The following is a 576,716-nucleotide window of genomic DNA, read 5'->3' on the forward strand; positions in this document are numbered from 1 at the left end:
TTTTTTCTTCCAAAGTATCTTCAGCTTTCTGTCTGTTTGCAGGCTTTCCTGCATATGGATTTAAGTTTCAGGGTTCCTAATTTATATATCTATATCTATATATATTTATATATACATACATATATACATATCTCTGTGTAGATATAAAAGTCACTGTGGCTTCATCCCCAGACTGTAAATAACTATCTCCTCTCTTGTTCCTGGCATTGATATTTGGGTCCTACTTGTATGGGGACATTGAGAAAAGGAGCTGCAGCAAATTTGCCATGAAGTGTCTTGGGGCCTACAAACAACTACATATGTTTAAATTTGAATTATTTGTCATCTTGGGTCCAAAGAGGTAGTTCTGTCTGGAACAGAAGCAACTCTGTTTCGGGGTTGAAAAGGCACATTTGCACACCTTGTCGTTAATGTACCATGTTTAGTGAAGTTTATGTTTCATGAGGTAAATCAGGGAACAATGACATTTCATAATCTACAGAGATTGGAGAGACTCATTTGCCCCAAAGCACTTTTTCTCTCTCCCCACAACTTTATCAGATGAAATCAGTGAAGAGCAGATATTACCCTTTCCTGCAATGCTTGCAATCACTAGATTTTAAGGGCATTATGAAAGGATTTGGCTTTTAAGCAATGCTTTAAATTTCTATTACTGTTTTATCCCATTTCCTCCTAACCTTTAGATGCCATAAGAGAGAAGAAAAAGGGAAAACACCACTCTTTTAACTGTGACAATTCAAGGTGAAACAACTCTAGGAGGAATCCTACATCAGTGAATTTTTCTTTCTTTGTCACAGCAGCACAGGCAGAATACAAGTGTCTGTATTCCCAGTTTGCCTTTTGTCTTCTCAGAGTATTTTAAAAATCATCACAGATTAACAGAATGGGTCAGATTGGAAGGGACCAAAGTTGATCACCTGGTCCCGCTTCCCTGCTCAAGCAGGGTCATCCCAGAGTGCATCCAGACATTTCTGGAGTATCTCCAGTGAGGGAGACTCCATAGTCTCTCTGGTCTCTGTTCAATGTTTGGTAACTGCACAGGAAAGTTCTGCCTCCAGTTCTTCTGTCCAGGTGGAACTCACTGGGATCAGTCCCTGCCCGTTCCTCTGGTGCCATTGCTGGTCCCAGAGCAGAGCCTGGGCCCTGCTCTGACCCTCCCTGCTCACAGGGACACCCAGGGCTGAGGTCCTCTCCAGCTCCTATGGTGGTGGTTCCTCATCGTGTCCTTTTGGCATTTGGACCATTTGAGAATGGTGTGAGAGCATCGCCCAACAGCAAATGTCAGTCTTGCTGCAGCTGCTTCAGGAGCAGAATCCCCAAGCAGTTCAGAGCAGATGTTCATGTTTAGCTTGGTTCACTGGCGAGGGAGCTCCAGGCATGGGGGTGATTCACCTGCCGCTGAACCAGAGCAGTGATGGATGGAGCTGGAAGATCTTTAAGGTCTCTTCCAACACAAACCGTTCCATGATTCTATAATCCAGTGATTTTTACAGATGCTACTCGTGGTTGATGATTTGGTTTTGTTTTCTTTTTTATTTTTTTTTTTTTTGGCTGCTTAGGAGCTGATTATAAAATTAACTAATTTCATTTTCATTAACAGTTTTTTGGCTTGTTTCTTTTATGGAAATTGTACCTCCTCTGTTCTCAGCCAGCACAGGGTTTGTGCACCTGTTTCCTCAGGAAAGTTGGAGCTGTCTGGATGGATATTGAAACAAACCTTTAGTCCTTTCTGCTTGCTCACAGAGAAGCTACATTAAAATTCAGAAAGTGTCATAAGAAACCCCACAAGCTTGGGGACTTGAAGTAGGGATTTTCTTATCCATTTTCTGCCCCTGCTGCCATTCTGAGACTTTTCTCAGGGAACTTAAGGACATTTTGCCCAGAGAGGTTTGAACTTCTGGTGCTGTTGGGAGCCTCTCAGATGCCATTGCCCCAGGCTCTTTGCTGAGAGCACTGAGTCAAGACACCAGGAAAATGAAAAGCGTTTGCTGAATTTTAGGTGAAGATGGGCTGATTTTTAATCTGTGTAAAATTGAATCTGTGTAAAAAATAAATATTTTATTTTTTCAGATTAGACACTTCTAGGGAAAGATGTCCCTGCCCATAGCATGGGGGTTGGAACCAGATGATTTTGAGGTCACTTCAAATGCAAACCATTCTATGATTTTGTTATTATCTTACAAAAAAAAAAAAAACAAAAAAAAAAAAAAAAAAAAAACCCAAAACAAATCAAACCAAACCAAACTATACCAAACAAACAAAAAAACCCAAAAAACCAAAATAGTCAACAACAAATTTAAATTCAGCTTTTCCTCTAATAACTTAGGGGGGAATTTCTTCCATGCACAAACAAATCAGCAAGTCTGTCTACAAAAATATAAGGTAGGATTATGCCCAGTGTTCATAGCACTGAGCTGGGCAGAGCAGCAGAGAGGTTCTTGGAATGTGTTAACAAGGCAGATATAAACCAGATGAGGATCTGTCCTGCTTTATTCTCTTCCCCCACACAGACTTCGTTGATATGAGCTAAAATATAGTGATTGGAAAAGGCATTTGCAGGGGAAGCAGAATGAAAAAATTCAAACTGGGGCCAAGCAAGGGAGGAAAAAAAATCACCTGCCAATAAAATTAACACACAATGGGAACAATTGCAAGTCTGGAGAGAAAAAAAAAACATTCTCACTCTGTTCTCCACAGCATGGTATCTTCTCTTAGAGCAGAATGACTGAATTTATTGAGGTCATTTGGTAATTTGGCTACTGTAATATATTTCACAAGTGAGAGGGAAATGGCCTGATGAGACAGCATGTGAGAATCCAGATCACTGGGGGAGGAGGTTTACCCAAATTTATAGCCACCAGTAAGGATGTGGCTTTACAATTCACAGTTACTTCTCTCTCCCTTTAGCATTGAGAAATATCTCCTGTTAATGGCCTGTGCTTGACATTCTGGTGCAAATTCAGATCTCAGTGGTGCTGGAGTAAAAACCTTTGAGACTGATGGACTAGATATGGAATAAAATCATGATTTTCTCTATATTTGAAAGCTATTTTTGAATAAGCATGAGATCCTATAGGCTGTGATGCTTGCTTGGAAATACCTAGAATATGAATGAGTGTGGAATAATCCGATCTGGATGTGGGCAAGCTCACATTTGTATGAGTTGGTCCACTTATGACTGAAATTTGGATAATCTGTCCTGCTTCTGACTCTCCCTCTGGGATGCCCCATGGTGCACTGCCCACACCATGGACTGAATCTTTTTTGTCTTTTGCTTCTCTGTGCGTCCTCAGGTGGATTTCTCTTCTCCACTTCACATCTGAAATACGTGGATCATTGTTTTATTTTTTTTTTGGGTCCTGACTCAAGCTGTCCTGCCATTCAGCTTCCATGGATGATAGTTTATTCTGTCTATTCTTGATTCCTGTGAGGAGAACCTCTCTTACTGCCACATCAGACCTCAAGATATCAAAATATTCTTGAGATTAAGAAGTGCCACCACTTCCAAGACCCAGGCCAAGGCTAACACAAAGAAAATGGGAAGGGAGAACTATAAAAATGTCAGAGACAATGACAGAACTGATGGCACAGATATTAATTTTTGGCAGTATTTAATGTAAGTTGCAAGAGTAAGTTACCTTTTTGACATCAAAAAAGGAAAATTTTCTTCATCCCAGGTTGAGAATATTCTTTTTAAATTTGGATTCAATGCCAGAATAAAAGATTAAGAAAATTGATGCATAAGCCCTACAGAGCATACAATCTTTGGGATTTACAGAGCATTTAGAGCAGAAAGGGAAAATGAAAGCCATCAAGTACATATACACTGGATTTTTGCAAAATAAACCACTCAAATTTTGATAGTTAAAATTATTACCCAAAATTATCACAATACTAATACCTTCCTATTAATTTTTTTTTTTTTTCTGTTGAAAAGGTCTGTTTCTGGCATCAATTACACAGGAAGCCAGACAAAACTACAGTGGTGCTTTTTGGTCTTAAAATATCTATTCATTAAAGCTTTGATTTCCAGCCTGCACATCCTCCTGCATGGCAACTCTGCTTGATAAGATTATAAGTATTAATTAAGTCATGCTAATGAGGACAGCAAGAAAGGGTTTTCCCAGCTCTCACACTATATTTCAAGCATTGCCAATGTCAGCTCTCTCTCCTATCTCCCTCCAGCTCTGCTGTCTCCTGTGTTTCTTTGGAGGGGAAGGAGGGTTTAAAGCAGCATGTCATAAATCACCAGACATCCTTGTTGTAACAGGATGATCCCCTGTTAGAAGAGGATTTCCCCTTGCCCTGTGAGTGGGAGTAAATTGTTCTGTGGCTCCTGGTTTCCCTTTGAAGCACGTGGGAGAGGAGCATCCTCTTTTGAAGCCCAGCTGGATGACAGGAGCAGCAGCAGAGGAGGGAGATCCTCTGTGCTCGGTCTGTGCCAGGGAAGTTGCGTGGGAGAGCTCCAGCTGTCTGCTCTGCTGGTCCTCTCCTTGGATATCACCACTGGGAAAAAAAAAAAAAAAAGTGAAAAGACAGCCACTGTGTCCTGGAAAGGGGATTAAATGGGACAAAGAAAATGGGAATGCAAGGCAAATACCTTGCCTTAAAACATGCACCTCAACTTTCCCAAAATTTCTAGGATAATGGCATGATCTAATTGTAGACACTGATCATAGAATCGTAGAATCGTAGAATCATAGAATCATAGAATCATAGAATGGTTTGGTTTGGAATGGACTTTAAAGATTGTCTAGTTCAAACTGTCCTGCCATGGGCAGGGACACCTTCCACTATCCCAGTTTGCTCCAAGCCCCATCCAGCCTGGCTTGGACATTTCCAGGGATGGGGCAGCCACAACTTCTCTGTGCCAGGGCCCCACCACCCTCACAGTAAGGAGTTTCTTCCTAATGTCTAACCTAAAACCACACCACTTCAACTTCAAGACATCATCTCTTGTCCTGTGAAACTAAAAAACCACAACATCTGGGATAATCCATTGCCTTCCCTTCATGGTACCAGCAAAACCACGACATTTTTCTGCATTTCTGCCCTGTGTTGCTGTCCTGATCCTGTCTGTTTGGTTTAGGTTTGAGGTTCCTAGACCAGCCCTCACATCTTTACAGAAGTGTGATGTCAGTGCCAGCCCAATCAGCAGGGCACCAGGTGCTGTCTCATTACCAACACACATATGAAAAATCCCCTTTTTTTTTTTTTTTTTTTTTTTTTTTTTTTTTTTTTTTCTAGTCTCTCTGGTGGTCTGAGGTTTAATTCATTAATAAAAGACACTTGGATGGCAGCAATGGTAGAGCAGCAAGACCCAGCCCTGTGGCAGGAAGCAACACACGTTTTTCCTTTCAAAAACAAACAAGCAAAACTGCAGAGAAAATTCCCCTGGGCAGCGGTGGAACATTTGAGCAAGGTCTATGGAGATTGCTGTCTCCAGCCCCAAGGGGTGGGAATGCTCTGAGGGCTTTCTGCGCTGTTTTTCCCTGTTCTGGCCAACTTCCTATGTATAGGATAAAAATAAGCCCTGAGTCCTCCTCCTTCCGTCCACTTCATTAGAGACATCCCTCTGTGCAATAACAAAACAGGCCCAGAGGAAGCGACACAGACCGAAATACAAGAATGATAATTTTCCTAACACAAATAAGCAGGCAGAGGAACTCATCTAAGGAAACAAGTGAGGGAAGGCAAAGCCGCAGATGAGCAAGCAACGGAGCCAAGAGCTATGCTTAGGCAACGCAAGCCTGCCTCCAGCGCGTCTCCTGAGCCATCCCCAGCTGGAAAGGCTGAGCAGTCACCTGGCATGGACATCCCTGCAAGAGACTGACCTTCCCACGAGCAGCCAGACCTGGAGTGACCCTCGTATCACTTCTGGGCAACATGGCAATGCAAAGAGTCTCCTTTCTCACAGGGTGGACCCTGACTGACCCCTTAGCCACCCCTAACTGTGTCTTTCTCAGTGTTTCAGAAGCACCAAGAAAATCCATGAAACAGAGAGGCACAGGTTAACAGGAGGGATAGCAGTTCTCCAACTCCAGAAAAAAAAAAAAAATAATGTCTGGGCTCAGTTCACTCTATTATTTGCCGTTGGGAGGCACTGACACTGCCGTTCTTCAAAATAACCTCAGCCCAAGTGTTTATTTATCTAGAAATTCATCGTGGATGCTTGCCGTGTGTTGTAGTTTTGTTTGAAAAGCTTCAATCATCAAATCAAGGACAGGAAAAACAAAAGCAGATCTCTCAGCTGGCTGGTCCCCACTGCAAAAAGGAAGCAAAGAAAACAAACCAGAGGCCGAATGCTTCTTGCTGTAAATGATCAGTGAATGTCTCCGAACACAAACTCTGTCCAAGGAAGCCTTGATCAGTTTGTGAATTACTTGTTAGGTTAAAAAGAACCGTATTAATAATAAATAGTCTTTGAAACCATTACTTAATGCATTCTCCATTTTCACAAAGTCGTTTTTATAGGTAAACAGCCAAACCCTCACTACCCAGGAAGTTAATGGCAAAGATAAGGAGACCTGAGGCTGTGTCTCTTTCAGAATATTAAATGCAGCCTGGACCATTCTCTGGCCTTGAGGCCAACTGGCACAGAAAAGCTTGCATCCTTTCATTAAACTCTCCCACTTTCCAAAACAGAGCAGCTGTATCCAGGCTGCCAACTGGGAATGGTCCCTGGCTGTGCTGGCTGCCGAATGGTGCCTGGAAACTGTTTGGACGGATGCTAGAGAGCCGAGGCCAAAAGTGAGCAAGGGACCAGTCTGAGGACCAAAAGCAAATTAAAGCACCTGGGAATGTTCCTTTGCAATGTGCAAAGTGTGGACGTTACCCAAGAAATTGATGGTCATGCCTTGGAGCAGCATCACTGGACCCGTGTCATTTAGCCAGAGAACTTTGCTCCTTCATTCATATCTTGACTCCACACATCCACTTTGGGGAGGTGATGGGAAATCAGATGGAGCTTGGCAGGTCTGAGGGCTTCAGGGCTTCTTTCACATCTGTATTTTCCTTTACCAGTGGCCCCACTACCAAAAAAGGGACATCTGGGACATGAGTGTTTCCATTTAGGGGTTCAAACCTCACCTGTGCTAGAAAGCAAAATTTATAGTACTTGAAAACCACAAAAATTTAGGCACTCCTGGGATTTTAAGTCTGATGTGTCATCCTTGTTAGCCAGCATGTCAACAGGCAGCAGCACTCATACTTCACATTAAGGGTCCTCCTGGGGAACATCTCAGTGGCACAACCACCTATTAACAGGGGAAAGAATGGGAAGGGACTCAAAATGCTTAACAGCTACACAGGCATTTCCCACAGCCATCATGAAATTAAAACATTGAAAAGCCCCTCTGGGGCTGGCTGGGGCTTTGTGAGATCCCTCGTTTCCTCTGGATTAATGAATTATGCAAGTCAAGAGAGGCTGGACAGAAAGGTGTGAATAAGAAGCTTACTAACTCCCCACAGTAATCACCTGCAAAAGTGTTTAAGAACAACATCTATCAGACATTTAAAAAAGTAAGAAAAGGAGTAAAATATCTACAGCTCTTTGGGAAGAGACAAGGGGAGGCCCAAGCCAGGGAAGTGTCACCTTGATATGAATCTACTGTGGGCACGGAGCACACAGCAGTCATCAAATTGCTCCTTGTGGTCTCAGGATTTGTTCTGCTCATATGGCAGGCACCTGTACTTAGCTGGAAACTCGTTTCCATTCATGTGAGAGAGTCCCAGCTTCAAAGCAAGCCTTGTGATATTTGGTTCCTGTGTGTGAGAAGGGTATTAATAAATGCAGTATTAATAGATCATCTGCTTGCACACTTCCCGTCTTAAATAAAGAAGACGTTGGATCAAGCCCCTTTTCCCAGCACCTCCAGGCTGCTTGGATGCTTGCAGTGTGAGGCAAAGGCAAAACAGCAACAGCAGAAATGGACTTTGAAATCCAAATAAATAAAACCTCAGACCTTAATGCTAGGAGAGTTTGAAGACCAGTTCATAACTGAGTTACAGAGCATGGATGGATAATTTCTCTTGAAACTATCTGAATCCAAGCTCAAAATCTAATATTCATCCTTGCAGTTTATGGAAGCTGTGAATCAGAGCCAAGATCCATTACTCTCCTGGGGTTAACACTCCTCCTAAGGCATTTCAGTAGCAAGGAAAACCTTCCTCCCTTCTTATTTTGGTAAAAAAGGCTCTTTCCTCATCATCCTCCACAGGATTTTTCCAGAGGGCAGGAGACAAGCAGTATCCCAAAGACTGGATCCAGACATGTCTCTATGGATGATGTCCTCATCTTACTACAATCTGAAAAGCTATTGATAATCTGTTCCAATATCCTCCTTTTTTAAAAAAAAAAATCTTTGTGTAACTAAATTAATAAAGAAAATAATGGACATTTCATTTATCACCCAACTTTTATCTGCAGTGTTTAACTGCTGTTGATGCTGTCTTTGCTTTAAGAATTCATAGGACATTGCTGTGAACCATTTTTCATAAATACTAGAGTTGGTTGGAAATTTTAAAATATTTTTTATATCAAAACCACAATTCTTAGTAGCCAAAACACTACAGGAAAACATTGGTTTCAGTCAATCTCCTGACTCAACATATGTTGTAAAAAAAAAAATTACCTAAGTGCTTTGTTGTCACATTACAGAAAAATTAAGGAGGATGATTTGAGAAAAAAAAAAAAATTGCTAACATTAAAATAAAATAAGATTTATAATTAGTGACATCAAATATTTAATTTAGTGCAAATCAACCTTTAAAATTTTTGTCCACAGAAGCTGTGGCTCTCTTATTCCTGGAAGTGTCCAAGGCCAGGTTGGATGGGCTTGGAGCAATCTGGGATAGTGGAAGGTGTCCCTACCCATGGCAGGAAAGTGGGAACTGGATGATCTTTTAAGTCCATTCCAAGTGAAGCCATTCTATGTGCTATAAAAAGATGAGTTTTATTTTCTCATGGTTTAGGGTTTTTTATTAAAATCCTGGGTGTTTGTATCTTTGTAAGGGTGCCGTACTGCAGAGTGCCAAATACTGTAAGAAAACAGCAAAATTATTTTCTGCACAGCTGTAATGTGGACCTATTCTAGGGCAGTGCTACCAACTCTGCTTATAACTACACCTCAGAGGAAAGCATAGGGAAGGCTTCAAGGGCAAGAAAAAGTGGTCTCAGTGAAAATAAATCTGCTTAGCTGACATTTGGCATCGCACTCAGTGCTGTCTCACGTTGAGGGAAACTGCAGTTGTCATAGCACGCTGACTTTGGGGGTTATTGCTATGCCTTGCAGCAGGTTTAGCATCTTTTTAAGTCAGCCAGCTTTTCCTAATGCAGTAAAATTCATCACCAATCACAGATATGCGTGTCCTGCCGGTGCCTTTGATCCTCAGCTTCTCTATCCATTTTGCTCTCTCTGTTCACTGGTCACAATGAGTTATGGCAGCTGTATCCTACATATTGTCCAAAGCTCTTTAGCTGTCCAGCACATCATGGAAAGTTCCCAGGAAAGCTCCCTGGTTGAAAAGTAACAACTCTGCAACATAATTCTCAGCGCCATGTGCAGTCATTCATCAACAACACTTCTTCTGTAGAAACCAATGGGCAGATCAGTTACAGAGCAGAGCTGTAATGTGACCTGCCAGATAGATGGAGATCCCCATGGAGAATTCACTGACTGCACAAAAGAGAATAGAAACTTCTCTAGTGTTTCTGGAAAGAGGAAGAGCTCAGCACTTGGATTAGTCTGGGCTGAGGGTAAGAGAGTCCCTCTCCACTCTGTGCCACGCTGTTGCATAACCAGAGTTTCTAGAAATAAATGAGAAACAGAATTAAATAAAATTATTTTTAAAAAGGAGCTGTTTTCCTCTAGGAATTCAGTGACATATTAAAAGAAATAATTTACGAATGGCTGGTCTGTGCCTCAGCTTTAGCTGTGCAATCATTCTTAGTACTGTGCTAACAAGAGGCTGCTTTTTAACAGGAAAGCCCAGCCAGGATACAGCCTGACATACACTTTCTGAAATAACAACCAAGACCAATCTTTTGTTTTATTTGTACATTATATGCTCAGAAAATTGATCTTCTGAAAAATCAGCATATTAAAGCACTGCCTATTTTCATTACAAGTCTTCATTTTAAAAGGAATTTTTCACTTTTCTAATTTTTAATATACTGCTGATATACTGGTTTTGCTTTTTAACTTTACGCTGTCAAATCTCAAATTTTAACAGGTTTAAGCTGTGGTGCCCAAGTCTATTTGGTAAGGATGTGCTTGCACTGACCCCAAAGCCATGAGTAAGAGGGATATATTGATAAATGTAGGATTTTTTTACTTATAATTTTGTCCTGCTCATAAATTCCCAGCCATGAGGTTGAACCCAGATATTCATAAGGAAGTCATATTATATGTATGTTGGTGAGCATTTTGAAGGAATTAGTGTGATATTAAGATTGGTTAATTCTGTGTACTTATAATTACAAAAAGCTTAAAAAAGGAACTGAGGTCTCATCTTAATAACTGAGTAAAAACAGAACTAAGAGTCAGTTTATGCAATAGAGAGAGGTCACACGAAGTTCCACACAGATGAGTGTTGTTCAACATATTCATGAAATCTGGGAAACAGTGACTCATGAGGTAACAGAGGCTGGAGATTATAGGATCTCATTAGGATCTCATGACACTGAGTGATAATTGTTGTTGATGAGATACCGTGGCACTGAAAGAAATCCAGTGTTGATAGATGCAAAGTAAGACTATGGGCTAAAAATAACCCTAATTATATGCATGTCATAATATTCTTAATTAGCTATGACTGTTCACAGGGAAAATGGGGTTTGTGGCTGATACACTGAAAACATTAACCCAGCGCTCAACAATCATCAAAGAGGCTGATAAAGCACAATGGATTATTAGAAAGAGAACTGAGAACAAACCAGAAAACCTCATTATCTCATGGTATAAGTCTGTGTATATTCTTGTCTGTCCTGACTAAGCATGCCTGCCAGGCAGGCTTCCTTGGAAGAGTGCAAAGAACTGGAAATTGTGCAGAGAAAGAACTGTAGTGAATGTTCTGCCTTGCTGCCTAATTTTGTCTCTCCTGTGCTCTGGATTAACAGGACAGTGGGGCTCCCTGGGCACTGCTCTGGACCAAAACCAGAAAAAAACGGGAGTTATTAGGATGTTAATTCTGATGTCCTCCTCCCCCACACCACTTGTTCTCAGTAACATTTGCAGGACACATTCCTACGCCGTGCAACTTGTGCTAGGATTTCTCTTGTGCTGGGGCCACAACATGAACCAATCGTTCCACAGAACACAACAGAAAAAGGTGACAAAATGTGGATTTCAGAGCCAGAGGGTCAAGCTTTGTAAAGGGAAAATTTGAGATTTAAAAGAAAAATGTGAATAGGGGAAAGCTGCTGAAAAATACTTGCCAGGTGATAGAACTAGTGCAAAGCAGATAAAGACTTTCATAGAAACAAAAATCTTCACAAATTTGTTCTCTATTTTTCCTATCATCATCATAGAAACCTTTTTTCCCCACAGATAAAATCCTCCAGATTTTTCAAATTAGCACATATCTTCCAGTCTGCTCCTTGCTGTGATCCTCCTATACATTGAATACAGTAGACACTGAGGGCTTGTTGGTGTAAAAATATCTTCAGTCAAGAATTTTGCTGACATTTGGTATAGAAAAAATTTCTCTTAATCCAGTTAATCACGCTGCTCTTGCACCCAGACAAGGAAGATGGTACACATATGTAAAACTTGCTTCCAATGAGGTCCTGCTTCTAACAAGTTTTGTGCTGCATTTCCAGAGATTTATGGTAAATGCATCAGGACTGTGTCAAAATCTAGAAGAGAAAGATGCTGCAAAAAAGGTACATTCTCAAAAATCTTTAACATATGGTGAGAGAGACAGAGAGTAGGAGAGGAGGAATATATCAGAGATCTGCGTGTAATAAGGATTGACAAAAATGAAAGGGATGCTCTCTCAGGGGTGCTTTAATCTCTTCAGGGTTGAGTGCCAGGACCAGAATTAACGCTTGTGAGATCGTTCTTGGCACTCTGCACTTGATGAAGAAATCTGGTGTAAATCTGGGAATGAGAAGCCTTGTCAGGCCACAACATGCCCGACGTCAAGGAGAGCTCCCAAAGTGCAGGAGCAGCTGTCAGAGTTGTGGTCACACCCCACCAGTGGAACTGGTGCCAGCACAGGGTCCGGGTCAGTGTGACCCCTCTGGCAGAACCAGGCTGCTCCTGGACACAGTTTGTGCTCTGCTGCACCCCGTCCCACCACTGCAATCCCACAGCAGGAAGGGACACGTGCTGGGCCATCCATCATCTATCTCCATCAGGGTCCTCCTTGCAGCTGGCACAGATTTCTCCAGAGCAGATGGGACAGGTCTGTGCCTGCATCCCACAGCTCAGAGCAAGAGAGGAATATTCATATTAACAGAAGATTTTGCAGTCAACCTTTTTTCCAACACTGATTTTCCTCCAGGGAAGCATGTGGTCCAGTTCAGGGAAATGAGAAATAGAGCAATTTTTTTTCCTTTAATTTTACATTTCAAGCAATAACAGTTTTCTGGCTTTTTCTGCAGGTCACTAACAATGCTCCCCCAGTGTAAAAAGTTAGTAGTTCCCAAGTCTCTGACTCAACTGGCTGTAAAAAAAACGGAAGCAGAAAAGCTCTCAGACCTGATGTGAATTTACACTACAGCCTTTTTTCCCCCATTTTCAGTAGTATGAACTACCTTTCCTGCAGGCAAGAATGTCAAAATCTTGCATGTCATAAAGGGATGTGAGTGAAAATAAGATCCAGCTTCATCAAAGTGTATGTCACCACGTTGGGATAGGAGAGTACTGACTTTTGGTAAGAACTGCAAGAGTTTAATGAAACAGAGGCAGAGAGGAGAATTGAAATCAGGCAGAAATAAATCAGTGCCAAAGCAGAGCTAAGTTGTCTGTGATCCTGAGGGTACACGACTGAAATCCTGATTTAAGATTAGCACAATGCAATATCAGTGGAGTGTAAAGAGAGTGAGTTTGGGACTGGGTGAAAGGGGTTATTAATGGGGACCCCTCACTCTGTGGAGGTACCCACTAAGGCTCTAAGGGAGGGCTCCAAGGTTTGCTACATTCAGCATTTCTGTCCATGAGATTTGGAAATAAATTTTGCATCACTACTAAGAAAATGCGTTCGAGGATCAGTGCAAGGAAAGAGAAAACAGGAGTATGACCAACAACTCAATAAATCAGGTCAGATTCAGGGAAAATGTTCAAAATGGGCTGAATGAGAAGGCAAAGGTTCAGGAACAAAGAATAGAGACCATGTTTACAAACTAGGATTGTCTCCTGTCCCAGGTAAAATTTTCATTACGACACTGCCTACAGGAGCTGCAGGTGTTTTGCTCCTGGGCAGAGTGATGGTGAATGCCATCATGGCCCCAACTTCACATGTGACTGGGATGGAAAGAGTTTCATGTCACCATGGAGCACCTGCAGAGTCATCCAGTCTGAGAGCCTTTTTTGCCTTGGTCTACCAGTGACATCAGGAATTAAAGCATTTGTCTGCTGAAATGCCAAGTGTTTCCTTTTTTAGCATAGAGCCCCAGGAGAAATGTAAGGCAAAACTGCTCAGTTCTGCTCTGGGCAAGCAACAGCAGAGCAGTGAGAACCTGAGGCCCTTCTCAGCCCACAGCTTTTAGGAAAATAATCAGACAAAGATCCTTGTAGAGATAATGGCAGGAGGAATGGATAATGGATAAAAGAAACTTTAGTAATTATTTTTTGCTGGAAAGAGGGTAACCAATGAGTGCCATGGAGATATGTGATGGCAAAAAAATTGTAAATTATCTTGAAATTAATAGCAAAGTGTTCACATTTGCTGATGACACAGTATATTGTAACAGAAAATCTTGTCTGTGAAGAAAAGCAAAAGGAGATATTTCTACAGTTGTATAAGATAAATGTTGTTGGTAGATGGATGGCAGGATTCATTGTTCCTCATTTATTCTGATGCAAAAATTATGGAATATAATAGTTAGCACTTGGCACATACAAAAGAAAGTTGTTTTTTTTTTTTTTGTTTTGTTTTCAGAGACACAACATGTAGGACTTGTCAAGAGGATGCTGTGCATGCTGAAAATTCACATCAAGGAGAGACTGGACAAATTAATGGAAAAGGAATCCCATCTGCATTACTAAAAAGAAAAAGAGAGCAATCTCCTGAATCATAAATTGTTGCATTTTGGAAGAGCAACCTGGGGAAGTGTCAGTATATGCTTAGCACAGTCTGCTCTGCTTGCTTTCTGCCAAACCATGCTCCTCTTGTTATTCATTCAAGAGAGGAACGTTTATTCTTCAACACCTCCACAGCCCAACGCATCTCCATGACAGAGAGATGAGGTTTCATCCCCTCAGGACCAGCATCCAGGTTTTCCATTCTCATGGTATGTGCTTTACCTCTTAAAACTGCTGTGCCAGAGGTGGGCACCGAGCTCATCTTTAATGGTGCTGACCTCCTCCAGAATTCCCACTGCTGAAGCCTGGCGTGGTGCCACATTCCAGAACAGGCACTCCTGAGCATATGTGTGCCTGGAGTTCTGAAGAAACTCTAAGATAAACCCAGAGATGCCTTCAACACTGGTCACCAAACACCAATCCACTCGGAGTGAATTCCAACCCAGGAGCCCAGGCTGCTGAGCTGGTGACAAGGAGACTAAAAGAGATTATTAATGTGCTATTAATCATTAATACCTATGAGCAAAGAAATGCCAGATATTACCAGGCTTTGTAGTTGAAAATGGGTAAGCACAAGACCTGAAAGCCAGGGAAATTCTAATTAGAAATGAGGTACACATTTCTAACAGGGATTGTGGTTAACCACTGGAACAAGCTAGAAAAGGGAAGTGGTGGATTCTCTGTCTCTTAATGTCTTCAGAGACGAGGTTGTCTTTCTGCAGCACAATATACTGTGCTCAGTTCAGGGGATCTGGATGTAATTCAAAGGCTTCATATATTCCAAAACTCAGGTAAAATTATCTCATTGTCTTTTCAGAACTTTATCTTTACCAGCTTTAACTCCTGCAGAAGTCTTTTGTATGCAGTGGATCTGCAGAATGAGTTGAGGGTGATCAGATACGGACAGGACTGGGTTTATTAAAACCTTCTCCTTGAGGAAACTCCCCACAAAAATAGCTAAAAGTGAAGCTTTCAAAGACCAGCCTATCATAAAGTAAATGCAATAAAACACTAAAACATCACACTGGAAAATCAGTTTACAGAGATAAAAGAACAGTTTATATTCCTCTAGTGCCCAGAGCTCTGAAGCTGTTTGTCACCAACAATTTTACAGTGACCCAGAGATCTGCAATTTCACGTTGTGTGTTAATTTCCAATGCAAGTGGGAAAAATAGAGATGGCTTATACATGGCTGGGAAACCAAGTCCAACCTCTCACTTTCAGCCCACCAACCAACACAAGCAGCTTTCCTCAAGACAGTGATGCCACAATTTGCTTCTTCTCTGTCTTTTCATCTATTCCACAGCAGCTGGGTTTTCCCATTGTAAATGTCACCTCAAAACATGTACCCACCACCCTTCAAACCACACCAGAGCAGCACCACCTTTTGTGCTTACCTTAGAGAAGGCTTCACACTGCTCAGGCCAAAGGATTTAGTGTAATTATATCTGTAGTAAAGATCTGTGATGAATTATGCAGTTCTGGTATCTACAGATGAATCACACCAATGGAACACAAGATGTGGTGTCAGAGCCAAGTTTGGAAATGGAAAATGCCTAATCCAGCGTTTTAAAGGTTTAATGCAGCCAAGATTTCAGAATTTCAAGTATTTTTTTTTAATCTTTGTTTAAGCCTGGATTTGGGGAGGGGACTGGTAATGGTATTTAGATTATTATTTTTGCTGTAACAGGATTATCCTTTTCAGTAACTGTTAAGTCACCACAAGCTTGTTGCCTTTTCAGTGCCGGAATCAGTTCAGCATCACAGATAGAGAAATATTATTATGACCATTTTGCAGCCCATTTTGGCCAAAAATGGGACCAGGAATGCGGACTCTCAGTCACCTGCTTTCACAAGTACACTAATAAATAAGGTAGAAAGCTAATAAATGAAGGCGCTGTGTACATTAACCCTCATATAACAGTACTTATCCCATGCTTGTGTTATACACAGGAGGTCAGAGGAGATGAACAGAGAAGTCCCTGCTGGCCACAAAGCCAGTGAACCTATTTTTAAACATGAGGCAACATTCAATAACCTACATCAGCTTTGATTAACTGTTCTGCAAGACTGAAAGCAACACAAGCAGAACTAACATGCACAGTGGGCAAAAAAGACATCAAAAGCACAGTTCATGATGGCAAAGCTGTAATGCAGAAATACTGGATGGGAACCTTGGCTGTGCAGCTCATGCTGACCCTTTTGGAGTAGTTCATCATGTCCCCAGAATATTTAGGCCAAAGCTCTTACAGAAAGGTACTGACAACTGGGCTCTGTAGCTTCCTTCAGGTTTCTAGCTAATCCCAGTCTCTACCTCTTAAATACATAAATACATATATAAATATATATATATATATAAGCAAATACTATATTTGAGCTGCTATGAGGCAACTAACTTTTTTAAACATGCAAACAAGCTTAGTATAAGGTCTGTAAAACAGCTCTGCTTTTTCTGGTATTGATTTTGCTTATTTTGAAATTAAGCATATCCATAAATATGCTCTATGGTCCCTTGAGGTAAGTCTCATAAGGTATTTAAAAAGAAAAAAAAGGATGAGGAGGAATTTTTTGGCAGCAATTACCATCTCAGATAACCTGCCTGGGGTTGGGAAAGTGTGCCAGCAATCTGCTCAGAAATAGCTTTCATTTGGGCTGTTTATTTTCATATGCTTTGTCTGACACTTTGCTGCTGTGGCTGGGTACTTAACTGTCAGCTTCCATTAAATGCTTTGTCAGTTGTTTCCACTCCAGGCAAAAACCAAAATTATTATCTCCCATTATTCATTAAAGCCGACACACTGGCAGGAAGCAAGCAGGATGACAAAGGAAATCATCCTTGTGCCAAATGGTGAGATTTCCTCAGGGTCCTTTGCTCCAGTGCTCCTCTAGTTCCTTGTACCTTCCTTCTCTTGACTGCCCCAGTCACCTGCCTTGTTTCTTTCAAGTAAGTGGGGCATTTGGGGCAAGCTGTTTCACTTAAAAGCAAAGCTGGGGGACTGAACTCCTCTGCAGCAGCTCAAAATATTCAGGTATTCTGAAAAAGATTAATGTGTTTGCTTCAAATTAGTTTGGACTTTCAGAGCATAATCATATGGGTGAGTATCCCTTCCTATGGCAAGACAGAATATAAAATATGAATGGGATGTTAATAAAATAGCTTTGGGAGTATCTATTACACAGTTTTTTGTTTTGCTGTTTTAGGGTGTGGGGTATATGGTTGGTTTAATTTTTTTAATTATTTAAAGTAAGTGTTCCATATTCCTATACAAAAAGAAAGGTCCAGGGTGGAGGGGGGGTGGGGGGGAGGTGTGCTATTTAAGCAATTCCAGAAAAGGCAAAACATGTCATTTCTGGTCAAACAAAACATTTTAAGATGACCCAGACAGATCCTCCCCCTCCAAATTTGGTCCTTTCCAACGCAGTGCCATTGTCCCTCCAACACCCTTGTTCACCCTTTGAACCAGCAACTCCATTACATGCAGTTCTCTAATTACAGCCTGGTTTCTTTTAATGAGCACGTGTGGAACAATATAATCATGGCCCCAGGCCATGAAATGGTGGACTTCAGCCTGGACCTGGACCTCACATAAATGTGCTCTGTGCCCTGCCAAGGTCCCAGACATCTCATGAAGGACACCCCATGGTTCTCACCACTCCTTTTGGTGTTGTGCATCACCAAGCTGGCCCAGCTCTGGCAAAGCCAGTGCACAGCTCCCTGCTGACTATCCCCTGGTTAGAATTACCAGATCTCAATAAAATTACCCCGTGGGCCTCCATTAAAAATTAAACCCCTTTTGCTCAAGATTGCAAAGTGCTCGCCTCTTGAGCAACAAAAGTCCCACCTAACAAAAACAAATGTTCTTCAACAGAGGATCTCTATTGCTGTCCTTCTTCCCTAAGAAAAACATTCAGTCTGAATGTATTTGTTCCCACTCACGCTCCTGGGGTTTTCAATGAAAGTCTTGAAGCTGTCCAAGCAGCTCATAAACTGGAGCCCCTTTCTGATTCAAGTGTGCCCTCCTGTTCAGATTTTGGGAAACAGGATGATTAATTGATTTCCATCATCGGACTCCCCATAAGTCACAAGCCAAGCTGCTATTTCAAGTTTCCATTGACAAAGATTTCATTATAAGAAGCCATAATTTTTAACCAGCGCTGTGCAAACTTTTTTTAGTCTTCAGCCTGAATTAGGCCCATATGTTACAGAAAAACACAGTGAGGGCAAGTTGTGGGGGTGAAGTGGTGAGGGGAAGGGAGCAACTGGTCTATCTCAGTGTCTGAACAAACTTCCACCCACATCACAGCATAAAGAGGCTCTGAATTGGTCGTCTTAACCCTTATCTAAACAAAATAAATCAAAAATACAATTTTCCAATTGACGCTGAAGGATTTGCTTTCTTAGCCAAAAAGCAATTTTAAACTCCCTTGCTGAGTAAGCTCTGCCCAGATACTGAACTCCACTGAGAGCTCCTGGAGTCCAAGGTGGAATCGTTTAATTCCCCTTCTGCTGTTCTGCTGCTGGGATAGAAACATCCTCTGACAGCACCTGCCACAGGATGCAAACGAAACCACAGCTGAGTGTTGAATGTAAACCTGGTGGCTGGGAGACACTCCCTCCAAAGGACTTGACAAGGCAGTTGAAAAGACAGGAAAAATGGGAAAGAGGCAGTGCTGCAGTCCTTATTTCACAGAGTCAAACAGGCAAGGTGTATCCCAACAAAGAAAACAGTTCATTGTCAATAGAACACTGAGCTCCAAATCCTCCATCCCTGCATTGTTTGGGATGGTAACATAGTCTGTGGCCATGAGCAAGGCTCTGCGAGTAAAATTTTGCCATTGCCACCCTGTTGAACTCTCTAGCAGGACGAGGATGGACATACATGAATGCAAAGCACATTCATCCCAACCTGTTTTATTTAACTGCATAGCCAGAGCCTTCAGCAGAGCAGAGGCTTCATCTGCATTGTAGCTCCAAGTCAGGGACTTAGAGATAGAGGGATCTGGAGACTGAGCACCCCACCTTGTATGATAAATGCATCCCAAAATGACCTCTGCTCTACTGTGTGCATGAGCTCTTTGGCAATGTCAGATTGCTGTCTAATGGGATGGGAATTCTCTGCGTGACAGGGAAGAGGAACAGCAACATCACTGTAGGGATGAACCAGAGGTAGCAAGGAGCAGTTTAAGGAATTTACATCAAGCTGTGTGACTGTCTGATATGGCTAAGCCAAAAACTACTGGATATAGGGACTGGTAAGTCTCAGTCTTTCTTCTCTGATTTGCAATACAGCTTTGGCTGAGTCACTGCAATTTGGATTAATCCCCTGCAAATTGGGGATAAATGATGTGAACCTGCCTAAAACGTTCTCTGAGAGATGTAAACAGAACCTGATGAACAAGTGCTGTCTACTAATGCTCTTGTCATGAAGATTGCCGGGGCAGCTTCTTGGCACAGTACTGTCACACAGCGGGGCTGCAGCACTCAACAGCTTGGGAAAGCCAGCCAAATTTTACATTCATATGATGGCTGCTTCCAGCATGACAGAACTATGGCAACAGCACAAGCCATGTCAGGATCTGGAAGGGCCAGAGGTTGATTGGAAATTTCCCCAGATAAAGAAAAATATTTAGCAGTCATTGAAAACAAACATTGATTTTTCTTCTCTGCCCCTTGAATGATAAATTTAATCACAGCTCCAGGTATTTCCTTATTTTCTTTCTTTCTTTATAGCCTTAACCCAGCCTGGCTGGAAACCCTGGAAATAGTGCAAATTCCTGTGCTTTGAGGAATTTGTCTCAATTCAGGTTGGATTGGTCAAACCCATGATGTTGCAATAAGATTGTGGCAGACTGAGAGTAATACCCCATATCTGACCTGTTTTCTCTCCTTGCAGAAACATTGCAGTCTGCTCATGCAGTTCTTATCTTAGCAGCCAAATAATTTTTACCAAAACAAGAATTTTGTTGTGTTTCAAAAATTTTTGCCAAAAATATAGTTGTTCTCATTTTAGTTCTGTTCTGATAGCAATATATTTGATGTCACAAAAATATCATCAGCTTCAGTGACCTCAGTATTTTGGATAAAGTCAGGAAAGCTGGACAGCAGAAGAGACAGAAAGTTTTGGAGAATTTCAGAGAGTATGAAAGGTAGAGAAATGGCATCTTGCACATAGAGATTTTGATAAGAAACTTCTGGTTTATGTCTCTTGGACTTCAGAAAGAGGACTAAGTCCACACAGCCTAAGCCCAAAACAAACTATTTACCTAACACAGACCTTCAGAGATGACCCTCCCCTCCTCTTGCTGTGACTTCAATGCCTTGAGCTCAAATAAACCATTTTTTCAGGCTGATACACAGCCTGATTAAAAAGACCAGATATCAAAAATCCCCCACTCATCTCCACAGTTGTTAATTATTAGTCAACCCTACAATAAAAATGTAGCCTTTGTTACTTGTCAGGATTTGAGCTCAGGTTCTGCTTTTGCTTCCAACCCTTGTTATGTCTCTGTGTAGTTGACCAGGAGGTCTCTACTGCTGCTGTTTATGAAGATGTTTCATCTGGCATAACCAAACCACCTCACAACATTGCTTTTCACCAATACAGACCAAGCTCTTCTAAGTTTTCCACTACAGCACATTTTCTCTGGCCCTTAATTTTTTTTATTTTTTTTTTTCCCACTTTGTGCACCTTAAAATAAAAGTTGTGCCTGAAACAGGATCTCCTGCCACACAGCACAGCACAAGTCACTGGGCAGATCCATCATCTCGGGGATATTTGGCCCAAGGTGTCAATTCACGTCCCACCTCATGATTCAGATGGGGATCTGAGCTCTCCAGATCATGCTGACATCGGAATTGTGCATTTCTCCAAATTTCCATCAGGTTTCTCTTGACTTGTGGTTCACGGGTAGTTTCATCTAAAAGCACATCTGAGCCCAAGGTTCAGCATCCCGACCTCAGCAGGCTGCTGATGTCTGAGTCTTGGGAGCTGCAGTCAGTCAGTAGCAAGAGGTGAATTCAGCCAACCCTTTCAGTTCTGATGTTGGCCCTGCACGACAAATCTCCACGGAGCTGTTTTTGCATCTCCGGTGCTGGCACAAGGACACGTAATGTAGAATATGCCCTTCCCTACGGGACACTCCTCCATGAGTTCATTCCTGGCTTAGTTGGAGGAGCTGGATTTTACATTATTAGGTATTGAGTTGCAACATGAAATTACCAAAATGTAAAACATGGGAAAACATACTGTAAATCACTTATTGGCAGGTCTCTCACCTCTTTACAAGTGCACAACTGGATACATATGAGCCTTTTGGAATTTCCAAATTAGAGCCCAGAAGACTTTCCCAAAGAAAGGTATTTTCTCCTGGCACTAAAACAATTTTATCTGAGCTAAACAACAGAGTTAATGTTTTAGCATTCACATGGCCATTTGCAGGGTACAAATCCAGACTTAATTTCACCTCCTTCTTGTACTGTAGCTCTATTATTATTGCTTTTTTAAATGAATGTTACTTTTCTTGTAACTCTCCTGCTTTGGCTTTTCAAAGGAATTATACAGAGACCCAAGGGACTGACAGTGAGAATGCAGAACCTTTCACATTCAGGTGAAAACACTGATATCTTGAATGGTGTTATCAGGAAGTGAATTTACCTAAATGTATGTTCTTACTCCTGTGACCTCCAGCTCTTCTGTCCCCACCACTTGTGACAATCAGCTTGTGGTGACAAAGGATGCTCTGAGGTGAGAAAGGTGTGATTTTGTGGTTAAGGCACTAAACTGGGAATCAGATGTTTGTGACTTATTCCATGCTCTGCCATAGTCTGCCTGTATGCAAGTCACTTAATACTTCTCTGCCTCAGTATCCCAGCTGATGGAACAAATAAAAATATTTTCTTTTTTAGTTCCTTGCCATTCTTGTCTCTGGGGCAAGAAAAATACCCATCCCTGGCAGGGTTCAATGCCAGGCTGTTCAAATGAGCACCAGAGCAAGCAGTTCACATGAACACAATGAACAGTTGGGCACCCTAAAGCAAAATTCTTCCTTCTGCATGAAGTTCACCACCAGTTCACAGGGCCGGTCACAGCAGGACACACTGCAACCTTTATCTGAGATAAAGAGTGAAGGCATCACCAGGAAAGGTTCCCAAAAGCCAGAGCATGGTTTGTCCTGCAGCTCAGAACAGAGAAGACATAACAGGTTTGTCAAATGCAAGTTCTGTCATGTGTGGAGGCAGTGTTTGAAACCCACCTGGCACCCAGCACTGCAAGTCCATAGCCCATGGAAAGGAGATGAACTGGAGCCTCCCGTATCTTCATTCAGCTCGACATCTGTTTAATTTTTTCTCTACTTGTTTTACTCTTAGAATCTGGGGAGTTGGTGGCATGGAACCTGGGCCTCAGTTCTTATACTCCTGTTTTTTGCTCTCAGTGTTTCAAAGATCCCTCCTGTAGGAGGAACTGGCTCACACAACGTCTAAAGAGAGGTCGGGGTTCTGGAAAATAACAATGAACACAGCCTGATGAAAAGATATCCATTATCATAAGCTGTATCTCTCAATTCTTATCATCCTCAATTTTTAAACATAAATTAGGTTATTTAAAGTAAAAGGAGTGACCAGGAAGCTGCACAGAGCTGGTTGCTTTCTTGCTGCTGCTACAACCAGTTATTTTCTCCCTAAGTGAGAGAGACACATCTGCTGGCCTTGCAGAGAGCACATCAGATCTCCTGGATTAGCAGGTCTTTCCATGGATAACTTGACGTGAGGCTGGCGTCCCACAGGAGCTCCCAGATCACAGCACTCATTATGGAGAACACTACACTTTAGTGCTCAACTTGGATGATGTTTTGAGAGATAAAATACAAAGTTATCCATAAACCATCAAATGTTTCAGGCCTTTCAGAATATTATTTGCTGATTCCCTCAGAAATTTATTAGCTCTACCAATATTTTCTTTCTTAGTTTTGTAAAGCAAGCTCCAAGTCAGCTAGTACTGACTATGCAGAGCCCTGAAACCACATGTTTATTTTCCTAAGTTATAAAAAGTTTATAAGGGTAGCTGGTATCCTTATGGGCCACTGTACAGTGATTTGCTACTGCATTCCACACTGATACAGAAGAGCTCTGTGTTTTATACCAGAGGGAAATCCTTGTGATACAGCTGTCCAGCAGCCAACAAGAGAGCAGAGCAGACACTTTCAAAAATATAACCCTGATTGGAAAAAAAAAAAAAAGAATAGCTGAAAAGGCAGAAAACATCCCTTCTGAGAAAAATCAGTTTGAACAATGTGATTACCTTGGGCACCATAAGATCTGTTTTGTAATACCCCAGTGAACATCAACAAAGTCCATTCATCAGAGATATAGGGGTTTTGTTTGATTGTTTGTTTGTTTGTTTTTTAACTAGAGCACCATTTTTACCTGAAAATGCTGTAGGGTCACAATGATTTTCAGTGTATGATGCAGTGGCTACCTTTTCTTTCTCCAGCTAACATTTAGCCCCAGGCACTCAGTTTCCACAACTTCATGTGGCTTTACTGACATGAGGAGGCTTTGGTCAATTTACACTGGAGAATGGAGAGACTGTTATTCATTTATCTCTTAAAATAGTGAATACACAGCTGCACAACCTGAAGAATTAGGTCAGTACGTTGCTATGTCTGTCCTGGAATGAGAAATTCAAGAGCAAACAAGGTAGATTTCAGGAGAGAGCCTGGAATGTGTGAAGAGTTAGCAAAACTGACACAGATTCATAGCAAAAATAAGTAATTTTGCAAATCCCTAAACCACAATGGTTGGATTAGGGCCCTTGTCATACAATTCTTGGGCATGTGAACAATCCCTTTTTCACTTGAGTTCATTTCATTAGCTTCTCTCAGCTACATAAATACTCATACTCTCAATGGGACTACTCACATCAATAAAGTTCCTCAAGCAAGCAGGGATTGCAACCCAATTTTAGTGGAACAAACCCAACCTCTGACTTTGATTGCATCCCTCACTTTTCTAAAAAAACTTTATTTCCAGCAAGAATGAACCCACAATCCCTGTGGAGCTTTCTTTCACCACTTCCAAGCACAATCCCAGTTATTTTTCTTGTCAAATACAAAGTCAAACTGGGCCCTTCTAAACTCCCCAACTTCACCTTCCTTTGTAAAAACACTGCTGGGCATTGAGCAGGCCAACTTGGATGTCTTTTAGAGCTCCTGGGCTTAGCTGTGCTCTGATTGATAGATCCCCAATTGGGTTATCCTGCTCACATTGAATCCCCCTGTGCGTCAGCCAGCCAGCAACCTCTGAAAGTCAAAATACTGCTCACTGTAATACCACAAGCAATGACAGTAATATCAAAGCAGTAATTGCTCAGATGTAAACTGTTTTCTGATGAAGCTTGTAGTCTTTTTTAAAAGCCTTTGACACTGTTGGACAGTGTTGGCTGTGATTAATTCACTTATAGTCAATACCAATATCAAGAAAAATTGTCCTTTTACCCATCAGTTCCTATCATTATGCTGATGGAGTTTAGTTTAAGGTTTGCTGCAAGGGAGATGGGATGGGCAGTGCTGGAGTGAGAAATGCATTGCACTGCTGGAGGAAGCAGCAAAAAAGACAACTTTTGCCCCAAGCTGGCAGCAACCACCACAGGGATCCCTAAATCTAAAAACAGCACATATTGAGTTGGACATTTCCTGTATATTTTTCAAGCAGGTTTTTAGTTAGTTCCATTCTGCCAAAAGCAAAGGAGGAATTTCTCTTTTGTCTCCAGCTTTGCTTGAGCATCCAAAAATACACATGAAGGGCTGAACAGAGCAACAAGCAGGATTGAAATCAATAAATTGACTTGCTGGCTTCTTGTGTCAGTATTTATCATCTTGTCCAAAATAGACAATAAAATCAGGACATCTAAACTCAGCCATTTCCTCTCAGGACTGTGATCTTCCAAACTGCTGACAAGCTTTGTTTCCACAAATACCCACCAGATGCGGCATATTTCAGGTAAAGGCTTCAGTGGAAGGCATGAACTCTCCCATCAGCATCCCCTCTTCCCCTCAAGATGGAAAAAAAAAGAAGTGGGAGGACAATGAGGAAGAAGATGGAGTAAAATTAACTCCATCCCCTCCTTTTCCCTTATGTTCAAAGATTATAAGGTGTCTCCAAAGGGCTCTGTGAAGACTGTCATGGAGAACACAGAGAGGTGTTTCAGTCCCAGAGTTATCAGACACAAATAATAAATAAACTCTTACTCCACAAAGAGAGACACATGGAGAGACCTGTATCTAAGTGCAGGTATGCTGCACCAAGTACAGGTTGCTGGGAGTAATCTCAAGGTCAGCAAAGGGCAGGGGAAAAAAGACTTAGTGAAGTAGTATAGGCAATGAATTGTTTTGGGATTTTTTAATGTTTTGGGGTTTTTTTTAAGTTCAAAGACCAGAACATACTAAAATGTTTTTATGGAACAAAAGGACAAGGACACCTGGAGTACTGGGAACCCTGACCCACTGATTCCCCCAGCAGGACTCGAGTTCAGCATTGCAGCATTCATTCCAACAAAAAGGGCACCTTTTATCCAGAGCTAAGAGTCACAGAAACCATCTGCAGGGTTAGAAAATTCTAGTAACATCCAAGCCAGCTTGCCCTCCAAGATCTTGTATGTGTACAGGCCTGTTGTACACAAGTACGTGAATGTTAAGATGGTGATCTCCAGGGAAAGGGAGAAACCTTTTACATTGTATTATAGATGTAATGAAATGTAATTTAATATATATAAATGTGGAACTAGTCTCTGCCATGACTCTCTTGCACAGAGCAGCATCTTACCATTCATACATTCAGATACATATGCAGCATATATATACATTCACATACATAAACATGTTGTATTATTTAACTTAAAGCATAAACATGTGCTTAGGAGAGACAAGTCTGACAGCCCAGAGACCTAATCTTTCCATTAGCATCCTTCCATCTCTATTACCTTGTCTCACTGGATTTCCTTCTATGTCCCAGTGAGATTGGCTTTTGCAGCAGAACAAGCAGAAGAACACTCAGATTTACATAAAGACCTCGCTTCATGTTCCAAGATGCAGCCATGCCATCAGCCAAGGGATGGTTTTCTCATCCAGGAGGAATCTCAGCTGTAACCATCAGCCTTTCACAACAGATTCCTGGGAGTCTTTTACCTCCTTCACTTGCAATTTGTCCAGCTCAGAGATTTACATGAAAACGCTGAACTCAATGTTGAACTTCACAAGGAAATGCATGATCTGGAATATCAAAGGGTATCTCTGGAGTACAACAATTTTGGACGTGGCAAAAAATGAAATCCTTTTCTTCAGCCAAAATACCACTTACAAGAAGGTCACTTAAGCTGGTTACCACTACAATTCCTTGTTCTATATCCCATTTACCTCAAGTGCCTTCAGCACAATTAATACAAATTATGCTTTAAGAATTTTAAGTGCTATGCTAACTAATAGCACTAATAGCTAACTAATAACTAATAGGCCCATTAGTAGATTCTACTCCACTGAGTTTCACGGTCAGGACTGAAAACTGAATTGCATTGCTAGGAGTGAACTTTGATCATCAGTCTTGACTATTAGGAGTTAGAAGCTATCACAGACCAGAATGAAGTGCCAGCAGCCAGATTAATAATCCAGAAATGCAGATATAAAGTGGGAGGTGGAAGTGAGATATGGGTCTCTCCAATGATTAATACTGCAGATAATAAAAATGCTTCTCTTTAGCCACATGGATGAAGAAAGAACAATGATGGAATTGTAGAGTCATAGAATATCCTGAATTGGAAGGGACCCACAAGAATCATTGCCATCCAGCTCCAGATCCTGCATAGAACAACTCCAAAAATCCCAACATGTGCTTGAGAGCATTTTCCAAGCACTTCTTAAACTCTGGATAAATGAAATAGAGAAAATATGAGGTACAGGCAGACCAGGGAATGCCTGAAAGATTATTAGGATTAATAGGATATTTGGATTTTCCTTTTGTTTTCAGTGGTCATGGTGAAGAGCATTCTTAGACTCCATGGCAGCAGAAGTCTCCCAGGGAAAAGTACATCCATTGTGGATGACACCAAAGCCTCACTTGGGCCTTGCACCTTGCAGCATGGGCAGAGGCTGAAGACTTTAGCAAGTTTGGGGCTTCTGTGAGTTTTCCTACAGACTTTCAGTGTATGTTAATCCCTGACACAAAGGTCAGCCTGCCAGATGTCAAACCCTTCCTGCAAAGTACAGGGGGCAAAAGAACCATTCACATACAGGTTGTCAGATTTTTTTTTATGCATACATTTTCTGATTTTGGCTGACATTTTCTAAAATGAATTCAGCCTGAGGCACACACTCAGCATGAAGAATTTAAATCCAAATGGTTAAAGCTTGGCAAAGCTCTGAGCAACTGAAAACAGGGTCTGGTAATGGGAAGTGTCAGACAACCTCAACAATAGGGAACCAGGCCTGTCTGCAGCCTGCATTGTAACACACTGGTGATGGATGATATCAGACTGGAAATTTCACAGCTAAGTAGCTGCAGCACCATTAATTCCTCCCTGGCAAAGGTCGGTGTTAAAGCCCATCTGGTCTGTGTGTACAACATCAGACTATGTCCATCACAACAAAGTGAATTAAGGATGGAATTCAACTTTCCTGTTAAAGTTAGGAGTAAAATTTGGGCACTGGTGATTGACTTGACATCCATACTTAGGTTCAATGACAAATATGAGGTGTGGCAGCTCCCACATATATAAGTTGCTGAGTTTTGGATTATATATTTATTAAGTGAATATTTCTTATGATTTTTTTTCCTAAGGAACTGGGTTCAGCTGCCATCTGGACATTCCTTTGAGTGAATTTCAGAGGCCTAAACATGCAAGGATAGGACATTTCAGGGTTGAATGCAAGAGCATTGAGAGGAACAGAACCTTAAGTGTGTGCACCTGGATATTTGTACTGGAAGACACTGCAGCAATATTTCAATGATATAGGCATGAAAAGCACCATGTGACTGGCTTGACCAACACATCTCAAATTTTGTTATTTATGAATGAGCCAGAGGGCATAAAAGTTCATAATGATATTTCTCCAAGCAAGTACAGCATAAGAACCAGCACTTAGCTCAGAGCTATTCCCTCAGCAGGAAAAAAAGCTACATTTGAATAAATTATTTGTGGAGAATTATTCCATTAGCTGTAGTCATCATAATTCTGTCCTGATTTTTATGTAGTATACATAAGAAAATTCTCCTTTCCATATTGTGTCTTTACTTAATTTGCTGTGGCTGGAAACAACAATTAAACATTACTTTTAATGACTATGAATTACTGACAAATGCAGATCTTAACTAATGTTTACTCCAGAGATGCTGCAAACAAAAGCAAATCTTACAGTGAAATTGAATAATGAAAAATATCTTTAAACTTATTAATGAATAGATCTGTGGGAAAAACCAGGAAGGAATAGCACTATGCTGAATGAGGCTCATCACTGTTAGAAGAGTTTTGTGATTTGTTATCTTGTGGAATATAAGAACTTAACATAGCATCAGTCTGCAGCAGTTTTCAAGGAATCATAGAATGGTTTGGGGTGGAAAGGACCTTTAAAGATCATCTCAGTCCAACCCCCCACCATGGACAGGGACAGCTTTCAGCAGATCACGTTGTTCAAAGCCACATCCAGCTTGGCCTTGAACACCTCCAGGGATGGGGCATTTATTTTCTGAGTTCTTTAAAGCAGGTTGGTGTGAAAGTTTAGACAGAAATGCCTTTGCCATGTGCTGGCACCAGCAATGCTGAGAGAATGCAAGAGCATTTCTACAGCTCTGTCCATGTGTCAGACCAGAGTCAAGGTGTCAAGTGCTACAAAGACCATAACAGCAAAAGTGAGGAGAAACAGAGACACAGAGCAGAATGAGACTCAGAAAGATACTTCACCTCTGGAGAAACTGGTTGTATTCTTTTGTCCAAGTCAATGAAACCTCAAAGTGGGCAACACTTTGATGGCACACCCAGAAAGCCACCCCAGGGCTGGGAATGCCTGAGCTGAGGGGACGTGAGGTGCAGCAGGTTCAGCCTGAAGGCTCTCATGCAAATCACTGCATTTGCTTTGGTTGTGTGGGCTCATATCTTTATGACTTTTGATTTCCTGCAAACACTCTAACCCCCAGAAAGCCAACGCAAATGTGTCCTGCCTGGTTCCAGGTTTTACACAGTGCTCATCTGTAGCCATAAATCGGCCCAGCTGCACTCAAATTTTGGCCTACAGCTGTTAAAATATATATATATATATATATATATATATATATATAATTTTTTTCATCACAGCAGACCCAAACCAGATCCTAAGGAGAATAACTGGAAAGAGCATGTCCATTTCCTTGGCTTTAAGTAAGTCTGGCACAGCCTTCTAGAGAGAAAAGTACAGCAGGTTTGTCCCAGACACTTGGTTGGATGCAGTTGAAATTTGGGGTAATCTCCATATTATATGGTAGAATTTCCCCCAGATTCTTTTCCACAAACCTGGATGTAATGAAGGGAGGAATCAATCTGGTGATGACCCTTAGCTAATGCCAAACGTTTACTCCTCCCCCCACTCTTCATTTCTCCATTCTTTATTCTGCTTATGTCTGGGTTGATAATGCATAATGCCCTGGGATGAAAAATCCTGCAAATTATAATATGTGTGCAGATGTATTTCTATTTGTATTTCTACTTCTATTTGGTAACACACTGACTTCACAACCATCTCTATGAGTTGAGGGTCTGAGAAACATATGAGTAGGGGGATGGAGACTTATATCTTTTTCATATTTTCTTTCTTTTTTCCTAGGTTTTGACATTAATACCAATAGCACTGCAAACAAGAACAAATGATAAAAGCATGATTGAAAGCCCAGATTTCCTGGGGTGAGTGCCCAGGTAGAATCCTGACTCAATCTTTGCACATGCGAATGAATAACATGTTTATCCAACATGCAGACAGAGTTGTGGGATGCTCTGCACTATAAAAAAAAGGTCAGGGCTGGATTTAGTCTCATGTGTCATATAGGTGTACCTATCAACCACAGAATTAAATTCCAGTCATCCTGGGCTCCCTCCTGTAGTCAATAACAGTGCAGCAAAGCTGCTTCAGATATTTACCAATATGTGGGATAGATTCCATGCTAAAAGTCTGTTTATTTTCTCTGCCTATGAAGAGATTCTACATGTACAGGTTACACCTAGACATGCATCATCTGTCAGATGCATCCCATCATAAATTAGTTTAAACATGGCTTGAAGGGCAGGCAGCATTCATCTGATCAAGTGCAGACAGCTGCAATGTTGACTACTACATTTTTGTACTCTCCTTTTGTACTCAGTACAAAGAAACAGCTGTCTTTAGGGTGTAATTAACCTAATATTAGAGCAGACAATTAAAATAGGTCAGATTGATCACTCCCTGAAAGCATCTGATTTACACTGGCTGGAAGGGGAATCTGACAAGGAGCTGAGGTGTGAACGTTGGGTGGGATGAACTCCACACTAAAAGTGCATCTATTCCCTCATTTTGATTGAAATAAGGAACCAGAAGTAACAAAAAATTAGAAAGCTCATGAAGTGTCAAATCTGAGCAGTGTGGGACAACCAAACTTTCCAAGATCTATTGGAAAAACACAGGTTCATATGAACCAGCTCAGCACAAACTCCTCCACTTTTGCAATAATATCACCTTACTTGGGGATCAGTAAACAACCATTAGCTAAAGCTAATAAAACAAACTCCTCTGATATTTTGTTAGCCAGATAAGAATGTGCAGTTGTAGAAGCTGTAATGAGGATAAAACTAATAATATCTGATCCTGCATGATTTGAATCTGAGGAAATTAATCCAGCTAGAAGCGATTTAAAACATTAAAGCTCCAAACCCTCATGGGATCATAGTATTAGGCAATTCCTTAGCAGAGTGCACATTACCTAAAGCTTATGAAAATATTTTTGGAAAGAGCCACAGGAAGTGTTACATCACTGAAGAAGGCACAGACTGTGACAAGTCAGGAAACGTGACTCCGAGCCCGTCTCAGCCTGGTGCCCGTGCTCAGCCTCCTGAATCCAGCCGGTTTAGCTCCTGCTCCTCTTCCACCCTCTGCTTGCCTTGCCTGTGTAGGACTGTGAGCTCCTCTCTCGTGTGTATCTAGAGCTGACCCTGTGACAACACATCTCGTAAAAAGCAAGGGACTGAGGAGCAGCACGGATTCCAGTCTGTCCTCTCTGACAAAAAACCCTCGGCACCCTCAGCACCACTGTCTTAGGTGGTCAAAAGATACACTGGGAACACATTGAACTCCTTTCATTCTTACTCCCACAAGAACTGCAGATTGTGGCAAGCAAACAGGTAAGGAAGTGTAAATAACTGTACTGCAGCTGCCAAATCCTCGCTGGTTTCTGCAACCAGACACATTACCTGCAAAAATAATATTGCCAAATTATTTTTTACATAATTTTGTCTGAACCACAAGTTCCTTCCTGATGTGTTTGAATACAGGGAAAGGCAGTTGTGTCTCTTTGTTACAGCTTCAGAGGGAGGAGGGAGCTAGATTTAAGATTTCCAGGTCAATCTCTCAAATGTAAAAGTCACTCTAGAGAGTGACATCCCCAGTGAAGAGCCACAACCAACTTGAATTCAACTCCTCCATAGTAAACACAACCTTATAATCACAGACTCAGTTTCTATGTCAGAAAACATCATTTATGGCCAGTGGTTCACCTACACAGGTTTTTTTTTTTTTCTCTGTCTCATTCACAGTTAATGACTGGAAAATAATTTCTATTAGGTTTAAAAACCCAAAGAAACAACAACAACAAAAAATCTACAGAGATACATAACCAGGGAATCAATGTATCTGAAAATACATGACTTCCCATCTCCTTTTCTAAATTTCCCTCTTATTTCTGATTACATCTCTTTAAGCATGCACTCCCAAGTCTCCAGATGTATTGCAGATTTTGCCATGACAAAGATGTCAAACTGCTGACTCCGACTCCTGATTCAGACAAGTGTGATTACAGTGAAGATCTGGGTTCAACATTTGTCACCAAAGAAAACAGGAAAAATTACTCCAGACTTCAGTATTAAGCCTTAACATGTCAGAGCCTCATGACTCTGGGCTTGGTTTAATCACAAAATAAGTATATTTTAATACAACAATGAGAAAATTGACCATGTTTTTGTCAAAAACAATGTTTAGGTGAAAACTACATTGAGCTCTGGCAAAACTCCACCTGGAGAATTGTAACATGAAGTCCTAACATTTTACTCCTGCTCTGTCTGTCTGCAGGTAGTGGCATTACAGCCTGATAGCAATGGCTGCTTTAAGGAATAATATGTGCTTCAGCCTCAGTCTGCATTACAAGAAGAAAAGTTCTTTTCAGATGCACATTCATGGTACCCAACTAAAGAAATTGAAAACAAGTGAACAAAACAAGCCACATATTTTTTCCTATTTCTGCTCCTAGTTCTGTGGTGTGAAGTATCTCATGACCATCAGATTCAATCCTTGTCTTTAAAGTATTTTAAATAATGTGACAGCTAAATCTGTAAAATCTGCCTTGGCCTTAGAAATAAAGTATTTTATTTATTTAAAAATGGTACAGAATCAACTAAAATACAGATCATGTACACAGAATACTCATGATACTGTGGTAGGGGGGCATAAATAATTTATGCTCAAAATTGCTCACTTATCACTCAAAGTTGACAAAATACAGTGGTGGAGAAATGGGGATAAAACACAGCTAAAGGAAGGTGTAAAGTCTGTATTGCTGCTTAGCATTTAGATGATTTATCCAGGCATGAAGAAGTGCTTTCTGCAGACCTTACACCAAGATTAAGGTCTGTGAAATCCCAAAAAATATTATGGAAGGAGGAAGAATCATAGGCCTAGAGTTAAAACTAATTATATATTTGATCAGAGGAAATTCCCACAATGATGCCTATCAACCTTAAACCTAATCCACAAGAAAGCCTTCTTCCACAGGTATGTCATCTTTTTATCCATCTTCCACACCTTATTCTTTACCTTTGAACCAACAAAGGGCACCGTTCTCTTTGTCCCCTCCTATTTGGAATATTTCCTTTCATCACTTTCCTTTCAAAGCAAGTGTGATACTGCTCCAACATTAATGTTGCTTTTGGCCTGCTCTCCTTCTCCAATGGCTCTCCCTGTTATAAGAAAGTGAAACCCTTGTTACTGGATGCAGGAATGAGTCTGCCAGAGGGATCTTGTGTGTTTTCCTCTTCCCCTGAAGAGCCCACAGCTACAGGTTGGTGACAAAGATGATGCGTCAGGTCTGGAGTTTGCCACAACCCTTGGAGAAGCAGCATTAAGGACTCAGTTCTACAAAGCATTGAGCAATTTGTGTCCCCCATTAGAGGGCAAATTATCTCATGAAGAACAGGATGGAATCAATTCTTGACAGGTGACAGCTCTGCAGGAAACATGTGTAGAACCTTCACACATGACATGGGCCACCACCTCTCTGAACAGATTTTTTTATCTTCATACACTGACCATAGAACCACTTCCAAAGGGAAAATTTATCCCTTGCTCCTATCACTTATTTAACACCCAGCTGCTTCCACAGGACTCCCACATCTCCTGTCTTTTGGATAGTATCAGCATAGGTACTAAACTCAGGCAACTTTAACCATATTTAAGGAATCACTTGTCTTTCTAACTGTGATCGTGTAGGATTTGGTTTTCCCCTACTACAGCCTCTCCATGGCCACGTTAAAAATAGGCTTGGTAATACTTTTCACATTTGTAGGCTGTCACAAATGGTTAGCAAGGAAGAAGTCATTCAAACACACATGACTTTATAATTAAGGCACCTAACTCTTATAAACCCCATTTTTCACAGAAGCAGTGACTTTTAATAAAGTGCAGTGGAGCTGTGGGGGATTCTGTGGTTTCTGCGTGCAGGCCTTGTGCGAATGTTTCGACCCTCAGCCCTGACCACAGAGACCACAGTCATCAGGAGGAATATTTATTTCCACCCCAGCACTTGTCTGGTCTGGTGGACAAGCCCCTGAGCGTGGAGACAAGAATGGCAGTAATTTCCCTTTGCTGGGCCTCAGTTTCTCCATCTATCAAATTGGGATGATGATTTCTTCACCATTTGAAAGCTGCCTTGAGAGCAAGGGGTGAATCAAGCAAGATGGTAAGTTTCCAGGTGGGATCACTGAGGTGAGCAGAGGTGAATGAACACTGATGAAGTTGGAGAGAGCTGGAAAAGAAGCCCAGGAGCCATGAATCCCATTCCTGTGCATGCTATGAGGGATGGAACTCCTTTTAGTCCGTGGTCTTCTGAGGAGTAGGATGCAAGAAATTAAAACCTGGAAATAAAACTGATGAAGCTCTTTTATCTGGGTCAGGAGGAGGATCACATGATGAGAGCACTCTGCATCATGGCTCTCTCCATGAATGTAGTAACAACACACTCAAAGTTGAAAACCTGAGATGAATATTAAAAAGCCATTAGATAATCACTAGAAATTAATTTAACTTCACTGTCAGCTATATTCTTTCTAGTTCACCTGCTGGGCAAAGTCAGTGAAAATACCTGGTTATCAGCATGACACAAGCAGGTCATTCACATGTGAATCAGGAAGTCAGATGCTGCAAGTGCTGCCTGCCAGCATTCACTGACATGTCACAGGTGTGAAAATGGGCTACTGGAAAGACATGGTCCACATCTTGCAGGTCAGGGTGCCCCTCTCCATGACTCCAGCACCTCAGTGCTTCTGTTGCCCAGCTCCCCACCAGGCTGAATAATCCTCACTTTTAAGTAATCCTTTGTCTACGCTTTGACTCTACCCAAAGTGTGACTTTTGGTGGCCATTTGAACCCTTGTTTTGGGATATCTGTGACAGGTGACAAGCCTTGGGATGAAGGAAAAGGCAATAGATTCATCACTGGCACTTGCAGACTTCTGACACTGTCTCATATTCACTTTCCTAATCAGGTGAGGGAAACATGGGTCTAGATAAAGTTGCTAGAGAGTGGGGACAAGGCTGCAGATACGTGCACCCAGAGAGCAGTTTTCAATGGCTCATTGTCAAAACAGAAAGCTGTGCTGGAAAGCCAGAAAGTGCAGCCTGGGAGGACAGATTGATCGAGTTACATTTATTAGCCAAAAGAGAGCCTTGGTGGGATGTAAGTGCCTTTGAGCACAGAAAAGGCTGTTCCAGAGCACACTGGTGCAATCTGTCCTTATGGTTAGGATAAGGAAAGCCTTTACATTGCTGCAAAAGAAGGAAAAAATTCAAACCAGATAGGAAAAAGAATTTATGAGGATCTATAACATTAGTAGACTCAAGACTGTGAAATCTCCATCCTTGGGGGTCTTTAAATACAGGTTAGATAAACCTTTGCCAGAAAAAACAGATTTAAGGGACTCTGCTTAAGATAGGCAGGGCTGCTATGGGTTTTCTGTGAGTATTTGAATAATGCCCTGAGGCTTGATGTGCTTCTGGCCAGGCTTTGTGCATCAGCATCCCTTGGTTGCAGGTAGCTCAGGGCAGCACACAGAGATAACCCACTCTCAAGTTGTCTGAAAGATAGAAGCTTATTTTACATCAGGCAAGACAGGGGCTTTTCTAGGAGATACTGTAGTTGTGTGAGGCTACTGAAATGGCAGCCAAGAAAAAAGCTGCAGTTTAGCCACGGGCACGAGCCTGGATCATGTGCAGACCTGTGCCTTTTCTCTGGGATTTCCCCAAGGTTATCTAAAACCAGCTCTGGAATGAGAACTTGGATCTAAGCTGTGTGGACATGACACATGAAGGACTGGAAAACCACATAAAAACCATGTAAAATATTGTAACCCACCTTGTGTCTGATGTCACATTCCTGACCCAGCCTCTCTGCTCTCATGTTTGGCAGGTCAGCTGCTGTGGATGTTTGCAAAAGAATGATTTTGACCTTTGCTGGGCTGCGTTAGGAAGTTAAGCTGGGTCTTTGGCTTACTGGGGCTGAGTGTAATGCCCAGCTAAGCATTGGAGAGTGGAAAAGGAAAATGGAAAAATCCTCCCAAGAAATACTCAGAGTGCAGATAGCAGAGAAATGATAGAATCAGAGGATCATGGAGTAGTTTGTGTTGGAAAGGACCTCAAAGATGATCTCATTCCACACCCTGCCATGGGCAGGGACATCTTCCCCTATCCCAGGTTCCTCCAAGCCCCATCCAACCTGGCCTTGGACACTTCCAGGGATGGGGCAGCCACAGCTTCTCTGGGCACCCTCTGGCACAGCCTCACCACCCTCATGGTTTGGGGGTTTTCAGATGGGCAAACTCGGAGTTCTGGCAACCATATAGGACTGAAATCACTGCACTGCCTTCACACACACACGAAACATCACAAAACATTTAAGCCTCAGACTGAATCTCCATCTGCTCAGTCCAGTGAGTGACCAGTCTTGAGTCTTGCAGTGGCAGAGGGGAGCCCAGTGAGGAGGAACATCAGTCCATGACTGCTCATCCCAGCAGTGCTCAGGGCTGATGTTGCTTTGGGATAAGCCCACAGGGATACAGAAAACATTGTGGGCTCTGCAACATCTCTTTGGAATGGTTTGGTCCACTCAACAGTGAACTCACTACAAATAAAGTCACTGGTAGGCCACACTAAAGCCACACTGTGGCACAATTCACCCTCAATTAAAGTAATGTAAAATAGATTTAAATATAAAATAGACACAAAAAGAATAATTTCTTTGGTCTTTGCTTCAGTGACCGCTTGGTAGCAGCTGACATCTTTGGGGAAGGTGCTTTGCAGGGATTTACAGCCTGAAGGAGGTTAACAGGCCACAGCTGTACTGTGATCCCCAACTCCACCCCCAGTTAATGATCTTCTGAGGACATATCCTTAAATTAGAGGAAGTGACAGGTTTAAATCGGCATGTGCCACACACAGTGCAGTGGCAAGCCCAACAGTTAGTATAATTTTTAATACGGCCATAGAAAACACCTTTTTATACGAATGGAATAAATCATGTTCTCAACACCTGGCGTTTACACTGGCCAACCTGCAATAGCATATTAATGCAGAGCAGTTGCACATCCTGTTCCAGAGCAGCAATAAAATGGTGAGGGACCCCAGGGTACAGGTATTAGCTGAGGGCACGACTCGCTGGCGGCTGCAGATCACCCTCCCAACAGTGCAGCTGCACCTTCTGCACCACACCACAGACCTCAAACTTATTGTCCTTCCTAGATGTCCACAGGCTGCTTTTTAGTTTTTTCTTTTTCTGATTAAACAGATTTCATTTCAGGAGAACATTATTATTTCCAGCCTTCCTTTAAGAGCATGCTCTCATTACACCAAATATCAAGAGAGTTTCAGGTCAGATGGGGGGCAGCTGCTGCTGCTGGTCCTTGAAAATGCAGAGATGGTGGCAAATGTCCCATCCCTGGAAGTGTTCAAGGCCAGGCTGAATGGGGCTTGAAGCAAGCTGGGATAGAGGAAGGTGTCCCTGCCCTGGAAGGGGGTTGGAACTGGATGATCTTTAAGGTCACTTCCAATCCAAATCATTCAATGATTCTATGACTCTACATACTTAGCAATATAAGGGTTCTTCTGAGTAGGCTTCATGGAGAAGTAGGTGGAAAAACGTATCACTTTCTTCCCTCAGAGGGGCTCCTCCAAGATGACAATGGTGGAAAGCAGACCTCAGTGAATTAGTTATGTACAGGTTTAAGTGGTGCTCTGAAAGCAGCACCTTCTTTTCTTAAATTAAAGCCTGAAATTCTGATTTCAGCCATAAAGCTGCTGCTCCCAGGAGGAGGTTGTTGTACACCTACAAATATCATCAGTCAAGAAAACTCAATTATTACCTTATGTGTGGTGCCTTTACTGTTCAGCAAAAGATAACAGATCTGAAGAGATTAAACCAGAGTCTGATTTGATAATTACCATGGGTTTACATGACATCACACTTAAATTTTTTTGTTTTCTATTATGTAGAATAGAAGAATTGTGTCCAAACCACAGTGGGAACTCTAAGTCAGCAGCTGTCTTTATCAGGACTCAGTGTCTTCCTGAGGCACTAAAACGCTTGGGGTTTCCAAATCAGAAGAAACAAACACAGCACTTGATAAAGCAGCTGTGCTGGATTCATCTCTCTCTGTGCAAGAACAAAACTGATCTTGCAAAGCAGTTGTGGTCAGTTTTTCAGCCTCAGAGCTGCTGCAGCTTCCCTACCACCATTTTTAATTTGAATTTTGGGACCTATAGTCTTTCTCTTACCATTATTATCAGTACTATTTTTAAAAGACGGGGTCTACAAATTAATTTATACAGCCATAATGAACTGAGGCACTGAGAAGTCTGGACAGGAGCCCAGGTCTCCAGAAAACCTTTTCAGTGCCTTCACCTTCAGCATGTGTTGGTAAGGGGTGGGTGAGGGAAGCATCTGCTTTCCTTAAAATTAGAATGAATCAGCAAACGTGCCAAATCTTATATGATGCAAAATCAATATAATACCAAAGGGAGCAGCAGCTAGTTAGGAAAAGCAGCCAACCCCCTCATTTTTAGACTTGGAGTGGTATCACGAATGACACCTTTGACAAGGAGGTAAACAGGAAAAGCTGAGCTGGCTGAAAGTCTGTAAGGAAAAGGGAGGGAAAAGTCCATGTTTACCACATGGAAAAGGACAGACAAAGGCAGCACAGAGCTGAATGTTATTTTCAACATTCCCAAAAGAGGATGAGACAGGAGAGAGGGTAAAGACACAACAACACTTTAAAAAGACTTTAAACAAGTACTTACTAGTGTTTCTTTCTGAATGGATTTAGTCTCTGGCTCCCTTTGTCTGCACAAGGCAAGGAGAGAAAGAGCCACCAGATCATGGGTGTTGCTGCAGTGGAAAATTTTTGACCAGTTTTCTATTTTTTCTTATCCTTGGTGCAAACCTTTACTCATCCTGAGAAGGGTCTGATCTTGCTTGTGTCCCAAAGACATGTACTTATGCTTACTGTACCCACAACCTGATGGTTTTCCTCTGTAAACACAGTAGGATTCCTCTCCTGACAGTTATAGAGACAGACTGAATTTGGCCAAACAATTTGTCAGGAACTGACAGAAAGAGGGAGATTTCTTGAATATGTAGGATACAGTTCTGCAATCAAGATCAATAAAAAATCATTGAAATATTAAAATAATTCTCTTGACAGTCTGCCTGGAGAAGACTCCTGGGAGAACTTCCTTCTAATTAAGAAGAGAATTGGAAAGGGACTCCAAGAGAGTTGGAGAGGGACTTTTTACAAGTGCATGGAGTGATGGGACAATGAGGAATGCCTTTAAACTGAAAGAGGGTAGAGATAGATCAGGTATTAAGAATATCTGTGAGCGTGATGAGGCCATGGCACAGGTTGCCCAGAGAAGCTGTGGCTGCCCCCTCCCTGGAAGTGTTCAAGACCAGGTTGGACAGGGCTTGGAGCAACCTGGATGGTGGAAGGTGTCTCTGCCCATGGCAGGGGGTTGGAATGAGATAATATTTGAAGTCTCTTCCCACACAAACCATTCTGTGATTCTATGATAGTTAATGGATCACAAGCAGCAGAGTCCTGCATCGTATCCATGAAAAACAGTCAATATAAAAAAAAAAAAAATTAAATAACCAATCTAGAGCTTCTGAGTAGAACCTGTGCCTCTTTTAATCTGACTGCCTTAGTTATTTGACCAGAGATTTCTTACACTGCTTTATCTGCTGGTTGTCAGATCAAACCTGGGGCTGCAAGACAGACTTGGCTGCAGAACTGGTGCAGCACCTGCACAGTGTGCTTTGCCTCCCCCCAACAGAGCATCAAAAATTGTAACCTCAGACTGGGTTCTGTGGGTCCCACTTGGCAAGGAATCCTTTCTACCACAAGAACAACAATTTACCAACCTGAGTGAGCAGAAAACCTACACTCTGTGTTACAGACTGGAATAAACCATCCCACCAACTTCCAAAAACTCCCAAGCTCTGCACCTGCAGGCTGCCAGTTGGTGATTTGGGAAATGTTCCACTGGGGCTCACTGCCTTTCCCACCTAACCTTCAAGAGCTGTCATTTAATTCAGTGAAAGCAAGGTTTGACCCATGAGTACTTTTTTTAAGGAAAAAAGTCATACCTTCTTTTCTGATATAAGTTTGTATCATTATAGGATTCTAAACATATGAGATGATTTGAACTTTTTCTTTTTAAAATATATATATTCACTACATACAAAATGAGAGACTATCTCTGACCTTCCCAGCGAAGCGGAATAGTAATGGTTTTAGTATCCATAAATTTTTGGGTGTCACTTGCTAGTAAAATGTTGGACAGGAAAAACAAGGAGAAATAGCCTATCCATATGAAAACAATAATCATGTAATATTTATTGTCTGGGATTGAAATGTTTCAAATATTCAAAGCAATAAAACGTCAGGAAAAGCTAGACTTCCTGATGTAAAAAGGCCATAAATTTCTTCTCTCATATGACATAAGGAGAGGGGGAAAATCAATGTGACATTTAAAGCTAAACAAAGAAAGAGAAAAAGAAAGAATGAGAGAAAGAAAAGAAAAAAAACCACACCACACTTAAATCTAAATTAAAGCAGTGGAGAGCCCCCAGAGGGCACAATCCACTTACCTTTGGGAGGCTGCAGGAAGGAAATGGCAGCCAAGAGCACAACTCATGTACTGTAAAATATAAGGACATTTCAGAACAATCTAAGGGAGCAAGAGGTATCTCTGCAGTGTCTGGCTCTGGCAAGTCTGTCCCAGCTCCTTGAGATCTCTCCCTCTCAAACCACAGTGCGCTGGACTTTAAAAATCCCCCAACTAACTAATACCAAAGGAAAAAAAACCCAAAAACCCCCAACAATTTGCAGATTCAAAAATGCCTTTTTCATACAGGTCAAAGGCGCCTTTTCTAAAACTTCAGGAGGTTTCACAGTTTCTTAAAGATTCACATGAAACTTTGGGAAGAGAAAAATGACAGACAGCAAAGGAACCAAAGGTTACAATCAAATTACTTCCACAAAGTAAAAATATTTTATTTTTACAACCACTTTCATTGCAGAGAGAGGGAGATCTCAAAACAGGGTTATGTTTGCTTTAGGATTTAAAAAGCAGAGATGATTTTTGGAGCTCAGTTGTCATGAAAAATTTTACAACATATATATTCATATTTATTTAATATATATGCATATAAATGAATATATTTTCTATGCTCCTCCTTCTCACCTATGAATAAAGTTTTAATAACAGGCTCTTTAAGTGCTGCATTAATTTTGCCCTTCCTTAAAGACCACCAAAGAAACCAACTAAGATGCAAAATCCCTTCATAGCATGCACCACAACTACATACCTAAGTGCAAATAAAACAAGCCTCAACAAAATAAAAATGAATCCAGCATCATCTACAAGCCCAACTTCAACACTGTAAAAAACACACCTACAAAAACCAGTCATGGTAAAAACTAGGCAGGTTTGGACATTGGCCAAAAATTCAAAAGTTTGGCTGCTTATACCAAATTTTATCTTCACTACCATAACGTTGGGAAGACTGTGACCTGCAAGGGTGGCCAATGGAGCATGGTGGAGTAGCTTAGATGCTACACTTATGTATTTGGATACTGTGAATAAAAGCAACCAACTCAGACTCTGCCCCAAAATACATGTGCCCTTGAAATGTGAGGGTTTTAACCCACTAGTCAAAAACAACAGCTGCAGAAGGACAGAGAGCTGTTTACCACTGTATTGGTTCTGAAAGTTGAATGCACATGAGAATTAACTATTCTCAGCTATTTCCCTGACAAAGTTCTAATCACCAAAGTGTGGATATTATCACGATGTAACTGTCAAACAGGAAAAAAAAAAGATATTTTTCCTAAGCAAACTGCTGCTGAGCCCAGTCAGACCAAGGTTATTTTATTCTGCCTTACCTTGGATTATTCAGTGTTGTGGTTCTTGATCTTCCAATGGAAGAATCTGTCATGTTTTTCCTCTTGTGCTTGTGCCTGATTTACAGACTGAGGAGATGAGTGGGATGCTCATGAGTTTGAGGGAGACCTCAAGGTTGACCTCACCTGTTTGTTGTAGAAGTTCAAGCCCTACAGGAACCATACATCAGTATTGCCACCATCCCAGAGAAGATGAATAAAAGCAGCACCTTCCATGGAGAAACTGTCAAAGACCTTTTCTCAGGTGCTCAAAGCATTCCTTAATAATTATTTCCATTTCTTTGTGTTCTGTCTACAGGAAAATCTTCTGAGCAATGAAAATGTAGGACTATGCTGATACCATTGCAAAACAGAAGTGTAAATTCTTTCAATATTAAAGTAAGGGCAAGCTGACATGGAGAACACTAGACAGCTCATGTCTGGTTTGCTAAAATTGTTTAGTTGAAGCTACAAAAAAATTTGTGCACAAGCAGCAGATTTAGATACTGCTGCTGAGCAGATACACAATGATCTGAGCAAGGGAGTTCAGGGGGAAGCTCAGCTGGAGCCTCTCTCCTCTGAACACCTTCCTTCTCCTCCTGCAGTGATGTTTCAGATTTTTTTTCACCTCAGCTTGACATGCAGTTGCTGCCATTTCATTTGCAGATCTGAAGAAATCGTGTCAGTACAAGAAAGGCAATAGTTTCTTTGGAGTTTTTTTGTTTTGTAGATTAATTAAATACTTATGGAAATGAGAGCTAAACAGAACTGGTTTGAGGCAGTTATTGACTGCTGACTACCTGAATCTCACTACAGCTTCTGATATCTTACACCTTCTCTTCTTCCAGGTCTAGTTACAGGATGAGGATCAGCCACCACATTTCGGTGGCATTTTATTGGGTTCAGACCCAGTTAATCTACTAAAAATGAACATTTTACTTTACCTTTGTCAACACCCATCGCAGCTGCTGCCCCATTCAAAAGAGGGCATTTATGGTTTTATGATTGTATTTCTCCTCTCATTTCTTTGAGCTCTGATGCACTCTGCAAAGGCAGGCTGGGAGGAGATGAAGGTGAGAATGCTCTGGCACTGCCAAAGCAGGATTTTTGTAATGAGTACATCCCTCGTGGTGATTTCAAGGAGTCCAGCACAGTTTGGAGGAAGGAAGGTGTCCCACAGTCCATGCTATGGTGAAAACTTGTCTTTTGTGTTTTGGTAGGGGGTCGCCAAGTGCCAGTGACACATCTCAGCCAGAAGTTTTCACAGTCTTGAGCCCTGGATTGGATCCAGATTGAGTGGTCGCATTCTTCCATGCCCAGTTCTTCTTGCAGATCCAGTTGGATACTGCCTTTGTCCCTTTCTCCCCCAGCCTGCAGGACTGGGTTATGTGCTCTCTACACACCTACTGCCTTCACTGCAGAGGGGAGATATTTCAGAACTGAGAGTAGCATTATGGATTTGAGAAATCCAGGTTTCTGAACCATTCCAGTTTCCCAACATGTGGCCCATCACTAAGCCTTTCCCCAGAAGAAACAGAGCTGACATCACATTATTTTAAAGTTGTGCTGCAGACATAAACACATGGAAACCTGTGAGGCACTCAGATATTATAGTAATCAAAGTCATATGAAGACCAAAGATTGACAGATCATATCTTCACCAAACCAGTAAGAAAAATTTGCAAAGCATCTGGATGAAGACAAGTCCAGAAATACACTTCTGTCTGATAGGAATTAAGATGAATTGTCAATCACAAATATTGAAGAGAGCTATAAAATGTAAAATGAAATGGTATTATTATAATTTTAGTTCTTTATTTTCCTTATTTATTGTTCCATCTCTCACTACTAATCTATCTTGTTTAAGAAAAATAGTATATAAGTATAGTGGAGCTTGATTACTGAGAATGGCTATTAATGTAGGGTCTCAGAGCACTCTCTAGACAGTTGAAATGCTTTTAACAGTAAAATATGAAGGTTTCCTTCAAATTTGCAGCCATCTGCCTTCTAAAACTTTGTTTCAGTAGTTGCCAAGATTTCAGAGATTTATATAAGCCAAAGTATCTGATTTTTGTCTCCCCACAAGAGATGAGAACTAGTTTTTCTTATTATTCTATAAAGGCAACATCATTATCTCAAGCAAAAAGAAAAAAGTTGAGCGACATGAAAGATACAGATTTCAAAATAATTTTTAAGGCATCTGGCCTTATTTAAACCATCAAATTTACATTCAATTCCTTCAGGGATGGCTTTGCTGCTTTGTGCTGGCTCCGTGCCCTCTGAATAAACCTGGATTTAATGCATGCCACCATTGCATTTCCCTGGCTGCACTGCTGCCTGGGATAGATATATAGCAGAGGTATAAAAAAGTAGAGGTCTAAAAAGCCCAAATTCAGACAAGATGATTCATTCAGGCAAAAACACCCCCAACCCTGTAACTAAGTTTCAGCTAGAGTTGGACTTGTGACTAATGTCATTATCTATTAATTCTGAATTTATGATTAGAAGTGTTTATGTACCATGAAACATTCTCTGTGAGCTGGATGGGAAACTATAAACCATTTTATGAGATCCACACATGGCTGATGGCAGAACCTTAATGCAACACAAAGGTTCATCCACACCCAAGAAATGCCAAAACATATTTTTTTGTATTTCCTCTCCCTGTGAAATGGACATTGACAAAGAGAAGGGTGCCCTGAAAACCCGGGGCAGGGGTACATTTTGGAGGGTCCCAAGTGTCTCTGGAGAAACATCTGGAGCACTGTCAGCTTCTCCCAATCTCCACACAAAGACAGAAGACTTTTAAAGCATTTGATTTTCTCAGAGGAAAGACTGACAGAGAATGGACCTGGAAATGAGATGAAGCTCAGCTAGAAATTTGTGGTGCGGCTCCCTCACCTCTGATGAGTTTTAAGCTGAATTATTATCCCTCTTTTGTGGAAGAAAAACTGAAAAACCAGGTAGCATAACCACAGAGCAAGGCGGGCACTGAGCTGAGAGCAAAAGTCACACTCCCTTATATGATATACAGTCATATTCCTACTGAAGCTGAGGTTTCCCTGCTTCAGGTAACTAATGTGAAATAATCAACAGAACCTGATTCAGTACCTATAAATCCTGGCTACAAATAGAGATGATCTGCAAGCTGAAATTACAGAAGTGTAAAGCTATTCATATGCAGCCATTAACTGAAATCTCAAGCTGAATTTTATATATATAATATAAATGTGTAGTACCAGTTTAAGTATACATCTCTGTTTCTGCAGTATGGGAAGTGGTGCTAAGAAACACTCCAAGGGTAACACAGGTATTACTGGTTGCATTTTTGTTTTAAACACAGTTAAAGAAAACTCTGAAGATGAGAAAAAAAAGTGATTACTTCCCAAAATAAGAATAAACTGGATTAAACCAAGATAGGGAGACATAACATCCCTTGTTTGACTCTCTAAATTCAGCTCCCTGACTTGTGCAGAGAAGTGAAAGGTTTTTATATGGGTTTACTGGGCAAACCCAGATTTTATAAATAATTGCCTGTCAGGCTGTTCAAGATAGACAAACACACAGCAGACCAACAAAAACATGATCTGTCATATTTTTGAGAGAAATGTATGTTGAGTCTTCATTCTCTGGGACTTTAAGGAGACCAGTAAAAAATAAGTGCCAGTATTTTTCCTGCTTATGCATATTTTAAAATGTAAAATCTGGGAGAGAGACAGCAACAGAAGGAATTTTGATTCCAATACACAGTGCCTGAAATGGTTTCTTCTGTCTGTATCGAAACTAAACTTCTGAAGATCGAAACTAAATACAATAAATGCTGGTGTCCTTTTAAAAAAGTCTGGATGTTTACAGCACGCATATAATTTTCCATGATTAAGGATGCCAACAAAAATAAAGAGTGATGATAAAAAGAAAAGTTTAATCACATATTTCAAAAAGCAAAATGGAACATCAGAAAACTTCCCCCCTTCCTCATTTAATACATTTTACACACTACTTTTAGTCCTTTACATACAAAAAATTTCCAGAAAACAGAAGCGTAAGCAGATAAAAGAGAAAAGCAATTTATGAACGGCAGCAATATTGGATGTACAACGACCACTTTTACAATATTTTGGTTGCAAAGAGACATTTTATCATTTATTTAAAAATATACATATATTTAAAGTCTTTGCAAGCAGGTCCAGGAGAGCAGGACAACAAAACTATCTATAAACGACCACAAGAGCACACAGCAGGAATGAAAATTAAGACCTCACATACTAAGCAGAAAGGAGGAGGATATCTGCACTATATAAAATACTTTGCTGCTCTCCTCTTGATCCCTTGAGTGCTCTGTATTAACTTGAGGCTTAAGCTGGATTCCAAGCCTGAGCCCTGGGCAGCTGAAGAAGGCCCCTGACCTGTGGGTACCACAGGGAGCAGGATGTGCCAGCAGATCCTGGTGACAGGCTGAAGCAGGAGCCCTTTTCTCTGCTCAAGCATCATCGTGGTTAGGTCTATATTTGTACAGTTTTTATGGGAAGAAATGAATGTGTTTGTGAGGCCAGCAAAGGATGGAGGAGCAAAGAGACAGGAAAAAGCATAGAGGCAGGGACTGAGATTAGAAAAAAAAAAAAAATTGAAAACAAACAACATTAGCTAAAATATATTAAAAAAGAAAAAGGCAAAAATAGCTGGTTTCTTCTTTAACCAAATCCTACAGAAATGCTGCCTTTGTCAACAATAGGGACAACATTTGCTTCCTGCAGCAAACGCTGAGCAAGTACATAGCATTAAGCCCTTGCCTACAACCACTGAGATAGACACAGTTATTGAAACACTTTAGAATGTATTTTTCCAAATAGGGGCCCAATCCAGTGCCAAGTCACTGCAAAGGCTTTCTTTGATTTTGGACAATGATGGCTCAACCTTAGGAGATGCCAATATTGAAAATTTGGGTGTGAGCACTTAGCCTATCTTTGGGCCTGCTAAAAACCAAGCCTTTAACTGGTGAAGTTTAGTTTACCTGAACTTTTCCTGAGTATCTTTGCATCCAAACTTGGTACGCCTCACTGGATTAAACTGGGTTATACTCTGTGAACGCTTATTTTGAGAGAAATAAGTGGGAATTAGTAGAAAATAGAGACAAAAAGCTTTTCTTTTTGTTAAAATTGCAGAAAAAACTACATAAACTTTATATGGCCTAATAAACTTACACAACCCAGTCTATCTCTGGCCTCTTCCTGCCCTATCCTGTTTTACAAAGAAACATCTTTTGGAGAACATACAGACTTCCAGACACTTAAATTAAAATGACATGGCAGTCAGAAAGTCCCCTGCAAACTCCAGCATTGTCTGAGCTGCATTCTTGTCCACCTACACCCTATCCAAAACATCCTGCCATTAATTAGCTAAATGTTCCAGCTAGTAAACAAGAATAACGATTGAGGGGGCTGGAAAAAGAGACAGAGACAGCCAGCAGATAGTCACAACAAACCAGCCCACTCACTGGTACTTGGAGACACTGGAGCTTGTATTTTTTTCTTCCATAGAGGGGAAAAGAAAATCACCTTAATATAATACTGTCTTTCCTGTTGCTGCAGCCACATCCACATCAGCAGGCGAGAAAAGTCATCCCATTCCTGCGGTAGGCACTCTGTCAGGGAAAGAGAAAATCTGCAGTGAATTATCACATCAGCTTAAACAAGGGAAGGAGGCAGAGAGAAAGGCAAGGCTTTCTTCCTGTTTTGTAGGCTATTCTGGCTGCAATCTAATAGTGTGCTTAATCTGAACATTTGTGGTGGGGAGGCTGTAAGCAACCACTTTGTCTATTAAAAAATCCGTGTGGTTAACAAGTGGTTAGTGACTCTATTTCAGGAAAGCAAGAGATAGGCAAAAATGTAACATCCTCCTTTGTTAATTGCCTGCAAAATAGATGAGGCCAAAAACACACCGTTATGCTGAACCTATTTATCCTTTATAAGCACGTATTCTCTATTCACCATGTTCAAGAAACATTTCTAAACTCCCTGAATACTATATAAATTATTGAATAATTACAGTTTTCCAAATTTAATCTATAGTCCGAGTCTAAAGTTATATAAACAGACGCTGGTATAATCCCCAACACTCCAAACCAAATTAAAGACTCTCTGGTCAGTAGGAAATAATTAGATATCCCATATATTGTAAACTAGGATGATGTGTTTCCAATGGTAAAGAAGCACAAGAGTTAAGTGGCACTTGAGAAAATAATTTTAAAAAATCCTGTGACACTGTCTCCCTAAAATACCTTTCATGCATTTTTAACAGCTCTTTCCAAATCAATATAGGAAACTATACCTTTTAATGCTACTAAAAACCCTATAATGTAAGGAGATATTTTCAGTTTAATTTTTTTTTCTATTAACAATACCTTTAAAAAAGCAAAGGAATTTAAATAGTTTTGATTTATTTGGTTCACCTTCAGCAACCATCCTGTTTTAAAAGTGAAAATGTAGTCATCTATTTCATTATAGTTAGTGCTTAGTCAGATTTATTTTGTACCTCTTCAGTCAAAGTACTTAGGAAGTGCCATATATAACCACCATTTTTGTGGCTCTACCAATTTCCTAATTAATTTCAGCCAGATACATTTCTCCTCTCTTAAAGTAGAATTAGAGTAACATTAGGAGTAAAGGATAACCTCAAACAACTTTGGATATAAATAGCATTTATACTGAACTGTAAAGAAACCATTTCAAAACCAGCAAGGATGTATTCAGAGAGACATTTTACAAATACTGAATATGCAAAAGGAAATATGTACAAGATGTTCATTACAGCTTCCTCTACATTAACACCACACTTCAGTCTGGAGATCTAGCAGCATATGGCATTGAAGTCAAAGAGTAGAACATCAGCTCTGGGATATACAGCCAAGACATGACAGTATTACCACAAACAAAACACAAAATAAATACAAAGACTCTATACCCAAACATGAAATGCCCAAGACAGACTAGCCAATAATTTTGAAAGGATCCAATATATTCCCACAACCACAAGCAGAAAGTCCAAGGCAGTTTGGATGTTCAGCTTGCCCAAACCATTATGGCTGGCATTTGGAAGTCGATGCAAAAGTAATGTTTTTAGCTGCTTGACCCCAATAATTTCACAGAGCTTTATAACCCAAGTGACAACCTTTAACACATAAGGAAAATATTCAGGACTACTGTGCAATTTGCTTGGAGACAAATGATGTACAAAGCTGGATCTACATGAAAGACAAAAGGTTGAATTTTGTGAAAGGAATTTTGGTTATGAAGCAAAGTTGGGCTTGGCTAGGCTCACCTAGGAAATAATGAAGTTTAACATTTTCCAACATGGGCAGTGTTCTACACTCAGTTTTATCCCTGCAAAGGTCATTTCAGAAGCCAGTTCATGGCAGGCAGGATAACACCTCTGGAAAGTTGGGCACACCCACTGGTCTATATTTAGTGATATATTATAGGAAGTGTGGCTATAGTTAGGATTGAAAACTATTTCCTACTTCACTCCCCCTTTCACATACTTTAAACTTTCTGAAACATTTGCCCTTGGGCTGAAATTTCCTCTGCTTTAATCTCTGCCTGAAGTTCACTTTCTTTGGAAACAACCAAAAAAAATTCCTGAAGCCATGATGAAGTTCAGCAATAATGAAAACAACACATTTTTTCCTTCCCAAGCCAGACAAAGTCATTCTGATATATGTATGTTTCATTATGGAATTTGGCCATAAATTGAACCATTTTACCCAGAAACCATTCATACCTTCAACCTCAGCATAAAGGTAACTGTTTTGAAAATCAGTATTTCAGAGGAGGGAGTTTGCTTCATCCCATTCCATAACAAGATAACACTTCGTACTCATTTTGATACATTGCTAGATAATAAAGGTTAACCTCCAAAAAGCTTTTATGCAGAGAAAAAGTATTTTACAGACATCCCATCTTTCTGAGTTATACCAGATATCTTTAAGATCTATACAACTGAATTTGTGATACTGAAAGACAGATCTTTACATGCCAAGAATCATGAAGAGAAACAGCAAGATGTTTTTCATAAAACTCACATGTGCATGTGCCCTTGCAAGAGTTTAGATGTATGTGGCAGACATTTAATGTGGTTGGAGATAATTTAGAGGGTTTGGATGACACTTCTGGGTGCATTATGCCACTTTGGCAGCATCCACATTTAATTTTTTTTTTTTTAAATATGATTATTTGGCTCAGAATTACAGATAGAGGATGATGCAGGCTCTTGATGTGGGATTAAAATAGCTGTATCCATTTTGCTGGATATGTCTTGCTGTAAAGAGATAACATAAGCCCATGGTTCCTTCTGGAGCCCTTTTTAGAAAAGTGTCTACTGCATCCAAATTTTGTGTGTGTTCTCTCTTAGAATTTACTACCAGGCTGTGCTTTGACTTTTCCTGCTGTAGGCTGAGTCTCTGCTACCCTTGAAGTTCTGTAAGACTCTTGCTGTACCCAATATGTGCGGAAGTGGTCAAGAGACCAACTTTCAGACATGGGGAATCGCCTAATCCGGCACAAATTAGACAAATCTGCCTTCCCAGAATGGCTTTCATGTCCTAAAAAGTTGATCTAACCTTATTTAGCTATTCTAGCTCTCACAGGAACTCTTCCTGCTCCTTGATATCACATGACAAGATTCTTCCTCCTTGTCTCTGACCTCCTTGAAGGTAGAAGGACAGATTGCTGCCAACCAGAGCCAGAGGCTGCACAGGCTGTGTCAATGGGAAAGCAGAAACATGACCTTCATCTTGTCCAGGCCACTCCTACCACTTGCTCCCATTTAGGGGAGAGTTGTGATGATTTTGCTTCTTGGTCCTTGCTTCCCAGTCCTATCCCTGCCCATAGCACTGGGGTTGGAACCAGATCTTTAACATGTCTTTTAACCTCAACCATTCTATGACTCTACCCCATGAAGGCATCTTGTGAAGAACCTTCTCAGGCATCCTCTATACAGGAATGCTCCCTTGGAAATGTTGCTCCTTCAAGTTGTCAAAGCACCTTGGATTCAGGCACAGGATCCTCTCTGGCAACACTACCATTATTTAATCAATGAAGACAGGCATTTTTCCAGCCATCTGAAAGGAGGCACAATGAAGCAGAAAAGATAGGCAGTGTTCACTGCTGTCAGTTGCCTAAAAGCAACATCTTGCTTTGCCCTTAGTTTGATGGAAGAAGGAAAAACAAACAGCTTAAAAAGCCAGCATGGAACAAGGGAACTTGGCCAATCTAATCCTCAAATTTCATGAAAAATTATCCATTTTCTACTCTCTTCGTTTTTGGTCCCATTTCTCTCCTGTAGTGGTAGGACTGTAGTGTCATTATGAAGGACCAAAAAGATCCACTCCAAGAAAAGGGTAGCAAAATTCCTGTTCTCACAGTAGGTCCTATGAAATGGGACAGCTTAGTGAAGAGTTCATAGGACAATTTAAAGGACAGATAATTGTATTTATTAGCAATTTAGGACTAGGAAGATGGCTTTAAACTGAGAGTAAGTTTAGATTGGATATTAGAAAGACATTTTTCCCTGTGAGGATAGTGAGGCCCTGGCACAGGTTGCCCAGAGAAACTGTGGTTGCTCCAATCCTGGAAGTGTCCAAGGCCAGGTTGGATGGGGCTTGGGGCAGCCTGGGACAGTGGCAGGTGTCCCTGCCCATGGTAGAGGGTGGGAACTGGATGACCTTTAAGGTCCTTCCAATCCATACCAGTCTGTGATTCTATGATTTACAGAAACAAGTCCCAGCCAAACATGATGTACTCCTCAATGAGAGAACAGAGTAGATTACAATACCAAGACTTCTTTCTGAATAGGCACCTCAGCTAGAAATGGTTTCCAGTTAACAATTTACACTAGTGCAGGATTTCACAGCTGTAGCATGATGAGAAAGAATAATTTTGGCAGGAGAAGGAAACAGCTGTGATTTTTGAGTGGGCTGAGGCTTAATTTTTATTTGGGATAAAATTTGGAAAGTCTGGGGTAAAACATCTCCAGCGGGCACTCGAGACACCAAAGTTTACTGGGCCAAATCCGACACTGGTTTAAGTCTGCAGTTCTCCTTGCCCTAAAGTTAAGCACAATGTCACACTGCAGGCCTGTTGCATCACTTAGAGATGTTAAACCCTGAATTATAAGCCCTGTGTAAGAGAGTTACAAAACAGCATTTATAAAACTTGAAGTCTGCCTTTCTTGGTGTCCTCTTGTATGTGTGTGGGCAAGTGGTTTAATTACAGTGCATAAAATGGAATGGCAGACAGAGACATCCAAATCAAAGAGCAAGCCCTGGCTGAACTTCATTAGCAAACATAAATGCAAATAGGCACATCTTGTTTGCGACATACCATGGTCCTTTCTGCCTTGGGTAATTTTACTCTTTTCTCTGACATTTGCATAAATGTAAATCAAACCATATGACTTGAGCAGGTTTGTGATAGGGGAATCATATGCAGAACTTCTTTCTATTAAATATAATTCTCTTCATGCAGCCTTACAATGTTACTGTGAAAATTGGGGAGGGTTGGATCTAGACAGTGAGAGCCTTTATTTAAGAACAGTGGAGGGAGCCCTGCTCTTTAAATAAGAGACATTCTTGGATCAGACACTGGCTGGCAGGATGGAAAAAAAGGATGTAGCATTAACTTTCATTCCATTCCAAATAACCTGGAACCCATAAACCACCAATATTCTCTAATTTTGAATCTGCTCCTTTTCTCCCTGTCTCTTCTTTCCATTTTATTTGGGAAATGTTAACTTTGAAATCTCATTAGCTTGCCACAACATCAAACAGGTCACCCCGGACAGATTCATAATTCTTTGTACATAAAAACATTTAGATTAAGAACCCAGTGATTAAAAGGTTGCTCCTCTAATTTATCCCAGCCTGAACAGACAAACCACATGCAAAGTGTCAGCTTATTTAGAGATTAAAATAATAATTAGTTTAAGAGGCAAAGTATAAGCAACATTGTTTGAAAATGAAAATCCATGTATTGTTTAGAATAAATTGCTTCTGTTTAAGTTTAAATAAATTTGTGTGGATATAAACTTTCTTTATCAAAAGTACATCAAAGTTACAAAAGAAATATAATGGATAATTCTCCCTCCAATTTACAACAATAGCACTGAAAGCTCTAATTCCACAAACCCATCTTTAATCAGTAGCCAAAGCACAGATGACTGATGTTACTTAAAGGATGATGGAGAGCTTTATATAAGTAATGTTGTATACATAGTCAGTAATGAATAACACAACCCAAATATCTTTCTATGGACACCCAAGCTTAGCACAGATTTACTTGTATGATGCTCTGGCTGATCTGCCCTGCAGTTGCCATGAAATCTCATGGACTTCATTTATGATGAGGCCAGACCAATGTGCTGAGAGCTACAGCATCCATTTATCCTGTATTCTGTAACAGTTCCTCTGGAAGCACAGCCATGTTGCTGTTTACACTAGATCCCAGGAAAACACTTGTGAGGATTGAGTGACACGGACTCTGCTTACACTAGCAAAGCAGAGCCAGTTTTTTACACCAGTTTACCAGTATTTATAGGTCACTACATTCAAACAAAAATTTCCACTCCAATCCCTTTGTCCCAGTCCCCTTTAGAAACACAATCTTCTGATTATTCTTCTTGTGCTAGTAATGTCCTTTGTTATCTCTTTTGTCAGCAAAGTCTTTGTTGTATCTTCCTTTGTCAGAACAGTCAGAGTGACCAGACATGATGTCTTCACTTCTGTTCTTGCCTTGAGTCTATCTGTCCCTCAGCTTTCACTGTACCAGGTGTAAGAAACACCAACAGCTGCATTCCTCAGGTCTGTTCCCTGAGTCCTCAGCCTGGTGACACACCAGGGACAGCAGCAGTGTCCATTTCTAGAGTCCCTGCCATCAGAAAGGGACCGGAGATCACAAGAACGTTTCATGTAGGTGCCCACAAACATCACACATTGATAAAAAAACTACTCCAATAAACCACCCATCAACAAAATGCTTCCCAGCAAAGTCAGCTCTGGCCTTTGGTTGACCTTTTATCTGCCAGTGGCATAACATTTTTAATAATTTTGTAACACCAGGCTGTTGTGTACAGGAATGGGACATATCCAGGATATATCATCCAAGTCTGTTAAAGAACATAGTCTAGATCTCAACTATCCAACTTTTTTATTGCTGCTTTCTGCTTCTGGGATAAATGACATTCCCAAGGCTGATGGCAATGTAGGAACACTGGAAAAAAGGACCAAATGAATTTCTCAGGCACCCTGTGCAATACCACCAGTGGTTGGATAACAAAATGTAGGGCTTGTACTGCTGTCCTCCAGTGTATTTGGCCAAAACTGCAATTCTGAAGTTAACAAAAAAATGTTGCTCTCAGGGCTGGGCTGGTATTGTAAAAAAGAAAAACAAGGCAAAAGGATGATGGCTTCTGTTGCAGCAAGAACTGGGGTGTGGGAGTGGGGTACCAATGTCTGCCAACAGAAAAAAAGAAAAAAATTGGTGGGGAGAGAGGGATCATTTTAAGTCTCTCAGAGGGTACTGTAAACAGCATAGAAAGAAGGAAAAAACGGAACTATAAAACAATACTTGGCAGCTAGTTTTGCAAAACAAACATATTTTCAGAAAATCTTTCCCATCACTGCCACAGCTTTAATGGGCTTTATTTGTGAGAGAAAGAAACTCTTTTTAATTGTCAGAGGAAAGGCGGCGCTGCTTTGCACACTGACAGAAATTCCTGTTCTGAGCCCTACTTCAACCACACGTTGCTCTCCACTCACAGTCAGGGAGAGGAATCCCTTCCCCCAGGCTGCACAGCCTGTAGCAGGGCTCCATCACCCCTCTTCCCTGGACAGCATCAGCTGTCTTTCTCCTGTGGAGAAAGTTGAAATCCAGCAAGTTCCTCTTGCTGTGGGTCTAATGGCCCATAACTGTCTGCCCAAGACACACTGCTGCCAAAGCACACAGCAGGTCTCCATGGGGCACCAGACCTTGATGGATATGACCTGCTGGAATCCAGCATAATTAGGAGAGCTTAATCCGCTCACCCACTGGAAATGCAGTGGTTCCTGAGTGTCCCTGATCTCCTCATGAGCACTGCAATTAGTTCACTTATATTTTTACTGCCTCGGGTCAAACTGCTCATAATACCTAGAGCTGCTCAAGGGTCAAACTCTCCTCTCCTGATGTGCTTTAGCTGCATGGCAACAATAAGGTACACAGGGAACTTCATTATGTCTGAGAATTAAATTAAAACTGGAAGTCTTGAGACTTTAGGTATGACTGGACACCGAAACCTCTGGTTTATGACTCAGAGCACTGCACAGTCACAGCACTCCCATCTGAAAATATACCACTAACAATAAAAACTCCTTCAGCCTTAGAGAAATTCAGCACCAAACAACCTGGATGGCTCCCTGTCTCCAGGGATGACTTTATTTGACCTTTTAAGATTTTCTTCTACTGCAGTAGAAGCTCAGGGGTTCTTTCTGTAGGAAGTGACAAAAGAGGTTAAATTTCCCCTCTGTGTCACCACTGCTGATGACCTCAGCATAGGAGCTAAAGAGAAAATTTATTTGGAAACAATATGGTGTGGTACAGTCTCTGAGTACAAGGGCAGGAGCCAGGGCTGGGCTCTGCTCCCAGCTCTGACACTTACTTGCTGTGTGGCCTCAGACAAACCACTTAGTGCCTCTGTGCTTCCATTTCCCCTGCCTTTGAAACAGAAATACTATCACTCACTGAAAACCTCTTTTTGAGGATTGCTTGATTACAGAGCTAATACACGACACTTTGAATACATTGTATACTATGCCATAATTATAATTTTCATTGCATTTTATCTTCCATTTTAATGGCTAAAATACCAGATGTAGAGAAAAGGATGCTGAAATTTGCAGCTATTGCAGGGGAGGAGTGGGCATTACTTTGAAATTAAATTATTTGGACAAACAAACAGAGTTCACCTACATTTTCCACTTAAACCTGTTGAAATTGTAACAAAGAGCAGCATCTAATGACATTTTGTGACACACTTCTCCCCTACCTCCTGAAAGCATCTTGCAAATGCTCTCTGCAGAGAGCACAGCACCTCTTGCTCTCTCTGATTCAACAGAGCAGTTCAGCGGGGAAATGAGAGCCCAACCAACAACTCAGGTCTGTGAAAAGAGGAATTTTCTCCGGCTCCGAGGCCCTTTGCTGGTGGCAGCACTGGGGTGTGGCCACTTCTTGCCCCGCTCAGCCCTCACTGATGTGCTCTGTCTGCACAGGGGCGCTGGCGCACCGGAGCAGTGGGAGGTAAGAGGAATTAAGGTAATGCATCAGTGGTTGTCAGTGAAGGAGATGGGAAGGGGTGGGGGAAACAGAAAAAAAAAAAGAGGCAAAAGAAATATACTATTTCAATCAAAGTCTGAAATTTGTAGAAGTGGTTTTGGTCTCAATATAGAAAAAATATTTATCCAAGAAACTCCTACTCGGGTGCGAACATCCTACTTCTAGTGGGATTTTGCTTGGCAAAGTGCTGTGAAAGAGTGGAAGCTAATACAGAACATGTCTATAAACAAATATATTTATTTAGTACAGATTGACACATTCACTGGAGTATTTCAGTGATTACACATGTAAAACTATTTCCTATAGTGGTTTCCTTTTGTGATTCTGCTAATTTATTCAATCCACCCCATTTTCATGCATTGAATGTTATGAGCCATTTCAGCCACCCAGACTGAAATGTGTTTGGAGACTACATGCCTGTTTTTTCATTTCATCATCTACACATAATTATTTGGTGATATTAGGAATTTGAGCTCAAATGGAAGCCAACCAACATTTTAATAGCTTAAAAATCACACAAAATGAAGTCTGCCCTGAGGTTAATGAATAAGAGCCAAATCTTGAGGCTCTTGCTCAGTTTTTACTCGCTCCTTATTCAGGCAAAAGTTGAATCAATTGTAGTTAGACTGATTAAAACCAGAAGAATATATATATTTGGACCTTTCTCTCAGGTAAAACTGAATAAATTACCTAGGATTAGGCTGCAGAATGGCATCCAATCGATCTTTCACATGTATTTCTGGTATACGCTGGAGAAAAAATCCAAGTTCTGAGGCAGTTCAAACCAATATTTTAGCAGCAGAATAAATTATTACACACTACCAAGTTTTATGACATTTATATTAGAAATAACCCTGAATCAAAATAGGTTTCCTGGTCTCTCCTGAACTTCTGGAAATCAGGATCAAATCCAAACTTAAAAAATGGTTCACTAAGTATGAAAGCCAAATACCCCTATCCTTCAAAACAAAGCTCCATCCTTAATTAGAACATTATTCCAGGCATGTATTGATACAAATATTTGATTTTAGATGATGGCAAGCATTTATAATTTAGGAAATCAAAGGTTATTCTTTAATTACATGCAGGATGACCTACCCCTTATGCCAAGAATGCAATATGCCCGTAAAAAATACAAAGCAGAGCAGTTAATTGCTTTGAACAGTTAACACTTCATTAGTAATTGGTGAAAATCACAGAAGGATGCTTCTCTCTTCAGTCACAATCCATTTAAGTATTGAGTCAGTCTCAGCAAAGTAATGACACATTTATTCCATTCAAGCCAGACTTAAGCATGAGGATTTGGAAAGGAAAGGAGTATGAATGACTGATTTCTTCAATATATGCAAAGCAAACAGAAGAAAAAATGGATAACAAGAATAACGTGGTCAATGTGTAGATGTGGCACTTGGGGACTGGTTTTAGTGCTGGGCTTGGCAGTCAGTGCTGGGTTAATGGATTTAATTGGATTCAATGATCTTAGAAAGCTTTTCCCACCTAAATCATTCTATGATTTGTGAAAAACACCAGATCCCGACTGGGTCTGGGTGATAGTGGCCCTGCTCACCGTCTCCTGCAATTCAATCTCAATGCTGAAATATGCTGAGCACATGAGGAGCCTTTATTTGTAAAGGAATGAGTGGGGACATGTGCAGAGGGCAGTCCCCTCCTGGCCACCACTCCCGCTGCAGGGCCCAGTCCTGCTCTCCTCAGCATTTCCTACCTGCGGGAGAGACAAATTCTTTCCTGTGTTTAGCAGGGTCTGATGAACACAAGCCATGCCAGTGGCACACTGGGAGTGTGGGATCACTGCCCAACGCCTCGCAGGCTCCTGCACTGGGCAGCCTGCACAGAGGAGAGCCCTCACTGCACTTTCAGAGAGCTGCAGGCAAGTTATGAGCTGCAAGAATGTGCCAAGGAACTTGGGATCCCAAGGAAGGGAAGACTTTTCATTATATTATACTTTTTAAATGAAATTATATCCATAATAATATGCTGGAAAAGCTGGTTCACAAGTGGACATAGCCTTCAAGTCTCTAATGTACAGCTCAAATTATCTTTAATCTTTCTAAATGTCTTTCTGTCCATCTGTTTCTTACCTGCCTAACATCTTGGGCAATTGGGTAATCCCAGGGACACTGGATAATAGCTGAGAATAACAGGATTCCAAAATGTCCTTCCTAGAAGTGAATAAAAATTCCTTTTGGCAATTTCTGACTGATTGGTTGTGGGTGGGGGCTGGGCAAATAATATTTACTTTGTGAAGCAAATGAAATAACTCAGCAGACTCAGAACCTTCCTGCTATACCCCACCTCCACAGACCTAATTTCACATGTCACTTCCTATGGCACATGTTTCTTATAAGAAATTTATTTTGAAATGCAAGGACAGACCGATGCCATCAACAATATCTCAGTGGTCTGACCCATCGCATCAAACTCTCTTTTCTTCTTTACTGCATCTCATCTTTTTCCCTTGTATCCAGTTTAAGAGATACACATTTATATGCACATCTATAAAAGTGATACTCCTTTGAAAACAAACTGGCCAGGCCACGAGATTGTTCTGGCTGATTGCCATTGTTCAGTCACTAAATATGGGTTTAGGAATAGGGAGATGGATTACTCGCTTGTAACCCCACCGCGGGCATTTCATGATATCCCAGACCATATTTTTTTAATAACATCCAGGAATATTTAAATCCTGTATGGAAGTTTTTTTGTACCTACTTTGATGTTAGAACATTTTGATTTGTTTGCATGCTGACACCAGAACATCTCGATTACTGCATGTTCATTTATCAGTGAGTGCAGGGTCAATTCTGTTTGGATGTGCAATTATTGCATCAAGTAGATAACATGGGCTAATCATGCTGACAGCAACATCCCCATTTCCAGTGGCTGGAAATGAAAGAACACTAAATAATTACTGTAATGAAGAGGTAGTTAGGTATAATTAAATGTAATTGTTAACTAAAACAATAAAAGAATTCATATTTTAAAAAAGCAGAAAGGTGGTAGATCTGAGCCCCAAATCTAGAACACACTGCAGTTCCTGGATTTAAAGCTAATGTGACCCAGTGGATTCAGGCTTTGGCAAAGAGAGAGCTGTTGTCTCCATCACATTATTTATTGTAATGGTGTAACTCCTTTTTCCTTTGTTTCTCCTTTTCCCCCTAGCAGAATGGCTGTTGGTAAGATGGGAATGTGAAATCCAGGTTTTCGTCTCTCCAGTAGCTCTGAATTTCCTGGCTTTTGTGGACTGAAATCAGACCCTGAAGTCACTTATGTGCATTTTGTTTTGGGTAATTGACATTAATTTTTAGGTTGCATCACTGACATCAATCAGCGCTACTCTCAGAGGACTAGAGTTAAGGGGCCACAATAAAAGGGCATGATATTGTTTCTTTTGTTTTATTTCTGGAGCACTTGGACTACTCTATACTTTTCCAGTCGATGTTACATTTTTTTGGGTGAGATAGTTTAAAACATTACTGACTGTCTCATTTAAAAGAATACTTACCAGTGAATGCCTGGCTCCAGAGGCTGGGACAGTCAAGGCTGGTAAAAATTCAAGTTGATAACTTTTGTCTATGTAACACTTTGAAGAAACTATGAAATGACAACACATTTCTTTAGAGAGAGCCCTGCTGCCCATTACAGATGTTTCCCATATGGTAAGGGGAAGGTTGGTCCCTTCCCCCTCCACTCATCAGTGTTCTCACATCGTAGCAGGAATCTACAAAGACAACAGGGCTGTAAATGACACCGCACAGAAGCCTCCAGCAGCACGTACTGCCAAGGAAGGAGCTGATTTTCATTGTCAGGGCACGAACACTCTCCATTGCAGACTATTGATGGGGAGCATTTGGACTCTTCAGCTTCTGTTTCACCAGTGTATGGCACAAAAACACTGGAGTGAGTGGCCAGGAGAAACCAGACTAGATTTCAGATGCTAAAATGATGAAATGGAGAAGATAGATTAAAGAAATAGAGATTGCTGCAGATTATCATCCTGTATCAACTGGTGGGCTCAACACCTTCTCCCTCAAATCCTAATGGGTGGGAAGAAAAATTCTTTCTAGTTTAAGATCATGATTTTTAGGGAAGAATCTGAGGCACATCAGTGGGGTTAAGACCTATTTTTTGGACACTGGGACATAGTCACACACACAGGCTCATAGGCAGAGTTTGAAAACAGTCAGTCATTGGGTAGAGAATTGGCCTGTTGCTCCATATCTTGCTAAGTAGTTCATCACCCTAGCTGTACTCAAGATGTTTATAAATCCCAATACTTTTTTGGATACTGGAGCTATTCTAACAGTTAAGTCTTAAATGCAGGTGTGACTTCCTAAGAGTTTAATGTGTAACTGAGACACTTTTTTCATTTCATCCACTCATTTCCCAAACTACAAAGTTATCTTATTTCAAAATAAACTTCAAAATAAGTAAGAACCTGAACATACATGGAGTTTGTGATGAAAAAAAAAATCCTTAATGCCTATTTCCCTATATTTTTGGTTTTAGAGAAGGTATGGGACCATCTGGGCAAGTCTATATTTAATTTATAATGGACCATTGTTTTTTCATGTCAACCAAACTTAGTAATATATATACATACTAGTTGGCATATTTTGCCATTGATTATTATTATATATTATTGCACAATAGTAATATAATATCTAACTAATATACCTACTATAACATCTCTAATGTAATAGCTAATATTTCTACAAAATAAACTCTAATGCTAAGATACTTAAAACCAGCTACTGATCTTAGCTGACTATTCCACCAGTAGCTGTGTGGCTAAAACCTTACACAGACTAAGAAATAAACTTTAAATAATATCTAGTTAAATGTTTCTTCGTTGCTTTTTTACTATTACTTCCTTCTTAGCTTTCTAAAAGGTGCACTACTATTAAATAATTTCTTAGAAACTACAAGATATTCCAAAAAACCAGAAAAATTTTCATTTTTTCTCTCATATTTTCCTGTTCTTCACAACAGCATTTTTCCAAGTTCTTCATTACCAACTCTGCTTAACTTTAATTAAATCTATCCTTCTATTTATCTGTCTTTGCCCTCCAGTTCATCTTATCCACCCTTTGGTTTCCAGCCCATTCTCCCATCTTTCCATAATAATTATTTCCACTCCCTTTTGACCAGCCTATCTCTGTCTCTGCTGTTTTTCTTTCCAACCTAATTTCTGCATATCTTTGTCTCTTACTAACATAATCTCCTCTGTACAGAAGCTAAGGGGCTTCTGTGTCTTAAAATAATTCCATCCAAAATGTACTTCATCCTCTCCCAACCACATTGGGGGTCTACAAATATACCTGCAGTTGTTGCAGAAACTGTAGAAAAATAGATCTACTGCTTCTTGTAGGGCAGATGAAGAATTTTGGCATTACCAAACAGGGCATTGCCCACACAAGAGAGAAACTCAGTGCTTGTGAATAGGAGCAGGAGAATCCTAAACACCAATTTGGATCAGGCAGCAGTCATCACTCAGGGCACAACAGAGCCCTCAAAAGCTTGGGGAAACTTTCATACTTCCCACAAGCTGAAGTCCAATCCTGGATATTAAGTATAAACAAAGCATATATTTTTCTCTCTCTTTCCCTCCACCCTGCCCCAGTAATTATTCCATTTTCTTAGGGAGAAAAAAGTAAGAAAGAAAGAGGGAAAAAAAGGGCCAGTCTCCACTGTGGTGTCAGAAAGAAGCCTGTTGGTGTCCAGTCCATTGAAGAAATTGCTCAAAACCACTTCACCTTTGTGAGAACATTCTCCTGTTGAAAGGCTGGGCTGTCTATCCCAGAAGGGGTGACATGAGGTTTGCTGAGACTGGTTGAACTTGCAAGCCATCTTTACCACCAAACTTTTATTTATTCCAGATAAATTGGTGTCACTTAATTGCTCTGTATTTCTTTCGTCTCTCTTTAGCTGGCCATGATTCACCTGGGAAAGCATGACTGAGTCTCATAGAGCCCTCAGCAAATGAAGAGATATTGCAGGAGAGCAATATCTCTGCAACATATTTTGGGGTGATATTTATTCCTCCAGGTGTGCTGTTGATGGGGTGAATCATTGATCCTGACCTTCTGTGAACCAGTGATCTCTGTTGGGGGAGGAAATTCTTTCATCCTCAAGAAAACTACCCTTTTTTGCTGTGTGGTACTTTTTTTTCCCATGTGGTAGTTCCAACAGGTGTTACAGAGGAAAACAAGGGGATGACAAAATATAACAAATAAATAAATTAATAGATAAAAAGATAAATGAGCAAAACATCTTGGTCTGGATCGGGAAGAAGAGGCAGCTGCAGATTCAGCTTTGGCTTTTGAAACAACTGGGCCAGGGAACCAAATGGGGGGACATTCTTGACTTGTGGGCAAGTTTGATCAGGCACCAGGCAGAGTCAACCAACCACTTACTCACAGGCCACTTGCCCAGTCTGACAAGGGAACAATTTTCAGTCTTTGACAGACTGGCCTTGAACAGGCACCAGAAGTGAAAGCATCTATTGTCCATTATCCTTCCCACCCCTGAGACTTCCAGTTTCTCATTTACCATGTAGCCTGTTCAGAAAAGGTTTGTCAAGCAACAGCCTCTCTAAACAAATTACATTGAGATCCTTATACTGTGCCACATACTTGACTTGCTGTTCCAAAAAGAGCAACATAGTAAGTTTCTAACAAGGACATTGGTTATTAAGAACTCTCAATTTTCTAGGTCAAAGAGGTGAAAGGCAAAGTCAAAATAATGAAACAAAATAGTCTATAATGGGTGTTTACTTACAAAAAAAAGAGAAAAAAAAAAAGATATGAGGAGACCTGCTGTTACACAAACCAAAACTCAGCAAGCTACTGTGAATTACCATGTTCTTGATGAAAGTAGAATTTAAGGTGCCAGAGCTGGCTTTTGGAAATACCCAAACAGTTGAAAACCAAACAGAGCTTAGCAGCAACTGGATCCTTCTTTCTTTTCCCATTTCTTCCTCCAAAATGTGTAAGACGGATGTGGCAAAGAAATAGACTGGTAATGCATGCTGTTCTTTTTTTATCCACTTAAATGTGAAAAGTAGGTACCTTTTTAAACATATATGTTTGATGACGTAACCCAGAGATATAAACTGAGAAGTGCAAAAGTTCTTCATGCATTTTGTGAAGAGGAAATTTTTTAGAATTGCCATCTGTATCTCCTACTTTTGAGAAACATTAAGATCTGAGCTTTCTGAAAATAACCTTGCATCACCTCAGTGTATTTTGAGACATTACTTTTCACAGTATTGCATATTCATATTAGTACAAAAGTACTAATTTTGCTGCAGTTTTCTTCTTTAGGAGACACAGTGTATTTATCAACTTCTCAAATGTGTTTGAATCCATATTTACCATGAAGACTAACACAGCTTATCAATTTTTTCAAGGAACATGCTTTATCAAGAATACAGTTAGAAGCATCTCTCATTTTTTACTTTTCTAAGTTTTTATCTGTGATAAAATGATATTTTTTTCAGTGGTTGAGTAAAACTCATTGAGAATGCACATGCACTTAGATAATAAAATCATAGAATCACTGAATGGTTTGGGTTAGAAAGGACCTTAAAGATGATCTCGTTCCAACTCCTTGCCATGGGCAGGGACACCTTCCACTAGACTGGGTTGCTTGTTGATTTAACAATAAAAAGAAGAAAATGAAGGGGCTGATTGCGGGGTGAGCTGATTGAGGATCTAAAAGCAGGGTAAAGGAGCTGTAATTTGCCTTCTGATTTGGGGCATGGACCAGCCCAATACAAGTGACACAGTGAAATCAGAAGGGAGTGGCTAAGATGAGCTGTGGATGTACCCATTCCATCAAGACTCAGAGCAGTCACTGTTGGTGGGCTCCAGGGACCCCCAGATGTGATCCTGCCCCACCCCACACTTCCTGGCAAAAAAAAAAAAAAAAAAAAAAAAAAAAAAAAAAAAAGAAGAAAAAAAGAAAACAGTTGGGGTTGGCTGTGGCCCCACTTGCCTTCCTTCTGGGTGAATCCAGAGGAGGAAGGGATCAGGATAAATTATAGGTCCCTGAAGAGCTCTGTGTGTCTGTTGAGGCCATCTGGAAGCAGTGATAACGCCACTATTAGTGGGGGCGTTACAACAGAGGATCTGCCGCCTCGATTGAAACCAGCCATGCTGTGTGCTGGCTCATGATGCATGTTTGCTCTAATTTCCTCCCTGACATTTCATTCCTAAAGCTGTCAATATCCCGTTAACCTTCCTGGCACTGAAACTCTAAAACCAAGTCCTGTTTCAACTCTGATTTTGAATCTCAGTTGTGATAAGCAATACCAAAGGCTAAGTTTACAATACACCATTGGCCTAATCTAAATCATGCTATAGGTCAGGGGCAATTTTTTTCTTGCTTATACACATCATAAAGCATGATACAACAATGTGATATCCTAAAGTTAATTCCTTGCTTTGATGGCAAAATAGCAAATGTTCTTTACTGGTAACTGACAGATCCTGCAGATTTCAAAGGCCAGAAGTGTCCTGTAATCAGGGGAATTGCTCACATTCAGTTCATACTGTTTAAAGTCAGAAGGGAAAATTAGATCATCTAGTCTGACCTCCCACATACCACAGACCACAAAATTTCAGCCAGTTGCCCTTATTTTAGGCCAATAACCAGTTTAACAAAAGCATATTTTCCAGAAATTCATTTGACCTCCACTTGGAGTCATCAAGAACGAGACAATGCAGAACTTCACTTGGTACTTTGTTCCACTGTTAATAAGGCTTGTGCCTTATTTCTAAGTTGAATTTCTCTGGTATTATTTTTCTACATAAATACAAGTTGCAAGAACAGCAATTACAACTGTCTCCATAATAATGGTGACATTAATGTGAAAAGAGCCTGTCCAAGTGGGATGCTAAGAAGCATTCTTGCCACATGCACAGAAATATTTAAGTACCAGCTGATCCAGATGAGCCCAATACTGGATTTACTGAGATGTCTGAATAAAGTACAAAAGGATCCATCTGTGGGAATATTTTAGTTTGGATCATGGGTCTGCTTTTGAAACAAATCTTCCATTCATCCTCACTTACTGCACATCATTTTGTACTGTAGAATGATTTCAGAGCATGCTACCTGGTCTTTTTTTTGGGTAAAAGCAAATCAAAAGATGCAATTCAAATAGGCATGCAGTCAATGAGGCCAGATTGGACCTAGTGCTAGACTGAAACTAAACCCCACTGAAATGTTCATTGAGTGCATGGAGGGTGAGCACCAACTATTTATCTTCTACACATCTGCTCCTATTTGTACTGTTGGTAAAAGCATGGAATCATGGAATCAAAGACTGATTTGGGTTGGAAATTACCTTAAAGTTCCAACCCCTCTGCCATAGGCAAGGATACTTTCCACTAGATCAGATCACTCAGTCACAGCCTGATTCCTAAAATTCCAAAAGCAGTCACAGTCTAATTCCTCTCAATTTTAAGGAGCCTCATGTCAGTAGCAGCAGAGAATAGAAAATCAAGATTTAGCACATAATTTCAAAAGAACAGTAATTGGTGGAATTGATTTTGCTGAACAATAGCTGGGTATTAATCCATAATCTGAAGAACAATGGCAGTGATCAAAAGGTACTATAGTAAACAGAGTTTCTTTTTATTTTTCCAGTGGTATCCTTACTTCTAGAAAATAACAAATATTGAAGACAAATTCACCTGTATCATCCTGAAAATATCAAGTAAAAAACTAAGGAGTTCTAGGAGGACCACCAGGAAAAGATAATGGGAGACACTGACATAGAAAGAGAACAACAAATCTGACCTAATAAATCACAGAATTCACAATTCAGAAATGACTATTCCACAATATTTTAGATATAATTTGGCTAGTTGTTCTAACTCTTTGTTACCAGTCAATGACCTTCAATATACTCTCCACGGGAAGAACAAAGTAACATCTTCAGAATTTGCATCCATTTGCCCAGTCCAGAGACACAGGCCAATTAAGCACTTTATACTAAGGAAGATTTAAAATGAGACATGCAATTCCACACAAGACCATTTAAAGAAGTTGTTTTTTGTGGCTGCCAGACCAGCAGTCTGCTATTGTCAGCAATAAGTTTTCCTGCGTGGGGCAGAAACTACCAAGAAACGATCTAAGAGCAGCACGAAGATGGACAAATCAACAGCCTTCAAAATATTTTTTTTTGTTGATGAAACATCCTGGAGAGAGTATAAAAGCCAATGCATGATTGACCATGGCAAACCAAGATTTATTATGGAGCTCTTGAGGGAAGTGATTGGCACAGCAGAAGTAAGTCTTAGCTCACCACAGTTTTCTCCATTTTTCAAATCACAATTCCTGTAAGTATTCCTTCGCAAGAGTTGAAAGGCAGAAGAGGTATCAGATTGGCCAGTATGACTCCTTTTATATCTCAATTCCTAATTATCCCATCTTTTAAGAACACAATAATAGCATATAACTTCTATAAAGGAAATCAATAGAAATTTCAGCTTGCATTTTCAGAAGAGCACAACCTCTCATTAGCTTTATTAAAAAAACTTACATTTTCTTCTAATATTTTTAACTTTCCAAATGACTGATTTCTTTCTAATTTCTTTTATTTTTGGGATTTCTCCTTTCTGGAATGAAGAAACATGGCATTGAAATATTCCAAAAACATGAAAGTACTTGTTCCAGCTAGGTCCAAGTACCAAGATAAAACACACAAAAGCTTTGCTTTCAGACTTCCAGCAAAGGTTTGTCAATCCCCAGGTCTGAAATACACTTCAGAAAAGTGCAAATAGAGTTCATAGTGATCTAATCAACAACTTCTTGGGATATCCAGGACAGGAAATAGGTGCTAATTTAAAATGAGATTTTATATTTTGGACTGTCTGTGAAGATAATTAACATCTATAACTACTTTTCAAAATATAAACTTGGCCTTTGAATACTAATACAATTGAAAGAAAAAAGAAATTCCCAACAAAATGGGGAATAGAAATAACAAGGTGATTTTGAAATCCTTGTAAGGTTCCGAGAAGTCTCTTTGGTCTTTGACTCTTTGGCTGGTGATGCTGGATATATGCAAACAGTAATCAGTTCCAGGCCTGCAGTAGCAGCGCTCACTCATAATAGAGTAAAATTATAGCTTACATAGGAACTAAGAACTGAGAGAAATCTCTGACTATTTGGCAAAGAAAAGTATCAGGAAAGCAAGAGGGGTTGAGAATAAAGGTTGCATGGAATAAGAAAAGAAAATTATACTGTTCAGACTAATTACACAAAATAGAAGAGAGGCGGAAGGACAGCAGCAGCAGAAGGATTACAAAGAAAGCTCAGGAGTAAATGGATGTGGCACAAATCAATGAATTTGAATTTGACAACGGGGACATTGAGGGATCCTGATCCACACATCGTTACCCATGGAGAAATGTCCCTGCAACTGCAGTTACATTTTCACCAGCAGATCAACACATTGTCTGATGGACTGGCACGTGTAATGGCAGTCTTCAAAATGAAATTCAATATACTCCTGTTGCCACTGGAAACCTCACCTTCTTAACCAGGCCCTGCTAATGCAACCAGTTGGCCTGGAAGGATGCCATGTGTGATCATCTCCTGTATTACAGCTTTCTTTGTTAATGCTGGAAATAAAACCTCAGGCACGATAATACCAAGAGTTAACACACACCAGCACATCTATGCCAGCTCAAACCAGTTACATTTTTCTGACTCTGTGGTGGTTTTGAGTTTTCGTTCGCTCATTCCACCTCCTCTGAACAAGGACACACATGGATACCCAAAAGCAGCAAAGACTTTCTACCAAAATTATTCTCCTTTAGTAACGAGACCACAAAAGGCTGAAACACACAACACTGTCTGCCACCACCCTACTCTGGCTGATTGTCTTTTAATAGCTACAATAATGTTGTGCAAAGGAATAATATTCCACATCCTCCACTCACTGGGGAAGGGTCTGGAGCACAGGTCTGATGAGGAGCAGCTGAGGAAGCTGGGGGGACTCAGGCTAGAGAAAAGGAGGCTCAGGGAGGACCTGACTCTACAACTCTCTGACAGGAGAGTGGAGCCAGGTGAGGGTTGGGGTCTTCTCCCAGGTAGTAAGTGACAGGACAAAAGGAAATGGCCTCGAGTTGCACCAGGGGAGATTTAGCTTGGACATTAGGAAAAATTTCATCATGGAAAGCACAAAGCACTGGAAGAGGCTGCCCAGGGCTGTGGTGGAGTGACCATCCCTGGACATATTTAAAAAAACGTGCAGATGTGGCACTGAGGAACACGGTTTAGTGATGAACTGACAGTGTTGGGCTCCTGGTTGGTCTCAATTATTTTGGGAGTCTTTTCCAATGGAAATGATTCTATGAGTCTCCCAGGCAGTATACAGACAATTCCAAAGGAAAGTGTGCATTAGCTGAATCTGCTTCTTTATGACTAAAACAGGAAGTTCAGTACCCTTTTATTGTACCTTTTTATTTTTGAAAGGTTGCCCAAACAGTTCCAAGTTGAGTTGAAGCAATGTTATTGATGTCAAGAAGCCAAGATCTTTCGCTATGCCTTGCTGAATGAGGAAGGAAGAAACTGTTTGTGCTCAGTTGTCCTTTGCCTCTCCAGGCTAACTTCAAGTCAAAGAAGCAGGAAGAGGACAAAGATGAATAAGTGAAAAGGGATAATGTTTATCTTTTAACAAAATCACAATGTTCTGCTCCTAGCTCTAGCAGCCAAGACTCACTGTTGCATCTTTAAGACAGATAGTCTCTTCTCTGAGAGACGACAGGCTAATTATACCCCTCCTGCCAGAGGGAACTCACACATGCAAACCATTATGTAAAATATAATTTTTTTCTTTAAGAATACTCAAGATCATTAGACATGGTTTTTTCAATGCTAGAAAATCAAGCCAAAAATGAAAATAAACAGTTTCAAGTATTCGCAACATAATTCCCTCATGCATTTATGGAAATATAGTAAAAAGCGCCTTAAAAATGTGGTTTGACATTTCATGCTGCTCTGTTTTTCTGTTTTTCCAGTTCTCAACATTTGCCCTCTTGTCCTGTATCATTTCAGTTCCATGGCAGTTTGAAAGAGATGATGATGGCAGCCTTTGTCATTTCTACAGTGCTTTTCAGCCTTGTTGCAATGGGTGGGTGACAGGAAACATCCCAAGGACTTGGCACAGATGAAAAAAATGCTTTATAAATTCTACTCTGCATAAACCAAATGTGAATTCATTGTATGCAAATTTGGTAGCACCATTCACCAAGATAATTACAGGTACAGCATTTCTTCCTAACAGTGTGCTTCAATAAACTCAGGTTAAAGAGAAGATCAACTTATTTTAACAGGGAAATACCATCCCTTTTTTTTTAATTTTTTTTTTTTTCTGAGCTGCTTTTCCTCCAGAAGGTTTTCTGAGTACATAACCACCTTTGAGAGCACTTTCAGACAAACATGGAAAAAAATCCCCAGGTCTGACTATGATCATGGCTTCATCTCATTTTTATGCAAGGAGAAGTAAAACCCTGCCTATCTAAACTAGTTGGTATTTTAAAGGTTTTGTCCAGTTTATAAAGCACAGGACAATTGACAAACCAAACACCATGGTCTAATGGATTAAGCAAGCAACTTCATGCTACAAATTCCTAAGTTTTAATCCAGACTCTCTTGGTGCTCACCTTCTTGTCCATAAAATTGAGATAATATTTATCCTCTACTTCATGAGGGTGTTGTGAGAGTGAGTAAATGTTTGGACAGCTCTTCAAAAGGTCAAGTTCTAACTGAAGTAAACTGTTTCCTCAGATTCCCATGATATGATCACAGCACCTTCTCCAGAGCTTCTCAGATCACTTCAGAATAACAATCCACATTCATAACCATCCACATGCATAAATCACAGAATGGTTTGGATTGGAAAGGACCTTAAAGATCATCTCATTCCAGTCACTCTGTCATGGGCAGAGACAAAGTCATGCACTGATTTAGGGCTTAAGAGTGATCTCACCTGTAAACTCATGTATATAAATTATCCTCATACCACGCAAATAGTTCAGAAAAACTACAATAAACTTTTAATTCATTACTGAAGCAGAAGTGCCGTGTCCCAAGGTGTTGATAATGCCAGTTGATTTTAAAATTTTGATTCAATATCTGAATTGCATAAAAATATAGAGTGGAAAAATAACTTATTTTTAAGAAAATCTTTTAAGAACCATTAGATATGTCAGCAACTGATGCTCTGTAAAGGTTCAAAATAAAAGCTTTAAAAAATCCCCTGCTTTATTAGAAGGGCAATTCCAAAGACTTGACACACTGTATAATCCCATCAGTGGTTAGTTCTCAACAAATAAGTCACACATACAGAAAAAATACTCTAGACCAAGGCAGGAGGAAAAAAGAGGTTAAATCGGTCACAAGCCAGGTTTTTCCTCAGTTTTAACTCATAAGTGATGACATAAAACCTAGAAAAAACCCAGCTCCAACTTGAAAATGATTTAAATTTGCCAGTTCCAGCCATTTCTGGAAGTGAGCCAGCCTTAATTTGGATGTAGACTTCTCAAAATTTGCACAGCTCTAACTTTAACCTGCTGCAGCCTAAAAAGTAGACCTGGTGAAGAAATACACAAAAAATATTCCACATAATTCTGCACAAGTGATGGTCTGTTCTCTCCATGTACCCGAGCTCGGGATCAACTGCTTCGTTCCAGGAGCAGATGGTGCCGTGTCTTTATGAGCAAAACTGTCCACCTTCAAAATTCCTTCTGTACCAATCTAATGCTGCATGAGGATAATGCTCACAAGAGGGAATAGGACTTGTTTTCCAGGAGGGAATATTTTCAGAGTCGAGCTTGTAATTTCTATTTGCAAATCTCCAAATTCAACAATTCCTCAGCCTCTATAAACTCGCAGATGGAAAGATCCTGTATTTGGAATAAATAATGTCTGAGCTTCACCTTCATTACAGGGCATTTTCTGTTAGAAGAGTGCTATATCCTGACTCCTGGAATACACAGAAGCCCTTTGTGGTAAAGCTATCACACTGGGCTGCTCCAAGTGTGCAGCTAGGAGGCTCATATTAGTAGTACCATGGAAGGACTGGGGGGAAAAGAAAAAAGAAAATATCACGACAAGCATCGACTGGGAATCCTGACAGCTCTCTCAGGATCCTGCCTAAAAATTGAGGGTATTTTTCTATTTTAATATGTCAAAATGAACTTCTGTACTTGTTTTAAAAATCTCAACTTTGAAACATAAGTCCATTTATCTTTTTACTATTTTTCCATCCCTTTCCCCAAAATCTGCTGGTTATTAAAACACTGCTGCACAAATGAAAGTGGTTCTGCTTCATAACTTGCCTTCTCTTTTCCTTGTGTACACACACAATGAGGTCATTATTTCCCCATTATGCTCATTCTCACAGGGACAGGCTTTGATGTCAAACAGCAAGTGCTGTGACTTCACTGTAGGTACCAAGACCCCAGAAGGACTGTGTGAAAACATTACCAGTCCACACAAGAGATATCCAGTGCCTGGACCAAAAGCCAACAGGAGCTTTGGAGCAGGCCTCTGGTCATCAGGAACATATAACAAATATTGAAACTGTACTGGGGCACACAAGAACATCCCTTGCAGCCACACAGTGTTTGATCAGAGGATCTCAAAGCACGGTTTGCCATCAATCCTCCCACTCACGCAATCACAGAATGCTTTGGGTTGGGAGGGACCTTAAAGGTCATCTATTTCTATCCTCTGCCATGGACATAGACACCTTCCACTAGATCAAGTTGCTCAAGGCCCCATCAACCTGGCCTTTAATGAAATTAAAGGAGACAAAAGGTGTTCTTACAGGAAAGCAAAATGGAAAAAAAAAAAAAGTTTCATCAACATCTGCAGTTCAGACAACCCTGAGTTAAGCAGCCCTGACGTCTGCAGTGTGCAGTAATTATTATCACCACTATTATCAATAAGCATCACGTGGAAATGGACTCAAGTTGTGCCAGGAGAAGTTTAGATACTAAAAAACAACTCTTCACAGAAAGGGTTGTGGAAGAGGCTGCTCAGGGAAGTGATGCAGTTACCATCCCTGGAAGCCTTCAAAAATGTCTGGCTATGGCTTGTGAGGACATGGTTTAATGTTGAAAATGGTCATGCTGGTAGGTGGACAGTTGATTTGATGATCTTAAAGCTTTTTCCAACATCAACAATTCTGTGATTCTATGTAACAAGATGAATTAGATACTGAATGCTGTTGAAGAGGACCTGACATGTCAGTTCTTTAATACAACTGGAATTTCTGTATTTCAGTAGTTAAGAACAACTTATTTATAAAATAGAATTGACCCCATAAAGCCACTGAGGCAAAGGTACCTTTTTTCATAGCTCAAACAGCATGTGGCAACCCCATGAAACCATGTCTATGGCTTCTCTGAGGGCCAGGGTTTAAGACTTTGGCTTTAGAGCAGTCAACATATTAAGACTTGACCTCAAGTTCAAACAGTCTCAGGGAATATTCCTGGACCCTCAAAAAAGCCCTTTACACTTAAACCACTTTACTAGCCCCAGGAATGCAACTACCATTTTTCAAAGCCAGGACACAGTTCAGAGGTATTTGGAGGCCAGAAGCCATTCTCAAAAGGCAGCCTGGAGATGGACATCCTATTTTGGAGAATAAGAAAATGGAAGAATATGAACATGGGTAATGCCATGTTTCTTAGCCTGAGTATATCAGAGAACACAAACACAGTTCATCTCCTGGCAAAGCCATAGATTTATGCAATCAGCTCCTCTGAAAAACTTCAGCCCAGATAGCTGGAGAAGTGTCCTAATTGAGTAGCTAATAATCACAGTGCCAACCAGCAGACTTTCTGCCTTTAAAGCTTTATTTTCATAGCCATACTAGAAATATGTTTTGGTGCGGGAGTCGAATGTGAGGCAAAACAGGGATCTTTGTGTTGCCATTCAGGCTGTGTTTCTATGCTGATAAGGTCTTGTTTCACTAATGATGGGCAAAAAATAGCCTTCATTTCCAGAAAAGCTAAGGGCTTTATCTGCCACGGCCTCCCAGGAAAGCAGTGTCCTTGTGCCTCAGGATGGGCAGCCAGCCAGCTTGGGCTCAAGTGCCTACAAGGCAGAAGACATAATATTACAATTCATATCAGAAAACACTGTAATTTGCTTTTTGCTTACAATTTTATCTGACAAAAACAAGGCAGCTGAGGAAAAAGAAACAACAGAAGGTGTGCCCAGCTGCTGGCTACTCCTTTGGCCTGTCTAGCGGGGAATGCTCTACTTGAGTCAGAGCAAACTATCAGGGCTGATAAGGACAGCAATAACAAAAATATTGGGCTAAGAGAGCTGTTCATCAGGATGAGACAGAGAAGAGCCCAGCAGGGCAGAGTCTAGAGGGAATAGCACTAAAAGTTAAAGAGAAGGTAAACAGGGATCTATTATTTCATCTTTCATGTAAGAGAAGGCAGGGAAAAAAAATTAGAGTTGTTAGGGATGGAAGGAACCTCTGGAGATCATCCAGTCCAACACCACTGCCAAGGCAGGGTCACCTGGAGCAGGTGACACAGGAACTTGTCCAGGTGTGTTTGGAATGTTTCCAAAGGGACACTCCACAACCTCCCCGGGCAGCCATCCCAGTACTCTGCTGCCCTCAATGGAAAGAAATTCTTCCTCAGGTTGGAAGATAAACTTCTTGTGTTTCACTTCATGGCAATTGCTCCCCATCCTGTTACTGGGCACCACTGAAAATAGTCTGGCACCACCCTCTGACACCCTTCTTGGAGATATTTATATGGATTGCTGAGATCCCTCTAAGTCTTTTGTTTTCCAAACCAATCAGACCCAGCTCCTGCAGTCTCTCCTCATAAGAGATGTTCCAGACACCTTGCATCTTTGTATTAATTATTTAATCCTATCACCGAGAAAGTTTAATACATGAATATTTAGATCAGATAGAGTTCTGTTACAGGAAAACCTTTTCCTGGGAAGCATAAATTAGAAAAAAAATCACAGTGATGAAGGTAGACTTTTAGTCATTATTTATTCTTCTATTTCCTCTGTTCAGTCTTAAATGCTAAGTGACATTCTTTACACTTCACTGTAATATTCACATCCCATATTTGAGTGTTTCAAAGCATAAGAGGCACTTCTAGGATGTAACATTATGCTGAATAATCAAATCCAAAAAGAAGGGAGAAGAGAGAAAAGTCTAAGATCATGATAGTAAGATCACTAAACACAAGCAAATGACATTGCAAGCTACCAAGGACTTTTAGGAGCTATTCTGGATGAGTGGCACAGTCTCTCTCTGGATTGTGGAAGAGCATATTGAACTCCATATTTAGATTTTTTTTTTCCTTTTGAAACATGCACATCACATAACCTGGTTAAATAATCTATTTTGAGTATATGTGTAATGTACTGAATATTTTTATTTAAGCTGTAATTCACAACAGATAAGGCATTTCTGGACAATTATAACATGTCTCTGGTAGCATTTTAAGGCACGAAGCCAAAAGCCTGGATGAGTTGAAATACCTGAGATGTGCAATAATCCCTTGAAAATGATCTGGATTGTATTACAGCTATTACACAATGCCATACTTATGTGTATAAAACCCAAAAGTTGGGCTGTGTATTTAGCAAGTTTTATTCACAGTATTCAGCTGCTTTGGATATGGTCAGTTATATATGGAACAAACTTTATGAGAGCCTGTTGTGATAGGACAAGTGATAAAACAAAACAAACTTATCCATTTATTTTAAAGCAAAAGAGGGTTGATTTAGAGATAAGACAGAAGTTAGATATAGGTATATGGCAGAAGTTTTTCACAATGAAGGTAATAAAACAATGTCACAGGTTGTACAGAAAGATTGTGGATGATCCACCCCTGTAAACACCCAGGGTCAGGAGTAAAAGGGCTCAGAGCAACCTGATACAGGGGAAGGTGTCCCTGCTCATTGCAGAAGTTTGGAGTAGATAACCTTTAAAGGTTCCTTCCCCCAAAAACTATTCTATGAGTATTCATCCTTAAATGCCAGCCTCCTTTAGCAGCTGTGACTGTCTCCTCTCCCCCCCTCACCATCCACTTCTTGTCATCACTTTAGGATTTCCCTTTAAAAAACTTGCTTCTTTGATTTTTTTTTTCCCCTAGGGTCTACAATAATTCAGTCTTCTTCTACTTATCTATTTTTAGGAAGTTTCTGTGCTGGCTTTAGCAAGGGACATGTGTATCAATAGTGCTTACACCTCTCTTCAGAATGCTCACTCCTCTCTTCTGCCTGAGCCTCCCTCTCCATCACTGTCCTTGACAGCTCCAACCAAATATTTCTCCTTTTAACCCACATCACACACCTCAGATGAGAGTTGCATTCAGACTCTGATCAGCTCAGTGAGGCTTCAGGTTGTAGCTAAAGGCCTTGGGGTGTGATTTTAACAAATGTGACAACAAATGAGAGAAATCACCAAGAGTACCATGGATTTTCAAATACCACATTTTTCTATATTTGGGTAGTTGCCATGCAAGTAAATATCTGTCAATCCATAACAATTAAATTCCTATAAACATACTATCTAATTTTTATCTATTATTCTGTCTAATTCTTGATACATAACTTGTTTAAAGGCCTAGGATGTAATAACATTACATTAAAAAACTAAAAATAATCCATACAAAATACTTAGAAACAAAATATTCTGTCTGTGTAGAGTTTTCAACAACCACTACTAACATGAAATAGAAAAGCCCAACAGAAAAAAATCAGCTTTTACCTAAAATTATTTTTACTAATTTTTATAAGTGAGAGCTCCTATAACTGCAATTGAAATAAAGAAAATATATTCATATAATTAACAAAATAGGATTATAAAATTGGTAAGGAAATGCAGAGCTAGAACAGATACCAAATTCACTTTTCAAATCACTGAGCTATTAAACAAAAAATCAGAAAATAGTATTTTAAATATAAAAATAACTTGCATTATAAGTATTTTAGGCTTCATAAAAAAAAAAAATTATACTGTATCTAGCCATTCTCTCACTAACATCTTACATTGCTCTCTAACATCATCTTCTATATCAAATAAAATTAAGACATTCCAAAATATTTTTCACTTATTTAATGTGCATTGATATAAATTAACTTTTTTTCAGTTTTGACCATAGACATCTCTCAGTCCGAGCTAAATCACTCCCCTCCACTTAAAGTCAGTGCTGAAAAACATCTCGTTTAGAAAGGATATGCAGATCTGAAAGTACCCTCTCCTACATGCCTGAATTTTCCTTTTTATGGAAAATCTGAACTTCTTTATTTTAACCACATGAAACTCCCAAATTTATTTGGTTATAGATGTTATTTGAACCCTGTTAACCCCATGAAGTTGAGGTTGCTGAAAAAAAGACTGGCTAATCATGAACACTTTCCTCAAATGATACATTATTACTGTTTTCCTTTAAATTTCAAGCCAGTTGTCAGCAAATCAGACTGTTAATGGAAATGCCTGGAATTGTAGTTCCTGCTTTTTCAATGACTGACAGAGGGCAGGTTTAGTTTAGGCATGAGAGAGAATTCCTCCCCTGTGAGGATGGTGAGGCTCTGGCACAGGTTGCCCAGAGAAGTTGTGGCTGCCCCATCCCCTGGAATGTTCAAGGCCAGGTTGGATGGGGCTTGGAGCAATTTGGGATAGGGGACGGTGTCCCTGCCATGGCAGGGGTTTGGAATGAAATGGTCTTTAAAGTCCCTTCGAACCCAAACCATTACATTACTCTGTAATTCTAGATTTTAGAAACAGCCCTTCCAGCCTGCTGCACCTTAAAGACAGGAGTTCCTCATGGAAACAAGACTGCACTGATCTATTTTTACAAACAGGAGGAATTTAGGTCCCAGAGTATGAACTGTTCTGAATTTAAACTCCTTACAAACTGGAAAGCGAACAATTCAGTAAAGCAAACACCTTTCATTCATATGTAGGATGAAAAAATCATTAAATTTATAAAATCTGAGGCGATAATGAGGATTCAGAGAACCATTCTTGTGACTTGCTTAGACCCCACCACCACAGTATATTCAAGCTGAGGCACTGGACTGCATCCTCTGCAAGTGCATCCCACAATACTCACCAATCACCAAATATTGTTGTATTTATAGACATATGTAAGATTTAAATGAGTTGCAGCATGAGATACCCTCCTACACTAGGAGACATCTGGTACAGCCACAGCCACCAGGGCCCCTGCTGGGTGACAGCAGCTGGGTGGCCCTGCAGCCTGGTCCAGTCTGGAACACTCCTCTCTGCACCAGCTGGGGATGTGTCTTGTGCCTTTGCAGGATAAACAACACACCTTAAAGTCCCATTTGCAGCGTTCTCCTCTGCCAGTCCAAGCACTGGCATTAGTAGAGTGTAAAGGGACAACATTAACCTGGCTTTGCAGCAGAGAAAAACAATGTTCAGACAGAATCATTAATAATAATAATAGCAATAGTGATAGTGGCAGTAATAGTAATAAATGAGTCATTATTATAATTTAAAAAAATTTTTAAGCCATTTTTCTGGGAAGGGCAGACACAAAAGCTATGTTTCATTAATGAACACTCTGCCCAGAAAAGTGCACAGCTAAGTGTTAAAACCTTTTAGTTTGGCTTAGAAAGAAGCGACAAGCAGATAACCAAATTGGTCCTGAAATATTTAATCCCGGAAATCGTATCTCAAAAAATAACCTTGAAGCCATAAAATAGCTGTTTACCAGGGCTTGCTCCACTTTGTTATGAACACTTTGAGTCGGTGCTAAATTAAGAAAGCGCCTCAACAAGGCACAGTCCATAAGATACATTATCGGGTTTTAGGGCAAAAACAGGCCTATCTTGCCACCAGGAATAACAACTTCGTATGAAACCCTCTCAGAAAAACACATCTCCATTTTAGTTTTGTAAAGGCTTGTTTTCCTATGAAACACTCTAATAAAAACATACCTGTAGCTGTTAGTTTTGTAAAGGCTACTTTCTGACTGACCTTTTCTGAAGCACAAACTCATGCAAAAGGGCCAGCTAAACTCCTTGCTGCCCATGGATCCCTGCTATTGAAATCATGGTATATTTTGGGCTGCCTCTATAGAATCTACTTCATAAACATGAATGACATCCAGGACACTCCAGTAACTTGAAAAGTAGAATATGACAGCAAATTTAGCCTCTAGCACATTGGTTCAAATTTCAGGCTTATAAAAACCTACAGTTCTGGAGGGGGAGGACCATCTTTAGTACATTTTGAGACCAGATGATGACAGACTGGCTGAGCTTCCGGAGAAGTCCTATCAACACTTTGGTGGCTGGCAGCACAGCTACTGGAGCCAATTAGATTAATTAAAACTACATGACATGCAGGCTTCATGTGCAATTCCTAACGTGGTTAGAAGGGAGACAAATATGACACAGTACAATTTTGACTATAATGGGTACATCAATAAAGCCTTTGGAATGCAGGTCTTGAATCCAGGGAATGGTGATAAGACAGAAAACCTGAATTTGCACAATCCCTAAATAGGCACCCAACAGCACTGTGAAACTCAGACTCACTGGGGCTGGAAGGCCCTTCTAGAAATTGTCTGATCCCAGGTGAGCAGGTTGCTGTGGGATGTGCCCACTCAGACAAATGGCCAGACAATGCCACAATAATTAGAATAAAACATAAAAAAACTATGCAAAACAGTCTCCCTTATATACCAAAATAACACATAAATAGAATTCCCTATATAGAGAAATTATTCAGGGAGGGGTGTGTGTGTGTGTGAAAGAGATCTCAATTAATTCACTCCCCTCACTGCCACACATTTGGGCTACACTTTATGCACATTTTTGTGACCATTAAAGGCTTCCATCAATGGAGACATGGAGTCTGAAGTTCAGCAACATCCTTGACAAGTGGTCTATCCACATCAAATACAGGAAATTTTGCAAATCACAAAATCACAAAATCATTTAGGTTGGGAAAATCCTTCTGGTGGTACCATTTCTGGGCTCCTCAGGACAAAAGAGAAATGGAGCTCCTGGAATGGATTCAGCAGAGGGTGACAAAGATGATGGAGGCACTGGAGCATCTCCCTGGTGAGGAAAGGCTGAGGGAGCTGGGGCTGTTCAGCCTCCAGAGGAGGCACAGCTGAGAGGAGCCCTCAGCCCTGGGTGTCCCTGTGAGCAGGGAGGGTCAGAGCAGGGCCCAGGCTCTGCTCTGGGACCAGCAATGGCACCAGAGGAACGGGCAGGGACTGGTCCCAGTGAGTTCCACCTGGACAGGAGGAAGAAATTTTCTGTGCAGGGACAGAGCACTGAGCAGATTGTCCAGAGAGGGAGTGGGGTCTCGTCACTGGGGATATTCCAGAACCCTCTGGACACAATCCTGTGCCCTGTGCTCTGGGTAGTTTTGCTTGATCAGGGAGTTTGGAGTAGATGATCTACTGTGCTGCCTCCAACCAGAACAGTTCTGGGATTCTGTGATTCCCTAAAGCAGCCATGGTCACTACACTGCCTTCAAAAAGCAGGTGCTTGAATTTCTCCTCCTCCTCTGCTATTACAAATCCATTCCAGCATGATTAGCATGAAGAAAAAATGAGGTTTAAACAAAGACATAATCTTGTTACTGCTCCTTGTACAGGAATTCCTACCATTTGTGCAGAAACACAGCACACAATTGCTGATGTTGGAACTGAAAGTTTTTCATACCTGAATTTTAGATCCACCTCCTCAATTTGTGTATGTGGCTGTTGTCAGGATTTGGATTTTTTATCACAGTAAAAATGCATGTATGTGCTCAGTATATTCAGCATTTACATCTATTAATAAAATAATAGTGTATATTATAAAATAATACTGAGCCAAAATGTTAATGTAGTTTCTTCTATGTGCCAAAAACTCGTGTGGGCATGTGCATAAAGAATGTACATACTCAGAGAGACACTAACATCTTGTAATGCAATATGTTTCTGTTATACACACTCCAGACTTCCTAACAGCTGCATATTTTAATATACATAAACCCATACTTGAAAAATAATAAAATGTATTAGTTTTCCACATTAGGCATTTATGACCTAATTTAGGAGAGTATTACATCTTTATAACTTTTAAAAGACCCATTTTGATAAAACATCCCCATAAACAGACTGAGAAAATCGGGGTAACAAGCATCTGTTGCTGCATTGTTTTCTTAATGGGGTAATAAACTAATAACACATTTTTATAACTTTTCACAAAAATATAAAGTATTAAAATTGAAACTGATATTGAAAAATGTTCTCATGGTACATTTTATTTTATTTTTCCACTATGTAAAGTTACAGTACTTACCAGATTAATATTAATATATCTTAATTATGTTGACAAAATGGAAATTTGCCAAAGACATTCAAAGGATGGAAATAACTTGTTATTTCCACTAGTCCAATTAAGGTGGTGCATTTAGCCCATTTTATTCATAATATAGGAGTAATATGAATATTTATAAGAATGTATAGAGATGCCACATACAAAAATAATGACCCAAACTTTTGGAGGGTTCTAAAAAAAGTTTATTCCATTAGCTTTTAAAAGCAACTGTGCTTTTTTTCTTTCTAATCTACCTGTTTTAATAAATAATTACCAGAACGTTGTTTCTATAAACAAATGTCAAAAATTACAAAATCAATATCTACTTTCCAAAACCTCATGTTATGTTGTTGGGATGCTTATTTTTCCTTTTAGAAAAAAAATGATCCAACTGTGTTGTGTAACACAAAATTAATGAAAATATATTGAAAATTGTAATTCTGAAGTGAAACTGCTATATTTAGGAAGGCAAATTTTGACTTACTTGCTTTGAAACTACTAATGTGAACATCAGGAATTCAAACTGAATAAGCTGCTGACCTTCATTCAAAGTGGATTTTCACATTTACAGTTTACCAAAGCACCAGCAAAGGATGATTCATAGCTCTTGGGGATGAAAAGGACCATCTAACCTCACTTTGCTCATAACACAGCCCACACAATTTTCTTGAATTGGCTCTCCAGAACCAATAGCTGTGGTTGAACTTAAGCATGGCTTTTACAGAAACATCTCCTCTTGATTTTAAATTTTCCAGTCATGGATAATCTGTCACAATCATTGGCTAAGTTGTTTCAGCACTTAGTTATGTTGTTATAAATATATATGCCTTATTTCTAGTTTGAATTTGTCTTGCTTAAATGTCAAGCTGCACTAGAAGGACTCCTAACACACATCCTGTCAAGACAGAGAAAAAGGCACTTCCACAGCATGGTCCATTTGACCCCTCTTAAACAGCTACCTTAGGAAGAGATAAATTACAACCCAGAAATGCTTGTTCCTCTCAATTGACTATAAAGGAAATCAGAGAATCATAGAGTGGTTTGCATTGGAAGGGACCTTAAAACCATCTCATTCCAACCTCTGCCACTGGCAGAGACACCTTCCACTATCCCAGGCTGCTCCAAGCCCCATCCAACCTGGCCTTGAGCACTTCCAGGGATGGGGCAGCCACAGCTTCTCTGGGCACCCTGTCTAGTTGTGCTCACAGGTGTTTGTCACTGTGCTCAGATACAAATATTTGTATCTATTCAGAGGAATCCCACCCCAAATATCCATATAGGTTTGCATGCAAGGACTGAAAAACCCTAAGACATGACTTTTTCTTTTTTATGGGTCCTTAATAACTGGCTACACAATACATTCTTCAGTTTGATGCACTCCTGTCTCTGTGTTGGTATTTGCTAGTATTTCACCCAATTGTTGAGGTTCTCATTAAAACACAAGCACAGCTTGTGCTTGCCTTAGTACAGCAGACAACTCTTCTAGTTCCTGTTCTCCTTCCTGCCCACCCAAGGACTGCCCAAGGATTGCCTCAGCCCCTTCAGCTACAGCACTGGATTGACCTCATTGTGTTCAAGTGATTCCTCAAGACTCCAGGACACTCTTTCAAAATCCCTGCTTTGCAAGATACAGCCCCAGAGACTGTAAACGTTGCCCATTTGCTTAATTTGCAGATGAAATACTTAACATCTGGCTACTCTGGAATGAAAAGAACTTGCTTACACTTCATTTATCAAATGGTAACTCAGTAACTCTTTGTCACTACCTTGTCCTCTTCATTATTTTACAATCCTCAATTAACTTCACTCCGAAAATATTTGACAAGGAAACTAGACTCTGAGTAAACTACTTTTGGAGAAATGGAAAGTTGAAGAGTTTGCAATGTAAATTTTCCAAACCTTCAACGCTCACTATGAAAGCAGAGCTCCAGCCACTCTGCCTATATCATAAAATACAGCAGCATAGGGGATTTCTCAGAGCAACCAGCAAAGCCTCATTCATACAATCTTGAAATTATTCAGGCTGGAAAAGACCTGTGAGATCATCATGTTCAACCATTAACCCAGCACTCACCACTGAACCATGTCCCAGAGTGCCACATCCACACATTTATTCAACTCTTCCAGGGATGGGATTCCACCAGTGCCCTGGGCAGCCTGCTCCAATGCCTGACCACCTCTTCAGCAAAAGAATTTTTCCAGTGTTCAACCTCAATCTCCCCTGGTGCTCTCCGACGCCACTTCCTTTGTCCTGTCTCTTGTTACCTGGGAGAAGAGCCCAACCCCCACCTGGCCACAACCTCCTTTCAGGGACTTTTACAGAGGGGTAAGGTCCCCCTTTATTGCCTTTACAGTGGTGTTACAAAGGCAGCCTCAGTTATAATGGTGACAGGCAGACCTTGCCAGGGCTGTTCTTGGGATTTATGTCAGTAAGTACTAAAGCCAAACATTTGCTGCTGACTTCAGGCAGCTGAATGGTGCCACATCACTTTAACGTAAAATATTACTTTTTTTGGAAAAAGACATTATTAGAAATTTTTAACCCATAGTTTCTTGAAAATAAACTTTATGAAGCTGGGAATGAACCCTTTCCATGAAAAAATAAGAAATATAAGGGTTTGCTTCAGCAACCTAAAAGGAAATTGTTCTTTGATGAATTGGGAAGTATGTAATAAATTAGGGGAAGCAAATAATACTCTGCATTGTAACCTTTGCTCACAGACACGGCTGTAGGTGTTCCTTACCCTAAAGTAGAACTGATAAAGGTTCCAGGCCAAATAACTCAGGACTAGTTAGATTTTTATGTCCCTCTGAGAGCTCTCATGTCAAGCTGCCAGCTCAGGCTGAGCATGGATAAATTGGAACACCTCATCTCCCACCTAGTCCAAATCCTCCATTTCTGTTCATCAATAACCCCATGTACCCCACCATCATCAAGGTGTGTAACACGGGTTTTATCTCTGAGATTGGATACTTGCTCACTTCAGGATTTGCAGCCGCATTTTCTATTTTTCTTTCCTGAAAACAATCCTAGTGGCACGTAACAGCCTTTCTTGCCCTCCATCCAGATTCCAGTCTGCAGAAGTCACAGAAACACTGAGGAATCTAGATTCAAAAACCAACATCTTCTTGTTTGTACCAAGTCATAAGAATCCTGCCAAGCTCATTTCTCCCACCCATCACTTTGATTTTCCTCTCAGCCACATGCGTCAGAAGCTGTTTTCCATTTTGCCTCATGACACATCCTCCTCCTGTGCAGCAGCATATCTCCCATCAAATGTCAGATTCCAACCTGGATCACCTCACTTGCCACTCTTTGCTGTGCACACACCAAACATTCACGCCAGCACATCTCCTGCAGCTTTTTTGGTGGGAAAAATCAAACAGCAGATGAACATCATCACCCACTGTCACTTCATTCTTAAATCTCTTCTGTGCTGTGACTCGTATAGGAAAAAATCTCCTACTGACTGGATAATTTATATACTGAGACCACTTCCTCATCAGCTAAACAACACTATCTCCTTTCACTCTTCTGTTTATCTTATCAAATCTTATCACTTGTCATGTCTCTATATTGCAAAATCTACTGAGCCATCATTAACTTCTGTTCTGCGTTCGTAAGATGAATAATACAGAAATACAGAGGAATCCTGGCTCTTGACTCTTACACTGAAAAGCATTACTAATGAGATTGATCTGCCCCCTTTTTAAAGTTAAATGACAGATTACTTCTATTATGGAAGTTGAGACTCCAGAAAAAGAATTCCATTTTAAAGAAATGCTATCATGCATCTTTAAAAAGCAACAATAAAACCCAGTATTCTTTTATGTATTTCAGGTTAAGCATTCAAAATGTCTCATTACTTCTGATGATTTAGAACTGGCTATAAAATTGTCTCAGAATTAATCTTTCTTGCTCACAGGAATGGCTTTCAACATATTCTAAAGAGCCATAATTAGTAGCTTTTTATCTATTTGCTGAGCTATTTAATTTCTCTGTTTTGTACCTAGTTAACGATTTTAATCACCTGTGACTGTAATAAATTATGGACAAAGATGGGCCTCATATACCCCATGGGATATAAAATCCCAAGCTTCCTAATGTGGCAACAAGCATATACCTTCCTTCTGTACCATCTGCTCCTTTAAAAAAAACCAAAAAAACCTCCATGCACAATGGTGAGATTGTTTTAACTTTCTTGTTAACAGATGCAGAAACAGCTGAATGCTTTTTCTCAGAAGCACTTAATCCACACTCCAAACCTCCACTATATCTTCTGAGGGTAATTTAAGCATCATATCTAAACACCAATTAGAACTAGAGTTTTTTTGATGGTAAATATTAATAACCTGTCCTTCTTGCAAGGAAAAATATACCCAAACCCCAAACCCTTCACCACTGACAAAATTACCTCATGAAATTACTGTTTCTCACTTCTAGGCCGTTTGCATTGCAATAATTCTGCACGGAGACTGCTTGCTTCCAGCAATTTTAGCACCTTCTGCAGTAAAACTAACACATGTGGATCTCTGGAGAGTCTTATTTTTTTCCTGTTGTCCCAGTTCCTTGCCATCAAAAATGACAATCCTGTCAGCACATCAACACATTTTAAGACTGACCTGTGCCAGCACATAGTCTGGAACATTGCATTAGTACAATTCCTCCAGGTTGGATACCAACCTTTTCTCCACCAGCCAGTGTTGGGAACCCTGTGCAAATATTTATTATGTGATTTTTCTTCTTATTTTTATTGGGGTTTTCCCTTATTATTTCTTACTGTTACTTATTCTTATTTTTCTCCTAGCATTTTTGGAATTTAAATTATGTAAAATTAGAGGCATGCAATTCTTAAGCAGGTCCTGGCTATGGAATTCATTCCAAATTAGTAAAACAGAACTGGATGGTTTTTAATCACTCAGGTGTACTCCAGATTCCACAGTCATTCTGCAATTGAAGCCTGAAGGAAACCACTTATTTCATACATGTTCTCAAGGCTTTGCAGAAAAGCTCAGGGCCTTTATGAAAGTCCAATATCTTATATTTTCATCCATGTGCACATAAATACCCCCGGAGACAGGAAAGTGTCTTACCAAGGAAAAATCCCTTCTCATATCTCCTCTCCTGAGACTGTCATGAAGGAAAGGGTGTAACTTCTACCAATAAGCAGCTAAAGAATTTAATTGGTGTGAAGGAACTGAGATCCAGGGGAATATAACTTGGAGGAAGAGGTCTAGTTTAAAAGCAAGAAACTCATCTTGATTGTGAGATTTTGTCACTGTAGAACAGCAGAGACAAGAGATCTAGCAGAAAGCCCTGGCTGAAGCTTAATCCTACACTGGAAACCACAGTCACAAATGTAAGTACAGCAGCACACAGCACTAAAAAAATAAATGATACTTGTTTAACTGTTTTCATTTTCTGAAGTCTGATATCCCTTTCTAGAATTTTCCTTCATGTTGTTATTTTTTTTCTTAGCTCTGCTAACTCCAAAATATTGACAAGCACTGTATCTTATTAAAGTTTAAAATCTTTAAGTATTTTCCAAAACTTTCCAATGAGCAAATATTACAAGGTGAAAAATAATCTGATTTTAATTTAATTCCATTTATGTTCTACAAGTATCTCCTTTTCTCCTTTGTGCAATAAATTAAAAAAAAAAAACCCACAAAAACTCAAAACTAAAATAATAGATGAATCAAAACTTATATAACTAATAACACCAGAAGCCTTAATTTAGCCCATGCTTTTTCAGACTGTAGGTACAGTTTAAAAATTAAGCAGATGACTGCTTTGCTGAATTGAGATTTACACAACCCTGAAGGTAAAGTCAGAAAGCTGGAATAATACAAAACCTCAGGGAAGGAACACAAAAACCCCAAAATAAAATTAATAAAATGTGTTTGGTTGCCTAAAGCCTGGTGTTTTCACTTGATTTTCCTAGAGAAATATTTCCAAGCAGTACAAAGTGGGTAGTCAGGCTCCCTGAAATGGGTATGGTTTTGCAAAAAGTAAAACTTTAATGTTAAAAGAGATTTTCCAGCAACCAAATCAGTGTTGCCTTCTGATGCCTGGAGATGTATCAGAGGGATGAGGGGAGAATGAGCATCTTTGCCTCAGGGCATGCAGAGAACAGGGGACACAAATGAGAGGCAATCAAACATCATTTATACTGCTGCACATTCAGTAACTTTTTTTGCTGTTAGTGGTATCAAAGATTTAAATGAGAAGTGACACCTCACTGAGTGGGACATGATAAATGGAGTGAAACAAAGCATAAAATACCAGCTTTTATTCAGGAATCTTTTGTCTTTCCATGTGCCAAGTACTTGAGTTTGAGTATTATTATAAGGCTTAGGAAACAAGAGTAGGTAACTAAAATGGAAAATAACAGATGATAAAAGTTATAAAAAAAATCTCCACTTGGTTTTGGTGTTCCCATATTATTATCTGCCCCTTTCCAGATTTACTCTGCTATTCTAGAGGTTTTACATTCTTTATTTGCAAAGTGACAAGTCAGAGATGCTAGAGATGTCCATGGGTAAGAGCTTCTACCACGGAATCTCAGAATCCCAGAATGGTTTGGATTAGAAGGGACCTTTGAGAGCACCTGGTTTCATCTCCACAGGCAGGGCTACTAGTCACTAGACCAGTTTGCTCCAAGCCTCATCCAGCCTGTCCTTCTGTCCAAGCTCAATACAACAGGACACATCTGTCAAGGATCAGTTGTTTGAGAAGCACATAAAATGAAGATCCTGCTCACAAGAAATTACGTTTCGTGCAATTTTTCTCTGTCTGTAGGTTAATTCCAAGTCAAACAGCTTTATTACATGATCCTAAAGTTCTCATAATGTTACATCCAGACAGCTCACATCCTGTGCTACAGAGCTGGGCAGCCCTGCTGCTGAATCACAGCTGCTGCATCTCACTCTGAGCTGGCTCAGAGCAGCACTGAGAGTGAACTGACAACTATGAGCAGCTCCAGTTCACAAAGCACTTTCAAATCTTTCAAGGAAAAAATTGTGAATGACCGCTCATGTTCAGGGGAAATCTGAAAGAATGGTATAAAATACAACTGCAACTGATCTTGCATTATATAATGGTATAAGTACATGATATTGTCCATGATCTAACAAAATCACAAAAACGTGAATCCTGCAGGGAGCTGCACTGTAATTCTGTGCAAAGACAAATAAAGAAAATACACTTCAATTTTGAGATGCTTCCATTTTGTTCTTAGGATTTTTCAACAACCAAGTTTATATTTATTAACTTTTGTACCAGAATGTACCTGCTTCATGGGCAATGCCTCTGTCTTTACAAAAATTAATACAAATTATGGAAGAAGGACAACATTTATTTTTGCATAATATCTTGAAACACTAAATTAAGCTACATTTTGTCTCAATCTCTGCTCTAGAATTGTAGTTCTCACCTTACCCTTGAAATAGGTATTTATGTATTACATGTTAGATTGCCCTGAGCAAAGTACCAGAAGTCAGATTCTCATCTATACTAAGGTTTTTTAAGCCTCTCAGGAGGCACATAAGAACATACACTTTTAGAAAGTAACATATTCTTACCCTCAGATCCTTTCACATCAGTACAACTGATGCCTCTAGTATGTATTTGAATCTGGCCATACAGTTAGAAAAAAAATAATTTTATAAGGTTTACAAGACTAGCAGTTGCTTTGGTTTATATGAGAGACTCAGGTGACTGCAAACCTTATAGTTCAACTTATCTTCTCACTAACAGACCTAGCTAATTAATCTGACAAATCAGATTTTTTTAACCATTAGATGTGAAAAATGATACAATTTTGCAGTATGAGCTCCTATGTTGAGCAAGATGCAGGTTTTGTTCAGCACTTCCAGTGTAACAGGTTTGAACAGGCGGTGACACAGTGGAGCACAACCCTCTGCATGGTTGTACAAACTGCATTAGCAGAGTCACTCCATGCCAGTGTCTTCTGCCTCAACAGAACCACATCCATGCTGCCTGAAAGCCTCACGTGCTGCTTCCAACAATTCATGTACTGTGCTGTGTAGTAGGACACTGATGTATGTGCTATCCAAGAATTTTAAACATCCCCACAGGATATCAAATACTATCCAGACCATTTGTAAATACTTTCCTAGGGCTCTGCAGAAAAGAAGTCAGTTCTTTTCGAATCTACTTCAATGACATTTTTGTCTTATCTAAAAATCTATGTTCCTGTTCAATAAAATCATCTGGGCAGCTTACTGCTTCATCAGTACTGCAAGCCTGTGCCTTCATTAATAAATTCTGTTGGAGCGTTAAGACTACCCCCAGTAGGGACAGCTGGGAAACTGCAATATAAAGTCAAGCAGCACATTTAATGACCAATGAACTTCTGGAAACTTACTCCAAAATGATACATCATTGTGTCAGACACTCTTAAGCATTATGCAGCTTGGTCTCCCTCTTTAGAAACATGAAACCCCCTGAAACTGCTACCACAAATTGGGAACCTTTTAAATTATGCCAAGCCACCTGCTTTTCTCCAAGAAACTTCATAAAACTCTCCAAATTAGTAATGTCATTAAGTAAAGCTTACAGAACTGTTGTTATTCTGAAGGAGTATTAGCTGTTTAGCTTAAGGAAACCAACAGGGATTTTTATAATGGAAAGAACTGTCATATATATTATATAATCTATTCCAAATGAAATGCATTAATATATTCTTGAATATGCTATTCTTTAACATTTTAATCTTTCTGGAAGAAAATCCTATTAAACATATTATCAGGATTAAATTTATCTAATGAAGAAGTTCAGTTAAGGAGAGGAGATGTGAAAGATTCAATCAGTTTATGGGTCTTCAGATGGTATTAAGAGCCATATAAATCAAATGTCCCATTTTACATTTCTGAACAGCCCTGGAAGAAATAGTGCTGGAATCAAAGAGGGAGCCCCATTTCCCCTGTTCCTTCTCTTTTTTGAATGGCCCTACAGAGAGCAGGCGAGGATGGATTATAGGAATGCCTTCTGTTGAGGAGTCAGCCAAAACTGTGCCATCTCATCTTGGAGCAATTTATCCAATAAGATGATTTAGAGGACAGTTCAGTGGCACCATTTTTGGAGGCAAAAGCAGAAGGGAAGGAATATAAATCAAAGGTGACTGGCAGGTAAAGGATATATGCAGCAATCAGCCAAACCATGTGCACACTGGCACAAATTCAACAAGATCATTTATAAAAATTTTAAGTCAGGAGTACACAAAAGGGGGTCTGGTGCTAACTAAATCCACAGATAGATTACACGCCACTGAAATAAACACTTCCAGATGCTGGCATACAAAAACCTTTTACAGAAAGAAATGTTTTCTTTCATAAATCTGAAAGGAGGAACCTTGGAATGGGGGTTGGGAGAGAAGGGAACAAGATTTCCAAACTGAGATTGACTTCCTACTGGTTTTATAGAATAATAACTCATCTTTTTCAAACACAAAGTGCTAACATTGTAGAATTACAAATAACTGCAGACAACAGCTTGAAATATAGACAAAGACATCATAAATATATAACTGTTTAATGAAATAAAATGCCCTTTTTTCTTTCAAAATGAGAAGAAAGCATGAAAATGTCAATGTGACTCTTTCTATATCGGAAACTGAATGTGTAACAGAAGGGAAAGTTTTAAAATGCCTTTTGACATAAATACATACATTTCATTTTTGAGAAGTGATTAAGAATGAAATCCTGACTTCTTCAAAATCAGTATCAATTGATTCAGAATATCAATATGGGCAGTCTATATTTTACAGGACCCTAAGTATCAGAGATTTTTAATTTGGTTTCCATGTAACTAATTTCTTTCGGAAACAGCATTCAAAACTTTTTATCATTCAAGTGCTTTAGAAAAATTCAGCTGTACTGTATCCACATTGTGTCTATTGAAGAAATTATTGAGGATTATATTCCAGAACTTCTTCTCACTACTACTTTGATCTGAAATATGTACAAAGAAATTTCTTTCAGTTAAGAGGACTAAGTTGAGGGCCAAATCCTCTGGGTGACAATTCCAGGCTGTGGAGCCTCCTTCTCTGGAGATAATCAAAAGCTTCATGGATATGAGCCTATGCCCTGGGATCTGGGGGACCCTGCTTGAGCAGGGAGCTTGGACCAAAAGACCTCCAGTGGTCCCTTCCAACTGACTCATTCTGTGACTCGATGAATGTGAAGCTGAATTTTTCTTGAAGTTGAAGGCACTTAAACCAAACTTGCTTTCCAAAATGTCCTCTTCCACAAATATCATATTGCCACATTATCCTTTGTATTTTAAAAGCTTCCCTCTTCTTTCTACCCCCTGAATCTGCTGGTTTAGTCTCTCATAAGCTCAGCTTTGCCAGTCATCAGCTACTATTCCACAGATTTAGATTTTAGGGGAAATTAATAGAGTCAAAATCATCTTTATTATATTGAAGTTATTAAAGATCTGTGATGAACCTCAGTGGTTTTCACTCCAGAAATTGATTAAAGTATTTGCATAAAAGCTGAGCTCAATCAGGATCAATAAAAAACACTTTTAAAACATCAGAAGTAAAAGACCTTGACTAAATGTATAATTTGATTGTGAAACTATGATTATCATGTACATGTACCCTACTGAAGTCCACATGGGATACTTGCATTTATTATTTAAGAACCCCTAAGAGTATAGGCAGGGCCAAATACCCCTAAGAGTATAGTAAGGCCCAAATAATTCAAGTCTCTGCCAAATCACATTCTCTGCTGTATGCAGGGAATGTCACAAGCAATATTATAAACACAGATTTGTAAATACTCATTGTTTTATGCTGCATAGGCAATTTTATGAGACTGAAATATTTAACAAGAGAAGGTTTAGACTAGCAAGCCTTTTCATACTGGAATGCCTGGGAGGTTGAAGGAACGTTCTCCCCAGAACATAAGTACCCAAGGAAATGTTGGTTACACCCCTGTTAATTCAATACACCCCACTGACAAATGTATAAGCTGCTGAATAATGGCCACTGTCTGCCATGAGCCTGTGAAGGATTCCAATTTACATTTGTGAACTCAGTTTCTCTTAATTAAACATCTGAAGCACTTCATTTCAGAGTTGGCAGAAACTAAAGACGAAGAATCTGCTCTGGAAACATTTTCTTGTTCTTTTTGTCTGTGGTCTTCCACTATTGTAGCTGACCACTTTGATTTTCGTTTCAGAGCAAAGGATCTCAGCTGTCCTTTTTGCTAGAGCTGTTCTCTTTGCTAGAGCTGTTCTCATGGTCACAAGTACAGCACTCACAGACTGTTCATGCACCACTTACAGCTGCTCCTATCAAGACTCCAGGTAAGCACTTTGTATTGTTCACAGAATAAATACTCTTTAAATAATTATTTTTTTGCTACCCCAACTGTCTGAAATACAATCAAATCAAATAACTTAAAACAATTTCTCTAGAGTCATTATGCTTGTGTTCATGGTAAGAAATATCCACCTAATATTTTTTGTGAACACATTGGCATAATAAATATTATTATTTGGAAGACTATTAGGATTACTGCTACTGGCCCAGTCAAGACTGGACATCATTTCACTATGCACTTCCTTCACTTAAATGTGCATAGGTCCAGCACATTGAATTGCATTATTGCATATGATGGAGAGTTCCATACTTCCCATTTCTGTCTTGCAAACTTACATAGTGCTATCACTTAATATTTCTCTGATTTTTGGAAGTCTAGAGCATGCTTTAAGTAGGTAACACAGAGCACCACCCAATACTGTTTATAGAAAATATTTAGATAAAACATATCTCTAAACTATCTTAGATATGATACAATGCAGAAGAATCCAGAGTACACTTGCTGCTTTCCATTGTGGCTTACACTTGGAGACAAAACCTAAATGCTCTAATTGTGTTAGTCATTCTGACATAACTATTAAGGTCAAAATAAATGCAAACGGATCATTTTCACTGGTTTAATGTTAGTTCTCATTTACCATATGATTATAAAACTTTCAAAGTATTGTTTCCATCCAAACCAACATTCATCAAATACTGCTAAAGAATAAATTGTATAGCTTAACTTTTCTTCCAAAACCAACTCCTTAGGAACACTTATCACCAAATCAGTTGGAAGAGAGTGACAATCATGATGAAACAGCAAAACAGGGAAAGATGTGAAAAAAAAATCACTGTTTGTGTTCTACAAATACATAATTATTATCTTAAGAAAACATAAGTATATGTATACTTTTTAAAAAACAAAACATTCTCCCATATTTTCTTTTTGCAGAAATTAAATTTAAATTATATGTTTGGGGCTGAGCTATTCAGTAGCTTGAAAAGCATGAAGCTTTTTCACTCCTCAACTGTCTTTTTTAAAAAGTGGCTTTCCATAAGAGCTGCTGGGAAGCAATTGGCAGCTCTCTTTCCACATCATCCATCCTTGTGTAGGACAACACAACCATCAAATTTCATTTTTCCTGTTAGAACCCCATCCCTTGGTGGTTTGGGTACCGATAAAAACTTTCTTAATGTGGCAGCCCCTTGACAACTGCCAGTCTGATCCTGATCCATAAAAATATCTCTTCTAGTTGATTCAAAGAGTTAAAGCAGGGTTTAGATCCTTCTGATACAACTTCCCCCTCAGAAACTGCAGAGAGCAGCTCAGACTTCTATTATTGTTTTCCAATATTTTGCAGTCCCTACATGGGCTCTGTCACACAGGTCCTGCTGCTGAGATCTAAGGAAATGGCCATGCCTGATTACATAAAAATCTGCATCAGTTATATTAATTAATTTCTTCGGGTTTGGTTGCACACACACTACCAGATCTGGCCATCATTAAATTGTATTTGTTGTGTAAATCTGCATAAATGCAGACTGAAGAGGGTACTCAGTGCTCCACCCACATTTGTGCCAGATTAAGACCCAGAGTTTCTGGTTGCCACATGGACAATTGTCATTGTCAGGTCTCTCCCCAAACCTCCAGTGAGGGCACTCACAGGGGAAAGGTCCTAAATGCAGACTCTGCAGTACCTCTCAAAATACTTTTCCTGAGCCTTCTCATTAAAAGCAGAATCATGTTACAGCTCTACAACATCTGTAGGCATCCAGAAGCTGACCCAAGATTCCCTCTTATTCTTGGCTTGTTCAGAGGGAACAAGATCTGTTCCTCTCATCAACCACGTTGACTGTAGGTAATGTTAACAAATTAAATTGTTCAGTTGCACTGTTTGGGAAGTTCACGAGAGTGGAGGACATAAAAAAAACCCCAACCCAAACCAGGTTATTTTATTATACCTTGTGGTTGAAGAAAAAAATTGAACTTTGGTTAATAATTTACCAAAGCACTTTTAGTGAGGGTCAGGGAGAGAAGATTCACCTTTCTGCAGCTGTTTATGTGAGCTCTTTACTTTTTAAAAATAAAGTTAAATACATTCTCTGCTTTCAGAAGTTATTGCTATATTCTACACAACTACTACTACTTAGCAAACCTCTGCTAAAGACATTTTTCTGTTTTGGACTAGAAATTCTATCCAACACTTTACATGATATTAATCTAGCATTTTTGAGTGGCAGAAGAGAAAGTTGAAGTTACATAAAGACAATTCATTGCAATTGTGAATTGATATCATTAATAAATCAAACTTTCACTGCCATCTATAAGAGCACTGATCAGTTTTGGAACTAGGAAAATTATAACTTCACCTACTCATTTTTTCTTCTTGTCTCTTGCTCCTTGCTTCTGAAGTCCCACTTTTTCCTTTATACTTATGGCTTTCATATACTTCTGCACTGCTTTTACATTAATGAATTAATCCAAATTCAGAATAAATTTCCTTACCTAAAATCTCTCAGATATTGGACAATTTCTTCCTGATTTTTAGGAGCTGAGGTCCCGTTTGGTAGATTTAATTTGTTTTTTCCTATAATTATTTTTTTTTACATTTATTATTTTCTAAATGCATATATTCTGAGGTAAGCAGGATAAAAGCCACACAGAACAGTAGATGAGAAGAAAATTACCCCGATTTATGACACTGGAGATGGACTTGCTGTCACATTTTCATCAGCTGAGAAAATTAAACAAAGAATTCATTTGGCTGTTCTGAACAATGGATTTGCAATTTGCACAGAAAAAATGGCAAAACCTCAGAACCCATCAGTGTTTTACCACAAGATCAGTTCTATTACATTTCAGTGGAGGTTCAAAGTTGTCTAAAAAAACCCATTCTCTTCTTTCCCCAACCATAAATGTGTCACTTGAGAGTTCAACATCCAGTAGGAGCAGTATCTGACACCAAACTAATTTTAGAATATAAAGTGCTCTTCACCATATTGGAATACATATAATTTAAAATAACTGTAAACCTAAACTTTGGAAAAACAGAAAATTCAAGCACTAACAAAAAAGCATAATTTGTAATTGAAAGAAAATAATATTTGAAAGGAAAAAAAACCTTTTTTTTTGTCTTTCCAAAAAGAGACAGAAATTACTAAGTTTTATTTCCCAAGAGAATTATGCCACTTTTATAAAGAAAATTACAGTCACCACAAATTGCTCTCAACAATTCCAAAGCTTCTTCATTTGACCACTTGAAAATCAGAGTTCTTTAAGATTATAAATATAACTTTTTATAACTCTGTTATTACGTACTGTGAATGGGGAAAGGGGGCCAATCTTGTGGCCGTAGCGTCGAATGGCCTCTCTGATGTGGCTGGGCTGGATGGCATCACTTTGAGCCTCCATCCCACAGGCTGCAGTGCTCTGCAACAGAAAAACACATAAATTGTTACTAAATCAAAAACACACAACAGACCTACAGTGCATAAAGTATGAAAATAAACCTTTATAAAACGGACCAATTTTTTTTCTGAGGATACACATCATTGGTGCCACACAGTACATCAGAGAAAAAAAAAAAACTATTAACAAATTAAAGAAGACTTTTACATGAACTTAGCTTAAGAGACCCAAGGAACACCATGTTAGTGCTTTTAAATCTTTCACCTAGTGCTCCTCTATGTTGCAATTGCAAAGAGCAGAAAATGTTCAAACTAAAATGAAAGGGTCATATAAGTCATACTGCAATAACCACAGAAACTATTTCTAAAACACTTCAGGCTCTTATTATGATGTCAAGGGGTGGGCAAAATATTGAACAAGCACCCAAAGTGGAAAGCAATCTGACACCAACATCACCACTGAATACTATCAACTTGAAATTTGAAGCTGAAACATGTGACATAAGGGTGCTAGAAAGATGCAACAAATTTTGAATTACCTCAAACTGGAAAGTTTTAAAATTTCAAGTGACTTTTTTGATTATGGACCCTTAATAGGTAAAAATAAGCATTCACTGCAATTGGCATGCTGATTGTAATTATATTCTAAAATTATTGTAATGATTTTCCTGGGATTTTAAAATAAAAAGTTACTCTTTTCTCCTTGCTAGCCAACTTGAAATGTTGATTTAGGCTCCACCTAGACTTATCAGAATTCAGATGACTTATCTAGTGATGGCTGCTTGGCAATAAATGAATGAAAATTGTATTAGTGAGGGCACTGAGAATGACAAAAACTTTAATTGTACACTGAAGTTTAATGCACACACATCCATGGCCCCCTCATATATTCACATCATATGCTAATGCTCTCAAACTTGGGATGTTTTTTACAAAATGCTTAATTTTCAAGAGCGCTGAGTCCACTGGAACCGGTGAGTACACACAGAATTATTCATTATATGATGGCAGATTCTTCTCCTGCTAATTGACATCCATAAAGGGAATATGAAACTCAAATATTTTCTGCTGGACTGGGCCCTCATGGCCTAAAAATAGTATTTTTCATCAATTTAACTTGTTTGCCTCATTTATATACAGTAGATATCTAGGCAAATTGAGTAAGCCATGAGAACATTTAATTAAAACCGTGCACTTTTTGGATTATAATTATTTTCAAAGGCATTTAGTCAAACACTAAGAACTTAAACTAACTCTCAGCATCAAAAAAATATAATGCATTAAAAAACTACTCATCCAGCCATACTTCTATTCCTAGGAATTATAATGGAAATCAGCCACAGGAACAAAATACAATAAAATATAACATAAAAAAGGAAGAGAAAAAAGCAGAAGTCTTTTCAGGATTCACTAAAAGCTTTCTAACCAGTGTATAGTAAGGACAGGAGAAAGTTGAACACTTCAGGACTATCCACAGCACTGATGACACCAGAAGGAGAAAATACATTTTTCTACCTTATCACTGTAGAAATCACCAGTTTTACCCTGAAATGTGAGTATTTTTTAATAATAAAACACTTGATAAAATCCCAAGTCATTCCATTGCTTTTCAGCAAAATGAGCACTGCCATCACATTTCTTCAAAACAGCCCCAAGTGACCAGCACAGGTTTTCCTATCCAGTTTATTTAATCACATAAATTTCTCTTGTGGGTTTTAGGTACATATATCCCTCTCAGAACACCAAGACTCTGCAAAAGCAGACAAGAATTGTAACACGTATTTCATACTCTGAATATGAGACATCCCTGTTTTATGAAAAGCTAACAAATATTTAGCTTGAATGCAAACAACTAGTATAGAAATGAAGCAAGTCAGGTAAAGTTGTTAAAAGCAAGGGTGGCAGTCACCTCAGTCTGCTGTGATCAGGAAAATCACAAGCACCTTTTTGCCTATTTTGTTTGTATTTTGACGCTTAAAATCTGTGCTTGCTGCCTGTGTCAGAGAAGGGGGTGATCATTTGGAGTGGTGACAATTGCTGTGCCTGTAGAGGAGCAGGTTATCTTAGAAGTAGCAGTTTTCACCTTAACAAAATTCAGTTTTCAGACATTATTAGGAAAATTTAGCATAATTCTGATAGACAAAAAACACTATACCACACATTTGACCCTATAATATGAGGGTGGAGAAGCCCTGGCAGAGGTTGCCCAGAGAAGCTGTGGATATCCATCCCTGGAAGTGTTCAAGGCCACGTTGGATGGGGGCTTGGAGCAACCAGGTCTAGTGGAAGGTGTCCCTGACCATGGAAGGGAGTGGGAACTGGATGATCTTTAAGGTCCCTTCCAACCCAAACCATTCTGTGATTCTGAGATGATTTCCTGAGGATGTTTTGGGGTTTGGTGGTTTTTTTTTTTTTTTTTTTTTTTTTTTTTCCCCTAGGAATATACCTTTTTTCACCAAATACCTTTTTCCTTTTCCTTTGTTTGGATTTGGTGGAGTCCTGTCCAATTCCACCATTCCCCAAGGCTCCTGAGGGGGTTTTCCCAAGGTGCTGCTGCCCTGCTGATGCTGGCGGGGTGGGTGTAGGGGGTGGTGTGTTCTCAGGGGAGTCAAGACTGGTCTTCACACTCGCAGACTGCCCTAAGAGGTGTGGCTGTAAAAGCAAGATGTCAAACAGCCACAATATAATCAAATCACAAATAGACCCCACCCCAGCTATTTCCTTCTCAGATTCCCTGTTGGAAAAGATGCAAGAAGTTATTATAATATCTGTATAATATCAATGCCTGCAACGCAGTACTTAGTGCACTTGCCAATTTTGAAACCTTTAATCTCCAAATCTGCAACAGAGCCCTGAACACAGAAGAAATTTTCACCCAAGAAAAGAGGACTTATATTTAATTATAAAGGCGCTGCTAAGAATTTAACATTTAGAATTATAATTTAATATATTTCCACCTAAATCCATAACTTAATAGTTTATAAACTCCATAGCAGAAGTCTGCATCAATAGCACATTTGATAATGAAGAAAATACATTTACAAGCAAAATGTAAAATGCATTAATATGTGAAAAAGCAAGTTTTACCTCAGTAGAGTTGTGGTACTGTATGAAGGTGGCAGATATGGCATGACTGAATGGGTCACCAGCTTTGGGAGTCATGTCCTGTTTAACCAAAAGGGCCAAGTCCACCAGCTGGAGAGGCAAAACAGGTGGGATTACTGACATGGTACTAAAATGCCATTGTAACAATGGGAGAGTGAGGGCTGTGGGTTGAAGCAGAATATTCTCAATGTTTCTCAGATGAAAATAAACTTATTCAGATATTTCAGCCTAAAGAGACTTTCTCTTCTACTTCTGTAAATATATGGAGCAATCTATCTACCCAAGAGGGCTTGGCTTGGCACTAAGGTAACATTCTGTTTTCCAGGAAATCCTTCTTTCTAATCCAGTTGTGCAATGGGATTGAATGAGCCTCAGTGCACTGCCAAAGGTCACATAGCAAAGTGTGTGGTTTCAGTTTGGACTTGAAAAGTTCATGCTGGACTCCCCTCTCTCTTGCAGCCATTATAAAACATTTCTGTTTGTGTATGAGATGCATGAACACAGCACATCACACATCTGTCACACAGCAAATTGAAAGACAGCCTGGATTTTTGAGCTTGTCTCATGGAAATGGAAGTTGTCCCTGTCCATGGCTGGGGGTTGGAACTGGATGAGCCTTGAGGTCCCTTCCAACCCAAACCACCCCATAACTCCATGAATCCAGAGAGCTTGGAGAGCTGAAGAACCCTGAGGCTGAGGCTGGGTTGTAGTTAATTAATTTTCACTAGAGTTCAATCAGTCCCTTACCTGGGCCACAGTTTCATATGCTAAATATGCCAAAATCTCCATTGCAACTGCATTTGGCTTTATTTCCATACTGCTACAGTCCAGCCAGTCACGGAACTTGGATGCTTTCTTTGCTGTCAATTAAAGTCATAAGAGAAAAAATAAAAGTTAATGACAGGCCAAAATAATAATTTTTTTGATTTTGCAGAAATGCTGCAAAACGGAAGCAATTGGTGTGAGTGCGTTTTATTTGGCCAAAGAAGGAATTCTCAAAATGGAACCAGTGCGGAAAGACTGTTATTTCATACATTTTGGAGACCCATAAGCACATTGACTAAAGAGAAAAAAAACAAAATAATTGATCACACAGGAGATTTCAGAACAAGGAAGGTCCAACCTCAGAGGAGTGTGGACCAGACAAACTTGCTTTAGAATAGATTACTATAAAATAAATAAAATGATTGCACCACATCTTTGATAAATTAAAAAACATTAGAAGAAATCCACACAAATAAGAGACTAGATAAAATTGATATAATTGTATTAACAATAGCAAAGATAAATGAAGGACAGAAGAACTTGGAAGTCCTGGTGTTAGCTTTACAGAGCTGAGGCACTGATGAGTGAGCCAAAATTATTTGTATAAGTGTGTTTTTTAAGTGTGGTTTGTATATAAAGAAATAAGGATAGATGTAAAATCAACATTCAGACAAGAACTTCACACTGTTAATGGGTGAGATCGATTCAGAAATAGGGCAACAAAAAATATGGTATAGTGAAATTTAATATTTGCTTGGATAGTAAAAGAAGGGAAAAAAGAGGCTGATCTTAGGTGAGCAGTGGACAAGATGATCATAGAAATCTGTGGACATAAAGGAGCTATTGAAACCAGAGATCTTAATGAGGGTTGTTTGTGATACAGGACAACCAAAACAAAGTAAATACAAGGTGGAAAAATCATCTGAAGGAAGTGGGAACAACTCTTTGAAAAAGAGCTTTCAATCAAGACTAAAAAGCTACAGACAAATCAGGTGTTAAACAGAAAAAAGGTCAGTGGAAGGCTACATTGCATCACTAAAGAAAAAAACAAATAACAAAAAAAAGAAACATGAGAAGTGTGAAGGTGAAAAAATCATCACAAAATGTTCCCTAGAATTTAAGTTTGCAATTCTGTAGTACTTGATCCTTTGAGAGACCTTTTCTTTTGCCTGTCTTTAAAGTGCAGCTATCTGGAGCTGTGATTATTAATATATACTTTTAGAAAATTTCCTGAAGTCCCTTCCAGGTTCATTCTCTTGTGACACAGTTTTTATGGGCTTACATTACAGCAATACACTTTGTTAAACATAGTAACACAATCAATTTTTACTGAAATAAATAAGTAAAAAAAGCCCTTGGACAAATGTTCTGCATGGCCTTTAGTGCATTCTGTCTAATTGAGCTCATTTTGTGCAATTGAATTTGTGCCCAAGTCTTTCTTGTACTATTTTCTAACCACTGTAATTCTCTTTTTCCTTAATGACATTAAATGTCAGTGAAAAAGAACCATATAGACATGGACATTTAAAAACACTGTGAAAACAACACTGAGATATTTTTATAGATCACACTTATAATGTCTTAGTCAGCAACATTCTATTTTATTTTGAAAATTTAAGATTTTTATTTGTTCTGTCTCCAGATGGCAATTTTGGGGTTTTAAAAATGACTTTATCACAAACCTCTCATTTCCTGAAGTCACTCTAATCTGAAGTATCATTTATCTAATGGTTCACAGATGTGTGATGCCAAATTATAACTAAACATAAAAAACATATTGAATTAGAAAAAGAAATGCTTACAAAATGTGTTTTCCTACATTTGCTGATGTTTGCTGATGGAGAGCAGTATCTCAAATGTGTCATTTATTTGCCATAAATGAGTCACTCTTTCTCTGAATTTAAAAGGAAGAACAAGATAAGGTCTCTCCTTAACAACAGCACTGTGCTCAGTTGTGTGCTGTAGGATCATGTGCTGTTTTGTCATGATTTTTACTGGCTCCTTCACCTCCCCTTCTCTGACATTTAACCTAAAACCTTAGTCATCACTTAACCAATTCTGTAATGATGTTTTACTACATGATCAAGCCCATTAATTTACAGCTCATTATAGTCGTGGCCCACAAGTACTTCTAGTAAGTTGGTTTTCAGTGCTAGTAAAGCCCTAATTCTGTCATCATGTTATTAGTGTTGGAATGGTGTATACTGATGAACTTGGCTAATGGTGAATAAATTCCACAGCAGGAGCTTACAGCTTAAAATAGAAAAGACTCTTTAGTAAGTTCTTTGTGTCTCTGTGGATCGGGAAATAAAAGCAAAACTTGCTGCTCTTCTCTAATTTTAGAAGCATTCCAAAAAACCTGCAGCCATGAAACTTTTCTAATGTGCCGACTTTAGCACCACCATGACAGACTTTGGGCAAGTGTGGTTTTAATCCATTAACTCCTCACCAGTTCTGTCTTTGCAGTCGTCCTCACCAGCTCAGTATTTGAGCACATAGAAAGCTTGGTAAATATTCAAATAAAATACTCTGCCTGACGGCCTGAAACTGTGCTAAATTAACTGTTCCCAGGAGTTACACAGACAAAGAATTCAAAGTTTTATTACTGCGGATGAAACAAAAGCGCTTTCAAAAAACATGAGGTTCTGGTGTGCTCTCTATTAAATGAAATAATAATCAAACATCTTAATATAGTGCAGCCATTATAATACTTACAAAAACTCAATTGCCGACTTTCACAGAATTCTGCATACTGGACCGAGTCCATGGTTCGTGTTTGTCTTTCTGCTCTCTGACAAAAGAGTAAAAGTACATGATGTACCTTATTCCAACAAGACTGCATTCCACAACAGAAATTAGAGCACCAAAGCACCCTTGCCACAACCTTGAAGCAACCCTCCCAAATTAAACATGCATTGAACAAGTCAAAATGCAGAAATATAAACCACAGATGGCTTATTAGTCTTGTGAGTTAAATTTCCCAGAGGAAAGTGTCAATTCCTGTTTTCAAATCCAGCCTCCACACTACTCACCCAGCCCAGTGGTGAGGGCTGAGAGAAGAGAGGTGCTGAACACTGCTGTCCTGACCAAGATATATGTTTAAACTGAAGCACATGAGTATTCTGACTGTGTGTAAAATGCTCTCCTCAACTGGGGCCAACAAGTTCTCCACTGAGCAGAACTGAACCTGTGCACTTCTAAATTGTGAAATTAATAAATTCCATCACACTGATGTGCCAGACAGAAAGGGGCATTGAAGGGTCCCTTCCCACCCTCAATACCCAGTAATAAATAAATGGCACATGTGCCTGTTTCTTTTTTTTTTTTTTTTTTTTACTATTAATTTACGCTACAATTTTTATACATCTGAACACTTCAGGAAAAGAAAGGAAATTAGATTGAATTAGAGCTTGTGGGAGAAAAAATATCTTCAAATGTTCACTACTGCACTTAAGAATATATTTCACATGGAGTCCAGTGACAATCAAAAGAATGAATCTCAAAAGAGTCAAGTAATGAAACCACAAACACTATGCACACTCCCCCCTCCACATATACAGGATGCTGCAACTGAATCGTGGTTGAAGCAGCACTGAAGTCCATGGTTAGGTCTGAGCAGGTGCTTGAGTTCTGTTTACTTCAACAGAGCAAGGGTGAGTTTCACAAGGTAAAGATCTGGTCTCCACAAGAGATTAAACCCTTCACATATCAGAGGCAGCAAGAGGTGATTAAATTAAAAAGAAGGTTTGTCACTGTCAGAAGCAAACAGCTTAATCCAATCTCTCAACCAAGCAGATTGTTTTAAACAACCAGGAAAGGAATATAAGTGTCTTCCAAATTAATTCATTGAATAAATCATCACGCCTGAACTATCACTACTGACACAAAGTGGTGTCAGGATAGGCTGATGGCACTGAGGCTGTGCTTGTGCAGTGAGCCCCATGAAGCTCAAGAAACCACCCACAAAGAATGAAAAGTACAGGTATGCTCACACCAACGACAAAAAACAAGGGAAAAGCCATACACATAGACATGATTTTTGCTCTGATGCCCTGAAAAATTTTACATCCGTTGAAATCAAAATTGCAGAGTTCTTTAATTTGATTTAATAGAAGACAATAGAGCTATTGATAAGTATGTATATATCTATATATATATGCATGTATATATGTGTGTCCCCATGCTATACAACCTGCATTTGGCTTTATCAGCTATCAAATCAGGGGGGAAAGCAGTTAAATAAAATTAGCACTTCAAATTCACAGTTTCCTCCTCTATTCTATGCCTTTTAGGTCACTCTCCTACAACCATCCAACCCTTCATTTATGAGACTGGCTTCACAGTCAACATGTTCAATTTAGCTGTAAACTAAACCACAGGCTGACCAGGAATACACCTGGATAGTCCTTTCTTTTCATCTCTACCCAGTCAATAATTTCAACTATTATTTGGACCTTTAGTCACTATGGTATAAATTGTTTTACTCAGGCATTTTCTAGTTCTCTTATGTATGGCTCTGACAACCTGACTAGATTTTGAGGAGCTGCCATTTCATATTAGTAAAAATTTTCAGTTAACGCATTCCAACAAGATAAGTCTAAAGTGAGTTTTTATTACTTTAAAAATAATTTTCACAATTCATTATGTAACTTCAACTCATTACAGAACTCTCATTTGCCCCTGAATTAATTCAGCTATACTTTTGAAAACAGAAGGCATCAAAGAGATAATCTAATCTGAATTCCTGCACAGCACAGGACACTTCTCACATAATACATCCTAGAAACAGCAGTCCTATAATTCCTTGTGTAGTTTTATTTTATGCTTTATAAAAGCCTCTAATTTGGGGTTTAATTTTTCACATATTTAAGAGATATCTTCTTCAAATAATTTTAAAAGCTGTGTTTTTTCAATGTGATTTAAATTCTGTAATCCTTTTTTTTTTTCCTGTTGCCACCTACATGTTAAGCCATTGGCTATTACCCTTCACATATAGCCCTCCCAGGGATTTAAAACCCCTTGACACAAAAAGGAAGGCATGGAAAAACAAAATGAAATGACATGGTAATGGGAGGAATTTTTCTTCAAAGTCCTACCTGAGATGATAGAAAAACCCCAACACATCGAAATTTGACAAGGATACTTTAACTTTCAAGGCATCCCATAATGTAATATGGGAACAGCAGAAGCAGATTAATCCCAAAAGCAGTTATATTAAATTAAATGATTCAGCAATGGCTAGTCTCAGCAAACAGACCACAAAGCTCTGAAAAATCACTGTCAAAGACTACAGGTTTCATTGTAAGTATTACGAGTTTCTTTATAAGTGAAAAATCTCAAAGGTTTATTAAAAGAAAGGTGCTGCTGAGGCATTTTTCCAACAGGGACTTAATTTCTCTCTACAAGTTGTATACAGTGGTTTTTTAAACACTGGATTTAATGTTGTTACCATATGCTAAATAAATTCTTTCAATGGATTTCTCTCTGTACAAATATTTTTATTTAGCAAAATTACTTACATCTATGTGAAATAGAATTATTTTCTTCCTTCAATTCTCTCTTTAAAATAAATAATTTTTAAAAGTGGATTCCAGTGTGATGCTCTAAACCGCCACCAAATAAAATTGTGTTTGTCATAAATAACTGGACTTTACTTTTTTTCCTAATTCTTTAACTTTAACCAAAGAACCAAAGAACTTTTAACTTTAACCAAAGAACCCTGACATGATGGCATGGAACCTCACAGTTTGAAGGATAAAGACATTCCTTTAGTCCTCCCAGTTTTAGAATAGTCTATAAATAACCATCAAATGCAGCAGAAATGAACAGATGAGTGGCACAGCTGGGTCATCTTTAAGGAAACGCCAACCCAAAGACAAAATCTTTTTCCTCTTCACTCCTCAAGACCACAAGCAGTATTTTTTTCTCCTATATCATCCCTGCTTCAAAAAATGAAGCAGATACAACAAATGGCAGCAATGACACTGCTCAACTGGTTTATCAAAAGAATTAAAAATAGTTTTTACTCCCTCTCTAGTAGTCCCAGTCACTCTAAGCAGTTAAGAAGCTGAGTTATGTGCTATACAGCAGAGTTAAAATACTTTGCATGCTTTCCTTGGAACATGCTGAAGGATGCAGTAGATAGGACCTGGCACAGTAAATGTCTGCTTAGTCTTCCAAACATGTGGTGCATTATATCTCTCTTTCAGCATAAAGCACTAAAAAAGGAGAGGAAAGAAAAAGGTGAAGAGTTGCACATTGTTACCTACCATCCAGGATGAAAAATAATCTTATTTTTATTCCATTCTGAAGCTTTCACACTTGACATACAAAGCTCTTTGTGTGGTGGGGGAAGAAGGCAGGAGGCCAAACATTAACTTGCTCATGGACTGCTCTGTGTTTGGAGGAATTGTGCCCAGGAGCTGCTAAGCTGGAACATTTGAAAAACGTATGTGGCACGGCTGGACACCCTTGTGCTTGGCAACAGTGCTGGGATAAAGGTGCTGGCTTCCATCCTGTGGAGTGATTCCCTGATTCCCTCTGCTCAAGAACTCTCACTGTGGGCCTGTCACGGTTTCAAAGCTGCCGGGTTGCTATCCCAGGGAAAACCAAAGTTGCCCTGCAAGGGCTCGTATTGCCAGAATAGAATAATAGATAATTTAATTTTGATTTAGACTAGAGAATAACAGGTGTTAATAAAGGTATGCTGTGCCTGACAGCTCTGGGGTGAAAGGACAAAAACTACAGAGTGGTCAAGGCCCGAATTGCTGTAGGACAATGGAGATGCTCCAAGGGCTGGAGCACATTTCCTATGGAGCCAGGCTGGGAGAGCTGGGGTTGTTCAGCCTGGAAAAGAGAGCTCAGAGCCCCCTCCAGTGCCTAAAGGGGCTCCAAGAGAGCTGGAGAGGGACAAGGGATGGGGTCACAGGACAAGGGGGATTGGTTCACACTGACACAGGGATATTGGGAAGGAATTCCTCCCTGTGAGGGTGGCCAGGCCCTGGCACAGGGAGCCCAAAGAAGCTGTGGCTGCCCCATTCCTGGAAGTGCCCAAGACCAGACTGAGCAGCCTGGGAAGAGGTCCCTGGCCATGGCAGGGGGTTGGAATGAGATAATATTTAAGGCCTCTTTCAACCCAAACCATTCTGTGATTCTGTGAAAAATTACCTAGGTTAAAAAAAACCAGCAAAAAACCCAAGAAATAAAGCACAAGGTAGCTGAATATTAAAGAATTTACAAAATATGCTGAAAATACATTTTTAGTCTTCTGAATGTTGACATGATCTGAAGATTATCACTATCTGAAGACTACCCTTACATAAAGGAAAAAACAGTATTTACTGTTCTGAGAATCCCTTGAATTGGTAAGCAACAAAAAAAAAGGGGATGGGGTTAGGAGTAAGCATTTTTGAAGTCTAAGCTTACTCAGAGTTTTATAAAGAAAATAAAAAATGTTATTTGGAGAAAGATAAATAGCTTTTCTAATGTAATACTTAATTTGGTTATAAAGTACCAAATCCAGGGTTTTTTTACCCATCTCTTAGAGAACATACCATACATTCTGTAGCAGACATTAAGGTGAACAAATCTGCATAGCAAACTTAGGGCCTTTGATTGAATAAAGGCTCTGAGTGTTCATGTACTTAGAACAATGCTCCCAATACTAGAAGAAAAGATGAGGTCTTTTTCTGGTAGACCAAGCTGATCTCAATTTTTATGAATTTTCACAGTAAAAATAGTTTTGCTTTTTTCTCCACAGTATTATTAGTATAATTCCCTAAAATAAAAAGAGTTTTAAGACCTTAAAACCTTAAAAATCTCAAATGTTACAGAGATTTTAAGGCTCTACAACTGTAAATGACAAGAAGAAAAGAGTGAACTATTAAATATTAATTGAAATATACTTTAAAATTATAATCTTCATTGTAGAATTTCTGTTCAGAGACAAAAGATGAAATTCACTTGAAGAACTGAAGACCTAATTAGTCATCTAAAGTCCTTTTATTTCAAAAAAGACATTAGACACTTCCAGTGAGTAACTTCATCCTGAACTCAGTGTTTAAAATGTCAAATGGATGACATCTATGAATTTGTCTGAAGTCCATCAGCTGTGGCCATCAGCAGTGGAGCTCGAGGGATGCTGGACTGGGTCTACTCTGCCCAGCTCAGGCATCCTCAGAAAGCCAAATGACTCCTCCTCTGATGAGTGAGGGGTGAGGATCATCAGCACCAACAGGGCAACAACTTCCATTTCAGGGCCAAGCAAGGGCCAAGAGTAAAGAATGACTCAGTAAATTCAGTTTCTGCTCTGATCTCCAAGCAATTCAAGAATAAACAAGGACAGCTTTGTGCCCAGCTGAAAGTTACCTCCATCCCCGGAACTATGAAATAATTAATCCAGCAAAGCATGTGCAGATAAGTAGGGGAAGGGAGCCAGCAGGACTATCTAATATTATATAAAAATTTCAAGGGAATTATGAAGAAAGAAAGAAAATGAAATTGCACAGCCAATAACAAAATGAATGGATTAATTCCCAGCAGTCATGATCTCATTGCTTAAGGAATAAATAGAACTGACCTCCTCATTGGGACTCACAGCCCCTGTAATACTTTGCCCTTGAACATATGCAAAATCTACATACATTGTATTTATTTGAACCAGTTCCATATCATATCCAAATTCCTTGTTTAAATTTATTACTGATAGTATGAAATGTAGGGGAGGAACCTGAAACAAAAAAATTCCATTTCATGGAATACCTTTGATTTCTACAGGAAAATATTTTTTTCTTCTCTAATATGCATCATTATGAATTGTGTAAAACTATGCATTAAATTTATGTCAGTGCTTTCCAAAAAAACATAAAATAATTTTGGATAAACTATGCTACCAAATGAAAAAAGTTATGTGGGATATATTGATATATTAATATATCAAGACTACTGACTTCCCTCACTTTTCTGGTTGAGGACACTGTAGCACTTTCCTGTGGTTTCCATCTGGCGCTACATCAAAAACCTTACATATTATGTTAATATGAGGATACCTTTATATCTTCTGGATAGCATTCCTCTGAAACCTTACCCTGACTCTGTATCCATTCATGAAGGAGGTTCATATAAACAGTTTTAGCACCTCACCAGTAAATCCTGCAGTCACCAAAACAGGGATCACTGCAAGGCGTGGGAGACACAGACAGCAAAGCAGCCTCTTTAGCATCTTGAGCTTTAAATTCTTTCTCTTAGTGGCAGTCAAAATCAGCCATTACATTCTATTTTTTAAATATTTCTTTTAGCTGACAGTTTGGACTTGTGGCCAGAAACTCAAGGAGTGGATTTTGCCCCAAGGCTGTTTATGGGGCAAAATACAGGCACAACACACCTCACACACTTCCTCACCATTCTAGGTGTGGGAGAGAGCTTTGAGATCCAGTCTTGCTCCTACTGATCCAAATGGAATGGCAGGAGGTGAAGGGGGTTGTTTCAGCCCCAAGTTAAGCTGGCAGTCAATCCTAGACATACTCAGTTTAAATGAAACTCAATTCTCAGACATATTCTATCTATTCATCCAGCTACAACATGAATTACTCAATTTAGAGACACAAATTGTTCAGGAACACATTCAGTAAAGTAGGTAAGTTTGGGAACAGCTTGGGACCAGCCCTCTCTCATTCACTGGCTTTAACTGGCAAATGCAAATAAAAGAATAAACCTAATAAAAAATAAAATGCATGCCGAAACTTCCCTGCTAACAGCCCCCATCAACACATGGCTCTAAAAATACTTTTGATAGTTTCACTAATGTTAAATGAGAAATGAAAGGAAGTCTTCAAGAGGATTGTTCTTATACTCTTTAAGTTGAAAAGGACGTGAACCCAAGGTATATACTAGTAAGAAAGATTTGTGATGAAATTCACTGTCCTGTAAATTTAACTCTGTTAATCAGGTCTGTTGACAGTGACTGTGAAATGCCCTCCTGAAATTTCACTTTAAAAAGAGGATCATAGAAGATTAAGGAAAATTTTGACTGGCAGAAAGCAGAGTAAGTTTCAGACCATGTGAAAAATATATATTCTTTTGAATCATCTTATTTTTAATTATTACAATTCTGTCTTTTCCCTTGGTCTTAATAAAACAGTATTGTATTCATTCCCAGTTGAACAGCCAGTTCTCACAGTACTGGCCTTTCTTTTGTCATCCTGCACAAGAGTAATTACTATTCTGTGCAGAAGATTCACAAGCAATATAATGCTACAGACATATCCGTGCAGGTATGGTCTTTCAGTCAGAGAATGACAAACGTTTATAATTAATGGGGCTTTTTTTGAGTTAGGTTGCTTCTTAAATTTTTTTTTTTTAAAAGACTGATTTCCAGAATAATGGCAAAACTTACACACACAAATTAAAAAGACATACATTTTTTGTTGCATTTATAAGTAATTCGGTGTGCAGTACAGTAATCCATTTGTTAAGCCAAGACTGGGTCTTACAACTTAGAGGTGAAGTCCTGATTCTGTAGTGTCCCCTGCAAAGCTTCAATTGATACCAATATCTGTAGGGTGCCACCCAACAAACACCTCCCCTAGTTTAAGGTTGCACCTAGAATATGTGAATAAACAGTTCAACTCAGCCATTTTCCATGACAAGTCCAAATCTATCAACTTTTACGATGAAATCGTGTGTGTTCATGAATGTCTGAAAGGAAAACATAAAAATTAATTAATTAAAATACATGCTAGTAAATACTCGTAGGTGTTCTCTCCTTGGCATATGACTGGAGAATGCAAAATTACTCGGATTTATTTTGTCTGGTAGAGTCTGCTGTAACCAGAGAACAATACAGAGTGGTACTCAAAAATGTATTGCTTCCTTAACACCAGAAACATAGAGACATTTCTCAACTTGTGGTATTTACACCACTGACTCTAATTCTGTGGTTGGGGCTTTAGTCTTTTGGAAAAGCCTTTAATTTGATAATTGCAAGACATGGAACTCCAGATAAAAATCACATCATGAAATTCAGGGAATAAATGAGTCATACACTGAGCTAAAGAGGAAGTGCTTCCCTTAGAAAAACAGTGACCAGGAGGAACTGCCCGAGATACACATCTCCAACAAAAGGTGGATGTGGACTTGCTGGAACAGTTCCAGAGGAGGACATGAAGATGCTCAGAGGGCTGGAGCACCTTTCCCATGGAGCCAGGGTGGGAGAGCTGGGGATGTCCAACCTGAGAAGAGAAGGGAGACCTTAGAGCCCCTTCCAGAGCCTAAAGGGGCTCCAAGAGAGCTGGAGAGGGACCTGGGACAAGGGAGGGAAGGGCAGGACAAGGAGGAATGGCTTCCCACTACTAGAGTTAAGGATTAGATGGGATATCAGGATAGAATTCTTCCCTGTGAGAGTGGTGAGGCACTGGCACAGGCTGTCCAAAGAAGCTGTGGCTGCTCCATCCCTGGAAGTGTCCAAGGCCAGGCTGGATAGGGCTTGGAGAAACTTGGGATAATGTAAAGTGTACCTGTTATGGCAGGGGGTTGGAAATGGAAGATCTTTTTGATTCTGTGATTTCTCAAAACAATTTATAACAGAAAGATGTCTCAGCTCTACTGGCTGAAATCTGGCTGAAATTGTCTGCTCTTTGAGCAGCCTTTTGAAAAGTCCATACTTCCTGACCTTAAAGACAACCAGACTCAAAATTCAGAACTCTTACCTGGGTTCTGCTACTAATTTGACATCCAAGCATGTCTGAGTGCAAATAAAGGCTTAATTAATAATATTTAAGGCTCATTTCAAAGATGACATTTTATTTGCACTGATAATAAAGTAGCACAAAGCTTGTGTGTGGTGATGCCACGATGCACCATAGCTGTATATTCCCAGCTTGCACAGACTATGGAGAAAAAAAACACAATCAAACCTCACAATGTGCCAGGTATGAAGAGTAAGGAAAGGAGACCCAAGGAAAAAAAAAAAACAAACCCAAAAAATGCTGTCTGAAGTGATAGGCTTTGAACAAAAGCATTATGCTCTTTTGCTTTTAATTGGGACTTCCTTCACTGAGAACAGAACTTGGCCTGATGTGAATATTTCTTTTGTCAAAAGTTAATTGAAATATTTTATATTGTTATTTATTTAACTATGCTGAAAATTTTAGGCTGCTGTTCATTATTGTTTCTTAATTTCTTTAAATACAAATTTGTCTTCATAGTAGCCTTGTGAGAATTATCTCCACTATATACATGAGAAATGGAATCATAATAAGATAATTTTCCTAAAGGCAGTTTGTTTAATTGGCAAATGCTTCTTTTTTTCACACTCTTTTCTCTTTCTAATGTTAGAGAGGAAAAAGGAAAACATGAAGATTCTGGGGTTTAACAACATGATTTAACATTTGGAATTAACCTAATTTAAACCATCAGCTAATTTGACTAATTTGGAACAATCTATTTAGTTAGTCTCTTATACCATGCCCATTGATAAATATACCACAAAATTATTAAACGTTTACATAAAACCAAAGAAACATATGCTCTCATTAATTCAAAACAATCCCCACCATCCAAAGGCACTAGAGGAGTTCTTTTATTAAACATCCCCATTCCCTTCTTTGGAAAAAAAACCCAGGAAAAACTTAAAAAAAAAAAAAAAAATTAAATGCATGGAACTTTCACAGCAATACTTAAATAAGTTACATTTTATTTTGCATCAGAAGCAGAACTGAAGCTTTTCAATTAAACTTTACTGATATAAAAGCAGAAAATTCAAGATTTTAATTTATGAACACGGATTTGTTACTTTGGCTAAGATTGGAAAGTCAAACTCACTTACTCGTGAAAAACTACATAAGTGTAGGCTGACATTCTGTAACACAGATAGTAAAGTAGCAAACACAGTTTTTTAATAATGACCTCCCCATGAATTATCTCTTAAACAATCTCACCCATTCCATGGCAAAACAAACCAAGAAGTTGTTTGGGGAGCCTCACTGAGGCATCCCAGATCACCTTTGAGAGAAGAAATGGTTCTGCATATCCTGGTCCTTGCTCTGCCCCCACCAGCACCACTTCCAACTCCAGACCCTTCATGCATTTATAAAAATGAGGTATCATGACAATAGTTTTGATGTGAATTTCTTTTTTTTTAAGTGCTGAGATGAGGGGAAGGAGAGCAAAGAGCATCTACTGTATATGGGTTCATTACCATTAGCTTCACTGATAATTTATCCTGTTTCCTAATGAAAGCAAAAAACCCCCACCATGTCTCTATTAAAAAGCCATCAGATTTGGTATCCTGGTGACACTTTAAAGAGCACATTATGTGGAAAACAAAATAAACATTTACCCTGGCAAATGGAAGTGAATTTGGGTTTTGACATACTTGGCAGGAAGGTAGAATTATATTCATGTCAAGTATGCAGAAAAACTAATATAATATTTAAATATTTGCTTAAGTAATACAGAATTTAAACCAATGTTACATTAGAATTAACATTTTTGTGAAATATTTTAAAGTTTTTTAGTATTGGACATGCCATGAAAATAATACTTTCAGCTGAAATTTCAGCCTTCTGCAGTCTTTGTTACATACTCCCTTCACTTGTAAGGTGGGAAAGAGTCCTCATCTTCCACTGACAAGTTTTTATTTGTATTTCCAAGACAAAGGCAGTTCTTGTGCTGATGGTTTAAACTGATAATGAATATATGCAGCTTTCCAAAGAAACAGCCCTGGAGAATCTGAACCTTACAAATATTGATATAATGAGCTAATGTTAACACCAACTCAGCTAAACCCTACAGCAGACTTCTACTGTTCCACAGACGTGTGTGATTATTTTAAACATCCTTTACTTTGCAACAAGCCTTGATTCAGTGAGGACAGATCTTCATATCCCTCAGAAAGTACTGGATGCCAATGATCTCTGAAACTCTCAACTACACTCCATAACACAGCACTAATTAATAAATAGAGCTGGCTATGGGATGCTAGTTTTAGTTCCAAAAGTAAGGGTTTGCAAGTGCTGTCTAAATATACAACTACTGGACTTTTCTTTTACTAAATCTGAATTCATATTAGCTTGTGCCCATACTCACAAAAATAACTTTTACCAGTGCATCACAACTATAACTAAGAAATGTCAGGTATTTTATAATTCTGATTTATTAAGAATATTCTGATTTACTAAGAGTATTTAAAAATATTTATTTATGATACTACAAATTATTTTATTCCTTTCATTTATTCTACCTATGATTCTGTAAGAAAGAGTTTTGAAAAAGCTTTGCCTAATTTTACCTCTATTGGCAACACATGCATAATTAGAAAATACCTTGAAACATTTTAAAATTGCCATAATATTATAAAATTCAAAGCAAAACCACCGGTCTTCAGTGTAATTGCATACTGTAGAATTACATAAATTTAAATCACTTTAAAACAATTCATTTAAATGAAATCCGATTTGCAAATTTAATTATGAACTATTAAACTGATTGCCGGGATTTTTAGTTTTTCTAAGTCAGCTCAGCCCCTCTAAGCCCCATCATAGGAGAGAAGTCACTGCTTTATTTCTAATCATTAATTAAAAGTGTCATAAAGAGTATTCAGACTGTCAGGGAAAAAAAAGCAAATTTGGGGAATTTTAGTTTTCATCTTCCTAATTTGCAGTGTCTAACACACAATTTTTTTATGCTGTAGTAATAATGGCTCTTGAATAGAATATTTATTCAATCAGTCTCATACAGAAATAATCAGGACACAATTCCCTGCACACATTCTTAAAATTGCTTACAGTGAAAAGAATCCTTTCCAAAGGAGTTAGCACCTTTCATTCAGCATGTAAAATATTTAGTCAATTCCAGAAGGGGAAAAGAGATACCATATAGAAAGAATTCTTCTTTTTTATTTTTTGGTTCTACTTTCATGCCACAGTTTGTTTCTTAAAGATAGAAAGCTTTGAATTCAAGAACTTTGCAAGAGTTCCTCCTGAAAAAAAGCCTCAGCTTTAATTCCTGTTCAAAATCAGCTATATAAATATTAAATATATGCTATAGTTAAAACTGATATTCCTATCGCTGGTCACTGAAAACTTTTTAAATTTAATGTGAAAATGAAAATTATTTAGTTTTTGAAATGTCAAAACCTGTTCACATTTCTAGGGATTTCTCACATCTATTTAGATTTTTCCTGGAGGTTTGGGCTAACTGAAATGGAGGATTAGGGAGTTTTAGGGAGGTGGAGAGGTTCCAATGTGAATCAAAGAGCTATGAAAAAAAAATAAAAATTAAGCAGTAAATAGCCCTACTCAGAGGAATGGAAAAAAATGTTTTCAGTTTAAAATATTACAATTAAAGATTTAACACCATTAGGATGCAATGAACAGTATCTTTAATACCAAGATTCTGAGGCACAGCTTGTAAGGTTGAAGTGTATTTAGAATTAAAGGTGTAGCAACACAAACAGCCACGGTCTGGCATCAATTACTTGACTGTGCTGTTAGAAGTTGCTATAGATTCTCATGCCATCACACATCCTGAGGAAAAATTATTCTTCATTAGTGGTATCTTGAATTTCTCACTGTTTCTGAATTTTTCTGACATTTTTTGAGTCAAATTTAGCATTTCTCAAAGATGCCAACATCTCTGAAGCATTTTTGTCTCTTTTTTAAGAATACAGCTCAAGGTACCAAGGCTGGCAAGGTACACGAGCCATCTCACCAACGCATTCCTCTAAATTCTGGAAGCAGAAAACACATCTCCAGCCTTGAGGTATGTCAAGAGTTAACTCCCCTTTTAAGAAGCGTGTGATTAGAAGCTGGAAATCTGCCTGACTTTAGTACATCTGAGGATGCCATTACAATTTTCAGATATAAAATAATTGGCTGATGATACGAGCTGACAGCTAATACATCTGCAATAAACACAAAAAAAAGTTATTTTGAAGCGGATGTAGGGAACGTGTTCCGTTTCCAGACTGTTTGATATGGTCTGTGTAAGGAGTGAGGACTCAATACCAGATGCTGGATGTTCTACAAGCTTTTCCTGCAGATGTCTGCAGCCTGAGAAAATCAACAGTGCTTTGAATAACACCCCCAGTAAAAGCATCTTCTTGTCAGAGTTGCCTGTATGATATAGGATATGGATCCCACACAAGTGGATGAACTGATTTTAAATAATACCATCTGACAGTGGGAGAAAAAACTCTCAGTAGGTCTGACAAAGTCCTGGAAATAGCTGTTAGCCTTGGGAAATAAAATCCAGCCCCCTGACAGAGACTACCCGTCCTTCTTTTGTTTGATCAAATGGAAACCCAAACTTAATGATTGCTTCCGAAGCGCTGGAGGCGAAGTTTCAACAGCACTTAAACACTGCTACCAAAGAGTCCCTGTCCCTGCCCCTCACATGAGCCACTCAAAAGCAGAGGGTGGAAAATATGTTAAGGAATTATCTGAGAATAAAATACATGTATCAGTGTATTTTGTTTTGTATTACCACTTTGCATTGCTTTCTTGCCACTGCTGTGGTAGAAATGTCTTATAGTACACCCGGAGTGCAGCATACTATAAAGACACCAAAGAGGATTCTGTGTTCTTCCTTATGCCAAAGAAATTCCAAAACCCTGCCACCACCTGCAGAATAAAGTTAAAAGAGCTACCTCTGTACACATAAACCCACACTTTCAACTGTGATCCCCTACTTCACCAAGATCTTACTGAATTCACATGAAATATGATCTAAAATTTCCTCTGTATCCAAAATCAGTAGTTTTGCTAGTGACAATATATTATGGTTTTGTCCTCTGACTAGGTATCCTCAATTTTTACAAAGATGGGAGAGCAGAAAGAAAGAATAGAAAAGACAAAATTTAAAGTTTGAGGGGTTAAAGATCCAAATGGAATTATGCTGCTTTGGATCAAGTGAATAAAATATGGCAGCATATTACCATGCTGTTCTGTAAGAATGTTGTGGGTCCTTTTTCTGGTGGATTGCAAGTGGATGCATCTCCCATTTTGCAACATGCACAGCTTAATCGTATTTAACCACTTCAACAGACATTTAGGAAGCTTAAATCTTGCTGCTCCTAGTTCCTTTGCTGTAGCAGATGTGTGAAGCTCTCCCCAAGTGCAATTTTGCACAGCAGCCAGATCATATTCTTACGGAAGAATACAGCAAGCAACATTATAGATAAAATAAACCACAGCAACCGAGACAAAATGAAAGACAGAAAACTCTGTTCCTTATGTACATAAAACATCTATTCCAGGAAATACCAGCAGCTACAGATTACAGAAAGTGCAGAAGCTGGAAAGTCCAATTATATGCTACCTAGATTTTAAAACAGTTCTTAGAAATCTGAGCTGGTTTGTCATCTATTTGCTTTAAAAAGCTCTTCCAATTCCACTGCACCAGCCATTTTAATATCTGAAATGGGAAACTTCAGTGCAGGATCACAGGATGGTAGAATAATTTAATCCAGAAAAGTTTTGGGACTTCCAGCGATCTCTAGTTTGACTCTGCTCATAAAAGGTCCAATTAGATCACATGGTTCAGCACCTTGACCAGCCAAGTTTGAGGTACCTCCAAAGATGGAGACTTCCTCATGTTCTCTGGCCAACCAGTTCCAATCTTTGATCAGAACTGTTTTTCTCCCATTAGATATCAGTTCAAGTTCTGTCCTTTACCATGCACATTCAAGCAGGGTCTGGCTCCATCTCCTCCTGTCATTGGAAACAGCAATGACATTTCCCTTTTGGGAAACATTAATGAAATTTCCATTTTGCCTCCTCTTTTTCAGGCTGAGAAGCTTTTGCCTCTCAGCCTTTCATCATATATACCCCCTATATTTCTTGGTGACCCTCTGCTTCAGTATTTCAAAGTCCTTCTTGTACTTGGGAGTACAAAACAGGCCACAGATTCCAGATGTGGTCTCACAAGTGCCAGATCATGGGGAATCATTGTTTCCCTTGACCTGCTGGTAACCTCTGCTGACACAGCCCAGCACGTGGCTGCCCCACACGCTGTACCCTTGCATGGGGTTACAGCATCCACATTTACTATTGCTGACCTTCGTGTCAGCCTATTTCTCCAGCCTGTCAACAAGGTCCTTGTGAATGCCAGGCCTGCTTTCCACACATTTGTCTGCTCTGGGTCGTGACTCAGTATTTATTAGTCATGCAATGAATTACTGCTTTTATTTAGTTTATAAGATCCAGCAGCTAATCACGTCTGAGTTTAATGCATAAAGAGAATTATAGAATCACAGAATAGTTTGGATTGAAAGGGACCTTAAAGATCCCTAGTTACAACCCCCTGCCATGGGTAGGGACATCTTCCACTATCTCAGGTTGTTCAGAGCCCCATCCAGCCTGGCCCTGGACACTTCCAGGGATGGGAATGACTTCTCTGGACAACCTGTGTCAGTGTCTCACCACCCTCACAGTAAAGAATTTTCTTCATCATATCTAATATTAATCTCCCCTCTGTCATTTTATTTGTCAAGAAAATGCAGTACAAGGGGAGGCAACTACTATGGTTGTGAAATGTCCTGTGGTCACTTTAGTTCCTTCCTGTTCATTTATAAAGAAAACTGATTAAAGTAAAATCACATTAACCTGCATACCTTGTATTCTTCATTGAACCTGTGTTCTTATTCTTACTCTCAGTACTAAAATTACATGCCCTATGAAAAAATCTGCCACAGGCTCCTATCTTAGGGATCGTTTCTCCGTTTACAAGTACAGCTTGTATTTACAAGTCCTATCAGAATGAGCTTTAAAAAAAATGCTGGTATTTCTCATTCCCTAGGAAACAATGTGTTTACTTTTGGATTACCTTAATGACCTTCACTTTAGGAACAGATCCTTTGACTTCATGATATCTGAACTTGAGTGTGAATGTAGGTGGGAAGGTTTGGCCCCTTGTGGCTTTGCAAATGTGAACAAAAAAATGATAACATTTGATCCTAGTTACTGGGTAATAGGTAATAAAATCTTATGAAATGTGGATTTTGGTCTGGAATTTACTGAAAGGAAGATGACAATATGGAGATTGAGACTATCGAGTGAATCAAGTGATTCTCAATTTTGTGCTTAAATGCCTGCAGTTCATGAAATCCTCTCTGACTTCAATGAAATAGTAACATTCACAAAATCCTATGTGAATGAAATCAAATAGTATGGACAACATAACCCATGAACCACCAAACTGACCTCTTTATTTCTGAGTAGAAAAACTGCACTAGTCTTGGCTATTCCTGAGGTCAGATGGAAAAACAAAAAAAACCAAAATGCCAAACCAAAAATAAAAGCAGAAAAAGAAGAATTAAATATACAAAAGGAGAGACAAAACAAATCTCTGTTTTGCCAAGGTTCCAAGAGCAGCAAGGTATGATCAGTATAACTACAAGACAAGCTTATGATAATTATTTTCTTCAACAGTCATACAGCACCCAGTGATCTGTGGCTCAAGCACTTTAACCAAATGCAACATCTTTGTATTCAATAACCCTCTTTAGATTACTCCCTCCCTTTAAGTGGTGCAATTCAACAGATCTGAGCTCATTTTGGCTATATTTATCTGGAGTGAAGCCTGAAAACTACTTCCAATGCTCTTCTATGTTGTCTGCGTGCTGCAGACTGGCTGGAGAGGATCTGATGACACACAGTTTGCTCAGTCTGCTGTTAGAGGGCAAATTCCAGTTAGAAAAAAAAGGATTCTCAGTCATTTTGTAGGAGGTATTTGCATGGTAAACCCATGAGCCTGATTCAAAGCAGGTTTTAGTTCCTGGCTGGAGTTTAATACTGGGAAAGGCAGTGCTAATCCCTCAGTGGATATACAGGGTAAGGAAAGGGAAAAGGGTTTCTCTGCTCTACCTGTGATGTCTCGAAATAGCATATAAATGAACCTTCAGATAAATGAGCCTGGCACAGCCTTAGGCCAAGGGTCTTGCATCAGCCTCCTATGGACGAAGCAGAAAAAAATTCCTTTCCTTAATATTGGCTTGTGAGTGTTCTCCCCTCTCTGTCAAACCCAGGACCTTGCTTGTAACAGCTCAGACCCTTCTTTTCTGCAGCTATTTAAACAGAAGAACACCCTCAACACCCCTCTATTTAATGCCATAGAGAGCCTACCTCTATTGCCTTCATTTGTTAGAAGGTATTTTCTTTCACAGAAAGATTGTTGTGATTTAAAACTTGAGATGGAAGGAAATAGAAATTCAGGGGTGTCCTGGAGCTTGGTCACACAGTGGCTGACAACCCAAGGTGACAGGGTCTCTGTGCTGAGATTTCAGTATCACTCTTCAAAACAGTGTCAGAAAATCTCCTCCTTGCAACAAGTAGGAATCTTACAGAGTAATACTGGATTTGAAATTTTTACATAATTTAACTGGTGTTACAATTCCATGGGTTTTTGAGTTTTCTGAATCCTGTGCAAAAAAATTCTCGAAAATGGCTTAATGCAAGTGACAAATTCCTTCTCAAAAACTTGAGAGGACAGAACTTATCTCACTGCAGACCTGGTTAACATCTTACTGTAAGAAATAAACAGTTGTTGTTTTCTCTTAATTTAGAAAGGATCTCAATATTAGGCTTAGCGGAGCTTAAAAAATAGCAATTTGCCACATAAAGATTCAAAGATCTGAAAAAATAACTTCCACCCAAAGTATTTGAGATACAGCCTGTCTTGTAGACAAGATTTGCATTACTTCACCTCTAAACAACTTCAAAATCTGAATAGCTATTAGTAAAAATTTGATTATGTTAAATTACGACAAGAGTTTCAGTAACCTCCTAGCAATGGGACCTTTGTCAGACTTCAGCATCAGTTCTTGCTCCCAATTCTCCAAAGTTTACATAGAAAATAACTCTGTTGTGAGCACCAATACAGGGTGATTAGTAAAGCTAAGCAACATGTTAAATACATGTTAAAATACACTCGGAAGGAGAATGTTTTGCTAGTCTTGTATTTGGCTCCTTTTCAAATACTCCATGGAAATACTGTTTATAAGCATGTGTGTCTACATCTAATCACAGATATAAATAATATATATATAAAGTTTCCTTCCAAAATTTGTGATACAGTCATTTGGGTGTCAAAACTACAACGGCCCCGAATCTTCTTCCTCAGAGAAAGCAAACAGTGGCAAAAAATACTCAAAGAACTAAAATACAGAAAAGCAAATAACACCTTGCCCTCCCAGCAAAGCTGTCTAGATTTGCAGTATGAGCAACATTCACTAAAATGCTCAAAAACCCCACAACTGAACATCCAAACAAACAGGCCAATCTTTGTAACCACAGCAAGTAAACCCCAATGTGAGAAAAATCCAATAACGTTAGATTTAGTAGCGTAAAAAGTCTATTGATATTGGCTGTAACAAGAAATCTTTTCCACTCAGGGGCTTTTTCTCATTCCAAAGAGAATGACACAACATTTACAGCCATATAGATAATAATGAAAAACTGTTTCTGTTTATTTTCTGTTTACTTTTAACCAATTCAATCACTGCCCAAGAGAAATAGCACTTTCCCACTATCCCAAACATTCCCAAGCAATGTGTAATCAGAGAAACCATTAATACCATCAGGCTTATTTTTATACCAAATAATGCTTACAGATACTTTGATGCCAAACCAGCAAATTTAGAGTTCAGTTGCTACCAGTTGTGCTTTGCACTCATCTGGAAACACTGGGTGGACTGATGCAGTGGAATTAAATCCTTCTATATTTGCATTCCTAACTTCCATTTTGCAGCATTGAAAAAAACCCCATTGCCTAGAGAATAAAGGTGTTTTTGTTGCTTGATGTTTCATCGAAGTTCTTTTTAGTCTTGGCATATGTGTAAATCAAAAGCAGTAGACAGTATATAGGGAGCCGTGATCCTAAAGTCTATTTTATATCATCATTACAGGTTTTTGCTTATATCAAGGTCCCACAGCACACACAGATCTTGAGTCTCCAAAGAGAATAATCCTGGAGGCACTGGAAGTACTGGAAGTACTTTTCTTAACATCTGATGAAGTACACTTAAATGTAACTTAAATGTTTCTAGGAATAAAAACTAGACAAAAAAAATTTCTGCCTCTGATCTAGAAATGAACATCCCCCTGGATTGTTTCCCTCTCATTTCTGAGTACAGAAGCCAGACTAAATTTCTGGGATGTTTAAACTTTTAGGCAGGTACCACTAAGTGAAATTCAACCCAACTTGTGGAAGTGATGAACAGAACCCTCAAAATAGCTTAAGGGGATGGGAAAATGAGATCCTTGCTTTCCTCACGGTACCAGGACTGTCTTGTCCTTGGGCAGGAACTTTCCCACTATTCTTTGAGTACATTATTTAGCCACTATAAATCCTTTTCTACTCTTACTTGGCCAGGACTTACAGGTGAGGATACTGGTTTGCATTTAGGGTTGCAATTATTTAGTCCATAAAAAAAAAAGTAAGATTTAAGAGATTTAATGTTATGACTTGTCCTTCTGTCCTGCCATTGGCATCCTTTTGCCCATATTTGACAAGATTTGGTAAAGAACAGCATAAAAACCCTGCAGGGATTACACTATCAAATCTTACCCAAGGATGCATTCTTTCCTAAGGTGTAGCTGTTAAAATCAAAGAAAGTCTAAGGTCAATAAACTGTGATTCTAAAAAGCAATAATTTATTTTATTTGGGCACAATATTGTGAGATAACAGAAGTCAACACTCAACTAGATCCAAAGATTCTGTCCCGAAATATAGATTCTGACAACATGAATCTGATTTCAGCAAGGAAATCAAAAATACTTATTTGAAAAGAAAAATAGGTATATTATCAAAATTGGAGAGCAAGAGACATGCACTGAAGATCGATGCTTAGTAGAAGAAAATTTCTTAGTTTGCCATCCAGCATGCAGTTTCTATTAAGTGTGTGTTGTCTGTACTTTACAAATGGGATTTAAATCAGATTCTCCCTAAAGAGTAATGACCCCCCCTCCCTAGCACTTACACTGGCATAATTTGGCTGGTGAAATGAGCACAGTGGTACTAAAAGGTTTCAAGGTTCTTCCTAAATCATTTCCTGGTTATTTTCTCGCTACATCTTTTCCAAATTTGTACAATGAATTTGAGAACTTCAACATCATCTTTCAGATCCATCCTGAAAAGAAGAGCTCACAGTCTTTTACTTCTGATTTATGCCCTCCAATTTTCAGTCCCTCTATTAAAAGACCCCAAGTCCATGCCTTGTGTCCAAGGGCAATCACCACAGAGCAACCCCTGTCCATGCTAATGTTCTCCTAAGAGAGTAGTCACATCAAAGTGGTGGGGAGAGCTCCTGGCCTCTGCTGCCTCGCAGGAGTTTACAGTCATAGGTTTTGGGTTGGAAGGGACCTTTAAAGGCCACGTAGTCCTTGTGCCCTGCAGTGAACAGGGATATTTTCCAGCAGATGAGATTGCTCTGAACCCCTTCCAACCTCACACTGAATGTTTCTGGGCATCCTGTGCCAGTGCCTCACACCCTCATTGTAAAAAGCTTCTTACTTAAGTCTAAACTAAATCAACCCTCCTTTAGTTTAAAGCCATTCCCCCTTGTCCCGGCATTCCCAAGTCCCTCTCCAGCTCCCCTGAAGCCCCTTCAGGCTCTGGAAGGGGCTCTAAGGTCTCCCTGAAGCCTTCTCCAGCCTGGACACCCCCAGTTCTTCCAGCCTGGCTCCATAGGAAAGGTGCTCCAGCCCTCTGAGCATCTTTACAGTCTCCTCTGGACCAGCTCCAACAGGTCTTTGTTTTCCTGTGTTGAGGACCCCAGAGCTGGTCATTGTTTGGGACAACATGACCTGGCTCAGGTCAAAATGTGATCACTCAAAAGCTGATGATGATACTACAGCAGGAAGGAATCATCTTGGTCACTGTCTAGTTTAATAATTTATTCTATGTCCAACATATTTCTAAGACTGAAACAGTGAACTCCCACAGCACAAGATGCAGTTTGGTGTGTTCAGGGGTCTTATGCAAATACAAATTAAGTCTGTCTCAAAAAAGACAAAACTAAACAGGAGTAATTAAAAAAAAAGTAAAATATTATATAAAAGTAAAATACTATATTTTCTACCTACACTTTAATGTGATCTATCATCTTTTGCACATGACCCATTGCATTGCTGTGAGCTTTAGAGATTTCCCACTAAGACAAGAATACTGGTGAGCACACTAAAAAAAATGACACCCACAATGAGCCTCCTAGAATAAAAAATAGGTATCTTTAGTTTTTAAATATCAATTCAGCAATTTAATTGATTTTAAAATATCAATTTAGTAATTCACAGGACAGCAGACCTTAAATCATAGAATCATAGAATCATAGCATAGTTTGTGTTGGAAGGAACCTTAAAGGTCATCTAGCTCCAATCTCCCTGTAAAAGAATCAGAAAGTAGGGATTTAACTTAGTTTTTTACCATTTTTCTGGCTTCAATCCTCCTTTAAGGCAGTCTATTCTTGTAGGGAAGTTATTTTCCCTCCACTGTTTATTCAAACTTTCTATGTACTATGAAAGCATTATGGTAGCTACTGCAACTGAATTATTGCCATATAACATGTGAGTGTTGGAAATGTATCCCTAAACTAGCAGTCAGAGTGACAGATGAATGGTGTTTCCCCATATCCTATGGGAACAGAAGTGAAACAGAGCACTCACAGCATGATGCTCTATGAATTCTTTTGTGTGTCAGTGCAGACTTCTGATGGAAAGACTTTTTCTTGAGGGGGAGAGAATATTAAAGCTATAAAACAAATGATAAAAAATGGGTATTTACATAATGAGAGAGATGTCAGCTTTGCAGTGATGTTGAGTGAAGTTTTTAAATAGCTACACTTGATTTAATGACATGACATGGAGAACGTGATAGTGGTTCTAACAGAAAAAAACAAACCAGCAGAACTGAAGTTACCATTCATAAAATCACAGCCAAACCTGCAGTTGTTTTAACTATGGTCAGGAATCTGAGAGGTGCAGAGGAGCAACATAAGGACACAAGCATCTAAAACTCCAAGTCTACTCAAACTGCAAAATAAGGAAAAATTCAAAGATTTTAAATGAACAGGGGCCCTTTTGCCCCACCAATTCAGCCACATCCCACAGGAATACCACCTCTCCTCTCTAAATGATTTTTAAGAGACAGAGGAAAGCCAAATTGCCATCCTCTTGCAAGGTGTCAGTTACTGTGGATTCTGTCATAGAACAGGCAAAGGAAGGGAAGTCAAACTGCTGAGCACCACCAGCTCTCACTCTTCCACAGCCCAACCTGTGCAATACAAAAGGAGGGAGGGCCGATTACCATCAATGTGCTATTCTCAAAAGACTGGTGCACATAATGAAGACCAGCTCTATGATCCATCTCTCCTTCCCATGCACAGTTCAGTTACATCCAGGAATGAGAATCACTTTTTCCATCTATAAATGTTCTTACTCTGAAGAGCAGCATGTCCCTGGTGCTTTACTGCTGCCCCAGAAGAGCAGGACAGTAACTGTTATGAAGTGAGACAGAGGTGCTATTCCAGTTTTTATTTTGTTTCGATTTTGCCAATACAGTTGGCTGGTTTGCCTCTACTTAATGTTATTATTGCAGTTTTTTATAAAATGTAATCACAATTTATTGATATAATAATCATGTGTTATAGCAAAGTAGTGTCAAATGTGTTCTTAATTTCTGCCCTGTAGAAAGAGTATTTTAAGAGTATTCCACCTTGGACCAATGTCCCTTTGCACATTGCTGGCATTACTGCTCCAGAGACATTCCCTTTGCTTAAGACCACTGGATACATCAGTAAATTCTTTAGACAATCCTAGATGAGTGTCCTTTGCTTTTAATATGACACAGTGCTGGTGTATTTGACTGTATTTCAGCCAAAGAAGTGTAGAATTGTTCTCCTTTGGTAATGTCCCAAAGTGGCTGAGAGCTTTCCTTACTCCTCTGTGGGGCAGATATGGAATGGACCTCAAAGCACTGCAGGCAGCAACATGAAGGCTTAGCTCTAATTTTATGAAATGCTTTAGAAGGAATGAGTATAAACAGTATTTGCATTTTGTATCATAACTGAAACCATACTGCTAAACAATCATATCCTGTTTAGCCCAGAATGACATCAGAAATATATGTTTATCATCTGCTCTGGACAGCTTAGCATGATTTTGGCCCAAGGCAAAGTGGAACTGAAATAATTTACGGTTGTCCAAACCAAGATAACCACACATTTCTGAGGTAATTGATACCTAAAAGGAACAGTGCCCTTAAATTGCAGTCCATGATTTAAGTACACTAATTCCTTAAAAAACCCTGTTAATTTGTCTATTGAATTTCCTCCAGAATTTAGTGTGGATTAAACAATCTACTGAAGATAGAAAATGTGATACAGGAGATTAGTCCATCCATTAACAACTCTTCCTTTAGGAATGGATCACATTTCCTACTATCTTTGCTTCCTTTCCACTCACCTCAAAGTGACAACAAAATCCCAAACAAAACAAAGCCAAAAAATATGTTAAATATTTTGAGTAGCATGTTTCAAACAGTCTTTCATGTTTTGTCATTAGTTTTAGAGACTAATAAGAAAGCAAATAGATAGGACTGGATTCATACCTATATATAATTCATGAATGTGTTCTAAAATAAGGTCTTGATTTTATTTTTTTTTTTAAACACAGAAACAGATCAAGAGTTCACAAAATGTAATGAAGTCAAGAAATAGAGAGAAGAATTACTTTTTACATATAATACACACACACACTACAGTTCATGGACTACAGTCTAGTGATAAAACACAAAACATATAGTCAGATGAAAGGCAAATATTTGATTAAAGACACACATTCCTTGACAGACAAACATAGATTCAGATTTGCCATTGTCTACAACAGAGAACTTCATACTTTTATCAACTTGAGTAGTTTTTTAAACCTGAAAAATACTGGAAGAACAAGAGAATGCAAAGTCAAGCGCACAACCCATTCATTCAGAAGAATGCTGTAATCAATTTCTGTATGTACATGCTCAAAGGATTTGCCTGCCTTTATGCAAAACACAACATTTTGCACAAATAAATAAGTAGGAGGTTAAAGAAGATAAATCAACAGTTTCCAAAATACAAACAGTTGGATATAACTGTTCAATGACACAAATTCTCAGCTGGGGGGAAATGGGACTTTTTCCTAAACAAATTCTTAGAGAGAAGTGGTTCCTCATTAGGTTTTGATTTTTTTCCCATTGCAGGCCAGAAAGGAGCAGAAAGCAGATTGGGAATGCTGGAGTTATGAAAAGAGGCTCCGTTAAGAAGAAAGAAAGTAGAATTACAACTAGCACAGAATAAAAATTACATTATTTCTTAGAATTTTCCATGAAATCGTGAAAGTGAAATGAAGTCCTAATAGCCAAATATTTAATACAAAAAATTACCAAACCCATGAAACACCTCAGCATTAAAAGGAAACTCACACCAAAGCCCTCAGCTTCCAGCACTGACAGGTTATAGAAATCACCCTACAAATATCAAATTTCCAACAGTCCCGTCCACTATGTTAATGTCTGAAAATGGATGGAAATTGGCTCAAATACTTCTCTGGAATTGTGAGTGTGCTCGAGCACAATTTTGCCCTTGATATCCAGTTGCCTACAGAAAACATGAGGAAGAATTGAACAACTGAGCATGAAGGAGGGTGAAGAACTCTTCTCTGCATTCACTGTGAACCAGATTACCAAAAAACCAGGGTAGTCCACCCACAGAAAAGCAGTCAAAAACACAGACTTCCATGCTAACAGAAATACACTGCTTCTCCCACCTAGCTTTATGGGAGTCATGTAGCACTGGATTTTTTAATGTAGATAAAATTTTTCATAACTACATAGTACAGAATATAGGACACAAAAGGATGGAGAGAAGAGTTTATACTCAAGCATGCTTGCACAGAATATTTCAATTTCACCTGTAAGCTGTGTTATATGAAGAGTCCTCAAATGCTATTGAAACAATTTGCTAAGATAAATAATGAGAAAGGAAAATAGTGTTGTGAAAAATGCACATGGAATGTTTACAAATAGAATTTGCTTTCTACAGGAAGGAAATACAAACACACAGCAGACAGAAAAATCTATAACCACCCTTCTGTAATCTTCCTTCTCGGTATGTGTGCTTAGATATCAAGAAACATTTGAAGGAATAGGAAAAATATGGAAATAGGATTTCTTTAGACCATCTGGGCAAAAGAAAAAACATGTAACAATGATTCAATGTGCAGCATGAAAAAGGCACCAGACCAGCATGATGTATTAAATGTTTCACAGTTTCTCTGCTGGGTATCAATAAGAGGAAAAAATTACCTCCATCCGCTCCTGCTTGACATCATCAATCTCATCATCTTCAAACATGGCCAAGAGCTCTCCAGTCTGGTCAATGGAGTTGAGAAAGTCCTGGGCCAGCTTCTGCCGCTTGTTGGTGTTATTGCTGTTGAATTTGTCTTCAGAAAGAAAAGCAAAGAACAAAAAACTGAACTATTTGGCTTCTCCAAAAATCACCTGATGTCCCTCAGGGTGACAACATTTAGAACCAGCACTGAGCGGAGAAGGCCTTTTCTTACTGTGCCCCTCACACAAGCTGTGCCACCTGAACAAGCTGATGTTACTGCTCTGCTCCAGTAACAGCAAAACATCATCTTTAGTATTTTTTAGCATAACCAAGTAATTTTTCATAATCTAAAGAAAACGAATTTGCTGTTCACATATCATTACTTCTCACCAAAGAATGCACAGTGGACACAGCTGTAGAGGAAACAACCTCTCTTTGGTGGAAAGAACTTGAGTCACAGAGCAAAATACATTGAGGAAATGCTCTTCCCTGAACACATGCAGAACATCCTCATTGCCTACAGCCTCCAGCAAACCCTAACACGACCACTAAGATGCAATTCCAGAGGTGATGGACTATTGCTCTGCAGTGAAACCTGGAGAATGCTAACAAAATTATCTCTGTTGTTCTAAACAGCAGAGCACCTATACAGGTATTAAATTCACAGAAGAAAATTAATGGCTCTAATTATCAAAGCCTACTACAAAAGGCATTCTTTAATTCCAGGGTAAACTGCATTTAGAATCTTTTCATGAACATCTAAAAGGCTTAAGGGAATTGTTTATTTGCTTTAAGGAGTGGCACAAGGTAAAGTATTAAAACCCCAAAGCTGCCAGATAAGAAGCTGTACTGCCAGATTGCTTGCACACATGAAACATGAAAATAAAATGCCACAGGCAAATTAAATCTTAAATGAGCTGACAAAAACTTCTCCACAGCTTGATGAAGTCAAAGCAAGAAGTACAATGTTTGCCTATCATCAATGTGGATGCTCAGAGGAACCAAACACAAGGAATTCATTGTACGGGAAAAAAAATAATAAAAGGCTCTGAGAAAGGAAGTAAATTTAATACAAAAAGTTGTGTATGGACATTGCTAGATGTTGTAACAGTATGGTAAGGGTTAGATTTGCCATGATAAGTTTTAACTTAACTTTTTACAACGGAAATGTTAGTTCTAACATTAATATAAATCAACAAAACTTTAAACCAGGAAACTATATGGCAAAAATTAATATATTTTTAATTCAAAGCACTTTTCCTTTAAATACATTGGTTATAAAAACTGTGGCTTCCTCATGGAATGCAGAAACAAAAGTGTTTCCCATTATTTAAACTAGAGATTTAAAGTATAAAATGTTAAACCACACTGAAAAAAAACCACCCACATCATCTATTAGTGTTCAGTAACTTCAGTTTATAAGGGTTTTTTTTAAAGCATGTCAAAAATATCAATATCAAAACCTTTTGATAATAATTTAACAAATGTCCATTCAATTGCAGGTGGTACATTTAAAATACAGATGCTGAAATCAATAAGCCCTTTAATCAGCACCAGCTTCTTACTTCAACAGAGCTCTAACATTGAAGTCTTACTCTTCATCTGGATGGTAGACGCAAATACTTCTATATTTCAAATGGAACAGCAGAGATTTTCAGCAAAATTCCTCTAAAGAGACTATTTTTGTTTTTTTAACTATCAAGCGAGACATTAATACTTTGCATTGAGCTGTTCAGCACTTTTATAAGACATCAAGCCTCTCCCAAATTAAGTAATTTATTTTTTTCTACCTTCAAGGAGGTCATCTTCTTCTATTCCTTTGACAATTTTAGATTTGTAGTCTCGAAAAAACATGTATTTAAGTAGTCTTCGAAGCTTCTTCTATAAGAAAAAACATTTACATTAATGATTATTACATAGCTATTTTTTATTTAATAAACTTTGTAACACACAAGCATACAAATGTGTAGCACATTATTCAGTAAATATAACCTTTAAAATATTTGTCATTTTAAATTATGCATAAAATCCATACATAGAAAGTATCTCAGGACAGTAGTAAATCCATATTAAATATTATTTATTTTGAGCTCCTTGGTACTTTGTTGTGAGACAGAAACGAGTTTGACTTTCAGAAGGGACAAATTCATATATCGGTCTTCTTTATGGAACTCTAAAATGTTTGATTACTTTGGAAACTCTAGGCTAGAAATGCATATTTCCATGAACTTTGTCTCCATAACAACTGTTGTTTTCAGAACAGCCTTACAGCTTTTATCAGATAAAGAAATTGCAATTTATATTAATGTTTTAGTGGGGTTTAGTTTTGAAATAGTTTTGGTCATTAGGTTTCACCTGTCAAACGAGGAAAGGAAAACTAAGGAGAGAAAAGGGTGAAAGAGAGAGGAAAACTAAGGAAGAAAAAGACACAAAGGAAGAATAATCAATGTAATTAAAAAAAATTGACAATTTAAAAATAATTATTAAATTTGAGGAGAGAATTTTTTTTTTCCTTTACCTGCTCTACTACTATCCAGAGAGAGCAAGGCCATACCTAAATTTGGAGATTTTAGTGGGATAAAACACAGGAAAAATACTGAAATATAAAATAAAGAGGATTTATAGACAGTCTAAATAACAAAACTATAATGGTAACAATTGTCAAATGTCACACTGACACCCTTCATAATCGGGGGAAATCAGAATGATTTATTTTTAATTAAAGGGACATAAAGTATAGGGATCAATATTTATATCTTATTAAGAAATTGTTTTGAGGTCTAAGGTACATTATCTACCATAAAGCTTTGTGGGGGAAAAAAAATCAATTGATAATTGAATCTACAGGAAAAAAAACAATTATTATTTCAGATATTACAGAATGATTATAACAGGCTTGATCACATACAATTGCAGAGCAGCTATACTTTTAAAAGAAAGGTATTCATGATGTAGGATTCCTTTACATAGGTTAAAAAACACAAAAAGCAGCTGACTACATAAAATAAGAAATTTCTAATTACTGTACCTTATCTTTGCGCATTAAGAACAGGAGATCTTCAGCAGAGATGACTCGAGCTCCTCTCATCTGAGAAACTTCAGCTGCTTGCTGCAACTAAAATAAATGAATAAATTAGGATGGCCTTTTCAGTGTTAAAAACTTTATTCACTGGGGTTTGTTTTAAATAAATTCAGATAATATTTTGCATGGTTGTCCATAGCAAAATACAAGCCGTGCACTAAAACAAGCTGGGACTCTCAAAGGTGTCACTCACTCGAGTCTTGTTTGCCAAGAAGTGAATAACAATTTTATGAAAAGCCTGGAAGACCTTTGACAAATATCAAGAAAAAGCTTTTTTTGTTTATATTTAAAATGATTGCTTTTAAAAAGTCCTGCTGCCATTTTTTTTCCTTCTCTTAGCACAGAAAATGAACATATAATTCTCTCAGGAAATGTAAAAATGCCAAATTCTTGCCATAGCACTTTATCTGCAACTGTGGAAAGGAGGCTGATCGTTCTCCCAATTTTTTAGAATAACAAAAATTAATTTTAAACAGCTTACCTAAGTATTTTTTGAAAGAAACTCTACCCCTACTTGACTTAGCATTAGTACAAACCAGACTCACATGAAGAACTTTTTTAGGAATGCTCTTATTTCATATGGGAGAAAGAAAATGAATTGATAGGCAATACCGACTCTATTAATGAAGGAATTGAAAAACCTTATTGAACAGAACAGGCCATTCAGCTGTGAAGGTAATAAAGATGGGACTGAGTAAGGACTGACACAAAAATTGATAAGGGGTGGCCAAAGGAGTGTGAAGCAATGGACTGTCCTCACATCCATTGTGACAGAGCCTACAAAGGCCCCAAACACCTCAAATTGTGCTGTAAAGAGCAAAAAAATCTCTTTGTAAAGGACTAAGTACATCAGCCTTCAGTAGGTGGAGGAAAGTGGATTTTTTACACAAAACTAGAACAGGGTTAGAAACCTGGTAACCTGGGTTATCTGCACAGCTGATGCTTATCAAAGTACTGGGCTAAGGAGGTTCAACCCAAAGTGCAAAAGGAGTCAATGGGATTTGTTTGCTCCTTTCAGCTCACGAGCCTTGGGCTCTGACTTGTGAGGTGAAAGGAGCAAATCCCATCACCATCATGGAATCACAGAATGGGCTAGAAAGAATTTTTAAAGGTCATCTAATCCAAACCCCTGTAATAAGCAGGGACCTTCAACTAGACCAGGTTGCTCAGAGCCCTATCCAGTCTGACTTTGATTTTTTCCAGGGATGGGGAATCTACAACCTCTGTGGACAAGCAGTTCCAGTATAAAACATAATGCTGTATTGACTGAGATAGAAGGGATGCTTCACAGTTCATCTTCTGAATTAAAAAACATAAGCCAAAAAGCCAGATTTAATTGCAAGTTGTTTTGCCCTTAGCCTTGTTAACCCTCTGATGGAAAACTGACCATGAACAGAGTGTAAAAGTCATCAAAAGAAGAGATACCTTCAAGAATTCTTGATATTAAAATTCACACACACCTGTAACATGATCAATACACAGCAATTTAATTTATGCTCAAATAGCTCTATATTCTTCTTTAGAAATGCATGAATGCACCTGAAAATAATTTAAAGAAATCCTATCCTTCATACTTACACTAGCAATGGTTTCACTCAGTATCACTGGCTGAATAAGTATATTATTAATCTGAGCTCCCATGCTGCTATGACTTGAAATAGGCCTATTCAGAAGTTAAAAAGATCAACAAAAACAGTAGCTGTTTCTAATATCCAAAGAAGAGGAAAAGGTGGGGGGGTGGGGGGGGGGGGGGATTTTTCATTTTGGCAAGTGTTCAGTCGGCAAAAGATTCAGTCCATAAATCATAATACTGGACTGCATTAATTTTTTTCCATGCTAATCACATACACACAAAACATTAACTGTATCTGGTACACACAACACAAAAAATGCTGCATGAAGAGGTTCAGATTTTCCTCTTGGAACCATCTCCTGGCCCTTGCAGTCACCGAGACCAGAGAGATTTCAGGAATTCAGAAGTCACAGTAACATAATCTTGCTTGAAAAATGTAAGAATGTGAAAAACGATAGCTCTATTTTTTTGGCATAAGTAAAACTGTTTCTTATTCTGATTAGTTTGAGGGCACGCAAGATACTTATGTTTCTAACATAAAATATAAAGAGTTGGATAAAAAAAAAATTACCAAGAACGAGCCAATATTCCTCTCTGGTGTAAATCTATTGCAGCTAATGGATTTATGCCAAGGCTGACTTTGGCCCCACTGAGCTTAAAAGTGTTAGAAAACCTGACCTTAGCATGGTGATAACACAACACAGCTTTCCCAAATATCATGTAAAACAATGGCAGAAAAATCCAAAAGGAAAGCATGCCCTAGTTCCCAAACATGCACAAGGATGATCTCTTGGCCCCTTCCAATCTAAACCAGTCCATGACTCTCTAAGATATAAAGTTCAGGTATGTTAATTTCCATATGCAGCTGAAATACCTTATTTTTTTCCAAATTATAAACATGTGACAATGACATTTATTGCAAAAGTTGTGTGTGAGCTGTTTGCAGGAGCCTTGTGATGAAGGAAGGGAGAGTAAGGAGCAAATGCCAAATTAATGTCCCATTTGCATCTAAGTAAATCCTGAATAACACTGTTTATTTTAATGGAGTTATTCTGGGCTAAACACAAGATCAAAATCTGGAATAACATTCTCAGTTTCTATCAAAACAATGAAAACTTTATTCTCGTTCTCTTATTGCCTCGACTTCTGCATCTATTTTATTTTAAGGAATGGACACACAGCATTTAATTTCTTTGGCTTTAAGAAAGCAAAGTACGAAAATAATTACTTCCTGTACAGTTATAAAATATGGATTATTTATTCAAACAGACCATAATGAGTTATGCATTGGTACACGTATTTACCTGGGAAACCAGGGTATGCTCAGGTAAATATGTATCCAAGCAATTAAATAAAAATTACACCCCACACAGCCGAGGCTGGGGGAAGATGTATTTATAGTTTAACACACACATAATTGACTCATTCAAACCACAACGTGAGTGCTTTGCTATAATTAGGATTATAACAAACTGTCTTATTTGACTGTCCCAGAGTTGCCATTAATATGCAATAAGCCCCGATTCCTGAATATCTGGAGCTGAAGGCCCTGTTGGGTCATTACGTGATGAAGGGGGATTTCAGGAAGCCGTGCCAAAGAACCAATCCATCTCTGAGCACCCGAGCATTTGTCATTCCAGAAAAGCCATTCCCAGCTCTCTGGAATCAGGAGATTCCAGAGGATCCCCCTGCTCCCCGGCTGCAGTGGGAGTGCAGAGGGGTTTCACTCGGGGAGCAGCACTGCCCACGACTCCAGATGAGGGGTGGGATAGAAATGCTGCAGGAACTGTTCCTACATGAGGTTACCACATGGCAACAGAGCAGTTATGGCAAGAATTTCCCACCATCTCCCTTCTCCAAGCCTCAGTGCCAGTCAGAACTTGGGGCTGCAGCAGTTCCAACATACTTACTTCTCTTTTCTTAATTTTTTTCATTTTGAAATTATTAAGACCACGTTACAAAATATTTTGTTTGGGATGATATTGAAGAACAGCAAACAATCCAAATTACTCAGCTTTTTAAAGAAAAACAGACTAAATTCTCTAATACCAGCAAACATTGTCTGAGACCTCAGAGTCTGAATATATTTTTTATTACAGCAGAATTATGAACCCCTAAAAGTGAAGTTTAAATAACGGAAGTGTTGAAATGATTTTAAGTATAGGAGCGCAAATAGCTCTGTTAATAATTAGGAGTTTATGAAAAATAAGTGTATTTTACAATTTTTCCCATTACAAAGAAGGCAGTATATACAGTAACTATATTTTAAAACCTAAGAAGAAATAGCTGGGGAATAATATTTTAAAATGTAATCATGGGTTTAATGACTTTATGAAGTTAACTTTCTTGGCAGGATGAACTGAAGTATGTTAACAGTCACCTTACGGCTATTTTCTTTTTGCAACTTCTGCAAATTATAGATTTGTTGAAAGGAGTATTCATTCTCCTGTGACAGAAGCACAGTTACTTCAATAGGACTGTCTGCTTTTTTCCTTTCTTCCAGAATTATTTTTTCTTCCACTACCTCCAAAGTCAACAATCACCAATACTTCTTCTACAAAACCGTCTTGATGGACAAACAGACAAAAAGCTGGAAAACAAACATACCGTGTTGTGACATAATCCTTCCAGTTAAACTGCAGGACAGAGTTGGAATGGTGATGTTTGCATGCCTTGGAACTGCTGGGAGCCAAGAATAATGCTGCAGGAGCTACAGTTTTGTTTTCATTATACAAGAAAATTCACCTGGGTGAATTTCTTTTCAGAGACAGGAAGGTTGTTGTGTTATTAAACATACATTAAAATGTCCTGTTTTCTCACCTTTTCTAGGTAAAAACCACACTACTATAAAATTACCAAATAATATTCTGAATTAAGATACAGTCCTGTAAATACCTTCCAAACAGAATATCCTGATACTTTTATGAAGGCAACTAAATAGAAAGAGTAAATACAAATTTTCACTCAATCTTTCCATGTAATATCTCACACGCTACTAATGGTGACATCTGAGCTTCTTATTCTAACACAGAGAGGGAAAACAATGAATTTGTTTCCAAAAGCCAGCACAGGGATGTGCTTTATGCACTTAGCACATCCTGAGGAGATAATTACATTATGGAGCCCATTAGAGGACTCTCACTGGTAATGATTCAGGATCACTGCACAAGGGTTCACCAGTATGACTGAATCATCACAAGCTGTCTAAAACAAAAAATGCCCATGTGCAGATTAAAAGACAGTAAATTTTCTTTTTAATAGGTACTTTATTTCAAATGTAAGTATTTTTTTACTGAAGACCATTTAATATAACACCAGTTGATTATAAGTGACCTCTAGAAGATGAAACTCTGTGTCACATTTTGAGGCTTTAGAGAATCATGAAAACATAGAATCGTTTATGCTGGAAAATACCTTTAGGGTCATGGAGTCCAACCATTCTCCCAGCACTGCAAGGCCACCACTAAGCCATGTCCCCAAGTGCCACATCCACACATCTGCTAAATCCCTCCAGGGATGGCAACTTCACCACTTCCCTGTATAGTCTGTTCCAATGTTTGACCACCTTTTTACTGAAGAAATTCTTCCTAATATCCAACCCAAACCTTCTTTGGCACAACTTGAGGCCATATCCTCTTGTCCTATCACTTGTTACCTGGGAGAAGAGACCAATCCCTCTCCTTTCAGGGAGCTGTACAGAACTGATAAGAGCTTTATTTTATGTTGAACATACAGTGAACCTCAGTCCATACATGAGAATAAGAAAACACAAGTTCATACCCCACAGCCCCTGACATCTACCGAGATCTCGGTTTCAAGGACAAAATTCACTATTTTTGTCCCTTTATGGAAACTGTACTCTCAAGTCCCTGAAGCAAGATCCTGCTTCACCTCACTTCCACTTCAGGCAGCCCAGAGAGCTGGATCTGGATAAAGAGATGAAGTCTGCAGCTAGTTCCTCATAGCTGGAGAAGAATTACCCCAAAAGCATCTTTGGCAATAAGGATGATACCCAGGGACTCCTTTCTTCCAAAAGCATAAACTATACATCTACAGGTTCAATTCTCAATGGTTTCAATGTCAGGGGCAACAAGCAGCTGCTATAAAATTAAGAAGACAGGTTGTTCTAGTCACAGGAAAGAACAGTCCTTCCTTCAGCTGCCTTCAGACTGATTTTGAGCGAAAGCCAGTCCCAAGAGCTCCAAAAAATAGCCCCACACCTCAGCCTACAGGGTTTTTATCACACCACTGCTATCCAAGAGCCCCCCAGATCACTGATGAATATATTTTCTGAATATTCCCATCTGTTACATTGAACATTTAATACCAATTTAGCATCTCTCTTCATTTGACTCACATAGAGAAGGTCAGAGGGTTTTACTTGGTTTGTTCTTCATGGTTTTTAGCAACATATTCAGTACAATCAAAGAAGAAAAAATACAACAAAAGAAGCTACACACTCAAGGGAGCAAAAACAGCAAAGGAAAAACATGGACAACTTGTTTGAGTGGATGTTCTTCATGTTACAAACAAGATCTTTCTAAAAATACCAAAGAAAAAGAAGAAAACAATAAGAAATATGTAAGAGCCCTTAGAAAACTACATGGAATCAGCCTGTGTAATGGAGTGGGCCAACAGGAAAATGCACCATATTCCTGGGCTCTGTCACCTATTGGAGACAGAATGGTTCCTTTAAAATTATATTTGATTACTAAGGAAAAAAAAATCCATGTAAATAGTGAAATTAATACCTCTATCTAGCAAAAGATGAGCTTGAATCAAAGTATTTTTTTTTAATCTCTTCTTTATAAATAATTTAAGCTTAACTTCTTATATTAGAGGCTTTTTTCCATTTTCTGTCACACAGGGAAAAGATTTTAACGCATTTCTGAACAATAACTATATTCCAACTTTAGCTTCAAGCATGACTTTTTTCTATTTTTCCTTCTTTCAATTCAAATTACAAAATCAACATTTTGGACCAACATTTTATAGCAGTAATTCTTCTACTCTCCAGGAAACAAAAGAAACCCTATTGCACACCTGACATTTATAGCAGGTAACACTGACCCAACTAAGTGAATTTATACCAACAACATTAAAACCATAAAGTCTCTAGGTACAGAAAAGTATTCAGACTCACTGAACTCAGTTTTAATGTGGTCAAATTATTCACTGGCTACATAGATGTTAATTCAGGATTTAGTGTGTCACTGGGGATGGCCACAGCTGATGTTCTCTCCCACTGCTGGTGGTAACAGCAGGCAAGAAAACAAACTTGAAAACTTCTACTGCATCTATTATTACTACAAGGGAGGAAAAAAAAAAGCTTGAAAAATATCATTCAAGTGGAAATGATGGAGTAGTGTTCTTTAGAATGAGCAAGAGACTGTGAAAAAAGCTTTGTGAAGTGTGAACTTTATAGATATGAAAGATTCATTAGCCAACCTCAAACTGAAAAATTCTCACAGCCAAAAGGCCTCCAACCTCTGCAAACAGATTTCCCCTTCTGAAGATGAGTTCAGATGTCTTCTGCTATTTACTGTCCCTGTTCTAGGTTTGTCAGGATATTCTAAATGCTGAGGTGAATGGTGCCATTTCATTGTAAATCACTGGCATTAATTTTTCCAGTATCTAAATTATATAAACAATGACATTTTGGAGGAAATTATTGTAGAACCATTAAATAGTTGGAGCTGGAAAGGACCTTTCAAGGTCATCTAGTCCAAGTTAAAATAAAACTAAAAAGATTTGGTCTGAAATTTTCCAAAGGGGCTGCTTCTTTTTCACAGCAGTATCACTGTAGACATTCCAAGTGGAGAATTTCAACAATAAGTACTATTTCCATCTAAGTTACATCTTTGAATGCCTTTATGCTACTGAATGTTACTTTCAAAAAATAAGAACTTGCAAACTGTTTATCAAAAAATGCATTCATATTTCCTTTAGCAAAGAAAAAATAAATTAGAATTTACTGTTCTTAAGAATTGAAGTTAATATTATTTCTGAATATTTAGTTTATTAACTCAGATTTATTTCCTATCCATCAATTATTTCTATTTCTTTTCTTTCTCTAGTATTACTGTGGCATGCAAAGCAGCAGAGGTTTATATTATCCCTCAGTTTCCTGTCCTTTGGTTTCAAATCCCAAAAGAATCCACCACTCAGGATTATTCTTACACAGCTTCCAAAGCTGCAAGCAGAAAAACCCCTGTTCTCTGTTGACTGAGAGACTATCTAATATAAACAGGTTCCTTTCTCCCATTGCTGTTGAGAGCACCATTTGTTTAAATCATGTATCCTTACGTTGCTCACACAGGAAAATAATTATTGCCCTATATTAGTTTCACCAGAACACTAAATAAATACTTTCTTTCCATATGACAGCAAATTGGAATCAGGTGTCACTGTCTGACAAAAGGAAAATAAGACATGTATTTCCCCACTCCAAGCCCAGAGATAAAGTGCTTTTAGAGGAAGCCTCAGGGTAATGAAGTATTGCTATGAAGAGCTGGCAACCATTAGTGGTCTGAATATAGGGGACCTTGACAGGTTGGAGAGATGGGCAAAGAACTGTCTGAAATTCAACAAAGGCAAATGCAGGAAGGAGGAAAAACCCCTGGAACTGGTATGGGCTGGGACTGACCTGCTGGAAAGCAGCTCTGCAGAAGGACCTGGGGGTTCTGGAGGACAGCTCTGTCCATGAGCCATCGTGTGCCCTGAGGCCAAGGCCAGTGGTGTCCTGGGGGCATCAGGAAGAGCAATCCCAGCAGATCAAGGAAGGTGATGCTGCCCCTCTGCTCTGCCCTGTTGAGGCACATCTGGGCTGCTGTGTCCAGTTCTGGGCTCCTCAGGACAAGAGAGACATGGAGCTCCTGGAGTGGGTCCAGTGGAGGGTGGCAAAGATGATGGAGGCACTGGAGCATCTCCCTGACAAGGAAAGGCTGAGGGAGCTGGGGCTGTTCAGCCTCCAGAGGAGGCACAGCTGAGAGGAGCCCTCAGCCCTGGGTGTCCCTGTGAGCAGGGAGGGTCAGAGCAGGGCCCAGGCTCTGCTCTGGGGTGCATTGAAGGATAAAAACATACTTTAAAAAATCAAATCTCAGAACTGCTCTGAAGATTTAGAGTTGGAGACAAAAGAAGAAAAAAAAAGGATTCACATTCAAACAAAAATACAAACATCAAAAATACAAAATACATAAATATCAACATCCTCTCAGCTCTAGAAGTTTTCACAGCCCTGTAGAGATATGTAATCAAGCTAGGAAATACCATGGTAATTAGACTTCATATGTTAAAATATTCACAATATTTTACCTGAAATTATTCACACTGGACTTTCCTCTTTTTAATTCTCATCTACTCAAGTGCACATGCCAGCCAAGTGGGAGCTTCTCAGTCTCGATGGGGACTTCAAGCACATGGTGTAGGATCTCTCAGATTAAAGAATGAGACATGTAAGAGATGTAGAGGACTATGGATTTAAATGTTTTTTAATGCCAGAAAGACCACACAGATGTCTTGGCTTGAGGTACATTATATTGCCTACAGAATTTTGACACTCAGTGTCACCTTGCAAGATGTATCCAAATTATCAGTAGAAAAAAAAAAAATCAAAACCATTTAGTTTTAATACTTTTTTAACCACAATATCTGCGGTGTACATTATGACACTGGAGAAAGGCTCATCCTGTCCTGTAATCTTTAATGTCAATGAGGACAAGGCATAATCAGAATGCACCTCAATATAGGCAGTTCTATGAACTTCTTTGTCTTATATCAAGAAATGTGTTTCCAGGACATTTCAAAATGGTTCCAGTATTCTAAATCTGTAACTACTTTCTTCCAAGAATCTTCTAATCCAACAGAAAGGAAAAAATAGAGGGAAAACAATAGTCCCAGTCCAAGGCATACCCGTTTTCATGTAAAAATGAGGAAAATAAGTCCACATTTTTCTAAGTATGTCTTGCTTCACTGTATTTTCTTACTCATTGGTAGGAATTATAATTCTCAGAATTTACAAAAAACCAAACAAGGTAAATTGCACAGGTAATAGCAAAGCCCTAAGTTTGAGCTTTTATATTTTTCAGATTCTGTACTGTATTGGTGTGTGACTCTGAACTTCATATAAATTCTTAGTAAGTTTTCTTCACAGTTTTAGACAAGACAATCCTATTCCAGCCTGAGAACCAAGAACACCATTGCAGCTTCAGGCCCAAGAAGTGTAAACAACTGCAAATTGAGGAGAGCCATCTGGGAGGATGGGACTTCATAACCTGCAGCTGTAATTGGACAATTAACCCAAATATGTAAAGGGACCAAAAACTTATAAAATCTCACAAACTGTTGTGCATCTTAAGTCCATCTTGTGTGGAGCCTCAGCCAGGCTCTTGTGCTGCCCAAGATGTAGCCTTTGAAGGCCTTTTAATAAATATCTACTTTATTCTTTAACTTTGTCTAGCCTTTGTTCCTGGTAGCCTCTTTAGGCATCAATAGCATGATTTTGTCTTGGGAAAACCAAAGAAAGCAAAAAGGAGAGAGATTTACTCAGAGAGAGAAAAGAAAGCACCATGAAGGAGCATAAATGTAAAATCTGAACAACAGATATTTGTGTCTGAAACAGGCCCTGATTTCCTAACTCCTATTTAATGTTCATTCTTTAATTAACATTCATTTCCCAAGGACATAAGTTTGAAAAGGCTGTTTCACATTACTTTAGCACGAAGAGAAAGAATCACTTTTAAGCCATGAAAAGGCTGAGGAAAAAAAAATAAACATGCCTTCGGAACATAATTTCCTCTTTATTGCTACTGCAAAGTTATGAAATGAAATCTATTATTTAATTACATTGGATCAGGCAACAGGAAGGGAAGGGAGTGTTTGAGTCACAACATCCTTGTAAGGATAAATTACTACACTTCCTCTTACTAAAAGACAGTTTTAATGAAAATGTGAAAATGGTTAAAATCAAACTACTGGGAGGTAGAAAGACCTAGCTAACATAAAAAACACATATAATGTACTCTGAAAATCTGAACAGAAATAGTGATAACAACACAGGAGAAGAGTAGTAACATTTCTGCCAGAACATCAATAGTTTGAAAATCATTATTTATTCACATTCTGAAGACAGTTTAAAAACTATACAACAGCTTCTGGGCCTACTCTGTTTAATGCTTTGCATTGGGGATACTTAGATAATCTATTATGAAAGCTTCAAAATTTATCTCCTATTACTACCAAAACTTTATTAGCCATGTGGGATTTCCCTTAGCTCTGCTTCATACTGTTTACTAGATCCTTCAAATTGAATGCAACTGTTGGAATAGTTAAAGCATTTTATTTATTAAGTAGGTTCTTGACATAAAAATTTGTGAGGGTTTTAAAGTCTAATGAGCAGATAGACTGAATTCTAAAATCTTGGAATAGTTCACCTGGCAACTGATAAAGAGCCCACAACTGGGATATGAATGTGCAAATGCTGCGATCTTCAACATAATTTAAATCCACTTTGACTTGGGTGGAGATGCTCTGAAATTACCTTTCCTGGATACATTCTCTTTTCTCAACATTAGAATACACTAAAATATGAGGGCATTTCACAAATAATTTGAGTAACAATGGAAAACGTCTTTGAAGTTGTTCAGAAAAGCTCCTCCTAAGCCCAAGGGTGGTATGGGAGACAGATATTTTTTTAAAAAAGTTATCCTGGAGGCAGCAGAGACTGATTTCCTGGTTCAGAGACTCGACTGACTTCTCAGGAGTGCAGCATGGATGATATGAAAGGGATGAGTGTAAAATATGACAGTGTTTAAGGAAAGATGCAGAGAGGTTTTGAGAAAAATAAAGGAAACAAGATAGAAAAATCCCTTTGCAAAATTTTTCTAGATCAAAGACTTTCATGGAGTCCTCCTAGTATTTGGTCTGTGTTTACTTCCAAACTTCTAATAGTCCATCGAAGTGGTCATTAAAAAAGCCCTTTTATCATGCAGAGTACTACAGAACCCAATGACTGTTTTATTATTTAAAGAAGTTTATTCTTCAGTGGAAAATTTAGAAGGTTACTTGCCCTTAATGGGTAGAACTTGGACTTTACATGTTGAATGAGGGAAAACAGAAAATGGACCAAGAACCCCCCTTGAACATTGTGTGTATTTCTTATTCTTCTCTTGAAATTTATGTTATTTGCCACTGTCAGACTTGAACTGACTATGGAGAAATTTGGTCACATTTAATAAATTTTTGAATATTTTACCTACCAATGTTTGATAATTTAAGCTTGCACATCCTCTAACTGGGTATGAACTGGAAAGGCTTTGGCACACAGTCAGTCCAGTCAATCCAAACCACTGCCAGCTGACTGAGCCAGAAGTCTGATAAAATAAAGGAAGCAGAGATTCATGTGAAGTACTGTCAAGGACAACAGTACTCGGTATTTTGTAAAAACCTCTGAAAACATGCAACAGGTCCAACAGAGAAGACAATTTCCCCTACCCTGAGGAGAACTTTGCTTTGGGAATCCAACTGTGCAGCCTTGTAACTAAGTGTAGCTCCACTGAAACTGCTCACGTGTTAAATTATGAAGTCTGAGCACAAAGCTGGGATAACCATTACTGGTGCCAGAGGAGTCAGAAGATGATGCCAGTGATGCCAGTGAGGAGAAAGAAAATTAGTGTTTGCAGCCTTTATCTTGATACCTTGTAGGCACAAAGGAAAGTGCCATCAGGTCTAAGTTCCATAAAAACATCACTGAAATCTTCAAGAGAAGATGAGGGTCTCAGGGCAAAAAAGCAAGGATGTAAAGTAACATCTTGATTCCACTATTCTGTCCATGGTAAAGGCTGAGCCTGAGCACAACCACCAGGATTTTGATATTTATCTCCTAGAAAAATTTTAACACAGGTTTCTACAAAAAGAGATTTTCATATTTCTGCATTAGTGCACGGTTTAAAGGGGATGAAAAAAGGATATTCTTCTCTAATTATTAGAGATATTGTCTGCAGTGTTTATGGAAATAGAGGGAAGACTACAGATGGCAAAATGCAACAAACAAAAAACCCACAAAACAAGAAAACACGAAAACACATGACAAATAAATGCAAAAGTACCTTCATTCCTGAAAAACAATAGATTTCCATTTCTCTCATGCATTTATAAGAAGGTGAACTCAAATAATAGTCACAAACTATGTTTACTGTTAACTATGTTTACTGAAAAGAGTGAAAAGAAGAGTGAGTGAAACCAATACAGGTGTCACAAAGATAGAAAGTAATCTCAGTTTTCACAATGACAGAGTGGGTGATGCTTCTCTGAAGAACATGAGGAAGGAGTCATCCAAAGGGAAATGTACAGTGTTGATCAAGATGTAGCATAGAAAAGATGAAGGCTGGGCAAAATTGTAAAAGGAACACTGATTACTGAGGGACATTTAACAGGTCAAGAAAGTAGGGGGTAAGATTTCTAACAAACAAGACAAATTTGTCCATTAATACAGTTCACTTCCCTTTTGGGTTGCTGTCAGACTGGCTCCTGTACTGTGGAAAAGGCAGGACCAAGATATCTGTTCTACATCCACATCACAAACAGGCCAAAGGAGTCAGAGAACCACACCCCACACACAGGTAGGCATTTGCCTTCATTTGCCTCCTTCCCCATCCAATTAGCAGCTCTTCTTTACTGCTAACAATTCACCTCTCATGCAATAGGAAACAGCTATTATAATATATATATATGCAGAAATAAAATAATGCAGCTAAAATAATGCAGAAATATATATATATATATATATATACACAAAAACCCCAAACCAACCAAACTTCTACTGAGCTTAAATTTAGAGTTTGTTGTATCTAAACTTGAATGCACTCCTAAGCAAAACCTATAAATATTTCCCAGAAGCTAAAGCTGTGAAATGCAGAGGTGATTTAGCAGACATGCAAACCATAAAAACTGTGCCTGATACATTTCTCTTCTAATTTAGAGTAAGTGGGCCAGTCTTATATCATATAGAATCATAATTCTCAGTGACATTTAAACCAAAAACTAACTAAACATTTAAACTAAAAACCTGCAAACCTCCATAAAGCTTTACAAACAGTCATTTTAATATAAAGCTAAGAGACAGTAGCATAAACAATGTCAACACTGTAACTACTTTGCAGCTCAAAACTGCACCTGGAATACTGTAAAAGTAAACTCATATTCATAACAAGTCACTTTTCAATCAGTGGCTTTTTTGAGAAGGAATAGGATCTGTAGCATGCAAGAAAGCCACACTATTAAAAGTCAAGAAGTATAGGAATAAAAGACTGCCAAAAGTAAAGTTTAATTAGGTTTGCAAGTCAAATTAAGAAGCAAAGCAAAGGAGGCTTCAGACATAAACCAGTATAAAAAAAGATAATCTGTGCAGAATGAAATAGAGATGGAAAATCTAAACATGGTTCCAAAACAGGAGAATCATTTTCACTGAGCATTGAGAAGAACTGAGGTTTTGAGCATGAGAGCAAAGGCTACACAACTCATGGAAGAGATATATTGGATAAAATTATTTGTACTCTACTGAATGGAAGTAAAACTCAAAGATTTTAATTCACTCCAGTCATCAGCACTGGATATCTCTGATGTGAATGAACTGTAAACATAACAATGTCTTCTGGCATTAATATTCAAATAAATCAGCTTTGTTTGGAGAAGCTGAAGGGATCAAATAATTATAGGCTGCTCCCTATGAATAACTGAAAAGGAATTAAAAAGATGACAGATCCAAATTCTTCTTGTTAATGTCAGATGATTTAATGAGGGATGACAGCCGAAAATTGAGATTTGGAAGGATCGAGGAGGATGTTAGGAAGAGCTCTCTCATGGAAGGACAGAGCAGCTCTGCAACAGTTAAAGCACTGAAAAAATTCCTTGGTGGAGTTGCCAAAGCATGAGCTGGACAAGGTGGTGGCTGAGCAGATCTGGTACTGGTGATAGTCCTCATTTGAGTGTGTTGGATCAGGTATCTCCAGGGGCCTCACTGCATTTTGTATATTCTTGCAGAGTTTTTGAGTAAAGAAAATTACTTCTGTTCCTATAGGTTTGAGCACCACACCCACCCTCTCCTCCATTTGGAATAGAGTTCCCTATCTACTGCTACACCAAAATTAAAATTCTGATCAAAAATAGTGTCAACAAAGTGAAAGTGCAGAAAGAGCCTGACGGTTCTGCAAGAGCCAACACAGATGGAGGTGAGAGCAACCTCACAACATTTTTGAATTGCTGCTACAATTGTCAATATCCCCAGTATCTACCAGGAGGAAAAGCCTGCAACGGCACTGTTATTAAGGAGCCAAAGAAAGGTCTGCTCCATCACCCCAGGCATCCCACCATGCACTGAACAAGAGGTAGGACAGGATGAAATTTGGTGCTTCCTTCAGTAAGAACAAGTAAATGCATAAAAATAACAGGCTTAGTCACAGCAAGTCATTGAGGCTGAGAATGGCAGTTGTGTGTAAAATGAGTTGAGCAAAGTTATTGGGGTTTCTTTTGATACAACTTGAATGAAAATCAGCTTCCATGATGGTGTAAGTATTCCTGGAGTAGACTCCTTAATTATTTACAGCCTTGGTTCATTCAGATAAATAGGCTGTGCTAATATATGTTTGAGCTTCACTTAGGAGAAAAAATAAAAAAGTTATTTGTTACAGATGTATCTCTGTGCTGGGTACTCACCACATGCTGCAACCAACAATAAAATGCAGAGTGGTTGAGCTTGTGCCTCACAGTAAACTTCAGAATTTCATCTAGTTAAGATGTGCCTTCTTAAAACCCTGTAAGCTAAATGTACAAGGCCTTTTTAATGGATTCATGTACACAGTGATTTAGGGTCGAGTTACTATTGTTAATAAACTTAAGGCCGTTGGAGTTTTTACATGCTCTTTAGATAGATTTCTCTTTATAACTTACAGATGTAATAAACTGTAATGCATCACCTAATGAATGAGAGATGAGTCTCATGAGATTGTAGCCTCATAAGGAGTGTTTCTCCTTTGCAGAGATGCTTGCAGTGAAACTGGTGGTAGAGACAGTGGAACTAACACAGAGACACCCCCACTAGGATAGATTTCAGGTTGTAAATAAACAGACAACATCACTAAAAATATATATATTGCAGTGACCTTTTAAATAATTTGGGAGTACTTTGTAAGGAACATTATGCCCATTTTCTAATTTAATACCTGATGCACAGGAAAAAAAAAATCAATTAATCTACAGTCACTTTACATTTTACATTCTAGGTCTTCACTACTTGACTCTGTCTTGAGTATGACGCAGTGGGGAAGAGCTATAACCTTTATCTTGTCAATGTCAGGGACAAACCATATTTTTTATATGTCCTTCCCATCATCTGCAATCTAATCAGTACAATGGCAATCTGTGCAAACACTTCAGTAGAGCATTTTGTGATATCCACATTTGGTTGTCCTATGCTAAGTTCAGTGATACCTAATGTCAGATGATGAGCACTGAATGTTCTGTTAAATGACATTTAATGTCAGAAACCAGATATAAAAAGATAATTTGCTGAGCAGATTTCTTATCTCATAATGCACAGAAAATGCATCTAGGTGCTTCCCATTTCTTCAGCCTTCAGTCAGTTGTAGAAGTTCAGGCTTCCACAGTCAATGCAAACAAAATTGCCAGGAGAATTCACATACTGTGGCTCCAGGAAATGCATCATCCATCATGATACTGGCCTAAGATGCATATCTGATCGCTTAATGAATTTGCAGTCATTCTCTGGAAGACTTTATTTTAAAAAGTCAAAGCAAGGCTAAAGGATCTTCTGATAGATTTGGCCAAACACAAAGTTGAGTGCTGTAGCAGTAATGGGCAATTCTTTTGAAATACATTATATCCCAACATGGGATGGGATGAAATAATCTCTAGTTTGAAAATGTAGCTTAATTTCAGTGGATTTATATGCTTAGAAGATAGATAGACTTTTTTTAATAGCCTCTTATAAAGAAAAGTTTTTTAATTAAGTAGAAATAGTGTTGTATTCTATCATCTGCATAGTAAAGCAGTGCATCTAATCATATAAGTAATATTATCTTAGATGGACACTGACAAATTCCACACCTAAATATTAGTAAGTAGGTTTTACTTATAGCAAATCATTCTTTGAGTGCATACAATGACATTTCTGGCTGCAGTACAATGACGTGTACATGAGTCTGAGAAAATAAATGTGTTCATTCTCAAAATTTCCCTGTACTACTGCTTCCAGTCTGTGAATTCCAAGTATTAAAGTAAATCTAGAAATACTACATTCATTTTTGGACTTTATATTTAGATCAGAAGGAGCTTCCTACAAACCAGCAAGAGCACAACATTTGAAGTCATTTTACTGAGTACAAATTGAATCTCCTTGGTCCCAGCAGAGCTAAAGACTGAAGTGATTTCTTGTCCTAGCACTCCATTTTCTATTTATTTTCTGTCCCAATATTTTACTGAGGTGTTATTTCTGAAAAGTTATGCTTCAGTGCAAGTTCACTTTTTGTAATAATGGTGTAGCCAGCAGTGTGCTGGAACACCTACTTTATAATTACATGTTGTAATTTTAATCATGCCATTCCCGTCACCCATCTGATCCACAATAATAATGTGTAACAGCTTAGCTCTCTGTCATGGAAAATAATATAAAATGTTCATTTCCATGAGAGAATAGGGAATTACAGTACTTCCCCATGAAAATATTTTAATGTATCCTCTTTTCTTTCCTACCTACCTCCCATATCAGTGGCTGCTTCAGCACTGAGCAGGGTTGGGGAAAACTGAGTGGAGCATTTCCCTTCCATCACTGGGACCACAATCCAGACCTGATCTAAAGTTCTAATTTACATCACCACTAGATCTTTAGCTGCCATCAGCCTCACAAAATGCCCTGTCCACAGCTGCACATGAACATCAGTGGCTGCCTGGGCTCAGGAAGAGACAAGCACAGCACAAATTACCACGCCTAAGTTGCACCTCTTGCTCTTTAGGTTTCTAACACAAAGTTTCCACAAAGCAGAGATCCTAATTTTCTCAAGCTCATCTGTGTTTTACAATATTCTCTGATTTTTTTAGTATTTCCTCCACACATCTCTTCCAGTGACACCAATGCTGGCTAGTAAAATACAATCTCTATTCAATATAATCTCATACTCCTGCTTTTTAAAGAAAAAAAAACAGCTATGTGTGACTGGATTTGTGATAGCTGAACATGAATGTCCTATCAAGTCGGGTTTTTTCAATATTCTAAAACTCTTTACTTTTCAAAATGTACTGCTAAGTTTTTAAAAGCAAATTTTACTATAAATTCCTTTCTCACTTACTATTGTTTATCTGTAATTAGCCTTTTTTCTGCCATGTTCTATGCCCCATTTCACTTAAGAATAACATTCTGATTTGAATATGTGAGAAAAAATGTACCTGGTCATTTTCAAGTTAGACAAGACAAAAATAAATTTCTTACTTCAAAAGGCAAAAGCCTAGAGTATTTATGTACTCAAATAATGACTTTTGAAAAAAGTCAGTCTTCAGTGAAATATCATCACAAATATCTAATAAATGTTCCATGAAGTTAGAAATAAGCAAGGATTAATCCAAATTTAAAAGGAGTTTCCTACCATTTTACTTTTTCCTATTTTCCTGTTTTTGTCAAGAGGTTAGAAAACAGTTGCAGAATAAATGTCAAGTATTGTTAAGCTGAAAGCACAATTTTGACCACAACACTAATATTCTTCCTGAACTTCAAAAGGTTCAAATCCTACTCAAAACATATAAAGGGGAACCTGCACAGAGAAGTGATGGAATTGCCTCCCTGAAGTATCCAGAAACAAGTGGATGTGGTGCTGAGGGTCATGGTGTAGTGGTGGACTTGGCAGTGCTGGGTTAACAGTTGGACTCGATGATTTTAGCTCTTCCAACCTTAATGATTCTGTGACTCTAAAAATCAGCACCGTTTAGGTATGGCACAAAGGAAGACAGAGAAAAAAAATGGGCAGAAGGTCTCAGGCAACATTAGAGCTTTAAGCAACTCTCAGATTAAGGGAGGAAAGATAAGGAGCTTGGTTTAGTCCTTCCTGAATTTCAGTGGATAAAAAAAGTACTTCTAGGGAAATGTGCCAAAATGCAGTCCTGAGTAAACACAGACGAGTTGAGAGTGGAGAGAGAAATATTCAAAACACCAGTGCTAAGATGATATTGAATCCTTGAAAGCAGATGAGGCTTGAAAGCCTACTGATGAAAAGGAAACAGGGTAAGAACAGAAATTTGTGGGATGCCCAAAGAAAGTAAGAAAATTCTGTTGAAAGATACATTGAATTACATAGTGGAGGGAGAGGAAGATTAGAAGAATATGGTGTTTCTCTTTGGGCTGAAAAAAAAAAACCTTCACTTTAAAGTAAGATTTTAAAATTATGTAACCACTGTGAGAAGAATCCCTTCATAGTTAGAGAACTGGAGATCAAAAGAGCCTCAAAACAGTTCTTTGCTCAAAATGCAAGAGCCATTTTTTCCATTCTAATGCCTAGTATTTGTCACAGACCTGATGCACTCCCTTGTCCTTTCTCTTTAACAGTAAAAGAGTAAGAGTAAGCCCATTCATGAGTACGTGGATTTCTGATGGAAACCACCAACCCACTCCCCCTCTTACAATGTTACAGTTGTCAAAGAGTTGTACTGAATGTAAAGTTCCACATTACCTTTATCTTCTGTTCAAGTAGTACAGAGGCAAACTGTTTTGCACCTGCATCTTTTATAAGGCTGGAGTGGGATTTTAAAGGAACTGCTGAAGTGGTTGAACACTTTATGTGTGAGACCCAGCCCTGTGCTCTACATATTTATATTTGTTTAACAAATCATTATCAGCCAAATTAAATTGAAGTGTGAAATATGGCACTCTGGAAAAATGACATATACCACTCTTGCCCACTGGTAGAAAGAATAAGGCAAGAAAATAGGAAAAGCTCTCATGCCATTCACAGGATTTTGAGTGTTAAACAACCAGGCACAGCAGAAATGCATAAATCACTGAGATGCATACATGAAAATGGTCTTTTTTTTTTTTTTTTTTTTTAAGAGAAACAGCAGTACTTCTTCAGTAAAATAATGCTTAGCTCTTTTAATCACACAGCTAGTGGGTTCAAGCACCTCTATCTCCAATCCATTCAGGAGTCAACATTTTCCTAATGCTTCAGCATGACCAATTCTCTCCTCAGTCTTCTTTGTGGCCTCACCTCAAGTCCTATATGCAGTTCTGGGTGCCACAACATAAGAAAGACATAAAGCTACTAAAGAGCATCCAAAGGAGGATACAGAGATGGTCAAGGGGCTGGAAGGGAAGCCTCGTGAAGGCCACCTGAGGTGATTTGATTTGTTCAGTCTGGAAAAGAGAAGAATGAGGGAAGACTTCACTAAGGTCTTTAACATCCTCACAGGGGGAAGAGGATGCGGTGACCAGAGACAGGACTTGAGGAAACAGCTGGAGCTGAGTCAGGGGAAGTTTAGGTCGGCTATAAGGAAAAGATTCTTCACCCAGAGGGTGGTCAGGTACTGGAACAGGTCCCCCAGGGAAGTGATCACAGGACCAACTCTGGCAGAGCTCAAGAAGTGTTTGGACACGGCTCTCAGGAACACGGCAGGATTGTTCCAGTTGTCCTGTGCACAGCCAGGAGCTTGGCTCGATCCTTGTGGGTCCCTTCCAACGCAGATATGCTTCGTTTCTGTGACCTCCAATTCAGAATTGTCTACTAATAGAGATATCTCTCCAAGGCATGTCAGTAAGAAGGAATGCTAAGCCCAATGCAAGGCTTTGATGAATTTATAAAGAATGGGAGAACCATGGATAAGCACATGTATCACACCAATGCCTGTTCCCAGTTGGGCTCACTCACGATGTTCTGAAAAATTGCAGCAACCAAGAGCTTTGCCATGAGGATGCACAAGTGCCACATGGAAACAGAAGGGCCACATGTAACATTAAGTTAGATTTGCTACCAATTCTTTGACAAAATGCATTTTGTTTTGAAATTACTCCTGCTCTAAAACCCTTTTAGAGGAAATACATAACAGAGATTGATAGCAGCCATCACTGCCAAATGCCAAAACCTGACCATGGAGCACTGGCAATCTTTCTCACTCTCTCTTTGACGGACACATGTATGTATCAGTACCTTCTTAATTATTTTCTTTTTTCAGAAAAAAACTTTTTTTTATTTTTTAAAGCACATCAAACATTATTGGCCAACAGACATTCATTTAATTCTTCACAAAACAGTGAAACTATCCACACAGGTAAAAAAAAAAAAAAAAAAAAAAAAACAACAAAAAATAAACAACGAAGGAGAATGAGGCTTTTATGGCTCTCATCTAGAAGAGAGAAACCTTGAATTAAATTTTGTTGCCTGAACTGTGCAGGAAACTGAAGTATCAACCTCCTGTGTACTCCAGGCAGCTACACAAAGAACTGAATCCTGGTGCAGAGGAGGTTTTTTCTGCATTTCAAAGAAATGTTCAAAATATTTTAGTGTCATTCAAATACAGGAAGGATCTCTTTTCAAGCTTTATAATAATTATTGTTCTGGAAACCTTATATTATAAACTTCAAGCCTGATGGCCACTGAGTGCCAGTGAATTAATTAATTTCTCTTAGGTTATTTACAGAAAATAATTTACCTACAGTCAGTTTAGTCAAAAATTAACATTGTCATAGTCCAAGACAACACAGATACCACAGACAATGCAATATTTTGCCCAATAAGATTCATAAATCAGGCCATAAGCCTTCAGTGCTAAGACAATGCCATACATAAGCAATGCACACACATTCAGTCACATCTGAATTTTTTTCTGAATCATCCTTCCCCACTAAGAGTCATCAAATGCACATTCAGCAAATCTGCTACTCAGAAATAAATGACACCCATAAGCACATGTCCCAAATCCCCCAATTTACCAGCATGGGTTGGAAAGTTCTCAAAACCTTCCTTGGTTCTTAGAAATAACTGCCACCTTCAATTTTATTTTCTGAAGATCTTTACCACCTCCAGTTGCAGAGATGTGAATGATGAATCATTGAACTGACATCCCAAAAAGGATCATCTGTCATCTGTTAAAATTACAGGCTATGGAGGTAGGGATGTCTGCAGTTAAGCATAGGTCTGATTTCCTTGCTATAATTTTGATTCCTTTAAAACACTTGAGATAAAGGGCAGCAGAAATAGCTTAGTACCTTACTAGTATTGTTTAAGTGAAAAAAAAAGGTAAATATTTAAAATCTTTGCATTCATTTTTGAAGAATTATAAACATCTTTATTTTGCTGAATAAAACATTACACTCATTAAAAGGCTTTTGCAATACCTGAGAAAAATCAGGCACCAGATGTGGTTGATTTGACTTATGAAAAAAATAGTATTTGCAGATGCCAATGGATAATTGTTCGGAATTTAGAAGCAAAATCTACAAAGTTTCCATCTGCAGCAGCCAGAGGGCTGGAAATTGAAAAGAATTTTCCCTACAATTTCTTCTCCTAAAAGCTCTCCCTGGCAGCTCTGTGCAGCGCTGGCCATATGAAATGAAAAGGGAATGAGGTTTTTTTTTTAATGTTCTCAATGCCTCCCCTTCTGCCCCTGAGCAGCCACGAGAGTGGCAAGACTGGTGGGAGAAACCTGTTAGGTGCCTCCTCCTAAACAGATGCTTTCCAATTAGCACTTATCTAGATCTTATTTATGGTTTTAAAGACATAGAAATATTCCTCTCCAAAGACAGAGAAGTGCAGCCCAGAGGCACTGGGTAACTCGTGCACTCGCACAATCAATAAATCACAAAACCCAGTGCAAACCTCAGGAAATTGGTTCTGTCTCCACACACAGGAGACACAGCACCTTCCCATCAGCAGAGCAACAAAAATCAGATCATCTTTTCTTGTGATTTGTCATCCTATCCCAAGTATCCTGAGGGATTATCAGAACAGACAGTGGAAGGCCAAGGATGAATTGTTCAAGACTTCAGCTAATTAATGGAAGGAAAAAATGATCAGTTGACAAGGGAAATGAACCAGCTATTGTTCTGATGATGAAAGATGCACTTCAATAGGCAGGCGAGTTGCCTCCACCCTCCATTATAGCTCAAATAGTTTTGCTGGTGGTTCTCTTATAAGAATTCAATTGTTCCAAAGATATAGAGCTCCCAAGGAAAAATAAAGCAAAAAAATCCTACCTTAAGAATTTAAAATCTGAGAATTTTAATGCAGCCTTTTGAGACAAAACCAAAGTCTTTTCATCAGCCAACACTTAGTCAAGCATCTTAAGAGATCAGGCTGTCAGTCAATCCAGAATTAATGAACAGGGACAATGGCAAGGAGGGTGAGCATAATGGGGAATTTCATGACAGAGGAAAAAAAAAGTGACAAAGAAACCTGACCGTGGAGATGAAACATGGCATATGTGCAATGTCTTTCCTCTGCACAGAATTTATTTTTAATTAAAAGCATTATTCATTTTAATTAGCACTCATGATTTGTAACTGATGCTATCTTTGAAAAACAGATAGAGCAATGACACCAGACTATCCAGTTGGATTTATGTGATATGATTCCTATACAGTTCAGAAACAAAGAGATAAAAATGCCCTGTGAATGAAGAAATAAGGCAACTCCTCCACAACTAAAGCATAATATGAAAGTCATGTACAGGAAAAAAAGACATTAATATTTTAATATTATTTTTAGCCTGACAATGAGTAGAGAAATTTTCAAATCATCATGGACACAGCCCAGTCCAGTTCTAAAAGATCTGACAAACAAAATCTGAACTTAAATTAATTCAGTTTTAACAGGTTTGCAACCATGGCATCTTTCAAGAAAAAAAAAAAAAAATCCATTGACCCATGCTGTTAAATTCAGAGTTCTAATCCAAAATCAATTGTGCCTCAGCCAGCTTTCTATCAGCTGAGTCTTTTTTTTGGCAAAGACTCAACTCAAAATGAAGGGAATGCATTGGGGTGATAATTTGCTGCACGAGCACCTATAGGGTTGTTAAAATAAAGGTGCTGTGCCATATGCAGGTGTTCCAACATTCTTAAACAGTTCCTCCAGTATCCCCAATGCATTGCCATTTCAAAGTAAGCAAACCCAGCAACAGTAATTCTTCATCTTGAATTTGGTTTGGAGCCCTGTCTGGCAAACGGCTCCGATCCCTGCTTTAAAGCACATCCCTCCTGTTCAAGCAGTGATGATGGACTGCAAGGAGCTGCATTAAGGTCTCAGACAAGTAAATTACTCTGGCTTCAAACTGTCAAGTAAACTTTGCAGCTTTGTACTTCATAGAGTACAGTTGGTGATAAAGACACAGGAACCCCAGGCTGCTGGTTTTGGCCATAAAAACGCCGCTTGAAGTAATCACCCAGTACAGCATGTGATGAGGAATATCATTTACACAGCAGAGACACACACTTGGTGAACTGATACACTTGCAAACACTCTAAAAATTGCTTTTCCTCATCTACCCCCAAAATCCTTCCTTTGAAGCCTGCACAGGACAGGAATGTGAGACAATTTCAATCCCAAGATGTAATAACTATCTGATCACAACTTTGACAACTGTATTTCTTAAAAATAAGTATCTGCTCACACTCCTGTTAGTGCATTCCAAAATTATGAGACCAGGTAAAGCAAGCTGATGGAGGGATCTAGTTAGTGCTTAATCACAGAATCACAGAACAGAACAGGCAGGACCCGGCTGCAGCTGCAGCCTCCCTTCCTCTCAGGCTACGAGATCAGTCAACTCCAAACTCCTCATTCAACAGCACAGGCAAAAACATTAAGCTTTCAGTGAGCAAAAGAAATGAGCACATGACATTTTTTTCTTAAGATACATTTAAAAGAGAGCATTATTTGTTCTCAGTTATTTAATAGGCCACACTATCAGGGCTGAAACATACATTCCCAAGCAGGATAGTGAGATAAACTCTGCAAATTTCACTACCATGGCACAACACAACTTTTTATTTTTCAAAAGATAAAACACCTCATTGCCTTTTCAGCACGCAGATAAGATACAGACACCTCTCAGGATGGATAAGGGCACTAATTGATGAAATGGAAACTGTTCATGTTATGCTGCTCTAAAAGATGTTTTTGTGCTGATCCAGTCTCCTTGAATAAAAATAACTGCATATACATACCATAGTGTTTGTTCCACAGGCAGTTTTTATGAACTTGGGTAAAAACATTATTAAAGCAAGTACTCATACTGGATGAAACTGCTTTGGGTAGGAGTCTGCGTGTTAGAGATGAGAACTGCCCTTGGCCATTCAGCCTGCATGGTATTTATGAGCAACACTTCATTTTCACAATCTTAGAACACTTACAATAAACAATAATGATAATAGTTTTCAAAACACTTGCTGAATTTCAAAATATTTTCCCAGAGAATAATGTTTGCCTCTCTCTGTTTTGATACATGCCTTGGAGTCAGGCTGTTGCAGGGAACTGTGGAAAGGTAAGAATTTTCTGCTTATGATATTGAACAGTAAATCTTCAGCATTAGACTCTTAGATCTTAAAAAAAATATTTATTATTGTTATATTCATGGCTTTATAAGCCATTTTAGAAAGTAATTTAGAATATGAAGAAACTAGATAACCTTTTTCAGCTCAGCTCTGAAATTATAATTGCATTCTCACTCTAACTGCATAAATAACACCTTTCTCTGTCAGCTCTGGGATGCACAAATCCTTCCTCTCCATAAAATTTACCAACCTAATAAATACTGACCTAGAATCAGCAATTTTGGTATTTACTAGGGACTCTAACTAAATTCATAAATCAACATAATACCTAAGTGGGCAGTACTACAATCATTTTATATATTCTATATAACTATTTCACATAATATATTTAATGGTCAGAAACATTACACATTTAGCTGGCAAGTCTCTCCTTTAGTATTCAATAAATGCCACACTTTTACATAAGAAAATGTATTTCAATCTAATGTTTATATTTTGACTGCACCTAAAATGTGCTTATTGTAGCATACTGCATCAATAAATGAACAATTATTTCTCAGTGGCATGTAAAATACATAGTGATGTCAGCAGCATTAAATTCTAGTGCCAAGGAGGGAAACAGTTAAATGTAATTTAACTATAAAATTAATATTATACTAATTTTAATAAAAGGAAAAGATTTACCTTATTATTTTTAGTTCAGACATGCAGTCATGTGCAAGGTAATTCAATACCCACTGTATAAAATCTGAACTATGGAAATGTTTTACAGATGTTTCTAATCAGCTTCCTTTGTTTAACATTAGAGCTAACCTCCAGAAGATACATACAAGCTGCACATCCTACAGGTAATGCTATCCAGATGGGATGTTTTCCCTGAACATCGTGCTCACTAAAGCAAGGAATAAGGAATAACATAAGGGATATGCTGTGAAGAAAAAGCATCTTGGCAAAGCATTTCTAATGTCATTTCAGATTCAATGCCACGACACATCTTTTCCAGCTTGCCTGCAGTACTTCGTGTGGAAAACTCCCAAAACATACAGCATAAAAATGTCTTGGGTTCGGACAGCTTTATGTTGATTGCTGGGCTCTAGCAAATACTAAATACAGTAGTGATAGCATCTTAATTCTTAACTTCTTCCTTTGGTTAAATTGTACAACTTCCCAGCTGTTGGGTTTCTAGAATATTCCTGCAGTCCTACTTTTCTCTGGATACACCATTTTCATCAGGAAAACACTCCTGCAATGAATGCTGCAAGCATGTCTTTCTTGGCAACAAGGAATGAGCTTCCCTTGCCTGGATGCTGGTTGGCAGGGAAGGGCAAAATATCCCAGCTCCTTAAATTCATTCTTCTCTCATGAGTTAACAGCAGTGACTGAGAGAGGAGGTCTCCAGCTGAGGCAACACAGTGAAATGGTAATTTTTGTGTTAGACAACTTGATGCATCTGCTGAACGTCATCACCTCAATGCTTTGTCCAGGTACTGCTGACTTAGAAAGGGAAATTCTCAGAGAACTCCAGGGATGCTTGCAGGAGTGCACCCTCTATCCCTTTTCTCTGGTGACCTGAGCAAAGGAAGGAAACAAAATCTCCCTTTAGCCCTCCAGAGAGACAACTCAGGCAAGGACCATCATTTGTCCAGTGTAAGGACTTGGCCCACACTCACAAACATCTAAGGGGTTCTCAAGTATAATATGGGGGGAATTGAGGCACATAAATGCAGACCCGCTCTTGTCAACCAGGACATAAAATATCTAATTCCAAATATTTTTTTTCAACTGCCCATCCACCAAACACAAGTGTAACCATCAGGCCAGGCTTCCACAGCAAAAAACAAAAAAGAACATGGGAGCACAGGAAAATTCTTTGACACAAATACATTTTCAAAGAAGAACCAAGGACATAAGAAACTATACTTTCCACCAAGCAATTAGACCTTCCCAGAAATGATCCTAGCATCACTCTAAGAGCAGCTGTGTCCAGGGTGGCTGCAGAAAGACTTGGATATCTACAACAAATATGCTACAGATCCCTTCCTTGAGTGCATGAAATTCCTGGTCTACAGTGAGCAAAACAGAAACGAGATCCACAATTCGGTGCTTCTGAGCTGACTCCTGCCTACCTTAGAGGGATCACATCCCTTGGCAGAGCCTGGCTGGGAGTTCCAGCACATCTAACTACTAAGCACTAATAAACACTAATTAAAGTGTTTCCTGCCCCTGAGAAGGGCAGCAGCTCTTGCGTATGAATGCAGCCCTGTCTCTCATACTTGTATTACTGAAGCATTTGGAAGTTTAATAAAAATTTCGATTTTAAATGGCTTGTGACAGGTTAAGATTAACATCCTCCTACTGCAATTGCTTAGAAGCAGGGAACTGGCAAGACACAGGCTATATTTCAACCAGACAGGCATGTTTCTACTGACAGTGACAGAAACATTTCCACAAAATAGCCTCCTGCTGTCTCCAGCACTAATGAAATGCACGGCATACGGCGGCGGAACGGCACTACATTTCCCTCAGAATATGAAATGTAAACTCTGCCTTAACCATCCTGCAGAAATCCACCAGAGCTACAACTTCTGTATAACATTAAGTCTTTGTTAAATTAACTGCTGGAGGGCATAACGGCTCATAAAAAACCCCACCACCTCCAAAAATCACCCCCAAAATTACGACTTGAGATGGAAATCCAATCACACAACTCTTACCCATCATTTGTGTCTATGGGGTAAAAAGGGCTGAAGGACTCTAGTTGCAGGGAAAAGCAAAATAACTAATTAGATCTATGAACAAAATCCTGCTCCCCAAAACAGGTGTTTGCACATTTCACAACTGCAAGAACACATTTTACAGACAAAATGGGTAATGCCGAGGTGTAAACATTTCACTTCCATGATCCTGAACTGCTGATTCAAACATGCACAGTCCTGCAAGACAGTCTGATGCAGCTTTGACAGCTTAGTTTTACTAGACCATAGTTATGCCAAAACATCCCAATGAGGGCACAGAGTCATTTGAAGTCCTTAGCTTGAAATTCTATTATCCTCAGAGACATTAAATTATACGGTCAGTCTCTTTTTCACTTAATTATTCATTCTTGCTATATATCTATTCAATTTTTTTGTTCTTTATATCATACAGCAATATTCTACTGACACTGGTGAGTCATGGAACTGCAGTGTTTGACACCATACAGTCACCAAAAAAAGGACAGTCACACCAGGCTAAGAGACAGCAAATGACAAACACACAAGCAAAATAATGCAATGTGGACAGTAAGTCTCAAAAACTCAATTGGTATGGGCATTTTTGCAGATATCAAAATAGATGGGAAGTTTAGCAACTGCAACTGGAATTTGGAAGAAGAATTTAGTTCTGAAATTAAAGAAAGCATGTTCTCTTCATAAGAACATATAGGAGAGAATAAAGTCTACAATACTGACTTTATTCTAACAGGCAAGATTGACATGATTTTTTAAATGGATGTCACCAACCCACCAGGAGTTGGACCTTCATGACCCTCCAACTCAGATGTTCTAGGATTCTATGAAACAATATAGCAGAGAATTGTAACAGAAGATGCAAATGTGTAGCATTAATGCAACAAGTCCACTGATTTTAAAGTTTGGGTGTTTCCTTTTTTTTTTTTTAACAAAGAACGTTTATTTTTCCCTTCAGAATTAAATTCACAGAATCAAAGAATGGTTTGAGTTTGAAGAGATCTCTGAAAAAAAAAAATCAATCACTAAATCAGACTATAGATGGATATATCTAATATTTAATTTGTTCACTTGGCTACATTTGGTGCTGTATTATAATAACGTAACAGAGCTAAACCTGCAAAACATTTAAAATCACTTTTTGTAAATAATGAAGTTCACCACTAATATGGATTAATTACCATTAAAAATGAATAAATAAAACCAGTCAAGCTTTTATGAGACCCTGCAGCTATAGCTGAAGCAATGGATTAATAAAAATTAAGCAGATTTTTTTAACCACAAATAATCACTATTAAGTATTATTTTGGATTAATTGCACATGTGAAATATATTAATACTTTAACCTTGAAAATAGATATTTTTGTTCTATTGGGAAAACCATATTCCTTGAAATAAACAATTTTGCAAGTAAGAACTGAGCAATATTTCAGTGATAATATAGAAAAATAATAATATCAAAAGATGTATTCAACAGTCTTATGGCAAGCACTCAGCATGTAGGGCACTCAGGTTCAACTTTACATTCTTCCAGCAAGTAGAAACTTGAATATTGGTCTCTCCTTTCCAGGGCTGTTGTCCTATACACAGGACTACCAGCTAGACAAGATTCCTCTTCATCTCAGCAGATTTTTACACTTTCAAAAAACAAGCTTTTAGTTTTGTTCTGACAAAAAAATAAAGGAAATGTTGAAACCTCTAAATTTTTCAAGGAATGGAATTTTTATTTTCCAGCCAAACACAGTAATTACAGAGACCTCTGAGCTGGACACAAACCCTGTAAAACTTGAGCAAGAGTCTGAATTTTAGGCTTGCAGTACTTGGGCTGAAAATCAGGCAGCATTTGAATCAAGTCTCACATGAATATAATAGAAATGCCACCATCTATTGTAACTGCTCCCATACTCACAGATTTGAAGGAGTTTCAAATGTATGGATAAATACTGGAAAAGGCCCAAAACGAACACAAAGGAAATTCAAGTCCTAAAAGCTATACTGGAGCAATCTGAAAGGCTTGCTTTAAACCTGTTAAAGGAAGGAAATTCACAGTTAAGACTGAAAATCCTGGCTGGAGCTCCAGCCTTCAAATACATACACTGCCTTGCAGAAACAAAAAGGGGTAGGCAAACTATACAAATCAAGACCACAGTGTCAGACTGGATTTCCAGTTTTAACTATGATTTGTGACATATTAGAGAACACTTTATTTCATTCTGCTTCCATAAAGTTGTAGCTCTCAGATGGACAGGCCAAGAATAGCCAAACTAGCTGAGGGTCTATTATAGCAGCAAAATCACCACCTTACTTGGGTAGTGAATGGATTTCTTGCTACAGGTCCATAAAAAATAAGAAAAAAAATAGAAGAAAGGAAAAAAGGAAAAGAAAAAAAAAAGCAAGCAATACTTTCAGAAAGCACAGCACCAGATTTAACAGTAATTGCCCTTTGCAGTATAAATCTCTTTGTTTTACCTCACACAGCACTATCAATCATGATATTCTATGCAAGTATTTTAAAGCAACTTCTGGTAGTTTACATCAAACTTTGATTAGGCAGTTACCATAAACCTTCCACAAATGAGGCTTAATTTAATAAATAATTGTATATATACACATGGATACACACCCATTTATATGTATATATTTAAGAGTTTTCCTGAACAAAGGCCAAAATTAGCTTGAGATCAGAGATATGGCTCAGATGACCTCTTGAGGCTCCTTCCAGCATAGTTCTTCCACATAGCTCAGGATGGAAATTCCAGAGCAATCAGGGTAAAAAAATGTGTCATTAACCAAAAGGAAATGCTCAATTTATAACTGGCATGCCACAAACTCAGTGTGTGGAGAGGCCAAGAATCAACCTGAGTAGTAGGGACATGGAACAGAAAAAGTCCTAACAGAGGTGTCAGAGCCATTACACAATTTTTGGGATGTCATTGAGCTCACTTGTCACCTGTGAACAGGAGTGACAGTGAAATCCAGAACCAGTGTGAGAATTAACCAGTTATTATTGCAAAGGGCTTTGAAGAAAACAGGTGCTGAGTAAAAACCCTGTTTATTAGTGGGATGACTAATAAAAATGGTTAGTTACAAGAAGCAAGAATCTAAAGCAAGGAGGGTACCACAGAAATCCAAGACATCTGGGGAGGAGTATCGGTGTAATAAAATGAAAATAAACCAACCTGTGTTATTTGGCAATCCCACATGCAAACCACTTGAATTTTACACTTCTGGAGCTTATGTCATCGTTGAGCCTCCACCTTCCACTCTGAGAAAACTGCTGTTTAGAGAACTAGTATTTTAAAGCATATGTGTGGCAATGGGGCAGCTTTTCAAGAAAACAACTATCCTATTTAGTCAAGTCACTAACTGAGACACTGTTAAATTGTTTTATACCAGAAATGAATACACCTCTTCCAGCATTTTTAAGAGGGGATGCAGAAAATCACAAATACTCCTTAAGATTTCAAGAACCTCTGGTATAGTTAGAGACTGCAAGTGTATTGTGTATTAAACAAAGAAACAATCCATGCTTTTAAAATATCATTCATAAATCCCCAAACCCCTCCCATTAATGGTTACTGTGTGATTAATGTTTGTACTGGGCCATTTTAATTAGTGAAACAATTCAGAGTTCTACCTTAAAAAGCAGCTTTGTGAAACTGCAGTAGTTGCAGAATATTTCACTCCTGGGCTTGATAAAACACTAAACCAGAAACTGCTTTCAAATAACTGCCTGCCACAGCACTTTTAGCCAACTTTTGCACCTGGTGCTGAAGGAAAAGCCAAGTGAACTTTCACTCACTTGTTGCACGTCAGCTTCAATGCGATGTCTTTCTTCTGTTGTGTTTGGGTTTCTAACTGGAAGAGACAAGTAAGCTAAACTAGCAGCCAATCAATCCCTAAATTCTAAGAATGCAATAAAATTTGATACCAATAAATCTTTCCTTTTAACAGCCAAAAGAGATTAACAAAGGTATTTGAAATTTTATCCTCCTCTGTACTTTCAATAGGACGATTACCTGACAACCCTGTTGAATCAAACAGCAAAATTAAAAGAGACACAATTAAGCTTGTATATACAAGGAAAAGGATATGCATTTATGCATATCCCTAGTAGGTCCTCCATTATATATTAGCCTTGATGTATTTTTCTTCCTCTTACAATAAAAGTTATTACACCTTTGGACTGTCAAATAAAAATCCAATTGGTTGAGACACGGACCGTCAATATAAAATAGCTTTGCACAGCTTCCTTCTTGCTACAACCAGTCAATTTTTTTCAGCTGTGTCATTAATTTGTTTCATGACTCAGGGAGAATCCACTTTGTCTTCTTTGTACTTTCATTTCTCATCAGTAAAGTGATCAATTTTTTTCTAAAATTTGGAATGCTGATGTTGGCATAAGATCATCAAAAACAAAAATGGTAAACAACATAAAAACACACTCAAGATTCACAGATGATTACAAAGTAGTTGCTGAATATTTTGAGAATGGTTGTGAGTAACAATATCTGCTGAGTATAGTGAAGTTGATATACTGGCCTCAGGCTGTGTGTCACTATACAAGTACCCATTACTAATCTATAGATAAGATACATTTGCTTGTATGTGATGGTGCAGAGATGCCAGCATTCATATCTCCATGTGTATGATACATGTCCATAGAAGAAACATTTGTCACAAGACTTTCTGTGTTACCAGGAATTCTCTCCTGAAATGTAGAATCTGTCCCTTCCCTTTCTTCGTCATCTTGTGCTCTCCTTCACACACAGACACCAACAGCCCATTCCACCTGTTCCATCATTATCCACTTAAGTTTCTCTGGCCTCATCCAAAATTCAATTTGGAAGTAACACATCTGCTGACTTTCACTCCATTTACTACTTCTTGATGACTTCTCTGTCATCAGCACTTAATGTCCTGTAAAGCTACTTCCCAAACTCATTCTCCAGACCAGACCTTCTGCAGGCTCCAATGCACCAGCCACAGTTTCTCTTTCAAACCCCTCTGCCACTTATTTCAATTATTCCCATTCTCTTGCTATTGAACATTTTGAGAAAGTGTCATGGGAAGCTCTTCCAAACTCTTTCCACTACAAGGTTGTTTCCATCTTTCTCTATCCCACTACTTTAAAAAACTCTTTGCTAAATCTCAGGCTTTGCATTCCTTATTCACAACCTGGGTTCCACTTCAAGCTCCATAATTCTTCTGCTACAAGAGAGAAAATAAGCATTCCCACAAAGTAGCTCTTAGTTTTTGTTCCTGAACACCTTCTCTTGTCATAAATCTTTGGCCTTTTTCCCAACTCTGACCCACATCAGTAGCTGCATCCTATCCTGCCCACTGAGTTTTCAATTTTTCTTTGCTCTCTGTACTTTCCCTCACTGTGTACAGATGTGCTCAGTCTATCCTCTCTCTTAAAGAAAATGTATCTCAAGTCAGTCTTTCTCTCCAAATCTTTTCTGATTTCTTTCTCTTCATCTATTAAAAAACATAGACCACAAAGTTTTCAGCTAATGCACAGACTTCTAACTCTGTCTTGGATCAGCTCCAAGATGACTTTTCATAAATCCCATCCCTTAAAACTGTTCATTTTTGGGACACTGTGTGCCTCTTCCTAGCCAGAAACCTGGGCCTGCAGTTTCCTTTATGCCTTTATTTTCTCTGACTTTTCTACCGCTTTGAACATTTTTAACCCCCCCTTCTACCATCAAAGAAATTCCTGTTTACCTGCTTTCCTCTTGCATTGCTTTAAGACTTCTGCCATGGGGGAATTCTCTCTCAGTTGGGAGTTCTGACTAAACATAGAAATCTATGTTTGAGCTGGTCACCCAACACATACGTTATAGTCACTAGACAAAAATCACCCTTCTGGGTCCAAATTCACTTCACCCAGAAAATAAATCACAGAAACAATAATTGGTCTGGGTTGGAAGGGGCCTTAAAATCACTCAGTTCCAACTCCCTGCCATGGGCAGGGACACCTTTCACTATCCCAGATCACTACAAGCCCTGTCCTTCCTGGTCTTGGACACTTCCAGGGATGGGGCAGCCACAGCTTCTCTGGGAAAACTGTGCCAGGACCTCACCACCCTGACATTTAAATGCCTGAAAGAAGCCAAATAAACAGTAGCCTACAAGTAACATTTCTCTCTATTGTTTATTGATTTTTTCTCCAATAAGCACAGGATTTACAGGAATATCAGGAGTAACAACTATTGATAACCAATAATTTACTGAAGTACTTCCTATGCCATGTGCCCACACAGTGGTAAAATGCCTTTACCCAAGATATAACAAAATGGGCAGTCCAGGTACATAATGATAGGACAAGAGGGAATGGCTTTAAATGGACAGAGGTGGGTTTAGATTAGGGGCTGGAAATATATTCTTTACTGTGAGAATGGTGAGGCACCGAAAAGGTGACTTTTTGGTGCATTTACCAGAAAAGTCTTAAAACCAAAAAGGGAAAAATCCTCACATTAAAGTGAAATTTAATACACATTTTCTGTGCCTGTATAGCTTTCATTTTTCTATGGAACACATGAGTTAAAAAAAAGCATTGATACTTTTGGATACAGTCATACAAAATTCCTAATATATTATCTTAAGCAAAGGAAAGTTCTTCTGCTAACATACAGCAAAATCACAGGTATAATAGAGAGTTAATTTTACTCTCAGCTGTCATCTTTGTCAGGAATGGGTTACAGCCCATACTTGTCTTGCTCCGTTTATTTGCAAGTCTGAGATAAAAGACTGTTTGTGCAAGTTTTTGTGTGTAAGTTATTTTCTGTCTACTCAAGGACTGTGCAGCCATCAACACTCCTATCAGGTAGAACTCGTGGCTTGAAGATAAAAGAACACAGAAATAAAAAGCATTGACATCTCCCACAATTAAATAAATACTGATCTAAGGGTTTCTGCTTTTATCACTGTTTTTCTTGGCCAGTGACACTTACAGACACAAAAGGGCTGCATTTGCCAAAACTAAAGCACTTAAATTTTAAGAAAACAGATTTTGCAGCACTTCAAGAAGTAAAATAGCTTCTGCCAAGTTTTGCAGTACTTGTTCACTATTTGTATTTCCAAAATAAAATTGTTTTGAATGATGGTAACACCTTTGCCTTCAGCTACTGTTTCCTTTTGCAGAAGAACAGAACTGGAAGATGTTGAAAAAGGTAGAGAACTTCGGTATCAACAGCTGTCTATTAATAACCAAGTGCAGTATTAGAAACTCAGGACCTCTGAACACTAGGTGTCAGTGTAAGAAATGGAAAAATATCAAAAACCTGTTGTTTCCAATCAGGTGGATTAGCTAAGAAACCAGAAGCAGCTGTGACCACATTTCCTTGTAACTCCGTAACACTGTTAACAAGCCAATCTTCCTAAAATATGTTATTCTGAAACTATCAGGTTTGCTTGAAATCAGATAAGGTGATCTAAAAATTACAATGAATTTGCTCTGTTAACCACTTTGAGATGACCTTTAAGGTTTATAAGTTACACTTCAAGACCATGCAGAGTTTTACACTACTTTTTCTACTACAGATACCCATAAATCAGTTTGTGTCTTTCTCAAAGTTTACAGGTTGCTCGCTTTTTAATTTTTTTCCCCCCTCAGAATCAATGAAAAACTACATATCTATAACAGAAATACAGCTAGTGCCTGAAGCCACAGAGGTGAGATGTCTCTCACTTCACTTAAGAAGTCTAGATTTTAAATGCATGTCCAGAATTTTAAGTAACTATGTTAGGGCATGGAGAATCACATGCTTGAAGTGCCTGTTTATCTCTCATGACACAAAAGATGAGCTGGTGTTATTACCTCAGCTTTAGAAAAAGATGTTTGCCATATTTGTTTGCTTTTATGTTTTACCATTAATAAATTTCTGATTATTTTCATTTAATGTACTAATTTCTGTCAGAATCAGAACACTAGGCAAGATGGGTCCTTATGTGCAGGACAGACTTTACACATATTTTCATATAATATTCTATTTATACCATACAAAGAAATTAAAGAAAGAATGAAACTCTGAACATCAACTTTACATTTGGCTTCTGGAGCTTGAAATGTTCCTCAGAATCATAATCAGAATATTGATTTACCAGAGTTCACCATATTGAGCAATACCAATCTAATGATTACTCTTTAAATTTCTTAACTTCTTGATTTGTTAGTAAGTGACATCAACAGAAGTAGGCAAAAACTCTGAACACTGCATCTGTACACTGAATGTCCCTGCTTGTCTCAGCTCATCCAAGGCCTCAACAGGTGTTAATCTCTTCTATTCTCCTAAAATTTCACATAAAAATTAAATAAAGGATGTATCTGTGTTTTGGAAACATGGGCTGGGTTCAGCTTATCAACTGTTTCATAAGAATCCCAGAAGCCAAGGGAATTGAGTACATTTATATTTAAGAATGCCACAGATTCCAAAGCCCCCATAAGTGAAATTTCATACCTAGGTAATTCCTCTAGTCCAACAGCCTAAACAGGAATGTGATGTGTGAAGGGTGGAAAAAACAACCATGTAAATATAGAGACATAGATTCTCACACATTTACAGTACCCAAAAATCCATTATATTGTTATTAGAGGCCCAGTCTGATACAGAAAACCAGGAAATACTGGGATTATTGCTGCCTGCACTACCTTCATTTTATGTGTTGTAACCCAACCTTCAAGTACTGATGACTTTTTGTTTTCCATTTAATTTAGTCAATGCTTCAGATATTTTTTTTTTACTATTGAACATTTAAATGCTGCAATTGCACAGAGAACAATTAACCACTTGCTAGATATGAAGCCTCATCTCTCTTTTTCTGTCCCATATGGGGAAATGCAGACAAACTCACAGCGCTGGTACCCAGGGAAATTGTTGTAATACAGACTTATCTTCCAGTTTGATTTCTTCCAGGGCAGGTGTGCCATGTGTTTGCTGCAAATGCCTGCATGTCGTTTATTCGACTCTACAGCAGGAATAGAATGAATAAGGGCAGGGTTTCTCCCAGATGATTTTTGTGAACTCCCTTTATCCCATCCATGAAAACACACGGCATGTTCCGGCTTGCCGGGCTGTACATCCACCCTGTGACTTAGTACAAAGTCTGAATGTTTAGTTAGCCAGAAGATTGTTTCCATCCTGTGATTCATTAGGTCCCTATGGTGCCCTCGACTTCCTTTATTTTGTACAATCACAAATTATATTAGTTTGTCTTATTTTGATAACCCCTTTAATTAATGTCCTACACAGGAAACTTTATAACTATTTTAAAACAGACTCATAAAACAAGGACTTTTCCTGTTGCTGGGGTGACATAAGTGACAGCTGCATGTAACTTTGGGATATCAGTGGGTAATTCCTGCCCATGAAGGAGCTGCTTTCAATTCTTTCCTTCTTAAAAGGAACATCAGAGATGTTACAATTTGTATATAAAGGTTACAAGTCGAACAGCTCCAAAACGTAGTAAGCAAACCCAGAGCTGTGTGAGGTTACACACGTTAAAGTGACTGATCCAGTTTGTGAACAAATAACAACTGTGATCTAATTTCAAAACCTAAGAACCTCTACATGCAAAATACCTCTAAAGGACCAAGAAAGCTTTATCCTTGTTTCTGTTTAAGTCCTTATTTTTCCTGCTCGCCTCTCCCATTGCCACAGTCTATTTCTCTGGAAGGGCAAATGATGGTGAGTTTTCCTTTCTCCTTCTTTTGTTTTAAACTGCAGTAAAAGAATAACAGCTGCAGGAATAAGGCTGGGAAGACAAGAAAGTACACCTTGATCCAGAAAATATACAGTCCTTTGAAAACATAAAATTCATGCTACCTATGATAAGTAACTGTATTTTGTATCAGTAAATTTATACCCATTTATACCATTCCTTTTCCTAGGAAAAAAAGGCAAATGACTACCCAATCTTTACTAAACTCACTATAAAAAGCAATTTATTCCACAGAATAGATTTACCACAGATCTACTCAAGACTCAGGCACGCGGCTTAATTTCTGCATCTCACTCTAAGTTTTCTACCTATAAATTACTGCTGCATTTTAACATCATCTGTGTATAGCAGTACAGACTATTCACCTGCTGATCGGTGCTTTGTGTTTTGGTTGAGATCAAAGGACTGACTCTGAATTAAATGTTGCGCATGTAAGAGATAATTTATTTCAAATAGTAAAAACAACAATAAAAAAATTATCCATGTTGTACACTCAAAGTGTTCATTTATTCATATAAGTAACTCAGAACTCAAATCATGCTCTACACAGGAAGCAAGAGTGGAATATTAATAGCTTTAGGTATCAGCACAAGTTGTATGACATTAAATAACATAGGAAGATAAAAGTGAATGATGAAAGAAATTCCAACGGATATAATGTACAGTATGATTCTGGACAATTGAAGTTCCTTTAAGTTGACACTACTGATTTCTAAAAAAAGGCAACAGAGCGGGTCTAACTTCAATCATTTGATATCACCTGGAAAGAACAGAGTCCATCTTCCAGCAGACACACATTGGCCGACAGAGAGCAAACCACAATTCTATTAACATGAGTTCTACCATTCATTACCATCTTCATATGGACTTATCACACATTACAAAGTAATATAGCAGATAAAACATTTAAAGGATGTAGTCCAAGGCTCTTGTGATGTGCTGTGGCCCTCCCTCTGAGCAACCACTCTTTTGTGGACAGACAAGGTTACTTACCTGTATTTTTGTTGCATATATGTGTAATTTACCTATTCCTTTGTTCAACTCTGTCCTACTGCTAAAATACCTTCCATTTTGTAAAAGCAAGTCTAATCTCTTCCCAAAAGATATTCAGTATCTCTGAAACAAAATGTAAAGGACTGAATTTCAAATCTAGTGCAACACTGAATAAACAAACTCTGTGAAAACAGGTGCCTGCACTCCTCCTGCCATACCTAGTGTGCCCAGAGAACAAACTGCTGGTATTTCATTCTGGTAACAAACACCAAGCTGATACATTGCCAGCATAAGGAAAGTGATTCCTTACCAGCTCTTCTGATTTAATTAGTGCATCATGAACTTACTGTCCATTTGCTTTTGAATGTGACATCTGAAGCATGAACAAGAAGCTATGGCCCTATCAAGATAAGATACTAATAATACTTAGCTTTTAATATTAGTCTAATAATACTACATTTTCTTATGAACCAGCCCAGAATGATAAAAGTTTTGGAGAGAGCTGGTGAAGGTGAAGAGGGACTTTTTCTCTTTCATAAATATTATATAAAACAACTTACAAATTGTTATATATAATATTTATGAAAAAGTGTATGTGCAAATCTCTCAACAGTAGTTTATTGATGAGCAAAAATTCCTATTCCAGTTCTCTTAGTTACAGCTTTTTTTTTTGCCACAAAGTGCTGAGTAAAATACATTTGTCCTAAAGGGGGATCTTCAATTTCCCTTTCTAAGGGTCTGAACAGGTATGAATAGGTTATTACAGAAGATGATGCTTCAAAACCTTCTTAGTGCACATGGAGATTGTATCAGACATGATGGAAGAATGAAATAGGTTTTATTCCACTTCAAATGGCTCATCCCCTTCTGATTAACATCTTTTTGCATTCCCTGTAGAACTGTTTTTGCAGGCACAACTTTCCTTGTATTATTTGTGCCTAACCATAAAGAAAATATAGCTTTGATTGGAACCTCTAGTCTTAGCCCACATGAAGAAGTACAGTTTTAGGGTAACATGAAGGCATCTATAAATTCCTTAAACATTTACCTATAAAAGAACATTTGGATCTGTTACCAAATACTATCAGTCAACAGTGAACTTGATTTCAAATTAAAACTTAAATTCACTGTGCTTATCAAATACACAATACATCAAATATAAACGCTTGACCAAAAAATGTACAGAACTTTCTAACACAGGGGCTTCATGATTTTCTGTTGCTTGATATACAAAAAAAAAAAGGTATAATAATTACAATATAAGCATAAAAAATTCAAACTCATGACACAAGTATGGTGGAATTTATCTCTCATTTTTCATGCTTATCTCTTATATATTCAGACCCAAGCCAGCTGTCAAAGGATTCTTTTCTTAGTCAGCTGAGAATATAAATTTTTTGAGAGATACAAACCCATTCAACTCAGAAAGTAATTTTAGGATGAAATGAATTTTCCTCTGGAGATGCTCATTTCCTCCTATACATTGCTATATATTTTTAGTAGAATTTCCCTTTATGCAAAGCAGTGTGCATATTACTCAAAATACAGCCAAAAATGGATCATAAAATACGATGAAGACTCTTAAAAATCTGCTTTCCAAGAATTTTCCTTGTTAGTGCACTCATCTGCTAGAGCAGCCGGACTTCATGAAGTGCACAGTGGTTTGAAGCAGTGACTGTATAAATCTGCCCAGACCAGACCTTGATTTAATAGAGTTCAGATCAACTCTGAAAATAGGAAGCTGGAACTATAAAGTTGTGAGATATCAAAAGTCAACCAATCAAAGGTAATCATGCTGGAAACTTATTTTTTAATGTAGAGGCTCAAACCTGGACTTAATCAACAAGAACAAGCTCTTCTGGCAAATGTTTACTATGAAAGATGTGTGCAACATGCCAGCTTTATTGCAGGTATAAAAGTAATTTCTACAGTTTAGCTTTATATTTCTATTAAGGATGGGAAAATGGACATGAATTAAACAAGAAATCATTAAATTACATAGTGAGAATTGCATAGTCCATTAACATGAGCAATATGACTAAATCCAGGTGGTAAGCAATAAATTTACTTCTGCAGTCAGCTTCTTTTATAAAAATAGCATTTTCCTAGTACTGGGTAAATACCAGCAAAAGCACCTACATGCAAAGTGAAAATTTCATGTAACTACACAGGAGCTCAAATAAGGATGTGCAATTGAGGGTGACAAATGTGCAAAATTCCCTATCAGAAGCCCGGGGCATGTAAAACGCTACTGATTTAAGAGTTCCGGCATGTGAATGTCAGAGGTCAAAGCAATGAGCTATTAAAGATACTTTCACTTCCTCAGAAATAAAGTGCTGTCTTGGGCTGGGAGGGGAAAGGTTAGAAAAGCTGTTTATCTGCCGCTCCATTCCCATTCTTCCTTCTGTCAGGAAATCCTACAAGCTCCTGCACCCCACGCAGGGTTAACCCTGGGTCACATCCAGCCCCCGAGTAGGTTCCCGGCTTTGATTAAAGTGCAAAGACCACATGGCCACAGCGTTTGGTAAAGCTCAGCTCAGCTCAGCCTCGGTGGGACAGGACAGCCCAGACTCCAGCACCTTACTGCTGAGGGAAGAGCGAAGCCACGGCCATCCGTTTGCATAAATTACAGGGGTCATTAACAAAGACAAAATGTTACTTTGTCAGAGCTAAAGCTGGAATAAGAACTACAAATATATGCCCAGCACAGAGTGTTTAACCAGTGGGAAACCTACAGAGAGGGGAGAGATGTTGTCCCCTCCAAGGAGCCACGGGGCATGTTCAGGACAGCCCAAGAGGAGTGTAATAAGGAAAAAATCCACGAAGATGCCAGGAGACTGTGGAGACAGGGATACACTGCTGGGTTGTAGAAGTATGAGCAGAAAGAAACTGCCTGGAGCTGGAAGGGAAGCCAAGGCATTTGCTGAGATGCAGGAAACTACCGAACGGCTGCTGGATTAGGTGCAAAGCTGAAGGAAAACACCTGTTGCAGGCATACAGTGGGCAAGGGGAAGTCTTATTTTAGTACATTTCTATTAAAAACATAAATGTCTTATATGCATGAATATGTAGAGATATATATATTTTATACGCACATAAGTATTTTTAATATGTGCTGTATCCCAGTCTGAATTTCATCCCTTTACAGAAGTTTTTAGCTCTAGTTAATGTAGTACCAGAACCCACCTTGAAACTTAAAAAGCCTTGTCATTGCCAAAGGGCTCATTACAAAGAGGAGGTGTGGGAACTTGCAGCTCAAAGCTCTAGCTGATCCAAGGACTCACCAGATGTAAATATTAGTTATAATAGGCATTAGTATAATCTGTATATGTTAGTTCCATATAACGTCCATTCCCACATGTGCTGGTAATTTCATTCAAATCACAGAACTATTAAGATTGGAAAAAACCTCTGAGATGATCAAGTCCAACCATTAACCCAGCACTGTCAAGACCAGCACTAAACCCTGTCCCTCAGTGCCACATCTACATGTCTTTTAATGGCTATAACAAGAAAAACACACTTGTTATGAAGACACATGTGGCATGTCAGATTATACCTTTCTATACAAAGGTGTAGTGATTTTTCAGATGGCAAATTCATGCCATGGTGTTAAATGCCATGACTTATTTCTTAAGAGGAGCTGTTGAACTTTAATAAAATATACAGAGTTCTAAATTTAGAGTTGTTTCTGACAGATGTGATTCACAACAACCTCATTTATATAACACTTTCACTGGCTTTCAATATATTAAAATAGTCCATATTTTGGAGGGCTTTTTTGACAGAAATCAAAACATCTCATGGAAGGAATATTAATACATAAATCCTAAGCAAATAATGCATTAACACAAATAATAGAACATAAATTAAAAAAAAAAAAACAAAAAACACAGCAAGGCAGACTTGAGAAGAATAGTCAGTTCTTCTAACAACTTAAAGTTTCTTTAACAAAAAAAAAACTCATCAGCTTACTTCCCAGGGATGGGTGGGGTTGCATATCTGGTTCCACACATCACTGAGACCAGAACATCACCCTCTGTTTCTGTGTTTTATTTGTTCCTAAACCCTGGACTATCTATTATTAGTCATTATATCACAAAAATATCATGTGGCTTGAAGGGGTTTTAGAGTGCAGGCTATTTTGCCAGTTATGTTCTTACCAAATTTATCAGCTGAGTGTGGACAATGTCTTCCACCAGAATTGCAGTTTCGTGGAGTGGCCTGCGAGCATCTCCCAGGGAAAACCTGAAACAAAGAGGTTTATTGCAAAGTTATGGAAAAAGAAAAAGAAGTACTGGTCTCCTGAAAGATAAAAAAAAAGAAAATACGAATAATAACAGTAAGGTTAATACACCTGTATGTACAGAAATGGATCACTCAGCCTGGAGCAAGGATTATAAACCAAAGTCATGTGATTCGTGGAACAAAAGAGCTGCAAGAACATACACTAAAGCATGTGTGGAGACAAACTGAAAGACTGAGGAAACAGACGAAAATCCAGTTTGTAGCAACATTTGTGTACACCCCTCATTAATAAATTGGTAAAGATGTAAGAATGGATGAGGAGGAGACTGACCTACCCACTTTTTTTGCCTCAGTCTTCACTGACAACCTCTCTTCACACACTCCTCTGGATGATCTTTAATGTCCTTTCCAACCCAACACATTCTATAATTCTATCATTCCACGAGAAAAGAGCAGGCAAAACTGCAATATGTGCACTACTAAGTCTGCATTTGCAGCCCGCTTTGTTTAAAAAATTACCAAATAACTATTTGAAAAGGTAAAATGCCAACATTTTTTTTATCCCCATTCTAAATGCTGGTGCTAACAGGTGGAAGAAACAAATAAAGGGTAAACATTTTTTTACATAATAATGTGAGGCTCCTAAAGTTTACACTGCAACATGAAATGGCAGGAGGTCACAAAGAAATTATAGTTTTCATGTAATATCACAAACAAAAGGCAAGGTGAGGCCAGCAAGGAACATAAAATGAGGAATTGTGACAATGCACTTTGCAAGGCAATTTTTCCTATTCCTACTTTTCTTATACTTCTTTTTCTGCTATTTCTTCCTCTCTAAGAAACGCCATTCTTACATCATTCTAGAGAAGGAGAACTCTTATGCTGTTTAGTATTCCTCAGAACATTTCTGAGAATAAAACATTTTCTCTTCTCATAAATTTGAGTTTTTAAAATACAAAAATTTGTACAGTAAAATATATTCATTGTAAATTAAATAGTACAGACCAACATTAAACTACAGATTCTTATAAAAATGGTGAAAATTATTTTACAAGCAAGACTCAAATGTTTATAGGTGACTGAATATATCAATTATTTCCTCATGAAAGTATTAGTCTACCTTGCAATACAGTAAAACAGTATTTTATCTAGAAACAACTAAAGAGCTCTGTAATAGGGTTCTTTATCTAATAATGAAATTATTTCGTGTTCTGCAAAAAGCATTCCAAATTCTAATAAATATCAGCCTGATATGTGTAAAAGCTCAGTAAGAGCTACTCAGGCAAAATCTGAGCATAATCCACTGTACAACACTGGTCATAGCATGAGGAAATTACACTCTACATTTGCCCCTTATCATTTGTCTCTCTTATTGTGACTGTACATTTCTAAAGTGAACAGAACTCAAATAATTTTTTCTCCATTATGCAGGGCTGCACATGTACATAGATTAGAATGTCAGGCACTTCCTAGGACTATAAGGACAGCACAGCAATCTATCCAGAAACTATTAAATATATCATAAACTGCAAATACATGGACATAATACAGGAAATACAGATAAATAGAAATAAAAATATTTATTATCATAGTACACTGGAAGATTAAACAGTATTTAAGCCCTCACAGATTCAAAAAAAGTGCTCATACAGGATAAAGTTTTTATTTTTCTCTCTTTTTTTTTTTTTAACAGTAAGGTTTGTAAGTAAATGAAAATAACAATTAATAGTTGTTTTTAATCACACAGGGTATATAAAAGCAAACAGAAAAGTTATCTTAAACATAATATACTGTTCATTCTTAACTGCTGGTCTTCTATTTTTTAAAGGTAATTATTAATTAAATAATTAATTATTATTTTTAAGGCTTCAAATACAAAATAAATTAACCGTGCAAGACAGCAGTAAACACCTGGTTGTCTAGCATGATCAGCATAGACATACATTTTTCATGTTCACAGTTTTACTCAGCACCCCAAATGTACAAAGTAAAGGGCTTGGGGTTTGTTTTCCGAAGACAACAAAGTGCAAGAAGCAAAATCTATTTCTGAGGCAGGATGCTGCCTCTACATTGAGCTGCCCTCCTCATCTGCATTCTGAAATCTCTCTCACAAGTAATTCACAGCTCACCAAATGGCAGGAGGGGCAGAGGAGTTGCAATTGTGACACAGCTCATCAATCCAAAAAGAGACATAAAATATTTTTTGGTCCATTTTGATGGACCACTCAGAAAAAGGGGAAATGGCTTCAAACTGAAAGAGGATAGATTTAGAACAGATACCAAGAGGAAATTCTTCCCTGTGAGGGTGGTGAGGCCCTGCACAGGTTGCCCAGAGAAGCTGTGGATGCCCCAGGATCCCTGGAAGTGTCTAAGGCCAGGTTGGACAGGGCTTGGAGCAACCTGGGATAGACGAAGGTGTCCCTGCCCATGGCAGGGGCTTGGAACAGGATAATCTTTAACATCCTTTCCAACCCCAACCATCCTGTGATTCTGTGATAGACAAGAGTTGATGCTGAGACATGAAGAAAGGTTCATGTCAACTGCACTTCCTGATGTAACAGAAAATCAAGTTCCAGATGCACCTATATTCTTCCTCCGTCACTTCCATGCTTTCTACCTTCCAAAGCTATTTCTATCTCAGTTTGCCTTCACTGTTTTCCCACATAACTTCTGCCAGCTTCTTTCCCACACACAGAAAACTAGATACTGGCATGGTGGTTTCAGCAAAAAGTAAAAACCACCACACCCACCCACAGCCGCTTCCTTTTCCTTTGCAATGGATCCAGGATTTTCAGCCACTAAAATAAAAGTAAAGCTTCTGTATTTGTTAATTGTATTTGTATAGCATTTGATATGGTTCTTGATTCTAACATACTTTTAGGATAACATTCTTTAAGACACCAAACACAGCCTTTTTTTATGTCTTTCTGCTACCAGAGGTAATAATGAGAAATGCACAAATAGCTTATTACTTTAACTCTTACTTTTTTTTCCTTCACTTTTGCATAGTACCTCTCCACAGCAGAATAAATACTAAACTACGAGTCAGATGGCTCAGATTTTCCCAAGTGGCAGAATACAAAGTAGTTTCAGAACTAAAAGAAAACACTTTAAAAAAAAGACCCCCAAATTTGGTGCCCTTGCTTCCGGGAAGTGAAGCTGAACTTGATGCTTTAATATAAGTTATGAATTTCATTTCACATGTGCTTTGCTTTTATGGTTCATGAGAGTCTTTTAAAGAACCTTCCATTCACTAGACATATTAATAAGTCTTCCTATTAAACACATAAAAAATCTGTTGAAAATAAAAAAATAGTTGTTTCTCCACAGGTAAATACTGAAGAGGAAATATATCAAAATACAGCATTAGCAGGGCATCAAAGCAGTAAAGTATTATGGAAGACAGTCCTGGTAATAGAAGCATCAACCCATTAGACATGTCCTACAATAACAAAGGCTTCTTAGAAGATCCTATTTCAAAGGTTTGTCCGTTTTAAGGAAACATTTTTACAAGGGGGGAATCAACTTACCCAGATTTTCACAGGAGAATTAAAATAGTAGCATGAAGAAAGAAAAGACTGCTGCAGCTCTTTTATTGTTTACTTTTAGCTTCTATTTCTAATTTATTTAAGTTCCTGTAATGATGTTTCCAGGCTCTTCAAAAGGGTAAATGTCCAAGCCACTAAGTGCCTACATGAAGTATCATGGTACTGTGTGTAAACACGCTCATACTTGGCACATGCTAAGGTCCGACTGCTGCTCATGGTGCAGGGACTGACGTTTATAAGAGCTTCAAAATGGGCAGCTACAGAAATACAGATTTTTGCTATATTTTCAGGGGTTTAAGTGCCTGAGAAAGGTATTGGGGCAGGCAAGGCACAGGCCTAGTTCAAACACCCTGATGCAGAGCTCTCCAGGTGGCCAGACCACCAAGAGAGTAGACTGTGGAGACAGAGAGCTCCTGCAGCCTCCCGTCCTCCACCGCCTCGAAAAGCTGCCCTGGCCAGAAAGGAACTATAACCAGGGTGGCTGGGAGTGCACTGAGCTAGAATAAACAGTTCCCTCACTGGGGTTTCTACTGAGTTCACACTATAACAAGGCTGCCCCAACACATTCAGAATTTACCACCTCAAATAAACGTGATGAATCCAGCCTAGGGAAAGTATAAAAGCAGCCAGGTAGTCTGGTGGGAAATATGTGCTGGTTTTTGTTTTTTTTTTTTCCCTCTTCTAAAAATCCCTAATAACTCTTCTTTTCTGTTTCTACATATAGGATGAGCGTGTGCCAGGTGGGCAAGAAGGCCAATGGCACCTGGCTTCTGGCAGCAGTAGTGTGGCCAGCAGGTCCAGAGCAGAGATTGCCCCTATGCTGGACACAGGCGAGACCACACCTCCAGTGCTGTGTCCAGTTCTGGGCCCCTCAAAAAAGAAAGACCTTGAGGGGCTAGAACATGTCCAGAGAAGGATAATGGAGCTGGGGAAGGGTCTTGAGGGGCCTCAGCCTGGAGAAAAAGAGGCTCAGGGGGGACCTTCTCAGCCTCTACAACACCCTAACAGGAGGGTGCAGACAGGTGAAGGTCAGCCTGTTCTTCCAGGTAACAAGAGACAGGATGTGAGGAAATGCCTCAACTTGTGTCAGGGAAGGTTTAGATAGGCTATTAGAATAATTTTCTTCACAGAAAGGTTGGTCAAGCACTGGAACAGACTGGTTGAGGGCAGTGGTGGAGTCACCAGACCTAGAGAGATTTAAAACATTTGTAAAAGTGGTTCTGAGTGATATGGTTTAGTGACCGACCTGGCAGAGCTGGCTTAATTTTTGGACTCGATGCTGGAGGGTTTTTTCCAAGCTGAGTAAATCCATGATTCCATAATCCAAAATGCATAGGGCAAGCAAATACTTCTGTCCTCAACAGAGTTATTTACTTGCTCCTGCCTACAACCAGACTGGGACTGTGGATCACAGGGATCCATGTGCCTGCCTTGCCACAGTGACCTGAGAGGGTGCACACTGTGCCTGTGGGAGTGCAGCCCATGACCTGCACAAGAGGTTTGGGATCCACGTAACAATCTGGACATAAATCTGGGCTGCATATTGGAAAGACCAGAGGGTTTATGAGTTGGCTACTGGAGGGACCAGGAGGTCCACAGCAGCTTCTGGGGAGGCTGTGGGGTTTGTCTGTGAGACCCACTTGCTTTGTGTGTCTCTGCAGGTGAGGACTGAGCTCTCCAGCACAATGACCAAGTTTGAGACTACTGGATTTAGCAATGACCAAGGTGTGAGTGCTCATCACATACAGAACCAGCTGATTCACTGTTATCAAAACTAAAACCAGGCAAGGATCCCATAAAATCACATAGAACAAATCAGTTACTATATATATTTGAACTGGGTAATGTGTGGGGTCACATCTCCTCAGCATTGTAAGAACACACAGCAAATTTCTCTTCTGCCAGTTGTTTGGTGGGAATGCACTTGGAATATGCAGCATATTAATTCTCACAGACGTTTCTGTATTATAAGGAAGTGTTCTCTGAAATATATGAAATATTGGAAACCTGACAGCCAGTTCATGACAAAGAAAATCAGTTTTACAGTACTGGGCACAAAAACATTCAGAAAACTTTCAGCAATTTGCACACCTGAAGGATAAGCACTGCAAATGACTGTAAAACAGTAAAAAGAAGCTTTGGAAAATCAGCAATACAGTATCTTGAACTAATTCACTTTCATACCAGAGGATACCAACTGAGAAGACAAAGATAAAAATATGAAGATCAGGTCCTTCAGATGACAGAAAATTAGGAGACTCCTCTGACGAGAATGAGAATGAGCCTGTCATTGCAACAGACAACCCAGAGAAAATAGCATAAGGATAGTACCTTTTTCAAAGTCTCAAAAGCTAAAGATAATTCCTGTCTCTGCGTTTTTTTGCTGTGGCTGCTGCCGAACAAATTAGGCAGAAGTAAAGACTGAAAGGAAAGAGATGACTGGTGCCAAACCAGAAAATTGATCAGACACACACAGGAGGACACACTGTGCGGAGAGTGGAAGAGGAAAGAACAAAATCCAGGAGGAAGAAACTTCCCTGAGTAAAAGGATGATTCCAATAGGGAGAAAAGAGATAAATAATGAAGTCTCAAAATAATTTCCATTTTATGTTAAGATACATTATATCAGAGAGAGAGGTGAGGTTGCTGTTTTGTAGACTTCACTCCCTCCTGATACTGTCTGTAAACTGATACATTAATTTAAAAAGTAAATAATCTTGCTTGCTATATTGCCTAAACTTAAGAAAAAAGAGAACAATCTGAACCACTGAGTTATGCTAACTAACCAGCAATACTTCTGTCCTACAGCACTACCTGAAAAAGCACTGGAATTTATATTGCTATTTATATGTTTGTCAGCTCATCAGGTAACTTCTACCAAAGTCCTTTTAGAAAGAAAAGGTAATAATTCCATCAGAGTTCATAGCTAATATATTTATCTGCTTGGATTAATGAAATCAAGTATGGAGAGGTTTCACACAACATGCTGAGCATGGTTCTTTACCAGATTTAGTGCAAGTATGATATGTAGAGTCAAACATCTCACTACTGATGATGTGAAGAGCAGTAACTCCCCACTTTCCTTCTTCTACAAAGACTAGAGATACTACAGGAAGTTACAAAAACTAATTACCACCTATTTATGCAACAAATGGAGACATCCTACTGTCTTATTTAAATGCTGTAATATTAATTAAAATTATTTGATTATTAAATTATTGAATATTTACTACAAGAAACTCAGGTAAAGGAAAACACTTTTCCTCAAATGTGTATGGCAATGAGAAAGGCAAGTACAGGAAGAACCTGAAATGGCAGATACAAAATGGGGCTTTTTCACTCTAAAATTAAGCTGTGATGTCTCCAAATATTGGAAAAGTATAAACAACAAGAAGAGAAACATTACATAATACCATTTAATTATTCAAAAGTACATAGTGACATGTAAAGGGATAAAATTTAGAACAGGAGAGAACAAATTAGAAAGAAAACATCAGAAAACAAGAATTAAAACCCTCTGTAAACATCACAGAAGGAAGAGAATCTTCACTGCGGGAGACATAAAAAACTAAGTTTAGCCAAGAACTGGGGAGGGGTCTTGTGATGCTAAAAAAGTACACAAAGGAAATCTTGATTATGTGAATTAAAATAATTTAAAAAGAGATATAACCCCATTCCTATATGGTACATCACTTGCAACTCTGTGCTTGGAGTCTGAAACAAACTTCACTGATGTTTATAATAATTAAAATTCTGAAACCAATAAAAGACTTAATGATGAAAAATGATTTTGAGCATATTGAAAAATTTATAATGCTTTCTTAATGGTTACCCACAAATAGTTCTTGATAACCAGTGTGGAAAGCACCATTCAAACAAATAATTTTTCCCCTGAGTTAAGACCTAAACAAGGCAAGACCTTTGTTAGAGCAACTTTGTTTACCTGAAAATGGAAGTAGTTTGTTGACACCCTGAATTTTTAAATGGTGAGGTCTGCCAGGCAGTAGGATTAACAATGCCAAACATCCTGCCAAATGAAAAGTCCAATTCTTCTCACAAAAAGACAAACCCTGCCCTCAGTGACACCAACATAAATCAAGAATAACACAAAATCCTCAGAGATAAATTTCAGAGATGCTGAAGTCTCCCAGCTCTATGGGAGGTCATTTTGTTTTGACTCAACAAAGTGTTTTAAGCATGAACCTTCTGAATCATATTCTTAAGCTGATTTTGAATGCTTAAATAACTTGCAGAAACAAAATAATATCCTACATTTTCCCTTCAGAAAGAGCAACGTTTGTTCACATTCCCTTACATACACTATAAAGTAGGCAGTAAGGAATGTCTATCCAATTTTTTCCTTAATAAGCTCATCTTCATGACTGCAAAATCATAGTCTTGCAGGCCAGAAGAGGGGAAAAAAGGGGGGAAAATAAGATACCACTTTATCACTTCTACTCTATGAATCACAGGCTAGCTGATGTGTGGAGACACCCAGTTCAATTCCCCCACTCAAATAATTTCCTAAGGGCTGCATCCACTCGACCCATGATGGATACTCCACAACCTCTCTGCACAAGGCTCTCACATGCTTGGCCACCCTCACAGTAAAAAACTCTTTTCTTTATTTTTAACTGGAATCTCCCGTATTTCAACCTGTGCTCAGTGGCTCCTGTCCAGTCATTGGCCACCACTGAAGTAAACCCGGCTTTGTCTGCTTTATTCCCTCCCAACAGGTATTTATAGACATTGATAAGATTTCCTTGATCCTCTTCTCCAGGATGAACTGGCCCAGCTCTCTCAAGTCTCTCTTACATGAGATGCTCCAGTCCCTTAAGCCTCCTCACTGGATTTGTTCCAGTATTTCCATGTCTCTCTTGCACTGGGAAGCCAAGCAGTGGCCCCAGAGATCCAGATGGGTCTGTGCAGTGCAGAGGGGAAGGATCACATCCCTCACCTGCCTCATGCAGCCCAAGGTGCTGCCAGAGCACACTGCAGCCACTTGTCCACCTTCAGTGCTGCCTCTAGTCTGTTCAGGTGCCAGGGGTTATTCCTCTCTTGGGGCATTACTTATGGCACTTCATGAGGTTCCTGCTGGCACATTTCTCCATTCTGGTGAGAATGACAGCACCATGACAGGCTCCATCAGCCACTCCTAGTTTTGTATCCTCATCAAACTGTGTCCCATCACCCAGGTCAATAATGACGACATTACACAGTGCTGAGCCCAGGATCAATCAACCCCTGGGATCATCAGAAGCAACAGCCCTCCAGAGGGGGAGGGCTGTTTACACCACCAGTACCAACCCTATGAACACAGCCCTCTGCCCATCCCTTTATCTATTTCATCACCAGCACAAGAGGATGTTACAGGAGAGGGACAAAAGCCTTGCTCATGTAGAGGCAAACAGCACTCCCTGCCCATCCCTCATGCACTGCACTGTTATTTCACCATAGAAGGCTGATGTGTTGGTCACAGATGATTTCCCCATCATAAATCTGACAACTCTAAATCACTTTGGAATCTTTAATGGGCTCAGAAATGATTTCTAGGATGACCTACCCTAGGGTCAATATGAGGGTGACTGGTCTGTCATTTCCCAGATCCTCCTTCTAGTTCATTTTGGGGACAGAATTAGAATTTTCTTCCTTCCACACCTCAGGAATGAACTTCCCCCAGCTTCTGTAACTTCTCTTCACAAGCACTATCATACATAAAATCAAAGTAGAATCCTGTATCTTATGTCATTGGAAGAGCAAATATGTAAATTAAAAGTCTGATTTCAATCAGAAAGTGCAGAAAGATTATCTGTACTTAAACTTTTATGACTACTGTTAAGACATGAAAAATGATTTTGTGTATATAAAAGCACAACTTAGAAGATACATTTGAGTAAAAGGTTTTTTAAGTACTTTTTCCTTCCCCGTGGTCAATATGCAAAATGTTGCCAATTTTGATGCAAGATGCCATAGAGGTCTACTTTCAACAGACTATTTATAGGTAACTATGTTTCAGAATGAACATGGATAAATTCCATCCAAACCTAATTTTCTAGGTTTTGCTAAGAGCTCTGCAGAATAATCTTTCTACATATGGTCTTCACTGAACTAACTTGGTTACTCTTTGTAAACGGTGGGATGTACAATATCCACTGACTGAGGAGTGTGATTTTGTAAAATAAATAAATGCTTGACTTTGGACAATCACATCATGTAGGTGTTTTTAGAAGTCCTGTTATTAATGAAAAACAATAGACTTCAGCCTCTGTGGGTTTTTTTTCTCTTATATTATAGGAAATATTTTCTAACTGCTGAAAATCTGCAGATTTTTCCCAGTGCAAAACTGTGGCAAGACCCCTTTTCAGTGCCATTGTGTACTCATCAAAATACAACAAAGTCTAACAGTTAAGTGTCTTAAATTAATTTTACAAATCCTTGACTGGCCAAGGAAAAAGATATAATTTATTCCAGTTGTATAACATAGTATGTTCCATTTGCTCACTCACAAAGGGTTTCAGATTTTCAGGAAACCAATGAGACAACTGTCTTTCTCAACCATGCAGACTGGACTATGATCAGTCACTTCTGCTCTAGGAAAAAGTTCATCTCAACAAAATACCCAAACATAACTGGAATTTAACAAAGCCAAGGGAGACAAATTCTCAGCCTGCTCTCAAGAGGACAGGGCAAAAAAGTGATGAGGAGAGCAGGAAGTCAAAACATAATTTCACTGTATATATATATTATAAGTGTTAACCAAATGTGGAAACCCCTTGCTATTTTAAATCCAGATTAAAACCACAAGACAATTTAAACTAATCCACAAGATACAAAACATAAATGAGGATGACTGTTTCATGCTAATTTTTAGAGAAATAATATTATTCTTTTTTATATTCTCCAAAACATCAAGGCCATTTTTCATTGTTTTAAAAATTCACATCATGATTTTATGAATGAGATGTGTGGGTGTTGAATTATGATAATTATATCCCATTCTCAAACAACATACTTCCTTATCAGATAGTAATATATTTTATAACATCAGCTTTTATATTTTTCTACCCTTCCTGAAGTCAGTGCCTGGAGAAAGGAAGCAACTTGTCTACTGTGGTTGGTGTCAGAAAAAGCAAGTTTTCCCTCTGGACCTCCCATTGCCAGGGGGGTAACAAGTGCTCTACTGACAAATCAGGCTTTTCAAATTAGAGGGTTTTTTTTAATAGTAAATTAGCAAATTAAATTTAATTTTAATAGTAAAACAAAATGCTATGAAAAGTCCACCCATGTATGTAGGGAGCCTGTATCTTCATTATTCACTTTTACAGTATCTGAGAGAATTGTTACAGTACTCACAGTAATAGTAAAGAGAAATAGAGAAAAGTGTCAAAAAACATAACCTGTCTCAAAAATACAAAAATGTTTGAGACCAAAAGAAGCTTAAAAACATCAGCATTTCTCATGAACACTGTAAAATCCAATGATGATATTAACAGTCACAGTATTCTACACTTACATTTTAAAAATCTATAAATAACAAAACTACTTTAAAATACTTAATACAACTTCTGGATCAACAGTATTTAGAGATCCTAGTTTGGAAATCTGTGCTCTAAAATACAGATAACAAGATTGGGGCAGAGCCTTCTACAGCTCTGAAGCACCAGAACCCCCCAATTATCAAAAACCAAACCCACTGTGAGCTGTTACAGGGGTTACTCTGTGCTACGAGTGAACCTGTGGCTCAGAAAGAGAAACTATTTCCCCACTAAGTAAAGGTAAAACTCATCCACTAAGAAAATAAACACAAAAATTAAAATATAGAATAATTCCTTCAAATAATTGTGCTTCATTTAAGTTTAACTTCAGGAATTTAGATTTAACTTCAGGAAGTACTGAACAAACCAATACTCTTACCTTTCTGAGTGTAAAATTCTACCATAAGATAGATCAATTTTACTGGATAGGACAATGCTTTAAGAATGTATTTTATTTCAGAAATCGAACTATGCAAACTTCTCCCTAGAGTAAGAAACTGGAAGTTCTCTGATAAAATCTTTTCTGGAAAGTCAGGGCAATTTCATATCAATGGTGTGCTCTTTTTCCTGCTTTCAAATGGATTACTTAGATGTTTTAAAATGTTATAACCCACAATAATCTGTTCCAGGCACCAACGAAAAGGAAGAAAAAAATTACAGAAGTCAAGATGTCGCCTGGAAGCACTTTATGGCAAACATTATAAAGATAACACAGAGCAGAGAAGCTCTGGTTCAATCCATTATAAATACCCCATTCTTCTTAAAATCACAAAAATGTATTTATAGTAAAGAACTCTTACAAGCTTTTTCCTCCAAAGACTTCATTTAAGCACAATTTGGCAGAATTTTTGGAACAAGAAAAGAAGAGATTTATAAAATATTGATGTTTTACAGTCACCCTAGTCCTGATCTACTTGCTACAAAAACAAATGCAAGGACTTTGGAAGATGACCACATCAATGTCTAATTACACTTTAGTTTTTTATTTTGTCCAAAATGAGCCATCTAGCAACTAGACTGAGAAGACACGGAATCATCACTTAGACAACTAATGTCTCATTAAAAACAGAGTTATTGTTCTCATTTTGTTACCGGCACAATATAATTAAAATAAATACATGTGATATTAGCAAAAAAATCAAAAAAACCCACCACCCACAAAAAAAAACAACCAAACAAAAAAAACCCAAAATACAAACCCAAATGGGCATACTGACAAATGATACTCCTTTTTCCCCCTATGTCCAAAGGAAAGTGCAAATGTTTGTCCTCTCTGCTCCCACCCAGGTTCCCCCATGGCTGCAAGAAAGGAACAGACACAACAGGCTGCACTGACTGCCCTATTTTGCAATAAAATTATTAAATAATCACTTAGAGAGCAGGGATGAACAAAACGAAATAAGAAGCATCTTTCTTGACTTTCTCAAAATAAATTATTTTTTTCAATGAAAAATAGCTCAGTGGAAAGCAGGAAGGGGAAGATGCCAATTTATGGGCTTTAGAAAGATTTCTGGGTAAGCAAATTAGGACTAAAGTGAGAGCACTTCACAATCTTCACGAAAAAAAATCTCATGCTCAAATATATGAAAAGTATTTTGTTTACAAAGTAAAGAAGCAGACCTGAAAGTATCAAATATTAACTGTTTAATAATAATACAATTTAATACATTTAATTTAATACAAATACACTTTAATAATAATACAATAATGCTAAAAATAAGGATGTGAAGTTATAGTCCCAGTTTGACATGAGGCAAGAATAAAATACAAGAAAGGGGAACAAGTAGGATTCAAAGGAATGTCCCAGGGAAGAAAGTCACAGTTAACTATTTCACTTTATTGATAGTAGTTTAAAAGGGGTCAATGTAAAGCATGAGCTGGCATCCATTTAAATTTGCCTTTTAAAAAACACTATTTTCTCAGCTTCCTCAACTAGAAAGACAAACATGAGGTGTGCTCATTCGGGTGAAACATGCACAACTTGGTGTTTATTGACAAGCACGTAGATTTAAATAACTGAAAATCTGGAGAGAATTTACTATAACATTACAGGTGGATTGAATTAATATTAATACACAAATTATTAATTTAAGAATTTCAGGCTGCTGAAATAGTGGCAAAATCAGCAATCAAATATAGGCATTTAAAAAGCTGGGGCTTTTTGTTTGGATTTTTTTTCTTGGTTTTTTAATATACAACTCATCCAGCATTATGCCCTGTACATGAGTTAAAATAAATCATTAGCATGGATATTGTATTTTGTTTTCTTATCTGTAGCTGCCAAACACAATATGAAATGATAACAAGTAAAATCCTAAATCCCTTATTTATAAAAACAGACAAATCATGCTAAAAATGTTTAAAAAAAAAAAACATACCACAGTCCAAAAGTCATTCCAAGTAACACTTTTAACTATATATTGCATGTTTCTATGACTGCAGAAGACCAAATTCTTGAAAATATTAAATACAGCATCCTAAACAAAACCCACAGATGCTCAGTATCAAGCAGCTTTTACAAAGAACCAAACTTCCAAAACAAGAATTAATCTCTATGGACAAAAGTGAGGAGTTGCAATCCTCAAGGGAATGACATTCAGTATCCCATCTCCCACTTCCTCTTCTTCCTTTGGAGCCAAGGAAGCAGTGACTGGATTGAGGGAAGGAACAAATTCTCCAAGAGAACCTGTGGTATCACTGAATATACTGAAAGATATACTGGAGATACTACAGAGGCAAAAGCAAATTCAAACTTTGGTATCAGAACAATCTGTTACAGGAGAGTAATTAATGTCTCCATCCTGCAGTTACTGAACACCCCTCATTTCCCTCCTTTCACTTTCAGAGAGGAAAGAGCACGAGCTGCATTCTGGGGTATCCCAAGTGCCATAAAGGAGGCAGCCACTAAACACTGAGCTATTCCTGGTATTTTTCCTCTTTAAAACACCCTGACTGTGCTTCTATATCAAGGCACAGTCATTGCTTCTTAGAGCTGCAGCTTGGCATCTCTCACGAGCCCAGCGATGGTGCTCGTGGTCGGGATCTGTGTGGTCCAGGGAAGCTCTGCTTCCTCGGAAATGTGGCATCAAACAGAGTTTATTTAGAGCCAAAGTCTCCTGGGCACACTATGTAAGTTTATTGTTTATCCCTTGCTGGGGAAGTCTTCTGAGGTCAAGGTAAGAAGCGGGAGGTGATACTTGATATGAATGTTCCAGCCCACGTTATGTGGTCCATGGCTACAGCAGCCCCATGAGCACTTTGAAGGTGGTCCGGGGAGATCTGGCCAGTGGAAGGTGCTGGCTTTCCCTGTTTCCAGCTGCTATATCATATTTGATGTATTTTTAGCCTAACTTAATATTTTCCTAATATTCCTTTTCCATGTAAGCAATTAGTGTGGTTACCAGGGATGGCAGCAGCAGTGGTATTTGGCTGCCAGGGGGAGAAGAGGTGGTCCTTCAGCTGGGCACAGGAGAAGCACAAAGTCCTTCTTTAGGAGGTGGGGGAGACCCACCCAACAACCATGGTCTTAACACCTCCATTTCTCCATTCACTGGAGTGAACAATTTAATTGTTCTTTTTTCAGAAAATTCTGCTGACACATTAAATAATATCACTGAGGAGGAAGGAACAAACCAACAAGTTGCGCTTTTTAGCCTTACAAAAGAGACAAACTAGGTATAAATGGGTTTTAAAAATATGTAGCATTTCTGACCCTGAGTTTTGTAATTCATACATTTCTTTAAAATCTTAGCACCTGGAGGTTAAGTACAAATTTCTGTAGTTAAGTCACCAATCTAAAAAGCAGAAAAATGTCTTCCAAAATAGATTTGGCCATGACCTAGCAGAATTGTGCTATTTTAATGTTTATTTTTGAAAAGAATGAAGCTTCTAGTATTTAAATAAATTGCCAGTTAGCCTGTTAGCCTCCACTGCCTTAATCCATATCAGTTGGAGACAATTTAAATAATATTATATAAAAATATTAAATGGTGAACTTTTGCTGAAAAAAGAAGTCTCGTTTTATACTTTTAAAATTTTCATTCTTATTTAATTATCTATGAAACTACACTGACTTCAATTTGCTCATGAAGGTCCAGCTGAGAGCAGTCAGTCCCTAACCATGCAAGCACAGTTTACATTACCTTTAAGGAAAAAAAAAAAACAACTTCAAATATTGAGAAGTTACAAATTGAAGTTATTCAACTTCTGAATTCTACTAAGCAACAACGGTGCGCATTAATGAATGACTCTTATTTAGAAAACCAGTCCCTGAAGATAGGGATTTTATGTATTAAAAGGTGTCCTTGCCTCCCTTTGAAATGCAGCAGAGCTCAGGCTCCTTACATCTCTTGCTTCCTCCAAGTAAAATGAGTATTTTTTTAAAATTCTCAAGAGCTTTTGCCTGATGCCTGGAAAACACTAAATCCCTTATTGGCTGTAGATGTCTGCAAGATTTCGGCAGAGCAGTCTCTCTGAATCTCTTTTCAATACTTTGCAACTGAGGGCCTTCCTAAACCTCAGCTTAAGAAGGATTTATGGAGACTAAATTTGCTCATCAGTGGCTGACAGAATAAAACACAAAATTGCATGAAACTGAATAGAAAATCACTTCCATGTATGAGGCTTTTCCTCCCTTCTCTTCCCCAAAAGCTTAATCATCATCTAGTGGTTACTGTTCTTCCATCACTTTGACAGGGAGCAGACCATAATGCTTCAGAATTAAGCAACAAAAATAATAAGGTGGCGTGTTTTTTCTTTCTTTTCAAAATAACCCCACTGACTTGTATATGTATATCCTGACTGGCAAGAACTTTTTCTGGCATTTGTCCAGACAGTTAAAGGAAAGTAAGGAAAGTAAGGAGTGTAAGTATGATTTTTAGAAGTACATGAAGATTTCTTTCTCTTTTTCCCCCTCTCCTTCCCCATAAAGGAATTATCTACTAAGGTAGGTATGGAATAACACCAGTCCTGAAACGTCAGCCCATTAGGACAGAAGGAAATGCAAACTGCTTGGAAAGCTGTTTTCAGGGACATACTGTGTGACCATGAGCCTGCTTTGTATGTTCAGGAAATTCTCATGAGTTTTCTTAATGAAAAAAAAAATTACCAAAAAAAGATTTGCTGTAAATATCTCACAAGCCATGACAAAGTACCTTATAAAATATAACTATTCATAAACAGTCTAGTCTCTGGAACTAAAAAACACTGACACTTTCTATTAAAAGGTGCTTAGTCACGGTTCACTAAATATTTACAACGAATCATTTATTCTCTAATTTCATTCACTTTACTGTTGTTAGTAGAAGTCAAGAAAACTTCCTGCATGAGTGTGAATGGCTTGTATATGTAAACCACAGCTCCCAAAATCCTTTTTATGGAAGCAGCAAGATCTCCACATTATATAAGTAGGTCCTCCTCTTCTGTAGAAAACTATCTGCTTAAACGTCCATTAGATACAAGTATTCAAATGAACTGGAACCAGAAGGCATAAGAGTAAATGAATATCTTATCTTACAGAATAAAAGGGAAAATAAAAAGATACAGTTTCCCAAGTTCTCCAGCTCATGATTTCTATCAGTAAGTTTTCCAGGCAAATCCTGGCATCCTTTCTCTTTTTCTCTAAACCCAGCCAAGGAAATAGAAGCTCAAAAGCAAGGAGAGGATGAAGGAAAAGTGCATTATGCAGCATTACAGAGCTCATGTTATCACAAAGCAGTGTCAAGATTTGAGCTATTGGTATTGCAGACACTTCACCAAATGACAACAGGAGGTTTTCTGCTCCTGTTTGGGTGGGGATGGAATGGGAGACTTAGTGGTTTTTTTTCTAGGAGTCTGATTGAGCTGCTGATCAAGCAAGGGAATCTCAAAAGGCTTTGCAGTGAAATGGGATGCTCATAAAAATACACAGGTATCTGCCAAAAACTCCAGGCTTTAACACTATCAGAAACAGACAACCTCCCACACTCTGCACTGACAAAACCATGATTCTTTTATGAGTTTGTCAAAGACAGAAGACTGTAAAATGCCATGGTTTATCTTTATGGTGGAGGTTTACACTGAAGCTGCCTAATAGAGTTATGTGAACACATACACCTGAATGGAGCCTCCTTATCAAGGAGTTACTTCTCTTAAACCTCAAACCTTTCCATGGTTTGATATTATAAATTTGTTTGGTAATAGCAAAATTGCTGTGCTCCTCTTGCTGACACCATTTAGAATCACAAAATCATTTAGGTTTGAAAAATTGAGTCCAACCATTAACCCAACACTGCCAAGCCCACCACTAAACCATGTCCTCAAGTGCCACATCTACAGATCTACATATCTTTTAAATCCCCCAGGGATGGTGATTCAATAATTTCCATGGGCAACCTGTTGCAATGCTTGCCAACTGCTTCTCAGAAGAAATTTTTCCTAATATCCAATCTAAACCTCCCCCAACACAAGTTGAGGTAATTTCTTCTTGTTCTATCACTTATCACTCTTGTTCTATCACATGGGAGAAGAGGTCAACTCCCACCTGGCTCCAGCCTCATTTCACAGGGAGTTGTAGGCAGCAAGAAGCTCTTTAAGGTTCCTTTTCTCCAGGCTGAGTCCCCTTCCCAGCTCCCTCAGCTGCTCCTCCTCAAACCTGAGCTCCAGACCCTTCCCCAGCTCCGTTCCCTTCCCTGGATACGCTCCAGCCCCTCAATGTCTGTCTCATCATGAGGAGCCCAGAACTGAATCCAGGATTTGAGGTGTGGCCTCAGCAGTGCCCAGCACAGGGGACAGTCACTGCCCTGTCCTGCTGCCACACCATGGCTGGTACAGCCCAGGTGCCTTTGGCCTTCTTGGCCACCCAACCACACCTGGGTCATGTTCAGCTGCTGTCCCCAGCACCTCCAGGTCCTTTCCCACTGGGCACTTTCCAGCCACTCTTCCCCCAGTCTGCAGCACTGCGGGGGTTGTTGTGACCCAAGTGCAGGACACGACACTTGGCCTTGTTGAACCTCACATCATTGGCCTCAGCCTGTAGATCCAGCTGGTCCAGATCCCTCTGTAGACTCTTCCTGCCCTTCAGCAGATAAACAGTCCCATACAACTTGAGCTGTCCACAAACTTGCTAGCTGTGCACTTGATCTCCTTGCCCAGATTATCAACAATATTGAAACTGTTAATATTGAAACTGATAATATTGAAACAAAAAAAAAAAAAACCACCTGCACCATGAATTTGTGGCCTTCATACTTACCCTTCCTCTTTTTATGGTTACATGGGTAAGACAGAAAGACTGGAAAAAATCAGGAACACTTCTAGCTAACACGTTAACCTCCAGCTGGTAAAGGGAGAGGTTTCCAATAAAGTACACCAACCCATACTCACAGGTGGCATTTTTTGAACTCTGCTTCATAAAGACTTAGACATATTTGACCACAAGGGTTAAGCAGATGAAGAGGCCACCACTGCTTCTCTGTTACACAATTCCACTGACTATCTCACGGTTAAAAATATGCTTTGGTTTTAATATTAATTTACCTTGCTTCAGTTTTCAGTCAGTATCTATCCTACTAGTGGCAGACTGTGTGACTCACCAAGAGGTTCAGCCAATGCAGCCACTGAATCCTGACAGCAACTCAGTTAACCAATATGGGTAGGGTCAATACCATAGCTAAATGACCAGATCTTTGGACTGCACAAACTCCAAAAGGATTTTAGACCTCTACAGTATGAGAACTGGACACTGATTTTGAACTCTTTTTCTGTGAGATTACAGACCTGAACTTTCCATGCTAGTGGAGGCCAAGCACCTTCTGACATTCTATTTCATAAAACACACAGTGAGAGAATAAAAAGAAATTATGTATGATTTGGAATCATTCCAGCTACTGTTTTCACAATACCCCTCTATTCCCAGAAGCCAGACAGGAGAATTTTAGATTAAAACACAGACAATTTACATGAGCCCACCCATCAAACAATCAAGATCTGCTACTGCCCCTACCATTACTTTTGATTCAAAACAAATCTCATGTAATTAGTCTGTTACTTATACTTTAAGCTACTACACTCAACAAAAACTAACAACATTTAGTCTTTACTGTCCTTACATATGATTTTAATTCTGAATTTCTTTGTATAATAAAACAAGCAGGGGCACTTTGCTTGGGAAAACACCATGTAGGAAATATGGTTATATGACTTCAGATGGCTTTTCACCAACTAAAAAACCACAAAAGAACTGATGGTGAGATTGATTAATGTGCAAGCACAATTAATATACAATGACATCCCTGTATTTCCATCGCATTCTTATATTCCAATTAAAGGAACAGCCACACAGGTAAGACAGAAAACCCAAAGGAAAGATTGGCATGGATTAGCATGTTGAATGTGGGGAACCCTGAAATTTCAGTTCAATAAAAGAATGTTTTGAATCACCAATTAAAGCTCTCATATATAAGGTTTTTTAAAAAATCACTGCAGATTATGATTTTGCAAACAATGAAGCTTATTATACTGGCTTTTAGCTAGCATAGCAATAGTTGTAACAATTTTTTCTCTACTTCCTATTTCTTCCAAACTCAGTTGTCATATATTTTAGGTTCCCTTTCCTATATTGTGTCAGCTATTCTTAACATTGAAGGTACCCCTTTAAATCAGTCACTTCTGATACTACTCTCACTGCTTGCAATCTAAGATGGATGAGTTTCTACAACTCAAAAAATACACTCAGTTTGAAAATACATTGACTGACATCTTCAAGAATATGACCTCCACTACAACTTCAATCTATGCATATATAAATCCAGCAATACTAAAATATGTATTAACTTGCTGTAGTCATACTTGAGTGTGAGATGTTTGTATAAACTTGGAAAAACTGGAATAGCAGCATTAATCTATATTCAAAAATGTAGAATTACAGAAAACACCATTAAACATTGCCAGAAATATACTTTAAATATACTTTACTAAAATGAATACAGGAGAGGAGAAAAAAACTGTCTCAATTATTGAAGTTGTGCAATTACTGTTGTTGTTACTCATGCTTATCAGGAACAAGGCAGGCATAGGCTCCAAATATCACACAGACCTTTACAACAGGCAAAATCAAATCAGGTTAGATGAGGATACAAAGGGGACTGTTTTAGCTCCTCTCTTGACTTGGTTTTCATCCAGCTGGTACACTCCAAAGGCCTTTAATCTCCTAACTACCTGTCTCATTAGCATCTCTACAGAGATCCAGGGTGTTTAGAATATCTGGGAGGCTTTCATGTGCTATGAGTTGAAAAGCTCGATATGAGAAACCAACAAGCCCCAACAAAGTAAGCCTTGGCATAAAATACTGTATCATTTTGAGTTTATAACATATAAGCACCTTGTTCCCATGCCTGGCACTGCAAAACATTGTAAAAAAACCATCCCAACTTGCTGACCAAAGCCATAAAGAACAAATACTCAATACAGAGTGTAAATGCCTATAATCACTTCACCAGAGGAAACACACTGACAACCCACAGGGCTGAGTTCTGCTGGAGTACCAGGGAGGAGAGGGCACTGTTATAAAGCTTCACAGCAAATACGATTCTGGGGAGATGTTAAAAGTTCTTCAGAAACCTTTTTTCAAGCCCTTGGTGAAGAACACACTAAGTACATATGCCCTGAAGACCATTTGTGTGTGCTTGGTCTTTACTCAGCACAAGAAGCTCCCCCGGCCCCTTTCAGCTTTCTGAAGACACCCAAAATTATTCAAAACGTTTGTTTTGCTTTAAAATACAGACTTTGCAAAGGGAAACTCATGTGCTGCCACATGTGTTCATTTGCAGAATGTTCATTGCTAAAATAAATGAGCTGTAACGTGATTTTTAGGTGACGGTATCACTGGGGGTGAGACAACGGAGTCTGTCCTGCACTCTCAGGAAATGTAGGAGAAAATTTGTAGTTTGGGAAAGGAAGTGGGAAATGCCTCTGGAAAGCCCTCTTTGTGCCAGCCAGAGCTACAGGCTGCAATCCTGTCACCAAAATACCCCCTTGCACTGCTGGGTCTCAGACACCATTCTCAGAAGAAAATCCATCAGCCAGCAGAGCTCACACCGCCTACAAGGATGAAACTTTTCAAAATCAGCTTTCAGGCAAAGCAAAACTCATTATCTTTTTTTTTTCCCCTTTTCCTTTCATATTTCAACCTTCTCCCCTTTTCACCTGAAACAATGTTCAGAAATTTAATTGTTTTCATAAGCACCTACTCCACAAATCTAATTACATGGAATATGGTGAAAAAAAAAAAAAAACATGAAAATGCCACTACAAATGCTCAAAACCTTTTTTATGATCATTACAAGGTTTACACCCTGACTAGGACAAAGAACAGGATTTTTCCTTACTACATTTAAGTTCTTTCACTCTAAAGCACTTTAGTAAAGAGCAATCACTGAGGAATAGAGTAATCAGAATAAAACTGCCTTCAAATATCAAACTGCTGAAATGGCAAGTGACCAGAAATCTACTACAAATTTTGCCCTTTATTATCTTATATTCTGGAAAAAGTCACTAAAATTTTAGAAAAAGCTGTTTGAAGATGTTACAAAAGCATATTCCTTTTGTAATACAGTTACTACTGATTAATTGTTAATAAGAGACTCCTGAGAGACAACTACCTGAAATGTGAAAGAACAGATAAAGCAAAAAAACCAAGAGGTTCCCACTCACAAGACTAAAGCTGATGCAAAACCTTTAGAAATGGCTCAAAATGAAGACTTTACATCTTCTCCTGAAACCTGGCCTAGAGAATTTACTTTTGACCACCAAAAGCATTGACAATATTGAGTTGCCGTGTCACCAGAGGACAAGCCACAAAGGTCACCCCCCCAAAAATGTATACAAGGACCACAGGGTGACAACAGGCAGTCCCAGCGCCTGCCCATTTTGCATACCCTGCCTGTTTCCCCTGCCTCATATTCCACATCCTAAGCCACAGGCTGGCAGGCACCTGGGAGAGCTCTTCACAAGGGTGACAAAGGGCTTTAAATTCATCCATGTCAGGTGGATATCCTCAAAATTTGGATAGAGTTTTTAAATAATAAAATTACTACATCCTTCCTGGCCTTTCCTATAACAACGGCAATGCAAAAAATGGAGCGGCTCCTTCCCCAGCCCTCACCATCAAATTTGAAAAGGGAAACTGTCAAGGGGGGTAACGGATCAAGTTTTGCTTACTCTCCTTCAGCATAGATTTAATGAAGATAAATGACCACTACATATTCTTGAAACTCCATGATGCTCTAGAGCAAGGCCAGAGGAGGCCATGGAGATGATTAAAGGGATGGAACCCCTTTCCTGTTCGGACAGGTTGAGAGAGTTTGGGTTGCTCAGCATGGAGAAGGGAAGGCTCCATGGTGACCACAGAGCACCTCCCAGTACCTAAAAGGGGTACAAGAGAGCTGGGAAGGGACTCTGGACAAGGGATGGTGTGACAGGACAAGGGAGAATGGCTTTAAACTGAAAGAGAGCAGGTTTAGATATGAAGGAGAAATTCTTCCCTGTGAGGGCGGTGAGGCCCTGGCTCAGGTTACCCAGAGAAGCCGGAGCTGCCCCATCCCTGGAAGTGTCTAAGACCAGATTGGGTGGGGGCTTGAAGCAACCTGGAATAGTGGAAAGTGTCCCTGCCCACGGCAGGGGGTGGAACCAGATGATCTTTAAGTTCATCTTTTATTCTTTCCTCCAACTCTGCTTAGACAGCTAAGGGACAACTCTGAATATCCATGCATGATAAAAGGGTAAAAGAGCAAATATAAATGATATCTCCTTCCACCCTTACATACATCAGTGAAATTTACTATTAGGCACACTAATGAGTGATTAAAAATTATTCTTCATACCTAGCTTCAAAAACGACGTAATAATCTTCTGCAAAGTTAAACATGTCTGCTACTGAAGTAGCTGATTTTTAACAGTTCTGTAACTTACAAATTTACTTCCTTGCTCCTGAGAAGACAAAAAAAATTAAAATCACTGCTTTAAAGATGTAGAATTGTATCTTCCTTCAGTCAATAATGCATAGGGCAAGTATGTAGTAAGAAATCTGCTTTTAATCAGCTTGACTGAAGAACTTCTGTAAATAAAGTACGTTATTAGTTCTTACTTTGAGGGCTATAAGCAGAAGTTGCCAAAAATAGTTTTCATGGTGGCAAATTCTGTCAGCTCTCACACATTTTACTGAAAAATATATAGTATTTTGTTAACTTCCTTGCAAAAACAAAACATGGCAAAGTGTCACGCTTTGTTACACAGTCAAAGAATCAGTTTCCAAGCCATTCAGGAAATCAAAGAAAGGTTGAATTTTATTTTACTTCAGGTCATTTGGGTCAGAGAGTAAATAATAATTTAGTAATAACAACTATTAAATGAATGTATTTGTTTCATGTTATCAAGTAACTTTCTTACTTGGCCTCTATAGGCCTTTCATTTTTATATTTGCCTTCAGAGAAGTTGTAAAATCTCTCAAGAATGAGACTTCTCCTTGGCAGAAGCACACACTAGAGATGATATCTATCATTTCCTGACCAGGCTAATTTTTAAAAATTTTCTCTGTAAGCTGAAGGTTTGGAATAACATTAATTTGAGCTTGAAAATCAAAACTTATTAGGAATTGGAAATATTTGTAGAAATTAACTTGAAAAACTGCACTTTAAAGCCCCCAACTATTCAATGCTAAAAATGTAAATCTAAATAAATATGAAGATCTGTTTGTCTGTGGTTCTACTTTTAAAAAATAAACTGTACAGGCCTGTTAGTTATTTATCCCCATGCTAGGCTTTGCTTCCCTTACCAAGAACGACCTAGTTAGCATAAATTCAGTTCTTGGTATACTTAAAATTAAACTAATTTTACATTTTTAGCATAGGGCAAATGTTCTAAGCTAAATGGAAAAAAAGGAGAGCAAACTCACATATCCAAGTATGCACTTTCAATCTACTCTAAAATCAGATTTCTATAAACAAAAGTCTTGATGTAGAGCATTTCTGTAAAATGGATGAGAACAAAATTGGTGGGTTTTGCAGAGCATAGCAAAACTGGAAACTAAAAATATTATTTTAGGTGGTGAAAACAAAACTTTTTGCATATGTAAGTGAATTATGGTGGGTTTTCCTGTTGCCTGTAATTTAGCTTCAGTAATGAACAGCTTTTTGGGTCTTTCTGCGTTGTGCTTCTTTTTCCCTGGGGAAGAGGGGATTTCAGCATTTCTTAGAAGTCAACTGAGAGGCTGAAAATTTTCTGAAAAAGATAAATTATCTGAAAAACAACTACTGATAAAATAATTGACTCCTTTTCAGCACAGAGGCTATGGAAATGCTGCTGTAAAAAACCAAGCCAAACGTGTCTATTACAAACTCTAATTCTACATTTAGTTGTTTGATTTCCACAGGTTTCAAAAGTTCAAAGCACACTGCACAGAACTTTCAGTTATTTCAACTGAACCAGCCTATGGATGAATTATGAATTCTGCAGTTTCTAAATGATGGTACTATTCTTATTTTTATATTGCCTGTTGTCATTATAGAGAGAGGTTTTTTTTTTTAATTCACAATTCTTGGCAGCTACTACCTCTTACTGAAAAGTCTATGTACTGAAAATAATTTCTCGTTCTATAAAAGAGTAGGAAATAGTAATGATTGTATCTAATATTTCAATTGCACTTTTTAAATAAGATAATCAGTTATTAGAGGTAAGCAATAGTATAAGTACTGTAAAATCAAATGAAATTATTTTTCAACAATCTTGTAAAAATAAGGAAAACAGAATAAATTACTAGTAACATCAATTTTTCAAAACATCTTTATTTTGCCAAACATACACCATGCAAGACCAACAAGATTTTAGTGGCCTTTTTCACACTCTTATTTTCAGCAAGAGTTTGTGATGCATAATTGCTCATGAGAACAGAAGAACTCATCATACCCCTCTCAATAGCTCAGTTGATCACTGGCAATAGAACTGTACACGTTGCACTGCTGCCAAGAGATGCACCAGCGCTGACAAAAGGTAATTCACTCTACCCCAGCAGGTGCTCATTGCAAACTGCTACTGGTACTTAATACATATCACAGATTTACAAATCAAAGAGGGAGATTCTGGACCATTTCCAAGACTTGAGCACCCTTGGTGGAAAAGTTCACATACAAAATGCAGTAAAAAGGTTGACTGAAAGTCAGATTCAATTTTCTTTTGTGATGAAGACACTATTTTAAAGAACACAGCCATTAAGATTATAAAAACCAATCAATAATCAATGTACTTTTTTGTAAACAGAGGAAATAAAAATAAATCATAATGGTGAACAGTGAAGTTTGGGAGTGATATCACAGGTGTGATTTATTACAGAGGAGACATTTTGGTGTTTCTCAAAAACACTGTGTCTACCCCCAGCTTCAAGTATTATCTTTTCTGAAATAACATTTCCAATGCCATCATTTTAGATCCATCTGCTCTGCTCATTTTTACCTCACAGTGTATTTAAATTAAAATGCATTTTAAGTGTATTTCAATATTTTCTTTAAAGTGACACTTTCTTCTCTAAGTAAACTTTCATTAAGAACCATATAATCATCCAAAGCAAACCCATACTAAGAGAGATGTGTTGATTGTACTCTTGGTGGTGCATTGGTTGCCTGAAAATGACTCTGTATCCCCAGCAATGGGGAAATTCCAAATTTCAAAGCGCCAATCCTTTTGTATTAAACTTTATCTGGGCAGCAAAGTCCTTACAAAGCTAGAAGTGTTATCTAAGCACAGCTTAGAGCTAATCTCCCTTTTCTTCCTCTGTTAACGTGTTTTAAAGTGACAGTTACTAAGGCTGCTGATTTCTGTGCAATGAAGCGAGTTTTTCCAAGGAGACAAGTTTTGAAGGGCATTTTCATAAAATCACACAGATGCTAGAAGTATTAATTTAATAATTTCCAGTAGAGGTAAAATCATAAAAAAACCCCTATAAAAATACAAAATATTGCTTGAGAGTACTTATCCTAATCAAATGCCCATATGCATCAAAACACAAAATTTCCAGGTTTGTCCACAACCATGGTTATTGATTCTGATTGCTACAAGGGTGGCAACAAATGATTCTGTTGAAGCTCTCATGCATCAGCCATGTCAGATCCATTTCCATATGGAAAAATCACTGCTATGAAAGCAGAACTCCTCTCAGGCAGGGAAAGCAGCAAAATTGGAACAGTGGCAGGGTAGGAAGCAAAGCCAGGGTCTTAGGGGAGGGTCATAAAGAAAGTGCTGGTGAGCTGTTCCAGGCACACAACCACAGCCAGAGCAGCACAGGAGCCTCAGCTCTGAGAGCTGCCCTAAAGAGCCCGTGAGATTTAGAAGTTCAGAGATGTAGATTTGGAGCAATTTTTCATAACTGTTTCTGGTAACTCTTGGTTTGTTAGAAGTTCATCCTGTAGATGCAGATCCATAAAAATTGCTGTAGCCTGAAGGAATGAAAAATATTAGAGAATCAAATATTTTAAGGGGGAAAGGGAGAAAAGAAGAATAGAAGTCTGTTGCTCACATGCCTGATCCCAGACTGATAACCTCAGAACAGTTCTTCAAGGAGATTTTTATCTTCAGCCCATAATCTGCATCACTCATCACGTATCATCACCCAGAGAAGGCCTGAAGAACTTAAACATTCGAAAACTTCTCATTTGTAACCAGCTGTATATCTGTAATAAATCACTTCTCCATACAAATCCTGCTTCACCTAAATCAACCTCTCTAAGTACTCAATGATCACTCAAGCAACCTAATTTATTTCAATCAAAGTTTTGGAAATGGGCCATGTGACTAATTACTAAGGGTATTAGGGGATGCAAAAAAAAACCCAAATTCAGGATAAAAATTACAAACTATTCTTACGACTCCTTTTATGTTCTTGCTATGTAACCATTATTTTTTTTTCACCTTCAGTAATGGTCCGATTACAACCATCACTGCTACAAAGCAATGAAAGTCATTCCCATCTTGTCAGCTCCAGTGCCCAGCAGTATCTGTTGCCATAAAGATCTTCTCAGAGATCTGGAGAAAGACTCAATATTTGTACTTTTCCAAGCGCTACCCTGTCTCCTTAGCACAATCAAAATATGGTTAAAATATGTCAATTATCTTAGTTGCCATTTGTAAGACAGTGTAGCTGCATAATCTTCACCTTGCCAGAATGAAAAACCTTAGTTGCACTCACCCTGCATGAAAGAGAATTTCAATGTTCATTAATAAAATAATTATGTCCCTTAATCAAACTTTGGTGTTTTCTGTAAGTTACAAAGAATGAGTGTCACATACCATCTAATTTTTAAGTAATGCTTTTCATATACATATAAAGTTACTTTAGAGATACAAACTGTGACAAGTGCAACTGGAAGATTCAGTCAAAATTACAACAATCACCAGCAATGCTGAGACATAGGGACACCTGCTTGAGGACAGACAAATGCAGACATCTTACCTGTGATCTGAAGCATGCAATTTCTACTTTATTTGAAAATCACATCAGAGAAAATATTTCAAGGATGTAAGATCAGGGAACTGAATCTCTTCCTTCCCATGGGAATATGGCCTTCTTTTACTTGTTCCACCTTGTCTTGTGTCACTAATTATCTCAGTGTATCAATTACCACTTGTGTAAGGCTGCAGCCTGATCACCATGGGAAGTTGGGTGCAGGGTCAGGAGTCTGCACAAGGCACTTGGGAACAACAGACAAAGTTTGCTGGGTCAGAGGTTGGACTTGGGGATTTAAAGGTCTTTTCCAAGCTAAAAGATTCTGTGATTGCTGCTCCTGCACTCCAGTACCAAACCACAAGCTGTGCTCAGGGCTGTTCACCAGTGAGATGCTTGCAGGAGGGAGAGCTGGGCAGGGTGGTCGGTTCATTTGCCTTTTAGAACTGTGGAAGACAGAATCCTATCTCACCTGATCTAACCACAAATGAAATTACAATTGGTTTCAAACATTCAAACAAGGCTCTGCTGTAACTCTGCTGTGCTATAAAGGTTTCTCTCATTTTTGCTGTTATCATACCAGGTACTCATTTAAGCCAAGAAGAATTGCTTGGTATGAAAAATGATCCCGAAACTCCCACTTATGATCAGGCATCTGAGTAAAATCTACAAGTAACTAAAAAGATGAGAATGAAAAAATGATGTCTATAGTTGCTGTTTAAATGAAAATTTAAAAAAAGGGCAAAAGGTTTTTTTTTAGGTTTTTTTTCTCCAAACCCTCAGGCATCAGACCACACAAAGACATTTTAACTGGTCAAAGCTCAGAAATTTAAAGAGGAAGTCCTCTGGACCAAAGAAAACAGCGCTCCTTCCAGAAGAAACGATGGTGGGTCTAACTGAGGTCCTTAAAGCTGAGACCCTTTCTAAGATGCAAGATTAAAATATCTTTCAGAATTTAGAGATAAGTTTATTGACTTCATAGAATGTTTTGTATTTAATGAGTAGGGACCAACATAGGGCCCTTAAAAAACCCTAAAAAATTGTGGTTAACTCCCCTACAGATTAGCATTCATCAGATTGTGCCAAAAATAAACACATTTCTGGACCTACCCATTTGAATAGGACAAAAGTCATACCACAGATCACAGATCACAGAATATATGCATAAATAAGGTCCACTTTGGGATCACCATGACTTGCTAGATCCAAACTTAAGATTCCCTGAAAAAGAAGCAATTAAATACTTGTTTTTTATAATTACATTCCCTAAAAAGAAGCAATTTCTCTCTTAGGACAGAAACCAGGATGTGGGATAAGATTTGCTTCAATACTAAAAACCATGTGAATGTAACTAATATGGGATAATCAATTTTCAGTCACTGCAACAATTCTTATCTTTACAAAGAGAGAAGAAGGCATCAGCTTTGTGCCTAAACTGAAGGCAGACCCAGACCAAATCAGATGAGCTGAGTTGTAGGATCAGAACACCTCACTGGCAAACACAGGAAGTCAAATTTTAACACCTAATCCAAGTAAAAGGTCACTGTCAGGATCACACATCTGGCAAACTGCTGCAGTTCTGCATTATCTGTAATTATGGGACAAAATCAATTTGTCATAAGCATTACCTTCAATAATAACTGATATTCAAACATTAATTTAAAATATACACATCCTATTAAGATACCATTTTTCTCTGACAGAAATCTAAATATAAGCTATGCAACTAATTGGCAATTATAATTAGGAGTAGAGAATATATTATGTAAACAATACTAGAGTTTCTGCTGAGCTAGTGTAAAGCTTTCTTTTGAAGCAGTGACATGATAAAACAATCAGATTTTCACAGAGTATAAGATGACATAAACCTTGTCAAATGTAACCTAACACAACAGGAATACCATATCAACAGAAAAATTTGTTTTGCTATATTTAAGTATATTTAATTTTTAATCTTTCTTCTAAACTAGGGCATATACCAATTTACTGAAAAATATAGTTAGAGTTATTTCCTTAAAGTATCAGTTAACAGCTATTCCTTGCACACAGGAGGAGCACTGCCATTTTAAAAAGATGTTTCTAACTCAAGATCCAACTTGAGTTGTCAGTCCAAAGAATTCAAGAATGTCTGGATTTTAGCATTCAAGTCTGAGCACAAATTAACATAATTCAAAGACCAGCCAAAACACAGCTGTTCTGAAATTAATCTCCCCAAAATCTATATTTTTATATTTGACCATCCGAAAGGTCATGAAAATTGCATTAACACAACTTCCTGAAAAGGCAGCAAAAACATTTTGTCAAAAACAGCTCTAAGGCTGGTACAGCAAATACCTGCTTGATACTAAACATGATTTTCACTTTTATGGAAAACCATTATTGACATTAACTACTATCAAGAAGGTTTTATGGATCCTTTTCATTATTTAATTTCTATATATGGATAATTAATATTTAATATTCTCTTTTAATGAAAGCATTCCTTTTGTTTTTAATGTACTGTTACAACACCTTTCATTTAAAATTATTTACATCTCAGTAAATGTAAATAAATGTATTGTACACAATACATATGCATACGTATATATGTATTTTCATAGATATATAGACATACATATATAGATCATCTTGTGATAGATAACATACATTTTAAAAAGGAGGGCCTTTTAAATTTTAATAGTTTTAGGATAACAATAAGGGTTTAATGCACCTGAATCAGAAGGTTCATTGAAAAAGCAAATTCAACAAAAAACTGTCAAGTTTATGTCTAAAATATTATTTTTGGTAGCAGAGTTCTTTGATAGGCAAAAGATGCAAAACATACATGCACTGTCTGAGGGCCATGTAGAAAGAAACACTATTTTATCAGTGTTTAGTGGTGATGTGGGTAATAAAACTATGATGAAAACAAGATACTACCTAACCCAACTCCCAATTTATCCCTTTCTAGCTAAAACACTTCTGAATATAGAACCTCCAAGAAAGTACTCAGGGAAACTTTTCAGAAAAGTAACTTTATCAAAGCGCTGTAACTCAGATGAGGGAGTACTGTATCTTTCTCTACTTCTTGAAGAGAAAAAGTAAATTCACTGATCCTTTCATCTTGTACAGACAAGCAAATATTCATTGAACACACAGTGTATTTCCTGGACCTGAGATGAAGTGCCATTCATAGTATGAATTTGAAACTAATATTAAATTGACCTGCACATTAAAAAAAAGCATATAATTTTTTTAAATTACAGTACTCTGTATTTTATTACAGTAAGGTAATTCACAACCTCACAGAGTAATTGTTGCATGCTTTACTTTTACTCTTGGCTGAGTGTAATTGTGCACATGACCATTTCAACACAATCACTACTTGCTATTTGTATATTTAAATATAATTATGCTGTAAAAACTACTACATTTACTGGTGGATCTCAAAATACAACAAAAAGATCATATGTTCAGATAAATTATTTATGTAGAAGTTGCATTGAAATGCAAATATCCCACCCCTGGGAGTGTCCAAGGCCAGGCTGGACAGGGCCGTGGAGCAACCTGGTCCAGTGGAAGATGTTCTTGCCCAAGGCAGAGAGTTGGACAAAACGATCTCTAAGGTCCCTTTCAACCCAAAACATCCCATAATGTTCAGCTGAAATCAAAGCAGGAAGGCTGGATCCAAAAGCCAACAGCTTCACACAACTCAGCACCACAAACAAAAAAGTAAATAAACCCTGAGGCTGTAAGATGAGGGAAAAAAGTGCTCCCAGCAGCCAGCACAGCACAATGACAGGAATGGAACTCAATGTCACCGCTGATTTTGGAAGTCTTACTGTATTTCTTCTGTTCATTGGAAAATGATTTTGCAGCATTTGAAATGGTTTTATAGTTATAATTTGAGTTCAAGGAAGAACAACTTAAAAAGCCTGTTGTAAGTCAGTATTCCTTTGATTTTAAATTTATATTAATTACACTTAACATCAATGAAAGGCTAGATCAAAAGCTCTAGGATCAACAGCTGGCTGCAGCTAAAACTAAAAGTAGAAATTAATTAAATTAGCAAACCATGGTACACATTATTTACGTTAACAAATTCATCAGCCTCCACAAAGGAGCTGCCACATTACAAGGACACAGAGGGTTAAACCGTGTGATCATTTTGGATACTTTCCAGGTATATAATCTAAACTAATTATGTAATGTAATTAATTACTTGGGTTGAGTAAAAGCAAAACTGCTATTTCTGAAATGCTGCAATACAAAAATATTAAAAGGTGGAGGTTTTTTGTAAACTAAGAAAAACAGGAATGACTGGTTGTTTTCAGAGCACTATATCCAAAAAGTACTACATTACTATCTGTGGCAGGACCACATCCACCATTCAAGTGGCAAAGAAATTACACATATCTATTTCAATCAAATTACTAAAACTATTAAACATTGATATAGCTGGATAAATAATACACTATACAGGATACATTTAGGGAACAAATAGAACTGGCATGCCAACATGAACAAGAATTATAACACTGATTTTTTTGTCTTCTACAACCTTTTATTAGCTCTACAGATAGGATTATAGTTAGTTATCTGTGTAACATTTATAAGAAACAGGTAACATTTAATGGGAACAGAAAAATACACACTATGATACATGAGCTGTTTAAAATCACTCCACAGGGGTAGCATGAAAACAATGATGAGGCTATCCCTGCAAGTAATCTATTTGTCCCAGAGTCTGATTATCCCAGACAATGCTGCCAAAGGTGTGAAGTCAACACAATTTGGATTTTGCCACCCCCTCTGCAGCTTTCCTGTGTGCAGAGACACAGTTACCAGTCTGTCTTCAGAAGGACTCCTACCATTCTAAAAATACTGTCCCACAGCTGTTTAAAATTTATTTTTTTAGACCATAGCACCACTGTTTGGTTGTTTCCAATTTCTGAAACCACAAATAGTAAAAGTGTACTCAGTCTACTGCAAACATAAATAGCAAATGCACGCTTCAGCACTTTTAAAAGGATATGGAAATTGGCAACAAAAATGCAGTTCATGTTGAAAATTTACGAGGGCCCTGCCATATTTCTTCAGAAATACAATCAGGTAAAAATTAGGAAGATCTCTACCAGCTGGGTGGCATTTTTGTGTTTTCTTTACTTATATTTTTTTTTTTTAAACTGAAAGACTTTCATTATGCAACTTCTGGCACTTGATAAAATAGAGCATGGTACCTTTGCTCAAACCACAGCTTCTTTGGTTATGTTTAGCATTACACAAACATCTTTCACCTTAGATATCCTCTTGCATTAGTGTGTTTCATTTCAAATACTCTAAGGCACATTACCTTTGGACAAAATTATTTTAATGGCGATCAGCAAATCAGATGTACAAATTATTCTTTCCCTCCCCCTATTTTCACAGGTCATTTCAAAATAATCCAACCCTTCACAATTCTACTTTTACATATTTGAAGCTTTATGCACATATTTCTATTAAAAGCTAAAGCAGTCTGAAAATATCATATTTTTACATGGATTTCTTTCAAGAAACACAGAACAAAATGACAAAGTATCATCTAGTTTAAGGTAACAGTAGACATGTTAGTAAATGTGATTACACTTTTTTCCAGTGAAGATCAAAAGTCTGGAAACCTGAAGGAAATGTCAATATTTTTTTGCCTGAAGTACACTTCTTGAAAGAATTCTGGATCCCAAGGAATTTGATGGGAGTTTAAAGTCACTGGAGCTGAGATTTCAGCCCTGGCCTGTGTAAATTCAAGTGAGCTCACTAAGAAAAATATCTATTTCAAGTGGTATTTGTGAACTATTTTATCCTGACATAAATACAACTAAAAGTAGAAACAGGTAATAATTCCCTTTGATCAAGTATAGTCCACAGCAACAGACTGTTTCTATCAGTGACTTAACACTAGAAGCCTGAACCTTACAATGCAACAGCCTTAAAAAAAAAATGATATCATTAGCAGTCCATGACTTTTTATTTTTACGTGTAAAGGTTTTATAAAGGATAAAGGATGGAGGAAAAAAACATTTTATCTTTTCTTTCCCTTGCAGCTAAAAACAAGCTAGAACTATATACAACTTGTTTTGGGATATATACAACTCCGTTTGGGATGAATTTCTTTTGGTACTGAGGTAACGTACTACAAGCTTTATTAACCACACAGTTTGGAGGCATCATGGGCATATATTTACTTTTACATATATTTAGAAAATATAAATAATATTATATATATAAAATACAAATAATATTTTATATTCTATACAAATAAATATATGTATATTTATATGTAAAACTTCTATCTGTATTTATTCATTATATATATTTAAAAAAAAAAAAAAACAGGTCCATATAGTTCTGTAGTTTTGCCTGCCTTGACATTTGTATATTTCCTAATAACCCTGAGTGAATCACAGACATATATGTACATATATCCATGATTTTATCGTGTACATTATAAAAATAGAAGCTGGAGATAAGACAAACCCAGCCAGCCCATGAAATAAAAATTTGTCCAACAGGCCATGACACACTGGATGAAAACTACACATTAAATACTCTCTTAGATACATTTTTGCTGTTGACTTGGTAAAATTTTTCTTTTCAATTTACTAGATCTGAAATACTGCATGTTTCTATCAGTAGGATACTGTGATTAAGCAGACCAATTTTTTTTCAGCCCCAAAAAACCCTGGAAATGGGTAAGAGAGCTCTTGTACTGATCTCCCCAGTGCTATGGAACACAAGTAAGAATTCCCAGGCTTGGAGATGAAGGCTCAGGAGGGAACAGCAAAATTGGGATTATGAGCCTGGGAAGACTCCTGGCTGCAGCCACACAGGGGCAGGTCACAACCCTTACTTTGAGAAGGACCACAGCAAGTTTGTACTCTTAGTTTAAATCAATTTAAAATTAAATCACCAATTGGCATTTATCTCTGTAATTTACCCTGAAGATCTTTTATATCACGACAGCCTTACACAGTTTATTTTTTTATTGTTGAACCATGGAGTTCTTGGGGTTTTTTTAAGCTATTAATATTTTCAACTGAAAATTATGTCCTGCATAAATTAAAATAAATTACAGAACCTTTTCTTAATAATTAAGAATAACCTGGTGTACACATCACACTGCATTTCTATAGAACTACCCATAGTATTAGCAATTTCTTTGCTTGGGAGTGCAGCTGGGAAACTTGGCAATTGCTTTGCTTCAGAAACATTGTGTTATACAGGTATTTTTCACTGGGTATTATGCTTTGTGATGGAGAAGTTTCCCAACCGCTCATTAGAAGAGAAATATTAGTTTAAAATTTAAACTGTTTGCAAAGTATAATTTTAACTAGGAAAACTCCTGCTGTAAATATAGAACTTGAATACTGTGATGTGGTTAACTGCACCTGCCACCTAAAAGCGTTTTGCAATATTATGCACAGACTTTAAAGAGAAAAAAATTATTTCAGAGATGCAAATAATGGCAAGAGTACTAATAAATGTTTGACTGCATTTTTTAAAGGAATAATTTCATTTTCTTTTTAAATACATCCTCCATCCAGCATACTAATATCTACATGTTCTGAATTTAAGTGCCTTTTGCATTTACATTAAGAATAATATTTAAATAGATGGTTTTCTAGAAGGTCATCTTCAGGGCCAAGGCACACAAAAATAAGTTTAACAGAGAATCAACGGTTTGCTCATCCATTAATATGAGTTTAAAGAATGAACTGCATCGAAAACCACAACCTTGTATATTATTAAAAAACCTGAAATAGTAAAAGATACAGCCAAAGCCCATTGAACCCAGAAAAAGAGATGTTTCATCTTTCTGACCATAATGTACCGAACAAGAAAATGTTTTAATCTACAATCTGTATTTAAATAAATTATACACTCCGCAGAGTGTGAAAATTTATACAACTCACACAAAACAATATGAGGATACATGTAGGAAGCATCAAAACTTTATCTTAACTACAAAAACATTATTTAGAAGAAGTAATGCAGCAGAAGGGTAAACAAGTAAGGTGCCACTGGAAATATCACAGAGTATAAAATGTTTTGAGTCTGCCTTATTTCTTAGGGGGAAGTTCAGGAGAAATTATATTGTAGAAAAAACTTCAGCCATTGGCTTTCCCAGTCCACTTTTCTAGGAAGGTTTCTTAATGGAAAACAATTTTTTTTAACTTCAGTTTTGTTTGATTTTTTTTTGGTTTTTTTTTTTTTGTTTTTTTTTAAGGAAAATACTTAATTCGATTACTTTCTTCAAATCACCCTAAACATTAAAAAAACAAGTTAAGAGAAATCTTAATTTATATAGGCACAGTCAGACATTTGGCTTCTAGAAATACACCTGTTTAAAACCAGGAACTGGTCCTTTTTCCAGATGCAGTATCTCAGCAATATTTACAGTTTTACGAAAGCTGTATAGTTTTCCTTGAACACTTTTCAAAACTTCCTGAGCAGATTCTTGAGATGCAGCAGGACAGTTCTGCAGCTAAATCTAAAAACGCCAAATAAATGAAATTCGTACATTGCACTGAAGAGCTCTTTGGTGCTGAACATCACCAAAACTTCTACATAAAAAAAAATATTTCCTTATTTTGGTGCACTTGAGTGTGCATTCCCGGTATTCATGATGTATGACAGGAATCAGCACAGCCACTAACAACCAGCAGCAGGCATGGATTTCTTAATTTTAACAAGATGCAATCCTAAAAATGAAAAAGCTCTTCCTCACTAGCAAACTCAGATGCAGAACAATTTGGGCTCCAGTCCTTTGAAGCCAGCACAGGTCTGTAACAGGAAATAAGGAGGAGCCTGTTAGAATTTACTGGTAGAGCTCCAGGGGCTGAAGTTCAGCTTGTTCTTGGGGACAAACCTCTGCTAAGTCATCCAATTTTGCTCAATTTGAGCCACACGAGCTCACCCACCCTCTCAAAAATGAACTTCTTTTACGCTTAATATTTGCTCCATGCCAGAGGTCAGGGTACAAACCTGTGGAACAGGGTCTCTCTTCTCATCTGCATAAAGCTACCATGTCTGTGACTGGGCTACTTGAGTGCTACCACAACACAAACAAATAGAACTGCACACAAAAACTGCATTAAACATTTAGAGTTACAAAAGCCTGCATTCATAACTTTGGAAATGTCAGTCTGAAGATGGGCTGCTCGTGTTTAGATGTCATGTATATTTTCCTCTTTCAATCCTCTCTGTACCAGCTGGTCAACAAGGCCCTGATGCCATGCAATTGTCTTGCCATCTTGGTTTTACCCCCATCATCCAGCAAAGTGTCTTCCTTGCCCCACCAATCCATGCCTCACCCTTTCCAGGCACTCTCCAGCTTTCACAAATAATCACTTACAGAAAAAAAAAAAAATCTAAGAATCCAGGATTAAGCCAAAATCCTGGGCTATTCCTTCATATCATGGAGAGAAGTATGTTCTGCTGAAAATAATTTTTTTTGGTCCAGCAACTTAATATATGGTCTTTATGTGCTACAGCACAGTCCCATTCTTCATACAGTAGATGCCTTCCCTTACTTTCTTTTAATATTGTTTCTGTTTTAATCAAGGTAACCACTTTAACTTCCCTCCCTGGTCATGCAGACCAAGAGGTGCCACTTACAGACTCTCTGAGCTGCCAGAAAAAGCACCTGCAACACCCCAAGAGCCTCAAGCCCAAGAACCTCCAGAGGGATCAAACACTGAGCATTGCACCTAGCTGAAACCCTCCCCTGGGTAGGTGCAATCAGATGCTATCACAACATCTCTTCATATGGGAAATATCAACTCAAATGGCTGGAGGGTAGCAGAGCTACTGAACCAGAGGAACCACAGAAGGTCAAGAGAACTTAAATCAGGCAACAGTGCTATCCAAGTCATCCTGACATCATGGCTGGGTTATTTAGATTAACCCATGGATGTGGTCCTGCTGTTTTAGATCATTTAAGAAACGCAATAAATTTCCTAAAGTGAGGTTGAATCATGTATTTTTCAGGTCAGTAAGAACATGCTAGAATATCCAATCTGAATGACAAGAAACATTTCACAGGATGAAGCAAAATTTACGTTTGACTGATTTTATTGGTTTTTTAATCATAGGCAACTTTCTGCCACACAGGAGAGAGTACCATGGAGATATGGAATAAATGCAATAGCAGGAACACTCTGAAATAAGTCTTTTGTTAAAATGTTGGTACAGTCAGTGAACTGGTGGGTTTGTGGCTTTCTTGAGGGTGGTAGAAATTGCAGGGCATTTTTAATGCCTAATGCACTGTTAAAGTATAGAACAGTTCTAATCAAGTAGAAGTTAGTATTCAAAAATAAAAACAGCGAGAAGAGCGATGAAGACTTGCAGCCATTTAACTATACTATTTGTGCCTGTTTTTACAAAATACTTAGAGAGATGCCTAGAAAAGGTATGACAATATTTTGTATTATTTAAAAGTCACAGCTTTAATGTAGTACATGTAAAGTAAACTCTACTTTGACTAAATACTAGGAATGATGTCATCTATACTAAAATCTTTACTCAACTAATTCCTCATGCATTTACTCATTTCTTATTTCTTCTCACTTAGACTAGAGTTGTTCTTTCAGTAATGAAGTAACACGTTTCCTATTTCCCTTTTCTTATTTGTCTTTGCAAATTCCATTAAAAAAATACTTTCTCCTATTAGGTATATAGAGCTTATGTAAGTCCAAACTTCTGCAAAACTGAGCTTTTGAACTCATACTTTCAAAGATCTGTTAAAAAATATGTTGCTCTAAGACCAAAGTCTTATTTATATGAGTTTGTGGCTTAACTGACGAGTATTTTTCTGTGACAAGTAAGGGCAGACAGTTTGTATCTTAAACACCATAATCCAGTTTTCAAACCATGTAGACGTCTGGAATGGAATCAGTCAGTAAATTATATTATATCCCACTGACAGTCCAGATACAATCCATGAGATTCATTACTTCTACACAAGACAAAAGAAAAAAAATATGGGAGAGGTGTGGGAGGGTCAAAAATATTTGCAGCTAACAAGATTGCTTAATCAAAGTAAACAGACTTCTATTTTTAAAAATACAAACAGCAGTTAGTTCTTGGTTTAAATGCAAAGGTGGGATATAAGCAATAACTTGCTGCATTTTTATATGAAGCCATAGGCTGTTTCTGTTTTACAAGCTGCCAGGAGTTTGACCTCTCTAATTTGCTGGACGACAGGGAAACACCACCTTGAAAATTATATTTTTTCACAAGGATGAATATTTTCTCACTGCATTTCTTTTACATGACTTTGTGTAGGATTTATTCACAACACATTTTCCAATTCTTTGATAGTGGTCTCTCACCCATGACAGCCTTCTTTGATGCAGTAGATAAGATGTACCAATAATTGCAGTCAAAGCTGCAATTTAACCTTTTTAATTCAAAAGAAACATCTGAGAAGGAACATTTCTGCATGAATTAGAATATGAAGCTAAATAATACTTTATTTTCCTTCAAAATTCTCTTCAGATAATAACCCAAACTGGACATTTTCAAACTGGATTTCACCTTTCCCTTAAATGATTTCATATGAATGAAGACAAATATACTTCTTTTAACTTTTTTTTTTAATAGGAATTATGAACACAGTATAATTCCATTACTTTAATCATAATGTTAATTTAAAAAATAAGACTAAGCTAAACTTCGTGCATACAGAACATTACTTATCTTCTACAAGATGCAGTCAATCCCGTCTCTCAGCTCCAAATGACAAACCAAGAAAATGTAATTTTTATTTATAATAGTTGACTGAATTTCCACATTAAGGTCAAACGAGAAACTGGAAATGAGGCACTAAATATGTAGCCTTAATTTTTTGTCTTAACTGTACTCTGACTCCAGTCTACCAGTAATGCATTGGAAGTTACTAATGTTGTCGCATTTTACAAAACTATTCATAAGATAATTTTCCACTGAGTTCTACCTTTTCCACTGAAAAACCCACCTCAGCCATTGTTTCAGTTTGGTAGTTTTCATATATGTGCAGCAATGGGAAAAAGTTTCTTTTGTTTTGACTGAAACAGGGAAGTGAGGACCTGGGTACGTCTTTGGAGCTTGCAACTCCTTCGAAAACACTGTGAGCATCGCAGCACTTTCAGCAGTTAAACTGAAATTTACTTCCCTAACACACAAAAATGTTCCGTTCTGTAAATGCAGGAGAAACCTCTTTATAAACCTGGTAGCTACAACTGTAAAAATATTTTAAGTTGATGCAGAAGAGAACGTTTTTAGTCCGTAGGCTTGTATTATGGAACGCTTAAATACAGATTATCTCATTCAGTAACTCCCCACTTTACAGTAGTAGCAATTCATTCTAATTGCTTGGGTAGCACGCTCAGGAAAAAGAGTATTTTTCCTTTTCACTGAATAATGTTTCATGTTCGGTTAAATGCAGGAAGTTACACCACCGTTGGAATGTGATTGTCTGCAACGGCAGAGTTACTTCGTATTCATAGGTTTGTGTTTAGCTAAATATTAAAATGTTGGCCGCTCGGCAGCACGTCTCAAAATATCTCCAACTCCTAACTAGCTAAATTAAAAAGGCATCTATCCGCCTCAATCAGAATTGTTTTCAACAGTGCATAATCATTTTTCATAGAATTTTTTAGCCTCCTGCATGGAGTGGATTATAGCAAATGTAATTCACACATGCTGTTTCTTATTCAGAGGAAAACTCAGACTAAGGATGTGGAGAATTTCTAGCCAAATCTTCATTCAGATCCAAGATCCACGGACGCCACTGTAATTGAGAGACATTCACAACCAGATAGCTGTAGACTTCATTTTTGTTTAAAATAATACTTCTTCTACATGAGCTCCAACTAAAATATTAATGTTATTTAACTTCTAGCAAGCTGCCTTGAGCGGAACTTACAACAGATTACAGGTTCTTGGTTTAATTCTGTTCAGAAAAGGACACTGCTTAAAACCGTGCACTTACACTCACATCTAGATCATGTAAATGTGCTGCTGCTTTTCAAACTACTTTAAAATTACGTGTAACTTATAACATTCTTTCAGAATTTGACTTGCCTGGCAGTTCACAATGGAAAATGAACTATTCCTCCCATACCTCAAAGTGCACACTTTACTCTGAAAGTTGTTTGAGCTCACTGTGCCCAGACTAAAAACGCCTACTCACAGCACCCAGCCTCTCAGAAACTCTAGAGGAGGAATCAACTGCCCAAAAAGCAGCTTTATTGCCCTCAGATTTCAAAGAAATCCTGATATAGTTCTCCTGTTCTTACATTCTGCTTCATATCAAAAATTATTATTTCAAAAGCCATGGTTAAAATTTTATAATAACAAGGAAAATCATGTTTGAATTATATTACATTAAAACATATAAAATATAATAAACAGCCCCAGGAAATATTAAAAGATGAAGACCTGAACAGTGATTTTTACTAGGGCTCTTCATCTATATTAGATGCTTATTTTATTTTTTAAAATATCATTTTCTTATTATTTACATCTCTACCCTACCAAAAAAAAAAAAAACCAAAAAAACCCAAAAAACAAAAACAACCTAAAAACCTAATTAAAGCACAAGAATAAAATTATTTCCAAGGTGACCTTATTTTAAGATTAACTGTAAAATAACAGAGATGCTTCCTCAGCTATTCCATACACATTCCTGTGCTGCTTCTCGGCTGCACCAAAGGACACTCCCCCAGACAGCTGCAGCAACCTGGAGTCACTTCAGTCCTTTGATTTCTGATTTGAAAAATTTATACAACTATTTACTAAATTCAATAATGTTAGAACCTTAACAAACATTTGTTACTATGTTGTGATTGGAAAATGCCCCTAGAGAATCACATTTTTAAATTATTTTATCCGTTCATCCCATTTCTGATATTGCACCCATAGAATTTTTACAAAATTTTATTTGCTAAATTTATTTCTAATTTCAATTAGCCATGCCACTTTCTGTATGACTTCTAAACAATAGAACATATATTAAGCTGTTGTTTAGATGCCAAAACAAGGGAGTATGTATCAGGCAGTGACTTCTGTCCAGTTACATTTGGAATAACAGAAGGATCCTGCCTCTCAGAATCCACAACAAAGCTAGCCTAATACCCTAACAGTGCTTTCAGATATTCAGCTTCATATATTTCCAATAAAATAGTATTTAGAGCAACTATACTCCTTTCAGCAACAGAATTGACAGCTTTTGATACACAGTACCCATGCAATAGCACTTTATACTTGGAATTCTGTAAAAATAACCTGAGGATGGCATCAATTTCTGTGAGTAGGAAGGGTGAGAATGGGTGAATGATGATGGATCAGTGAGTCTACATCTTTCCCTCATGACAACATTTGTAGAATATGAAAAATAGGCTGCTTAAGTACTATTTTTTCACCAAAATATTTTCCTGCTGTAATAAATATATAAAATTTCTTTTCTGAATTTTAGCATTATGTCAAAGGTAGCAGTAGCTCATACTACCCTATAATCTTGGCAAATGTTCCAGCACATGTTTGAATTTGATTTATTAAAAATTATTTCATGGGTACTTTGCTGAGATAAATTAAATGAAGTCAAATTACTGAAAATTCCACATTGCTTAAACACTGAAATTCCAAGGAGTTACTCCAAGAAGGAGCCTTTTTCCCCAGTAATTTTAAGGATCCAGTAATTCCCTATAATTTGCTAAATTATGACACTAATTAATATATAAATTCACAGTTAAGTAACAGAAAGAAAAGCTACATCTTAATGCTGATTGACTATCTTGCAATAGTCACTAAACATTTTTCTCCTCCATGAGCTACGAAGTTGTAACTATTATATTTTTTAATTTGGATCTATATGGACTCTATTCATAATCCATCTTTAAACTATGTTTTTATCATGAAACAAAAATTTTGTTTTTGCTATGAAGCCTCTAAATGTTTTTTATTTACAGAAGTAAATAAAAAACATTTTTACCCAGAAGTAGCTGGGTTTCTGAACAAAACATTATTATTTAAATAAATAGGAAAGGGAAAAATAGTACTTGAAAGCAAGGAATAAAAAAGTACTTGAAAAACCAGTTTCTTCTTTTGCACCTCTTAAGAGAGTTAAGCTGTAAAAATACCTACAGATATAATAAAGTAGCTAAAAATGTATTTAAAATTATTTTCCACTGCGATCAGCAACTTTAAAACTGAAAATAAATTACATTATCACGTGACAGACCAGCATGAGACATGTAGCTTTAATATCGATTTGAAATGGCCATTTTCAAGGAACAGTTGAAATAACAGGGGCAAAACGTTCAATGTTTAAAGTACTGCTAGAAATGGCAAAAAAAGTGTCAATGGAAATTCAGCCACCACACAGTCTCTTCATTTTCCAACATCAATATACTAAAGAGAAGGTCTCAACTTCAATACTCACTTTCAAAAATTATGTTAACAGCCCAGAAACCTATGCATTTTAAATCTCTGTATTTGTTAAATTTGTTTTTCTTTCTCGGCAGTACATTGCCCAGACAGGAAAATAGAATTGGTAACCTCTCAGTACTTTAATTTATGATGCCACAATTCAAATCACAGCACGTAAGATTTCACATAGTCAGCAGTGAAGTAAGATCTGCAGACACTAAATGAAACATGCATTTAAAGAGAAAAGGAAAAAAGAGATACCATGCACAAGGTAAACTCTTAAAATTGAATGAAAAATACACGCTGTTATAAATCAGACTAAAAGCATTAATTACAGTATGTTTGACTATGAAACACACTACCCAATGATTTTTAAATTGTAGCATCTCAAAAGAAATTTGAGTTAACAACAACCCAGCAGCTTTTAGAAGGAGCCAGTACTCTATAGAGAATTAGACCACAAAAAAAAAATCTTTATTCTTCACAGTGGCCTCTTGTCTTCCAGTGTCACACTGGCTCATTAAATTTATTCTATCTTTGCCTCTAATAATTTTCTTTCCTCTGATGATTCCACACCAGTAAGATAATACTATTCCCAACCCATGCCACCATAGATGTGTGGGACATTCTAGCAGGGGGGTACAAACTGGTTCCAAACCACCTCCTACCAAATCTAAGAATATTCACTTTACAACCACAGCTGGATAAAACAGATCACTGTGAATAGGTACCACAACTCCAGAACTCCATCATTTCTCCACAAACACACATGCAATGAAGGGTCATGTTCTCAGTTTGCTACTGAGGACTTAGGTCCCTGGTGGCACCTTCTTTGAGCTGCACAGGATCAAGGAAAAGAGCAATCCTTAACAGTCTCTGGAGCCTGATCCCCATTCTGTGGATGCATGGCAAATCCCTGGGATGTAAGACCCATCCAGGTGGCTGCAGTCCAGGCTGCAACTCCTCCCAGAATTCCATGAGAGCACTCTTGAAATAAATGGGCATTGTTAACAAAATAGTCTGTTCTACGTTGAACTTTTATCTGCAATAGAGGGCCAGAATTCAGGTGTCCCTTCCTAAACCTGTTTTAGGTAGGAGACTGGTGGGAGACAGATGCCCACCTCCCAGAGCAGGCATTTTTGAGCACATGTTAAGGAAGTGAAGCTAAGTATGCTATAAATCCTCAAACTAAATACAACTACAGCACGGTTTGGGTTGGAAGAGACCTCCGATCATCATTCAGTGTAAATTTCCACAGGGGATGATAAAGTATGTAACTTACAAAAAAGGACCAGGAAGTCTTCAAACGCTTTTTGGACTTTTTGCTGTCTGAGCCTTAGGTGGACTTCAGTGTCCAAATCTCAGTTCAGGCTGATCAAATTCTAATACTGAGCTTATTTTTTCATTAATGAAATCCAGAAGTTCAGATACATTGAAATTTCCCTTTTTCTGCCTTAAGCATTCTCTATGAAGGTCATTAATGGAAAACTTCTTACTTGCACACTCGAGTGTCTTGCCATTGCAAATAAACATCAACTATAAAGCCAGCTGCAATTTGAAATGCTCTACCTTCATTTCTAATAGAGCATAGCAACAACTTGTATATTCCAAAATCCATCTGTCTTTATCCCTACTAGCAAACCATATGCAGTTCATTTTCCACCTAAACTCCTTATATTTTTCTGGCCAGTTCTCTTCATCCAAGTTTTACAAGTGCTGACGAAACCACTGTACATTTCTATCACTTCAAAGCATCATAGGTATTGCAACTTTTCAGCAATTATTTACACTTAGCTTCACATCCAGATTTTCTTTAATTGACTCATACTGTAACTATGCTCCTGCAAAAATTTGCTACACATTTCCTCCTGCTCAATACCTTCCTTCTGCCCTATTCTTTCTCCAGTACTTCATTTTTTTATCCCTTCCTTCCCTAGTCCATTCTCACCTCACAATTTCCACAACTCCTATACAATACCCTTAGGTTCAAACTGTCTGTTCATGAAAATAATTTTTAAATTTTATTTGGAAGGCCAAGTACAGATGATTCAGCAAGACTGAGAAATTCCTACCCATGGAATGTTACACTTCCTGTGAATGGCAGGCTTACTCAGATATTTCGTCTTTGGTTTTATCACCAGTTTTGGAGAATTGTTACCAGTTAACTATTTAAAATGACTATGTGAGTAACAGTAATAAATAACTAAAGCTGTAAGACAGAATACTCCATGAAAATCATTATAGTATCCAAGACTTTTTACTTTGTTTTCTTTTAACTGGGCTTTAAACTAATAGAAAAGGTTAATCCTCACCTTACTGAAGAGGTTTATATATAAAAACATCCCAACATGTCCTAAACTGAAAGTCCTACATCATATACCACAAAAGATCCTATCAAAAATTTCGAAGTCTTTAGAAAAGCCAATATATCTGTCCTTCAGGGAAAACTGGGTAATTCAAACAATCAACCAAAGTGCCCCAGACTGTCCAAATCCATCCTAGCAGGGAATAGAGTATAAAGGTCTTTTCAGACTGGTTTTCAGACTACAGATCTACATGCAGGGAAAAAAAAAATTAAAATACCAATCTGATCTACTGCTGTCCTAAACAGCAGTGCAACATTTTTCGGAACCCTGCTAATCACTTGAAAAGGATGGTTGATAAAAAGATGCTGCAAAAGATGAATGGAAACCGTACTGCCAACCATAACATACTTCCTCTGTACTTTAACAAATTTAAGCATGACAAGAACACACTGCAAGAAACTTTATAAACCTAAAAAATTAAACCTCTGTAAATCAGAGAAATGTCAATATAATGAGATCACTTAACGATAGGAAGAGATTTCAATCAGTAATGCTATGTATAAATGAGCAGCATGGCTCAGGGTGACAGTATCTGGCCACTGAACAATCACCCAAGTACAGGGGAGTTTAGAAGCATGTAAAGTATTTCCTACAACAACCTAAAAGCTTTCTGGCCACACACAGGCTGTGTGGCAAAGAAAAATAAAAATACTAAGAAAAATAGTAAAAAAATTTAAGCAAATAGAAGTTTACAAATATGTTTTATTTTAAAAATCCTAACTGATAACATTCAAGAGCCTGAAATAGTAGAAAAAGCCATCTAGGAAAGTGACATTAACATGAGGGTGACAGAAACCATTTCTCACATTTTATTGAAATCTTCACTGAAAGTACTGGAATGTTACAATGAAATTTAATTACAAGTGAAATTAAATTTTGTAGTTATTATATGCATTCTAACTATATGCCAGGCAGATCAACTTCAAAGCACATTGAAATAATGCTACACAGGTAGAGGTACCATACATAGAATATATATAGTTGAATATCTTATGTGAGAGACCTAAAACAGCATCTCCAAGTATGATTTTTTTCTATTAGAGTAAGAACACAAGGACTTAAAGCAATCATAAAATCTGAATAGTGGGGGTTGGAAGGGAGCTTTCAGCCATGGAATCATAGATTGGTTTGGAATAGAAGGGAATTAAAGGTCATCTCTTCCCAGTCCCACTGCCAACATGACACCTTTTACTAGAGCAGGCTGCTCCAAGCCCTAACATTTCCAGAGATGGGGCATCCAGAAATTCTCTGAACAACCTGTTCAGGGCCTCAGCACCCTCATCATACAAATCTTCTTTATATCCAATCTAAATCAACTCTTTTTCAGTTTAAAACCACTACCCCTTGTGCTATCTCGAAAGGCCCGACTAAAGTCTGTTCTCACCTTCCTTATTAGTCCCCCCTAAATACTGAAAGGCCACAAATAAGGTTTCTCTAGAGCCTTATATTCTCCAGGCTGAATGAGCCTAACTCCCTCTGCCTTCAAAGAAGAGGTGCTCCAGCCCTTTCAGCATCTTGGTGGCCTCATTTGGACTTGCTCCAACAGGTCACCCTCCTGCCTGTGCTGCTCTCAGAGCAGCCCGGGATTCATTTGGCCCTCCAGCTGAGAGGCTACGGCAGCATGCTAAAACAAGAACAAAGGCAAACAGGGGCTTAGGATAAATCACAACAGGAAACACCCATAGAAGACAACAGACTGGTAGAGGAGAATATCTGTAAAAGAGGCAGATTTGTTAATATCAAGAAGTGATCACATCTGGTTACCTGCCAAATTACTGTCAGCAGTGGCTATAGGCATTACAGCTAAAACAATAAAAGAAATTTAAATTCCCTAAGAGCTGTGCTTAGAAAGATGCATGCTCCCCAGCAGCTTTTTTGCAGTTTCCTAGCACTTCAAAAGACACCTTTTCATCTTGGAACATTCCTCTGTTTCACAAGACATTTCTGTTCCTCTATCTACATTTCTTTCATTATGTAGAAATAAGGTTCTTGGAGAACCACAATTTCATTGACTTTTGTGATCACACTTTATCTTCCTTCATTTTCATAGGATGCCAAGCACTTAATGGCCAATACTATATAGTAATCTTTATTTCTCAAATGTTAAAATCTATGTATTACATTAAATACAAGCTTCTATGTGACAGGAGCAAACAAGTAAAATTGAAGCATGAAGATACTAGAGATTAAATGATTTTATACATACTATGATTAAATAAGAAGTCTTTAGCAAAATCTAATTCTAACATACACTATACATGCCTGCTAGAATATATAATCATATTCTTCAGCTATTTTAAATGCATAAATTAAGCACTCAAATTTTGAAATTTTGTTATAGTTTTACACAGTACTGTGAAACAAAATACATCCATATTATATATATTGGATACTATTTGTTTCCAAAATATAGTGCTGTAAGTGTACTACAAAATACACCAAAGTTGGAGTCTACTAATACTTTAACTGCATGTATGCAGATGACTTCTTTTTCTTTGTTGAGACTTGCAATTTGAAAGTTAGGACTATATTTATTTTCTTTTTCATCCATATATATTTCCTATAACAATATTACACTAACTATATGCAAGTGGATAATTTTATTTATATTTTAAGCCCATAAAAATATGTTTCTAGTTTAGAATTGGTTTTCTTATACACAGAAATGTCTTGTATTACCTGCAGTACACATTAAAATACTCTTCTACTACTAAGGCTTACATATGGTTTTCTGAATTGGCCAAGCCCTTCAGAAAACATGTAAAGATACCCTGTTTTTGTCAGCATTGTCTCTATACCTGTAACTGCTAATAAAAATTAAGCTACAACAAAAAAAATCTCTTTTTACCTTCATAGGACAAGGCCTTCAATAAAACCACTAGAAATGCAGGTGTCACAAAAGATATCAACATTTAATGATATCAAATGTTGAATATTTGGCTTTCAATATTTAGCTATGAATATTTAGCTTTCACCCATGAAACTGCATTAATGTATTGAAGATGGGGAGCATTTCCTGTCTAATGTTTTACAGAAACAAACTTGCCATAATTCATTTTTAACTTGCCATTTTCTTCCAATGTTGATTCATTTAATTAAAAAAAAAACCCCAACAATCAACGCTGTGAAGTACTGATTTTCACCTTAAGCAGGTATTCATACTCATCCTCATTTTGTGGTAAACTTGTTGAAAATAAAAACTATGATTTCATATCACTTAAATGTTTGCTTCATTAAATACTTAATCAGAACCATCTCCAGTCTTCCCAAACATGCCACAGAACTTCCAATTACTATATAATACTCTCTCTCATGGAGCATAGTATTTCTGTCACAGAGGAGGCTATACAATAAAAACTAAATATTACCATTCATCAGCAAGACTCATTTCACATCTTAAGAAGAAAACCTTTTGAGAAAGAAAAATCTCTTACTTTGGGATATTGTCTTTGTCTTAAAATACACGGTACACACAATTTGATCAAAGAGGCTTTCCCTCAGCTGTTGACCAACATATTCATGTGTTCAGCATCTGAAAGGGAAAAACTAACAACCTGTGGTGTACTATTATCCACTTAAACTTCAGCCTAGAAACAGGCAACTCTACTATAAAAATAAAAGTAGCACTCTTGATTATCTCAGACTAGCAGAATGAACAGAAAGCTTGAAAGCGCTTACAGGGTGGTTTCCAAATATCCTGATGAGGACTATTTACAGGTTAGTTAAGACTTTATTGAATGCCAAATTTAAGGAATAGGAAAATGTAAATAACTGAAATGTAGCAATGGTTTTCCACATAATGATCCAAGAATGGAAATTTTGAATAAGCCTTTAAATACCAACATGTTGATATGTATAAAATATAATGGTCTCTAACAGCCAGTACAAAAAGAATGGAAAAACGTAATCAAGCTATGCTAAATAAAGCCTCCGAAGTAAGCAAAACAAATTTTACACAGCCTTCAAAGGGAAGCATTGCAAGAAAGGATCTTTTATTCAGACTTTTTCAAATAAACAATGTCTGGTTAGAAAGTTCAATCAAGCTTAAAGTTTTGTAGCAACTCCTCTACAGAATAACAGAACAAAATAAACATTTCTAGAGAGCATGTGATAAGAACTGATAATCACAAACAGAAATTTTCATTCAAATATTGAGAACATGGACTACTTATGACAAAACAACAAATCTCTCACAGCATTCTATCGTGTATGGAAGGACTGAAGGCCCCAAGTTTACATAAATATCAATTCTACATCTTCATTTGCGGCTTTCACCTGATACAACACAGCATCTTAATCAGTGATGTGGTAAAGATATAGCAACCATTATTTCTTCTATGGTTTTCCTCATTAGAAAGAATCAGGGTTATGTATTCCAGTTAGCAGTGAATCTGGGTCATGCTTTGCAAAACCAGTCTGTCTTTGCAATGTAAGAACTCTGCTGCTTTAGAAGAATTTGCTGTGGGTGGCCATGGATGGTGATTTCTTGTCAACAGACACTGATCAGAGAAAAACAACCAAGCACTACCAAAATTGGAATAGGAACTTTGAAAATGGCTACCCACCTCTGGAATGGAAAGAGTAAAATGGTCAGGGGCAGATTTATCTGCAGAAGCAGTTCAGTATTAAATACAAGGTATTACCAGAATAAAAGGTAGTTTTCTGAAGTCAGAAAGTGGGAGAGATGACAAGTCAGATACAAGAAGGGCAGTATTGTTTCTTAAAAAAAAAATCTCATTCCCATCATTATTCTTGGTAGCTGTTTCTGGCAAAAGTTCAGTCTGGAGAGCTAGAATAAATCCTCACTGTTTGCATGCTATGAGATAATAAGAACAAGTGCATTTCACTGTTTGGCACAACACTTTAATTTAACGTGCCAGATCTGGCAGAACTACATGAAACATGATTCCAGTAACTGACTGCTTGCAGATAATTCACAAAATCCTTTGAGAGAGGAAAGCCACATATTGAGCTTATCAACAGTGTGACTGATCCCATGAATGGCCTTAGCCAAGGCCTGATGTCTGGGAAAGTCAGTCAGATGGAATTGTCAGTGCTAAGGAACTACTCCAGCTTTGCAGGGCATATCCCCACAAAATAAAAGCAGCAATTAGTGCCAGCTCATTCTTCACTGCACAAGGATATAAATCACATTTACAGAGATAACCTTCACTATATTATTTTCTAATTTTTATGCTTGATTTTGCAGAACTGATGCTCTTCTAACAAAGCATAAAAACCCATTTAGAACTTTTTTCCTTCCCAAAATAAAAGCAATAAACACACATGTTAATCTCAAGGCAAAAAAAAACTACTGTGTGCATAAATCATGAGCAATTTTGGAATCTTTAGAGCCAAGAAATTATCACCTATCAATGATTTAATGCAGATTCATGTAAAAATGAAAGGTCATTTATTAATTCTAAAGTTTTTTTCTGGATTTTTTTTAAGCATCTTCTACTATTAAAAAGAAAGCAAAGAAGTATTGAGACTAAGAACTAATCTTCTTTCCCAATTCATTAATGTAGATGCCCCAGCAATCCATTTATTCCTTGCTGTTTTAATCACCATTTCTGCTGTACAAGAATGAAGGGTAAAAAAGCTTATAAAAGTACAAAATTTAGAAACCCATTGCTCATAGCAGTCCAAAGGTCTGACACTTCTGTATTTGGTAGTTTGTTGCTCTTCCATTGTGCATTTTATGTAGCCATTCCTACTAAATGACAATTCACTTCAAATTCTGTTTTCTTGTATGTTTTTCTGGCCTCCACACTAAATACTCTGCTGAAAAGAAAATTCTTATTATTTCACTTCAAAACAAGTGTCATCCAGTAGAGTAGGAAATAAGTGAATTAAATTAATTACTTGAATTTTAGTAATGAAAATTAGACCTTACATAGAAGAACAGAATAGTTTGGGTTGGAAACAACCTTACAGATCATTGAGTTCCAACCTCCTGCCATGGGCAGGAACAACTCTCACTAGACCAGGTGACTGGATGAAGTCTGTCAGAGAGACTACTTCACTTCCTTAAAAATAAAAATTGGAAAGTTCTGCTGAAAAAAAATCCAACTTGTTTCCAAAAGCTTTTGCTCTTTGCATATACTAAACATTTAACTCAGTCAATTAGAAAATTGCTTCATTTCACTGTCTTCAAAGCTAATGTAAGTGGAATTCTGTGCCACACGAGTGATTACCATTAACTTAACTTGCTCAAAATTCAGCTAAATTCCATAAAGCCAACCAGCTGATAAGACAGTATTTATTTTCCCAAATTTCATTTGGGAAGTAGATGGGCATTGAACAACTTTATAAGGCATTGTACGAGATTTTACTTTGTGTTTACAGTGGTAGTTTCTTGAGTGCACATGAAGTTTAAGGAATAGGTTAAAAATATACATTTTCTTATGCTAATTGCATTTTGAAAAAAAAAAACAAACACTGAGCTTTAGAGCATTACAGGTATTTTTAGGGAATTCATACAATAAGAATATACAATATAAAGAACATACCTTAAGTATAAAGTATAAAGCTCTTTTTCTTGGCTTACTACCAGCATCCTCCAATTTTTAAAAACATGACTTAAGTGCTGATGCAATTTGCATAATTTAAAATATCTAAAAGATGACCCACAGAGCCATTGCGAGAGTCATACTGTAGAGTTTCTTCACATGGTCCAAAAAGCACTGAGTAACTCTCAGGACACTGTCATCCATAGTTGTCAGAGTATATTCCTCTAGATTTAGCCTACTCAGTATGAGCCTGACGACCTTTTCATTGTAAAAAAAAAAAAATTCATATATACGTTAACAAGAGTTATGCACTTACTCTGCTCAAAGCAGGTGGGTATGAGTCAGAACTGGTTTAGAAAACACTCTCCAGCATTAACACACTAAGAGTCAGTACCGGGATATTACACTTATGGAAAAGTGATATAATTTGACTGGGATTCTGCTACTGTCTTGGTTAGACAAGACAGGAGTCTGTGAAAGAGGGCAAAGCCTCCTGTGCAATGGAGAACGGCAAACCCCCCTCCCTCTGAATTACGAGGATCTTTAAATTAAAAGGCTCTCAGGCAAAGATATGGGAGTGGGAGTAACAATTCTTTACTAGGAGAAAACTAGACAACAATTTAAAAAGGAAAATGCAATCGGTACAAACAAAACTAGTGAAAGAAAAAGTCTAGAACCTGAGGAATGCCAGTATCAGGTTTTGCTGGGACAATTGCTTTCCCTTGCAATAGTTGATGAGTTGCAGCTGAAGTGGTGATCTTTAGAAGGGTATAGTTTTCCTCTGAAGATCTGGTGGCAGTGGGGGCCGGTCTTCCTCTGCGCCGGGGTTGCCTCTGAGCTCCGCTGCCGTCGCCTCTGCGCGCGCCGGCTGCTTCGCTGCGGGTGCCGCCGAAGAGAGAGAGAGCGAGAGCTGCTTTTCTGGGAATCCCGCGCAGAGAGAGAGAGCTGCTTCTCTCGGAGTCCCGCGAAGAAGAGGGAGAGCTGCTTCTCTCGGAATCCCGCGAAGAGAGAGCGAGAGAGCTGCTTCTCTCGGAGTCCCGCGAAGAAGAGCGAGAGCTGCTTTCTCCGGGAATCCCGCGCAGAGAGAGAGAGAGAGAGCTGCTTCTCTCGGAGTCCCGCGAAGAAGAGGGAGAGAGCTGCTTCTCCCGGAGTCCCGCGAAGAAGAGGGAGAGAGCTGCTTCTCCCGGAGTCCCGCGAAGAAGAGGGAGAGAGCTGCTTCCCCCCTCTGGGTGGGACCCCCTTCATTGAATCAGTCGAAGGTGTATACACAAACCATTGTCTCTGAGAGAGATAACAAAAAACCTGTCCAACCGGTTCGCCTTCGACAGATGGCAAATGGAATACAAGCTTATCTTACAACCCAGGACATTATCCACCCCTTATTCTATTTCCATCTGCACACCATGAAATCTTACACCCAGTTCTCTCTTAAGACTAAGTTTCCCTGTGGTACACAGCGGGTCTCCCCATCTTCCTGCATTACCCACCAAGTGTAACTAGGTCCTTGAGCAAAGACAATCCCACGAATGGGTTGGTCTTTGCCTGAGGTGGGATTAATCCAAACAGTTTTCCCTAAAATACCTTTCATATGTACTACAGGGACCTTATCTCCATCTACTGCGTGTAAGGGTTCTGACTGAGCAGGGCCAGCTCGATTGACAGACCCCCGGGTGTTGACTATCCAGGTTGCTTTTGCCAGGTTAATTTCTCAGTTTCTAAATGTTCCCCCACCGAGTGCCTTCAGGGTAGTCTTAAGGAGTCCGTTGCACCGTTTAACTTTGCCGGCAGCTGGAGCATGATAGGGAATATGATATATCCATTCGATACTATGTTCTCTGGCCCAGGTGTTGATAAGGCTGTTCTTGAAATGGGTGCCGTTGTCAGACTCAATTCTCTCAGGGGTGCCGTGTCTCCACAGGACTTGTTTTTCCAAGCCTAAGATGGTGTTCCGGGCAGTGGCATGAGGTACAGGGAAAGTCTCCAGCCATCCAGTGGTGGCTTCTACCATGGTCAGCACGTAGCGCTTGCCTTGGCGTGTCTGGGGCAGTGTGATGTAGTCAATCTGCCAGGCCTCCCCATACTTGTACTTGGACTACCGCCCACCATACCATAGGGGCTTCACCCTCTTGGCCTGTTTGATGGCAGCACACGTCTCACAGTCATGGATAACCTGGGAAACACTGTCCATGGTTAGATCCACCCCTCGGTCTCGTGCCCACTTGTAGGTGGCATCTCTGCCCTGATGACCTGAGGCATCATGAGCCCATCGAGCCAGGAACAACTCCCCCTTATGGTGCCAATCTAAGTCTATCTTTGACACCTCTATTTTTGCTGCCTGATCTACTTGCTCGTTGTTCCGGTGCTCCTCATTAGCCCGACTTTTGGGGACATGGGCATCTACATGACGGACTTTCACCGTCAGCTTTTCCACCCGAGAGGCAATGTCTTTCCATATATCAGCAGCCCAGATTGGCTTTCCTCTACGTTGCCAGTTGGCCTTTCTCCACCTTCCCAGCCAGCCCCACAGAGCATTGGCTACCATCCATGAATCAGTATAAAGGTAGAGCTTTGGCTACTTTTCCCTTTCAGCAATGTCCAGAGCCAGCTGAACGGCCTTGAGTTCAGCGAGTTGGCTCGATCCACCTTCTCCTTCGGTAGCTTGTGCAACTTGGCGTGTGGGGCTCCATACGGCTGCTTTCCACTTCCGGTTCATCCCTACGATGCGACAGGAACCGTCAGTGAAAAGAGCGTAGCAGGTCTCCTCTGCTGGTAGTTGGTTGTATGGTGGAGCTTCTTCAGCCCTTGCCACTTGTACCTGCTCCTCATCATCAGTGAGACCAAAGTTTTCACCTTCTGGCCAGTTCGTAATTATTTCCAAAATCCCAGGGCGATTCAGGTTTCCAATACGGGCGCGTTGAGTGATGAGGGCAATCCATTTGCTCCATGTGGCGTCAGTGGCATGGTGGGTAGTAGGAACCTTTCCTTTAAACATCCACCCCAGCACCGGTAGTCGGGGTGCCAGGAGGAGTTGTGTTTCTGTGCCAATTACTTCCGAGGCTGCTTGAACTCCTTCAAAGGCAGCCAAGATTTCCTTCTCTGTGGGAGTGTAGTTGGCTTCAGACTCTCTGTAACTTCGGCTCCAGAATCCCAGTGGTCGGCCTCGAGTCTCCCCAGGCACTTTCTGCCAAAGGCTCCAAGACAACCCATGGTTCCCGGCTGCAGAGTAGAGCACATTCTTGACCTCTGGTCCCGTTCTGACTGGGCCAAGGGCTACAGCATGAGCGATCTCCTGCTTGATCTGGGTGAAGGCTTGTTGCTGCTCAGGGCCCCAGTGGAAATCATTCTTCTTTCGGGTAACCAGATAAAGAGGGCTCACAATCTGGCTATACTCAGGAATGTGCATTCTCCAGAAACCTATGGCACCCAGGAAAGCTTGTGTTTCCTTTTTGCTGGTTGGTGGGGACATAGCTGTGATCTTGTTGATGACCTCAGTGGGAATCTGGCGCCGTCCATCTTGCCATTTCACTCCCAGGAACTGGATCTCTCGGGCAGGTCCCTTGACTTTGCTCTTCTTGACGGCAAAGCCAGCTTCTAGTAGTATCTGGATGATCCTCTCACCTTTCTCAAACACTTCTGCCGCTGTGCTCCCCCACACAATGATGTCATCAATGTATTGCAGGTGTTCTGGAGCCTCACCCTTTTCTAGTGCAGCCTGGATCAGTCCATGGCAGATGGTGGGGCTGTGTTTCCACCCCTGGGGCAGTCGGTTCCAGGTGTACTGCACGCCCCTCTAGGTGAAAGCAAACTGAGGCCTGCATTCTGCTGCCAGAGGAATGGAGAAAAACGCATTAGCAATATCAATGGTGGCATACCACTTTGCTGCCTTGGACTCCAGCTCGTACTGGAGTTCCAGCATGTCCGGCACAGCAGCGCTCAGCGGTGGAGTCACTTCATTTAAGCCACGATAGTCCACAGTCAATCTCCATTCTTTGTCAGATTTGCGCACAGGCCAGATGGGGCTGTTGAAGGGTGAGTGGGTTTTGCTGATCACCCCTTGGCTCTCCAGCTCCCGAATCATTTTGTGGATGGGGATCACGGCATCTCGATCCGTCCGATACTGCCGGCGGTGCACTGTCGAGGTCGCAATTGGCACGCGTTGTTCTTCCACCCTTAGGAGTCCTACTGCAGAGGGGTTTTCTGACAGTCCAGGCAAGGTGTTCAATTGCTTAATGTCTTCTGCCTCTACAGCGGCTATTCCAAAAGCCCACCTGAGTCCCTTTGGGTCTTTGTAATATCCGTTCCGGAGGAAGTCTATACCTAGGATACACGGAGCATCTGGGCCAGTCACTATAGGGTGTTTCTTCCACTCCTTCCCAGTCAGGCTCACCTCAGCTTCCACCAGAGTCAATTGTTGTGATCCCCCTGTCACACCAGCAATGGAAACAGGCTCTGCCCCCACATGTCCCGATGGTATCAGAGTACACTGTGCACCAGTATCAACTAAAGCATCATATTTTTGTGGCTCTGATGTGCCAGGCCATCGGATCCACACTGTCCAGAAGATCCGGTTTTCCCGTGCTTCTCCCTGGCTAGAGACAGGGCCCCTCTAACACTGGTTATCATTCCTTCCCTGGGCATACATACTAGAGGTCCCTTCAAGGGGGTCTGACAGATCGTACCCACAAGCTTGGTCACGGGAGGTTGAGGCTACCTTCACTTTGGTGGAACTCCCCCGGTTAGAGTTTCCCTCCTTGAGTTGACGGACCCGTGCTGCCAGGACAGAGGTGGGTTTCCCATCCCACCTCCCCATGTCTTCCCCATGGTCACGCAGGAAGAACCACAGATTAGCCCTTGGGGTGTACCCTCTCTCTCTAGCTGGGGATTGTTGGGTGCTGATTCTGGGGCCTGTGACTCTCACGGGTGTTGTATTAACCTTCTTTATCTCCTCCCTCATCTCCTCTTTAAACTCCTTAATCACAGCTGAGATATGAGCCTGCATTGGGCCATTAATCATACTCTCATAATTCCTAAGTTTGTTGGCAACAGAACCTATTGTCTCCCGGTGGGTGTCAGCATTGATCGTTGCAATGAAGGTGGCGTATTGAGATGGCCCAAGATTTGCCAGACTCCACAGCATTTGTCCCGTACACCTGACCTTGTCAGGGTCATTATTGTGTCGTCCATCCCTCCCAAAGAGTACCTCCAATACTGCCACTTCTCTCAGCTGTTGGATCCCTTCCTCGAGGGTCTTCCAGCGCATTCTATGATGGTGCTCTTGCATTCTCTCTCTGTGGATAAACCTCTCCCTGACACTCATTAAGAGCCGCTCCCAGAGAGAAAGGGACCCTGGTTCCCTTACAAAAACCTGATTTATACCCGAGTCCTGGGTCAAGGGTCCCAAGTTCTTTGCCTCACCACCGTCCAGCTGCACGCCTGTACCCATAAGATCCCAAACTCGGAGTAGCCAGGTAGCATAAGCCTCACGCCCTCGTCGCACAATGTCTTTATGCAGATTGCGAAGACTTTCGTACGTCAGGGATTCGGTGATGATAGCAATTTCTGGCTCCCCTGTGGGTTGTGAGGTTCCTCCATTCCTGTCCCTATCTGCAGGGTGTTCTGCTTTCACCTTAGACTTCCTTGTTTCTACCGGGGCCACTGCTGCTGACCGTGACTGCCCTTGTGGTTCAGCTGGAACCTGGACAGTTGTAACATTAGTGGGTTCCACAGCTGTACTATTAGACTGTCCCTCCTCAAGGCAAAGGGCCGGTTTCTCACCAGCTGGGGAAATGCACTCCTTCAGCATCTCTCGTATCTCCTTAACCAGAACCCTCACCCAATCTGGGCGGTTCATTTCTGAGGTGGGCTGTGGGGCAGGGTCAGGCTCTGGAGCAGCAGCATCTCGAGTCTGTGGTGTAGGTGTGAGGGTAGTTATCCAGGTTAATCTTCCCTTATCTCTGAATGCTAAATATAACAGGACTATCAGCAACACCACCCATTGTATGGTATCATTAGCACTTATAAAGGATCTTAACCCTTTGAGAACTGGTGGAACAGACCCAAAAAGATGGTTAAAAGGTTGAGAGAAAGTTTGCCCAGGTGCTATTTCCTCGCAGTAGGTACCGTTATTAAAGTAACCCCAAAAACATACAGTTAACGTGTGATAGCTATGAATCCATGTACCTGCCTTCCAGAGGAAATTAAAGATCCATGAATTCCTCACCCAATTAACCCAGAAGCCAAACTTGATAACAGACACCGTAGCCTTAGTCATAGGACCCATTTTTAGATAAGGGTCTGCAAATGGGAAAAGTATAGCTACGATCACATGCCACCCAAACCAAGGTAAACTAGACCACATGGTGATGCTGAAGATGTTTTTACACACAACAAAACCAAATTACTTAAGAACTGTTAATCCTTTTTCCCTCTCAATGCCCTCGGGCCCCACGTTGGGCGCCAAATTCTGTCTTGGTTAGACAAGACAGGAGTCTGTGAAAGAGGGCAAAGCCTCCTGTGCAATGGAGAACGGCAAACCCCCCTCCCTCTGAATTACGAGGATCTTTAAATTAAAAGGCTCTCAGGCAAAGATATGGGAGTGGGAGTAACAATTCTTTACTAGGAGAAAACTAGACAACAATTTAAAAAGGAAAATGCAATCGGTACAAACAAAACTAGTGAAAGAAAAAGTCTAGAACCTGAGGAATGCCAGTATCAGGTTTTGCTGGGACAATTGCTTTCCCTTGCAATAGTTGATGAGTTGCAGCTGAAGTGGTGATCTTTAGAAGGGTATAGTTTTCCTCTGAAGATCTGGTGGCAGTGGGGGCCGGTCTTCCTCTGCGCCGGGGTTGCCTCTGAGCTCCGCTGCCGTCGCCTCTGCGCGCGCCGGCTGCTTCGCTGCGGGTGCCGCCGAAGAGAGAGAGAGCGAGAGCTGCTTTTCTGGGAATCCCGCGCAGAGAGAGAGAGCTGCTTCTCTCGGAGTCCCGCGAAGAAGAGGGAGAGCTGCTTCTCTCGGAATCCCGCGAAGAGAGAGCGAGAGAGCTGCTTCTCTCGGAGTCCCGCGAAGAAGAGCGAGAGCTGCTTTCCCCGGGAATCCCGCGCAGAGAGAGAGAGAGAGAGCTGCTTCTCTCGGAGTCCCGCGAAGAAGAGGGAGAGAGCTGCTTCTCCCGGAGTCCCGCGAAGAAGAGGGAGAGAGCTGCTTCTCCCGGAGTCCCGCGAAGAAGAGGGAGAGAGCTGCTTCCCCCCTCTGGGTGGGACCCCCTTCATTGAATCAGTCGAAGGTGTATACACAAACCATTGTCTCTGAGAGAGATAACAAAAAACCTGTCCAACCGGTTCGCCTTCGACAGATGGCAAATGGAATACAAGCTTATCTTACAACCCAGGACAGCTACTCATTAGGCACTGATGCAAGACAAAGTAAAATTGATATTTATTTTTTTTTTGTCCCACTCAAGTTCTGGCTGCTTTATTTATCACACACCAAAAAGACCAACTACATCTTCTAGACTGTCTTACAGAAATAACAGATAAAACCCATCAGCTCTTCCAACCATTCCCCCTATCCAAAGATCATGGAACTTTCATAACCGTTACAAGCTATGCTATATAAGCAGGAAGAGGAGACCTACAGAATTAAAGGGCTTGCTGCAAGCTACTCCTCAAATTTTAGATAGGTTCAAACAGCAGCTGGGTAAACTCACTGAAGAAACATTCAGTGACAGCTACTAAAAACAAAGACAGCTCTAGCTCAGGAAGCCTGAACTACGCATAGCAAGAGGTTAGGAAAGCATCCTGTGGAAATATCCCTATATTTTTCCCCTTTTCTTATATTCCTTCCTTGAGGTCCACTGTTAGCCAGTGCTAGAGATGATAGCAGTTTAAATGAAGCTTTGGTTTGATCCCAATACAAAGCTTAATAGTCTTAGTGTATATGCCTCAGGAATAAAGCTTTAAAATTCTAATCCTACTTTAGGATTACAATCTATCATTAAGGTATAATTTTTTTCTCAAGGTATAAGCTAGTTGATTTTCCCAAAGCCTAACAAGCTAGTTAGGCTTTCCCAAAATTGTGTAATTGGTCACTACTGTTTTATGGTATTTAGTGGTATTTCTAAACAGGAATAAATCAGTGTTTAATTTAGTTTAGTGTACTTAAGCTCATTTATCATTATGTTTTGTCTTGTAATTTAGTCTTTCCCTTGTACTTTTCTTTTTAAAACTAATTATGAAAGCACCAAAGCCAAGTCTTAAAGTTGATTTGCATGTATTTTCCAATTTTGTGGAATATGTACTTTCATTAATACAGATAAAGTTTAGAGTTAAGATTTGAAGCTCATTGTCCCAAGATATCCTTAGGTCCCCCAGTTTACATTGCTCTGATACCCCAATAATGCACAGAAACTGGCTAAAATTCTCAAATGTCCCAAAAACACTGAGTTTTGAACTACTGCATGACCAAACAAATTGTTTAAATGACAGCACAAAACCAGAGCCTTCTCTTCTCAAACAAAATTTTAACTTTACATTTATTACTTTAGGTAAATACTGAGAATTTGAAGAATCTAATACACTATATAAAGAAAAAGTTAAAATTGTATGGAAGCTGACACAAAAGTAATCAAACCTCATAAAGCAGCATCAAAAATCCTTTCGTACTGTAAACCAATTTGTTAAAATGCTTCCAAACTCTCTATTTGCAATACACTATTGAATCTTCTATCTATTAAATAAACCAAACTACAATGAGCATCTCATTGAGTCAAAGGCACTGCTCAATTTTAAAGCATGTTGTAGTGTTAAAAAACAAAAGCCAGCAGATCCCAGAAAGTGACCTTTGAGGATTACAGGTGCATCTGCCAGCTCAAAGTTCCAAATCTAGGATCCTTATGCATATGAGCTTCTTCTCCATATAGATGGAGAGAAAGAAAAAAATACTCCTTGAAGGGCAGGTATCAAAGAGGATTGGGCCAGAATCTTTTCAGTGGTGCCACCAACATGAAAAGGGGCAACAGGCACAAGTGCAATACAGGATGTGAATATAAAGGAAAATGTCCTTGCAGGTGACAGAGCACTGGAACAGATTGCCCAGAGAGGTTGCAGAGTCTCCTCTGGAGATACTCAGAACTTGCCTTGACATGATCCTGTAGAATCTGCTCCAGGTAAAGCTTCTCCAGAGCTCCCTTCTAACCCCAGCTATGCTATGAAGTCTATAAAACACATGCCAGCACATCACAACACCGGGGTCAGGACACCCACTCACTGAATTCATGTGTAGCTGACTGCCAGGAAAGGACTGTGGTGTGATGCCAATTGCTGGAAAAGGTGCTAAAGTGACATCCTTCCTTCAGTGCAGGATCCTGTGTGTCATCCTGTAGGCAAAGAAGTGACAGCACTAAAGTATCCTGCAAATGCCCCAGAGGCTGATCCCCAGCTGGCAGGGATGAGCAAGATAAAGGTGGGCTAAAGGAGCATCACATTGAGGGCATGACAGGTCTGGAAAGTGCTACGGAGTCAAACAAGGAATTAATTCCAATGCCAGCAGTTCAGAGTTTTTACAATGCGGTTCTGGAAAAATAGTTTAAACTCACTTCTTTATACTAAATACAAAAATCCTTCCATATATTAGAAAAACTGTTAATAAAGGATAGGTTAGCACTCCATTGTATACAGTTTAGGGTTTAAAAGTGAGAGATTGAAAAAAAAAACCCTATTCACATTTAGTCAACCTAAATTGTTTCTCCTTATTCTACATACTTGTGGAGCAGGTTATGCCAACTACAGCAGGAGCATGCTGATGTGATTGACCTCATTTTGCCTCTCCCTTGTGCTCACATGAACCTGCAAAACAGCAGTCTCTGCTCTCACGTGGCATCAACATGTCATAGAATCTTAAAATTGCTTTTAAAATAAGAAAAAAAAATTGAGCCCTGAGAAAGGAGCTGTTATTTCTAAGAGAACTGTTCTCTCCCGAAGTTAAATTGAATTAACCCTAGCAAAAACAACTAATGATATATATAAAGCTGATGAGAAAACACCACTAAGGGCAAAGAAAAACATTTTAAGCTTCAACTCATACTTGGGAGCTGCCACTTCAGAATACTTTCTTTCAAAGTACCATTTTTGGAGACAAATCACAAACCAAAGCTTTAGAGCTCACATATCAGTTAAATATTCATGTGTAACTGAGATTTTCACATTACTTTTAAAACACTGACTAGTATAACACCACAAAAATGAAGATTAAAAGATGGCTACTTGTTACTACATTTATTTTCACAAGACCATCACATTTAGTTTACTAGCTGTGTTCTTCCCTTCCTGATTATCTGTGAAATAATTTTCCATCTCAGTTTCCTGTCCTCAAATCCTCTTTAGAAACAGTGAATTCCCTTACTAAGGGTAAACTCTGTAACGATAAGAGAGATAAACATGCAATATTTTACAGAAGTTCATAAATAAAGGTCCTTCTGTTGCTCTTGGTTGAGCTACATCAGCAGGATTCACTACAAAAAGCAAATACTTGAAAAAGGATAAAGGACTGTTTTCCATGAGACTGAAACTATTCCAGAATTAAGTTGACTCCAAGTTATTGAAGCTGTACAGTAACTAACTCACCTTTGCTTTTCTCATTCTTAACCCCATTTCTCTCCCTTATCACATAATGATTTTCACATCTATTTTCCATATAGTGACAAATTTTCTGGCAATGTTTTGAATTCAAGTATTCTCCCCAACAGGTTGAACCTCCAAGGAAGTTTGAATGAGTAACTGCAGACATCAGAAACTTTTCTCATATAGGTTTCTGAACTGTTCGTTTCAGCACTAAACTGTGCAAATAAGTGGGAAAACACTCAGTATTCTTTGAATGGATATCCCAACATAAGCAGGAGACCAGGCACTGCTCATTTACACTGGTATCCATCTCACCATGATCATGGGACCTACAGCAACAGGATCCATGGGTGTGTGCTGCTTTTTACCATTTACCCTGAAGAAACTAAATACAGGAAGGAAACTTGAAAATTAAATAAACAGGAGAACCAAAAAGAAAGGAAAGACAAGCATATAAATACTACTTATTTTTGCTCCAAAGGTTTCTCTCAATTTATGTGGTCAAGCAACAGTTTATAAAGATACCAAGATTTTGAGTTTGTATTTGTACAGATTCATTTCCTTGGCTTCTCTTTTTGAATGCCTCCTCTCTATCCAATTATTTAATAACCCTTACTTCTGTTACAAAGGTATTTTAACTTTGCTTTTATCACTAACTCTCCCATACTGGGAATGTCATTTCTCTCCTGGTCACAGGGAGATGTGACTACCTCCTTAGCCAATAAGCACAGTACTAACTGGGATTTAAATATATGATTTACATGGAAACAGATGATGTTCCAAAACATAATATACCCCATTATAGCAATGACCTAGGTTTAAATGGCATTGAAGTATTATTTATAAATTAAAATCACCAATAAAAAATTTTATATGACATACTAACAGTCAACAGGTTTCCTAACTAGTATTAATCCTACTTTCAGCTAATTCCCTTCATTCACCAGGTTTCTGACTGCAAGGAAACCTCAAAAGTTAAAACTTTCCAGGCATGTGCTGGTGATAGATCATTACACAGTCACAACTGGGGAGGAGGAGAACACAACAGCCAGTTCCAAGCCCATGAAGTCAAGTTCTGTCAGAAGAATGGGTAAAAAAATTGGGTCACTTCTTAAAAACAAGAAAACACCTGAAACAATATAAGGCAATAAAACATGTTAATGTTCATCTAATCATCTGTTCTATTCCCAATTTTCTTAATCAGAACTAACTTCAAACATAGCACATGCTCCTCTGTATTTACCTCTATTTACCTGAATAAGTATTTCTAGAAGGGGTGACAAAGAACTGCTTCCAAATTATTAATGTAGTTGCATAATGCTCCCTTCACATCATCACCTCTCCAGTAATGAAGACAAAACACAGTATTTTTCGCCTTGCAGGATTTATTGTCAACTAAACCTTGTCACATCTGCACAACTATAGGAAACAAAGCTGTCAATCAGAAGCATTGCTTATGAGCATTTTGGCAATTTTCTGCTTTATTTTTTGTTTTAAGAGTTCCACACCGACGTACGAGACAGGGCCTGACCACAAACCAGCCAAGCAGTGCAATTATCTGGACTATTGGTAATAATCACGTCTGCATAGCTGCAGTATAAATCTGTAATTACACAGGCAGGATATCCCCAAGGCTTGGGAAACAGCATTAGTTTTACAAGACAAAACTTATTCGTGATTGAAAAAAAAATTCAAGGAAAGCTTAAACCTTGCCAATTATAACTGAAACACTAAAAATATATTGGGGGAGAATGAAAAGAAAGAACAGAATGTGAGGACAATGATGACAAACTGTTTTCAAGAACACAAGGCTACAGAGGTATCCAAGGGGTACAGATCTGAAGAGATGTCCAGGAGAGCTGGCTGACCTCCTTCCTCCAAGTTCATCTCAACAAGCAGCTAATCAAGCAAAGGAGGCAAAAAACTGTTTGGATGAGCAAGGAGCTCCTAATTTAATGCAAAAAAATAGAGGAAGGAAGCATAAGAATCATAGAATGGCTTGGGAACCTTAAGTTCATCTCGTTCCAGCCCTCCTGCCATGGGCACCTTCCACTAGACCAGGTTGTCCAAAGCACAGGAGAGTTAGAAGTAGCGAGAGGCAAGCCAGGAGGAACAGAGAGATATTGCTCAATCAACAAGCCAAAGCCCAGCTGGAATCATCTGGTCTCACAATGGGCATGGGCTGAAATATAGGAAATTTAATTTAAACATAAGAAAAATAGATCTTTTTTTTTAGTTTTAGGATAGTCAACTCCTCTAAAAGGTTGCCAAGGATGAAACATTCATCCTCAGTGATATTAAAAAACACAACTGGACACAGTCCTGAGAAACTCACTATAGCCAACCCTGCTCTGAACACACTGATTGAGCCAGATGACCACTGGAGATTCTTCCCAACTTCAACTTCTTTGTGATCCTACTTGCACATGACACAAAAAATGGCAGAGTTTTGGTTTGCTGGTCATTTCCACCCCCAAATAATCACACTCTATATCCTATATATTGGGCAATAATGATTATTTTGCAAAGCTCTCACAAATTTAACAAGTAGTAGTTAGGGTTATTAATTACTCTAATTTGTACCAACAAGGTCAAAAAAATAAAAAAGAAAAAATACCTTTCCTTACTAAGGACATAAATCTTTGTAAGAAAAAAACCCGGAATACAGCCCATTCAATCTCCTACTAGGCACAGCAAACAACATTTAAGAAAATTTACGAAAGACCAGACCAAAAAAATATTCCTATCCCAAGAGTTGAGTGAAAGATGGCCTAGCCAATTTAAATATGTACAAAAATTATTATTTTTGTCTGTAAGTATAGCAATAACCCACCAGTCCCCAAGAAAGGCTTATTAACCCAAATAAGTGTATATACCTGCAATAAAAGTAATGGAGTAAGAGTTACACCTTTCAAATATTTAAAAGGTCCTCTGATTTTTCCTAATGCTGTAATTCCATTGATAAGCACCGATATTTATCAACTACCTATGACACGAAGAAAAGAGGGAACATAAGTCCAGCACATTTGGTGTTAGCTCGCCTTTGATTTGGAAAAGCTAAAATAACTTTACACAGCCTTACTCTGTTCAACAGCAGCATCCCTGAAAGTTAAAAAGTGCAGATGAACATAAAAAAAGTAGAAATGCATCACTCCCACTCCAGTGACATAAAGACAGAAAAGCTGTCCTTTTATCTCCATCAGTTTCTCCTCTCAGATTTGCAATAATTAAGTAATTATTACTCATTAAGTAATAATAATTAAGTTGATAGAAAAACACAGTTAGTAAATTCACCAGAATGAACAAAGTTCATTACATGCCCTCCAATTCTTTAAGCTCAACTGTACCCTTTAAGAATGTTTGCATCGCTACGTTTTCATATGCAGAAAAATACTCTAATACCCCAGAAAAAAAATACATTATCAAAAAAATACATTCTATCTTATCTAAGTTGAAAAAACAGCAATTGTTAGAGGATTGTGAGTTTAAAAACAAAACAAAACAAAAAAACAAAACCCAAAAAAAACAAAAAAAATCCCCCAAAAAAATAACACCACGGAGCATTTCAGCAAATATCCATAATTTTCTTCAGGCTAACTGCTATAGCAGGTCTGTCTGATATCATTTCAGGTAGTGGAAATAAAAAATATGTGTGTGATCATCTGTCTTTCACCAAGTGCATGTTTGAATTTGGTGCATTTTTTTAAAACAAGAAATTGGCATTTGGTATCAGCCTCTGTTAGTAAGAAACTCCACACAAAGTTAAGGCATGCAAAATTAGTTCATTTCTGTTTTTTCCTCCAGCAAACAGTATTTAAAAGATCCTGAAAGGATGATCCTTAAAAAAACCAAAGTCATAGAATTCAATGGAAAATACAATGAAGTTAAGAAACTAAACTATCTTTAGCAATGTGTATTTAGTTCCTGATATAAACACCCTCCAGCCACGTTTGCAATTTCTGTCTGGAGCTCAGCGTGTGTTAAAAGAGATGGCAAGTCACTGAACACACCGAGGGTGTCTGAGCTGTGCATGGCCATACAAACACCATTCCCAGTCCAGAGCTCTTGGAAAGCCCAGCTCCTGCTCAGGTCTCACCACAAGACACATGGATCCACCAAAGGTGCAACAGACCACTCCCAGGACATGGATACAAACCAAACACAGCCAATCCTCCCTATAGCCACTCTAAGTTTATCTGAGCCTGTACTATGCTACAGACTTGCAGACAAATTCACATGGAGAATTTAAAACACTATTAAGTAGTGCTTCAAACCCAAAATCTTCCTGAAACCCTCATGTTTCAGTCTTATACATTGAATTTATACCTAACACTATTTATAAAACCAGATCAGAAACATTTTTTAAAGGAAACCAACTTCCATAAAACAGATTTTACAAGAATTTCTTTCTTGCAAAATTACATGTGTAAGGTACAAAAATCCTGAAAAAGAACAAATTGGTCTTAACAGACTCATTTTTGTTATATTTTTAAAACCACTACATTGATACATGAGTAGTTTCTGTCCATAGACTGACATTCTTCTGGGCACTATAAAGTGAACACAAAACTGCTGAAGAAAAATCACTTGTTATGATCTTTTTTTTTCATATTAATTTGTCTAATTTCTATTAAGAAGTTTAAGCCACCTCAGAAATCTTAGATTATTCAGAGAGAAATTTATTTGATTATATAAGTTTTATATATCTTCTGTATTGCTGAAAGTTGAGCACATATATCAGCAATATTGGTAGTTATCTATGCCAATGAGTTTAGGTTTTTAAGCACTGAAGAGTTTTGATTTGACAGATGTGAAAAGGACTTCTAAGGCACCAAGCTCTACCTGACTACTACTTCCCAGCACTGAAATAGAAGCACAAAATCCTGTTTTATCACTTAAGTCCTAACTAATATGTTCAGGATAAAAGCAGTATAAACACAAGAAGCTATTAAATGAAGGGGGAAGAGTGACCCTTAAAGTCACAGATTTTCAGCCACAAGTTTCAGGATGCTATGCTGAACATAAAGCAACAATTTACATGAACACAAATACACTCCTAAGTATTTTAATACTGATTCAGAAAATACGGAAGAATTCACAGTTCCAAGTAGGCAATTTTGTCCTCTCTCCTTTATCTTCACAGTCTGAGATGTGAAAGTGACTGTGAAAAATACTGCAGTTAAATCACATAAACAAACCAAACAATTAGAGGTATTCTTCACATCCAAGATAAGTTATTTTTCCTGAAGTTTATGTATTCAATTTTTAACTTCTTTTACTATCAGGACTGTAAACTCCATCACATAGCAGACCAGTAGAAATGCTGCTGCTGCAGCTATGGTACAATGGCTTTTTATGGAACTGGGCACTGCCCAATTCCATAAAAACGTAGAAATAGTGGTTTAGTAGACATAAAGCCCTTCTTATTAAGATGGAAATAGCCAAACATGGTAGGCGTCTTGCAAAACTCTGTCCTAAACTCCAGAATGTGAAAATTTCTCTCATGGGAATTTTCAAAATTTAGGCATAGGGACAAAGAAATACTTTTCAATTAGAAAAAAAAAAAAATTCCCACTATAATTATCCCAATGGAAAAAAAAAAAAAAAACAAAAACCTCAGAGCAGATTTTGAGAACACCAAAGACTTTAAATAACACTGCAAATAAGGTGCTGATCCACACCTTTTAAATACTTGTGAATATGAACTCTACCCATTAAAAACTTGAAGAAAATAAAAGCAAGATTTCAAAGCAGATTTTCAGAGGGCCTTAGGGTCAATATTGAGTTTTTATGGGGCCACCAGGCTCTGCCTCTGCATGTATGTGTGTGGCATGGAGGCGGGTAATAGAGAGGAATCTGTGGAACTAAATAGATTTCAGGTATCTTTAAATACTTATTTATGATCTCCAACTTCTAAGAAGTTGGGACTGTTGATTCAGACGGGAGAAAAATGCTGGCTTCAGAGATGGAGTGGGATGGAGCTGTGATCAAAAGCTCTTCAGGATAAATATAAATATTTAATACTGCCTTCCTGAAATTAGCAGCAACTACCACCATAAACTTTCTGAAAGTGTTAGGGCAACAGTTAACCCAAAAAGTTTCACCTATGAATAAAGAAAACCAAAGAGAAAAACATTAACATCAACTAGTAGTACCATTTTGGGATAAAACACAATGATACATTTGCTTTACAGGGAAAAGCTCACTCCTTTTCCTCAGTCTGGTGACCCCAAAATATCAAAGATTAAAATGTATTTATTGGTATATCAGATAAATTTCAGCAGTTTATACGGTTCATTCTGTAAGTGATTTTTTTCTTTCCAAATTCTGCTTTTGAAATCCACTGCATGGGCCCATTGATCTGCTGCTCTAAAATCACCAATCCATGTTGCTGTTGGTCCAAAGGTACAGATACCACACATACAAACATTGCCATTTTTTAGTATGGATTTTATATAGCTAAAATTTTGGCAAAGAAATAATTTGTAGTTGTGATTATTTGGTTTATGAGAAAAAGTCTAAAGAAAACCTAAAAATGGAATTGGATGCCTCTTGTTTTATTCTGCTGAGACCTAAGAATTTCTTCTTTACAGGTTTTTCTCCTTCCCTCAAGTTTATATTTCCCTAATCAGTGTATTACTGACCACAGCCAGTGGTCAGCAACTGGCCTCCAAGGGTTTGGCTTCAATTAACCTGCTCCTTACACATGCTGCAGAAAAAATGCAAATTGAGTATAAACATATTCATGTGCCTTTACACTGTTTCACTCAGAGCTAAATTACTTAGAATCATCAGAAAATCGAAAACATTTCAAAAAAAGAATATGTCCAGCAAGCTTGCTTCCATTTTCAAATACAACAAAGACAACAATACTGTGTACAGACTATCTCAGAGCTCCATGGAAAACAAAGACTGGGTAGACCTTGGAAAATTGTGGAGCCAAAGCCATTGCCCAGATAACATTCAAGGGAGCCAGATCATTCCCCAGGTGAATAAACACTTCAAAATATTCATCAAGCACAGAGAAGAATTAAAGTCTCCAGATTAGAAGAAATAAAATTATACACATGTGAACAAATATGGAAGAGCTTCACTTTTCCTTGCTCTGTCCTTTACTCCTAAAATATCGTATGTCATCATTCCAAAAAGTCTTAGAGGCACTTTTAATTGTGTCTTCCATTCTTCTATGTAACTGTCATTCAGTAGCTCATTTCTTTGCAATACATAAGAAGTTATTCTACTTATTTACCTGAGATGTTATCTGAGTTTTATTCAAATCAAGTCAAAACAGACATTTTGATCATCTCCATGCTAGCACCAAAAGGTGTCTCAATTAATTGACCCATAACATCATTCAAGGGCCAGTTTCTTATCAAGTGTAAGGTCATTCACTGGCAAACCCTAAGGAACAGATGGGCAAGTCTGAAACTTTAAACCATTATCAAAGAAAATGTAAAATTTCTATCCAGGCATCCAAATTCATTCCCTTCCAATCCCTTCATAATTAATCCTTACAGGCTGAAAGATTATCACAGCAGTAAAGAATCCCTACCATAAAACAGTCCTGGTGTCTGCTCAACCTCAGAATGCTACAACTCGCACCAAAATCTGCCAGGTAAAGGCAGATTAACAATGTTAACAAACACTGAGCTGCATCAAGCAGCATCTCAGAATAAAAATTCAAATGAAGGGAGAAATTTACAATATTCATTGAAGGACTGTGTTTCCCGTGCAGTATCTGGGGATGAAACTGCTTTCTCCTACCATAACCCACATTGCTCTGAAAGGAGATAATCAGCAAATTCATGGCCAAATTGATCTAAACAAATTTCTGTAGTGCTCATCATCAGTGAAAAATTAAAATGTAACTCATGGGTTACTCCAAATGGATTTCACTTCATGAACAGTTCTGTTTACAGTCTGATGGTACTTGGCTAAGACAGCTATCACCAAAAAGGGGGATGTTTCAGGGAACATGCTGCTGCTGTCTGGATCAGATGATTACCTCTTTCCCCAAACTCCTCTGAGTTCTCAACCCATGGTGTCAGAATAAAACAAGGCCAGTAGTGTTAATACACAGCATCTGCTTATAAAGCAAAAAATTAGCCAAACTAGAAAAAAAGTTATGAGAATTGTTTTGGGCATTATAGAGGAATTTCAAACTTAGGCCAAAAAAACCTCATGTTCAGAAAATACTGGAGGAGATGATGCCTGAAGATTATATGGCTCAAGAAGCATCAGAAAAAAGAACAATTCCCTACAGCAAGGCAAAGAAAGTCATGCTTAGAGTCCTCTTTTACACTTCAGGAGATTTCTCTCTACCACATTGTCTCACAGCAAGAGGCCATCCCAAATGTCATCTCTAAGAGCTTGGTTTGCCCCTTGTTATTGCTCCAATGTTCCATTAACATGAATAGTCCTCATATGCCTTTAGACAGAAATGTGAGCACATGTAATTGGAAGTGTCAGTCTGAAATTCATTTCCATGTTAATCTATAGACACAACCTTTCATCATATCAAGAACAAAGTATTTTAAAGAGCTAGAAACAAAGGTAATCACCTCTAGAAAACAACATCTTACCCTGTTCAAATGCAGCGTCAGAAAGCATCCTCACACTTGTACAAAATAAAAATGGAATAATTTTAGTCTGTACACCGCCTGAAGCCTACTTTCTGATCACAAAGAAACATATTTATTTCCATTAAAAAAAATATATATACAGATTTGTTGACCTTCTCCAGCAACAAGAAACCTGAAAATTAAATATTTTCCTGACAGAAGGTTTGATATTAAGGCAGGCGGCCAGGATAACTTATGGTAATAGTGAATTGCAGCTGTGATTTTTATGGAAATTAAAAGGAGTTGACTACAGACTTAACAGTGAATTTCACAGATACTTTAATCACACTCTTTTTTTCTGTTGCATTCCATTGCTGGGCCCTGGTTTAAAGTATGTGATGATCCCTAAGAAGAAACATTACTTAGATTTAACTACATAAAATGGATCCAGAGAATGTAAACAAAGTTCCCTTTATAGTAACCACAGTTTGATTCTATTAAGCCCAGAAGCGATACATATGGGCATACATCTGAATAATTTACTTTGTCTTTGGAATTCCTGCACCACCTTGACCCCAAGGACCTCTCATGCAGTTCTACTTCTGAGACAACTTAGCCTACCTAAAAGAACAAAAGGTGTTTTTCCCAATATCTCTGTTCACATCAGAGTTTTGAGGAACGCTGAAACTGAGACCTCATCACATTCTGGTCTGGTTTTGCTGAGAAATGAGGCAAAATGAGTAATGGCTGTTCTTGGAGCTTTCTTCTCCACCTCTTCTTTTTCAGCTTCTACTCCCTTGACATTCAATCCACCTCCTCCTTTCCATCCAGCCTTCCTTCCCATTCTTCCATTCTCCCATCAGCCTCTGCTGTCCTATAACCTCATTCTCACCCTATTCCATCTACACACATCTACGCATCTGTTTCAGCCTTTGCCAAGGGTTGAAAGTTGGGAGACTAGAATACCTGAAGATGTAATAGGTTGATCCCAGCTCGCAGCTAAATATTCACACAGCTGCTCGCTGCCTGACCTTCCCCCATGTCCACACTGCCTCCACAATGGGATGCTTCTGTTTCAAACAATGCAGATTATCCACAACAGAGGAGGGCATTAAAACAAAACCAGTTGGATATAGATCTCCAAGTGGAGCCACATATTTCAGAGAAAAATACACATTATACCTGCAAATCGGGTAACACTGAACAGAAGTTAAGGTTTAGCACAGATAATTCAGTTTATCAGGAGTGCCCTCTACCACAGAAAGTCAAAAATGTTTGTGGTCATCAGCTGTAAGAGTGGAAAGTTATTTCACTTCTCTACTCCCTGTTCATGCAGTGGATATTAAAATCATTGTCCCAGTCCCAGGATCCATCTTGAACAGATAGGACAAGTAAGTTAGTGACCAGAAAATAAAGCAAAAGAGGGAGAATCCAACTTTTCCAGTTTGGCAAAAAACATCAAGAGATGACTAAATATTCTAATGAAAGTACTTTTCATAAACAATGGCACCTCAATGAAAAGGTGTGGCAAGTTCTGCTTTCTGTGGAGAAATAAGGGATGATACAGACTGGTAATGGGAGGAGTAGGAGGACATTATACAAGCAACAGGGTATATGACTAGTCACTGTACTGGAAGCACAAAGTATTTGCAAACAGGAAACAGACTGCATTAAAATCATTAACAAATTAATGATTAACCAACACAACAGTTGTATCTCTGTTATTGAATTATACATTTGGTGATTTTGGCATACAGAAAAATCTCAAGAAACAGCAATTTCTATAAATTAATTTCCTATAAAGCCTAAGACTGAAAGGTGTTTTCATATAAATCTAAGCAAGCAACATCATACATAGCTTCAGTGTGAAGCAAAACAATGACCAAATTTAGTAAGAAAACATATTAGCAATATACACATAAGTTTCTGAAGTTCCCTGCACCCCCCCCCCCCCCCCCCCCACTAATTAGAAACCGTAGCAGACTCAATCTAAAAGGATTCAGAGAAACTTTAAAGTATCTCCCAGTACCCAAAGGGGGCTTATAAGAACACTGGGGGGCAACTTTTTATGAGGGTACAGAGTGAAGCTAGAGGAGGTAAGATTTAGATTATATATGTGAGGAAGAAATTCCTTAACTGTGAGGGTGGTGACACAATGGAATAAGTCTATGCAGTGGGTTGAGTTTTGTCTGCCCTATACCTGTGTTCAAGTCCAGGTTGGATGGGACGTGGAACAACCTGGTCTAGTGGAAGGTGTCCCTGTCCATGACAAGGGCTTGGAACTTGATGGTCTTTAAGGTCCCTTCCAACCCAAACCATTCTATCATTCAAGGATTCTAAATTTAGCAAGAATTAAATGTAACAAATTAAGCTATCTAAAAAACCCAACAACTTCTACTCTTCAGAAAGTAGTTATTTTCATTCATGTAACTCTCAATATCTGTAATCCTGCAAATATTAGTGCCCATGTTTAGAAAACTAAATGGACTCGGTCTCATTTGCAGAAGTGCTGAGCATTTGCAATTTGCCATGAGACACGTGACATTGCCAAAGCCCCACACCTATGGAAATCTTACCACATTTCTGTGGATATCCAAATATGGATTTATCTCTTGAATTTCAGGTACCCACAACTGAAAAAATGGGGCTTTCATTTATAATTATATTATTATATATTAATTTTTATTGCTTTGATACTGTAATTGTAGTTATTACTTCAGCATCTCTCCTGCACTACACTTTCTTAGGATAATAACTGGTTTAAATGTCAGTGGACCAAATTGTTTTCATTCATTCCAATATTCCTTTCACATGTTAATACTCTTTAAATTAAATCATTCCCCCTAAGCTGACATCACAGATTTAACAGTTACTTCCTGATTAGAAAGAAGAGGAAGATGAATAAGTCAGACTTTTTTCAGATATATATGAGGAATATTTTCCAAGTATACTTCTTGAGCCCCAAAATCCCAACAGTTAAATAATTATAAACCATCTAGTTCTTTACACAGAAGTTTTATCATATAATTATGATGCTGATAATTTAGAACTATCCAAAATGTCTCCAGCATTTTTAAACAGCTAAGCACAGTTATTTTTAAAATCAAACATATGTGCTTTTTTTCTGTTTATGTCTTCGGAAAGAACATTCTGTATAATGAAAAACATGACCAAATTTTTCACAGTACATCACTATAAAACCCTATAATTGACTTTTTGGGTTGGTTTACTCTATATCTATTTTTGTCCATGTAGAAAACAGCAATGATGTGGTGAAAAGACCAAAATGTAGGTCCCATTGAAGGATAAGGCTCCATCCTGATTAGTGAAGTATCATGTTTTTCCTGGGAAACATGCCCATTTTGTACAAGGGAATTCAGTCCACATGAATCTCCTGTTTAGAGGAGGAAAAAAAAAAAAAAGGAAAGAAAGAAAACCATCCTTTTAAGTAGCAGACTGTAGTGATTGCTCTCAGCTTTGGTTGAGCAGGACTCACAGAGCCTTTCCATTAAACAGAAGGCAGCTCTGCTGATTAGAGCTGTCCCAATATGAATTTTCTGCTTTTAAACAGTATCATTCAATGCTTAAGAGCTCAGGTTGGCTTATATTTTTATTTTACTCCAACCTGAAATGACAAAATGCTAAACATCACCTACTTTCTTCTCAGAAGAAATAAACTTTCTAAAATTAACATAAGTGATATCAATTGCTACTGAGGGCAATAATGAAATTTCAATGAAAATCAACTTGAAGGAATAACTCAGAAAAAATAAGTATCTGCACTAAAATAATTTTTCATCTCAACTATAATCTACCCACAAAAATGAATTTAGATTATGCATTGTATTTTATAAACTATTCTCATTCTTCTTGGAATGACCTTTATTTTTTATTATTACAAGATTACTTTCATGCCCAATCACAGAATACAAAGAAACTGTGCAGACATATTTCCAAAGCAGTTCCCATGCCAAAGAAAAAAATAATCTAAAATAATCAACTCATTTCAGAGTTAATTAAAATAAATCATAGGACACTAAATTTTGACTTAAAAGTTTGAAGAAAATACTGTTATCTTGCAAATTGTTTAGCAGCAAGATATGCCATAATTGCTCTGAGGTAAATCTTTGAGAAATTGAGGATGACATCTAAATCACAAGCCTGGTGAAGGGGGAACATACCATCTATAGGCAGAAAGAGAAGAGAAGCTTATGATGAATGATAAGCTATTCTCTTACCTCAGAACTCAGTTAAACTGAAGCTGCAGTCACTAAAATCATCACTAATATTAGATTCTCCAAAGACATCAAAAAACTAAGGATCTGATCACAAAGTCAGAAGTTCCAATAAACTATAAATGTTCTGTAAGCCAGGTATAGTTTCTCTCTTGGGGAAAGAGTCTCTTCAATGGGCTGCTCTTACATTTTTAAGACCTCAAGAGATATTTCTTCCCCAGCCAAGCCTCACTGAATTGCTTCCACAAGCAACGATGCTCATTTACAAAAGTTACTGCAGAATCTGCTTCAGAGATGAAACATGATAAATGTCTTAAGGCCTTAGGATTGACGGATGAATTATTTTCATTTCTTTGGGGTTTTTTTAATTACCAAAGGAAAAAGAAAGATGACACAGATTAACCTAACAAATTTTAAAATTCTTAGCTGTATTTATTTAAGAAGCTTTAATGGTACAAACATGGTATGGAAATGGAACAGAGAAATAAATTCAATTTTAACTAAACTATAAGAAAAGTGGTTGTACCCTAAGAAAAAGAATTAAGTCAGCACATTTAAAAAGAAGAAAAAAACATGCATATCTCAGATTAAGGTCTAGCTACACTTCTTAGAAAAGAGGCTTTGAAGACAATAACACTATTTTGCACCATTCACTCAAAAAAGTAGAAAAATTACTTCAAAGATAAACACTCCAGAGATAAACACCATGTGATATGTACAGCAGCACACATTTATGGCAAAAAAACTGATGCTAACATCCAATTACCAAACTGCACTACCTGGCCCTGCTCTCCCTCAGTTTCAGTGTGAAACACAGACACTGTGGTAACGTTTCTGGATGGGAGGCAAAATACTTGTGTCTGAGTCAGCCTCTGCTTCCTTCCAGGGCAGTGGAGAGAAATGTGTTATGATTCATCTGACTGATTTTAGACCCTTCTTTTCAAGGGAATCACTACCTTAAATTGCTTGTTTCTTGCTGCTGGCTATAGAAAGAAGGTTATGCTTACTCGCTCAGGTGCATATGCTGACAAGCAGAAATGTGAAGTTAATGAAATGAATCTCTCTTACAAACTATTCAGCCATAAGTGAACAGGAAGAGGAGAGTCATGCCTGGTTAGCACCAGAAATAAAATGTACTTAAGAGTTACAACAGAAGTTTCTGCCATCACTGAGAGATTTACCACCGAGGAGGGACACAAGCTTTAACAAGACTCATCCTCTGGTCCAGGGAATACTGTAATGAGAACCAGCAAGACTCAGACATCCACTGTCCTGGAATTGAAGGCAGTGAGCAGCCCTCAGCAACAGACCCAAAAGGTTTTGGAACTAGAACTGCCCCAGTGTTTTTAAAGCTCTATCCAACTTTATGAGGTTAAAATATTCTGAGTAACAGAATGGTTCAGAGGCAAAACACACTAAATGTTCCTCTTCATCCAGTGGAAAGACAGCACTGAGTTTTGCTCCTCCCAACAAAAACAATTGATCTGTGGGCATTCTCAAACACTGAACAGGCATTAAAAGCAAATCTCTCCTTGTTGATATCAATGTGAATCAACTGTGTGGTGAACAAAATACAAAATCATTCAATCAACACGAGATGGAAGGTCCATAAGTTGAAGAGTTACAGAACTATTCTGTCTGTCACTGCAGAATCTTTTGGTGATAGCATCAAACCCATGAAATACAGCTGTATGTCCTGGCCCTGATGGAAAGCAGAAAGCCTTCACAAAGCTGAATTAAAGAATTCCTAAATTCCTGTTATATATAACTTACGAAATATGTTTTTATGTCAGAAACTTAAATCACTGACTGATGGTCAGGAGGGGTTTTTCCCCTCATATGAGATGGCAATTGCACAGCTGTCCCCTTGCACAATTCTTACAGTTTCTTCCTAAGTAATTAGTTCTGGTCCTGCTATAGGCAAAATAGAGAAATACATGAACAAGAGACTCAATTTCTATAACATGACAAATTCCTCCCAATTAAACACTTTGCTTACATTTTATTTACTTGCTACTTCTAGGGAGAAAAACCCCAAACATATTTGCATGACGCTTATTTGGAACTACTAATGATGCTCCACATATGCCAATATTATGCTAATTGTCTGGCTCAACCCATACTCCAGGCTCTTCCAGAAATCAGCAGGCACATCTGGATGAAGTGGTTTCAATTCTATATTCTTTCAAAATATTCACACTGCTACAACAACTAAGCAAATGAAAAATGTAACAACTTCTGGCAAAATCAAAAATAATTTGCTGTTTAAGAGAGGATTATATTTGCTATTAGTTCATATACTACAGTAACATCAGACAGTGAGAAAGCCCATCTAGGCATCAAAATAAATGTAATTTCCCTTTTCACCAAGAAAAAAATAACAATTTCATTTCAAATGTCCTCCTCCACCACCTTTGCAGATAAGCATGCATGTACACTGAGTAGGCAGGTGATCATACAACAAATTTCACCCTACTATCCAGCCCTGGAGCCATTATTAAAATATCAAAATACATTTGTGCTGACCTGAATTTTCCATGTCACTTGGTGAAAAAAAAAATCAATGGACCATCTTCAAAACTTCTTTGGGGTTGGGGTCATTCATAGGCAGGATGAGGAGGAGGAGGAAGAGCCCATGTACCTCATTAGCAACTGACAAGTATAAGGCTTTTCCATAATCACCTCGTGAGGCAGAAATCAGTCAGACCACAAAACTGCTATTCTTTAATGGATGAGAAACAGGAAGGGGAAGTTAGAGACTTTTACTTACTAACACTAGAAATAATCAAGATTCAGGGAAAATAGGTCTGCTTTTTATGCAACCATTAAAGAACCACTGACAATATGTGTGGTCCTTCTGAAATCCCCAAACATGGCATCAACGTTTTGAAGTGAGTTCTGAATATGTTTTAGATAAGATTAGATACATTTGCACCGATCAATTTTACAAAAGAAGTTCAACTAGATTTATTCGTTTACTGTGTTGAAATGTCTGACAAAGCAAACACTAAGTGTTTGAATAGTATCATCATAAATCTATGACAATATGACGATAAATCAGTCCAGGTGGAAATGTGATAATTTTTTGTGTTTTTTCTCCATAAGGAGATGTATAAAGTCCACCCTCAGGCATATATAAAAGTGTGTGGTTGAAATCTAAGATGATAAATGCTGGATGCAAAACCAAAATAAAAATCTCAAATTAGGTGCTTAAAAACAGATACACACATTATGATTTCAGTACATTTTGTCTGTCCAGCATGTTAAGACATTACAAACTATCATCTGTGATGTTATGTTTTGAAATGCTACTGGAGTTTTCTCATTATTAAGCACACCTTAAGGCTAAAATTTCTTTCATATCCAAGGATGACATGGAACCAAATTTATGCCCAAAGAAATTAATCAAAGCATGCTTTTAGGAAAAAAAATTAGGATATACTAAATATACAAAATTACCTTCCCAAAAGTCAATCATTTTAGTTGAATTAATAGAATTTTAGTAGCCTTAATACCATAGGTATTGACACCTTTTTCAGTGGGGCTATATCCTTCAAAAAAGGACTGGCAGAGGCTGCCCCAAGAAGCTGCATCTGCCCCATCCCTGGAAGTGCTCAAGGCCAAATTGGACAGGGCTTGGAGCAACCCAGTCTAGTGAAAAGTATCCCTGCCCACAGCAGGGGTTGGAACAAGATGCTCTCTAAGGTCCCTTATAACCCAAACCATTCCATGGTTCAGATTATTTAAAACCAGCATTTTCCATATTTTTAAAAGTAGCAATTTGTCACATACGAATTCTCAGGTTTAGAACACAGAGGATGGTTACACTGAGGACAGTCATACAGCTTTTATTAGGCCAATTCTTCCAGGAAGACCAGGCAAAATCATTAAAAGACCAACAACTAGAGCACAAAATATCACCAAAGAAACAGGCTTAAAAATGTTAACAAAGTAAAAACCAGTTGAAATGGGAAAATCAGAATGACTCAGAATGACCAACCTGATAAAATCGAACTGGAATACACTTACTGTTTTTAAAATTCACAGTGAATATTAATGTGTGGATGATCCATAAATTACAAAGCTGGTGAATATTACTGAGGTTAAATACTTTTGAAAATACTTCCACAGAAGCACAGCCAACTTACCTTTATAGGCATAAGCAATTAAAGATTTGACAGCACTTCCTCATTTACACACTTAGATCAAATCTTTGAAGATTTGGTGACTTTCCCTACAGTAAAACCCTGGTACACAGTATGTAGCACTATAATCCCAGAGCTGTTTTCAGTCCATGTATACACAAACCCTTGAGAACAGGGATCTGCACAGAGATGAAGTTCTCTCCATAAAGGCCAGTCCTGAATGCTCAGGGAAAACCCCTCCTTGGTTCTCTCTCCAACAGACCTAAAGTGTTGCCTGAGGTTATGACTAGACAACTGTGTTTTACAGCTATAGATAAACTTCACCTCCATGATCTTCTCTTAATCCTTGTCAAACTACAGTAATTTTTGGCTTCTTTAATGCCTTGTTGATTAATTCAACACTTTAATTATGCACTGTTAAAAAACAACTTCCTTGTATTCATTTTAAGCTTGCCATCTGATAATTTAATTAGGTGCCCCTAGTTTTTGTTATGAAAAAGGGAAATAATTGTTTCCATTCACTTTTGCTGCATTGCTCATAATTCCAGATTTCTATCACATTCCCCTCCCAGTTGTGTCTTTCCAGGCTTTTAGGCACCCTGCCAGTTTAGTTTCTCCTCCTTGTACAGAATTCATTCAGTTCTAGAATACTGTTTTTAATAACTGGATGAACACAACTGCAGAACTACTAGTAACACTGTTACGCTCAGATGCTCTCAATTTCTCTAAAATCCAGTCAATTTTCAGCAACTACTAAGTCTCTATTTAAGAGCTCTCCATTAATCTTTTTCCATGACAATAAACAGCACAGAGTTCACATGGGTTTATCAGAAATGGATTTCACCTGTTTGTCACCAACCCAATTCTGTGCAATCTTTGGGTGACTCCACACAATCACTATTTCACTCTCTAAATAACTTTGCCTGAGCTTTCTGGCTTCTCCAAGATGGAGAAGTGAGGATTTCTTGGGGCTGTCCTGTAGAGGGCCAGCAGTTGGACCTGATGATCCCTGTGGGTCCCATTCAACTCAGGAGATTTTATGATTCTATGAAGATACTTGGTAGATCGTGCAAGTGACTTTGCTCTAGTTCAAAAATTAAATATTTCTACCCTTACATTTCTCATCTTCTATTTGTCTGGTGCCTTACAAAAAAGGATCTCTTCTTTATAACCCACTATGTATTGTAATTCTACTGTGGCTACTAAATAGCCACTGAGTAATTTAACAGAAGATTAAAACTAACAAATTCCCTGACAGTGTTGCAATTATTTCTTAGCAGTAAAACAGAACCCGAAAATATAGCACTTTGCAGTTTGTTTCATCACAAAATTGCTTATAATTACTGTTGAACATCGTTGTCAATGTCCTGTATTGACACTTCATAATCACTGATTTAGACATTCACTCATTCTTCCAAGAAATCTTATTTTGAGTCAATAGTTGTGGTCATTAATAAGTCCTTATTTTGTGCTAGATGAGGAACAAGCAGTAATAAACCACATTGAATGCTGTTTGAATAAATTAAGTGGCAATACTTGAAAATAATAAACATTTTTGCCCTTTGCATATTTTTTTAATTCAAAGTACACAGAAAGGAGCCACATATCATAGAGAGAAGATACTGAAAAAAGGGGTGATCAACTCTCACATGACAGCTGAATTTTGTGTTTAGTCATGAAAGCTCTAAATTGAAGTTACATAAACAGAAAACTAATGCCACTGGCAAACAGCCCTGGTCTGTAATGTTCTATTTGGGATTCACTGGTTAAAGCAGAGGAGACGCTGATCTCTGACAAAGAACGATATGGGAGATGACATCAACTTCTTTTCGGCAAATGAGCTCAGCGTGCCAGCAAGCTGACAAATTAGCTTCTAAAAACCACTAACAGTAGCTTACAAAGTCACAGCTGTTACCCTGTTTTGAAAAACAAAATGTTGATCTCAGTTGAAATGTCTAGTTTTACAGAAGATTTATAAGTGCCCAATTTTTTTTTCCTAACAAAGAAATGAGTTATAGTGAGAGAAGCACGAGGGACAGGCAGCGCCTGTACCCTGGTGACTCCATGGTGATGTTTATTGACAAGGTTAAGCAGAACACTTGCTTATGTTCTGCACCCTTCTTAAATTTGAAAAACCCCCTAGAGACACAGATACAGTAGCAACATAAATCCACAAATCCAACAGTACCATAGTCACTAGCAATTTCTTCAGCTAACTCAAGCATTTCCCAGGATATTAAGACTGAGAGAGGGAAGAAATGCATCAGAAAACTTGTAAGAGATTCCATTAATGGGTTAAAATCAACTGACATTAATACTCAACAAAACAAATGTTCCTCAATGCTGATTGTGGACAAAATTTAAAAAAAAAAAAAGTATTACTTTGCTTTTCACCTATTTGAGTAGTGTAAATCTTCACTTTCATGGCAAAGTATCAGTCAGCCTTCTCTGTTCCTCATAGGTACAGGGGATTAAAAATTCTATCAAAAGCAGCCGAGGCAAACTCAGTTAATCTTGGTATGCCTCTAATCCTCATCAGTAGCATCTGAACAGCCCTCAAAAATGAATTTGTTGATGTTTAAGAAGAAAACAAAATTTTTTTACAGATGATCAACTGAAAGAACAATTTACCTCAAGGCCTGAAGGTTCAAACAGGAATCTAATTCATCTCTCAAGCACCAGATCACAGCCCTTTATCACTAAAGCAGTCTCTGTTTTTTTACAGCTCTTACTTTCATGAAATTGAAATAACTTCAGCATAATCATTCCTGATTTACGGTAAATGAAGGAAATAATCAAGCCAGGACAAATATGTGCCAAGTTAAGTGACTACCCAAAGCCAACGAAAAACACTAAACCACTGGTCAGAGCTTGGATTGAAATTTCTCTTATCCTAAGTTTAGACAACTAATAAAAGCCTTTATTTATTAATGCTACATAAGGAACATACTGTTCCTATCAACCCTGGATTTTTGCTTGCTTTTTTTTTCTTTTTATCTTTACCTAAAATGGATCTAGAGTGTAACAATGACTTAAGTAAGATTATGGGCACGTGAAGAGCTGAACAGAACCATGTATTTTCAACAAGAACTTACCCAACAACTACATTCTCAATGTGTCAGGCGTTAAGGCCACATAAAGACTCTGGTACTCAGGTGCAGAAGACTTGTGGCCTCAATCAATCATTTCCAGTATTGTGATGAAATATGGTCTCCATTGGAATCTATAAAAGGCTGCACAGGCTCTTGATCAGAATCGTGGACATGCTGAGTTCCAAACTGCTGATTTCATGTTTGGAAAACACAAGCAATGAAGCTCATCTATGTATAAGAAAACAGAAACATCACAGTAGGCCAGAACACCTCATTCAGCTGTGCCCCCTTTCAGAGGTGATCAATAACTATCCACACCTTGTTTAAGCCATGGTATCGGATTTTAGCAGTTCACACAACCGTCACTGACAAAATGAACTGGTTAAACTCAAAAGATATAGAGGTAAAGCTAAGCATTTTCACAACAAGTACCCTCTAGCTGTGTGCTGTCGAATGACTGAGAAGTTTGAGCTTATATTTGTATTTTACTTCCTTTAACTTTATTCTCTGCATAGCCCAGTCAAGCTATATATCTGACACAGAGAGCAACATATTTCTCCCCAGAGTACTGTGAAGAGAAGAACATAATTAACATTTGTTAAGTATTCTCATTGTGTGATGTGAGCCAGCAGAGCACATGAAAGTTAGTAATTCTTCATACTAGAGTTTGAATACTGTGCAGGAAAGATGGCAAACAGCCATGGAATGAGCAATTAGTAATGAGAAAATCTCTGAGTAACCAGCTCTGAAGTGAGCAGCATTCCTTCCATGCAAAGAGTCAGGAGTTCTAGAGATGACAAAAAAAAATGCAATCAATTAACACCATTATAATGCACCAAATACAGCTGGGCTGTAAGGACAGTCACCGGAAACCCTAATTTGAGATTTTGCTAACTTCAACTTATTCTTTGTCCAGAGTTTAGCTAAGCTTACTGTTTTAGCAGAGGACAACAAATACAAGGAAAAACAGATAAACAAAAGAAAACAAAACAAACAAGGAAAAGACCCAAACCCATTCTATCAGCTGGTAATAGTTCTATTTACAAGTTCTTCAGAATCTACCACTAAACATTTAGGCAACTTTACAGAAAATCTTTATTATTTTCACTGTGTCTGTCTCATGTCCAATCTAGGAATAGTTACTGATGAGAGCAGAACAGAATAACATTCAAAAAGTAACTGTTCTGTAAAATTCATGATTTCTAAAAAAACTGGGCATACTCATGTCTGGCTCTTTAAGTTTATTTCAGTTATTCAAAAGGAAAAATAAAGCTTGAATAACTGTAGCTCCTATTCACAGATAAAACAGATATTTTCTACCCACATCAGAAAATGAGAAGATTGAATTGCATTTAGTTATGAATTCGATTTGTTCTTCAATTAAAAGAGAAGAAAAATAAATAATGCTGAAGCTAAATGACAAACCAAAGGCTATTCCATTGTAATTTTGTCCAAGAGACAACTAAATTTGTTATTTCTTCAGCTCTTTGATCATTATGTTTAGCTTGTAAAGATGCCACTTACTACTGCAAATACTCAATTTCTGAACAGACTGGTATAATTTTTCCCAAAGCTGAAATATAAACATTCAGCTGCAAAGCTGCTTCAAACTCACACTGGGCAGAACTGGACTTAAAAAGCAACAAAACATTTAGATGTTCATTAGAAAAAAAAAAAATTAAAATACTTTGAAGAAAGGAAAATTAGTAATTTTACCAAATGAGCAGGATAACAATGACAAACTAAATTAAATATTGTGTGGTATTCCCAGCTCCCAATTATGGAAGTTTGTCCTTATCTCTACTATGTAGATATAGAGGCACAAACTGTGAAAGATATGTGTTTTACATTTTACACTTTTCAGAGATTAGTTATTTCTGAGGGCCCCATCCCCAAAGCCCATGTCATGGGAATGAACTCTGGCTCACAAAACGTCATATTTCCTTCAGCATCAGTTTTGGCAAAAGCAGCAGCTGCCCAGAGCACTGCTTGAGCTTAAAAAACAGTCTGGTAGCATCAAGCCTTGCACCCCTATGGGTTCCCAAAATATACCAAGAGTTTGGCTACAAGGAAGTGCTCTGGCATCACAATAACCAACTATGGAATCCAGAGGAGACAAGTGTCACAGAGGACAGAACTCTTGCAGTCAACCTCATCTAATGGATTTTAGTACAAAGTAAGTGGTATTGGAAATAATCTAGAATGCAGATCCCACACACCTCAAATAAAGATTTCTATAAAATGCCATACCCAAATTATTCCACACAAATACTAACCAATTAACAAGATGACTCATATACAGGTACATGAAAGAGAGATTGCTTTGTTTCTTGAACTAATCATCAGACAGTAATAACCTTGATTCCAGAGTCTTTTTAGGCCTGGATCAACTGAAACACCACTCCAGAAGCAGAATGACTGCAGGAGAGAATTTATAAAATACAAGCAAACCCTACCTATTTTTCAGGCTGGATCAACTTGGGACTACACTGAAGAATTTTCCAACAACACAGGGTTTTAGTGCTCCTGTTCCAACATACTCCTATTCCACTCACCAATGGAGTTTGGCCATTCAGCTCCAAAAAGGTGCTACGTGCCTACGTGTTCACAGCTACAGCCTCATATAGGCAATACCAACAGTCTATCTGCATCATTTTGTGCCAAAACACAGAATTTCATTTTGCTTAGTGCTTCTGACCCCTCAGACTAAATACAGCCAAGCAGCAGACCCAGAACCTGTGTTCTGAAATGGAAACGCAACAATTTACTTTAATTATGGGCTGGGTCTCCATGTTAAAACAACCCTGTTTATCCAACTGTCAATATTCCACAGAACTGATTCCTTTGATTGCTTCCTAGACATGTCCCTCATGGAGCTAACAAATATAGACAGTGATTTATCTTCTAAAACCAAATGATTATTTATCCATCTAAACAGAATAGAAATAAATGGTTAAAGTGATACAGCTAAGTATTAACAAGCAACACATATACTGTCCTATCCACACAGAAGATTTCCTCAAAGCTTGCATTATTTATATTACAAGCTACAGGTCTGGATTCTGGCAACCAAACCACAGGGTCTCTCTAAAAACAGCCCAGCTTCCTCACTTTTGGGGTTGGAAGGTCAGAGGAGGAAGAGGTACGAGTGGAAGGAATGATTGCAATTCATTTTTATTTTTCTTCTCCATTACCTTCAGTTACAAAGCAGTCTGTTACTCAGAGCATGACAAAAAACGTGTATTAAAAAGAACTGACACCTGCTTATCTGACCAACACTGAACAGAGTGTCTGTAAATGCTGCCTGCTTTCTCCTCCTGGAGTGAAAAATCAACCAACTCTCCAGGACACAACATATCAGGCACTGAAAATCTCACACAAACATCTCCTATAATTTTCCCAACATCCCTCAGGTTCTAGAATTCTTCAGTCACACCTCCACAGGCCATTTTAAGTGCTATGCAGAGGCAGCCCAATTCCATCCAAAGGAACTCAACACCACACTGAGCACAGCTGGGCAGTTCTGAACTGGCTATTTCTGAGCAAACTGAGGTTCACATGGCCTTGGAGACCAGAGGGGCAATTTTCTCCTATTTGCTGGCCCCAGGAAAAGGGCTGCATCTTCTGCTTCTTCATCCTGTTTCAGTATCTTCACTTCTTCTCACCTTCAGCACTCCTTCACTACAAAAGGTGAGCTATACTGTTAAAACTGATTAAACCACAAGGTTTTCTTTTTAAATCTCCTCCTTCCAATTTTATTCTTTCCATTCCCTTCTCGACCTCTTTTCAATTCTCTTCTCTCATGAATGATCCTCAGATCTCTCCTCCAACACAAAACCACAATACATTTTTAATTACAAGGGAAAGCTTAGGCTGCTGACAAGTTGTGAAAAAGTAGCAAATCCAGGTATTAAATACTTTAAATAAAAGAAGGAAAGAAAAAGCACATGAAGAGAAACAGGAGATAGGATGGATTTTGATTCTTTTTTTTTTCCTAAAAAATACTGTGTACAGGACTGAGGATCTCAAACTTAAGTGAGGATCATAAACCACAGTGAAATATTTCCCTGTGCAATCAATGCATAAGGAAGTGTTTTGGGGCTGGGTTTTTTTTCAAAATATAGAGAAAGAAACACGATGATCAGCCATCATGCTCAAGTTCAAGCAGAAAACAAGACCAGCCAATTGAATACAAATAATTAATACTCTTTATAGTAGAATATGTAGAAAAATTAATAAAATTACAACTAACTGCTTGCCCTTCCTCATGAAGTTCTTCACTTATTTTTTACTGCTGCTCATTATAATGGGCTTTTCCCCTCCCTCTTTTTCATACTTTTCTTAAATGGCTGGCTGCATATATTTAATTGTATATTCCTCAGGGCAGGGACTATTTCCTTAATTGTCTGTAAAATCCAGTACTAGAAACAACGGTCCTATGCTATGTTAAGTAATAAAAAAATGAGTAATGTTTTGTTGAGAAACAGTCATGCATTAATTATGCAAGATAATCTGGAAAATACAGAACTAGGGAAAAAACATGTTCTGAATCCATAACTTTTAAGCATCACTACCCAATGAGTGATTTATGATATTACTTTTCAGTATTATATTTAATTTCTCTTGGAGTATTTAAAAAACATCTGCTCTGAAAGTTAGCAAATGGGTATTGTTTACTCAGAAATTCTACAGGGTGCAACCCCCTTCTACACTGTCAGTTAAACACACAATATTTTAAATACACATTATGGAGCCAACTGTTGAAGCAAGCACTTAGAACGCAAAGAATATTCTACATATTAAAATATACATGAAAAATACTGTTCAGGAGTTATATATAAAATACAGATTCTAAATTCAGTATTTAATAAGTCTGCAATTAAAAAAAAAAAATTGTTTTTACTACTTACTGAACTAATTTCATGTCCTAAATCGACATTGCTGCAGAGTTATACAAGCACAGAAGCTACTAAAATTGGTATAACTTTAAAACCAGAAGCAAATTTTTATTGCTGAACTATGCCCTTGAAAATGGAGTTGAATATAAAAACAATGACACCAAATCTGAAGAGTGCAAATACTCTGCCTTAATATCTTTTAAAATTTGTTCTATAATTTTGACTGAGGTTTGAAAGTAGCAACTCTGTATTTTTCCAGTGTAAATGTTGTGCAAAAGCTTTGCAAACATAGATCTAAATCTGCAATTGCCATTACTAAAATAAATGAAAAATCTATAAGCAGCAGTGAAACCAGCATGCAAATAAAAGAACTGTCAAGACATATACTGCCTAAAAATAAGCTTACAATAACTATTTTAAAGACTGTGTGTGGTCTTACCCATATATTTTGGCAAGATGCACTTTCTCCAACCACAGCTAGATTCATCCAAAAGCAGTGGCACTGGAGAGTCTCTGTCTCACCTGTCAAACTTGAAGAACGTTGTTCAGCAGACCACCATGAGTCCATGGATAGGATCCACAGCACTACAGCAGCTGTTCTTGATAAGTGTTCTCTAACTAGAGAGGCAAGCGCTTCAAAAACGTCCTGTAAGAGGATCGCCCTTAATATACACGTATTTAAAAACAAACAGAAACAAGAATATATCCAGAACAAGACTTTCAAGACATTTGTGGCACAGCATTGGTGATCTCCTATCTATCTCTGTCTGATATTTGGAAATCTTTGCAGAAAACTTGAGTCTATTAAATTTATCTTAAAATTCAACCTAATTATTTACCTCTCACAAATTGCTACACTGTTCAAAATGCAGGCAATAAAAATAACTGGAACTCCTAAATCTTCAGGGTTGAAGAAAGTGAATTTTCCTCTTTGCAGTTCCTTTCCCATGTATGATTGGAAAATATTTTCACACCAACCTACAAAGAGATTAAAAGTGGGAAGGAGAGGTAAAAGGCTGCTTGGCTACAGTAAAGGTAAGATTCAGTGAAAATGGGATGAAGCACAAAAAGCTGCAAGTTTTAAAATTACCTAAGAGGGTATTTTGCCAACCAGAAAAACTAAGAGAACTTATCTGAATTGTCTGTATAAAATGATTTTGACTGTTACTAAAAAGCACATAATCATTAATTTCCAGAGAAATATGAATATTTCTAAAAATAGGTCACTGCTTTTAACTGCTGAGATCTGCTCTGGTTTAACTACTAGTAGCATTGTATCCTAGAAGGAGGAAAGGCTCTAGAGAGATTACTTTCACTTTTCCCTAGATATATTTAGTGTACTAACTAGCATAGTTAGGATATTATTTTTCTTTGGTTTTGTCAGTAGCATGTTTGAAATAAATTTTATTAAGTGGTAGTGTATGTAACATTGCATTGTGGGTAGCAGTTTCCTGCCTTAACCTAGCCACATCCTCAGCTGTTATATGAGACAAGTTTCCCATATTTTCTGCAAGTTGACTTAAAAAAAAGAAGAAAAAAAAATACAGAAAGGAGAAAATAACTAGGAGGTTAGGATGATCTTAAGCACCATATATTGACGGTTTAGAATGGGTGCATCTAATCAAAAGGACTTTTTTTCTCAGTTGCTGTATAGTCTACAAAATCTAAGAACAATAGGAAAGCAATGCTTGTCAAAAAAAAACGTCTGAGCAGGAAGACTCAAGATGAGACACATCTAATCGTTAAGATGCAGCCCCTTATTCAAAGCCTGATCAGGGGTTGGATTATTTCACTGGAGAATAACTTTGCTATGCTATGAAGAAGTGAGAGAAGTAGCAAATCAAAGTGACTGAAAACAATTTTTGACTACTTGCTATGCCATGATGTACTCACTGGTTAAGAGATGACCATCTTTTTAATTTAAACAACAGTTCAGTTTAAGGTGATCTTCAGTAGCCTACTGCACTGTAGAAAAAACAGACAACACTTGTTTACCCTAGAAAGGAACAGTATTTTTTCCCCCTCTACATTAATGGTCCCAGGCACCATCCACTTCAAACCATATCTCACCTAGAGAAAGGTTCTGAGGCAGAGGAAGGCAGCAGTAACACTCAGATGCTCACTGCTACTCTTGCAATATGTACTATTTTAAAATGAAGGAATGCTGAAATAACCTTGCTGTTGCAATTTTTTTAATCAACTGGAAGTTTTAGTCTTTGCTTTAAAAGGCTAGTATCAACATACTCTACTCTTGCAGATGTGATGGAAATGAGAAGTCTACAAAATTCCCAAGTCTAACAACAGAAGTTTGCCAAAATGTGCAAGTATTTGAAAACAAACAAAATTTTAAATGTACTGGCTGTGAACCCACAGAAAACAGTTTTCTTCCTCTAAAAATTTTAATTACTCCTCAATTTGAAAAACACAGCCAAGGAAAGAAGTTTCACTTAAAGGAAAAAACCTGCTCTAGTGGGAACAAATACGTTAACAACACCTACCGTGAATACCTGCATCTGAGAAAACTGCACCAGGATTTTCTGAATTATAAAAATCAGCATCTTGTTATTGTATATACTGTAAAACTTGTAATGAAATGCAACCTAACAAGTTTGTCATCACACTGCTCTAAGTAGAGTATTTATATAATTCCAGTTGTAGCATAGAAGCAAACATTTAAGTACAAATAAACTTTCAGCAGGGTATCACACTGTTTATACGCTGGCTGAACTTTTGAGTGACATAAGGCAAAATGTTTGGAAATAAAGCACAACTTAAAAGTTCCAAAACACGTTTCAAGAACAGTAGAAGATGTAATTATCTTTTAGTGTTGCATTACAATTGCCTTTTAGATTTCATTTGTCATCAAAGATCAAGCTCTTAGTTTAGCAGAGAAATTCCTTAGCATAATACTTCCTTTGTAAGTGCAATCGGGACTCAAAGCATCCCCTGTGGAACTCAGGAGTGAACTTCCATTTTTGTAGATCTACCTTTAAACAAGAGCCCGTCAAGCATTAGTCTATAATCAAGACACTGATTTACACAGCGGATTTTCAGAATTCTTGCATCTGCACCATCAGAAGTGCAAATTATACCAAAAGAAACCACCAGTTTCACAGGTATTTGGCCTCAAAATTTTGCTTTACAATGTTTCTATATTTAAAAAAATGCATTTTTATCAGTGAAAGTTTTTACAAACTACATCTCAATTACTCTGTTTCTAATGTGTTTTGCTTTATTAGATGAAGACTTCTTTGTAGTGCTCTTGATTTGAACAGGTGAAAAAGTAAAAAATCTTACAGGTATCAGATCAAAGCACAGCAACAAAGTTAGAGAATAACTGCATACACAAGTGAAAGCATTAAAAAGCCATTCTGTAGAAAGCCTGAGAACAGCATTTCAATGCAATAAATTTTTATATTCAGACTTCTGTAGGAAGCTCAATATTCTAATACTAAAACTATGACTAAAAATAAAGTGCAGAGTTTTGAAAAATCAAACAACTTTTTTCATATCAATGGAAATAAGTATTTAAGGTCAACAGTTATCTATTATTTAAAAATATTGTGCATACCTGCCATCAAATAGAAGTTGAGCAATACCTTAAATGTGTAACTGTAGTTGAAAACTCCAAACTTACAATTTAAGAGTTTCCCAAATAAGAGGCAGCAACCTCCAAAAGCTTTTGCTGTATCATAAGCTGATTGAAACTTTAATGCATATAAATATAATCTGTATATTAAAAGATTAGTATTCTTTCCATTATTTTTATACCCTTAAGTTTTTTTTACTGATGCTCTTAACTGTACAGAAAAAACAATAATAAAGCAATCAATGAATAGGAGAATTAAATATCACCCTAATTTTTAAGTGGAATGGGTTTTTTCTAGAACACTCCACTTCATTTTATGGCAGAATTCTCTAAGTTTGGCAACATGTAACAGCTCTCAAAGCACTGAACGAAGAACAATACAATTTACCTCAAAATAATTATTAAGAAAGAATTTTTTATGAAGAAATGTTATGTTTTTTAATAATGATATAAAAAAATCAAAACAATCTATTTTTCACTGAAAAATCCCCTCTTATTAGTCTCATCTCCAAAAAACAGAGAATCTGGTCTCCACCCACACCTCTAGCTATTCATATCACACAATTCCTGGCCAACTTCTAACCAAGAAAGCTCAGGACAAAGAGGAAAACAAAAAAGGAGGGATGGCAGCATCAAAGAGATGTATTTTATTTTACAAATAAAAGCCAAACGATATCTAGAAAATATTTTACATGGTTCTTCTGCTCCTCCAAAAAAGACCAAAAAAAAGGAAAAAAAATTTAAATTCATTCAGCTAAACTTAAAATTACAGTGCATCTGTGGTACAATCAGGATAATATGAAAAGTTCTAGATATAATGTCCAAAGAGGCAAAAAATGAGATACTTTCTCAAAGATGTTTCCAATTTTGTTCTGAATCTGAGTGAGCGAATCAAGACTACTAATACACACTGTCTGTGCACATTATTCCTTACTACACACAGCATTTTGCAATTTATTTCAAAGCCTCTATTATAAACAAAAAAATACTGCTTTTGTTAACCCACTCCATACCAGTACAGTCAAGGTTTATGTTACACAATCAAAGTCAAAGTTACAATATGTTAAGTATATAAAAAAATATCACACACACATGCACACAGATGATATTAAGTATTTGAGTCTTACATATGCATCAAATTTATGTTTCATTTTAAAACTAAGTGTTAACATTAACTGGTGAATGAAGTTATTTATAGTCTCCCCAAAAGTTTGAGACTGTTCTATTTCCCTTAAACACCAGAAGTACAATAAGGAATTAATGTAAGCACAACCAAAACCTCCCAACCCTCCCAGCTCACTCTGTTACACAACATCCACATTAAATCCTCCCAATGCCGGTGTTCCAAAGCATCACTCCCGGGCTGCAGCACACAACCAGTTATGATATCCAAACGACATATTTTGCCCCAAATCTAAAAGAAACATAATTACCCTTAATTTGCATCACATAAAACTGTCAAGTAGTTTTGAAGGCATGCAAAGCAAGGCAGACATGATTTAAGATTTGCAAAGGAATCCCCAGACTAACACTTCTGTGACAGCCAATTACAGCGAAAAACACAACTACAACAAGCAGCCTGCTACTAGACCTTAAGAAAGGTAAAGTTTCTTACAATGAGTTACAGATTCACAAGTATAAGACGACAAGGAGAAAAAGTAAAACAGAAGGAATCCAGCCACCCAGCAAATATGAAGCAGACCCAAGATCGTGATACAATCCAAAGATGTAAATTATTGTAAATCATCACTGTTGTTCAGAATTTCACACAGCCACTTGTGCCAATTTTGCTCACTTTTCCACAGACACAATAATAAAGGAGGGAGAGGGAAGAATGGGAGGAGAAAAAAAAAAAAAAAAGGAGGGGGAAGAAGAGTGGGGGGAACCTGAACTGAGAGTACAAATAAAGTTCTGCTGTCCATATGCTTTAACTGTACAGAAGTTTGGGCTCTTAGAGCATTTTGTACTCTCTCCAAAGCCTCATGAGTCACAAAAATTAAAAAGCTATGTCCCTCTGAATGCCAGGAAGGGCCTTACATGAGCCTTTTGTCAAAGTATAAAAAAATTTAAAAAAAAATTTAAAAGGAAAAAAAAAAAGAAAAAAAGAAGAAAAGAAAAAAAAAAAGGAGAGAGAGAAAGAAAAAGCCACAGTGTAGGCAGTCCTACTTGGAGTCCTCTGATGTCACAGCCACATGACTCGTTCGCTCCAGTAACAGTGCTTGCAAAAAAAAGGAGTTTTAAAGCTTTTGCTTTTTTGGATTGTGTGAATGCTTCATTCGCCTCACAAACAACCACAGAACCACAAGTGCGGTGCAAACTTTCTCCAGGAGGACAGAAAGGAGTCTCTGGTTTTTAAATGGTTAATCTCCGCAGGTCACTACCAGCCACTGAGACCAACAGAGTCAGTAAGTGCTCTCTAACCACAGTCTATGCAGTAATAGTAGGTCCTTCAAATATTTGCTCATTCTCTTTTTTTTTGTTTTGTTGCCTTCCTTTTCACATGTTACCAGCACTACACAATTTTTTGACAGAGAAAAAACCAACCATAGAGTCTATGCAATCCAGGGACACAGTAAAACTAAAACAAGGTTTGGCTATGGTTTGTGTTTTCAGTTTGAGGATCCAAGAAGTATTTGCACCAGAAGGTGAAAGCTCTGCGTGAACCGAGAGGGACTATGGCATCAAACAGCCTGTTCAGTTCAGTGACACCATGTCAGCAAAACTTCTTTTGGGGTAAGTGCTGCAATATTTGAGCTTCTGTTTTTCGCTGTCAAGAGCTTTCTTACTTTGAACAATACTGGTTGTAGCTATCTAAGGAAAAAAATGCTGAATGGGATGTTAGAATGTTAAAATAGTATACCTGGTTGTTTGGGGTTTTTTTTTGCGGGGGGGGAAAGTAACTGTAAATAGCTTCTGTAGATATAAGAACAAATTTGTTAGCTGGCATGCTCAGCAAAGGGAAGTTGGTGGCTCAGTCCTAAGTGTTTGACAGCAGGTGTGCTCAGCTGTCACCGGAGTCAAGGTGTAGCTGCACAAATTTGAAAGAACCTAATGGCATCTAGCAAAATGTTTAGTATTATCTTAGGGCAAAAGATAAATTAGTGAGTTAATCAACAGCAGCTCAGAAAATCTCATTAAGAACTCTGGTAACACTTTCAGATATATCCACTGTGAGTGATTAACGAAAGATACTGTAAAAGACTTAAACCACAGAGTTCAGACTGCTTGCTCTCTAAACCTGATTAAAATGAGTAGTGTGTAGCATACTGCAGCCTATCCTACCCAAAACTGCCCTATCATTGTTCCAGGCATCTTATTTTTATGCATATATCTCAGATGAAATTATCAGTGTAAATCTGCAGTTTTCTAGTCCTCAGTTGCCCTCAATTCATAGCAAAGCTTGTTTGATAATATATTCATTTGTAAAAGCAAATTCTTCTCATTACACTTATTATGAACAAGGCAAAACTTTCATGCATGAAAATATTAAGCTATGAAATAAAAAAATACATGATCTAACATGCTGCTGAATTTTAAGTTTAATTCAAATTGGGATGTAAAAAAGTGCTCTCTGTAGAAGAGCACTGCCAAATATTTACTTCAATATTCTGAACTGTAAACACAGATTCCTTTAAGAAATCATATATGTATATGCTGAAGTAATTATTTATATGCACTGCACATATAAATGTTCATAAAACACATAAATACACTATAAAATTGCACCTCTATCTTTGCTTACATTGAAAAGCTTCATCCTCTCAAAGACTTAAAATCAGTAGACAGTATCTCACAAATGCTAAATAGAATCAAATAAACTTTAACTGATTTATCTGCAAGTAAAATGAAGTTATATTTTAAAGTATACTGGAAAATGCTTTATTATCATCATACTTGATGAACTGCAAGTACAGTAACAAATTTTTTTTCAAAGCATCTTTTACTGAGGCAGTTCAGACAGACAAACTGAAAATTCTGAAACCTTTAGGAAAGAAAAAAAAAGTGAAAACTTACAAGATTTTCTTAATGGTGTCCGTCATGTTGAAATTATGTTGGGACCGTAGCTAAACTTATTTCTTTCCCTCCCTTGCCCCCCTTCATGAAAAACAACAATGCTAGAAGCATTTCCAGTACATACATCCCCATTATTGTAGTGACTGGGGTGCCTTTTACTCCTCCTACTTCACACACTTTGACTGGTTCCCAGTTAAGCATATGAAGAAACTCTGAGACCGGGTGTAGGAACAGAAATTAAGAAATTGCTTCTTGCAGGAGGGGTGACCAATTTAATACATGACCTCTAGATATCAGATGAGATAACATGACCTGTGGCTGTCATGCAGCTGTAATACCCCTAACACTGAGCTGAAATGCAAACACAGACCCGGCAAAGCAGCTTTTCTACCCAAACTGGTGTCTGAGCAAAGCACAGCAGAAGCGTAGCCAGACCACATTATCCCAGTGTTTACAACAGGAAATACAGTTTACATGTATAGGGACTTTCTTTTGCTTTTACTTCCAAAAGAGATTAGAAGAAATTTAGTTGGCTAAAATTATCAAAACACTAAGTCTGACTGCTTAATTCACCTACTTCTGATAATTCCTAATGCCACTGGGAAGTACTGTGATAATGTGCTTAATACTTTTCCTGAACTTCACTAAATAGAGTTGGATACCTGAATTTCACTTTGGACACAAACAATAGATGCAAGGGACTACAAAATCTCATCAGCTCTGTGAGTGTGTAAGCAGTGTAACCTGAACTGAAACCGTATTTTGGAAAACCCACTTTTATAAAAAGGAGGAAGAAATTATTGTTTAAAAAAAAGCCAGAATGCCCAAGCTGCTCATGAATTTGCCGTTCAGTGATGCAGCAGCACCTCAGAATGCACGATCTGTTCTTCCTTTCTGTACTGTCCTTCTCTTCCCATCCTTTCAGGACTGTTGAGTTTAATTGTTTCTCTTCAAGACTGAACTGATGAAACATAATGACAAGTCATAACAGGGCCAGAAAACAGAGCCATGATTAACCCGCATGGTTGCTAATTTGTGCCATTAACGATATTCCTGAAAACTTTTATTCCACTCATTTTTGTCTATGTGTTTTTGATTTCATATGAAAGGGAAAAACTAGAGTAGCTAAGTGGAAGGATCCTTTCTTAGTTCATGCAAACACATATACTCCTTTCCAATTTAACACATTTTAATTAACTACACTCTGGGTTTCCCATCCAGATTTTCTCTACCTTGTGCTAGTTATACACTGGTTTTGACTGCATTGAGCCTGTGTAAACCTTTTCAGGCTTTTAAATCAAACTGAATTTATTTCAACCAGCAAAGGCTATCATATTTACATCCATAACATATGAAGAGAAAAAAAAAGGCTCAAAATAAACACTATGCAAAAAAAAACCAAAAACTCAAACAGCATATTTGGTATAAAATTTGGAAAACATTGTTTACTCAAAGTATTTCAGAGACTGAAAACCTTCTTAAATACCTCCAAAAACAACTACAATTTTAAAATAGGAAAAGGCATCTTCAACTATATTCTCTGCATCTTCAGAGGAAGAATCCAATGAAAGAAGGAAATAGGATCCCAGTCTAGCTAATAATTCAACCAATTATTTCACATGTAATTTCTGGAAGCTGATCCCAACGGAGATACAGTAAATCTAAAGTCTTCAAGTTAACAACAAAAAAATTACTCTGCTTATATTAAAATACTCCTCAATATCTTCTTCATCGAAAAATGCCAAACCTTTTGTAAATTTCAATTCTTATCTGCTTTACTGGTTGTTAGGGAATCTTATAGGGGTTTTTTATTTTAATTAGGAGACTGATAAGAAATTATTTTTTATTATCTGTGTATAGAAAGCAGTTTTCTGTATGTTCTAGCTCTGTTTAAAGTATTCATACTATTGTGAATGCTAAGCCAAATCTCAGGAATCACTGCTCTTTGCATAAAATAGAATTTAAAATACTAGCAATAAAAAAATAATAATAATACTGAAAACTATGCAGGAATGAGTATTCTCACGTGCATTAAGAAAGCTGCAGCTTCGCATGGAGGCTGCTGTTATCTGAAAGCCCCAAACCCTGCAGGATTGCTCTTCATCCCTTACAAGGTCTGCAGGCAGTAAAATGCACTGATCTGTTTAATTAGCTGCCTTAAATGAACTATTAATAGCCAATTGTTTAAATCAACTACTCCGATGTAAAATTCAGTAAGATCAAAATGTTCCAGTTTGTTAGAAGAATATCAGAGTATCTAGTGGTTAAATAAACTGGGAGAGGAAAAAAATCCTATCTCATTAGGGGTACTAAGATTTTATCAAACATACAGGATTAATCTCTATTGAATAGGACCATTCACAAATCAAAACTCACTCCACTTCAATACTTTCATGCCGTGCTAATCAATTACAACCTTTTCTAGTTATTCAAAATCCATGTGCTTTTAATTTTATTCACTGGTGGTCTAAAATATAATATTCAGGCCAAGCTAAGTCATTCTGTGTTGCAACTTTGCTTTTTTTCAATAAATATTCATCTAGAGGTTTTCTTAGAGAGAACTGCTCATATGAAGACTGTGGTAATATTTTTATACTGTACCTCCTTGTTGAAGCAAAAGGTTAGGGGTTACCTAAATACCTCAACTGTATATACAAAAAAAGGAAAAGGTAAGTATTCACATGAAAAATCCAAAGGGACTATATTATTTATTTTTGCATTTCCTATGATTAATGATGCACCAGTGCATACTTGAAAACTGAAGTCAAAATAGGGTAACACCTCAAATTCCTTTACAAACTGTACAAATATCAAACTTCCATGCTGTATTAACTACTATACCAGAAATATTTAAAGGCTCTGCCACCCCACATTAAGAGCATAACAATAATACTGAAATTCCTCTCAAGCTCTGTGATTTCTTGGTCATAGTCAGACTAATATTAATATTAAAATTGCACCTTATACCTTTATTTTCCCAATTGCTTTCAGAAGAGAGTTGTACTTTTTAATGAGCAACAAGAAGCTCAGAGCAGCCATAAGTAAATAACGAACATCTAATACTGCACCCATTAAAGAAAAAAGGGAAAAATAAAGAAGCTAGCAATTCTGGCAAGAAATGCTAACTAGGCAGCACAGACAGTTCAAGAGAGACAGATAATAACTGTGTTTGTGGACTGTCACACCTTGTGGCAGACAACATCAATGAACAACATCAATAACAACTAAGAAATACTTGCTAAAACTCTAACAATGCAAAAAGCTGAAGACACAAGCAGAATCTGGTATTATTTTACACCCAAGTCCAGCACATTCTGTGGACATTGAATCAGAGAGGGAAGGGAGGAATTATCCTGTGCTTGCCAAGCTGCAAAGGTGCTGAGCACCAGCATTTCTCCTGCTTGAATACAACAGGAGCCAAGGGCAGCTGTCAGGGCTGGGCACCTCCTGAAAATCAGACCATCTGCATGTTTCCCTCTATGTACCCAATAAAAATCAACATTGTGTGTTGTAGGTGAAGGAGTTGGTTCTGAAAACTCATTAAATACACACCATTAATAAGAATTACAATAAATTGCCATGTTTAATATGCCCTAGAGTATATAATATTTTAATTAAGTCAGCCTCAAGATAAATAGTGAGTTTAAGATGGTAAAATCTGAACCATTTTAGGGTCTTAACTTCAGCACTGGGAGAATCCAAGCTTCATACAAGCAGTTAAGAAACTGCAACAAGAAAACATACAACTGTTATTTTCAAGATAAAAATTAATTTGTCTAAATGGAATAAATGCAATATATATTCTGATAAGTATACACAGAAATAAATTAATAGACAATGATTTTCCTTGGAAATTTTGCCAGATTTAGGAATTATCCATAAATTTTCATCCAGCGAAAAAGTCACCTGCATCTATCTCCTCCATCACAACCCCCCCCAAATATCTACTCTCACCGACAAAATTCATTTGTACTCACATTACATAAAATAGCTTTTATTTCTATCAGATATCTTCATTCCAAACTGCCTTCTAAAGTCTTATGGGAAACAGGCTGAGGAGGTCTATCTTCTGCTCTCAGGTGTTTTTGTTTTTAAGTTAATAAAGCCTAAATCTAAGAGCACGTTTCCTTACATAAACATGCTCTCTTCTACAAATAAATATAAGACTTGCCACTTAACATACTGAAAAGCACACCCTAAAGAGAATATTTTAAAGATGAGCACAAAGACAAAATAAACTCAGATTACTGTATCATAAAACAGTTTAACACTTCCAATTGAAAAAAAAAATCCATTATTCATGCATCTGTTTCCTGTATATATTTTTTATTCTGCTTGTTACCATACTGTGCACTGTTCTAACCTTCTTCATGTAGCTTTAAGTTTCCTATTTCATGTAGGAACTTGCCCCAGAAGGGAAAACTCCACAGGTTTTCTCCTGACTCTCTTGACTGCTGAAGTAATTTTAATTAGAGCAGTTAAATTATTTTGCACAACCTACTCCTTATTAAATGTTTTTATTTATAAAAATTAATTTTAGAATAGCAAAAGATTAAATTAAAAAAGGATACATTCTCCTTTAAATACATAGGGTGCTTTAAAAAGTATTTTCGTATATTATCCACTATATTCATATTAAATTGTTTTCATATCTTTTCACCTCTAATAAAACTACTATTATTTTTACAAAAAAGGGTAGAAACAGTTTCTTTTTCTCTCTGTCTCTTAAAAATGCCATATTCATTAAGGTCAGGCAATTCTGGATTTAACAATAGTTTTAAATTTTAATACGTAATAGCTAAAAATGCCATGGCAAAATTTTTTGGCAGGAATTCATTCAAATATGATTACTATATTTCTGATAGACAGCTTATTTTACATATTCTATTTCCTCAGAATTGCTATCATTTCATAATGACTTAAAATTTATTATCATTCATTTTCTTGATTAAGGAAAGTTAAAAGCTGATGACCTTACATACATTTATTTTCCCCAGAATTTATTTGAAGCATAAGTGTGCCAAACCATTGTTTACTTATCCCTCATGGTCAGATATCTTAGATCTAAATCTACTCTGTGGTTTACTGAAACAGAAAGACAGAGCCACTGCCAGTTACATAATATAATACTGTTCAGAGGAACAGGATCCAGCCTTGATCACAATGAAAATTAACACTAACGAGATGCATTTGCATCTATATGCACCATATGCTGTGTGCAGTGGCTCTGCTGGAACAAATCGGAGCAGAGGGATGTTACAAGTCATTAGTAATTACTCAACTGAATTTCTCTGTCAGACACACTTAATATATATGACCCTATACACATTAAGCAAAAGAAAGGGTTGCTTATGTTTTCATTAAGGAAAAACAATATAGATAAATAATTACACCTAAGTACATTGGCTACCAGATAATGTTAATCCCTCAAAAGACCTGTAATTCATATAAACACAAATCAGAAAAGACAGAGTTAAAAGCATACAAAAATTTAATGTATCCATCTATGGTATTAGAACAGGGTATTCTTTCTTTTAAGAAATGTTAATGAGCTGTGTATGTACAAATACACATAGGTACACAGCTTAAGCCTCTAATTCCTACTTACAGTTCTAAAATTGTGAAATTCAAGTTCAAGGAGTCAAACTAGCAATAGCATGAATTTAGAAGACTTCTCTTTCGGTACGGTATTTTCCACTCTAGCACTGCAGCCGTAAAGGAGAATGTGCTATTGCATTCAGATTTGCCAGCAGTACCCCAATAATATTTGCCACTCTCCACATATCTTGCTAATATGCAGTGGAGGAACTTGCCAAGGTCCTGTACTAATATTTGTTAAAATCTATGTTTATTAATGCTACCACAGTGTCCTAGATAAATTTTAAGTGTTAGTGCTTGTAGTGAAATAAAAAAATGCCAGAAATAGTGGTTTTAGAATACTAGGTAAAAATTATGAGACCAGACATGTCTGGTGTCAGTTCCTTCGTACCCTCTTACTCCTTCCCATAGCCCAATGATGAGAGAAGCTGCTTTTGTGGGCATCAGACCAGCCACTCTTAACTCACCTCAACTTTCAAAGTTAAAACACATTTTAGCCAAAGTACTCTTATTTGTAGGTCAGCTGGTGTTTTTGACACAGTGCGATATATTTCCACTGAAGGGGCTCACATAAAAAAAAAGCACACCACATTGATATGGAAAGATCCCTGATAAAAATGCAGAATTGTTCTCCTAAGAGCTGATAATCATCCACAACTGCCTTTTTGTAATAATAAAATACATTAATAATTTACTGTGAGCACAAATCTTCATGTAGAATTAGCAAGAGTAATTTTACATGAATTAAACAGGATTCAATTAAAAGGCATTTTAAGATATGACTTTAAAAAATAAAATTCTGAGGACTGTAGTGTCAGAATTTGCTACTTTAACACGTCTCCAAAAGCCTTTCAGGTGGGCCATAACACCAAACTGCCGTGATACTAATGTCCTTGTAGCATTTTCTGCATAAATTCCAGGAGTAACTTTCACTCAAATGCATCATCTATTCACCTTTAAATAGAAAGCTTTTAGGAAAAAAAGAACTGTCACATTTGCTCTGTAACACTGAAGGGACACATCTGGTCTAGCTTAGTGACTCATTATTAACAAGAGTTTGATGAATTAATTCTACCAGCTATTGTACAATACCCGAGCACAGGAGCAGCTTTGTGACAGAGCACTTACAGCCCGCAGTGTATTTACTGCCTAACACAATCTGCAAAACTTATTTCCTCTCAGTAAGACCATCCATATAAATTTACACTAAGAGAGTTCATCAGCATTTTTCCAATCAGTGGTATCAAAGTTTAACTCCACTGCATTTGGGTATTTGTGAAATAACCAATCCATAACAATGAATGGTTTATTTAAAACTGACAGCACCAGAAAGCAGCAACTATTTACTTAGGCGCCGTACCTTAGTGTACACCAGTAAAAATGTTCTCTTTTCCCAAAAGGATTTTTCTGGAAAAAAGGGCATTCACTTTGCTTCCTTCCCACCCCTCTTACATCCAACTCCGTACATTCAAAACTAAGTGTTGTATTTTTCTTGCTATTCAGTATATTTTTATTTCCCCTCTTTCTAATGAAAGGGCATAAACAGAAACACTAAAATTCAGAAGTTACATTCTTTATACCGATATTTTATTTAAAAAGTCAACATTCAGAAAAAGTGCAGTCATTTCTGGATAAAATAATAGCATCTAAGTAACAAAAAAAAAGTTAATTTAGCATCAAATGGGAAGAAAGTTATCTTCCACAGTGCAAATCATTTTCATACTGCAGCTAGAACAGTTTCATTCTAGTGCACCACTGTGTACTGCATATGCAAATGGTAGAACAAATTTTAATTTCAGAGCGTTTCAGGAACAGGACCTAAAATCATGCTCTGTTATTCTGGATGGCAATTAACTCAGTCATGACCTTGTACTAATTTGGAATTCTATGCTCATTAAAGTAAAATTTTAATATTACCTTTAAAAGCAAAATCAAAATCTTAATTACAGATGAGCTGTATATTAATACATCTTAAAATAAATGAACACTTGATCTTGCCCAGATAAAAAGATAAATTATAATAATACTCATTACGTACAAAACAAAGGCTTGAAAAAGTGCAATTTTATTACTTTGAATTATAGTATTAGTTTACTAACTAATTTCAAGGCACATGTGTAGTGCACATGTGTAAAACCTACTCGAGGGAGCCAGCTCACAGACAAACACACGAGCTGGAATGTTCCAATTCCGATCAAAGATGTGTGTAGCCGGATGTGCGGTTAATTCACTGATCAAATTTTCACAACTGAAAAACATATTGAGACAAAGTCCCAGTTACCAGTAGTGTGGGCTCTGTGCTTTATCATCAGAATTACTTTTCACAATTTCACATTTTATGATATAATTCAAAAATGAAATAACCTCTCACAATACTTAAAAAGAAAAATTAAAAAGGAAGAAGCAAAGATAAAAAGCCACTGGTTTTAGCTCCAACAGTCTTAAAGGGCACAGTGAGACTGAGAGAAATAAATTTAAAATACCCATAAGAATTTGAACTCTAATCTTAGTGACATGTTCTTACAGTAAGCTTGAGCTCCATAAAACTTATATAAAAATGTCAGGAGCATAGATGCATAGCACATGCACTCACCGTAAGACACAAATCTGCCCTGTAACAATAATATACAGTAGCTCTTCAACGTGCCTGAAAGATTTTAAAATGCACTAAACCTATAATAACAGTCTACTGTCAGACTTCAGCTCTGTCTACTAAATCAACCAGATGTATGAAATAAACACTGTTTAATAGCTACTAAATTTTTATCAGCTTTGTATAAAGTTAGACAAATTTGATGTAACAGTTTGAAGTCTTCTACCATTACATTTCATAATCTTACTTGCTTACTGAACTGGCTAGATACAGTAAATATACATCATATAATGGCTATTCCCCTTCAGCAGATATGCATAAAAGAAGAATAATCTAAACAAACTAAAAAAGATACTTAAATGGGCAGCAATATTACTAGTCTTAACACTGATTTAAAAGATGTCTCTTTCTCTTCTTTACATACCTGGTTGTTACCAATTACTGATGTGTCTTCACCCCTTCTTGTTGCAAAACTTCCTTTAAAACTTACAGCACACACAGCACAACATTTGAGACCTCTACACATAAAAATGCTCTTTTTTTCAGTAGCAAAGAAAATCTGAAGGTTTTTTTAGGTTGACGATATCTTCACATAGAAACACAGAACGTCTGCAGACAGTAAGAAGCCTTTAGTAAGCCTTTTTGCTGCACCATAATAATCTGATCCAGAAATTCAAGGGTACCTTAAACAACGGGCTACCTGTTCTAGCCATGCTTAGGAATGTGGCCAAATCATTTTTATTGATTTAACCTTTATAGGAATGCTACATATCCTCAGAGCAAAACATTTCTAATGCATTTATAATATGATATACCTCTGAGAAGCTATGAAAAAAAAAAAAATCTTGTGACATAGGCTAGCCCCCCTCTACTATTCTGTTTTTCCCAATTTAGTAATCAATAGACATTTAAGTGTTAGGATATTTTCTGAGTTTACATATGTCTGTATTCATAGGATGAAGCCAGAAACTAACACTTACAGAGGACAAGACTAATATCTGACCTGTCTTTGTTTAAGGCATAAGAACTGGTGAACTGATAGCCAAGACTCTAAATACTCCTTTCATTCTAGAGTTACACATCAATCATGTTACCTGCAAACATATCAAGTTAAAACTTCCAGAATTTACAGTCCTTTTTTGAATAAACTGAGCAGCATGTTAGTTATGTTCAGAGAGCTTACAGAAGGTGGTTTGTATATCTCACCAGAATTCTTAAAGAAGTATTTCTCAAATTCCCTCTTCATCAGAAATCTTTCATACACATTTCAAACCAGTATTTCTCAATGCCAGATTCATATTCTATTATTTTGAAGCTCAGGTCGGAAAAAATAGTGTATTTTAGTATTTGCTGGTTCTGGAATGTTACAAACCACACTTGAGCATTACCAGGAGTCACTTGTTTTTCAGAAAGTAAACTGCTCCGAGCTGCTCATTATGGTAAACTTTAGTGTAAAGAAGAAGTGAATACAGTGACTGAAGAGTCAGTCAGACAACAGTAAATATATTTATGTTACAAAACACATTTATTGCACTTCTTACAAAGAAAATTATGTGAGAGGTGTTTGGTTAAAAAATAAAAAAACAAACAACAAAAACAAAACTCAAGCAGAAACAAACAGAAAGAGCTCCTAGCATGAAATTCTAGTATGTTATTCTTCACAACAGCAAGAACCCCAGGCAGACAGTTTCAACAGGCAATATGCTCTAACACATATCACCAAGTTTAGGAAGATTCTATTCTACATTTTTTCTGGAAACAGCAGTGTATAGACATCACTGATGCTCTCCCTCATCTACAAAGAAATATTAATCAATCCTAAAAAGAAAGAAAAAAACAATTCCTTCATAAGAAGGAATAAGGTGGACAACTTAGTAGAAAAAGTACTAGTATCAAAGCTGTGAACTGTAATTAATGTACGGCATGTGGAAAAAAAACATGTTATCTGCCAATTCTCACAGACTGGTTTTGTATCTTCTCATAAGAATTTGGCTTTTGACTATTACATCACTAATTTGAGTGCAAAGTTTTACATCACTGTTTCTTCATCTACTTGCTCTAAGAAATATTCTAAAGATTAATCTGTATCCAAAACACACAACAACCCAACAACCATACATAAAATATCCCCTGGAATAAGCCTTACACTTCCTTAACCAGATGAAATCAAGCCTTTAATGTGATTTCTCCAAGGGCAGAGTAGTTCTACCTTCATTCATGGTGCACATGTGAACGTGACCAGGTAAGTGCCTGCACTCATGCAAACTCAGTTTGCTTTTTACTACCACAGCCTGAGAGCATTCAAGCAGTTATCACACACAGACCAGGGACAATATCTGTAAATAAATAACTCTGGACCAGATACCAGAAAGTTCATTGATGAATGTCAGATCATAGTTTCAGCCTTATTACATGTAGAATAACAGTTCATGGCACAAGAGGAAAGCACAAAAACGTACAGATTCTAGAATAATATAAAAACCCTGTTGGATGACACACATCCCAACATCTTCATAACTAACCGAGTGCCCAGAGCTGTATTCCTCTTCCACTGGCACCTTACAGAACTGTTGTCACTAGCTTTTATGGTGCACGTTAAGGAAGGACGCAGGTAATGCTGAAAAGCAGTGAAGTATGTTAGAAATACAAATGTTTACAGACAGTAATGATGGAAGAAGGCCTAGCTAAATGCAGGTACACAAATACAACTGCTTATAGTAGCACACTACTTTTTATAACATAATAGATGCATTTGTACAAAAGGGTTTATTAGCAGAGTTATTGTGACAAACAATAATGTTTTGATGCTACAGAAAAGCTGCTCTGTGCTAGCATGCGAGGTCAGATGGTGGGAAACTTACTTCGTATTCTTAACCTGTAAACTCTTTCCTTTCCTGACTACTAACAAATGTCCTAGCAGAGGAGATCCACAGCTTTTCCAAGAACTCATGTAGGGAACCTTTCGCTCTGTTCCAGTGGAACAGAACTTGTGCACGTTCACCTCAGGAGCGCTGCCCTCTGAGGCAGCTCTCTGAGTAACTGTCTACACAGGTCTGCCACAGAAAAAACTGCCTCCAGATTTTCACTTCATTACAGTTTTATATATACACAAGCATATATCCATACACATCTGTAAAAAGCAGCAAACTTGACTACTCCAGTCTGCATGCTCTTAGAGAAGCAACTGTGATACTTCAGGAACCTCTAACGTGATTTCAGTGTTTGGAATAAGGGAAAACTACGTCGGGAGACAGCAGCCTCTGGGAGCATATTTTGCAAGACTGCTTTATAAAGGACTCCAGCAGGAAAACTACACACAGGAAAAGCTAGTTTAGACTGGGATTATACATCAAAGAGAAGAGCACCAGAAAATACTTGTCCTTGATAACATGCACAGAGGCATAAGGGTGGCAGGAGCACTAAGTCACAGGCAATGCACACGTTTTGGCAATGAGTTATTCATGTAACACAGCTTGTTTTCATGGCAATTCTAATGCTTCTTTCACATTTCCCTGTAAATGTTTCCGGTTTAAAGATTCTCACACATTTTGCAATAGGAAAAGTAGTAGGAAAATGTCATTTCACAGCCAAATATTTGACTCTGGCAAACTTGTCTTTCAGCACTCTGCCATTCATCTCTCATACTTCTGATTGTCTCAGGTCTCGAAAATAAGGAGCATAGGTCTGGTCCCATTTTCAAATGCCACTTCTTGGCCATTGGTCTTCTATTTCAAGGGTGCTTCTCAGCACCATCATACTTGTCTACTGTCCCACTATCTCATTCATTTTCTCCTAGAGCAGGGCATAGCTCCTACAAGAAGCTGACTGCAAATTCACCTGAAGCTCTTATGATGATCATAGATCTGATTCTTCTACTTTCAAAAATCACCAAAAAGAATATTAGCACCTTACTGAAAATTTTGCAACTGTCTGATTTTTACATGGCAATGGTTATCTAGAATGCCTTTTAAAGGTCCTGGCCCCACATGGAAGCAAAAGCCACCTGAAAGTCCTAAACAACTTAAGAACAAATCCTGAATCCCTCACTTCTTTTACAGGAATTCTGAAGATTATGGTTTTGTCATACATTTGTTCAGTGCCTACCACAAAATACTGATCCATAGGTGTGACCTTTATAAGACAACACAGATCAGTCACAATAGCAGAATGCTTACAAACAGCATCATCAATCAGTTCAGTCTTGCTGAGTATGTGTTTATTCTAGTTCCAAGTGAAGCTGTCTCCAACGTTAACTTATTTTGATGTATACTTGAGAAGACTGTTCTTAAAAAAATAAATATTAAAAAGTCATACTAATGACTCATAACATCAGGACTTGGTAATTTTGGTTCTTGCTGGGAAAATGCTTAGCAAATATATGTCAGCAAAACACTTCCATTTTCTTTGTGTAAGCATATTTTAAGTCTGAAAAAAGCAATGCTAACAATTGTGCCTTCACCAAATATAGCTGTTTCCTATTTTGGGTTAGAACCTGAAGGTATTTCAACTAGAAAACTGGTTTTCACTACAACTAAAAATGAAAAAAAAAATTCAAAGCATTTAAAAAACTCAACAACTGCCTTGGTTATAGCAACAGCACCACACAAGATTCTGAACAAAAAGAGATGATCACTGTGTTCTTTCTCAGCCAGCTTCTGAAAAGCAGAGCTTACATGGTATGCATGTTATTGTCCTGCATCTGGTCCTGATACACCCACACTCTTCACTGAAACCACTGCCAGACGAGAGACTGAGCAGGCTGAAATAGTCAACCCATGAGGATGTAGTGTAGCAATGTGATAACGCAACCAAAATGGAATTAAGAATACTTACATATCAACTGGTGGCAGGTGTTCAGTTCATTCTCACAGATACTATCAGGTCTGCCATAAACAGAAATAAGTAGATAGTTTCTGCCTATTTCAATGATGAGAGCTCAAAAAGAACTTTTTAACTTTTTTTTCCTGTTGGACACCATCTTTCAAGGGAGAAGGTGGGGGAGGGGTGGAAAATTCCAAAACACAGAATTTTTGGCAGAAAAGATGTTAGCAACAGTTTTAGAAACCATGATCAATGTGAAAAGGTTGAAGGAACTGAATAAATCACTGTAATGTGAATGGCGACCAACTCTTCCTTCCTCAATATTGTGGTAAAAGACAAAAACAAATCAAAAACAAAGGAGTTCAGTATTCCGTGGCAGATTTTAGCTATGGCATGTGTATGACAATAGAAGTTCCCATTTTGGATTATCTGGCCTGTTGAGTCTGTATTCTACCTATGTATTTTCTAATGCCTGTTGTGTCTTCAGATAATTACTTCTTTTCTTTTTAAACAACTATTAATTGATAAAATACATCCTCCACATCCAATCTAATTTTACATTATATCCATAGTTACACATTGGTCCAACTCTGTTTACAGCCTTGTACAACACAGTCATTTTTCCACAGCCATAATTTCTCCAGAGAAACAAAGGAGTAACTATCCAAAAACCAAATAAGTTCAGTGAAAATTGCACAAAAATCTCTTTCACTAGAGATTTTGGAGCAGACGAGACAGCTGACTGTCAGGAAGGTTTCAGTAGTACAGAATCCTGTCTCAGTGATTCGGACAGAAGTGGATTTTTTTAGTTCCCACCAAGTCCTACACCTCTTGTATTCAGTGACTAACAAATTAACACTCACTGATAAAGGTAAGGGCTTTGGTACACAATCAACTTCCCACACGAAAACATAGGATGGAAGCCTTGCAGTGACTCAAGCTGCTGTGAGCGACCTGCTCAGGTGCACACATTTATTCTTCAATTGGTTGCAATATTCTTGAATGAAAAAGGAGTTAACAACTTTCCATTTAGTATGGCAAAAAGCAGGTATAAATCCAAGTGTGAAAGAGTGAACAAAGCAGTACAAGCTCACATCCCAGTTTACCTACAGGGAACCTGTCTGCATGCCCAAAATCTGGCAATAACAAGTATGAGTCTTGCTATCTCTAGGCTTCAGTGGCAGGTTTTATTCATAATGAAAGGGACCTTAATGCAGCAAAATGTTTAAATGCACAGTTATTCATATCTCATTCTCAGCAAACTAAGTGCTATTATCCTTTTCAAAATCTGAAATAATCCAAATAATCTCACATGGAGTTCTCGCCATGCAAAGTACATATAAAATGCTTCCAGTTTCTATTACTGAATTCAGTAACAACTCATTTTTAATTTGCAATTGCAACAAAAAAAGTCATAGAATTATAGAAGCATTTAGGTTGGAAAAGACTCAAGTTTGAGTTGAACCACTGGTTTTCAAACAAGTTCAACAAGAATAGGAATCAGTTCTAATATTTTTTTTCTTGTTGAGAGTAATATTTAAATGTCTGACAAATAACTTCAGTCAAGTTTTAGAGCTGAGCAGTGTTGATTCCACAAACTAAAGGACAGGGAAAGATAAATTTAAAAAATTTAAAATTGCACATCCTAGCTGTAAGACTACACTAATATTTAGACTACATAAGATAACTCAAAACCTCAACTGAATTACCTGGTAGGCTCAGTCCTGCTTCAGTAACAAAACAACTGAACTGTCAGTTTAGCTAACTAGGCAAGTCATGTTTATAGCTAGGTTTTTTAGAGTCAGATGTCAAAAGTGCCTGTAAGACTCAACTACTGGTCGTTGCTGTAAAGTGGTTTGTTCCAGTTCAAATAAATTTAAAAACTCCTAAGAAGGGTGCTTCATCTTTGGTAGAGGACTATCCCTTAAAAATTTTCACAAAGTAGCTCAGATTTCTGAAAACTGACACCTTTACAGGTAAATTGCTTTCTAGTATTTCAACCCTAAGTAGATTTGAATTTAGGCCACCTTACTTTGGATGATTAATTGAGTGACTTAAGGGTAGAGCTCCTGACCTAGACATAGAAGAAGTTATTCAAATTCTTAATCCAAGACTGATCATGACAAGTCCTAAGTTTAAGAAGATCTGCAGACATTCACACAGTTCCTTCTACCAATAGTCTCAAGAGACCAGACCTGAGACATACTGGTGAAAGCCATAACTACCCTTATGAAAAAAATGTTTGACCTTTCCATTTGGCAAAAAATTAAGACTACGTCCATATGTTGTTACATTAATTATAGCAAGCATATCAGAATAACTTCAGTAATTTAAATTGTAACTACTGTATTAGGCAAAACCTGAACTGCAGAGGTTTAAAAGTGTGCTGACACTTATTCCTTCAGTCCAAACACACTGAAAGCTTTTTGAAGTTTAAAACTCGCTGCAATAAATTTTTTCCACCCTTGACTATAATAAGGTGGACTACTTTTTGAATTTCTCAACTCCAGGAGTGGCAGCTATATTCCTACAATCAGGACTGAAATATCCCCAATATCTTTGTTTTCAGCTCCAACAAGAAAGAAATTAGTCTTTCACCAATCACAAATAAAAACACATGAATATTACCTCTCTTATAGGATTAAAGTAGCAGCAGCTGTTCTTCATGCTTTCATCACCCCACATTTAAAGCAAAAAAAGACTACCAAAATAGCAGCAACAGCTCTCATCAGCTGGAGAGGATGTTGGCTTTTCAGTGTAGGGCATGTGAACTGTTAGTGATAGAGCTACCAACACTTGTGTTCAATAGTAGATGCTTATACAAGAAACATGTGGCTCACATGGAAAGCCATGTAGCAAAGGATGATAGAAAAAAAAAGTCTAATTCCTACTTTATTTTTATTAAGACAACTATCTTCACTTGTGTGCGAATGGAGGAAACAGCACTGCCAACAGAAAAATCAGACGTCCTTATAGATAGCAAACACATTTCACTATCACCTACTTCAATCAGACTAGAAAAGCTTTATAAAAACAGATGAGAAGACAAAGGGTTCCATTTAAAACTAAATGATGTCCAGAAGTTTCTGCCCAGGGCCTTAATTTGCAATTTACAAAACAGTGTTACGACTTCCCTGGTTCAAAAGGATCATAATGAAAAATCAATTAATAACTTTCCCTGAAACCGAAGGACACCATACAGAGAAGTCTTTTTGCAAAGAAATGAAATGCCCCTTAAACAGTTCAATCAATCTGTGTTTAAGTAAGCCATTTTCAAAATTTTGGTCTATTTTTCTGGATTAATCTAAACATTAAAGAAAAATAGCTGGTGGTTTGGGTTTTTGATTTTTATCTGTCTTAAGAATTCAAAGATAAATATTACCATCGCAATCCTGGCTCCAGAAAAATACTTTACTTGATTATTCAAACACTGCACTGCTTTTTCAAAAATAATTCTATAATTCATTAGAAAGAACCCCTAGAGTTTCATCTCTCCTTCTATAACTTGATCACTTATCTTTTAAGCCATCTGAATCATAACAGGAGACAACAGATACCGAGTTGTCACTTTAAAGTCAACGCTGGGCACACAGCAGCAGCAGTATGTGAATGTACCTGGGCAGGCAAAGCAGGAGATCCTGCCAGTGCAAACTCACAGGCAGAGCTTGTTTTAATATATTGCTTTCCAAAAGAGAGTTTCATTCTTGAAGGAATAAAACTGGCATTTAACAGGGAAACAGAGAATAGAGAAGTTTGCCAACCTCTACAGAGCCTTTCTCTTGAAGTCACCAGATATGCATCGAGCCCTGTTTAACTTGTATTAAAGCTGGTTCAGTTGAGTAGATTTTCAGTTTTCACTGCACAGGGCTATTTCCTTGTAATTCCATCACAGCCGGCACAAGCAGACCTAGAAGGGCCTAGTCCAGGACTAACACTATTTCTGCAACTCTCCTAACACATCCCATTCAATGACGATCAGCATTTATACCTCTACAGTTTTTAAAGCAAACTTACGTACAGCTAATTTTAATGGTATTATTTGTATTAAGTGTTTCAGATCTACACAGATGTTCATTTCCACAACTAATCTATCAAAAGCAAAAATTACTGAGACTCTAAATAGACAAAGTTATTTGTCTGCCTTCACTGTTATTGACTGAACTGCCCAACCAGATTGTTAGATAAAATGTAGGAGAAAGATCTGATTGTAGTGACTCTGCCAACTATACACATACACATTCAACTGGAATTTACTAAGCAGTAGCGGAGTAGAAGGATTTTAAGAAAATGTATTTCCACAGATCATCCTCTTCCTGTCTCCTAACATATTTATTCTCATGTTTCCTCCCAGATAGCCAAGTAGATTCATATGAACTGGAAATCAGCAAAGTGTTATGCTTGTATATAATCCTACATATACACATGCAGAGAAAGAAATAGATGAAATTTATTTTAAAGAAAACATTAATACCTTGCTTTCCTAAAAAAAGAGAGGAAGAGAGGGATATTTTTTCATCCTTTCCAATACTTTATCAAGTCTCCAGGTTTGCTCAAATGCCTTACTTTAAAAAATTCTTCATAGTAACCTTTAGCACTATAGTGGACATGTAAAAACATACTGTGGTTTAAACAGTAACACAAAACATTTTATAATAACTGAGAAGCATGACTGTACAATAATAATAATCCTTTCTTTTGTGCAGGTTCTCCAAATAATTAGAAAGCGATAAGAGAGTGTTTGTGGGGGGAGGAGGGTAGGGAGGTTTTTAATATTATAATTTTCCAGGGAAATATGCAGAATAATTCCAATGTCTACATTTTTAAATATATAATAGCAGGAGCTTTTCAGTCTAACACAAAAAGTAGTCGCAGGTACAGAGTCACATATTAAAACACATTGGTACATACCTTCCACAAAGACTATGTATTTTCTCCTCTTAACTTGGCTAGTGAAAGGGACTTCCCAGAAAATCAAAATCTAATTTAATTTAGTAATTTTAGACGCTGCTTAATATTAAAGTCTAGTCTACATTTAAAAGTATTTCCAGAATAATTTGCAGTAGCTTGGCTATATTGGAAAAAACAGTCTATTACTGTAGCTACAGCACTTAAACCAGGTAGACTATAAAATAAAAATGTATTTCTCTCACATAGTTATGGAGCAATGGGGCCTAATGTTTGAATCTCTTAGGTTGAACCAAATGACCTCTAGACATCCCTTGCAACCTTAATTTTTCTATTATTCCATTTGATGGGATTATTATTTAACTGGTGCAGGAATACTGGCAAGGCACTGGCAATGAGTGTGTATGTACCCATTTAAATGAAAATCCATAGAATATGAGCAGCACAGGCTAACCCTCAGGTTACTGACTTCCTGTGAGTAATTCAGGATATAAAAGCTACAAGACTGGTTTAAAGGGAGCTACCTTATTTGCAGAATTAACAGGGATCTTTTATAATACTAACTTAATACTAACTTAAAATATTAACTACTTTAATAGGAAAAAAATAATTTGCCATCAAATTAATTAGCTTTCTCCCACATTTAAAACAGCCAAACACTTATTTATACTTTGTGGAATTCAAATTTATTCCTGTAAGGCTTTTTAAATCGGTATTTATACATCAGCTGTTCATGCTATCTTTGCTGTGCTTCACCAAAAGAACAGCAAGATAACAGTACTTAGACTTGTAGTTGATATGCTAAAGGCTTTAAACCCAAACAAGGAGTCAAATATAGACTGATACACAATGAAGTATTACTGTAGTTTCTAAATGGATAGTCATGCTTTATTTCAGGACCAAAATATACTCCCTCAAAATGTTTTATCCAAATGGCTCTGAATCATAGTAAAAACAAAACAAAGGACATCTGCTAGCAATATACCATTGGTACAAAATTAAGTAAGTACTTAACACGCTGTCCTTTCCAGGGTCACAATGCAGTCTATTAAGAGTCTATAGATTTTCTGCTTTTTTTCAGGGGGTAAAGCTGTCATGGCTGTTGCCTTTTTAAGTAAGAAAAAGGCCCACTCACAAGCAATACTGTGCTTCTTCAGAAATACTCATTCAGTCTAGAAACGGAGGATGATTCAAAACCACAACTACTCAATTTTCTAAAGGTTGTACAAATCATGTTGGGGGAAAGGGGAGAAAAACAATCTGAGCTAAAAATAAGTAACAAAGAAACATTATCGTTCAGAGAAGGGTACATTAGGTCAGAAGCTGCAGCTTTTTAACACCAGAAAATCCTTACAGCTTTTTGTTCAAAACCTAAAGAAGTAAAAGAAGTCACCAAGTCAAGTGAGCAAATAAGCAAAAATCACTTTAATCACAAATTACATGTCCTTGGTAGTGTTTCTTAAAACTAAAACCAGGTCATTGTTAACATCTTAAAGAAATGGCCAATATTATTTCGTATAACAAATTAGCCCATATCATTAGACCATTCTCCTTCTTGCCCTTTCTCCACTCACCTCCCACTTTGCCACTGTCCTTACTGTTGTTTCTGCCATACAGTTTTATCACAACTGTGAAATTATTATTTACCATTTCCAGAATCAAGCTACAAGAAACACTATTCAGTTCCTTCACAGCCCCGGGAGCTGTAGAGGGGAAAGTGGGTTCCTTTCTAATCACTGCAATGCCTTCATGTGTCATTAAAAAAGGTCCTAGAGGAACACATGAAAAGATCAATTTCTCGTCTGTGGGATTAAAAATTAAATATCATATAAAGAGACTGTGACATTTAATATGTATTATATTATATAGACTTTTTTTTTTTACATATCTCTTATACATGTAACAAAGTCAAATAATAGAGTAAGATTAACCTGATGAAAATTAAGAGTACAATACAGGTATTTATACACTAACATTTTAAAAATTGGATGGTGTTATACTCAAAGTACTAGAATCTATGCAGGAGGATAAATATTCCATCTATCATGATTTAGCTGGTTCATTGTAAGTCCCAGAGCCAGTGTGGGATCCAAGGATAAACTAATCACCTTCACGACCAATTTAGGGAGAACGTCATAGTCTAAATTACTATGTTGAACTCACAATGATAGAGAAAAACAAGCACATTTCTGTAACTGCTCAGGGCTGTCAGACACCTCCAAAGAGACGGACACGTACCAGGGGACACACTTCATTGCTCCAGAAAATCTGGGGAGGATAATACAGCTTTTGTGTTTTAGGAAAAAAAAAAAAAGGAAAAAAAAAATATATCATTAAAAAGACAAGCAGTGGCCTCCTATGCCACAGAGCTGAGCTGAATGAGCCAGAAATAGCTCCTACAGGGAAGGTGCTTAGAGTTAACTCACCTAGGATACGGAGCATCTTCTAACTCTGGTCACCTACAGATACCCAAACTGTACATTTTCAATTAATTACCTAATCCAGCTGGAAATAATTCTATGGGGCAGAATGACTTCAGAAGAATGAAAAAGCCAAGCACAGTTGTAATGTCCACCTTGCTGCTGCTCTCTATAGATGAATAATGTCCTGTAGCAATATTGCACACTACATACCATGAATTAAATGTGACTAACAGACTGCAAATGATGCAAGAAGCTGCAGTTTAAAGACTTCAGCAGCATCTGCTAGTTATGGTCACAGTTACAGCAAAATGGGATTTTCAGGTTTGGTTTGCTAGAACTAATGTATTACAATTTATTACACTGGGGAAATAAAAAAGTGCTGAATTTAATTATAATATTAATTTATGGCTTAATCAGTATTTGGTTACAACATATATGTCTTCACTCAAGTAGGGTAAATCGTTTCCAAATTTTATAATCTTTTACTTAGGTACAAGATGAGACCTTAAAGCAACCTGTCAAAATCTGAAACCAGAAAGTTTCAGGAACTAAGCTCAAAATCCTGGAACCATATATCTTAAAATATTTCAATTCAAAACAAAATTGCAAACACAGGAAGCTTGAGAAGCTGTATGCAACTCAGAACAAACTGAGTAGAACTCAGGACACAGTAAACTTAGAGTAACTGTTCTAATACTTAGCAAAACTGATTTCACAAATGAACTGCAAAACTTACATTAACTTTGAACTGACAAGAGAAAAATAAAGTACTAGTAGAGCAGAAACACAAGACACACATAACCCAGACTAATGCTAAACTTCAGCTAATTTTGTTCATAGAAAAAGCTGTTACCCAGATTAGTATCTCCAGTCTTCCCTCATAAAAACATCCTTCTCGTGTTTCTTTTTCAGATTGACTACAAATGTAATTTTTAAATTAGTTACAGAAATGCTTCTTCATAAGTCTGTACAGACACTCAACAATTGCTTTGCTCTATGTGTGTGTACTACTCAATATGTTAATTAAGATCCTCCATCACCTCTTGCTCTTTAATAAATAGGGACAGGATACTCAGCAAAAACAAAGAGAAAGAAGCAAGAGATAAAATGAGTGTTTTTCAGACTGTTTGACACTAATAAGGTCAAGTTCAGGTTGTATTTCAAGTGAACCCTGCTACTAAAAGTAAAATGAAACTACACTATTACAAAAGGGAGGTCTAAAATAACTACACTCTAAATGCTGTACAGAAATGTCGAAGCCTGAAAAATGAATTTTCAAATAGCTTTTTTGAAACTCACTCCATTTCAGCTCTTACATCTTTTATTAACAGTTCTGCAAACCCTAACAGGCCTCCTCAGCAAAATCCTGTTGATCTAAGTGCTGTGCAAAGAAGAGACTCTGCCTTTAGAAGCTTAAAAATACCACATCCGCATCAGAAAAAGCTGTAGTAATTTCTCTCTAATGAATTTCCTTCCTGTATTTCATCCTACCTATAAAAGGAAAACTTAGTTCTGTCCCTAGTTTTCTATCTCATACCACTCTTGCCTCATGTATTTAATGAGGTAGATAGGAACAGCCACACATGATCCGATAACCACGCACCACGTCTGCTGCCACTGCCCTTCCATCATCTCTACCCAAGGGGAAAGTGCTCACTGCGTGTTTGCAGGGAAGGGTTTCAGATCAGTAGGCTAAACTGGTTATTTATTTTTAAACAGTGCAATCTCAGCACAATTCTGGGTTCAAATATGGTAAACAAGTATGGGACAGAATAGAGAAATTCTTTACAGTCCCAAATTACAGTTTGGTTAACCAAAGCGCTCCCTCAGCTAGGTCATTACTGATGTTTTCTTCCACCATCATGCCAAACGAACTATCCAAAGTCAGATGATTTTACTGATCAACTTCAAAGCAAAGATGGCTAAACAAACAACCAAAAGAAGCCATAAGGTATCAGTCACAGCAGGGCAGTGAAAATACTACTATATCTCATCATACAGTATGATATAATAAATAATTACCAACATTCAGCTCAAGCACACGCTCATTCCGTGCTAGATAAATTCTGAACTATTTTATTAAAAACAATCATCTAGACTGTCTATTCAGCATAACTTCCTAGTCTCTATAATCATTTACTTGTTTCAAGTAGAATCAAGGTCTCAATGAGCTCAGCATTCCATGAAAACCAAAACATATGAAAGCTAACACTCTAAAAACTCTTTTTTCTTGAGGAAGAACTGAACGTGGCATGAGGTGAAACCTCATGAGGAACCTGGCATGAGGGAAATGGCAGATCCCATATCTGCATCTGCCTCACAGGGTGAGTCAAGCTGACACATTTAGATGTAATAGAAAACTAAAAGAATAAAACCACAAAATAATCAAGGACATAGTTTAACAAACGTAAACTGGACTTGCAGCAACAAAGCCCACTGTCACAAAGAGATGCAAGAAAACCATCTGTGTTTTGAAAGTTAGATAAAATTAGATGTTTATAAAGAACCCAGTAGCCAGCTGACCATAACAGCTAGCAAGAATGGCAAAGATTTTGTACTATATCTAGAAATCAGAATATGTATTTTAAAAGCCATCTTATTAAGTCACATAGTGAAACCTTTGGGTAAAAATGTTCAATGGTCCTGTAAACAGCCTGAAATGCATACTGCATATCTTTTAGTTAGCATGTAATGTGAGTAACTCAAATTGTTTCGGTGATTACAGTATTCATAACTGGATTAACACACAAACCAGTCTAGCAAAGCACAGCTCCTGAATCACAGCATTTCTTTATTGCTACATGCAGTGGGCATTTCTTCAGCACTGAGCAGCAACTTCCCTGAACTTTCTAACTGATAAGAAAACACTATTTTACCATACATAAGAACTATTGTTATCAATCAGAATTTTCATTTCTGCATATGAAAATAAATTTAGCATCAGATACTAGAAGAAAGCAATGACATCTTCCAGGGATTCAGTGGTAGACACACTGTAATCCAATTCAAGTCAGCAGAGGTTATCCAAATATATGGCAGGAGAACAGACCAGTTCAGAGGTTCATGCTTCCTGTTATTTCATTGCACATTCAAAAATTTAAAATGATATTGTCATCTCAGAATGAATGAGAAATCCTAAATAAGTAAAACCCCTGAAGATAATTTAATTGACAACTTTGCAAGGTTGCAACAGGTAATAAATAGTAGATTTTACAGCTCATGCAGTGTTTGCAAGCCTGATATAAAAATGTTTATTCCAGATACTCCTTGAGTGACCAGAGGTCTAGAACCACTATTTACTACCCAGTCTAAAATGGGAAATATTATTGACAATATCTGAAAAGCATTTAAATGCTTTATTAACAGAGATCATGTAAATATCCCAAGAGTCAGGGAGACAGATTCAAAGAGTCTCAATAAAGAGTTAAGAACTGGCCCAATTCTTACCAAGTCTCTCCCATAATTTGCTAAATGTTTAAAAATGGAAAAATACATTATAAATAATATATTCATAAAGAAAAAGGGATCATGAAGAATTTATTAATATCTCTATTACACACTAACACAACACAAAAATGTCACAGAGGTGAGTGTAAGCTACAAGCTGGAGGAAGATGAGTAGGAACTGCATTTGAAATACCTGAACACATTTTCACTGTCTGGAAAGACAGAATCAATTAGGAGCAGTAATTTGATATCATATTATCATTTTAATATTCACCTCTGCAAACACAGTCAATAACAGAAAAACTTAAAATTAAAGCATTGTTTTCCTCAATACTTTCACTATTAAAATTTATCCTTATACCACAACATTTTGATTTTTGGTATGAAGCATACCACAAGAGCTAATTAAGAAACTTCAGATCACAGTAATTAAAATGTTGTAGATAGCTAAGATAGCTTTGAGAAGTCAAAGCATTTTACTGAGGGAAGATAAAACTCCCTGTGTAGCTGCAAATTGCTCAACATAAGTCTTTAGACTGTCACAGTTTCCAGAAATTTCCTCTGTAAGTAGTGCTTATATTATAAAATAGATTATCTCTACCAAATTATGAATTTTAATGACTACAGTGAAATCAGCATGGTTGTGAATCTACTGGGCAGAATTGTAATTTAAGTGCAACCCACCTAACATGAGCAGTTAGTTTGGAAACAGGCTATGGATCAGCTAAAGTTAAGTAAAACAAACCTCAGCAAAATGCACTAGATGTGCTGAAAACTCTTTTTAAAATTATTAACACCTACTGCTGTATGCTCCATGGTACCATAATAAAAAAGCCGAATACAAATAAAGGATGTAGAAGTTGCAGCAAGCTCTACATAGCACTTTTCTCTTTTAAATTAATATAAGATAAATATTATTGAATTCCAAGGTCTAAACAATTAAAAGCCAAATGTAACTATGCAAAAGGTGCAACTGCAAATTGACTTGTGTTTGCATGATCTGTAACAATCTGATTAAGAAGCATTCTTCTTAAGGTAATCAGCATATGCAGTATCACCAATTACACAGTACTATTTAGGAATCATACAAAACAGATTCTTTTCTCAACAAACACAAACATTTCTTCAAATCCAAGGACATGTCTTAAATATTCTTAATGGAAAACCAGAATCCTTTCATTAGTAAAGTACCTATGTATACATGAGAACCTTGTATACATTTTGAGACAGGTTTTTTTTTTTTTTGCAGTATTTTATGATTTCAAGACTCCTATATATTCCATGCGTTCTCAAATAAAGAAGAAAAACCCTTCAGAGCTTATCATAAAAACACAGTTCTACAACAGGATTCAGTTCATTCCCTTACAATGCCATGGTTCAAAAATAGGTGTAGTATATGTAACAGATGTAGCATATGAATAACAGCCTCACCTTAAATGTGATAACTCACAAGCTTAATGTTACATGTAAATTTAAGCATTCCATGGAATCAAACAATGGCTCAACACTTCCATGCTGCAAATTATACACTAATCAAAGATACCACCTTCAACCATGATATTCTTATCCAGAGATTTCCAGATCATGCCACTGGATTACAACAGGATTTGATGTTCTACTCCAAAAATAGACTTACTCTCTCTTCTTTTAAATCCCTAAAATCCAACAGCCCATTTTTAAAAGCAACACAAACTACTATGTGACATTCTGGATTAGCACTTAATGTCTCTATATGACTTATTTCTCAAAAGTTCATTTTCTTGCTGCACATGTTTTGTTGAGAAAAGCAGGGTGAGTTCAAGTTATGCTTCATATTACTCCATGATAATTATACGAAATTTGTGACCCCTCTCTTGACAATAAGAAATTAGGCAGAGATAGCCTCTATTTTCTTTCATTTAAGAAGATGTTACCTTTTTTGCACTGCCTTGCCCCGGTCTTAGCTATTTCCCAGGATCTTAAGATGTCAGGAAGAATTTGTTATAAGTCGCCTAAACGGTAGAATCTGTAACTTCCTAAATCACATCGTTTATAAAAAATGTCAGCTTCTGTCAGAGCACAGAAAGTTCTTTTAAAAGCATAACTTCATTTTATGGCCCTGGCCAAAGGAAACAGTTGTCTTTTTTTTCTGCATGGTTCATCCCTGGCACTCTATCATTTTCAAAAGTCTCCTTTTTTTTTTCCATAGCAAACAATAAAAATTTAAGCTTCAATGTGCTCATTGCAATCAAGGAATTTCCTCAGTTCCTACTAGTTTAATGAAGCTGTGAAATATGTTACTCTGGAGCACAGATGATCTGTTTGCACAGCTTTCAAAGGATAACTGCACCAGTTCTGAAGCAAAAGGAAAATATCTATTCCTTCCATTTATATGGCCAACAATAACTTCTACATTCTGACAGAATCGTGTGTACACTGGCGGGGAAGGGGAGTTTTTCAAAACACTTTATCAGGAAGTCCACAATCCAATAAAATTCAGGCTCCCCAGATACCAAACCAAACTGATGCACAGAATTTGACTCTGAAGTTTTGGGGTTTTTTTTAATACAGTTACAGTTATTTTTCTCAACCAAGAGCAACAGTTTATTTTTCAGCACAGATGACCTTAATAGATGTGAACAAACAGAATTCTCTTGAAGGAGAGAAAGCAGTTTATTCTATCCAAAGAAAACTCAATACAGTAGAACACAGGATCTGTAAACATGTACTCATCTACAGTAGAAGATTCAATGCACAAGGAAAAAACTCTTTCTTACATTATACTGAAAAATACACCAGTGGAAGGTATCTCATTATGCATCTAACAACAATCTAGTGAACTCATAAGGACACTTAACTGAAAACAAATTGCATCTTCCACTTTTGCAAAGGGAACTGTTGGTAGAATTTAAATGGAGACAAGTAACCGCCTATGTATCTATTGCCCATGTAGTAAATCAGGTGAGAAATTGTACAACAGTGAAGGCAAACCTACGACACATGACCAGAAGCAACACAGCTTTACTCGCACCACCAAATTACAAAATCATATAATATCACAGCTTGAACCTGGGTTTCTGAGAGTCCAGTGCCCATTTAAAAGAATAAATAACTTAGTTTTTTAACAAATTTATTTCCTGTCTGGCATACCCCAGTTATTTACAAGCACTCCATATCATTATTTCATCAGCAATATTATGAGCTCAGCAGTTTATCTCTTTGTATTAGCACTGAAGGATGTTATTAAAAATATTTATTTAAGAACAGATCTATGACAACTGGAAGCTTAGCCTTTTTTGATGAAGGGCTGAGAAATACAGGACTCTAAAGACTTCTAAAGTAAATATTAAAAACATATTTTTTTACTCAGCAGCATTTACTCTCCTTTCAATAGAGGATGTGGGTTTTATTTACACAAGTCATCTCTGAATGTTTTACAAATCAGAATAAAACACTAACAGCTCCATTACTAACACCTGCTCCTCTTTCCTCCATCACCCTTACTCACACATTCCAAGAAATCAGCTAAAACATGAATGCACAAGGCAGATACTGCCAGACAGTTTGACGGACTACTCACATCATGCTCTGCAATTCAAGTGTAAAGCTTGTTGATTTTCTTCCACTACTTGAAGAGGCAACTGCTGACATCGGGCTGGCCACAGTGCTGCTCATCTGGGTAAACAAAGAAATAACAGCACTTAGAATAATTTCATTTCCAAGAGAGCACACGTATGCTTCACACTAGATATTTAAAAGGAAGAAAAGATATTTGGAGTAACATGGAAGGTAAAAGGTCTGCATGCTAAAAAGAAGCCTATGTGAGGCAGTAGAAAGCTTGAGATGATATTTACTGTAACCAAAGTATTGGAAACATGTGCTAATACTAAAATAATTATTTAGAAGCATTCTAAAAAGTACCAGTGGAAAAGCATTAAGATAAAAACACTACTACTCAGGAATAGATGGTATTCACAGATACCAGAATATCTTCTGCCTGATCATCCTCATATTCCTGCATATACTACCAGTAAATCACAGCCACACCACCTCCAACAAGGCCAAGAGAAGTAAAAGAGATTCTCACAAAAAGCCAGCTAAAACTTTATGAGTGCAGAGATCAGAAACTTCCTTTATAAAACACCCCTTTCACATACACAAATTCTTAAAACAGAAATATGTGAGAAAGAGTGAGACCTGACCACCATCATAATACTGAAGGTACTATCTTTATACAAGTATTTTACAGCTTTTCTATATAACTATCTCATTCAAGAGCTCCAAAGCAAATCCAGAACTTTATTCTTATTCTAGAAAGTAATAAATCTACATTTTCGTCTTTAATAATATGCAAGTCAAATGGCTTTGAGCTATTTAATGTTTAAAAAATACTTTACTAAAGGACTAAAGATTTTATTATGGAAAACTTCATTAATATGTGCAAGGGAGTTTCATTTATCCTTCAAAAAAATTAATACAAAACTACATAATGTCTAAGTCCCCTGATAAACAAGATATATTCCCACTATATTTCTTAGTCTTCTACTTTGGTACACACTAGTAACAGCTGAGCTGTACTGCTCATTTCTTGCACTATTAGTCGTAGCGACCATAAAACCTTTATGCTGCTATAGCTTGCTCTGCAATAAGAGATCCTATCTCTATCTATTTCCAAATTCAAAGTGTAAGACTGTTCTCTAGCACAGAGATCCATTCCACCACTTCCCAGGGCAGCCCGTTGCAATGTTTGACCACCCCTTCTGTTCAGAAACTTTTCCCAGTGTCTGAACCTCCTTTGGCACAATTTGAAGCTGTTTCCTCTTCTTCTATGGCTTTGTACACAAGAGACAAGCACCACCCACCTGGCTGTCTCCTCCTGTCAGGAGTTGTGCAGAGCCAGAATATCCCCGAGTCTCCTTTTCTCCAGGCTGGGCCCCCCCAGCTCCCTCAGCTGCTCCTCCTCAGACCTGAGCTCCAGCCCCTTCCCCAGCTCCGTTCCCTTCCCTGGACACGCTCCAGCCCCTCAATGTCCCTCCTGAACTGAGGGGCCAGAACTGGACACAGCCCTCGAGGTGACCCCAGCAGTGCCCAGCACAGGGGACAGTCCCTGCCCTGGCCCTGCTGCCACACCATGGCTGGCACAGCCCAGGTGCCTTTGTCCTTCCTGCCCACCCGGGCACACCCGGCTCCTGTTCAGCTGTTGCTGACCAGCACCCCCAGGTCCTTTCCCACTGAGCAGTTTTTCAGCCACTCTGCCTCAGTCTGCAGCACTGCATGAAGTTATTGTGACTTTCAGTACAGCATCCAGCACTTGAACTTGTTGAACAGCATAAAATGGGCCTGCCTTGGTCAATTAATCCAGTCCTTCCAGATCCCTTTGTACAGCCTCCCTACCCCACCCAACTTGGTGTCATAAGTTTAGGGTTTTTTTTATTAATGCCTTCATGTAGGTTATCAGACTTCAGTTCATCTTCAGGGAGATTCTAATTTAGGTCCCCATCCTGCAAGCACTTACGCACATGTGTAACTTGAATCACAAGTTTGCTCCCACTCAAGTCTGATTTTAATCACATGAGTAGTTACACACAAGGCTAAAGCATTGTCACAATCCTGCCATGATCAGCAGTTACCAGTCATCTAACCTAAACAGTCAAATCAGTGAATTTAAAAAATAAAAAACAAGTAAAAACCCTCTTTAACAAAGAAAGGTGACAGTATTTATAGAAAACCTCTATACATCCATGGAAGGAGCTAAGAGGAAGTTGCCTTTGTACCTACCATAGCAGAAAAACAGACTAAAGATTTAGAAATTTATATGTATTTTATGGTTCATCATTTGATTGGGACTAATTAGGATTAATTTTAATAGCTATATTTTTATATCAAATACCACAGTACCAATATTTCTAAATAGAGAATTATCGGTGTATTCATTAAAAAGTTAATAACATTCAAAGATTTAAGGAGGTTTGTTTTTTTTTAATTTAAAGCTTTTTAAAACTAATTACATCATTTGAAGCATATAACTATTTTTTTTTGAACATCCATGACAGAGATTATACTTTATCCATGAGGTTCTGTTCTGCTAATTTATGAAACATTCTCCCAAAATTCCCAAAAACCATGGGGCCCAATTCCACAGCTGCCTCCCCACAATGTAAAACCTGTGATGCTTGCATGTCCTGTTCTAGAGGAAATCCTTTCTTAGGTTCCTGCCCTCCAAGTGGACAAGAACAGTTCAATTAAAAAATCTGAAAGGCTTTACATCTCAGTGGTTTGAGAGCTGAAAGCTTATCAGCTACTGCTTCACTACAAACTTGGGTCCTCCTATTGCAACCAAATGATTTAACTTTCAAATCAAGCAGGTGCACAGCATTTTCTTGACATAAAAAACCAACAGCTTGTCAGGCTTCATCAGACCCTTTACAATAATTACTTCCACAGCCCACATTTTGTTTGATGGTTTAGATAATTAACTTCTTTACACATCAAAGTCCCATCCTCCGTATGTTCTATTTCCTTTCTTCCGGACATTAAAAAAATAAAATAAAATAAAAGATAATTCAAAAGCAGAAGCACTCTCAAATAAATTTTCTTTGGTAAGTACAGCTATCATGGAACTGAAAAGCCTACAGTGGCCTTCAATGGGTCAATATATTTTATTTGTTTTAGCTCCAAACTGAAATGCAGCTGTTTGCCATATTCTATAAAATGAACTCAGATGTTCAGATTAAGTCACAGATTATTTCAATATGCTGCATTTTAATCATGAACTCTAGCAAGAAGATAACTTCTGATTAACACTATTTGGACTGGGCCTACTATCCAAGCAGGCCCAGCTTTTATAAATTATTTTCTCCAAAGTAAAACATTGCAACCAAATGTATAGTAAAATACACACATTCAAAGGTATATATAATCACCAATATAAATGTTTAAAAGCATCTACTGTAATCTCTATGTCTTTTACATTGAAGAGTCATAACAGAAAACACTTGTTCCATATGAATCAGCATATTATGAGTTGAGGGAAACAAATTTGAAGTCATTTCTCATCAGGTTTAGGCCCATCCCTCTTACCACAGTAAGATACCTGGGTAGATTTCTTTTTCATAACCCTCCTGCATGTTCATATCCACTCTGAAAATACCAAGCAATATTTACTTACACTAACTTTTCCACAATCAATAAGTTATCTGTATAACTCATGTATTTATTCAAGATCTAGCTGAGAGGCATAAAAATTGGAATTCCAGTGCTACTAAAACATAATGTATATGCTATACATTTAGGCAATATCCTATACTATATTAACATGTTAATGTATATATAAAATCATACTTTCTAACCTAAACCATTCTGTACACATCTCATTCCAACCCCCTGCCATGTACAGGGACACCTTCCATCAGACCATGTTGCTGAGGGCTCCATCCAAGCTGGCCTTGAACACTTCCAGGGATAGGGCTGATTGTTCAGTGCCTCACCACCCTCACAGCAAAGAACTTCTCTTTTTTCCAATCTTAAACCTCCCTGTTCCAGCTCCAAGCCATTCCCCCTTGTCCCATCACTGCACACCCTCCCCAGCTCTCTAGGAGCCCCTTTAGGTACTGGAAGGTGCTGTGAGGTCTCCCTTTCTCCAGGCTGAACAACAGAGGTTCAGTCAAGGCTTTTGAGATACTACTCGGACACTTTCACCAAACCCCACTGCTGAAACATCACATGGAGATCACTGAGAAAGATGCACCCAAACAGTCACTACAGAACACTCCTCTAACAGAAGGTCTGACAGCTGATCTAAACTCCCTCAGAAAGAGCAACAGTTAATAGTAATACAATTTTCACTTCACCATAAGAAAAAAAAAACAAACCATAAGTTTGCTCTGGGTCAGTTTAAAACAAATGTGGATTTGCAGAGATTCTCTCTGATGTCTCTGTTATAGGCTAAAGAAGGTGCAGGATTACAAAAAAAAAAAAAATAGCAGCATCCCTGCAAAAATTTTTACACTGAATAACAAAGAGTAGAAGTTACCATTACAATTATTTAATTCATCAAGCATACATCTAACATGGTTATCACATCAGTCTTTTCTTTTCATAAATACATTTTGCATATAACCCAAAACCATGCAAAAATTTAAAGACTGACAAATTTTCATTTATATAAACTCAAACAAGACAGGAAGGAAAGAAAAACCAATATAACTATGAATTAACACAAAATTAAAATTTATGCTTTTGTTTCCACACCCTCTACTTCAGAGTAATTGGAGTAACTAGTCTGTTACCACTGAGTATTTCATGGCCTCACCAGCTGACAAAAGGGTATAGCATAAGAGTCTTCTGGGACTGGAGATGTAAGAACTTAATTAACTACAGGAAATACAGTTACTGCACTTCTTTTAAAAAACAAAAACACACCAAAACCCTGCTGAACACATGCAAGACTGGATGAGTGTATGCTCAAAACTATAAAAAATAAGAGAAAGTTAAAAAAACCCCAATACCTCACAACCAAATGCAAGAGCACATATACTGTTTTGCTGTCACCCGCCCTCCCAGTAGCACAAGTTAACTCAAAATTAAAACACGAAGTCCTTAAGTACTCCTGAGCTGTTCAAGCAGGCTGGAACTAGAAACACTCTAAAGGGTCTCAGATAAGTACAGTGTATGTGTGATCTAATGACTGATAGTATACAATGAAATTACTTTATCACCCTCTAACCTTTTCAGGTCAAAAACTACCAGCTTTATGGGCAACAATTAAGAAATGTTTTTGCTTATAGGAAATAGGATGAATAACTTTCATATTCCTTAAGCACAGCATCTTAAAAAGCCAAGCAGATAAAGCAAAAGTTTTCAGGGAACAGTCACACCAAATACAGGATTAGAAGCAATCTGTGGGCAGGCAGAGACACATCTGCACCAGGTCTGCACACAAGAATATTGTTCAAAGCTCGGGCTGCACTCTCAGCTTTCTTTCATTTTTAATTAATTAACAAAGTACCACAAAGCAGAATGCATGCACTATTCATTCTAAGGATAACACATTATATCTGCTGCTGCTGCTTCCATTTATTACTTAATATATCTGATTCTTAGGGTAGTTTTTTCTTAAACTGAATACCAGAAAGAAAAATTCATCTTATAGCTGTCAATGCACAGCCCAGCTTTCACCACCCAGATAAATAAGCATCTCATCTTTAACCATGACACTCTCTTGGAACAGAACATGCTTGGAAAGCCCACATGAATACAAGGAATACAACTGAAAATAATTTCCCTTGTCCATTTAAAAGGCAATTCAGTCATGCATTCCCATGTAGAAATTAGAGAAGAAATATGCATGACTGATAGAAACAGGTAAAATAAATTTTCTAATACACTTAGGTGTAGATTTTCATCCAAAAAATAACACACATCCTAATTTTTAACTTTAGAACTGTCCTGTTCAACATCCCTGAAGATAAAATAATCCTTCCTGGTGTCCCTGTGCATTACTTTTACTGAAGACCTTACATGAAAGAAGTAAACAAGAACAACTTTCTCATTGACATAGCAAGGAAAGAAAGGTCACTAAAGCAACCTCATATTAAAATAAAACCTTCTGACTCCACTGTGTGCAACAACTGGTGTGTTTTGCTCAAAATGACTCTGCATGAGCTCATATTTGAAGCTACTATTTGTCCATCCCCATGTTAGACATGACAGTTACTTAAAGTTTCTTCTGAACCACACCACAGAATGGTCTGGTCTGCTAAAAGAATACTAATACACAGATGTGACTGTTTTATTTGAGACTGGGAAATACAGAGAAGAATTTTACATGAGAGCTCTGCCTTCCCATCTGGAGGTGTTTACAAACACTTCTCAGAGTTTCCAACTCCATTCTAATCAGAGTTCTGTCCTTCTCCAGAAGCGATACATTTGTTTTTAACAAGGAGGCAGACAAATCTAAATATACACCCCTCCCTCTGAACTGAACGTGCACACTTTTTTGCAGAGCATTGTGCCACACTGGCAGTTAATAGCACTGCAAATTAAGCAAAAATTACTTTTTCCTTCCTTCCTAAAAATACTTTAAGAAAACCATGTAAAGACCAAACAACCTGAAACTAACAGCCAAGTTCTCACGGCTTCCAGAATGTGACTCCTATAACCCTGAGTTTATTTCAACAAGCAATTGTTTTTTCTTCATACACTGCTATTACAAACCTTCTATAGCAATGATTTAATAATTGTATAGAGATGCAATTCAGTGGTCATGACCTTCCCATGGGAGCCACTGTCGATTTTCACAGAAGCAAACACAAGGTGTATTCACAGGTCTGGGGATAATAAAAAGCTTCCAAGTCATCAAGGACTTGCATACTTGGTTCCAGCATGCAAGGATCAACAGGGCCCATTTGTGATTTGCTCAGTATTTTGCTTTTTCTGACAAGCATTCCTGTATTAATATGCAGACGTCAGGTTAGTCCTGTCAATGTGTTTTACTGCTCATTGGCCAGCAAGCAACTCCTTTAGTGAACATGGGTCCCATCTGCCTTGAGTTTCATTTAAAATAAACTTTAAGGATTTACTAACAGAGGTGGATTTCCTGTGAAGCATAACCAAGTTATCATTATCTCTAAACTGTACTTTGCTTGGTCTAACTTTTCTGTCTAAACCTTCACCTCCTTTCAAAATGGCATCTTCCCAACCTGTCACACTGATTACATCGACCCTTCTCCTCTCATCACCCTGAGCTGTGTTTGATTCACTATGTAATATACAATTAAAATTACTTCATAATATAGTTCCACCCTGACCCTAATTGAATATTTTAGCATATCAGGAATATGATCGAGTAATGGCATCAACATATGTATCTAAAATTCCTCATCAAGAGTGAGCAGCCAAATCTATAGCTAAGATTATAAAAAAAATCCAATTCTTGTTGTGGGGCTGTTCCTGTTGCAGAAATCACTGCTTGCCACCATAAGTATAAATTCTCTGGAGAAGAAAATGTCTACTTCTGTTGTTGTTCATCTGTTCAACACATAATTCAAGTAAAACCACAGGAAAAATATCCATGGGTTTAATATGAGGTCAAAGCATGAACTAGATCTTTAGAACTTGGTCTAACAAAGTGTCAGTAACATTCAGGCCAACCAACCCCTTTTAGAGATCTCATAGTCACACATGATATCCAGTAAGTTCCTGTTTAGTCAAAAACACACATTTCTCTCAGGTATACCCCAGTACTGGGCTTCATCAGAAGAAATATCAACAGAGCTCTTCATTGTTAAGTAATTTTAAAAATCATATGCTTGAGTGAGATTTCAAGTAAAAAAGCCCACATTTCAGCAAAAGTCTACTGGAAATCACATCATCCAAACAAACTCTTGGCCCCTTTTTTCCATTACTGTACTTCTGTGAGGGCTTAAGGAGCTGTGTGAACTAGAAACTTTGCAGCTGACTCTGTGAAAGTCTGATTGTAATCAAACACGATGCTTCAAACATATGCAAAATACAGGGGTAGAGAAAAGCCAAAGATTATTTATAAATAGAAACTTCACCTGTGATAGCTTGCAAAAGAACACTTACTAAGATTACTTAAAATTAATAACGACTCCACGTAGCACTACAAATGCCAAGTACCTGAAACACAGATAGCAGATCAAATCAATGCCATTTTCAGTACCTTTGACAGGCAGATTTTTTTGATCAGATCCAGATAAGCTTGCAACTGAGTCACCACTGCATGGTTCCATGAGAACACAGGCCTAACTAATTTCCTTTTCTTTACATGCTTGTGTATCTACACATTTGGGTATTCACAATCGCAACAAAAGCATTAACTCAGTTATTTTCTATGGTATAATTAGGCTGCGTGGGCTTGGCCTCCTGCCTCAGAACACCCTTGCAGCGATGACCTAGAACAACACTGACACCGTCTAGCTGGTCTCACTGCTCGAGGGCATCACAGCAGAACAGCAACAGCGTTCACTGTTGCTCTACACTCTTGTATGTAGGCAATTCTTGCAGCTTGCTAAATTACAGCTTGCTTATGCTGACAAGTTATTAATTGACTAATCAACTCTCAAACAGCTCCATTCTGTGCTACCCAGAACTGAGCCCAGGAGAGTAATTCAGTTGGTTATAACAGTCAGAGGCTCTGAAGGCCATGGAATCCTGTGAAACCTTAAGCAACATCCTCAAACCCATAGACTTGAAAATCACAAGTTAAATGCCATTAAAGGATTTCTTGTTTACTTCTCAGAGACACAACTTTTAGCTTTTCCTCCTGCAGTTTCAGTATATTCTGGTTAGACCTCAAGCTTTTCTCCAGAATCATCATAGTTAAGAACCTCTTTATCTAACTGAAAACTAACTTTTTTAAACTTCCGCAAGCAGAGATAGGGCTTTCAAAAAATATAATTTTATCCTACTACAGTTGGAAATTGTACTTCTGGCCATCAACATTCCCACCTACACAGCAACAATATACAGGATAAAAAGGAATCAAACTAAAAACAAATATGATTTGCATATTAGTAACATGCAAATAGGAGCCTGTGTAAAGTCCATCAAAGTTAACAAAAGGAATGACACTCTGACACTGACTTCCACACCATTTGGATCAGGCCAACAGTGAAGAAAGATATGCAAAAAGGAAGAGGGGTAGCTGCACTGCATCCTGCCAAGTAAGCATTGCTGCCTTAAGCCAAAGGGAAAGCGAGGCCTGTACCAAGAAAAGAGATTGATGTGGGAGTTACATAAAAGACTTCAAAAGAAAATTTTAGCAAAACACCAACACGGCTGCAAACCTTGAAACAGATTCACTTGTAGGAAATCAAATGTCTCATAATAAATCACTAACACTAATGCCATACAGCAAACTTGCACTGTCTGCAACATCAGGTTCCTGCTCCCATTTCACAAACCCAGTACTATATATATTTTGTATGTATATGTGCTTTGCAGTCATTGACTGCAAATCATCCATTTGTGTAATTTCTAGGAACTTAGAAGCAGTTGATCTGTAAACAGGAAGTATAAAAATATTCTTAAGTGGAAAAATCACTTACAGCTAACACAGAGAAACATTCTTCTGGACTGTCAGTCCTAGACTTTTAACATTTATCAGTGATTTCTGTAAGGACTAATACTTTCTATAAAGAACACTATAGACCTTATGAGAACATTCTGGTATATCAGGAATACCATTAAGTTAAGGCATCAATGTATGCATCCAAAATTTCTCATCAAGAATGAGCAGCCAAATGCATAGGATTCCAAAGAAGGAGTATCTCAGGATTCCAGTTAGGGAATCACCACACCTGTTCAGGCAAAATAAATAAAATCCATTTCCTCCAGATGACATTTACAAACTAGTCACATTTCACAACATCAGAGTTGCACGAAGAAATTAACAACACCCAGCAGCACACGGGTACTACTGCAGGCCAAAGCTTGGCCGCTGTCACATAATTATAAAGATTACTCTAAAAAAAAAAAAAAAAAAAAAAAAAAGTCCTAGGAACACTTCCTAGCTTAGTAGCAAGACGACAAAACGAACAGGACGGGGCAGGGTCCCAGGTAACAGTGAAAGCCAGCAGAAAACGCCGCGGCCCCGGGCCCCCCGCCCCCGCCCCACAGGTACCGCGGGCAGGAACCGCCCCGTTAATGCTCCTGAAGGCCCCAACAACGAGCGGCCTCGCTAAGTTAATTAACAGCAACACACTCTCTAATTGCGTGCTCTCTCTGGTGACTCACTCAAAGGCTCACCCCTGGGCATGGATGGATGGATGGATGAGGAGGAGGCTGAGATGTGCAGGGGAGGAAGGATGGAAGGAAGGTGGGAGCAGCTTGTGGTGCCCGGTCCCCCCACCCCGTGTGCGGACAGCCGAGAGGGGAAAGCGAGGGGCAGGCACTGAACCTCGGTCCTTCCCCTCCACGCGCTGCCTGGACCGAGGCGAGGAACGAGGGGGCCGGAAAAGCGGCGACGGCTTCGCGCTGCTCCCCCCGCCCGCCGCCGCGGCCGCTGAGGGAGGGAGGGGGGTAAGATGGCGCCGCCCGCGCCGGGAGGAGCCGGTTCCGCCACAGCGGCCGCCCCGCAGATGGAGGCGGCGGCCGCGGCGCCTCCCAGGGCGCGGGGAGGAGCCGGGGCGAGGCGGGGCCGCCGCCGCTTCCTCCCGGCCCGCCGCCGCGGCCCGAGCGCCCGGGATTAGCGCGTGTGACTGTCGCAAAGGCGGGTGCCGGGAGGATGGTGCCCGGCTCTTTACAGAGCGGCAGGACGAGAAGTGGCCAAAAAATGAAGCACAGCGAGTTCCAGCTAGACATGAGTAAGAACGTACTTACGTTGAGGGCGACAGAGCACTGGAGCAGGCTGCTCAGGGATTTTGTGAATTGTCCCTCTTTGCAGATATTCGTGTGTCACCTGCTCCAGGTGATCCTGCCTTGGCAGGGGGGGTGGATTGGATGGTCTCCAGAGGTCCCTTCCAACCCTAAAAATTTTGTTGTTCTGTGAATAACGCAGTCGGGTTGGAAAAGACCTGTGAGACCTGTCAGGTCCAACCTATGAACCAGTCACCACCTTGTGAGCCAGACCATTTCCCGCAGTGCCACATCCAGCCTTAAGTGTCTCCAGGGATGTTGTTGTATATGCTGCCTGATGGGCCACGACCACCTTTTCCTTCACCTTCAGCAGCAGGCATTGCTGGAGGGTAGCAGGAAGGGGCTTCAGGGCTGGTGTGAGTCCAAAAAGCCAGGGGATTTTTGGGACAGACAGCTGGATCTCCCTGCAGCAGGGTGGTGTGGGTGTACACAGTGTCTGGCCTCAGCACAGGTGCCAGCACACCCTCGTCTCTGCAGCCACAGCCTGGTACAGGTGTTCAAAAATAGCAGCACGAACAGCAGCAACCTGTGTTCATCTTTACCCTTGGAAACACCGATGGATCCTGCCACAGCAATGCATGGTTGTATATTTCGGCCATTGCATTAATAGTTCAAAGCTGAGCCAGGGAGATTTAGGCTGGATATTAGGAAGCATCCCTTTACTGAAGAGGGTGGTCAGACACTGCAACAGGCTTATGGAGAGGTCATAGATGCTCTACTTCTCTCAGTGTATAAGAGACATTGGGACAATATCATTGTGCTTTAACTTTGGGTCATGACATGGTCAGGCAGTTGGACTGGATGATTGTTGTAGGGCCCTTCCAGCTGAAATACTCTGTTCTTTGCTGTGCTGATTAAGTGCATTGCTGTGATTACATACCCATGTTTTCCTCTTGATTCCAGGCAATGGTAGCTTTCCTCTTCCTATATCCTGCCAGCTCAACAGGTTGGTGGGGAAGGCCATGACTAAGTGAGCTGGAGCATTAACCCACCTTTCCTTTCTTTTAATGTTAACTTCTTCCTTTCAATTTTTTGTTCCTTGGATACCTCCTAACCGTAGGTTTCTGTGAGTTTAGTTTGGTCGTTCTGCTCATCACATGCAGATTCATTGGGAGACAGGCTGATGTGCCATGGTATAAAGTGGAACTACTAAATGGGAGCAACAGAGGTAAATGGAATAACCATTAGTACTTTGAAAAAAAGCACTTTTCTCAAAAGTTTGTGGGGCATATAACTTCAAAAGTTACACTCTTTTACTTTGCCCTCCTTAGTCCCTTTTTAATTCAAATTCCTGCCTGCACACCAAGCAGTATTCATAGCATTTTACTGGGATTCATTCTAAGAAACCGACAGCTTAGAGACTTTGTAATTTTATGTAAATCTCAGCATTTTACTTCTTTGGGGGTCTGGATAAGGAAAGGAGGAAGAGGAAAGCTCTGGCAGCCAGTGCAGTGATCTTAACACTCTAGGGACCATCTAAATTCCAGTTTAGTAGAAAGTAATCTTATTTTCTTTTTCCCTTAGCTGACTTCTGCTGCCCTTACTTTTTTTTTTTTTTTTTGGCTACCACTCACTCCCTGTCCTTCTTGCTACTTCATATAAACATTCTGTCAGTCCCCTCTGCATTGCTTCCTCCCTGTTCCCACCTCCCACATCAGCCTCAGAAAGACGAGGTGATTCTGCAACTCGCTGCTGAGTGCTGCCAGCCCCTCTCCCTTCTGCTGCTGCTTACGATTATGGAAGTAAAGCTGATACCAGCCTGAGCACTGACAGCAACAGGGCAAAACACCAAGATATTATCCTGGAGAATGTGAGGCCTCACTCTGCTGATTCTTGCCTGCACAGCAAAGTTTTAAGTCGTTGCTGTGAGGAGGATGGCCTGAATAGTTCCGTCCTGTTATACATTTTAAAATATCTGGGCAACCCCAGCCAAAGCAGGATTATCAATAAGCATTTTCCTGGCAAAAAGGAGAATCAAAACATTCTGTCAGGTTATGAAAAGTACTGCAGAAAAACTCGAGACAACTCGAGTTTTTCGCCAAATTCTGTGATTTGTCAGAACCTGCCATTAAACTGAGGGAGGCAAGGCAGCATATTACTGACATTTCTTTGCATATCTTTATATATCTCAGAATTGGTAAGACAGAATAATATAAGAACACAGAAAAATAGAGAAATTACTATGCCAGTTCCATATGGCAATTTTAATACAGGAATTACTGGGATAGTATGGTTGAGCATGTCCAGTGTGAGCTACATAGCTTCCAGGAGCTTGGATAGAGGCAGTGTGACTTGGTGAGGTGCCTGAAAAAGCACTGACAGAAACATTTCCTGACAAGTGGTGTTGCTGTGCAGAACCCTTTTGCCTGCAGTGAGAGGTTACCTGTTCATGAGGGATTGAAGCTCCTGCCTGATGGTGAGCTGGGCTGATGAAAGAACATTTCCCCCTGTTGCCACTTCTATAGGTAATAACTCCTGACAGAATAATTGAACGAGACAGATATCTACTGGCTACAAAATCCAAAGTCAATATGACAAAATCTGCTAGAAGACGGGAGGGAAGAACACTGAGGTGTCCTTTCTAGTACTGTGCCTTTGTCTAGCTGGTAAAAGTGCAGAGGCTCTTCTCTGCTCGAATCTGAATTTTTAAAATACTTGCAAAGAGGGAAAGAAAACATGATCAGGTTTTTTGTTATGTATTATACAGAACCGAAAAAGGGCACATACAAAATTGTTTCCCCCTTCTCAGGTCACCTAAAGATCATGAGGTCATTATGAACTGTCTCAGCACTTTCATAAACTGGAATCTGCTCAAACCATAATGCTTACAAAGTTTCACTTTGAATAGGCCTGATTTTCTCTGTCATTTGTTTTCACTTTTTATTTCTCTGCAGAACATAAAAAGTCAGAAAAAGATTTTATTTTCCCCCTACATAGCATATAATTTACATCAATCATCCCAGGAGGTCAGTACCACTGGGGTGTCATTTAAATACAATGAATATAAAGTAATGAAGCTCTTGCTGGAGTGGATGGCCACAATTCTCGGAGAGAAAGAGAGAGAGTTTCCAAAGCATGTGGAGAAAACACAACGGGAGACCGAGTGAATTCATCACACCACAAAAATGTCTCCATCCTGTCGACAAAGTCATTAAAGGAAAATGAACCATTGTTACTCTAGACGCTTGCATTCCTTCAGCATAATAACCTCAGTATAGAAGCATTGGGGCAAAGAGAATTTGCACACACAGGAGAAAAAAAAATTCAATCTATCTAAAAAAAAAAAAAAATTTCCAGATTATGTAATGAAAGAAATCCTCCATGCTCCAAAGAGGAGACGGAGCCTCTGCAGAAGCCACAACTAATAAGGAACCTTATGCAGTGGTACAGGGCGGTTTCTTTTCCTCCTGCCAACAAGTCAAAGTAAATGCCAACCCGGACAATTTTTTTTTCAGATAACCCACAAATTATGTTCTCCTTCAATTACATGAATGTTTCTACCCTTTGCTGATCCATAGCCATCCTGGTTTTTAAGATCCCTTGTTGAGATTTCTCCAGCACTATTTCCCTTTTCATATTCATTTACTTCCAATATTTTTTTCAGTTGCCACTAAAGCAATCTGTGAGGAATGTAGGGATTAGAAAAGTTTACCGTGTTCATTTTTACTTACTTTTTTGGCAAAGGATGTCCAAATAAGAGAAATTGTCACATGTCTACAGTAAATCATAGCATATGCCAGTTTATGAAAACAGATTGTACTTCTGTGGATCCCAAAGCCAACCACCGTGCAACCCCTGGTCAAAAAAAGTACCCTTAGAGAGTGGCAGCAGAAGTCCCTCCTTTATTGTAAATTATTCCATGGTGTGGAAAAGACCTCTTTACCATACTAATTAAAGCAGAAGTATGCTAATTGAATTATTACCTTTAATTGTCAAAACCATATAGCAATCTAATGGATAGATTATTTTTAATTAAAATGCAAAGAGCAACCTTGATCTATGCAAATACTGAAAGGGAAATCTGTTCTTTATTTTTAGTAACTGCATGGAACAGGGAGCCTACTAAAAAGGGAGCAAGCTACTGAGGAAACACATGCCAGAAAACACCAACTGATACCTGTTAATTACAACAAATATGCTCACAGACAACAGCAAGAATGCTATTTATCCATCATTTACAACCACTGAAGTTCAGGGAAAGGATTTGGTTTTCTGGCAAATATCCCAATTAATTGGGCATGCTATTTATTAGGGTGCTGATTAAAGTGTACTGTGCAATATAATAGTTGAGTATAAAGTTGCCAACTCTTGTTCGCTCCTGGCTCGTAGGGATGAAAGCAGGAGTAGACTAGCACAATATGAAAATAATTGTGTATTCCATGCCAAAATGGATTGGAGGCAATTCCAATGGCTGGAAGTTAAAGACCTGGAGAGACTGAATTAGATAGCACCATGATCTGGAGGACGGAGCTTTGTTTTGTGTAATCCAGTTGTGACCAAGACCTTCAATCTGTAGTAGCCATTTTGGACATGTATTAACACTTCTCTCAGAAGCCAACCCTATAGGCACACCCTTAAAGTAAGCAGCATACAAATTAAACATAAAACAAGATAAAAGCAGGGTTTTGTTCCCACCTGATCTGAATCAATGCACTTGAAGAAAAACTGCCTTGGGGGGGGCTCTTTTCCCACCCACTGACTCCTCCAGCATGTCCAGTCAGCTGCCCTGAGACTATGCCTTAAATAGTATTTGTTTGCTGTGCCCTTTTCAAAACCATGGCTTCCACAAATGGGGCTGGGATTTGCCACACACAAGGAAGCATATGCTAATAGTTGTATGTTATCTGAAGTAATGCTTGAGGTTTGATCTCAACCAAGATAACCGCCAGAGCAAACCAAAAACACAATTTGTAGCAGCGAAGAATTTCTCACTCCTGCATCACTTTTAACTTACTTTGTTAGTACTTAGGCAAGACCTGGGTAGAAGACCCAACTGACCATGATTATTAATGAGTTTAACATGCTTTTGTTCTTACCACAGAGGTCACAGCACTTTGGCAACATCATCCATTGCACCTCTATAGCCAGAGATATTCAAGTATGACCTCTATGGTTAGAGAGCTCCAGAAAAAAGACTCTAAAAGCAGAAAGTGAGATTTGGTGCAGAGTCTTTCTTATGAAACTGTGCCCAAAAAAAAACCATGCAGCTTTGAAAAGAGCACTCCAGCAGTATGCCGTATATCCTTGTCACCTAAAAATTAGAGCAGTAAAAGCAGATGAAGCCAATTCTCCCAAGCAATGTAAAGAGCCTACATTTAGTACCCAGAAACTCCTCTGTCTAAGGGGCAGGTAGCAGGGTTGGCTAAATGCCCAAATGGATCTCAAGGAGCCCCCTGAAGCACAGCATCAAGAGAATCTCATCACCCCTGTAATCACACCTGGCCATCACTCTGGCTGTCTTGCCTACCAGCATTTCACTGGAACTGCACAAAATGCATAACCAAGGTAGCTTAAGCCAGACTGAACCAGCAGCATACTGACGACCCTAAAACCAGGATGTATTCTGGCAACTACGATATCAGGACTAGATTACAATGGAAACCCAGTCCCCATGGTCAGTGCAGGCAAGAAACCAGTTCCTCCAAAAACCTCTTTGTTTGGCCATTAGATTTCCTCTGTAGAAGCCACTGACTGTGTTTGTGAGGCCTGAGTTCAGCTGTCCTATGTTCTATGTTCTCTGGGCTATGTTGTCTCCCTCCACCTTTCCAAAGCACCTCACACAGATCCTGACTCACATGTTCCAAGTCCATGGTGATTTTATAGGTAACCCAAGGCAGCTGTAATGGCATTGGAAGCTTAATTTTAGACAAGTGAATTGAGCCTTAGGTTGCTATTGAGTATCATGGTAGCTTAAATAGCTAGCATAAATATAAACAGTTACTTTTAGTCAACCAAATTTAGGTGTCTGAACCTGGAACTCAGCTCTCCTCTAGCTGTCATTTGTCCAAGCAAAGTAGCAGTTATATATAGTTACTTTTCACTTAAACATGAGATATACAAATTGGAGTATTATATTGCTTGAGGAAAATTTGCAGGTTTCTGAATCTTTTGTATCCTTAGCAAAAACACATCTGGGTCATTTGCCAGGGAGAGCAGGTGGGATCCTCAGGTTAACCATTTCATCTAACCATGACATGGTTAGATTATTATGGACTCCAATCATCAGCGTTTGGAATGTAAGTGAGAATTAGCCAGAACACTGAGTTTTCTTCTGCATAAAAAAATAGAAGCAGAGGACATTCGTTCCTTCTGGATTGCATATACCTATAATGAAAGTTTCCAGAATCAGTCCGTTCAAAACAGTAATTTCATGAGATGTAGGAATAGCGCCAGCAATTTGCATCAAATTACTACTGGACTGCAGAATAAATAACATCAGCCACAGGTTGCTAAAGGTTTAATTTCCTTAATGTTCTGAAACAAATTCATGTTATTTGACCATGCAGAGCAGGTAGAATGCTGAGTTTATGGTTCTCTAACACTTCTTATTTCTCAGGGTGGGTGCCCAGTGGTGATAATCTGTATACATTAGATATGAGATACAAATATATCAGAGAAGCTTTTTTTTTCCCCTCTGAATAAATATTTAAATATTTAGGGCCAAATTCCATTGCTAAACATATGAACACAGCTCTCTTTGAGCTCATTGGACTGGTGCATGTGTATCTAAGGACAGAACTTGGCCCTTAGGTTTTAGATTTTAGCACCAAGCTTCCAATGTAAAATAACGTGTGATCTGTAACACACAGGAAAGCAGCAGGACCTGGTTTTAAAGGATGGCTACAATTACAAATTTCCATCTTTCTTTTGGATAAGAAATACTGCTTTCAACAGAAGTCCTGAGAATATCCTTACCTCTTCCCCAGACAGTCTTCCTTTTGTATAAGGTGCTTCTCTGGCAGCTTTGGTCATTCCTGTAGCTGAGAAGCAGAGCCTAATACTTTTTTATTTTTTTGCAACTGCTCTCCAATTTCCATTCTGCCAGTTTCAACTTAGTATCATGATGGAAAATACAGAGACATTTTAAAATACACTTACACTAATGATTTAGATACGGTTTTTAAATTATGAAAAAGTCAGGATGTTGATTTTAAACTATACACAGTGTGTTCAGATCAGCCAAAGGACATACCCAGACAACCTTTCCAATGAGCCAGTATTACATCTGGGATCAGCGAAAGCATTTTTACTGGGAAATGTCTACAGAGTGCCAAGCAGAGTCTTGAATCAGGAGAGATTCTTTCCCTATTCTTGCTACCTATTTTATCCCTACTTTTAAAAGTATTTGTAAAGTATTTAGATTTTTGAGGGGTATAGTTTTTTGTTAGTTTTTTTTTTGTTTTGTTTTGTTTTTTTCTTTTAAGGCTTACATTCATCTAACATCCAGGGCCAGGAAAGACATGAAATGGCTGCGTGGTACTCATGCAATATTGTGTGACAGGACATGTAGTGTGATAGAAACCCCTACCAATTAAAAAAAAAAGGGACTCACTGCCAAAAAAAAAGTGACAATGACCAAAAAAAAAGCTCAGTTCAGAAGAAAAAAAATACCCTAAGTATAAGTGTAGTGATTGACCCCTATGAAATTTCTCCAGGATTTCAAAATTCTTCACAAAATGCTCTCTTCAAGCTAATATAGCATTGTGTTTTATCATTATCAAAAAATACTCAGACTGTTACCAACACTGTGAGCCTACTAGACAGGTCATATATTTTAGTGGGTTTTGTGACTGTCAGGATCTTGTTGGGAATTAAAGTTTTTGAGGGATAGAAGGCTTTTGGAAGATTTCTTATGAATTTCACTGTCTACCTTTGATTCCTTTTCTGTGGTAATATGCTAATGCTAATGGCATCCAGCACAGCAGAGAAAGATCTTGCACAGTTTTAAAGTTTTTCAAATGCAATTATAAGTGAAAGTGGACTGCTAGCTTCCTCCAGCCTTTTTAAAATCCTGCACAGATAGACAGACAGACAGACAGACAGATTAAACATTAATCCTTCTAAAAATGTTGCTCCATTTGTGGCCAAAATAGTATTTTATGTCATTTATTGCAAAGGTCAACTAGAAATTGTTCTGTACAAAATAGCGTCTTCTTTTATCCACTTGAAAAATAACTTCTGCTTCAGTTTCCTTCCTCATATGCCAGCTTATTCATTGTGTAATTGCAAAAATAAATACCAAAGAAAACCTCTCATATAATCCACCTTTTATGGATTATACTATGAAGCTTCTACAGAACTGGTCAATTATTAACAAACATCTAAGAAATAGGGATACCCGACCCAGTCTAGTTCGGCAGAATAGTTTCTTATGTTTTTTCACATGTGCTCAGAAGTGTGCATAGTGTGTGAAGAACCTGCAAGACGCAGCATTATTTATTATGTCAGCAGTCTCACATAGTGAGAGCTCTGATCACTTACTTACAGCATGGGTACTTTCTTCCACTAACTGTTCTTTAAATTAGGATAAACTTTGGCAATTGGTTTGTGGCCTTCAATTCTGTATTGATGTAGATGATAAGGGACTGTACATTAAAAGTCCTGCTCATCATCTGACATCCTGCAAGTGTACACCAGCACAGTATTGCTTAGGCCATGCTGTCAGAGGGGACTTTGCACTATCCCAGGTTTACTGATTCAAGCCTTTTAGAGGATGGATATTTTGGTAGGCATGTACCTGCCCCAGAGAAACAACATGTTTTTGACAACTGCTGTCAAAACTCCCACCCACTCTGCGAACATCTCGGGGCAGGGTTGAAAACAACTGCTCATCCACTGTGCACAAAGTCAGTGAGTTCAACACCTATTGTAACAAATTTTTCTGTACATTCCATTCCAAGGCCAATCTCATGCAGGCAAGTTGTCCCATGAGCCCTCAACAGTGCTATGGTTAGCAATATACTTACCTGACCATGTCCACACCAGTAAGGCAGCTACTTTTGCTAGTACTTGAATGGATCTGAGGGTGAAAACTATCTTTGACACCCTTCATCAAAAACGGGTTATTCTTCTAGAGAAGGCAGAACCCCAGTAACATTCCAGGCCCCACATGCTGAAGTACAGTGGGGTGAGTTAAGGACAAAGGATCATCACTCAGAAAGACACTTATTAATTTTAAGTTCAAAATACTTCTGTTGTGGAATGTAATTAATGAAGTTTGTATGGATAATTTCACGTATGATAGAAGAAAATAAGCAAACACACTGTGTGCATTCAGGTAGACTTAATAACAGCCCAATTCCCCTTTCACACAAATATAAATCAAGAGGGGTTCAGCTGAAAGCCACTGAGTTACTTGTACATGAGAAATACATATTTCTGTAAACATGGTAAATCTTCTTCTTACTTCTTCTTTTCACTTCTTCTCATTTAGTTTTCATGATTGCCTTAAATAGTTTATGTCTCTATTGGATGCAGAACATAAAATGGGGAGAGAAAGGGGAGCATAAATGAAGCATGATGATGGGAATACAGGGTGGGCAACCAGAAGCAGTGTCTGTCCCATTCTCATTTACCCTGAGATACAGAGCAAACACCTTTCAGACTTACTAAACATTCTGAACACACTGAGAGCTCTCTGTTTATTTCAGATGTCTAAAATGCCATAACTTGCCAGTAAATGAAGCTGGGCATGCAAGTGCGTGCATGAAGGTAACATATTAGTTACAAGAATTATAGTTGTCCTATCATTATCTTTTCTTTCTTTCCTGAACCAGAGAAAATATGCCATAATCTGGCAAAAATCTCATGATAAGTAATGTTAGAAATAGCTTTTTTTTTCATTTTTAGCTGCCAACTGTCTATTTTAGACATAACATCACCCTTTACTGTAGGCTTCCACATAAAAGCAAGATGAACAGTAATGTCTCTAAGCAAGCATGAATGATTGGCTGCAGATACTTTACCAAAAAGGGAGTTTATTTACTCCACACAGGTCATAAATTTCTGTAGAAAAACTATCAGTGGTAATCTACATGTGGTGTTTAGTAAATAGAGCTTTCCTCTGCTTCCATCAGTCTATGTTCTTCAATTGTCAAAAACAGTAGAAGATGGTTTTTTGCATGCCTAAAAATACAAATTATTCCAGCTCTCTAAATGTAGTGGAAAAATTAAGCTGAAAGACTTAACATGTTCTTCACCAAGATGGGCATTTGGACATGGAAATATGAAAGGATAAGGTGAGTAACTGGAAGCAGCACATTAGCTGAAGTCTTGCCTCTGCTTCTCTTACATGAAGCAGCACCTTACTCCACAAAGGCAGTGGAACTGCAGACAGAATAAGTACTTTCTTTCTTTTCTTAACAAGCTTTTAAAAAGAAAAAAGAAAGAAAAAAAAAAGGAGTGTGGGATCTGCCTTTTCATGTAACGGGCTTTTATCTGCTCAAAAATCACGCTAACCTCAGGGTGCCAAGCACAGTATCTTTGAAAGCATTCCAGGGATGGGAAGAGCGCCTCTATCTTCTCCACTACAAAGGGAAGCTTCGTAGTAATGAGAGCTGCTGTGGTCTTCCAAGAAAAGTATTGCATCTACTTTGCCCCCTCTGAGGACCTCTAGCTTATTCCTCCTGAATACTTCCAGGTTATGTCGTTCTTCTTGTATTTCACATAGGAGAATATCTTGGTGACTGTTTTCATGTTGAGTTTTGTGAGAAGACAGAGGATTCTCCCTTGTGTTTCAATATGTGCATTTAATGAACTATGTAAATATTTATATAGTAAACTAGAATAACAGGTTTTGGTATTACATCACATAAACTCCTAATATCATAATGCTCCTAATATCCCAGGGTCAGAGAACATTGTTCACATTTGAATGTCTGCTGGTAATGGCTAAGATTTTAATTATTCTTGAACCTTCATAGGCCAGATCAGCATTTGAAACAAATAGTTTAGAGCTCATTGGGCTTATCATAACTGAATGATGAAGTGTGTTCTGAAAGAAATGTCCAGAATTTGTACACAGCTATTTTTTCTATCACTTCAAAACAGACTACTGAAAAAAAATCTGTAGAGAACTGACTTCTGAACTAAGAGTATAAGGCAGATTTCAGCCTGTAAGGAATTTTTATGGTTGAATTATAGACTTCTAAAAGACACAATTTAAAACTGAACTGCTGACAGTCATTCTGATTATATTTTTTCTAAGCTACTATTAACTAGGATGAGACCTTAAAGGAGGAATGGATCCCATCTCTATCTGCTGACTCAAGAGTTTCTTATCCTTTTCTCTAAAGCAGTGCAGCCTACTGTCAGGGACAATATTGGTCAGACTTGACTGACTACAGATCCAATCCAGTCTAGCAAGCCCAGTGCTGCCATGGAGGCTTTGCAAAATTCAGCTGCAACTCCTCCATCAGTACTGAGCACGCGCAAGAAAAACCTCAACAATTTTCAGCAGCTTCTAACTCAGCCAAATTTGGGTGGATCCTTTTAGTCAGGGACAACAAAAGGAACTTATCTGCTTTTTCCTCTTTATTCCTCTCCTACTCAGTAAAACTTCCCATCCCAGCTCTGAAATAGATATTGGGCTGAAATCTTAAAATGTTGTGAAACAATGTGTTTTCTCTTAATGCTGATCTTAGAAGCAACAAAAGTATTTATGCTGCAAGTTTCCAAAAAATTCAGCTTGAGGCAGACTCAGGATTGAAAAGATCATCCTGAACAGCTAAAAACTGGCAACATTATGTGAGTGAAAACAAGGTCTTATACTGGAAAGTGGTAGACAAGTTTAGCTACAGATACTGCTGGCAGTTTCACCTATAACATTTTTTCTGCCAGATCTTTGTCTTCTATTACTAGAGAGAATCATCCCTGTGACATCTAATGTTTTGTCACCTGTTCTTATGGCTTGTTTTGGGACTGTTGTCTCCTGTGACTTAGCTGCCAATTCCATAGCACTCAACTAAAGGGATTGCTCCTGTTCTGCCCCCACACTCAAGGGCTGAAGGCCACACCTGATGTGGGGCACACACAGATTTCTGCTAAGATGTATGCTCAGCATTTTTAGGATTACATTATGTAACACCAGAAATATGGTTTTTGATGCCCTGATCTTGCCTGAGTGAATTTTCAGGAAAGAAAAGGCAAAAAAAGTTCTTATGGTCCTAAAGTGTTGGTTTGCTTTGTCCATTCTGCTTGTTCAATATTTGCCATTACCATATGCTTCCTTTTATTTTGCTCTTGTAGACTGCACCATCTCTTTCATAGTTGTCTGTTTTCATCCTTTTTAGAACAAGCCTGTCACTATTCAGTGTTTTTCTAATACTTCAACTTCAAGTCTTGTGTTATTAACAAAGAAATTTTCTCCTGCCATTCATGCTATTGAAAATAGATTTACAATGTGAATCACCATCATTGCAACACTGAGAGAGTAATGCAAGGATCTGCTGCTGTGTTTGTGGTTAGAAATATTAAAAACCCCTCTCCCACTCAAGACTGACTTACATCTTGTAGTATCTCCTGCGTGAGCTTTCTGGAGCTTGTATCTGGCCAGAGAGCACTTCATTAGACTCTTAAAAAACAACATGCAAATTTAGGGACCTGCAAGGTTCCAGAGGTATAAACACTTTTTAATTACAGCTATACCACCCACTTTCCCCACAGTTAGTCAAGAAACCAGTTTTCACTAAGGTCAACATAAAAAATAATCGTGAAGTTTTTAGTTCATGGTGCTTTTACATAAGCTGAATTAAGAAAAAATAATAAATTTAAGTATCATTTTTTAGTCTTTATATCTCTAACACAATATACTGATTTCATCTGAATTCATGCAAGGGGAAAAAAAACCCACCTTTTCCTCACTCTGAAATTATTTAAACTGAAGCTGGAAGAAGAATTAATGGCAAGGGACAAAGTTGATCTTCCCATGAAAAATGACAGTTTTCCCCTAACTATGAGGACCCTAGCAAATTCCTAAAGCTAATTTTTAGTTTGCATGTTGCAATAAAAAAAAATTATTTGAGAAAGACAGTCCATACGTTTTTCTAATCCTAATACACATTCAGGATTTTAGTGCCAGAAGGCACAGGTCATACTTTCTCTTTCCAACACTGTTACAAGATGACAAGTAGGCCAACAGTTCTTGCTCCTCATGATGATGACATTGTCATTTGCTGCTTTAAACCTCTCTGAAATACATGCAATCCCAATGGAGCATAAGAGGCAGCAGACAGGGAGGGAAATGGGAAAACTCTGCAGTAGGACCCACACCACAGTCCTACAGTCCCTGCTTAAGAGAAGCAGAAAATATATCATTTAGGAAAAATACAGAAGCAGTAAACTTTGTTGTTTGTACAGCCCGTGTTTTGCTGTGTGCTGTGGAAAAGCCAACAGTTTTTCAGCAGGGACAGCGTAGGTTTCCTACCAGATTTCCAAATTTTTTTTCCTGGTATTACTGGATGCCGAGTCCTGCTCATCTTTGGACCTCTGAGAATATATATACATATTTTTCTATATCAAAATATATATGGGTAGTAGTTAAGATCTCATTCTATACTGAAGGAAAACTTGCTAAAAGTCATGTCTGAGATCCCAGAACATTCAGCATCAGATCATGAGACAGAACACAAGACTCTTAGCTCTCAGTCCCCACTTCCTACTGAAAATGCTAGGAGGAAAAGTAAAATTATGTAGTTAATTTTTTAATGCAGTCATTTCGTAGCCTGTCTATCAAATCTTCATGCTTTTGTTTGTATCAGGGACTATAAATGCTAAAAAGCAGTGCATTATGCTGAAATATTAAATGCTTCAATTTAATTTCAGGACACAAAGAATCTTCTTTTATCTGGGCTGTAAATCAGTGGGGCAGGGACACAGTAGTTAAACAAACCATAGTAGTCCATAGTCTGAGTAAGAGTGCTGCTATTACAGAACTCATTGTCACACGCCTACTTAGTAGACCAAATTACGTGCTAATCTAGAGTTACTATTTGTCATACTTAAGAAAAAGCAAAGAATATCTGGGCAAACAGTCAACTTCCAACCAAAGTGAAAGTAAAGCTCTGCCAAGAGACACTGGAGCTTATCTTGCCCCTACTGAAATGAATGGAAGTTCAGGCAAAACCTGCTCTAGCATTAAGTTTACTTAAGTTCACATATTTTGGCTCAATGCACACTTTCAGTGTGCATTTCAGTGAATTAAAAACTTAGGGAAGGTAGATATTGGCAATTCTTTCACTATAGTAATAATGCTGACATTGCTGTAGTCTCTCTGGCTAAAAATATCAAATACAGCAACAAACCCAGTGAACCCATTCATTTATTCCCATTTCACAAAGGCTATTTACATACACAGAGAGGCTCAAAATAAATTCTGTATTCATTGGGTTTGCAGAACATTCCAGCCCAGCAAACTGGCATTGAAACTATTTATTTAGGGAACATCATCCAGGTTAGAATCTTTCATATCTGATAATTATTTTTCATCTTGAGCACCCAGTACTTACAACAAGAGCATACTGGGCCTATGTTCTAGAAATGTGATGGTAAACAAATTCAGTTCTCTTTAAAACATTACCTTTTTGTCCAAAAGCAGTCTAATTATGGCTGTATTCATAACACAGTTAAAAGTGAAAAGGCTAAAAGACAATATAAATTGCAGCACGCACAGCCATACTAATGAAAATTCAATACTGTAAAGTGGATCTGGAGGTGTTTGTTAAGATATAACTTGCAGCGCAAGCACATTTTTTCACCAACCTCCTACAATTCTCTAAGATCTTAAAATATGACCCATTTTGCAACCAGTGCTAAAATTCCGAGAAGTTCTGAAATAAAACCTGAGGAAAGCCGAGCAGCAGGGTTGCTCTCCATTCCAGCCAAATCCAAGCCAACGTTCCAGATTATATATATCATAACATGAATGACTTCTGCTGAAAAATCCCATCCAGCTTTTATGTAGGTTCATAAATATTACTGGTACTTTTATTAATTTGTCCATAACCATTTAAATAAAATTCTAGAACTCTGACCCGTGATCTGTTCCAGACTGTAGTAAGTTCCTGTTAAATGTGTAAATATTCAGTAGAAAGATATTTTTGCACAGAGACTGAAAATCAGCTGTGCCAGATACCTGAAACTTTGTTAGGGCACTCAGTGGAAAATTTTATTTTGACATTATAAATAACTCTGGACTATTTTAAGTGACCTTAAACTGGTAGCTTCCAACGACTTATTTTAGTTTTTCCTAATTAACTTTTATTTTAGTAGGAAGAGAGTTGACTGTAAAATTTTTAGTGTGACTAATTAAAAGTGGAAAGGTATCTTCTTGATTGAAACGAAATAAATCATGATTGTCAGGCTTATATAGCATTTGGATATAAAACAACTCATTGCCTTCTTTCTAGCGCCTTTGGAATGGCTCTTTGGGAATGTATTAGAGCCAGCTAAAGAAGGGGGGAAGGAAGCCAAAAGAATCTATGGACATAAATATTTTGCCAAAATAAGTATGAACAAAGTTATTTTCTGTATCACAACCACAGCAAGCCAGAGCTTCTGCATATATACTAATCCGTATAGGTGATGAGTAATTGTGCTGTGGAAACGCCTGTGGCCACTTTTGGGGAACATTAGATCCCTGTGGTTGGCGGGAGAAGTAGGGCGAGCTCAGGAGGGGCTTGCAGCGTTACCCACATGGATCGCGTCTTCTCAACGGGATAGAAAACTTCCAGAGCCCTTCCAACCTTGGGCCGGGAAAAGATTAAAAAAAAAAACCAAAACAAAAAAAAAAAAAAAAAACCAGAACAACCGTTGAGGAAATGAACAAGCGGAGGGCACAGGTCCCTGCGAGGCAGTGGGTCGGGGGTGCCGCGGGGAAAGCCGCGGAGCGGAGCGCAGGACGGACGGGGCACGGCTGCGGAGCGGGGCTGGGTGGGCGCCGGCGGGCGCGGAGCCGCAGCCGCGGTGCGCGGAGCGAGAGCTCTCCCCTGTGACCGATCGGCGGAGCTTGCGGGTTGCTCTCTGCTCCGGAGCCGAGCGGGCAGGAGCCGCCGCCGCCGCCTCCGCACGCACATTCCCCGGACACGGCAGGGCTTTGCCGCGGAGGCGCAGAAATTGGGGGCAGCGGGGCAGGAAGGCGCGGGAGCAGCGGTGCCGCCCGGCAGGAGGAGGGCGCGGAGGCTCCGCGGGCGCAGAAACAGCCCCGGAGGTGCCCCCAGCACCAGCAGCCACACACGGACACACCGAGCCCGGGTGTGTGCGGGCTGCTCCGCCGGGGCAGCTCCTCCCGCTCCGCCGCAGCTCCGCGGGACAAACCCGGCTGGGTCGGGGCGCCGGGCTCGGGCTCGGAACGGCTCTTGACAGACACACAGCGCAGACAGACACACACACAGCGCCCCGAGTCACACACAGGCGGCGAGCAAGGAGCACACACGCAGCGCCGACTTTTTACAAGAAGGTGGAAGTAGCAAGTCGGAGTAAAGCCTTAGAAATTAGAGGGCGGGTTGTGATAGGCTGTTATCTGCGCGGGGAGGCGGTGACACTTTCATACCATTGGGTATGTAAATGGTTTTTAATAAGATCTGCCCTTTTTTTCTTTTTTTTTCTTTTTTTTTTTTTTTTAAGGGAGAAAAACAAACCAGACTCCCATTACCTTAATAGTCTGAAGGGGGTTTTATAGCTTTCATTCATTCAAGGAAATGGTTTAGGCTTTAGACTACCGGAGACTTAGCAAAAAACTCTTTGGCACCAGAATATTCTTACTTTTTTTCTTTTTTTTTTTTTATAACAAGATTTTTAATGCCTTTTTTTTAAAAAAATTTAAACAAACAAGTCCAAAAGTGTTAATGGAAAAAACCCGGAGAGAAGTGGAGATCGGAGACCGTCTCCTGCTCCCCCCCTTCCCCATCCCTCTCCCCGTGGGTGAGAGTTTCTCCTCCTGGGGGGGATGCACATTGGTTTATTTATTTTGAAGCCTGCAAAAGTCTGAGGACTGAAGCACCACGTGCTGCTGACTCTCATCAGCATAATGATCGCCTTAGCCAGAGAGTCCTGTATATATAAACCACAAAAACCTAATCATTAGAAATCCCAGCCTCCAAAAACCACATTCAGGACAAAAAAACTGTGGCGTGGGTTTGTTATTTTTTTTCCGGCTCCTTCATCTTCCCCGACCTCAACTTCTTGGGAACCAAAAGAAGTTTGTAACTTTTGGTTGCTTTTTTTTAATAATTATTATTTTTAACCCGATTTTCCAGAAAGAAAAATAACTCAAACAAAGCGACATTTTAAAGAATTTTTTTTTTTTTTTTTTTTTTTTTTTTTTTTTTTTTTTTTTGCTGCTGTTGTTCATCAAGGGCGGAAAAAAAAAACCCCAAGATTTTTGTTCTCCTATTCAACTCAACGGACTTGGATCCAGCAGCGACTTCATGTGAAGGACCAGGCTGCACCGAGGCTGCCTTTTCCTAGAATTTGCTTGATCATATTTTAGAAATCAGACTAAGGAGGGGTGTTTTATTGTTGTGTTGGTTGGTTTTTTTCTCAGCTGTGATCCCCGATTCTTTTTCCCTGGGAATCCGAAAGTTTAACTTTCCTTAAGCGCTGATCCTCCGAAAGGAACTAGATAAAAAGTCTCTTTTAATTATCAGCCCTGTGACTTTCCTCTTCACCCCAACAATCCCAGTAACTTTGTTTCCCGGACGAAATCGCTTCGGGAGCGCCTTTTTTTTGGAGGGGGGGGAGCCACTTTTCCCAAGCCCCTTCCCGAGCTCCCGCTTCCTGAAGCCAAAGGCAATAAGCGGGAGAGCCCAGCGGCTCCTCGTCCTCGCCTCTGTCCCAGCGAGGCTTTTTGTTTGCTCCCTTTTTTTTTTTTTTTTTTTTTTTTTTTTTTTGTGTGTGTGTGTGAGTCCGGAGGAGGAAGATTTCGTCGGAGGAAACCGGGACGTTCCCCTGAACCCCCCCTCTCCTCTCCGCTCCTCTCCGGGGCTGAGTTACGCTACGATTCTGGCGGCCACCAGCAGCAGCAGCCCAGGAAGCTGAACCAGCAGCGAGTTCTACTTCTCCCAAGACAATTTTTGGAAAATCCGAAAAGGAAAAGAAGACGCGAAGGGAGGGGAAGAAAAAAGGGAAGAAACTCGAGCACTTGAGGGAAGAAGCGGTGGCTAGAAGGAGGGAAAAGAGCAGAGAGACTGTGCGAGAAGGAAGGAAGGAAGGAGGAGGAGAAGCGGCAGCGCTTTGCAGCTGGGCAGAAGCCGGGACCATGCAGTTTCCAGCCGGGCTGTGCTGAGAGGGGCAGCCCCGGACACACTGCCAGCCTCTGCCTCCTCGCTGCTCCAGGCTGCCTGCGCCCCCAGACCAGCATCACCCCTCGCCCCGTCCATCTTTCTTTAAAAAAAAAACAAAAAAAACCCCCAAAAAAACAACAAAACAAACCAAAAACAGACTGAGACTTTTTTTTACCTCGTGCATTTAATCCGCTCTTTTTTTTTTCCTGTTTTTTGTCTGATTTGCTTTTTTGCCCCTTATCCTCACCCTTCACTTTTTCATTCATCCCTTTTTTCGCTAGATATATATATTTTTTTTTACAACCCCCACCCCCCACTACACGCCTCCTCTACCAGCGATCCCCCTACCGCTCCCCCCCCCCGCCCCCCAATTCGCTAACTTGTGGCTGTTGTGATGCGTATTCCCGTAGATCCCAGCACCAGCCGGAGGTTCAGCCCCCCCTCCAGCAGCCTGCAGCCCGGCAAGATGAGCGAGGTCAGCCCGGTGGTGGTAGCCCAGCAGCAGCAGCAGCAGCAGCAGCAGCAACAGGACGCGGCGGCCGCCGTGCCCCGGCTGCGCCCCCACGATAACCGCACCATGGTGGAGATCATCGCTGACCACCCCGCCGAGCTGGTCCGTACCGACAGCCCCAACTTCCTCTGCTCCGTCCTGCCCTCGCACTGGCGCTGCAACAAGACCCTCCCGGTGGCGTTCAAGGTGAGACACCCCCTCCCGCAGCCGCCGCGGCCCGGGATGCTCCCCCCGCGCCCCCTGCCCTTCCTCCCGCAGGGGCTTCTGTGCCCCCACCCCCCGGCCCGCAGTGTCTCCGGTGATTCCCGTCCTGCAGGAGCTTCTGTGCCCCGCGGCCCGGAGGGATTTCTCTGTGTCCCGCAGTTCCACCCCCCCAGCCCCGTCCTTCAGTGCCTTCTGTGCCCCTCGGCCCGCAGGGACTTCTGTGCTCTCCTGTCCCCCCTCCTGCAGCATCTCAGTGCCCCACCGGCCCGCAGGGGTTTCTGTGTCCCCCCGACCCCCTGTCCCCGCGATGTCTCCCGTGGCCCTCGGGCTGCCTCCTGTGCCCCCCCCCTCACGCCCCCAGCCCAGCAATGCCTCCCCGTGCACCCCCATCCTGCACCGCCTCCTGTGCCCCTGCGGCCCGGGGGGCTTCTCTGACCCCCAATCCTGCAATGATTCCCGTGTTCCCGCCCTCCCCTCCAAGTGTTCGAGTCTTGGAGTGCCTTCTGTATCCTGTCACGGTCCTGCTGTGCCTCCTGTGCCCCCGTCCGCGATGTCTCGGAGTGCAGCCCCCGCAGTGCCTCTCGCCCCGCTCTCCCGGTCCTGCAGTGGCCGCCGTGCCCCGCGTCCTGCCGCGCTTCCCGTGCCCGCCGTGTGCCAGCTCTGCCCCGCTCACCCTTGCTGTGCCCCCGGTGCCCCCCAAGCTCTGCCCGCCCCCCCTGCACGGACCGCACCCCCGGAGCCATCCCGTTATCTCCATCCCCGCGGGGTACTGCTGGCGTGCTCCCCCCGCAGCCCAGGGGCACCCTGTGCCCCCCTCAGCATCCCCCCGGGAGACACCCCCTGCTCCCCATAGTCTCTCTCCATGGCTGGTTTTATTTTTTGTTTGTTTGGGTTTTTTGTTTGTTTGTTTGTTTGTTTTGGTGTTTTTTTTTTTTTTTTTTTTTTTTTTAAAAAAAAAACCTGCTCTTTCCCTCTCTGGGGAAGGAGGGATTCAGCCCTCGGCCGGAGCTTAGTGTGGCACCCCTCCACCTCGAGAAACCAGTCCCTGACCCACGGGGGTTCCCCTTTCTCCTCTCCGCTCCCGGGAGTGGGACCGGAGGATTTGGCGTGGCTCTGAAGCGTGGCGGGGCGGCTGGAGTCCGAGGGTCAGGCTGCAGTGGCAGAGTGGGATCGGGGCTTTGCCCCCCAACAGCCCGGGCAGAGATGGGGCTGGGAGAGGGGGACACAGAGCACCTGGAGTTGGGGACACGGGGTACCTCACTTCTCCTGGTGGACAGCCGAGGAAGTGGATGCCCAGAGACGCTCTCCTTGGCAGGGTCGCACATTTCCATAATAAATCCCACCCCGCTCTGCACTGGGGATGCTGCTTTTAATTTTCTGTCTCCATCCCCACGGCGCGCTAATGAGAGGAAACGTTTTTAGAAAAAAACCTGCAATAATAACAACAATAATTGCGGGCTTTAAAGCAAGCCCTTTTCCTCCTCTAGCAATATTTCCAAGTGTTCCCACTGGAGTTTTCCTTCCCGTGGCTTTTGGTAGGGAGGGGGCAATGGCTCGGGTGTCCCCAAGTGCCTTCCTGAGCAGGGCATGGGTCAGAGTGAGGTGGGATGGCCCTGGGGGATCTCAACATACCCACATTTTCCTGTGAAAAGTAACACACCTGGAGATCCCTGAAAAGACAGAAAAGTTTGGAAACAGTCTCAGCCAGTGTGTTCCAGAACATCGTCTTTTTCTTGTGTTTCCCGACTGCCAGCCGTGTTATCATGGCCGTTTGTTCGGGAAGAAGCAGTAAAAGTGCTTAAATGAGCCCCTGGTAAAGTGAGTGGTGATAACGATGGAGGTTTGCTTTGAAGATGTTACGGGTGTGCGGGTGAGGCTTGGCTAAAGTGCTCGTGTGTGTGGGAACAGCTTGGAGAGGATGGAATTGTGAGAGGAACCTTTTGCACTGGGCCTGCTTGTGCAGGACACGATGGTCAGACTGAGCAGAAATGGCAGGAAAATCGGGTGTCTTTTTGCTTGGTGTAGAACTCAGAGGCTCTCGACATGTGGATCACAGTGATTCTGATTCAGAGGGGCTGCAGGGTAAGGAGGAGGAGCTTTCAGAGAATTGTGATTATAATTTAATTGAGCACTAGATTAAGTTGGTGTTATAGTTACTCTTTAAAGCAGGGATGCAGGAGATGTTGCATTATCGTGCTCACGTTGCTGTTCTCATTTGAGCTGTCTGAGCCTTCTCCTACCTCACAGCAATTCAAAGGATGCGGTCGCATCTCATTAGAATAAGGGAAAGAGCTAAACTAAATATTAAAGTATTTAGAATATTACTACAATAAGAACGCTTACCTGTGATAAAAAGGTAGACAAAGTATTGGACTGTTCCCCAACAATTTTTTGTTCATATATATGTATTTATATGTGTCTTACATGTGGGTCTTGTGTTTGATTGCTGACATGGAGGTGTAGATCTGACAAATTTTCAGATGCGTCAGAGGCGCATGTTGCCCCTTGCACCCTGCTGCTGTGGGTGCAGCTGTGTTTTCATATGCAATATGCGCTTTTTAAAATATGCCAAAATTATATATGCCCTTCTTTACCTGTAAATTAATTTGAAACTCACTTGAAATACTTTTGACCATTAAAAAAAATAGATTTCATATTTCAAATGCAACTTGCATGCAGCTGCCCAGTAGTTTTAGACCAAAGGAGCTGCATGTATCATACAGTGAAACACTTGATTGTGTTACAACAGAATAGGAATCAGCTCGGAAAGGGAGAAAAGAGACACATTTGAGCTATAGAAATCTCAGCTAAACAATAACTTGAACATGAAATAGCTCACAGACAACACACTTTGTGAAGTTTTATTGGCAATAAATAATATGTTGATGATAATATTTTGAGTGGTATGTTAAGTGTGTCATAATTCTCTCACAGCGATCTCGAGCAAAAATGTATGCTGGATATAGCACTGTTTTAATTTAAAAAAACAGATATAAATCATATGCAGGAGAGGAAGTATGTTATAAACAGTGCTGGGTTTGATTATAATTTTTTGAAATAGTGTTGGCTTAGCATTAGGTTTGAATTTTAAGTATTAATATTTGCACACACTGGGGAGGGAGTCCCTGTCGTGCGTTCACTTAGAAGACTGTTAATGCAGACTGGTTTTGTGAGGAAGAGTATTTGATGAGTACTTGCTAATACAGCTCTAGCTGTTAATATTCCAGCATAAAATAAATGGATATTGTTCACCCAGGTCCAGATCATATTCACTTCTTAATCTCAGTAGCCAGCAATACTTTATTTGAGTTGAATCATCAGAATTTGGCCCCTCTGTGGGAGTTTTTACTGCAAGTCATAAAGACCCAGATTGCCACATTAGAGGTTAGAAGTGACTTCTGTATGATTTTAATAGCAGCAGAGAGTCTTAGTGGACGCAAAGGCAGGGGGAAGAAATGGGATGTGGAGCCTAAAACATCTCCCCAGTAGCACCACAGTAGTTCAGGGTCTGTCAGCATTTCCCTCCAAACCCCAATTTTCAGAGTTTATAACTCAGCTGTTTTAAATAGCTTCAAGCTGAAACCTGCTGTATAAATTTTCAGCCCAGATGTAGATTTGAAACAAAAAGTAGCACGAATCAGTTATTCTGTTTTAAGTTACAGGACACTGAAATGTTTTTAATAGTATCAGATGCTCTTTTGGCAATGTCTGGAAAAAGCATTTTCAATACAAAAGATTTTACATTCAGAGGCTGTTTGAATTCAGTGTTTTGTAAGAAAGCTTTTGAAGTGGCAGATATCAATGTTTGAGAGGAACTAGTTAGCATGTACACTAGTGTTGGCCATTTTTTTTTTTCAGACAAGCATTTTACTCTGAGTACCTTCTGTTGTATCGGAGTTTTGCTTTGTGCTTATAACTTCCGTCTTCAGGCTACATACTTCGGCCAGTTCAAATCCCACTGGACCGAAACTGGGCAAACAGGTTGCCTAACCAGAATTGTATTATGCAAAAAACTTAGTTATTTTCAACTCGTAAGAATTGCTTTAGTTTTATTTTGGGGATTCGTGTGCTTTTTTCAGCTTTAATTGAAAGGAAAAGGAAAAAAAAGAGCAAAATCTACTTTTAATCATCAAAATGTCTAGGGAGCTTAATATGAAAAATTAAGATTTTGAAATAGTAGAGATATTGAGTATTAAAGGATAGGTAAGGAATGTGCACTGTGGCTACTTCTAGTTTTTAATTTTTAACACAATCCTTATTCATTTCACAGTGCATTTACAATCCTCTTTCTAAGAATATGTAATTAATTTTGTATTGATACATGGCATAATATTGCCAAATCAGGGTTTATGCCAACAGTCGTTCAGTTTGTATAATTACTTTTGAAAACTCTCAAAATGACAGGTACTTCTCTAGGTTTCTGACTTGTTTTGCAAAGCTTTTTTTTACCCAGTGCTTCTACGTACCTTTGCAATAGTCTTGGGCTGTTTTGTGGCAAGAAAGTATCGAAGTGAGAAAAAAATAAGCCTTTTACTTCTGGTGCATGGCAGGGGAGCTTCCCATGTTATAGGGCTTTATTTTATGAGCAAAAGTTTTTATTTTCATCTCTGACTTCGGTTTGTCTTATCTTTTGGTCCTCTCTGAAGGAGATGAACAGTGATACTGCATCCAAGGCTTCTCAGTCATGATGCTGCTCTTGATTAGTTGCGATCACTCGGCGACAGCAGCGGCACGTGCAGCTCTGGGCTGATGGCTAAGCTGACAAATTGAACTGACACTGAGTGGAAAGGGCAGGAAGAAAAGCTCTGAAAAGCAACAGAGGACATAGGGGAGTCTTTAAAGGGATTTTGCTCCCTCCTGCCAGGTGTTATAAGCTGTACCTGGGTTTGGGACTGAGACAGAGCTGTGATGGCACTACCTGTCCATGCTCTGCAGGTACCGGGGGAGAAAGAGGTGAGCTGAGTCTTCAGGCACCTCATTCCCTCTTCCCAGGCCCCTGGCAGCCTTGTGCTTCCTGCTGTGCTCTCAGGTGCTTTGCATTTCTGGAGTTAATGTGATTTTTTTGTTGTTGTTTTGTGAGGTATAAAAGGCGTAGGGTGCAACTCCCTGGGATGATGATGAGCGTGACAAGACTGTCCAGAGATAACATGGTCTGTTGCAGATTGGGAAGGGAGTGGTTTATAAGTAGTCTCAAGCCCCATGCTTCACAGTTTGAGCCAGTATCCATTTGTTAATGCTTAGAGTCAGCTTTGTAATCTGTTCACCAGATTATTATTTGTTATTTGATTATTATTTATTATTCCTTACACCTGGCTTTGAAGCTGTTAGACCTGGTTGCTGCCAGATCAAGGCAGAGAGTTATTGGGACCTCAGATCTTAGCAACGATGGTGGTTCCTTTGTTTTTATGTTCAGGGACTTTCATATGACTTTAAAGTAAAATCTTTGTTTGATACATGAAGACCTCGCAGAGTTTGTGGCAAGTTTTAGCTTATAGTTTTGGCTGGTATTAACTGATGTTTTATGCAAAAATAGAAAAGCAGATAAATTCTTTTCAAATAGTGTTTAAGGTTCACTAGCTTCTTTCTCTTCAATATTTCTTTTAAATAGAATAAGCTATAGTTTTCATTAATATGGTCTATTTCTATATTATTATAATTCCTCTTTATTGTTTTAGAGAAACATTGTACAGTTCACTGGACCACATAATGCTTTCCCTATATATCCAAAACTCCTCATTCTTTCCACTGAATTAATATCACCTGCAACCTGCAATTATTCGTTTCAGCCAGGATCATTTATGGAAAAGACATTTCAGGAAGGCCATGTGATAAAATGTAATATATATTAGAGGAGACAGAATAAATTACTCTGAATAATATAAAAACTCATATCTGACCATGTAAATTGGTAATAACTACAAGGGGAGACACTTCGTAGCTTAGGATATTTTTTTCAAATTCTGGCTCAGCCATGCAATATTTCTTAATCTCTTCTTGTTATAAATTTATTTTCAGCATCAGAATTAGCCAGCTGGGGAAAATGAGGTTATTTTATTATTACTTTTGTGGACATTTTTTCCCTGTGTGTATATTTTCTTCCTGGTAACTTAGCATTCCTGTGTAACTTTTTTTTTTTGCTTTAAGAAGCCACAGAGCACTAACACTGTAGGTATTCCTGGTGTTTTCAAATCAGAAGCTGTCTGCTCCATGACATTTATTTAATCAGATGTTGGAGCACTGCACAACCACTGAAGCATGAAAGGGAGACTATCAAGTAGCTGGAACGCAAGGAGAAATTAAATACTTTGATATCTTCTGTTCACCCATCCTGGAATTTGAGGGAGGTATCAGCACAAAGCACATGCGACTCTTGCAAGCACTATGAAAATTTACATGCCTGCAAGGAAATACAGCTTGTTTTATATTGCACATGAGGAGTTTGAATTCCAGCCATAAAGTGCTCCACTGTAGAGCATGTTCAGCGTAGAGCTTTGCCTGCTGGTGCCCCGAGTGCCACTCCTGGGATGGGTGGATACACGGATCCCTCTGGCTTGAAGTCTGAGGAGCCTCAGGGGTCAGGGTGATGGGTACAACCAGAACAGACCTGAATCTAGGTGATAAGGCTGCTAATACTAACTTCTGGCTTTCCATTTTAAATGCTTTCCCATGCATAATTTACAGATACAAGCCTTGCCTCGTGCTCTCTCGCTGCTCCCTGCTTGCTAAGAACAAAGTTGTCCTTCAGAAAGCACCAAAGCGTGCACTCAGCATAAGGATGTTGAGCGTTTCTGAAGAAATGCAACAATGAAGAAGCTCTGAGAAACAGAGACAACACACGATGTCTCTGTGTTTGATGTGGCACTTGGTTCTGTGCGCAGCGAGTACCAGACTCCTCACCACAGAGCTTCTTCACGAGTGTGGCAGCCTGCAGAGCTGGGAGGGGAGCACGCATCTCCAAAGTGTGGCTTCACCAGTCGTGATTGTCTCCCCGTTTTTACAGGTGGTGGCCTTAGGAGAAGTGCCCGATGGGACGGTGGTGACTGTCATGGCTGGAAATGACGAGAACTACTCTGCAGAGCTGCGAAATGCTTCTGCTGTGATGAAGAACCAGGTGGCCAGATTTAATGACTTACGATTTGTGGGCAGAAGTGGAAGAGGTAGGCCGCTGCCTTTTACATGTTCATAATGATGTGAAAAATGGTGCCAAGATGTCAAACTTACTTCACAATGAAATATTGATTAACCCATTAATCCATTGTTCACAGAATCAGAGAAAAGTTTGGTTTGTAAGGGACCTTAAAGCTCATCGCATTCCAACCCCCTTGCCATGAGCAGGGACACCTTCCACTAGACCACGTTTTTCAGGTTGTCAGTCTTTTTTTCTTTTTTTGTAGTGATGTACACATATTTTATTCAGCATTTGCACAAGCAAGTTAGGAGTCTCTGTAGCTTTTTATCAGACAGAGGTTTTGAAAAACAATCCAGGGAGTACCTGCTTCCCTGTTTAAATCACACAAGAAGAGTGAAAGGAAAAGGGAATATCTGTGATCCAGGTTATGCAGAGTCAGGGGAGTGCATTTTGGGCCATGGCAGCGAGAGGTGGAGAATTCCTTCTAGCAGTAGAGCCACTTCTGAAGTTGTAGAAGAGCTGTAATTAGGGGGATTTTGCATATCACGTGTTCTACAGGTTGTATTCTTTAGGGACTTAAATCTTTCAAGGCTTAGCAGCTGTTGGTAGAAAGCTTGCTAGTGGCTTCTCTGCCCTTTAAACCAAACTGTTGATAACCTGTGAAAATCACCCCCACTTTTCTTTTGAGTAAGATGGTTGATTTTTTATGAATTGCTGGTAACCTTATGCATGAACTAAATTCAACCTTTACTTTAAATGACAGGGTAACTTTCTTTTTTTTTTTTTTCTTTTTTTTTTCTTTTTTTTTTTTTTTGAGATGTAGAGTGCTGTCATTGTCTTCCAGCTCTTTAGGAGTTTCCTGTAATCTGAAAACTGCATGCACTTATAGAAAGCTTTTGTAATCATTGCAAATTTTCAAGAATTCCTCTTTAAGGGTTGAACACCAGCTTTCAAACTTCAGGTAATGATTGAAAGGATAGTTCAAAGGAAGCTAGCACTACAGTTCTTGTTGCAGAAGTCTTCAGAGTAGTGTTGTACCAGTCATTGATCCAACCTACATATTTTTTTCCTTTATGTGTTTGAAGTAATTATTACTTTTTTTCTAAATCAGTCCTGCATGAGGAAAAACAAAGCAAAATAAGCAGAATAATTGTGCTGGGAAATTAACAATAAAGCAAATTTTACAGTAAGATATTTTAGAAAGCAGTTGCAGTTATTCTTACAGAAGGAAAGAATTTTTGTCCAAAAAAAATTAAATATATGACAGAGGCCCAGATAATCCAAATCACTCAGCACATTTTTACAAGTGCTTTGTGAAACTGAGTCCATAAGCATGACTTACAGTGACTATAGTTTAATTACCTAGCCAAAAATTCTCTTTATAATTTTAGAACTTTAAAAGTATTAATCACAGAGAATAACTTGAAAGAAAGAATATTTTTACCAGCAATAATACAACAGAAATATGGAGTTTATTCCCCCTGTGAGTAAGGTGTTGCCTATCTCTTCCATTTGTCTTCTTTGAATAATCAGTTTGCTTTGTTATTCAGCTGATGGATTAGGTTTGAAAGTTCTCTGGCTCCATCTCCACTGCTTTGCAGTAGAAGTTCAGTAGTGTATCAGCCTTTTAGTAGTGGTGAAAAAGGACTGAAATGTGATGCACTACCTCTGATTTGAGGATTTCATTTCAAACGTATGATATATACTTTTTATTAAAGCATAGGAAATGAAATAGACAACCTAAAGCCTCAGTAGATACAGACACAAACACAGAGCGCCTAAAATTTTTTTTCAGTAGTTTAATTTATATTTTTATCTAGCAGACTTGAAATAGACTTTTTCTCTGATCAATCTGTGTAGAATCTATGGAAAAATGATAGTATACTTTTCAAACCCTCAACATATTTATTTAAGAGACTTCAAAGAAAAACAAAGGGTGTGCACTGTTTTACTATATTGGCTTTCTGAGTTTTGGCTAGTTTCCCAAGTAGCAATTTTTATATTTAAAAAAAAAAAAGAAAAAAAAAAAAAGAAAAAAAAAAGGAAGAAAAAAGACAGACTTAACTGCTTGCAGACTTTTCACGCATGGAAGATGAAGAAAGCTTCTTTTGATGAAGTGTAATTATGTCCAAACAGAGCTGACCCCCTCCCCCTATATTTCTTATGATCTTAACGGAAGAAAGTAGGGCTTTCCCTTTGAAGCAGCCGGGACTCGGTGGAGGATCTGAAATGCTGCATTCTCCTGCCAGAGGCAGGATGGAGAAATTGGTCCAGACTTGTCTTCCAGACTTAGAGCAGAGAGGGGGAGAAAGAGCGAGAGAGAAGGAGAGAAGGAGAGTTATCATTGATGATGGATTTTTAGAACTCTGCTTAAAATAAAAGGAAAATAAATCAGTAGTTACAAACAGAAGTAAGAAAGCTGCTTACATAGACAAATATCAGTAAATACAAGTCCTGAAGTAGAGCAGGAAAAAAATAAACTAATAAAGAAGTTATTTTTCGGTGGCAAGAAACTAATCCACACCTGTTCCTGACTTGAGATTTACATCTTTCTAAGCAGCTCATGCTTTGATCTCTGTATCTCTAAATTTGATTGTGAAGTCTGAATCATCAACTTACCACTTCACCTCCTCTCCCACGTTTTTACTTGCTTCCCATGGCTCAATGGAGAAACCCAATTTTTATACATATTCATTTTGTTTGCCTGACAGAAGCTTCACGTTTCTGTTTGCATAATTTCTCTTAAACACCTTTTTTGGATTCATGAGAGTAAGTAACTGGAGTGTTTGATGCAAATGCAGCAGTTGTTTGTATGTGGTTTTCAGGCGGTAGCTCACTTTTACAAGCTCGATCCACAGCGCAGAGAAGAAAGAATTCCTGTCTTCAATAAGCAAAGGATCATAACCTTAATTTTGTTGTGTCCCAATACTTTAATCACATTAGCATCTAACTGAAAAAATATGCAACACGCACACACAAGCTGCCGAGTCTCCTTTCAAGCTCCTTTCTGGAGTTTGCCTTGTGCTTCAGCATATGTCCATCTCATCCTCCTCCGTGTCAGCTCGGCTCACATGTGTGAATAACAAAGAATGCACAGTTTAGACACACTGAAGCAATAGTGCCAGATGACTGCTTGGCTGGGGAATTTAATAAAAGAGAGCTACAATTAGTCTGTAGCCTCTGAAAATGGATAGTTGAAATGACTAAGGGCAATAAAGAAAGGTGATAAAAAGTGCATTAAAGGATTTTGTAGCTGAGGAGGGATAGCTGTGAAATAGCTGTGGAAGGCATCAGAATCGCTGAAATGGGGGACCTTAAAACTTTATTTCATTCTTAATCTTGTAATATGTAAATCATCTCTTGAAAGCTCTGGAGTGCCCTGGCAGGGCCGTGCAGCTCCCCACATGAAGGGCTCTGTGGTTTATGGAGTGTGAGGGGGCTTCATCAGTGTTACTTCATCTGCACTTTGGTTTGTAAAATACCAGTTAGGGGTCAAAAACAATTTCCCTCCCAAATTAGCTGCTTACCTCTTCAGCTCAAGCTGGCCAGGAGGTGACAATACAGAATTTCTCACTGTCAAGGTCCAAATGTAGCTCCTTTTATTAAGGAATGCATTTTTTCTAGCCACTGAGATATATTAGTGTAGAAAATACTGCTTTGCTTTTCTGCAGCACGATTTTGCAGGTTTTTAAAAATAATATATTTTGTTAATTTTTTTGTCACAATAGACATTTATAGGGATTTGTGTAAAGAGAGCAATAGCATGGAAGGCCAAATTCTTCATCCAAATACCCTTTAAGTGTCTTTGTTATCAGTAATATTCTACTGATCGTATAAGAGTTACTGTGATCTGAATGTCATCAGCATACAATTTAATAGTCACAACTTTTTGGCATGGTAAACTAGTGCCAAAGGAAGCCTTAAGCCTGAGTCTGGAGAACTATATATATTTGTGCAGTGGGCTGAATTCCTCTTTGGAAAGGGATAAAAGGCACAGACACTTCTCAGCCCTGAACAAGCAGTTTGGAGAAACTGCAGGGCTGCTGCTGTGTGTGTGAAAGCTGCCCACGCCCTGTGCTGACAGGACACACAGTTCACCTCTGGGACTGCAGGTGGGTAGGACTGGACAAAGACTGGAAGTCCAAAATACCCCTAACTCTGCTCCTGGGATGATTTAGGAAATAATTCTTTTTCCAGTGAAAATGGGAAAAGCCACCTTCAGCCATGCCACTGGGACAGCATTCAGCATCCTGAGATTTTTGCATGCTTAAACTGACAGAGGGCAGGTTTAAATTGGATATTAGGAAGTAATAGTGAGGGTGGTGACTCACTGGCATGGATTGCCCAGAGGAGCTGTGAATGCTCCATCTCTGAAAGTGTAAGGCAGGCTTGGATTGGGTTTGGGGCAACCTTGTCTAGGGGAAGGTGTCCCTGTCCGTGGCAGGGGAATTGGAACAAGATGATTTTTAAGGTCCCTTCCAACCCAAACCATTCTATAATTCTATTTGCCAGGGTCCTGACCTTCCCTCTAACCTGCATCTCCCAGAGAGCTGGGCACAGCTGGAGTACAGCTTCACCTGGAAAATCATTTTACTCTAAATGACAGTTGTATTTCCTTTAAAAAAAAATCCATGTCACATTCTAGTTCATGAAAATTATAGCCAAGACAGTTTGAAGTTGCACTGCTGATAATAAATGATGCATGTCTCAGGCAGGTTTGGGGGATATACGATTTGGACCAGAAAGAAAGACCAATTACTAGATTTGACAGACAAAGCTCTGTTCTGTATTATGCCTTATATATAAGCTGTTCTATATTAGGCCTGAAAAAACTGCATTAAGTTTGTGCTGCTACATATCGTTTAAGATTTGTGCCTTGATTGAATGCCTTCAGAGTTCAGCGAGAGGAAAAGCCCTAGCAGCAAAAATGCACAAATACACCCAGGGAGGAGGGGAGAAAAAAAAAAGAGCTTTAAGTGTCTGGTAAAGTAGCAGCTTAAATGAGCATGAAGGCCAAAGATTGCTGACTGTTTTATTGAGTCACTGTTGTACGCCCACCTTTTCCTGTCTTGAAACAGTTTTCAGTTTTGACTATCTGACATGAGTAACCGTTGCATATCTAACAGATTACAACTGTCAGTGAGTCTCCCAAACGGGGGCCAGCGCCTGTGAGAATGTGTGCTCAGATGCAGGCAGCTCCCTTTATTTATTTCTTTTTAACGTTTTCATTCAGCTGAAGGCTGTAAATGGTCTTGTGCAATCTCTGCCTGAATTCAAGCTTTGAAAAGTAAAAAAAAAAAAAAACAACAAAACAAAACAAAAAAAAACCCCAACAATGAAGACTGACGATAGCAAACTACGTGCACACTGACATTGCTCACCCTCACGGGAAAGTTGGGGGCTTTCTTGGTATTTCATAGATGGAATATGTGTAGGGAAAAAAGGCGTGTTCCATAATAATGATATAATCATATTAGCCCTGGCATATGAAGGACAGAGACACTGACTCCCTCTTAAAATATCTCCCAGGAGGAAAATATATTCATTCCTCATCTTATTGTAGTCAAGTCAAACAAATGAAATGATAAAACTGTGTGAAGTAAATAACATGTGGTCACATTCTGCTCTCTGTCACACAGCTGCAAAACTGGAGTAAATTTTTAAATTATATGACTTGCTTTGGATTTACACCACTTTCAATGCAGCAAAGAATTTGGCTTGTCCTCAGCAGTGAATCACTTTTGTTCTGTCATTGTATGATGACCCATTATTAAATAAGAAACATTTAGATTGTCAACACATGGACGTATTCTTGACATAGAGTAAAACTGAAGGGGAGGAAAACTCCTATGGTCAGTTATGTTTTTAATTTTCACGATTGTGGTAACGACAGGGAATAATTTTAAACTGATTCTTTACTGAACATGCATGTGACTGTTTTCATGTTGTAATCACTCATTCCTTGTTGTTTTTTTCCTTTGTAGGGAAGAGCTTTACTTTGACAATAACTGTCCTGACAAATCCCCCCCAAGTCGCAACATACCACAGAGCTATAAAGGTTACAGTGGATGGGCCAAGAGAGCCAAGAAGTGAGTATTATATCCTTTTTTTTTTGCTCTTATGCCTGCTTAATTTTGCTTAACAGAAATCTGTAAATGAAATATGTATATCTTTGTCAAACACTGGCTTTTGCTCAGCAAAATATGTGAGTACATGGTTAATTTGGAGTCTATTGGACCACACACATACTTGCATTAAACACTCGCTTAAGTGCTTGGCTGAATTTGGGCAATCCCAAACCTGATTCTCATTCACATCAAGGTCTTGATACATTATCTGCCAATGAAGATGAGAACTAGAACCACTGTATTTATATATAATCTGATTTAGACACAGTAGACGCAATCCTGCAACGTGCTGCATTTCCTGAACTCCTGTCAGCTTCCACCTGAAGACATTTAGAACAAAACAGGAGCCTGATCTTTCAGGATCAGTCCTAGAATAAAGAAGAAACATATAATATAGTGCCTTTTGTTTGCCCTTAAATTCTTTTGCCATCAGATAATTAATGCACTTGGTTAATCTCATCATACCTGAAGTTGGTTTTCAGCTATGGACTCATCATAGAACCCCAGGGGCCAAAGAAAGATAAAAAAAAGTAGTATATCAACAGCATAGTCCTTGTTTCTTATTTGTGCACAGAAAATATATTTTTTTAAAACATAGTCCAGCAGATTTTTACCCAGCGCGTTTATCTCATAGCCATGCAAGCTCACTAAGAATCTATTTGCCATGATTTATCTGTTTTGCAATGGCTGTACTTTTATGACAATTGGGTTTTGTCATGTCTTAGCAGTTTTATGGGTAGCACTTATTTTTAGATATAGTCAAGTCTGCTTAATCCATCAGGATTTATCTGGCTGTCTCTCTGTCTAGCACATTTAGCTGGTAACCAGTCTCACATCATATAGGTATCACTGATGAGCCAGTTCTGGAGTTTTTTCTTAATCTAACTAGAAATTACTCTAAATTGATTGGATTAGCCAGGTACAGCATTATTTAAATTACACTTAGAGATTAAGAATTATTTGATGAATAACCACATTAAAAGAATCCCTATAATGGAAGCATCTCAAATAATTATTTTGCCTTTGATCTGCACATACAAACATGACCTTCAAGAAGCTTTCATGGTGTTTTGTTTAAAATACCACAAAGACAGAAGTAGAGAGATGTAGACAGAATTCATGCAGTTAAGTGTTTCTCGTGCCAATACATGCTGCAGAGTCACCTCCTCTTACACCGAGGTGGGAACTGAAATTCTCCCTGTAAGAATTGTCCAGGCTGTGGAGTTTCACCTTGAAGAACAGCTAAGAAAAAGCAAATAGCTCTGGATACATTTCTTTGGGTACATACTTGTAGTGCTACCTGCTCATAGCTGAGGTGTCCTGTTGTCACAGCAGGGGGATTTTTGTTCTGTCTTCTCTCTGTGAGTCAGTTCCCATTTTTAATTTTCACTTGCAGCTGGTGCTCCATGTAACTTACTTGGAGGACACTGGGGAAGCTGCATTCATGGAGTAAAATGCAGAGAGTAAGTTCTATATCATTTAGCCATTCCCATCTGGAGGCTGCTTCCATGTATTGAAGCATCTGCAAAAGAGGAAATCTCCTAGCAGAGGACACAACCGTGGTGAAAGAGCAGCGAGGTTGGAAAGTGATGTGTGGAGAGTAGTGTGGATTACCCTGTGCAGCACAGAAAGGGATCCTGCTGGCATGGGGATGTTTTGGTGATCTGTGGATTGAAAGTGAGTTTGTGTTCATAGAATTTAACAAGATCTCCTAGTTCTGCTGGAATTTTTTACTTTAGACCTATGAGGCCTTTGTATGTAGATACCTGTTTGCTGGTGTCTTCAAATAGCTGAGCCTAGAAATGCTCAGTAACTGAGTGCTTATGGCCTACATGAAGTTATTATTTCCTTCTTCATCTTTTTATTTTCTTTCTTCTTTTCACATTTTTTTTTTTAAGAAAGTAGAATTTGAACTTGGATGTCCATTTGTACTTTAATGTTTTGGTGGAATACTGCAATCTTATCCTTTCATTCTGAAAGGATTCATACATCTCTGGAATGGCTCATCATTAAACTTGAATTTGTAGGGAAAGAGTAGCTCCAGTGAGCTCTGTGAGTTTCACTGAAGTTCTGTTTCCTTCTTAGAGACCCTGTACTTGTGTAGATACATTAGTTTGGTAGCCATCATTCAATGACTGTATCTGGCATTTATGTTGCATAAGGAAAATTAGATGGTTGGGGTCAATAAGGAATTCAAGAAGCAGCTCTGATAGCAAATGTGTTTGTCTTAAAAAATTATGTATCGGGAAATAGTGCCCCTCTCTGCCAGGATCTGTATTTCACTTCAAAATTTCAAGCATGTTATCCTAGTTTTCCTCTCTCTGGCAGCTCAACCAGAGCTGTCACATCACAAACAACTTTTTTCTTAATATACACATCTGGCGTTGGCAGTTGGAGCAACTTCATAAGAGCACATGATCATCATTCATTACAAGATTAAAAAGTACCCCATGGCATCATTGATGTTTTTTAACTTTGATCTTTTGCAGTTGTGATTCATCTCAGTTATAAAACTTCCCTTTAAAGGAACACCAACCAATGACTTATTAGAACCTTCATTCTAAGGAGTGTAAACATAAAATTATGCACATCTTTACAAAATGTCATTTACTTTGTTGCCAGCTTATCATTTTAAGACATGACATCATGCTTTAGATCGTGAATTTGTAAGGCTTGTTTATAGGCAAGGCACTCTGACCTTCTCTTGGCAAGTTGACTCGAGCAAACGAAAGCTGCAAGGTTCTCAGCAGCAGCAGCAAAGCCATGACAGACATCACAGACGTTTAGAACCCGACTTCAGGAGTGCTGAACAGTCGTGGCATGCAGGGACTCCAGTTGGTGTTTTGGATGCTCAGCACTTCAGAAAGTCGGGTTCTTAAATGTAAGTGCCATTTAGTCGTATTAAACGTCTGCTTGTAGAAGCTTGCTGCCTTGCCTCTCTGTTATTATTTGAAAATATTTTAATAGAGACAGTGATGTCAGGTTGCTCTGTTAGGAAAACTTGCCCGTTTCTATACGAGAAAATGTCTTCTGATTATTTTTTTCTCATAAGAGATTTATTTAATTTTACCTAACCTCTTCCAGTCTATCTAGATTACTGTCCAGGGACATCTTCTGTGTTGCAGTTTCTATGCTGGATTGAGACAGTGCTTTGCACTCTGAGTGATGCAGTCTAGAGATGGGGTTGTATAAGATTTTTGAGAATCATTAGGAAATCCTGCAGATATTTTTCTCTCCTCATAACCAGGATAAAACCTCTGCCATATGCAGATCTCAGCCAGCAGAGCTGCCTTCCAGCTGGGAGGACTGAAAGAAGTTTTCCAGAGAAGTTTTCATGAGGTCATAACTGACCAACAGATAGCCAGAGATTACTGTAAAGGAAGTCAAAGAAGAAGAAAAAAAAAAAAAAAAAAAAAAAACAAAGAAACCACCCAAATCTTTACCTAAGCCTCCCTTTAATGCCTTTGCCTTTCCTCAATACAACTACAGAAATAATTATTTGCCCTTCCTTAGGGGTACCTTTAGAATAGGAGGCACATCCTCCTTTCTGGCCACTTTTGGAACAAACCCAGTCATGGGGGAATCATGAGGAAGGAGGGAGGAGAAGTCTATATATTTTTATATTTTGCCTGACTTCCATAAACTTTAGTTTGCCTCTAATAAAACGTAGGCTCCAAAGTCACCGACCCCAACTTTCTCAGTGTGAATGCAAAAGCAGCTCTGAGCTTTGAGCTGAAGCGTTTCGGGGCAGAAAACTGCCCAGCTTCATCCAGCTCCCGAGCGTTCCTCTGCTGCCGCAGCTTGCAAGGTGCACACGTGATGAAAGGTATGAGCAAACATCACTTCGCTTTTTGTCTGTGCACGCTGCGGAAGGCAGCGGGAGCCAGCCGGGGCTTCTGCTCAGCCCCCACATTAACTGTTTGGCCGACCCGGCTTGTAAAACGCAGATAAGTGATTGAGATTTTTGAGATTCCTCGACTTAAAACCATAACAGTTTTTAGGAAGGTCTCCCTCTTTTCTTTCAAAGGCGGAGAGGGTGGAGGGATAAGTCTGAGGCGAGTGGAATGTGCTTTGGAGTAGAGCAGCTTTAAATCTTTCCGTTTGCCTTTCTTTTCTTAATTTTTCTTTTTTTTTTTCCCTTCCTTTCCCCCCCCCCCCTTTTCTTTTTCTTTTTTATTTTCTTTTTTTTTTCTTTTTTCTTTTTTCTCTTTTTTTGTTGACTGCCTGTCAGGAGCTGGGCTGGTGGCCAAGCAGGAAATGACACATCGAGAGGCATTTGTGTTGTGCAACATTTTGTGGAACTGATGCAAGGATACATTGTCTGTTTACGCATTCCTCTGCTAACAGCCTGCATGGCAGTAATTTTATTCAGGGACACATGGCATGCTACAGCAAGGAGTTGGAGCCTTAACATCTCTTTATGCAGAATTATCACAGCAGTTAAAACACTCTGTGTGTCCCTCGTTTCGAATAGTCTCTGGCCTGCCTTCAAAAACCACTCTACCAGCCCCCTTTCCTTCCCAAGAATATATTTGTTTGACTGTGGGGATTTTTTTGCACTGTGGTAAATTGGGGCAGTGCAGAGAGAGAGAGAGAGAGACCTTGCAAACAAGAGGAAATTTTACAGGCAGGTTCCTATTTCATGCATCTACCTCAGACTGAATGGAGCAGCACAGCTTTTTCGGGCGATGCGTTGCAGACGCTGAAGGCGTCGGTTTGCATCTGCATGTGGTTTGGCATGGGGAGGTTTTTAATTAAAGTCAATGCTAAATACCCCGAGATGTGATGAGCGAGTCTTGGGGTTTCATCCAAACCGAAGTTAGAAAATCTGTGGCACTCTCTGGTGTCTTTCAGAGTGACAGATCTCTGCTGAGTTGGCTGGGTAGGTCTGGATTTATCCCGGTGGCTGCGGGAGCAGAGGAAGGCAGAGTGGGCGGTCTAGGGTTCAAAAGTTGCTCTAAATGACTCTGTAGAGCTTAATATACGTACTCTAATGCTCCTTTGTAAGAAACGAGGCAAAATGTGATTGTACAGCCAGAGAAATATTCAGCCGGGCCATGGTTTAGGCTCTTTTCTGTGACCATCATTAACGTATCTGAGCGTAAGCATGGTCCACTTACAGGCTGGGACCTGACTTCCTTGTCACCAGGTCCCCAGTAAAGAGTTGCAGTGTTTCTGTTTCCAGTGGTACAACACCATGTCCTTACTGCAGTGTAAAAGGCAAGACAGAGTTTCACTCACCTTCATTTGCTGCTGGTTTATATTTTGCATATGTGTAATTTCGCAGAACTGTTCTAGCTGGGGACTGGAGGTCCTGAGCGTTCCCGGAGGTTGTAAGAAGCTGGTGTGATGATTCAAGTGTTCCTCACCAGAGGTGACAGACACTGCATATGCCAGTGGTTTAGGTTTACTTTTGAGATGAGTGTGCAACCCACAGAGCAGGGCTCCCTACAGTTACCTCAACCAGTAGCGAGGCATGACAAGGTGACCTGGGACTGTTGGGTGGTAGCTGCATCCCAAGAACCAGCTGGCTCTTATTTCTTTCACTGTGGCTAGTGAGGGGCTCATGCATAAAATCTCATTGTCTGAGAAGCAGACTGTGAGACAAAATAATTTTTGGTGATTGTGACTTTTTTTCTGCCGGTGTAGTGCACAGAGTGAGTCAAAAGCAAAATCTGCTTAGTTCACTCATGGCTTGAATTCATGCACCGTAAGAACTCAGAACTGCTGAGTTCTGAAATCTCAGGGATCTATGTGACAGCACTGGGGCTCTCTCCATAGGAGGACACTGCTGCCCAGAAAGGTGACAGAGTGACCATGTATTCACTGTTGTGGTGACAAGTTTATGTAAAACAAATGCACAAGTCTGAGCATAAAACCATTCCATAAAATGTCCTCACCAACTGCATTGCAGTTTTGGTTTGTATTTGTCAACAGAACAGATTGTTTCCATCCCAATGTAGAGGGAACACTTGCTTCCAAGCAAATCTATTCCTAGTACATTTGGTGTGTCATTTGGCCATCGCAGTGAGTTTTTCATATTGCAGCTATTGCTGTTTGTGTTCAAAGTGTCCCTCCAAGCTACAAATAAAATCATGGCCCCTCTATGTAGTTGTGTTGCTTAGCTGTATGATAAGAGAGTTTGGGCCTGAAGAGCTCATAATCTCCATTTAATCTACAGATGGGGAAAAGGGGTTATAACCAAACAAATGAAGTTACAATGGAAGTGAGTTCATTCTGTGTCTCCACAGGGCATGACTAGGAGGAGACCATTTTCCAGTCATAAAGCCAATTAGGCTGGGAAAGACCTCTGAGATCAAGTCCAGCCTATAAGCAACCAACTCCATGTCAGCCAGACCGTGGCACTGAGTGCCACATCCAGGCTTTCATTAAACACCTCCAGGGACAATGACTTTTTATAACTTTGTGACTCTACTCCATGTTGGTCCTGTGGAAGAAGATGGTATTAAAAAAGGCATTAGAGTAGCTTTCCACAGACCATTTTGTTTCATAATTTTCTCCCAAGGGAACTGTTGGACATTGTCACTTTTGAAATGCATTTATCTTGTAGCTACTAATATCAGCTTTTTTTCCTTACTCTTCAGTGTAGCACCTCTTATACATCTCCCTTCACTTTCCAAAGTGGTTTGGGAAATAAGGAGCAGGGTGAATATATTTGGAAGACACTGCATCAGAATAGTGTAAGTGAAGTACTTAGGTAGCACTTGCTTACTGTCAAATCCAAATTTCTGTTTTAAGTTTTTATAAAAGTTATTTTTATTCTCCATATAATCTTCATTCTCCATTGAAACATGGTCATCCCAGACGTGAAACACAGATGCTGATTTAACCAGACAAGGAATGCAGAAGAGGAAATGAGGATGAATATCATACTTAATTGAAACTTCAGGGGAAGAAACTGAGTAATGATCTCATGCTGCAGTATGTTTGGGACACCAGAATCCCTACTCAGATGAAGAAGTGGGTTCCTTAGTGCCTGTATCTCAGATACCCTATTATGCTCAGATCCCCTATATATGCTCAGATCCCCTATTATAAATCTCATCTGCAGTAGAGTAGACCAGCTTACTCAGCACAATAGTGGCTCACTGTGTGCTGGGGGTGCCTTTCAGTTCTCCAAAAATCAGATCTGCAGAGTAGGTTTCCTCTGAAGTGAATGAAGAGACACAGGCCCTTGCAGAGAGTGATTCATATTTTAATGCTTAGAGAGCAGTGAAGTGCCCTTTGGACTCTCATCCCTTTCCATTGATACTGAATTGATGACTAGCCTAGACTAGACACTCTGTTTTGGAGATGGCTGGAATCAGATGAGATTAGCAGATATTATAGTCCCAAAGTGTACTAAGCCTGCTGTGTAGCTCAGACAGCCGAGTTAGGAGTTAGCAGTAAGGCAGGTAGCCCAGGGTGCAGTCACAGGGAGCAGGAGTTCAGCGTTGGATTAACCCAGTGCTCACTCACCTTCTTGGGTAGGGGCTTTGTCTGGTGTTGAACAGTGAGCAGTCTCTGCTGCTTTTTTTTTTTCTTTTCTTGACAGCATGAGGAATTGTTTAAAGCTGACTTTGAAGTGTGTCTACAGCTGCCATAATGAGTGCAGTGTACATACCTTAGAAATGATGCTATCTACTAAGGCATCATTATCACCTCCTGCAGGATTTCAATAGTCAGGTACTGCTCAGGCCACACTCGGCTTGGGCTGTGTGAACTGCTGAGATTAAAACTCATGTTATTTAGCTGTAGGCAGAGTAAGGTTCTCACACTCCAGTTGCAGCTACACAAGAAACATTACAAAGGTGACAATTCACTTTGCAGGCATTGCCTAGAGGTCAAGAATATTGGGGAATACATTTGAAGATTTTCCTTACACTGGGAAGTACTCCATGATTCCAATGTTTCTTCTTCATGACAGAACATATTAATTGTTTCTCACTCATTCAAACTTAACGTGCCGTCCATTCTCCTGTGGTTCTGAGATGTAATCTTTCCCACAGCGTGGGAAGACAAACCCTTTCACCTGATTATTGCCAGCGTAAATGTTTAATGCTTCCATCCCTCTTCAAACTCTCCCACTCCATTTTGTGAACTTTACTCCCACTTCATAATGCCCTGCTTCTTTAGTAGCCCTGCTCATTTAAAGTCAGGGTGCCAAAGGAGGTATTAATCAGGGCGCTTACAAGTGCAGAATCTGCTTCCTGCCTGTCTGTAATCCATGTGAGTAATGCCAATTAGTTGTCTGCTTCCTTAAATCCTCATGCACTTTCTCATTCTTGCATTCCTGTAGCAGTAGACATGGTCTTCAGTGTCAGTGCAGTCAGAGGCACTTTGTGGTGTTTTGTTTCATTGCTCTTAGAGCTCAACAGGAAAATCATCACCTTTGAAGCACCACAGAAGTGTGCTGGGGAAGAAATGGATGATTGCAGCTCTTGCATTTTTACTTTAATTTGCTAGACACAGGGATCTAACTAATTTTATTATGGAGTATCACTTCAGATGTCATGAAACAAGGAGACAATTATTTTTGAGTTTCAGCAGTTTCACATTGGTGCAGCTTTTTCTTGGAAAGAAGCAGGCACACGCAGGCATCATTGTAGTCCCGGGTCTAGTTCTGTATGTGAAATCCCAGACTAGATTTGCAAAGAAGCCAAATTTTAAATGATTCTATTAAAATGGATTAGAAAGACAGAGATTACTCATTGAAAAGGGATGGTGTTCACGATCAGTTTTGGTGTTTTGAAAATTCAGACCTGTGTTTCTCAGCAGTATGGAAACTGGAAAGGAATAGAGACCTGGAAATACAATGCAGGCTTGCTGTGTGATACAAACCACAGGTTAGCAGTACACAGGGAATTACACGTGGAATACTTTTTGGGGATTTTTTGCTTGTGTACATATGTCATCAAGGACCCAGATTCAGATTCTTATAAAACAATGTGCTTCAATAATTCAGTTATCTAGTGAATTCATAAAGCACTGCAGACATTAAGCTTAATAGAGTTGGTTCCACATTTCTAGGATACCAATTAAATCAAGAATAATTTAATTTAATAATTTTATATTTCATTCCTCTTATCACCATAGACTCTAGATTGGTGGAAGAAATTTTTTTTTTCATGCTGGACACTTTTTGGCTTTGATGATCTACACTATAGATCCCCTCCCACTTTTGGCCTTTTCTGATGTCTTTGAACAATAGTTTGTAAAACCAGCACTGCAATAAAATCATCACCTCTGTAAACAGAAGTGTTGACTAAGGAAGAGGGCTCAGCAATAAAACTGTGAATGTAAATAATGCAGTGTTTCAGTTCATCAGCTAAGCAGTCCAAATAAAAATCCTTTTTGTAAAGGGACATATAGATTGACTCTCCTTAACTGTAGCTGCCTAAAAGTTTGATATGATGTCTCAGTGGCTCACCTCCTGTCCACTGTGGTCAAGGAAGAGTTGTATGTGTGAGTTAGAAGCTGGTTTATCCCACCCTAAGGCTCCATAGGGGTCAGTGGATGTGAGTGAGGGAGAGGGGACATGAAGCAGCCCAAACCACTGGACTGGCTCTGCAGCTTGAGCTGGGTTTAAGCAAACTGCCTGGCTTGCCAGCAACTGCAGCAGCACACAGCTCTGAAGAACTTCTTCATACTCCTTATTGTCATTTAAACCTTTTAAAAGGCATCTGCTTTCTCAACAGCTGCATTGAAGGGCCACTCTAAAACACATTAGAATTTAGGTTGTTGGTGAAGTCCTCCTTGTTAGACATAAATGTGTGATTTATAAGTTTTATGTTTTCCCCTTCTGTGCCTGCTTGGTTAAAACTGTCAGGCACTCAGTGCAGAAGTGTGTGCCCTGCTTTAAAACATCTTTCCCCACACTGATGGTGCTCTCCTCTCCCAAAGGCTGTGTCCCCTGCAGCTCAGCAGCAGTCTGGCTCTTATACGTGATCCTCATCAGCTCCACGGCAGAGTCAGACAGTTTAATTAGCCTTTATCTTCTGCTGTGCAGGAGTGAGCCCAGGATATGTCTGTGAGTGTCCTGAAGAAGGCTCACACAGCAATATCCATCGCCCGCGGTGTGAACGCTGCCATAAACTTCCCTGGGAATCAGGGCAGCAGGATTACAGCACTCCAAGGATACTCCAGCTCAGTATTTAGGCAGGGTCTGCTTTTTGCATCTGTGCATACTTAGTGATCTGTGTTATTAGTTTCACTCTTCTTCATATTTGCTATTCCTGAAAGATGGCAGCAAAAGAGAAACCTGATAACAGTTGGCTTGTAGATACAGTCTTTATTACAGGAGAGAGCAGGAAGGACTTGGTGCTTCCAAAATCCAGATAACAGTGACTGTTCTTTAGTCCCAGCTCAAAGAAGAAGGAAATTTTTTGGGAAGTGTGTTTACATCCATGTGGGATGCAAAGTAAATACCTCACTAACTGCATACATGTAATGCAAATTAAATGAGACTGTTTTTCTCTAGTGACTTGGTGTAAAAGGGAATAAATAGTAGATTTAAGGAATGTGACAAAGGGGATACTTACACATCAGATATATAATAACTTGTTGACATAAAACAAATTTTTTTAAAATTAAAAAGCAGGTACATCTAGCATAGCATGTCACTTTATGCATATGCTGCAGACAAAATCTACAGTAGGAAAAGTCCACATCTGAGCACTCAGAAGTGGGACATGCCAAGGAGTTTTCAGTGTGGCTTTAATTCATGCCTGTTGTGTGTGAGACAGAAAAAGTCCTTCAGTGTAGGAGCATGTGCTTGTTTATCCATAGGACAGCAACAGCCTGTGGGATGGAATACACCCACTTACTCTTATTTTTCATACAGAGAATATTATGTAAGAACACCTTGTTTTAAGCAACTTAACTAATGTTGCTACAAAAAGTTGCTTGGAAGAAGCATAAATCTGGGTCAGCCATCAGCTACCTTTGCCAAGCTGTAAACAAAGATTTTAACTGATAAAATCTAAGGAATTTTTATTTGATGAAATTTTAGTTTTCAAAGTTGCATAATTTTACCAAATTGGATGAATTTCCATGGAGGTTCTAAAAAAAAAGAGCCAATCTGCTGAGCCAAGTTTCAAAACTCCACTCCAAAACAGAGTGACAAAAAAAGCTTTTTCAAGAAAAGATTGCCAAAAATGTTTTTCGAGGTGCTAGGTTTTCCCTGAGCTAACTCATTTCCAGGAATGTCAGACCATTTTGGTTGAAATTAAAGAAGTGTGTTCCATACTCATGCAAGAAAAAATGGAATGCAAACAGTCAAAGTTCAGTAAAGTTGGGAGCAACTGAAAATTGGGTTTTGTAATGGGAAGTGTTGGGTAACAGGAATGATAGGCTGTTCTACCAGCTCCAACTGTAACATACTCAATCTAACGTGTTATTAATTTGAATTGAAAAATAACCCACGAGCTTCAGTGGAAATCCTGAGTAGGAAATTAAGTTGGCAGCTGGCAGGGGCTCCTCGTGGGCAGCTCTGGAGCCAACAGGCCAGGTTGGTGACAGGCAGGGGATGAGGGAGGTGCCATCTCCAGCAGCCCTGGAGAGCAGGACGTGACTCCTGCCTGTGCACTGGTGACATGCTGGAGGAGGCAACAACCTTTGTAGAAGATGAAACTGGGGCCACAGCAGCCGGGAGGGCCTCTGGAGGCGTTGTGGGTTAGAAGGCAGCGTGGCCCCGGGCATCAGCGCTTGGCAGGGCTCTGCTTCCCCACCCTCAGCCTCTCCAGAGGGGTAATGAGGGGTGCGTACTCCCCAACTGAATTGGCACGGTCTGCACAGGCACTGCAGGCTGTAACACACACACACACACACACACACACACACACACACACACACACACACAGAGCGTGTGAGCCCAGAGAGGTTCGGGCTGTATTTTGGGACTCTTCAATGTGTTCAAAGTGCAGAGCCTCCTCACTGCCAACCCTCCTGCACCTCAGTGCCCCTTTGCCTCACTGACAGAGCCAGTGAGGACAATGCTGCTGCTGATAAGGAGTATTTTTAGGCAAAACAACCCCAAGTGTTAAGGAACCACAACCACAGGAAATAAGCATTGATAAAAACTCCCCAAACTGTACCCTGAAAGCTCTCTGGGTTGGCTTTGCACTATGCTTGGGTCTTCTTCAGTTCAGGGGAGAGGCAGCCACAGCCTGTGCCAGGCACCATCCAAAACTCATGGTGGGCACAATCCAGACGCAGTCTCATTGCTGAGCTGCAGCTGAGTCACTGGTTGTGGAAAGGTGGAAAAAGGCTCTTCAGTCTCCTAAGAATCTTCTGGCGAGGGTGTGGAGCCCTGTAAAATGTGTGACCTTCTGCAAAAATGGACTGGGTGAAGGTGACCCAGGGGCACATTCTGGGGGTGTTCAGGTACTCTGATATAAGCCAGCAGAAAAACATTTACCTGTTGTTACCTTCTCTTTTACATGACCCAGAGCTGCTGAGGAATCACAGATCCATTAAAACTGGAAAAGACCTCTGAGATCATAAAGTAATGGTTAACCCAGAACTGCCAGGCCCACCCCCACAGTATATCCTCAAGTGCCATATGCTTCCAGGAATGGTGATCTCACCACTTTCCTGGGCATCCTGTTCCAGTGCTTGACCCAAGGTGTTGGGTCCATTTAAAACCAGCAACCAAAGTTTTAACAGGTCTGAAAGCTGCTCAGAACACTGTTAGCAGTGCTGCAAGTTATACCTCAGATGTGCTCCTGCACAGATATCTTTCCCTCCTTCTCTGAGAAATGCAAACTGTCTTATTTGAATCTGGCCCCTGAAATGAGGCTGCAGGGACTGTTTTCCTTGTTGACTCCTTAACCATTCACTGGAATTGGACTCAGGGATGAGTGGTCTGCTGCCTGGGCTTTTATTAAATTGAAACAAATTTTCTTTGGAGACAGATTTGAGTGCTGGGCAAAAGGCACTTTCACAGTTTTATTGCCCTCACTGCTACAACTTCATTTAAGCTTTTCCCCACATTTTTTACTCTCATAGTGTTCCCATCCTTGGGAGCCAAGCAGCTTGAGAGCTGAAAGAGAAGTGTTGTCAGGAGGGTGATTAAACCAGGGATTGATGCAGCTGGGAGCCAGGGTTCAGTCACCTCCCTGGGCCCCTGTGTTAGTGTTATGTCAGACACAGTAGCTTTACCCTGCACTGTGAGTTTATGCGTTTTTTATTGTCTGATGCTGCCAGAAAATGCTGACCCCAGAGTAGCTGGGCTGTGCAAGCACTCAGTGGTGGAGGGCAGTGAGCTCTGAAAGCTGCTCATGTTCCCCCTTTAATTTGTCACTTATGGGACATATCTTTTTTACATTTACATTTTTAAATTAGTTCAGCTTGTCCCAGTCTTCAGTTCCAGAATCCATGCTGAAAATTTCCAAACTTTATGAGTTCTTAAAAAAATTCCAAAATCCCTCACTTAATTGACGTTCAGTATGCAGAACTGCTTACAGTTATGGGAAGGCTTCACATTTCTATAAGGGCACTAGTTTGAGGAGAGATTAGATTTTAGGGCTCATATGCAACATGCAACAATTGTGTCTGCTTGGTTTTCTCTTTAAAAAGAAAGTGAAATTTGCCCCAAAATTCAAAATTAAAAAACCTCAAAAAATTGGCATAAAAGTCGCAATGATCAAAATAAAATTGTTCCTCCAACATAAATTCCATTAAATGTAAAGCCAGACTCAGCAAATTCTTGAGATCTCCCATATGGACTGAAGAACAGTTTTACACTGGAGTACAGTACACTGTTTTGGAGTGCATCTGAGACTGCTCCTGTTTTGGAAGCCTGCTCAGTTCTTGTTGGAATGACGATTTAGGCTGTATGTAGTAAAAAGCAATGTTAGCATATTTGGACCATCAGCATAAAGGCTCTTTGTTAGAATAAATGTTTCTTTTTAAAAAGAACAAAACAATCCTAACCTTTGCCAGTTTTCTATCCTTTAATCTCATGTCAGGAAATTTGGAAGACCAGCTCTCCACGGCCACATGAGTAAGGCAGGGATGTAGGAGGGTGGTTCAGTGGCTGACACATTTGGACATGAGTCCTTAAAGTCTGTCATCTGCTGTCTCTGACGTCTTTGTGATGTTAGTGCACTTGAAAATCCTTCCAAACTTGCTGATATCAGAGGAAACTGAGTATCTCTTTCTCTTGGCTTCAGTTCCGTGTGAAATATGAATAATGACAGTACCCTACTCCAGGAATGACACAAATATGAGAACATGGTGAAGATCAAGGTGTTTATTTACTCAAGTTGTGTTTTTAAGGCATATTCCCATGCAAAGTACATCGCAATCTGAGTCAGAAAGCTTCACTTTCATAAATGGAAGCATCTTTACATATATGTTTTTCATTTCATATATGGGAGGCAATGGGTTTTGTTTTTCCTCTTCTGTTAGCTGTGAGTTGTCACCATACACTGCTGCTCCATATTGCTGTGTCAGAACAATGTAGTTTTCTTAGGCTCCAGATCCTAATTCCTCTAACTCCTTGGAGGCATTGCTGGAGGTAAAGGTGGCTTGGAAGAGCAAATCTGTCACTAAACCAGCCCTTAATCAGAGTTTAAATACCTGGTGCTGCTTTCAGAGAATGGCAGGTACCAGGCTCCTGCAGTGCCTCCTTAGGTGCTTTCCAGCCTGGAGAGGTGAAAACCAGACAAGATAGAAAGTCTGGAAAGTTGAAGCTCCTGCATGGATAGATATTCTTCTTGCATTTGTCTCATACCACTGACTGCTGAATGGCTGTGCTCAGGTTCACAAGCTTTTACCAACCGAATGTTTTGTGACTTTGGGGAAGTGAATCAGCCACGTTTGTGCAGCTGAGGGGAGGAAGCTCCGCAGCCGGTGCGGCGGCGCCGGCACGCGTGTGTCTTGAGGGGTGGGGAAGGCAGCCATCCTTAACCAAACATTTGGAACCTGCTGTTTTAGCTGGAATAGGAAAACCAGCTTGACAAGAATGAACGGCTTCGCCAAGCGACATTCAGGGGAGGTTGGTGGGATTTTAAACAAATCTCCTTAAGCAAGCATGAAAACAAGCTATTTAGCACTCATTAATGTCTCAGGTTAAACTCTCGAATAATTTGTCATGGCTAGGCTTTTTGGGTTTCGTTGGTGTTTTTCTAGTGACTAACGAGATGACAGCTACACATGCTTCTTGGTATGCCACTGTTCACAATAGGGTTTAAAGTTGTGTATTTGTTATTGATGTCATTAAAGTGATGGATTTGAGCTTGGTTTCTGAGGCAGCTGACTGGGTGGTTGGGACTAATTTCTAGCAATGGTTTTGGAGGTTGAAACCAAAGTGTGTATAAAAGGAAATGTTTCTTCTTTTAAGCAAATAATTTGAACCCAGATGAATGAAATTTAAGCAAGTGGGCATCAACTCTGAGTTAATTTTGACATAGTTGTCTGGAAATCATCACCAATTAAAATATTTTTATGAGCTCAAATGTAGTATTGTCTTTCGGTGCTTATGTAAGAGAGGAACAAACTGCTTGTTTAACCCCAGCCTTGAGACTACTGGCCAGAATATCTGCCTGAAGTCTTTGCCATATGGAATTGGGAGGGCATGAACCTTGGCAAACCTCACACTGGAGGGGAAGGCAATTTTCCCGCCTGAAATGAAAAAAAATCATAAATTTGAACAGATCACTTCCACCCTGCAGAAGTCGTTGTGAGTCTTGGACATTCAAAGAGGGAAGAAGCAACTCTGTGGCCCAGGAATCCTAGCTGAGAGTAAAAATGAATCACCTGGATTGTCATAATTGGTTCTTTCATGTACTCCTACAGACTGAATAGCCAGGAATATATTCCTTCATTTGTACACAGCTCTCACACCTGCACATAAAGAAAACCTTTGATCCAGTGCTTGATGGAACAGTAAGATGAGTATATGCAGAATTAATAGGATGCACACAATGCTGAGGTATTTTTATATCTTTTTAGACACAGCACATGTGAAATAATAGTGAATACACTGCCTGACGGGGCGGAGCACTCTCTGCAGTTTGAATTTGGCCTTTTTGTGAAAGTAACATTTTTTCCCTGGTTTTTATGTTGCAAAGAGGATTGAAATGTTGAAGTCTTGTATAAATGCCTCTTGCTGTACTTCCAACCACTCACTTATTCAATGAGACAATGTTTAACATTTAAATTTTTCTTATTGGGATTCTATTGAGTTTTTTGCATTTTCTTTTCTTATGTTACTTTCCTACATATGCATATATATACATAATAGTACAGCATGCTTATGAAACAGCCTGTCACCAGTTTTTGTTGTCCATTCCATGATTATCATCCTTTCATTCCTGTACACTAGTGTGCTTCTTTTATTCAGACTCCTAACCCTGTAGAGAGATGTTCAAGTATTTCAACACAAACAAAGCTGTTTATATTATATTTAACTTACAGAATCATTATAGCTTTGGTATGTATGCATGGAATTTGCCCTACTGTGAAGTGTTAACACTAGACCTGTGCCTCACTTCACTCTGCAAGAAGGTAGACCTGAAATTGCACTTAATTTCAGTTTCCAGTTGAGCCCATACCAAGAAAATTTCAGGGCTTAGTTGCACGATTGAGTTACACGGGATGTCTCTGTTTCCATGTCAGCTGAGCTGGAGCAGCTGCCTGGAAGGTGTTCTTGGCCCCCATAAATGTAAGTTGATTTGATTTATCTTAGCCCTCAATAAAAGAGGCTTAAGATAAGTAGAATCACTGCGTGTTCACCAAGGTAGGGAGTACATGTGTGGATCTTCACTATCCAGGATCAGGACTTGGTAACCCATTCCACCCTGGAAAGTGTCTGTGTGTCTGTATGGTCCTGTACTGGCAATTGCCAAGCCAATTTTCTAGACTTATATTAACATTCTCTTTTAAAAGTTACCTGTTGTATCCTCTTAATCCCTGGGTTTGTTGTTTGCATAAACCTAATTTGTTAGTTCTCTCTGCAGCCTACAACACTTACAGGAAAGGGTGTTTTGAGGGTCTCATTTGAAACAGAAATTATTTTATTTCTCAGCTGCTTGGGAACAGACTTTTTTAAAGAGACTTTGGCAGGTATTTTAGGCCCTAAATTTTACCTAAATTTTTTTAACCTAAATTTTAGATTTTAAGTCTTTACTGCTTAGATATTCTGGATACAAAAAAAATAGCTTGCATTTGGTTACCTTCTTAATTTCCACAGTATATAATATTGAGTATAGAGCAATCAACAGCTGATTTAAGACATTTTCTTTTAAGTCCCCTGTGGCCTATTTTGCTTGCTGAGGAGGGTGAAGTTGCAACACTTCTCCAGGACATAGGCAATGAGCAGAATCTTGAACTCTGTGTGTGAGGGCAGACTGTGGACCTGGCTCCTGACTTCTGGTGTGAATGAGAACTCATTCAGTTGTTTCAGCTCAGAGTGAGTTATCTAAATTTGCATCTCTGGATTTATAGCCACATACCTTTAAGCTGCTATTCCTTAACAGGTTATGACCCTCCTTAGACAATGGATTTGAGAAAGTAGTGAGTTTGGATTTTCCACTTAAAATTTCCACTGACAGGATTGTTTGGATTGGAAGCATCCTTAAAGATCATCTAGTTCCAGGCCTTCTACCATGGCTTTCTGCACTTTGTCCAGACTCTTTGAACAGTCAGGATTTCCAGTTCCTTAACTCTCAATCCTCAGGGCATTTTCTCTACTCTGTGGTTGTCTAGCAAGTAGTGTCTGTCCCTGTAGTGATTTTTGGTGTCCTGAATGACATTTGGTTCTTATTATATGTAAATATGGGCAGTCCATGGTTGTTTATAAATACGCATGTCCATGGGAAAGCTCCCAGCTTTTTTCTGTGGATGAAGATGAGATGTTTGTAAAGGAGAAAAAAGAGAAGGAGGTAGGCCATCTCCTTCCTGAGCTCAGATGGACTTTGCATTCAGGATTTCTCAAGGCCGTGTCCAGTGGGAGAAGCTGACACTGGAACCTAATGCAAATACAACAGGAAAGGCAGAGAGCATCACAGTGGAGGCATCTGTCATAAGGGCCTCATGGACCCTACTTCAGCTCTCCAGGGAAATTGGAGAATTTGTGAGTCCTGTAGACTCACAGGCATGACAATAAATCTGTGCCAGGGGAAGGCACATGGCTTTGCTTTGCATGTCCTCAAGCAGGAGGAATCCCAAGGGCTGGGGGACATGAGGGCTGCTTGGGTGTCCACTTCCAGCCACGGCTGTGCTTTCTGTGGAGGACAACACTCCCCATGCTCATCAACCTCTCACGACTCCCCAGTGCTCCTCTAATCAGCATCAGTCAGAACAAGCTGGCTTGGCAGAGTCCTGCTCCAAATCAGCAGTAGCTGTGGTGGAAGATGAGTGAGTGAGAGGCAGGGTGTGATAACCCCAGCTGGCACAGCTGCAGCCTGGAGAGGCCACGTGAGCTCAGCCCTGGCTGTGCTGGACTCCGTTACCCCTCCAGGCTGACGGAATGTCCAAGCTGTGTGATGGATAGCAGGGGCTGTGGAGTGGACACTGACCAGGTTTCCATTAAACATCCTGCTGAGATCGGCTTCTGCTTTGGGAATGGAAAGTGAGCTCCAAAAAAGTCAGTTCCCATTAGCTGAGTGCCTAAGTAAGATTTATCTTTTGAAGCGTTATTTAAAAATTTATAGTTTCTTAGGCAAAGAAAAATTTTAGTCTGAGTGAGCTCTACGACAGTGTCAGAAATCTCTGAAAATGAAGGCTGTTCTTGGAAAAGCTGACAGTGTACTGGCCATAAACCTGGTGCTTCAAAACCTTGCTGGTCATTTCTCCCTTATGGGGGAAAAATAATTGAGATCTAGTAGAGGGCAGAAAGCCTCCAGGCTGTTTTAATCTGGAATTCTGCAGCCTGACATTAATGAGAAAAACTTTTTTTTTTTTTAGCTAGTATTTGGCGACTTCATTTCTACATTACAGACAGTAATAAATCGTCAAGTTGTTTGTGAAAAGTTTGGCTCGATGCATTTCTAAATGCACAGTACCAGTGTGGTCACTGTGAAATCCCATTTCACTGTGCCTCACAATACTGCAATGACCTTTTCTGTTGTCTTTTGTAATTAATAGCTTCATTTTCTGTCACTTCTCTATACTGCCTATATAAATATTTCTGAAATGGAGCCTCTCATATTTGCTAACCTCGTCGTTCATTAGCAGCAGTGAACACATGGGAGCAATTTGGGATGCCAGGTGTACTGCTCTCTGTGTTACTGTCCAGAACATGCCTCCTGTTCACTCAAAAGAAAAGCTCACATTGAAGAGAAAAACGTGGAAATGGGGAATTCTCTCCTGCTTCTCCATATATGTTGGCCAGGATGCAACCATAAAGAGTACCTGGTACACCCAAGCAGTAACTGACGTCTCCACATCCCCATCTCTAAAGGCTTACAGTTCACAGAGAAGCAGAGAAAATTAATAAAATTGTAATTTTTGAGAAAGTAGACTTAAATGTCTAGTGCTGTTAGGGCAGTGAAAGGATCCAGCATGTTTTGAATGATTGTTTTGATCACACTGATTTAAGTTCAGTCATTTCTAAGACATGGGACAGACCAGAACTTGAAGTGCTCTAGAACCTACCAATAAATTTTGAGCAGTGGTGATGGAAAGAGACTGATATCTAACAAGCCCATCCTTTCAAGATTAGTTGATGAAATGTTCAATTAAATTGGTTTTTTCAGTGCTGATAATTTTCTGTAGACCTCAGTACAGAGCAGATAAACACTTTTCCCTGCTTGAGAGAATTCTGGCTTTCCAGAAGAATTAACCAGTAATTTTGAAATGCTACAAGTCATGTAGTTCATGACAGAGTTCCAGAAGCATTCAGACAGTACTCTTTGGCAGATGGTGTGACTCCTGGTCCTGTACAGGTTCAGAAATTGGACTCAGTGATCTTTGTGGGTTCCTTCCAACTCAGATCATTCTGTAATTCTGTTTTGTAAGAAGAAATTCTTCCCTGTGAGGGTGGTGAGGCCCTGGCACAGGCTGCCAGATGATAAGCTGTGGCTGCACCATTCCTGGAAGTGTCCAAGGCCAGCTTGGATGGGGCTTGGAACAACCTAGGGTAATGGAAGGTGTCCCTGCCCATGACAGGGGGTTGGAACAAGATGGTCTTTAAGGTCCCTTCCAACACAAAAAATTATATGATTCTGTGTCTTTAACACACTTTCTTTATGATCTGACATGGACAAGAAAGTCCAAATCTGCATATAGTACCACAGGTAAACCGGCATCCAGTCTGTTCAAGCGTGGGAAAAAAGCTTCAGAGGTTCCAGCTTAAAGAACCAGGATGAGTGGAAATCCCCATCAAGATAAGGAACCAATGGACTGTGCCATTACACAAAAGATGAGGGAACACTGGCATTTCCCAGAGTTGTGCCTCCAGGGCATGGCAAAAGCTAAGGCTGTTATCATTTGTGGTCAGAGATCTCATTGTACTTTCACCAGCATGTTCACATTGGGTGGTGAATGCCAGCCAGTACAACCTCACATGGAGTTTTCACTGCTGCTTCATGTGATTGGTACCTTTAGATCTGATTGATGAGTTCCTGATTTCCATGCAAAGTCCCCAGGTTACCTGATGTGATTCATTGGTGAGGACAACAATTCTTCCTGGGGGTTTTTAAAGCATGAATGTTTAGGGTTTTTTGCCAAACTAAGATTGAATTTCTTTAGATAGTCATGATCTTGCCTATTGAGCAGGTTTCTGTGCAGGTTTGGTCTTACTTCTCTGTGTCAGACTGAGAGATAGTGTATTAAATACATTAACTCATGATACTCCAAAATTAATGAGAATTGTTTTTGGAGAGTTAAAATTGTCTCAAGGAAGAAGGTGATATTTCAAATAATCATTGCTGTTGTTAGAAGGGACCTGTTCTGGCTAAATGATTTCAAAGTAGACCTGCATCTTGATAAACCAGGTTGCATCTTTGAACTTTCAATTAACCTGTCAGAAAGTTAAATCAATTTGTAGAGTGAATCAGTGCACTTTTTGAGTGCACTTTTGCCTTCTTTTTTTTTTTTTTTTTTTTTTCTTTTTTTCTTTTTTTTTTCTGTCTTTCCTTAAAACCTCAAAACCACGATGGGTAATTCCCCCAAGATCCATTTTAGACATTTGTGGTGTGCAGTGTGAAGAGTAGGTGCAGCTGGCCAAACCCCTGCACTCTTATCCTTTCAAACATTTTCCTCCTGTTTTGGCGAATAATACAAGCTGCTGCCCTTTTCCCCACAAAACCAAAGGCCAACTGGAATAGCTGTATCAGCCTAAATCTTGCTTCTCTTGAAGTGGGAATTTTGCCATAAACTCAGAGGAGAACTGGATCTGGCCATTCCTGCTGGGTGAAAATGCTGTCTCCAGTTGCCACAGCTCAGTTGACAGCAATTCTTCTGCTACAGAGCCGAGAGACCTTATCAAGCATGAAAAACTGACAAATAGTGTTTAACCACAATGATCACCACAGGAAACGTTGGCCTGAAATTTCAGTTTTGTTTTGAAAACAGAGGATTTGGGGGAGAGAGAGCATTGTTAAATCCAGCTTGGATCAAAATACATTTGTAGCTTTTTTTAGTGTGCCACAGAAAGACTACGCTGTCACTGACATCTTCAGTGGTTCTTTTTTGCTCATTTTGTGGGACCTAGAAAGTCTGTGAGCTTAACAAATGAATCTTATTTGGCTGTATTAGTAAGGGCTGTTAGATGATGGTGTCTGTAATTTTATCAGAGCTGCAATAGCTTTGTAGTAAGGTGTGTGACTCTGGTGGACAAACAGCTGGACATGAGGCAACAGTGTGCACTCACACCCAGGAATCCAGCTGTGTCCTGGGGAGGAGTGGGCAGCAGGTGAGGGAGAGGATTCTTCTCTATGCTGCTCTTGTGAGACACTGCCTGGAATACTGCATCCAGCTCTAGGATGCACATCATAAGAAGGGCATGGACATGTTGAGGGCATTCAGAGGGCTAGAGCACATCTGCTGTGAGAACAGGCAGGATGTGTTGTTCATCCTGGAGAAGAGAAGGCTCCGTGGAGACTTCATTGCATCCTAGCATTTAAAGGGAGGTTGTAACAAAAGAGGGAGAGGGACTATTTTACACAAGCACAGAGTGATAGGACAAGGGAGAGCAGTTTTAAACTGAAAGAGAGGAGATACAGATTGCATGGTAGGGAGAAATTTTTTACTCAGAAAGTAATGAGGCACTGAGACAGGTGGCCCAGAAAAGCTGTGGCTGTCCCATCCCTGGAAGTGTTCAAGACCAGGCTGGATGAGTCTTGGAGTAAGCTGGTCTAGTGGAAGGCGTGACTGCCCATGGCAGAAGGGCTGGAACTGGGTGATCTTTCAGGCCCCTTCCGACTCAAACCATCCTGTGATTCTGTGACTCTGTGGCTAGGAGAGGATTTTTCATTACTGTGTCCCCAGAGGTTACAACACCAAGGGATAAAACATGGCAGGGACAGCAGAAATGAGACTGCCATAGATATGGCACTGTCAGGAGCTGAGCCAAAACCTCTGTCCTGCAGCAGAGTGTCCTCTGCCTGTCCTGCCTGCAGAAACCTGAGGCAGCTGTAGGCTCCGAGCCGAAGAACTGAGAAATGGATTTTACTATTTACATTACCATAATTTATCTGTAGCATAATGTTGAAATTGCCACTAGAAAAAGATTAGAACCGTGTTTCCTGCTGGGTTTCCTCGCTGCTCAGGCCACACACATGCAGCGTGTGCCATTAACCGTTGCAGAGCTCCCGTGCCCAGCACAGGAAGGTGCTCGTGCAGTGGCCTCCAGCAGTAGCAAGATTTACAAACCATCAAGAAAACAACCTCCTCCACCATTCAGTCATGCCCTTTGGTTTGCTGCTGGTATTTACCTGATATCTGCTCTGTTCTCATTGCCCCGGTTGATTATTTCTTTGCATTTACCTTTTTGATCTGAAGCAATCATCATTTTACACTATGAAAAATCCTGCAATCCAGTGAAAAACTTGTTCCCCTTACCTCATCCCCCTTGCCACCTGGAATTGTGTCTTTCTGATACCACAGACGCATTGGCACAGTAAAAGTATGTGTGTGCTTTCTTCTGATTTAATTGGATTTGCTTGTCTGAAATGTAGTATATTTGCTAATTCCATAAACGAGCTACTGTAACTAAAATCAGGCACAGTTGCCCAAAACTAAAAAAAAAAAAAAAAAAAAAAGAACAGATTGCATTTTAGTCCAAATTTTAGTCCAAAAGGGATATTTCCATGCTTTAAGGGTGGTCTCCCTTCTCCCTTTAAAATGTTCTTTAATCACTATGTGTCTTGGTTAACATCCCTGTTTTTACAGTATTCCTGTGGTTTACATTCAGAGTTGGATAGGTGATGTTTTAATACATATTTTATTGTTTCGAGTCAAAGCAGTTTCATTTTCCCTGGATTCTTTACCTACTGTTGATTGAAAGATTGGAGGTTTTATACTGCAATCTCACTAGTTGAGGGAAAAGATCTGCATCCCAGGGTGGCTCTGAGAAAAACATTCTCAGAAAACTCTCTGCATTGTGCTTTCAGCACAACCCAACACTGAAATGTAAAGCCATATTTCCATTTCCTTGTACTTAATGTGGGGCACCCAGTTGTACTTATGTCCTGTGCTATTTCAGGGTCAAATGTGGGAGGTAATAAAATTGGATAGGAAACCTCAGCAAGGGGAGAAAATTCCCTCTGTAGAAATATGGTTTATTCTTCACTGTATTCTGGAGGCTTCAATAACATTTTTGCTGTCTACCAACTAAAGGAATTCATGCAGCAGTCAAATGCAAGCCTTATGCAACACGACAGGTGCTAATCTTCCAGGAAATTCATCCTACATCCCACCCATTAAGTGAATTTTATGTAAAAATGGTTTAATGTCTCTTTAAAGGTGTCAGCAAGCATGTGAGGACCACACAGCTTGGGTTCCACTACAAGTAATGGAGTGAAATTGTCTGCATAATTATTTTGGTTGGATTGAGATTCTGCAGCCCTCTCTTGCTGCAGGAAATAAACCTCTGTTAAAACCATATGGCAGAATTCTCAGAAGAGACGTGAGTACAGGGCCACTTCTCTTTCACATCTCTAGGCAGAGCTGGAGAAAGTTATGTTTGTGCATAATTAATCCTTCTTTTTCCTTGTGAGCAGACACAAAAATGTCGTTTTTAGCACATGTGAGGGTGCTGGTGTGTTTGTTTGCATACACACACACATGTACTCTTGCTTTCAGTGTACTGAAGCAGCAAGAATTGGGGCTGCCTCAGAACAAAATTAGAGCCATGGAAGAATGTACTGTCATGTGAACACAGCAAACCTGCATAACTGAGAAACACCATCAGAACAAGTTATGCTTAAATTTGGGATAGGCAATGGGACTTTGAGAGACCACAACTAATGGAAAGCCAACCTGGCTTTAAAGCAGGCCACTTAATGCACACGTGAAGGGAAATGCAGAGGGCAGGTTTTAATTACAGTGCACCTTGAAGCACAAGTCTTCTGAGGAGGGCTGAGGGAGCTGGCAAAGGGGCTCAGCCTGGAGAAAACGAGGCTCAGGAGGGACCTTATTTCTCTCTACAACCCCTTGATAGGAGGATGCAGCCAGCTGGAAGTCAGTCTTTTCTCCCAGGCAACCAGAGACAGGACAAGAGGACACAGTCTTAAGCTGTGCCAGGGGAGGTTTAGGCTGGACATTAGGAAGAAGTTCTTCACAGAACAGGTCATTGGACATTGGAGTGGGATGCCCAGGAAGGTGATGGAGTCACTGTCACTCGAGGTGTTTAAGGAAAGACTGGATGTGGCTCTTAGTTTCCTAGTCTGGTTGACAAGGTGGTGCTAGGTCATAGTTTGGACTCAATGATCTCAAAGGTCTTTTCCAACCAAGTTGATCCTGTGATTCTGTAAATGCCAAGGTGTGAAAATCTCAGTTTTGTAGCAGTTCAGTTGTCTTAACTGTCAAGTGAACTTTAAATTCATCATAAACAGTGTGCATCTATTTATTTTAGTGAGGATTTATACCCCAATCAACAAGAAAGCAAGAAATACAATGAAAATGTTATCAAGCAGTAATACCAGCCATTCTCAGATGCATATCAGGAAACTTTATCACAGAAAAGCAAAACAGGATAAACCACTTTTCAGTCTCAAATCCAAGTGATGTGCTGGAAGCAAATTACCCCCACACCTGTTGAGAGAGTGAGGGTAGGGATGGATGTTCTGTCCAAATAATGCCATGAAATATCAGCATCATGGAGAAGGGAGTGTATATTACAAGACATGTATTTTAAACCAGTATGATGTCAGAAATGCTGCCTGTTGCTGGGGGTTAGACTTGACAACAGACACCCTTAGCAGCAGTTTGGCCATCTAAATCCACCAGGCATTAGAAACTGGGTTCAGTCCTAATGTTGGTCCTTTGATGAAAGGGGATTGTTAGCACATGGAATCCTTTGTCAAGGAAGGAATAACTTATTTTGATTTCAAAACTGGTCAAGGATGAGGACACTGGCAGCCAAACGCCCTTGTGCTGCCAAAAGGAGAATAATCCCATGGACCTTGTTGGAAGCTGGAATGAAAGGACAAGGAATGATCCATCCTACCTGGAGAAGAGTTAAAAATTAGATTCTTCCTTTTTCATAGTGCTGAGCTCTCTGCAGACTTTTAGTGAAAAAATCACTTTCTTTTTTTAAGCTTTGACTTCCTCAGCATTTGTGTTGAAGCTGGAAAACGTTTTCCGTCGCTTTTTTCTGTTGTTGCCTTTTTACTTCATTTAAATTGGTTAAGACAGATGAGTTTTGCTTATTAAAAAAAACCAAGGCAAGGCACCAGTAGAAGATATCCAATTTCTTCAGCATCACCAGGGTTGCTCAATTTACTTTTCTTGGACAAAAGGGAAGAACACTTTGCGTTCTATTTTCCATCATTCTTTGATGGAATTAAATCAGGGTTGTACTTACAGAAGAAGGAAACTCTCCTATGTAAGTGTTGTCCTCTAAACCATAGAGCCAATGGCTGGAGTGTGCCTTATTTTCTTTGTGTAAAAAAAGCAAACAGTGGGGCTAAGAGGTAGACTAGAGAGCTCATACCTAAATTCCATAACTGAGGGATCAAGTTTTGGTCCTCCAGAGACAGAACTGTAACCATTACAGTGGAAGCAGCTATATTATTCCCTGAAATGAGTCATATGACATTAAAATCAAAGCAAATACTAAAATTTGAGTCTGTACAAGCTGTAAAGTCTTTAAGGCCAGGCTGTCTCCCACAGAAGATGGTGGCAAAGGCTCTGTCATGGCTCTGGCAGATGTCTTGGGCCCCAGACAATCCCATTTTTCCAATTGTAGGGTCATACATTTTTATCCTCTGAATTAAATAAAGATTTGCCACCCACACAATAAAACCCAAAGAAAGAAACTTGCTTTAAATAGAACAAGCTATTGAGGTGATATTAATAGCACGGGGATAATGAGTATTTCCAGAATTTAAGTACTTCAGTGTTATTTCTGCCTGCTTTAATAGAGCAGAATAAAATATCCTTCCCACTCTTTCATTGCAGGGATGGTTTCCACTGTGCTCTGTAGTGGCTGTCCAAACTGAATGATGCACCAAAATATTAATCAAATAGAAATTATTCGAAACGCCTGCCAGTGATGATCCAATGTGTTCTAAGATCTTTCCAAGTTGGAAGCAGGCATATCTATCTATCTATCTATCTATCTATCTATCTACACATACATAGCTGTATGTATGTGCTTGTATACATCTTTGAAAGTCATCAATTACACAGTTGCCCATTTGGACAACTTGTGTATTTTATAACTAGGCATTTAGAGCTTATGCTTCCTGGATTTTCCTTTTTTTTTTTTTTTTTCCCCAGTGGATTGCACCCACAGCATCATAGAATCACAGAAGGGTTTTGGTTGGAAGGGAAGTTAAAGATCATCTCATTCCAAGCCCCTTGGAACCTGGCAGCTTCCACCACATCAGGTTGCTCCAAGTCCTAACGTGGTCTTGGACACCTCCAGGGATGGGGCAGCCACAGCTTCTCTGGGCCGGGGCCTCACCACTTTCACAGGAAAGAATTTCTCCCTAAAATATAATTTAACTCTCTTATTTTTCAGTTCAAAGCCATTTCCCCTTGTCCTATCACTCCAGGCCCTTGTCTAAAGTTCCTTTAAGCGGAACCCTGTTTATCAGTGAAAAAATTAAGTAGTTACAGCCGGGTAAAGGTGCAGCCTGTGAACTAGAATCTACTTTTAAAAATCCAGTTGAGGTCAGTGGTTTCCTTGTTTCAGATGCTGTGTCCTGTTTGGTGACCAAAAGTTAAAACCTCTGAGTTCTCCTGGTGTGTGGGCAAGGGAGATTTGTGAATTCATTATAAAAAACCCAGGTCCTTCTTGGACTGATCTTTGACACGCTTTGAGGAGACTCCCACTTGGTAATCTGGTATGGCTGGAAGCGGTAGAAGAGGCATTTGGGGTGTCTTTGGGATGAGCTCCTGAGCAGCTCCCTGCAGGAGCAGTCGCAGGGCACATCGCTCCCGCAGCCCTTCCCAGCCTTTTCCCGGGGTCGGTCCGCGCCGTTCCCCGCTCTGTGAGCGGCATCACCGCTGCTTGTGCTGGCCGCCCTCCAGCTCCGCCCCGCAGGAGCATCCCCCGCCGCCCGCCTTCCCGGGGATTTGTTACCTTCTGGTAGCCAAACGCGCAGGGGGCGAGGTTTATTCTCCAGGACGCTGTTTTCCTATTGTTTTTAGGTTCATGGGAGGCTCCCCGTCACTAAACAAACTAACAACTGTCGGCAGAAGGGTCAACCCCCTGCCAGAGCCCTTCACAAAAATCTCACATTCCTCGCGGCCAAATGAGGTTGTGTCACTCCCCTCCCTCCCCTCTGTCCCCCCTGGGGCTTTTGTAGGAGGCATCACCCCTGAGCAAGCTGAACACCTGGCTAAGGCACTGAATTGGCAACATGCAGAGCCCGTAAGGACAGGCTCAAGTTTGGTCTGCAACTTGCATCTCATGATTTTTGGGCATGGTGCTAATAAACAGCTGGTCTGGGGTGACACAGCCATTCTTAGAGCTCAGGGGGCTGGTGTGAGATGAATGTATGCAGGGACGGAGTTTCTGTAGCAAGGATGGGAGCTGGGTTTGTGTAGCTCACAGCAGAAAGGAGTTTTTCTTTCCTTTCCACCAGAAAAACCTCCAAAACCCCAACAGAGCTAATTATGAATTAAACGCTTTCAGGAAGAAATAGTGTAAATAATGAGGCAGTCTTGTTAGAAAATCCCAGGTTTTTATAGTCCACTGCATTGAGGAGTTCCCTTCACTCTCATAGAAGACCTAGTTTGTCCAAAACCTTTTCTTCTGGGTTTAGTGTTTGGGATTTTTCCCCAAAAAATTTGTCATTTTGGTATCTCTTGTTCTCCATGCTGGCATGGAGAGAAGTTTTAGCAAGAGAATGGCCAGGACTACTCTTTGTGGGGCCATCTCTTTTTGAGTAACCAGCAGACACACAGATAAGAAAGCAAAAACCAAAACCAGTCATGATTAGGATCTCGATCATCCCTGGTTATAGGAATACTCTCAATAATTGGGTGCAAAATTCTAGTTTTAGTTTGTTGTGTATTCCTCAAAACCAGTAGACACTCAGAGCCCTGCTATCTAAATAAATGATGAGGTCAGTCTTATAATATCTACTGAGAGGAAAAGAAATTATAATTATTCTGAAGTTAGAGCTATAGGAAACCCTGGAACAGAGGGTTTAGGACCAGCATTTCCAAACCCCCATGGGTTCTCTGTAGTCAGGAATAGCTGAGCAGACATTGCCTGCATTTTGCTCTGCCCTTTCATGGCAGCTCAAGCTCCTGAGCTCTTTGCAGCATCAGGCCCTCAGTTAGCAGGAGCTGCTGACTGCACGGACTCATGTTTCAAGTATTGTGTACGTGACTTCACCAAGCACAGACAATCACTCGGCCCCAGAACAGTAGGGCTAAAAAGAAACCTCAGGCAGCCTAGTCCATTTTTCCTCAGAGGAAGTATTAGATATACTTAGATCATCACTGACTTCTGTCCAAATTTTTAAATCCTCCAGTACTGAGCCTTCCACTTACCAAGTCTGGAGTTTGTGGTGGCTTTTTTCCCTTTATACTTAAAAAGGAATTTGCTAATACTATACATTAATCTCTTAAATCTCCTCTACCTCAGCTGAAGGCAGCTTTTTCTTGTGCTGTTCTCAGCTGACACAGAGATCAATTGATTACCATTTTCTGTAGAAAACATTTTACTCTTATCATGTCCTTTCCTGCTCGCCTCTTTTCTAGACTAAACAAATGTATTTCCTTCAACTTTTCCATGTTGCTCATGCTTTCTGAATCTGTTATCACTCCTGTTGCTCTTCTCTGGATTCTCTCTCATCTGTCTGCATCTTTCTTAGAGGGTGGTGTCCCACACTGGATAAAGCAGTCCAGCTGATGTCTCACCACTTCTGAGCAGCCTGTAATAGATACCTTCTATGTCTTGTATGCAACATGACCATTAATCTTTCCCAGAAATGCATTTACTTCATTTAAAAAAAAAAAAAAGAAAAAAAATTCCATTATTGACTCATATTCAACTTGCAACTCCCTGCCACCCCCAGATCTCCTCTGCAGGGCTGCTGGTTAATAGGTTTGTCATTGTGGTGCATTTGGCTTCTTGCTCCAAAGTGTAGCACAAAGCACTTAACTTTTACTGCATGTCATCTTACTAATGACATGTCAAGCACAATTTCTCTTCTTTGATAAGTTCATTCTGAATTCTGACCTATTTCTCCAAGTCTGAAACTCCACCTTACTGGATGTCATCTAAAGATTTTCTAATTGTGCTTTGTACTGCATCATCCAAGTTATTGAATGAAGTATCAGCTATTAATTGGCAGAAGATACATAAAACACCTTCCATTTCAATATCAGTAGTGATAGTCAGTGGGCAACTTTGTAACACCCAACCCCCATCCATTCATCCTCTATGGCTGTGCTTTATCTTTTAAATCATAGAATTATAGAATGGTTCTGGTTCAAAAGGACCTTAAAAACCTCAAAAAAATCTCATTCCAACAGCCCCTGCCTCTATGGGCAGGGACACATTCCACTAGACCAGGTTGCTCCAATCCCCACCCAACTTGATTTTGAACACTTCCAGGGTTGGGGCAGCCACAGCTTCTCTGGGCAACCTTTTTTAGTATCTCACCACCCCCACAGTAAAGAATTTCTTCTTAATAACTAATCTAAGCCTACCCTTTTTCTTTCTCTTGAAGACCTGAAAGTAGAAGTTAATACATCTCAGCCTCCACCTGAGCCAGAAATGCCCCTGCTGGCATTGGCAGAGGGAGGTGGAGCATAACAAGGGTTAAAAACTGCCACTCACCTGCAGGATTGTTGGCAGCATCTTCAGGCCAATGTTTCTTCTCTTAAGCCCAGCTGCAGTATTTATGTGCTGCTTAAGGCTGTCCTTCCCCAGAACTTGCACATCATGTAGGTGCTTGTGCAAGAGCTCTGAGTACACAGAAAGTTGAACGCCTCGTGTAACATGAAAGTTGCCCCATGAACCCACTCACTGCCAGCAGCACCAGACATTTTACGCATTTGAGAGTAAAAATAAAAGCAAAGAATGGTGTTAAGTGTAATTTTTATTGGGAAACCACCAATTCCTTATACCTTTCAGGAGGAAGAAAGGGAGGCATCCATCAAACTGTCATTACAAATTTGATGCCACAAACCTAAGCTCATGGGGCCGCCAGGAATCTGTAAGCCTTTTAAAGGATACGCCTGTTTTTGACATTCAAAATAAAAAATCTTTATAGATTTTTGTGGAAACACCGATCAGCCAGCAGCTAAATGACATTTTTCAGCAGTCAGACAGACTCCACACAAACTGAATAGATGTCCAGTTTTAGAAGGACAGGTAATTACTTTCTGTGCTATGCCCAGGAACAGAAAATACTTGGCCTGTTTTACTTACTGAGTAGGAAAAGATGTTTGAGGGTGGTTGGTTGGAGGGTTGTTGTTTTTTTTTTTTTCCTAAAGGCTGCTACATCCTGGCCTCTGCCTCCATATAGCCTGAGTGTAGGTGCCCTTTATGTAACAATAACTTGATACTACTCAAAATACTTGGCGCTGCGAACAGGAGAGTGGAATGCAGTAAGAACACTTTAGCAGGTCTGAGGGTGAGTAAACTCCAGTAGTTTTGGAAGGAGAGGACAGAGTTTTCAGTGTACTTCTCTCCCTTACTTGGCATTTGCCGACAATAAGAACACAAGGATTAACATAGCAGACTCCGTTTATTACACTTGGGTGGATAAAGCAATTATCTGTCTATCACGGCTGTAGTAAATTGTGCAACAGCATTAACATGGGTGGATACGTGGATAAATGCTACTCTGCCACAGAGGGTGCTGATACACAAGATAATCCTTCAAGCTGAACTTGTAAAGACTGTTTTCTTTCAGAGTTTAGATCATGTTACCCACCAGTGTAGATTGAAATGGCATATTTTTTTATTTTTTAACCACATTTTCAGGTTTCTTTAGCCCATCTGAATTGTATTAGCAGGGTTATTTTAGAAATATCCCGCTTTATTCAAGTTTAAACTGTCTGCTTAAAACCTGCTGCATGGATATAAACACGGTAGTTTTCTAACACAGCAAAACAATCTGTTGAAAGATAGCAAACACACACACATCCATCCATTATTGCTTAACTGTTGTGTCTTCCATGCCCGAATTCCCACTGTAACCGCAGCGTTCAGAGTGTAGTGCACTCCTGGTTTTGGGGGTGTAAAACAAAACCAGAAATGAAAATGCACCTATTGATGTCTAGAGAGCAGTGCAGCATCCCAGAGCTCTACACTAGATTTAAACTAAGCGCCTTAAGTCTGGTTTAATGGCTGTGTTTACATCATCCCCCCCCCCCCCCCCCCTTCTTATTCTTTTAAAGTAATCAGGTTTCACAAGCATTAAAAAACCATCCCCTCCTGCCAGCTGGAGGGAAGCCAGTTCAAGGAGATTTTTTTTTCTCTCCCCCTCCTTTACCCCCTTCTTCACTATGATCTTTACTGCCTGGTGCCCCAGCAAACAAGCAGCAGAAATTGGTGAGATATTTGCAGGATAGCTACCTTCTTGGTGGGGGGGGGGAGTGGGGGGAAACTTTACTTCTCAAAGATTTTGCTGCATTCATGAGGATGAAAAATCAGAATGAGGAGCTCTTGAATTTTTTGTGACTGCCCTTGTTTTCCCTCATCCCTCCTTCTGATGAAAAAAGGGAGAGAAGGAGGGGGAGAGTGTAACAGATACCAGCTAAGGCAGGGACCGAGACTTGCGTGACAGTCTCTGTTTATATGAGTTGTCTTTAATGTCTACAAGCAGCCATACCAGCAATGTTTAGCTGGTTTCCTGGCACACGTGAACACAGATTCCTTTATGTTCATCAAAGATGGATAAAGGTGAAGGCAGGGCATTGTGGAGCCAGGGGTCCCACCTGCTCCTTCCCTGACCTGGCCTGTTTGGACTGATGATCCTATGGTGTGTTGCTCAAATTTGCAGAACAAGCTTCAAAATCCCAATCAGAATTAGAAAGTTTTTCAAAAAGAAAAAAGAAAGGAACAACCCCACCACTGCAGCAAGGGCAGACCTGGCTCATTCACCTTAAGCAGAGTCAGAGCAGAGGGCTGCACGAGTCCTGCAGCTCTGGATTAAGTTGGAGAATAGGAGAGAACTGGTGCAAAAGCAAGCCTACTTGAGCCCTTTCCTGCCTGTCCTTTTTCTCAAAGCGCTGTTTTGGTTTCATTTGTTAAATCTTGCAATTTTGCTGCTTTAAGACACCCTTCCCCTTGCAGTGCCTGACCACCTTGGCCCCTGCCACCTGCCCCCATCAGTCCCTTGGCTGTCAGACGAGCCCTTGGAGCCCTGCTCCAAGGAGGCATTCTTCACCTCACTGTGTAGGGAAATTCTGTGAGCAGCAGGCTCCTTTGCAGCTGTTGCAGTTTGCTGAAAACCCCCAGCCTCTGGTCTACCTTTCAGCTGTGTCCATGCTCTTCATGGCCCCCAGCTGAAATATAGAAAGCACTTTGTATCCCCAAAGCTTTAGAGTCATTCCCATGGGTACAAAGGGACACAGGTTACACCCCCTTGGGTCACTTCTTTTCACCCTTCCTCCCTCCAACTACCCTTTTTGTCCTGGCAGGATGAGCTGAGAGGACATTTCCTTTGCTCCCAGTAAATCAGTGGGGAGATGACCATTAACACCAGAGATGCTCCATAGGCTTGTCCTCAGTGCTGAGGTTCCAGCCTCCCACTGCCTCTGCTCACCCAGGGTAGGAGCCACAGCTCTGGGATGATAGTAATGTCCCTGGTTCCCCCAGGATCTGGATCTGGCCTTTTTGGACCCATACCAATAGTCTGCAGAGCAGGAGTCAGGGAGGAGGGTGTCATTAGGATTTTGGCAAATGGAAACACATTAGATCTGTTTCGCAGGAATTGAGCACCTCCACAGTGTGCATTCGTCTGTCTTTATTATTTCCTTTTCTCTGCAGTAGTTTCAGGTACAGGCCTTAGCTTCTTTGGGTTAAAACATGCCTTTTTTAAGAACAAAAAGAGACAGGGGCTTGTTTTCTGCCTGCGCCTGAGTGACTCCTGTTGGCACGAACAGGGCTCTGTGTACAGTCAGAAGACTAAACTCCCAGTCTAATGCAAACTGGTGCCCTTAGCTATTTAAAAAACAAACTTTTTTTTTCTTCATTGAGTGAATTAACTACAGTTATGGCACCTATGTAGCTCCTTGTTTTATGAACTATAAGAACCTTTCCTATGCACAGCCTATGGCCTAATTATGTAATTATGTCTCTTGGGTGGATTATATTTTTCTTCTCATAATTGTGTCTTTACCTAAGAGACTGGAAGGGTTCCAAGCTTTCTCCTTTCCTGGGCAAAAATTGTTTGGCTCTTGTGTTTTGGGTTTTTTTCCATGAACTTAGGATTGGGTGCATTCAGTAGGATTGGGTGGGGAGAAATCAGCCCAATGACAATTTGTCACAAAACAAGGGACACAAGAGGGACCCTCACAACTTTCTTCAGAGGTTTTTTCTTTGCAAAGAGCTAATGTGAATCTTCTGGGCTTCTGGTTTATAGCTCCCTTATTTTTACCTCCAGTGCATAGATTGATACTGCTTTGGAGTGACATATTGCTGCAGTAAAGTATTGTCTGAAATTTGTAACAGAACGGTGAATATTTTTGCTTCATGGTGAATGCTCAGCATTATTCAGTCCCTGCACAACAGCTGTTAGGAAGACTTAGGCTCAGGTCTCAACTCCTTTACTGTGGCATAAATGTGGGTCCCTAAATGTGGGTCCCTTGACTTCAGCTTTATCAGCCTGTAGCTGAATTCAGTCACACCCATATCAGTACCTTCCAGTTACCCCTGATCCACAATACCAAACAGGATGAAATGCAGGTAGATCTGCAAAGACAATTTGAGAATTTATGACAAAATTCAGAGGACAGGTAGCTTGTCTTTTTTGTGGTGTGAAATTGTCTTATACGATGTGCATGCAGAAGAGTAAATACTACAAAGTACACTGGAATGCTGCTGGTGCTCCAGGGTTAAAAGAGAAAAAATCAGAGGGCTTGTCTCAAAGACATATAGGGTTAGTAGGAAAAAATGTGCCCACTCTTTACCTTTTTAAAGCACTTCACCTTTGGAAAAGAGTAGGAATAATCAAAACTTGTGTTCTTGATCTCTGTTGTGTTTCTCTTGGAGTCAAGAGACAGAGGTGCACAGACTACAAATTCACAGATCATGAGCTGAGTGATTCTTCTACTTTCTGCCACCCCTTAACCTGAAGTCCCTTTTCTTGTTGGTTCACTGAACCCAGAGCTGTAGAAATCCTTGGTTACTAGCCCTTGAGTTCAAAGAATTTTTGTCTGCCTTTTCCAGCTGTAGTCACTCCATGGAATGACTCCAAACTTCACTATCTGGTGCTGGGCACATTTGTGACGTAGAGCTAACAGAAGCCATGGTGGCATTTCACAATGGGTCATCACCCTCCATTCTGCTTGGGATGTCACAGAAAATGTGTCTCCAGCAGGTGACAGCACAGGCTCTTACTGCCATGACCTTTCCTGCCATCCCTTGGCTCTTTTATGGAGACACCTGACTCCCACAATACTTCTTGTTAAGGCAAAAGCAGAAAAAGATACAACTGGGTGATGACTGAAAATAGCTAGCCCAGTGGAGAGTGATAAAAGCATCTGCTGAAAATCTGGTAACCAGATCTCCTGGGTACCAGGAAAAAAAAAAAAACCACACAAAAAAGCTGGTGGGTGGTGTACACGGTACAAAGAAAGGGAGTCCCTGAGTGTCAGCATCTGGCAAAGCCACGTGTAGCATAATCTGATTAGTTTTCAGTTCCACACCCACAAGCTGAAAGATAAAAACGCACACCCCTCCTCCCTGAGGAGGTAAAAATCTTCAAGCATCAACACCACATTTACATTCTGCAAGTCAGCCTCTTCCACAGCCCCATTTACATCTTGCCTCCTCCAGCAGAGCAGTGGAAGTTCAGTGATGAGAGACGAGCTCACGTCCCTTTCCAGTTACCACATCCAGCAGACTCACGATTGCCTTGCTTTGATCTGGGAGGCAGTCCTTCGCTTAGTTTAAACTGAAATGATTAAGCTGGAGATGAAGACTCCTCACATCTTCTGCCATGCCTGGGATGTGATAATTGAACATCAGCTTCCATGGGCCACACAAACATGTTCTGAGGCTGGGCTGGGCTGGCGAGCAGAAGCAGCAGCACAGGCACTGACTGGCTGGCTGCAGTTTTCACTGACCTTATAGCACTCTCAGTACTGATTTCATTCATGTAAAATGGCCAGCTTTGGCACAGGAGGGGATTAATGACAATGTTTCTGTGTCCAGAAATTTATACTCAGGTTGGTGTTTGGCTAGAAACAGCGGAGCAGTGGTGAAAGATCAGAATATTTCTTGCTATTTTGCAGCAAATCCTGGATTTCTGATATCCAACATGTTTTGTACTGTGCCAGCAGACAAATCAGAACAGCTTGTTTTAACTTTCAGTTTTTCTCATCTCTTTCCCATCTCCTCACTGGTGATTTTTATCTTTTCCAGTGGCCACTGGGTCCCATCCTTAATCAGAGACTCATGGGTCAGCTTCCATTTATTTTTGACAACATTTCACATCCAAGACTGCTTATATCCACAGGCATTTTATTTCCCCTCCAAGCCAAATCACATTCATATTTGCAATAGAGCAACAGGCACTAAATGAAGTGTTGCACACTTTGGGGTAGCTGTAACACTATTTTATTCTACTCTTCACATAGCTTTTATATTGCTTTTTGATGTACTCACTGCTGCAGCAGATCATGGATTCTTCCTCAGCTATCCACACTTGCTACCCTAATCTTTTTTCCTGAAATAAAATTACGCCTCAGTGCTGAGACTGAGGAATACAGCTTTTCTTAGCACACTCCCCTGGGATCAGGAATTTCTCTGTCAACGGACACATATATCAATGAGAGATGAAAAGCAGCTTGTGGAATGAGTTTTAAACATGTATCACATATTTCATTCCTGCTGCTTATGTGCTACTCAGAAGGTCTTTTTAGAGTGTTTTCAGCCCATACCTCATGGCTCCTCCATACTTAACAGGATTTTTTTTTTCTTGCACAGAAATCAAGGCAAAACATTTATTTAAATTGCCCACACGCCTTTGTGAGCACCTCCTGAATACAAAGATTTTGTTGAGTTTCCTGCTTACTTTCAGTGTGAGCACGTCTCAGCCTTTATCAAAGCAGAGTAGCCCATAACATGCAAAGCTGCAATGTCATCTTGTCTCCCTGGGATATTTCACTCGGGGACTGTGGCTCCTTCTGTGGATCCCTTTGTCACAACATGACTCCGTGTTACAACCCTAAATTTTAAATGTCCAGAAGGAAAAGGCAAGTCTGCCTTTGGCCCCTTGCTGGTTTCTGGGGACTTGCAGTTCCATTGATGCCTGGGGTCTTCCAGATGTGCATAGAGCTTGCTCTTCCCTACTTTTCTTTTTTTTTGGGGGGTGGGTGGGAGAGAAGTGGCAACACCCAAACCCACACATCTATAGATCATTTCAATTCAAACAGATGTGGAAATTGTTTTTCTTCTTCCTGTATGCCCCTTCTTTTTTTTTCCTCTCTTTTTTTCTTTTTTCTTCCCCTGCCCATCCTAAAGTGCTCTGTTATCCAGAGCTCTGCTATAATACATATAATTTAGTATAAACTCTCTTCTAACAAAGCTATATATGACCAAACAGAATGTGATGAAAACAAGGCTGAGGGTTATTTGGCACAGGTTAGTGCAGGAATGGTGGTGACCTGTGTAGTAAGTTATTTATTGAGTTACCTGAGGACAGCTGAAATAGATTATGCACCAGTTTGTTAGTGGTTCTTTAGTTAAAAGGTCACTACATGAACACAGCACAGGGTTTTTTCTAAGAAATTCTAAATACAATTCACTTTGGGAGTGAATTCATTCCCAGCTAAAATCGACTGTTGTGTGTGAGAATGGAGATGGGCTTATCACATTTGCCTTATTTTGAGATCTCTTGAATTTCACAAAATCCCAGGACGGTTTAGGTTGAAAAGGGACTTAAAAATAATTTTGTTCCAAACCCTGCCATGAGCAGGGACACCTTCCACTATCCCAGGTTGCTCAATTTACCAAAGCATGATCAGGAATAAGCAGAAGAAAAAAACAGAGAGGAAGGAGGTGTCTTAAAAAAACAGAGTGGAAAATATGACTAGCAAAGGGAAAAGCAAATACATAAAAATTGTGGAGGAAAAGAAGAGGGAGAAATCCCAAGAGAATACTGACTGCATGTGTATGTAAAAGTAATTTTTTCAGATTTAGCAGCACCCAACTTGTACAAATATTAGTTTAAATGGATTGAGAATATAATGCTGAAGACTAGAGTTTGGATGTGACCCTGTTAATTAAGCTGCTATTATGGAGTTTTTATAAGCCAAAAAATCATTCCCTATTTAAAGTAATTGATACTTTCTGAAGAGAGGAGTAGGCACCCATGGCAGCTGTAACATGGAACAGCACTTTCTCCCTAAGGAGAAGGTTCCCACCTACCCCATGCTTTTAGACTGAGTCATTACAGGGGAGAAAACCCAGACTTCAAAGCACCAAATTACGGGTCAACTAATTAATTTTTTAAATTGCTAGAGAAGTTTCTCCAGTGTTAAATCCCATCAAGTTTCCCCTCATCTCCCAACCTGAATCCTTCTCTGTCTAGAGTTATGATTTCTCTGAATCCAGTCTGGATTTATTTAGTTTGGATATTGCACTGCCTATGCGTCATGTTGGCACTGTGATACCAATCAGATCGTGTGAACCCATGTACTCAGTACTGTGGTGAGATTTACTATTAAAAAGCTTTTTTTTTTTAGAAGTGGTACCCTGATAGCTCAATCTCAAGATTCAGTGGCCTCATTTCTGCTTCTAAAATAAATTAAACAGTATTGGAATTGGTTCTATGGCCCAAAGACTGATGGGAGAATCTTCCCATGTCGGCAGAGCTGAACTCTTGTAGACTCCAGAAGATGGCCATATTCATACTGCTGAGGGACAACACAGATTATCTCAAGTCACTGGTGATTATTTGAAAGAGTTCAAGCCCAAACTGTACCAGGGACCCTTCCTATTGTTAAAAGCATTAAAATATCCCCCCCCACTTATTACTTGTGCCAGTGCCTCAGTACTGCTTATAGGGATGGAGGCAGATGTGGTTCTGGGTTGAAATCAAGGAGTCTGGGTCCCCCTTTCAGGTCTGCCAGAGGCTCTTTGTGTGACCTTGATCTGTAACTTAGGGTAGGCTTCATTCCATTTAACATTGACTAATGGCGAGGGTGTCTAATTAAACCAGTCATGTGTGCTCCCTCTCTGATCAGAGTAGGAAGAGAAAGCAAATTGAGGAGGTGAATCATGCTGTTTTAAGGCGACTGTCAGAGACAAATGAGATGAATTGCCCTCTGGAAGTAGCTATTTCTTTCCATTAACTGAAGAGGAAGTCTACATTAGAAGAGTTTAGACTAGATGCCTGATTTATGAATGGCTAAAGTTAAGTAAAATTAGTCCTGTTCTTAATCTCTATGCATGCCTTTTTCTCCCTGTGCTGAATGATAGAAATAACACCTTCTGCAACTCACGTTCAAATGCACCATTGGACAAGGAGCATCCTTTGGAAAGAAATTAAACCTAGGAGCAAAAATACAACCATTAGAGAAGCAAAGCCCTTGCTCTTGAAACATCTCAATGACAACATAAGCAGGACCACTGGGGGCATCCCAGTGCTTTTGCCATTTCCCCCTTCATATTTTGTCAGCAAAACATCCCTAAATGAGTGTTCCAAATATATCCAGGGGTAGTTGGCCTGTTTTGGGTGAGTTCAGTAGGAGCACTGAGGAAAGCTAACCATGCAAGGGTGTGTAGGTCCCTGTCCTCCTGTCCTGGCCAGGATTCTTGGAGGTTTCCCTTGAATACTGCTCTTCTCAACTGACAGGGACTAATTACTTTTTGGAAAATCTCCCAGAGGAATGAAAGCTAATGACTAACTATAGAAAGGAAAAAAAAAAAAAAAAAAAAAAAAAAAAAAAAAAAGAGAGAGAGAGAGAAGAAAAGCTTGCATTTTCATAGCAAAAATCCACAACATGGAGTAATGGAGTAATGCAGGCATGGAGTAATTGTCCCAGTTGATAAGTTGTAGGTACATATGAGGCTTGCTTTTGGAAGGGAAAGTTTGCCTCCTTAACTACCTTGGGTAGTTAAAGTAGCAAAAGGGAAAAAAAAAAAAAAAAGACCTTGTGTGGGTGTCCTGATAAGTGCTTATTTTGATCCAAATTGTAATATGTTACACATGTATGGGCACAGCTGTGCTTGATAAGGCTTTCACCAGCACAACCATGTCCAAAACACAACCCCCTGACAATGTTTCTGTGTTATTGGGGTAGCTGAGATACCTGTAAATCCATTAAATCTAGTAACAGGTCCTTAGAGACCATTTTGGGGTTTTTTTTGGGGGTGTGTTAAATTGATAAGTCTTGTTATTAACGCTTTTATTTTATGATTTGCTGTTTCCAGGGCACAGACAGAAGCTTGATGACTCTAAACCTAGTTTGTTCTCTGAGCGCCTCAGTGATTTAGGGCGCATTCCTCATCCCAGTATGAGAGTAGGGGTCCCGACCCAGAGCCCACGGCCCTCTCTGAACTCTGCACCAAGTCCTTTTAATCCACAAGGACAGAGTCAGATTACAGGTAAGAGACAGAACCATAGGTTTGACTTGCACAGGCATTGGTAGTAATTGCTTATGGATAATTTGTGTCTCAGCTGCAGTAAAAGAGGCTGTTACAGAGTGGGGGATGTTGTCCAAGCAAAGCTAGGTGGGAAGTGGATTTTTCTATAGTGCTTGAAGCTGAAAATGTATTTTTTTTAAATATATTTTTGCCATAAATCTAAAATAGTCAATCCAGGTCATCTGAGTAGGGATCTGGTGAAATTCTAACTGCCACGTTGCTCTGCCTTCTCCATGTTGCAATAGTACCTTTAGTATACAATAGAATTAATATTTTTATTCAGCCTTGTTATTTTGCAGTTGTGTTAAGGGAAGCAGCCAGCACTTAATGGTATTTTTATCAGAATAAAAACACAATCTTCTCACATGGTGGTTTCCTTCCACCACCACTGCTGACCACGGTTACAATAAATGAACTGGGTTGTGGAGAAATCTCCGAAGGTTGCTCGTGAGGCTTGTATGCAACATTTATGATTGCATGCTAGAGACAGATTTCATTGTGCTGAGAGTAATCATAAAGCACCCACCATGTGTCACAGATTAGAAGGCTGAAATAAGATGTTTAACTGCAGCTATGCCAGAAGTTTACAGCAAAACGGTGAAGCCTACAAAATAAAGCAAAGTTGTTCTTTCTAGAGTCAGAGCTGGTTAAATTTTTCAAAAGAGATTCAAAGCAACTTCTATCTAACTTTGTGCATTTCTAGATTCTAAATTTGTGCTGACATGTTTGTGTCTATCCAGGATGTAAAGAGGTGTTGCCCCTGACCCATTGTTAGAATTGTTGGAGAACTTCACCTAGATACAAGTCTGTCAACAAAGCTCTTGGCCCAATTCCCTAGACTGATTTAATACTCACTTCTGCTGCTACAGATGCATCCACAGCAGAGTCCTTTGCCAGCATTTTACACCAGCATTCCTTTCCTGGTAAAGCACTCCTAGTATAGACATACTCTTTGAGTCAACCTAGGAAGATTTCTAGTTTCATGTTTCAAGTGGTTTTGACATGATACCAGCTGAAACTCAGTGGTTTTAACAAAGTGTTGTGGCTTTCTTCTTCTTTCTTTTCCTTCTTTTTTTAAGTTCAACTGGTTTATTAATTTGCAGTAAGAAAGAGAAGTGAGTTAATTTGAACCCAAAGCACTCAAAGAATTGCAACAAAAAAATTCCCATGAGCTGTGGCAAAGTTCTCCCAGATCTAGAAGTCTAACTTTAACTAGTGTAAAATGTTTATAATATATTAAATATGCTGATTGTACCCATTACATGGTACCTGCTGCCCCCCAGCTTCCCAGAGCAGGTTTTTTTGGCTAGGCTTCATATTTTGTTCATTGGACATATGAAGTCAGGGCTCTCGTGCATATCGTTTTCTGGGTAAGGACTGCCAAATTAAAACACAATATTTTTTTCTAACCAAGTCTTCTGTCTGGCAATGTTTGTAGACATAGTTCCCAAGAAAGCAGGGGGGAAATCCAGGCTATAAGCAGGTTTTTTTCCTTCTTCCTTGTGCCTCCATAGTTTACCTATTGTGCAACTTTATATCTAGGAACGAAAGCGGGTGAAATTCTTCCTGACCCCATCTGGTGATCAGCTTATGCCCTGAAGCACAAGAACTAAGATCCCCTTGTAATTTTCTTCCTAACTAAGTGTAACCTCATATGCTGGTCTCCTTCACATAAATGCCTCCTGTAGAAAATGTTCTGCTGGCTTTGATTAATAGACTTCTTCTCTGCCTCGTTATGAGGCAGCCGCAGCATTTACAGATCTGGGAGATGAAAACTTCAGATGAGCTTTCAATAAGCCTGACTGGAAACAAAGCTGTGTGGCATTCCCTGCCTTCTCTGCAAATTTAAGGGAGCACAGCTGAGACTTCATTGAGAGAGGGAAGATGCAATGCTGGTAGGGCAGAAAGAAGTGAGCTGAGGGATGCAGGCTGGATTTCCCATCTCTTGTGGATTATATGCATTAGAATCCCAAATTGCTCTGATTTCCCCCAAAATGGTGAGGACTTTGTAGTGACTAAGTGGTCTGATACATGGTACATGGGTGCAAGCTCTGGGAATTGCACTGGATTTCCACCAGGCTTTTGGGTGCTCTTCAGGACCTTGACTGTAATCTGTAAAGCTCATCATGCTCTGATGTTCCACCAAAGTGCTGGGATGCTTTTTTGCAGACAGTCCCTGTTCTGGGATCCTTCTTGTGGGATGGATGGGTACTCTTTGCTACACAAACCATGTCAAGGAGAGATAAAGGTGATGCCATGGACAAGGCACCCTTTGGTCAGTTGTTGAGTAGGAAATTGCTGCTTGGTATGGTGGTAGGGAGTGAGGTGCTTGGGCTGTCCTTCAACACCAGTTTCCTTGTTGTAGTGGAATACTCAAAATGCCACTTGCTTCTTAACATAAGCACTGCCTTGGGTAGATGTTAAAAGGGGAATAGACCCTTCTGTCTGAAAACCAGGATTTTTAAATTACCTTTATTAGAATTAACCATTCCTTTAGAAATACCATGGTTTCATTATCTCTTTGCCTAATTTTTATTTACGGGAAATAATAAATTTCTAATAACTGGAACAGTAAATACTGGTTTCCTACACAATATCCATATTATTGCTAGTAAGCACATTTTGCTTTGTTCCACTTGAAGCCTTGCATAGCTATTGCATGATTAAACAGACATATTATTTAAAGCCTGGCTGACCCACACCTGAGTCTGAAAGAACTCAGCACTTTAGGGTTCACTCTTATATTTCTTTTCTCTGTCTAGGTTGTGTTTATTTTCCTGGAGTATCAGAGTACAGGCTGTACAAATCACAGCACAGTCCTTAACCTACCACAGGACTGGGCTGTGGCAGGACAAGGCACAGAGTTGCCCTTATTCAACGTGGCATTTTAACTAGGATTCAGTAAAAGCTACATCGAAGGGTGATTAAAAAACAAATGGTCCAATAAGCAGCTGCCTTTGCTGAGGCAGTGCAGATCCAATTTGAACCCTGCTTGCTGCCCGTAAATCAGGAATCCTGTCCATTCACATTTGTTCACTGGTATATTTGCTTTTTTATTTTTTTCCCCTTTCCCTAACAGGCTCATGCAACTTGTTCATGTATCCAATTACATTCCCATTCAGACACTGAGTTGTTGCATTAGTGTTCCCGTATGAGATGAGGAAAGCTTGTTTTTTTCAAGATGCAACTGGTCAGGATTAGCTTCTGTAGGCCAGGAAAAGCCACAGGTGTAATGGTAGGAATGTGGTTGCTGTGAGGACCCCATTGGCTGGGCTGTGGGGACAGCAAAGTGGGAGTTAAGTGAGGTTTCATGCTCCATCACCACTGTGGCACTGGCTGATCTATAGGCAACCTCTGACTTTCATCACTGAAATAACAACCCTCAAAGGCAAGTCCTGTGAAACCTTCACTTTCTTCCCTTTTCCTTTTCCCTTTCTCCATGCACTTCAAGGATGTTATGCTTCCATTTCTCATCATTTTTTAAGGAGATTTAAAGTCTTCAGAACCGGCTTAGCAGGAAGATAGTGAGGAGATAATCTTCACTGACAGACAGGGACTGACTTCAGGGACAGTGTAAACTGAATCTGCAGACTGCTGTATTTTATGCAAACTGATTGCATCCTCTGGTTGACTAGCAAGTTGCCATTGTGGACCTCTATTTCATAAAGCTTGCACCCCTCCTATTACTTAACTTTATTTCTCTCTACCCCCTTTTAAAACTTAGCTGCCTACTGGCATGATTCACTGAGTTTGTCTTTTTTTTTTTCCTTTTCAAAAATGTGACTCTTGGAGGGGTGAGAGGAGAAATGGATTTAGAGGTTCTTCAGGCCAAAATCTGGTCTCAATTACTTTTTTGTACATTGGGGTGTAACTCCACTGGATTTGACTTTGTTGATTGAACTGGGCAATTCAGACGAAGCCCTGGGCTTTTAAAGATGCCTAAAAAAGAGTTAGAGAAGGGAAGAAGGTTGTATTCTGCTGTTGTTGTTTTGCTGAGGGGGTTGGTGTTACAACAATAGTTGAGTTACTCATGCAGAAAGTCATCTTGGCTTTGTTAAGATCAGAAGGAAGAATATTTGCTCTAAGTGTTTACCAAAGATAGCTCCAGACAGCTTGTTTTTTACTATTGGCACTAGCACTAATCCAACCAGCAGCAGCCAGAGCTAGAGCTGGTGGCTGGGTTTAAATGAGAGTGTGATGCATGTGATGTCTGGGTATTATAGACAGTACACCAAGGAGCTGTCAGCCTGTGATCATGCTCTGGTCATGTAACTCAGCTTGGAAAAGGGGGAATTGGTTTTTTTCGTATAGAAAATGAGTGTGCTTCACAATCCAACGCCAAAGTAGTGAAAAAAGTTGTTCTTCAGGGATATTTGCAGGTTTTTGCTTCTCTCCATTGACACTTCAGAATATGGAAAGTGTCCCTCTCCATGTCAGGGGATTTGGAACTAGATGATCTTTAAGGTTCCTTCCAACCCAAACTATTGCATGATCCTATGATAATTTCTGTTGGAAGAAGAGAAGTTGTGATACTGGAAAGCCAATGTCACTGGAAGAATGGGTCACTAGATGGGTTTTTTCTTTATTTGCTTTATAATTTTAGTTTTATGTGGTGCATCTACTCTTGGACTAATTTTTAAAGACTCTTATTGTCCATTAAGCATCAATATCCACCGTCCATTTAATGCAATTAGTCAGAGACAACAAAGGTCAAGAACCCTGCATATGTCCCATGACTATAAATGTGACAGCAAAACCTAGACAAAAATAATATGCAATACTCAGTATTTCCTGCTTTGCGGAGGTTCACCTGGAAGCGCAAACAGGATGGAGCTGTTTGCACATCAGTTTAGGCCTCGCCCCGCTGATTTGTTTCAGCTGAACTGTGCCCAGGCTGTCTCAGCATACCCACAATATGCCCTGCTGTGAAGGAATACGCTGAGAGCTGCACTTCCCCTCACACCCACACAGGCATAACAGAAATGTTTACAAAAGGAGGACTGCTCTTAGTAATCACTCCAAAGTTTTCGAGTGTAACTGCCAGCTCAGAGTGGCCCTCTGACTCCTTCACTCTTGTTGAATGCCCTGTTAGCCCTTCCCCATGGTTGCCATGTGGGAATGAGGGTGGCTTTCTCCTGGGAAGTTCATTTTATTATTATACTAAGTATTTTTCCTTGTTTTGGAGGGATTCCTTTAGGGAGGAATTCACATGCTCTCAGAGCTTTAAGATCTCTCATCTGTTCTGGGCTCTTTTTTGTGATGGCAAGTTCTGCTGTGCCTGCAGAGCATGTGGTGCTTTGGGTGATGGTGCCAAGTAGGGACTTGGCTAGCAGGGATCCTTGCACACATGGGAGCCCACCAGCCAGAGACAGTAGGGAAGTTGGCCTGTGGTGTAGGAGGCCAAGGAAAACCTCTTACAAATCACCCCACAGCTTCTTCCCCAATAGTATGTGTTAAATAGTCATTCCACCCCTTCTGGGCCAGAGCAAGGAGGAGGTGACCCTCTTAAGGGCCTCATGTTTGCCCCAGAAGCATCTGTGTGGATCTGCCCTGCAAGTGCTGTTGTGGCAGCTGGCACATCCCTGTGGTGCCCCCAGCACCCTCCTTTCCCCCCAGAGGTGCGATGGTGTGTGGGACCAGAAGAGATGGTCTGGTTGCCCTCAGTGGTGGGTCATAGCCACTGTTCCAGCACCATTGCAAGGACCACGTGAACCAGAGGGGTGCCACATGAGTTGTGTGTCCACCTTCAGGGACTATCTGGGGAAGCTTTGAGCTCTGCCTTGTGGCATTTTTCACTGTGAATTGGGCAATGCTGCTGAGCAGTGATGCTTGCCCTGTGGGCTCACAGGTCATCTTTGACTTGGCGAGGCAATGGCATTTCACCACTCTCACATCCATGCAAACCTTGACCGCCAAGCAAGCGTTGGCTTTAGGGCATTTGCTCCGGGATCTGGTAAGACTTGTATTTTCACTTTCTGGTTTCCTAACGGGTCAAAGATACCTTGAGCCAGTAAACCTCAGGGCAATATTTCCCACCCTGCCTCAACCATGACCTCAGCCATGTGTGGAGGAATCACAGTAACCCTCTGGCCTGAGGTACGGTGACTTCCTCCTCAGTCACTGAGCTCTGATGAATCATGTAATGTTCAATTTGGTTAAAGATTTTCCTCTTCATTATTTCCTATTCCCTGGGAAGAGTGATGTATTTGAGGTAGATGTTGGAAGAATATATGATATGCTTTGGGGTCATGTGATGGTCCATCCAGGCCCATATCCTGCTTCTGACAGTGCAGTATGAGATACTGTTTTGAAATACCACATGAGCCTTCAAAGAACCACTTTTTGCTATTTGTCATGCTTGTGTCCACACATTCGCAGTTGCTAGATTAAGGGTATTAAGTTTAAAACCAAGTCTAGCATGGGTGTTCAAAGTGATGACAGTGCCAGAGATGCTCAAGAAGTTCTTGCGCCATGAGGATTACACTACCAGGAGTGGCATGAGCCTCCAGAAAGGCGCCTCTTTTTCTTAGCTTTTCACCATCTTAGACCAAAATGATGTAAAAACATCGTCTACTATAACATTTTTTCCAGCCTTTACCTGCTATGTTATTTCCTCCTAGCAGTGGAGCTGACCTAAACCCAAAGCTTTAGGGGCCCTGTTTTCGATTCAGAAACAGAGATTGAAAAGGTCTTGGAGATTGAAGGATCTTGGATTTGAGATTGTGCTCCTAACACACCATTAATTTTAAGATTGTTTTTCCAGCAAGCCTAGGCTTTCTGTTCCCATTCAAAGATCATTTACCATTGACTGTATGGTGAATTATCGTAGTGGAATGAGGCAGAGAAATATGTCGATATCAGATGTAACAATGAGCAGTCAGTCAGATTTGAACCTGTGCCAATCTATACAACACTGGCCTTGAAATTGTTAAAGAAGTTCATTACATTTAATGATCAAGTGTCCTTCAGATTTCTGAGTTTATGTTAACCATTTATATTACTCAGCTCTAATATAAATGGCAAACTCCAGGAAAATCTTCTTAAAATTAAATTGGAAGGTGTTTTTTTAAATCTATATATCTATATAGTTATTTTGCTTCCAGGAAGTATCTGCTTTCCAGACATTTCTTCAAACAAATCATGTCTCAAGAGAAATAATAAACAAGAAGTAGCTGAAACTACAAGGTTTAGCTACATGGAAGAGCAGGGAAAGGAGTTAAAAAAGGAAAAAAATGTTGAATTTCCTGAAAAAGAGCCTTTGCTTATGCCATATGGCTGTCACATTGCTGTCTACAAAGCAGGGCTTTAGTACAGTGTTCTGATAGAGCAGGTTTTCTAAATGATTGTGCTTCCCTGAAAATAGTGGGCAGGATTTGAAGGGATGTGCTACAATTTCTGTGAGCTAGTCCAGAGATAGTTTTCTGTTTATTGTGCAGAGCCCCAAACAGACTTTGGGGTTGAAAGTGCTTCAATTTTGTCGATGTAAGGAAATAAAAAGCATAATTATGAGGTATTCACTGGTATATTTATCATCAGATATTAACTGAGAGCAAATGGTTTATGAATCTAAACATCAGTCAGTAAAACTAGGTCTCCTTCTACCAGTGCTTCAGCAAAAATTGATCTGTGTTTACCTAAAAATAATTTCCTCCATAGTAAGCTGTTGCAAATATATCAAAAGGTATCATTAGCTTCCAATAGTTATCCCAAACCATTTGGTTTCATATTTTGTAATTGAGGGTACTGTAAGTAATTGGGCCAGCATCCAAATGTGGCAATTTTTTGACGGATGCTGATAAGATTAATGACATTTTTCTCCTTGAGTAGTATTTTCAGCACTGAAAACACTATTGTGTGATATTTGAACTGGATAACAGCTTGACAGGCCTGCCAAGTGCTGACTGTAAAGTCTACCCACCTCTGAAGGAAATGGCCTTAGGTTTTGCCAGGGGAGATTTAGATTGGATCTTATGAAAATTTTCTTCACTTGAAGGTTGCTCAGGCTTTGGAATAGGTTGCCCAGGAAAGTGGTGGAGTCACTATCCCTGGGAGTGTTTAAAAATCTTGTAGCTGTGATGCTTAAGGGACATGGCTTGGCAGTGGACCTGGCAGTGCTGGACTCTGGTCTTAGGGGTCTTTTCCAACTGTAATGACTTTACAGTTCCATGATTCCATGAAGTCCACTTCCTAAGATCAGACCTGGGGCTCATTCTTGTTGTCTGCTTCTCTCTCTGATTCCTGGAGGACTGGCAACTCTTGGTATAGCATGCTGGAAGAGAGACAAGAGGAATTTGCATCCCAGCTTCTAGACCTTTTAAAACTCTGCTCTCTGGTCTGTTCATTTCCCACCGAAATTGTTCTGGGGAGGGAAAAGCACAGACCAAGACCTGAAAGGGCTGAGTCTTGAGGAGCAAGTTGTGTTTCATTACATTCTCACTCTTTGTAGTACTGATGTGTGTAGTATGTTCAGTAATCCCACTTCTTTCAATTGGGCTGTTGATACCTTAAAATTTTTCTTCTTTTTAAAAAAATTTTATCTTTTTTGTTTGTTTGTTTTTCCCCCTAGACCCCAGGCAGGCGCAGTCATCCCCGCCATGGTCCTATGACCAGTCTTACCCATCCTACTTGAGCCAGATGACTTCACCGTCCATTCACTCCACAACTCCCCTGTCCTCCACTCGAGGCACAGGACTTCCAGCCATTACCGATGTGCCCAGACGCCTCTCAGGTAAAGACTCTGTTTTGCCTAAAACAATTATGCAGAGAGGAACAAGACTGGCAACAGCTGCCTCCGTGGCCTCAGACAAACTTTGGCAAGGAGAGCAAACCTCAGCAGTGATACCAGGATTCCTGCATGGCAGGCAGGATTCAAAATCCCTTTTTTTTCAAATGTGGAAGAGCTGCTATGTTGCTCTGAGAATGTCTCTCTCAAATAACTTTAGGTTCATTTCAGATCAGATTATTTTTTAATTGTGAACTGATTCTTTGAACAAATTATCTCTTTTTTTTTTTTCTTTTTTTTTTTTAATTTTCCCTACAAAAGGATGTTTACTTGCATGTAATTAGGCACTGGCACAGGTTTCCCAGAAAAGCTGTGGCTGCCCCATCCCTAGAAGTGGTCAAGGCCAGGTTGGATGGGGCTTGGAGCATCTTGGTCTAGTAGGTGTCCCTGCATATGGCAGGAGGGTTGGAACAAGATGATCTTAAGGTCCCTTCCAACCCAAACCATTCTGTGATTCTATGTTTTAAAGTAAATGTTATACTCTCTATTTTTTGGTGCTTTACCTTTGTGGCGTGTGTGTTGTTAAGCATCCTGACAGATAGATGCCTTTATTTCTTCAGTAGTTATGGCTGAGGTTCATTCTCCTGTATTTCAATCCAGTAGCTCAAGAAAGACTGTTTCCTTAGTTAATATGTACTTAAGAAAACTATCAGAAACTAGTTGAGTCACTTAAAGGTAAAGATTGAACAAATTGTGCCTTGGAATGATGCAGGAGAGAGGAAATACATTTAGGAATATAGACAAGACAGTAGTGAGGAACTGAGACTTTTTTTTACCAAACAAATGCACATTTATATATTGCACAATTCACCTCTAATGGTCTCAGTGATAAAACCATCTGTGTAAAGTAATCTGATTGCCCCAAAGTAAGAGAGAGCCTGTCATGGCACACAGTAACCTTGTACCTCTTGCCAAAAATGAGGAACCTTAGGGGAGGGAGGCTCAGTCTTAAAACTCCAACCTTGCAAGTGTGGAAATATTAGCAGCATATGCCAAAAAAGCATGTGTAATGTAAAGAGAGCCTTTATGATTCATTAATGAAAACCAAAGAATCAGTCTTATTACATCTATTTTTTGCATGTTTGCAAGATATTATTATAATATTGGATGCTGCTGCCATACACCTGTTTGATTCCCAGCCAGGTGAATTTCTTGCTGTTGTGTTTTCCCCTTACACCAAGCTCATAGCACTGGAAATGCTGATCACTCCACTGAGCTGCATCCCTGACAAGCTGAACTGCAGCCAGCAGGCGTGGAGGATTTGATTAGCATAGACTCCCTGATTTCTTTCATCTTGGAGGAGGGAAGCTTTGTTTCTCAAACAGCCAGCTGCAAACCCCTCTGCAGCCCCAGTGCGCTCTGCCTTCACAGAGATGCCAAAGATCTGCATGTGGGCTGAGAGCTGGAGGGTTTTGGAGCAGGTTCCTGTGGGCTCTCCATGCAACACCCTGACTTGGGTCAAAAAACTCAATCGGCTTGATGCTGAGGAAATGCTTTGTTTGGCCTGAAACAGGTTCCCTTTGAGTCAGAGCCTCCTGATGGTCTGTGTTGTCGAATGGGTTATTTTTGCAATCGTGCCCGCGGCAATACCTGCAGGAGAGGCTCGGCTGGGACCTGGCAGCTGCACGCCGCATGCTCGCCCTGCAGCCCTTGCTTGTCTGTGTGTATTCAGACGTGAGCGCCTGGCATGTGGGCACAGGCAGAGAGTGACTAAAAGACCTGGCTGCGTACGTCGTGTGGCCGTGGGCTGAACTTTCCTGCCATGCTCTATGGCCATTTGCCTTCGCGCTTCTTGTCCTTCATCTTCCTAGGGCTTGAACGATGCCTCTGCAATGCCCTGACCTTTTTCCAGCAGGGGAATCTTGCTTCCAGTTAGATTCAAGAGTGAAAAGGGGGACTTTGATCTTCCACAAGGGCCAGAGGTTGTGTGCAGTGTTTGCTGACAGAAATGGAAATTCAGAATATAAATGCTCTACTCAGCACCAGAGAGAGGCATTCCTGGCTGAAGGACCCACTCAGATGCTCAGGATGCAAGCAGGCACATTGCAGCCTCAGCTGCAAACATGACAGTGCCTCTTCTCAAGGTTTCATTTGCAGTGCCACAGGGAGGGAGGGCAGCATCCAACACCTCCTATATCTAAAGAGTGAGAGAAATGCAAGTTTTAAGTTGCCCCGTACAGCAAGCAATTTATCCTTCACACTCAAAGAAATGCAAATCTTCACTCAGTTACTTAATGCATATTTAGGAAGAGAACAGAACTCTGAAGAAGGTAGGAAATTACTGCAAAGAAACACTAAAATAGTTAGAAAACTTCAGGCATTTTTAAAGCATCAGGGAGAAATTAAGAGTTTTATAAGGCCTTGAATAAAAAAGTTGCTTTCCGATACAGTGGCAGAAATCTGATTATCAAGGCTGTTAAAAGTATACAAGGTCATTTTAATGAATGCCATATTTACTGCCTGTTTCTTAACATCATGCAGGAGGAAAAATGAGTAAAACCTCCCCCTTAGCCTTGGCTGTCACACCTACAGGCACAGAACTTCCTATCTGCCCTAATTTCACATTACCCAGCCTTTCCACAAGCCTCCATGGCTTTACCTGCACAACTACTAAAGTTGTTCTCACCCAGATATTGAAAATATTCCATCCAATAAAGCAGGAGTGGCTCCTGGTTTTATTGTCAGTGGCAGCCCTTGAGAGCTACTTTTAATAATTTTTCTTTGACTAAAACCACACTCATCCTTATGGCCAAAGTGGTGGTGTTCTTCTCCATCTTGGGATGGATACATGAGCCAGCAGTGTGCCCACATGGACAAGACCAAAAGCACCTAACCTGTATCAGCAATGGTGTGGCAGCAGCACCAAGACAGTGACCATCCCCCCATGCTGGGCACTGGTGAGGCCACACCTTGAATCCTCTGCTCAGTCTCAGGACCCTCAAACCAGAAAGACACTGAGGGGCTGGAGCGTGTCCAAAGAAGGGATCGGAGCTGGGGAAGGTTCAGGAGCAGCTGAGGGAGCTGGGAGGGCTCAGCCTGGCAAAGCGGAGGCTCAGAAGGGACCTTCTCACTCTCTACAATTCCCTAACAGGAGGATGCAGACAGGTGAGGATCAGGTTCTGCTCCCAAGTAACAAGTGATAGGATGAGAGGAAATGGCCTCAAGTTGCACCAGAGGAGATTTAGATTGGATATTAGGAAAAAATTCTTCAATGAAATGGTGGTCAGGTAAAGGAACAGGCTGCCCAAGGCAGTGGTGGAGTCACCATCCCTGGAAGTGTTCAAAAGGCACATGGATGTGGCCCTTAAAACACTAAACATAGTTTGATGTTGGATGTGGTGCTGCTGGGTTGGACATGATGGTGTTTTCCAACCTTAACGATTCCATGAATTTTGGTGATGAGATTGCCTGTGTTTCAACCCCAGATTAGGCTGAACATCAGAAGAGGTTTGGGGCTGCAGGACAGGATGTGGTGGGGCACTGCCATAGTAGTGCATGCAGTTGCTCATCCCATAGGAGAGGAGAAAAGGGCAGCAGGCTGCAACCCTGAGGAGCTCCTCAGGCAGCTGCTGCAATGCAGCTGAACTGGTCCTGTCAGTGTCTCGGATGATTTCTCTGCGCTACTGGCAGGTTTGCATGCGTGCTGCAGGCACGTGCACATGTGTGCCCATGGCTGCCAAACTGCAAGCATTCATCTTCTATATTCTCCAGCTGGGGGTCAGTGCTCTGTTTGCACTGCTCTACAACTAATCAATTATATATTCCAAGTATCTGGGCAGTATTCAACAGCACAAGCTGAAAAGCAAAGGAAAAAAAAAAATTATCTGGCATCACTCATGCAACTTTTGAACCAATTATATTTCTAGTCTAGAAGTTTTACATTCATATCAAGAAAAAATAAAGAAACAATTCCATGAGGCCATGAAATTGCCTTACCTTAATATTTCAATCATAAAAAGAGCAGGATTCTCCATGTTTTATTAAAATATCTGTCTGTTCAGACTTCCCCAGAAGACAGTGAAAGTTGGTGGCCCAGCAGATTAATATTCTTAATTAAATAATATTGTAGTGGAAGCCATGGGAATATAAGAAAAGGGTCATTTTAGAGAGGGTTTGCCTGAGGGATGTAGTCTTATTACGTGATTCATAGTGAATGCACTCAGTCTTTCTGTCCTATGCATAACCAAAGTGCATGTGGGATGGGGAGCATGGGTGACTATTATGCAATTAATGTATATGATTCATATAAATATACACATCACAGCCATTTTACATAACACTTTGGGGCTGATCCAGCAATTCCTGCCCACATGGAAGGTTCAGAGCAGGGACTACAGGTTGAGTTGTTCTTGCAGTCAAAAGAGGGCTGCTCCCAGGCAGGTGAAGGAGGGATGGATACAGATGTCCCCAGGGCAGATATCCACTCCTGAGACACTCACCTCCAACTCCCTTTTGAATCAGTGAGGACAAAGTGACATTTTCAGGACTTGACCAGTCTGCAGGTGATCTGTGCTGGTCCCTGGCAGTGCCTGGGAAGAGCCTGTTTGTCTCTGAAGTGAGCCTAGGTGAGTAGTTCAAGTACAGGCACGTATGATCTGATAGCCTGCCTTTGCTGAGGTGATTTAAGAGACAGTTTAACTGTCCCATAAACATATCCATATCACAGCCTAATTGCACTCTAGTCCTGGTTTAACCCTACCTCACCCTGACCTCGACCTTCTCTGCTGTTTAAGGGTTTGAGCTTGATTTTAATTTTGTTGAGAATCCTAAGAAGAAGAATTCTTCCTCTACACTTTTCCTGGACTTACTTACCCTTCTGCCTAAACACGAATCTCTTAGATTTTGCTTCACCATTGACAGAGATTTTCAGGGTCAAGATCTTCAGATGCTGGAGGACCTGTCCTGCAGGTGTACCACAAACACGTTCAGTGCTGACTGTGGAAGATCCTCTCTGTGTTTGACAAGTTCCATATGACAAATGAGAAAATTAAAACTGAATCTAAATAGCAGGACAAATTACCAAACCTGCCTTTTCCAGGCTTGGGCTGGACCCTTCCTAGCTGGGGATGTGCCACCATGCCCAGACATTGCTGTCCAACTAGCTGGATTCGCCACAAGATGCAGGGTGGGGAATGTCATTATATTTACTCTGTTATTCAGTAGAGCCATGCTGAGATAGATGAGGGAGATGCTGGGATCAGGCCCTAAACAAAAGAAATCTACAGACCCATCCCTCTGAACTAAAATGGCCAGAAAGTGGTATCTTCACCAATAAATTATACAGTGGTAGGGCTGGACTGTTAAATACCAGTACTGTTAAGCTGTCAGCAAGGCTGGTGTTGAGTGGGGTTGGCCAGCATGGTCACAAACAGGTTCCAGTTGTGGTTTGGAAATGAGCAGAGTCCTGAACCTGCTCCTGTGGGCAGCTCAGAGTCAGCTACCCCTTTATGGAGTCAGGATTTAACATTACATCTGTGGCCAGACCATCCTGAGTAGATTTAGAGCCAGAGAATGTGCCCTGACCCTGTTTGCTAGTTCATGTATAGCCAAACTTTCCCATTAATTTGTCTCGCTCTGTAGATAAATCACCACAATGTTTTGGGCCATCCTGGACCCTTACCTCAAATTGAAATTTAAGAAACCTTTCTGTTCTCCCAGCTCACTGATGGCTGGCAAATATAAATGCAATGCCAGCCATGCCTTAATCAGGGAGAATACTGGTTTTTTACACAATTTAATTTTCATTTTTGTTAGTCTAAAAATCATATAATAAAAAACCACATGGAATGGAAGCAGCTCCAGCTGAACCTCTGGATTTAGTATTGGTATGTCAATGAGAAAGAGGCTCACTGTGATGGACTTTTTTTTCTTTGGATCCTGTACTGGTTGTCATCTTGGGTTTCTTACCCTGTGCGTGAATTACCGTGGATTTTGCTAGTGTTACGTACTCACATGATTTTTTTAACTAGGATTTTTCCTTTTGGGGGGAATTTGGTCTTTGAAACAACTTTTAGAAAGAAATGTTGTTTGTCTTCTTCTAAGGAGCTCAGAAAACTTTACAGCAACTAAGTAGAAGCTGTGACCATGGAAGTAGCTGTGCTTTCATCCTTAATTCCTGCTAATTTGATTAAATGTTGTGGGTAATAAGGAAATTTCAAGACGGGACCTTTCATAAGGGAAAGCACTAGTGCTGTCTCCAAAATACAATTCTTTTCTTCTCTCTGTGCTGTGGAAAGCAGAGAAACAGTTAATGCTGTGGCTATTGCCAGCATGGCCCTGGTGTGAGCAGCCCCTGCAATGAATGAGCAGTTCACGCTTCAGCAATATTGTCTCAGGCTCTTGGCAAACCCAAGAAGCCAGCTCGGTTTCTGGTGTGCTTGCTATGCTGAGATGTTTTTCTTGGTGACTGTAACAATTTTCACTCTGTCTTCTTCTTCTTCTTCTTCTTCTTCTTTTTTTTTTTTTTTTTTTTCTTAATTAAATGGAAGCCAAAAGACTCAAGGTTGTTTCTGTCTCCATTTCGCCTTGCTAATGTTCAATGCTTTCCCTGCGAGGTGAAACTGAGTCAAGGCAAAGTAAAGAACTTGGGGGATCTCAGGTCTTCAGAAACAACCCACTCATTTTGCTGCCTTCCCTAAACTTGTAACTCGCCTTCCTTTTTTTTTTTTTTTTTCATTATTTTTCAGTGGTTCTATTTATTTTGTTTACCGCAGGTTTTCCATTTTTAGTCTCCTGCCCACTTGGTGCCACTTGGGAATCTCAGCACCTTGGCACTCATCTGTGGGCTTTCAGTAGCAGCCTCTCCACTGGGCTGAATCTCTCATTGGAGTAATTGTCCAGAAGATGCGCTGCATAATCCCTACCTCAAATTTTTCTAGCATGGGTGGCCTCAAATTAGGCACCTATGCCCATATTTAGGTGGTAAAACAAGTGGGCTGATTTTCAGATGTTTGAATGTTACAATGCGTGTCTTTAAGCCCTTTTATTTACTTTAAACGGCTGTTGGGAGAGGAAATAAACAGGAAAAATGAAGGCAGAGGGAAGGAGTTTTATTCCTGAAATAAGGGATTTTAAAAAGTACTGAAAAGAACTAAGTGGAATGTTTTGAAATGGAATAAATTTGTTGCTGATACAGGCAGGAAATAGCACACTCAAATATATGTGGATGTATAGATATATTTTTATCTGAGCTTTTTTTGCAATGTGTTTTATATTTAGGACACATATCAAGATTTGCATCTGTTTCCAGAACTTGCTGCTAACAGTTAGTAATGATGCCAAAACATACTTTAGTTCCAGCTTGAGACCAAATGATATTCAGGGCTTTTTTTTATTACTAATTTAGGGTCTGATATTAATTAAGGAAATTTTCCATAAGTGCCAGGCTTTTTCTGAAGAACTCATTAAAATTATATTAACTTAAACCGGAATCACAGTCTGAGCATGTTTTGTAATGATTATTCTTACTGACTCTGCTGGGTTTTGTAAACAGAATGCTAATTGCTAGTGGGGCAACTGGGTCCTCAATTCCAGACTTCCAAAGGGACAGATCCTGAGCCACTACCTAGATGTGTGTTCCCAGTATAGTCAATAAGCCTCTAACAGGAAGGCTGTGGGATCGAGCTCTTTGTTTCATCCTTCTGCAAAGGCGTTTGATGATTTCCCCCTTCCCTTTGTGGAATTGCTGTTAATTTTCTACCTAGGATGGAGCCAGCAATGGCAGCTGAGGCAGGCTCACATGTGTGCTGATGTGGAGAGGAAATGGATCTTCATGTGTGAAGCTCTCTGGTACATACAGGGTGGTCAGGTCCACTTATTTACCCTCCTCCCCTCACAGGCCCACAAGGAAGCTGGGGAGACTTCTGACAGGAGCATGGAGTGACAGTGCAAGGGGGGAACGGCTTTAAACTGAAAGAGTTGATTTAGATCAGACATGAAGAAATCATCACTGTGAGGATGGCAAAATTCCAACACAGGCTGCCCAGAGAGGTGGTGGATGACCCATCTCTGGAAACATTCAAGGCCAGGTTGAATGGAACTCTGAGCAACCTGATCTAGTTGAAAATGCTGCTGCCTATGGCAGGAGGGTTGGACTAGGGGACATTTAAAAGGCCCTTTCCAACCCAAACCATTTTGTGATTCTATGATGTTGCCCTTAAATCTTTGTGGCCTTGTGTCTTTGTTGCTTTGAATTGGGTTTGATTAATTGGCCAATATGAATTTACTAAATGGTTCCATAAAATGCTGGAGAATTTGGTCCTTCTTAGACTGTGACTGTGTTTGGTAGACTGTGACTGTGTTTGGTAGAAGGTAAGGTAAAGGAGTATCATATGCCCTTCAGGAGCTGAATGATTTAAATTCTACTAATTTTACACTAAAAAGCACAATTCAAGAGGTAAAAACTGCTCCTGGTAGAAATAGCTGTAGCTGCCTTGGTTTTTATTGAAATTTCCTCTCATTTCTGGCCATGTAGAATTGACCACACTGAATTTGGTCAGCAAGGGAGTGTTAGATCCCAGCAGAGCTTCAAAAACACCTTTTTGAAGTGGTTTAGTAATGGTTGTTGGCCTCATTTTACTCATGACCAAATATCTTCCTCTCTTGATGGATGTTTTAGCAGAAAAGAACCTGGTGTCCTGCCAGCTTGGCTGTCATATTTCAAAGAGCTTTGATACTGGTGACACTGGGCTGATATTGGTACAAAAGGGAAGGCAAGAGCCATGCAAGTGGCTCGGTTTTTCTGTGGTTGTACAAAAGCAAACAATGTAGGCAGTGAAGAAGACAAAGATGGATGAGATAAAATGAGGGAGCGCACCTTCACATGGGCCACAAAGGATGTTATTAAGGGAGAAGGAACTATTTCATATGCATAAAGGGAGTGTATTTGGGGACACTAATCTTGAAATCTCTTAATATTTGCTTTCAGACTGACTCAAAAGAGAGTGAGGGAAGGGATCAAAAGCAGGAGATGCCTTCCTGAGCTTGGGACAGTTTCCCCATGTCTGCAGGAGCAGTGTGCAGGTGGTGGAGTGGCCCCTCAGGGAGAACCCAACCCTGTACCTATGTGGTGCTTGATGGTGCTGCTGTGTCCAAGGAGTTTTTGTGGAATGTGAGGATTTTTAGCAATGGTGAAGCTTCATCTATAAGGCACAGAATAATCTGAATAATTTGACATAAGCAAATCTCCATGGATGTATAAATTCATTTATTATTGTACAGTGAAGCCCATGTGGACATCTGCTTTGACCCGAAGTATAAGATTTCCCTGAATTACCTTTCATTTGAACTTGAGGGCAACCTTTGAGAAAAAAAGAAAGCCCAAACACCCAGTTCAGCTTAACTGAAAAATTTCCAGGGAAGCAAAACCCACCACAGCCTTTGGTTACAGATGCTAATTAACCTTGCTTTGAAATTTGTGTCTTATTACCAGTCTGAATTTGTCTAACTTTAGTTTCCACTCATTTGAACTTGCTACAACTTTGTCTGCCAGAACGTAGCACTGATTTTGATTTCTGAGGGCCTCGTGGGTTTCTGTGTTGGTGACAGGTACAGGGATGTGGGTAGCACTGGAGGCTGTGGTGGGTCTCAGGGAGGTGGCAGAAGCCACAGGGAACTGGCTGGTGCAGGGCAGAACTGGTTTGACCTGCAAGGAATCTGAAGGAGGACTGTGAAAAAATATTTTGGTCAATTCAGTTTGCTGTGGCTTCACTATAATATATCAAATCGTGGAAGTTCCCTTTCCTAATCAGTCAAACTCCTACTGTATCTGCTATAAAGGTGTGATTTTTGGTTGAATTACTAGTGGCACTCTACTTTTCCAACCCACCTGAAAAAATGAACTGGGAAAGCATTTTTCACTGACTTTATGGGCTTCTGCAATTCTTTTAGGAATTTTTCTGCCCTTGTATTTGCCCAATTGCAAAGTCCTAACAAAATTAATTTAATTTCTCAGACACTACCCTAGATGGAGAGAAAGGAGTAAAACTGTAGGATGCATGGCCTCCCTTAGTTTTCCTGCACTGTTTAATCTTCCATTTTAAGAAACAAAACTATAGTCACTGGATCTTTTCCTCCCAGGTTTAGTTTGCATTTCCATTGTCAAAAGCAAAGCTCAGAGCTGAGGCTGTGGCACTGTTGGGGAGCAGACACTCAGCCAGAGCAGCCTCTTTGCTCTCCACAATCCTAATTATTCCACAGGCAAATCTGCAAATAGACAGTTGAAACTGTGTTTATCTCTTGGGATTACTTGGACCAGGCAATGTTCTCGTTGTGTGAAGAAGTTTAACTCTGTCAAGAGAGGTATCATCATACACTTAGTGCAGGTGATTTTGTGGTGGTTTAAAGGTGTGTTTGGAGGAGGAGAGGAGTCAACGTGCTGTGTGCTCAGCCCTGTCTGGGCCATGTCATCTCCAAACTTCCCAGCTGTTGTTTCCAAAAGTCTCTCTAATCATCCATTTGACCTTTTATCTTGTGGTAGCCATGAGTGTTAGCTGTAATATGTTATTTTGTAATTTGGGAGTGCTGGGATAGGCAGCTAGAAGAAGCCTCCTTGGGCTTGTGTGAGAAAGAGGAGCAATAGTAAGAAATGGGAGCATCAGCAGAGAAAACAGCCTGAAGGTTTTAAATCAAGGATCAATTCTGAAAGCAAAATGGAGGGGTAGGGCATCTCATGGCAATCTTTCCATCTCTTAACATCACAAATCTCTGGCAGTGAGCAGTGAAAGGTGGAATGCTTGGGTTAGGAGCAATACCCACAAAGCCTCTTTCATTTAGCTGAGATGAAAAGCCCCTACACAGGCTCTAGTGATGCCACATGTGTGGTTTCCACTTGTTATTTTTAATGTTTAACTGGGCTATCACTGTCTGATCCATAGGCATCACTGCTTTTTAATGCCCCTTCCTATTAAACAGATACTGTTTCGGATTGGCAGAATATTATAAAGCCAGCAGCTAAAAGTATGTCCATCTTGGTTAAGTTTATTAATTAGGCTTTACAATGGGCTTGCTTGGAAAACCAGTTTGAGTCACAGGTACTGGACCAAATCTATGAGGCACATCATTTTTATTGGATAGATGTCTGTAAAAACACAGCTTGCCATATTTAATTTTGCACTGAAATGATGTTTTGCGTTGTGTTGAAAGCTGATTGTGGGATTGAAAAATTTCCACAAACTGGAGATCAGTCCCCTTGTCGAGCCATCAGTTGAGGTTTTGGCTTTAGCTGGAGCATCCAGGTTTGGCTCCTGCAAGCAGTGCAATTCAGTGATCAAAGTAATAGTTGTATTTGGGAATAGCTAATGGACCTCTTCTGGAATTACTGCTGGCTGTGGAGAATACTTGTATTGTGATGGTGTCTGGAGGTCTCATACCCCTTGTGCTAAGGACTCTACAGTGAAAGAGGGGGAGGAAAAAAGGGGAAATCAGCCTGTCCCCTATGAATTTGCACTCTTAGGTACAGTGCAGCTGGCTACAAGATGTGCAATGGAGTACAAGAGGGAATTGTAACATGAAGGGAACCAGCGAGGTGGTGGCAGGGGTTGTAGCCTTACTAGATCCAGGTAGTAGTGAGTGTGGGTCAGAAGGGAGTGCAAAAGTGAAATTGTAAGGAGGGTACTGAGGTAGCTCTGTGGGTCTTCACCTCCTTCTAGGCTTCAGAACAAGCAGGAAAGAAAGGAAAAAGCTGATTGTCACAGCTTGTAAAAAGAAGGAAACGGTGTTGGTCAGGTGAGGCCAAGGGACCATTCAGGACCAATCACCTTCTCAACCTGGCCAAAAGATCCCCTGGAGATCAAAATCAGAATATATATATATATATATATATATATATATATATATATATATATATATATTGCTGAAAGTTTCTATCTGGATCAGTGAATTCAATATCTGTTGACACAGCTCTGTGAAATCTTCTTACCCTTAGGTAGGTGGGAATTAACCTCAAAGGAGCTGCTGGATCAATTATATTTCCTATAGGTCTGTAGTGTCACAGTCATATAGGACTGGCAGAGACCTTGTGAGATCATATGATTTCTACTCCTGTGCAGAGAAATAGGATCAAACATCTGCAGATGATTCCCGTTGAGTGGAGCCAACTAGTTATGTGTGTTGTTGCCACTGAAAACAAAAATAAAACTCTGTCCCAAAGAAGGAATCCCAGCCAAAAAAATTAATTATAGTTGAAATAGCTAATTTGAATGCAGTTAAAAGACTAGAGCTGGACAGGGTTTGTCAGCCTTGAAAGTCTAGAGACCTCTGTGAGAAAGATCATAAACATTTAGATATCCTTAAGGGTGCAAATTTCAAGGCCTAAGATCCAATCTAGGGACTGACCACTGAAAAACAGACCTTCTGCAAAGGCAACTGTCTGGCCAAATAGGAAGGGAAGCAAGTGCCTCAAAAACACCAGCAGGGCTGCTGACCCAACATAAGACCAAGATGAAATGGCTCATTGGAAGAGGATCTCATAGAAGCTGCTCAGAGGAAGTCCCCGGGAACTGTGGTGTGGATGCTGGCATGGCTGGAGGAGCCACAGAGGAATCCTGGCAATGGGAAAAAGGCACCTCTCTTCTCTTTTCTTCCCTTTTCCTCTCTCAAATATCTCCCTCCAAAGGGATTTTTTGTTTGTTTGTGTTTTCATTTTGATTCCTGCTAAAAGCCAACCCATGTTGTTTCCTTTTTTATGGATGAAGAGGCACGCAGGGAGGATCTAAGCAGCACCGGAGCCAAATTGGGAGCCACTGTATTAGATTCCAAAATTAGATAGGAAGCTGGGTTTAAGGATAGTCCAAACTCAACCAGTTCCTCGTTTGGCCTGGCCCACGTAGGTGGGCCAGACTGGTTTGGAGCTGTTTTTTGGACAAGCTGTTTGCCCATGGAGGAAGCCATTCCAGCCGCAGTGGGGCTGGAGCCGGCGCCTGGTGCTCAGCCGGGCCAGCTCCTGCTCTCACTGGCCTGTGCTGCAGATGCACTGGAGGTTTGGTTTAAAGCAATTCTGCTGCTGCTTTCTCAAGCAGATGAAGACAACTGAAGGTGCTAATTCAGGGTGACTTTGTATGCATCTTTTTAATCTCAGAAATCAGGATTGCATATGAAAATTTTTTAAGTCAAGTTCTCTTTGCTCTGACTTCCACTTTTTCTGTATCTTCACCCATTGAGGAGCTTATTAAAAATGTCTGTTGGATTTTACCTTTAATCTTTGTAACTTTACAACATTTTCCAACAAAGGATTTCATAGTATTTTCTAAACTGTACTACTAACTTCTGTCATTTGGCTATTATGAAGTATTGAAATATACATTGAGAGCAAAATTTACTCAGGAAAGATCAAATTATTTGTCCAAATTCACAAAATAAATCAAGAGCAAAAGTTAGAAAGCATTGCATCGTATTTTCCCTTATAACAGTTTTAATGGTTAACTGGGCTTTCTATTTCTATTCCCAATCACTAATGATGATCTGAACTTAAAATCCAAGATACCATACCTGAGATAAATCTCTGCTGATGGTCTAAAGAGCTGCTAGTGGTATAGTCTAAGGGGCTGTACATCAAACAGCCTCGAGCATGTTTATGATGTGAGCTGTTACAGACTTAAGTCTATTTCTTTTTCTCATCACCACCTTCCTGGGAGGATAAAACCCATATTCAGACTTTACACTATGGAGAAGAAGCATTTCTTTAGAGGTGTTCAGAGCTGGGCTGGTTTAATCTTCAGCTCAGCTGATGAATGGGGATGCTGTGTAGACCATCTTATAATGGATTGAAACTTTGCTTACAGTATTTTGCCTTAATTTAGTAGGAAGCTCAGGTTAGCCCTGAAAGGAATTGAAAAAATATACAGAGGGATTTACACAGCTTTTATTAAATGAGATTGAAAATTGTATGTTGTTAAAGTGAACTTAAGAAGGGATGCAGTGCCTCTAGCCCTGCTGTACTGCTATGTTTAGCTGTGTTCTGCTGAATTTTGTGGCAGCCTGGTATCTAAACAGGCACTGAGTGGCACATTCAATCCATGGACTGAAACCTCTGTAGATCTTTACACAGCTCAGTATTTTTGACTCTTAGCTATGAGAGCAGCAGCTCCAGCAAAAACAGCCCAGGAGTTGTGTGCAAGGTTTTCCTCCATCTTCCTAAAGCTCATGGTGATGGTCCTGCAAGTCCTGCTCTGTGGCTATAGAGCCACAGCTTCGCTCCTGCCATGCCATGGGTTGTGACATTCCCGAGCTGTTCTCACTCTGCCCCATGACATGGGAGCAGGATTTGGCTTGGTGCTTACCTATGGCTCTCCCTCCAGGGCTCCCTCTCACCCTGAGCCTCCTGAAATTTCCTTGGCCAGTGAGTCTTGAGTCGCGTTGACGTGTTTGACCACTTTATCACAGGGCCCAATGTCACTGCTGTTTGTGTTACTTGGGGGAAATGTGTTCTCACTGTAAAGGAAAAAACTCTGGCCGCCACTGAGTGAGTTATTTTCCACTGTTTTCCCTCCAACAGCATTATTGCGCCTGCTGCTAAAATCCTTAACCTAAGATGGAAATGCCTCCCTGGTATCTCCCCTCTTCTTTCTCCAGAAGTCCTGTGGGCTAAGTGCCCTCCGCCTTGGAGCAGCTGCCCCTGCGCAGCCCCGGTCCCAACACAAGCAGCCGCCTTCCGCTGCCTCCGCAGGACGAGGTGCGGCTGCTCTCCCTCTGGGGACACGGGACTGCGTGCTGGGCAGGATTAGAAATCAACATCGTGGCCCTGCTTGTGGACAGGGACCAAGGCTGAAAAAGTCCTTTGAAGGGAGAAGTTATTTTGGAGGAGAAAAGTATGGTTTTAATTGTTTAGATGAGGGGATTTTGTGTTTTATGGATGTCTGGGGGCTGGGGAGGTGCTCTTTTTTCTCTGTGTATGATATTGTTCGGAGCAAAAAAAATTGAATTATCTACATTTGTGAATTTAAGTTTTTTTGGCCAGAAGTGTAACGATTTTTAAGGTTTGATTTTTCTCTGGGAAAAAAAAAAGAAAACAGAGCGTTTTGAGAAACAAGGCTGAGTAACCAAAATATATTTGTTTTTGTTTAAATCGTTCAGTAGAGAAATCGTCTCTTGTCTATTGTTAAGAGCGAGGTTTAAATCAAAGGCAAGTTCTACATATTCTAAAATATACAGACAACTCTTTGAAAGCAAAGCCAAGCCAAACTTTAAAAGAGACCTTCTCCTTGATGCAGAAGTTTTCAGTTAGTTACTGTGCCGGGGCTTGAGTGGAAAGAACCAGCCTGAGAAACAAATGGCAAATCCCCATTTCGGCGGCGGAAGCCAGGAAGAGCATCATATTAATAGCACACGAGACCTTTCCACAGCCATCCTAGTCCAGGGCTTTTCCAGCAGCAGTGAGGAAAAGCCTTTGCAGTTTGTGGGTATTTTTTTGTGTTCACATTTGGCTGCAGAAGTTTGAAGTGAGCGGCAAAGCAAGGGAATGGAGGGCCTGATCCTCTCATGTTGGGTGGTCCCTCCTACCACAAATAACCCTATTGGAAACAGAGGGACTGTTTGTGGAGTCATTTGTTTGTCAGGAAAAGTAGGGTTTGTAGGATACGGCCCCAATTAGCAGCCAAGTTCCTGGTTATTTTCTCGTGATAAAAAGGCGGGTATCTGTTGCAGAGATGCACGTAGCATCTCTCCAGTTCCCATTTGAACTCCTGCCACTTGATCTGTGCTTCTCCCTACTTCCTCAGCCATGCAAAGATTATTCCAGCACCACAGTAGCTCAGATGAGCTGGGTGCTTCTGTCCTGCCTGGCCCTGACATGGACTCCAGTCCTTTTCTGTGCTGTTTGGGATTGTTCTGCTCTCTGGTACCCATCAGTGAAGGCACCTGGCAGTTGCTCTTGAGCTTTGGCTTCAAGGACAGCAGGCAGGTGATATCCACCCCCTGCCTGGCAAACCAAATACACCAACCCACAATAAACCCTGCTTTTAATATGGCTTGGGTACAGCCAACCCCATCCAGGGCATATCCTCTCCTGAATACGACATTTTCCAGGAGATTAACTTAATGGATATTTTATCACTGAGTTGTAGTTTTTGGAAGGGCAGGAAGGAAAGGAAAAGAAGGAAAATTTGTAAGGGAAGGAAAAAATTTCTCACACAGGTTACCAGACAGTGGGCACCTGTCCAACCCGTGCAGGCTGGCACAGCAGGACCACAGCTCTGCTGACTCCATGTGAGCTTGGAAGATGACAGGAGAGCTTTTTGGGAGCTGAAGGAATGCTGATAGTAGTGTCCTTATTTGGGGGAGGAGGAGTGCTCTTGTTAATTTTATTATTTTGTGACTCCCTGTTTTGGTAGCCATAAGTCATTAGTTGCTTTTAATTTTCTTTTTTTTTTCTTTCACTTCCCCCCCCCCCCCCTTGAAACTGAAATAAGGACTGAAAGAGAATAATTTTCTTTTTTCCTTTTTTTTTTTTTGGTTAATCTGAGGCACACTGCCACATCTGAAGCCACTTGGCTTATTATGGATTTCATGGAAACTGATTCCCTGAAAGTGTTTCCATATGTGTGTTCCCAATATATCCCATCCTTTTCTAAATGGGAGTACAAACTCGCACACGAGCTGGAAATGGCTTCAGGATGTGACAGAGAAGTCATATGACTGGAGTGGCACTGTGTGTGGCCCTCTCTGAAAGACACGGTGTCCTGTGTGCTGGCTCCTATCCTACAGTAGATCCAGTTTCAAAGAATATCTTCCTTCACGGCTTCTTAAAAACTCTTAATCAAGAACCAGCAAGGAATCGTCAGTCCTCGGGAGAGATGTCCATTAGTTGAATAAGATGCGAAAGGAAAATTTGGATGGGGAGGGAAAACGACGGGTGTAAAGGGTGAAATAAAAGACCAATGCCAAGGGCTTCCCCCCCTTCCCTGTCCCTGCAAAACATAGTTCCTTTGTGTCTGGTTGAGGATCAGATGGTATTTCTGAGTTAGTAGCATGCAGTGGAAAAGTACAATTCATGACAACATTGGAAACAAATATTTATACTGGACAGTTAAGGCACATTTTTCTGAAAAGAAGAAAAAAAAAGAAAAAGAAGGAATAAAGTAGCTTGTGAGCCATGATGTATATTATCTTCCCATTCACTGGATTTACTCAGGATTCCTGTCCCGCTGCTCTCCAACGCCGTGCCTGCTCCGCAGCCCTGTGGTTTCACCCCCTTGCTCTATACAACACTCTGAGGTTGCTCTCCAAGAAAAGCCTCAAGTGCTCCTGCTGATGGCTTTCGGCTGGCGAAAAGCAGTGACGGCTGAAATTCAGGCAGGAAAAGCTGGGGAAAAGTGAGCGGAGAGCGCTGCGCTCTTGTGTGCGTGTTTGTGCCATGCAGTGTTGCAGAGCTCCTGGACTTATTTCCAGGAAACTTTATTTACTGTTTGGTTCCAGTGCAGCGCATAGATGGCCTGAGACTTTAAACAAGTAGGGGGCTTTTGCTACACTGCCAGTTCCTTTCCACCCAAATCACCCGTGACAGCTCCAGACTGGAGTCACTGAGATGATATAGCAAAGGCTGAGAAGTTCAGAGGCTCCCCATCACACCAGGTCAACAGGCATCCACGGGTGGCAGGTCATAACCACCAATCCAGGATCTATTTCTGTAATGTGGCCATTTGTCCCCCTCCTGTGGTTCTCATTAGGAAGGTTTCTAAATCCTGTATAAGTGAGGCAGCATCTATAAATGTGATAGGGGTGGCTGAAGCTTCCACAGCTTTATTTCTACTCCCAGAAGACCATCTAGGAGGGGTTGGTTGTTACATTTTTCTACCTCTTGATGTTCCCTAAATTTTAGTTTTCTACCTATTGAAGTTCCCAGATTTTTAGTTTTCTGGGAGTGCAGAGAGCAGCCACCTGTGTTTCAGTGATTAATGTCACCCAGCGAGACCTCAGTGCCTTAAGCTTCATCAGCAAAAAAGTGCTATTGAGGGAGGAGGACATGTAATGACGGAGCTCAGGCTGAAGAAATATAAAGAGACTCCAATTTTGGTGTTAAGCAATAGAACATCTCTGTTTGAGAAACGCTCTCCTTTTTCACACTAGTGGTACTTTAATGGCCACTACTAACTATGATATTTATGGGGTGTTTCTCCCAGCAAAAGGCTTAGGTGCAGCACCATAAATTCAATGAAAACATCTATCTGCAAATTAATCTGTGGTATTTTAAGTGCCAAAGACCTGTTACCTAAATACCCGGAGGCACCAGCGTGCAGTTTGCTGTGTGAACTGGGGTACTGAGGGAGTATGAGAAGGGGTGCACTGGCATTAGGGTCTTGCCTGCTGTGTGTGAGGCTCTGAAAGGGTTAAAGCGTTCCTTCCTCCCTCTGACTTTTGTGAGACTGCTGTGCTTAATAATGTTGCAGTTTAAATGGTCCCAACTAGGCCTTGAAGTTAACACCTTGTTGAGGTGAAGAAAAAAGGAGGGCGGGGGAAGTTCACACCTTTTCTGCAGCTATTGTTTGCCAGGAGACCTTTCTGGGGTGAACTGGAGGGGTGGGGGGCTTTTCTCCTGAACTAAAGGGAGGGAAAAGAGCATTTAAAACCATATAATTTCCTATGATAAATGGTTCCAAATATCCAGATGACACATGCTCATCCGGAAAGTTATCCAGAGAGGGAGAAGCACGGTGCATTATTTCTGTAGTGCTGCATGGCCCTGGCCCTCCCAGCACGTAAACACTCACTGCTGGATGTGTGGGAGGAATGTCCCTGAGCTCCAGCACGAAGCTGAGCACCAGTGCAGGTTTGTGAGATCAGGACCTAACAGCTACAGCAAGGAATAGATACAAGAGGAGGTGTTTTGGGATCCCTAGGAATTGAAGTCCCAGGCTCAATTCTTCCAGAGGGAAGGGGGTGCAGTACCTTTGAAGAGACAGAGGCTTGCCTGGAAGAAAGCAGAAAGATAATGCAGTGTGTGATTCAATAAACAATTATTAACAAACACAGGGAACAAGAATTTAACAAAATGAAGAGCAAAGTAACACTGTCTTCCAATAAAGAAGGATGCTGGGAGAAAACCCAAAGAGACCCAGATGGAAAATAATCATTCTCCCATTAAAATACACTGCAAAGGATCCTTCAGACTAGCAAAACCAGGAGCTCAGAAATTAGAAAATCTCAGTACTTACATTGCCTGTGCAACTTTAAATCAGTCTCATTCTGCTTATGCATTATATTACAAATTTTAATTAGAGGATCACATGATACTTTTCCCACGGGATTCCTGTCTCATTCAGCGCACAGGATGGACAGTGCTAACTTAATGAGCAGCTCTTCAATATTTTTTTTTGCTTCTTGTTCTTTGCATTTCCTCAGGCCTTGCTTATTGCAGAGTATTAAGTGCTGCTCTGAAGAAGGAATCCTTAATTTCTTGCTTGGCTTTGCGCTAATATTTCTGCCATTTGTATACAGTTCCCTGCAGTGTAATATTCCCAAGAAAAAAAGAACCCTCTTTGGAAAGAGCAATGAGACTGACCTTAAGGTCTTGTGTCATTCAGTGCACCCTCTGTGTCACCTACAGCACAATTTCAGTTCTGTCTGTATCCTTGTGTTCAGACCTGTGATCCCGTTGGCTCAGCTGCAGCTGGGAATGTTTAGCACACGTGCAAATCAGAAGCCAACATCTTAGCTGCACATAGAAAATGAGGGAAGTGAAAATGGGATTTGGAGACATTTCAACTGAGTCATATAGGAGCCATGTGGCAGAAACACATAAAATCCAGTTAACTCAGGAAATAATTGGGTCTCTCTCGCCTTGTTCACTTCACCCCTTCTGATTTCTTGGAGCAGTGGATCTGGGGAATATATAGACAATGGTCTTCTCTATTCTTCAACTCAGATACATCTCCAGAGGTGGCCAGCTTGGGCAGGTTAATGAGAAAGGAATAGCACCTGTGTAGCCAAATTCTTTGTCATAATGCTTTTGGAAAAGTAACTTGAATGCTGGTGTTTCCAAAGTTTTTCACTCTTCACATGGTAACCTTAATAATATCCCTTTGTTTGCCTCTGGTTATGTTTATAGTTTCTCAGATTTCTAAAAATAAGCAAACCCCAAATAATCCCACCTTCCCAAATTTTACATTGCAATGTTATACAACACCCTCATTGTCTCCTTTCACTCAGGGTCCACCATTCCAAAGAATGAAGCCGTCAATGGACTGATCCTTTATTAGGCTGGCATGGGGACAGGCGGCAATGTCCCTGTGTTTCAGCAGTGTTTGCAGAAAAAATGCTAGGACTTGTGACTCTTGGATTTCATTCCAGTCTCTAGACAAGTGTCTTTGTAGACTCTTCTGCCCATTTTTAGTCAGAGTGCTTATGATTTGTTCATATTTGGCTGGATTTTCATGGCAACATCTCTCACACAAAAGCCACTCCTATTCCAAAGTTCAAGTCCTTACTTCAAAGCATGGAACTGGTACAGCTTTTCAAAGGAAGGCTCCTCAGAGTTTAAGATTGGTAAAACAATGTATTTTTCCCAGCAGAAGAGTTTCAGCTGAAATTTTAAAAACAAATAAATGCATAAATCAAAATTTAGCCTGAGACAGACGCCCAGCATGGACAATTTCAGCCAGAACATTTAAAGTTTGGCAAAGCTGTAAGAGACTGAAATCCTCTCATCATGTGAAGTGTGTGGCATGTTTCATCCAAGGCGATATTATCAGCTGTAAGTAATCCAGGCTGCGTTTATAATTCAGAGACGTAGATGTTGGGGAAGGAAAAAACTATTTTAATAGGTCAATTAGTACAATGTCCCAGCCTGAATTGAACTGTTGAACAAAATCCCACAAAACCTAGTTTCAACTTCAGTAAATGTCTTAACACTGAAGTTCCCTGAAACACAAGGGAATAATTTAGCTACTGGTAAATAAATTTAACTATATGTTGCTGAATTTCCTAGAGACAGACTGTTCAGTGAATACAGCATTACTCTGCTTTTACATTGAAAGATTCTGCATTGAAAGATTCTGCATTGACTTGATGGACTAGAAATTTCCCTATGAAACATGCACAATAGCCCAAGGGGACTTTTTTTTTTTGTTAGTGACCATTTATAGCATTAAATAACAAAAGAAATTGTAATATTTTTAAGTTATAAAAATGTCCTGTAAGTTTTTAAAGTAGATGTCAGCTGGCTGTACCTACAAGGAGTTAATCTGTCCACAGTACATTATGATCTTTAATAATTGAGAATGATTGACCAAAGTGCTGTAAACCTGACAGAAATTTGTTGCCTGATTTTCTGCAAACCACAAGCACAGCATATTAATTGAGACCTGAGCATTAATTTGCATTAGCTTGCATCTGTAAACTGCAAAAGAGAAATGACCTTGGCAAACGTGCAGCTGTGAATGGTGGAGCTGCAAAGCTGCAACAGGTAAAATTGGGTTTTAAGCGCAAATGCAAAACAATTTGAGCTGGCTGCTGGCAAATGCCCAGGTCTAGGGTTTTTAATGAGGCTTCTGCATCAAAATAAGTGAAGCCACATGGAATTTTAATTGTTCTTATTCTAAATATGAAACACACTGAAGCAGTATTCTTGAATCTGGGATGTTAGCATATATATTGTTATATTAACATGACCACTTTTCTGTTCTAAACATTTAGCTCTCAGAAAACTGGAGTGCCAGGCTATGTTATGAAGGAATCAGCCTGGAAAATTTAAAAGTAGCTTAACCTGAACCTATTCAGATTTAAAGTGTTTTGATTTTTTTTCAAAAATACACCTTTTAATAAATTTTTTTGTTATTTTTAAGCCCAGTCAGTTGATGATACTGTATAGGAGAATATCACTTGCTGTGCTCTTCAACATGTCTCTCTTTCTGGTGGTACAAAATAGAGTCTATTCTCTTTATACAAGTGTTGCTTTTCATTGTGGTGGCCACGATGTAGAGGAGAGGGTCTGTGCTTCACCCATTTAGTGCAAGTTATCACGAGAGTGGGAATTCACAGATGCAAATGGTTTTCTTGATCTGACGGAGGAAAAATTAGCATAAAACTTTAATCCTCCTGGGGAGAGGAATAAATAAATTACTATAATAATATAGTTATTATATTATGAGTTATATACCTGCACTGTCATGTTACTATATTGCTGATACACATCACTGTTTGTGCACAGCTAGATATACAAAGATGGATGTCATACCCAGTAGAACTATTTCTCTTCCCAGCCCAGCAAAGAGCTTAACATTTATAAATGAATAGGAGTCTGGGGTTTCCAAGTTAGAACCAAAATCAACCTTAACATAAGGAGGCAGCACAGAGAAAGGAGGAGGAGAGTGAAAATGCATCAGCAAGATTGAACACCAGTGAGGGTGGCAAGAAGCTGAGGTTTAGAGCTGACTTTTTATTAAGTTTCCCTTAGAAATGAAACTTTAGAACAGAGAACTTTTTCTGATCTTTAAAAATATCTTTACATAATGGAGATACAAGAAGGCTGGGAACAAATCACATCCCTGTGCAGGGAGTTATGGAGACAGCAAAAGGCACTTGGGCAAAAGGGGAGTTGGAGAAGTGAATATGCAGGAGCTGTGCAGACACAGCCATGAGTGAGATAAGACAGGGTTATGGTTGTTTGGCCTTTGGGTAAATACGATTGTGCTTTACAAGCAACAGTAAAAACAAACAAGTGTGGATTTACTAGGGTACATAAGGAGGTCTGCAGCCCCACATTTGAAATGCCTACGTGTGGTGTGCACATTCCCAGTCATTCCACACAGACATAATCTCTTGGCAGCACCATGAAGATAATATTTGGATCTAGCTCTTTTAATGTGTAAAACTGTGTGGAGACCTTTGTATTAAGAAAAAAAAAGAGTATTGGTTGCAAAGAAACCAAAAATACCAATGTTCTTCTACACCCTTAGACTCACACCAATTCCTCCTTTGATTGTAAAAGCCTTGTTTAGCTTCTGTCAGGGCAAACTAAGAGCAACTCTTTTCATGCTGGGAGAGTTGCAATAACAATAAATTTTAAAAATAATTAAAAAAAAAGAATAAGCAGTAGTAGATTGAAACTCAGTATTTTGAGCAGCTGGGGAAATTATGTCTAACCTTGTATTTCCAGATACATATCAGACCTGTTCACAATATAAAGGATAGTGTTCCAAAATTGCAGCTTTGAATCTGGGTGGTATTGCCTCTGGCTATTGTTTGCAGTTGGGAACGAAAGAAGTTGCATCAAGTAGTAGAGTGTTTGCTGTAAAGGTACAAGTTATATTACATTCCAGGGTGCTGTGGTTGGAGGGTTTGATGATGGAGACAGACCCATTCACCCATAGGTCACTGATCCAGTCCCAGATAAAGATAATAGTAATCACATTGTCATCAGAGTTTAGAATGGGCTTTTACTGCCCACTTATAGCCCTGTGCTCAATATTGTTAGAAATGGAGGATTATGATCCCCAGGTTTCAGGCTGATTTGGAGGCTTGGCTGGCTGTGGGCCAGGTCCTAGGTCCTCCAGCCTAAACCCAAACTGTGCCTGAGCTTTGCCCCACTGATGCTTTTAGATATCATTGTAGGCATGGGTTCACTGAGCTGGGAGAACAGGTCAGAATAACGATCTAAATCCCAAAATGTGTCACACAAGGTGGCAGAGGCTGTGGAGTTTGCTGCTTACAGCAGAGTGGACCAGGAACAGAAGGGCTGGAGAGAACTTTCTTTTACACAGCAATATCAGCAGAGCAGATCTGAAGCCTGTCTGCAAGGAAAATCATTGCTTCATCTTAAACTGAGGATACACAGACCATTTCACTGTTTAGCACGTCAGTTTGGCATCTAGAAGATGCCATATTTTCCTTTTAGTTAAGTCAGGTTCAGCAGACTGACAGAGAGGTGAGTGAACCCTTGGATCTGGAGGGCTGTAAAGCTGTAGAGTGCCATCAGGAAGTGCAGGAAGGGTCCATTTGATTTCATAATTTTCCCCCTTTATTTACACCCTGGTCTTTTCAGCTCTCCATAAATATATGTGTTGCTGCATATTGGCCATTGAATTTGCCTCCTTCTGCTCTGTACTTCTTCATCAGTCTTTCCCTCTTTCACCCTTTTTCCCACACCCTCTTTGTTTTCCACTCTTCTAGCTCTCAGTACGAGCTTTCACCATCTTTGTCTTCTACTCCTGTCCATCCCACAATCTCCTAAGCACATCACCAAGCTAACGTTTGCTTTCCAGTTCTGCTCCAAAGTTTTGGGTGTTTGATGTGGGATTAGAAATTAGGCAAAATGAGTTTACCCATCCCTGTTTTGCGTTAGTCTCCAATTCACAGCGTTACCATCCAGACGTTCACAGTAGTCAAAAACTGTGTGGTCTTTTTTTTTTTCAACCAGACTGCAGAGACTACATACAAAAACAAATTTTTTCAATGGCAAAAAGAGTGTTGGGCTTGTAATTTTCCATCAGCTTCTCTGAAGAATAAAATATTAATCTTTTCTATCAGCTTAATGGCCTTGCCCATCCTTCGGATGCAGCAAACTATTTTTTAGCCAAAGAAAGCAGCTGAGCAGATTCTCACCTAAATAAATTGATTTAAGGCAAGAAGCGGGTCTTAGTCACCCCCAGTGTAACTCCCCTGGTGTCAGTGGTGCAGTTAACTTGGTGTTGCCAGCTCTTGTAGCTTTACTACAAGTTGCAAAGTGATTTCTGCTTTTCTGGAAATCCCAGCTCCTGACAGCCTGTGCTGAGGTGGGAATCTCAGCTTTCGTGTGCAACCAGACCTGAGTTTCTCAAGAGGCTTGAGCAAAAAAACAGAGACACATGACCCTCAAAACTCTGAAACCAGAAGTCAAATCAACTCCAAGTCCACTTTTCTTTTTTGGCTCTTTTTCAACCTCTTGATTTTTGAGATTTTTCTTTCCCCCCCAACCTGACTCATGACCTCTGAACGCTTCAGTGCTGCTCCCTGCATTGGCATCAGTGGAGTTAGACCAGGGATGAGTTTGGCCCAGCACTTCTAGAAGACAGATGTATGACTCTGTTCCTTGCAATGTGTTGCTTGATATGATCTGCTGTTCTCTTGGGGGCCAAAAGAAGTGGGTTATCTTAGAAAAATAAAATTCTATCATCACGTGATACAAAAAATGGTATTTACAGAATTGTTTTCCCCCGTCTTTTGTTATAATTTTTTAGGTGCTTCAGAGCTGGGCCCATTTTCAGATCCCAGGCAGTTCACAAGCATTTCATCCCTCACTGAGAGCCGCTTCTCCAACCCACGAATGCACTATCCAGCCACCTTTACCTATACACCGCCAGTCACCTCAGGCATGTCACTGGGTATGTCCGCAACCACTCACTACCACACCTACCTACCACCACCCTACCCCGGCTCTTCCCAAAACCAAAGTGGACCTTTCCAGACCAGCAGCACTCCATATCTCTACTATGGCACTTCGTCAGGATCATACCAGTTCCCCATGGTGCCGGGAGGGGACCGCTCCCCTTCCAGGATGCTCCCGCCGTGCACCACCACGTCCAACGGCAGCACACTGCTAAACCCTAACTTGCCCACCCAGAGTGACGGGGTGGAGGCGGATGGCAGCCACAGCAGCTCCCCAACCGTCTTGAATTCTAGTGGCAGGATGGATGAGTCCGTTTGGAGGCCGTACTGAGATTTCTTCCATAGCTGGCCCAACCTCCGCAAGCCAAAAAAAAAAAAAAAATCCACCAAACCACCAAATGGTCGACTAACTACGAAGTGCCTGTTTTTTGTTTCTTCTTTTTTTAAAAAAAAAAAACAGATTTTATCAATATGTGCAACTGTGTAGATGGGATGATAATGGCCATAAATAACACAGAGTTACCAACATACCACAACCCATGTTTCAGATTGTGTGAATCAAAGCACAGATTTTCTTTTTTTTTCCCCTGTTGGAAGCAATTTACCTTGTTTTATATTTAAAATGTACTTTCTACACACACACACACACACACACACACACACACACACACACACACACACACACAAAATCACCCCCTCCCTTTTTAATTTTTTTTTGGAATTTTTTCCTTCTTTTTTTTTCCCCTAGAGTTTTGTAATAACTAGTGAGTACTTTTGCCAACAAGGAGAGAATGGACTCCCCGGCTATCAGGAGAAACATGGTGATGCAAGGCAAAGGCTGCATTCCCTTTTATTTTAATAAAAAACCAAAACTAACCATGAACTCCAGATACAGTTGCAATCATACAACGTATGGGACCCTCTCCACACCTGTAGTGCAATTCACCTGGTTTGTATTGGTGCACATAAAAAGGAAAGCAAAGAGCAAGTTGCTTCCATTTTGCTATGATCCATTCAGATGAAAACAGCTGTCCCAAAAAACTCTGTCCGAGCCTTGCTGCGGATAACAGTTGGAATTTCTGTGTTCATTTCTTTCTTGGTTTGTTTTTGGGTACTTAAAGAGAATGAGTTTTCAAGTTAGGTGAGCCAACCCCGGGGTTTCCTTTTTGCTTTTGTATCCGTTCGTTTTGCCTTCAATTAGCCAAAAACCAAAAATAATAACCAAAATCTTGAAAAACAAAAAAACAAAATGTTATTACTTATGCAAAATATGAGAATGGCAATATATATTACTAGAGCCAAAATGGTATACATAGTATTTGTGTTCGGCTATGTTCTTTTTTTATTTTTTTTTAAATTATAAATGTGTAAAATTTGAGGTTGTTTGCTAACATGAATCATCATTTAAGTTTAAAAGAAAATATTTATAATTATTTAATGACATTTGGACCCTTTAAACTTTTCTTAATGTAATGATATATTGACTTCGGTCTCTAAAAGTGTTTTTTGTTTTGTTTAGTTTTTTTTATTACATTTCTGCAATAGTGTAAACCTCAGACCTTTACCCAACTCTGAAAAGCAGTTCCAGTGTGAACCAGTTTACAATGTGACTTAAAAACAACAAACACAACCTAAATGCATCCACATCAAATGATTTTGGATGTAGGATCTTTTTATATAACTTATGAAGGAAATATTGTGTTTAAAATATTTTTATTAGCTGTCTGGTTGCCTTCAACACAGTCTTGCCTTTTAATCAGTAGTTGTGGAGACACTGGAAAAATGGTAGGAAGGATGAAATATTTTCCACCCTTCCCCTAATTTCTTCTTCTCCAAGGATTTTTTCTCAGAACTTCAAAATTTGAAAAGATTAATATTTAAAATGGTCTATTTTGACAGCATAATTTGGATTTCGACAGGGTTTTTTTTTTTCCCAAAGAAAAATCAAGACTGTTTCAAAGCCCGTATTTTGCAAATAATGAATTGTTAAATATCTCAGAAGTGGGATTAAGGGAGAAATGGTGAAACATTTTCCCCTCCCCTTGCAATTTCAGCCCACTCGGTGGAAATTAAAAGTTTTCAAACTTGAGACAGAAACTGCCTGGTAGCGAGTCAGCACCCGTTAGCATTCAATGCGGGAACCGTGCAGATGCTGTGGTGGCTCTGAAGCTGGTGTGGCTGTTGCCGTGTTAGAGGGATGAGGACAGCAACACCCACCTCTGCCCACACCGAAGACACAAACTCACCTTCAAAGCCACCCTGGGGCTCCCAGGGGTGGTACAAGCAGAGCAGCCTGCACCCAAACCCCAACCTGTCTGTGACCAAACTACCCCCAAGAGATGCCCCAGTTTTGCCCAGCCCAGGGCTGGCATGGCAAGCAGGGAGGTGCCATGGCATCGGCTGGGCGTGGTGGGAGCTGAGTCACCTTCCCCACGCTCTCTCCAGGCAGGTGTTAAGCCTGGCTTAGTGGGATGCTCAGCACGTGCCGGTGGGCTTGGCCAAAGCTCCCTCCTTCCACTGCCTCAGTCACTGCTGCCCACAGCCTCCTCCAAGCTGCTCCTTGGGGGATCTTTGGCTACCTCCAAAGTATGGCAGTAAATCAACGTTGGGCACAGCCACACAGAGCCGGACACCACCCTCACTGCTCGTTAGCAGTGAAGCTGTTAAACGAGCTGCCATTAGCATGGTACAGCCCTCCAATCTGCGTGATGACGTGCTCTTAAGAATAATAAATTAATAAAGTCTTTGCCTTCTAAAGGTTGTATACCAAGTATGCTTAAAGTATAAGTAAGACACTTTGTTTTTCTTCTAATACTTAGTTTTCCTTCAAAGATGGAAGCTGTAATTGATTCTATTTATTGTTGGTTTGTGGTAGCTTGAAGCATACCACTGTCCATTTATTTGTAACTGTAAAGTAACGTTTGTTAGTCTCAGCAGCACTTAAAAAAACAGTGTCTGGTTACACATTTCAGTTTTGTTTTTTGTTTAGTAAGCAAGAGAAAAAGAGATGTACTGCCAGTGCAAGCTGTTTCCTATTTAATAAAAGGTACTATATTTGTACATTATTTGTTATTGCTGAGAAGGGCTTTTTAAGGTTTACTGTATGCATATTAAGTAATTTTTAGGGTGCTTTTGTGTCGAAATGTTGTTAAGAGTGGCTGCAGGCAGCAACCCAGATTTTCTTTTTTTTTTCTTAAGACTTTGTTGTAAAATTCAAGCACTTGGTTTTTGTTTCTGGATAAATCCAGCACAGACCAGACTTTTGTTTTGCCCAATACCGACAGGACTCTGTTTGTGTCCCTGTGGTTTTTCAACTGGACCTTTAGGGACAAACGTTGAAAACGTTTCTCCGCCCAGTCAAGGCACACGTGCCTGATCAAGTCGATTGGTGCCCTCGTCTGACCTGGCTCTGCCTGCTTGAGATAGGAAGGAAAGGATTTTCTAAGTACCTGTGGACAGAGGAGCACCAGCCTCTTGACCTTCAGTAGATCCCCATGCTGCTGAACCCTCCTGGTGCCTTTGGAAAATCTGTCCCAATACATCAGGCTGGTCATGGAGGGAGTTGTACAGGCTGAGGCAGAGATGCTCATCAGAGATTTTAGAAGATGCTTTCAAGTTCACTTGGAAATGTTCTTGGATCAGATTTTCAGACCCAACCGGTGCTATGTAGTGAATCATCAATTTATCTGAGCTTTTGTGAGGTGCTTGGCATCACAGAATGGAGTTTTCTAAAAGGTACGACAGCCCTTCCCTGCGGGCAGTGGCAATCTTTGGCACCGGTCATAGATTTAAAGAAAAAAAATTGCCTTTTTTTTTATCTTCCAGCTTCTTATCCTACCAAAGACTTACTTACACAGCACAACAGGCACAATGTCCCTTTTGATGAACGAAGGATTAAATCCTTCTCTCCCTCCTTCTAAGGGTAACCAGATTGGGTGCAGTGGGTAGGGACAGAAGACTAAAGCAAATTATTTATCCAACAGTATCATTCACGTGCTGTTTATCATTTCTTTTAAAAGCCCAGCTGCTGTGTCTTTCTTAGCATTGAATCTTTGTTGCCAGCAGTCCCCTGAGCAAAGATTTACCAGTTTCCACAGGTACCATCTGGAGTGGGGAGAATTTTTGCACTTTCACCCTGAGCAAAGCAAGGCTCAGCCCCGTGCTGAGCTGCAGCAGCAGCAAGCCATGAGCAAAAGCAATAATTAAACCTGGATCAGCCATGAGCTCAAAGAAGTCCCATTCTCTGCCCCCCCCCCCCCCCCCCGAATTTCTTGTTGTTTTTAAATAGAATGCATTTCAGTTTAACATTTTCTGAGAACTTTTTTTAGATGTTTGTTTACTTCCATGTTTACAGATAACTCTTTGCTTTTTTTTAATGCAGTACTTTTAAGTATATCAGCCAAAACCATACTTTTACAGTAACTTTAGGTAATATGAGTGACATTCCAATTTTTTTTTTGTTGTTAAATATGCTTTACCAATCTTGAATTTCCGCTGGAACAAAATATTTGTAGCATTTTGTGTAAATACAAGCTTTAATTTTTTATTTTTTCAAATGCTGTCACCCAAGATTTGCTTTTCATGCACATATTGTACAAACACTCTGCTTTATGCCACAGACGATGATTGTGGATCAGTTTACTTCAACTTCAAAGGGACTATTTGTATTGTATGTTGCAACTGTAAATTGAATTGTTTGGCATTTTCTCATGATTGTAATATTAATTTGAACTTTTAATTTCATTTTCAATAAAATGGCTTTTTTGTTAATGTTCTTCTATGCTTCTTTTTCTTCCTTGTCTCTTCTTGGCACCAGGCATGGTAAAGCAAGCACATGGTAGGACATGGGACCAGGCCATCTGTGGCTGACCCATAAATTTCTGCAGCACTTCAGTTTTCAACTAAATATAAAAAACAAGTTTCCACCTTGTATGGTGAAAGACATATTCTAAACCTGATCTCAAATATCGCTTCTTTTCCTGAGCCTGCGAATTATCGAAAGTTGTGTTTCTTAGAGGAGTGCAAACTGCTCTTGTTCATCTTGCTAGGCCACTCACTCTGGAGCCGAACAATTGACATTACCCAGAGCATTCCCAGGGAAAACTGGGATAGATTTCTACACTGGGAGGGAGGGATTTGGATTTGTGATGCTTTTCCATGATGGGGGTTGAGCTATCACCATCTCTTCCTGGTCAGACCTGAGGAATGCAGTCCCAGATAATCTTGTGATTTGCATGGCCTGAGGCAAGAATAGTTTTGAAGCAGCAGAAGATGTATGGATTGGGAGGGGACTGAGGGAGGAGGCTATTTTTCTTCCAGTTTAGTGTCATGTGTAGGAGGAGATGCAGCTAATGAAGATGAGGTTAAGTTCACCCAAGGCTGTCTGCAGGAGGAGAGGACAGGAGTTGTGTGCAAGCTTGTGCCTGGTTTCATAGTAAGTTCTTATCCTTTTTAGATATTTCTTGAGTCTGTGGAAGAGAAATAGCACAGAGAGATGTGATGTTCTGATCATTTAGAGAAACCATTTACTCTGAAGTTTAAATGTCACTGATACAGATTTTGGGAGCTCTTGTTGGCTTTACCATGGATTTACACATTTCTTGTGTGGTGGGTAAAGCTTCAGGGCTGTTTCATTCCAGGTCATAATCCACGTCTTGATTGTAGGGAAGCTTGATCCAAAAGTAAGGGATCAAGCAAACCAACCAATGTTCTGTGATGTAGTTACAATAGAAATTGTTTTGTGGGGGACTCATGCTGTAAGCATTAGTGCTAAGGCTTTCTGCTGCCCTCTGGCACACAGATTAACCCATCTCAGCTACTCACTGCCCAGAGGGACCCTCATTATAGTCTTGCTTTCATGGTCACATAATCCAGATTCTCATCAATTGAAATAAATTTTTTTTCACCCTCTTTTATGGTGAAGTGCTGGAACAGGTGCCATGGGAGTCTGTGGCAGTTCTGTTCCTGGAGATTTACAGGACCCAACTAGTAGAGCATGGAACAACCTGGTCTGACCTCCAAGCTTAGGCTGCTTGAGCAGGAGGTTGATCTGGAGACCTCCCACGATCCTTTCCAAATTATCCCATGGGCCTGGGAGGCAGGTTGGGAGCTGCCTGATATAGGTTGTTGTCTGAGATAAAAACTGCATGTGTGACAGTCTGGAGAACACATATTCAGCTAAATGAAATCTGAGTAAAAATGTTGGACAAGATTAGACTCATTCATAGGCAGGTTACTGAGGAGTTACAGTGATCTCTCTTTTCTTAGAATCATAGAATGGTTTGGGTTGAAAGACACCTTAAAGATCAGTTTCTGTTGGGTTCTGCACATTCCTCTGGGATATCTACAGCAGATATGATCAGCACAAGGCCTGATAGGTCTGAACCACCCCTCCAATCCAGTACAGTAGTTCCCACTGAACTTCCCCATGCTGGGGATGTTGGTTTTGATTTTTTGTTTACCCTGCAACTTAAGAAGGCAACTCTTTTGCCTTAGCAAAGAAATGGAGGCAAGTTACCACCACTGGCAAACACAGAGGACGGCTTTGTATAGAGACATGTGGAGTGGTGGGGGCAGATAAAACTCAAATTTCTTTAGGAGACAAGAGTTAGAGACATTTCCTGCAAGGAGTGGTGACTGTTGTTTTCCCCATCTTTCAGTGTCAATAAATAGCATCTTGGATTTGGGTTGTGAGGGTTGAACATCATCTCTGAATTGCTGGAGTCTGGCCTTGCTGGTCCCACACAGTCTCTCCCTGCTGGCCTGAGTTTTAACTTTTTAATTTCCTGCGCCTGTGAGCAGCACTGGAAGGGCTCAGAGCAGCCACAAGCCTAAATCTGCCTTTTTTGTACCTAAAACAAGCTCTCTGGGAGAGGTGGGGGTGAGAAGAAGCAGGGTCTGACTTTATGGTTCAGCACCAAACCCTGTCCTGACACCAAATAAAACATTCATCAAGCTGTTTATTGGGGAAAAGAAGGAAATAACCTCAGTTATATATCCAAGGATTGACATGAACTGCCTAGTTACCTTCTGCATCATTGGGAGGAAATGTATTGATATTCTGGGGTGAAAGCACTCCCCTGGGTAACCTCTCACAGATGAGCAGTGTTCTGCAGCATGTGGGGGGTCACACTAGAACATGTATTTATTGGGTAAGGGTGCAGTGAGGGTGTCCAGCTCAGACACTCACTGCTTGGATGAATGCTTGCAGAGGAGAGCCCAAGAGCATTATTCAGTAGAAACATTTGTTGGATTGGTTTAAAATTATAAACAAATCTGTTAGAAATGCATAATCCTTGGACAGGTGATGGGGACAACTATGACATAAAATTATGGGAGCAGGTTGATCATTTTTACTCAACAACTTGAAGAAAAGTTTTAGCACAAGCTTAAAGCAAAAAATTAAATATTTAGCTTGATCCTTCTGTGATGATTTTTTTCTCTTTAGGTCTACTGGTGCAATGTCAGTTTGGGATGTGTGGACATGTTCATATGAGGCCTCTTTGTCACACTTAATGACTTTGAAGGGGTAAATCTCAGTATTCACCCCTCTGGGAAAAGGAAATTGTTGGTGCCAGTAACAGATAAAACCACAGGATAGAAAGACAGCAAATTCCAATCTTCCAAAAGCTATTGGTGATCTGATACATTACAAACAAATTACTCGAGATGTACAACATAATTTAAAATTGAAGTTCTCAGGTCTGCCCTGCTGCTCCTGTGCACATTTATTGTATATGTTACTTAAGGTACATGCCACCTGCATTTTGAATGTTGACTGTGTTACCTAAATAACAAGTAGAGTTGAATTTCCCTACTCCAGTTGTGTGAGAGTTTTGAAAATCCCATAAGTATATTTGTAAGAACTTCTAAATATGGGACAAATTAGTTTTACTTCTGTAGCCGAGGAATTTCAGCATCAATTGTGATTCTCCAGACAGCCTGTTATTCTTCTTTTAATGCCTCAGTTACCCTAAATATAGATCAGGGATTTTTTTATTTTCCTGGTGTGACAGGGTGTCTTATGGGCTCCATGTCTACAAAGATCTTTGAACTTTGGTTGTTACTGTCGTTGTTGTTATTTAGCTTTTTTACTACAAATCCAGTGTTTGTTCTCACACCATTGGACAGCGTCCTTTGAAGCAACACAATTCTAAACCACATGTTTAGAAAAAAAATGACCTAGTTTCCAGACTGCTGATCTGGTGAAGTAACAATGTGGAGCTAAGGCCAAGTTGTGCTGCCTCAACAGATTTACTCAGGATTTGCGGTGGGGCAGGAAGAAAAGCAGAGATCTCTGCAGCCCGTGGAGGCAGCCCTTGGCCGCTCCCTCCCAGCTGCTCACTCGGGATGAGCAGCTGGATCTTGTGGGATGTCCCAACACTTAGAGAAAAGCAAACAGCCCATGTTAATGTTGATACACCGCAGCAACTTGCCAGTGATTAATGTTTGCCACGAGGCCAAATTCAGCTGGTGATTACGGCAGGAAAGATCAGCTGATGTCTCTCTATTAATAGTCCCGCGGTTTTGGATGCAGCATTTCCTTACCCGTGTGGGTGTAATCAATGAAGGGTCACTGCAGTGCTGGTTGAGTGAAGTGAAGGAGTCTCTGTTGGTCTCCTGACTCAAGGGAGGCTTGATGCAGGACCACAGACACCAGATCCTCTCAGCAGGGCTGTGCTCACCAAGTTTTGGTGTCTTCTAAGCATGGAGATAAAAAGACAGGCCTTCAGTGGAGCATTCTATGCTCCCAAGCTTCTCCTGCTGTCCACCTCCAACCTTCCAAAGGGCAGTCGGTGACTTTTTTCACAAGCCTCTGCATCAGGATTTGGTTTGTCCCTGCCTCTGACTTTGGACACACAAGGTGCAATAAGGGTTAAAAACCTTGTTGATCTATAGGGATCCAGTGCTCCTTTTCCCCTCAGCTGTATTCATAGAATCACAGAATGGTTTGTGTTGGAAGAGACCTAAAAGATTATCTTGTTCCATGGCAAAGAATCTGTTCCGAATATCTCCTCGAGCCCCTCCTTCTGGCAGTGGCAAGCCACTCGCCCATGTCCTGTCATCCATGCCCTTGTGCAAAGTCCCTCTCCACCTCTCTTGGAGCCCCTTTAGGTACTGGAAGGTGCTGTGATTATTCCTCCAGCCTGTGACTTTAGGGCTCTATGAAATATAAAATCAAAGGCTAAATACTAAGGCAACTCCTCAACCACCCACAGCTTGTTTACTTTTTGATTTCCAAAGAAGTCCTTGGTAGCTGAAAATGATGTTGCTACATCCAAACTCTGAGACAGATTCTTCCAGGAAAACTTAATTTTTATCCCTGCTCCTGGATGTGAGTCTGGTTGGCAAACTTCTGGAAATAGGAAAAACAGACATCAGCAGAAGGGATAAAAACACCTAAGTAATCCAGACAGATCTCAGGAAACCTGGATGCAAAGGATCTTTGTCCATTTATTACCAGTAGTGATGTTCTCCTAAAAGAGCAGGATGCTCTCATCTTTTAATGGTAGCCAGGACAGATGCTAAAGTGTCTTCTGCAAATACTGTAAAAGTGAGGAAAACAGCTGATTTCTGTTAAGATGAACACACCAGGAGAATAAGCAAAAAAAAAGTATGAGAAATCTCCTGAGGTCTGTCTTTGCAATGCCACTTGGCAGCTGGATCTTAAAGTCAGGACAGAAAATCCAGCCTGTGCTTCTGTCCCTTCACTGATCGGTTGCTGTGTGTGGAGAAGGAATTCCTTCATTGTCTGGGGATTTGGAACAGTGCTGGCAGGGATCTCACCCTCTTTTTTACAGAGCTGCAAAATTCACAGCTTTTGGGGAGTTGTAGAAAATACCAATTCAACAAGAATTTGCTTGACTTGCTCCTTATCGTAGAAAATGGTTCCATGCTGAGTAGGGGCCAGTGGTTTAAAATGGCATTTTTGTTCCATCTTTTTTTGTACTTTCCCCTCTGTCCTTTTGTTCTCAGTATTTTTAATTTGTGTGGAAGACATTAATTCAAAGTACTTGATAAAGACAGAATTGGGGTTTCATAAGGCATTGTGTTGAGCATTAAGGAAGATGCCTGTGCCTCTCTGCCTCTCTTCACACTGCCCCTTCAATCCTCTTTTCCTTATGTTCAGCACAGGCACTTGAAATCATAGTAAAATCACTCATGTTTGTAATGTGCTTATAGGTATTGGATGGAAAGTGTAAGAGAAAAGCAGAGTTCATGGTGACATGATATTTTGTATTTCTGGGATGGGGCAATGCCCAAGAAAATTAATTGACTGTGTATCATTGCCACACATTTTCTCAGATGCTGAGTGGCAGTCCTCACAAACAGTTCCTAGAAACCAGAAAAAAACCTATTGTGAAATGATGGGAAGAACTCATTCAGTGTTTAGGATTGCTGCCTCATGACTGCAGATAAAATTGTTTATGAAGAGCTTGTGCAACTCTTTTCCATGCCAAAAAGAGTAGGTTTGGTACGTGCTATTTCAAACCTCCCTGTCTCTGCCTGACCAAAAGGATCTCCCCGCAACTGTTATTTTCATAAGTTTACAACTAAGAACTTGTTTTGATTGTTCCATTTTACAGGGCACAGTGACTTTTTTCTGTGCACTGCTTTTGTTGATAAAGGATGTTTTTCTGGGGATGGTCATATCAAGACTGGCATTTTATTGTGGGCATCTGCAGTGCATGAGCTCCTCCATGCTGGAAAATACCAGCAGATAATGTGCTGATGTTCTGCAGTATTACATGATTATTGTGGATTTACAGAGCCAGGTGTGTGTGGCACAGAGGGACAGACCTAGTGCCCACCCTGTGTCGGCAGCACCTGCTGTGAAGGATGGAAAGAGGATCCTCCACTCTTGGCTGAGGGCATGTTCTCCTGCTCAGAGACACCTGCCTGTATCAGGTCTGACCATCTGGAGTTAGGTCACCTGCAGTGTGACAACCAAGAGACAGGAAAACACAAACCACTGGTATTTGAACTGACCATGGTGTGCAAGAGATGACACCTCCCCAGGGCTGCTCAAGTGAGGTCACTGAGGACTTGCATCCATCTATCGCTGTGGGGCTGAGGGGTGAAATCCTGGTGAAGATGGACAAATTAATGCACACCATAAACAAAAGTCATCTCAGATGCAAATCACCATGCTCAGATCCTGGCTTTACAGTGGAAGAAGTAGGGCCCTGAAACCTCCCCCTCTTCCAGCTCCCCAAGCAGGTATCGCATGTGTAGGGTCAGTGTGCAGATCTTACATTCGGCTCTGTCAAAAAGCAGAGATAAAACTGGAACCAGTTTGCACTTTGAGGAAGTGTAGATTTGCTGAAGTCACTGCCAGATTTAATGTCACTACTGGCCCTTTGGCATTTCAGTTACTGCCCTGTTTAAGTTTTTTAATCATAAACCCACAGGAGCTGCATGAAGGGATCCATCCCTTTCCGAGGTGTATAACTGGACTCATCACTGGTACATGCAGCGCTTATCCCATCCCACTGCTTCCTTTCAGCCCCATATTGGGGTTGTGGACCAAAATCAGGGAATACTGTAGCAGCCTGGCTGGCATCACTTAGTCCTGGAGACACATGAAAAGGTGCAGCCAACAGAGACAAGGATAATACTGAATTTGCAAAAGTTTGGTGCTAAAGATGAGAATGACCACAGACCTCAAACCTTGCAAATGAAGTGTCAAAGTCATTTCTCCAGTGCTTCTTTGCCGCAACAACTGCAAATAAGAAAACAAACCTCAAAGACGGAAGACATGAAGTTCAGAAACACATCCACACCCATGTGCAATATGAGAAAGGGGGCAACCAAATTTGCAGTTATCTCCCAGAATGAAAAGGAGTTCACTTCTGAGAATGTTTTCTTAAACTCACTCTCTTCTCAAGGGTCCAGAATGAATTGGTACTTAAAATTTGTGCAAGGCTTTAGATTGGCACTGGTGAAAATATGGGATGTAACCATGAATACAAATATGATTTTTCCTCTTTATTTTCCACCTTCTTGAGTCAATATTATTCAATGAGAAATAGTATTGGAAATGATTAAAAGTATGTATGGAACAAGGGAGTTGATCTTGCTATGAATCCTGCAGTCCCTTGTTTATTTAGTTACTTTTTTATAGCTTAAAATGGAGCAACTGTTTTTCTTCCAAGGGTTTTTGGCTGCTTTACAGTTGTTGTTAAGAAATCAGTATTTCTTCATAAAATATGTACTCATTTGTTAATATTTGTGATGAGGAAAATTTCAAAGAATTGAAAGGCTGTGATGCCATTTTTCTAGAAAAATCCAGTACCTTGTCAGTAAACACATTTCTCTTTAGCAGGTCAATACCAATCCAAATTAAAAGGAAAAGGAGTGTTGCAGTTTGAGCATTTCTTTTCCTGCTAAAGCTGCTGTAGTTGTGCACTCGACTTTGCCCTCTTTGGGTTCATAGTAAAGGTTTAAAAAACATTATTAGCAGGATATACAAAGGAATTATTTGCTTCAGGTAATAAATGGTATAATTTAATCCTGGTGGTTTTCCTTTTGTAGCCATTAAAGCCATCTGAATGTTTGAGGCAAAGGTAGAATGGGAAGCAGAGCCTTGAATACCATGTCTTGTGACTTCTCACCTATGACTCCTCGTAGCTCCTAGTGAGCTAAGGTCTATGGACAACGGCTAAGTCATTCCTAAAGCAGGAACTTAATGTCTAAATTGTTATTAAAAGGCTTCACAGACTATACAAGAAGTGTTACACAAATTTAATTCAGAAGCTGAAGTTGGATGTCAGAAGGGATATGCCCCCACCGTGCAGATGACCAAGAGAAAGCAGTTCAGTCAAAGATGTTCTCAATGGTGATCTCCCTATGTCAGGAACTAATTATCTGAGATTTAAAGATTAGGACCAATAGTTTATTGAGGGTTATTTTTTTTGTTTTTTTTTTCCTTTAAATATATATATTTATGCACTATTGTTGTATTACATTATATTAAAATATTTAAAAGGGGAACATAAGAAAATTCCAGCTTCCTTACTGGAAGAAGCACTCTAAAACGCTTCTTTTAGCTTTGGGGACCTTTGCTTTCTGTGCATGTGAGTGGATCAGCACCTTGTACCTGTGTGTGTTTGTGGAGCTGTGTGTGTGAGCCAGGGCAAATTTGCCCTCCCAAGGAAAACAGAAGATGAGAGAATGCCAGTGAAAAAGTGGGATTTGCCTATTGTTTGGCACAGGAAGACCCATTCTCTGTGCAGAAAGAATTTCTGTTTTGGAAAACCAAGAATTTTGGTCTCTGGATTTGAAGGTGATCTGGATAATTAAGTAGTGGCAATGATGAGAGTTTTTATTTTTTTTAGTCTTTGTTGCTCAGTGGGCTGCTCCTGCGTAAAGACCCCCAGCTAGACCATAATCCCTGGCCCCAAAATTGTAAGTGTGATTGGACTGAAGGTTTTCATATAGTTTTCAAGACTTCAGAGCATGGGGAAAGACTTCTTCAGACAGTGCTTCGGTTATTCAAGCTCTAACAGATCCCACTGTCCTTCTGTAACTCCAGTGCTTGTGCTGGAGATAATCCACTGGATCTAAGAGAGACAAAGCAGTATCTTTGCTAGACCATCCAACACAGCTGGAAAAAATGACAAGTTCTTGGCCAAGTAGTTTTTAAGACTATAAATAAATAACAGAAAAAAACAGCTTGGAGAAACTAGGAGAAACTGCTCTAAGTTTCCTGTAATCTTATAAATTATCTGAGATAGTACAACAGAGGAAGACCTTGCAGTGGGAGAGATGAGGGAAAAGATTAAGTGCCATTAAAACAATATTTCTTTTGTATCCATAATGATTGCTTCCTAGTATAGTTAATATTTTTTAGTTCTCGAATTCACCTTGCATTGGTCTTCTTCTTGCAAAGACATAGCTAGTGCATTGATCATTATTGATAAGTGGTTGGTTTTTGTTTATTTTTTTTTTCCTGGAGTGAAGGAAATGGTGCATGGGCTGTTGCTCAAGGCAGAAAAGCATCCAGGGAAAATGAGATGTGCCTAAAACATATGAATGGGTGTGATGTGTTGTTGTACTGATGTTGTATAGTCAGCACCTCTCAGTTGCACCTGAAAAAAGTTTAGCCACTCTCTGGGCTTAGCCATGAGAAAGCTGGGACATGTTGCTTTTCATATTTAATGCAAAGGAAACAATCCCTGTTTTCTTGACACTTTAACCCCCTGTTTTCTTATCAGCCATCACCATAGCCTTGCAAATATACTGAAAAGTGCAGAGGAAAAGGGCTGAACCACATGAATCTAGTTTCATTATTTGCATTTAATTTTTTCTGACTTTGTCTAGGGTGTCACATCCTGATTGCAGTGTGCCCAGGTGGCCAAGAAGACCAATGGCCCCTGGCTTGTACCAGCAATAGTGTGGCAGCAGGACCAGGGCAGGGATTGTCTTTCTGCCTCATGAGGACAGTGGTGAGGCTGCACCTCAAATCCTGAGTTCAGTTTTGTACCCCTCAAGTGAGAGAGACATTGAGGGGCTGGACTTGTCCAGAGAAGTACAGCAGGGGAAGGGTCTACAGCTCAAGTCCAGGAAGTTTGGGGTATTTAGTCTAGAGAAAGGGAGCCTCAGGATGGACCTTTTTGGCTCTTTCAGTCCCTGAAAGGAGGTTGTAGCCAGGTGGGGCTTGGTCTTTTCTCCAGAGTCAGGATGGGAGGAAATGGCTTCAAATTGTGCCGGGGGATGTTTAGATTGGATATTGGTAAAAATTTATTAACTGAAAACATAATCAAGCATTGCAACATGCTAGTCCTGGAAGTGGTAGGGTCACCATCCCTGGAGAGATTTAAGGTATGTGTAGATATGGTGCTGAAGGACATGGTTTGGTGGTGAGTTAGCAGAACTGAGTTAATGATTGGACTCAGTGATCTTGGAGGCCTCTTCCAACCTCAATGCTTCTGTGGTTCTGTAATCCTGTGTCTGCTTTGTTTGACTCATGTAGGAGCAATTCCTATGAGCAGCCACTGCAGCTTGGAGCTGTTCCATGGATAAGGTGGCTCTGTGAACATGAACCCCAGGGCAGACAATGTGAGTGATTTTGCAAGTGTGTTTCTTTCAGTTTAAGGATTTTCTTGGGCTCTTGGGGGCATTTAACTTTAATTTTCATCCTCCTTTTGAATGGGACAGAACTACTGGGATCGTGCTGTGTGTGGACACAAGGGCATCATTTGTCTGTAGCTTTTCAGTCACATGGTCAGTCAGTGAATCACAGTAATTTCAGAACTCACAAATGACTGAATGCATTTCAAGAAGATGTTTCCACAGATAGCAGAGATGTTTCTGTCCAAGCATTGGTTTGGATGGCACCTTTATTGTGTAGCAAAGAGAACAACCAAGACATGCTGCACTACAGTCCCTTCTTAATACTTCTAAAATATTCTTGTGTAGAAAACTAAGAGTTTGTGAAGAGGCTTTGGTCTCAAAAACACTGAAATACTGCAACTCAAATGTGACTGCTGGTAACGGTGACATAAAATGCATTTGCTGAAAACCCAGTGAAAGAGGTTTCAAGCTGAAGTGTTTGGCTTCACCTCTGGGGCTTGGCCTTCATGGCCTGTTGGTGATGTGGTGTCAGTCACTGACCTGCAGTGACACAATCAAGTGCCTGAGACCTCTGAGTCTGCAGAGCAAAGGATGAAATGTTTATCATATTTGACCTAGATTTGGCCCTGATTTTTAAAGGCAGGCTTGTTGCTCTGTGAATAAACTCAGGATGTTGAATATAAACATCTAAAAAATAGGATGATGAGTCTTCTCACTCAAGCCCTAGAAACCAGAAAAGGAGAAAATTGAGATTATAAAAGAAAAGTCTCAGCAGTGTGGAAGAAAGATAGGAAGATGCTCCATTTAAAACAATTTGGATTCCCACTTTCTATATCCTTGGGAATGTGATACTCCTGGGCCAGCAACAGCCACGTGGTGAATCCATGCATACCCTGCCCTGCTCCTGGGGTTATACTTCAGATCTTCTGTAGGCCAGAGCTAAAACTGGAATCAAACATGAGCCTGAGCCCTCAGTAAGAGGCAGCCACTGTAGAAACCAGAGACTTCAGCCTCTTCCAGGAACCCTGAACAGGGTGTTTTCGCAGAAAAGATTGAGTTCTCTTTTTCTGTCCACGAAAAACAACTGACAGCAACATATGCTTGTCTATTTTCTCAAGGGTTTTGCTGTAGCCCAGACTTCTAGATAGGAAAATAGTATAGAGTGAGGACAGATCTTTCCTCCTGGCTCTGCTACTTGTTTGCAGATGGCTTTTCCCTTACCAGGATTGTCTGTCTCAGTGTTTGTACACTTTGGCCTTATTTTGGCCTGTCCTTTGTACTTTTGACATCTACCTAGACCCCCACTCTGGTGCTCTGACCTCCTAACACAGAGCTCATTTGCTTTAGCAAAACTGAGTTTGTATAAATCTGATTTTTCCCTTCCGCTGAGAAAATAGGAGTGTTCTCATCTGATGTTGGGTGGCAGAAAGGACAGTGAGAGTTATGAAGTCTGGAAGAAAATAAAGTGGAAAGAGAGCAGATATGACGACAGTGATGTGCCCTTGAAAGAGGCAGGAATGTGATTTTCATCTTGGTTTTGCCAGGTGTGAATCTTTCCAGGACTTGACTAATTAATGCTTACACATATCAGGCATTGAACCCAAACCCTGGCCCAAGGCAGAATGAGCTATTTGGGAAGAACAGCTGCAAATGGAACAGTGCTGGAGCCCAGAGAAGCAGGACAGGCATTATCTTACCTAAACCAGACTTCCACATCTGGGATAATTACCCTATGTTTGCTCACTTGAGGGTCAATAGAGGGAAGATAATGCTTTGATCTGAAACAGTTGAGTTGCCCACTTTAGGATGAGGTACCTTGAAATGATATTTCTCCTTCTTGCCTACAAAGAAAGCTCAGAAGCATCTGCCCTGAAATCTGGATCATGAAAAGGTGCAAAAATCTGTATCCCTGGAGCCAGTTTGCCAGCAGATTTCATACGCCTCATGGCTGGAAAATAGTACTGGGTGTGGAAGTCTGATTTTTTATGTTCTTTATATTGACGGTTGTGCACAAAATTAGTGAAAGCACTTCATTTTTGAACAAAAATTGGATTTTTTCTAAAAAAATGTCAGCTCCATGCACTGGCACAGAAACTAATCTGACTGTTAGCAGTGAAAGTCTTTGAAATGGTCTCAGTGACTGACAGAAGTGAGCAACACCTGAGACTTGACTCATTAGCTGCTGGGCTTTGAGTTGGGTTTTCTAGTTTTGCTCTTAGTGGCAAACAGAAAAAAGCTCCAAGAATCAAATGAGAAAAAAATAGAAGGCCATTTCATCCCTGTTTGGGATGGGTGGTAATCATGTTTCCCTGGTGCATAAATGGGATATAAATTCACTAACATCACTGCACACATGGTGACTGAGCTGAGGAGACAATCCAACCTTGAAAAAGCTTCAAGGCTCCTTCAGGCAGGGAGCCATGGACTTAGATAGTTTCCCAAAGAGTAGCTAAACAATTTGCCTTTACAAAAGAAAAAATAATTTGGAAACCACCCAACAAGCTTTTATGAAGAGGTGTCTGGACCTTCCTGCTCTCAGGGGGCTGAATTCACTCCAGGATTTTAACTCTCACTCATGTTGGTAGAACTGGAGTGTGTCCAATGGCAGGTGGCAGCAGGGTATGAACTGAGACAAAAACAATCTGAGGATGAGTCTTCTGCATTTCAGCCACAACATCCCCAGAGTGAGGAAACCTAAAAAATAACCAGAAAAAGATTGAAGTGCTGGCAGCAGTAAAAGCCACAGCTGTGGTACAGGTGGCATCCACCCAAGGGCTCTGGCCAGGCTGTGTGTTTCCATCAGCAGTGGGAGGGAAGGGCATCCACCAGCTGTGCAGAGTTCCACTGGATGTGGGGTAATGACTACCTGGAGGCACTGCTGTCCCCAGCTGTGTTGTGTAGTCAGCTCCTGGTTGCCAAGCAGATGTCTGTATGGGCTGGTTGTGTCATACACCAACGTCCCCACCACCCAGGGCAGTGTATGTACCTTCCAGGAAAAGCTTCTCCTTCATCTGAGCTCAGAAAAAAACTGAGGTGGTGCTGGTGGAGATGCTGGAAGGGATAACTCTCTGGTTTTAGGGAACCAGCAAAATCATACAGCAGGCTATGCCTCCTGTCTGAACTTGCATTTTCTCCAACTTCCAAATGCTGCAGACACTGATTCCTGCAGTCCCCAGCAAAAATAATCTTATTTTACTTGCAATTTTTTAAAAATTTGTTTATTGGAGTTTTTTGGTAGTGTTATCCTGATTTCTCCCTGGTCTAAGAACTCAGCAGTGAATGTGTAGGCTCTGGCTTTACTTTCCCATTTCCTCTCCCACTGCACACCAAGCATTTGCTCCTTCTGTGGAAGCAGGCTGCTCCCTGAGAAGCAGGTTGCTCCAACCTCCTCCTCTCTGTAAGGTGCAGTTGTTTTCACGAGGCATCTCTTTGCAAATAAAACCATCATCAAAGTGACCCGCCTGGAGTCTGGATCACAGAAATCACGTGGCAGGTCAGAAAATGGCATACACAAGAGAGTCATGGTAGGTTTGACCACTGTAGTTGCATGAACCAAACCATGCCTGGGTTCACACTCTTGTCCTGAAGCCACTTGGCTTTTTTTTCATTAGGTACACAACACTAAGTACCCGGAGCCCCTAAAAGGGAAGAGCCACATCCAAAATGCCCATTCAGAGTGTTCTTGGCTTTGCTTACACATGATCTGTGCCTGAAATTGGCTTGGGAAAGTGCTACTTGGTTGTGCCCATGCTAAAAATTTTACAGCATGGATATGTTCTTGTGTCCATTCCTGCATGCCAGGACTGTTTAATTTAATATATATAGTCATAGCATATGTGTACTGGAACACAATCTCTCTCCAGCCTGGCTCAATGTAGAGGTTTCATGTAGCATACACTATAAAAAGTTTCTTTTTCAGATTTTCATCTTGACATGAAAGTGCATTACAACATTTGCCATCAATAAAACACAATTCCTTCCATGTGAAAAGCATTACAGCCTCAGTATGGTTATTGAGTGATGATACCTGGATGATGGAAATACAAGAACAGGAAAATGTACATAGAGAAACTTCAGAAATGATGCCAAGTTTTTTTAAAGAACAATGTCTAATAGCAATGCAGATGAATTTGGAGAATTTCGTTCATTTGTAGAAAAAAAAAGTGATATAGTCTGAGCTGACAGAGAAGTAAAAGCAATGAAGGGAGAAGCTCACAAATGAGTAATTGATGAGGTTGACCAGGCTGGGAAGACACTTATGAAGAACAGATTGTTTGCCTCTTGCTCTGTGGGGCCAAGCTGGTCATGACCAGCAATCTGGATTCTCAGGATCTCCCTCTCCTCTCAGCCTGTTACTCATGCCCAGCACATCATCCAGTTCTGGGATATCAGGGACTGAAGGTACCATTATTATTACTGTTGTGTTAGAATCCTAGAGAAAGACCCTCAAGGTCAGGCTTGAGGGCACTGGGGACCCTAAATGGGAGATTGGCCTCTCTTCCACATTTATACCTAAAGTGAGCAGCTGACTCCAAACTTGCTGAAACAGAGGGAAAATTACTTTGTAAAGAGCCTTGAATCAAGCCCTTCTTTTGAAAATGTGCCAAGCCAGGATCCTTCTTCTGGCTCTAAATTTGGAGTTTATGAAAATGTTCCCATTAGCACCAAAATAAATGCTAGCTGTGTTTTGATTTTAGAAGTTAAAAAAAAAAAAAAAAAAAAGGAGGATGCTAATTAACTTGTTAACTGAAGCCATTAAATACACACCTCCAAATCTTCCTGAAAGCAGTGCAAATCCCCAGCACTGGGTTCCCAAGATGCAAAGCCAGTCTCTCGGCTTTGGAATGTGTAAACATTTAGTGGAAGAAATTGCGACTTCAGAGAAAGTCCAAACAGAACAGCCTGTTTGTTTCTGTGGCTTCTTTCTCACAGAACAACTGGGAAGCATGGGCAGGCTGGAGTGTCCACCATGGGCTGTGCCTGTGATCCAAGAGGGCCAGAAGAAAGACTTTCCTATTTATAGCAGAGCGACCGAAAGCAAAAGTGCTTGAGTGCTGAAAAGGCACAGTCTGCCATTGTTGAGGCTTCTGAAGAGAACACAAACCATGGCTTATCAAAGAACAGGAAGAAAAAGGATTGTGCTGGGCAGAAAATAAATTATGATTTTCCATTGAGCCCACCATCCCACACTGTATTTTTCTTCTGGATTGGTCACACTTCGTCAGGGCAGTGATTACAGAGAGTGGGGATGTAGGAGGAGAAACACGTGTCTATGTGTGTGTGGAGGAAGTGCTCAGCAAAACCCATGCTCTTATTATTTCAATTTAGCAGGAAATGCCAATGCTACGTGTCAGAGTCTAACTGTTGTATGACATCACCAAAAGGCTAGAGTTTGATTTAAAGAATAAGATAAGCTCTGCTGTTTATGCTAACAACTGGTTCTAATGTTTTGGGGGGTTGTTTGTTTGTTTGTTTGTTTGTTTGTTTTAAATGAAATTATAGACAATAAATAGGCTATTTCATCTACTTATACCAGGTCTTATTTGACATCTTGCCACAGTATCAAATGACTTAATCTCTCTGCTGTGTTATATTTATACCATTAGGCACTAGGAAATCAGTTACTCAAATACATTATTAAGAAAAGAGCAGATGTAGTATGACACAAAATTCTTCTATTTTGCCTTCTAAAAGAGGCATTTCTTATAGAAATTATTTTGTTTCAGGAAACTGTCTTTTCAGAGGAATTTTAAAAAGTGAAAGTCTATTTAAATCACAGTTCCTGAGTGGAAAACATCTTCAAGGGATCATTTTCCAGTTTTAGATCTGCTTCTACCTTAGGGCTTCCTACTACTATGGAAAATCTGCTGATCAATGCCACCCCATCCCAGAAATTAAATGGAAATTCTTCCAAATCAAATATTGATACCAGAGTGTCTAGCACAGGCTGAGTGAAAGGAACTCAATGCATTTACATTCAACAAGAAAATAATTTTAAATAAAATCAGGAGAAAACAGAATTCCAGCTCTCAGCCTTATTTACACTTTCTGCAATGACAAAAATTGCAGCAAATAAGGTTAAAATTTGTCTTGTCCCTGAGCAAGCCACCTGGGGTCTGTGACAATGATGTGGATGGAGCAGGTGTGATGGATCTGTCTTGCTCTGGGATTGGGCTGTGAAGTGGCTCAGTGCTGAGGCTCCCAAAATCAGAAGGGCACTTAAAGCTACTCATCACTTCCACCAGCCACAGTGGTATATTGCCACTTCCTCAAAGCAGACCTAAATTCTTTTATACCCACCTCACCATGATCAGGTGGGGCAAACCTGTGCAGAGGTCTCAGATCGTCTACTGAAAATTACTCTTGTTTTCCTTAGATCAGGGAAGGAGACAGGGAGAAGGGGAAAAGAGGTGATCCATCTGGGAGAGAAGGTGGGGATTACAAGAAGTAATTGGTGCCATATGAGCACAAAGTTGCATTTTCTTGCAAGTGTTCATAACACAAAGCAGTGATTGGCAGTGAAAAGATGACAATGAAGATGTTCTCTAAAGAAAAGGAATTTCAATAGTGAAAGCCAGTCTGAAAAGGGACATTTATACTAATAAATTAAACAATTCAATGGAAACATTAATTATTGTTATTAGCATGGACTTGCCCTGACAGACTCATTAGGAGATGCCTGAGCAAGCTTTTGGCTGGGGCTCTCCCATAAAATGCTTGGCAGCACTCAGGAGGTAGGACAGGAAAGGGACTGTTCCCAGTGGACAGTTTGCATATGATCACTGTGATTTGGAGGCTAAACTGAATATGGTGGACATGGCCAAGCCATGCCTGTCGACCTTCTGTCCAAAGAATGGGCCCTGGTCATTTACTTTTTTCTGTGGCCAAGTGTATTAATTTTGTTATCCTTCCAAAGCACTGAGCTGCACCCTATCCTCAGCATGTCTGCATGTTTCCCAGTCTGTGATGTGTTTATCTTTGCAGCACATCTGGTAGGGAGGAGAGAGCCATTAACATTTTTGAAGGGAGAGGAACGGAGGTGGATGAAAGTGTCTGCACACCAACACACAGCAGCATGGTAGGACCAGACCGGCTCCAGGAGAGTTAATGAGGTTGAACATTGTGAGGATGAGGCATTGACTTTGAGAATGTAGTGTCTGCAGGTTTCCTGAACCAGGTTGTAGCTTCCCAGTGTGACAGCAGTGCTGTCGTACCTTCACTGTGGGTCTGACCCGTGCTAAGCACTGCGGATGCACCACCCATGCTACAAGCACACCAGTGCTCATCTGGGAGTGTGGGCACACACAAAAGTTGCTGCAGGCCAAACAAGGGTGTGATCTTTCTCCTCCACATCTGTACCTGTGTGTGCTTGTTACTCCCAGTACTGATGGCACGTTTGGGACCATGTCCTCATGCCCTCTGCTCCCAGGGTGTTGGCAGGCGAAGGAATGCACTTGGGATGGAAAGATGACTTATTGGAGCTCCCCTCACAGCCCACCCTGTGGGGAGTTGTTTATACAAAGAGACTTTCCCCTGGGTTATTTTAGGAGGCTGCAGCAGAGGCAAGGCTGGAGCTGTTCTCTAACCTTAACCACCAAGCTTCCCTTTAACGCTCATCACTTATTAACGAGCACATTTCATAAGCACCAGCAGTGTGTTCATAGCTATTAAAAATATAAAGGAGCCATAAGCTTTTCCCTGCCCTCTGTTCCACCTGTGTCAGATAGCCACTGAAATGAAGAGGTGTTTATTTGCCTGGAAGTGTGGAGTCTTATGTCAGCTCCCAGAATAGGAAGTAATTTTGCTGGGGGTCTGATCCTGCCACAGAGGAAAGGGCTGGTACTTTTGTTTCTGTTTTACTCGGAGTGTGGTGCCTGAGCTCTTGACATACATGGAAAATTATCCCACTTCACAGCCAGCTCCAGTTCCTGGCCACCCCTGCTACACACCAGGCTAAATTGGGAAACTAAACGGTTTTTTTCCCCCGGTGTATGGCTGGCCTCCCCACCTTGCCACTCATGAATGCCTTGCTGAGTTAGCTGTGATTTGGAAAATTAATTGACTCGGAGCCTACTGCTGAAGCAGCCTCAAATGCAGAACACCCAAGACGCAGTGGTAGAAAGGTCAGAGGAGGTGGGAAATTTTGCAAGACAGGTAGCGAGCAATAAGCAGAGCAGAATATGGGTACTGGTGGAGAAGTGTAAAAGGAAACCATTGAGATTAGGAATGCCATGGGAGACAAGGCAATGGGACTTTGGGAGGTTTTGGTATTTATTGGGGGAGCTGCAATGCCTGTGGCTGGGAATGCCCCTGGCTCGCTGTGGGAGGTGGAGGGTCTCCAACGCCCACTTGCCTCGAGCCAGAACATGAAAAAGCACCCTAAGGACCATCTCCTGTGACTGCAGAGAGCAACATCTTCGCTCTGCAAAGAAATCTTAAATAATGTATTTTATCTCAGGCATGCCATCTGCTTGGGAGTCAGTCCCTTGAGAAAAAAAATAGAAGACTGAGAACAGCTCCATCATGGCTTTTCTCCTATGGCTTTGATGCTTTTGCCCTCATTTTATGAATCTTTGCAGAATAAAAAAGAATATGCCTGTAGTCAGAGTATGCCAAAACTTCATCCTAACCTGATATATCATGGTTCAGCTCTTCTAAAGTATCTGGGGACCGACATCGCAAGGCAATTCCATAGTTACTGAAATGCTTCTGTGGAACTCTCTTCAGGCCCTGTCTCTGTGTAAGCCTGGTCGTGCAGAGGGATGGTTCAGGCATGCAACCAGTGCTGTCATCAAACCCTTCCCATTCACAGCTGGCTGGTGGATGGGAATAATCCCTGAGTGCACTTCCATCCGGCCTGGCTTGTATGGCAAGGAGATATAGCCTCAACCCACAGTGAATTGACTAAATTAATTCACGTTAATTCAGGTTAACACACTAAATCCCATTAATTTCTCTCCAAGGTGGCCCAGGGGCACATGCACAGACAGTTACAGAGGCTCAGCTGACAGAGAGGTGATTTGTTAAGCCACTGTCACTCCCCTACATGTTTGAACCTTTCCCGCCTGCACCATGGGTAGGATGCTGACATTTTACAGAGGAAAGACATTTCTGGGGCTTGAGCAGCTGATATTTGTGAATGCCAGTGCTCATCTCTAGCTGTGCTGCATGTACTAAGAGGAACAAAAAAGCACCATATACAAAAGTCGTTGTCTACAGAAGTTGTTGTCTTTTCCTCAGTTTATTTGTGACCAGGAGGCTGAGTTACTATCTCAGGAGCTGCAAAATGGGATGGTGTAGGCTAATGTTGACTCTGGGAAAAGGATACTTGCCCAGTGGGGAAAAAAGAACCCCAGAAAAGTCTGAGTTAGTGACAGTTTTGTGTGGCTTTGCCACCAAGCAGGAGTCAACCACCTTGTCCTTAAAACACCTTGCCATGGGGAGAGACACAACTCTCCCTCCAGGGAATACCAAACCAATTTGCTTTGGATAATTCTGGGAGTATGCAGCAAAGATAGGAACAGTCTTCTGCTCTCCCCAGGTCAGAAGGTGGTCTGAGATGGGAGCAATTAGGAAAAGCAACATTTGCCCTTATCATGACCTTGTCTACACCAATTTTTCTCCTTGTTCCTCAGATGTGACGGAAACTGAGGCACGGGATGCTTGTCGGTGCCTCAGTTGGTAATTTCTGCCGATGTTCACCTTGCTCTGCCTGGAGCCTTATAGCATGTTTTAAAGCTAAATTGTGTAAATGAGTCTGGTCGTTATTATCATGCAAAAAGAAGAGGGTTTGTACGAGCTCCCAGCTCACTGAACTGCAGCGGCGCGAGGCCGCGGAGCAGGGCTGTGACAATGCTGGCAGTCCAGCCCCGCTGCTGGGCTCCCCACCTCGTTCCTATTCATTGCTTCTTTAGGGTAATGAAGAGCAGACTGAGGAATTGGGGTTGTTTGCTTCGAGAGGCGGTTATAAAAACCCTACTGCAATCTAATTCTGGCCCGGGCAGTGAAGGGCAAGTTTTCTGAGCATCTTTGCCTTGCAAACATCCCCAAATCCACAGTGTTATGCAGGCTCCTATTTTATTTCTAATTTTTTAAGTGATTCATATCAAGGCCATAAGCATTAGACAGATTTTTTTTCTAGCTGTTGTGCCTGTCGTATCTGCATCAGATCTCGTCCTGGTAAACCTGAAGGGGCAGGCTGGGACAAATACCCACTCAAATGCTCAGGAGCATCATCCTCTTCCCTTTCCCAACTGATTCTCTCATAAACAGCCTGTGCCAAAGCCTTTATGAAATTCAAGTCTGGCTTCACATTTCATTGAAAAACCTTTAAGAAAAGCCATTTTTCATACTTAAGACTTTTTCAAATCTCCTCTAACCAGTTACACTCTGCATTGTATCTTTTGAATCTGGCTATTGTCCAACGACAATCCTTAAAATCCCTTTACAGTTTTAAATGAAAATACAAGCCCTCATTTACCACTGGATCCAGCCTGAAAATAAAAGCTTAATGCCTTGACAGGCCTGGATATTTTTTTGGGTCCTAAGTCTGATTTATGGTGGTAGCCAGCAAACCAGGCTGGTGAAATATTTGCTGCTGCTCGCAGGGATCTGGAAAAATGAAGTGTGAAGTTCTGAAGAGAGCAGGCAACAGTTCTCCAGTCACTAAACACTTCCAACGAGTTGGCAGCGGAACAGAGCTGTGGTCTGAAAGATGAACCTCAAAGGAATAGGGGAGGAGAGCAATACTGTGCGCAGTGTCAAAATACTGCTGCAGCCTAAAGCTTTCCATACATTCCTGACATTGAGAGGGAAAGAGAAACATTTTCTTCATTATTTATTTATTCTTTCTCTCTTTTTATTTTTTCTTTTCATCCCCCTGCAGGGGTTTCACCCAAAATCATGAAAAAAATTAAAAGCAACAACAGGAGCATAGGAAGCTGCATAAAACCACCATAAAAATGTGCTGGTTAAAAAAAAAAAAAAAAAAAAAAAATATATATATATATATATATATATATATATATATATATATATGTGATCTAGTTAAGGGAAAGCATTGCTGGTGCTTTGCTCATTGCAGAGAGATTTCAATGAGCAAGGCTGTGGTGAAGAATTTCTTGCTTTTCAAAGTGCCAAAGCCCTGCGATCTGTGGGCGTGGGAGCTGTGATTTTCATTCCCATGAAAAGGGAATTTCCTAGAGGTAAAAGTGAGGTGGGGATTTTTCAGAGGGTTCTTGGAATGAATCACCCCTGCATACGTTTGCCAGGTAAAACATGTGGCTGCTTCGCTTTATTTTCTTCAAAGGAAGTTAATATTCATCCCTATCATGTAGATCATACAGAGACAGAGATAGGCTGATTAATGAGGCGTATTTCAGTGCTCGGGTTTTCAGTGATCTACATTAGGTCCTATGAATTAGCTCGGTTTCCCAGTTTATTCAGGGTGAATAAAAGGGCCAGCACTGGGGAGGTTTGTCAGGGATGAGCCATCCCTGAAAATCTTGCTATGCAAAATACTTGCAACTCAGAGGTATTGCCCCTCTCCTTATTCATCTCAATCCCATCCCAACAGCTGAGCACACTGTGAAATTAAATATTTCCTCCCTTTCCCCTTGCTCAGCAGAGCCAGCAGAGGTTTTATTGCCCTCAGGCCCAGGAGAAGTAGGTTTAACTTCACCCATCAATTTTGCTAGTGCATGTCCAAGGAACCCTCTTGGCTTTGACATTTACATAAAAATGACAGCAGGCAAAAGTGGGGAAAATATACTCTTCTTCACGTTGATGGAAATGGGGATGAGATAATTTATTTGATTTTTTTTTTTTTAAATTAGAAAAAGAAAAAAGGCACACTAACTAATTTGCTTTAAAGCTGTCTGAGGTCAGAAGCTGAGATGATATAACAAAGCGCTGCTTGTTTCCAAACACAAGCTTTTGGTATGGGGAGGAACAACTGCATGTTCTGGTCATCTTTATGGCTGAGGAATGTTCTGCCTCTGCAGCAGCACTGTCTGGGCTGGGAAGAACCTGAGCACCAGCCTGAAGTCTCAGCAGACAATGCATATTATTATTATTATTATTATTATTATTATTATTTAGTTTTTTTCTTGGTGCTACGGAACAGTTCCCTTTAAGAGTAGAAGCATTTACGGGACATGGTCTCAGGCAAGCTCGCCGGTGCCAGAGCCGCACAACCCACGCAGTCTGTCACACACAGGCACTCTGTGCCACCCACGCTCCCCAGAGCCTCTGCACAGGCAGGGCCCAGCACCGGCCCTGCTCACACAAACCGAAACCCACGGTCGCCGCCGGTCGCCCACGCAGACGTATCCAAAACAGGTCCCTGAGGTCTCACACGTCCTCCCCCCGCCACCACGACCTGCAAACATCCCGGCATCAAAGGGGAGAAAAGCACAACCTGAGCTGCTCAGGGTTTTGCAGGGCTGGTCTCCTCCAGGAGCTGCTGGCGAGGCCAGCCTTTACACCTCTGTCTGGGGATTGGTTGCTTTTATTTCACAAAAACTCGGCAAAATGCTGAATAAATCCCACTCCATCTACACCTGGTTTTGCAGGATTGTTAAAATGCTGGTGGTCACACTTTGCTCTTTCAGCAGCTGGATAAAGAGGCTGTTTTTAAAGCCAGCCTTATATCAGTCATGGATATAAAAATCACCCCTGTTTGTCTGGAGGGAGTCCAATGAACTTTGTGCCAGAGGATGCTTGCTGCAGATTCTGCAGTGCATGGGTGCAGGTGAGGGATGTGGTGCAGCAGTGCTGTCCTGTTTGGTGCCCACACTGTTCTTTTCTCAGGATAGTCTAATCCTTTTTCAACCACTTCGCTCAGTGAAAACATTGCTGGTGCCAATGAGCAGCAGAGCACTGCGGTGCAAGCTGCTGTGGTGTCTTTGAGGGAGCACCCTGAGATGTGGCATGGAATCTCTGAATCCCTCTGGATGCATCCTTACTGGCACTCCCCTGAGGAGGCACATCAGGGCATGGCATTACCACAGCCCCAGGAGAACCCTTCGGCTGTGGGGTGCCACATCCCACCAGCATTACCTGCCTGAGGGGTTCCTCAGGACACATGTTTGCTTACAGACACCCACCCCCAACACTCACGTATACAGTGGATTTGTCTTTCAGTTTTGCTTTTCTCTTCTCTCCCTGCTTCCCAGGGCTTTGGGGCCCCTTTCTCCCCCATTTACAGCTTCTGGCCTTTGGTGTAGTGGTTGCTGGCTCTGTGAGGGCTCCAGCAGATGGTTCAGCTCGTGGTTAGTGAACTTCCCACAGCAGCGGGAACAGGAACCCACTTCCCTCAGGCTGCCCTCAGAACCCAGTGTTAGTAGAAGTGAGGAGCTAGCCCCAGTGGCATCAAAGGGAGACAGGTGTTTTCTGTACTAGACAACCTCAGCAGGCACCTAAACACCTCCAAAGGTGCAATTCTGGGTTTCAGCAAAGTGCCAATCATAGATGAAAGGGTGCTGCAAACACCCAGGAGGCTGTGCAGTGCCTCACTGTGTGGGGAATGGGGGCACATCCATCCCTGAACTGGAGAAGATTCAGCTCCAAGCCATCCACTTCCCACACCCTTGCATGCCTGCAAAGTATTATTGCAGCGCTTCGTGGGCTCCAAATACATGGCAGGAGCAGTCCTCCGAAGTTCATGCCCCAAACAGCAAAAAAAAACCAAACAAAATTTATTACATGTGCTTTTAGTGTCCCCCTCCACTGGCACTTTCAAAGGTGCCTCATAAGCTTTGCAAGTTTAATTTCTCTTTTCCTGGACAGGGGTACCCATCATGGGGGCAGGAAGTGGCCAAAATTGATGTCCATAAGAGGAAAGGCAGCTTCTACATTTAATTAAGTCTGGATGGAAATTCAGATAAGAAAACTATGGAATTCCTGGTTTGGCTTTGTACTGCTGAATTGAATTTTTATCTCGGCTGGTTCATGGTTTTATTTCAGTCACTTTAACTGTTGGGGTGACACTCTCTGCCCACTATGCTAGAGGCAACTGGATTTAGAATGCCCTATGGAGGTGCTCATAACACCACCATATATTATATATTATGATACGATTATGATTGATATGATATGATATGATATGATATGATATGATATGATATGATTGATATGATATGATGATATGATATGAGTTGGCAGTGCATGTTGCACAGCCCAGAAAGCCAATTGTATCCTAGACTGCATCTGAAGTATGTGGACAACAGGTCCAGGGAGGGGATTATGTTCCTCTGCTCTGCTCTGATGTCAGTCCTCCACTTGCAGTGCTGCATCCAGCTCTGGGGTCTCAGCACAGGAAGAACATTGTCCTTTTGTAGCTGGCCAACACAAGGGCCAAGAAAACGATCAGAGGAATTGAACACCTCTCCTGTGAGAACAGTCCCAGAGAACTGAGGTACTTGGAAAAAGAAGGGTCTGAGAAGACCTCATTGCAGCCTTTCATTACTTGAAGGGCTTATAAGATGGGAACAGAAATTTTAGCAGGGCCTGTAGAAGTAAAACATGGAATAAAGGTTCCAAACTGAAAGAGAGTTGACTCAAACTAGATCTAAAGAAGAAATTATTTTACGATAATGGTGTTGAGTGTTGCCCAGAAAAGTTGTGGATATCCCATCTCTGGAAGTGTTCCAGGCCAGGTTGGATGGGGCTCTGAACCACCTGAAAGTGGAAGATGTCTCTGCCCATGTCAGGGAGGTTGGACAGGATGACCTTTTAAAAGATTTTTTCCACCCCAGATCATTTGGTGATGCTATTCTATGCTAGCTCATACCATGCTGGGGTGACACAAGTGCAACTCTCCTGCTTTTTACTAGAATTGCTGTATTTTAATTCTGTAATCTATGGTGATAGTATCAGCAAGTTTGGAAGAACTGCTTTACTCTACTCAGCACACACTGTCACCACATGCATGGAAACCTCAGTAAACCACAAAACTTTGTATGTAGAGAAACATCAATTCACTTTTTTTTCATGATGCCCTTGGGGCTTTCAGGCCTCTGAAGTACCTGGCTCTGAGTGGATGGGAAATTAAATGCTGACCTTGAGTTTGGGGTTTTTTTGGGAGAAGTTTGCAGGGAACTTTTTTGCCATGAGAAATCTGGAAAAGATCTTTTTCCTGTGAAACAATTTCCAGTGGAAGTGCTCCTGGCCTTCCTTCACTAGGATGTCCATTCTGAGCCTCACCCCAAAGAAAGACTCTTTTGTTGAGCAGAACAATGTGGCCGCACAGGGAAGCAGGATCAGCTCCCACGTGCAGGGTAGGGTTTCTCTCACCTAACCTAAGCTGTCTAAAGCCAAGGTGTCTGGTCTAAAACCATCACTCGACCTTCCACTAATGACCCTGGGGAGATGGAGGCACCTTCTTGGGGGCGTTCGCTCCGTCTTCGGGCAAAACAAATTGCTCTCCAGAGGTACTAGGCTCTCCCCTGGCTGGGGGGGAGCAGCCTGCAGACAGGGCTCTGTGCAGACTGCTGGCGTGGGGATGGCTAATTAGGTGAGATGAATCCCACCCTGAGGAAATCAAGGTAGCTAATGAGTTGCTGGAGTATGTGTTTGCACAGAGCTTGCCCGCACAGAGTGTGACCACACTGGGGTCTCTTTGGGCCGTTCTGAATGATGAGGACTGAAAAGCTGAGTGCTACAAGCAAGTATTTTTTTTTAAATTTGTATTATTATTATTGTTATTATTGTTACTGTCATTATTATAGCCATACCATGCAGCTTTGCTGTTGATCTCATTTTATACCTAAATGGTAAGATATTTGGGAATGTTAAGAGATGTGAGAAATCAAGTTGTTCTCTAACTCATGTTTTCACCTACTGCTCTAACTTGGTTCTTTTGGCATCATTATGATGAAAATTCAACCATAATTATTTTTTTCTTCCTAACTTCTACAGACAACAAGAATTTTGTATCTAATCCCAAATAAAATAGTTACATTTTGCTAATGGCATCAATAGGCAAAAATCTCACTGTAAGTAGAAAATTACTTGATCAAGTATTATTTAATTTTCCTCTTAAATCTCATAATCCCACTACTTCTTGTTCAAACAGGATTAAACACTTTAGGAGAGATGTGTTTCTTCATTGTCTCTTATTCTTTCCTCCCCAAGCCCATGTTAATCTGATCTAATCACACAAGATGGCCTCAGACAGATGTCTGTGTTTTCACCACATTGGAAGCTCTGTCTTTAACAAGCAGCTTGTTGAGCATTTGTTAGTTCTTCTAAAAGGTGATTATTGCCAAATGCACTTTCTCAGTGGCTCAATAAATGCATTCACATGACAAATCCATGCAGCATTTTGTGTGGATGAACCCAAGGCTGTCACCATTTAGAACAAAATGCTAAATATTTACTGGCAAGACAAGCTAAAAGTATAAATATTTATACCAATGTACAATAAAAAAGTACCATAAAACTGATATGTTATAAGGAATTTATGTGTTGAAATGGCCAAGGCCATTACAAAAGATGTGCTATTTCACCATGCTATTACATGCGGAGATCACAGTGTTTAGGTGTTTAATTTACTGCTATCTGGCCTTTGCTGTTCAACTCATTAATCTGTCAGGTAAAGGAGTCCTAATTATATTTCTTGTAACCTGGCAAACTGCAGAGACTCATGCTCATATGGGGAATAGATCTCGTAGATTTACTGCTCTGTTGCTAATGGTCCTACAGGGAAAAAATATACACAAGTGCAGAAAAACGTTTACAAGGGGAATCTGTCTTCCTAATTATTGTACTGGATCTATCCTATTGTGCTGAGATAAGAGAATAAGCAGCAGTTTATGTAAAACTACTCACATGGCTCTTTTGAGGCAGTAATTGATTTGGTTTTGTGCATGGGGCTGCATGCATCCTGAAATTCAAGGTCCAGTCGAGCTGACAAGCATCTTTTCTCACTGTGGCTGCTGCCCTCATCTGTACTTTGCCAGGTCCCAGCCAGCACTTCCAGTATGCCCTGGTCTAATGGAAGGTGTCCCTGCCAATGGGAAGGGGGTTGAAAATCTATGATCTTTAAGGTCCCTTCCAACCCAAACCATTTTTTGTTCTATGATTGTGGTTTTATAGATAACAGGGTTACCAGGGACATAGATATCCTGTTTGATGAGATGGCATGACAGTAAGCATGACTGAAAAAAACCTACCTGTTAAGCTCCTTGCATCTCTTATTTCTTCCTGTTGCATTGCATTTGTGGGTTTTATTCAATATTTTAGACTTTGGGGAAATGCCCTGCGGTCTGGGACAGCCAGGGGTGGTGGGAACAGCAGCTGGGTGAATTCAGGTTCTTGTGAGCTGGTGAGATCAGCAAAATCTCAGGTGATCCTCAAAGCAGACCATGCCACTTACCACAAAGGAAGAGAAGAAAAGCCCCATCATTGTGACCTCTGGGAAATTCCTCCCCAGCCAAAGCTCTGATGCAGAGTTTCACTCTGAGGAGCCTAGAGTTGTGTTTTTACAGTCAGCAATGAGCACATCGTGCTGAGAGCACAATGGAAAACAGGTGCAGGGACTCTTCAGGAAGAATGACCCTTTTGGGGGTGGGAAAACCTCCTGCTCCTCCAATGTATGGATGTTACATATTCACATAGCCTGTGGTAGACAGCTGGGGAAATCTTTACCTGAAAGAACTTGCTGTCTAAATCTTTTGCTATGATGTGAATAGAAAAGTGAAAATACGAGTGTCTAATACACACATTTTTTCAAAATAGCTGTCAGCGTAAAGATTGTGGACTAGACATGCAGCCAATATAAACTGAGATAGAGATACTGAATTATACTCTTTTACACCACTAAAGGGTCTGACTCTATTATTCTCTAAAAGAGTTTGATCAATGTTTTCCTCTGGCTCAGCTTTTGATTAATATCACGGACCAGCCCATAAAGCAGACTTTGGGAACTGCAAGATGTGATCAGTTTAATCAGTTTGTCAGTTTTATTTTGGAGACTTAATGGAAAAACAAAACCCTCTGCATAGCTATTGATTTAATAGACTTTGCCTTGTATTCCCATGAAGGCAAATGAATAAATATTTCTGATGCATATGGTGCTGGAAGAGCGTTATCGCTGTGTTCAGGAACAATTCATGTGGGAGGACTGTAATGTGCACTATCAGTGTATCATTAAGTCCTTTCGAATGCTAGTAATGAAATAGACACTAAAATAACATTAATATGAGAACAAATGCAGAAACATATGCTTGCATTTCCACAGACATAACTCTGGGAACCTTTTGTGTCATGTTTGTTTCTGGAGCTATTTAAAGATATTGTTGTTCCCCCAAAACCAGATTTTCTGTCCTGGGTTGATATGAAACTGGAAATGTTATGTTGAAGTTGTGCCCAGGTGGGCACAGCTGAGCTGGTGATCCCAAGACCCCTGAATACTCTGTGGAACAAAGCAATCACTTTTGGATAGAATTTTCTACCTAATGTAGGCATCTGCTTAAGGATGAGGTAAATTGGGCATTGCCAGCTTCTTTCCACTCAAAAAGGGTCTAAGATGACTGGGGGTAAAGATTGCACTGCAGTTTACACTCCCAGCGTGTCCAGAGAAGGGCAGTGGAACTGGTGGTGTGTCTGGAGCACCAGGCACAGCTGAGGGAGCTGAGAGGGGCTCAGCCTAGAGAAAAGGAGTCCCAGGGGTGACTTTATCAGTATCTACAAATCCCTGACTGAAGGGTGCAGCCAGGTGGAGGTCAAGCTCTGCTTCCAGGTAGCAAGCAATAAATAAGAGAAAATGGCATCATGTTGAACCAGGAGAGGTTTTAATGGCATATTAGGAAAAATGTGCTCATGGAAGGGGTTGTTAGACACTGGCACAGGCTGTCCAGGTAACTGTTCAATCACCATCCCTGGAGGTATTAAAAAGTTATTTAGATGTGGTACCTGGGGACATGGTTTAGGTGTGGATAGACAGGTCTGGGTTTATGGTTGGACTTGATGATCTTAGAGGGCTTTTCCAACTTTAATGACTCTCTGACTCTGTGATTCTATGATTTGTTACTATGAAATGTATAATACTACTAGTTAAGGTTCATACCTTAGTAGCACCCAGGCATCGAGCTCCACTTATATCAATTGGGATCTAAATGGGAATTAGGTGCCCACATAATTCTGGATCTGGTCCTGTGCAGCTTCTGAAACTTCAAAGGCAGTATATCTTAAGATTAAATGTATAATATGTATTTGTAAATAACCCTGTGAACCTCTTACTGGAACATGCTGGAGCAAACACCCTACACAGCAGCCAGATCTTGCATCTTATGCATTGTTAATGAATTTTCCTGAACAGTCACAGTGAATTCTATGTGAGTTGTGCAAATGAGAATTTTTATGCACATTAGTGCAAGCCAGCTGCAGCTGCTCTGGAGAGTGTAAAATTTTGGTGTGTGCCAATTTATAATTTTAACCCTGCCTTTTGTCAAAAAGAGTCAAGAATAAAGAAAAGAACAGGAAATTCTGTATTAGATCATGTGTTCACACCTTTCCTTACATTTCCTAACAGTGAGAAGATGTCCAGACAGCTTTCTGGTTAATGAAATCCAATTTCCTCTCATTGGGCTATTGATTGAACAACACAACCTTTCTGTTTGAACAACCTTTTCATTTTGGATGGTTAGGGTGTCCCTGGCTTCCCTGCTTCCTTGCTGGAGCACAGCACTGATTTTCTCCTGGCTTTAGGAAATGCTGTTTTACCATCTCTCCTCTTCACACAACTGCATGGGCCCTTTCACACACATCTGTATCTCACTTTGCATGACTTGAGTTAAGAAGTGGACTCATCCATGATTCCCTGCACAAAGCATTCACATTTTACAAACAATTTTGCAGGGAAGAAAACCATATCCCTGGCAGATGGGCAGCAGTAAATGCTTCCTTTTGCCAGTGGTTAAAACACTGTTGTTTGTCACACCTGTGTACTGGCCTGTTTAAACAGAGAAAAACACCAGAAAACACAGGAAGCGCTTACTCATTTTGCCCTGCCTGCCCAGCCCTGGTGTCTCTCCTAATGCAAACAAATACTTTTGCATCTAAATTCCACAGCAGTTTCACTCCTGAAGAGCTGTTGTTGTGCCCATCGTCGATAGCAGCACCAGCAAACCGTAGCCACAACCCCGTATTACACAAAAACAAGACAAAATGTTTCTCTCTGCTATTGGCACTTGATGTTTCAGCATCCCAGGGTGGCCTGAGTGAGTGGCTTGCTCCCTTGGCACGTTTTTACCATCAGGCAATTGGAAGCAGTTGTCAGGCAGGTGAAGGAGCCTCTGGAATTTGGGCAGCACATCAGACTTAACACTTTTCTCTCACAGGTAGTTTCAGTGCCTAAAATTATGAAAGAAACAATTTACTTATTTGTTTTTTGGGTTTTTTAAAATTGTTGCTCGGTACTGTTAGAAAAGTATTTAAAGACAAAAAATTATTTTATTATTAAGCCCTCATGCCCAATTCAAAAGAACTGAGCCATCAGAGGCACCATTCTGGGGTGCACAAAAGCTCCTTGCAGTCTCCAGAGGATGAGTGCCACTTCATATACCTGTGGGATAAAGATTTCTAGTGAAGTGTGAGCAGAGTGGCACATCAGTCCCCGGGACCTGATGTTATCACAGTACAGAATCTGCAAGCAGACAAATGGCCTGACACTGTGAAAGAAATAAAACTGGTTCAAGCAGTGCATTTGTGAATTGAAGAGTCTGACCTGCTGGAGGAAATTAATCTGTTTCTTTGAAATTGTTGTGCTAAAATTCATTATATTTACTGTAGTCACTGTAGCTTTTTACTCAGCAATTCTGAAGTTATAGTGAAGAAATTCTCTTGTTCTCTATCTGAAATTATATTCTCTATAGCTCATATTTTTATTGTCCCCTTTTCAACCTTAGGTTCTGCTACATATCCTGCTCTTTTGCTTTTCTGTTCAGACTTGCTTATTATAACCACAATTACAATATCTGAGCAGTGAATTGTAAGTTGTTCAAAATTCTATTTTTAATTAAAAACACACAATAATTACAACATTTTCCCTCCTATTTCCACCTATGAATGTCCTATGACTTCTATTCCCCATAACTGTTTGAAACTGAACTCCCTGTGCTTTGGTAAGCTGCTGAGCCAATTCCTTTAAAATTCATCAGTGTATTCAACTTAAGAGCTAAAGATGTGTATCACTCAACTATAATTTCACTTGGTATTCTCTTTAAGTGCTTTTTGCTACCTGTTATCCAGACAAAGTGAAATTCCATTGCCTAATACAAGCAAGTGAAATACTTCTTTATTTCACTTGCATTTGTTAAATGATTTCTTGAATAAAATGGGCTTGGGGACACAGATACTGCTACAGGAGCAGGTTTGGGTATTTCAAAGCAAAACAGACGCTTTCTTTTCCTTTTTTTCTTACTGCATTCAATGAAGCAGATTTTTTTTGTCCCATTTCTTAGTTAAGCAGAATTACATTTGAGAAACAGAAAAGTTTCTTCTAATATAAATTGATCTTCAGGAGTCATGATGTCAACTAACTGGTCAGGCCAGAGCAGCCATCCCAGTTAACATATGCTGTCATTGGATGGGATTTTCTCACTTGCTTTACCCATATTGTTCCCACTGCATTTGTCAGGACTTCTGGGGGCTTGTTATCCTACAGATGAGGCTGGGACGTTTCTCTGGTTTAGTTGGTGAATTCAGAGTTCTTGCAGCTGCATTAAGCAGTTTGAAAAACTACTACACCTCATGCTTCAGGGATTAAAACTGTCTTTGCTTTTTGAAGCCTCTTGAATCCCTACAAGGAGGACTGGGGCAGCTCTCAGGAATTGGGCCACCTCTGTGTGCTTCAGGAGAGCATCACGCTATCCCAGGGATACATGATGCTGGCCACCCTCTGAGGCAGGATGCTGAGCTTCTTGGAACCCAGTCTTCAATTTAGTGTGGCAACACCTACATTCCTGTACATACAACATGTCTAGACAAGCACACAGGGAATAGGTTACTTTTCTAAGGAGGAAGGCTGAATGGAAGGAACTTCTCCTGCCTTCCTACCTACCTTCTTCTCAGTGTAGATACCCAGAAATGACAGAAGCCCTCAGTTAATTGGCTGGTCCAGCCCAGGATTTTTTTCATATTCAGCTTTACCAGCTTGTCACAGATCCTAGCAGCAAGCTGAGGGGCTCTGAAATTCTCCTTGTTTTAGTTCATGTCTGGATAGGGGATTATTTCTTACTGGAAATAGTTATGTGGGAACAAAGAGTATCTCCCCTCTGCCAGTGACTGTTATTCCTGTTGTGCACTGGCTGGTGGAGCAGCTCTTGGGATAATATATAGTTCCTCCCTCAAGTATGTGGCCTCTGGCACTGCCAGACCAATGCATCAGGCAAACTTCTGCTACAGGATAAGGCAGGATGCAGAGAGGGATCACATTTCTCTCCATTGGTCCATTTGGATTCCTTGATAAAGGAGTGACTTTGAGTGACACCATCAGCCCTTGTTGCACCTCCTTCCACCACTAACACTTGACATTTCTTCCCGTTTTTCCTCACCCAGAGCTAGTGACACAATTCAAACAGAACAGCTTTAGCCTGCAAAGTGAGTTTGCCGTGATAAATGGTGCTCATGATGGATGGCTGTGGTCTTGAGGATGATGGGGGTGAACAGCAGGGTGCTTCATGGGTTTGTACTAGCAGCAACATTATTTAATACTTTTATTAATGGTCTGGAAGGAGGTGTAACCAAGTACATTAACTAGATCTGCACATGACACTGTGCTGGAAAGAACTGTAAACCAAGTGAAGACAGAGAAATAGCACTAATGGAACCAGGGGTTAGAAATATGAGCAGGAAACAGAATGAGATTCTGTCTGGGAAAAGGCAAACTAATAATTCTGAGAAGAATAATCCAAAACACAGATATTTAATAGGAGGGTTAGAGATCTGAAAAAAAAAAAACCCACTGATGTTCTAAAAGAGCGAGCAGTGATGGTTATTGTGACTAGGCAATGGCTGTACACTGTGAAATGGTGGAAAAAGACACTTTTAGTTTGCAGAGTAAATGTAAAAGTACAAAATGCTCCTGGTACAAGGGCTTGTCCCTCCTTGTAGGTCTGACTTTCTACAGCACTTTGAGCCCTTACCTCTAGGCTTTATCTGTGAACAAAGCCCAGAAGTAGAAAAATGTCTTTATAGCTGGCTCTTCACAGGAATGGAGACCTGGAGGGCATCTTCTTAACCAACCAGTCCTGAGTCTTCATATTCAGGGAGAAATACTGGTCCATGTCACTTCTGTCCTCTTTCCTCGGCCCTTCTACAGCTCTGCTGGGAAGTAAACCAAAGCTTCTCTGATGGTAATTTTGACACCAAGAGCAGAGAAATGTGAAGAAGATTAATTCTAACTAAATTAAATGAATGGGTAGAGAGACAAAGACTTATTCTGTATAAAAAATCCAAACAAGATAATGGATATGCAGTGGAGTCATTCCTATTCCTTTCACTCAATGTAATTAAGCTGTAGGTACCATTTCTGACACCTGTAATATTTGTATCAGTTGGCACAAATTGAAATCAATAGGTAGTGACATGTGGAAGTGGATATTTGCCAAAGAATGACTTAGAAACACTGCAGGAATCCTCAGGTGGAACTAACTAAACAAAAGTATTACTAAATATCAAAGTTTGTGCTGAAGGGTCTTTAAAGTACGTGGCCACTGCAGTCACCCATCCAGCAGGATGCTGACATGTGTGCAGACCTCTAGGGTGTGATGAATTACAAAGGGAGTTGCAGAAAGCTGGAAATCTGTCCCAAATGTACTCACTCAAGAGCAAACATCCCTCACAGGTGAGAGCTTAGTCCTGTGGGGAAGGGATGCTGCAAAAGCACTTGCTGAGATTCTAAGTGCAGTGCAACCATGGGGGTCACTGCCTGCTGTTCCTAGGAAATCCTTCATGCTGCAGCTCTGAAAATGGGAATGAAATTATTTAAGTGGCAACTTGTTCTTGGTATTGATTATAAGATGGATAAGTGTGTGTGTGTGTGTGTGTGTGTGTGTGTGTGTGTGTGTGTGTGTTCAAGCTACTATGAGCTGCCTGCTCAGGGGGATTCTCTGTCAGCACAGCAGAGCTGGTACGAGCCATGAGTACCTGCTTTTTGTAATGAAAATATATTATAATTTCTACTTCAGGCCCTGATTAGCAGGAGAACTGGTTGTGCACTTGGCCAGCAGCATTATTCCTAGTGGAAATATTGTCTTCTTGTGCTGGAGCCCATCTGGGTTGCTCTCAACCATTCAGCAATCTGAGGCACAGGGAAAAGGAGAGATGGAATCCATGAACTCACATCCTCCACTTACACAAACACCCCCTCAGAATCTGTAGCATCTTGGAGATTTTTGGTTTGTTTTGTTCTGTTTTTCTTTTAAATGCTGATTATTAAGCAAGCTGAGAGAATAAGATGTTGCTATTGGACATGAAATGAGTACACAGAAGCTTGGTAAGTTCAAAAGAGAAAAAGACTCAGTTTTTATCAAACATCTTTATGTATAGAATTCTAAAGGTGACCGTTGATTGGAGGATGGAATTACCACCTCTCCAACCACACTGGTACAAAGATTAATCAATCATTTCTCTCTACCTACAGAGAAATATTTAAACTATTCTATTTATACATGAAATTGTGTGGGAACTCTGACTCTCATATATGTAAACATTATCAGAAGGCTAAAGAACTTTTATGAGAACTTTAAAACTTTCAAAAGAACTATAAAAGAAAATTTAACACTTTTAAAAATCAGGGCAACAGTATGAGGATGGGTACATTTAACTCACAAAAAGTTCTCACATCCCTCATCCACTTTGTCACCATCCTGAGGACTGAGGAAGAATTATGAAAATATCCTGTTTAGCAGAGAAACAGAAGGACCAGGCAGCAGCATATGTATCTATATGTAATTACATATATTCACTAAGTCAAGAGAAAAGTCCTTTACCCACTGTGAGCCACTTACTCTCCTTTACTCTCTGGAACCTCCACTGCAGGCTGAGGAATTCCTCTGACATTTTAAGTGGGAAAAATAAACCCATCTAGCCCTGAATATGTATCATCCACTTAGTCACTGAGTGGAAATGCAGCTACCTCCAGGGTGGAATGGAGAAACCACCCTGTGAACTTCCCTACAATATTAGTTCTCCAGGCTGGAGATTTCCTTAGCTTTGCTCACAAAACCATCATTAAAAATGTTAAGTTATAAGGAGCTGTGTGAGTGTCAGAGGGCAACTGCCTGTACAGGAAAACCTTTGTTAGAGTGTTTTCCTTCAGTCAAACCTCTCCATTCTTCAAAGCTCTCTGATACAGATATTCAACCTTTTCAGTGCTGTTTGTAGTAATCTAATAATTACAGGGGAAAAAATATGGCCACTGTATGAAACACCTGGGTATATCATATGTTACTAATTTTAATTAACCATTTCAGTCTGTTGTAAACAGGAAGGCCAGTGAGCAACAAGCAAAGTGGTCCAGTATTGGAGCTCAGTTGTTAAAATAATCCCCTATCTGCTTATCCCTGGATGATCTTTCAAAAAGGAAAAATATTCTAAATGAGAATGTGAAATTTAAGAGGAAAGTGAGCAGGACCTTGTATTATTCTCCTGGCATGAACAGGGAGGGTGAAAATGATTGGCAGGACTGTGTTTATAGCTCTAACATGGGAACCACTAATCCCTGTTAAATATCCTGAGAAACAGCTGATCCTCACAGCATCACACAGGTCAGTGAAACCTGGGAAGCTGAGGGATGTGAAAATCTTGAATCACGTCCTGTTAACTAATAAAATCCTGATTTGGGTATCTGGCCCCCACAGAACTCCATTTTTCTACTGAAAAAGGGGTATATCTGAGGTGCAGCTTGGCAGGGGGTCTGGTCCCAGGACAGCCAGGACCATTGGTCACTTCCTGCATGGAGAGATCAGGACTGTCCTGTTCCCACTGCAGCCCATGGGAACTGGAGCAGCCCATTCTGAAGTTCTCAGAGCACTGCAGGAGGACTGCTAAGTGCACATAATTATGCATGTGAGCATATATTTTCAGGATCAAGGCTTAGCCTTTTAGCTACTGGGCATTCCTCTTTATTCTTACTAAAAGCAGTGATTTTATTAAAGGAATATTCTGGCACCTGTTGTACCAGACATCTTCTGTTACCTGACCACAGCACAGTTCTATATGGGGAAAGACCCTGGTGTGCACCAGGCCAGAAGGCAGCTGGAGTTGTTCTGGCAGGTCCCCAGTATGGCAGGAGCCACTATGCCACAGAACACTCACTTTTCAGAGTAAGAGTAGCCTAGAGATAAAAATTAAAATCATATCCCTGAGCTTTCCAACAGAAGTGAGTGCAGAAGGTCAGGTCGAGCACATGGATTTAATGCTTCCTAAAAACAATGAAAATTTCACAAAACCTGAGTTATTTGAGCCATTTCTTTTAGGAAAGTTGAGTTGTATCCTAAATGCTCATGATTGACTGTAAACCTGACTATAAACCTGAACTAGAGGCTGCTACAGCTGCACTGCAGATCTCCCCTGTTCATTGTGTTAAGCTCAATGGCTGCAAGAAGCAGCACTGGAAACATCACAAACAGCATCACAGAATCACTGAAGTGTCAAGGCTCAAAGAGATCTTAAAGATCATCCAGTTCAACTGTCAACCCATCACCACTATAATCCCCCTGAAGGCGCATCCCCAAGTGCCACATCCAGACATCTCTTGAAAAATTCCAGAGACAGTGATTCTACCACCTCCTGAGGCAACTTATTCCAATGTCCAACCACTCTTCCAGGGTATTTTTTTTAATTGAGTTGCCTGGTGTCCTTCAGAAGAAGAAGCTGCTTTTCCTGACACCCTCAGATTTTGTGTTGAGCTGTCCATTAGGATGCTGCCCCCCTCCCCATGGATTACAGAGAGTTTATGGTAGAGACAGTGCCTTTCATTTCTGGGGTCTAAGGTGGAGGTTCTGCTTTCAGGCTTCTGGATGATTTAAAAGTTATGAGGTATCAATGCAGAAAGGGAAATCCTACAATGGGCTAAAATGTGAAATAATTAATGGCTGATTCGAATCCTGCCTCTTGCTCCAGCTGCATGTCATAGGATCACAGAATGTCTGGGATTGGAAGGGACCTTAAAGATCATTTAGCTCCAAGTAGTGCTGTGGTCTTCCCACATGATGCAGCCCAACATGCACCTCAGTACATGCTGTGGCAGTAACAATGCCCAGCATGCCTATGGCTGTAGAGGGGATTATTTGGGTAAAACATGACCTTTGGTAACTATTACTGTAAAAAAACCTCCAAAATTTTGTCTTGCTGGCCTCTGCCTGTAATCTGTTTCCTGCCTCTGTCCAAAGAAAATCTGTTTTCCTGACTCTTAGGCTTAAACTACTCATTTCCTGGAACTTGTTTGGAAATTCAGCTACATCTAAAATAACTATACTCATGGCATGCAAATGGAAAAATTCTAGCCAAAATCAATTTGCATTCGCTAAATCATACTGCAATTTATAATAGTAGAATTTGGCCCTGATCAAGAGCACAGTAGTCTCAAGGACCACCAAAACAGCCATTTCTCAAGTCTGGTCTTACATTTTGCCTATATTCTCAGACATGCCAGGTGGTTTGCAAATCTGTTTGGCATCAGGACTATATGTGATCCACACCCAGGTCATACAGATTGCTGAAACCCAGGATTGATTGTCTACTGCCCCCAACAGCTGCAGGGAAAAACAACATCTTAATCCACAGCCCCAAGCAGAAACCCTGAGGAGCCCCAGGCTGTGCTTCCCAAAAGTTTCCCTTGGCATTGTGTGACCCATCCATGAGTTTGGGAGAAACCACAGAACCATAGAATATTCTAAGCTGGAAGGCACCCACAAGCATCATCAAGTCCAAGAGCCCACTGTTACGAGCACACAGAAAAGAAAAGCTGAGAACTTATATTTGTAAGCTTAAATATTCTCTTTCTAAAATTTCCCTTCCACTGCTCAATTTGATATGAGAGGACAGAGAAGTCACCTCTTGCTTCCCACAGAGATGGCTGTGTCAGGAATGATCTTTGTAGCTTGTCATCAAAGGGGGCAGACAGACAGCTGAGGCACATCCACATCTGGGTGTGCTGGTGTTTTTATTGCATGTTACATTCCATATAAATTCCATATGGAGTCAAAATAATTTTGGACTCAGTACCTCCTCCAAGCCAATACCTTAATTAGAAGTGTTTTGTTTTGTTGTTTTCCTAAAGGAGAGCTGCCATCCAAACACATTATTATGGGTTTACACATCACTGTGCTCTTAATATCAAAGCTTTCGTTTGGCTGGAGGCTTCCTTCCCTGTGGGGGAAGGGTTTCTGGGTGAGTGTTGGAGGTTGCACAATCTTTTCCCAACAGAAAAGTGAAGCACAAGTTGGAGTCTGTTGTGATAATGCACAGGAGGAAGTCAAGAGCAAGTCTGTGTGGTCTGAGTGAGATAACAGGCAGAGTCTCCTGTACCCCAACCGTGTCAGATTGCAGCCTGATGGCAAATTCCTGTGTGTCTGTTACAGAAAGAAGTGAGAAATCAGATAAAACAGAAACATTTGCAAGATGTCCATTTACAGTCATAAGATGGCTACTATGATGACAGAAAAGTTCTTGGTCACATTCAAGTGTCCAGATTGCCCAGAGAGGGTGTGCAGTTTCACTCACTGGGGATATTCCAAACTGTCTGGATACAATCCTGTGCCATGGGCTCTGGGATGACCCTGCTTGAGCAGGGATGTTGGACCTCACTGTTTTTCCTTCCAATCTGACCCATCCTGTGCTTCAGTGGTTTTGTGATCTCTTTGGATTAGTTGCTCGCCCCTGAGTTGCACTGAGCAGTCTGAACTTTGGATGTTGTATCTGCATGAAGTCAAAAGAAGACTCTGCCCAGAAATTATGGCAACCTGAGTAAACAAGACTGATACAAAATGGAGAATAAATTAATATTTTTGTTTTGATGGTTGGAGATGGTAAAGATTGACTGTGTGGGTCTGTCTGGGTTATGCAAAGCTGGAAGATAAATCCAACCTCAGCTTGTCCCAGCCTCAGCTTGCTGTGTTATTCTCTTGTCTGGAAAGTGAGGCTTCCTACCATGAGAAGGTCCCTGACAGTGCTTTTTAATTAGCCAGTAGGATTGTTTTCAAAGGTAAGAAGTAAGAATCCATCAGCAGAGACTTCTATTAACTCAAAACTTTGTTTTCCCCATATGAGACTTGCACCAAATTCCTCCCGATTTTTTGTCTAACATTACTTAAGCCAAATGGAGATGTATTAAATATTGTTAGGAAGGAAAATTTGCATGAAGCAGTCCTAATGATTGAAGTTATGAGCAGTGGAGGAAACCTTTTCCTTTTCTCTTGCTCTTTCGTCACTGGTATAGGAATCCTGTATCTACCACATCTTTGCCTTTGTTCTACAGGGAAGAAAAGAGATGCAAGGAAGTCTTGCAAAACAGGCAAACATCCTCCACCAAAAAGGCAGTGCTGAGCTATTGGTTGCATTCTTGTTTAAATGTGCCATGCACGCGTTCTGCACCACACATTTCCTTACCACCCTCATCACAAGAGTGGAAAATCTGACAAGTAATTTTCTGTGGGGACATAAAAATGCAGGATGGAAACCTCTAAGATCCATGGTCTTTAAGGAGCAGTTATCCATTGAACTAAAGCTATATCCAATATTACAGTATCTTGCTGATAGATGACATAAACCAAATTTGTTACTTAGAGAGGCATGTTGATTGGCTTCATGCTGGGCATGCATGGAGAAAGACATCTAGGCGCTCTTTTATCCAGATGGAATTCCTAAGTCAATCAAATAAACATCATAATAATAAGGTTAATCTGGTCTTTACTCATTCACTAGAGAAAAGCAGAGATGTGGATCTAATTACATAAATATTGTAAAATCAGTTTGCATTTATCTCTTTCCACATGTCCTTGGTACAGCCCTGGTTCGGCATGCTTAACACGGCCCTTTTTGGTCTGAATGATTTAATTCTGGGGCTAAAGTCACTCAAGATTTGTTTGAACAGGAAAATCTTGTTTTCTTTGGAGCATTTTGAAGTAGGCATAATTACAGTGTTGCAAATGCGATGCTCTGCTTTAAGGAGCTGTCAGCATTTCCATATTAAACCACTATTTTCAGGGGTTAACAGAATTGCCAGAAAAAAGAAAAAAAATTAAAAGAGTGGAAAAGAAGGGTCCATTATGGGATGAAACTTGGTGTTTAGGTTTTTAATCCAGGAGGGTGGTTTCAAAATCAAATTGTGCAAAATTAATTTACACTATATGCTTGCAAAACTGCTCATGTCACTTTTTTCATACTTTTTTTTTAATCAGCCCACAATAAAGCCCACTTATTTTGCTTGTTTCTACTGTACACTGCTCTTTAAAGTTAATGTCATTTCCATACAATACCCCCAATGTAATACGCCTCAGAGGCAGCATAGATTGAATAAGTGACTTGGAGCCAGGGACTCCCAAGTTTATAATTTAGCCGCTGACTCACTGTGTGGCCTCAGGCAAACCACGTAACTCCTATGTCCTCATCTATGGTATGGTCTCAATTTTCCATTGTGTTGCACAACATGTAAGGAGCTCTGCTCATGTTCAATAGGAGCTTAACCCAATGGTGAGTGGGTTACTGGAGCTGTGTCAAGGATATGAGACGTAACACAACTCCCACTCAGCAGGTTTTGTCTGTTCAGAAATCTGCAGGAGACCAGTCTTCAGTGAGCTAGTCCAGGTGGACACTTGGTGGGTGTATCTCCACCTGTGATGGCTGAGTTGTGGAGAAAAGTCTGTCTTGGTGCTGGCACTGAAATAAATGACCTTCCTAAAAACCCAGTAGAGGAACTGGGGTGTTGTTTTGAAATGTGTAGGCTTGCTTTGTTCTGGACCTGCAGGATACTCAGCTCATACTGTCCCTTTCTGTACTTCTTCAGCTTTCCTCAGCTCTTCATGTCTTTCTACATTGTCCCTTCATGGCTGAGTTTTTCCTCTATCATAAAGCCATTTGCTTTTGCATACAGTAGAGTCAAACTTCTGTTACATATTATTTGAGTCACATGGGGAAGAAAACACAGACAGCTTGTGTAGACAGTGGATGGAACAGGGAGATTTTTTTCCTGAAAAATAACATTTCCTATGAAGTAGGTCCTTCAGCATTTAGCCAGGCCTGAGAAGGGCCCTTTTTTCAGCAAGTACTGTCCTGGTGTGGACCTCTGTGAATGATACTGCATTTGTGGGGTCAGGAGAGTAGAAAAGAATGTTTTTGTCACCATTTAAGTCCTCCATATCAAAGGCAAATGTACATTGGTGGTAAGTCCAAATGTGTCTGCAGAATGTGGCCCAGGCCACAACACATCCCCTCTCCTAGCCCCCTACAGACATCCACAGACCTGTAATTAAAGATCAATATTAGCAGCTGAAACGTGTCACAGATGGAGCACAAGGAAGACTCAATGATCTGCCAGTGGCCTGGGTCAAGAATAGCACAGAAGTGGTGAGGCAGGGCAGATCTAGAGAGATGGGATGCTCAGCCAGCCTTCCCCTCTCTGAAGAGATCCTTGTTCAGCCAGAGGAACATGAAGAACGTCTTGGTTTTAAAAATTGTCCCACTTCCTCTTCATCCCCTGCCTAACAAGCTGCCAATAGCTGATCACTTTCTGACCTCATGCAAAACTTTCTATTGTGCAGTGTCTCACTGCACAAGCCCTACAGGCTGACCACATATTTTGTGAAGAACCATGTCTTTTCTTTTTTTTTTTTTTTAAGTTACCACTTTGTAGATTCATGTGGGGCCTTTGTGGTCTTATCCTGGAGGACAGCTTACCTCAAAGGGAGTTTTTCTTGATTGGTTTTCAGTTCTAATGGTTAGAAAGCCTCCCATGTCCTTGCATTATTTTCTGTATTGCTCATGTGGCAGTGCTCACACAGTCCCAGTTTCCTGTCTGTGGAATGGGAATGATAGTATATGATATCTTATAATACATATAGAATTATGAAACACAGCAAATCCCACTGTGACCCAGTATTCTCTGCCAGTTAACAAAATAGTTGTATGCCTCTGAGCAGACATGTCCCTACAAAGATCTAGATTTATGTTCTGTCTTTAAAGATTCATTTTTATCTTAGATTTGGATCCCAAGCTGAACTTTTGGAAACTTCCAGTATAATGAGACAGAAAAATATTTTATTGTGAATGAGGGAAGTATTTTAAAATATTTTGGAGTTTTGGGCAGTTTCAACACTCAGCTGTATTTACAGTTTTTCTCCATTCACCTTGTGAAGTTGTTTTCTTCCTGTCATTTTCTTGCTGGCCAGCTTTTCTTGTTAGAAAGAATCTCCATTATTTCACAGCAGATATGCAGATCCCAACATGTATGTGTAACTCCAGCTAAAGCAGATCCATGTCAGGCTGACTTGACCTACAACAGTTTCAATTTGTTTAGACCTGACCTGAAGAATTTTCAGATCATATTGACCCTGATTTAAGTGCTTTGCTTCAGCTTTCCTGAGGGAAAATGGAAACAATTCAGGAAAATCAAGCTTTTCCTGGGGGCAACTCTGTCTCTGTAAAACCAAACTTGGTATTAAAAAATAAACAAATAAAATGGAAATTTCTCAGTGTCTCTACTTGCTCTCCTACTATATCTAAAAGAATATGATTTCAATCTACAGAAACAGCAGTGTTTGAATTCAGCATTGCACTAATAAAGAGGAGGTTTGTCTTCCACCAGCTAGTCAATATTAGCCAGCTAATCTAGCATGGTGTAAGACAAACCTTGTAAAATTGGAGAGTGTTACAAAAAAATCAGAGTGGGCAATGACCCTAAAAATTAATACTTACAAGGCACTGGACAGCTGAGAGACTGGTAGAAACAAAAAACGTGGATCTTTCTGTTGGAAGATATAAAATTGACACTGTGTGATTTTATAGTGGTTTGTAGGATTTACAAGACTTACTGCAAGTAGCACTTGCTAAAACTACAGCTCAAGATGTCTGGAAAGAAAAAAATCTGCAGGAATGGGGAAAAGCAGTGTCAGCTGTTTAGGAACGGTGCTCTGGGATGCCTTGGTGGGGTGAATAAGCGGTGATGTGGTTTGGTTGTCAAATGCAGCAGTAGAGGCAGAAGGTTGGGGTGGTTTATAACTTAATTCATCTTTGGAGGAGAAAGACTTCTCTTTAATACTTGAAGCATGGATGTAATATTAAGAAAGGCTCAATGTCTACAAAGCTCAGTGACTGACTTTCTGAAGTGTCAGCTGATCTCAGCCTCACAGAAGTTACTGCAACATTTGTGTACTGCTGAGTGGCTTTTACTGAAGATGTCTGCCATATCAGTAGAGCTGAGCCAACTTTTCAAACCCAGTATTTTTAATCTATTCCTTTTTGCTAAAGCCTTTCCAAAGAGAATCCTGAACCCTTCCCTGTGGGAACCCAGGGCAAGGGGAATATCCCCCTGTCTGCCCTGGGGTGCTCTGACTGCCAGGAAAACACTGACTTCGACCCTCATTCATAGAGAAAACTTCCAAAGCCTCAAAGTAAACTAGAGACTACAAAAGTGTGAAATAGATTGTATAGATTATAGAGAGTAGTTTAGTATGTCACATGGATGAGACATTTAGATTTTAGGATTTTTAGCATATTGTAGATGGGTACAAGATAGAGGATATAGGGTGTTGTCTCGAGTTCCTTTCTTCCTTCTTCGTCTTCCTTCTTCTTCTTGGGTTTGAGAGGTAAATTGTAATTTGGTAGAAAAGTCCGCATTGCAGGTCTTTAGGCATCAGTTATTGGGTTAGAAAGGGAAATAATCTAGGTGCCACTTCTTAATTTGGTAGTTTAGTTTCTGATTATACTTAAAAAGACCTTGCAGCATGAGTTTGTTGGCCATTTTTGTGCTGTTTTCACGCATGCAAGGTCTGGGTTCAGAGCGTGCTGAAGTCATGATAAGACAACAATAAAACAAGAACCTGAAGACTGAAAAGGTCCTGTGCATCTGCTTTTCCTGACAAAGAACTGCTTCAGGAGGGTTTCCTCCTGCCAGGGGAGCCCTCAGGGAGTTGCCCAGCATGGGGCCCACAAACTCACACTTTCCTTCTACCATTCTTGCACACAATTAAATTCAGTCTTCCTCTCCCCTGGAGACATGGAGAGTCATGGTTCTCCTGGGAACCAGTTGACAGATGATTCTGGTACTGGACAAAATTATATTCCACCATCAGTGCTCCATCATTCTGCCCTTTGTTATGTCCAAATACCACCAACCCAGCAATGTGAAGAGCCAGAAGAGCTGCTGGAAGAGAGCTCTTCTCATCACCACATGGGTGTTTCTAAACCACCTGGCCCACTAGGAAAAAGACGACTTTCTCTTTAATAACAGATGGTGGTAGTGAGACATGAAAATTAGGACATATTTTCATTTGATATTGGAATATCATGAGCATCAGTTATTTTGGGAAGGAGTCCAAAAAATACTTGGAGAGAGTCTAAAACTGCAGATGAATCCACAGGTTTATTTTATTGGGTGATTTCAGTTCTGCCAAATATTTGTAGTGTAAAGAAATCATAAAAATTGCTGGTGGTCCTCGCCTGGCGGGTACTTCTCACATATTTGAGACAGTTGTATGAACTGTGACAAGAATGTTTGATCTATTAGCTTAAAAACAAATTAGAGTCTTCAAGAGAAATAAATGAACTATAGATGGTAGAAATACATTTCTCTTATCTTAGAGAGACCAGGAATTTTTGCCCCCAGGCTTTATTTGCATTTAATTATCACAGTTTGGATTTCCTCTACTGCATGCATGGAGGTTTAGTCTGTCTCGTTCCATCCTCTGTTCTGAAATAACATAACTACCTGTTAATGATTATCATTGTCAATTATATATTCTGGTTACATGCACATTATAAGAAATATCGGTTTGTTTTAATAAATCTTCAAAAGGCAGCCTAAACCTGTGCCTTATCTCCTTTCTGCTTTGTAATTTATTTATTTTTATGGTTGTGATATATGAAAGACTCTGCATGCTCCCAGGGACTGCAAATGGGTATCTGCTCAGCACTTGAATACTGACATAGCAGACAGAAAAGGTTTTATTTAACATAACTTTCCAAACGAAGCAATGGGGTCATGTATCTCAAAGATATAGAAAGAAGTGAAGAATAAAGGTCTAGAAATCCAAAGACTGTTATATGCATAAAAGAGAGAGATCTGGTGAACCCATAGGTGGTTTAATTTGACACATACTAAGCTGCAGAATAGCTTGTGCTCACATTGTAATGATTATTTGTTCTCTAACTTAGATTATTTTTTGCTAGTATAATAATTGCACTGTAGTCCTGACTTGGAAACAAACTGATTGCCTTACTCCCCATTGGTCTGTAGGCATAAGGATAGTTCCATATAAAATGATTTTCACTGCAGTTCTAAGGAGAAATTTGTTTTGAGTTGTGCAAACTTGATTTTATGCCATTTGCCCATACAGATTATTTTAATTCACTGGACCATCACTGAAATGTCCACTCCAAGAGGAACACATTAACCAAGCATTCTTTATGTGGTCTTCAATTAATAAATAGGAATACACCTTTCTAAACCTGTGGGTAATGATTTTTCTGCTTGCTGCTACTGTATGTCACCCAAATGAATGAGGCATTTATATACTGTCCTTTCATCTGGGGTATCAAAGCACTTTATAAATGTGGACCAGTGGCTCTGATGTGCAACCACTGAACTGTGGCTGCCTTGGAGGTGGCATGCGGTTGACATTTTGGCTGGCAAAGCACATTTGAACATCAGAAACTGTTGGTTTCCTCAGAAAGGCTTGGAGGTGTGGGGGGTTGAGATTATCTGTGTTAACCTCTAACACATACCTGCCCCAACACGGGGAAGCAACACCACTGCCCACCTTCCAGTGAGGTAAGATATAGTTTTGGCTAAATGCATGACCGAAGCAGCTCCCATCACTGGATCACTGATTTTATTCCAGCCCAAGACCATGACTGCCAAAAATTATTACCATATGGGAAGCTGGTAAACTGCCACCAAAAAATGAGCTTGGTGGTCCCAGATTAGTTTCACATGGACAGGTGTCTGCACCACAAAACCACAGTCACAACTGCTGCCAGCTGCTGGTGGGTTTCAGAAGGGAGGTCCAGCACTGCCTGAGCAGTGGTAACAAAAGTGGTGGTTCTAGAGGTGGCATCTCAGGGCCAGAGAGATGAGGCTGTTTCTGTCTCTTTAGGTGTTTCTTGACCCCTCCCATCCTGAGCTGTTAGTGAGCTGGTATGGTGCTCTCCATCGTTGTTGAGACAGGTGCTTTGTCTTACCTTCACACAGAGGCTCCCAAGCCCTGCATCCACTTTGCTAAAAGGGTGCAACAAAAAATTTCAACGGGGCTTGTGTGTTGAAGGTGTAAAGTTCAGACCACACAAGTAGGCTTTAACATCTTTGGTACAGCTTGGAAAATCCTCCACAGGACTGGAAGGGCCTTCTGGGTCACTAATCCCAAACCCCTGCTGCTGCAGGCTTTCACTTTGCATAATCCTATAGAAAAGCTGACTAATCTTCAAAAACATGAACAATCACAGGAAACCTCAAAAGCTCTCTATATAAAAAAGGTGTCAAATCTGTTTTGCACCCCTCTAACACCTTTCATCCAAAACTTGTAATGAGTTTTGCAAACATGGATTTAAGAATTGCAATACCAGTGGGAGGGAAGATTTATCAATTATCCTTACTGTATTTGAGAGGAAGAATTTGAAAGACAGTGAAATTATGAAGCAAATTCCCATTCTCATTCAGACAAAGCTCTTAGGGGCTTAAGGACGTTGGCTCCAATGGAGATATCTAAGACCATCCAACCAAATCAATTAGACAGCCAGGAATTAAAATCAGTGTTTCTGATTGTCTTTTTATCTGCCTTTTAAGCACTGAAGTGTACAATAGCTCAAGATTTTCTACCTGTCAGCCTCACTATTTCTTCCAGAAGAAGTTAATACTACTTCTTCTGTGAGATAGCATGAACATCATCTCCTTCCTGAAGCATTCAAAATCAGGTTTGACAGGGCTCTGAGCAACCTCATCTAGTGAGGATGTCCCTGTTCATTGCAAGGGGATTGGACAAGATAACCTTTAAAAGGCCCATTTAAACTCAAACTATTCTGTCATTCTATAATTCTATGATGTATCATAGTTAAGTGTACTCCAAGTGGGCAGGAGGTTCTGTTGTAGCAAAGAAGAATATCAGCAGCAGATTTTAGGATTTTTCTGTAATCTATAGAAAATATAAGTGAATCAACACAGAGAAATGTCCTTTCTGCATTTCCACATCATCAAAAAGATGAAACTGAGTTTATCTTCAAACTCATGGAAATGTACTTTCCTTCTTCAGGGAGAATGAATCCTGGGCAGTGCACTGTGTTCTGTGGAAATGTTTTTCTTTCATCTTGAAGCCAAATGCTACCCTCAATCTCATCAACTCTTGGTTGAATTTGACTTTTCTGATTTTCTAGCATATTTTTTTAACTTTTAAGTGTAGCTGATGACTAAGTATGCCCATGGAGCTATTTATCAATCAGCAGATGATGGTAGAATTGTCAGGAATATTAACTTAATAATCAGTAAGTGGAGAAACTAGTCCCCACAATCTTGAAGCACCACTGTTTCAGGTTACTTGGGTTATTTGGGTCCACCTTTGATCAACACATCTTTTATGATTTTCTTAAAATTTGTTACTTTAACAGCTGATCCCACTCCTACTGTACAGTGGATAGAAAACTATGCTTTCATAGATTTTACTAAGCATTTAAATTGACTTGGAAGTTCTCTAAATTAATCTAATTTAACAGTGAAAGGATAATGCATGCTCTTCTCATATCCTGTGCAGATTCTATATTGGCAAAAGTTGCTAAAAATGCACTCACAAATTTATCCATAAAAGAGTTGGAGTTGAGGGTTCAAAGCAGGAGGCAAAATTCAGGATAAAGAAGTGATAGGGCCAAATGCTGATGCACCTGATTACTCTGAGAGGCATCAAACCCAAAGATTTGCCAAACCTGGATTAAGAAGTTAGGAAGTTTGAACCAGGACATTCCAGATGACAATTCAAAACTCACTTTTAGCTCATGCTGCTGTTCAGGGAATACTCCAGCAACATGAAAAAGAGAGCTGTTAATACATGATGTGCTTAACAGGACTGGCAGATCTTACCTCAAAATTCTTGGTTTCAGTGGCATCTGTCCTGGGGCAGGCATGTATTTTTAAATCACTTTAAGCAGTTTCCTCTTTAAGATTTTTTGTTTGCTGTTTGGTTGTTTGGTTTTTTTCTGTGACACATTAACTTTTCTTCTCTGATCAGAGCCATTCTAGTCAGAGATAGACACAGACCTTTGATTATTTTTTTATTAAGGACAAGTTAGGCATGCTTTAATTAGGGTCATGTGCTCATTTCAGGTGTCCTAAAAATTAAGGTTCATCTCTATTCTGGAAAGCTCAGTTTCAGACAGTTTTTTCACAGAGGCAGGTCCCAAAATTAAATGTCTCACAGTTATGTTTTTTAACAAGTTACTGACTTTGGGCCTTGGAGAGCTGAGACGAGTTACAAATTTGGGGTATTCACTAAATTGTGAATGTCCTGAAGATTGCAGTGCTTGGATTTTTTTATAAATTATAGAATTCAGGATAATGACAATGTTGGTGGACATATCTCAACTGACTCACAACACCACTCGAAGTTTGGGTGCTGATTCAAGCCCAATCTTCAACTATAACGTCACAAGGACTGGCCAAGTGCAGTACCTGTTTCTGCTCTTGTACAGAGTGTGTTGGGCTGTGTCATTCAGTCCAAGCCTCTGCTGCTGTTACAATAAGAGCATTAGCTGTAGTCTGAGCTATGCAGGGATGACTTGAGGTTCTTCTGGTAATTTCTGATGACATAACCACTTTCCCAAGGCACAGAAAGACTGAGCAGAGATGCTGTCTTGAAATGGGCTTCTTTCTCTGTGATGATTCAGTTAAGCCTATGGAACAGATGTATAGATGGACACACAGAGGTTTTGTGTTGGTTTGTTTTGGTTTTTTTCCTTGCAAGACTTAATGGTTTCCTTTGTAAGTCAGGATCCTGCATGAGTTTGTTTCTCTGTTGAGTCATTCATGAATTTCAGTAGCTGCACCTTGGCTCCTCCACATCCCTCCTTCACCAGCCTGTCTCTTCCTGCATTCCTGGTGGCATCCAGGCTCCTTCTAACCTTGGTCTCCCGATAGTCCTGGTGTATCTCAGACTACCCAGTGGCTGTGCTCCCAGCTTGCAGTCTGTGTTAAAGACAAAATACTGTCTTTTTACAGCTCAGTTTCTTTCCATAAAGTTAATCAAGCAGCCTTCCTTTTACAAGGCAGCAGATCCTTTGGCATTTCTTCCTTTGGCATGCTAGAGATTCCCAATGCTGCCAGGTTTCCCCCAGGATAGAGAGAAGCTTCTTGCCTTGGAGAAGAGCTGTTCCCTAACATGGTACTTGTACTGTGTCCTTGGAAAACTTCCTTTTCCCATTTAAACATATTGTTGGGGATATCTGTGTATTTCTGTTAGAGATGAGCACAAGCCAGGAGGCTGGATCTAAACTTAGTCAAACTCTGAGGTTCCTTACAGTAGGGAGTACGAACTCGATGTGTGCTTTTTGGCTGGAGCCACTCTCCTGCCTGCACAGCCTAACACAAAAAGCATCTCTGGGTTGTTGGGGAAGCTGCTGACAAAACTGAGAAACTGAGTGGTGAAGGCTTGTCATCAAAATCAACAAACCTGAAGGCAAATGGGGACCTGGTGGTGTGAGTAATCATTACCCCTTGCCCAGCCACTTGGAGCAAACTTTCTCTACTCAATAATCACCAGGTTTTATGAAAGGAAAAAAACGAATTGCAGATGAAGCACAGAGCAAAATGTCCCTGCATTCCTCTTATTGGGGAAAAAGAAAAAAATCTCCTTCTTTGGGCTTAGTTTGTGCATGCCTTTGCTGTGTAGTGAGCTGCAAACGGTGGCCTCTCAGTTCATTAATTGACAAACACCATCCCCTAAACATTTCCAGGCACAGTCATTTTCTTTTCTCAGGTTTACTCAGTGGTTCTTACTGAGGTTTACATTTTTCCACACATGTACTGAGAATAAACTTGCGTCTACAATCTCATCTCTTGTGCTCTGAGAAATTTTGATAATGTAATTCATAAGCAGATACATTTTCTGGGTCCTTCTCTTTTTGCAACCCTCCTGGCTTTGGCTGTTTACTACTCCCTTTACAGCAAACTGCCCCGTTTCCCAAATACCACAGGACTTTCTGAACTGCAGCATTTCATTCCATTTGTCTCTCTTTTTAAGAGGCTGATCTGTCTTAAAGAAATTTTTCTCATTTAAAAATAATTTTGCTGTGGTTTTGCAGTCAGCATGGTTCCCCCCAAAAGAAACAAAAATCCCTGCAGGCCTATTTCTTCTCCTTCTCCCATGGTGTAAATGGCACTGGTGCCAATGGAATTATTCCTGTTTTACACCAGTATGAAAGAGACCAAGTTCTGAAAGATGGGACATCTTCAACATCTTCACAAAATCGTATCAGAGACTGGGCAGAGGGGTATCTCCATCTATCAAAAGGGATCTCAAACTGCTCTTTCATCTTCAATGTCTCAAAAAGAGGAATATAATCATCCACCCCCAGGGTGAAATCTACAATGCATTTTACAGGAAAAAAGGCAAAGGCAGCACAACACGGCCCCTTAGGAATGGGCCCAAGGAATACAGTGTCCAGCTGAAATTAGTGTTACTATTTGCCTCGTGGAAATGGTTGGGAAGCCCAGCCAAATTCAGGGCTCCAGCCTACTAGAGCAGCTGCAGTGAGGGCAGTCTCTGTTCCCCGGCGCTCGCAGACCCAGTGACAAACAGCAATCAGACCGCGGGCCAGCAAGAAGTGGAGCCAGGCAGAACTAAAATATCCCTGTTGGAGTGCAGTCCCATGAGGACAGTGTTATGTCTTACCAGAAACAAAGAGAAGAGCACATTTCCAGTCTCAAAGACTTCTCTGTCCCATTAAGGAAAGCTTCAGACTACAATTAGGAAAAAAACAAGAAAAAGAGACATAGCCACAGCATGCCAGTTTGCATCCAAATGCAGCCTAGAAAAAACAGTTCTGCTCCCAGGAGAAGGCTGCTAGCACCCTCTTAGACTGGTGGCTCCAGCAACCTCACCCAGGAGGGTGGGAATGTGACCCTGGAGAGAGACCATCCCTCCCCCAAACCCAGAGCCACTGGGTAAATAGTGACTCAAAGAGAGGAGTGGCTGAATCACTCCTTCCTATCCTAACAAGGTGTTACCCTCTGCCCAGTGAGTGAACAAGCCCACCCTGCACAGCCCAAAATATCAGACAGGAGTTGCTGCCTATGCTGATCAAAGGACATGGATTCAGACGGAGAGACAGAGCACCTCTGTTGGGGCAGGACTGACGTGTTTGTTTGTTCTCAGAGTGGCCAAATGCCTCCTCCATTAAGTTACTCAGAAGGACACATGGTGGGAAGGATGGATAGGTAGAGGGATGAGAAACTTGGAACCCCTTAGTGCAGTTCTTCTGTTCTTATCACATGCATCACCTCTCAAATTCTCTGACTGCTGTTCCACAGCTGCTGATGGTGTGGTTTCATACACCAGTTACTGGTACAGCAAGGGCCTGTGTTCATGAAATCTCTGCCCCAAGATGCACTGAAGTAACAGTGAATGTTTAGAAAGGGGTAGGAAAAAGTCCAGCTGTCTCAGTTGTTCATCTGTTTCCAGCTCAGGATTCAACCTGAAGGCTGGATGATTTGGATCATAACCCTAAATGTCTTCATAATCTAGAGGGCATTAAAGTAGAGCCCAGGAAAGACTTGGGAGACAAATGGTGGTGGCCACTGACTGAAGCTGTGACTGGGTGTCATGAACTTTTGGGAGGCTCCTAGCTTGTGTAATCCAACTGGATGCAAGGGAAGGCTGAGTTCATTGTTGCAAGCACAGGTCTGGATTTCATTTCATGTCTGCTACAGATTTCCTAACTGGGTCACCATGCTAGCCTGGAACACAGGCATGATATGTTCCTCCTCCACTGAGATGTTACAGAGCTCAGGATGTGATGGTTCAAAAACTGGTTGAAGATCTCCCAGAAAAACGATGTGTAAGGAAAAGCACATGCTATGGATCTCTTTATATATGCTACATTACCAAAAATGTTGTATTTATGTATTTCAAAACTGGGCACTGGGTTACATTTTTATTCCCCAGTACAAAGGCAAATACATTCCAAACAAAGCAATGTTGTTTCAACAAAGCAAGGGTTGAAATCTCTCCAGGGCTTCATTCTGTCTCATTTAGATCGGGCATAAGATCTTAAAGCAGAGTTTAGTGGTCGGCCGATCACGCTCCTCTGGGAAATGACAGAGTGGTAATTCAAAAGGGGTAGTGAAGTACAGCATTGTCTTGGTCTGCAGGACTGTTCTTCAATAAAACCAGCGTCTCACCCGGCTTACAGGAGAACATTTTGTTCCAAAGTAGCTGTGGCTCTTCAATAAACAAAAGAATTCACCTCCGGCTAGACTTGGGTGTAAAATGAAAATGTTATTGGAGACAAAATGTCTTTGTGAAGACAGCATTTCCATGATGCCTGCCACAATTGCCTCAGCATATCGAGCAGTTGAAGTGAAAAAGGATAAAAGGTACATCTCCAAGGCTTTGACTCCATGGGCGTTTGAAACTTCTTTCAAGCTTGGGAAGTGGTTTCAGTCCAGGCTCGGAGCTCTGAGGGAGGGGATAAGCAGCCTGGGTCCTGTCTGGCCATGGACTGACACTCACCCTTTTTGTAGTAAGGACTCAGATTTGATCACAAATGAGTTGAATCTTTCAGGGCTTTCCTGAAACCCTTTTCTTGGAGTAAACAAGTTCTCCCACTTCTGATACAAGAGATTGGGAAAGCATCCCAGAGTATCTAAACACAAAAAACCATGAGATATTCCTCCTCCAGTCTGAAACTCCTGGTATGCTCGGGAAAGTTCACAAACAGCAAAGGAGTCATAGGGTCATTCAGGGAAATAATTCATGTAGAGACTGGCATAGCTCAGGTGTTCGGATATGGCTGTCTCCTACCCAGATTAACTCTGCAGAAAAGATATGGTCTCTGTGGTTCCTTGGTGCATGAAGTTGATAAAAATCACCTCAGGCTGTGCAGTTTCAGGGGATTTTTGTTACAAGATTATTTTCCTAAAAATGGTACCATGCCTCTGGGGATGAAACATACAGGAAAATATATGAAAATTTAATCAATTACTAGTTCTGACTTTCCTTGCATACTTATGGCAAGATTATTCCTTTGTCATCCTCAGATCACTGAGGGGCTCTTTGTTGTACAGTCAAGGTGTCCACTTTTAGCTTGACAAGCAGGTTTTGGTCTTCAAACTCTTAGGCAGAACAACAGCAAAGCTCAACTGGTAGAGACAGTCTTTTGTGATGAATCTAATCATGGCCTCCTACTCAGCCTTTATTTCACATAAAAAGTTGCTTGCAGAGGAGAACCAACAACCTTAGTTCTGCTCTAGATGGGACAGGGGACTTTCTGCATTCTTTCTCACTGTCTCTTCCATTTAAGTAATGAGTTTACATAACTTGAAAGATGGTACAAGATAAGAACCATTAGACCACTGCTCTGCTATGTAGACTCCAAGGCTTAGCAGAAGACTTGTGCTGGGGCAGTCGGATAGCAAATACCCAGAAAAACAGAGTTCTTGTGTTTCAGTGGGGAGCACAGCTGTGGCAAGCCTTTGAGAGAGACAAACCATCCAAAAGCAGAGCATGGAAGAGGTTCAAGGTAACCCAGCCTGGATGTAGATTGTTTCATGAGTCAGCCCAAGAAAAGCCATGTGGTGTCTGCAAAAGAGGCCTCTCCACTGCTGGCTGGACATTGTCCTTGCTGGACTCTCTGTAGCAACCTGAAATCTCGTTGACTCATGTGAACCAAATTTCCAGACTTGACTCACTGGCTACTAAAACCATAAGATTGCATGGTGTGTCTCATATTTTTCCTGGAGGGAAAAAACAGCAGGAAAATATAACTATCTTTGGTTAATTAATATTTGAATCTGCTTTGAAGCCTTCAGAGAATATATGTTAAGAAATTAAACTAATCTCAAACCAGCAAAGAAAAATAAACCTAAAATATCTGGACCATCAAGATTTGTTTCAATAAATTTTCCTAGTTGCCTCATCCTGAGATGTTGAAGCATGTCCAGGGAAGGACAGTAGAGCTGGTGAAGGGTCTGGAGCACAAGTCTGATGAGGAACAGCTGAGGGAGCTGGGGGTCTGAGCCAGGAAAAAAGGAAGCTCAGGAGGGTCTTCTTCTCTGCAACCATCTAAAATAGGTTGTAGCTAAATGAGGATTGACCTCCTCTTCCAGGTAAAAAGGAATAAGATGAGAGGAAATGGCCTCAAGATGTGCCAGGAGAGATTTAGATTGGATATTATGAAAAATTTCTTCATTGAAAGAGTTGTCCAGCATTGGAACTTTGCCCAGGGAAGTGGTAGAATCATCATCACTGGAAGCTTCAAAAAATGTTTAGATATGGCACTTGAGGACATGGTTTAGGGATGGACCAGACACTCTTAGGTTAATGGTTGGACTTGATGATCTTGGATCCTTTTCTAATCTTAATCATTCTATGATCCTTTGGTTTAAAGGTAAAAGATACACATCTTGTCCACTATTTTTTATCTCTTAATACCTGATGAATGTTATGGGATCATGGATTTATTCTAGGGACATGTGTGGCAGGAAGTGCAATTGAGAAAGGTACAAAGAGTAGGAACACAGGTAGTTTTAGAGAAAATGCTCTTGGCTGATCATTATCAAAAATTCCCTCATAAATAGAAACATTTCCTCACACAATGCAAAACTAAACTGAGAAACTTGTTGCTGTAGGAGTCAATTGCCAAAACCTTGCCAAAGGATGAGAAAAAAAAAAAAGGAAAAAAGAAACAGGAAAAATAAAAATAATTTTAAAAATTACGTGATGTTTACAATGCCAATAAGACCATAATAGGGGCATTTAGAAAGACAATAGTACTTATTAGGAAAAGAAAACAAGAGTCTCAGAAGAATTACACATGTTGGAAAAGCTGTCTCTTTCAAAACAGGAAAAACTCTTTGGTGTAGCTAATGGCCAGATCTAGAGAGGTAATTACACACAAGCTCTTTTAGCTGCAATCCATGCAGTTGCAGTTCATTTTGAGCGTGATCTTAAATCAAATCTGTTGGCCTCCATCAAAGGTCATTGTTGATAGTGTATGTAAACCTCTGTCCTGGGGCAAAAACCTGATTCATTAGTGGAACATCAGGAAAATTTCCTACAATGGACTAAGGTATAGCTGTTATTGAAGATTTTTTTGGTACTTTCTTGGAGGCAGCATTGACTGACCATTGACAGAGACAAAATACAAGGCTGAACAAAATTGTCTAAACAATTATACCACTTTATTCTTCTTCCTGTTTCTTTTGGCTCTCCAGAAGTAGCTGTCAGTTTAATTTTAGTATCAGAGGACCTAAAAAGTCTCCCAAGCCACTTTGCCATCCTCACTAAGCTGCTGGGAAGGGAGCATATGTGGGTGGAGGAGATGTTCTTGTGTGGCCATGGGAGTGCTGGCCCGGCAGTCTCCTTACGCACAACAGATTTTTCTACTGTGCCTTTTTCTGTACTGCAAAGGGGAGGGAAAGAATCTTTCCCCAATTTAAGAAGTTGTGTTAATAGAAGCTTAGAGCAAAGGAGCCGTTATTGTCAATGCTGGTTGATGGGGAAGGTGAGAGTGGCTTTTGCTCCTGGTTCCATGATGGACTTCTGTCAAGGCATTTAATTTTTTGTATGCTTTAGTCTGGCCCAAAAAAAGGGCAGCTAGTGTGGGGCTCCTCTGTGCAGTGCTTTGAGCACAGCAGGACAGATGTGTTAGGCAATGAGCACTGTCATGAGGAATTGCCTGCTGCCCAATAGTATTACCTCTCCAACGTGCTTACCTCCTCTTTTCCCATTCCCTCCCCGCACTGAGATGTCAGGGCATCCTCAGGGACTTTTCTGTTTTCAGAAATCATAGGAGCTGCAGAGCACTTCAAAAAGTCTGGCTCTGTCCCTTAGGTGTCAAAGAAAGACCTCGGGTTCCTGAAAAATCTGGTCCCAAATGAGTGTAAAAACACACATTTTGTCAGGAAGTGAATAAAATCTCACTGAAATTAAGCCAGGGACAAAGATGAAAAAGCAGATGGCCCATGACAAACTGTGAGAACGAATTTGTTCGCATGACATGGGAATAAGTATGTACTCATAACAGACTATTACTCAAGAAATTTTGAAAGAGCACAACTCCACAGGAGTCATAATGGGATTAGTCACATAAAGCTCAGTCCAGCTAAGCCTGGTGTATTGTACCTGAAAGAAGAGAAATAGACCCCAAAGAGACCACAAATGAAAAAGAAAAGAAAAAAATTCCAAAGAAATGCACAAGTTTATGAAGTCAGACAAACTTTTAAATTAATTAAAATACGTAGAGTAGGTTGTGGATTGTTATCAGGCTTGTTTAAAAAGCAAGAGGCCAGAGGAAGGACCCTTCCTGAAATGACTCAACCAGTTTGACAGCACGAAGACAGAGTTGGGGTGTTTTTTGGTGAAATGCCATGGACCCTGGAAGAGGCTTTGCCATGTGCTCCATTATAGCCTTGTTTTCGCAAACTACAATTATTTGCAATTATTTGCAAAATCCCTTTAAAAATAAGCCACAAACCAGAGGACTAGGGTTGATTTGGAATACTCTGATCTATTTTTTTTTCAAATCACTATTTTGCACAAAACTCCTGGCTTGAACAGACATATTTAAATACATAAAACTATTCCTTTCATTAAAGGGAGCAGCATCTTGATATATAAAATATTTTGTGATTTTTCTACCTATGAAGAGAGGAGTGAGTTCCTAGGACACATATGTGATTTGCTTTATCTTAAAAATAATTAACAAGCTTGCCTAATGATTTCATGAATTTTCTATGCATTTCTAAGCTGCTCACCCAAAAGTGAGTGTTCAGAGCTCATTTAGATTGATTAATTAATTAATTGAAGGCTAGACTAAAGCCAAAATAACATCTATAGCCAAATTATGTTTCTGAAATCAAATCTATGCAAATACGAATCCTGGGGTGCTCATACTGATGCTTCTGTTCAGACCTACTCCATAAGTCATGTCCCATGGCCTCTTCACCAAAGCTGGTAACTTAATCCCTTCTAAACTTGCTTGAAACCCTTCTAAGCCTGACCTAGCCTGGCAGTGGGAAGCCCTGCCACCCATCTGAATCAAACCTGAGCAGCGCAGGAAGGTTGGCTTCAGATTCAAGTCCCAAAGATGGATTTTGTGCGTGCAAAAGCAGCACCGCCCTCCGTGACGCACACGCTGCTCTTGGGCTTTCATTTACCACAAGCTGCTGGGACCTGAGTTTCACTTCTCACCAGAAAGCGGAGGCAGGCGTATATTTAGACTTTCTTGGGAAGCAGCTGTGAAATGCAGGGGGAGCGCACACACACTCAGTCCCACGGACACACACACAGACACCGACAGCTTTAGAGCAGCTGCATAAACCTGAGCAGAAAGGACATGGCACAGAGGCCTCCTGCAGGTCACTGTCTCACCAAAGAGACTCATTTCAGCATCTCAATGTCCTTATCATTGAATCACAGTATCATAGGATCATAGATCTGTTTGGGATGGAAGGAATGTTAAAGATTTTCTCATTCCAACCCCTCTACTCGTTGCAGGGACACCTTCCACCAGACCAGGTTGCTCAAAGTCACATCCAATCTGGCTTTGAACACTTCCAAGGAAGGCACATGTTCTCTGAGCAACCTGTTCCAGTGCCTCACTACCCTCTAAGTAAAAACTTTCTTCTGATTCTGAGTCTGAATCTCTCTCTTTTTTTAGTTTAAAACCATTCCCCCTTTTCCTATCACTATCTTCCCTCTTTAAAAGTTGTTCTCCCTCACTTTTATAAGCCCCCTTGAAGTACTGGTTATTTAAATAAATAAAGTGCTGGCACTATTGAAATACATTGCTTGTTCAGACCTGACTCACTTGAAAAATTATCACCTTCTCAACCACAAGCTCATTCCTTGAAACACTCTATGGGCTTCAGGTTCTACTCTCCTGTATCTTAAATCTTATCTCTATGATTTTGTGCTTTCCATGGGAGCACAGATGCAGCATTACCCATCTGCTATTGAGATTTGATAGGAAATTGGTGATGCCAAGAGGATGGAGCCAAGCTCTGGTCTGTGGTGCCCAGCAATAGGACAAGTGGCAACAGGAAGAAACTGATGCCCAGGAAGTTCCACCTGACCATGAGGAAGAATTTCTTTCCTGGGCAGTGAACAACCACTGGAACAGACTGTCCAGAGAGGGTGAGGAGTCTGCTCATTGGGATATTCCAGAAATATCTGGACACAATCTTTTGCCCTGTGTTCTGGGATGGCCCTGCTTGAGCGGGGGCCATGGACAAGATGACCTCCTGTGGTCCCTTCCAGCCTGATCCAATCTGTGATTCTGTGAAATTACTTGCTACATCTATCTATAAAGTGAGAAATCCAGCTCACCCAACTTCAGCCATTTAGAAGGTGCTCAGGCCATCTTAGCAAAAGTTCTGGGAGAGGAGAGACACTTCAGAGCACAATCCTTCAGCCCACTTATCAAGGGACTTGATAGCTTGGAATGGCTTTACCCCAGAGGTGCTTCTTTCTTGACTGGAGCCAAGATTACTGCCTCACGCTAGATGCCAGCTAAAGGGCTAATGTTAGATTGTTAGATGAGCTGAATCTGTGGAAAGTCATGCTCCTGCTTTTCCCTCAAGGTTTCATCTTCACAGACCTTACCCTTGTTATTTGACAATAGACTAAGAAATCAGAATTTGCAGAAATTTAGCTACAAGGCAGATAAAATCAGTAGTCGAACAAAAGCAGCTTAGATAGCCAAGGCTGACTCTAAAGTAAGTACATGATCTTCTCATACAGCTGAATGCATTTAAAATAACTTCAGCTTGTCATTTTCACAGGGCAGATCATTAATCTTTTGGTGACATCCATCATCATGAGCAGAACAAGTACGAGGAAATCCCCTCCTGGAGGTGCTCCTCTGGTCCCTCTCATTATTGAATTACCTACCCTATTTAAAGTCCCAGGAGTTTTAGACACCCTGAGATCCTCTTGGAGGTGGCAGAGTAGAAGAGTGGCCTCCTACTTACACGTAGGTACAACAAGGATGTACAATGGCTTTCCCCTTGGGAGATTCATAGTAGATTAGGAGGGTAGGGAATGGTTTTAAGCCGGGCAGTCATTTTTATGCACTGGTGCAGTTCTCTTTTGCAATGTAGGCATTTTCAGATCATGACATCCACATCTAATTTAGTTATCCAACATTATTCCCAGCAAAGTGATGAGAACAAAATCTCTCACTTTAGCAATTAAGAGGTGATGCTTGACTTGCTTAATCCACTGAATGCAAAGAAAGGCTTGGGAATTAGATAAGACGTAGACAGCTATGCTGTAGACTGCGACTGTGTATAGACAGACAAGCCAAAGGTGACTTGAGGGTATGGCATGAAGTTGTATCAGGGGAGGTTTATGTTGGTATTAGGAGAGGTTTTTCACCCAGAGGGTAGCTGGGCCCTGGAACAGGATCCCTGGGGAAGTGGTCATGGCACCAAGCCTGGTAGACCTCAAGAAAAACTACAACATACTCTCAGAGACATGGTATTATTTTTGAGGTGGACCTGTTCAAGACCAGGATTTGGACTCAATAAGCCTTGAAGGTCCCTTCCCTCTCGATATTCTGTGATTCTGTGACTGGAATCCCATCTCAGTAAAACAGTCCTCCTGAAGGATGAGGCAAAGCTGCCTGTGCACTCCATATAAAATAAGTGACTCTTGAGACTGCTAAGAGAGATACATCTTAGGTGCCTAAGCCTTCATTTAGGGAGCTTTCCCTCTACACACAGCATGGAAAGTGCAGGGACTTCCAAGGAATTTCTTCCCCAGGCACTTTTAGTTCAGTTGTTTAGATGAAGTTGATCCCATGTCAGGCTTGCCTTGAAAAGTCAGTCTTTGCATATGGGAGTAGGCTACAGCATTTACCCAGCTTCTGTGGACTGGGTGTACTGGGGGAATGCTGAATGACCAGGAACAGGTGGCTGATATCTTTAGGGAAAGTAACTGTACTTGTCTGAGCACTCTGTGTTCAGCATCTCTCTTTTCTGCAGGCATCCATCCAACCCCACTTAGCTCCAGCTCTGTCTAGATGTGGATTGAACACCCCCAGCAGTGGCAGTGCACCTGGATGCTCCAGTTAAGACTATTTCTGTGAGGGCTGTACAAAAAAAAAGTGGAAATAACCAGGCACTAAAGTTGTGATGAGTTGCAATGAGAGAAAAAACCCCAGCATTAGAGAGGAAGGAAAAAAAGAGAATCATCCTGTTGTATCTGATACACAGCAGTAGTTGCTTGTTCCATGTTTCATCCTACTCAGGATTCCCATATAATTGGGCTTTCTCAAACACACTGCAGCAATTTTGAATTTGGAGAAAAAAGTTTTGACACTGCTTTGGGCAGGGTTTGTGACTGGGCAGTCTTCAGAGGTCCCTCCCAGCCTCAGTGATGCTGTGATTCTGCAGTCTTTGGATGCTGAGCAGCTGGGTCAAACCCATCCCAACCATCAGTCACTCTTGTGTTCTGTGATCTGAGCATTGCAACAGCTCCCACATGTCCTGGATACACAAGGATCCATGTACAGGTGTCCAGACACCCATGTGGAATTTCTTAGATGGAAATAGGGGAGCCTGATCAAGCTGAGAAAGTTGTGTTTAAAGCCTACATGTCATAAATAAATCTTAAAGGGGGATTGGGGCAATGACAAAGCTGTGGCTTCTGATAGGGAAACCACACTGCTTGGAAAGGTTTCAGCCAAATGGAAGAGCCTTTGGTGTCCACATTTTTGCCTCTATTTTTGTCTGTATAAGTTGCTACTCCTTGTATATTAACCCCAGTATCTCTGACTATTTAAGAATAATTTGTGACAGTTATTTGCCACAGTGCTAAACCAGATTACATCAAGGTTTGTCGAGCTTCCTCTGCTCTCTAATGTATGGAAAAACATTACACTTAATTTGGTTTGCTCAGGCAGTGTGGACAGGGATTAGCCATGCTATATATGGATCATAAACACTGTTCTGGTTAACACCACAGTACAGCCAAACCTGAAGCTTTCATCTCAGTCCTTGCAAACTTCAGTGGTTTGGATGGAAAAGGAACCTGTAGCTGAGCTGTGCTTTATTTTTGTTTTTGTTTTGAAAAACCAAAGGCAAATCAATAGCACTTTGGAAGCCCAAAATCCAGTATCCTCAGCCCACCTCCAGTGGATGGAGCTTGAGTGCCTGTGTAGGCAGGGACCTCGTATTGGGAAGAAAGCCAATAAACAAAGGAAGGAAACTATTTCAAGGAACCTGCAGTAACTCTCCATAAAAATCTCAGGAACATAAAGGCAGACTCAATTTTGTGTCATAATCCCCTCCAAGCAACATGTGCGTCTGGTTAAGAACAACACAGTAGTCCCATGTGGGACAAAGATGGACTTTTTCTGGCTACATGTCCAGCTGGCTTGGTATTAGGAATGTCAGGGAAAACCCCTTGCTTTTGAGTCAGAATTTCAGTTTGCTATCTGGAATACCAAAGCAGCCAGCAATGAAAATGGATTTCTAACATCAGATTTTTTAGATGCCAGAAATAATAATAGCATAGTGTTAACACCTCAGTACTTGGCTTTCTCTAGGTTATTTTAACCTAGATAAATTTATTAATTTGTGTCTTTTTATCCACAGCAGTGCCTTAAAATTTGCACTTAATTGCAGCAAAAGTAGTTTTAAAATCCATCTGTCTTGCACTGACCACTCCTGTAGCATCTCACCACCTCTTGTATAATGTGTTCCCAATGCTAAAATAAAGATGTACAGCATGATATTGTAATTCCACCTATGCAAATCTTTGAGGCTGTTGAAAAGGTAATATTTCCTATAATATTTCTGGCTTTCAGAATGATTGTAGAAATAGGATCATCCTTACCATATGGTATTTAGCAACTGGGCATAGTGGGTAGAGCACCTTAGACTATCATGTGACTCTCCAAGCCTCTTTGTATCAACCAGAGGCTGCTCTTTCTTCCTATGCTGTATCTAAGGGACTCAGCTCAAGCAAGAATGTTTCTAATGACCTTAGTGGACATCAGATGAGGTCCAGTGGACTACTTTCAAGAGGGCACAAATGTCAGTCAGGGATGCACAATGTCAACACTTTCTTTCTGTCTCTTCTTTTTGCTTTTCATATCTGAAGTTACTGAAGAGATCTAGGAAGGCATATACATCAAACTTGGATTATGTGAACTCTGCCATGTCTCTACACATAAAAAAAAAATGAAGGGTCTAAGCCACTGGGTAGCCCTTATTGTGTCTGGTGTTTAGCTGTCTGTTCAAACGAAAATGCTGAAAACTGGGACCCTCTGTAAAGCAGTAATTTAGCTCAAGCAGAAGCCGTCCAGCCCTCCCATCTACACAGGACATCTGAGTCACTTAGAGCATTACCGTGGTTCCATGGCTGGCCAGGAAAACAAGTAGGTAATTCACCAGCTAATTCATAGCTATGAGATGCCAACCAGAAAAATGTTCAGGCCTATCCACAGGTTTTATGAAGAATGAGAGTGGAAAGATAATTTAGTTTTATAATATTTAGTTCATGCTTACCTACAGTAGGCTCTTGTCTTATATTACATCTGTTCTTTTCTAATGGGCCTACAGAGAGTATCACTGCCAGCTGCCTTTCATCAAAGAAGGCTTCGTCCCATGGAGGGGACAGCAGGCAGTATGTAAGTACGTGTGTGAATGAAGGCTCATGGTGTATCTTCCTTGCAGATTCAGATCCTTGCACTCCTGATGCTCCACCTGCTGCCACTTCACCACCAACTTCTGAAGAGCCTGGACCTTTCACAGCTCCAGCATCACCCTCCTGTTCCTCTGACACTGGTACTGCATCATTTTCACCACCATTACCCACGTGTGTTGCAGCCTTACATCCAAAACCACCTCCTATTTCACCATCAATATCCACTTCTGCTGCCACTGTTCACCCTGGACTTCCTTCTTTTCCTGCTCCACCTGCCTCTACTCCATCCCTACACCCTGGGATTTATCTGCCAGTTGTCCCACCCAGTGGTGCCACCCACCTCATCAACTGGCTGCCCTTTCTTGCCTCAGCCACACTTGCCACCATCCAAGGCAAGGAGGAAGACCAGCCACCCATAAGCACAGGCTCCCTCGAAGGCATGAAGCCCTGCAGCAGCCCAGCCCCACACCCTTCCCAAGAGGAAAGTCCCCAGGCAGCCCCTATGGGAAGCAGCGCTCCGGGAGCCGTGTCCCCACCGCCGGCTGCCCAGGCTGTGCCCGCGGGCTCCGAGGCGCCAGCGAACGTCAGCGACATCCTGGTGGAGCTGCGGACCATGAACAGCCACCTCTCCACTATTGCCCAGGCCCTCACCCTGCTGGCATCGTCCCTGGCACCCCAGCAGGATGCTGGTGGTGCCCCACCTCCTTAGTGCCAGATTTCACAGGGAGTGGTGCTGGCCAGAGGAAAGGGACCCTCCCCAAACCTGCCCATACCACTGGAGCAAGTTCACTGCAGTCGCAGACACCGACCATGTCTCCCCAGTGGGTTTTTCTGTTGGTTTGTTTGTTTGCCCCTTGGAAATGGCTGCATATATTAAAAAATAGTTTTGTGGTCTTGTTAATAAAATTGTTTATGTTTCTCATAGTCCTTTCGGATGTGCTCACTCCCCTCTTTCTCACCCATTAACCACACGAGCGCTGGTAGAACCTGGTGAGGTCTCACACAGAAAATGCTGGGAATCTGAAGCGGTGAGAAATTACCCATGAGAAAAAGCTCAAGGTGGTGACAAAACCACTCTGGGCAATGTAGGGGGACACAGAAAGGAAAGGACACAATGAAACTCTGAAAAATTTCCATGTTTATCCTCATCGTGTTGAATGGTATGGCTCTGTTGAATTTGGAGCCCTTCCCAGTGCACTAGATCTCAGGGGTAATTGTGACTACCAGCACAGGTACAAGCCATGATAAATTGTTCAGAATATAAAGCAGGGTAGTTGTCTAAGCAGCAGTGGCGTGAACAGCTACCAAACAGCTTCATCCACCTCCTGCCCTCCAAGAGAGAGAAGTGAAGATGCTTAGCTCAAGTCAATCTGTCTGATTTACCAGTGGTGCCCAGGGTTCTTCAAGGGCATAAACAGACCAATCTAATTTACAACAATTAACCAGGCACATGTGGATAAATTCTGACATTTCACAATCTTTTCCTATTGCTAAGGTGCAGCAGCTTGCCTAAAGGTGGCATTGAAGGTGTGAAACCTTAAACAATCCTCTTGGTAGATGGAGAAAGACCTCTTGGACATAAATCCAGGATTTGTTCCTCCTAAATGTGCAACCTGCAGAGCAGCTGGTGAGGTACAATTGGACAGGTGGAGGCACCAGAGCTGGAGGTGAAGACGGGGATATGCTTGGAGCTCTGGAAGAGTCCCTGGAAAGAGAACTAACAGCTCTTGCAGAGTTGTTTTGTGCATCTCAGCTGTGGTCTGCCCATAGTGCAAACAACCAGACCAGGTTGTCCCTGTCCACAGTGTCCCTGACCTTTATAGCCTCTTCCAAGCCAAATCATTCTATAATTTTATGAACCATCAGTCCAAATATCTTTTCCCAAATGTGGGCCAAGCACAGTACTGGTGGTGGCTGAGCCAGGCTATGCTGCTGCTCTGCCTTTCATCCCAGTGGATTAAAACAAAACATATGCTCATGGCAAACAGAAGAAAGTAAAGGTCTCTGTGAAGCTGCGTATGATCTTGCCATAATTTAGCTACACAGCCCTCAGATATCAGGATCTGAGGCCATCTCTAGGAAAATCCCAGACAGACAGATCACTAGATAAGATTAAAGAGGAAGTATTCCGTCTATTTGCAAATGTTACAGATGAGCCTAAGCCACAAAGATTGAATCAATATACAAACTTCCCCAAAGCTCAGGTGTATTTGAATTTGAGATTTTGGTTACTACATATGTATTTATATATAAACTTATCTATATTTTTTGAGTCTGTGCCTGAAAGACAAAGGAATTGTCCTGCTCAATCATGTTTGTTTGGTTTTTTTCTAGTCTGATCAGACATTTTTTTCCCTCTGCTGTGTTTAGCAAAAAGGTGAAAAAAACCCAAGCCATTTCATAGATATCCTACACTACCTTTTAAGTTTGTGTTTAAATATGTGTTTCAACTAAAGGAGATAAAAGGAGTACCTTTAAAACATTCTGGGTTTTGATTTGTCCATTGCAGTTTCTTTAGACTAAAAAAGCAAAAATAAAGGAAATTTATCACTTTTCCTCCTTTCATTATGAAATATAGGACAGGAAAGAAAGGGAAAAACTCCAAGATTGCAAAATTAGAAGGAATGATTTTTATTTTTACCACCTTTCCTGCTTTCATCTTAGCATAAGTAGTAAATAAATAGCACAAGTAGTAAATAAATAGCATATTCCCCCACTGTTGATAGTTTTGCTTGGTTGATCTTGCTGTTTTCCAGTAGCAATCTTTCATGGCTTAATGTTGATGAAAATGTCACTGGAGTTTTCTAGATCCATGCAAAGCACAGAGGTATAAGTTCAGAAAGTATTACTGTGCAGCTGCTGATGCTTCACCAACCAAGGTTAGAGCTGACTTCATTTAGGTGTCTAAGGAATTTGGGAACAGTTTCCATGGCATGCAAATCCAGAAAAACCCCAAAAAAGTTGCCTATACTCACCTGGAAAGGCAGCATTCTTTGTTCTCAAAGATGCTATGAGTGTAATCCAGCTGACAGGGAGGGAAAAGTGCTATTCCTGAGCCTCTTCCTAAAGGAACGAGATTTCTGTGGTGTCACAGCCAAAGATATTAGGTGCTGAACACCTTTGCTGTCTAGACTCAGAGCTGTCTGGTCCTGCAGCATCCTGACAACAAAGCAGGACCAGAGCCTGTAGCCAGAAGTAGCAGCTTTTGGATCGCCTTGGTAAGCACTGCTGGCCCTCACAGGGCACAGCATCTGGCTGTGGGGCCAGTGGGGCAGACAGAGGCTGGTGTGGGCAGGGGCAGCCCCTGCACCCTGAGCCAGCATGAGCTCAGCCAGGGCTCTTCTAATGCCCAAGGTCCCCATCTGCAGGGTTTGTACTTGGCCCATGTGAGTTAAAACCCAGCTCAGGTACATCTGGGCAGCCCCACCATGGCCCACAAGGGCTTCTCTGCCATGCTAAGAGGGGTCCTGCCCACATGCTCCTCATTCAGCAAAGTGCATTATTCTCTACTCAGTGCATTCCATACTCGTGTCCTTTGGGAATTACTCCCTCAACTTCATGAAACCACTTAAACACTGCAAGAAACAAGTGGCTGTTCTGACTGCATCGCCTTGCTGGCAAAAGTTTGACTCTGTTTCATGTTTTGTTTCCTCTTCTTGGCTTTCATCTGTCCCCATCCCCATCCAGCTTGGTGCCACCAGCCCCACTGCTGCTCTATGTGTGCTCAGCAGTTTTACTGGCACTGCTGAGTGGCTGCTCCACATGTACTGTGCTGCCAGTCAAAAGCTAGAGTGCAACTTACCACAAAAAAGTCTCCTAAAGCCCCTAAAAGTGGCAGCAGAATGGCTGGAGAAAGACAGAAACCCCAGTAGAGCTGGCAATGTGTCCCCACAGTTCCCCAGCACCTGTGGAAATGACAATGTGACAGATCCACAGCAACCATGGCAAAGAGTTCAAAAGACTTTCTTCTCTAAATTATTCATTTTGATTCAGCTCAAAGCATGAGGGGCTGAAAGTTACAGTGCCTTGGTGAGTGTTCAGTCCTGTGTAGAAATAAGCTCATCATCTCACACTCCAGGGGCTATTAAAATATTAAAAAATCCCATGCTGGCCTTTTCTCTCTTGTGACATCTTCAGTTGCTCCTTCTTCTTCCTCTTCCACGGCCTTGTTATTTTCCAAGGCAGGAATTTATGGGGCAAGATTTACTTCAAAATTGGCAGATGCTGCTTTGCTTTTCTACTAAAACACCCTTAAACACTCTGGATGAGAAAAGTAAAGGCTGGAGGCCAGGTTGTTAGAGTCAGCATTGTAATCAACGCAACCCCTTGTGGCCTCCCTATCAAAATCCCAAACACACTGATCTCATCTTTCACAGGTTGTTTATGAACAAATACTGAAGGTGGGTTTCAAGTCACCACACCTCAATCATCTAAACCTTGGGTTTATAGTTCCTTTACAGCCATGGGCTTTCATCTCAGCCTAAAAAAAGATATTTAAAATAGGTAGGAAGGCATTTGATTTCTGGCAATGCCTATGGCTCTCCCCAGACTATAGATGACTCCTGTAAGCCAGATGCTTGACTTCTAGGTGGCTGGAAGTAAATGAAATAAATCCTCTGTTAGTAATTGCAGTTCATTTTAAACCGGTGAAACATTAATATATCACATTTATTTGAATCACAGCAGCAGTGTGAGGAACAGGAAGAGGAGAAATGGAAACTCGGGAGAATAGGACTGACAGTAAAACTGGAAGCCCCCCCAAAATATCCAGTTCCAGACCTATGCCAGGAGTTATCCTGTGCCAGGAGAGCACCCAGAGGAACATCCAGGTTATTCCATTTTCTCAGAGAATTAACTCCTCAGGATGTGGAACAGAAAGCTAAACAACTTCATGGGGTTTGAGTGATGTACTCAGTGTCTGCTACTCCAGCAGGAATTATTTAAGGAGGCAGTAGGCTGTACAATATTGTATTAGACTGCAACTCAAGAAGGTGGGAGAAATCACAGGTTTACCCAGGAGAAATAAGAAGCCGGGTGGTTTTTCACTTTGTTTTCTCTAGCACACATTGTTCTTCCAATATTTGTATACACATTCACTGTAATGACACTCAAATCTCCCAGTAAAAATAATTTATAAAGAAGCATTGCTGGGGAGTGCATTCCTTCCCATTAGCCCAGCTGCAAGCTGGCAGCTCAGAGCCTGGGAGTAAGGTCCCTCTTCCAGACAAGAGGATTTTCCAGCACAGCTCTGTCTGGGAAGCACAAAGCAGGTACCCTCTGCCAGATGCCCCTGTGGACTCCCATCTCTGCCCACAAAGCCATAGGGACTATGCCTCCAGCTTCCTCCCAGTCCTTTCACTACAACATTTTGCAGAGTTCTTTGGGTTTCTCTTCAGTGTTTCAGTCCGTGAACAACTAACCAGGACACCTGTGCCAGGAATTGGCTGCACCCATAACCACAGGGCTTTATCCTGAGCCCACAGCTGCCAGCCTGGTGAAAGATCCTCTTTGGATGCCACAGGGCAGGAAATGCTGCACCACCAGTGTGGGCAAGGGTACTCTGTGGCCCTGACTGTCCCTGTCCTAGGTTGTGTGTGCAGTGTTTGTGATGGTCATGGCTGTGCTTCGGAGGGGAAAACTGAGTCACCCAGCCAGAGACCAAAGCCACATATTCCATACTCATCCCATGGGCTGGGGAGCCTCTGCTCACATCACCCAAGGATGGAATAGAAATGCAGGGTCTGCCCAGCCCCAGCTGCCTGTGGAGCCTACTGTGCCAGAGGAACAGCAAGGCAGGCAAGGCTGCTCCCAAAGTGCACTGGAGATGAATAAACCTGGGCCCAAGGGCTTTCCCAGCCATGGCTGAGCTGGGCGACTGCTTTTGAATGCTAAAAAGCAGCATATTTTTACTTGCTCAGGTGTTTGTGGTCATCTCCCAAATGGAATTTTTCTTCTTCTTGACAGACACTAAAATCCTGCTCTTGGCTTAGCCATAAAGAGTTAGGCTATAGGACAAAAGGCAATTAGTACTGGTCTTACAGGAAATTAATGGCTTTTTAAATACTCTGGGATTTCAGATGTCACAGAATCACAGAATGGTTTGGCTTGGAAGGGACCTTAAAGGTCACCCAGTTCCAAGTCTCTGTTGTGGGCAGGGATATCTTCCATGAGGTCAGTTTGCTCAGAGCCCCATCCAGCCTAGCATAAAGGGGTGAGACTCAGTCCTTCTCCTGGGTGTGCTAGGACTGCAGCACTGAGTGAAGGTGTCCACTGCTCCTCTGTATCACTGACTGCTCTCTGTCCCCCCATTTTACACCTAACCTTTACATTTTCAGAGCAAAGAGTAGGTTTTTGTTCTACCATCATGCAAAGCTTAGCATGGAAAGGGATTTTAAACACTGCAATAGCACAAAGCAATTATTAATAACAAGCGATATCACGAAACCAAAATCTTCCTCTCAACAAAGAGGAATTCAGTTATGTAGAAGTTGAAGACAGAAGTGCACCACAACCCCTTGCCAGGTTCTGCTGCAGACTCTCTAAAATAAGCCAGGCTGAAACAGTAATTTCTCACTACTGCTTTTTCTTGTGGAAGTGGTTCCCAGACAATTGCTGTACATCGTACAATGTCAACATCTGATTTGATCCGCATCGTTCCCATCTACCACTCAGCCTAACTTCCCATTTATCTTGAACTTTGGCTGAAATCTCATTTTATTCAGAGACAGGTCTTACTGGAACAGCCCTCTTGAAGAGCTTACTACTTATAACTGTAATTCGAAACATATTTTGAACAGAAAATTGTGGATTTCCACCAGCTGAAGCCCTTGGTGATTCATGGTGATGGTAACAAATTGTTTTTGTCACAAAACAAAAATAAGAGGGTCCTGAAAAAGTATGAAAAATGCCAAAGACTGTTTCTATTTCCAAATATTTATTTTATTAAAGATATAAAGCCACACCAGTAGTTCAAGAAATAATTGAAGCATTTTGCTTCCTCTGCATTGCTACTTTACCTATTTCCTCAATTTTTTTTTGACAGTATTTATTTTGGGTCAATTGAAAATGACATTTCTTCTCTCTGTCAGCAGAATCAAAACATCAGATGCTCATGTGGCTCTGCTAGGAGAGTTCAGTGGATTCTTAGCTTAACTTGGCTATCTGTGTGTGGAAATCCAAACCCCACAGCTTCCCCCAGATTCTTCAAAGTAATGGAAGTGTTGGTGACTGGTGTCCCAGTTGGTGACTGGTGACACCAGTCTGGTGTCCCATGGTCCATGACATATGTCACCAGTGAGGGGGTAAATGGTTCTATGCCCAGTCTTGACTGGGAAGGGAACTCACAGGCCTTTGGGTGATATAAATTTCCAGGGACTTTGAGCTTGGATTTACCAACCAGGGCAGATTGATCTGTTCCAGGTGGGACCTGGCTCCATGTGTTTTAGTAAATGGTGGTAGACATTGGACTTTTCAAGCCATGCCAACAGACAAGTGATTAAAGCTTCCAGGGACCTATTCATTTCTTCTGCATAAAATAAGGCAATTTTCACATTTAATGTTAATTCTGTATTGACTATCACTCTTGGGAGGTAAGGATGTCATTATTTTTTAAACACACAGGGCTTTACTCCATCAGACGCATTTGTTTCCTCTGATGGAAGAAAAGGGCCTGAGGTGTAGAGAAGTTAAGAGCTGACTAGGAGGTTTTAACTGAAGTAGTGGGATGAATGTGAGCCAAGGAAAATTTAGGCTGCACATCAGGAAAATTTTCCTAACAACGAGGTCTATTGCTACGTGGAATAGTACCCCCAGGGAAAAGAGGGAAGCTGACTAGACAAAGCAATGAAGAACACATTGCAGGGGGCAACCTTTAAACAGTTGGAGAATGGACCAAGTGACCTAAGTGCATTTTCCATTTCTAATTCCTCTGACTCAAACACTGCAAGGGCACGGTGTAGCATATATCACTCGTGTTCTCTGCCACATCAGTGCTGCTTGGGAACACTTCCCACAGAGCCAGTCCTCAGGATGTAAAGGACAGCAGAGCTCTGACCTCCAGGCTTTTTCACTCAGGTCTGCCAGGCATAGGCTGCTCTTGCTGGGACCTTTGGCTGCCCAAGGGACCACAGGGTGCATGGACTCAGGTCATTTTTAAGAAGACTTTTTCATTCTTCAATTTCAGTTTTCTTTGCCTTTCCCCCCCTGATTTCTTCCTCTCATATAACAAAGCTTTTCATGCTCAGAAATCTCTAAGTTGCTTCAGAGACAAGCTCAAGCTACACAGAAACCTGACACAGAAGTGGATCTTCTGAGCACCTGGAGATGTCCATGTGACAGCTGTCACAGTAGCAGTCACCCAGGACCAAACCACGAGACTTCAGAGCAAAAAGTTGAACTTTAGATGACAAACCAGCATACAATGCAACTCTCAGGTCCTCATTTTCCCAATTGAATTGGATTGGATGAGCCAAGGAATACTTGAATGCTATGAAAAGGTTTACTTTGGTCAAAGGAACTGTGACTCCTAGGAATGAGGAAGAATTTTCCTTTTTATCCTTGAATCCTGGTGTTTAAATATCAATGGTCTTCTGGCAGAGTTCTTCACTGTTTTTGTATAAATCTTAAAAACAAAGTTGATTCATTAGCAGTTTCATTGCAAGTTCACCCACAGTTTCAAGGTGTTCACACTCCAAATTACATCTTTTGTCATTTTTTAAAATGAAATATCATAAGGATGTTTTAGTTTGGTTTTGTTTGGTTTGGTCTGGTTTGGTTTGGTTTGGTTTGATTTAAAAATAGGCTGCTTTTTCAAATTTTAACTAATTAGAATAAATTGAAAAAAACTCTTGCTATAATTCAGGGAGCTGATGCTTTTTTCCTCTCAGAAGAATGGTGTAATATACCCCAAATACAGTGAGCTTTGTGTCTGAGTATTTTTATCTCCTGAAAAAGTTCAAGATATCAACATTTCCACAAAAGAGAAAAATACCTCCCTGTTTGGCTTATTTATTGTTTGAGCAGGAATTGGTCGAAAATACAGGCGAGATAATGAAAAGCCTTTTTTTTTTTTTTTCTGCACTTTTGCTGGGAAACCTGTATTTATTCTTAGTTTAAATATGGCCCTGAAAACACATGTTTTGAAAAAAAATAATAGTCCTGTTATAAGACAAACTCAGTATACCATGTATGAGGCTGGAGGAGCTGCATAACTTTCTGACACAGACTTCATTTGTGCAAGCTGGATGTAGTTTTTCTTCAGCCTCAGCAGTTTTTATCTCTGCAGTCTCAGTTCACATCTATTTCCTCTCCATGTGAGGTGTGTGTGTGAATGCAGGGATGTCTAACAATGAAAGAACAGCTTCAGGCAAGAGATCAAACCAGCTCTGTATTCACTGAGAGCTGACTGCAGACCATACAAATAGATAAGAAAATGCAAAGAAGAAATGGCTGAAAAAAGCTTCTAGACAAAATCATTACTTCTACATGTTAGAAATAAAAATTTTTAAAATGGCAATGAAGACATTAGAAGTTATGACTTCAGAAAATGCACTGGGACAAGACAGGACAAATATCACTTACAGGGGAAAAATCCTGTCCATGTCAGTAACACCTCTATCAACACCACTTTAGTTTTACCAGTTCCTGTCTAGCCAGGAACTAATTTCTTTACAGTTACTGAAGCAGAGTAACCATAAATCAAACAGTAGGAAAATGATAACCTACTGAACTCCGTAGAGGCCTCTCAGCTGGGTTTGGTGGCATCTGAACTATGCTTAGACAGTTGTGAAATGTCTAATGTGGGGCAGTCAATCAGGCTTTGCCCCTGAACTTGTCATTTTGTCAGGCAAAGTGGGAATAAAAAAAAATAAACCCCACAAATATTTATAAAAGTTAAAACTGCTAAAAATTATTTATGAGCAAATTTTGGATATTTCTTGGAAGGTGACATTAGAATCCTTTAATATATTATGAGAATATAAAGCATAAGGGGGAGTATAAAGTACAGGGAGAGACCCTGTTTTCAGGAGTTTTTCAAAGTTATGTTCTATTGGCTCAGGCTGCAGTTCACTGAAATGAAACTTAACAGGCCAATAAATACAGCACTGCTGAGCAAAAAGAAGAAATCGTACTAAACTCTGATTATGCTGACATCAGCTGGCCTATAAATTATTGCCCAATAAAAACTATAAAAATGTGAAAAAAATATCCCAGATATTTTTCAAAAAAGTTTGGATATATTCCAGCACAATAATTCATATATATGTATTTATGTATATATTTTGCATTGTGTTCATGTAAAGATCTATTTCATCAGCTTCATCTTCAGGCTTTTTTTTATACTCACTCTTCTCCTGCAATGAACAGGGAAATGCTAACCCAGACCAGGTTGCTCAGAGCCCTGTCCAACCTGACCTTCAGTGTTTCCAGGGACATGTCTCCACCACTTCTCTGGTCAGTCTGTTCAGTGTTTCACCACCCTTCTCATAAAAAATTTATTTCTTATATCTAGTTTAGATCTGCCTTCTTTTATTTTAAAACCATTATTCCTTGTATTGCTACTTCCTCCATCTTTCTTTAAAGCCCACTTTAAGTATTGAAAGGCCATTAATGGAATAAAAATGCTGGAGAAAAGATGCATTTCAATATGATCTCTTCTTTGTAAGAGATCTCAACAAGGCTCTGAAGGATATTTTTTTATTTTTCCATTGTGGCGTGTATATATATATATATATATATATATATAAATAAATAGTCATGATACAGTGTAGAGGCCTCTTGAATAGAAAGGAGTATCTGGATATCTGTGAACAGCTTGCCCAGAGAGATGGTAGATGTCTTGTGTCTGGAAACATTTAAGGCCAGAGTGGGCAGCAGTCTGAGCAACCTGGTCTAGCTGAAGATATTTACAAAAGCATGTCATGACAGTACAAGGGGTAATGGCTGTAAACTTAAAGGGGGTAAATTTAGAAGAGATTTAGGAGGAAATTCTTTACTGTGATAAGAGCAAGACACTGGAATAAGTAGCCCAGAGAAGCTGTGGCTGCCCCATCCATGGAAGTGTCCAAGGCCAGGTTGGACAGGGCTTGGAGCAACTTGGGATAGTGGAAGGAATCCCTGACCATGGCAGGGTTGTGGAACAAAGTATTCTTTAAGGACCTTTCCAACCCAAACCATCCTGTGATTCTGTGATGTTCACAGTGTAGCCTGGTAGATTTCTCTAGCTAGACTTGGTTTTGTCAGTGATTGCTAAGTCTAGATAGTGTCAGATCCCAAAATTAACTGTAAATGAAGATGAAAAATCATAATGAGAGGAAAACAGATCATGAGGTTATCTGTCTCGTGTCTGAAAGATGCCATCTCTACCTCTCAACCTCTCCTACCATCACTTGAGGTGACAAATGGGAGCAGCACCAGCTCAGATGGAGAGTGTGCCACCCACCGAGTCACTGGTACTGCTTCCTGCTAGCACAGCCCTCCTGGTAGGAGCTGTTCTTCTGCCGAACCTCTCTCCTTTTTCGTACAAACAGAAAGCAGAAGTGATATGAATCCCCTCAAAGACCACCTGCTAAATTCTTTTCCTGTGGTCTGGAGCCTAATGCCACCTGCTAATAATGAATATGAAGATAGAGGTCTTCAGGACATTGCTCAGAATCAGACAATCTTTCTTCAGGATTAATTTCCCAAGGAAAGCAATAAATATCAAAAAATATGAGTCCCACTTTTCAGGAGTCCCAAAATACTGAAGTTTATTGACTTCACAGATGCCTAACCACTGCTGCTACGCACCTCTAGTGAAATAAAATCCATTTTAAGGAAACAAACCACATAGTAAATGTTTGGTTTTGTTTGAACATGAGTTAAATAACTTTAAAATTCATATTTATCAATGTGTATTCAGACATGTTTTCTGTCTTCTATAAGACCATCCCAAACTCAGAAGACTAAATATATCTAAGTACATCCAGTGGCTGGACATACTGGCTTCCATCTCCAGTGTCACTCTAAATCCTTTCTTCATATCTTGAATTATTTGCAGAAGCGATGACTGAAACCATGAAATTGTGACAGCCTGCACACTTAGAAAAGACAGTCAGTATAATATTAGCAGTTGGTAGTTTGCATTCATCCACCATTCGCACAGTTGTAACTTCTAACCACACAAAGAAAATACTCACCTCTCACACACTGCCACAGCCCATGCAATGAGGGTCTGTTGAGCTGAAGTGCCCCCACATCTCTGGGACTTATGAGTGAACCTGGAATTTTTGTAGAAATAGTAATCTGAGAGAAAGCAAGAAGAAAAGTCGCTTTCATCTTTTATACTCATCAAGTCTGGGACAGCTTCCAAATCAATGAGTACATGCACTCAGTTTTGTCTTGGTTTTTGAGTTACTACCATGAAATAACCAACTGAGACTCATAGATTTTAACAAACCAGGGCAAAAAACAATGTGGTCTTTGAAATTGCTTTTGAATCTGTCTATGGGTTAAACACTCAGAGCTGTTGCCTTTGAAAATCCTTAAGCAAAGACGCCTTAGCCTCTGAGGAATGACATTTTATTAATGTGCATGCTTGTGTATGTTAGCGTGTGCATGAATATATGAATAAAAGCATAGACAACTATTATACAAATACTTCTTATAAAGACATAAGTTTATGGAATTAAAAACAGTAGTCTCAGTGTTGTATCTCTGAACAGGTAACATATGTCAGGGTTTAGTTTATGTGTGCCATTCAAGAGCATATTTATCACCTAAAAGCATTCCTTGTTTTACACTCTTACTTCCTGTACATTATTTCAGGCAATCATAATTGCATAGGCATATATTTTGACTTGTTTTGTAAGTGGTAGATGAAAGAAAAGAATCAGGATATAATGGCAGGCCAAACCCTGATGTCTTTACTTAGATCCTACTCAGATAAAACTGCTCAGGACTTCTACCTGCAGAAAGACCACAGGAATTAGCCCTACAAATGGTTTCCCCCCTTCCAAGAGGTAAATATATATCTTTGTTCTTTTATCTGTTTGTTGCCAGGGTGACAGACTTATGCAGTTTGAGAGTACTACAGTAAGGCCTTAGGGTGTCACTTTAAGATAAACACACACTCAGTTTTCTGTTTAGCTTCATTATTTTATTTTTAGTTTTATTCATAACAATGTGCTACTGAAAAATGCCTATTGTCAGCTCCAGGTGTGTTTGCCAACATTAAAAAGTATAATCACAATAAAAGAAAAGCCAGGAGCTATTCCACCTCCCACATGCCAAAATTAACAAACCATAGCAAAAATTAAAATCAACACTATTTCACTTCTCTTCCTCCCTTTCTTCTCTCTATTCTCTACTCTCTCCTTCCCACAAACCACCAAGATTTCTTTCCAAATGCCTGGATAAATGGATAACATGCAGCATGGATGTTCAGTTGACACTGCAAAACCATAATTTTGGACCTGTTTTCATACCCTTGACAGCATGTCCAAAGCAGATTCTCTTTTTCATATTAAGAATTCTCTTTTTCATACTAGTGAAGTGCATAACTATACAGAAGACTTCTACATAACTTCTCTAGAGTAATCTGATAGAGCAAAATCCAAGATTTCCCTTTTCCATGGACTTTGGAGACATAGAAATTTGTAATTATCTCCACAGCCTATAGTTTTTAGTTGTTTTTCTAATTAAGACCTGTATTTGAGGTAAGGATTTTCTTTGAAAAAAAATAGTATTAATGTTGATTTTCCAGTGAAGAAGTTCCATCACAGGTCTTAAAAGCTAATATCATGTCACATATGATTCTTTCTTGAAATTCTATTTCACTGTCTAAGGGTAGAGACCAGATCCAGGCACAAAAAGCCAAGGCAACCTGCAAGATTTCTACCATGTCTTGAAGTAGTAAGTACACTTTCTATTCTTACACACAATTTTCTTATTTAAATCCAAGCTCTGAGTCTATTTGTTGTGTTACATCATGGTCAGCTCATGTTCAGATGTTTCTCTGTGATTTCCAGACCTTATGTGGAAGCAATGCCTGCTAAAACAGATCCATCCATGTTTTATGATGTTTATATTCTTTGGGTAGGATTGGATTGGTTTAAATCCCAAACACAGTAAGATTTAGATATCTAAATTCCAACTTCAGACCAAGCTACCATCCTATCTGCTTATTTTTTCTACTTCTTCTACTGTCCACACCTTTTTAGCTTGAAATTTCCTTAGATTTTAGCTACAGCTACTCGGATAGTCATGCTTTCAGGACCTGTGTCTGAACTGTGTCAGTGAAAACTCAGTTATGTACACAGGCCTCTAACCTTCGTGTAATCCCCTAGAGAATTCTAAAAGTTGTTTTTATTTAAATAAATAAAAGGTAATCTTCAACCCAGCCTTCACTCTTTGTCCCACCAATGGATGATGTGCATAAAAAAGCTACATGAGCAGTGACTTGGGAAAGTGAGTTGAACTATGAGTGGTGAATTTGGTCACATAATTATTACAGTTGCCTCGGCATCCTAAAACAACTCTACAGATTCCCCACATACCTAAAGGTTTCAATTTGTCTCCTTTTCTGCACAGAGCTGCTGTGGATGGTGGATGAAGCCAGAGAACTGTTCAAAAGCCACAGGACCAAGCGGTAGGGTCTTATAGCTAACTGTAAATGGCAAAGAAAACTGAAAAAACCTATATTTTAGTCTATGCTGGGCTGCATAGGGTTCTTTTCATATGGAGATTGTGCCTCTTCAGCATTGCTTGGCTAAACTCACAGCAGGGTCCACACATTGACAGAAAGAGATGGATTTGCATTACCAGAGAAGGTGGGAAGGCAGTTGCAATTTCAACAGCTTTTCAAGAGTATTTAAGTCACCTGAAGTATGGCCCCATGTGGTAAAAGGCAGTTTGGCCTGGGCAGTGCTAGGATGTGTGGATTCAGTGAGTTTCCTCAGTAGCCTATTATCACCGGACCGCCCGGAACGCTGGGATACCAACCCTGGCTGCTGCGGACCCAGAGGAAGAGCTTTGCAAGCTGATTCCCCTCTGCTTGGCAAACTGTTGAGCTGAAGCATGAAGGTATGAAGAAAATTCAGTAGACATGGACGAATCCCATGTGGCCCCAAATATGTCTTTATCTGAGAAAGCTGAGAGCTTTGCCATGTCCCGCTGGCGCCCAGCCACGTGTGGTGAGCCGAGACAGGTGGTCTGCTGGGCTGGGAGACGCACTAAGACAGTCTGGTCAGCCGGGCACGTTGGCACGAGGGGTCCAGTGAATGGGACTCTTCTCCTTGCACATGGAGGAGTCCAGGGCAGTACAATGGGGTACTGTGCTGCTGAAGAAGTTGTTCTTAGGGTGAGACATTACACTCATAAAACTCAGTGGAGGTCCTGACCACTTTGTGGGCATTAGTGAATCCCATGACTTCTAGCAATGACTCTGGTGTCCTGGCCACGCTCCAACTTGGAACGCTTTGTCTCATTGGACTCCTTGTACAGCTCCTATTCAGAAGTGTTGTCTTCACAAAGCCTACGTTTAGATGAGCTCATGTTAAGCTGCCGTTTCAAAGCTGATGCCAAAATGGAAAAAGAATTGTAAAAACAATTAGCGATGATTACTGATAATTACCTACACATGGTTGGTGTACCAGACTCAGAGAAATACCTCAGAATGAAAAATGTCATGTAAATATAGGGTGTTACTAAGTCTCTGGCTGGGGTTTTGAAACACTCAGAACTGTATGTACATATTTTTTATCAGAACAAGAAGTGCTGTCTTGGTGCTAAAGATCTTAAATTCAGACTGTGCACTAGGTAAGTTACCAGTAATGCTTGCAAAGATATGAGATCCTTAGAAAAAAGTCTGTCCACCAATTCAAAAGATGGACTTGAAGCATCTTTGACAAATGGAGCTTTGAATCACATCAATCACTGGCAGAGGAGGTGCCCACCACAATTCCCTTCACCATTTGGAAGAGCAGGTCAGACACTGGCAAAACAAGGCCACTAAGTCTGCTAGAGGTGATTTAAATACAATGTACCAAGATAACATTTGCTTTAAGCTTCTCATTTTCACAGCCTTACATTGTGAGACTGGCTTATGAAGTCTCCCATTTAAAGCCTGATTTGTGATTTATAGTGATTTATAACAACACTAAAACCTCCCACAAAAGACAAATTAATACTCAGATGCTTTTTCAGCACCTCCTTTGAGAAAAAGAGTTTTGAGCCAGTGCCAAGGAGTGGGAGGCAAATATTTCTACTGAAACACAAATGGGTGGCAAACTCTGGAATAACATTTTGGCATGGAATACATGCTACATTTTTGGAGTCTTTTCTCTTTAAAATGTCTGAGCATTTCAATTTAACAAATTAAACTTTCCCTAATAAAATGAGTTGGTCAAGGAGAAAAGAAGGAATTTATGTTAAGTCTCCTTAAATGTTTTTTGCACATTTGTGTTTAAAGCCTGCTGCCTGGTCTGACTCTCAGTTCATGGCAGTCCCAAAATACTGAGTACTTGTTTTGGCTCTAGGCTTACTATTATATTGCCATTAAAATTCCAACTAAATCCTCCAGGTTTGTAATTAGAACTATGGAAAGACCCAGGAGTTAAACACAAAGGATGCTGAAATTCAGCAGAGGAAATTACAGCACAATTCAATGCGAGACGTGTTGGATGAAATTGAACGGAACAAATCAGTGAAGCAGATAGGGAAGGAGAGCATATCCAAAGATCAATTAATGCATGTCTGAGTGTTGTGAGCACGGCTAAGCAGCAGTGCATTAAGGCTAAACTGGGACTCTTAAAAAAAGCAAAAAAAGTGCAACAAAAAACTTATGAAGGACAAAGCAAGACTGATGGATTCATTCTGTTGAAGAGGAGTTAAAAAACAGTAGGTTTATTTGATGACCAGTTAGAGGAGAAAGGTAATAAAATGTCATGCTTCAAGGTATAAACTGGTAACCACAGGGGTCTGTAAGCAACTTTTTCCTTCTCTGGAACATTGCAAAACTGGATGACAGGGTCTTTACAAGGACTGCTCTTTATCTCCCTCTCCTTTAGTCTTCTGGCTTTGATTGAAACATTGGGCGTGTGCCAGTCTCAGACCTAAACAAAGCCTGATGCTCTAGTGGTCAACTATAGTGAATTTCATTTTCCATCAAATGGAATGAAAATCAAAACACAATAAGAGATGAACCTGAACAAAATAAGATTCCAGTTCAGTCTTCCTTATTCCTGAGGGTTTTATAATGCCTTGATTAGGAATTCTGCCTCAGCATGGACTGCAGGATTGATATTTTACTGATGACAGATGTGATTTTCTGTATATATTATCAGCCTGCCAGGTGTTGTTGGCAGCAATGAAGGCCAGACTAAGCATCTAAATTTTTTCTTAAAATTACAACACAAAATTGCTCAGAAAAAATATCCCAGAAACTTTCCACAGGTACCCTAGACAGTATTTCCCATCCATAAACAGAGAATCTAATAATTAAATGGCATTAAATCAAGAAAAAAAGCACTAGTCATTAATTGATAAAGAAAACATTGGATTTCCCACTGTCTTGGCCAGGGGACCTCAGAATGTATCCAAAAATCTCCAGAGGACAAACGTCTCCAGAGGATACTGCTTGCCCCCTTTCTTTACTTCTCCCCTATCTTGGTTTACTGTTGATATCACACATTTTGCTGCTTCCACTGTACCTGTAATCCAAGCACAAAGGCAGCAATCCACATGATACATATGGCTCCATCTGAGTTAAATGCCTAAACTAACCATCAATAGACAATAAACCAGATTCTTCTAGATCATGGTAAATTTAATCTTAAAGTAAATTGAAAGAGCCAAGGAATGGGCAGAAGCCCTGGCCTATGACTTTTCAGACTGATAAATTGTAAGCATATAATGCAGAATTACTTCTGTCCAGGCCACCTAGCATCATACCAAGGAGCATTTCGGCCTGGTTCTTGGTGTGGACCAAGGATGTGTCCCAAGGGACTGCTTGTTTGTGGCCACCCTGCTCTGGATGTGAGTTGAATTGTGCCATTGTGCCATCTTCCACTGGACTTGAGTCCTGGCCTGTTTTATTTATTCTTACAGCAGCTGTGGACATTTCATTCAATAATTTGAAATCCTCTTCTGCTTCTTTTTGATCACAGAACATGGAGAATATCATGGTGATGCATGTGAAGTTAATATCAGCTACAAGCTAAAGCATTCCTATGAACACATATCATAAGTGGGAATGAAACTTGCTCATTTATTTTTAATTTCACCAAGAAATGATGGAATGGAATGGAATGGAATGGAATGGAATGGAATGGAATGGAATGGAATGGAATAGAATAGAATAGAATAGAATAGAATAGAATAGAATAGAATAGAATAGAATAGAATAGAATAGAATAGAATAATTCAGTTAGAAGGGATCTACAGCAACCTTCTAATCCAACTGCCTGACAGAGGCATGCTCTTACCAGATCCCAAGATTGAGATTATCCAAGAAATGGTCAGCTAAAGTGGATAATGAAGCAAAGCCATTTCTGACATGCTGTATAGTTCATTCAGCTTGATGCAGAACTGATAGAAGGGCCTACAACTGGTCCTGAGTCAGGTCTGTGTCATCATGAACCTAGTTTTGGTTCAACAAGAGGAAAGTGGTGCCAGTGGCAAATAAACCCTTCAAAGCTCTTCCCTTGATGCTCATGAAGGAGAAAGATAAATATCATGGAACCATGGAATAAGGGGACTTGCCATAAGAGGGGACAAAATCTGAAGCTCCACACTCCTGAAAAACCATGACCAAGTGACATTTATTTCCAATTTCAACCAGAAATGGTATAAAGGACCATTTTAAAGATGTTCAATTTCCTTGGTGAAATCATTTAAGGTGCTTAACTGGTGCTAGAAAGAAAGAATCATACCTCACACTTTAGGTGGCAGCACAAATGGTATTGGAAACCTCAGCTAATCCATGTATATCAGGAGATTTTACCATCACTGCTGTACATTCATCAGTAACATAAAATCAGTTTGCACTGAAAGATGAGTTCAGCCTCATATTTATGAAGGGACTTGGGAAAGATTAGTAAATTCTACACTTGTGAACATGGTTTCAGGAGCTGGTAAAATAACTGGAAGACAGCCATACACATGGCAAGAAAATAACCACAATACCATCATTGATGAAAGGATGGCTTGATAAGAGGAAGCTGCAGACATCATCATCATTAATTAAACATTGAAACTGGAAAGAGGAGGGGTTTGTGGTTAAAGTATTGGACTCAAACTTAAGAGACCTGGGTTGCATTGCTGGCAGAATAAACATGGACAAGCGCCTTAACATCTTCTTTTACCAGGTCTCCATCTGTAAAATGGGAGCAAACCATGCTCCTTTCCTTTGCCAATTTAGAGAGGGATTTTTGCCCCTGGATTAGCCTGCAGCAGGCAGCAATGCACAATCCCCAGCATAGATGAAGGTTCCAGGTGCTAAAGCAATTCAGACCAATAACAAGAAATAACAGTACAGCTGATAGAAAGCTTTGCTTCCCTGAAAATTAGTTTTCAATTCATTTCTCCTAAGGAAGAAATTCTATATTTTTACATGCCAGAAGCCTTTCCCCCCCCCCCCTCCATTTTAGTGCTCACTATGTGGGAGGTGAAAATAGAGTTCATAATGAGAACTTGATTCTGTGGACTCCCAATGGGAGCATACAAGTTGCTGGGTAAGTGTCCTGCCTTATAACAACTTTTCCTTGCTACCACAGCTGTAACTAAACTAGTAGAGAAATAAGAACATGCAAAATAGATAACAAGGTTATGTGGTGGTTTTTTTTAAGGCCTCTGCTGAATAGATGAGAAAATAACATGTGGATTTACATTAGCTGCATCTCATAATACAGTTGCTAAATCAATATGAGACACTGTGGATTTCATGCATGAATTTCATGGAAAAGCCTTATTCCACATATTTTCTGGAACATCTAAATCAAAGATTATTTTTCCCCTAGTTCCCTCCCTTCAAGGTAATTTAATCTCTCTCTCAAACACCTCAAGCACTGTGAGATTAATTTTTGTCATCCCAGGAAACAGGTTTCCCTTCCTTTACAAACCTCCTCTCTTTTCCACATCAACCTGGCCACTGAAGCAGACAGAGCTTTGGTTGTTTGTGACCTTACTTCATTTTATTGACCCCAAATATCTGGAGATTGCTCCTCAGCTGTAGAACCACATCTGTGTAATGCCTCCCTCTACTGGATTTATGGAGATGGCTAAGGCAGCTAATAAATGGTTGTGGGTCACTGATAGGTTTGGGAGAAAATGCATTTCTGTATACATTCAAAACTGATAGCTTGGTTTGCCTTGATTTTACAGGGATTAAAAGAATGTCCTGTATGCAGCTTGGTTAAACAAGGGCTGAGGGAGATGTGATAACTATCTACAGAAAGCTGTGAGCATGCTGGAGTTTGTAGTTTACCAGAGTTTAAAGTGATTAAATTAGGAAGGGCTGAACTTTGCAGAGTCTGGGGCAAGAAAACTCAAACGTTTTTTTTAGCGAGTGGAGGATTTGGGAGAGTGGTTCACAGAACTGGCCTCTCTTTCCACTTGTAATTTAAACCTTTGCTGGTTCCTTCCCCACTTTGAACTCAATTAAAAGAACATGTGTTTTTGCTGCAGACAAATCCATGATGTACAGTGAGGAGGGAAAAAGAGCCATTTAAAAACTGTGCAGTTGCTTCACTGTGTTATTGACGGTTCTGTTCACTGCAAGTGGTAAAAACTCTGGCATAAGACATGGATCACTGCAGATGTGAGTCAGAACTGATGGCAAGCTTGTGGTCCATCAGTGTGCAACAGCATGAATCTCTGATTCCTACTGAAACTCCATGCCATACCATGATATTAACACTTCCTAATCTTTCCACTTCCCCTCTCCCTATGTTTTATTTTTAATCATGCCATTATGACAACTCCATTTCACTTTTTAAAAATTCCTCTTTATTTGGACCATCTGCCAATGTATCAGCAAAGCTTTGAACACCCTGAACAGTCAGTGGGAGTGAGTTCCTCAAAACGTGCTTGTGCAAGGGAGGATTTTGTAGCCAGGTTTGGCCAGCATCTCGAGGGCAAGCCTGAAGGAAACTGGGAACACCAACAAAATCAGAGCAGGGTATCTACTGAGTATGATGGAGGCATTCTTGTACATGATGGCTCTTCATAGCAAAATTGTCCTTCTCTAATGCAGAGATGTTATTTGGTCCTGGTTTAATCGCTGGATAATGTTGAACTATAGCAACGACTGTATCAACAGAGAGATCATAGGGAAATGACACTTTGCATGGAGCCAAATTATCCAGGATGCATCTGGCTGCATTAGTAATCTAAAGTGAGATCATAGTGTAAAAGAAATGTGGGGAAGAAGAAGGACTATCCTTTAGTGAGAGAGCTTAATAAAACTTACACTTAATCAAGAAAATACCTCTGTGTGTGATGATGCCCACAAAATACAAAATTACTCCCATGCGAAAGGCCTTTGTTAAAATCCTTTAAAAACATCTTTCAGAAGTTTGGGCAGATAGGATTTCAACAAACAGAAAAACAAACTGGCAAAGACTGCTGGTTACTGTGATGGATTGGTAAAACAGAGTGTCAGCTACCGGCAGCCACAATTCCCCCATGTCTTATAACTTGCAGAGAGCAAAGGGTTGCAGAAGTCAAAACCATGGCAGGTCTGGGACCTTGCTCTCATTTTTTTCTCATTTCTGATTCTGAATCATGTGCCCAAACCTAAAATGAGTAAGTCAAGTTTCATAAAATATTCCCAAATCTTCTCCTAAGATGCCTTCCTTTGATTGCAGTCTCTGGCAATTTCAGAGAACAGCCAGGGAGCCTGTGGGGGTATCCTTTTCCCTGCCTTACACAGCTTCCTTGCTTCAATCCCTTCAAAACACGTTCGCATCCTCGCTGGATCTATCCTTTATGCTGCAGAAGCAATACCTCTGAAGGACTGCTGTCTTTGAAATACCTTTAAGGCCCATCTTCCCTTTTACAAACAAAGAGGATCTAGGAAGTTAAAATGATGCTAACAAAACCAGCATTGTTTACTGGGCCCTGCTTTGCCAGGAGAAGGCATTGCTATCTGTGTGCTGCTGTCAGAAAGATGCTGTGATTTGAGCACCATCCAGTGATATCAGCTGGGCTGGCTCTGGAGCAGACAGTGAGGTGAGAATGTGGATGAGAAGGGAAAAGGGAGCACAGTGAGAGTTTATTCCTGTGTTTATGAGAGGTAACTTTGTTAGATCAACTTTATAAAATGCTTGCTTTGTCTAAATTCATGAGCAAATGTTATCCTAATAAAAATCACAGCTGAAAAAATCATCTTCAACTTCTACAGGAAAGTCTTTGGCTTTCTCTCTGAAGTAACCTCCTCATCTTACCAAAGCAGCTGAAGATGACAGCAGCATCCAAGCTTCCACTGACGCTGCTTTCCAGGCTCTTTCTTTGCTTTGACTTTATTCCCAGCCCTGGTATATCAAGACACCCTACTCTGCAGAGCTGAAGGCTCTTAAAATCTCAGAAAAGGCTGCCTTCCCTTCCCCCAGTCATGCAAAAATAGCTTTAATTCCAATTTCTTCACAAAATATGAATAAAAGACACATACAGGGTCTCAAATGTGATTACCTGCTGTCCCTTTTCCCTGTACACTGCCCGTAATTTGCATTCATGGTGGACATCCTATTTTGGACCATGACTTCTGTGGGGAAAGAGCTGTTTTTTAGCTATTTATATGAAGCACTTGTTACATAGCAGGAACAGAGATCTTTTCTCATGGCCTTGGCTTTCAGTGACAAATTCCTTCATTGGCACCTGAAACCAGATGTGCTTTGTGCATCTGAACTGCCCATATCTCCATTTCAGCTGCCTTTTACATGAACCAACTGAGAAGACAGATGGTTCATATGATCTGAGATATTAAAACAGGCTTCAGGAAGCCTAGATAGAGCAGAGACATGTGCTTCTGTGGGTGTTGTGCACTGATTATTGGCATCATGGTTCCATGTAAAGAAATCTAGGATAAGATGGCTAGGCACAGAGGCAAGAGTGATTTTAGCACTGAGAACTGAGGGAAAAACTTACAAAATGTGTTTAAAATGTTAAATATTCATGAATAACCCTGTAACTCCAATCATTTAAAAAAAAAAAGTTCTGTCTGAAAAGAAAGGTAGGGTAGAAAACATCTTTTTGCATTATAAACTTTCTTCAAAAGCATGTAAATGTGATAACAAGACAGATATTGATGTGCTTCTGGGTGTGTGTGTTTGTTTTTGTATAACTCTCTGCCATCTAGAGCTGAGCAAACAGTGGAGTCGGTACAGTGCATTGCTGGGTTTTTCCTTGTGCAAATATCATTTACTGGCAACATCTGATTATTTTCTCATGTTTGCTGAAGTGGGTGAAACCAAGGGGAAACCAAGATGAAATGCTGGGAGAGCTTAGTGTTCCCTCATGATGCCATGTACTGGCATCCTGGCCATTTCCAGATAATTGTGCCACTTTCTCTGGAAGTGTCCAAGTGTCCAAACCTGGTCTAGTGGAAGATGTCCCTGCCCAAGGCACAGGGTTGGAACAAAATGATCTTTAAGGTCCCTTCCAACTCAAACCATTCTATGACTCTCCTACACAGATGGCATCAACTTCATGAGTCTGTTTTAGGAATTTAAATTCTTATTAGGCAATGTACAAGGAAAATTTGCCTCAGTTTACATTCTCAGGCTAATGTTCATTCCATAATATATGCAACAATAATGGTTTCTTTATTAATACAGCTTAAACATTCAAAAGAGGCCACAAGGATGGTGAAGGCTCTGGTGGGGAAGCAGGATGAGGAGCAGCTGAGGTCAGTTGGTTTGTACAGCCTGGAGAAAAGGTGGGGAGACATCACTGGGGTCTTCAACATCCTCACAAAGAGCAGTGGACAGGCACTGATCTCTCCACTCTGATGACCAATCACAGCACTTGAGGAAATGGCTGGCACTGAGTCAGGAGAGGTTTAGGTTGGATCTTAGGAGGAGGTTCTTCACCTGGAGGGTGACTGGGCACTGGAACAGGTTCCCCAGGGTCATGGCACCAACCCTGAGAGAGTTCTAGAAATACTTGGACAATTCTCTCAGGCACATGATGTGACTCTTGAGGTGTCCTGTGTGGGACAAGGAGTTGGACTCAATGACCCTGATGGGTCCCTTCCAGCTCAGCATACTCTGTGCCTCTATGAATTTACCAGCTAGATAGGGATCACTGTGCTGGCACAGTGCCAGGGATACACTGACCTTAAAGGTGTCACCTTTCCATGAAACATATTAAAAATTCAATTTGGAAGGTACCTCCCCATTGACTCTGGGGCTGCAGGAACCCACTATGTGATCTCTTTTCTGATTGCAGACATCCTTTAGTCTGCATTTGCTCTGCTTGGCAGTGATTTGTAATGTGATTATAATGTATATTTACACACACACCCTCTCAGCACTAACTGCCTGGCCACACTAGAAAACAATAAAAGCAGTCAATCCCCTTCCTTCTTGAACTTTAATGCTGTGTGGTGAGTGAAAGACTCTTAAAAATTGTTTTATTAAGGGAGCAAATGGGAACCAGGAGGTGTCTAAATGTCTGTCACTTCACAAAAACAAACAAACAAAACCCAAACAAACAATAAACCTAGTTGTTGTTTTATCTAGTTGTTGTCTTATTTTCTTTTTTTTTCTCCTTTAGAAAAAAATTCCATGTTAAAAATCATCCTCCTCACAGGAAAACAGAGAAATAAATCTTCTCTTATTAGTGTTCAGCCTGGAACTTATTGGTATCAAGAACTAGGATATGAGATGGAGATTAGTCAGGAAAGGGAGAGGAGAGGAGAGGAGAGGAGAGGAGAGGAGAGGAGAGGAGAGGAGAGGAGAGGAGAGGAGAGGAGAGGAGAGGAGAGGAGAGGAGAGGAGAGGAGAGGAGAGGAGAGGAGAGGAGAGGAGAGGAGAGGAGAGGAGAGGAGAGGAGAGGAGAGGAGAGGAGAGGAGAGGAGAGGAGAGGAGAGGAGAGGAGAGGAGAGGAGAGGAGAGGAGAGGAGAGGAGAGGAGAGGAGAGGAGAGGAGAGGAGAGGAGAGGAGAGGAGAGGAGAGGAGAGGAGAGGAGAGGAGAGGAGAGGAGAGGAGAGGAGAGGAGAGGAGAGGAGAGGAGAGGAGAGGAGAGGAGAGGAGAGGAGAGGTTAAATGAAGCAGGCAGATGCTATATGGGAGTGGATGTGTATTTCTGGATATATGGGGCTTAGAAAGTCTTTGGTCCCTGATTTGCAGAACTTTATCTTTTCCTTTGGTGACAAGGTGTCATTGGTATTAGTGGGAAAATGAACACCCAGAGCTTTTCCAATATTGCTGCTCATTGGCTCAGTAGGCAGTAGCTCAAATCCATGTCAGGACAGCTTCAGAGGTAAGACCTGGAGTGGAAAGGTCACCAAAGCCAGTGAGGTGCTAGACTGACTCTGGCTCAGGAAGGGGAATTTTTGTACCATAGGGTTAATTCAGGGCCCAGCAGCAGTGGGAGCCACTGGTTGTCTTTTGTGATCATGCAAGGACATGTCATTGGTGAGGATGACGTCCAGGGAGCTCTGTTCAGTCTCTCAGTATGCCACAGACACTTCCATGACAGAGTCAGAGTACAGGCAGGCAGTTCTACAAAAGTGAGGAAATGATCACTGCGCTTTGAAACATCACCCAAATGGGTTTGACTCATCATTTCCTCAGTTTTCAGCAGGAATTACTGCTTAAATTTTCCTCAAGAAATGCTTCACTACCCTTAAAATATGCTCACTGTGTTTCTGGGCTAGAGCCAGGCCATCTAAATTAAGGGACATAAATTAGCATAGTAGCTCTAGGTCACCTTCAGAAGGCAGTGAGGTCTTGGTGGCCTCCTTTCTGTGCTGACTGCAGGTCATGTCTGGTTCATTTAGACTCATTTGCCACCTAAGCAGCATGTGCCAGCAAGGCAGGAAGAGCCTGGACCTCATTTTCTTTAAAATAACTCCACCTTCTAAAGGTACAGCAGTGATCTACAAGATGAAGTCCTGGGGCTCTGGAGTGGTGGAGGCTGAACAAGCACATGAGCTGAAATCACTGTTTAGGACTGAGTTGGCTGAGCCCACTTTTCATCATCTCATGAGATGCCTGATATGCCCCTGAATCAGCACCCTCAAGGCTCTTTGACATGGATGGGGCCCTCGGTGCTCTGTGACACCCCAGGGCTCTCTGTGACACTTTGCACAACCCAGCTGCTGAGTTCTGACTGCGGTGGGGACGAGGATTACGGATTTAATACACCCACATGCTTATCCCCGTGTAAATCAGAAGCAACTCCACTGATTTCTTTGGCATCCAGCCCACCCAGCTCCTAATGGAGCCATTCATAAGAATCCCACTAACTTTCCATGGAGGAGTGTGGATATGGCCCTTGCCTTGGGAGGTCGCAGTCAGCCCACTGGGGTTATCCTGTGAATGGGAGGGAAGAATCAGCCCTCAGGCTTTTCCTTTCTAATTCTGAGCATGCTGCCAGGCTTAACTATGTTAATAATTAACCCACAAGCCTGGAATTCCCTTCTCCTTCTATTCTGTGTGGCAGCCACCACTGAGAAAAAAAAGGCAGCAAAAAAAATATAGGAGACCTGAGCTGGCTGCCCATGAGCGTACTTCACAATCTGTGGGATCTAAACAAAGGGGGAAGCTAATTTCCTGTAGAAAACTGCAGGAAATCTTCTCCTCAGCACAAATCTTCTGTCGCAGGTGAGAAAAATGTGAAGTTTGCAAAACAATTGCATATTTGGATTTTATACCCTGCACACAAATTAACCTCTTTGAATAGGGTCACTCCATTATTATTATTATTTTTAGATACGCAGTTAAAGTTATGGTTAGCTTTATCCCCTCCTGTGTTATTGTTGTTATACCACATATTAATGTAGTGCTTCTGTAGCTGGGAGAAGTATGGTTGAATTACAGTAACACGCTACAAGCAGGAGGAAAGAGCTGTGGTTTGGCTGGTCCACTACTAGATATACACCAGCACATCTGGACAGGAGATCATGTGACAAGTAGGAAAGCCAGAAACATATCCTGGATACTATAAAAAATGGGTTCTGTTAAATTAAAAAGGCTTTAAATATTGGCTCAGCTGGTTTCTGTATAGCGTTTTTAGTAGTTTTGGAATGTGTTGCAAGATTTGTGATCATCAAGAATTTGATTAAATATTACAAATCCATTGTGCTGCTAGTTTGTTCTCATGGGCTCTATGTTTCTTGACAGTTCTCCTGTACTCTTGTAACGCAAGCCATGACTTCTGATTCTGGATGAGAACTTTGTGTCCTCAGAACAACTTCTGTGCAAAAAAAAAAAGAAAAAGAAAAGAAACCAAACACGGAGAGCACCACAAAAAAAGTCACTGCTTTTGCATAACATTTTGGATACTTACAAGGCTACAGTAGGTTTTCAACTCCTGCAGGATGCTAGACATGACTGCCTCTGGTTAAAAGCCAGTCTGTTGACTCACAGAAATTTGAATCCTCAGCCAGACCAGTTGCTAAATTTCACTCATGTCTATTCACAACTTGCTATGAAGTGCTGTTTTCCAAACACAGCTTTGTGGCTGTATGTGCCATCCTACCTTCTTCCTAAATGACCTGAAAATCTTGGACAGTCTTTGATTTCAGGTCTGAAAAAGGTCATGTTCTTCTTTCTTTCTTATGCATGGAAGCAACAGTCTTACTGGAACAGATTGTGGTTCTCCAAGGAGCAATGTTCCAGCAATATTAATAAGCTATTGCTATGGCATCACAAAGGAAAACGTCATATCATTATGTAAATAAAGGACTGGAAGGATCACAGAATCATGAATCATAGAATGGTTTGGATTGAAAGGGATCCTTAAAGGTCACCTACTCTAATATCCCTGCCATGAGGGGTTCACCTTCCACTGGATCAGGTTGCTCTGAGCCCTTTCCAACCTGAACTTGAATGTTTCCAGCGATGGGGCATCCACCAACTCCAACACTGTGACAGTGTTTTCTGAATCTCTCTGTAAAAAAATTCTTCCTTATACCTAATCTAGATCGACCTTCCTTCAGAGTAAAATCATTACCCTTTGTCCTGTCACAACAGGCCCTGATAAAAATTTTGTCCCCAACTTTCTAAAAAGCCCGCTTTAAGTACCGCTTTAAGGTCACAAAAAGGTCTCCCTGCTCCAGGCTGATCAACCCCAGCTCTCTCAGCCTGTCCTCTCAGGATATCTTAAGGGGTCATTGTGTCCAAGCTTATGTTCTGATATTACCTCTTAACCTGTGCAAGGCAAAACCAGGAAGCACAGGAGGCTGTTTGGCTAAAGCATGAACCCTTGGAATCTCAAGCACAAGAAGTGGGAGTGAACACAGGGGGCAGATTACCTGGATGAGTATATGGAAAGAGCAAAAACACATGAGGGAATAAACTCAGAGAAGCCAAAACACAAAATAGGATTAAAGTTTCAATAAACATACAGTGTATGAAGAAATCATTCTACAGATTCATCAGCAGTAAGAAGAGAACCAAGGAGAGCTGGCCTATTACCAACAGAGAAAGAACTATTGTCAGATGAAGCTGACACAAGGATACATTTAACACCTTTTTCAATAAGTTTTCATTTAAAGGCCTAAAATGATCAACATCATGAACAATGGATAGTTCCATGATTTATTTGCTCTCAGATTGGTTGAGACTGATGAACTCTGGTCTAGGGTGCTGAGAGTGCAGCTCCACATCCCTTGAGTTTGGCTGGGGAATGCACTTTTATAGAAGATCTCCTAATCAGCTCTGTTTAATGTGCTCTGGTTTTCTTTACAGACAGGCTTAGACCTCAGAATGAAACTAAACAGGAAGACACACTTTGGGAGTGTTAATTGGTAGCTGCTAACAGGCATGAAATCCCTGGGACCAAACTAGAGCCAGTCTGAGGGAAAAAGCAAATAAGCAGAGTGTGGTCACTGAGAGTAAATGTTTCTTAGGACTGATCCGCTGCCCTTGCAGCACAATGCTCACACAAACAGACACAGCCTGGAACAGGCCAAAGCAGACTTACAAGTGTTAGCAATTATCTTTGACAAGCCTTGGCGAAAAGGTGAAAAACTGGAACTGGAAATAGTGTCCATTATAAAAAGAGGCAGAAAAAGAAGCCAAAGAACCTTAGGCCAGCAAATTTATATTTTAGCCCCAGAAAAGCTCTGGAATGGACAAGTGAACAAATTATTACACCTGGAAAATACTAAGGACATGAGTAGCAGCCAGTAAGAATTTGCCAAGAATAAACCAATCTAGTATTCTTTGAAAAGAGGAAAACAGGTCTTTCTGTTTGTGGAAAGTCGAAGGGTTTCACAACTGATGCTTTTTCACTTGCCGTTCTCATAAGCAAACTAAAGATATATAGTCCAGGTGAAATTAGGTTAGGTGAAAAACTGACCAAATTATTATATTCATTGAGTAGGTAGAAATCTGCCAAAATCAGAAGATAGAACTTGTCAAGAAGTTTTCACAGGGGTCAGTCCATGAAGCAGAGAGTAGATATATTAAATTTGCATAGGGCACAAGACTGGAAGAGAGCATAATAACTTCTTGAAAGAACTACCATTCAGCACTACTATGACATTGTCCTTCTAGTCCTCTACTGGGAATTACCACCCCAGGAAACATTGGGGGACCAATTTTCTAGTTTATCTCACTACTCTCATTTAGCACAGCAGAGACTCAAGGAGTCTTGTTTTTCTCCAACCTCAGGAAGGTGCATAAAGAAGACGTCACAGCCCACAGATAACTGCCAAGAGAGTCATGATTCAATCATCCTGAAACCTCAACTCCGTCCAAACGAGAACTTATGCCACTTGGTCAATAAACTTACATGGTTGGGGATTTTTTCTGATTCAGCCCTGCTCTCATTTAATCAATGACAGAACTCCTGAGGGCTGTGAATGACCAAAGTGACAGCTGAACAAAACAAAGACTGGTGATGCTCTTCTTTATTTCTAGAGGGTCTTGTTTGAAAAGCAATGAGTAGGGCAGGGAAGGACACGTTGAACAGCACATCTATCAAGAGATTCCTGCACGCGGTGTCTGAGACATTACAGTTACACACTCCTTTGGGGAACCATCTCACACAGTGTGTACGTTATGGTTTCTTTTAGGGAAGCTTATGGGAATCATTGAGCTTCATGTATTAGTCACAAAATGATTAATAAGGACCCAAAGGTTCACATGCACATACTTCCATGTTAATGAAGCCCTCATGCTTTATGCATGAAGCAGAGCACAAAGCTCCGGAAATAGTTCTCTTCAACGTTCTTTCCAATGTTCCCATTTTTTATGCTATAATAGACATTGATTTATTTGAAATCAGCATAAAATATGTACCAGCTCAATAAACCCCAAAGAGGTTCTCAGACTTTCTTGAGTGTCCTCACCAGGCAATAAATCACAGAAGCAATAAAGTATGTTAAATAGCTTAACCAATCATAAAGTGCAGAGCCATCAAATGACTCATTTAAATACTTGTAGGACATTAACCAAATAAGAGATACTGAAGTCTTTAAACACATATTTCTTTCTCACACTTTCACAGTAAGTATGGAGATAGGGCAGTGGAATTCTGGCCCATACATTAAAAAAATATAGAACAAAAAAAATCTTTTTCTTATCTTTGTAAATGAGAACTGCTATATACTCTATTTACTTAGCATATATCTAGTTAAATTATTTTGTGGTGAGCTACAGTATGTGAAAGCTGAAAAACTTTTGCTGTATTTATCTTTGCTATATCCTATAGAAAAAAGGAAGTAACCTTTTCACCTTCTTAAAACAGGGGAATTACAGAGAGACAGAGAGGACAGAGAGCATTAAATCCATAAATGAGCCACCATGGGCATCTTTTAGGGTCTACAAAACAAAATCTAGATTATTGAGAATCTTACTATAAATCTAATGTTAGAAAAATATATATTTCCTTCAGAAATGTGATTTTTCACCGTCACAGGAAGCCAGAATGGGAGAGAGTTTGCAGATTAAGACACCTAAATCTGGTCAGCTGAATCAGTGTAAAGACTTCACTAACTCTGCCAGCCTAGAACTTCATGAACTACACCTGGAACTAAGACAGCAACTTGCAGGTATTAATCTTCATTTGCATGTCTTATTCCAAACCTCTGCCACATTCTGGCAGACATCCTACCTTCTAGAATCTTCTAGAACATCCCAATGTCTTTGGGCAATGAACTGCATTCTTGTGGTGGCCTAAAACTTGACTCTGACCAGCTGAGTGATTCCCTTCTTCTGGCTTTATGGAGGCCTTTGAAGTTTGAGTCAGGTCAGTGTGGGAGAAGGAAATAAGGCTGAAAATCTGCCTCACAGTGTGGCTGGTTAGGGTCTATTTTAGTTTTAGTGACATTTTATATAGTCTGTAATGAGAATCCAAAGCTGAACCACCTCCTTTTGATGCAGAAAATGTCTACAGGATATTTAGACAGAATTTCCTACTCTTGCCCTCCCTCAGGGTTTATTGCTCTTCTCATTAGACATGTACTTAAGAAATAATATATAACACAAATATTTCTTATGTTTATATTATATGAGTGTGCATCACAGGAAAATAAAACCATATCTATTCCTGTGTATACATGGGGCAGAACTAGAAGTAGGTGTTTCAAATGCATGTGCTAACCACTAGAAAAGATCATCTCCCACCTACTTTCCCATTCCTGGATTCCTGAATTTGCTCTGCCTGGAGAGCCAGTGGAGAGTCAGAAAATGAGTTTAACACTGGCACTGTTGATCAGAGAGTTCAGGGTTCTGCACAGACTTGAGACATGAGCCAACATGATGGTGCAGATGCACTCAGGGAAGAGGATGGGTCAGCAGGTACATAGCACTCTGCAGGAAGGAAAAAAAAGGTCTGGGTTGAAAGCCAAAGAGAGGATTCAAATGTAGGGCTTTCCACACTGAACTTGAATGCACCAACCCAAGCAAATTATATTAAAGAAGGTCCTCCCTCATAATTTCTTTGATAGAATAATGGTAAAGCTCGTGATAAGCAGGTGAAAATAGGGGGAGTTTTCATAGTGTGCCCTCTCATTGTCCCACAGACTGTTCAGCAGAGGGTTTTTTTGGGGTTAGAGGCTGTTCACCAGCACATCTATTATTATTCCTGGATTTTTGAGTCTCACCTGAAGATTATTCACACTTCTGGCTTCTGTACAAGCCTGCAACAATTAGTTCCTCTGCATAATTACATTTCTGATAAAAAAAAATACTTCTTTTTGATCTAAACCTGTCTATCTTCTACAAAATGGAAAGCAAATATTTCTATTTTCTCCATAACCCTCCATTTCTGCAAGCCTCTGCCAGCTGTCTCTTTTTCAACTTCCCTTTTTGCAGATGCCATATCATACAAACATATGATCATCATTGACCACTATTCTCTTCACCATTCCTGATCCCCTGCTGCATGCAGATCTGCACATTTTTCAAGAAATGAGCTCAAGGGGCATGAGCATAATTAAAATGTGACTTTTCTGGTTTATAATTTAGTCTTTGCTAACTAATTGTCTACATCTATTTGCATTTTAGACTGCTGACACCTGTGCTCATATTTGCTTTCTCCTGAATTGACAATAGTCAGTTTAGAGCCTCTTATTATTCATGAACACTAAGAACTGCTTTATTTTTCACCAGATGCCTTACTTCATCTGTGAAAGTCATATATTCAGATATAAAACTTAAGACTCTTTATTAAAAACTATTTTTTTTTTGCTTGTTGCAGAATCAGGGTGCTTGGTTGGAAGCACACCTCAGCAGAGGTGTCCACTTGCTGCATATTTTGTATCCTATGAGCACTGGCAGGAGTTCTGTGTTGGCAATAAGAGATATGTGACACCTACTTGGAACTAACCTGTGTTAGAAAGCTGCATAGTGAGCACAGAGTGTGTTCAACTGACTCTAGGATATGCTGGCACATGGGATGGGAGGGGATAGTCATGTGTGAGAGGATGGTAGAGTCAGAGGATCAGAAAATATCTTGAATTGGAAGGGTCTCATATGGATTAATTGCAGGAATAGCAGCAGCAGCATATCTTCAGTACAAATTCAAGTTTGATTAAAAATGCTCAGGAAGAAAGATGGAAGGAATAAATGGTCTCGTCCTTACCTTGTAGCTATCCCAGCTGCCTCATGAAACTGCTTCTTGTGTTTCCTTCCCCACAAACAAACCCCCTGTCTTTTCAGAGGCCCTCACAGGCAGCTGCATCCTCACTCCCTGCCAACCCTCACCCTGCCTAAATGACCACTTGTCTAAACCCCTCACTTTCCCATCCCCTTTAAACTTGAAGAGGTGTTTTTCCATAGGATCTGATCAAAATTCAGTACAGCCATGCTTTGCATGTGTGGGGTTGGTTGCCACATCCACTACAATCCACTGAACCATCAGCACTTTTCCATGGCCCCTCTGGCCTCTGTCAGCTTCTTCCCAGCCTGTTACTGGTCCAGAGCTGCTGCTGCACATCTTGGTGGGTTTGAATTCATGTCCTCTGCACCAAACTATCAATGTCCCTTTCTCCTCATCCCCATGCCCTGAAGCACCATGACTGATGAAACCAAACCTCTTGCCCAGGATCTCTCTATAGAAAAAAAATCCCCCTTCTACTCATTGTGATGGCAATGCTTAGTCATGACTGCTTTTATGAATAATCCCTCTGGAAGAGATAGAGGTAGGAGGGCCAAGCACCAGCTCTTTGGGTTGTAGGTGGGCTGAATTAAAGTTAGGAGTAGGTACCTACTAAAGGGTCTTTACTGTTGGACTGAATGATCATTGTAGATACTTTCCAACGGAATAATTCTATTCTATTCTATTCTATTCTATTCTATTCTATTCTATTCTATTCTATTCTATTCTATTCTATTCTATATTCTATATGTATATATATATAATATATTCTATATTCTATATATATTCTATAATTCTATTCTATTCTATTCTATTCTATTCTATTCTATTCTATTTCTATTTCTATTTCTATTTCTATTTCTATTTCTATTTCTATCCTATTCATTTTGATTTGATTCTAAATATTCCATTTAGATGCAAATTCTCTGAAAATCAGTAGTCACTTCACCCTCGATTCCAGTCATGTTGGTCAACTTTAACAGGCAAGGCAATGTTACTAATTCTTAGCTTGGGGAAAATTTTCTTGGCACTCGCCATTCTCCTGTCCTTCCAAATGTCTCTGAAATTTTGGATGAAAAATCATTTTGTTCCAGACATGGTTTCTCTCTGAGTGTGTGAGTGTCCATGCTTGTGTGCGTAGGAAACAGGATGAGTTATTTTGGCTTGATTTCTTAGCCAGATCACAGCTCCATTTGCACAATCATTGTACATGTTTCCACAGGATTATACAATGCACTGGCCATTCCAACTCGGCTGCAATATTTGGCATGTTGATGGTGGACTCCTCCTTTTTCCCAAACATCCCAGAGACTGGCTTGACTCCACCAAAGCCAGTGGAATTACAATAAAATAAAAAACAGTGTTGTGGAGCAGAAGAATCAATCTGATGATATTTCTTCAAGAATCCACCCACTTGGTAGAGTTCAGGTTCTGGCAAGTGACAACTTGTAGATAGCTCATCATTGCTACAACATGACAAGTCAATACCCACTTCTCAATAGCAGCACCTTGATATGTACCTGTGGACTTTTTTGAATTACCTAGTTCTGTGTGATAACCAGCCCAGAAGAGAAAAAAAAAATGTCTAGTTTACCTAAATATTATGTTAGAGGTAAAACACAGCTTTACACTTGCACTCTAAACATAAAACCCAAAGCCTGTTCAAACCACCATGTTGCAGATGAGATTTACCACCTACTGAAACCTCTGGGAGTGAAAAAGAGCACAGAAGAGCCCATTCCAAGCTGGGAGAGTGTTGGGCTCCTGTCTCCTCTCTACACAGCCTTCATCTGATGGCAAGAAAATGAGTCTGATAGTACAGAGAGGGTTTAGCTGAGCAAACAAGCAGCACTTCAACCTGGCTTTGTTGTGTTTACCAGAGCCAGGACAACTTTCAAAAGCACTTCAAAACAGTAGGATGAGCCTCAGGTCAATGCAGCTGATTTCTGATAGATAACTTGTATGTCTCTCCCCTTTCCAGGGGAGGAGCTGCAGAGGGAGCCAGGGACAAAGGGCCAAAGTCTGGAAGGTTTTTCCAAGAGCATGGAACAAATGTAGGAAAACATGAAGGGGAAGACTATAAATCAGAATTCAGAAGGATGCACTGTACATGGCAGCAGCTCTGAACCTTCAACAAGACATTTTTCGAGCAAGGTTTTGGAATTTTGGTGGGCTCTGACCTGCAGTTTTCACTTCCAAAATAACTTGACTTTTCTAAAGTGGTAATTTCATTTTCATGATAATGCTAAACTAAAGCCACATGTGCTTTAATTTAAAGCAGGACTCAGGCGGTGGACCCTGCCAAGAAACAGTAGAGAAACATGCTTATTCTACTAGTTTGCTTGAGGCATTCAGCATTTTTGAATGCCTAGGCAGAAATATAGTTTTTAAATAAGCCAATCCCAGAGAGAGAGAGAGCGAAAGAGTGAGAACAGAAAAGGGAGGGAGGGAGGGATAGATGAAGATTGCAGCACATATTTGCATTAAGATTTTGCTGCATTGGCTGGTAAAATAAGAACGGATAAGCTGGCAACAGAGGAAATATTATTTATTACCTTAACTGTGTATTTTTTTTGACAGCGAAGGTGTTGTCCAGATCCCTTCTCTTTTTTCAGACAAAAACTGGCTTGTTAAACTTCATCATAGCACTGGCTATTAGATTGCTTTAAATACACTTTTGGTGGTTGCACAGCTCTTTCTACTAATTAAATCCCAGGGAGAAATATGTTTACAGTCCTTCTGGAGGCATTCTTAGGATTATTTTAAAGTGTCCTGTGCGGTTCAGGAAAGCAACCTTGTCTTTTGTTTAGTAAGAGGAAAAGAGAGAGACAAAAAAGAAGAAAAGAGACAAGAATGAATGAAAAGGGAGTGTGAGAATTCCTCCCCTCCTCCTCCAGAAAACCAGATGACTGAGCTCTTGGACTTAGGGGCACTATGTGTGGGTGAGAAACCAGCTTCTTCCCCCCACTAAAGTGACTTCTTACTCTTTTATTTGTCAGTAGAAAAAAATTTCAAGATCTCAAAAATTTCAGCTCTCAAACTGCATCACCAAATCAAGAAAGTATTAATTTCCTGGTAGAGAAGATTATACAGACCTGGGTGAATAAAGTCAAAGGTTGTTGGGTCAGATCTTAAATTTTTGTGACTTTTGCTGGATCCTTTTCTTTGTCAGGCTGCCCTAATTTTATATGTTCACAAAAGAGGTGTAGGTGCTTCACGTGAGGCACCAATGGTTGTAAAAAACCTCCAATCCTGTCCCCAGACAAATTGATTGGCTACTGTGAAAACATGTTTCATTTTATTGGCTTCCAGGCACTTACACTAGAGATGCTCTTGACTTGTGCCTCTTGGGGATTTTCTTCATCAAAATATGCACACTTACAGGAATTGGGAATGGCAATAATCAATGTTTTGTTACTGCCCCAGCTGTCTGTATCTACCCCATGGTGGCTTGGAACTGTGCAGATAACACAAGCACACGATACAGGGATGATAACTGGACACCTGTGCTAGCAGATATTGGCCAAATATGCTCATTTTAAGCACTCCCATTCTGCTGGCCTTGACCTGACCCTTCCCTTCTGTGACACAAGTAGGACTTTAATCCTTCAGTGAGGGTTTCCTCCTCTGCTTCCCCCAGCCCTATCCCCAGATGTCCTCAGTGGTTAATCCTGAGCTTTCTGGTCTTTGTTACAGTCTTTGTGGGTGTCCCTAAACTGGGACCCAGATATTTCCAGCCAAAAAATCTTCCTAGCATGCCAGCTTCATGCTGCAGCATCACTTTTCTGTTGCCATAGTGTCTGACCACATCTGAAGTGGAAGTGGGGTCAGCATGACAGATGTAGCTGGGTTCATGTAAAAGCCCTGACAGACTCCAGCTGTCTGCTGTCATAATTAAAATAAACCCCACTCTCACAGGTAAAACCCCAGTGATCCATAGTAGTCTACTCAGGACAAGTTTTTTAAATCCCTTGCAATAATAACTGATGTTCTCAAAAAGAAGTGCAGTTTTTATCTTAAAGAAAATAAAAGGTGTTCTAACAAAGAATTTCTAATTTTGAAAGGCTCAAAGTTGCTTTTCAAACAATTCTTCCCTGGCCCTGGAACAGGCAACCCTTAGAGTAGTTGTTTTATGGTGAAATATCTTCAGTAAGAAGTATTTAGAAAAGGAACCACAATGCCTCAAGACAGACATGATTCAATGATTTCCCAAAACAGGGATTTTAAATAAATATTGCATTACATCTTTCTGGTTTGGTTTTGTTTTTATAAGCCATCAGTAACATACATGTAGCAGCTTCCAGGAAGGATGTGCAGGTAGTGAATTATCCATAAGAAATGACTAGGGGCTGAAAGCTCAAAGCTTCACTCTTTCCTTGAATTACCTGGCTGGCAGGCTATAACAAACATACATGCCACCCACACACTGTTTTAAAAGAGCATTATTAAGGTTGCAAATCAATTCTTAACTCAAAAATGAACCTTAAATCATTTTCCTTGTGTGTATGAATTATATAAGTCTTTAATTAAATGAACAGCTTGTATGTTTTCCACCACCTCATTCAGAGTGGATGGTGCTCTCCTAATTCAATATTTTGTTCTCTGCTTATTATCTGAGGTGTGACCCCAGGCCTTATTTACAGTAAAAATCTCATTCTGAAGAGAGAATTATTAATTTCCTTGTGGCTTCTCCTGTGGGGCTCATCAGCACGGGATCCAAGGGACTCACAAACATTTACTCATGTCTTCCCAAAACAGAGGAGGGGATGCTGTCATCCTTGCAGGTCTGTCAGAGACGCAAAGCACAGGGGGATAGAAAACGGAATTTAGGGGGACACAGTATGAGACACATGCCCTGATCCTGGCTGCAGCTGGGAATGACAGCTGCTGCTGCACAGTCAGAATCCATGATCTTATCAGATACCTGGAAGATGAGAAATGCAAAGTTAATGACTTGTAGAAAGAGTTTGGCTGCAGTGACCAAAGATGGGTTAAACAAACACCACAATAAGAGAATCCAACTCAACTAATTTAAACACGAGACCATCCATTCTTGTCTTGCAGCCTTCATTTTCTAGTATTGTCTCACCCTTTTCATGCTTTGAAAGGACTGAGAGCAGGACTGAAAATGTCTCCTTCATTCAGGATGTCAGGTCCCAGAGCAGACACTCCTTGCACTGAGGCAGAGGACAGTGAGAAATGCAGGAAGTCCTCAAACCAATAAAATCTGCATGAACACCCCTTAGAGACAAGAAACCAAACTGAAGTTGCACAAACCTATTAAAATTCAGTGATTTCTAATCTTTGCATCATCCTGCAGTTAACATTTATTGTTTTATTTCCTAGGTTTTTAAGAAGCCAGTCTGAAAAAATCAACTTGGCCGAAGGTATGCTCCCGGCACCCACAAGAGCCATCAGCAGGGCTGGAGCCTCCCTAGCACCCTCTTGGACTTCTTCATTTGAGATAACAGAAGAACTGGACAGAGGAAGAAGTTGAGGACGTTGCTTAATGTCTTTAAAACTGTGTGAATTGTGTTTTTCAAAAGACTGAAACTTTGCCAGTTTTGGGCAGATTCTCACAGGGAATGCAAAAGACTCATCTCAACCATAGAAGCCAGCCAGCTGTAAAAGTCGAAATTCCCATTATAAATCAAAGGCAATTGTGTCCAGAACTAAATGCCAAAAAAAAAAAAAAAAAAAAAAAAGGAACCTTCTTGCATATGTCTATTTCACCCTAAATTTCCCCATAAAAAAGGAAAATAAAAATCAAATATAAAATAATACCAAAATGGAAAATTTAGTTCCAACACAGAGTCTTAGGCAACACAAAAATTATTGGAAATTAGAGTGTTTTAATAGAATTTGTTGTGCAATTATAAAAGTTATTGTGACAGAGAATGTTTGTAAGGTTTTTTTTTATCTGGAATGAAGACATGATCTGAGAGGTGATATGTCACATCTTTTACCTGTGCTTTGTTTGCTTGAAGCAATGTAGATGATTCAGAAAATGTGATCTATTTATCAGGTGGTTCCATATCTCTGCTTGACTTTGTGGTACTTTGACTTGTCTGGTTAAAATGTTGAGAGGAGTACATGCAATGAAAACCTCAGATTGTTGCTTTATCTATTCCCACTCCCACTCCTGGCTGAGATCTTGAGTCAGCCAATTCCTTTATGGTTTCTAGTAATTGGTTTAATTTTCAGATGTGTGAAAAGATTTCAATTCCCTCACATATGACTAGCACAACTAGAAAATTACACATCTAAGTTGCTCAAATAGGAGCTGAGTTGCTGAACTGGAAACACTGCGACTACAAATGCTTGATCTGTTTTTGAGATGTCCAAGGCATTATCTTGTCTACACTGCGCAAAAGCCAATCAGGAATTTAAGTACTTTTTTGATGCCTGGCCAGGTAGCTCTATGGTAGGTCAGGGGCTCATTTATTGTTGGTTGTTGACACTGGGATTCCTTTAAAGAGCAAATGTCACCTGCTGTAAGACATGGAGCAAGGATCAGTCCACGCACGTCCAGGTGTGGCACCTCCCTTACCCCGTCAGCCGCCTGCCAAAATCACCAAACAAATGAGACCCACCCTGCACACAGCAGACACAGCAGGGAGCAGAGGAGTGCCAGGAGGTATTTGCAGGTGGAAAAGGTTAACATCTCCCTGTGGGGTCCTTCTGCTTGTTTCTGAACATGCTGCTCAATCCTAGCACAGGCCGGGGTGCCTCTGCTGGATTTCTCTGCAGCCAGAGGTGGCTTTCCCAAACCTGTGTGCAGTGCCAGCATGGAAGTCACCTGGGAATGGCTTTGGAGTGAGTTGTTGGAGAGCTCCAGGTTGACCATTTGGGTATTACTTTCATTTACATTGTTCTCATATGCCAGCTGCTTATTATTGGATGTGTAAAGCATGTTGTTGGCTGCAGCTGGCTGTTAATTGGGTGTGGTTAGAGAGCATTTTTTAAAGAAATCTTTTCGGTATTTTGTGACAGAAATGAGAATTTGTTACAAAATCCTTCTTTTTTTTTTTTTTTTTTTTATCTTGGTGAAAATAAAACACTCCCAAATTCAGATTAAACACATCAAGTGTTCTGAATATTTTCCCCATGATACAGTTTGTCAAAGCATTTGAATTTTGAGCAGTAATGGGTTTTTCCCCCCATGTTTTCAAGTTGAAGCCAAGCAAAAAAAAAAAATTGATTTTGCCCAGTACTAGCTGGGATATCATTTAGATAGATGCTCTGTCAATAGCATCCATAGAATTTATCCCCTAGGGTGTTATATCTGTGTTTCTCAAGCTCTGCTATATCATAGCTTGCAATATCCTTTGGAAAAAAACATAGGTAGACCACTCAATTAATCAGGTTTACTTGATTTTTGTCCACTGGAACTGGAATAAACAAAAAAAAAATACTAATGTCTAAACCAGAATAACTGCATGTCTCTCTGATGGATTAGGAAATCCAAGAACTATGGTTTTTTAAAGCTTGAACAATGGAGAGCTGACATTGCAAAAGGCCTGATAAATGATACTATATTGTTTTCTTTTCAGTACTTTCCACCATTGCCCACTTGCTTCAAGCCCTAAAGACCAACTCCAGAAAAGGAAATCTTGATGTTAGTGAATGCAACATCTTCCAGTGGAGCTCAATGATTTATTTAGTTGCTCTGTAAATAAAACCCCTCAATCTGGATGCCATGTTCTGTGAAGAGCCTTACTAGACTGTTTATTTGTGAGGCGAATCATTCATGGTACTAAAGAGCAATTTTGTGCTAGCAGTGGAATATTTAAGTCATCTAGGTACCAAATAACTTGTTTCCCAGTCATCTGAATTGAATCTGCCAGGATGTGCTCCTGAAAAGTAATGGAATAAAAAATAAAAGACCCCACTGTTTTAATACATGGTTATAAGCAACCAATAAAATAGTCCATTTTCCCTACCTCTGAAACACTTGCAAGTTTAGCTCTGTAAAGGTTAAATAATTGGTTTAACCTGATCCCTCTATGACTCTCCTCTACCTTGTGGGAAAACTCCTGTAAGCTTATTGTAAACATAATTATGCTGTGTGGGCTTTTCATTAATCTACCAAAAAACCACAAGATGACATGCATCAGACTGGTTTTTTTCTCTTTCTGGAACTTGCCTCTACTTGCAGTTGCAGCAAGATGCTTATTTGTATAGTCTGAACCTTTTTGCAAACGTACCGTGAACTAAATCTTTGTTTTTTACATTCTGAGAATTAAACTGGAGTCATCCCAAGATTAATAATAATAAGTCTAATACAAACCCACCTCTGTAGCCATTACATGATGGACACAAACCTCTCACCCTCTTGTTCTTGGGCTTTGTTGGCAAATCAAGCAGTAATATATGAGGTGAGAATGTGAAATACAAAGAGTGGGTGTTAGTTTCAGCAATAATGCTGAGTGAAGAGACACATTGCACAGTGTCTTGGTGGCAGGGTAGCCTACTGATTTACATGCAGTTTGCAAGCTCCCAGGTGAGGATCCTCTACCTTGCACATTACACCAATGCCAAAATTACTACCCCAGAGCCATCTGAGCACCCAGTCAAGGTTATTCTGCAGGGAAGCAATTGGGACATCTGGGAGCCATTGGCTTTTCCACCTCCTAAGGACTTTTGGAAAGTACTTTCTTCTTTCTAAAGTATGTGATAAATATCTGACGGCTCTTTGGGGATTTTGGGTCAAGATATTTGGAAAAGAATGGCTGATTGTACTGGGTTTGTGGTGGGTACATGGACTTTTAGGGTATGTTCATTAAATATAGGTTAAATCCAAGAATATCTCAGTTTGCACATATCTACAGGCTAGTTGGGCTGTCTTCCTCTGCTTTTTCCTTTTCCTATCAACCATGTAGGGTTATTCCAATAGCTCAATCTTTCCCATATTCTAACAGTTGCCTGTTGTACAGTAGCTGATGAAAGACCAGAGCTGGAAATCACCCAGATTTCCCTATTTCCCTTCACTGTCTTCATTTATTAGGGAACAAAACCCAAAAGATTGTAACACTTGTTTGGTTGCCTAAAAGGATGTTTGGAACACAAAAGGATAACATTAGAAAAAGAGCTTTAAATAGACCTGTTACATATAGCTTTAAATTGAATGTGTAAATTTGGATGGGCTATTAGGAAGAAATTCTTTATTGTGAGAGTTGTGAGATACTGGCACAGGTTGGGCAGAGAAGCTGTGGACGCCCCATCCCTGGGAGTGTTCAAGACCAGGTTGGTTGGAGCTTTGAGTGGGAAGTGTCTCTGCCCAGGACAAGCGATTGGAACAAAATGAGCTTTAAGGTCCCTTCCATGTCAAACCATTCTAGGATTCTATGATTCTGTAATGTACTGAAATAATGGGTACAGATCCTTTTTTGGTCTCCAAAGAGAAGAATATGCATTACAAAATAAATTTGTCAGCATGGCCCTTCACAGACAGCAGGACTCCAGAGTGGTTGTGCCTGAAGCAGCTCTGATGCCAAAACAGCAAGGGGCTCTCTGAGGACAGCCCAGAACTTTCAGCACACTTAGGGATCTAACAGAGGCACTCAGCTCCTCTCCAACTGAGCCACTGCAGCTCTGCCTGCAGAGGCCAGTGCAGAAAACCCCACAGCTGGTGCTGCTGAGGTGGGAGCAGGGACAGGGGCCACCTTGTTCACAGCATCCAAGGAGATGCATAATCCAGGTCAGCTGCTGGGGCGACAACAGCACAGATGCTGCTTCCAGGCCTACATCATTGAGGTCTAGGTGAAAAGAAGAAATAAACTCTAAAAATACTCTTTTTGTTAATCGCACCTTTGGGATTCAGAGGTTGGGCTGCAGTTGATATTGAAACAATATCCATATCATCATCTGTGGACAAATAAGGAGAGCACACAGACTTCCAGTCTGCTCACACTGCTACAGCCCAGGTGGATAAAGCAGAGGGAGGACAATGTGCACTTCAGGACCTTCCTCTGGAGATCAAGGTGCTTAGGTCTCCCACCACATCCTAAAGCCAGGTAACTCTGTGGGCCACAGTTTTAAATGCGAGTTACAGTGCCTGTAAAAGAGCATGAGAGGAAAAATTGCTGTTGAGGATTTTTTTAGAAGAAATCCTGCCAAAGCAAGCTAAACTTTTTCTGGCACAGCAACACACCTTTTGGATAAGGGAGAAGCATAGATGTTTTATCTTGCCTCTAATAAGCTTTTGATATTGTTTTAAACACTATTCTTTGGATCAAGTCAAAGGGATAATAAATTGGAGAGGAGAAATTGCTGAGAAACTAAAGGCTGCCAACACTACACTCTCTCCCAAGAAATATGTCAAGAGCAGTAGTCTCCTGTGGTAATATTCAATCCCCTCATGAATTAATTGGTGATGGAGGAGAGAGAAAACTCATTAAATGCAAGGTTGATAAATTATTCAGACATCCAAAAGTGAATTCTGAAAGTATATTCAGGGACCTGAGTAGAATTAAAATAATGTTCACAAAATAAAGAAATGACTGGTAAAAAATAGGATGCTATCTGACAAGGACAGTAGGGAATCTTAATAATAAAATGTGGTATACTCCTGCTCTACTTGGTTTGGCTACATTTAAATTTAATTACTTTGTTCAATTTAAAATCGGTGTAGTCTAGTGGCAGATGACACACAGAAGTCCAACAAGAACAGAAAAAGGCTAGAAAAGGTGACCTGTAAGTGGAAGGAATTAGGATTATGTAGACTTTTCTTTAGGGAAGATTGCAGGCAGATATGATACTGTTCTTCACATATATGAAATTAAGAGTAAAGAGGAAGGGAATAAAATATCCCCCTGTCTTAGTGCAGGTAGAACAAGAAGTAATAGGTTTAAATTGCAACAAGAAAGATTTAGGATAGCCTGTGGGAAAAATTGTAAACATAAATGTAATTAAGTACTGAGATGGATTGTTTTGCAAGGCTGTGGAATCTTCAGTACAGGAGGTGTTCAAGAACAGGTAAAACAAGCATTTGTTGGGGATAATACAGCTATCACTTACCTATGGATGGTTTCCCACAGTAGACTAGATGAGTTCCTTCCATTCTTTTACAATATTGAGAGGGGAATAAGCTGTAATGTGTTAACTACTGCACTGTAAATATGGAACAGAGCTCCTTATTTATACCCCTAACATGTGACTTGATTAAAATACTTATTTTTCCACAATAGTCTTCCTTAACTTTTAATTGCTCATCCTCTAAGTTATTGTATTGTACTTCTAAGTATCTTTGATTCAAAAATTTCTTCTGTGCAGGTTTTCATATAGCCAATTATATGGGTCAGTAAGATATCAGCTGCAGTATAAAATAACATAAGGGGGGTTAACAGAAGATGATTGTCATTTCTTTAAACCCCCACTATCCTGAATAACAGTTTTATATGAAGACTGAGGACTTCTGCATTTCCTTTCCCTTCAAGACAGCTTGTCCATTAAAATATTCCAATTAAGAAGAATAGTTTTAGCTCCTTGATAATACTGTTCATGTCTTTAATTACACTGCTTTCCTTCAGTCTCTCTTCTTGAAAATTCAACTTATTACATAGGAAACACTTGAGAATGTGTTTGAGCAGCAAAGTCAATATAACAAGTTTTAGGAGAAAGAAGATTCAACCCACAAACCAGGACAAAACCATGACAGAGTACCCCAGGATTTTTGCAGACCTTGGCACAAGTATGCAAAAGGCAATGCATTTTTATAATATTAAACAGTATTAAACAGGAAGTGACTTTAGTACTGTATATATATATACACATATACATATATCTATGTGTGTGTGTGTGTGTGTGTGTGTGGATTTGACTTAGTTGAACATTGGTATCTAACAATGTTCCTTGGATGAGCTGAATATGGTCCTTCTCTGTGTGATCTGGAGCTCATGCCATAAATTAAATTCCTCTCCTCTTGAGGGCTGCTTGCATATTTGAGTGACTGATTACTGTGCAAACAGAAAGAGATGTCCTGCCCTGAGCAGTTATGAAGAGTGACTCTGAGGAGCAGGATGGATGCCAAATACATTGCTCTGCAGATCTTTCCCTTGCTTTCTTTTCATTTTGGATGCAGTACTCATAGATTATAGTTAGCATTTTTTGAAACTAATTAAATTTGACTGTTTATTATGTATCTAAAAAGGCAAATATCTAATTTCCACTTTTTAATATTCTGATTTCATATTTTCCTTAGCAGATTGCTAGTGAAAGCACTTTAACTAGAAAGACTATGACACATCATCTCAAGAAATAAAGATAAGGGTGATTTTTTCCCCCACATTTGCAAAATTTTTTTCCATACACTCCTTTGGATTGAAAAACTTCATTTTTGGGACACATACCACAAAACAGAAGGATAAACTAAAATCTTCCTTGGCTGTTATTGCAGCATGTTGCAGGAATCCCCTATATCCTTCGGGACAGAGCAGAAAGCATTGAAACAACATTTCAAAGGAAATAAATTGTGCAGAATGTACTACCCCAAAATGAACCTCAACTAGAGTGGCTTCCTAGACCTTAGAGGTGTTCAGTTGCTGTTTTTCATAAGCACCACTTTGATGCCCCCTCTTTTGCCTTAGGTATTGGCTGTAGATCCTGCTGGCTTTGGGATTGTGCTTTTAAGTCAGCACAGGCATTTTCCACTGACTTTGTTGGTCATGGGATCAGCAAACATAAGAACATATCCAGCTTTGTGAGAATTTCATTAAACCAATGCACATGGGTCCAGACCATCTCACCTGACTCAAGCCTGCGAAGTGAGGTATGTAGGTAGTTGGATCAGGCTCCCTGATGCTGTCAGATTATTGCTCTTTTATAGATAATTTGGGAAACGTTGAAGGAGAATATCTATGTACAACACATCCTAGAGGTAAGATGAACATACTAATACCTGTGCAACTGAAAACCCAACTAGGAGCTGAAAGACATGGAATCACAGAATGGTTTGAGTTGGAAGGACCTTCTTCCAACCCTTACCATGGGCAAGGACACCTTCCACTAGACCAGGTTGCTCAAAGAACCATTCAGCCTGGCCTGGAACACTTCCAGGGATGGGGCAGCAATCACTACAGAAGCTACTGTCTCTCTGAAGTAGACTTAGAGGAATTCTCTGGAGGAACTTGTAATGCTTTTGCTAGTCATGCAATATTTTATCATAGAAAGAAATTTTCCCTAGTGCTGAATGCCTTTAAGATATGACAGCCCCTGTGATTTGTTAATATTTACTATTTTGATTAGTTTAATACTTTAACAGATACAAGGAGGACCAAGGGGGAAAATGACATCCCACTGTAGCCAGAGATGAAAGATGATGTAATTTAAAATAAGGAATAACATCTCAAACCCATTGTCTTTAGCTTCTGTATTGCCTCTAAAGGCTTATCCTTTTGCAAAACCCTTGCCATAAATTAAATACCTTCTCCTACAGCTGTAAGAAGGAAAAGATGATTTTAAAATCTGTTCTCCACTGGAAGTCATATAGAAAATGTGTATTCAAGCTGGACACAAGGTTGTTCAGGACAGGGACCAGGAGCCAGGTGCTTTGGAGCTGCAATATCTTGATGCTGATCTTGTCATCTCTGTAATATATTGAAAATTTTGAGCTAGAGAAAGGCATCCTCTCTTTTTTTAAATGCAAATGCTATAAAAATTAACTCTAATTTATAATACTGACCCAGCACAGTTTTCTGACTAATAAAAAAAGTCCTGTCTTCCTCCAACATATTGACTGCTCTCAAGAGTAAAATAATTGAATACTCCCTTATCATCAGGAGTGAAGTCATCTAAATTTTGCTTAAGGATGCTCATACTATTTGCCTCCAGATCCTTTGAACTAAAATCCTCCCTGGCTATTTATTCTTTGCCTAAAACAATGCCTCCTTCAATTCTTATGCTGATGTCATCTGAGGCACTCAGGATGTTCTTACAAAAACTGATGGATTAAACCTCACAATGACCCTGGAAAACAGAGAATTATTATATTTCTGATTTGGTAGAGTGGGGAATTGAGATGAACCAAAAAAAAAAAATCTCTTCACCCAAAAGACAGCTACATACAGTCTGAGCAATGGAAGGCCTTAGCAAACAGAGCCATTATTTGTTCTCTGGACTTCAAGTCCATTTTCTAGCAGTAATGCAACACTTTTCCTCCCCTATGTCATATTTTCCCCTCTTCCTTCAAGCATCTATCCTTGAACCTCCTGCCTCGCTTAAATGCATTATAATCCTTAGTTTCAATATTTCATTCAAGTCATCCCAAAAGCAGACACTTTCAAGAGTAAATAATTCCATTTTGAATCATTCCCTTTTGCATGTGAGTCACTCTTCCCATGTATCAGATTTGCAGTCAGATGCATTGTGATTTCCAGCTGAAAAGTGCCTCTCAGTAATTATTTAGGAATCAGTATCTGCTTGCTATATATTAGTGAGGGAAAGCTTCCAAATATTCTCAGAAGCTTTCTTGCATTTTCATCACAGCCAATTCAATGGCAAATCTGATTTTTATTCATATAGAATAAGCATGTCAAGTTTTGAATCCCAGTACAGTCTTTACTGCAACCCTCTTAGGTTTGCATTCAGTTTAACCCATGTTTTCATTGTCTTCAAAAAGCACTGGATCAGGGAGGGATAGAGCTAAGATTTTGGAACAGGTTTTCATTGGCATAAATAGAGTGAGGTGTCTAACCCGAGGCAGTTTGCATGCACTAGGATCAGGGCTGTTCAAAGCCTTTGGGGATTTGAAAGTCTCTTCTCAATGCCCAGTGCAGTAAAACAGCCAGATCCACACCTACTCTGTGGGAAGTGTGTCTGATGGGATGGAAGTGCAAAAGGGAGTTCTGTGCTGTAAACTCACACCTAAATTTGCTTCATAGCATCTGCCCTGTGTAGAGAACTCTCTGAATTTTTAGCAAAGGCAAATAAATTGCATTCACCACTCTGCTGTTTGCTGTGATCATATTAGATTGGACATTGGAGTTCAAAACTAAGTTCTTGCCATCCTGTTGGCAAAGTCTGGGTATAAATATATTTCCAGTGTCTATGTGAAACAGCACATCATTATCCTTGCACTATTCTGTGAAATTATTGTCCTATGTCACATGTGTGTCCTGTTTTCTGCCTTGTTTTGTTTTTAAACCCAGGAAGAGAATTTACTTAAAGCTTGAAGTTTTGGAAAAAGGATAAGAATTTATCAAATTCAGCAGAGGAACAGGATGCTTTTCCTGTAACCTGAAAGTTTATTTGTGATTTTGACAGCTAGAGGGAAAATTATTTCTTTTTTCTTTTAAGCCTGTCTCTCATCTCAGGAATTGAAGCTTCAAGGCTTTGGGCAGGTGAATGATGCCAGAATCTATTCCAGGAGCACCCTGCAGTGACTGAAAGGACACTCAGCAAACCCATATCTCCTTCCCCATCCATGTCAATGGAGGATGCTCAGCCCAGAAAATCCCCATCCCTGTTGCCACATGTATAAGAAAAGCTGACTGATTAAATAATTCTTCTACACTATTTTCCAGGTCCTTTTGGAACAAATGAAACAGAAAGAAGCCCCAAGGGTGCCTGAATTAAGAACAGCAGAGGCAGATATACAAAAAATTGCCTTTGGCATCAGGGAGTAAACAGATAATGAAATGTAGCTTGGGAGAAATGTGGGCAGAGGGAATTTGCTTGAGCTTATAGCTGGGACTAATTGATGTTGTTGTGTTTACACATCTGACCCCACCTGACAGAAGTCTGCATCTCTCCATGGCTCAGTAGTACCTACAGAGTGTCCTGTAAATGTAGATGTCTAAGAAAGGTTATAATGATCTATTTGGTGCATATAGAGCCTGTTGTTATTCTGTCATGTGTTTGATACCTAGAGGTAATACCTGGAGTTGGAACCACCTTAGTTCAGGTGAGACAAGCACAGTGTAGGCTGAATCAGGGAGTCAGTCCTTTCCCCACTGCCAAGCACAGGTCGAGGATTTGCTGATCAACCACAACTTTTGGTTGATCCATTTTCAGCAAATATCTTTTGCATCAGCAAGTCCTGCCTCTTCAAAAATTAAAGTGCTTTGCAGAAGTGTGTCCCTTTTGATCACAAATAGGTGAAGGCAACTGACATCTGTCCAGTGCTCACAACTTGGCTTGAGCTGTGCAAAAGTTGTGCTGAAATCCATGCTCTGCCCACTTCATAATTAAGATTTGAACCTGCACTTTCCTATTTCTCTGGAAAGTTTCCTAGATATTTAATTGCCTTTTTTTTTTTTTTTTTCCCACCAAAGAGTTGTATCTGCCTAGCTTGAATTAGTGCCTTGCTGGTGAAGTACCTGTGTACATCTTAGTCCTCCTACAACAACGGCTCACATGGCCAATAGGAAACAAAAAAAAACCCTTAAGCACAAAAAGAATTATAAAAGATTGAAGGACTTCATAACAGTGATCCAATGAACTGTATGAACCCAGGCAAGTTCTAGTCACTTCTTTAAGGTCTGGAGGGGAGTTGAAATCTGCAGAGGATACACTCTCATGACAGCTGGGATCTCCCTGCAGACGGAGCGAAGGTGCAGGGTATGGATCTCATCAAAGACAGGCACCACCAGGAGCCTCTTTGGTTTGTGTTCATTCATGCCTTGCCAGCTCTGCTCACTTTGATGATAAAATTCCTTCTCGCTGCAATTTCAAGGAAATGGGGAGAAAACACACAAAATACTTTGGAAAATGTCACTAGGGCTTTTAGGACAATTTTCTGTTAAGGAGGCAATGTTTTGTCTCCAAGTGTTTCAACCAATACTACATAGGAAGCTAAACCAACCTGTCACTAAAAGTAAAACATTGACTCATATTGACATTTGAGCCAAAACTCATAACAGGCCTTGGGAAGAACAGCTAAGATCTCCTGCATCTGCTTCCTATCTGGAGGTAGAGGTTATTAACTTTGCTTTACTTTTGACTATGATAAAAAAAAAGATGAATTATCACCAAACATATAAATAAGTTAAAAATCACATCTCATATTTATAGTGCCTCTATAAACTCTTGATAAAACTGTCAATATTTCCACAAAATCACAATGCCCATTCTTTAAATCTTTATTAATCCCATTCTAAGAAAGAAAGAATTCAAAGTATTTTTAGTGTTAAGTGTGGTGAAATGGAAAAATTATAAGAATTCTGCTCCAGTAATATTCACTGTTTGCAACAGCTAAAATAACAATACCCAAACTCATGGACAATGCTGACATGGAGACAACTTTCCTGGCCCTGTAACTGATGATGCAGAGGACTGTAAGTTCTGAGAGCTGCAGATGATGCACATCAGCTGTGTTGAGGACACGACCTAGGAGGAATATTAAAACCTGAAATACACATTACAAGTGACAAGCTAATGAGTCTTCCATAAAACTTAACAAAACTCTCCAAGGAAGAGTTACAGTCTTTAGGAAAACATCTCTCTAAGATATTTGTCAAGGAAAAAAATAAAGAACAGCCATTTCCACCAGATTTCAGAAGGTTAGAAAATACAGCATTTCTACTAACTCCTGGAATACATGACCACACAATGGTAATAAACTGTCCCACAGCCTTAGTTTCCCAAACTCTGTTGGAGGTGATTGAGACTAATTTCTAAAGCTTCCAGCTGGGCTGTTTTATTTAATGGGTTTTGTTGTGTGGGAACTGATCAACACCAGTGATATGATAAGGTCTGCCACTTAATTGGGAAATGGTTTGACTTAATGAATTTGAGCTCAGCCACTGCCAAGTGCTATCAGAGGGTGAAATCAATGTACCAAAAAGCCCCACCAAATGTTGTGTTATGGAAATGGGTGGCTGGATCTGGCTGGATCAGATTCTGATGGACCTAGTATGAGAATCACATGGTGAGGTTTTGTGGTTGGCATTATGCAGAGTCAGTCTAGGTGATCTGAATGGTGCCTCTTGGCCCCAGCAGATATTAAACCAAGGCATGTTTTGATCTCTGTGTTGTTTAAAACTTATTTCTTGTGTCTATTTTCACACTACAAGTGCAAGGCATCCACTTGCACTCTTATTTGTGAGCTCTTAGCTGCTCTAATCAAGATCCTGCAAATGTTGTATTTGGGAATGGGGCTAAATATATTCAAAAATGTTTGCAGGAGCAGGCATTAATCAGAGCAACCCTTTCTAAGAGGACTGCATTTAATTAAATTAATTATGTTTCTTTGTATTTAATTAATTCCATGCTTCAGGGTTTCCACTGGAGGCCTAGAGAAGCCAGGAAGATTTTTTTTCCCACCTTTGATGAACAACTTGGCTGTTGATTTTTGTTGTTTATTTTTTCCCTATTTTACTCAGATTCATCACAGCACTCTGACATGGGACATGGGGTCAGGGGTACATGTGCTTCCCTTTTGATTTCTTTTTGCTCCTGTGCTCAGGTTTAAACTGTTCATTTGTTATAGGGACAGGAGAATCTTCTCCATATCAGATTTGCAACAATTTTGTGCATTGGGTGGATACCTTGGGCATTTTCACCTGGCCAGTGTCCTGCAATTGAAAGTGCCAAAATCATTTGAGTGTGTTCTGGTCTCATCATGTTCAATACTATAGTTTTAAGGTTGTTTTGCTTTCTTGTATTATATATTTAATGTTTAACTTTTTTTTTTTTTCAGAATGTTTGTCAATGCACCCAATGATGTTTGGATCTGTGCAGAGAAAAGACCCTTGGGGGGGCCCCCAGGCTTAAGCATCTGCTACATCTGCTCACAGAGGAGTAGATTCTGTTACCCAGGTGATGCTCTACAGTCTGACCTCCCTGAGATTGCTGGGCCTGAAGACAGAGCTTGAAGTTGTTTTCATAATTCTTGGGAGAAATGCATCTAAGAAAAGGCAAACTACACAAATGAAAACTAACCACAAATTTAAAGATATTCTAATGCTAGACTCAATAAAGATAGGTGATATATTTAAGAAATTATGGGCTCCCATTATAGTTTATAGCAGCCACCATCCTGTTAAGGGCTTCAACACTAATCCATGGGGAAGAGCTGTCCCTTGCTGCAGAGGGAGGATTCAGAGCAGAGCCAAGGATCTCCTCATGACTGGCATGAAAACAAGCAAGAAACCATTTCTTGTTCTCCATCCATGTGAAAGAGCTGAATGTTCATCTTAAAAGAAAACCTTGTGATGAGAGCTGGGACAACAAAGTATCCAGGAATGGGTAGGGGTTTGTAGTGACCATAATTAATTAGGGCTGTGAAAAACTACTTTGTTCAGAACGCACCCAAAGTCAATTTTGCAGTGGAATTCACTGATAACAAATTACTGATTACTGATAACAAAACATGGCTTTATTTTTTATTTAGAAATAAAGCATGTTATTTATCACAGGGTTTAGATATGGGTTTTCACTTTGCTTTTGACTTGACTTTTTGTTTTGTTTTTTATTTGACGTGCATCAACACAGAGACACATCCTTCAGAAAGTCCCAGAGGAAAGGTCAACATCCAAGATTACCTTTGATGTGAATAGCACAGGGACGGAATTGTAGAAATTCCTTAAAATCATTCTGTGTCTGTACAGGACAAAGCTTGGTTCCACTGCCAGCTGAGACTAAAGCAAATGCCCTTGCACTGAGGAGCAGGGGCCTTCTGGAGCCCCAGGGCCCAGGCTCTGGTTGTCCATGTAAGAGATGGAAGGAGAGAGCAGTATAGCTCCAACAGTCCATCCTTCTGTGTTCTGCCCTGTGGAAACCTCAATTATCAGGCAGGTCTTGCTTTGAGTTAAGCCAGGACCAATATCACTAGATCTTCCTTCTCAAAATCCTCCCCCCCTCAAGCAGAGAGGATGACAGAAATGTTCTGACACAAGTGCTTTGTGGTTCAGCTCACAAACTGGGCTGGGATTGCAAATGCTGTGATGAGGATCAGTGTAGAGTGTTCCAGGGCTTGCTTGAGATCAAAGGCTGCATCATTTTTCTGCCAGAAATATTGGTCTGTGGGGGAAGGAAAATTATTGCTGTTAGAGCATCCTGTCAGGTGTGACTTTCAGGGTTTTTGTGTTCTTAGGGTTTCCTATTGAAAGAAACAACTTTCCTGGCTCAAGTGAATTTTCTGCAATAAGGGTAATGAAAAAAAAAATCATATTTCCTGGGCTGAATTGTGGAATTAATTTCCCCAGAAATTAATGAACATCACAAGTCTCACTGTCCTCTGGTGAAATGCAAGACATCTACCTCTGTGTGGTGCCTCTTCTGACATGAGACTTGAAAATATTCCTTGGGAAAGCAAAATCCCTTGTTGTGCCCCCATGTCTGCTGGGGAAGGAGTGACACAGAGCCGATGACAAACACCAGTCACATCTCTCGGTGGGCTCCTGGAAGGTGGTCATGCATTGTGGTGAGGAGCCCATCACAAAAATCATTCAAACATACCATCCTAGAGTCTGCCAGCCCAGCACCACCCCAGCTTCCCAAAGCCACAAGGGGATTCTGCCTCAGTAACCGGATGCCTCTTACTCACAGCCTCAGCATTTGTTGCTCCAAAAGTCTAGAAGGTTTTTGTTTGGTTGTTGCATTTTACTTTTTCCAGTAAGTTTTAAAGGAAAAAAAAATATACAAGAAATTCCTTCCCTTTAACAAAGATGTCACCTCTTTTTAGATTTGCAGCTGAGGAAGGGTGTGTTCAAGGAAGAGAATGCCAGTTTGTTAGGAAAGCTTTTATTTAGCAAGAAAATCAACCAAACATCAACCAAAACAAAAGTCGACAAGCTCACGAGTAAAGAGTCCAACACAACAAATCAGAAACTAAACAGTAATGTCAGTCAAACAAACAAACAAAAAGTATTATCATTCTTAAGTAAAAGCTACAGATAGAGCAAGCCAGACGCCAAACTGATTTTATTATTCCTCTACTTTAGCATAAATAGGTAAATGTCAAAATACAGCATCTTGTCATTTGACAAAGTGAAATTCTACTAAATTGAATCAAGTTGAACAGAGACACGACTGTAGTTCAGACAGGCACTCCCTCCCCTCCTGACACTGTGGGCCTGCTTGGCAGAATGCTCAGGTTTCAAATGAAAGAAATGTGTTGGAATAGACCAAGTGATGAAAAAAATGTCCTTAACAGGAACTTCATTAATTAAAACCCAAGAGGCTGACAAGCCTTGAGCTAATATCGTTCAGTGTTGGGAAAAAGGGTATATATTACTTAGATCTACAAGCCAGGTTTAGCCCCTGCTCCTATTATCAGGACTGGTAGAGATTTCTACTGTAATTTAAACAGTATTCACTGCTGGAAAAGAAAAGAAAAGAAACACAACATCAATAAAACTGAGCATGTTGTACTTCTGCTAACCTTAGGGCAGTGTGCAGCTCTCATCATTTATAAAATTCTGGCTATCAGTGGGAGGGTGTTATGCTGGGGCACATCACCAGAGTATCTCTCAAAGTATCTAAAGCAGCTTAGCCCCTAAAGCAGATTAGCCCCAGACTGGCTTCACAGCAGTTGCCATGGACTTGTTGACTTCTGACATTTGAAAATCCACCTTGGACAGGATCGTGTCTCAGTTTGTCCATGAGTTTTGAGTTTCTGTTAGCTTTCTACAGCTAGATTGGACTCTAGGCTGGCCAAGAAGGTAGCTGGAAGGGATAACCTGAGGGACTTTTGAGCATTTTTTCTGGCAATAGCAGAAGAGATGTTAAGGAAGAAGGGGTACAGCATTTCCTGAAGATCACAGAATCAACTAGGTTGGAAAAGACCTTTGAGATCATCAAGTCCAACCTATGACCAAACACCACCTTGGCAGCTACTGCCAGATGTACTTTGTCTTCCATAAGTCCTTTAAAGCAGATTTTAACTTCTGGTTTGTAGGGCTGTTCTGCCTGTCATAATGCTACAAGGTATTTTCATCATAGGATCCTGTGTAAATATTCAGTTTATCCCCACATATTTATCAGAACTTTTTCTATGCCACTCGCTGCCCTTCAAGCTGGGTTTCTCTGGAAGTGTCATCAAAATATTTAATCCCCTTGCCAGTACAGAGCACAGAAAAAATATTTACTCCTGTCAAGCAAAACAAGGAGAGAGTGACTGGAGGGGAGCTTAGACCAGACAAGAAGCTTGACAAGGCTGATGAAAAATAAAACCAAGAACAATTAAAATAGGAACTCTGGAGTGAAATGGTTCAGGCTGTGTCTTCATGGAACCTGAAAGCAAAGAGATGGAGAGACTGGTGGAAAATCACATTCCTGGGCATTATGTAGTAGTGTGAACTAGGCCTCATGTCTCCTTCTGCAACCTTTGTCACTTTAGCCTAATTTCAGCATGTGGTGATAAGGAATTTTTGTGATAATGAAGCAGGAACAGCCTTCTTTTCAAGTAGTGAGTATTTATTCATTTCACTGAGTTCCTGCCCTGCTCACTGACAGAAACAGTGATCCAAAAGCAGGAAAGTACCACATCTGATTGGGAAATATGAAATGGACATTTTTCACTGAGAACAATAGAAAGGGAATTAGGGTTAGCACTTTGCTCACTGTGCACTTCTTTGCAACAAGGCAAATGAAAGGATCAGTAGACCTTATGAGTCTCCCATTGCACTGAACATTTGTGAGATTAGCATGAAGCAGAGAAAGAAGAAAAAACTTTAAATTGCAATATTGCAAAGGAAATCATAAAAGAAACTGGTTTGCTATCTTTCCTTTTTAAGCTTTAGTTTTAAATTTAATGTAAATTTCACACAGAGGAGGAGGCAAATTTTTAAACAAAACCCACAGCACTGGGAAATTTCATCTTTTCTTCATGAAATAACAGACCTTCTTTCCTTTCCTTCTGCTGGTCCGTCCCAGCCCAAAACCCAGAGTCCAAAACCAATGCTCAAGAAAGTATATGGAACAAAACAATACATGTTAGAGTACCAAACAAGTGGTAATAATCAGGCTATTGAAATCAGGGGAGTAAAAGAAAATGAGTCGGACCCATTTGCCAAATAAAAAGGAAAACATAACCAAGGCTATTGTAAAAAGAAGAAGAAAAAATAGCAATGAGAGAAATTTATTTCTCTAAAGAGAAATTGCTTACTAACATAAAGGTCTCCTCAGGGCAGAGGAAACAGGCAGATGCCTCACTCAGGCTAGGAGCAGTTAGACATATTTATCTCATTTATTTTCATCTCCAGCTCTATGGCAGCTCCTCAGTGGAGGTGGATGAGCCATCAGGTGACTCCAAGATCTCAAACCATTTATTTTAGCCCATAGGAATGTTTGCATCCAAATCTAAACACAACTTATAGCCTATGCCAATTTCTATTTAAAACTTCCCTTGATAGTATTTTTCTATTACTATTATTGGAAATGAGATAAGATTTCAATTTTGACAGGTGAAGTTAAAGATTTCTGCATGGGATTTGCAGAATAAGTTCCTAGGACTTCATATTTAATGAAATTTTGAAAAATTGGAAGACAAATGTCAAATTGCTAGAAATGGCTTTCAGTGAGATATTCAATCTCAGTTAAAATTCTTCATTCCATGGAGTTTATCAGAAAGATAATTGAGAAGTGATGCAACTAGATTCTGTGAAAATGCTCTTAAGGTGGAAAGCCTCAACATGCAATTGGTCTTTAATCAATCAAAGAAGGGGATAACAGGAATGGAAGCCCTAAAAATTACAAATAGAAAAATGACAATGGAAGTGATTATTCATAATTACAAGCTACAAGGAAAGTGATGATATATTCACCTGAGGAACTTTTCAAAAGGCTATAAAATTGTCAAAGATATATTTTAACCTGTTCAATATTATGGCTTTATCAAACAAAAATTATTGGAGTATTTAACCAGGCTAGTTTGGATAATCTGATAGATGCATCTCCATATTAATTGTCTTTTCATCACCTTTCTAGCCTTAAATCTGCTAACTAAATTAGTCTACAGTGGTGTTCCTAGTTCTAGCCTTGAACATCTATGAAACCACAGACCTAATTCTTGCAGAATGAACACCTGGCTGTGGTGCTTTGGCACAGCTGAGGGTGATGAGGCACTGGAACAGGTTTGTCAGAGAAGTTGTGGAGATGCCCCATCCTTGGAAGTATTGAAGGCCAGGTTGAACAGGTCTTGGAGAAGCCTGATCTAATGGAAGGTCCCTGCTCATGACAAGGGGCTGGAAATAAAAGGTCTTTAATATCCCTTTTGACCCAAAATAGTCTGTGATTCTATTATAGTGTCAAAATTTGCAGTAAGTTGCATGGTTCTAGTTTAAAAGTCAATGCCACTCATATGTGATGCCCCAAATGAGGTGAAAGGGGCTTCAGCTGCTGAAGAAGACTGTTAATGCTGTCAGCCTGTGCCGATCTTCCCTCTGAACAGAAACATGCAGAACAAACTGGGATTTATCAGCATAAAAGACCTGCCAAGAGAGAAATTAAGATCTTTCCAGTCTCTCACATGGAGCCTTTGAATTCAGGCTGTCTTCATCGTAGGAATATTAAGCGATCTGAGGAGACTGCCTTAGAGTAATTCCCAGGCTTCTTTGTGGAGTAGCTGGCAGAAAAGATGGGAGGGAAACAGCAGAGAAAGGTGAAAGATAAAAGGAAAATTTTCAAGTGAAGTGTTTCACTTATTTAACTGACTAAAGTTCACCATCTGTGTAGAGCTGTGTTGAGAGCCAAGGAATTTGCATGTTACAGTGAACCATTTATGAAATACACAAATACACATATAAATATATTATAGTAATTTTTCTTGTACCTGGGCTTTTTTTATCATTAAAAACCTTGTTTACACTAATGTTCATAACTTTACATTGTTCACTTACTATAAGGAATCAATATATTTCTAAAAATGTTGAGGATTTCATAGAATTTTTCTCAGGATTACATCTAAGGTATTCTTAAGCATTTACTTGAAGTTTTCATTTCACTTCCAGAATGGAGATCTTTTTTTCTCCTCTAAATACTCTCACTATCACTTAATTTATTTTTCTTGAATTAAACAGTGTATTAGGATCAAACCAGGGAGAATATTGCAGGTGAAAAATTTTCACTTTATTACACAAAGTGACCTCCCTAATCCTTTCTGACACATAAATAAGAAAAATCCTCTGTAGGATGAGGTCACACATGGTACCTCTGTAGGTTTGCATGAAGAAATTCAGTTTCCAGCTTAACTTTGTTTATGTGAAAGGCTGCATATTTACAACACTGAAGAATCTGGATGCTCAGCTGCTATATTCTAGTAGATCTTGGCAAAAAATGAAGTTCTGAACTCATCTGGTCACTTAGTGGCAGTGTGTATGGGTAGAGAGAAACAAGAGAAGATGCCCAGAGGTATCTTGTTCCTGTGCATTCTCTTGCAGTATTTGTCAATCCAGCAGCATGTACAACTCTAAATTATTCTTCACCTTCAACACCCACCCAGTCTTCAGCTAAATTCTCTGCATTTCTTTAAGGAAATCATGATGGTTGTTCAGTGCTAATGAACTCAGTAATTCTTCTACCTTCTCCATGAAAATCGAGGTTTAAGTAGACAAAACCTATAGAGGGGTCTTGCCCTTGTCTTGTACTTTAAGTATGGAATGGATTTGGATCAGGATTAACTGATCAAAGTGAATAAATGCTCAGAAAGAACAAATAGCAGCACATGCAAAATTCCAGATTGAAGGATGAATAATCAACTGCACAAACACAAGATGAGGACTGAAAATTTTATTTAAAAGTGTCAGGGTGTTACAGTGGATCAGAGGCTGAGTGAAGGTGCATCAATACTGTCATGCTGTTGAGAAAAAAGACAAACACAGGACCATGAAGCCTCTCCTTCTCTCTTCAGTATCAGTATGTCTCCAGCTGATTACAGCATCCAGTTCTGACACATCTCTTAGGGAAGAGCACACTCTGACCAGGACAGCAGAGAAACTCACCTGAGGATGGGAGAAGGGCTAGAAACCTGGTCTTGGAGAAAAAAAATGAAATAACTAGTTTTAAGAAGACAAGAAACCTGCAGCAGCTCCTGAAGGTGTCTTCCATATATCCCTCTTTACATGGAATGTCCATGGAACATATTTACTTTCCTACTTTAGGCACATATGAACGCATTTCCCACTGCTCCCATAGGTGAAAACTCCCAGGGATCCATAGAATCCTGTGCTTCCTCACTCAGTGTCCTCCAAATTTGGCTTTGACCTCCTCATCTCAAGCCTTTAGACAGGTCCAAACCTGTCAGCAGGTCAGGGCTCTCCCCAGCCAGCTGCCTTGCAGCTTCTGGATGAGCAGTTGGCTGGGCCCTGCCTGCTGTGTACAAAATAATCTGGGTTTAGGCATCAACATGTACTTGATTTCTTCTCCCTGTACAGCAGTGTCTTCCCAGCTAAATTACAGGAGTTCTTAGTTTGTAAGATAGCAGGAAAGTAGTCAGCTGTGAGCTATAAATGCAGATCTATTGCCCATTCAGCTCCACAAAATAGCAACTGCTCATTTTTAGGGCCATAAAATTAACTATAATAAAACAGATACTTTCCTAAAAGAGGCTGATATTCAGTGAAGCTGAAGAAGTTTCTTTCTGAATAGGCAATAGAACAGGTATTGGGATCCAGCTTCTTCCATAGGTGTAGCATTTGAGCTGCGCTAGATTTCCATGCTCACTGGCCATAGAGAAATTTGTGATTTATTGAATTTCCTCTGCACCAGGTAGAGTAAAACAAGTGAAAGTTGCAGGAGCATGTGCACTGCCCTTAAAACACTTACTGTTGTGCTAAGAAAAGGTACTAATCATAACATAAAAAAAAAAAAAAAAAAAAAACAAAAAAAAACTAAACTACCTAAAAAAGCCTTAAAGATATATTTTCATAGCAGAATATTTGAAGTCGGAAAAAGTGTACAAATGTATGCAAACAGATGTACTGTATTGGGTAAATTGTGGACACTCCCATTGAAAACCTGGCCATGACTGACCAGTAAGTTCAGAATAATTTGCAAAAATTGTTTAATAAGTAATCATTAATATAATTCCAAGGGAATCATGGAAGCTAAAAAATGAGATAGGACTTATTAGTTACATATTTTTGTGAATTATTAGCCTGAAGTCTGCAAATAGCACATATATCTTACTAAAGAAAGTAATTTTCCTATAAAAAAAGTCTTAGGATAGACCTGAATTGTAGTGAATATTCCAGCTGTTCAAATTGATTTTATCTTCATGAAAACAATTCAAGACTCTATTTATTTTTTCAGCTATGCTGTTGCTACTGAATTAGAGAGCTCTGACTCCACATGTTGCATATCCACCCATTCAACAATCAGATTATTGGCATTCCAGTCCCCTTAGTCTTTAGGCAAAATCTCCAATGAAAAACTTCCCTGTGAGGTGATGGAATATTAGATCAGACCTTGTGGTCATGATCAATCCATGAATTGAAGCCAAACACAAGGGAATTGTTTTTAAACATACGTTGAGCAAATCATCTGAGGGCATTGCAAACATTGAACAAAGGTGCAATTTGGAGAAGAAAATAGGTTGTTTTGCCTCAAATGTTTTAAGGTTCTCCACGAGCCCACCTTATGGGTAGATGTGTGCACCTACACAGCCTTGCACACGTGCACAGAGCCAGGTACGTGCGCACACATATCCATGTGCATATAAATAGTTTTATGGCAGGTGCCTCCAAATGGCAGTGTTCCCACAGAATCCCCAGTTCTGTTTCTTGGCATGGAAGCAGACTTCCCTGCCGTGTAAAGACATGCTGTTACGCTCTTATGAGTTTTAATTTTCTGGCTAATTGTTGACAGAAGATCATGAAATCTCAGGGCACCCAGTCAACCCTGAGACTGCAAGGGAAAGTGAGGAGCCCAGACACACTTAGCAGCTCTTAATAACTTGTTGAATCTGAACTTCTGTCAACTCTGGCCTTTATTCTTTCCCTAAATCTGTGCTTGGAGCTGTTTTCTGTGTTGAGACATCTTGGGAGCCAACAACCAGCATGAAAGGAAGGATTGCTCTGCCCATCCTTGTAATCCCCTCTCTACGGGAGAGGTGCAGACATCTAAATAAAGAAAATTGCACTTTGTATGTCACCAGGCTCCTCATCCATCATGCTGCTCAGCCAAAATGTGTGCATATATGCCTCCAATGAGCTATCTATGGGGGAACAGAAGAGAGAGCAGAAGGGATTGCTATGTCTGCCTAGTTTCTAAGAAAGCAATAGACTCCCAGCCTAGAAAAAAAAAGTGTTCTGATTAGAACACCACAGCTCTTTCTGATTCATTGCCTTGGAGAAGTGAGAGCAGCTTTGGCATATACCCCTGCTATTGTGTGCCAGCTATGAGAGAAGCCACACTGAGAAGCCTGGGGCCATACACCATAAGCAAAAAAAATAATCCACCACAGTAATTGCTTCTTGTTAGTGCAGCTCAAACCCACAGACTGCAAAAGGTTAAGCTTTTGGTATAAAATCTAAATAGAGTCTGTCATGTTGTTCCCTCATAAATACAGTACTGTACTGTTTAGTTTGTTGCTTAAATCCTAATCTTGCTGGTGCCTGGACCTTCTGCAAAAGTCTGAACATGAGAGAAGATTTCTGGTGTCAAATTCATTTTGAGAGCAGACATTTATTTTGTTTTGTTGGGGGTTTTTTGGTGATGGTGTTGTTCTGTTTTATTCTTGATTTTTTTAGAAATAAGGTTCTTACTCTCTTCAGAGAAGAGAGTAGAAGGAGTCAGCCTTCTACAAGTGACATGCAGAAATACACAAAGGTGCATATGATCATGCAACAATATTGTGGCCACGTGCCAAGGAGAAGGTCAGGTCCTCAGGCCATGAGCCCATGGGTCTACCTGTGAACACCCTCACTGTGGGAGCACACCTGAGAGGGTTGGAAGGGCTCCAGGCTCTCTCCAGGGAGGCCAAGGAGAAGCCACAACCCCCTTGCCTGGGCTCTGAAGAGAAAGAAGATTTCTCAAGCGTGGCTAACACTGTCCCAAAAGCCTCTACACACTATTGACCTGGGGAACTCACCACCACTAGACAGAATTGAAACCAAGGTGGCAGTGCTATTCAAAATATGGCTGCTGAAGAACACCACAGAAACATCCAGAAGTACCTTAGCTTGCATAAAAATATGTGCATATGGAAAGCAGCAGTGAATTTACATTCCTAACAAGCAAATTTCTGTAGTCTACACTCATTAACAAATTGCCTTAAAAGGCAGTGAAGCAGTTAACCAAAGCGACATCTCCCTGCAGAAGCTGTGCATAAAAATGTACAAATGTTGTTTTCCTTCTCTGTATCAGCTTGTGTCCCAATGAACTGCTATAAATTATTCTGCTTACAGATTCTGAGTAGTACAGTTAAGCTCATCCCAGATAAGAAAGGTTTGTTGTTTGCAAAGATGTCATGGTTTTACCCGCAGTAATAATGTATCCCTAGACACAGGAATCTCAGCCTGCTTGTGTGAATCCTCATGACTTGCTACAGTGGGAAAATAGCAGAGTTAAAGATGGGTCAGAAGATGTTGAGTGAGTGATCAGCAATTCAGTCCCCTCAACTAACCTCTGGAAACGCTTTTACCAAATTCAGGGGTGAAACAAAAGTTCATCTTGAGCCATTTCAGCATGACCTAAACTGTGCTGTTCAAGCTGTACAGACAGCAGGAAAGCATTTCATAGCAATTTCTCTAATTAAAAAGTATTTTCATTTAATAGACTTCAAACAGATTCCACTTTCCTATGACCATTTTTGTGAAGCAACCCATTTAAACACTTATCAGTATGACCAACAGGATATAAAAACAACTTGAGAATGAATGAGATTTCTAAAAGCAATTATTTTGCTAATGGTTAAGACAAGAATTTTCATAATACTTTTAATTAAACTTGTGTTGTAAATAGTCAAATAAAATTAATAATATTGGTAATTGTGCACCCACAAAAATGTATCAGACAACTTCCCCTTCTTTAAAGCAAGCAATTTAAAGACATTTGTTCACCTGCTCTACTCTTTTGCTTGAAGCTATTAAACATTCAGTTACACTGATGTGAGATTGCGATCATGTCTGGTGTGATGAAATGTGTTAGATTAGATTTACTGACTGGGGAGCCTGGATCACAACTGCTTCCTATTCACTTCAGAATGAATCTGAAATGAGTCCTTTAGAAATCATTTTATGAACCTCAAACCTAATTCAAGTCTCAGTTATAGGGTGTTTCACAAAAGCATATCTCAATGTCTGACCTCTGTCCTGACATCCCTTGTCAGACTCCTGCTCCACCAGCAGTTGCCCATTAGATTGGGTTCCTCAAGCATGCTCCATGCTCTCCTGACCATCTCTGTTGCTGCTCTCTGATTTGGTGGTGGTTGGCTCTGCCCCAGCTTCCTCATTCCTACCCTTCCCTTTGGTGTCTCCCTTCTCTTTTCATGCCAGCGCTGCCTCCCACAAATGGAACTCACCCCCAGCTGCTTCTCTATCCCCCCTGTTGGGTACAGAGACTCTTGGGGAGCCAGGATTTGGCTGATTTCCTTCTTACCCAGTAGATTTTCCTGTAATTCTTTTAGTCTTCTAACTAATTTTTTTAGCTATTTCCAGACAACTCTACATTGCAATATTACCAAACCCTTCAATGCAGTTTTCCTCTGCCTCACTTTTGCCTCACCATCTCCACTTTGGAGTTTTTTTCTTCTTGAACTTTCACCAAGTCAGATCTCACCAGTGCTTTCAAAGTTGCAGCATCACCTTCATCTGGTTTTTGGTGCCATTTCTTTTACTCTCTTTGTGTCTCAGAGCACTCTGCTTTCCTCTTTCTGATACCAACAGGGATACCTGTGTTCCTCCTTTAGCACTGGCAGCCCTACCCCACATGATGCCTTGGCTGATCCTCCAAATTGTTCACTTTCTTTTCATTTTTACTGCATTTCATACCCTTCCTTCAATCATTGTTCTCCCATCACCTCCAGAGATACTGGTCAGGATTTAGGGTGCCAGCATACTTTGCTGGTTGTCACACTGAGCAGCAGTTGTCACCTTACCCCACCCTTGCTGTCCACAGCCACCTCTTGCTCCTTGCCTCACACCTACACACCTTGTTATCAACACTTGGAGAGACACCAGGACCCTCTGAGTCACCAGGAGGGCCTGTGTGTGAGCCATTAGCCCCTGGCAAACACGGTGTAAGACATCCAAAGTGGGAACTTTATTAACACAGGGTCTGTATTTATACATCTCCTAGCTGGGGACCTGACCCCAGAGTTCAGGTTCCCCAGGGGCTGAGGCACAATGACTAATAATAGTACTAATCCCACAAATATCCGCAAGGGAATGTTTTTGATTACAATACAGATGCTGATGTTTGAACACAGGGTTTCAAAATCTGCTTGCATTGTAATTTAAAAGAAATGGTTATGCTGTGGAAGGCCCTTTGACCCGCCTATACCTGCTCCCAAAGTGATGTGAAGTTCATCCCCTGCAGAAAGGCAGAACAATGAGCCAATTAGACCCCCAAGACCCACAAAGGGTGAGTTATGTCCATAGAGCACCCACATGTTATGAAAGTACATTGCTGAAAAAAAGTACCCTAACTCTAACAGTCTCTTTGAACACAATATAAATGCTACTGTGGACCACAGGGGTTAATCCATTACAACAAGGCAATTAGATTTAGTGACTGTTTGGAAGATAAAAGCAGCGAGTCATAATCAATCCTGAGAACCCAGACATGATAAATTTCCATAATTTCCTCTTACTTCATAGATCTGAGCATGACAAAGCGAGTTAGGGTGGAGTGGTTACAGTCCCATGTCAGAAACACAAGAGGAATTTTATTTTTATTAAACAAGTTACATGTGAAAAAGGAGTCTTTCTCTCACTCTCTTTCAGGCAGTCCCATTCCAGATGGTGATACATTTAGTCCTCAAGTATTTTGAGGATGCTTCTTGCTAAGCTTTGAATGTCAGTTTCTGGAGGAAGATGGGAACAAAAGGGGCTTCTTTCTTGGTTCTGCTACAGCCAGGGCACTTAAAATTGAAGGTCCTTTTTGGCATCTTCTGGTTAAATCCCAATCAGGATAGTTATTCTGCTTGCAGCTTGTTTCACCCACCGGGTGAGTGGAAAGCACAATTCCAGTCTTGTCTGGAGGTGGGACATAATGTTATGCACACTCAGGTGCTTCCCAAGGCACACTTCAGTAGTGGACCTAACAATTTCTGCGGCTGAGTGTGGCAAATCCCCCAGTCACTGAGCAGTGGGCTGTCCACAGAGCCAACACCTCAGGACAGTGTCAAAGGCTGGCTCGAAGGAAAACCACCCTGGTAGTTTGATTTCTGCAGCCATCAGTCCACTGTGCAGCACAGGTCAGCTAACCTGGCTGCAGGAGGATCCCTGACCACAACCTCCATAACTCTGTGCTGGGCTCAGGTAGGTAGCTGAGGCTGGATGCCAGCTTGGTGTAACTCCATGGACCTCACTGCCTTGTGATATGCCTACAAAGGAAAAGATTTTGTTCCCACTGGATATGGTGTCAAGGCAATGCCCTTGAAATGTTGATGTGCAGTTGCTGCTCAGACTTTCTCTGGAGACTTCTGGGTTAGAGGAACAGGACTGCAATGCTGCACTTCCACCCTGCACTGCACAGCTCCTCCTGGCAACGTTGCCTGAGGCCAGGGAGCAGCTGGGGAGCTGGGGTTTGATCACAGGCAGTGGGATTAACCTCAATTTTGGCTCTCCAAAAATTAATGACCTAACCTAGTCAAGCCATTGAGACTCCTTCTGAACTCAGGAGGAAAAGATCAGAGAGGGATTAGAATCATAGAAGCATTAGGTTGGGAAAGAACTTTAAGATCAGGAGCAGGCAGAGGTTTACTGAAGGATAAAATCCCTAAATAGGAGAGATTCATAAATTGTGAAGGTGCTAATCATACAACACAATAAACAATTTATTTAGAAAATAAATCTAATATTTAAAGAGCTAAAGTGAGAGAAATGCAACTCTCTTAATCTCTAGCAAGTTAAAAGCAAAAAAATTAGATAAAATACCTGAAATTGTTTTACATCCAACAGCTAGTTAGCATCCTACTCACCTCTTTCCCTTTTCCTAAAAGAAAGCCCCAAATTAAGCAGATTGGGTGAACCCAGGCATTGTCCTGGCCCTTTGTAGAGCTGTAAATTCAGAAACACCACACAAGAATTCTCAGGAAGAAAAGCTGTCCCTAGTGAGACAACCCTATTTTTCCCTAAGAGAATATCAGAGTTGTCTCCTTCAGTGAACCCCCAGCTCAGCATCACAGGAGTCGCCAACCAAAAAGGTGACGGAAGAGTAAATAAGCAGCATCCCCCTCCTCTTCCCACGTACCCATCAGCCCCAGCATTGTGCATCTGCTGGCAACATTTGGGCTGGGAGAACAGGGATGAGCTGCCTCGCTGGCTGTGCAGTTACTCAGTGCCTTAAGTGACACATAATCCCATGTTTGACAACTGGCCTGCATGTCTGTGGTGATGTGACCAGCTAACGGCAGTTCAAGCATTCCTCTACTGTGTGTAGCTTATTAGGCCTTTCAACATTTTTTCTTATTAATATAATAATATTTGAGGAGGAAGAACATGGTACCAATTAAGTACAGCCATGAATTTTATGAACAGTATGTTGGAAACCACATTAATGACTTCATCAAGGCTAAGTGCACACATCAGCCCAGTGATTTTACTTCTTAAAATAAATGTAGAGCTCAGGAAAGACTCCCAGCTGACAGCCCTGAGGACCAAAGCAGCCTCCCAGCCACAGAAAAGACACAGTGAAAGCAGCAGTGGGATATACCTCACTGCATTGCCATGCACATGTGGGCCCCAAGCCCACACAGAAGGGTCACCTCTAGACTGGCAGAATAATTCAATATTACATCCTTTGCTGCTTATCTGCTCTTGGATGAGGTTCCTGTTTATGCCAGCAGTAAGAGGATCTTTAGTGCTACAGTAACCAGAGCCTGGATTCTCCTCTGAACTGCAGCAAAACAAATCAAATTACAGTTCTCCAAGAGTCAGCATCATTTCAATCCACCTCTTTGCCTGATAGGAACTAGAGGCTCTGAGCTGCCTGTGAACTTAATCTTTCTTGTATATTTGCTATTTTTTCCTGATATATTCATACCTTTTTTTCCCTTTTCCCCTTAGTTCCTCCTAACACTTTGCCTATTTTCACTACTGTGGTTCCCTTCTTCAACTCATCCTTTGCCACACTGTCTAAAGATGACCAACTTGAAAAAAATATCTTATCCCAGGCCTTATCATACTGACCAGCAATGCCTCAGTGCCTTTTACTCCAGGGCTACCTGTTGGGTTATTCTCACCCAGCAGGTGGCCAGTGATCAGCTCTATCCCTCTGGATGATTTATTCCAGCTCCAGACACTCCCACTGCATTGGTACACCTCAGGAGTGGAATGTCTCAAACTATTCTAATGAATGGTTGGCTTTTGAATGCAGAAAATTGGAGGTTTTTTAAAGACTTTTGTCATTTTAATGGAAGAAGCCACTTTTAATGCAGTTTATGCAGTGAGAATAGTGAGGTCCAGGTCTCATGCAACAACAACAACTACAACAACAACAACAACAAATATTTCAGACAACCCCAACCACAAAATTTGTATCCAGTTCAGGATTTGAACACCCATAAACTTTTTTCTTGGTTGTGAAATTCAGCTCAGATTCTCATGGCAAATAATTTCCAAGGCCAATGTCAGAACTGGACCCAGGCCATCCTTTGCTAGGAACTGAATCACTGCACAAAGAAAACTGGAAAATTGTCAAGTGAAGAGAAATACACTGAAAAAAATGCAAATGGACAACCCCTTCAGCAATCTATTACCTGGTACTCCATACTTTAGGCTGCTTCACCCTATTTTTCGAATTTTTATTCCAGTGTTAGTGAAGTGTGTCACATGCTACAATATTTGAGATAAAAACCAAAATCAAGTTTTTCTATGTATTATTCCTCAAAGTAAAGGAATTAAAAGAATAAAGAAAATGGAAACAAAGTTTTTCCAAACACATGCCAGAGAGGAATTTTTTAACAAATTGAATGATGAACCTGTGAAATTCATTACTTTTATATAAGATTACCAAATACACCTGAGGACCTAAAACAAATAATTGATTTTAAAGTAATCTTATATATAAGCAGAGCAAATTTATCCTGGAACAAAAGCTGTCATTTAATTTCTCTATAAAGAAATTTATGGGTTTTGCTTTTATGGGTTCTAATGAAGTTAAGCAACTGAGGAAATCATTCTTCTGACAAATCCAAGTAATTTTTTTCTCTTCAACAGAATTGCAAAATCACAGAGCTGCTGGATCTGGAAGGCACCTCTGAAGACTGGCCAATCCAAGCCCTTGCTCAGAGCAGGGTCACCTGCAGAGGGTTACCCAAGACTCTTTCCAGGTGGGTTTTGGATATGTCCAGCGATGGAGATTCCACAACCTCCCTGGAAAACTTTATCCTGTGTAAGACCACTCTCCCAGCAGAAAGGTTTTCTCTGATGTTTAAGTGGAATTTGCTGTGTTTCACTTTGTGCCCACTGTCCTTTCTTCATTTACTGGGCTCCATGAGACTGGCTCTGGCTTCTTTCCCCCTAGCCCCTTCAACTAAGCATTTATATACAGTGGTACTTTTATTTTTCTGATCTAAATTCTATATCATCCAGTCCTGAAAACACATAGGAATGTGTATATATATAGATTTAAAAATATAAATATTCACAGTTATGTGACTGGCTTTAAAACTGCACATAGTCCTGATCATTTTATACTTACTCTTGTGTGCAAGCCTGCACAGCATCAGAACATTTAAAATAACCAATCTGGATCCCAACAAGAAATATGCATCTGACCTCAGGATGCCGGGCATCTCACAAACATAGCTAAGAATTATATATGTCAGGAAACTTACGTGGAGAAAGATTAGAAATGGAAACTATGAATATGTAAGTGTCTCCTTGGGTTTTTTAATGTAAATTTCACTGAGGCCAATCTCTTCAGTCCATGTTTTTTTTAAATATTTCCATACCTCTCAAAGTATCTAAGGTATGTTAATAGCCAGCTTTTATGCAACACAAGCAAAACGACACCATTTCAACTTATCAGAGTTCCTGCTTTGCAAAAATGTCACCTTTACACAATTTTTCACTTATTTTTGTTGAGAAGTAACATCTCTTCCTGTGCTTTTTCTGAATTAAAAAAGGAAGGGCAAAGGTTGGTAATGAAACGTGCTGTGAAACACCGCTATATATGAGGAACCAGGCATGTAATGTGTATTTTCATAACGTTCCCAGCAGCAGCCAAACTTCCACTTCAGAAGAGCTAGCCTTTCACATTTCTTTTTTTCTATGGGAAGGAATATTTCCAGCACTGTGTTTAGTTTCCATATCACGCTTTTGCTGGAAATGTCCTCTTTCCATACAGTACCTCTGAGTCACGGCTCAACGGGAACGCTGACTATAATCTCCTCTTGACATTGAGATGTTGCTGAGCGACCAGAGGATATTTCAAGCAGTGGAATTCATGTTCAGCCACATGTTTGGGCTGACGACCAGTTAAACCTTGCTAGAGCAATATTTTTCTGTGCCATTAGTTTTTATACCAAACAAGGTCTGTAGTAACTGGATGCCCCAATTGAGCAAAGCTGTTTACAAGAAATAAATCACTCCTGGCATTAAGAAAACACAAAGCCGATGACTCTCAAGCACAGCATCATTCAGATCTTTATTTCTCATAAACCTACCCCCCAACCATGGTGACTTTGAGTTGTGGTCAGTGCAACTCCATAACCCTTTATTACCATGCTTACCTAAACTTGCAGCCTTACTTAGCTGCAAATCCATAAGCCACGATTTTGCTGCTCAAAAAAGGTAAAAAGGTGAAGACCTGACATGAGGTAGAAATTTTATTTGCTTAGTAAACCAAACCTTAGTTCTTATGCAAAACCCCCAGTGATGCATGAGGACCAAAATTTGGCGCTGAAAACTATGTGTGACTGGTGCAAGCCCCTGAGTTTCAGGTCCTCTTTCCACCAACCCGCAGAGGATATGAGACATTACAACTCCTGGTGTAGCTTTCTGCTCTGGAGGCTCCTGAGTTGCACCCTGACGTGTCAGGTAAGCAGGACCCATCTGACATTGTGAGCCTCAGGCCCCTGTTGCAGACAAGCTTCCTCCAAGCAGAGTGGGAGTGCAATCCCTGGCGATGAGGAGCTCAATTTTCAGACAGATTTCAGACCAGAAGGTGGTTTCTCTGTTCCGTCTCTGGAACAGCACCCTCAGTTTTACAAGCCCCAGGGAGCAGCTGCTGCCAGCAGGGAGCACTGGGCAAACGCTTGGAAGGAAAAAAGGAAGCAGATCCCAGCAGGTTGCTGGCTTCCCTCTCCATCACAGGAAGGTGAAAGCAGAGTGCTGGGCCAGAACTGGAAGTCGACCTCACACCCACAAGATGTCAACCCTGCCTGTGGCCATTTTTGCATCGAAGTGTCAGTGACTGGGCACAACCACAAGGTCATCTCCACCCCTCCACCTTCCAGTGCAAGATCAGATCATACCCAAGAGTCTACAGAAGGTGATGCTCCTTGGAATAGATTTCTTTTCAAGCTGGAAGTTTCTCATCTCAGATAAAATTGATATCCAAACCTTAGCGTGATGCTTGTAGCTGTTAGTTCCCCTTTTACAATGTCAGGAAAAGAGTACTCGCATTTTAGTGCCTGTAATCTTATCTCTCCAGACAGTTATCTTTCTGCATCAGAGCCTGCTTCTTCCTCTCTTTCTGTACAACATGTACCATAAGAAGACCTTGATTTTTGACTCAGACCTCTCATTTCCTCGCCATGGAACTGAAAAAAAAAGTTATTTTGAGACTTTAAACAGTTCTCATGCAACAGAATTTCACCTTTTATTTCCCATATAGGTAGTAAAATGGTATCAAAAGCAAATAGTTACTTCTCAAACATAAAGTGTTTTACCTAAATGATATATATTATATGATTCATTATTTTATGTGCACTGCCTTTGTCTTGAAACATTTTTTCAAATGTCCTAGAGGTTCTCAGCCCATTTTACTCACACTTTAAGATCATCAAGTCCAACCATTAACCCAGCAATGTCAAGTGCATCCCTAAATTATGTCCCTAAGCAGCATAACTATAATAATAATTATAAAATCTCTCATTCCTGCTGACAAATTAACAAAAATATTTGTCATTCAATCTCAAGGGTTTGTGTGCGGAAATTTTGGTTACTGTAGGAAAGGTGATTGACTAGGTATTAATGATGAAGTTCTGATTCTAAAAATATGGCTTACATCCACATGAGAGACAATTTCCTGTCTTGTTTTCAAGTACTCTGCTAATTTTAAACAATTTGCTAATTTTCCCATCTTGGAAATGGCTTTTTAAAGATGTACATTACTAGACAGGCCGAAGAATCCTGCTCAGAACAGCTACATTTATTAAAATGAATTAAATGGGGTCAAGCCCCTTTCTCTGGTCCTAAGAGCAGATGGAACAGCATAGATCATAACCATGTGTTCTCCTTCATTCCCAAAAATCCCAATGTGTCATTTCCTACAGTGCTTCTCAGGAACACCATGAAGCAGCCAGCACAGACCAGGTGGGTGACCAGGTGAGCACCTGGCATGGGCTGAGTTTCAGTGCAGAGGTTTAGCAAAGGTCAGTTTTTCAGCTTTTTGGGGATTTGTGCTTGTTTACATGATTGAATAAAATATAATCCTAGACAGATAATCCAGAGAGCCTCCTTTTCCACTTCAGCTACAGACAATCCCCTGTCCATCTCTGCACAGGCGCAGAAAATGGCATTTTTGAGCCCATTAATGGAAGCAGAGGTGAATGTTCCTGTCCCAGGCTCACTCTCATGAATGCAGGAGCTGGGCTCCCTGTGTGGGCGCAGGCTGAAGCTCGGTGGGCAGATTTCCAGGCGTGGTGGCAAGTGCAGCAGGTAGATCTCCTGAGACTCATGATGGGAAACTCTATGACAGTGAAGTGCTTTAAGATGCCTTTGAAGTCTCAGCTGTGAATAATCATAACATTTCCACAAAATTGACGTAAATTCTATGGTGATTATGCTGAGTTCATGTTAACTGTGGAGCCAGAGGTATAAAGCTGTGGCACTGAGTGGCAAGTGTGCTCATGAAATTGGATAGCCCACACTGTAATTTGTAAAACTGGAGTGTGTGTTTGGCCGTTGGATAAAATTGGAACAGCTTAACTTTGTGTCATCAGTCCTAATAACATTAATAACACTTTTTTCCTAGATGGCAATTTTGGCCAATATTCCTCAAAGTATTTTACAAAGTGACAAGTAAAATTAACTCTAGTTTATAGGATAATAATCGAGGCACAGAGAGGTGAAATTTCTGGCTTTAGGACTCACAGTCAAAGATCTGAACACTCGGCACACCAGTCTGCCTTCTTGGTGGTGCTAAATCCACATTTTGGACCAGCAGATACTAAATTTATGTCTTTATATACTCCAATGCCCTTTCAATGTTTTATGTATATTTGTAGGTGTATATCTTCTATGTGTGATATAAAGGATACAGGCTAGTTATGCTAAAGAGAAAACAATTAGTTGTTTTTGGAATATTGTTTTGTGTCCAAAGCTGTGTGAGAGAAAAAATCAGGTGAAAAGAAAGCAGGACAGATTTTTAAATGGAGCAATATCTCTTATGAGTGCGGTTCGCCTTTTTTAAACTACTTAACCATCCCAAGAGCTGTTGTTCTTTAGAGATAGTGAAATAGGGAAGCACAACACATAGGCACAAACAATATAGACAGATAAATTAAGAAAAGCAATTATCAGGTACAAAACACTCAACCAGCTCTACTCATCTTCTAAGCTCAAATGTTGCCTTCACCCTCTCACACAGCAGTAAATAGGAACAGAGGCAGACACACTGGGTTTAAAGGTTCAAACACTTCCTCCTCCCCTGCCCAACAAAGAAGAGAGATGTCCAAAATATTTCCAAAGCAAATTACAATGGAGCAAACCACAAGAACATCCTGCCATTTCGCAGTGGCTTGTACCAAGCCAATCATGCTGTTTTCCTGGTGGAGCAGGGAGAAGAGGAGCAGGGCGTTCTTCAACCTCAGCCCCGTCAGCCTTTTCCAGCCTCAGGAATCTCTGGATAATTGATGAGCAGCTGGCCTCTGTGGCTATCTAGGTGATTAGCAGTGTACTTGCTGAAGGGAGCTGTGCACTTTGGATCACCCTCCACCACGGACCTCTTGTGCTCGGTGCCAAGACTGAGGATGGACTTGTCAACTTGGTACTGCTCCACCATGAAACACACCACTGGAAATCCAGGAGACAACACCAGTGTTTTTTCTTACTTTCTGACAGCTTAGTTTCCTCTAGAGTTTTTCAAGACCTCTCTCTTGGCTTTCTTAAGAGTGGTTTCCAGTTCAAATGCCCCATTTCTAAAGGGTACTTATTAAAAAGAGGGAAATCAATTTTTTTACAGAGGCAGATAGTGATAGGACATGGGGAAATAGTTTTGAACTAAAAGAGAAGAAAAGTAGATTAGATGTAAAGAAGAAATTCTTCTTTGTGAGGGTGGCGAGGTTGTGACACAGGTTGCCCAGAGAACCTGTGAATTCTCCATCCCTGGCTGTGTCCAAGGCCAGCTTGGATGGCACTTGGAGAATTCTGGCTTAATGGAATGTGCCCATGCCCATGGCAGGGAGATTGGAATTGGATGATTTTTAAGGTCCCTTCCAAACCCAAATCATTCTGTGATTTTGTGATTTTTTACAATACTCTTCATTGCACGGATGTTGGGGCCAAGAGCCACAAAAACTCTTGGGTGCTTAACTTGTTCTAATTATCCTCCTAAGATTCAAATCCCTGAATTACCTCCCACCTAACTTTGGAGGTGCCTCCAAGGCACCATCAGCTGTATTCCCTACATTTGCCACAAATCCTTCCTCCTGGCACTGCTAAAAAGAAAGCAGTCTAATGTGTGTCATTTCTAAATCTGCCAATCCTCTTTTAAGGGTACAACTGTATCTATCCAGGAATCTACTCAGCAGTGGGGAGGACAGGTGAATAAGGAAATTCTAGCTCTCCTTTAACACCACTTGGTGTGGGATATGCCCTCTGTGAAGGAGAGCACTGGGAAGAAGCTGGCAGGGCACAGCTCTCTGCAGAACTGCATGAGACCTTAACTCCATACCATTATTCAGACACTGAAACACTGTCCTATATGTGGCTTTCATACCATTATGACACTCCTTTTATACATCTTCATAACTTTGTGAACTTTACCATTTGGGCTGAAATTTTACAAATGTGGTTCACCTGTTTACAAAACAGAGCCCAAGGGAAAAAAGTTCCACTGTCTCACAGTATAAAACTCAACAGAACGCAAATAGGTGTTTCATTAAAAAATTCTCCTATCCCTTTTCTCCAGAGCAGGGATTTGGAATTCAGCAAGGGGCTTACCCTACTGTCAGAGACATGCCTTTTCCTGCGAAAACCTTCTCCAGTGAAATTACCCGGTGAAATTATCCTATGAAATGAGCCTTTGGGAACTCTGAGGTCGCACACACTCCACAGAGAATTTTTTTTTTCAAGTTTAACAGCTTTGGAGTTTCCTCCAGCCCTGAGCCAAATATGAGTTTCTAGATAATTTGCTGCTCTTGGCTGTGGAAGGGATGCTGGTAATGCTGGGGGAGCATGGAGACGTGGGATGCTTCTCGTGTGCTCCCATTGCTCCTCCTGCTGGAGCTGAGCAGCATGAGGGAGGCTGCTGGGGAGGGAGATGGGTAAAGCACCAGCTGTGTGGGTATAACTAGGGCAAGAGAAAAGGGTTGTCTATAAGGCCTTTCCCACAATTACTGAAGTTGGAAATTTATATGATTTTTAAAGGAAAAATATATTTTCTTTGCAAGCTCTTTATGCTGTTAGCTTCATGAAAACAAGTAATTCTAATTACATGGGGAGAGGTAAGCACAATTGTTCCCAGCACCAAGAACAGGGATCTCAGCAAGAAAGCAGATGGGGCCTCTTACACCTCTTTTCTGTCACTGTAGTCCCTTATTCCATTTCTCCATATTCTCATGAGAGTTATGGGACTGCCATATTGCGTCTCATGGGTCTCAAAATTTCTGATCCTGAGCCCTGGATGAGACCAAGATGGTTTGGAAGAGATAGGCTATAATAATTTCATTATAGAGTCACAGAATTTTATAGGTTCTAAAAAATCTCTAACAACCTTGAATTCAACAATGAACCCAGCAATGCCAAGCCCACCACTAAACCACCTCACTAAGTCTACACATCTTTTAAATATCTGCATAGATTTTCTGCATGTGAGAAACTGAGACTGCAAAAGCTAACTGAATCGTGGCTTTTCCTAATTTTTTGCTTGCCTTTGAGACCTAAAGCTCTTGAAGAATAGAAAGATGTATTCATGTGTTTGTATGTAATATCCATTTTTCCCAGCTAATTTGTGTCTGGAATAACACAGACACCAGACTATCTAGTGTAAAAATGTACAATATCCTAGGTTAAAATGCTGTCAGAAATTGGTATTTGGCTATGGGCTGCAAAGCCAAGAGAAACCCCAAAAAGGAAATCAAGGAGAGTTTCATGAATCCAGTTGCTCAATAACCTAATGCAGTTTTTCAAAGCCTCAGTGGTGGATTCCTGTCTCCAGGCTCTCTTGTGGTCAAGGAAGTGTGAGGAGCCACAAATGACAGCATGTTCTTGGCAGCAGTATGCCAGCCTTGCAAATCTTGCAGGACTCTGGTTCTTCAGGTCTTCAGGTTTTCATTCACCACATAAGTAAAAAGGGCATGCACATGATTTTCTAAATTTTCTTTCCATCTCCTGTACTTCATGCACATCCTGTGGTTCATACGTGTGTGAGTCTGAGAATGAAAGAGGAAACTGACGGATTTATCTATTTCACATCACTTTTCAGTAATGTTATTAGATGGAAAATTAAAAAAAAAAAAGAGAAGAAAACCCATCAAGCAATGAAAAATCATTTTTAGAAATGGAGGCAGTAGACAGAACTGAAACAACCTGTCTGAAATGTCATAAAATTTTATATGGGCATAATTTAAATTTCTCAATAAATCTGGAAGGGAACACATTTATTATACATAGTTGTGACATAGGGTGACAGATGGCTGGATTCACTTTGAATTTCACTTTTTGTGGTTTTCTAGGTAAGTATCTCTCACCACTAGAAGACACAATGTCTGAAGTCCTTCATAATTGTAAAGGTAAAAGATTTTATGTTGGACACCATGTGAGGTAGACTTGCCTGTTGAGATCCCTAGTGAAAGGAGGTGTTCAAAAGTCACTCCTGGTAATTTGGAGAAGAATAAATTCCAATTGCTTTACTTCAAAAGCAGCTCCTCACCAGGCTGTGCAGGGCTGCTCTTTGAGTTACTGAGTAAGACAAGCTCTTCCAGAGCTGGAGAATACCAAAGCTTCCTCTAGAGCTTCGATGAAGAAAACCAGGTTAAACCGAAATAATACTCAAAGATCAAAGTGGAAAATCCCATTCCTTTAAATCATGTCTTCCTACACAGGGATACATAACTGAAGTTAAAACTTTCTCTGGGAGGCAGAGAAATTCAAAACTTTACTTTGGACAATTCAGAATTTTTATGAGCTTGGACACAAAAAGTCCAGACAAGGAGCAAGGAAGGATAAACAAGAAGCAATAAGTTTGAAATTCAGCAAGGACAACTCAGATTTGACTAAAGAAACTTTTTTAAGCTAAGAAAGTATATTGCTTAGGAATTTCAGTTTGTCATTACAGAGTGCTTTTTAGAACATGCAAAAATGTCAAGAACAACATGGATGATGTTTTTGTCTTCAACATCCTGAAGCCTTTTCCAGATTTCCTGACTTAATATTCCTCTAATTCTGGTATGTCACGTGCACACAGGTAAAACTACATTAAAAAGATACCAGTAAAGTTACGAAGCAGGCTTCAAAATGTTAATAGAAATTAGACTTTGAGATTTTGCTATCTTTTGCCCTTGCACACATGCATGATGAGATGGTTAGCAGAATTATCATTTCCTGGCTGCCATTTTCATTAGGAGCAGTGGCATTGGGGTTGGATTGGACAGGAGTGGGGACTAAATACCTTTTGTCTTTCTATTCCAGACCTAAGTGATAATTGAAGGGTAAACTGACCTTTGCAGTGCATTACCAACAACTGTTCTGGATGTGCTGCCAAATCAGCCTTTTTCTGCTGGATGTTACAGTGGGATGGATTGAAGATGTTTTGGAGTTGGTATAAGTGAAATTGTGCTGCACCTCCTTGCTGATAATGGTGAGGCCAGAGGTGTTTAATGATAGAAAGAGACTGAAGAGATGCTGTAGACCTTTTGCTTAGGTAATCTTCGATTTGGGTCTCCTTCAGCAGAGCTTAGGCAGACATCATCAGTTCTACCATGAGTGTGCTTTGGGACAGGTCAAGAAGACCACTACATCCATAACTTAAATGTGTAAGAACTCAGCTTTGCTTGACTGTCTATAATAAAATGCCTTCAAAAGTAGAACTATTTTTTTTTTTTCTACCGGCAAGAGAGGAGTGAATGAGATTACAGAATCTTGAAGGACTTACCAGTTTGCTAGGCAAAATCTTTGAAAGGTTTAATCATGTATCAGTATAGTTTTGGTCAAAACAGTAAAGATGCAATAGCAGTTCTGGTACATCTCTATAAATTTTCTAAATTTGAATGTGTGTGAAGATTGCATTTATGGTTTCACAACCAGCTAGAATCTGTAATGCCTCAGAGGAACCACTTTGTCAAAGTGATGACTGCTCAGATGGTTGGTTATAATCTGAGTCAACACTTCCCCAGATACAGAGATGAAGAAGACATCATAAAAATTGACAAAAATTTATGATCTCAGAATTAGTGGTTTAATTCTCCTTCTGCAGCTATTAGCTCCATTTTTTTTTGTTGGGTGTTTTTTTTTTTTTTTTTTTTTTTTTTTTTTTGCAATTCCACTTCTGCATTCTGCTTCATTTGATGCAAACTTAATAAGCAAATCCTCTATTTCTTTTTCTGCTCCTTAATGCTACATGTGCATTACTAGACACAGAAGCCTTGAGGAAAAAAATGCATATGATTAGATAACTAAAGACTATCATAATTTACAGTGCCAGAAGGCAACATTTGGAACTTGATTGACACCCTTAATTCTGCCATTTATCAGCTTTTAAGTGTTTGATTCCACAGCTGTAAAATGTTCTTTCAGGTTGGTTGGATTATTTATTTATTTATTTTTAAATATAATATCCTAGGTATCAAAAAAACCCATTTTCCTTTCCCCTGCATGGCTTATCAGGTGCCACCATGCCAACATTCACGTGGGAAGGACTGAGCTCTATTGCGGCAGACTGTGGACCAACCTCTATTAAAGATAAAAGAGAAAGCAGCAATGAGACTAAGCTGTCCTCTTCTACCAGAGTAATGTGAAGGTGAGAAAACTTCACCAGCAATTTTCACAGACATTTACTGACTTCAAAGGAATAATGAGCAATAGAAATTCTGGGAGTCATCCAGACTGCAGTGAGCACAAATCCAGAGCTCATTCCTTCTTCCCCTTCCTCTCTTACTTCTCCCAGTCTCCTTCCTACTTTTGGGTATACCTAACCCCATCCTTCTACGCTAGACAGACTCAAATATGGCTGCTCAACCCACAGCAGAAAAATATCAGGAGTCAAATTAAGCATGTGGGCATTTAATGATTCCCTGGATGAACAGATTGAAGAACAGCAAGACAAACAAATAGATAAAAGCTCCTAAATATGTAGACTAGCACAAGCAGACGTATGCTTTTGTTTGACCTGCAAAATATCTGCTCTCAGATTTCATATTCTCACTGTGTCCAAAAATTGCATTAAAAATATTTAGGAACACATTATACTAAATTTGCAAAATCTGGAGTCAGCACTTGTTCACACACATCAAAACCCCGTATAAACATGGGCACATTCAACTCCACTGTACAGATGTTAATGACTCTTTTTTCTGTAGAGGTTTACTTTTTGGTCACTCATGTGGTGGGGAAGATAATTTTCAAGAAGCCCAGTGAATAAATTCAGTAAGGCCCAAGGAAGTGGGTATTGTCATCTGTTAACTACCATGTTGAGCTTTGAAGTCAGGAGAAGCCACAGTGCTCACCACATGGCCATGGTTAATTTTGAGTGGTAATGTCTTCCTCCAGATGACATTATGTCAACCACTGTAATAATGTGCTCTCTCTAGCTTTGAAGGGTTTTTTTCTGATCAGTGCCTAGGATTTTATCGGAAGAGTCATGGACCTTAGGGGAACAATTGCCAAAAACTCATTGTGAAATTTTGCAGGATCAAATTACTGTGGTGGAGAGAGGGTGAGAGTCCAAGGAAAATTTAGACAAATCTGCCTGACTCAGTTTATTTGATACAGGTTGTACAATTGCACAAAGACTTATTTCCCTGTCAATAAGAAAATAGTGTTGCTTAATAACAAGAAAATTATATGGTGTCATTTCAGCTCAACAGAATGAATATTGTAGCAAAATCTTTTTTGTCTTAAGATAGAATATTTCTATTGATATGAAAGAATAGTGTAAAAAATGTTTGTGAGGAAGATGTTTTATGAATGACTAAACATTTGTCAACTCTTTATTACTCAGGTATCATGTACTGACAAGACTAGTGCTCGAATACTTTATATTCTTTACCTTTTTATCCTTTCAATAATTCCTTTTCAGTAAAAAAAAAAAATCTCTTTTGGGTCTGTAACAGTTATGAAATTAAAGTAGCTTAATTAGATCCTCATTATCTTCATTATCTCAATTAAAATATGATCCAGAGCTAGTCAGGCCCCCTGTGTAGCATCCATTACTGTATTACTCTTACAGTGCTACTTACCCATGATCAAACAGCAAAACCATGAGATGACCAGAAACTGAATTTAGGTCTCCAATACCCAACTCCAGTGCCTTGACCACAACATCATCATTCTCTTAAATTGGTTGCATTTGGTTTTGGTTATCCCAAATCTCATCAATGAGGTTTTGCATAAGCAGAAAAGCATCAGCATTGGGCTAAAAGTAGCAGCCAGTGGGAGTGCTTCAATCCTAATGGCTTCTGTGGGCTTGAACTAGTATTAATGAAGGCAGGACTTGCCCTCTGCTACTTGTCCCACAAAAGGATTTCAGTATGCAGTGCTTGAGAGGTAGGGATAATGGGAAAAAGATGGTCAGGATACGGATTTGTGCACATCAGTAACTCAGTCTTTTTGTGCAGTTCTTTTTCTGGGAGCTCAATCTCATGATCAGTCATTCCTCAAATGTACTCATCTCACTCCACCTTCACCACTATAAGAAGTGTTGCAAACTGTTAAGAGTAATTAATGTGTCTCATGTTAGAGCCACATGTTTCAGCCAAGGCCTGCATGAGATCCACATACAGAGGTTCTCCTCGAGCTCAGGTGCCTGTGCTTTGTGGATGGAGAGAGAGCTTGGATTCTAGCCTAACTGCCTTCAAGACACATGCTCTGACAATCTGAAGAATTAACAATTTTTAATTTAACAGATCTTGGTAATTTGCACCTAAAAACTGCCTGAGAGAGATTTTGGTAGGTTCATACTTGTTTTTAATAACCATAGAAGCTCAGAATTCCTGAAGATCAAAATTCATGTGCAAGTTTTCCAAGGCAGGAAAGTGAGATGATGCAGATAGCTGACTGAGGTGACTTAATTCATGGCAAAATTAAAGGAATGTAGTAAAGTGATTCAATAAGCAAAGAATTTAGAAATAACATGTAATTGGGGCCACTCAGTAAGTTCAAATTAACCTCATTCTCTTTTGAACCAACAGATTTGGTCTGTAAAAAATCTTCTGAGATATATGAGGAACATAGGCTTTTGCAAAGTCAGTTGGGTGTGTCGTCATTCTCCTGCAACCATGAACTTTGCACAGTCTCAATAGCACAGAGGTAAAATGAATTAAGAAATTATTAGCTAAGAGATGTCAGAAATAGGAATTTCAACAGGAAATTAGTTTTTAATATGGTACACCCCCCGGGCTCCTACAGGGGTTGGTATTGTGTCATGTCATCCAGTGCTTTGATCATTGTTCTGAGAACAAGTATAAATATTACTGTTCATAAAGTTTTCAGATTGCACGAAGTTTTCCAGGTGGCTAAATAACAAATTAAGACTGAGTCTCAATACTGAATGAATTGGATCAGTCAGTAACCTCATCCTGATCAAACAAGAGATGATGATTCGGCAGGTACAAATGGAAGTATAGCTCCAGAAATTCAGAAATAAGTGGTTCAAACAATGCAAAAGATCTCCAGACCAGCAATGGATGCTCTTCCAGAAAATACAGATAGTTACATTAAAGTTATGATTTGTCAAGGCAAGATGTGGGTCAGATCATATTATTTCCAAATTTTCAGTTTTAGATCACAAGAACCAAGTTAATCTGACCACAGGTATATACTTCTGCACAGAAGTAGTCACTCTGGACTGTATAATCAGAGAGTCACAGAACCATGGAGTGGTTTGGGCTGGAAAAGTCCCTCAAAGATCACCCAGATTTCCCTGGGCTGGGATATCTTCCACTAGAATAGATTGCTCAAAGCCCTGTCCACCCTGGGCTTGAATACCTCCAATGACAGAACATCCACAGCTTCTCTGGGCAAGTCATTTCAGGGTCTCACCACCTTCGTCACAAAAACATTCTTCCTTATGTCCAATCTAAATCTCCCTTCTTTCAATTTAAAGCCATTGCCCCTTGTAGACACACTACAGGCACTGATAATAAGTCTTTCTCCACTATTCTTTTTAGCATTCTTTAGCTACTGAAAGGACACAATAAGTTGGAGCCTTCTCTTCTCCCAGCTAGACCAACCCAGCTCTCTCAGGGGGAGATGCATTTTAAACCCATGATGTATCTCTTCCAAATATAGATAACAAAACCAGACTAGATTATGCAATCCCATGGGGATCCTATTTCTTTCTTTGTTTAGAGTAGATGTCTGGGTTAGCATACTCAATGTAGCTTTCCAAAGTTATACAAGGTAAATCCCACCTCAAATGAGAACAAAGGAAACAATTCTCTCTAAGCCGTGAGACATTAACATATCTTTTACTAAATTATACCTTCAGAACAGCATAAATCAGGAATAGCACAATTCACTGTTAAAAAAAATGATTACTTATATTGGAAGATAGTTTGAGAAATGATAAGAGTCCAGTTTTCAAAAACAGTTTCCCAGTTTCACAGTGTGCTTTTTGAATCATGGACTGTGTACCCCTCATATTTCATTTGTATCATGATATTGCAGATGGAGTGAAATGGTGTTTTTGTGGTAGTAATGCCATCAGTTTTCTCTTAGAATCAATTCATCAAAGTAAATTTTGACAATAACATCAATGTTTTCTGATTGGTGGAGAGTTCAGTGTGTCTTTATCACAAACTCAACCACATCTGTCCTTCAAGTAAGTCTACTGACATTTCCAATGACAAGGAAGGGAGAATGGCAGCCCTGCTCACCCCTACGTGTCTGGCTTGCCTCCCTGACATGACATCATTGCTCATGCCCTACTCCAGCATAATCGAGCAGGTCAGTGGTTATTCCAAGCTTCACCCATTCCAGATTCCACCCTTAACCCTCCAAAACGAGTCTTTTATAGTTAAATGATTCACTTATTAGGTAAAATAAACACAAAAATAATGTCAAATTAAAATAAAGCGAAGTAGCATGAAGTTAAATTCAGACTGACACTGAGCAAACAGTCTGGCTGGAATCATTATACCCTTTTGGAAACAGGCACGGATATCGGAGCATGGATCCAATTAGTTTCAATTGGGAGGACCCTTCCTGTTCCTGTCTCCCTGAGCTTAAATCTCACCATTTAGACATTATTTTAGAGCCAGGGACAACTGTCCTGCAGTTGCCATCTACAGGAATTAAAGAAACCTGCAAACTTTGTTCTGGGCTCAAGACAACAAAGTACTGGAACAAAGCATGTAATTTATCCTTTGCAAAGATCTTTAAGACCTTCAAGAGGCCTTGGCTTCTATGAAAACTTGGAAAGAGAGCAAACCCAAGACAGGTTCACCAAGTACAAGCACTGGTCTTCATGTCTGGAGCCAACAAGAGGGGCCAACATACACAGACAAAAAATGAGGGGAAAGTGATGTGCAAGGGCTCCTCTGCAACTGACACAGAGAAGTGCTGTACCACTCTTTCAGGCTGACTTTTATTAATTGTGATGCACAAGGGATTTATTTAGATGCACTACCAGACCACCTACAGCTGCTTCTTGGCTTTTCTGGTACTGCCCCTTACCTCAGCCCAGCAAAATGACACACAAAGTGATATGAAAAAAAAAAGTCAGCAGCTCTGGAGCAAGCTCGTGGCTGTAGGCAACTTTCTGCCTTTCAGACATAGCTCCCTTGTTGAAGTTGTGGTATCATATAGGGAAAACACAAAACCACAAAATTAACTTGGTGTTGCCAAGTGAAAGTTATAGAGGAACTTTTTACAAGGATAGGTACTGATAGGACAAGGGGGAATGGCTTTAAATTGAAAGATGGCAGGGTTAGATTGGATATTAAGAAGAAATTCTTTATATGGGGGTGGTGGGGCCCTGGCACATGTTGTCCAGGCAAGCTGTGGCTGCCACATCCCTGGAAGTGTTCAAGGCTGGGTTGGATTTCACTTGGAACAACCTGGTCTGGTAGGTGTCCCTGTCCATGGCAGGAGGGTTGGAGTGACATGATCTTTCAGGTCCCTTTTGATCCAAACCATTCTGTGATTCTGATTCCATGACAGTTCAGGATATGTTGGATACAGGATTCTTCACTTAGTATGGCTGCTGTTGGTACCACTCAAATACAACTCCAGAAGGGGAAGGAAGTGCATTTCCCCAAACTGAGCTTCCTTGAGCTCAGTGAAACAACATTTTTCAGGCCCATGTGGGAGAACAATTCCCAGCAGCACTTGCAGATCTTACACTACTATGGAAATCATGCCCAGGATGTGTTTAGTGCAAGGTTCTTCCACACTTGTTTGCAAACATTCCACCACCCTGAGAACTGGCAGTTCCCCCCAGCTATGTCACAAGAGGCAACATTTTAATATCCTGACCCAAGAGAACCCAGGAACATCTCAGCAGCTCCCTGTCACGAGGCAGTTGTGAGAACCACAGATATGTGCAGTTCCTGATTTTGTGTGCAATGAGAATCAGAAAGAGTGTCAGGATGTAATTTCAAATACCTAGGTCTTTATATTTTAGGCAGAAATACAGACATTGAATATCTTTTCTTTTATTCAAATTCTTTGTAAAATCTGAAGGCAAATGGAGCCAAAGTATTTCTGCTGTGGGTGCACCCATATTTTTCTTATGATTTCTGTGTATTTTGTGGCAAGCAGTTTTCATCTCTCTCTCTGCTACACCTAGAATTACCAATGCACATAAGTGTATTATCTACATACTTAAATTCCCTTTTAGCCCAATAGAAACCATACATGTATTTTTCATTAATACACCGTTGAATTTGAAAATTGGGTAACAGTGATTAAAAAATAAAAATCAAAGCTAATATCACCATTTCTGCCAAGTCAGAGTGATCCAATCAAAACTTGGCATAATCAAGTAGTATGAATTCTTCCAAACTTTCATTACAATCTTTAAAACAACCCTTCATGCAAAAAGCTGATACAGCATCAGTCATCACTCCCAGGAAGCATTAACAAAAGAGGTATAAGAAAAGGCAAAATCAAGAATTTTTATTTAAAAAAATGCAAATGCAGCAAGAAAAATCTTAACTTTGTTTTTGCTATATTTGCCCTTCAAAATTGACAGCGGATGATGTTTACTTAGGCTTGTGTAGGTTCAGTATTCTCTGGATGGGGTCATCATCCTTTCAGCAGGACACTTTACATCCTGGCAGTGTGTTACAGGGCTCTGGCCATACAAACAAAAGCCATGTCTAGACAATTCCTGAGAAGTAAAACCAGTAAGATGGCATTGCTATAGAATGTCTCCCTTTCTGATCCTGGAGAAGCTGGTGATCTGTCTCAGCATTTGACAGCTGCAGATCAAAACAACAAGCATGAATGAAAATGGCTGGGGAAAGAAAAAGGCATGAAGATATTAAAATTTGTAGGCGTCTCCAGTTACTATTTCATATAATACAGCATTTAATCTCGTAGTACTAAGAACGTCTTAGAAACAAACATTTAAGACCTATTTTCAGTGTCATCACACTGTGAGCAAGCTGAGCAGATGCTATGGCATTAAATGTGTTCCCACTGACCTCACAGGAATCAGAGACTAATAAGAAATGCTTCTGGAAACACCACCTTGAAGACACCCATGAAGAAAAACATTGCTCATCTTGCTCCCAGCAATGCATTTTTTGCATTTGTTGCTCAGAGAACCTGTGGCTGCCCCATCCACAAATGTACTCAAAGCCAGGTTGGATGGGGCTTGGAGCAACCTGGTCTAGTGGAAAATGGCCTGCTCAAGGCAGGGGATTGGAACAAGATGATCTTTAAAGTCCTCTCCAACACAAAGCATTCTGTGATTCCATGATGCTATGATTTCCACAGCCTTCCCTGGCACAAGGTGAAGTGCACAAATGGGAATCACTCCTCATGTCTGCTTTACAGCAAGAGATTGTGCTCATTCTGGCCCCTTGAATTTTGTAAACTGTGCAGTTTCAGCACACTGGCTACTGTTTTGTATATTAAATTGTGGGGGGGTGGTATCAATAAACAGCTGCATGGTCAAATTAGTACTGTTTACTGTCAAATTAACAAGGAAAGTGATACTTTCTGCTCTTTGTTTATAACCCTGCACAGTTGGCCCTGGCATCAGAAAGACTAAATGAAAATGGACAGCTCCCGATGGTAGATGGTCTCTGTGATCAAGCAGAAGGGAAATTTTGTTTGTCTTATAAGCTAAACAGTATCTTTTCAGGTTCATGTGCTCAGAATAACAGCTATTCAGCTGCACCAGCTGTTTTGTATTTCACTGCTAATTGTGTGTCTCATTCCTTGCAGGTCATTGTTTGATTGTTGATGTTCACTCAGGGTAAAGGAGCAGGAGTCCAGAGCACATATGTGTACATGAGGTAGAAGAGTGGGGAAATGCTTCAATTCCTGGATGAAAGTTGTGTAAGCTGTAGGTTTTTTTTTGTACTGAGCTTTAGAAGATAGGCCCTGGCCTTTCAGCACACTCTCTGAGCTCTGCTTTTGGAAAGATGGTGTAAAAGTGATGTCAGACGCTTGCAACAGTTATGTGATACTGCACCCACACTGAGGGTATTCTACCCCAAAAAAATGCCTCAGAAAAAATCTACAAACAGACTTTGAGTCTAAAGAAATCTGAGCTCTTCAGTCAAAATATAAATTTTGAACAGAACTGAATCATTGCTTTTATTAAAAGATCTACTTTAACAAGGAAAACTTAATGTATTCCAGCTGACCCTCGCTTTAGGTGAGAGAATTTGAATCACAAAGATGTTACCTCTTTACACTGCTTCTTGCCTTTCACTCACTCTTCTGCCTTTGCTTCCTTCACCTCTCCAATTACTAAAATTTCTCCTATAATAGTTTATTTTCTAAAGTCCCTTTGCTCAGACAGAAATATAGAAAGGCTGTCATCACATAGCAAAATGAAAATAATTGGCCATATAAAACAGGCACAACTTTGTTTATGATAGATTTCCCCCTAATTTTACCTTATTTACCTTATTGTCACTTCAAGACAGGTTTTTGCAAGACACTTAGTGTTGGTGTACCTTTCTCTTTAATCCAATAATAATTCTACCATGTATTTGCAAGAGTATAGTTATGAGAGCTGTGTGGACATCTTTCTAGAGCTGTATTTCTTGTCAGAAGAGACAGAACTTGGAGACAGTAAGTATCCTGTTTGTATCCTTCTGTTAAATGTTCAGAAGCTATGTGAATGAGTGTGGCATAAATGCTTGGATGCATTAAACCCAAAATGCAGCTCTTCTCTGTCTCCAGTTAAAAGGCTTTTGTGGTGATATCATGTTGATAAGAACTTTGAAATGCTATAAATAGGTAGATAGGATCGCTAAAGAATGTGTTTGAGGTCATTCTAACTCGTCCATCTCAAGCAAAAAATTCACTGCAGGCAACATTTGCAGCTCACATAACATTTTGCAAACAGCTAAAACAGTAAGAGTGGCAGATCAGCACCACAGTTTGGTATGAAGGGTGGGATGAATCATGTCCAAAGTGCTTTCAGGACACAATTAGACCTGTGCTGGGGATCTGACCTGTGTTTTGGCCATTTCAGGTTTCATCCCAACAGTCAGTGAGGTTCATCTGGCTGTAGACACCCACATCTGGTCAGAAGTTCTTTGCCCAAGGTTCCCTAACCAAAGCAATAAGGTTTTGACTGTAGTGGGAGTCAAGACAAATAGTTCACTGGTGGATATTGACACATGTAGACACCTGAAATTGAGAGTTAAGGTGTAAGTAACTTCCCTATGTTCCCTGTGTAAGAGATGGAGAGGAGCGTTCCTCATTGCACTCTAAGAGGGAACTGTAAAGTAACAGGTAGGATGCCATATTCCATAAATTCTAAGGAAACCTACTCAAGTGATTTACACTACCCATACAGTTTTAGAGGACTCAAATTCAATGAGATGAGGGAGGGGATGGGGAAAAGGGATGGGGGGCAAGGGAGGGAGGGAGGGAGGGAGGGAGGGAAGGAAGGAAGGAAGGAAGGAAGGAAGGAAGGAAGGAAGGAAGGAAGGAAGGAAGGAAGGAAGGAAGGAAGGAAGGAAGGAAGGAAGGAAGGAAGGAAGGAAGGAAGGAAGGAAGGAAGGAAGGAAGGAAGGAAGGAAGGAAGGAAGGAAGGAATTTGATTTATCTTTTTTATTAGAAAACAGCATGATATATTAAGAAACTATATGGTGATCTTTACTGGCATTTTTCAAGAACAAATCATAATCTACTATAAAGCAAGATATCAAATCAGTATCCTATAAATTGAATTTTTTCCTGTACTTTCATCTGGATGTTTAATGATATATGTCTGAACCAAAAGCTTCTGTAATATTATTCATTCAGTATAACACTTCACAAATAACTAAACTTCAGAGATAACTGAAGCTATTTCTGAATGTTTCTGGACATTTTTAGGCTGTTGAAAATGTGGAAACACAACAGTAAAAGGTGCCCAAATAATATACAACATACCTCTGTTAAACCTTGAACATGGTGTCTACTTTATTTTACTCTAACAGCATTTCTGTTATGTGATGCCAGCTAATGCAGGGCAACTGCAAAGTCAAAAAGGATAAAGGAAATCACTTTTTCAAATCTGTGCCAGACTCTTTCAAAAGACAACTAGGAATGTAGCAAAAGTGATCAAAGGCAAAATAGTCTGCCAGGCTTTATTTACTCTCTACTCTCTGTCTGTTGGGGATTGACATTTCTTATATTTGTGTTTCTTTTTTAAAAACAATAGTTTAGACAAATGTGTCTAGACTGATGGTAGAGCAAATGTGACATTAATTATGGATTCTTACACAGTGGCTCAGCTTATGTGGGCAGTTGCCAGTTCCCAGGGAAACAAGAATTTCCAGGCTGCCAAACTGGAAATAGCTGCTCATCTTACCATGGCTTCATCTCAGAGTGTGACTGGTATCAGATGTTTCAGAAGAGGCTGCTGGCACATGGACCTGGGCAGCTGCAGGGCAGCAGAACCAGAAATGTGCTGCCATATCTCCAGGTGTTAATGGAGAGGAGCCTACAAGGAGATTGATTTGTTCTCACAGCTCTTCAGGAGGTACTTCAGATCCCATCATGTGCCAGGTGAAAGCCCATTTGTCTTGGAGAAGATTTTTGTGCACCCCAAGCAGTCCCATTTAGTGAAATCCCTGAGTGTGATCTCACAGGATTGGTTTGCTCAGGCTTGACCACATAACAGGGACCCAGGCATTAGGCAATACTGCAGATCTTTTGCAACAGTGGAAAACATCTTCCTTGCTGGGGACATCTCCCATTTTGGGAACACTTTTGTGCTATTTTGATTCCATTCCATTGGTGGCTCTGAATAAATGCGCTGTCAGCTAATAAACTAATGTCTTTCATGTCTCAGTTGCTTCCAGGTGATGGCTCTGATATTAAAGCATTTTATAATAATAAGAATGATAATTAATAATAATTATAAAGAGAAATCCTTGTGTTTTGCTCTGCTGAAAATCATATTATTTCTGCTTTTCTCACTCTCAGGACAACAGCTCTCCCTGCATGATTACTTTTCTCTTTGTGACATCAGCAAAATATAGAATTATGGAATGATAGAATGATTTGGGCTGGATGGGAACTTAGGGACCATTGAGTTCTGAGTTCCTGCCATGGACAGGAGCACATTCCACTGGATCAGGTTGCTCCAAGTCCTGTTCAACCTGGCCTTGAACACTTTCAGGAATGGGCAATTTACAGCCTCCCTAGGAACCTCTTCCCGAGCCTCACCAAACTCAGAATTTCTTCCTAATATCTAATCTAAACATACCCTTCTTCAGCTTAAAGCCATTTCCCCTTGTCCTACCACTCCATGCCCTTGTGAAAAGTCCCTCTCCAGCTCTCTTGTAGGCTCCTTCAGGTACTGGAAGAGGCTCTAATGTTTCTGTGGAGCTTTCCCTTCTCCAGGCTGAACAGCCCTAAGCTCTCTCAGCTTGTCTTTGTAGAAGAGGTGCTCCAGCCCTGTGATCAGCTTAATGGCTTTTTCTGGACTCATTCCAACAGGTCCCCATTCCCCTTGTGATGAAGGCTCCAAAACTGGATGCAGCACTCCAGGTGGAGTCTCACAAGAGCAGATGGGGAGATCAACAGGCTTTTATACTAAATTGACCAATCACCATATTAAATGTGCTCATTCTTAAGAAATGGTTAGTGACAAGCATAATTCTTGGAAAAACATCTGATCCAGTAGCTTCTTTCCAGCCAAACACATAACGTTTCTTATGGCATTCAATATTTCTTTCTACTGAGATAATTCCTTACAGATCTTTCAGTTAATTCGTATTTGGTCACTGATGAGCCACCACATATATTCTGACTTCTTGTGGAGCACACAGCAAGATATGAACACATTGTAATAACAGGACAATCTCATTTAGTGTGGAACATATTGCTAACCATACTCAGTTTATGCTTAAAAGTCGGGATTTTATTAGTGTCCCAGACCATGTTGTCAGTTTCTACACAAGTTTTTTTAGGTAATGTGTTATCAAGAAAGGTATTTCTTAATATTTGAGCTTACAAATGAATCTAAAAACCAAATATAATATTTAAGAAAAACAAAAGAAAGAAAGAAAACTACGGGCAATTTTTTTCCGTCTTTTAACAAAGACTCAGCATAATAATTTTTAGAACTTGCCAGTGACACAAACCATTATTGGTTTGCTCACATTAAAAACTTCCTGGCTTTATATTTAATCAAAAATAGCTCTGACTGGCAGAAGTGCTGAAGGCTGTAACCTTCTGGTTATCCACAGAACTGGAATAACAAGGGCAGCGGGGCAACCTCTCCTCACTCTGCCTCTTCACGCTGTCTCTGTTCTCCCAGAGGGTCCAACTCTTCCCACTCAGTCTAGGGCTGTTTTGCTGAGTCTGACACCAAAACTGTGCGACTGAGTTTCCTGTAGGGATGCCAGGGATGAAACCAGAGTCAGTCTGTAGCCACAAAGAATCCCTTAAAACTTAAGACTCAGAAAAATGACTCAGACTGGGTGAGGAAGCCAATTCATGCAGATAACTACTCTCTGCAGCACTCAGGCTAGGGTGAAAGAGGTGGGTGAAAACTCCTGCCCTGTTATTAAAAAAGCAATTTCCCTGAATTCTCCCTGCATTGAATTCTCCATTGCCTTAAGTGATCTGCTGGTAAAAGTGCAGCAGTCAGCTCCTCTGGTGCCAGAACCACAGGCGCTGGGCATCACAGAGCACCGCACGCTCTTTGCAGACAGCGCGCTTCCCAAAACTTTTAATTCCATGCTTTTTGAGAGGTGTAAATACAAGGCCACTGAAAGTAGGTTGGGTGGGGATGGACCATACTCTTCCCTCCTGTGTATATTCAACACAGAGAAGCAAAGGCTATGGGGAGATCCCACTGGAACTTTTCTGTCCTTAAAGGGAGCCTAAAAAAAGAGAGAGACTGGCCTTCTAATTGGAAAGACAGAGAGAGAGAGGACAAGGGGGAATAGCTTTAAACTAAAGAAAAGAGATTTAGATTAAATGCTAGGAAGATGATCTTTAGTGTGAGGGTGGTGAGGTCCTGGCAGAGGTTGCCCAGAGAAGCTGTGGATGCTCCATCCCTGGAAGTGTTCAAGGCCAGGTTGGACATGTCTTGGAACAACTTGCAGTAGTGGAAGGTGTTCCTGCTACCTTATCTTTAACATGTTTATGTTCATGCTGAACGTCAATTCATGGTTATTTTTTCCCTAACACACACAGCCTTCTGTTGGAGGATCCCTAGTACAAAGGCATTAAGCCCATTGAAAGTATTTATTTAATAAAAATAGCACGCTAATTCCTGGTGTGGAAGGAACTATCAAGAAGGATAGGAAGACAGTAGGACCCCCTGTGTAGAGCAAGATCTACCAAATAACCGTAAAAGACATTCAATGACATTTTGAGCTTCCTAAGTAACCAAATTCCCCTAAGTGACCAAATCCCCCCAGTCCACATTTGGACTGACATTGTCCATCTTCCAATTTTTTTTTAATTTCTAGAAGAATATTCCTTTTCCATTACACCTTGGGAACAGAAAAATTCCTCTTTTTCAGCTGAATGGATTAGTAACAACATCACATGGATTATGGAAATTAAATATCTGTCATGCTGTTCCCACTGTGCACAGTTGTATTCATTTACTTAAACTTGCTCAGCTTCTGCCAGTAGTCAAATACTTACCTTAAGTGCGTAAGAGGAGAACAGTGACTTTCCATCTACCTCCATTTACAAGATGTTTCCTTAACCATGTAAATTTAAGTAGGTGGTATTGTCCCATGGGTATTTCATCAGTGAAGAAGCTGGAGCTATATTGTAGATATTCTATATTTAATTACTTGTTTTATTAATGTTCCTCTGTGCCTCAGGTCCCTTATTCTTAAACATTAATGCATCCTGAAGTATTATCAACACAAGGTAGTAGAGTAAAATTAATCAGCTCTGTTTATTTAGCAAATTCTTAAACAGAAATTATATTCAACGTTAGAAGTGTGCATATAAGTCTAATTTGAATTTTCAAGAATGCCCTAAAGGACTAAAATACTGCAAAATAGTGGACTGGGTGTTGATTGGAAGGGAATTAAGAAAATATTTTTTTTTCCTTTGATTTTAAACCATATTTTTATAGGCTTTTGTAAGTTTCTAATAATTTCCCTGATTTTGTTCATTCCTAGTTTTTTTTTGTTGAATAAGGCCTATGTGTTGGGTTGACATATTTTGTTGTTCCCTTTTCAGTATTTTTTCATCACATTGATCACTTGTCATGGAAAGTGCTTATCTTTCCCTATCCTTACTGTGATAAGAAATGGCCACAAGACAGTGGACAACAGGCATTTTTCCTACCTTTGTTTTTTATATAATTGGTCTTTTGGAAGAGAAAATCCCTTAAAATACATAAGATGCAACTCCAAATAGGGTTTTTTTTTCATTTTATGAAAACTTGGTTTCTTCATGGGGATGAGTCTGAGGCTGTTGCTATGAATTATATGCTCCCAGCATCCACAGATTTTGAACACTCAATGCCAAATGCCAGAATTTACTATTAATATCTTTTGACTGCTTCCTGCCCCGTAAATGACTGTTCCTGATACAGAATGGCTCATACTTAGCATGAACAACACACGTGCAAGACTGAACAGCCACGGAATACACACATTCCCTGTGAAAACACAGGCAAAGACACAACAGAGAACAGCAGGGGCAAGGGAATATTGTATGAATTGTGAGAGGGAAGAGAAGAGCCAAAGCACAGCAAAAGGATGGCGAGTCCCAGGGGAGGAAGGTGTCTAAGCCTGTGTGTGGGATCTCACCAGCAGCAATGGGACACTGATGGTCCAGGCTCAAGGCCCACTGAGACCCTTGGAAGTCCCTCCTGTGCTGGATCCCTGCCCTCTCTCCATGACACCCAGCTGGGTAGCTCTTGTCCCAGACCTTCTTTGCTGCCTTATTGCTCAGCTAATTCAGCTCATCAAAGTAACAAAAGATACATCCACAAACGAAGTGTGGAAATTAGCCATTTCCTGCCATTTTACAGTGGTAGCTCAGCTCACACAGACATTGGATATGCAGTAGAGACCCCAAGGGAAGGTACAGGACTGCAGGATCCTGGTGCTTAGCTGTCCCATGGATTCCCACCTCACTACCTACAAAAATGTGCCAATAATTGTTTGTGATGGATATATGGTTAAATATTTTACTTTATTTTGAACACAAACACACTGATGGCACCTATGCTAGTACATAAACATGGAAGCAATGCTTCCCTGGATGTCCATGTCCACACTCCTAAATTCTCCCCAAAAGTGGGAAGCTGCACCTGAACAGCTGCTGGGACCAGTCTGAGCTCTCTGTTAGCTCCCAGCTCACAGCTGGGCCCTGCTGGGATCAGGCCAGAAGCATGTTGGGGAAATTCAGACAATTCAACAGCAGAGACAACAAAGGGGCTGCACATGAAATTCCCCTTGGCACTGGTTAGTTTGTCAAAATAGGTGAAGACAAAATAGGTGTCTCTCATAAAAAAAATTAAACAAACCAAAAAACAAAACAAAACAAAACAAAAAAAAAAAAAAAAAAAAAAAAAAAAAAAAAAAGTGAGAACCCCGGCCTTGCTTTGGGGCCTCATGTGGTGGTGAAATTCCTCCTCCAACCCGTGCTTCCAAAGAAAAACTCCGCAGACTTAGCTGTTCGGTCTCAAGGCAGTTTATTGCTAGTTATCTAACAGATTATGTTCTTGGACTGCAGCTATTTGATCAGCGGCCTGGGCAGAGGCACACACACCCCCTGACATCCTCTCTATCTGCTGTCTTCTTCATCTCTCTCTCCACCCAGGGCTGCTGCTATCTTTTATAAGATATATTACATATAACATGTTTACAATTATTCCCCAATACCTACTACCTACGTTGCCAAGTGTTTTTCTACTCTAAACCAATCTGTGAGTGCCAACATCACCAAGAACATGGACGTAAGGAAAAAGAAGGAGGAAGAACAGGATCAGCCCACTTTCCTCCATCTTAGAACTTCTGACCCCCATGTACAAAGTGAAAACCCCCCTGTACATGTGTTAAAACCCCCCTGTACAATACTAAAAAAATTTCCCCTCTGTTTTGTAACTATTTTTACTATGCTATCTAACCTTTTGTGACTGCTTGTTCCACCTCCAAAGTTGGTAATTCATTCCATGGCTCAAACTCAAAATCACAGCTGTTTTTCAGCTGTCTGCCAGGGTCTAGAATGCTTCTGACCAAGGCCTGGAACCTCTAAAAATGTCTGAGAGACATTTTGAGTTCCCACAAAAAAAACCAAAAAAAAAAACAAGAAACAAATAAACAAAAAAAAACCACCAATAGCATCAACAACATAAAAATATGGATCAACCAAA

General features: G+C 39.8%; 2 protein-coding genes across 14 annotated transcripts; one reads left to right on the forward strand and one right to left on the reverse strand.

The window, feature by feature from the left end:
• Positions 1 to 46,112: 46,112 nt before the first annotated feature.
• Positions 46,113 to 306,708, reverse strand: SUPT3H (SPT3 homolog, SAGA and STAGA complex component). Of its 10 annotated transcripts, none has more exons than XM_085576234.1 (12): positions 306,338 to 306,708; positions 296,160 to 296,254; positions 173,729 to 173,813; positions 130,958 to 131,044; positions 129,720 to 129,810; positions 127,905 to 128,041; positions 102,284 to 102,359; positions 99,551 to 99,663; positions 98,786 to 98,893; positions 98,162 to 98,350; positions 95,610 to 95,720; positions 46,113 to 47,851 (listed from the first exon to the last, which is right to left on the reverse strand). In XM_085576234.1, exons 2-12 carry the CDS (start codon positions 296,252 to 296,254, stop codon positions 47,810 to 47,812), a joined length of 1,134 nt encoding a protein of 377 aa, XP_085432360.1. In that variant the 5' UTR covers positions 306,338 to 306,708; the 3' UTR covers positions 46,113 to 47,809. The 10 variants fall into 10 exon arrangements, with proteins under 10 accessions (XP_085432360.1, XP_085432359.1, XP_085432361.1 ...); XM_085576233.1 differs by having other exon boundaries at positions 306,306 to 306,639; XM_085576235.1 differs by lacking the exon at positions 173,729 to 173,813 and having other exon boundaries at positions 306,501 to 306,687.
• RUNX2 (RUNX family transcription factor 2) lies at positions 267,064 to 482,754 on the forward strand. 4 transcript variants are annotated; one of them, XM_077782468.2, is made up of 8 exons: positions 267,064 to 267,204; positions 267,413 to 267,532; positions 325,647 to 325,933; positions 332,952 to 333,108; positions 339,065 to 339,169; positions 379,398 to 379,571; positions 388,177 to 388,338; positions 481,862 to 482,754. In XM_077782468.2, exons 2-8 carry the CDS (start codon positions 267,475 to 267,477, stop codon positions 482,539 to 482,541), a joined length of 1,623 nt encoding a protein of 540 aa, XP_077638594.2. In that variant the 5' UTR covers positions 267,064 to 267,204; positions 267,413 to 267,474; the 3' UTR covers positions 482,542 to 482,754. The 4 variants fall into 4 exon arrangements, with proteins under 4 accessions (XP_077638594.2, XP_021382907.2, XP_085432364.1 ...); XM_021527232.4 differs by lacking the exon at positions 481,862 to 482,754 and adding an exon at positions 413,538 to 417,931; XM_085576238.1 differs by lacking the exon at positions 379,398 to 379,571.
• Positions 482,755 to 576,716: the final 93,962 nt, after the last annotated feature.

Source organism: Lonchura striata, chromosome 3 (assembly GCF_050655825.1).
Source record: "Lonchura striata isolate lonStrDom1 chromosome 3, ASM5065582v1, whole genome shotgun sequence".
NCBI lineage: Eukaryota > Metazoa > Chordata > Aves > Passeriformes > Estrildidae > Lonchura > Lonchura striata.

Excerpts from the sequence above, each read along its gene's own strand:
- SUPT3H (XM_085576230.1), bottom strand. The coding sequence starts at position 232,026 with ATGTGGTCTAGTTTACCTTGGTTTGGGTGGCATGTGATCGTAGCTATA.
- RUNX2 (XM_077782468.2), top strand. The coding sequence starts at position 267,475 with ATGGCATCAAACAGCCTGTTCAGTTCAGTGACACCATGTCAGCAAAAC. Across the intron at positions 267,533-325,646 it reads TCAGCAAAACTTCTTTTGGG|ATCCCAGCACCAGCCGGAGG; the intron begins GTAAGTGCTGCA and ends GTATTCCCGTAG. Across the intron at positions 333,109-339,064 it reads TGTGGGCAGAAGTGGAAGAG|GGAAGAGCTTTACTTTGACA; the intron begins GTAGGCCGCTGC and ends TTTCCTTTGTAG.